Source organism: Zonotrichia leucophrys, chromosome 3, assembly GCF_028769735.1.
Source record: "Zonotrichia leucophrys gambelii isolate GWCS_2022_RI chromosome 3, RI_Zleu_2.0, whole genome shotgun sequence".
NCBI classification, from domain to species: Eukaryota; Metazoa; Chordata; class Aves; order Passeriformes; family Passerellidae; genus Zonotrichia; species Zonotrichia leucophrys.
In genome coordinates, this window is record NC_088172.1 from 46,162,558 (window position 1) to 46,738,863 (window position 576,306).

At 38.2% G+C, this 576,306-nt stretch overlaps 3 protein-coding genes across 10 annotated transcripts; all 3 read right to left on the reverse strand.

Moving 5' to 3' along the window:
• Positions 1–1,009: 1,009 nt before the first annotated feature.
• Positions 1,010–71,801, reverse strand: THEMIS (thymocyte selection associated). Its single transcript, XM_064708024.1, has 6 exons — positions 71,696–71,801; positions 58,067–58,225; positions 49,782–50,240; positions 46,076–47,118; positions 10,909–11,059; positions 1,010–1,158 (listed from the first exon to the last, which is right to left on the reverse strand). Exons 1-6 carry the CDS (start codon positions 71,784–71,786, stop codon positions 1,010–1,012), a joined length of 2,052 nt encoding a protein of 683 aa, XP_064564094.1. The 5' UTR covers positions 71,787–71,801.
• A 19,476-nt stretch (positions 71,802–91,277) lies between these two features.
• PTPRK (protein tyrosine phosphatase receptor type K) lies at positions 91,278–479,822 on the reverse strand. Of its 8 annotated transcripts, XM_064708034.1 has the most exons (34): positions 479,574–479,822; positions 387,555–387,677; positions 341,719–341,990; positions 299,121–299,202; positions 297,192–297,307; positions 283,058–283,232; positions 252,612–252,905; positions 182,612–182,914; positions 173,026–173,135; positions 171,613–171,814; positions 168,646–168,751; positions 161,617–161,890; positions 158,716–158,752; positions 126,125–126,263; positions 122,818–122,847; positions 119,035–119,195; positions 116,900–116,935; positions 114,451–114,462; positions 113,118–113,302; positions 111,326–111,413; positions 110,457–110,533; positions 110,247–110,264; positions 107,827–107,863; positions 105,926–106,023; positions 105,105–105,221; positions 104,220–104,374; positions 102,977–103,112; positions 101,088–101,237; positions 100,343–100,516; positions 97,645–97,776; positions 97,289–97,414; positions 95,142–95,305; positions 93,773–93,908; positions 91,278–91,426 (listed from the first exon to the last, which is right to left on the reverse strand). In XM_064708034.1, exons 1-34 carry the CDS (start codon positions 479,683–479,685, stop codon positions 91,373–91,375), a joined length of 4,431 nt encoding a protein of 1,476 aa, XP_064564104.1. In that variant the 5' UTR covers positions 479,686–479,822; the 3' UTR covers positions 91,278–91,372. The 8 variants fall into 8 exon arrangements, with proteins under 8 accessions (XP_064564104.1, XP_064564098.1, XP_064564097.1 ...); XM_064708028.1 differs by lacking the exon at positions 122,818–122,847 and having other exon boundaries at positions 126,125–126,260; XM_064708027.1 differs by lacking the exon at positions 122,818–122,847.
• Positions 479,823–528,728: 48,906 nt separating this feature from the next.
• Positions 528,729–553,421, reverse strand: LOC135445140 (vesicular inhibitory amino acid transporter-like). The gene is made up of 2 exons (XM_064707177.1): positions 553,227–553,421; positions 528,729–529,880 (listed from the first exon to the last, which is right to left on the reverse strand). Exons 1-2 carry the CDS (start codon positions 553,419–553,421, stop codon positions 528,729–528,731), a joined length of 1,347 nt encoding a protein of 448 aa, XP_064563247.1.
• Positions 553,422–576,306: the final 22,885 nt, after the last annotated feature.

Consider the following 576,306-nt stretch of genomic DNA (forward strand, 5'->3'; position numbering starts at 1 on the left):
TGAAAGTATGCTTTCCCCTTAATGCCTATGGTCAGAAGGGATATTTTAGTCAGAAGAGAGCTTAATTCTTTCTCAACTTCTTTACCTGGTAGAACCTCAATAACACATGGACTGAGGAAGAAATGCGCTATGTGGAGCATCCTACTTGGTTCCATTTTTAGTCTTTTCTGTAATGTTGGAGTCTCTGTGTCTGTGAGCAGAGGGAGACATGGCCACACACTGCCCTGGATGTCATGTTTCTGAGGGTTTTGAGCATTGCAGAAAAAAACCCACCTTACTTCATATTCACCATGTTGCTTAACTTCAACAGAGTATGAATGTTGCACATAATTTAAAAATAAATACAAAGTATATTTTGCAATTAAATACTTCATGTTAAATTTCTGAAACACAATATTTCAAGTTTTTCCTGAGTTTTCATGGGTTTCTCCTCACAAAAGAAGAAATTCAACCAAACCAAGTGAAATTCATAGAACGTTCAGCTATGAGTGAAAAGAACTGTGACTACAGTTTCACTCATATCTAGAAAAATTATCATCTGTGTTTAGCTGGAAATGGCACCTAGAAATTTTTAGAAATAAAGACCCTCTTCACTGGCACTTAAAGTCACTGCAGACTGCCAGAGCAGAACCTTGCAGATTTAATGAAAGCACAAATAATACCTGAAAGCTATTAAAGCATAAAAATGCACAAGTCATCCACCTCCAGAAAGAGGAAAAGGGCTGCATTCAGAGCACTATAATCTCAGAGCAAATTGGCACAAACCAGGAAAAGGGCCTTCAATCCCCAGAACAATCATAGGTCCTCCTTTAACAAAGGTGACATGGCTAGGAGGTCACAGGTGGCAGCCCACAGGAGCCTTTTCTGCCTTACTCACAGGACATTTGCACCAACAGTGGAAGTTCCCAGGGGAAAACCTCTCTTGTTTTGGGAAGTGCAGGTTACCAGCCAGTCTGAAAAATCACTCTGCCTGCACTTGTTTGCATCCACAAATGATCCCAGCTTACACTCACCTTCTTCCTTTGGAGACTGTGTGCTCATTTCTAATGCTGGTGCCATGAAATGCTTTTCTTATGTTTTCAATTATGTTTTCATCAATATAGCTGTAGTCATGCTCTTCTTCCTCGTCCTCTTCTGCCTCATAGTTTCTTGCTAGGCCTGAAAAATCAGCAAAAAATAACTCTAAGTAAATGGAAGACTCTGCCCTTGGCCTGGAGAAGAAAAATGGTACAATTCAAAAATGCAACCATGAAAGCAAAGAAACCAATATTCTCTTCACTTTCATATTTTTCAGAGATCCTAAGTGACTTGCTCAATTTTCTGAACAGTATCTGTGACAGAACAAGAATGAAAATGAGCTGAGCACTTTACAAGAGTGTCTTCACTCAAGAATTCCTATTTCAGTTTTTGCATAGGCTTGTACCTCTAAGTTGACCACTTCCTGCTATCTATGTATGAATAACATTAAAGTTTATTGAGAAGTTTAGCTGGTGTAATCACTTACAGCATAAAGCAAGCAGATAAAATTATCTGACCATATCAAGAGAAGAGCAGTCCCCCTGCCATAAGTTGCATGTACCATCCTTACCACAGATGTGCTTCCATGCTTTTGTGTTTCATTGCCTGACAAGAGAAGCCCTGCAGCTGGGGAACCACGGTGTTACCTTGGGATTTCCTGGAGCCAGAACCCCCCAGTTGCTTCTTATTTCAAAGGTGATGTGGCAGAGACATGGAGTTGAGAATGGCATGAGGTTAAAATGAAAGGTTTTAAAGTGCATTTCTTTACGTCCAGCTAGACTGGCCTGAAGCATCACAGAGGACAAACCTTTCAGAAAGCAGCAATATTTTCCTGCAAGGGCAGATATCTCACTGGAGGCCTCTTAGCAGCTCCAGCGCTGTGGAGGGCTCTACTCTGCATCTGGGAACTGTAACAACTTCACTTTGCAGGTCACAGCGGCTCTGGCTGCTGCCAGGAGATCCCAGGGTCTCATGCCCTGCTTGGGTGGTCCACCACGTTCCTGGGGCTAGAGGAAGCTCTGCAAGACATGTGGGACCACTGAACTCATGAAACTAAGCTCCATAAGGTGTTTAATGCCCATGAATGCCCCATTTCACCCTCAGAGCCACCCCATCCAATAGCCCAGCCTGTGGTGGCAATAGAACCAACTAGAGCTAAGATGATGGTGGTGATACCATCACAGATCCACTGCCAAGGCAAATCATCTTTAGAGTTTATCAGGAAGTCTCACAGGTCTTGGAGCTCAGAGGATACTGTGTTTTTAAAGCCAAACTTTTCACTTGAAATTGCAAACCAGTGTGCAACACTGTTGTGGGTATAACTGTTCTTGTGCTAGGGCGCTACCTGAAACAACCTATCATAGCATACTATCTGACCTCCCAGCAAGCCATGTTTGTTAAATAGATTCTTCTTTATGAAACCAAACTTCTCAAATAAGAATTCTCCCAGTCTTATGTTTTCAACCACTGTGCGCCCCTTCAACAAGAGAATAACTTAATAGTTTTTCAGCAGTCTCCAAATCCCACTTGTGCTCCTCCTGAGACTCTCCATGGCTGAGAGAGTCAGTCAGTCTGACTGAGACTGAAAACCGGGTAACAGTAATTTCTTTCTGAAGGTGTGATCCTTTCCTTTATAGGTTTTTTAAGGCTGGAAATAAATACAAGGTTAATCAAGTATCTGTTTGGCTACACCGGTGTAGAGTTTATCACAGACCTATATTGCCATGGGTCTCCCACTGCTGAATTAGCAAAGTATTTCCAGATCTAGGCATCAAAAGGAAAAAGAATCCCAAAGCAAAACCCCAAATATATGATGAGAAATGCATGTAATATCTCATATGTGGCCACTATCTTGTTAATAAACATTTCTGGGTTTGTAGTCAATTTGCAATTTGCCTGGGCTTGATATCAATAAAAGCAAACTAATGAATAAAACAGGCACTGAAAGAATCAGCTAATCCCTGTGATTCAGCGAGGGAAATATTGTTTGTGCACTTAGACTTGCTAATGCGGATATAAGGTACAGATTGCTCATGGATGGCATAGCCAGCTTTCTTCTTTCCCAAACACATGTAAACAAATTGATACACTTCTAAGCAAGACAGCTCAAGGAGAAAGAATGTTGATGTCATCAGGCCAGACTAAATCACAGCTGTCCCCAGTCCCAAACCTGTTCAGAGTTCCTTTTGAAATAAATATATTTACACTTCAATAAAGCATTAAACAATTAATGAGACAAGCTGAACTGTCCAAGGGGGATTCTGAACCCTGAAATCAATGCAATTTTCTTCTCTGTTTGAAAGAACAATCTATTAGCCTCAACGCTGAATTACCGAATGAGATAGGCCATCTCAGTTTGGCAAGGAAACAAGGCTTATGTCATCGTGCTGTCCATCCATCCATCAATATCCTCAGTACTTTTACAAGTTTATTTCTGCCAATTTCAGTCAGATTTGAAAAGGGGACAGAAGTCTCACAGTGGTTACTAAAGCTAGAGCTGAATTAGTTCCTCTATTGAAAGAGAAGCATGCAGAACACAGCTGTTATCCACTCCATTTGGCAGCAGACAGCAGGATAAATCAGTGTGTGCATATTGGCTGGCCACTCAACACACACATAGCTCCAGACCTGCTCTTTTTCTTTTGATCAGAGCACTGCAAGGAGAGTTTTGGTTATTATCAGGAAGCACGGAGAGGAGTAGGGGGCAACAGTCCTGAATACTTATTAAATAAAATTTCATTAATTCTGCTCTTCCTGGAACAATTTGTGTAATTATATTTGCCTTTATAGTAGAAGGCTGGTGCTCTGCAGACTAAAAATTTCCATTAATTTCATTTGTATCTTTGAGCAAGCAGGATAAATTGGCTTCTTCTTGGAATATGTTTGCTGTTTTTCAGGAATTTCAAGATCAGAAATGGCTGCCATAAGTCTCCATTTTGCCCTTCTTCAAAAGGTAGGCAACACAAACGACCCAACTCATGAAGACTCTTGCTTGAAGGACACAAGAGTTAGAGGCCCCAACTCATGTACGTGTACAATTCTGCACACCTGAATGCCTCTAGCCATGTCACCATAACATAGTTTTATAGCTGTGGTAAATATTTCACATCAGTTTTAACTCTGCATAAATTAACATTCAATTACACAGCATTTGTTGTTTATTTATGCCTAACTTGACAAAAAGTTGTGAAATATTTAGCATAATAATGTTATGAACTCACCATAGTAGAACCACATCCTTATTTCTGCAGATCACTTAAGTGAAAATGCACAGAACCAAAGGTATATGCATAAACCAAGCATTTTTATGAGCAGCAACATTTTGTTTGCTGTGAGTCTGGTTCTGATGCTCCTCAGTGCTAATGAGAACTAATCCCTTAGGGAGTGCTGCTGAAAGCCGATCAGTGTTAGAAGAATCAGAGCCCATAAAACTAATGGACTGTTCCTTGAGCTGATATCCATCAACCATTACTTCATGGGATGATGTAGCATATCTTTAAAAACTGTTATGTGCCACAATCAAAATATTTCACATAAACTGTAGGGTTGTATTTAATGTATGGGTATGGGTAATATTTATCTTCCTCTGGAATCTCCTAAACTAATATTTGGAAAAGATTAGTCTGAATTCCTTTAAAAGAATCTTAAATTTCCTGAAATAGACAACTGTTGACATTTTTCACTGTCCTTTAACTTTAAAATGTTTTTCTTTGTCAGTTTTTTTTCTGATCTGTTTTACTGGTTTTATTGAAGTTTTTGAGTCCTAGTTTCCACCGTTTCACTACTGCCTCGTATAAAATAAATCCCCAGTGTAACAAAAGCTCTTGCAGATGAGAAATGATTGCCACAAGTTTTAAACAGTCTCATGTTTCTTGCCTCAAAATAAGTTCCTGCGAGAGGACGCAGAGTGGGGCTCAGGGCACCATCAGGGACGTTCAAGTGCTGCTCTGCACAGGACTAGGGGTGCAGAGCCAGCAGCATCACCAGAGAGTGGGAAAGGGCACTCACATGAGTTAAACCTTTGGTTTAAATATGTATTATGTTCTCATACCCCCTCCTTGCAACCGCCTAAGCTCCTGCCTGAAATCTCTGCATATTACTGCAATTAAAATAAGTCATATCTAACAAACCAGTGAAATTAGAGGGATTCAGAGCCTGTGCTTTCTTCTCCCTGCCGTAAAACAAGTTAGAGTTTGGTTGAGAGTAAAGCTGATTGAAAACATTTCAATATCATTTACTAAAGTGTACTCACATCCTATAAAATGGTAAATGGTATGATCTCCATATTTTAAGTAATTTTCTTGCCTTTTTTTAAACATACCTCAGAAGATGTGTCAGCCAAGGATAAATTCTGTGTTTATAGAAGAAAGCACAGAAAGTTTTTCGGTTTTTTTTTGTTTTTAAGAAAATTACAAGACCATGGGAGCCAAAGAATCTAATATCATTATTTCCCTAATCAAAGACTGAGCTGAGTGAGAAGCTGGAGGGAGTTTTCGCACACATATACAGGAAAGGATTCCTAATTCACATTGTTTATTCCCATGCACCTAGTTCAGAACACTAGTACAAAATCCCTGTGATGTCATAAAAAAAAAGCAGCTTTTTTTTAATAATTCATAATTCTAGATTTTTATTTAAGTTTTTGGGGTTATTATGTTTAATTCATTTTAATATTTGTTTTAGAGCACAGTACCATAGTCAAAGTATTGTCTTCACTAACAGGATAGCAAGCTACAGGGGCAGAAGTTTCTTGAACCATCTTTAAAATTTAGTAGATATATGAAAATTTAGTAGATATATGTGCATCCAAAAGCACGAATGAAAGGCCCAATCCTCTTTTTTTTTTCTCCAGCCCACCAGCCTCCTAAAGCAAGTGCCTAAATACAGAATGTATAAATATCCTCTCTAAAATATCCTGACATGAATGAACAAAATCAGCATAAACACTGTTTTGTTGCAGACTGTAACTATTCCAGAAACCTATGCCATGAATAAGTAGATTATGAAATGTTCTAGAAACTCCACTTAGAATAAATTTCAAGGATAAAGAAAAACTGATACAGCAGATTTCTGATGAAAGTTATAATCCTGCAGATATTGCTACCATTTTTAATTAATTCAACCTTAGTCAAATATAAGAAAATAAGATAACATCTTCAGTGGCCTATTCGGGTTTAATTGCAACAGAAGAAGAAGGTTCCATTTCTTAGAAGCAAAGATAATAAATCCTATCTTTATTAACATGAACTCTGTAAAGAAAGGCAACAGAGGCTTTAAAATGTAGGAAAACCTGTTGTTTTTCTTTTTGGAACTATCTGGCCTTTGGTAAGAAATAGAAATTGTTTCTGTAACTAGAGGGGTTTTTGAGAGTACAGATTCAACATCCTTATTAGGAATTTGAAACAGGTTGGTGCTTTGGAGGGTGGCTTAACATTCATCAGTAGAAGTTTAAAGATTAGTCAGTGAATGGTGCATTTCCTCCCACTCAAAACCTACAGGAGTGTGTCTGTGTTATTAGTCTTGACATATTTTCTAATCCATTATCTTTTGAATTAGCAGAGCAGAGTACACCCTCTGGAACAGGCAAGCTTGCTGCATGCAGCAGTGGACTCCTGGGGATTCCTTGGCTGGCCAGGAAGAACTGTTCCATAATCTAATCTGCTCTCCTGTATAATTCTGCAATTATCTTTTAATCAAGCCAAATAATTTTGGAATACACTAACATACAACTTTCAGGAAAAATTTTAGCTTTGATATGTCACAATCCATCACTGTTCTTTGGACTGGGTTATATCTGCGTAGCTCAAACTCACACTATACTCCAATTTGGACAGAATTTGTAAAGGGACATACTCCAAGGCAATTAAATAAGAAGCAATTTCCTAGTCTTGCAAAAGAAGTATCATTATGATACTACTTCATGATTTTCAGTGTGCATACTAAGAGAGGTACTAGGAGTTTGTTTGGAATCCTCAGCAACAAAAGCTATCCTCTGTCTGGTGTTCCATGAATAGCCTAAGCCAAAAGAGTGAATAGGATGAACTTCAAATTAACTAATTGAAATTTTAATGAGAAATGAGCCAGGAGACCTGTGACTGATGGGCTTTTGAATCAGATACATGGCTAAGAACTCAGATGCATGGGAAGAGTTAGTGCAGTAAATGTTTGCGGTACCAGTCATGCAAGCCTTCAGCAGTCTTAACACCATTTTCTTTCTCTAACACTCTTGGTCATACACCCAAAGCTACCTGGAAGCTGCCTGCAAAGCATGGGTCTCCAGCCATAAATTCATGGAAAAACACAGGAAAAGATAAGCCTGAATGATAGCTAAAGTTTAAAAAAAATATGTCTACTAGAAGCAAGAGGAGTTAAGTCATCAGTCTACCATGACTAATGATGGTCTCAGCCGGAAGAAAAGTAAACCCCGCTTTCTCTGAAGGGATGTCACAGCAAATATTAGGATCTTGATGCAATGACTGCCAAAGGAAACAGAACAAGAACAATAGAGAAAAGATATTTTCAAACCTGAAAAAGTGTTCTTCTCAATTAGATTGTTTCAGAATTAAGAGCAAGTGAAGAATTGGCTAAGAAAAACAGAATTGTGCTAGAAGCTGAAAAATCACAATAAAAATCAAGTGCTTTTGGAGATTATAAAAAAGGGTTATCAATGACATATAAATAAGGCTTAATGGGGTGGACAAAAGACTAATGCTATTATCTCTGGATGAACAAAGAGAGAGAAGGTGGACAGACTTCAAGCAGGGCAGATGGGACAGTCAGTGATATTGCAGCATTTCACCATGGTGCTGAAACATGTTCAGCAGAAGGTCCAAACCTGGAACTGTTGCAAAATGTCCAGGTCCAGAACCACAAACTGCATGAGCTAACACACAGCATGAAGGAGAAGGAAGAAATCTTGCCGGCATCATGGGTAACAGAAGCAGGGACATGTGAAGAGCCCCCTGAGAGTTTCTGGGCCAGGATTTAACGGAGAGACCAATATGAGTGATGCTGTGGGTGCCTGCTACAGACACAGTGATTCATTAATGGAGCAGTAGATGGGAACGAGCTTCCTTTAGTAAGTTTTCAATGGGAGGAGCAGCTGAGATGGTTGTGCTGCCATCCAAAAGGACCTGAACAGGTGGGAGAACTGGGCAGAGAGGACTTTCATGAAGTTCAGTGGAAGAAAATGCAAGGCCTGGGAAGGAATGACTGGAAAACAGCTTTGCCCAGGAAAACACTGGAGTCCTGGAAGACAAGCTGACCATGCTCCAGCAATGTGTCTTTGTGGCAAAGTGGTCCAACACCTCCTGGGCTGCATTAGGCAAAGTGGTTCCAGCAGAGATCCTTGTTCCCCTGATCAACACTGGTGAGAGCGCACCTAGAGTGCTGGGTCCAGATCTGGGCTCCCAGTACAAGAGGGACATGGATGTTCTGGAGCAAGTCCAGCAGAGGGTCATGAAGGGGGGCTGAGAGGGCTGAGGCTGTTCAGTCTGGTAGAGAAGGCTCAGGGAAGATGTTATCACTGGGCATCAGTACCTGATGGGAAGATAGGAAGAAGATGGAGACAGACACTTCCCAGACACTTCCAGCTACAAAAGAAACACAAGAAGTTACAAATACCTTAGCAGTAGAAAAATGGAAATACCAAGTGACCTCCCAGTCCTGTTATTGAGCTGAAGCTTTAGTAACAGTGGCTCCATACTGCTTTTCTCAGCCAATGGAGATCAGCTTAGAAACTGCTGTACAATTCCTGTAACAGGCACAGGAAGTGACTCTATGACTTCACTTTTTGCACGAACTGAGAAACTGCGTTCAGAAAAATATTTGAAGAGTCTTCACCATAAAGGCACTTTGAGACTTTAGCCTGTGTCACATTTCTTGTCTGTGAGGAGTCTAGGCCAATAGAGTTAAGCACCTACTCAAGCACTGACTTTTGTGCTTGTCAATAAGCCAAGCCTCAGCATAAATTTTATGTCTGCCTTCTTTCTCAAAGAGACACTGGTCACATTTTCTTCAGGTGTGTTCCCTCTGAGTCCCATGTCTGCCTTACACCACAGAGACTAACCCAGGCAAGTGACCCGATTAATCCCTGTAGCATGGACAATGGTTTTCAAAGTCAAGCCTCAGTGATTTACAGGAAGTACCCTTAACAAGAAATGAGTATCACGTTAACCCACGTTGGTATTCTTTTTATTTTGTGGGATTTAAACTGTCCTTTGTACATGCTGACATGTAAGCTTCACCATTTACCCCTATAAAATCTAATCAAATTATTAAACAGTGACAAAACAAAGCCTGAAAAGAGATTTTTCAAAGCCACAAAATAAGAAATCTGGAATTTTATTTAGATGCTGCCAGATACCAAAATATTTTGCTGGTTTTGGCTGGGGCAGAATTATTGTATTCACAGTGACAAGTACAGGGTGGGTTTGGATTTGTGCTGAACACAGGGTTGATAATATGGAGATTTTTTTTTTATGTGCAAGGGCTTTTTTTATGAGCAGGGCTTGCACAGAGCCAAGGGCTTTTCTGCTTCTCATACTGCCATAGCTGGCAAGGGAAGTTGGAGCTTGGGACAGGTGACCCAAACTGACCAAAGGGAAAGGAGGAGGAAGGGGGGGCGTTTGGAGTGATGGAGTTTGTCTTCCCAAATCACTGTTACATGAGATGAGGCCCTGCTGTCCTGGAGATGGCTGAACAACTGCCTGCCCGTAGGAAGCCTTGAATTAATTCCTTGTTTTTCTTTGCTTGTGTGAGTGGTTTTTGCTTTCCCTGTCTGTCTCTCAATCCACAAGCTTTCTGGCTTTTTCCCTTCCAATTCTGCCCCCTATCCTGCTGGGGGGGGGGAGCGAGCAAGCAGCTGTGTGAGGCTTGGTCACTGACAGGGGTTAAACCACATCACTTTCAATAATCAGTCCCAAAATAATCAATTTCCACAGCAATAAGGATTAGTGAATATTTAGCATGGCACTGTAATGCTTCTCCAGAAAATTGGTTAATGTAGCTTTCAGAAGTTTCAATACACATAGTTTCAAATAGACAATTCTTTTTAAGAGTCCTGCACACTGAATGACAAGAAAAAAAAGAGGAACTTTATAAGAAGTTCTTCTATTGATATCAATTATCAGTTAACAAATGCTGTGAGGATGAATACTCATGCTTTAGTCTTCAAAATGTTCCAGTGCTGCAATTAATGTGATTTTTTTTCATATCTCAAATATAACCTGTGACCGAGAGATTAATGAAATATTTTTTTTAATATTAACTGCCAAGCTGAAATACATAAAATGAATTTGGATTTGTCCTCTCATGATTTAGCCTTTCAACTTCAGTATCGTTTATTTCTGAAAAAGGAAAAACTTGGAAGATAAGTAGAAGAGCTAGCCATCTATCAAAATTATGGGAAATACAAATAAGTATAAAAAAATTTAAAAACAATTATTGGTCAAGGATTTTGCTCAGTATTATTATGTTCTTCAAAATACAAAAATATGAGTTGAAGGCATCTCTATATCTTTAATGTAAATGGCTTTCTCATCTCAATACACTTTGGGATAGGTTTTTTTTTTAATGACAGATTACGTGTATGCATCACTGTAAAGCAAAAGATCAGCACATGTTTTCCAGTCGTCTGTTCCTAAAAACCCACTGAATATTCAAGCTGCAGTGTCAGACAGAGTTTAATACCACGCTGCTGCTGAGAGCCTGGATGAATTTGCCTTATGGCATTTATGGAGGAAGAACAGAAAGGTTCCCTTTTCATCCCACTTTGACTAAGCCACAGATTCCATGTGAAGTCACACAAGATACTCCTGTATGACAAATTTTCATTAGGGCTGAGGTTAAGCTTTGTTGTATTAATAGCTCAAACCATAAAGCTTTACTGACCTTTAGTCACAGTGGTTTCCACTAGTGCAGCTTTCCCAGTCGCGTCCTTATTCTCACAATGCACCAAATCATTTTGACAACTAACTTGCAATTCCAAAACAGCAGCATCTTGATCTGAACACAATTTCCTGGTGTTGTCTACGTAGAAATTCTGAAATTAGATAGAATAGTACATTAACTTTCCACATAAATTGGTATTCCAAACTGATGTGACATGCAAGAGCAATATTGTTTGGGTTATTTCTGAGAGTGTTAACTGCAGATTTTTCTGTTTGTCAAAGTCATCGATGACATTTACCACAGAGCTTTTCTTTCAGGCATGTATATCATAACATAACATGACCAGGAGGCACTCTGGGTGAAGAGTTTACCTCTAAAACACATCTCCAGTCTTTCTTTTCCTTTTTATATTTTGGCTATATGGTGTCACACAAGCAAAAGGAGATTTATGTATCCCTTTTGGTTGATTCAGATTACTTTCTGATTAACTATTTTTATTGTATCGATTGTTCATTTAATGTGTTCTGTTACATATTATATCACAAACTCATGTAAACTCTGACATTTCAATTACATTTACCCAGTAGCATTCACAGCATAGTACAGTTAGATGATGGGAACATACAATTATGACATTATTAATTATAGTTTTATTACACTGGAAAAAGTAAGTTAGATGGCTTCAATATTTGCATCCCTTGAAATTCAGGCTTCCTATACACCTTTCCATAATTATGTTGTTTTTTTTTTAATTTTGAGGTATTTATATCATAAATACTTTCAGTCAAATACATATTTTTAGCTGTGTAAGTAACAGTCAATTAAAAGTGTCAAAAATATATCTTTGGTGAAGCTCTACAGTAGCTGCAATGTAGGTACAGAGCAATTGCAATCATTATACCAGAGTATATATTTTAGGAAATAATCAGTATGGATTTTCCACTCAAAATCAAATACAGAATTTTTTCCTTAGCAATGACAAAGCCCATCCTATTCAGAGAGATAAGGTCAAGTTGGTAAATCTGACAGTAGCTACACAGTAATAGGATCTGATCTTTTCAGAATCAACCCACAATTTGCAAAGGCGCGACAGAAGCCCACATTTTACAACAACTTGCCCTTTTTGAAAAAAGAGATCAGCTAGCAACAAAAGAAGTCACTGGGAATCAAAATAGAAAATTTGGAAGAGTATATTAAGAAAAACAGATAAGGATGAAATCCATAAAACCTAGAGATGTCTTTGCCCAGTGGGTGGGTCACAACACTGCACAAGTGTAATACCCTTATTTTTCAATTAGAGGAATCTCTGGTACTTTTTTCCTTTTTCTTAAAAAAAATCCCCGCAGGATCAATCTACAGGAGTCAGTTGAGTTGTAGTTTTCAATGCATGTTTGTGCTCCACAGGCTGTACAAGGCTGTGGAGTGCTTGCCTTGGTCCCAAAAGAACCTCTGAGGCCCTGCCAAGCTGTAAGCAGTGCTGTAATTCACAAAAAAATTCAGGGCATGTAAAATAGAAATTCAGCTAAGAAATACTTTGCCAAGACGACAGAAATGTCAGAAGAAATTCTTCACAGCAGAGGGTTTAACTTTCTTTCACCAGGAGGGCATGGCCTTTGTTTCATCTCCTTTTCTTGATCTTCAGCACCTAAACATGCCTGTATGCCCCACCTGCTTGTTGCCAGACTGTCCCAATTATATGAACACTCATTTTATAAGCAGCAGTCTTGAGAAATGCCCACCTTCTTCTTGGGGAAAATAAATGCATAAATAACCATGTTTCAGAGCTGCCACTAAACTAGTCCCATCCTTGGTATCAGTCATACCTCTTTATCACAAATTAAAGGTCTTGGGAAGGGTAGGGTAACTATTATTCATAGGCAAATTATTCCTGTGTTCCACTTGTTTGGCATACTTAGCACACAGAAAGCTTTCACTTAATGCTCAGCTTTCAGGGAAGGATGGAACCTTAATTTAAACTGTAGACATAAAAAAAGAAGGCTTTTTTAAAAAAAAAAAAAACACATGAATTCTCTTATTTTCTACTCAGCTCCTTACTTACACTATTAATACTAGCAATCAATGTGATGTATGAGTATGTTGAGTTTATTTATTTTGCATTGCCTTAACTAATTAAAAACAGGCCTTGATATCAAAATAGGAAGATAGCCTCATTAAGAAAAATGTATCTGGAATTTGTGCTAATCTTATAATTCATCAGCAAAATCACATGCTGTGAAAAAATAGTTACCTGGGGCACCTTGTAAACAAATTAAAATATGCAAAACTCAAACATTTAAAAATGAATAGGATTACAGAAAATGAACTGTCACATCACTTTATGCTGAAATCTGATAGCATTTTAACATCCTTAATAGCACTATAGATAGTAATTATACTACAGACCAACAAAGATGAGTTGCTTTGTAAAAACTTTGTAACAGAAAAGTCTTACAGATGTCTTTCAAATACCTGGCAAACTTAACAGCCCAGAATTTCTATCTAGGCAGAGTCATTGTTCCACTAATTTAAAAAAGTCAGGATATCAGCCATGATTTTCAATAGTTACTGCCAGAAAAAAAAACATTAATTCAATTAAAAACTCATAATCTGAGCTGCAGTCGTTTGTTATAAAAGACAATTCATGAGGAAACCCCAAATCTCAGCATTTGGAAAATAAAACCAACATCTAGAGGTGCATGAACTAAAAATTTTACAGCAATGACTAAGAATTTCCCATGACATCTTCAAGTTTGCTTGTGGTCCAAGAACAACTCAGGAGTCAAAGCATAAATCTGTAAAGGTAAATGAGTCCAAATACACACAGTCCTTCTCAGGAAAAAGAAGGTGTTACATCAAACAGGATAAACATAAAAAAGTGTGAGAGCTAAGGTGAGAACTAAAGGGCTGGAGATGCATCACTTTAATAAGAACAAAGTGTCAGAATTCAGCAGAAGCTGTAAATGAGTGCGGTGTTTGTCACAGGTGCACAAACTGAAAACACTGCCGAGGCAAACTGAGTTTCAGGGCAAGGGGTTCGAATTAGTTTCCCTTTTCCCCTTGATCACCTGAAGAGTTTAATGCACTGCATCTGTGTGTGTGTGTGCGTACATGAGCTCTCTTCTGCAAGCAAGGCTTCCCTCTGCTTGTCTGCTCCAAAAGCTGTGAAATCTGACAATAGTTCTTATCAGTGGCAATGGCCAAATAGTAATGTTTTCCCTATCTTCAGCCTATCAGTTGCACAAAACCTGTCCTCAAAATGCTGATATCTCCTGCAACATAAGTGTTTGCTCTCATCTTTCTCTCACAGCTCCAAGCTGTGTTCTCCTCCAACTTAAAAAATTTGGGCTATCAACAATTGCATCCATGTAAATACTTTTTTCATTACAGTGTCGAATTGTTTCTAAAATTCATTCACATTTCTGTATCAGTATCATGTGGCAATGAGTTCCAGAGTTTATTTCTGCTCTGAAATTTACCTTGGGTAGCGAGGTTTCTTTTTACTGCCCTAATTCTTAATTTTATTAATTTTCTCCCCTCCTTCAGATTTTTGCTCTTTTTCTTGAGTCACCTTTCTTTAGGTAGAAGAGTGTTTGGAAGGTCTTTAATCTTTCCCCTTCCTGGAGTTAAATTGTAACTCATAATGCAGTGACTCCGGAAATTCCTACTCCTTTGCAAGATGCAACCCAAAAATACTGAAGGCAATCCCTGTCCCACACAGGCTTCAGACAGCAGTATTTGGTCACAAATTCTCAATCAGCCCATAAAATAGCACAGAAGTTCTTACAAAAATCACTCCCAAACCCCAACCAACCAACCAAAAGAACCCACCAAAAAAACCACAAAACCCAACAATAACAAAACCATAAATCAAACAAAAAATAACCCCCCCCTCTTCTAACTCTGGAGGAGTCCAGCAAAACTATTGTAACCACTGAGATAAAACAGAAGAAGGAGAAGCTCTTAGAGTGAGTAAGAAAAAGGTCTTTTAAATCTAGTTCCAAAAAAAAGAAAGTAATTCATGTTCATAATACACATTATTGTTTGATTGCTTTATTTTTTTTTAAGGAAAGAACACCTCAACAGCATCTAGAACATTTACTGTAAAGAAGGAAACATTTGTTTAAGGTACATAAAAATATTTGGAAGCAAATATGAAACCAGTAGCTGTCACAATCTCTGAAAATGTGGTGAGATATATAGTGCCATAAACCAATCTGACAAAATTACGCTTTCCAGACTGAAAGTCAAGCTGTTAGGTGATTACAAATGACTCAAGTGAAGAGGAGTACTCATTTGCTGGAGCAATCAGTGCTGGACATGGCACTACACCTTTGGAGTACATTATTAGAAGACACCCATGCTGGTAGATACAGGACATAAACCTTTTACTGCAATCTTTAAAACCAACTTGGAGTGGCAGTATTTACAGCCATCAGAAACCCAAGCCAAAGCTCCAGATACACATTTATTGCTTTGGAATTAACTGCATGGGTATGTTTATCTCTAAAATTCTTAATTGCTGCATGCACCTTTCCACCAGAAGGAAAAGATATATACATAGAATGAAAGTGTGATGAATGATTTCACTGTCCAAACACAGAGCAAAAAGACAATTTATCCCCACAAGCTGCATATGACAGTTCTGTAAGAGACTGACACAGCACACTATTCACCAGGAAGCCCAACCCAGGCTGGATGAAGTTTTAGTTTTAAATAGTTGGCAGAGTATTTCAAGGAAATTGTGAGAGAGGGTGGTAGAGAGAGGCGCATCAGTATTCGTAGTGTCTGATTTATAAAGAAGACTTCATGAGCTTCAGAACCTACAGAATTACAACCTACCTATATTATATTGCTCCCACAGTCATTATATCTGCATGCAGGGAGAGTTTGGAACTACAGTGGGTCAGAAAATAGTCACAGATGTTGTTTCCCATGTAGTATCAGCCAGAGTAAATGCTATCACATTCAGAGCCCAAGACTATCTTAAGTCACAGATCCGAATTACTTTTGGGTTGGAAGAGCACACATTGGATACATTCTGGAGTAACTGCACTGGTCAGATTTACACCAATGTTCATCATCAGGTGACCCCCCTCTATTCCACTCTGGTGGAACCCCTCCCAGAGTACTGCATCTAACTCTGGGGTGCACAACATCAGAAGAACATTGATCTGCTGGAGTGGGTCCAGAGGAGGGCCACAAACACGATCTGGAGCTCATTTCCTGTGAAAATAGGCTGTGAGAACTGGGGTTGTTCAGCCTGAAGAAGAGAAGGCTCTGGGGACACTTTCTGGCAGCTTTACAGTACCTAAAGGGAGCTTACAGAAAAGAAGACAAGGGGCTGTTTATCAGGTAGCAGAGTGATAGGACAAGGGGAGCAGTTTTAATCTGAAAGTCAGTAAGTTTAGATTAGATTTTAGGAAGAAATTATTTTCTGTGAGGGTGTGAGGCACTGGCACAGGTTGCCCAGGGAAATTGTGGGCGCCCCATCCCTGGGAGTGTTTGAGGCCGGGTTGGAATGGGGCTTTGAGCAACCTGGTCCAAGGGAAGGTGTCCCAGCCCATGGCAGAGGGTTGGACCCAGGTGGTCTTCAAGGGCCCCTTCCAACCCAAACCATTCTATGATTCTATGAAAATATATTTCACCTACTGTCTGACTAAAAATCTGAATGGGTGCTCTTGCCTAACAGATGGGGAACACAAATTTGAATAATGGGTGCACACACATGGGAACTGCTGACCTGTCTCAAAATCTGTATTATTATGAGAGACAATTAAGATTGATTTATTCCACTTGAAAAGAAACAATTACCTTTGGATTATTATTCACTTGTATCCCAAGGTAGCCTTCCTGTATGATGTATTGACAAGCCAACTTACCTTGCACATCAGGATAATTTTTGCAAGGGCACAGTGTACCCATAGCAAAGGGTACTGACAAGGGCCTATGATTTTGCAGCAAAGAATTTTAACAGTCTTTCCCATTGCACTGGGATACCAGTGCATGGTATCAAGTCTTCATTTTCCACAGTCCACTGGAGTGTGGAAAAGGAGAAGAGCTAGTTAGAAGATACTTCAGAAACGCCATGGGCAATAAAGAGGGTCCTCATTTAGTCTTATTAATATACAGGATGAGAGCACTTTGGAGAATTATTATTTGCCTGCAGGACTCATAAGGTACTATAAACTGCAGATTAACAATTTTGAGAAAGAAGGGGTCAAGGTTAAATAGTTTCAAAGACAGAAGCAAAATTGTATTAATCTGTGAATTATTGTCTGCCTAAAAGAGGCAAAAACCACATGATAAAATTAAGTTTTGTGATCCAGATTCAGATGCTTAATAAATTTCTTCCTCACAAGATATTTCCTCTGCATACCAACAATATCACAATTAATTTGACTTTCATTGTCAGTAGTCTGGGTTTTATAATAGAATCATAGAATAGTTTGGGCTGGAAAAGACCTTAAGGACCATCTAATTCCACCCACACTGCCATGGGCAGGGACACCTTCCACTGGTCCTGGTTGCTCCTGGTTCTTTTCCCAAAGGTTAAAAAGGAGAAAAATATATATAAAAAAATCATTCTTGGTTGTAGGCTAATGCTGCTGTTGGCACATTTTAAGCATTCAAACACTGCATTTAAATTCTTATGTTTTTTTAATAGTAGGGACAGGATTAGTTAATCCCTGTTCAGGATTTGTGCAAGAATACTTGGATTTAAAACCAAAACAAACCAGAGCAGAAAGCCTAGTTCCAGCCAGATCCATTCCGACAAAAACAAAAGAAAATAATGCGCCAGGCCGATTGGTCTTGGCGAAACCAGCGGCACCGCTCCGTGCCCGACACGCAACTTGTCGGTGAGCTGGGACAACCGATGACATGGAGGAATGACACAAAAACCCATGACAAAAGGAATGAGCAGGGAAGCAGGAGGCGGGCACCGCTAGGGGACTCCGCATCCCCGCGCATCCCGGCGCATCCCGGCGCATCCCGGCGCAATCCGCGCATCCCGCTCCTCCCGGCGCATCCCGGCGCTCGGCCCAGCGCTCCCTCCGGAACGCGCAGCCGGGACCGCGGCTCAGCCGTGAGACCGGACAGCCTGACATCCCAACTCTCCGCCGACAAAGACTTCTTCTGGTCCAACCCTCTCCCCCCGTTTGAAACGCACACAATAAATTTCTGGGGCAACAGAGAGAGAAAACAAGGCTTGATCAGATCTGATGATTTTTTGGGAGGAATGTAGTGAAACGTTAAGATCCTGTATTTTAACAGGCTGAGGTTTAATAATTGCGGTGGGGGTGGCGGGGAATAACAAACAGAGGGAAAAAAAGGATCCAGCTGATAGAATGACCTTTGAAAAGGGCTGTTGTAAGTGAACAGTGCATGCTTTCTTAGGAAATTTTGTGAGGGTTTTAAGGAGGTAAGGAAATACTGCCACTCTTCACTGACTGTTCCCACAGTTCAGGTAAATTTTGTGTAGCGAATGGAAACAAAATAAGTTGCATTATGTAATAAATAAAAATCCACACTAGAGTGATTTTCCATTGCATTCTACAGAAATTCTTGCTTGCTCTGAAAATTCAGAGTCCCAAGATTTTAGTTCTTAATCCAATGGCTTTCATGTACTGATTCAGTGCTCACAGTGTTTAATCATTTGTTGAATGAGATCTTTTTCTCTCCCCCCAGAATTTCCCAGAATAGTACCGATTGTGTCCCAAGAGATTTTGGAATTAAGTTTTGCTACCAAAGATCTTTCATATCTCTGGGTAACTGAAGCTGTCAGTTCCTTTTTCCCAGATATTTTCCCCCTGCTTTGTCTGTGAACAAGCAAAAGAGAAGAGCAAATGATGTTGGGCACCCTTGAGTGTCCTGGGATGAAGCAATGCTGTATTAGCCACCACAAAATCACCAGGCTTACACCTTGGGCTTGGTGTTAGAAAGCAAAAAGACTATTTAAAAATCTTTTAGCAATAGTTCAAATGCAAAATACAGAACTGCATAATACTCTCCAGCTCCATCTCTTCCCTCTGCTCTCCCTGCTAAATACATAAAGGGCGGAGTGCTTGATCCCCAGTGCCTCAGAGCATAGTTTTTTCATCTTTACTATAATGTGGATGATAATATTACATTTATTTTTGCAGTGATGTCTTTATGTTAAGGTTTGGCTTTTTTCCTGAGTACTTAGTCTTAAACAGCACTTTGTCTCTTCAAGACTCCATGCAGTGAAAGAAAAATATTATTTCATGCATTTTACATGCTGGTAAAGCAAAATGTACTCTTTTCCACATTGCTTCAAAAAGTGGGTAGGAACTGGTGAGATGCCACCAGCTGCCACCTTTCTACACACCCTGAGCTCTTCACCAGCCTGCCTTCTCTGCTATCAGGCACAGAAATTGCAGCCACACTTGTGAGCTCTTAGCTAAAAAATTAGGCTTGGGCTGCTTCAGACTGGGCAATGAAAGTTAATATCAGCTTGTGGAAATCCTGGTTTTCATGGCACTCACAACAGTCCTGAAAGGAAGCAAGAAAAGATCCCATAGCTTCCTAGTGAGTCTAATGCTTTACCCCAAGGCTGGCTTTGCTTTTCTCCTGGGGTACCCACCCACTAAACAGGGAAGTTCTTGGTAGGAAAAAAGTATACACCTGAAGACCTAAATTAATGAGGCCTACTTCTGTATTTCAAATGCACCTCACCTTGGCAAATTGAACTGCTTGTTTGTTCAAAGATTATGAAATGTTGTATTTTGTGCTATCACCACTTAAGCAGAAGATATGGATTCTTTTCCTTTGCCTTTAATGGAACATTAACTGAAAATATAATTACAAGGGACAGATAATTACCTGCAGGTTTGCCAAACTGCAGATGGAATATACTCAGCAGACTGAAATCTGAAGGCTGAAAATGATGTGTATGTAAGTGCAGTTTAGTGTGTGGAAAATTTGAATTGAAACTAAATGAAAAGAAGAATGAAAATTCCTGCGACTCCTGACACAGGACTCCAAAGGAGGTAGCCCACCCTGCACTGTTGTTCCATCTCTCTCCCCTCAGTCCTCAGATCTTCTCTGCCCCTGAATATTTAAATAATGTCCACACTGGTTCAGGTCAAAATACATCTCACAGAGTATTTTTGCTTCACCATCGCCTTAAGCAGACCCCAAGGAAGAGTGACAGCAGAGCGAGTCAGGACCTGTTACACCCAAATACACTCTCAGCCTCTTACTATTTTCAGCTCAGGGAATTTCCTGAGTTTGACGTGGTTTGTGTCTTAGTAACACTCACAGGGTGTCTCTTCCAAGTATTTGTCCAGTCTCCCCTTGAACTCCTGGTCTGCTTCCAGCCTTGTTCTGACTCCCCTCGTTCTGAATGTATCCTGCCCATTTCCTCTAATTGTGGTCCTGCAGAGACTGGGGGTGAGGTGGGGCTGGAGAAGAGTGGGGGAGTGAGATTTTTAAAATTAATTCCTTTCATGTTCTTACTGCTGTGCTGGCCTTCCTAGCATGAGTCTGCAAGTCCAGCTGCAGAACTCACCCTCTGCTTCCCCTTCCTGCTAGACAGAAAACTCTGTGTGCAGCAGACATCAGCCTGGGGAAAGCAGCAGGGCACTGAGTTGGTAGGAATTAAATACTTCAGACTGGATTCAGTCCTCAGACCCTGGTTGCAAATCTGCACTCACTCCCTGTAATTTGAAAGCGTTATTCTGGATTTGCTCAGTCATGGCTGAATTCAGCATCAGGCTTCTTGTTTTTCAAAATCGTCTGTTTTCCAGGCCACAGCAGGGAATGTAGCAGCAGGAGTGAAAGGAAAATGGGTTATTTTATTAGCAAAATGCATTTCTATTCTAACAGGTATTTCTGCAACGTTTCAATTCCTTCAAGAATTTTGCCTTCACACACACATACACACATATAAATGTACACAGAGATATGAGTATATAAATATTTCAACTTGCCCACTAGAAGCCAGCCTGTTTTTCAGAAAGAAACTATTCTGCCCCATTTTCCACTTCCCTTTCTATTCTTTATTCTCTGACATAATTTCAAAAAGTCCTGACAATTCCCTTGCAGCTGTGCTGAACTGCACACCAGTGGTTAGCAAACCCAGCCAAGTCACAGGGGTCTTTGGTTTATTGGTAACACTGAATCATATCCTGTAAAGGATCTGGACTTTTTCCTCATCAGAAAGGATCTCTACATCCTGATACTTTTGGCAAATTGGGAAGTACACACTTGTCAGAAAAAAAAAATCACTTCTGATTACAAGGACTTACCAAAACTATTAAAAGAAGACTTTTTGATCTGTTTCTGGCTGTAGGCATTTTAGATTTTGAATCTCCTCAATTCATTACAGGGAGCGAAAATTAAGGGAAAGGAAGGCTTTCAAATCCATTTACTCCTGGGTATCAAAATGAAACTGTGTGATACCATGTGCCCACTTTGGCCTGTGGCTCCCACCCTCCCCTGTACCACCCTCCCTCCCAGGCACTGACTCCACAGAGGTTGAGTTCCCTCCCAGAGTGGGTTGTAGCCCAATCAGCCCCAATACCATGCTGTGAGAATGAGAATTGAATATCCCTCTGTTCTCATAACTGTTTTCCATGGCTTTTGTGGCATCCACTCCCTTTCCAGGTTCTCTCCTAAGAGCCTGCTTTGTAGGACAGGCCTGGCACTCCAACAATGCTCAGAGCTATGCCTCAGTGGCATTTAAAAGGCCTTTTACGCCTATTCAGAAAGAGGCAGCTGAGAAGAGAGGGTCTCTACAAATCTAAACCCATTATTTCCTGGCTTATAAAAAAAAAAAAAAGGCAACTGGAAAGCCAATCTAAGAAGCAGCATGGAGAACAGTGATGGTGGTACTTTGTTCATATGCTAAGAAAGTCAAATAGCAGAAGAAGGTTCATATTCAGTAATTTTTCTTCATACTTAAGATATACCTTGGTTGTTAGTTCCACCATTCTGTAGATGACACTAAGGATTGCACAACCTTTAAAGTGGAGATTGTCTTTTCCCCAGTTCATGTTCATTCATATTCAGCATATGTCCAGCTTCATGAAATAGTGTCTGAACTTGGCAGGTAGTTTAATGTACTGTACCTGTCCTTTTAAACCCCCCACCCTGTTTAAAACTTTGCAGAATGACTCTTTGTGCAGAAGACATTCTAAATTGTAAGTATCTTCATTTCCTATCTAAAATAATGAAGTAAATAATTCCCATACTGCATTTACACATTTACAGAACCCAAGAAAACATCCAGGTTGATGGGACTTTAAGCCCCATTAAGTTGCACTGTTGCAGCTGACTAAAGCACTAAACAGCTGTTGGCATGGAGAGTTCTGCTGTGAAATTCTGCCCTCTTAGGACATTCACAAAGATTTTTGGAGGGCTTTTCCACAATGACCACATATATACACCAGATGGAAGATTCTTTGAGCAAATAAATACTTGCTTGGTGGACAGCTCTTCAAACTACTGACACAGGGCAAAGAGCTGAGTAACTCCCATGATTTTCATCAATAAGACTGCTTTGGTTTCATCAGTCCACTGAATTACTTTGGGGATTTAGAAAAGATTTTATTTCTGCAGTCTAAAATTTCCTCTCAGTCAGTCTTTGAGCCAAACTTAACTGTTCACTTGCTTTTCAGTTCAGCAGCCAGCCTTTAAAAACATAATGCTGTCTTCTCCTGATGTTTTGTGCTCAACATTCAGATGGTCATCTGTGTCTTTTTTTCAGATGTGAATATTTTCTTCTCAGGACTTGGAAACTGAGACGACTCTAAATGAGTTCACAGAGGGGCTTAAAAGAGATTATTATTACATCAATCTTATGCCCGTCTTGAGAGGTAATATTTGCAGTTCTATTAATTGCACAGGAAAGACAATTTTCTCACTCTTCCTAATGGTAAATAGCCCAAACATGCAGGCTAGGCCTCCCCTCAACAACATGCATTACACGTCAGATTATTAATAGTTGATTATGACCCATATTGCAGAAAAGTTTGCAAGCAGCGTTGCAGGGTGCTCTCCCAGATCTACCCACTGGCTCTCATGCTTTGGCTCCGGACAAAAAAGGCAAAGGTGTCCAACCAAACTGGCAGCTTTTGTAACAGCAGGACTTTGAAATGACTGCTGACCTCCAACCTTCTATAATTCCCTTCATCTGGTTTGCAAAATGAGGGCAGGCAGGAGAGGAAGAGGCTGGGCTCTTGGTTGCAGGGCAAGGAGTTTGTTGTTGCCTCAGGAAACAAAGGGCTTGGGGAAGAAAGACTCAGGAAGCCGGATGTGAGAAGACATTTCTCTCTCCAGAGCTGTTCTTTTCTGTGATTTTACCAAAACCACAGCTTGTTGAAGTAGAGTGCTGCATAGGGGCACAGCACTGAGCAGATGCAAAATGTTCCAGCTCTGGTACAACAAGGTACTCCCATCTGTGCCTCCAGCCAGCCACGAGCAGATCAGGAGTGCTGTGATCATGCCTGCAAAGAGCCTTGTGGCAGAAGTGAGGTTGTCCCAGCTGAAACAAAATGGCAAACCTGCAATGAGCCTGGCCAAGCTGCAGAAAGATGAGGTGGCTGGTCCTTGTTTCAAGCTGGTTGAAAAAGAGTCTAGTGAAAGCAACACAAATTCTCAAATTCATTTGGCTGGTTTTGGCTGTTGATGTCTTCTTGACATGGTGATAAACAGACTAATGCAACAACTAGCTGAAGAAATCAGTCTATTAAAATCAGTGTGCATCTTTGAGTACAGCTATGCACAGGTTTCATTGTTTACAGGAGCAGGGCCTCAGAGACCCACACATTCACACATACTGAAGTTTGCTGCGGTGAATAATCCACTTTGGTAAGTGGAAAATCTCACCGTGGTCTTTTCCAGGCCTAACAGCTGGCAAAGTCAGGACCTTGGAAACAATGTTTTCTACAGCAGTGTGTATTTTCTGGCACAAAGGAAGATGAATAATCTGTCAGATATATAAATCTCGTAGGTCTTAAACCAAAAGGTATTCAGGGAACAAGCTGTATGTTTCTGCAGATGAGGACAGTGCTTAACATATTGTGGGTGCTACCAAAATTCAAATAAAAACTAGAGCATGCAAATTGACATCATTTATTTATTTGCTTCTTTGGGAATATATAAGAAGAATGACAAGAATAAAAGAATATACAGTTTGTTGTCATTAATTCTCTGGTTTAATAGTCTTTTATTTACTTAGGTGTAGAAAAATTCAGAACTAACAAATCTATCTATGTTCTCTGGGTTCCTGTGACATTTGAAAGCTTGTAAAAGTAATGCAGATCTCAGGTTAGTCTCACCCTCCAACACTTCAGCTTTTTAGATAACTAATAAGATCAACAGCAGGTGACACTGCATGTGACAATGGCTCTAGGGAGAAAATCCTCAAATCTACCTGGAGCTGGACTGAAATCTCTCATTAATTTCACATGGATCATCAAAGAGCATCTGTGAGGCAGCAAGTTTGTGGATGGCACAGTCCTGCTTGCCAGCAGAAGCCTTCCCTTCAGCGCTACTCATTTCCAAAGACATAAACTCCCAAGTTATTGAATCCCACTGTGAATTAAAAAGCTGTGTCATAGGCAACCTGAGGGCACCACTGATGCATCCTTTCGAGACAGAATTTATTGGGTCAGCAACTTCTGACTCCTCCTAGTCAATTTGGCCACCTCTATAGCCAGCGCATCAACAGCAGAGAAACACATCTCATGTGACAGTAACTTTTGAGGCCCCATTTTGCACTGCAAAACTGAAAAGAAGCTTTAATGCAAGCGAGAGCTAGACCCAGGGAGGAGTAGGAAGCCGCACTTACAGTGCAGAGCTTTTTGAAGTCAGTGAGTTTTACTGTGTTCTGGTTTTAGCACATCTTTGCAGGAGGTGGTCTGTGTGGTTTTGTGACCCAAAAGTTTCATTTTAAGTTTAGGGGGTTGGGTGAAAGAAGACATTTGAGAAGAAACTGGGTGAAAGATTCACACATATCTTTGAAAGCTTCACAGAGTTTTCACTGAACTGCATGGTTTCTGGTCCAAAGTAGAATTTCATTAGAATTTTTCAGTAAAATTTCTAAGAACTTGAATTTTGATCCATCAGAAATAAAGCAGAAATAAGGGATCTTGTATTTTGAACTGCCTTATTTAATTGCTTTTTTTTAAAGTCTAACTTTTGCAGTTTTGTAGCATAAACATTTTCTCGTATCTTAGAACTTATTATAAGTAAGACTGCAGTTACAAAGTTTCATACTTCGCCCCCCCCCAAAAAAAAGAGGCTTTGCAACTTTCATATAGTGAAAGGAAAAAAGTGGAGACTATTAAATATTCTTCTGATAAAAGAATTACTACTGATAGAAATTTCTTGGTTTGAATAGTCCCATCAAATTTCTCTTACAAACTTAAAAATATTCTTTATAGCAATTTCATAATGTAGCTTCTATATTAAGCCCTGGATTCAAGCAGATATTCTTTTCATTTTTGTGACTTTACAGGTGCAATCGGTGCATTGCTCCTGGCAGACTGGCAAGATAGCACACAGGAATTATCTCATTTAACTGTAGATCAATGCCATGACTGCAACGATAAAATTGTAGAAAAATTGTACAGTAACTACAAGGTTATTATCAATCACTTTTAGCTCTGCAGTGGCACAGGAGAGAGGACAGATACTGTAATAGGCTCTCTGCTGAGTACTTTTCATTAATATACTCTGTTTTCTTACAGCCTTGCACATCTCTTACTCCCAATGGTTACTTTTGTCTTGCTTGTGATAAAAGTAGGGAAGTCAGCCCAGGTTCAAGTAAATATAACAGGGTGTATGTTGCCTTTCCTCTTATGCACCAAAAGGTTTATTTACTTATTTATTATTTGCTAGAAATATATCACAGGGACATTAAATAAAATCAAGATGTTTCTTTCTTTTTGTTTGCTAATTATTAGGCCACAGCCCTAAGTGGAAGACAAAGCTAAACTGAAGGTCCATAGCAGATTTCTGAAGCAGGCAGGTGTTCCTTTACTGAACATGGTAGCTTTAGAGAGGCATAAAATGAAGAGGCCAACTCAAATCCCAGTCTTAAACAATTGATCAGATTTAGCAGTTAATGAATGCATAGAGACAAGAATGGAACCACAATCTTTTTCACTGCTGTGAAAGAGGCTTTATCAATGAAAATAAATTTATCAATGGTTGCAAAGTAATTTAAAGGTTCAAAGCAGTAGTGCAGAAGAGTAGGCTTTACTTTTTGCTAAAACGGTTTCTTTTGCCCATCTCAAATTTTTTCTTTTCAAAATTACTTCTTTAAAAACATTTATTTCACACCTGACCAAAATTGTTCAGGCAGTCCTCTGATTTCAGCTCTCTCATAGTTATGGTAGAATTCAATGTTTTGGGCCAGGGAAAAATTAACACATTTTGGCACAAAAGAGCATCAAGGATTTTGTTCCAGAGGAGAGCTAAGTACAGTAGTCAACTGCCATAGCATTTATTCTTACCTGCATAAATTTTATTTTTCCACTATAAAGGGAGGAAGAGGAGGGAATTCCTGGAGAGTAAGGTGGCAAATTTATTCTGGTTGTCAGTACAAAAGTGGGTGTCACTCAAGAAAGAGCTGCCTGGTGATGATCTCCAACTACTTCAGAATAATTTTGCAAAACTCATAACATTATTTCACAAGGCTATTTATCACAGAACTTCTTCCTAAGACTTGATGGAGATGTATAGGGACACATTACAAATTCATGACAACTACATCCTTAAAAAATACTGTGGATGCTGTGAATTCATTTTGTAGGCTGAGTGTTTGACAAACTTTGCATCTGGGATCTCATTCTATTTTTTTTTTTTTTTTTGTTAAAAACTACAGAGAAAAAGTTCTGCCCAGAGATTTAGTTCAGGAGAAAACAGGTCTGCTAGCCAAGAAGCCTCACCACAAACCTGCTGAGTGACTGCAGGCAAGTCGTCTGCTGTCTGTTCCCTCCGACATGCCTTCTCCACCTATTTAGAACATAAGGATGTCCACTGGGATTGCCACTCACTGCGTGTTTCTGCAGGGCTCAGAGACCTCAAGACCCTCATTCCACACGGCCCTCTAGGTGATGAGATGACTGTAAGTATCTGTGAAATGGATTTTTACCATCACACTGTTTCCTAGTGGAATTTTATCTCATCCAAATATCCTACTTTTATTTTCCAGCCATCAGCTACGGCAAGTCCCCAGGTGTGAGAAGGCAGCTCCAGCTGCCTAGGAACTGAAGCTATGGAGAGCTGCAAGTATTAAATCCCTCCCCAGGATTCTTATAGCTGGCAGCAGCCTTTTGTTCCCATTTCTTTTCATATTACCCTTATATAGTTCTCTTGTACAACCAATAGCAACATGAAAAATGTGGGGAAAAAATCAAGCTTGCCTCAGTCCTGACAAAACAGGCCTATGCACGCATCACAAATATTGATATATTTATAAAATATATTTTGAACAGAATGATGGAACCATTCTAAATGAAGTAGAGGTCTGAAGTCAGAAAACTTCCCCAAAGACATGATTAAGGGTACGAAGTTCAATTGATTTGCATATAGTCAGCTAATAAAGAAAATCATCTCCAACAACCAACTCGTTTATCAAAAAAAGGCATCTTTACATAAATGTGCTCATCAGAATCCCAATATCCTAAACCCACTGAAAAAAATGTAAACTTGATTCCTCAAAACAAAGAGCTGTCTTTAGTGAAGTTTCACCCTGTACTTGGGTCACCACGACAATAATTACCAAGCCACTCACAGAGTTATCTGAGGCACCAAGGGGCCCTGCCTTGCACAAAATAGAAAGCAGAATGCAGTACAGTGTCATACAGTGTATTCCACAGGGCCATAAGGCAGGTAAGCTTTGATGAATATCGAGATTAAATGGCAGGCACAGAAGCAAATGCTGGTAAGCAATTGGATCAGTTCATGGCTTGTCTTACTACCCATAGTGTCTTTTCAGGCCTCATAAGTTTTCTATTTCAGTTACATCAACTATAACACCAGCCTTAACCTTGATACAGGCTATTTTGGCAGGTTTATTTTTTTCCTCCCCAGATGGCAAGCTCCTTCAGCAAGGTTTCTCTCTTCTTCACTGTTTGCAAACAAGGTAGCACTCTCATGTTGAGAAACATTTACATATGTTCACAGCTGCCCTGCTGACTTCAAAATAATTTTGTCATAAGAAAAGGCTAATGTGTGGCATCAGAGCTGAAGGAGAGCTACATGGAAGCATGCCTCAGGTATCACTAATGCAAATAGTCCAGCAATTATTGCAGAGAAAATTGACTGCTGAATACAGAACACAGCCTTTATGAAAGTACTAACAGGAGGCTTGAAAAGTAGAAGCACATGACCTATCTTAAGCTCATGGTTCCTCTGAAATTAAGTGCCCCATTAATGGTTACGTGTCCAGTGTGCAGGTGAGACTGTTACCAAATTCATCACTATTCAGTCAAAACCCCAGGGTGAAATTCTGTGCTGCACAACAAAGACTATTACAGCTGAGGAAGAAGGAGCTTTGATGGCTTAAAACATCCAACTTTCAGTTGTCCCAGGAGTTATAACTGGCATTGAGCTGTTTTGTGCCCTACCACCCCATTTTTTACCAAGGCCCTTCAGAATAGAGGAAACACTGCAATGAAGTACAGGAGCTGCTGTCCAAGGATGTATTTGTTTCAGTCAGATATAGTGAAGAAGGCATGCTCAGTAGAGGAGAGATGGGAGGTAGAAGAGAGAGCAAAATTAGGGAACTGAAGAGCAGCTGTTCAAATTAACTCATTGCATCTGTCTAAAGTCATACAAAATGATATAATTTCACCCAAGAGCAAACCTTCCAAATGGCAATTTATTTTCTAGAAATAATTTAATGACATGCAACTACTTGAGTGCTGGTACTTTACATACAAATAAAAATGGCAAGTCTTTGCACTTCAGTGTTGTAATCTAAATTAGGCTTTTGAGACCAAGTCCTCTGTGGGTATAAATTAGCATAGTTCTACTAATGCTAGAGGAATTATTTATGCACCAGAAGGGGAAATAGTGTAGGGAAAAGACATTTTTTGACTATAAAACACTAGCTCGGTCCTGATTGTTTTTATTTAAATTATTAATCCTCTGGGCATCTCCAGTGAATAGATTTTACAACATTTGTAGATCTGGAGAATGCATATATAGATACATGAATTGATAGGACAAGCCTTTAAGCTCTCAAGAAGATGAAACACAGGGCTCAACCATGTAGACAAGGGAAATCTATAACCAAGGTTTCTAGGCAGCTTATGCAAAACTCCTGCAATTTTGGCTTTAAAGGACACAATTGCCAACAGGGAAAAGGGTTGTAAAAAATAGATATTCTCACATTTAAAGAAAAAGAAATCCTTTACTATAAATTATTGTCAGAGCCAGTGTATTCTCTGAACTTTCTGTTCCCTTGGTGGAGAACTTTCTAAAGAGAAACGGCAAGCAGTGGAGCCAGTTCCTCACACTGCTGATATGAGCCATTGGTATCCACATATGGGATGTAATCCTCTGCAAGAATGTATATCACTCACAAAACAGTAGCAAAAAATTCAACTTCTTTTAATAATGAGATTTAAATCCTTGTCCAAAAAAAAAAAATTAAAATGGTGCAAGTTACAGGTAGAAGGCCTCTGAACTCTCAGAGAAGAGAACCCAAGACACAACGCAGCGAGATCTCAGGACTCTGTCACATGGCTGCATTCAGCATTGCCTTGGAGCCAAAGCATTTGTTCTTTATTGCAAGTGGCTGTGATCCCTTCAGACAGAGGGACTACCACTAGGCTATTCATCCTTCTGTGGTATATTGATGGCACCTCAAAGGTGATACAATATTGTTTTGTAGGTTTAAGGGTTTTTTCTTTTCTTTTTCTTCTCAGGAGACATTAGGTAATGGTATTTACCTGCTGGTGTGCATCAAGACTCCTGTGAAATGCTCCTTGGGAATGCAGGAAAGCCAACAATTGTGCTTCTATTTTCACATCTCTAATTGCATTTATTTCAAAGTAGTGCTGATGCATTCGCTCTTCTCAAAGACTATATCCAAATGGACACATAAAAGCCAATAAAATAAACAAAATGAAGGTGGTGTTAAAAATGCACATTAAACTATTAAAGATGAAAAGATTTTTGATAGTAGGAGGGTAGGCTCTGAACAGAGGTAAAGCAAGGGCTTTGTCCTCTGAACTACTACTGAATATGCTTTACTAGGAACATTTTACTCATTAGTTATGTTCTGCAAGTAGAATGACTGCAATGTTTATCCAGAATGTTAAATTTATTAAATGAGGATTTTACATCACCCCTTTTACTGTAAAGTGTAGAACATGAGTGGTTAAAAAAAATTTACAGATTAATAAGGTGAATACGGTATTTATAATTAGACTAGGCAGTAGTAAACAGAATTCTAATGTGAAAATCTGTGCTTTTTATGGGTTTGATTTCTTTCTTTGCAAGACTAGGGTCGGCATCTTCCCTCAATTGAACAAGCTTTTAAATGTAATGAAAATAGATGCATTAAAATGCTCTTAGTGGTTGTATATCAGAAGTTTAGTTAGATTTCAAACAAGTTTTTCTTGTCCAAGATTATCTGTCTTTAAACTATGATTATATCAGGTAAATTATTAGAAGAAAAACATTTATTATGTTTTGGGAAAGGGCTCTCAATATTGGTATAGAGTATTTTAAAACATATATCTGCCAGATGAAAGAGAAATGTTAGTGAACTAAATATCAAAAAGTCAAATGAAAGAGAAATAAATTTACTTTATTGCTCCTATTAATGAAAATATGAACCCTGTGAGATTAGTAGGTGGGGATACACTTATTAAATACAGATGAAATAAAAAGAATTTTAGAATGAAATTATTCTGTGGATGATTTAATTTGTCTGCCATTGAAAATTATCTAGGACAGAAGTTTAATACAGTGAGATGCTTGTGTAATAAGCGTGAGTAAAATGGATTCATAAAATTCAGAAAGAGGAGGAAAGCTAAAAAATTGTGTGCTTCTGTCATGCTACATTATCAATATACAATGAGGAGGGAGAGGGAAAGGGAGAGGGAGAGGAAGATGGAGAGAGAGAAGGAGAGCATCTATTTGATGAAGCAACCTTGTATGTGTGGAGTAGGATTTTAGCACATTTTTGCAGTTTATGTACCAGTAAGGAAAGGAAAGCCACAACACATGTATGTGTTTTCTCACCTGAAATGGAAACTGAACAGACACATTCATGTGTGCAGTGTTTCAGTATATAGGAATGAAAATTTATGGCAGAACTACAAATCATATGCTTTTCTGCCAATGTATATGGATTTTCCACATTCAAATGTAACTAAACTTTTCTTTTTCACAATAAAGGTATTAAAAACTTACTGCAATTGTTGCAATTTTTTAAAAATTCAAGAATTTACATCTTCATCAGTGTAGAGGCCCTGGGGGGCATCCCCTAAGTTACACCCCACTGGCTCCTTCCCCTGTTCCTATGTCTATCAGCAGTAAAGGTGAAGACTTCAGAAATCCCCATTTTTCATCTTGTAGAAAGAAAGGCATGGGGCATGCTCTGGGATTAGACTGTCAAAATAAACAGTTTTCATCTTTGTGACTTATAGTGTGTGCATGTTTGCAGAGGGCAAAGGACAGTCTTCCACAATTTCAAGACATCAAACAAAGAATCAACCTCTAACCAAGCACAACCTGTTTTAAATAAAGGTTTGAAGAAAAATCTGTGACTGTTGCCTTTGACAGGTCAGTGTTTCTTATGTCTCTGAAATGTGTATGGATCTTCTCACCTCTTGGACTTCTGGGTGTCTCTGGGTCCTGTTACAAACAATGCTACAAAAGCAAAGTGGTGGATGAAAACAAGGCCCTGTTAGAGATGCCAGAGTCCAGAGTGCCCTTCAATTACTGGCACTGCAAGAGCTGTGGAAACAGGAGGACTAGCTTGCACTTGAATTCTTACTTAGTCTCCTTGTCCAGAAAGAATGCGCATGGTAATAATTAGCTTTACTGAGAAAAACTAATTGCAAAAAACCAAAATTTGCCCAGTCATACTACGTAATTCAATTAATGTTTTATTTATACAGATTTTCCTGAATGTATTTCTATTTCAGTAGGAATTAAATGTGCACAACAGAAAAGCATGGATTCTCAGACTGTTATCTTGAGGATTGATTTGTAAATTAAATTGTGTTTGTGCCTGTTTCTATGAAGGAATGAACTTCATCTTTGATATGCACATGGCCAAATTTCTAGACTCAATGAGATTCCTGGACAACGCTAAGAGGCTGGCACATGCTACATTCCTGGGGAACCCAAAAAGGCAAACTCTAGAGCACTTTGTAGGCTAGGGATGAAAACAGTTGTCTGAGAATGTTAGTTTTTCTCTAGGCTATAGGTTTCTGGATGACACCTAAGCCTCAGCCTTCCTTGCCAAAGCATTTCCTTCTGAACCAGGGCTGCACCTCTTCCCTCAGAACTTGTACCTGCACAGCTTTGCAGAGTCCAAGCCAATATATCCATGGCTCCAGGGTTTCACTGGAGCTGCTGATGGGTGCTGTGTGTACTGGCAGCCATAATTTGGTGATCCTTTCCCTACACAATGCACTAATTACAGCCCTATTGTGAAAAACAGGTCTATTATTCACTTTGGGTTAATTGCTGTGCCACTGGTGGAGTTCAGCTCCAGATCAAGGCACAAAAATGTACATAACTACATGTATCCCTCTGCATGTTTCACATGTCCTTGCTCTGATTACAGTCAGGGAACCTCCACAATGCAGTTAAAAACTGCATCCAGCTAACCACAATGTGTCTACTTGGCTCTCTGGCACCACTGAGAGGAGAGACCAGAGTTGAAACGTACATGTAGAGGTGTAGCTCACATCTCTAACATGTGGCTACCTAAGCAAGGGCACCTCTCTCTGTGGCCGTGCTGTACCAGGCCATCCATCACAGCAGCAGGCTGGCTGAAGAGACACTCATGCCATTTTGCTCTTCCCAAACAAATATTGCAAATTCACACTTCTTGGAAGTAGTTTCAATTCCATTAAAGCAAACGGAGATGTATTTCCCTAAACCATGTCCGCACATGTCCCATGAGGGCCATCTATCTCAGTCCAGACATTGTAAGGCAAGACACAAGCATCAAAATGAATACACAGCAGAGGAGCTGGGCAAACAGCAGAGCAGTCAAAAGTGTGCTCATAGCATGGGTTTCAGAAAGGAAACTGCTTGGCACTGTCTAATGACTGAAGTCAGCTAGAAAAGCCAAATGCTCTGTCAGGAGTCTTCATACCAGAGAGGAGGTTTAGTGGTTACATCTGAATGACACGACGTGTTGAGAGAAAACCAAGCACGGCATTTTGGTTAGGGGTGCATACAATGTATATGCACATAAAACATTTGTAAAGCATTTTTTAAATCAACAAATTAGTTCCTCAAACTGTCATGTTATTACAATTGTTCTATACCTGCAAACAGGGCGAGAAGCTGAATTTACATTTGAAAATTGCAAATACAAATTGCATTTGTACATCTGAAAATATATTTACATTTGATAAAGTTATGAAAAATATGATGGCAGTGCTTGGCAATGTGTCTTTTGAAATAAGCTGGAAGAGCCCATTAATTTGAAGTTGTTAGCATAATGGTTTATGCCATTAGGTATCAAATCTTCTTTTGTAATTACAGAAGAGATCACAGTCAACAAATAACAAAATTGTGTTTAGGGGCTCAGGAAAAACAAATTAGTTTAATCTACAGTCCACAGACATTTGAGAGCCATATGTTACTGTTGCCTTTGTTATTTTTGAAAGCTGCTATGATTTATTACTCTAAACATATAGCGACAAATTGAAAACATGGATTAAAATGTCTCCTACTTGACCTTTTCAGAGCTATTCCATGAATATAAATATTTATTTTATGGATTCAACAGCTGCTGATCAAGTTATATATTTTGAAAAGTATTCTTTGAATTATTATTCCACCATTCAAATTACATAGTCCCATGATAAATTTTGTAGGCATTTTATGCTAACAGGCATCTTATAAACCATTGTATAACCCTCATGAACTCACACTGCATGAGTGGTTGTAGAGGCATATGATTGTCTGTAATGTGGTGATCTTTGCACTGTAACAATACAAGAAATCCCCTCTGGCATCAACTCTTCACCTGAAACAAATCTTAACTGCTATTTATTCATTCAGAAATGAGAAATCAGTCAGCTATTGTGAATAAAATAGGAATGCATAACAACAAAACCAAAACAAGCAGTTTCCACTTTCCCTTGGATTTTTATTCCTGTTCACATTTATAACACTTTCATTCTTAGCCTTGCCCTTATTTCTCTCAAGCACTGCAGTCTCAGCAAGGACCTGAATTGTCTTCACTTGGCACAAAGCAAAATAAAAGATAGAGCTAAGCTGCAGTGATTGAAGACAAATAATAGAAGAAGTATATTGTCCCAATGCAGCTACTAAATTCTGGTGTGGATTACGGCCTATTCTCCCATCTGTGCCTCTTCTAGTTGGGTCATGGAGGGAGAAAATATTACTTAATTTCTTTTCAGTGTGCATGTCTGCTGTGGGATCAAGCAGACAAGCAGTGAGTCCTTACACTCATGCAAAGAATTCCTGAGGTTATCAGAATTTTTTTCCCCTTGTCCTGCAAGGCAGTGAAAACAGTCTGGTGTCTCTATGCTGGTTAGTATTATACTACTCATTAGAAAATTACTCTAAATTCCCATTTATTGTAACTACCGGTTTACCAATGAACCAGAACACCTTGTGGGAGTTCTTGTTTCAGCTGCCCTAGAAAAGAGATTTCTAGAAACCTTTCTTTTTAAAATTTGAGTTTAAGTTTTATTTACCCTGTATTTTCCATGTCCTCAATGAGTTGTGACCTGCACAGAATGCCCTACCTCCCTCTGTTACACCCACAAAATTGGGGCCTCCAATATGCAATTTACAGATTTAGCCCACAGAGTGTCTTCCAAATGACATTTATCAGAAATGCTTTTCCAAGTGCTTTCAGCCTCAGCCTGAATATTCCTCTGCTTTGATAACCACTTTGGATGCTTTTGCTTCTATCTCTGGCCTTGTTTATAAAGATATTGTGCAGTAAGTTAGGGAATGAATTTACAGCTCCTTGCCACTAACTCTCTCTGTAAACACCCCTACAGCACACTATACTGCCTAGGCTGGAAGCAACTTAATCTCCTCTCAATGCCACGTGAAATATCTAATACTTTCTGCAAACTGAGTAACCACAAAAGAGGGCATGCAGGAAACTAAATTAGCTGTAAATTCACAGCTGAACATGCTGCTTTCTGTAGAAAAGCCATCTATTTCAGTTATTTCTTTGCAACTAGGTCGTGGTGATGATACACCAGCATCCCTGAGAATAAGTTTCACTTGCTTTTCCTGCTTTCAATTTCACTGTCATGACTGTAGAGCTGGTGTCTAGTCAGTGAGAGAATCTTATTATAGTAACATCCAAATGTGACACACAGCAAGGATTAAACTGTTATCCAACTTGTAAATGCATAAGCAGGCTCCCTGGAAACAGAATTCCGGCTGATATTTTCATTTTCAAACCTATATTTTTCTCCATCTGAGCAGTCAATGGAGCATCTTCCTTTCTAAGTAAGATCCAATTATAATGAGAGCTTGGATTGACAGGAAACATTATTATAACTGAATGAGCTGTCAAATCCATGATTAATAAGGGTTTTCATTTAGGTTCAACAATAGCAGCGTTAGACTACTGCCATATTATTATTCAATAACTCATAGCATTCATAAGAAGGTTTATTTTCTGTTTCAGAATGTAGACCGAGATGTTTCACATTCAGCTATTCGTATGGGCAGAAGTGGTTTCAATATTTCATGAGATGATTTTATCTCTATTTTTTTTCCTGAAGATGCAAACTAATGAAAAACCTTATGCAAAATCTAAGCTCACTGTTTGAGGATTTAGTTTCTGTTTTCCTTCTAACTCCCATGTTTTTGCATCCATATTCTTTTTGCTTGCACCATGAGAACAGAGAGGCAACATGAATAGTGTAGGACGTTGATACCCTGGGTTTTCACAGCATCAAATACTGGTGATATGGAGTAAAAGTAGGAGGCAAACCAAGACCTCTCTGGTCTGTGTGTTCAGTGAGGTGCAAAGAACAGGTGAAGAGCGGATATTCTCTGTTAGCCACCATGTATGTATGCATTCACCTGTGTCAAAGAGAGCAGAATTTTTTTACATAACACTGCTTTTCACTTTTATATAAGAGACAATGAGGGCAGGATTGAATTAAGATATCCACAAGGGGAAAAGAACATTTCTAAAAAGAGAAGGGCTCACCTTCAGCCTTCTTGTAACAAAAATGCAATTCCCTCCATCCTACATAAATTCCGCTTTCCCATCCCATTTCACAGTTTGATAGAATGTAACTGGATATTCTGTTTTTCTCTTTCACTAGTTCTCAATTTCACCTTCCTAGCTTAGTTCCTTAATCCGCTCTTCTTTCCAAATGGAGGTGCTGCTCCATCATTGCAAGTAGTATAAATGATGTGTCAGGCTGACTTCAAAATATAACCTTTTAGCCCAGCATTTCTTTAAACATCATCAGTTATGTCTGACTACTTTTTATATACACATATGATGTATCAATATAAGATACAGATGTACAGATATATAGAGATAGAGAGCTAGCTAGCTAGATAGATGTAACCTGTACTGTAGCTGTCTCTTTCCTCATTTTCTTCCCTAGCTGACACCTTTTGTACTTGCACAAACTAACCTTTAACATGCAACTCTTAGTTTAATGTTATCGTCTGCCAAAGTCCCACAAGCTGGGGAAATTTATGGAGGCATTATAAGAAATGTCTGACTTTCCACCCATAACTCTCCTTGTATTGAAACCAACTGCTACCTTCTGTAAGCCAGCGGGTGAAGACAAGGCTAAAGACACCAGATAGACCACAGCAGATGCAGAAGGCAAGCACAAAGACCTGTATCCACTATTAGAATAAACTATGAAGTGGTTAACAAAAGACTGATCCTTCAAAGGTGTTAGTGAGCCTCAGGGTTAACACCTTGCTATGCTATAAGTTCTTAAATAAGTCATTCTTTCTTGTTTCTTCCTCTTTCAAATTCTTCAGAATCCATCTGTCCTAGAGAACTGTGACTTGTTTTTGCACCTCTATTGGCAATTAACTTCCAGCTAAAAACTTTAAATAAGGCTAAAATGTACTAATCTCCAGTAATTCCATTGTTGATACTATTTTTATGATAATATCGTTGTTGCTATTGCAGTAGTCAATGCACAAAATACTTCATACATAGAAAAATCATTCTTGTCTATACAAATATCCCAGATGTGAAAATGAAGCATCGTGTCCCATTTCACAGGCAGAGGAGACAGCTACACGAACAAGTTGCCACCTAGTAAATGAGCATGGATTTACAGCTCATTTAATACTCCATGGCAACTGTCTGTGTGGTTACTGCTCCCGAGTAAACGCGAGGCAGCTCTGACCCTTACTGAAAGTGAGGCAATGTATCTTGCATTTACCTGAGCTTTAAGCCTCCCTATAAAGTAACTAATGAGCTGTAAATCCACAATCCCTCTTCACACCTGGCAGTTTCTTCATGTATCTGGAGGCAATGATGTTTTTGTGATTTGCCTGTGGTCACTGAAGCAGCATTTACAGAAGTGGCAATGTAAGCCAGACCTACTGAGCTCCTGTGAACCCCTCTCTTCACATGGCCAGAATTTTCTTGTAGAGCTTGTTCAATTTCTTGGCACATTTCCCTTCAAATGACAGTAATTCACAAGCAAACTGAACCACTTTTTCCTCATTAATACTGCAGAACATGCATTTACCACTTATGCAAAACAGATGGATCCCTAAAAGTACCTTCCAGATAGGGTTTCTTCATTTCACACATAAAATATTTACTTTTTCAAAGACTCTTAAATTTAAAGTGTAAAAATGATGCTTTGGGAATAGCTTTATCCTAGCTTATTAAACATACTTCAACTCTAGGTAATTTAGAGTCCAAACTAAAGCAGGGTTCATCACCAGTGTTTTCCATCAAGGTGGTCCATTACACACCACAAACTAGCAAAGAGATTCCTTTATTTTCCTTTTTTTTTTCCCCCAGTGACTCCTACTAAGTGATTCTCTACTTAGACTCCATCACACTAGTTCAGGTTGACCACTGATACAAACCACTGCCTACAGTCATTGCAAGCCTGGGATCACACCTCTCGTTTTTCAGTGGCACTACAGGAATCACAATGGACTTGAATACTCTGCATTTTTACTCCTCTTGTTATTCTGTATTAAAAAAAAGAAAAAAGAAAAGAAAATCTGAACCACTATGTCACAACGCACTGCCATGACATCTATTTACTAGTAAAATTTTTTTGTGTTCTGAGGCAAAACAAGACCAGAATGTTGTTAAATATCTTGAAAAAGTTCGGTGTAAATTATACACCTCTGCACATAAAGAAAAAAATTAATTGTGGTACAGACAATAAATACATTATTTTTAGCCCTTAAAAGCTCCCTCATCATATTTTTTTATGCCGTGTCTATGGACTAACACATTCAAAAAGTAAAGAAGGAAAGCCCAGGGCTCAGACAGTCACTACAAATGTTAATTGATTTGATGAGCCCCTCCACAGCACTCTCTGTTTCTTGATAATCACTCAATTCCTCACTGCAAGGACTCTCTGAAAAATATTAACCATGGCTACAGGTGTTTTAGGATGTGACCCTGCTGTCACACTGACAGCAACTTTCTCATTTCTTGTCATGGGGTATATATTTCACAGCATAATCCCAACCTTCTTGGATGTTTTCATTACCAGAATGCTCAGCTGACAGTACTGCCAAATCTTGAATTTCATGAAAGAATGCATAATGTGAATGGGCAATGTCAGTGCTGTCCCTAACACTGCATGTATGTACACATACAACACTTAAGTAACTTTTGTGAAGCTCCTTCTTTTTCTTTTTTTTCCCCATAGTTTTTTAGCAGTGGCTCTATCAACACTAGTTGATTACACAGTGCCTGGAAAACATCACTGGACTTCATTTCAACCTGTGCCAACTATCTCTTTCCACACAGTTCCCAGGCCTGATCTGGTGGTTAGAGCACCCCAAGACCCATTCCCAAAAATAAGGAGTCCAAAGTGTTGCTAGAAGGGACACCAACCTGTCACCGTGTTTTTTTATGAAAAATCCCTTTGCCAGGATTTCTTCTCCTGGGAAGCTGGGAAGGCTCAGTTTCTCCCTGTTTTGCTGCTTTGGAATGTGATTTGGAGAATTGTTTACCCAGCATGTGAATTGTTTTAATTTAATGACCAATCCCAGTCCAGCTCCTTCGGGACTCTGGTCAGTCACGGGTTTTTATTATTCATTCTTGTCTAGCCTTCCGCATCCTTTCTCTTTCTTTTGTGTAGTTTTAGCATATAATTTCTTTTAATATAATATCATAAAATAATAAATCAGCCTTCTGAGAACTTGGAGTCACATTCTCATCCCTCACCATGTCCTGGGGACCCGCACAACACCACAAAACCAGCCACCCCAGGCCAGCTGGCCTCCAGAGCCCAGGAAAGTTCCTGAAGGTGTTTGAGCAGGGATGGAGTCAGAGAGCCTGAGAGCTGGCTCTGTGGCATCCTGGGGAGCTGCCTGCCTGGTCACTGCTGCTGCTGCAGACAGGCATTGCACGAGTACGGGGGCTGTGCTTCCTGCTGGAAATTTGCTGGGCTTTAGATTATCTCTGGATATTTTAAACTGGAAAAATCTTCAGTGATTTCCAAATAAAAGTTCAAAACACAGTCCATAACAGCCAGTGCATCAACAGTTTGCTATCCACAAACCCAATTTTCCAATTTTCTTGCTGTGAGGAGAGGGACAAACAGTAAAATGCAGCCTGCAGATCAGCTTTGTGTGAAGTAAGGCTTCTTGGAACCCCAGTTGGAAAAAAAGTGATTTCCATGCCCTGACTCCCCAAATTCTATTTTTGGAGAGTTATTCTGCTGCAGTGGTTCCTCAAATTTTAGATTTATTCTTCCAGTTATTTTTTGTCCTGCTTCAGAATTATACATAATTATATGATCTTTTTATGCTGTGTGTTTTATTATGTTATGTTCTTTCTGTGAGACAGGAAAAAAAATGTGCCAGACAGTTCTTTCCTTACTGACATCAATGGCTTTTGGCTCACACACTCTGTTCAGGATTTTCCTTCTTATCAAGGGTACCATATTTTCATGTGGTTCAATTTTTTATTTCTTCTGGCCATCCTCTTTATTTTTATATTTCTTTTCTCTTTGTTCTCCAAGTAATTCATTTTTAGCTCTAAATTAAGCAATTTGCTTTTAACCAGTTAGCATTTTCATCAGTCAGCATATCCAAATGTTCATCTGTACCTTCCTTAATTCCATGTACTATATCAGCATTTCCTGTATCACTAATGCCTTTCTGCAGTGAGACTTACACCTCAGATTGCCCTGCTGTTTCTTCAGGCAATTATGTACTGTCTGTCCCTCTGGCAGGCACACTGATATCTTCCCCGCTGTATTTCGGGTTTGAGATTAACATCAAACCACAGTAAGTGCCTATTGCAGACTTGACGATTCTCTGTGGAAATTTTAAGCTTTTAGTTTTTTTTAAAAGGAAAAGAGAGTACTGAGAATATCAGGAAAACTCCATTAGCTTTGGCTTTAAGGTTTCCAGTTCCTCTAACCCCTTCCAGTTGGTTCATTCAGAGTCCATAGGGCACCCAGCAGTCCTGGTCTCCAGCCAGCACAGCTTGGTTTCTTCTACAGAAAACCCCAGGAGGTGAAATGGGATGGCAACATGTGTAGACTTCAGCCCAGCACAGTATGAGGATGTGGATAGGCTTTCCAGAAAATGGCCCCCAGATTCAACACAGCTAAAAGGGTCTCTGCATCAACATAAAATCCTTCGGCTGGGACTGTCCAGCCAACAAGAAAATCAAAGTGCTTGACACTTGTTGGCACCTACATGCTACTTTACCCTAAGATCCTAGCAGGAGACTGATCCTGTGCTGAGGTTTGGAACACATGCTGCTGGGGAAGACAACAAAAGCCTGTGTGTAACCTGAGATGTGCCTGCAGCTCCCACTCCTTTGTGCCTGTGACCTTGGCTCCAGCTCACTGCATGAGAGAAGAGCAAGAAGAGGAGACGTGTTGGGAAGAAGTGAGGAGCAGGGAAAGCCAAGCCTGTTGAAAGCAGTACAGGGGACTGGGGAACCAATATCATATAGGTTAGGGGTGAGGTGAAAGGTACATGAAAAGTGCAGCATGGGGGCACTCACATGGGTCTGGGGGAAATCAGGCATGTCTGTCACAGGATGGGTTTTAGGGGGAAAGGAACCCACAGCACAGTGCGGACGTAATTCTTGGAGAAGTGAGAAGCTTCAGCACAAGGACTTGGAGGGAATTGGTGTCTGAGTCACCAGGTGAGGCTGTGGTGGGGATAGGATTTTGAGACACTTTAGGAAATTTGCCGCAATGACAGTATGGGGTGGTCCTCAGTTTGCAGAGATGTAGTTCCAGCCTTCACATGTTATTTACAAAGCTACTGGAAAATGACAGGGATAAACAATAGATAGGATGTGGAGAAGGAGGGGGAAAGAGAGGGTGCAAAGTGAGATTCCAGGGAGTGGGAAGCATCCTCTTCTGTGGGGACAAGACAAAAGAGAGGAAGAGGAAGCACAGGTGCAGCATCAGCAACCACAGTTCCGCACCTGTCAGAGAGAAACCCTCCTCCTTATGTTTGCCTGTGCACATTTCTGCATCCACTAATGAACCTCTTTTTTCTTCCTCATTTCTAGAGCCAAAAGATTGTTAATTCCTGAAGTCTGTTCTTACTTATTCTTTCCTGGCTGTCCAGTGTGCATTTTCTAGTACTTTTTTGTTTAGGAAGGTTAGTTTCTTGCTGCACAGCAAAAATATTTGTGTTAAATCTACTCTATAAAGGAGCCAAAAATGTGAAAAATGCTCTGGAAGCAGAAAAGAAATACTTATGAGGAAGGAAAGGAGACAGTACAGGAAAACTCATTTGCTGAGAAATGCAGCTTATGTCTTATCAACTTAATTCCAGATAAGTCTTCATTTTGCTGTGAAGACAGATGCGATAAATATGTTAATGGCAGAGTTCGATAGCTCAGTTTGTAGAACTGTAAAGCCAGATGGAAATGATAATTTTTCTTTCATTTTAATTTTGAAATAGAAAGCAAGAAAGCAAGAAAGTTCTTGGTATCTTAGCACTGTAATGACTTTTGAAAGGATAATGGACCTTAGCACAAAATGACGATTAACTATCATGCCCTGATGCTCCTATTTTATTAAATTCCAGTTTCCTTGGCTGGAATTCTCTCAGCTTTCTTGCCAGAGATGAGAAGATTACTGCTTGTGAGTGACTTTTCCAGTTCCATGTTCATAAAGTTATTTAGCAGCAATCCTGCTGGTGGATATTTTACTGATTCTACTGTTGCTTCGGTTAGATACATGACTAAACAGACCCTTGATAGCAGCATTGGATGAAGCTAACCTCTCTTACTCCTTATCAGGGGTGAAATACTGCCTTTTTTGTCCCTTAAGCAGTGCCCTTATGGTCTTAGGAGTATAAGGCTAAATTGTGGCTTTCCATGCGTTGATTAAGATTCCATTTAGCAATATTCAGTGTGGACCCTTTGCTTCAATTTAATACAAAAGCACTGAGGGACATAGACACACGTTCCTAAATGTTTAGGATATTTACTGTTTGAACTGATAGGCAAAGAGAAAGCTAGAAAACATTTTGCTGCTTGAATCCTCTTGAAGGGAAGGAAACAGTGGGTTTCTGAGCAGGTGAAAATGAAAATTCTAGAAAACTATTTTCAAGGAAGTTATTAAGTGAAAACTTGGTTTGTCATATTTGCAGTGATCTTTCTAATGTGTGATAAATCTGTGATAAAGTATAAGATTATTGTCATCATTCAATACAAGCTATTTTTTATTCATTTGTTTAGTTTACACGCATTTTCTTGGGGGCTGTCTTTTTTAATTCAATTAGCAAGTAATACAAAATTGCAAACATATGTGGTCTGGATGTTTCTTTCACAAACAAAATGTTCGTATGAGAGGGAAAGGGAATGTCTGTGCAGTTATGTGGAGGGGAGAGGAGAGATCCCAGGTTCTGGAAGTGAAAGCTGTATCAACAGAAGCTGAGCGAACTTATTTAGCCCTGTGAAGAGACTGGGCAGAGTACTTAGTTAATGCAGCTGTATCATGTTTGAGAATTCATCTGCTGTCTCTGGACTTTGCTGAACTGTACAGACCTCCGTGTCTCTGCAGCATTGCACCTTGCACACAAGCAAAGGCAGTTCTCACACTCATCTCAGGTTCCAGTGCACACTGGATGCCAATCTCATCCAAGCCTGTGACTCACATGACCAGAAGTATGCAGTGAAGCATGCAGCCTGCTCTTGGGCCCAGAGTTTCCTTACCAAGGTCAGAGAACAGCAGGAAGAGACATCTGGAGCCTCTCTGCCCCCACAGCCTTGCTGCAAGCTGAGGCAATCAAAGCTGTAGCTAAAGGTGACCCATGCTTGCAGATAATCCTCAGGTACTGGCAAAAAACAGGCAGATCTTAGTCTTCTGCGGACCCATGCAGCAGCAGCAGCAGCAGCAGCAGCATTTTATCCTGGAGCTCCGAACCAAGCAGAACTTCTCAGCTGATGTGCAAGGAAACCACTCACCACTGTCCAGCAAGCAGCCAGAACTCCCCAAGCACCAGGCAGGGAGCTGCCTGCAGGAGGAGCATGGCAACTCATGCAGCACTAAAGCTTATCCCAGGCTGCCACCTTGTCAGGCTTAAGTTCAGCTCATTAGGATGCTCATCTGTTATTTATGCAAATAAGCCTATGCATAGTCACAAAATATGCAAAGATGGCTATTTATCAGTTTGTCACAGTTTCTGACTTTCTGAACCCTCAGACATTCCTGATACATTTAAAAAGAAAACACAATGTCCCCTAGCACTGCACAGGGGCCAAGGCAGAGCCTAGCTGCTACCATCCACGTCTTCTCAGAGGACTCAAGGTGCTCAGGATAGAAAAGATACTGCATTCTGTGTGACTTTAAACACAGTATGTTACAGCTCAGGATGTTTAATCTAGTGAATAAAGGATCTCTACTTGTTTCACCTTCCCAGGGGAGGAGATTTACAATATGCATAACTCCAAGCATTCTGACTGCAGTTTATTATTTATTTATAAAAGGCACCTGCCCCTCAAAAAATTAAAAAATGTCTCCTGAAACAGTGTTTAAATTATCTCCTTTGTCTGGACAGCTGCAGTCTAAGGTTGCTCTCACTCATGAATGTGCAAAAGAACCTCAGCTCATCCCTCCCCTACCCTTACCGCTCTCTTCTCACTTTAGGAAAATATTATCTTCTGCATGAGCCTGATCAGGAGTCAGCATCCACCTGCTTTTCTGCACACACAGCCATCAGTAACTGCAGGAGGTTGGAGTCCTCCTGACAAGGGTACAAATTGACCAGAAACAGCTTTAGGGAATTTTCCCTCAGTTCCTTACCCCTGGCCAGTACCAGGATGATTGCTTGCCTGTGAGCTCCATGGACAAGTTTCTCATGTATCCTTCCTTGCACAACAGGGTGTCTTATTTAAGCTGCTTAATGTTCATTGTAAAAGTTAGAAGAAAAGACATGTCTACAGTAAAGACAGGAGAAAATGACACATCTTTTTTTGGTAGTATCCTTATCTTAGGGAGCCACCTTATCCATTCTATTCTCCTATAGACTGTCGTAACCATGTCTCAGGTTCTATGTGGAGCTTTGGGCCTGCATGTGGTCTTGGAATTGAGGAAAGAGAGAAGGAACACCTCCAGCAGGCAAAGAGAGCTACTCACAAATGCTGCCCTATCAGAGGCTACAATTCAACTTCAGTTTCATACCAACACAAAAAAAAATATCTCCCTCTGAATCCCCCAAAATAAAATAACATGACTTACACTTTATTTAAAGCATAGCAATCACAACACAGGGTGCTTAGTCCACCCTGGCATCAGGATGATGATCTCACCAGGAGAGAGAATGGTAAGAGCAAGAGCAGGAAAACTTGTGGGTTCAGATAAAGATGGCTTAATAAATGAAGGAAAGAGGGGGAAAAACAACCCAAAGCAGAGATGAAAAGGCAGTCTCTCACCACCTCCCACAAGCAGACTGCTGTCCAACCAGTCTCTGGGTTATGGTTGCTTTCCTAGGCAAATCACCCCCTCAGTTTTTATTGCTGAACACAGCATTATGTCTCATGGAATATCCCTTTAGTCAACTGGGGTCAGCTCCCCCATTTGTGTCCTCTCTCAACCTCTTGGCCAACCCCAATGAACTTCCTTGGGGAAGCCTGGGAAATCAAGAAGGCCTTGAAACTGTGGGTGCATGGCTGTAAAACAGCCAAAAGATTGGTGTGTAATGAGCCCTGAATAAATCTAAAATCCAAAAAATACTTCACAGACTGATGTGAAGAAAATCAACTGCACCTCAGCCAGACCAAACACAATTGTCCTGGAAGGGGAACTTATTTTTTAATATCAGCTTCTATTCTAAAAGAACTGCTTCTTTTTTTTTTTTTTTTTTAATTCCAAACCTATTTCCCACTTGGGTGGGTGCAAAACAATGAATTCAAAAATTTCAATACAACCTGTCTCTCTGTGAACTTAATTCCACAGTTTCCAGCTGAGCAAAATTATCTTTACATCATGAAAACATATGCTTCCCCTTAATAAAGATTTAAATACAGGCACTTCAAATCCCTCCCTTCACTTTTACAATGGTGCAGTAAAGGATTATCCATGCAAAATTATACAGCCAAGGCCTCTGCTGCGAGTCGGCATGGTTCCGTTGTTTTTCATGGATCAATTAACACACACTGGAGATTTTAGCCATTCCTGTCTGTAATTGCTAATTTGCCCATTACAGGGAGCTGAGAGCCATCTGTGTACATGGCATAAGGATGCAACAGTGAAATGAAGACTTTAAACCCACAGAACATGACCTGTGGTTGTAAGACATTCAAAGACAAGATGGGATATCTTACCTTTGGAGCCTGCAGTACATCAGACACATCTTGCTTAGGCACTGCAAAAGTAGGTGGTGGTGCTGTTGTTGGCTTTTTGGGAGGCCTGGGTGGTGGATGGAGGGTTAGGTTTTCATATCTTCTCAACATATAGTATTCCTCTTCGCTGACCTCTTCCACTGTTGTCCTCGTCACAGGCGGTGCAACTGTCTGGACATCTTTGTTGAGCAAATGGACCAACATGTGTAAGCGATACACAGGGATCTCCCAGCTCTCCACTGGACTGCTGGCACTACTGATCAGCAAGTAAGAGTCTGTGATTTCTTCTTCAAACTGCAGACCAGGAGCAGCAGCCAAGACATCCTTCTCAATGGAAAGGTCTCTGACGGACACTTTGACATTAAAAGGCAAATGAAATTCTTTGCAAATCTCAGAGAGGTGGTACTGCTTCTTGTCGTGAACCACTTCCACAAAGCCACCTTCCATGTACATAGGGAGGAGCACTTTTTTATATGAGTCACTTAGTATTTGCTCACAGGCTAAAACATCTATGAGTTTCTTTCCTCCCTCATATAGAACTTCACTAGTCTGGCATTGCTGAACTAGAAATTGATCTCCAACTGAAACAGAAAAAAGCTCTTTATGAGGGGAAGTAAAGGCTTTAGTTGCTACAACATGAAGGGGTTCTTTTTCATTTCTCACTATCTCTAAGTCATAGGCAGTTGGAAACTCCCGAGGTCTTCTCTTGAACTTTCCTTTGTAGCTCATTGGGATTAAATAATGTCTTTTGGAGGAATCACTTCTCATCTCAGAGGCTAGGACTCTTGCTGCCTGGTACTTTTTGTAGATGACAATCTCTTTCCCTGTAGACAATAAGTTATAGGGTTTTTGGTTTCCCAAAGGCCCTTCCATTATCTGAGCAACCATAGGAAATTCTTTGCTTGTTCTCTCAAATATATCTTCCAAAGAAAGTGGCTGAAGGAAAGAGCTAATATCATAATGGTCTGTTACATCCTTGACCTCAACATCCAGATCTGAGAGGATATGAATTATGTCCTTTCGAACTGAAAAGAAAAAGAAATATATTGGGTTTTGTTTTCGAGCTGACATTGAAATAAAATACACATCCTGGCCAGATACCAAAAGTACCTTCCCTGAGGCATGCATGTCCATGTATAAATGTGCACTACTAACTGGGCCAGCCAAAGTCTAATTGTTGCAATTTGAGAGATATGGTCATCAGATATGCATGAGACCACACAAAAGAAGAGAGACAATAAGGTGTGCAAGTGAACACAAAGTTTGAGAAAAAGAAAAGGCTAGTTCACTATTTCCCCCACAATACCTCCAAGTTCAATCAGTTGTTTACGTTCTCAAACTATTGGGTGCAAACTGTATTTTTATTCTTTTACTTCATAGTGGTTTAGAATTTCTCTAAAGAAATGAGTGGGGAAACATTTTTAATAAATAAATAGCATTTGGATCCATTAATAAAATGTTGCTGCTATAGCCAGACTGGGAGAAAAAAGGTATTTTGATATTTATAAGAATAATTAAAACATCTGTAATTATTAGGAAATAATATGACTTAACAAAATGGCAAAGCCTTTGTATAACTAAGAGTAAGTTATTTTTATGAATTAAGACATTTTAATATTATGTTCCTCTCTGGAACTGTTGCATCTTTTTCTGCCTCACCTGCTTTCATTCATATCAGAACTGAGCGAGTGAATTTAACAACCTGACAGGGAACAACAGCTCTTTTACCACAACTGAAATTGCAAAATTTTGAATGCAAAACTTCCAAGAACAAAGCTGACTATGTAATTAAGGCTTGTTTAAGAATTTGGCTCCAAGTCAGTGACACCACAGATCCAAATAATATTTAATGACTCTCTTCAATAAGATTCATTCTGCATAGACCTACACAAAGGGATTGTATATGCTAGATTCACACTTCCTTGTAGAAGGACATACCAATATTTTATACTGAAAAGTTGGTATTGGATTTATTTTATATGACCGAGTTCTATGACACTAATTCAGGATCTGTTTGTTCTGACTCTGCTTTTGTCACATTGACACCTTGAGGTAATAAACATCCTGAGCACCACAAGGAAAAGACAAAAAAGGAAAATGACTGGTGAAAATGAAACTTTCTATGAGCATTTGTGAGAGTTCCACAGACAAAACTTGTTCATTATTAATAATGAGACGTAAAGAGGATTCTGCTCACAGCCTGTGAAAATGTAATCATTTATCCCAGTTATCAGGAATCTTTTTTTTAGAGTGGATAGTAATTCTCATAATTTATCTTGTGTCTATTTATAGTCCTCCTAAAAGTGGTAAAAATCCATTCTTCATGGTTCACAAGAAAGCAGTTATTCATGTACCATGAAGCCTACTTTTCCAACTGGTGTTAAATAGTTATTTAGGACATATGCAACGCTTCTTATATGTTGAAAACACCAAGAAATTTAAAATAAAAACAACAAATACAATCCTTATTGGAATAACTGATTGTAAGAAAAATGAATACCAAATATTTTTGAATCTTTTGAAGATTTTCAGGAGCATTAAATTGCTCTTGATTCTGACATATATCTTAGTGGATATAGCAATAAACCTGAGTTAACTGAGCTTCAGGAGATAAGCTAGACCCCTGTATCTAGCTAGAGTTACAGCAAACATTACTTTTACATTTTACTTTTACATTACAGTTGCTTTATCTTGTGAAGTTATATTTTCCAAACTCACACATTAAATCACATAGCAAGCACAGCTGAATGTCTTATGATAAGCATATAATGACTATGGTATATTGTGTTAACAATATCTGCCTGCTTTTATTTCTTTCTCTTTTGTCCATTTGCTTACATAATTCAACAGATAAATGCTCAATTGTGAAAAGATTTCTTGCTAAATATCCTCATGAATGCCATACTTCTGTTAGGATTCAATTTCTATGGAGCTCATAGTAAATGCAACAAGCAGCAAAACCTTCCCGAAAGCTAAGCTACTATCCTGCAATCAGAACCCTGTTGTATCAAGATTTTGGTGGAACAACTAGTGTCATAAATATTTTGGAGTTTTTTAAAATTAAAACTCAGAGTGCAAACTTTTAAAGATACTGGTTTTCTAATCTTTCTGCTTCCTCAAACCTACAGGTTTCGGAAATTGTCCATGAGTTTTTTGTGTTTATATTCAGTTGATATTTGTTTCTGCAACAGAATAAAATAATATGATTTTCCTTTCTCTAACATCCTCAATCTGAAAATTAAATGGTAATTAAGTGTATTGCAACATGTGCAATTGGTTTTTTTTTCCGACCTCCTAGGCATAGCCATATGAAGCCACCAAGAGGCTTTTCCAGGGCTGAAGTCTAAGATGCAAAGAAAGAGAATCTGGGAACTGAACAGAATTCCTAAACTCAAAACCTTTTTACTATGCATATATTTTCCGTGAGGATTTAATTGTAGTGATCAACAAAATGGCAACAGAAAGAAATGTAAGGTAACAATCTAAACTAACAGAGGATAAAGATATACTCAACAAAATATCATTTTTATCTTTCTTCCTCTTGAAAATAACATTAGTGGCAAATATGGATAAGGAATTTTTAACAAACTGAATCTTTCATGGCTAGTTTAAGAAAATGTGCATTTAAGGGTACTTTTGTACTTAGCTACACCAAGTTCAACAGAACACAGATTTTATTCCTACTTACATTTCATTACTGCCTGCACTTCGTAGACAGGCATGAGAATCAAACAGCCATCAAAGTTCTGAGGAAGTGGACTAGAGGAGTCCCACATATGTAAAGTAGTGGAAAGTTTAACAATCCGGTTTCTACCCTTAGGGATTTTCCACTCTGCAATCTCTTTTAAAGTGTACATCTGGTCATCTTCACACTCATAGAATTCTCCTTCTTGTGAAAGGGGCAAAGTAAAGGAATGAGACTGGTTATTTCTGACCACGACACAGTTCACAGCAATTATTCCGTGGACCTCTTCCACTGAGTTGAAGGTGATCTGCTCATCATGCTTGATGGTGAAATTTTCCAATTTTATATCCTTGGCACTGTAGAAAGAAGGATGGCCAAACCTTGTTGGCCCAATAGAGACTTTTCTTGCTATTTCTTCAATGCTGACATATGGAGTCTTGTCTGCCATAACCTTATAAAGACCTAAGAACAGAAAACTTGCATTATTAAAAGGGATGTACACAAAGAAAGTTATGCCAAAGACTGTGAATGTTATGAAAATGGAGAGCACAGCACATCAAATAATTCATAGATGATAGCTCAATTGCTAAAAATACGACTCTATAGAGGTAATATCAGCTGGTACAACACATAGGCAGCTGGAAATAACCCTTTCTGACAGGTGTCTAATTTCTGACATCCAGCATTCTTAGTCCTCAGTAAAATTTTTCATAGCCACAGAAAAAATGAAAAATTATCCTAAATTCCTATCTGTCTTCTTAGGAAACCAGCCTTTGAAATGCAGATGTGGTGTGAGGAAACACAACATTAATGTGATCAGTTCATGCAGGATAAGTTTCTTGTCTAAACATCAGTACCATGTAACCTTCCACACACAGACTGGGAATTCCTAGACCAAGTGTGTTTAAAGATACATCCCAAATGAAAGTGCAGCACCTACAGATAAGAAAGAGCAAATAGATTTTAGCGTATCTGACAGCCCAGTCCACCAGCTGGATTAATTCAAAGTCTGGGTGTTGTAGCACTCCAGCCATCACGAGGCAATTAAAATGCTGAAATTCTGCAAGGCAGAAGCTGTATCTAAGCTTCCCAATCTCCTAGGGACATTATTACTTCATGTTAATCATGCCCTTTGGATCTGTCTCATTAGGAGTCTCCATTGCAAGAAAAATGTGTACATTTCTATATTTGCGTGAGGGTTTTCATAAAGGAAGATGAACTGGAGGGTTGAGAGGACTAAAAAGCAGGTCTTAGCTGAACTGTATGATTCAGCTGTCTTCCTCACAAGGCGTGGCAGAACTGTGAATGCTGCCTTATGGAATTGCAGTGCAGTTTCCTGAGACAGACACTGACAAAGACTTGCTTTCGAGTGAATATAAGCGAGAATAGAGGTTATTTCTAGGCTGAGTTTGCTAGTCACAAATAAACCAATAGCTACAGCTACAATGACAAAGAAGCCAAGCTCCCTGGCAGTCACTGTGCCTTTTGTCCCTTTGTCTGCCAAAGCCAGCCAGCAGAAATCCTATGGCTTTGCTCCTCCGTGCTATTGACTCCTCTGGACTGCAGAGAGGACACTTTGTGGTAAAGGTACACTCCCATTTTGGCTGTTAAGGAGGAGGCATGGGATGGGGTATCAAAGAGCCTGGTTGGTACCACTAAAGACACTTTTATGGCAGATTCAAATCCCATGAGTAGTTTAAGCCACGTCTGGAAGATTTTAAATATCCTACCCAATCGTCCTCAGCCAAGTGCAGGATGTCCCAGCAGATACCTAGATTTCAGAAAGGTGAGATGCTGCCAGACCACACAGTTGCTGTTGGATCTTGGGAAGACACTAATTTCCTTCACTAGACCTCCCCTGACTGTGGAATTGTTTAACGAATTGGATCAGGAGATATTGCTTCTCTTAAAAATAAGCAAGGTGCTTATTTTCTTCTAAAATTTTTCCCTTACTGACTTGCATTACTGACCATAATCAACACAACTGAAGGCCCTGCATGGTATCCGGATGTCCCTAAGATTGTATTTCTTTAAATGGATGTGTCAAATAATTACAGCTATCACAACAGCCTTTAAAGAATTTGGGGTTTTTTTTGGAAGGGGATGGTTGTGGCTACAGGATTGCTGTGATTCTTTACAGTAGCAAACCCCTGTACTTTCACCTTGTAACTTTAGCACCACTCTTGTTAAAGGAGGCATAATTAAGATTCTGTCTGTTGAGTAGCTTTTAACTGACTTAATCAAAATATTTGGCATCTTTGGTTCTGTATGTCCCATATGGCCACTAGTAACTCTGGGAACGAACATCTCTGAGGGCCTGTCAGCAGCCTAAGCAGTAATAACCTCTTTGATCTGCTGCAGAAATAGTCACCAGTTGCACCAATGTCACTTGTTTCTTCAGTTCTGTGCCTTCACAATTGTCTGTATGACAGCCAGCTTTTCCTGTGTGCAGTCAGTACCCTTGTGTCAGTGCCTTCCCTACATATATGTCCTCACTGCAGGAAAACCTGCAGGAAAGCCTCCAGGCTTTTTCCTGGGCCACAAGGAACATGCAGGAACTTTGTACATGCATGAATGCACAAAGTGTAACTTGAACACACTTTTCTCTCCCACTGATATTTGCAATGTTTCTCACTGCCATTTTAACACAATTATTAGCAAGGAAATTATCTTCCACAGTCCTAATCATCACTGGAGCATGTCAGTGCAGATCAACACAAACAGGTTCATCAGCATTAGAAAGTATCACTGTGACAAGGCACCAGTGACAAACTGAACCTGTGGAAAAGACAAACAGTGTTCCAGTATCATGCTTTGCAAGCACAAGATGGGTATCATCTCTTGGCAGTGCTGGGAGAAAACAAATAGGAATATTTTTCATTAAAAAGGATATTCAAAGTACTTATGATGTGTCCCAAAGGCAGTAACTATGCTTACCTATCTGTAAAACAGGAGCAAGTGTATGCCCCACAAAAATTCCCCTGAATTACATCAAAAAGCCCCCATAAACTGTGCAAAAAACTTCCAGTTGAAAATATTTGGCAAAGTACAGGTTTGAGGAACATTCTTATCTTCTGAGTTTGACAATAGTCTGAGTCTAATTTTTCTGGGCCTACAAACTTATGTGGAAGACAACTATTTCAGCAACAAACCTATGAACATCCCAGGTTGGAGAGCAGGTGTCATATGGAAGCATAATTATCAGATTTGATGCAAAATTAGACACCTGATTAACTCCTTGGCCCAGGCAGACTGGCTTTGTCAAGGATGGGAACAGAAGAATGTTTGCCTTCTGTTGTGGTGGTTTTTGTAATTTTGGACAGAATGCTTGCTTAGGCAAGAGAAGAGACCTGTGGGCTTGCATACTTAGCTTCTGTATTGATCAGATCCCTGACACGACCTAACAGCCACCTCTGAGTGGCCATGAACATGCAAAGTTCCAGATGTTTCTCTCTACATAGAAGATAGGTAAATATATAAAAGACTGTTTTGGTATGTTGGGTGGAATTCACTGCCATATTCTGCCACAGTATCCTCTCATAAATGCTCTCCTTGATACTGTATATATGTAAAAAACAAAACAAAACCATAAAAACACAAAAAAATATCATCTGGAACAATTCAGAGTCTTATTAAAATCACTTTGAATCAAATTGCAAAAACAAATGTTTTCCAAATCTAAGATAGCAAGGAAACCTCCAGGAGGAGGAGACATATGGTAAGTTTGAGATGCTAACATTTGGACATTTTGAGGTCAAGCAAAAATATTTTTATACTTTTTCACAAACCATAAAACGACTGAATCAAATTCACTTAGATTTTCCCAAGAGATCTTGGTGGACTGTAAGGGGGAAAGACAGATGGAGATAACAAATTTGGAAAAAAGTCCATCTGCTTTATCAAGATCTGGCATTCTTGCTCCTATAGATTTACTTTCTAAATGCAATCTGGTCTACAACCAAACTGTACTTGTGTCCAATGGTTTGAGGGAAAATAAAACGGTCATATAAGAAGAGCTATGCACACATACAATAATACTGTGGGAAAATGTAATCATTCCACTCTAAGAAGCCTCTGTGACATTTCACTAGGTAAAGTCTGCCTAGACATAATACAATGAATGATTAGTAAGCCCCAAACATCATCAGCCCATCTTTTCAAGAAGTTGACATGGAGAGAGTTTGAGAATCTGAGAAAATTATTTCTCTGGTGTGGGAGAGAAAACATAGCCAGAGGATCACAAGACTGAATGTGCTATGGGAAAGCACATTTTGATAGAAGGATATTTTTACCACTTTTTTACAGAAGAGTATATGCAGTTCTCTTTTACTGTCTGTAGTGTAAAATGTACCACTCTGGAGTTTTATGGACTTCCTATTTTCAGTCTTAATTAGACTCCTGAAGGAAGGGAGTATTTTACTCTCTTTCCCCACAGAAAGCTGAGAAAACCAATAGTTAGGCTTGCCTAGTAGGGTAGCAAGCAACCTTCAAGAAAAAAGAAGAGCAGAACAAATTATCTTTCCCAGACTAGCAGTTTCTGTTCCCCGAGTAAAGTTGGGAAGAGCACAGTTTCTACCTTCTCTGGAGATTACTTAATTGCTATTCCTCTTTTCCCACACCTCCAACACCCACTCACTACCTCTTGTGCTTCAGCACCCTACTCCTCTCATCCTGTCCCAAAAGCCAGTTCTTCCTCACCTAGTACTGAGATGAGCCTTTGAATGCCTAACCCTGTTCTTCCACAGATGTGTTGGGTGGTCACTGACTTGCAGATGAGTGCTCAAAGGGGCAGTCATGCTCAGCTGTGTCTCTGTCAGACTACATAGGAATGAGCAGCAGCAATAGCCATGGACCTCATGAGAACAGGGGCAGTCCAGTAATGTTTTTTGCAGAAGAAGGAATACAACAGAATGAAATGCAGTCATTTGTGCTGGCAAACAATTCAGCTGTTGTGCAAATTACCTGTCTGTTAATTTGCTAGTAGTGAAGATTGTAGTTCAGAATGTGGTTAGATGTAGTCATTGAAGTGTCTAGAGTAACAGCAGACTTCTATTATTTTATATATGAGCACAGAAAGAATAGCCCTGTCCTCTGAGGCATGAAAAAGAACAAATTAGAATGAGGATAAAAGAAATAACACAGATAGTGAACTTGCGGTTGCAGCGGTTTCTCTAATGCAAAGGGCAGATTAGGCCTTTATCAAGGATCTGAGAAGAAAAAAAGGAGTTCTGAAGAGTGCAAATACGTTCAGAAAGACAAAGAGTAGGGCTCATTTAAGGCCAATGAGCCCAGCTCTTCACTCTCAGAGCTGCTATCCCCAGAGTAACCTAAATAGGAGCATTGCTCATTCGTGCCAGTACGTGTGCAGTGAAAGGATACACGAGCCCATGGCATGCAAAAGAGCTCATGGCAAAGGAAATGGAAAAGAGCATCAAAGCAAGATGCAAAGATCTCTTTGCATCAGCGCTGGCAAGAGGGCACTGTACATACAATGTAAATACAGGGTCAGCCTCCTGGAGACCTGTGGAAATTTTTATTGAATTAAGTCAAAGGTGGCACGAAAAAGATCATCTGCAATTCAGTTCTGCACTTCGTTCAAGAGATGGGGGCAAGCCATGTTTCATGTGCAGTGTTTCAGGTAGATCTTAGCACGTCTATGTAATGAAGCGAAAAGGAAAAAGGTCAAGAAAGAGCAAGAGACTGGGAAATTTTGACTCTGCAGAGCAGAATCATCCATCAGCTGAGAATTAAACTAGAGAAATGACAAATTTATGTCTTACCAAATAGCTCTTGAATACATAAGAGTACATATACAGAGGAAAACAGGAAAGTGGTGCTCCCTGTTGGGCTAATAAGAAGTGTCATTTTGCCCCTCTTCAGTGCTGCTGTTCAGTAATACCCATCATGTGGAGGATAATAATGATAAATTTCAGCAAAATGAACTCTGAATTTATTTTTCAAGTGAAATAACCCAGTTTTCTAGAACACTGGTTGGGAGAGTTCATAACTATGCATGAAAATTGTAGTGATTAGATCGAATTTGAAAATGTGCTCAGCAGGGCAACAGCATCCAAATGTCAGGTTGTAAAACTGATCTCTTGAATGCAAATAAATCCTGATTCACCAGCTTCAAGCATTTGAAATCACAAGTCTTTCTGTTCTAACAGTCGGGACCTTCAACATTAATAAATTTAGGATTACTTTTATCACTCTGTTGTGTTGGATATTTTGGGATTCAAATGTTCAACCTCATCTGCCAATCAAGATTTAGAATATATTTCTATCGGTGTATGAATTTTAGAGATAGAAGAAATTTTAATAATATCAGAGAAACTTGGATTACAAGAAAAATACCAAGTATCTTGAGAGTTCACAGGAGAGTTGTAATTCAATATCTCTAGATAGCCACAGATAATTAAAAGGTCTTTGATCTCTGTGTCTGGGCCCTACGAGTGCTTGAAAATTGCGTTCCAAAAAAGTCTTTTAATAAGTGGTCATAGAAACCATTCTGATTCGCAGGATAAGAAAAACGTGAAGGAAAATTGAGGATCTATTTAGGAGCGGGGGGAAGTTATATACACACAACTATTTCAGAGAGAAATCTGTATTTTAGAGATGGCAAATAAAGGCATAGCAGAAGAATGTTTTTGTAGAATTCACATGAAACATTTCATCATTCCCATGGACTTCTACATTATATTTGTTCAAGAAGTGTGTCTTGTCTCCTTCTGCAGAAAAAGCGCGTCCCAGCTTGGATACTGGCATAACCTAAATTCTATACATGCACACTCTGGCATACTCAGCAAGAGTTTAGAAGAGCATCAATGATGGTATTAAGTCAAGCACTCAAACACTAGAAAACACTCATATTATGTCCCCCATGTAGCAACAATTTAATTTCCCATGTGCTTTCAGTACAATACAGTGCTAATTAAATATTTAGGGTGGGGTTTTTTTGTACAAAACTGTAGTCTCATTCAGTCCATTAGCTAGACTGATGGCCAAAGTGAGTCCTGGGCATGCCCTCAGACTCTTGAAGTCTTTTGTGTTCTGTGTGTGCTCTGTACCAGTGTTTCCTTTATGCATGTGTCCCACAACTTCTCCCCCAGACTCCTTCCCACTCCCACTGCCCTCCTCATGCAGTTCCTCATGCAGCTTGCTCATCTCCTCTCACCAAGGAGCTTCCATTACCTCTGCTGCCTGCAAGACTCCCAGCATAGGAAATGCCCTACTTGCAAACCTGTGGGTGGGTGGGGTCTTCCTGTGCTGCTGAAACCACCTGCAGCTGCCTCCACTCTCTGATGTTTGCATGGAAAATCTGCATCCTTCTGTCCTGCTCTGAGATCAAAACTTTTTCTACCATTTTCCTAACACAGTTTTTCTCCTCTACTTCCCACATTTGGGATACTCACATGGGAGACACACTTCTCCCTCTGTGCTGTATTCACTTCCCTGTTCAATGCTGCTGGGCCCTAGCAGTGGAGGAACTGAGATGAGAGCAAAATTCAGAAATTAATAAATATGACATATGATGAACTAGTACTGGGTTCAGTACTTGGCCAGCTCTCCTGAAAAAGGTAACATGGAGAGGGGAAGATATGGTTCAAGTACCATATCTAGAACCATAGATATGGTTCAAATACCTCAAGGGGAAGTATGATTGAACAAGTCAGTACTCCACGCCAAATTTCAAGTCCATCCTCCAAAATATGAATATATTTGGATTTCTCTATAGAACAATTAAAAGTGACTTTTTAAGCAGAAAACTACATCCATTCCCCTCTAATCCTGTTTCCAAGCATGGAGCAGCCACTCTGACCATCATAGTTAAAATAAACCATTAAAACAAAAGCAGTATTGAAAACAAAGTATTGAAAATATTTTGTACCCATAATAATAAAATACAGATGTAGTAATGGCAAATACATCATAGTTTGGGAACACAACAAGGGAGATTTCAGCTCAGACAAGGTTTGGAAAAGTCATAAGTAAATGGAAAGAAGATTTTTGTTGTAATTCTTACACCAAGGGCCTCCAAGTGTAGAAAGCATTACCAACCACAAAACTTTATAATATTAATAACTTCTATCCAGGTTTGAGAAAGGACTGTAAGAGAGTTGAAATTTAAAAACTGGTTGACTATGTCTTATACCATCTGATAAAACTGTATACTTGACAGCTGAGTTGCAACCTCAAATATGAATCAAGACAGCGAATCAATAAAATGAACAAAGGTGATTACTCAGGGCTATAATTTCTCAAAAACATGCATTCATGAAATACCATACCAGGAAAATTTAGTGGTAATTCCACTTTGGCTGAAAACTGGCTGACTTCAATATTCTCACGGACACTTGCTATGAGTTTATTAATTTTGAAGCCAATAACTTTAATGACATCTTCTGTTGAGAGGGAGAATTCATTTCCAAACATCTCATAGATGGAGTCTGAAAAGAAATGCAAAAGGAAAGAAAAGCATTATTTAGCTTTGTCATGTGTCTCTACCTCTTTGAGCGAAAACAAAAATAATACTTAAAGCATAAGAAATAATACTTATCTTGTGATAATTAGCCTAATTTTCCCTCCAGGGTCATGAGAAAAACAATCTTGTGACTTCAATGACCAATCAGCTCTGTGTGTACATGGTTCTTAAATGCATGCAAGGAGAACAAGGTCTGAAGAATCTACATTTCCAAATTATTAGACCAGAATAGGTTGAGGTAGAGCATAGGATTACCTGGGCTGTCAGGAGCTGTCTCCTGAAACCAGCAGGCAGTGGAGCTCACCAAAGGTGGCTCTGCACAGCACAGGGCATAGTTTATCCCATAGGAAACAACAGACTACAGCAGGAGACAAAAACCCACAGAGCCTTGAAGATACCCAGGGAGATGACAGGAGACATCTAAGTGCAACCAGCATTTGAGGTTCCTGTGGTAACAAAAGACCTGAAGAAAATACTAGAAATTGGAAAACTGGCAAGTTACCAATGGCAATCCCGGTCCCCTGTTGAAATGAGCATATTGATTCAGACCTGGCAGCAAAAATTTCCTTTTCTGTCTGTCATGTTCAGAACTTTCAGAAAAGGAACAAAGCAATCCAGCCAAGTGTTTCAGCACTTCCTCAGCAAAACCTGGAACTGTATCTTGTCCTGCCAAAACCAGTTCTCCCTTCTCTATTCTAGTTGTGGTCAACCTTTGCTGTTTCAGAAGCAGATGTACAGGGAGAAGAATAAAGCCAAAAGCCTCAAAAGTCAAGTTATGAAGAAGGAAAATTCCTCCTGGTCTCTGCAGGAGATAAGCAGAAGCTTTGGGGCATGGGATCAATTAACTATATATAAAGGCAATGCAGTGAACACAGTGTTCCATTTGTAGATAGAATTGCATTGAACACAGAACATCAGAAATGTTGACTTTAATACTAGCTTCCATTCTTCTGTGCATTTCCTCCCAAGAATTAACCAAGATTGGTCCTGAAGCAATGTGGACATGCCCTTTCTGAAATCTCATCTCAAAATTTCTTTTCCCTTGTCATGAGAAACATTGTTCTCATTTCCACTCCCAATGCATTGGTGAGTGTATTTATTTGCTCTCCTATCAATATTGTTCAGCTACTTAAAATACTTTCTTTCTCATTTCCTTTTTTCCCTTCCCCAAAGGGTTCTCAGGGTTAATTTTGCCCTTTGCTTTATCTCCTCTGAGAAGACAGATATTCCTTCGCACAATTGCTCTAAGCCCTTAGTTATATCTTGTTCAGTTTAAAGTTTTGCCTTTTTACTTTTTTCTTTTAGCCTAGGTAAGAAGAATGTTATCAGGCAATGAGAAATATTTAAAACCTGATCTCTGACTACATAGGTGCAATCAATAATTGAGAAGGCCAGTACTCAAATATTATTATTGCTGGCAGAACTCCCTTCCTTGAAGAGCAACACTCTTTACAGCTCTCCTTGTAGCTGGTGAGGATAGTGGGGAGAAAAAAAACCCAAAACCAGCTTACTTTTCTTTTTTCCACCCAAGTGTCACACCAAAAAAACCCAACAATTAGCTGACTGATCTTCCTGGTGTTCATTCAAGAACAATTCCAGTCCTGAATACAGCCTAGGCTGATAAGCATCTCTTACTGAGTCTGTGATCTATTTATTAACTCTGCTGCAGCACCTGCAAATGACAAGTGCTTGACTATCTCCTAGACCTCAAGAGAAGTCACTGGGAGCCCAGTCTGAACATAATTTATTCTTGTGTTAGCCTAAACCTACCCAAAACCTCAATAGAGCACCACAAAACAACAGGAGAATGATGGAGAGTAATGCTGAGCAACTGTGTAAGTGTGCTCTTTGGTGAATACGTGTCCAGAAAAACCTATTGGTTTCTTGTGCAATGCTCTGAACAATTGAGATGGACTCCAGAAAATTCTCAGTTTCCCTGAAGAAGATGTGCATTTTTAACCCTCTGGAGAATGCATCTTGATTGAAAAAATAAAGTAAAAACCATCTGGAAGATGCTTTTCACAGGCTGGATGGGACATAATCCCCTGTTTTCCCTTGCTGAGGACCCTATACAGGCTTAAGGTCTCTGCTGTGCTTAGATTCCAAACTCACCCAGAGGGCTTCCTGCTGCACACCAGGATGATGACTAACTCAGAGGTATTCTGGATTACAGTGCCACACAAATATCAACCAGTGCCAGGTGAAGAAAAGTGCTGTTTAAGCATGCTTTCAACATTTGGAAATGTTGCTCTGGTACTGAGCAGAAGAGCAAGAGAGCTGCTGCTCTCTAACAAAAAAGGAAAATCTGGTTTTCTTACTGTAAAAATAGTGCATAGTTGTTTTCACTGATCAGTCCCTTTGCAATTCAACACAGACTAACTCAGCTGTCTCTGTGGAAATTGCTACAGCTCCCATCAGGAGGCTGGCTGCTGCTAATACCAATCATGAAGTGCCATGTCTCACTTTTTTAGTACTCCAGGTATTTTAATACTCACATTTTTAATACTCCAGGTATAGTGACTCCACCATTTCCCTGGGCAGCCTGTCCCAGTGCTTCTCTCCAGTTCACTCTTTCAGTGAACATTTTTTTCCCAATATTTGAGATGAGCCTCCCCTGGCACAACTTGGGGCCATTTTCCCTTGTTATGTCACTGGTTGCCTGGGGGAAGAGAATAACCCTCACCTCACCACAGCCTCCTTTTTGGTAGTTTTAGAGAGGGATAAGATCTCCTCAGCCTTGTTTTTTCCAGGCTTAAATTCCACAGCTCCCTCAGCTGCTCCTTATAAGATTTCTGTTCAATTCCCTTCAGCAGCTCCTTTTTACTTCTCTGGGCAAGGTCCAGAACCTCAATGTCTTTCCTGTCATAGTTTCACTACCACTCTCTGACCTTGGCTGTCCAGCCAGTTTTATATCCAGTGATGAGTACACTTGTCCAAGCAGCGGGCTGCCACTTTTCCCAAGAGAATGCTGTGGGAGACTGTGCTAAAGGTTTTCCTGAGATCTGAGTAGGCAACATCCACAGCCTTTCCCTCATCTACTAAATGAGGCAGTTAAGGGGCTAAAGCTCTTTAAAAACTGTTATTGAAGAATATTTAATGACCATTTCAGTCTATATCTGCCACATAGTGATTCCACAAAACCCCCCAAGAAAATTAAAATCAAGGGAGGTCATTGTCCTGCCATCAAAGAAATGAACATGGGTGCATAATCCACTGGCAAACAAAATGCTTTGCAATACCACCAGTAAGGACCACAGGATAGTAATTTTCTTTTGCAGAGGAGAAGTTGGATAGATAGATCATATAATAATGGAATGATGGAGGTATGCCACCACATTTTCCATCTAAGATATCAGAGACCAACTTTCAACAGCTTATCAATAGTAAAACATGTATTACTAGATTTATTTGAAATAGGCCAAGAGGTTGAAATATTATAAGGATGAGAGGTTGGGTGGGTGATTGCTAACTGTCTGAGACCATGATTGCAGAAGGCTCATTTTTATCAATACTAGGATTTAGAAAAAAAAAATAAAATCTGCCAGTCACATTTTTGGGGTTACATTTGCACATGCAGTATTGATTTTAATTACATATTTGTCTGCAACTAGATTGCTTTGGCCCTGATTTTAGCCCTTGCTTGGCAGTTTGCCTGGAATAATAAATGAAGATTACATTCAGACAAGAAAAATGTTACCTAGGCACTTGCAGCAAATATTTGCGCTGGTAAAAGGGAGCCAGGGAAAGCGCATAGCTTTCAAAAAGGATAATAAAAGTACTTTTTCCTTTAGAAACCATGATAATTAATCTTAAAACATTTTGAAAATTCCCACTTTGCAACAATGTGACCCTGAGAGATTTTACTTCAGCTATGTAATGTGGACCCCCTCACACAATATATTGAAAAATAAAATTTTAATTAAAATGCACTTTTTAACATTTATTTGTTGTTGCTCAACAATAACTTTGTTTTTCCCACTCAAGTCACAAAGAAAATGTAACTCTTTGAAAATGTAAATCAAATAACCTTGAGAACAGAATGTTTTGATTTGAGAAAGATGTAGGCAATATAATGCAAAAAAACCCCCCAAACCAACATTTTAGCAGAACCCAGAATAAAGCATCTTATTTACAGTGATCAAACAATGCCCCTGAAGGCTGTAGTTAAAGAGCTTGTTGCCTTTGAAAGAACCTTTTCTGAAATGTTACTTTGTTCAATAAAAACCACATTTATATCCTTTCATAAGCTCATCTCTAGTTCGACAATCTGTTATCAACCACCGTGATCAGATCAAAGCAAGCGTCACAATCGGTTCAGTATCTTTTCCCTCCATCTTTCCTAAAATGTTAAGCAGCCACACCACCATCCTCCCTAACATAAGCCCTTTATTTGATTTATTTCTCATTATAGGTACAAGAAGAACACTTTTGTATCAAAAACAGCAATATAAAATATAAATACAGTGAATGCCTGAGATGGAGGATATCATTCTTAATGTCAGGGCATCTGACAGTACCACTGAGATAAATATTTTATAATACAAGGTGAAACAATAAAATATCTCAGTAATATGTCCCTTTTTCTTCCCAGCAGCTTGGAGCTCTGTTGGTGACTGCTCTTGGAGTGAATGCCTCACTGACGCTGATGGAAGCGGCTCCCAGTCAGGGCCGGGAGTAAACAGCAGCGATACATCACTGGGATGCAGCTCCTTTCTGCCAAACGCCCCCGGGCAGTTCAGCATGGAGGGCCAGGGAGAGCGGTGCAGACGAGACAAAAGACTTGACTAAGGTGGCACAGAGGGTTATTCAGCAGCAGTGAAGCCCAAGCCCAGGCTGGCTGACTCCCAGTCTCACAACCCGTCTGACACAGGGTGCTGCTAAGCTCTTCCAAGTATCCCCCTCCTTTTTATTTCTTTTTTTTTTAAACAAAGACCAAGCTTTTTTCCCAACAAAACCAAATCACTTTGGAGGCCAAACACTAGGCATTGGCTGCCTAGTCCCATGAGTTTGAATCTTTGAAGGAAAATATTTTCTCTTTCATGTCTCAGTAACACTCACGGAATTCATTGCAGCTGGCAGGCTGAGCAGTCTTTGAAAGGAGATCCAAAGAACCAGGAGCCTGGCTGCTTAGTGGGGAGATGACAGATCCCCCTACATCTCCTGAAAGAGTAGAACTTTGTCCCAATGTCCTTTTCCCAGTGCTCTTTTCTCCACTATTAAGTTGTCATCAGCTGCCCATATGGGTGCTGTCTTCACTATCAGAGGTGACTCTGTTTCAGGGGCTGGTGAAAAGGTTCTAAAGGCTCCATGCCCTGGTGCAGCCATTCAGCCGGAATTACAATAGCCCATTCTCCCCTACAACATAGCTCAGCTGAAATCACATTTTTATTAAGGCTTCTGCAGGCTCTCAAAGTAATATGAAGGGCATAATGGATCTATAATTGGTGTCGATAAAAAAAAGTATCATTCTTTATGGGCATTATTTGAGGGCTGGCCAATTGTTCAGAGTTTATGCTCTATGGCAAGAAAAGAGATCTATTTTAAAGTTTTAAGGAGGAGAGTTTTGCTTAATCATTTAAATCATTTTATACTTTGATTAAGCAGAAGGAAAAGCAAACAATTTCTGATGGGGAGGCATTAGGTAGCCTTTTATTCCAGTCAAATATCTCCTGAACACAAAAGGTGCTCAGCAGTCTGCTGAATTTTCCCCACTAAACTCAAATAATCCAGTGCCTTGTAGGGAAGAGGCTGGAAATCATGCACAGTGATAAACAAAGAAGGAAGCATACCCCAGCTTCTTTCTCTAACCCCAGGCTGTGAGAGTGGCTGCAAGCAGGATAAAACACTGGAATGACTTTTATCCATCCCTCCCTTCCTAACCCCAGAAGGTGCCCTCACTGAGGGCAGGTGAGCCCAGCTCCCCAGTGCCCACACAGTGCTCCCGATGCCCGAGGATAACAGTGGTCATGAAGGCAGTGTGAATTTGAGTGGAAGATCCTTTGTCAAATGACAGAGCAACTTATTGGGCTTTCAAAAACCCCTTCTCTCTTTAACATGTCCTAAGCAACAAAAATCTTTAGGTTAGATCAGTTTGGGACACTAATCTTCCAAAAGAGACTATGCAAAGATGCATCTTACCTAGATCATACCTACTTAGTCTGTGAAGGGCCTGGTTTTTGCCTGCGCGAAACCATCAAAAAACAAAAGCCATTAAGACTTATCTTTTGCCATATAAAGTCAAACTTTAAATGTCAAGTGCTTTAAGCCACTTCAATCATAATGGACTTTAAAAAGAAATTACTTCTGAGGTTTCTGATTTATTACTTACCTGATAAGTTTATGGCCACATTTTTTTAAAAAATGCATTCTTCTGATTCTCATCTATCTAGAGGCTCACACACTGCATGTGGCAGCCGAGCTTTATGCATGCAGCACCCACTATAATGGAAAGAGAAATTAAAACCACAGCTCCCAATTTGACCTTTTATTTGGGTTTACCCAAATGAGTCAGAATTACTACTTCATTGAAGACAATGCCCAAACCTGATTTTGAACAGCATTAGTCACTGTTATAGCTGGTCATGATTTATTTAGATTTATTAATTTTCTTTACAGAATTAATTAATTTGAATTTAATATGTTTATTCACATATAGGTTCAACAGAAAACTACATTTTTTGGATGAGGTTTAGGAAGGCTGCTCAAACTGAGTTGCAGGATCAGATCAGAGTGTTGAGCACTTCACAGGTGCAGTCCAGAACTGGAAACATGTTTAAGCATTTTCCCCTACTGAGATCAGAGCATGATGCTCCTTGTGTCACTTCTGTGTGTCCAAGGGACCTAACCAGAAACAGTGGACCTGGACAAATCCCATGTTCCTTCATGAACACATCACCAGGTACTTGAAGAAAAAGTTTTGTCACAAAAGGCCTGTAGCTCAGAAACATTGTGTAGTCATGGACTTGTGAATCATGGGATGTTTACCCCAGGATCTTCCCTCCTATGCAATTTAACATGGTTGTCCCTTATTCTTTCCAGAGCCTGAGTTTGTGAAAATTATCTTAGTACTTTGACAGGTTTTTTATGGGTTTGTGGGAAGGGAAACAGGGCCCCTCCTGCTGCAGACCTCCTCCTCCTCACATCCCTGGAGCCCGAGTGCAATGACAGCTGGGGAGCTCTCTGCTATAGGACACCAACACATAGAGGGAGCTTCAGCAAGACAGGACAAGGAGTTGACCCCTGCATTGAGACAAACCAGGCAATTTGGGCATTCTTCCTGCCTTCTGTGCCATCCACGGGGAGGCCCAAAACTCAAGGTCATAGAAAGAAAATCCCCTCAGAGGAGATCCTCAAATCAGCTCCACCCTGAGTGCCAGCTACCCAGGGTCATATTTTTCTCACTGTGTCTGGATGAGTCATTCCATTGAGGGCAGCAGTATGAATAAAATGAGCAATATTTGACCCAAAAAAGTCAGGGTTTGTTCTCACATCCACTGAAGAACACTTTCTTTCTTTCTTGTTTAGAATAAAACAGGCATTTGAAGCAGCTTGAACAAGGGCAGGAGAGTTTCAGTGGTTTGTATCAATAGAGAAAATTTACCAATATGCTCCAACTAATGACCACAAAAAAGAATCCAAACTACTCTGGCTATACTTAAGGCTCTTACTCCTACTTGATCAATCAAGAGGAACAGAAGAAACTGTATTCACAGGAAACCACTCTTGCACTTTCTGATATGTTTATCTATCTTTAAAAAATCTTCTCTAGCTTAAAAAAAAAAAAAGACACAAATTAGTAAGTGAAAGCACTGTACCACAAGTTCCACCAATTTCACAAGCAGTTCTCCCTTGGCATGCACTCCTCTGAGAATCCACCCAGTAATGAGGAGAATGATAATAATTTTTAATGATATTTCACCTCTAAGAAATACAGCCCTAATTAACTTCATCAAAGCTGTCTTATGTTCAGCCTCTGTTTAAATTATTTGTTGCTTTTTGTAAGAAAAAGTAGTTTTATTAATTCTGAAGAGGCAGTTTGCTTGTTTTATCCATACATATTATAGACTCCATATCCTAGCCTTCATCAACTCATTGGCTTATCATACTTGGCAGGGGAGAAGGATTTGTTCTCTCTAGGTTGGCTTAGAAACAGTGAAATAGTTGTACCTTACGTGATAATTTTTGAAATGTTAGTGTTGAGAGACATTTCTTGTCTAAATTAGGACTCAGGGCAGCTGAGTTTGGATAGATAAGGATTCCTTTTGCATGCAGCTTGCCTAGCTGCAATAACAGGGTTAAAAACTGTTTCGAACTCTGTTGATGATCAGCAGAGCCCATCACTTCCCTGAAATGCTTGCAGAAATGCATGCTGGAAAGATGCCATTTTCCAGTCACAGAAGCAGAGAGAGTGAAACCAAAACTGCAGAGACAGCGAGCAAATGTGGATTCGCAGCCAGCAAGCGGAACCGTGAGTCACGTTGTTTAGAGTTGACCAAAATGAGTTTTGAAATGGATCTATTCACCCAAGGGTTTTGTTTGGCATTGTCTCTCAGCAATCCTCATATGTTTGGTGCAGCTGTCAGAGAGCACCAAACATCAGCCCAGAGGAGGAATCCCAACCTGCCAATTCTAAGAATCTTTAGATCCCTTAAGTCTGGAAGGACATTAACCAAGGATATACTTGTGACCCTACAGTTGCCTCTTCCCAGTATGTCCTCCCTGCACAGATCCAGCACTTTCCTGAATCCCAGAGGCTGGAGTACCACAGCTACAGCACACTGCCTCCCTGCATACCCAGGCTGCAGAGATGGAGACTGCTGGCTTGGAGTTCTCTTCTCCTCAGAGAAGGAGCTCAGAGTTTCCTGATGTGTTTCACAGGCCTGTTGTAAAAGAGGGTATGTCCTGGAACTGCAATTTACACAACACACATGCTGTTTTCAAATAACTGAACTGCAGAGCAGAGCTACAAACTCTCCCCACACTCTGGCAAGTTTCAACCCCTGAAGAAATGGGGGAATACCATTAACGATGCATGTGTTTAGGTGGGGCAAGCATAAGAAGACTGTGGGTAGGCTAATGACAACAAACATCAACAGAAGAGGTGCCTTGAGAGGTTCTTCATTTTTCACAATTAAAATTGGCACTTTTTACTGTTTTGCCACTGGTTAAATTAAGCCTGCAAAATATTAAATTCAACTACCAATAAAATAATTATATTAGTATTAAAATAGACAGAATTTTTGCAACATAAAAATGAAAGCCTACACTTGCCTGCTATCTGTAAAAATCAGTGGTCAGACAGTACTTACCTCACTAAGTATCAATATTTACTAAAATGTTCAAAGAAAGATATTTGATTTTTTTGAGTTCCCAATGGAGTTTCAGCAATTTAATTTTTTAAAAACCTATTTTAATGAGCTATTAAATTATCATGTACTTCAGTCTGCACCGTAGTTCCTTTCTAATCAGTGCTGATTACCAAGTTATCTGTATCTGGCAGACTTGCTTTCATTTTATAATCTTCCTTCCTATTCCCTTCAGAGATTCAACAGTGCAGTCCAGTTTCTGTAGCAAGGACATTACAACTGCAGAGTCCAGAGCAACTGCCCTGACAGGCATCCCTGGCATTTGCAGAACTACCATCTCCTTTCATCTGTGTTTCTGTTTTCAAACCAGGGATGACAGTAGTTTCTCTGCTTCTGGATGGACTTTTGATGATGATGAAAAGCATTTTGGAAGAACTCAGGGCTCTTACTAACATCCCACATTTCTGACTCTAGAAAGTGGCAGACAGGGGTAGGACATGGCTGCAGGTTGGGTCTCTGACTGTGCAGCCCCACACAGCTGGAGCCAAAGCAGAATAGAAACATGGAAGTGTGAACAAGAGTCTCCACCCTTGACTGTTCTGCCTAGAGGCAAATTGGTAAGGCTTCAACCAACCCAAAGTCCAAGTGTAGCATTCAAATCTCTGATATAATTCAAGGAAAATGCTTTCCTCTTCTTCATGCCCAGAACAGAGAGGTAAAAAGCAACAGAACTTCCTGAGAAAAGTGTCTTAAACATAGTATTCACTACCAACAGCAAAAGTTCAGTTGCCCAGAGCTTTTCTAGCTGAAAGTATTCCATGTGGAAGCAGGGTCTATAAAGTTGTGTCCATTTGCAGTTTGGGGAACTACAGTTAAATACATCACATTCCAGTAGTATCAGCAGAAACATAATTTTTTTATAGGCCAGTAGAGAGACTAATGGTAGAATGAGTGCACACAGCATATGTTTTCTACTTGCTCTCCACTGGGAACAGTAGCAGGCAGACTTGGGTCTGAAAGGAGAGACCTAGATTGTATTTGGTGTAATATGTATAAAAAAGCAGAATGGATTCTTTCAGAGATGTTACCTTGCCAAAGGCAAGTAAATTCCCACTCTCTCCCTGGAGCTTGACTTTGCAGCTTCTAATAAAAATACCTCACCACATGGAAAACATTCATCCTCACAGAGCATTAAACTTTCCTTATGCTTCCAGAGGTACTGAAAATCTGTCAGGAGCTGTAAGGCTAGTTTGCAAGTCCTATATTTATAAAATCATTAGACCTAAGTGCAGTGTGTGGAAAATGCTACTTCCAATAGAGTAAATGGAGAGTTTCATCTCTACAGCACACAGAGCACCAGAGAAGAGCAGTGAATCAATTACACCGTGTTGTCTTATTATCAAGTATCTTGCTGTAGCCTTCTTTGGTTGGCTGCCACAGCTTTGAGGTGACAGCTCTAATGGATGTAATAGACCATCATTTACTCCATTAGCCATTCTATGTACCTGCCTATGCTATGTTAAGAAAACTTGCCCTTTTTGAGGGGGGTTCTGAAGGGGGAAATATACATTAATATTTACATATATAAAAATTCTTCCTATTTAGAATTCTTACACAGGAAAATTAAGTACCCCTGGTGATTGATAAGTTTCAAACGATCACGTGTAATGCTTTAATAATTGATCTTCTCCCTTACTATCTGCAGGTTGTGCTGAGAATGGTTACAGATTCCTATGAAGTCCCCTTCCACAAAAGCACTTAGCTGAGTGGGCTGCCTGTGTAGCCATTTGGGAGCTATTACAATCAGTGCACAAATGCTCAGATTTGGTCCCAGCAGCCAGAGCAATAAACCCACGTTCCCTGCCAACAGACCTGCCATTACCCACACCGTGATTGCTGGTGGACTGCATGGGGTCAGAGAGATCAAAAAGGTTGGTGCAGGGGCAGAGGGATCTGCCTGAGGAAGGACTAAAGAGTGGTTGTCCTAATGGACACTTGAAGTGCTCAAAGTGGCCCGTTCTCCTGTTTAGCAATATAACAGGAGTTACTCCAGACTCTCTTTGAAGTACTAGTCTTTCAACAGAAAATGTGACATAAATCATAATGCAATCACAGAACAATGTGTTCACCCCAGCTGCCAGGTACAGAAGGAAGGAAAATATTCAGGCAAGATCTGACACAGACAGAGAGCTCAGGGAAGAAGGGAGAGAAAGGGACTGAGGGCCTGGCCTGAGAAGACCTTTTGTAGCCCTAGATCCTGCAAACCTGTCAGGCACCAAGTGTCCTGAGCATCTCAATCTTCCTCTGAAACAGGGAAGAAGAGGAACACACAGAAGACTACTACAGGACATCAGTGTTCCTAGGTACTTGCAAGTATTTTTTTGGGATATGATGGCTGTGAGGGCAAGAAGCCAAGCAGAATAGATCAGTCTTGCTTGTTGTATAAACAAGAGACTCATGCATGGCTGTCGGTGCTGCAGCTGCTGCGCTGGGGGGACACGTATGAGAACAGCTGAGAAGCCACCAGGAGCAGAGGACAGGAAGAGGTAGTGTTGCTGAAGGCCAAAAAAGCACTGGAGCACTACAAGGGCTATCACTTTTTAGTGCTAATATTCTCAGGAGCCCATACCAACTCCTCCCAAGGCTAATCAACAGCTAATAGATTTCTCTTTCACATGTGAGGAATTGCTGCAGAGTGGTCTGTGTGCTTACTCACCAGTGTTTTTCTCCTCAGGAAAATTAAAGGGTTTAGACTGCATAGAGAATCACCAACTTAAATACTCTCGCTACAAAAATGTACTGGTATAAGTTTTACCATTCATGATCATTAGGATGCAGACTGCATGAACTCAGAAACCTGCAGACAGCTGGGCTACCATCATTTTATCATAGCATTTTGTATATATACATGTGTGTATATATGTATAGTTTAAAAGATAAAACTTGAACAGGCCACATAGCAAAGTTCAGAATAACAGTATTTTCAAAAGTTTCTTGTTATTTTAGCTGAGTTTATTTCCCAGAACACTTTTTCTATATATCAGTTATTATTCATAGGTAGTTTCCAGGGCAGCCAGGATGAGCAATCAGGAGCACATGGGCAGTACTCTACCATCACAAATTCAGTATGCCCTTTCCCATTTCCTTTCTGCCCAAAGAGGCTGTTGTCATGGAGGGAAAAATCACCTACTCTGGCCACAGCTGCTGATTGCCAAACAGGCTCTGGCCACCTCCTCTCTCCTTCTGTGGTGCAGCATGGAAATACTTAGATTGATGTAAAGATAGATGTTGTGGATCCCAAAGCGGGTGTTTGGCTGAAGCTGAAGCAGACTTCAGTTCATTTCACGAAACCCTTTCTGTTTTATCAGTTGAACCTGAGTTTTTCCCTCTCAGTGGCATGGAAGTAACTTTTTCTAGACTGATACATGGGCTTGACATGATATCTTCACTGTCATTGGACTAAGTCCATGCCCAAACCAAGAGCAGATTTTTCCCACTAATGCGAGTCTCTTCGACACAACCTTTCGAGTGTGCTTTGTGCACAAGCAGAGCACTAAAAACATCATAACAATAGATCTGCAGCAGGAAAACCCAGTAAAATATTACCCCTGTGCTTCTCCTGTCCAGCTCATACCAACTCCTTTGCATGGTTGCACACTTGAAGTGCCCCCCAAATACAGGATAGAATTTCAGGAAAATCTTATGGTCCTTCATGGTCACTTTCCAGACTCCCTGGTTCTTTATTTCTGAGACAGAAGAGACTTCTCCACAGCAACCCCAGAAGTCCAAGAGGAGTTAAATAAATTAACCTCTGTGAGGTGATTTGCAGTTGCTGGATTGATGGCTCTGTGTTAGTGCAAAGCAAATTCATGTCTTAGTCCAGTACTCTTTCCAGGATATGATAAGGACTAACTAGTTTCTTTTTCACTGCCAGTGAGAAGACCAAGTGCACGCTGCACCAAAGGCATTTCCAAAGCCTTTGATAAAACACTCAGCTGTGGGAAACTTCTAGGAGACAACTCCATGAGCATCCTTTCTATGCCTCCCCCCATTCTACACTCCAGTCTGAAGAGGGACCTGATGTCAAATACAGGCTTGTAAAGCCCTGCCAGAAAATATTTGATGCTCACCTTGACAATAGATGCCTGACTGGATTTGGAGGACCCTGGGAAGGGCTCTGAGGTCCAGAGAATGAATGAACTTCTGCAGGGTAGAGGCCATGGTCCGCAGCACTGCAGCATGTGGGTTTGGCACGTAAACACCAGTGAGAAGCTCTCAAGGCAGCAACACTCTCAGCCTGGTGCATGCTGTGCTCGGAAGCTCCACAGCAGAGGGGAGGAGTGGCATGGGGAGGAACTTCTGCTTCCTTCCCTCTGTGGCTGCTTCCTCCCATAGGTGCAGCTGGAGCAGGGTGAGGCAGCTGGTGGTCCCATCAGCTGGTTCTGGCACCCACATCCACCAAGGGTCTGTGCCAGGCTGGGAGATGTGGGAGGTTGCTGTGGGTACTGGGCTCCAAAGGGGAAAGGGAGATCTGGTACAAAATTTCATCAGTGATAGTTATTGACCCAGTGAAAAGAAGACACTGAACATCAGCCCTGCCTAGAGTGGGGAAAAAACCCCACAATCTGGGTGTGGTGGTGTTGTTTTGTTGTTTTTTGGGTTTTTTTCCCCCTCTTGGAACACAGCAAAATAGTTTGGTGTTTGTTCACTTCAAAACCACAAATAGCCCTTCAAGAACAGAGATGAAGCACTCTGCTGTCCTAAATATTTTATCTGGATTTAAGATGTACAAATAGAATACTAATTACTTCATCCTCTAAATGGACATTTAAATACAATATTGTTATGCAAAACAGGCAACATTTTCTTGTGCCACCAATGATTTGTGGGAATTTGATTTTGAGTTGCTTCAGCTGGAAAAGAATTTTAAGAGACAGTACCAGGTGAAAATCAGACTGCACTGGTGACAACCCCCAGCACTGATCCCAGCTCTGCCAATCTGAGCTTGATCAAGCACTGTTGTTTCAGTAGGACTCTTCTGAAGAACAAGGCCATAGTGAATGAGCAGCAGACTCAGATCATGAGGGAAATGGATGTAACTGCGATTTCATGTTTCTTTGCACTGCTCTCCTGTCTCCCTGAGGGGTCAGAAAAAGTAGAAAGCATGGCATTGTGACAAGACAGTGAGCAAGATAATCAACCATTTATTTTCAAAAAGCTTGCTAGCTTTATTTCCTCTGTATATAATTTTTGCAGGAGACACTATTATTCACATATTTAAAAGTTTTTACAATTAAAACTCTCAAATTCTTAAGGGGGATGCACTGGCTTTTAGGTGCTGGGCTACCTACAGAGTCTGAAAAGTTTGTTAACTTAGTCTTAACACATATTTTTCTAGAGGTTGTGAAGTGGGGAATCTCCAGGTGCAGAACTCACTATTGCTGGTCATTAGTGCTGCAGGTGCTGCAGGGAAGAGGAGTAACTGGGCTTTGAATGTAGGAGTAAAAGCCAACCTAGAGAACATGCACAGCCAACAACTCATCAACTATTTTAATACAATACATAATCTGCTCTCCCTCCCAAGGAAACATATTTGAAATTATGCAAATACAGTAATTTGATAGAGAGGTGGAGAAATTAGATGTATTCAGTGGTAATCAAAAGACCCATATGGTAAAAAGCTGGTTCTTACAAGCACAAAGCAGCGAAATGTGCGAGTGGTTTCAGTTATTTCAGTGGGACATCTTTGTATTTTTAAGATTTTGTGTGCAACTCTTGCAATTCAAGGCCAACTTTCTTGCTCCCAAGGCTGTCAGGTATTGCGCCAGCAGCTGGGCTTTACCTGTACAAATTGTTTTGATCAATGGATAAAGAGCCCCTAAGGCCATTTCTATAGTAGCTCAATTCACTTGTATTTGGCTCTTCACTTTAGTAAGACTGCCAGGAATAACGCCACAAAAGAACATTTAACATGGATGGCAAACGCACACAAATTAATAAATGTTTTTGAAATTGCTTGAATCCAGCAAAGTAAATGCACTAATAGACATGGATTTCACACAAGAAAAATTCAGAACAAAACCTGGTTTATGTTGCTGAATCCAGCAGCCCAACAGCAGAAGGCAACTGCAGCTCTGCTCCCATGGCCAACAAGCAGCATGAGTTTCCAATGGGCACAGACAGACAGACATATACAGAGCCCATACACATAAATACACTGCCAGACAAACCGCAGCAAGCCCCAATGGTCTCATCCTGTTCCCCTTTCTGTCTGATTGATGTATTAGTGGGAAATACACACATATGCATTTATGAAGTGGGGATCCCTCCAGCAGCTGAACTTAGGCCCAGTCCACCCAGTGGGCTCTGATCCTGCTGCCGCTGGGATGTGCAAGCAGCTCTGCAGGCTCAGAGCCTCTGTAAAGTGCCTGGGAATACCCTGGAAATATCTTTGGAGTTCCTCTATCCACTGTTATTCTTCTGTGCTTCTGTGTGAGTGTGTGCAGAAGCCAGCCTTCATCACATAACCTAACAAAATCAACCATCTTAGCTGCAAGGAAGGAACTAGAAATGCACCTGTTTGAAATTGCAATTTAAATCAGGAATGCTACCCACTGGTCATTTTTTTATCAGAAGAGTTCCCTCTTCTAACACAGAGACTGGTAAATGAGAGTCACTGACGTGTTCTTCCAAATGCAGGAGATTTTCCAGTTTGATACCTAAGGCCAAGTGCAAAAATAATTTGCTGTCTCCAAACCATCCTTGATCTCGGAGTGAGAGATCATCAGATTGTCATCATGGACTGCTGGTAACAAGGGATCCTTTGGGAAGGTGTTCATAATTGCAAACTAAATTCTTAAAAGGATATTGACTAAGAAAAATTGCTTTTGTTTTGTCCAAGTTTCAATTTTGAAGATTAGGACAAGCTGCTGAAAAAAATGTATGTATACTATACCGAGAGGAGGCAATGCCTGACCTCATTCTTCCCATACGAAAAGAACATGTTGAGATCACAAACCTCTCCTTACCCCTGCTTCAGTTCTAAGCTGTGACATTCTTCACAAAGAGCCTGCCAGGACCTCAGTGTTACCTCTGCCCTGTGGGAACCCGCAGGCACAGTCAGCTTGGCCACTCCATCCCCCACTGCCAGCGATGGGGTGAAGGTCAGGCTGCACGGCCAAACCCACAACATCCAAAGTGACCGTGAGTCCTCATGCAGCCACGGTGTTGGCAGCTCCAGCTGCTCTGGAAGGTGCATACAAACAGGGACCCATGTTTCCCCAGGTCGAAAAACCCTGCTTATTCCCCAAGGGGGTGGCCAAGGACCAGTGTAGAGGAATGGGACAGAAAAATTCAGAAGGATGGACGCATAGACAAAACACAGATGTCCGAAAGCTACATCCAGGAATATTTTTCTAGCTTGCTGGTGAGTTTAATTATTGTTTTCCAGAGAGTCAGTAAAATGTTCCAAAATGTTTCAAAAGAAAATAATTTCTAAACCTGTGAAGATTTGTATTATTTTTTGAACTCAGCCCATTTGTTAGATAAATGTGGCCATTTATTGAGCTGGTTAAAACTTTAAAATGGAAACTTTAAAACAATCCCGTAAATTTGAAACCAAGCATTATGTCTACAGGAATATATGCACCATTTGTTGAACTTATAAACATAAGGGAAATATGTTTGATATAGCTGACCGAACAGTAATTTCAAAGAGGAAAGTGCTTTAGAGAAACTCAGAACAGTCAGGACCTGGGAGACCGCGCGAGTGAGTGAGGTTCATACGGAATGGTGGCACTATCTTTTGAATCAAATTCAAGACACTGCAGGAAATTCAATACACTTGCATAGTTTTTTTCAGTGTAAGGTTGTCATGGTTTAGGAATTATATTCTTCAATTTAGTATTCCCAATAAAAAACCCCATGTGATGCTTCCCCTACCTGCTCTCCAGTTGGTGGTAAAAAAGACAAAGTTCTTAGGCTGAGATAAGAACAATATAGTGGAAACAACGAGATAAGAAAATGAACAGTAACAACAACAAAATTAATAATAAAAGTACACAAAAGAGAGAGTGATTCACATGTAAAAATTCTCACCACAGAGCCTGAGACAATAAACAATACCAGATGCCATGATTTTTTTTGACCAGAAGGAACCCCTTCTCCTTTGAAGCAGGGGTCCCTTTTGCCTTCCCCTGGAAATGATGTGAGGAATTACAGAAAGACCCCAGTGTCCTAGCCATGGCCCTTATTGGCTGCTTTAAAAAAATGAACCCTGTCCTGGCAAAAAACAGGAAAAAGGTGGACACTCCTCCTGTCATTACAATAGTCTGACTTTATAAAAAACAGAGTCAGACCAAGCTGTAAGGAATCCTTCCTGACACAGTTGCATTGAGCTGTGAAATAATCTCCCAAGGGAACAGTGGACTCCTGGAATGTTTAAGCCTTGAATAAATAAAGGACTCCATGATACCATCTAGAATAATTCTGACAAAGAAAGGGAGACAGGTCATCTATTTCTATGGGTAGTTAGCTATATTGTTACCCTTCATTTATAGGAATCTACTGTCTCAATACCTAAGTCAGGAGAACAGTATAATATTTAACTGTTCCAGAGGTGAACTGAGCATTAAAAGAAGCTGCAGAGAGTTTCAGGAGCTGTGGTCTTCCTCTGCTAACCCACAGTGCTTATGGTAAGATCAATCAGATTTCATGCAACCCACCCAAGAAGCTCAACACTGAACTGAGAGCTGTGCCCTGCCAATGGCCTGTGTGATGTAAGATGATGGTCTCAGCTTGAGCAAACTGTCCCCAACGTGAGAAAAAAATCTAATCTCTGCAATGGCACACATAGATTATTCACAGAGAGAGAGAGGCTGAATTGGCTGAAACATGAACTGTTGGAACCAACACAAGTTACAACATGATAGGTGGGTCTTTGTGTAAAAGCTTTTTCTGCCCCTTCAGTATGTATGGGTGGATAGGATTTATTGCCCAGTAAAGCCAAAGGCAATCAGCTCATAGCACTGAAATAATTCTATCCAAAGAAACCTAACTTTTTTGGCCTAACATTTAGCTTACTTATCCTCTAGCACCTGCAACAATTACTTCTAACTTTTCCTGAAAATCTAAAGCTCTCATTGTTCAGAATAATTCACTGACACCAGAAAGTTGTTTTTTCTTTTTTTTTTCTTTTTTTTCTTTTTTTTTTTTTAACATTCTTTCTTCCATTGACAGTGGCAGCTCACACTCCCCCTAAGATGAGTCAATTCGGGTAGAGGACTTTTCAAATCTGCAGAGGCAGATTTTGCTGAAAATTAAAATTAAGAGCCATGTTAAAAAGCAAGGATCATTACCCACAGAATTTTATACTGCTTTATCATCAGTTGAAGTCCACAGATAGAGATAAAATCTGCCTTTCTAAAAATGCAAGCCTCCTCTGCTCCAAGTTTTTGCACTTGGTATAAAAATTATTGTGATGAAAATCCTAACCCCTTCACAAAGCAGGTGGTCACCCTTGTGAATTGTGGTGGCTCCTGGCTCTAAAATCTTGGAACATTTTAGTGCCCTGTCATTTTATTTTGAGCTTTCCTTTACCTTTTCAGGAGCTACATTTTGGGTTCTTTGACATTTCCTTACAATTTAACAGAGAGATCTTAGACATGCTCTTCGTATGGAATTTAAATGGCTTAGCAGGTATGAACAAAAGGTTGTTAGTAAAAGCTCTTGAGCCCACCAGGTTTTTTGCCAATGTTTGACTCCAGTGAACAGTCTATTGAACAACCAGGATCCCCTGGTGGTTTCAAAAGAATTGAAGCACATGTACACACATTACATTGTGAAAAATAGTAAGGTTTTGGCTGACTTTTTTATGGACTGAACAACAATAACCTGTGGGTGTTTTCAACATTTTATTGAGCAATCCTGTACCTGCCAGAGTCAGAAAGATCTTTTCATTGATTTTAATAGAAGTTGGAGTATATTGTTAATAAGAAAGAGCTATGGCTTTCAGCTGGTTGTGGCTTCACTTGGAAGCACCTTGCTTATAACGGCGTTTCAAGTTACAGTCCTGCAAAAAATATTGACATGAAGTTCTACAAAGTTTCTTCAACAAAGAGTAATAGCTCTGTATACACCAGTAAATTATAGAAAATATATCTCCATAAATCTCTCCTCAGCTGTTGATGTGATAAGAATCGTGGTCTTAATGAATGCATTTGATGTGTTAGCACCATGTATGTATTGAACACTCAACCCCCTGAAAGGTTCCAGTGCTGCAAAGACAGACAGTTCTGCCAATGCTTTGTTCAACCACAGAGAAAAAAGACACTATTTGAGATTTCTAAGCTCTGTGCTTTGAGTATAGACCCAAAGCTAAAAATAGCCTTGAGACTACAGAGTCTCAAGAAAAAATTCTCCCATCTATTGATAGGTATTAATGCTACCTATCTTTATAAATCTATGAAGATGATTGATACTGAAGTGTTTCTAAAGCATTTTGAAGATAAAGCAGAATGCAAATGTTTAATACAGTAGGAGTCCCAGTACAAGGAAGCACCTGCCAAAATGAGCCATCCAGGTGATCCTCAGCCTGGGTTACCACTTTTTATTTGACAGCACAGAATATGAACTCACTCTTCCAATGGAAATATTTATTGATCTGTGCATGGCATCGTACTACAAAGTCTATTCAGGCAGGCTCAGTGTTCCAAGGGCTAAGAAGATATTGAATATATTTGAGTTCTATCTTCCATACTCAGTTTGGGAGTACTATTTTTCTTGAATGGACTCAGAGCAGAGAACTTTCAACACAACCAGGGCTACATGGAAAATCTGTGGCAAAGCCATATTCTTGAGTCCTGACCCCTAAAGCCCAGCCTCAACACCTAAACTGGGCAAATTTTATTATCTGTCTGGTTTCTATGGATTGTTGGTTTGTTTCGGTGTTTTTTTTTCTTGGTTTTTTTTTGTGGTTTTTTTTTTTTTTTTTTTTTTTTTTGGTGGGGAAAGAAAAATGATGTGAGGGACCTAAATAAAATGACATCCTACAGCTTTAGGAAAAAGATGAAGTAAAGATTTTGGCAGTAAAAATTACTTGAGATGTCTTCAAATTACAGAAAGTGTTTTGAAATATATTTGGCATATCTTCAATGCATTTTGACAGCTGGAAGCATGCTGAAGAAATTTTTGAATTAATTTCAAATATCACTCTCACCCTTTGTGATTTCTTGAGTGGAGTGGGCTGTAATTTATTTTTAAAGAGTCAGTGTAGGCTTCTAGATGCTGTTAAAGGAATCCAAAATAATCTTTTTGCACCCTGTCACTGTTCAAAGAAAAGGACACTGTATTAATTTAAATATATTTGTGAAAGATTGATTCCCCCAATGGAATTTACATAGCTACTTTCACTAATTATTTCTGAAGTTTCACCTATAAGCTGTCAATTTTCCACAGAAGGGAAGCAAAACAGTTTGACTTTTCCTGACAGCAAAGAGCTCTAATAGAACTATAATGAAAACTGGCATCTCACACTCCTTACCTCCCCAATGTCTATACTACCAGAAGAAAGAGCACTAATAATTCCTTTTTATGGGAGCACTAAAAACCGCAGTTTAGCCTAAACAGCCGGTTAAAGAAATCAACAAAACATTTCATTTAATAATGGTTACCTTCAATGTTTTTTCATCCTTAATATTTATCTTAAATTACAGACTTGTCTAACTTTCAAATTAATGATGAATTGGTGGCACTGAATGTATTTGCTCATTTTTATTGAAACTGAAGTACTAACTGTTATTTAAAAATGCAAACCCAAGCTTCCTTCCTTCCTTCCTTCCTTCCTGCCTTCCTGCCTTCCTGCCTTCCTGCCTTCCTGCCTTCCTTTTTTTCCCTTTTCTTTCTTTTCTTTCTTTTTTTTCCATTTTTTTTTCATCATTAGTGGTAGTCTTTCTTGAAAGTCCGCAGAAAGAGAGTCAGTCAAGCACTCAATTTTATTTGCCCAGTTTTAGAAACAGCTTTAGAAAGCTGAAGAACAAACTTAAATGTAATTACTTCCATTCTGTGTATGAAGTTGAATTTAAAAGGAAATTGTTTCTGCAGGAAAAATGTGTCTCTTTAAAGAATAAAGACTTCATATAAAATCCAGTCAACACTTGCCAACATATCAGTGAAATTGGTTATAATTTCCTACCTTTTCCAAGGCATTGATATTGCCTTTCTGCATGATATTTTAGTTGCCATTATAATTTACCATATGAAAACTCAGATGTATTTGCTGCCTCAGTGTTCTGCATCTATGCTCTTGTTCCAGGTGTCCTAGCTCTTTCTTAAGGAGAAGCAATATAAAGGTATCAGTGATTGATGGACTTCTTTCTTGTAGGCTTTTTTGGGTTTTCTTTTTGGTTTGTTTGTTTTCTTATTGTGTTGTTTGGGTTTTTTTATTTAATTAAATACACAGGCAAATTGAACATAAATAAAGGAATTTGGAAAAGTCTAAGAAGGCTGTAGGAAAACTAAATCTGACATAAAGAGTTTAAAGGTTCCTTTTATTTGAAGAGGCAGCCAGACTCTTGGGCTGGCACCTGCCAGAGTTTCAGCCTGTGGGAGAAGAGAGTGCCCAGGGAGTTCTCAGATTGTCCTCATGACTCCTTATCCCTAGGGATTGTGGACTGAAGGATGCATTTGGTCCAGCTGAGATGAGGTTTATTTTTCATTTCATCACAAGCACAGATTCAAGCTCTTTATTTCATGTTTGTGTCATATGTTTTTCTGTCTGCTTATCAACCATAAAGATTTTTTTTATTTTGGGGGAGGGTCTCAGTATAATTAAACAGAGACTAGTTTTTAAATTAATGCAGAATTCAGTACATTTGGTCATAAAAAAATCTGAGAGCACCACAAGCAATGTACATTTACTTCATAACAAACAAACATAAGCATCCCCTTCTTTTTCTCTTCCAGTCCTGTTTCTCCCTCTCCAAGAGCAGAATGCTATTTTTTCTGCCCTTCCTGGTATTATTAACATAAATAGGGTTGTCACCAAAACCCCTCTAATTGTCCCAGTGGTGGCACAGGTTCCATCCTCTACCTCACCCAGGGGATGGCTGCTGGCCAACACCTTTTCCAGTCCTACAGAGTCACCATTCTTGTGGCAGCCCATGACAAGCTGTCACACACACTGTGAGATGCTAAGCCTTCATGAGGGACTCATTTGGGAAAACTGCTGGAATACAAATGTGTTTCCTTATCAAATTGGTCAATAAACCTGTCTTCCCTTCCTCCTCCTGGGGAAGAGGAAAGAGCACAGGCATTCTTCTCCAAAACAATCTATAAAAAGACTTTTTTTTCTTGAAGAACACATAGGTAGCATTTATTTATTTAATTTAATTTTATTTTATTTAATTTTATTTTATTTTATTTTATTTTATTTTATTTTAGTGTATATTTTAAGCCTATCCTATTAAAATATCCAGTCCAGAAGGTTCTCCATGTGACGGTCGACCAAGTTAAATAAATCTCATTACTTCTCATGTAAAATGATAACTTACTGGGTAATACACACTACATCCATTTGTTCTTGTTGGCAGCTTTGCTTTGCAGTATGAAACATATGTTCTGATGCAGCCAAGGCCCTTTCACCTTGCCCTTCTCCACAAACTTCATGTAAATTATCTAAGATTTCAAATGGTCTGTAAGGAAACATCCTGGGGCTCTCATTTTGGAGCATAAGTCCTTCTGCCAGCCTTTCATCTTGATTTCAGTTTGTTGCATGTACATTTATTTGACATCCAAGAACATTTCTGACCCCTGGGCATCTCCTTCAATGTGTTCCTAGCACATGTTCTCCTAGATGAAGCATACAGAACAGCAGTTGGACCCTGCTCGTGTCCTCCTTTCTTTCCTTCTCCACACTGCCAGAGACCCCTGAGCCAGGGGATGATGAGAGCCTGTGGAGCACTGCAGTATCCTGGACCTTTTGGTGCTGAGTATCATGTGAGATTTAACGCACAGCCAACCTGAATAGGTAGATACATTTTGAAAAATTAAAGCCTGCGTCTCCCTCCACATCTCTCTGAGCAAAGTATCTGTAAGTGTTGTACAATTATGTCAGCAAGTTGTTTCAGGCTTGCCAAGGCTAGAGGATGAAATCTACAAAGTCATCCAACTAAAGTCCATTTTAAAAACAATATATTTTGGTAATTTATTTTTCTGAATTCTGCTCTCTGCTCACCCACAAAATCCACCTATGCAATATGGCTGAAGATGAGCTTGCCAGGGAAGATTTAATGTATCATATGAAAGAAGGTATTTTAAAAAGGGGGAAAAACATCCAATCCAAAAACTTAAACTCTTCCTAGAAGAGAAAATAACAGGAAATCAAAGTAAGCAGAGTTACAGCAAAAAAAACCCTGAAAAACACCAAACCAAGCTGACCCAAACTGAACCAAACCGAACCAAACCAAAACAAACCAAAGCAAACCAAACCAAAAAACCATAACAAAGCCCAAAACAAGGCAGCCTCAAGTTTGAAAAAAATAATGCTAAAGAAAATTTGCTGATTTTGGTTTTAACACAGAGCTGAGGATGCTTCCTAAATCTAGCAGGTAACCAGAGTCCCTTGCCCATCCAAGCCTGCCCTGTGATAGGCACTTATCCTGAGCTATTCCCTGGGGCCGTCCTCTCTCCTGGCTTGGACAGGAGCAAAAAGAGCAATCACCTCAAAAGATGCTTGTAACTTGGGGTGCATCACCCCATTTTGGGCAGTGTTTCCCAGAATATTGTATTTTTAAATACTAAAATAAATTTGAATACAAAAATGTTATTTTTTGTCCCCAGACTGTGTATTCTAACCCAGCCCATGGCAAAGAGATAGGAGCATGAGCCTCAGCTTCCATGTGGACTCCAGCAACAGTACTGTTGTGGAAAGGTGGGTGTGGGAAAGTTATTTTTGCCATGCCCCTTTGACTAGTTAATTTTAAAGTTTTCTTTAAAAATAACTTCACAGTAGCACATTTCAGGAGCTGCCATGACAGAAAGTCAGTTGCACAATACATGCTGGAGTACGTGCATCCAGATATTTCTGTTTCCTTTGCCTTAAGACCTCGGATCTTCTGTGGAGTTAACCAGCCTGCCCCCATACATTGCTGGGTGAATCTTTTTTTAAATTAAACACACCTAAATATATCACTTACCCAAGTTCTTCCTGCTTTGTTTCATGCTGTTTTAAGGTCTCCACTGACCTTTAAACACTTGGAGACACCTCTAAAGAATTGGAAGGGAGCAGACTTTTTCACCTTCTCCCCACCCAAGAGAAGCACTGGAAGGAACAACAGATCAGCTGGAGCTGTTTCACTTTGGAATTAAGTCACTGTCATCCTGATTAAAACACTCAGCGGATTTTGAATCTCAACCAGCAAGAAGCTTGATTTCAGAGATGCCAGCTGACCTCAGATGAAAGTGGGAGTTGCTGGTTCAGCTATTTAGAGTAAATTTTGCACTATCTGATGAAATTGTTTCTGCTGAAAAGTTGGAATGTGTTACAGAGATAATACCATGTTCCATCCATGCTTGCTTCACTTCAGCCTGTGCTGAGTGAAAAAACATCAGTGACAAGAATTAAAAGAAATCAAAACAAAACAACAAAATTGAGCAACATATACAATGTCCTGTTTCTAGATCCTGGACAATTTACAAAAGCCACTGGAAGAAGAGGAAAAATGATCAGGTAAGAGCATAAAATCTAGTTGGAGAAGCACATGGGCTTGAAAAGAGTATGTGTCTTCCTTAAACATTTGTGTGTCTGTGACAAGTTCAGAATTGGCACCTCCTGGCAAAGTCAAAGTAAGGAGCAAGATCAGGACACCGTGGTACTGTGAGGGGTCTTTGCATGACCCTGCAGGTGTGTTACTCAAAGTCCTAAAAGTGAAGGTGAGGCAAGTCCAGACTTGCATGTGTATATCAACAAAATAATTGTCACATTCTAGTCTCTGTTTTTCCTAGGATTATCTGATAATTGAATTTTTATTTTGCCATGCTGGACTGTAAACTCAGACCAACTTGCAGGGCATGTGCTCCTCCCCAATCCAATTTTTGTAATTTTTCCCAAATGCAAAATCCTGTAGGATTCTGAAGGTATTAATTTATCAAGTCAGCTTCTGTTTTCAGGACACTCAGAATTCTCACTCTGAAATCTTCCTTTACTGTGGCTCCCTGGAGGACACAGTAAGCACCTGCCTCTCAGAGTGCCCTCCCAAAAAATGCTCTCCCCCATCAACCTCCATTTCTGAAATTGCTTGTCTTAGTAAAAATTTTTTTCTTCTAAGAACTGAAAATTTTATATTTATATAAAATTGTGCAAAACAAAACAAAAAAAAAAAAAAACCAAAAAAAAACAAGCATCAAAAAGAAGCCTTCAGTGTAGCATTTGGCTGTCACTTAGCAGTGAGGTAGGGGCTGCTGTCACCCCCTTGGGAAATCTCACCTGAGTAATAACTTCCTGTCACATTTGCTTTACTTCTCATTTCTTGTTTGTCCTCAGAACCAAGATGAATGGCCATGTTCAATGTTGCAGCACTGTTCCCCTTTCCTTGATAGGCATCAACCAATATGGTATCACAAAAATTGCATCTTGAGGTCTTCAAGGCAGACTCCAGAAATGTAATGGAGTTCATAGGCCATCAAATGAGGCATGTGACCAGATCCTCACGTTTCCTGCCTGTGCTAAGCCACATTTAGTGGCATTATTATTTTTTTTGATATTTCACAATACCTCGGCAGAAATGTCCTTTATTGAAGGATCTGCTCACTTAAATTGTCCATTTCTTTCTCCTTGGCACTGTCCCTTGCTCAACATCTTTTATCCTCAGTGGCCTAAATCAATTGTTCAACCTTCTTTGACCACAAATATGACATTTCCTCAATATTTTAAACTTTTTCACTGACTGAAGCAGTCAGTGCATGCTTTTTGGGAAGTTCCAATCTTGTCTACATTTTTTCAAATTCCATCCTGCCTATTCTTACATCCAAAGCAAGTGCTTTCTATGCTGTTGCCAAATAAGGGGTGAACAAGGTTCCTCTCTCTGTGCTGATCCCTGTCAGTTCACTGACTATTTTATTCTCTGTCTCTTGCACAAAGTTTATAAATCTCCCAGTGCAAAAGATAAAGGCCTATTCCTTAGGCCTCTGTGCATCATAGTCCACCCCTGAATATTCTGTAGGGCTCATCATACCTGTCCCTGCTAGCTTTAATCCACATACCAACAGCTTACTTGTATTTAGGGACAGAGACTGCTGCAGGCTGTGATTCTGACTACTTAAAGGACTATCATCTTAGAAGGGGTCTGTGTAAAGCAAGGCTATTATTTGAAGCAAACAAAGTGCCTGAAAGGAAGGCACATTGAAATAGAAACAAAGCCTGCACTTCTTCCCTGTTTTTTTAAAGAATTTTTGAAAGCCTTTGCCACAGACAAAACCACACAGTTATTTTCTCACAGCTGTAATTACAGCTCACTGTTGCACTAGCTGAACCACCTCATCTGGCTGGAGGAGAAATATTAGAAGAACCTATAACGTGCCTAGTGCTTTTATATTCTATTTTATCCTCACCCCTGAAGAAGTCCGACCTATGAGAATTGCTGCTGTACTTCTAACTGCAAGGTAAGCTGGAAACCTTGATCATTTCAGGAGATGAAACCAAGCAGCAACCTATTCATACAGTTTAAACCGCACCAACCGAAGCTTCAATGACAGATTTTGTGCAACAGAAAAGGTTGCAGCAGCATCATAGCTTCCTATTGTTTTCCACCTAGCTTAAAATGAATGCATGCACCCCTTGAGCAGGAGGTTTCAAGCATTTTCAGTACACAGAGGCAATTTTGCAATGTTAATCTGGATAATCAGTGAGTTTCATAACAACTTCACCCCGAAAGCGAGGAAAAGGGATACAGCACCAAGTTCTGTGCAGAAGATAGTTCAGACCATGGGTCCAGATGTTTTGTACCTGTTCATTGATACAGCAAGTGGGTCAGAAAGACTAACAAAATATTAAATAGTTTAATGTCCTTGATCACAAATAATGATTTCAGCTGCTGGGACTTAAGCAAAACAAATGTATTCCAAAACTTTTCTGAAACTTACAGTTCGACTTTATGGCTACTACAAAAAAAACCAACTCACTCTGATTATCTTGAGAGAGAAACCCCAAAGATACTGTAATCTTTGGTTTCATGATTGTTATTGGCATGCAAAAGGACATTCACTTCAACATTGCAGGGCTGCAAAATTCTGTGTCACTTCAGATACTATTCTAGAAGTTTAAATACACAAAAGAAAGACAAAAGTTCTGCACTGAGAAATGGAAAGAACTTACACTGGTTTGCACCTGGCAGGAAAATGCAGAGATATTATCACAGTTTGGAGGTACTATGTTTTGCCAGATGCCATTTCCGTGCTGATTATCAAAGAGCTCCAGGATACACCAAAACTTGCAAGAAAGATCAGGTTTTGCTTCCATGTCCAGTACAGTAGACAGACATTTTTGCTGCTTTTTTTTTTTTTTTTTTTTTTTTTTTAACACAGACTTCTTTTTTTTCTCTTTTATTAGAGGACATTTTAAAAAATCTCTGAGCATACATGGCTTTCAAATTTATCTTGATGTAATTTGTGAAGTAAGGGACTATTTTCTGATGCAGATGGAAGCTAGAAGGCGTTACGAAACACTATTGAAATCAAGCTGTTGTATTTCAACAAGGCACAAAAACATCTGTTCTTTGTTGGCCAAGACACAGCTAATAAACATTATTATTAGGTAAGCATCCTATTGTGCCTGTCATCATACATGTCAATCTCTGCATAAATTAGGTCTCTAAACCCAACAGCAGGGAAAGAATTAATTTCTGAGAAGCGTGGGCCAAAATAACATTTATGCTTGTCAACCACCACCACAATCTCACATCACCCTTTTAGTCAGTCTTAAAGGAAAATCATTCAGGAAGCTTAAAATAATTTAGAAACACTTCTCTATTCTCAGTATCTCGATGTTTGCTGAAAGAGAGCCCTCAGTTAAAAAATTACCATAGGTTTTTCTGCATAAAGTTGAAGGAAAATTTATGGGACTAAACCTCTGCATGTTCTGAAAATGTCATCCTCAGCACACACTATCTGATGCCAGCAGATTATTCAACCCTAGAAAGTAATGACATAGGTGAATATTCACAGATACCCTTGACTATCCTGGATTTGCAGAGGTTACAAGATCTTTGACTGTTTAACAAAGACCATTAGCAATAAATCACCACAAAGGTTCTTTTGTGAGATTAGGATCACTTTACTCAATTCAGACCTCTACGTGACACAGGAAAGTACAGCAGAAAATGAGTTACTTTTCTTTTCAGTACAGAGGAGAGCACTATAAAAGCAGCTTTTACATTTATTTCAAGATCACAGGGTTTCTTCTGACACTGCAGCAAAGTGAAGTTTAAAAGAGGCCCTTTATACAGTCATTTGTCAGTCCAGGTGGCCTGGCCATGCAATGATTCTGCAATGTTTTTTCTCAGGCTGTCCCTTCCTTGTACTTCAATTCACACTCGAGGCTCAAGGACAAAGCACTTGCCTACCATTGCTTCCCCAGTCTGCTTTTTTTAGACCTTTGATTTTGGAAATTGTTAATCAGTTTGAAAGAGCACACTCCTGCAGTAGCTTTGGCTTTCATGTTTCTTGAAGGAATATTTTATTTCTTAATGTAGTATGTAGGACATAGCCTAAACTAAGTAAATATATTAACTGAGCAACTTCCCAAATGGAATAAATCCCAGTAACTGCTTGCATATGCTGAAGATATAAAGTTTCAGGCTTCAAACCCCTATGCCAGTGACTGTTTTCCAGGAAGGTAAAGTCTCTTTCCAAGTTGTTTCCCAATGGCATCATTTACCCAGGAAGCAGGAAATGTAAATACTAAGATCTCATCGACCAGCTGGGTCTGATCTCTCAGGACCCAGATAAAAGGTCAAAATCTGAGTCTCCTCACACCTCCTTCTGCAATAGTTAGGTCACTATGAACAGGGAAGGCAGATTCAGAAAGCTAAGAGAAAAAAAAGAAAGAAAGTCTCTCACTATACACATGTTGAGGTTTAGTAGCTATTCCATCTCAATGACACTCCTTTAATCACTTCCAAGGTGTTTTATGCCTTTTATGGTTCTTAAGTGTTGGATCCTAACATCTGGTTTTTCTGGGAAAATTCAGATAATTTCAACAATTATTTCTTTGATTACTGGCCTATAGAAAATGAACGAAAGCCATCCAAGTGACTCACAGAATTCCTTCCATTAACTACACAGAGCAGGACACTGGGGTCATCACTTCTCAGTTTTAGAGCAAAGAAAAACCTCTTGCACATAGCAACCATGTTTTTGGGAACTTGTACATTCTTTTGGTTACTTTCACAATGTGATATTAAACCAGTTTCAACTTCATTAACTTCAAATTTGAACCATCTCACATACCTCCCTGGATGTAGCCTTTTGTGCTTCTTTGTACTCTGCCTTGATGCCCATTTGCTCTCTGTATTTACCACGTGTGAGTCCAGCCTTTGCTTCATGCTGCTGAGGAAGGCAGAGACAATGCACTCTGCAGGGTTTAGCCACTTGATTGAGTGTGTGTTAGTATTTCAGCAAGGATGATAGAAAGCAGAAAGATTTTGAGGAGTCTTGAACCCTACGGACCACTCCAGGTTAGGAGCTGCTGGCACATTGTGATACTGGTGCCAGCGGCTTTTCATCACCTCAGGGAGTGAAACATTCCCCTCTTTCCCTAGTGGCCAATGTCAGGAATACCTCTATTCTTCCACAGCACACTCTTTTTGTGATAAATACTTGTTTGCTGTCTGGGTCAGGTTTCAATCCCCTCATTTCCCTTTCTTCTGTCTTGTATGGATGAAAGTATAGGATACTGGAGCAGCATTTATCTGGAGTGACAGAGCTGGTACCCTCAAAAACAAAGCTGGCATTTGCTTACACTGGGTGAGACAAGGGAAACAGCTGCACAATGAAACAATGTGTCTCTTCTGACTTAATACTAAAAATCACATTCTAATATTATCTTTTGCCTAAGAGACCCTCAAAAGATATAATTACTGGAGAGTGATATTTGTCATCTGCTTCTCACATACCATATTCCCTCTCATACTTTTCCCTGACCTTGCCAGGAAGAACTTCCCAGAAATTTTTCAATCATAAGCTATTGCAAAAGCTCTTTAGATCACCACAGTCAACAACAGTTACAGAAATTATGAGGCTCTCAGAGTCCTTGAACACTGGCAGAGTTCCCTTCTGCAGAATAACCAGTGGCAGCTATAATCTCTTCTAGCCAAGGGGGACGCTCCCAAGGAGGAGTCTTGTGCAGGCTTAGTATGCTGCAATGCCAGGATTAACACTGGCACTTGTACCGGTCATGCTTAATGTCCAGGGGAAACTGGACTCAAAGGTCTTAACCAAGATAATGAAATTCTGATGGGGATGGACCCCAATGTCCCAAACACAGCAGCTCTGCATGAGTAAAACTCCACCCAAAACATAAATATCATTCTGGGCAGTACAGAATGTGGTTTTTGTGTTCTACAACCCCAAGAGTTGCTCATGTGTCCTGTCACAAAATTAATCTAGACTTCTAGACTAGTCTTCTCAACATCCTCTCAGACAACAGAGGAAGATTTTTCCACAGTCAAAATCATTTAGTGCCAGACAGACGTCTAACAGGCAGGATGCATCGGGCGTGTTGTTTCCACAAAAGGTGGTGACCAGACAGACAGCTAGAGGTAACAGACCCAGCAATTTGACTGCCAAAGTTAGGTGAATGCCATTTCCTCACAGAGAAAGCTAAGCATGTTGCCAAGCATGTAACTTATACTCCACTTGCCAGTATGGCAAAAGAAAAAATAGGGTAATTTGCGTATTAAGAAGCCAGACTCAGTAAATGTTTCAAACCTTATTTATTTACCTTGCCGTTCATAACTAGGAATCAACAGTGGGTGTCACAGGGGAAAAACACCCCAAAAAAACCCCCAAAACCCCTCAAACCTAAACAAAAAAAAAAAGTGGTTTAGACTTGAAAGAGGTGGAGCTATGCAGTACAGATGGAGGCACTAAAAAAATCTGAGAAGCAGTGTTTCTCTAAACATTTCTCTGCTGTTTATAGTGTTGAATGGGTAATTCCATGTATCTGAAGGATGATGAAATTTAGGACATACAGAGGACATGTCTTATGACATACTTTCTGAAGCACCAGGATCAAAAATAATACAATTTCCTTTTGAGATTTTTCCTTATCTAAATATATTGGTCTTCCAGACAAGAATGACTCCTTAAAGAGGACAGTAAATGAGACGATATCAAAGTAGGGAAAAAAAATAAAATTTTTAAATAAAAATTTAGTTCATTCTTACTTTACAGAATATTTAAAAGCACCATAGCATTTTACTGTCTGTTCTAAAAATGACCAAGAAGAGACTGGAATGACTTTAGCTGCTAATATAGAGAAAACTTTGTGAAGAAATGGATGCAAGCTAAGTAAAAGCAAAGTAATATTTTATACACCACAACTATAATCAGAATCTGGCATTGGTTTATTCAAATTTTGCTTTCTTGGAAGCAAAGCTTACATGTTTGTAAACATCAAATTAAACATTGCTTAATTTTACAATTTCCTAAACAAATACTTTTTTACCCTGAAGGGTATATGCAGACCCATCTATTTGTGTCACAGTTCTCCTGTTGATCTGTGCTTCAATATTTTTAAAACAATTGGTTCCTGTACAATTTTTAATGGATCTTAAAAATTTCTTCCAATATTGTGCAAGTCATAGGCAAGGCCATTTTAAAGTGTGCACTTCCTTACATATTTTTTTATCAGTCCTTAACTAATGCAACTGTGAAAAACTATACATTTTCAGGAAAATGTTTATATTTTGGTCCTGTACTTAAAGACCTTCTATAATCAAGTTGTTTACATGAATTTGAACCACAAGCATGTACACAACAAAATCACTATACCAATGTTTCTTGGTCTATGCATAAAAAGTATGTCTTCTACTTACACTAAAACATACAAAAAATAAACTACAAAAATTGTTTACACTTGATTTCAGCAAAAAAAGCTTTCTTCAAGAAAAATGATTCTTCTTTTTTTCAGCCATCAAAAAAGGAATGCAAGTAAACAATAAATACATGTGCTTTCTCCATATAGACATATTTACACTTGAGTCTTTGGCTTATGTTTAAGTTTCTTTATAAAGATCTTTATGTGATCCAGCCATCATTGCACATTAAAACAAAATAAGCCAGTTTTTCTTTCACTATATATAATATATATATGCAACACTTGAAACGTATAAAGAATGAACCTTACTATCAATCTGCACTGTTATTGTACTTTAACAATGTATCAAAAAGAAAAAAATTAATACCATATAGGAAATATTGATACATGCAACAGATGGTCGCTCTACTGTATCTGAGAGACGGCTGCATATACACACACGAGAAGGTCCTAATCTGAGCAAATCTCTTCTGACTCTGCTTTTCATTAAATAGTATTTATGTGGCACTAAATGTTCATACTGTATACAAGCATAGAAACAGATTGAGTTCTTTTATTAAGATACACAACTTCATAAGAAAAATACTTTGCATTTAAAATTTAAAATCCCTCCCACCCCCCTCTTCCCCTAAAATCTTTCTTCACAGGATCAAGAACTGTTGTCAAAACAGCTTATTGAGATTCATATATTTGGTGAACTTCGTCACATCCTTTCCGACTAAGAGGATTCCAGATACTCCAGTGCAACATCATAGCAGAAACGATATTGCTCCTTTAAGGGGGAACAGAAAAAAAAGTTACATTAAAATCTAAAACCTTAGCAGCAGTATCTATAACCAAGAACATTCTTTGCTAACTAGTAAACCAGACAGGCTTGGATTTTCTATTTTTCCCCCCTATTACACAAGTATATTACATCTGTGATTTAAAACTCACCCTAACCAATGAAGGGGAAAAGGACCCTGGCTATGGAAAGTAATGATGTGCTTCTCTGATTTTTTCAGTCTCTGAATTGGTATATCAAACATGAAAAGCTCTCGTCTCAGTCAGAGCATTCTTGCAGCGAAAGCACCTTGACTCTGATACACCACTTCTACTTGAGTTAGCTGACATTGAGCAGCAACTGGGGCAGGGCCCCAAGCAGCCCTATGTCCAGAGCCCATTGGTACAGTCCCATTGATGTGGCATCCAAAAGATCAGATGAACATTTAAAAAAGAATTCAAAAATCTCATTGTGGTTATTATTTCTCCTCAACAGTTCTGCTGTTGAGAGCTGATACTGGGAGACAGAGATGAGGAAGAAGAGAGGAGAGGGGAAGAGGAGGAAGAAATAAAACCAAGGAAATTAATTTGATGTCTATTGTCCTTAGGACTTGAAAAATGAAATCTGCCCTTGTGATTTATTTTTGTTTGCACGGGAAGACAGTGTGATGCATTAACAGGAAGTTGTGGAGATGTCTTAAAGGCTTTATTGCACTGCTCGTTGTTATCTGATCCTGTTGGTGAATGTAGGGCACATGACACTGCTATGTAGTGGTTTTCCTGGTTTGTTTTCTAACTAACAGCTCAACAGATTCTGCTGTTCAAGAGTTCTGAGTAAAAATCCATACAGTACAAACACATAACTAAAAAAAATATAGCAACTTCAGTGTAAAGCTGCAGTGGAATTCAGGACTATTTTGAAATGCAATACAAGTTTGTGGAGCATTTATCAAAAACAAACACAATTTACCTCGGCCTCCCTTTACAGTGACACAAAAAAATTTCCATGTGATCTGACCTGTTTTCTTGACAGCAGTGAACTGAAACTCAGGCAGCAATTCAATATGTTGTGTCTCAGATATCTATGGCACAGGAGAATGCAAAGCATGTGCAGCAAAAGCAACAATACCTAGCACAGTGTCTCTGCTGCCACAGCATGTTCTATTTGTTAACATATTAACCATCTTCCTTATTTATGTGCTGGCAAAGGATGGAAGTGATGCACTATGATTAAGAGAATCATGTCACAGAAGCTATTTGATATTAAGCAAACACTGACACCTGAAAAAGGGGAATATGGGAAGAGGCAGATACAGCCATTTTGCACAACATGCAAGTTCACAGGGTCAGAAGCAATTTCCACTATGCGTTAACTAAAACATGTTTTTAATTTCAATTGGCATTCCTGATTTTTATGCTGTAGGCAGCCATCTGGCTGAAAAGTGACACTGGCAGCTGGTAGTGTGAGACTCAAATGGCAGGAACTCCCAAACACTATATAACCTGCTTTCATTCACCTACAAAAAGGAAAAACATCTATGTGGAAGAAGTTTTTAAGGACTTTCCAGTCCTTAATGTTCAGTTTTTGCTGGAGAGGCAAACATTCAAATGGATAGGCACTCATACTGAGTGCATAAATATTAACCAGAAGATTCAAAGTTATTTTGAGTTCTGGCAATGTATGTATGGATATTTAATTTTGCAATTTTGCTAATTCAGGCTCATATTGTTTGTATTAGTTTATTGTTTATATTGTTTATTATTTAACTGTTGGATTCAATGATCTTAAGGGTCTCTTCCAACCTAAATGATTTTATATATTTGCTTGCAACATACTAGATCCAAATGTTTGATTTCAAAGTTCTGAGGTATCATTTTGACTACTACATATCTGAGTAACAAAGACTGTCAGTATTCAACACAACTTTCAAAGCAGCAGTTTTTACTAAGGGGCAAAATATTCACAGCTCCAGCTAGGAATCTGTACTTCACAGCTTAATTCTACCAAGGAGAAATGCCTTGCTCTCTAAAATTTCAAGGTAGCTTGTGTGAATGCAGCCTGCTGCAACTTCCTTTCAAACAAACTGGCTTATTTTGGGAGATTAAAGTGCATTCTGTTAACTCAGAATGCTTTCTGTGGAAAGCATGCAACCATGATGAGAAAGGTAGTGTTAAATGCTTAGCCTGTCCTCTCATGATGCTGACTTGCATTTACACTGTAGCTGTCCTTTCTTCTTCTGGCCCACAGTAGGTTTACACTGGTTTTGTGGGCACAGGACTGAAAACACAGCTCATGCAACGAGGCAGCCTCTGGCTCCCTGGCTGTTTGCAGGAACCCTGCGGGGCTGGTGCTTACCGGAGTTTCTACCATGTTGGGCTTGCTGTTCCTCAAGGTCTTCACGGCGTGGAAAACGTCCACCACATTCTGCCTTTTCACCATCTCAACCACGATGCCGATGGCACAGAACATCCCGCTCCGGCCACCGCCGTTTCTGTACGCAAGGAAAAGAGAGTTAAGTGCCACTGTGGCCTAAGACAGCATCCAAAACATCCATTTCAGTTCTTTCAAAATAGCACTCATTTCAGTTCTTTCCCTCTGTAAGCACAAGTGATTCCTGAGTCCCAGAGGGAGACCAGACTTCAGCAATCTCTTTGCAGCTCCAGGGGGTTTGGTCTAAGACATTTACTTTTTCTAAACTTCCTCTCAATTACTGCTTTTGAATTCTGCCCTTACAGCACATCATGCTGCCCAACTATGCTTAAAGTCTAAATTACATATGCAGTAGAAATAATTAAAAAAACCCCTAAACCTAAGTTCAATGGCAAGTAGGATATTAGAAATAATAAAAACAAGTTAAATGCCGAGTACATTTTCCACTTACTTCTGGAAAGACACTCACGTAACTTATGAAATGAGGATTATTCAACTAGATATGCTAAGGCATCACAGATTTAATAACTTGTTGACCTTTGGGGACACTTCTGAACTATTTTAATCTAATTTCAAAGAAATTAAGGTAGGTATTTCTTCTTATTAATTTTGAAGTGGTGTAAGCAGAAACAGGTCACTAGTTAAATCTGAACATTTAAACAGAGGTCTTTTCTTCAGAGTAAGGAGACAGATTGACTACTCTCTGCTTAGGGAGAAGAAGATACCATCTTTTCAAAACTCCAAACTAACTCCCATTTAGGTGTCAGGTAAGCAGCCAGCAGCCATTTACCAACAATAGTTTTAGTATGGTGTGCTGTAATAGAGCTTTTTTTCAGATTTAATATATCCATAGTTTTCAGTTTAAATCTCTCAAAATATTGTAGGTTTCCCTTTTGAGAAAAAATGTAGCACATTCTGTGCAAAACAGACACAAAATCCCCCAATTTGGCACCTATAAAAGACTTCCTTACTGAAACCAGGCAGAAGAAACAGATCTGTACATGTCTTGCACCTGAAAATCATGCTATTATGCACAGGTGGCAGTATACACAGTATCACTGTAGTATCAGACTCAAAATACTCATTCCTTGACCTGACACAGAAAAATCCAAAAGTTGAACAAAAGCCTACAGTGATAGGCAGTGGTACTTATTTTTTTATTTTTTTATTTGAAAAGTAACAGGTGCAGGTGCAAAAGAAGGTATCCATAAGAACACTGCTTAAATTAAAACCAAGAATTCATTTATAAGAATTTACTTGAAGAGCAGCAGTTGACTTTCTCCAAGTTACTCACAGGCAATGGATGATGGTCCGGCCCTCCCCTTCTTCACATTCCTCTTGCCATTTTTCAACCTGGAGAATTAACTTCAGGAAGGATCTCTTGGAAGCTGGTACATCTCTATGAGAAGCCCATCCCAAATACTGGAATTGCTGCACCATCAGATAGCCCTCCTGTGGCTGAGGAAAATCAAAGAGATTTAGGTCAAAATGGCACCTTTACATCTTGGTTTAGGAAACCAAAGTATAAAACTAGCATGAAACCTAGGTGTTTATATTATGGAGATTCTAAGGTGTGTACCTTGAATAGTATGGCCTCCTGGAATTTCTACCACCTGAGCTAAAGGAAAATGTCAGAAAAGGTAAAAAAGGAAACTATATTGAAGACCATACTACAGTTTATCAATCACAAATGTAACCTGCCCTGAATTCTAAATCAACAAATACCCTACATTCCATAGATTCTATATGCCAAGGTTGCTTAGCACCACTAATCAATTTAAAACATCCCTATTAAATTCTTAGACTCGCAAAAATAAGAGGGAAATTCATTTGGCCTCTACTCATGAACTGACCCCATTATAAATTAACAACAAGTAATACTGGTGCACAAACATGACTACTGTCCTTGAAGTCTTCCCTTTGTGCCAGACTATAATAATCATGACAGCCTTGCTGCCAGTCTCTGAGCCTTCCACGTGCTAGATGTGACACGGAGAGAGCTTTGAATAGAATTTGACTGTCACAAGAAAGGCCCCAATAACAGGAAGAATAAATACTCTATCTACTTTCTTGAAGCTGAAGATGACAAGTAGGAATGTGGATTTTAGAAAAGTAACAACAGAGCAGAGAGATTTTTAAAAACAAGGCTTATAAGCAAAAGGACATAGGAGACAAAGAGAAGAGTAGAAAATCAAAGCATCACAAAAAAAGAAGAAATGGAAAAAAATAAAATAAAAAAAAAAAAAGAGGAAGTCTCAAAATACAAGAAAAAAGTGCTATGGCGTAATATTTGCCAGTGTGCCCACACCTTTGTTTCCTGTAGTTTCCAAAAACAGCTGAAAATGTTTTTTGTAATTCTGAATATAAGCAAAAAAAAAAAAATGAATAAAATACTAGCCACATGAAAAATGATCTTTGCCCTCTGATAAATGAAAATGTGACCAAAATGAAAGAAAACAAAAATAAAACAAAAATAAAACAAAACACATGAAAGATCTTTGTGTACACAGTAATTATTTTTCCCCACAGTTATCTTTCAAGATGAATGAGAGTTAAACATATATTCAAGATACACTAGAAATCACCATAAGTTCAGCATTGGATGAATGATAAAAAGCAGTCATGGTAAGTAAAATAGGGATTGCTGGTTAATTGTACATAGACTGGTGGCACAAGTGTCTGTAACTCTTTGTGGTGGGTAATATAAATAAGAAATTCATAGAGGTGAGCTAAAGAGGAAACACTGTATGGCAAACAGGGTTTAAGAAGATGCTGCAAGAGTGTGGAACGCTATGAGACAATAAAAAGTTAAGATGGTCTAAGGTATGAAAGAGCTGACAAGAATGCAAGAGTGGCACTGCTACAGAAGTTGAGAAAAAGAAGATAACTGTAGGTTGAGGCACAGTAGTGGCAGAACCCACTAGAGGCAGAGGAATTTTCAGGGTTTTATCACACCCTGCTTTGCAGGGTGCCACAGTCTGCCTTTCCTGTTGTGGTTTTCACAACTTAGGCTGAGAAGGTGCTGGTTGTAAAATCAGCCTCAGTGTTTCTGTTCGTGATTCACCACAGAAAACATTTTACCAAAGCTATGAACTAAATACCTGTCAGTACACATTCATTACAGGGATATTTCTTTTACTGTACACCAAACAAAGAGAATACAGAATACTTCTCACACATCAGGGATGAATGCCTCAGAACAACATCCATTCACCTTAAAGCTCCCTCTGCTTATTGTAGAAAAGTACTGTAGAAAAGTACTGCAGCTGTAGAAAAGTACTAGAAATCAGTATTAGATACTGATACTTGACAGACTTTTTTCTGGATAATGTCTTATGAACATTAGTACTTTATTATTATTAAAAATTAAAAAGCACAAGAGCCAAGAGAGCATGAAAAATGACATATTTTTCTGTCACATTTTGTTAGAATAATCCTTACTCTTGTTAGATTGCATATCCTGAAAATTCTGTTTATGACGTCGCAGTCCATGGAACACGACATGCATTCTACTTGGATGGGGCCGTACCGCAGTATCCCTTCCTCGGGCCAGTATTGTGGGCACCCCTGTGACAGAGCAAAACATCCATAGTTAAATGGTAAATTACAGCTCGAGCATTGCCTTATTCCACTGCAGACATCTCACCTAACCTTTACTGAGCAACTAGTGTTGATTAGTTGCTGTAGAGAAGAGAATAATTGTGAAGTCATGCACTGCTCTACATTTTCATTATGTAGTAAATCCAGAATGATTAAAGCATGTGACGGTACATGGAAAACTCAAGCTCCAAACTAACCTGTGCTAAGTCGACTTCATTTAACATGACAAGAGAAGTGCAGCCATAGTCATACACTAATCTCCAGAAATCTTTCACAGTGTTTGGTAAAGGATGTTGTGTGACGATAAAAGCTGCCGGCTGCCTGTAGCTCTGTAAAGGCAAACAATTTTGTTAGTAGTGCTATAGGAAGTACTTAAATTCTACTGAAAGAGAACAAAACATAAAAATGGAACAAAGATGTGAGAGCAGTTACTTCATATATCATTGAGGATGTAAATGTTAAAAACATATTATCATCTCCAATAAGAACAAAGAGGTTACTCTGCTCAGGTCTGCCTTCTTCTTGGTTACAGAACAAGCCCTGTGTTTTTACACTCAGATATGCTCTGGGCACTGAAGATGTTCTTTGTGGCTCTGTTGAGTTGAGGAAACTGCTCTAGGTTCTGTGTACAGGAGCCCAGCAGGGAACCTTCACCCAATGATGCAGAGAGGGGTGCAGAGGTCTCAGAAGATCACGCTCTCCAGGGTAGCTTTTATGCGAGCTCTGCAACTGCACTAAGCTCAATCCCAAAGTCTGTTTCACACTGCACAGCCACAGGGACACCCACAGAACTGACTTTTGGGACAACTGGGACCCATTTCCAGCAGAAAGCATAAGTTCAACAGCAAAATCCTATTTCCTGCCATGACCACAGGTTCCATTTTCTGCATGCTGTGTTACACACAACTGCAAATAGGGACTCCCAGCCTTGCACGTAACTGAGATGCAACTAACAGTGCAGGGGCTACTTTCCTGCTGTGGATGTATTATGAGCAGCAAGCAGAAGAGGAGAGATCAGAAGTCTTTTGCAGGCAATTTGCAACCATCCATGGAAAAGTAAATTAACCCAGGAAAAAGACCTGGTAGGGCAGATAAACCACTTTTGCTGTGGAAGCTTGCTTATTTGAAGATTGATCTAAGGAATCGCTACGCGCAATGTATCGACATACCTTCCAATAACTTGTTGTTAATGTCTTTAGCATCAGTACTTGCTTGACAAGAGATTAAGGAGGTGGCTGATTTTATTAATATAGATTTTTTTTTACTTTTTCTAATGCAGGAAGGATGTTGGGGTACTAGTAGTTCATGTCCCACTTCCTAGAACTGCCCAGGGACAACACAGGGACAACCAATTTTTATTCTTTCCTTGTACTTTTAAGAAATAAAACAAGTCCTAGCTGACGTTTTCCTAACCCTCTTTCCCATAATTCATCATGTTTCTCCAAAGAAAGATAAGGGGCAAGTTCCTCTTTCAGTTTTGTTATTGAAATCACTTTTTCTTGTCCAGGAGTAGTTCCTCTTCTCAGAATAAATCAGTCTTAAAATAAACCGTCAGAAGAGAAAAGGCAAAAAAAAAATAAATTGTGTTACCCAAAATTTTAACCTTTTACTTGTAACCTTGTTATATGCCTTCATTGTAATATAATATCTTTTATTTCTGCTGTTGTTTTTCCTTTTATTAGTACCATTTCTGCCTTTTCTAATTTGCCTCTGATTGCCAATCCATTAATATATTGCTTGGTTCATGTTCTGCCTGCTGTTGCACACTCAAGAGTCCTCCTGCCCCCCACAGCCTGTTGCATTTCTTTCACCCCAAACCACACTCCTCAATGCAGATCTGTTGGCTGGTTCATAGCACATCAATTTTATCCAGGTGCTTAATGCCATTTTAACTGCAATTCTAAACAATTTTTGCTGCCAGAATTCTGTTCACTGCTCTAATTCATCTGTTCAGCCCCCAGCGATACATTGGTCTTACACACACTATTCCTCTATTTTTTTTGACACAATAAGCTGGTTGTGAGATTAGGGACTGCATTTTGCTACCAGTTTGTTTCCTGCCCTAGCTCAGGCAGAACTCAAGGATGACTATACCAATCAGTGTTGATGATTTCTGCTGCTATTTGCCATTTTATTTCAGCATCTCTCCTTGACATGGCAGTTTCTGATAGCATTTCATTTTTGAAGAAGAGGAGATGCTCCTGGAAATCAGGCCACTTATTTAAGCATTTACTGTAAAAGTGGCTTTAGGGGCCTAACTTTGGAAATGCTAATGGGAGGCAAAGTAAAGTGTCTGGCAGCACATGAGCTGCTTTATTGATCAGACAAATATAAGCAGGTTCAACTCCATTTTTCCCATTAATTCACCTTTTCCCCTGACAGTACTTCTGTTACTCAGACATCAACTTTAAAGAGCAGCTACTCAAAATATAAACTCCTGAATCCTATACTCTATACCCAAACATGCCAAGAAAACCATTTTTTCTTCCTCTGTTGCTCCTGCTTCAGTATAGAAAGACTTTTTAATGAAATAGTGATAGTAACCTCATGTTCAGATTCATAACATTTACTTCCTAACAAACAGCAGATTTTTGAGATCCTGCTGAGATCTGAGATTTGGAGGTCTGGACACTAGAGCTTTATATAATGCCATTAAAAAGGTGAGATTTCCAGTGGGTCCCACAAGGATGCCAGAGACTAAAGATAAATAACCTTCTGAACAAAAACACAAGCTGGTGGGGCTTTTTATCTTCTCCCCCCAACCCCTCCTCATTAGGAAGGTTTTACTGGGCACTGCAGCTACAGAATTACCCTTTCTTAAGCCAGCAAGTGCTCTCTCTCACATTACAGGGCTTTCCACGGCACGCTATGCAGACAAAGAAGGTAGTCTCTTACGTCCATAAGAGCAGCATTGATGTAGTTGCTGCTCTCCCCATCAATTGTAATTAAGAAAGGCAGACATCTGTCAGGTGGCAGCATATCCATGAAGCGGTTCTTGTCGTGGTTCCTTGGCAAGCAGGCGATGCTGCAGTCCTCTGCCTGCAGGCGAGGGGTCACAGAATTCAGGGTCTAAGGGAAAGAGGACGCTTATTTTAGTACGCTGAGCTAAAACACATGGGACTCAGGAGCCCCAGGTTTTACTGTAAAATATTGCAAATATGAGAAAACATGAGGCATTAGCAAGAAGACATTAGTAAATGCAAGCTCCTCTCTGTTTGTTGGACATTCTGGGGCTTTGCAAGGGGGGGTGAAGCTGCAGGTATTAAAGGCACTCCATGTACCACTGAACACATTCCACGTGACACCATCCCTTCAGAAAGGAATAAAACAAAGAGGATCCTTTGGAGCTCTAAAAAGCTATGTCTTAAATGTGCAAATGCAAGCCAGAACTCTCTCTGGCTCTAACTCACTGGTCTTAATTTCAGAATGATATTTACTGCAATTTTATTAAAAGGAGGATATTCTGTATTTAAAACAATTTTGCGAAGCACATAAACATGGGTGCTTTATTTTGTGGACAAAAAGTTAGGGGCCAATTGCTATAAAAGTCATATGAAAAACCTTCTCCTTAAAATAAATTAAATGTATTTAGAGGCAAAAAATTGTTGTCACATCAAGCGTTAGTAGGAACTGTGAATACCTGAAACTCATCTTTGAGATGTGAAGAGTTTGTCTGAGAGTCTATTCTAATCATATCAAAATAAGCAGCTTTGAATTCACAGACAGGAATGGCAGTTTCTCCACACAGGCAAGCTTCTAGAATGGCATCGTGAATAAAGATGTACTGCTCCTGTCAAATTAGGAAAAGAAACAAAATTGCAGCCATTTAAAACCAACAGATCCTTTCCTTCTTTTAGCATAAACAGGCCTACTTCACACTCTTAAACCCATTCAAAGTACTGCCCATCAATACATTAAATAATGCTTCAATATAAACAGTCTTGTTCTTATTGAGGTGCAGTGAACAAGGATATTTCCATCAGGACCAATTTAAATTCAGTAAAACTTAACAGAACAGGGATAGTAATTTATTTAAGAGATTTTCAGTTTTCTTGTAGTGCTTGTGGGTTTCTGTGCATATCCCAAAGGCTTGTTTGCTTTATCAATTTTTTAAAATAGCTTTTAAGCTTCTGATGTTAGTAGAAAGTGTAAATTGCTTCAAGCACTACTAGTGTGATTAGCAAGTATTTGGCATGCTGCATTCTCCTTATGCATGTGCAAGCTAGTGCATCAGTTGCCTCATACTTGGCTCTAGGCCAATAATAAATGCCACTGTGTTCAAACAGAAGCACCAATTCTTCTCATTTTTACTAACTTTCCTTGTGAGAGCCTGAGTCCTAGATAACTGCATTACTATTTCAGTTAGGCCTCCTGTCAATTTTTACACAAAATGCCCATTATATTTACTTCACCCTGAGAGCAAGAGATGTAAACCTTTTCTAGAACTGCGCCAGCCTCACGTAGCTATTGTGCAACAAGGCCCTTAAAAGCACAAAATTTAACATGTGCCTGTAAAAGCAGCACATGTGCAATGACCACAGTCATCTTCTGGCTCCATAGCCTTATCCATACAGCTATGGAGCTATTGTTGACTGTATGACCATCACAAGAACTTGATGCAATGACAGTGTGTTTTGCTGTGCAAGCATGGACCTCTGAGAAAAGGTGAGAGGAAAGAGGCAAAAGGGAGAGAAAGGAATAATAGTAGATGTCTTAATTTACATACAAGTGCAGATTAGACTGGGAGGGTTAAAGGAGTCACACTGAAACACTTCCCCATGCAATTCCCAAAGGTTAATGGGCCTGTAGCAGGAGTAGTTGACCAGGACCATCTATTGTTCATTGATAGGTTCAACCTATTGGCATAAATTGCAGCATGGAATAAAAACTGCACCAAATTACACTGACATGTTTGGCTGCCATCTGCAGAGATTTCCATGAGGTCACAGGTGAAATAATATCTCAGGAACATGTCCTTATAGAGGGTAAGAGAGAGAAGTGGTGAACCACTTCAGGTAATTCGCTAATATAAACCAATCGCCCGTGTTTCTTTGGAAGCTCAGTGGCAAAGATTCGCAGCAAGGTTAATAAAGAAAACAAAAACAGAATTGAAAAGAGAGTGTGAAATGGACATAAAGTTCACCAGTCAATTTATAGATAAAGTGACTGAGGTTTGTCTAAAACAAGTGTCAGCCTGCTGAAATTCCACCTTTGGGATCCTGGGCTTGCTAATACCAGAGCTGGGGAGAGATATCCCAGATATGCCTAAGGTAAGATCTTCCCTGAAAAAGTCCTTCTTTCTTTCCTTTTGTTACCTAGTTAGGAGGGCACTTGTTTCTGTGCAGACTACAAGAGTTGGCAGATTTGTTGCACCACTCTGGTTCTGGGTGCTTTTACACTCAGCAATTGTCCCCAGTGGAGGCATCCCCTCGACAGGGCCACCACCTGCTCACTTCGCAGTGTCACAGTGAAATCCTGACCCAGAACGTTTCAAAAAGCATCAGGTGCTTCAAAGGCAAACTGCTGTACCTCAGTTTGTACCATGTTGATGCGCCGGGACCGCAGAGCTTTGACACAGTTGTAGATATCCACAACCCCTTCTCTTTCTGCCATATCCAACATGATATCAATCACGATATAACAGCCTGTCCGTCCAGCACCAGCGCTGAAAAGAATCAGTAAATACTGTTAGGAATAGCCCCAGAAAAACATCCACAAACTTCACAAGCATTATTGAGAGAATTGCATAAAATCATTCCATTTTTTATCACAACCACTATCTAGTTTTTATCTTCTCTCCTTCTCATCATAATTTAAATCTTTAAATCTTTTGATGTGTTCAAAACAAAAAATTTCTATCACATTTGATTCACTAAGTAACAGCAAAAAAAATGTTTATTCCTTTTATCACCCAGATCAATACTTAAATTAAAAAAGTTAGTTTTACTGAAATCTGAAGATTGATTGAACTTATGCACTTCAGAATATTATAGATCTTGTTTTTCTTTAATAAGACTAAGAATGATTTTTAAATGATCTATTACAATAAAAAACTCAAATGTATGTTTTACCAGGCAAGTTCCAAGCTTGTTCAGACAGCACATATAACAACATCCAGAACATTCACTTATGATTTATTTTAGCTTTACATAAAGCTCAGGACAATTTTTGCACAGTGAATTATTGTAATCTATAAAGGCTGAGTAACTTTATCTACAAAATGTAATTAAACATTTGACTAAAATACTTAGGTAAATCAAACATTTGTAGAAAGCAAATTCTATTTGCCAAAGGATGGTGTCCCAACAACATAACCTTGCAAAATCTGCACAGGAGAAACCTTCTGTATTTGTTGCCACTAACCTCATTCCATCTTTCAACATCTAGTTGCTTACTTTGCTTTAAATTAATAATCTGTTAGGACATTATATGCAACACCAAGCTATCAAAGCAGATGTATCTACACTCATTCTCAAATGCTGTCACAAAATTGTTGAAGGCTACCTAACATGATAGCCTGAAGTATCATGATTTAGTTGGTGCAGCTGTTGCAGGGAAAAGAAAATCTCAGACTATTCTATTTAAGAAAAGAATCTGTTTTTTTTCAAACATTGCTGTAGACAGCCAAATCCTACTGCAGTTGAATTAGGCAATTCAAAAAGGGAAGAACAAAACCAGAGCACTTCAAAATGATGGATACTTCAGAAAAGACTGCCGTAAATACCCATATAAACAGTTGTAAAAAATACAAATCTACGCCTTTGGTACACACCTGCAATGGACAACAATAGGCCCTGCACTAGGAGGGTTAGATAATTTGACTCTCCGTATAAAGGAAAGCAGTCCTGTGGCATTGTAAGGAACTCCATGGTCTGGCCAACCAGTGAAATGAAACTGTTTAACTTCACGGATTTCATTGTAACCTCTCTGTAGAAGGCAAAAAAAAGGTTATGAAATTCGAAGTATTTCATAGACTAGGTATTATCTGGCTCAAATAATGATCACACATATTGGTAGAATCTACATGCAGTTTTCATCATTTCATCAATTATTTAAAGCAATGATCCATAGAAGCTTAGAGATGTTATTTTAATGTTGAAGTTTGTAATTTTCACTTTAGATATTAGGTATGCTAGTTTTGCTGTGCTGAAGATATTTTTTCTAATAGACTTCGATGCATTTCACATTGATTTTCAGAAGTTTGCTAACTGGGGCAAGGGCCTGCTACATTTAAAGGCAAATATGATTTATCATAAGACCACAACTGTATCACATAAAGTATTCACAGAATTTGTCCTTTGATTGAGATTGACTCAGAAGTGGTCAGAACAGAGAGGTAAGGGATGAACAGCAGGCATGACTCATAATCTGGTACTTGAGTTTAGCTCAGAAGTGTGACTGTGCAGAAGAGGTGACTTTCAGAGGGGGCTGGCAGCAGCTGACATTTTTGGGGAAATTCAAAGTCCCACAGTGAGATGCATGCTTGGGTAGCGCTGATGCAATGCATAACTCCCACGGTAAGGTAAGGCTGCCTACATTGTGGCCTAGCTAACAAGCCAGAGGGATTTGGTATTCCACAGAAACCTCAGTATAGCCTCTTTCATCCTCTTTGCTACCAGGAACAGTATTTTGCCAAGCCCTTTCAAAACGTGCTCACCCTTCCCAGAGTGAAGGTCCTGACAACGTATTCCGCGAGGGGCTCCACCTCTACACAAGTCACTTTGAAGTCCCCATAAACTTCAGTGTCGTCAGGCCAGTACTTGTAACACTTGACCTAAATAAAAAAATGGGTATGATTTTACACCAAGGGAAAAGAAAAGCTTGAGGATACTGTACTGCATGTACTGCATTACATCGCATTTATTTCCAAAATGACTGTGCATTCATACGGCTTGTCATGGCTAGCGGCTATTATGTCAAGTTAAGCACTAGCTGCAAGGAGCTTCCACTGCTTTACACAGCTTCATTCAGGTGCCAAATTCACTTCTAAATGAGCACTTGTATTTTCTTTAGTGCTGAGCTGTGGAATATATTTCCACTTATGCTAAATTGTGATGCATTTTGTACCCATAATCAAACTGTTGCAAGTAATCCCAGATACCTTATAGACCTCCCTGAGGTATATATTACTGCTAAACTGTAAATATTTTGCTGGTTTCTTCACTGATATAGAAGCACATTTCCTCTACTACTCTTCTCATTTGAGTGACGCTACACAAATCAATTCTGCTGAAATATAAATTTTGGATTCAGATAATTTTCCACTACGCATGAAAGCAACACAACATTAGTTTTCAGAAGTTGTTTTTAGACAATACCATAACTGCAACACTGCCTGGACTCCTTCCCCTTGGCCCCTTAGGATGCACGGCTGCCCTTCACCAGACCCTTCTACATTCTGCCCATAGTATGCCTTGCCAGAGGTTTTTTTTTCTTTACACTTGCAGCATTAAAAGAAAAACAAATCCAAAAACTTACTCTTCCTACTTCCACCAAATTTGTGACCATCACAACACAAGCTGATTGCTCCTGCCATATCATTCTCCAAAAGTCATAAACAGTCTCATGAACTGGACCTGTAAGAAAAAAATCCAGGTAATATTCTGCAAAAAAATAGCAGTCAAAGTGAGTGCTAAGAATAAAATCCAGTGTGTTTCTGAGCTGATGCATGTGAGCATGTTTGCTCAGAGAAGAAAATTTTGTGAAACCACATCATCCTGCCATTGAGCCAGTTTCCAGATTATACTGTTACTTCTAACCAGTGCTGGATATTCTCAATTTAACTGAATTACCACTTGAAAGGAAATAATGGCAGGTGTTTCATGTAGCAAAATGACAGAAGTTGCTTGAGAACTACAAGGACACAGTAATTTGTGACTGCATCTGTAGTTAAACTTCCAGTTTTGTTTTACATTTGTTAAATATAATGTGTTGAGAATGAGTTTCTTCAGGTGCTCACCAAGGAGATGCCCATGCCAGAGTGAAGTATCAGGCAGGAGGGTGCTGGTACAGATACTCCGCACTTGCTATCCACTTCCTGGCAAGCATGGATGCACAAGCAGGCACTGAGCCAGACACTTCCCCCTGAAGTGTATTTAAACTAACTAAAATACTTTTCTGTGAGGCAATGAGAAGCACATGTTTAAGTTTTGCTTCTTGCACTGCTGCAGAGACATGTTCAGTTGAGTGACAGAGGCATTTACCCTGTCAAAATAGTCTCCAAAAGAGCTCCTTTACCACCATCCAGCAGTACTATAAACATTACTGTATACAATAGACATAGAATCACAGAATTATCTGGAAAAGACCTTTAACATCATCAAGTCCAACTATAAGCCTGACGTTGCCAAGCACACCAACTAATCTTAAGTACCACATTTGAAGACTCAAAACATATTCTTTCATATGCTAGATCAAAGGCTGCACACAAAAGCAGCAATAATTTTTCTCTCCTTTACACACTATTATGTGCAATGATTTGCATAGTAAAACAGAAGTAAAATACAAATGTAGACTTAATGCCATGTAGAGACCTATTTAGGCATCACTTACACAAAAATAAAAAAACAAATGTGGTCAGAACTCTAAGCATCCTGCTTTAAAATAAGTTTTTACTTTGACTTTCCTATGTGCACCTACAATCAACTGAGGGACAAATAACAGGATATTTCCAGACAGCTATCTGATTATGTTGACAGATCAAATAATGGTAGAACCCAAATCTAATTATTTTTACTTTAAATCATAACCTCTGATATTTCAGTGCAATCTTAGACTAATCTATTTGGTTTTCCTCATTGTGAGGCATTCTATCAGAAATACAAACCAAAAAAATATAAATTCTTTTTTTTTTTCTCTAGCACCCCTTTTTATTAGTAGGGTGTTATACAATAAAGATTTGCCTCACTCCTTTGTACAAAGAATCTTTATCCTCTGGCATTGCTTCACCCAGATTTTCTGAAAGAGTTTAATTTATCATTACTATCTTCACTGCATCCTGGACCAAGTTGTAGACAGCAAAACAAAACATAATATGGAAAGAAAAATGCCTCAAGGCAGGTTGAAACTGTTCTCTTCTCTGTTCATGTCTCTTTTCTCTATTCATCTTCATAATTGGAAATCATGGTAGTAGGTTCTGACTTTATCAGCTGAATTTATCACTGGCAGATTTGCTCAATAGCTAATTAATGTGATACATTAGTGCAATTTTTTAATTTATTCACATTCCACCCAAACATACTATGTTAATTTACCATAACACAAGATGACAACTCACAATACTGGGTATGCTTTACTTTCTACTATTTCTATTTTACAAAACACTGTGGAACTCTACAGAGAACAGTTGTTTGATTTTATTAAAGCTGACAGATCCTTACCTTGGGTTGCAATGTAGTGACTTGGTCTCTGATATCCCTAAAACATCAATATAAGTTGGTTTGAGTACCATATTAGTAACAAAGAGTGGAAAATAAAAGCATAAGGATACTACAGAATCCTTATATCTAGACAACATTTTCAGAACAAACCAATATTTAAGAGCATCATGAAGCTCAAAACCTAAAAGACCAGTTAATATTGAAAAGGTTTAAATGACAACAGATAAAATGAAAATAGGAACATCTGACTTGAACAGACATTGTAGTGTACCAGGAAGTACTCTAGATTGGTCCCTTGCACATAAAAATGAGCCTTCTATTGACTTTATTTCCCTAGCTGTATATGTTTGGGCTTTTATTTCAAATTTAATAAAAATTCTCTGCCTTACATTATCTCACAGCTGATCTGTGTTCCCTGCTTAGCCAATATGAAAAAATACACACCTTTTGTCTTTTTAGAGACAGAGAATCACTGTAAGGCACAAAGATGGATGTGCCTCAGGCCTAGCTAATGGGGACAAACACATTGCTGTGTGCACAGAATCAAGGTTCTACTGCAGTGAAATCTGCTTGACTGTACAAAGTGTGCATCAATTACAGTGGGCATGATACACACAAGTATATACACTATTTTACACACACACACACATATATATATAGGTAAATAGATAATCCTACAGAGCTAAGCCTTTCCAGATAGCTGGATCTATGCCAATGCTAGCAGCACTAATTGTCCACATAAAAACCACAAGACAAAGAGCTACTGCTCTTGAGGAAATAATTCAGAGTATACTGTGACCAGTGCCAGCAATTTAGCTACAAAGAGGAAGGAAAGTTTAGTGTTGCTGGTGAGAAGACAATACTGAATTTCACAATGTGGCAATGTTTATAACTGCAGTTATTCTCCAGGTTAAGTTTTATTAGGCCACTTGTTGCAAGTATTGCATTACAGGGGACTACAGGCCCTTTGATTCCTGGTATTCACAAGATGCTACTAAAGTGAAGGATTTCAGTGTACACAAGGAGTTTATATTCTTTTCCACAGACTGCTTCATTATCCTGTCTAGAGTGAGAGCATCTTCCTCTGGGACTTCTAAAAAACCATTTGAATATCCTATTCTTGGCTTTACAGGAGACCGAAATTGCATCAAGTGACGAAAGAATTTCTCCTGAAGTCCTTCATATCAAGTCACATCTTAAAATTATGGAAGTAGAATCTGGGCTAGACAGGTTTACACTCAGTAATGCTTTGAGAAGAAGATAAAAGTGTCACTTAAAAATTGTAAAATGCCAATTTTAACTTGTAACTTTGTTGCCTGCTTCTAATAAGATTCAATTCACTCCTAAAAACGAAAATCAATATCCTCAGGGAATTATTAAAAATCTGTGAGAGTTTTCTTGTTTCAGGCCCCAGGCAAAATATCACAGGCCTATCATTTCACAGAGATTGCCATGTTAAAATATCCAAATAAAAAAGACAGAAATATATCTGGAGCTAAATCATTATATCCTGGAAAGTCAAAAGGGTCTTAAATAACTTATCAACTAAAAGTGGTCAAGAAAACTACTAAGATGCAATTATAAAGAAAACAAATGGAAGCCATGGATTTCAAAAACACTTGTCATAACTATTCCACTATCTTCCAAATGGCTTTGGAATTAATTTGAATGTAACAACTTGTTTATTCCTAAGGTGTTAATTACAGAAAAGTCATATTGTGTTAGTCAAATTGCCTGGCAAAATTTGGATCAGTCTTTAAATTTTATAAATGATTTTGTATTTTGATTAAAGTATGGAATTTCAAATTTTAGAGATTTTTTTTCAGAAGTGAGGAAATTTCCATGTCAAAATATATATATATATATATGTGTGTGTTTGTGTATATACTTTGTAATACCTAAATTAGCACCTTAAAGCAAATGCCAGCTAAATATTCTTTGTCTAAAAAATTCTTAAAAATAAACAAATAAACAACCCCCCCCAAACTACATATGTCATTATCCCTCCTTTTTTTACTAAACACATATTATGACTACTCCACAGGTATATTTTCAAAGAACTACAGTGCAGCCTACTATCTAGCTTCTTACATATACATAGGAAGGGGAAAAGAAAAGCTAGTGGCCAAAATGACCACTAAAAAATGTCAACAGCAAATTCTCTTTAACAGATAGGCTCATCTGAGTTACCTAACATCCAATAATATTCAGGGCTAAGCTAAAAGGCTAAATTATCTTTTCAAAACAGGTACAAAAATATTCACACAGAAAATAAACTTTTTAAAGGAACAGATGAGATAAATTAGATGAGGCATGCATAGATATCAACTGATAAAAATAGAAGAAGAAAGTAATTAATAACAATATCTATATCAAATATTTACAATAGGATGCTGTTATTCACATATAGTGGTACTTACATCCCTGTACAGCCAAATCTACAGCCCAAACCAAAGTCAGATGTGAAAGAAAGCACAACAATGTCAGTGAGTACTAGGACGTAGAACAAGGAAAGTGTACATTTGTTCTTAATAAAAGAAAGTTTTCAATAATTTTGTAGCATAACATGCAATAATTTCACATAGAGAAGCTGGCAAATTGAGAGGGAGAAAGCTGTACATTCCACTCACATCTATGTAGTTGGCATTAATGTAATCTGAAGATGGATCATCTTCAACAGGTTGCAAAATCACCCTGGAGTGGTCATCTGCAAAAACCAAGTGGTTACGGAGCCTTTTTGAAGTGTGATTTTTAAGTAAAATATTAATGGCAAGTCATCTAGAAAACCAAAATCAGCTGGCATAAGTGCCTCACAATTTATAATCCTTAAACACAAATTGTTTACACAGAAAAACAAAGAACCATTTTGTCTGAGCGCTGCAATTACTTCAAAAAACCTTCACTACATTTCACTAAGCGCAGCTGAAAGGTATTGGCACTGTCACAAGTGGTTAAAAACACACAAAGAAACCAGGTTACTTGCTCAAAGTCCCTTTCAATATCAGCTCCACTGTTGGTAATCTAGAAAACCAAAAATGCTGATTACTGTTTCCTCACTTCCAACCCAAGCCTGCTCAAGTTCATATTGAGACATTAATGAAATCAAGAAAAAGGAGTTAGCAATGCACTTGGGATTCAATGACGAATCTCCTCATTCAGGGACTTCCCAGGCACGGTGATTCCTGCGTGTTCCATTGCATGGGTAAAACAATACAAATTGCAAACAAACAGAATCAACACCCAAATGAGTGCCAGCGTGTTGCTGATATTTGCTTACCACAGCTTGCACAACAGAGATGCAAATGTGAAATTCAGTCTGAGTTATAAAAGGAAGAAAGTTGAACTGTGAAGAACAACAACAAAAAAGAAAAAGCTGAGAAAGGCACTGTTCTGCTTCTCCACCGCAGGTATTCAGCAGCTGTGCCACTGGAGACTTGCAAAGGAAGAGAGAGCATGGCCTGAGTAACACACGAGTAGAGTTATCGCTCAGGATACTCACATGCTATAATGTTTCCATAGCGGTTCTTTGTTCTGTTTTGATCCTTCTTAGCGACATCCCAAGAAGCTGACTGCCCCTCAAAGAAACTCTATAAATAAAAATGTTCCGAAAGAAAACATTCTGACCATTAATTTATCTCCAAAAATAACAGTTTAAAAGAATTGCCCCACCATAAAGTAAGTTCAGCTTTGCTCGCCTGCCCTGGTCACCCAGGCAGTGCCATGGTACAGAAATATCTAGAGAAGAAGGAGCCTCTGTCTCTCTGACTCACTGAGGAACTCCACAGGGATTTCAAATCCTGTAATTGCCAGAAGGCTAAACTTGCTTATGCATCCTTGCTATGGAGGAATGACAGTAGACTGAGAAAGCACAGAGATACTGTTCGCTCTTCTTACAGGGTGGTGTAATATGGAGCCCGTTTACTACAGCATTATATTGCTTTCCACATTACTTAGTGAAACATCTTTCCTTCCTACAGAGACGTCAGGAACTCTGCCAATGTTCATTGTTCTTTTTGCCTTTCCTCATATCCCTACCTCTAGTCACTAGCAAAATTATTCTACATTTTTGAACTCTTAAGACTTTGATCTCTCAGTATTGATAGAAGCAGCTTTTATTTCTCCTCGGCTTTTTCTTCATTGCTCGTAGATATTTTACTGCTGTTGTAGGTCTATGCTACTCCTTCCTTGCAGATGATCTCTTATCCTGGGTAAGTTATCTCCAGAAAACACACAGTAGCCATGGAATCAGAACCTAAATGCACAGTGAGAAGCCCAAAGCAGGGAACAGATGTCATTTATAGAGATAGAAGAAGCAGCAAGCAGGAAAACACCTGATACAGCATCAGGGACCACCCTCCCCCCAGAGTAGTGGCTGACACTTGGTCTTAGCCTTGAAGTTAGGCAGAGCATAACAAAGCATGTTTAAGTAAAAGAGAGGAAAAGAGCATAATATTCTTTTAAAAACCACACATTTATTTATTCCAGTTCTTATGTTTACAGTAGAGACAGCTGCAGAAAGGAGAGAAGGTTGAAAACTGTGTCAGAAGAGATTTCTTACTCAGAGAAAACTCATTGTAAACCTAGCTGTATTGTGAGCAATCTTAGCAGTCCCATTCCCATCTTTACTGTGTGTCCTGCCTGCTATTCTAATCCCTAAGAATCACAACAGACTCAGAGATCAGAAGCCAAATGAATCTGTACTCATCTTCTGCCGCCAGGACTGGGAATTTCTTGCTTCCATTTTAACATTAAAGCTGTAAGTAGACATGCTCAGGCAGGTTTAATTAGAACTTCAAGACATAACTACCCTTATTATCTCTTTACTGCTTCTCAACTGGAGCTGTCCCACTATTGCCCTACTGAGATGCTAAAATAAACCAGGAGAGTGCTTCCAGTCAATGTTTTTTGGAAAACCAGGCAGGTTAAATTCTTTTATTTAACCTAATCCAGGAGATCTGCACTAAAAATAGCTCACATAGCTAATTACAGCATTTCCACTAAAGAGTAGTAACAAAAGAGTGGCAATGTCTTACAATATGTCAAAAAGATTCTTTTTATACCCTAGGGAACACACAGGGATCTTCTATCAGCCAGCTGTAAAGGCCCAAATCACTGGACTCCATTTACTATTTCACTTTTGGGTTACATATATGAGAATCTTAAACCTGTTAATCTGTTTTTCACTTAAACCCATGGCATTTAGTTCCATCCTTCTGCAATACAATGCAAACAAAAGGCTGCCCATTTCAAAGCGATTTTTCCTAGCAAAGCCCCACCGCTGGAGATCTCACCTCATACTCCTCTTTAAATCCATAGCTGTCAGAGGTCTTCATTAGGTTAATATGCTGCAGGAGATCAGCCACCCTGATGGCAGGGTGCAGCTGCCCAGTCTGGTACGGGGATTCTGTGCCTTCGCAGAGGTAACGAGGGACATCCAGGAGTCGGCTGGACTCGGCTGTTGCACTGTGGTTTTCATCTGTATTCACAAGAAATCAGTGCATTATGTACCCACAGAGCAGTAAAACCTGCTGCTACACATATCAGCATCTATTTTGAACCTTTTCCTTCAAAAACATCTCTAATTTCTGAGGAGGCAAAGCACTTACTCTCCAGCACATAAATACTGTGAAGTACATAAAAAAAATTAACAGCAAACACATACAAAAGTCTGCAGTCCTTCATCCAGTAATAAAGATGTCTGAGGGGCATTTTATTTGACATTACAAAACTTTATGACATTAATGCACTTGGAAATTCCAGACTCTATCGACCAAAGTAACTTTTTAAGGGCTATTACATATCAATAGCAATATTACACTTTAAACAATAAATTAGAATAATTTCATAGTGGTATCACTACATAATTTGTGTACAGTCAACAAAAAAGTGACTTGAAAACCCACTAAAAAAGAGAAGCAATTATACCACCACTTCAGAACACCACCTCCACTTAAGATGAATCAGCACTACAGAGTGGTCATTTTAACTCAGGTCTTTTAGTAGACAAATGAAACTTGAGTTGACTGTGCTGTTTTAGTCACAACTTTTTGCCCTGTATAAGCAAAGAAGTTTCCTATAACACTCTCTGTGCTACAGGAATTCTCGTGTCAAAACCATAGGCCAGAGCTGCATGAGGTCAGCTGCATATATTGTCAATCCCTTCTGTGAAATAGTAATTTTTTTCAAATTAGAAATTATTAGATCAAATGAATTTACAGAGGAAGAAAAATTCTAATCTAAGTAGCTACTGAAATGAGAAGTGGGTAGTCAATCCTTCCTAAACTTTGAAATCAGTTTACCACTTTCCTTGCAAAGGATCTAGATTAGGAGGCAAAACACTCTAGGAATAAAAATGGACTCCCCAGGGGTTGGATTTTCTACAATTACACCAAAATGTAAACACTATTAATGTCTTCTGGAATTAAATCTCCTGAGAAACTTGACACTTTGAACTGTCACCCGAGTTGCTAACTTCAGTACCTAATTTATGCCTCACTAATCTGCCTAACAAGGTGAGCAATGTGCAACAGTCACTTTTTACTGTAGTGTTACCCATACCAAATCACACACATTTCAAATAATCTCAGGATTTGTAGTTCTCCCCATTGCTCATAGAATACTTACCAGTAATAGGCACTTTAACCCATTGAAGCAGCAAAAAACGAGTGAACAGAACATGAGAAATTTATTTCAGGACTATATTAGAAAATGGCTAAAAGAAAGTGACATTCAAAGTTGTTAAATCTTCACAATAGGCAACAATGAAATCTGTTTAAAAAATGTAAGGGCCACATTATTATACTATCAGTGTAATAATTGGGACTTGGGAAAAGCAAAACTGTCATACCAACTTAGTGCTAATGTACACAGAATGGAGAGCAGCACTAATAACTTATACATGAAGAAAAAGAAAACTAGCATAGCTACAAAGTAATAAGAGTTTCATATAAAAAACCTCATTTTCTATGATTTAGAACCCATAAAATATTCCTCTTCTCTAAATAAGGCAGAAGAAAACTGTTTTGTCATGCTGGGCCAAGCAAAGGCTCTATTAAAATTGAGTAGGCCAAATGATACAGTTTCAAAGGAACAAGGTTACAGATACCCAGCTTTTACTACATGGTGTACCCAAAAACTTGTACATTTCTCTCCACTATTTCAGTCCATTCTATGAAAATTAGTACCACTTCCAACTATCAATGGTTTGCTTATATGAGGAAATTATCATGCCCAGAATATCATTACCAGTGGATGAAAAAGCAGACAGGAACTATTAAGCTGTTCTCCAGTTAGTTCCTTGCCCTCAGTATTCAGAGCTGTCTGTGACTGTGTTGCACAGCACAAAATACCATGGCAGTATGCCACTGAAGGCACCATGAGCACTTCACAAGCACAGGATCAGATTTACAAAGTTATCTTGATTATTTGGGAGACAGTGTGCAAATCAACAAGGTGAATTGAATGGTGAATACAACAATAGTGTGTGTTGGAAAGGGAAGTCAAATATATAACTACAAAATGGAGTAATGGACTGGAAAATTATAACTGTGAATTTAACAGGCAACTCAATGCAACATGAACACAATAAAAAGGAGAAAATACAGTTCAGTTAAAAAAAACAGTAAAAGAGGGACATGGGGGTACCTATTCCACTCAGCTCAGCATTAAGATTTCTTCCAAGAATGCTACCTGATTTGGGGCACTGCAATTTAAAATTCAACCTAGGAGCTGGAAAGCTGGAAAACATTCAGAGGAAAATAATGACAACAAATTTAGAAAATGTCATCTACAAGATGATGAGTGAAAGAACTGGGTTAAACTCAACTAAAAGAGAAATAATTGAGGACACGAGCCTTTCAATGTGAAAAAGTCGGTTTTGAAAGGACAGAAATGTGCCAGTTTTCCATATTTTCTATGAGTCTCTCAAGAGGAAATGACTAAATCCACAGCAATGAAAATTTAGTCTAGATTAGCCTAATTAGGAAAAACTAGGGGTGAGCATTATTAATACTTAGTAGTAACACCCAGTTAGTAGTAAATAATACTCAGAAAATTGACCTTTCGGTCCCAGATATTACTATTATAAATCAGAATTTGTTCTTGCTAAGGAGGACTGAGGAACTGGAACATTCTAGAGCAAGAGTAAAATTTCTGTTTGCTACAAATTTTTAAAACATAATGAGACAATTTCCAGAAAGAAGCTGTATTATATGTATAATATCCCTCCTCAAAACAGAGAAGAGATTTCCTTGCCCCCAGGTCCCTTTAAGATTTACTTCTAGGAATCTAATTTTCAACATGTCTATATTCACATCTACATTCTGATTTTTGTCTTTTATCCTAAAACTACCACAGCAACTGACTGAAACTCAAAACTGCACATTGAGTTTATCCAACCAAGAACTTGGGTACAAATTGTACTTTTATCTTTTTATTTTAAAGAAAAAAAATCTCTAAAACCTGCATTCAGTGTTATATGCAGCATAGACATATTCAGCCTGTCCATTTCAATTTGTGTGCTTTTTTAAAGTAAGTAAAAAGCTGAAAAATTTACTAGCTAATACTAATTGAATTATGTAATTAATATAGGCATAGAGAAGCACCTGTTCAGAACATGCAAAGAAAGTTGTTGTTTTCTCTTAGATATTCTGAAACTTTTTCTGTTTTCTATTTTTCTTTTCATTCTTGTTACTTAGAAAATTGAACTTTGGGAGCCAAAAAATGTTAATGTGGACCTGAATTTTGTTTTTAAAGATCTCTTAATAGAGCTCTAGTTTCACATGTCAATTTATTGGAATTCAGTTTCAAAGCTCTGGGGAAAAAATTTTAGTGTTTTCCATTTACATATTTCCTCATGTACTCTTCAATTAGCAGTGACTAGGAATAACTTCTTAATGAGGACATAATTTTTATTCTAAAATTGTTGTCAGTCTAATTCTGAATTGATGAACTGAGTGTAAAATTATTTTCTGGCAACAGCATAGTTTTACATAAAACAAGCTGTTTCAACGTTCAACCATGCAAGGAGACAGAACTCATGCAGGGATGGATAATGAAGGACTAGGGTCCTCACCTAACACAGCTGTCGGCACAAGTGGATCATTGGGCACTGTAGGAAAACAAAGCCCATGAAGAAACACATTACCCTTAATTTGTGTATTTTTAAGAACAAAAACAATATACTTCAGAGTATGACCAAGTGATAACTAAACTCCATTAATTTTGTTACAATAGAAAACCAGAATGAATACAGTTCCAGAGAGCATCCTGAATAAAAGAGGTATGAAAGGCAGTGATTTCAGACTTTAGAAATGTAATGATAAGAGCCAAGAGATCCTTATTGAAATGAAATAAAGAAGACATTACATGCAATTTAGTTTTTGAAAGGGTTCCTCCTTCACTATTGTTTTTTTCACTTTACAATAAAGGTTCACTTTCGCAGAACTCACTTCTTTCCTTTTAAAACCATCCTCTCATGAAATACTTGAATAGCTAATCTCAAAATAAAATGATATTTCTATAAAGTTTTCAAGGCAATTAAAAAAATTATATACATTTTTACTGTTAATAGCTTTTTTAATGCTCAGTACCAAAGAGATTGTTCATAATGAGTATAGGAAAATCACAGGATACACAGATGCAGATGTCTGAATAAAATTCATAGAATTTTATCTTTTATTATCACAACTAGAACCATGCAGAGATAAATGCACTGTTTTGGACAGAAATGGCAGAATCCAGGCTTTGTTTTGTTCTAGTCTGGAACAAAAAACTATAACATCAAAGAGTCTGTAATGGAATTAAGCTCCACTTCTCAAACAATCTGCCTGAAATTTTGTCACATAGCAGGAAAACCTGAAATCTTGGAAGACTTGTCTCAGTACAGAAAATGGTCAGAAGAAACAAACCCTCCAATACACAAAAAAAATCACATTCCTAGGATGCTAGAAACTGGTGATGTCCAATTTCTTTGCCAACCAGCCAGGACAGCTGTGATGACAGGAGCTCATGGACTCTTGGCATCACATCACTCCATCTGAAAGGTTGCCTGAGTGCCTGGCAGCCCAAGCTCACTAACAGCCATGTAAATTTCTGATAAATTCTTAGTCTGGGATCCACCATCACAGTCCATATCTAACTGTCTCTGCAATCCTGCCTCCACAAATTTCAATGCCAATAAGGCATCAAACTTAGTACACTTTTCAAACTGTTCCAGCCAAAACTGTAGGAAAACCACGAGGCTGATACTCCCATTTATAACTTGTTATGAGACACTTAAAATGTTAGCACTTGGCAGTTTGGTAAGCTTCAACAAACCAATCAATAAACCCTCCTCCAAAAGCCATTTCCCTTACAACGACCAGGAAAGAGCTTAAGAGCCTTAATGGACGCATTTTGCTCAAGCACGGTAAGCAGTATGGGAGAAGAGAAGAGACATGGAGTGTCTTTCCCAAAAGGCGGCAATTCAGAAGCAGCTCAGGCTGCTCAGATCTGTTTAACGCCAAGCCACAAGTCCTACCAGCTCCATGGCAAAATCATATGGTTTTGCCATTTATACAAGAGTCTTGAAATATTGGGTCTGCAAGTGGAGTACCTTGCTTTTGGCAAGGTATAGAGTGCAGATGTTGGGAGGCAAGAGTGCTAAACACTGGCAGTTATAACCCTTAACAGTCAGAAACCCAAACTTTTTCCAAACCAGACAGTTGGCATGTCTACAAAAATGAATACAAATATAGAACACATTTGCAGATATATTAACAAGCTTGTTTCTAAACTCCACAAACAGCAATGAAAATTGTCAATGTTTCCTTCTGCTGCAATGTCCTTACTGCCAAAAAAATAGAAATTAATTTGGATCTCATATTATTATTCATTACAGACATGGTGTTGTGCAGTAATATTTAACGTGCTGACATTAAATAGTCTCATGAGGGAAAACTCAATTTCAAGTTTTAACTGAGGTATTCTGGAAGTATGATACTTTCCTTAAAACAAATATCATTGCATGGTGAAAGCACATGCAAATATTTAATAAAATAATTTGCCACATTCAAATAAGGACAACATACAAACATCCCTACTCAACCTTTTGCTTTACCATCATTCCTGGAAAACCTGGAGCATAAAAAATTTTCCTTAAAAGGCAGAATTGTTTTCTGCGCTTCTATATTCACCTACACTCTGGAGTATTTATAACTGTCTACTTACATCTGGGGCTGAAGTTATGTGAGTCCATAAATGTGATTGACAGGGGATCCTCTGCATGCAGAGTGCTCTGGTCGGCATAACTCCTGTCCATGGCATTCACCATGTGCGTCATCTCCTGACGGGTGGTTCCCATGGCATCCTTGCGCTTCTTTGCAAGTTTGCTGCCCAGCCAAAAAAAAGAAAAGTAAACCACCTTAATATTTGATGAATGTTAGTGTCTACAGTAATCATTCTCCATAATCCAGAGTGACTGATAAGTTTGACTTATTTCCTTGTGTGCAATTTTTTCAGCGTGTGATAAAACTGTGCACCCTGCTATGAAACAGTCATGGTCTTGTGTTTTCTGTACACACACAAATGCTGCAATGGAAGTGCTTACTTCTGTACCCTGGCAATATTTTTTTTCCCTGTGGAGTAATTATACTAATATACACAAATTAGAGAATATAATTACATTTTAACTGAAATGACAAATAAGAAGCATCTGTGCACGCAGTTTTATCAACCATCTCCATTTAAATATCTATTTTGATTCTGTAAATGGATAATACATTCCCCTTGCTTGTGTTGTTGGGAAAAAGAGTCATGTAACCTTCTAAATTACTTTGTTAGTCAAGAAACCTATGAAGCAATAAAAGAAGCATAATCATTCAATATATATTTATATTAAGTATTTATATTACATTTTATGTAAAAGGTTGTATTGCCCATTCAATATACAAGATACAAGAGGGTAACACCACACTATGGTCCCGGAACTTAACTTTGGTTCTTTGAAAAACAAAACCACCCTTATCATTCTACCCTTTCATGAAGTTTGGGAACATCACAATTTGACACTAACAGTCTTACACTCTGATTGCATCACTGTTAAAAACCAACCTAATCTGTACAACTAAGCCCCTCAAATTAACAGCCAGTGTCCCTAAAGTGCACACTTCAGAAATATCGCACAATTCTTCCCTTTTGAGAAAGAAGTGAAAGGGATTTTCATTGTCTCCAGGAGTCAGTTGGAAGGAGATAATATATTTTAATTATAACTTCAAGCATATATCTCAAGTAGCAGGAAGTATGCAGAGCAGCATGAGGTGGGCCTTGGCTCTGCAGGAACCTGTAACAGGCATCAAAGTGTTCTGAAATCTCCCTGGTTTCAGCTGAAGCCATGACTATAATACATTATATATCCAACCTGCTTAGATGGATAAATCTGACACCACATGGTAGAGAAAAAATCATCACTGAATATATTGAGTTCTTGAAAATATATGTTTGAAGCACAGCTTATCTTCATAAGCTTTTTCTGCATAGAATACCATCAAATGCTCTGGTAATTGTTTAGACAGTGTTTGTCTTGCATTTCTCTTCACTAACTCTAAATATTTCATGCATATTTTAAGAGCAGACAAGGATAATATTAGATACTTATTGCATATTATAATATTAGATGTTAGGAAGAAATTCTTTACTATCAAGGAGGTGGGACATTGGCAGCAGTTGCTCAGAGAGGCTGTGGACCTCCCCTCTCTGGACGAGATCAAGGCCAGGTGGGATGGGGCTCTGAGAAATCTGATCTGATAGAAGGTGTCCCTGCCCACAGCAGGGGGTTTGGAACTAGATGATTTTTAGGGTTCCTTCCAACAGAAACTACTCTGGGATTTTGTGAAGATTATCCATCCATGTACTTGCTGAATCCTGAGAGAGTTCACCAGAACTCTCTGTAGGGTTCTGTACACTGTTCTGCAGGGCAAGAAGTACTTAATGCATAATTAAGAAAATGCTACAGGGCTTTTCTTAAGTTAATAGTCTTGGTTCATGATGAGGTACCAGGGTGTAGAATATGGATGGACAAAGCCCTCCTGTGAATAGTAGATTCTTCCACCAATCAGACTCATGTCCTTATTTTGTCAGATTCCCTCCCTTTTTTGCTCCATCAACAGATGGAATAGTTGGAAAACTACTACTCAGTAACATTCTCACTACAAAAAATCTCAAAGGTGGTCTCTAAACTTATCTTTTTTTAAATCAAACTATTGTTTGATGGGGTTCTGTTCAGCTGTTACACGAAAAATAAAAAAATCTGTTGAATGTCCCCCCACAATGCTTTATTCTATACATTTACTCCACACATTCCTTTCAACTTAAGAGAAGCCAGTTCAAGTGATGCTCTGGTTCAACAAATGAAGACTATAAGAACTTCCAAGAGTGAAACTGCTTGAGCTTTATAACTGGTTCCCAATACTATCAAAGGCTTCACAAAACTAGCATTTCTAGTTCAAAGTAGTTTTTTTAAGTTTCAAAGCATTTCAAACAGTCTCTATACACTGAAGATCACCTTTTTCTAACGTCACCTCAGAAACAGAACAAAAAGACTATTACATCTCATCTCTAGATGATATTAAGCTTTTCTTTGAAGCACCACTTTGTAACAAAACCTGCTAGCCATGCTAAATAAATCAACAGCTATTAAGGCTTTCACGTTATTACTTTATTACAGTAGCTACTTTCTAATTCTTATGCTCTGCTTCAACGCCTAAAAAGGCCTATTGTGTTGTAGCACTGCAACCCGAAGCTGCTGGGAAATGGGAGGACAGCTTTATTGTTCAACAGCTCCAGGCTCCCTTGGGGTTTGACAACTTCTTTTTCCTTTCCTTTCCTTTTTTTTTTCCTTCCCTCACTCAGTTATAGGCACATGCAATCTATGCTTCATGATAGTTAAGCGAATCATTAGGTTAAAGAACTTGAGGCTGACAGAAAGCGTAAATGATTCTCATTATCTGCTAAAGGATTCATTTGGGTGAATCTGCTCAGGTGGGTGTTACAGTGGTTGGAGGAGAAAGGTGCTCTATCATTGGATGAAACTGTGTGGTTAATTATCTTGAGTAGAAGCAATTGCTATTTAACAAGGAAATTTTAATTAGTCACAATAAATCAGAGAATGGCAGTTAGCTAAACCAGCCTTTTAAAAAAATTTTTTCAAGTTTGTTTAAAGAAGTAAATGAATTCTGCTTAAAAATGTGGAAGAGCATCATTATCAGACACCACCAGTTCATCAAAGCAATCGAGTGCATCTTAGAACTCCTCTGAAGTCAAGCACTTTATGCATTTATTTAAAATGAAGGATGTGTGTAACTGCTTGCTCAATCACAGACAAATTTGTCAAGAGTCCTCACAAAAATTCATTTGGTCAGCAAGTATCAAAAAAGCCAGTTTTGCTTCAATGAAGCAGAACTTTTATACAAACCAATGTCATAAAATAAGATCCAGCTTAAGAATGTGTGTGCAAAGCACCTCAAACTCAGAAGAGGCAGACCATAAACTATTTATAAACATTTGGCATCTGCCTACAACCTGCAGAGGAAAATGGTACACAGGACCACTCCTGAATTGATACTCTGAAAACACACAGGTGGTGATTTACAGGCACAATTCACTAACTAGGAAATGGGAAAAGATCTTTTTTCCTTAGTGTGATGTGTTGCTGTGAATCATAATGCAAATTAAATTATGATTATAATAAATTAAAATGATAGTTATGGAAAAAAAACTGTAGCAAAGAGCTAAGTCTCAATATACAGTTAGAAATACAATATCCCTTTAAAAAAAAGAGACAACAGGGTAAGAATAACAGGAACAATGATACAAGCAATTTTTCAAGCCTGAGAACAAGGAAAGGTAACTATCAATAAAACGTTGGAAAAATTATAGAGACTGTTTTTCTTTTTTAAAAAGGGATACTGCATCTTTAAAACACATAAAATAGTAAGTCACCCGTATTCTACTTACAGATAGTAGGAGTAAGAATAGTAGCTCCTCCTGGCAAGCAAATCACAGACAGTGGAAAAAGAGAAGCAATGGTGAATGAAAAGCGTGACTCTGTCACATCCAATAAAGCAGAGAAATGTGCGTTTAAAAAAAAAGTTGAAAAAATTCATGTTTCTTTGGTTAGCATTTCAACTTGCTCATGCACAAACTAGCCTTACTTTGCCATGCAATTAAAAACAAAACAAAACCAAAATTAAAAAAAAACCCTAGCGTATAAAAATGATTTGTTTTTTAGAAAGATCACTTGAGAAAATTACATGCTTAGATTTCACTTATTGCCAAAAATTTTGAAAATTAAATGGATTGTGTAATTTCAACATGCAGTTCAGCATAATATAATGATTACCGCCTAGATGTCATGACAAATGAACAGCTGTGTACAAATCTTGTGCAGCAGATATGCTCTTTACTTTTCAGTCACAAAAAATAGGGTTTCATTAATAAATACATTTAATCAGAAAACAATTTCTTGTCATTCACTTTAACATATTTATCAGTACACAGTTGTATACGTATATGTTTGTATGCGCACTATGCATAGCTATATGAGTACACACATTTTGAAGAAAACTGCACATTTCCAGCAGATATGTGTGTACTGGCATATCCACCACACATTTCCTGAATGCAAACATATGCTTTCTATTTGAAAATCTTACAATTGGAAATGCTGATGTAGTCATGCTAAGCATTAAAAACATGGAAGGTAAACAGATGGAAGGAAATGAAGGACATTTGGAAATAGTCCAACAATGATTTTGAAAATAAAAATGGCATTGCTTGTTAAAGATGCAGTATCCCTTTTCTTAGCTGGTTTGATTACTCCAGTAGAAGTCTTTAAAAGCTGTTAAGAGCTTCATTCAGGAAAACTTCAAACCAATTTGTACAAAATGATCAGGCGAAGCCTAAAACATCTCAAGCTCATAAACAAAACTGCTTAGTACTCCATTTTTCAATAAAATGTAATGCTGCATTTAATCAGTGATTTGAGATACTGGTGGCTGTGCTACAACTTAATAAACTAATAAAAATGCAGAAACCATTGTTTTATTGACTTTTCCATCTAATAAGCTGTGGTCAATTCGGGTACCAAAAGGGATACTACATAATGGATCACTGAATAGGTACACTACAGAGGATGATTCAGACGGATCGGTTTTTAGTCCCACCACAACTAAGTGAAGTGTGTTTTGGTACATGTGAAGGTGTCAGAGTTTTTTCAGCTGTTTCTGCCTTCATTATATGAATTACCCTGATTCACTAGATGGACTGATTTAACTCAGGAACAGAGTTTTTCTACGTTTTTTCAAGAGACCTTGACTAAAGCTGGTATAAAAAAAGTGCCCATTTTCACTAAAGGCAGAGGTGGAGGAGAATGGCACACCTACAACATATGCAACAGACGACCAATTAAACTATCATGATGGAAAATTGCCAAACATTAAAGATTCATTAAGCAGGTTAATTTGTCACCTATTTAGAATACAAAATACTACAGGAGTTTGGAAATATTATGTGCTATAGGATGATGATAATTTCTAAAAGGATACTGCCTTCACAGGTTCTGAGGGGGGAAATGGGGGAAAAGGGAAAATTAAAAATATCACTTCACAGATATATTTAACCCACTTTGGTCAAACAATTCAATAGCGAAAATTTGAGCCTAACAGGACTCAGAATGAAAGAGGCAAAAAGGATAGGAAAAATGTACACATTGTTTGTTGTTATTTGCAAAACTAGTCAATCACATCTGGAAGTGACTGACACTGTAGTGTTAGACAGTCCCTCTCTCACACACAAACACACGTGAACACACAGAGAATTTTCTATTAAACATAAGGGGACCACTGTAGCACTCACTAAGATAATGTTTCCCAGCACATACCATGCTACAAAGGTACAATATAGAGGTTTCCCCCTAAAAGCTGAAAAGCAACTTCACTTTTGTTTTTCAAAAGTCGTGTAATAAAGACAACTGGCTGACTGTATGTTTTTTTTGTACATGATGAGTTGGACCTTTTGCATATGTGTAAATTCTCAGCCACAGAGGTAAACAACAGAGAAAAGTAAAAGCACTTTTGGGAAAAATCACATATGTAGCTAACTAACACAGAACACTATAAGCATACCTAATGTTTCTAATGCAGACGTTTCTTCTCCAAGTTATATATCTCCAGGGATAATTGTAAAAAGGCAATAAATTAAAAAAATCTAATGCAAACCAGCAATGACAACATATAGAATGATCTTAATTGATAAAAATTATAGCAAGCTGCATTTCAGAGGATTATACGCAACAATCACAAAAAATACTTTTTATTACAACTTCTGCAAAAGGCAAGGGAACGCAACGCACACACCATGGGAAGGCAAAGGGCTCATTCTATCCAAGAGAAATCAGCTTGTGCCACGTGAAGGGGAACCAGCAGGGAGGGGGTGCACGGAGAGAGAGGAATTAGTTTCTATACTATAACTACGGAATTATAGGGACATAGTATGGACTTCTATGCCAGGTTAAAAGAGTTGCAACTACTGGGAAGGCTAGGCTTTGAAACACTGACCAAGCAATAGGATAGCACAAGTTGCTACAGGTAGGAGGATTGGGATGCAGGGATAGCATTGAACAATGCCAGAAGATGGCGATATTGCTTACTCTCTAAGAAAGCACTGAAAAAAATTTAAATTCACTCAAATTAATGCACTTTTAAACAATTTCATGCACTAAGGACTCACTAGATAATTTTACAGTGATGCACTATGACTTTTAAGAAAAAACTCCAGGTTTACAAGAGCATAAATAGAGGTATAAAATTACATTATTTTGCAAGTTGGGTAATAACATACAAATAACTAATTAGAGCCACATAGAGAAAATAATATTCATTAAGTGGTTAAAACATGAAAAGTGCAATAAGTTATTATTTTTCCTTTGCTTTAAAAAATAAAAAAGACACCATGAATTTCAATTCCACCCACTTTAACAATCTGTACATTCTTCTATCTCCAACTTAAAAATCCTTGGAAATAAATACGAGAAAATGTATAGTTATCGGAATCTTAAATATAAAGAAATCCTATCCTTAAAGACATCCTAAGAATCTCAGCAAAACCAAAAGAAAACACAAGAAACTAATCCAAAAATTGACCAAAAGGACCTACCAGTTCCAAAACTTTTTTTTTTTCCTAAAGACCTGTAGAAAACATCCCCCCTCCTTGTTTGTTAGGGAGGGGAAAAAAAAAGTTCAATCAGCACAGATAATTTTCTTACCTTTTTTTCACGATCAATATGACAACAAGGAGAAGTAGGATGAATACCAGAATTCCAGCACTTATTCCTGCTATTTTCACCACTCGATCTGTTTGTTTAGCAGGATCTGGAATCACTTCAGGTTCTTCTGTTGCTGCTGCTAAATTAATAAAAAAAAAAGAAGTTATTTAAATGTGCAAGCCCTAGACACAAGGAAATAATTTTTGGTGATGATTTTCAAATATGTGTGTGTCTTAATAAAGTAGTAAAAATATAGATACCACCTCTGGGAGAAGAACCTCTTACTAATACCAAACCTAACTCTCCCCTGACATAGCTTCAGGCCATTCCCTCAGATCCTGTCACTGGACACCAGAGAGAAGAGATCAGTGCCTGCCCCTCTGCTTCACCTCACAAGGAAATTGTAACTGCAATGAGGTCTCCCCTCAGTCTCCCCTTCTCCAGACCGGACAGACCAAGTGACCTCAGCTGCTCCTCATGCAGCTTCCCCTCAAGGCCACACAGTCTTTGTTGCCCTCCTTGCAACAGCAAGTATATGAGTATGTATACAATTGAATATATACATATATTACATATAATATATACACTTGTGTGTGTGTGTGTGTATATATATATATACACACACACACACCTTTGAACAGGCAGAAGTGTTTATGTACCTGGATATCCAAATAAGTTACTGTATTAAAAAGCAGAAGACAAAGCAGAGACTATCTATCAACTTACCACCATTATTTCATTTAATGTTATTCTTTTCAGATATTAAATGTGGAGTATTTAACACTGAATAGTAAGAAAACATTTATGCACAAATAATAAAAAACTTCTTTCCAAGCCACAATGTGAACCCTAAACTGTAGTACTTCTGTCCTCCACGCAGTTTCAGTCCACCTTTGTATGTTAATTCACCTTACAGCATCTGGTCTGAGATCTGCATTCTACTGGGAATTTTGATTCTCTAAATAAGGTCATCCACAAAGCCAAGCTTAAAGTCAGCAGTAGTTTTATTTCTGTTTACAGGCCCTGAAAGATACCCCACAAACCACTGTTCTACAGAGAGATGAAGCCAGTCCTTAACACAGCTGAGTGGGCTGAGGCTACAGGTTACAGCAGAGAGAAAAATAGAATATACATGTAATGCACAACCATTCAGTCTGCACCTCTTTGCATAACAGCCTGCTGTAAAAAGGATCAGGAACAAGAGCTTTCCAGCCTGGTAAGAACATAAAAAATATAAATAGGTTTCAGCAAGGGGTAAAGTCGCTTGAGATGCTTACTTGTAGATTAGAAAAGGCTTTCCAGCTCTCTAGTTCCTGCTTTCTAAGGCTGTGGCCTTTCCTCTACTCACCAGCAATAATGGGTACACGTGCTTGCTCTCCCTGGCCCTTCTTCTCTCACACTCCACTCAGCATCCACCCAATGCCACTTGACCTCTCCCTTCACAGCATTTTCATGTGGAATAAGTTACAAGCTGTCGGTATCATCATACTATGCTAATGTCACCACACAGAAAGTGTTCCTTAGTCTGAAAGAAGGATACCTCGCAACAGGTCACCAAAAGCAGCAGAACAAAAACCAAGGTGAAGTCATGTGAGAGAAAGGCTACTGCTCTCCTGAAAATCAACTCCATTTAAAAAGCCAGTATAGTCATTATCAGGGATAATTGGTAACTAATACTTTCTGGGTTTAACCATGTTTCACAGACCATTTCTATTTGTATTCCATGTGTAGGAACCCAAAGTACCCTTTGAGGGAAGGATAATGCTCTTATTTAAAATGACTCTTTATTACTTATTTCTGTAACCTTCATCTATGCAGTATCTGAACCTGTATAAACAACTTACCCTCAGAAAAACCTTCTGAGTTAGGAACGTGCTCTCTTCCAGACACCACACGAGAGCTAGACAGACAGTGAGAGGTCTGGCAGTGCTTTAATTGTAAAACTTAATCATCATCATAAGAATTCATCATTATAATCATCTCTCTCACCTACAGCTTGAAGTCTATCTGCTGAGAAATACTAAATGTTTCCTTCTGTATGTAAATACATGCCTGCATGCACACTTGCATACATAACCTGTGAGGAATGAATACTATACTTTTTGTTTGCATAATATGTGTTGTTGAGGTGTCAGGGGATAAAAGTAGGGATCAGGCAGGAGATGTGTCCATGTACAACACACACTAGCTAGAATTAATGTTGGATGCACATATGATGTTGTCTAACAGAGGAAATGAGGGGCATGACTTTTGAGGCAGAACTGGAAGATTAAGGTATTCAACATTCTCAGTGCTTTAAATGAATCAACTCCCAGTCCAGGGTTAGCTGGGCTGGATGTGACAAATGTGAATGAACATTTGATAAGCAGTAGAGACAAAAGGCCAATCAGTAGAGTCAAAGGACAAATCTAAGATAAATATAAATGGCTTTATATGCTAATGGGGAAAAAAAAAGAAATGTTTGCTATATGGAGTACTGAGAAACAGCAAGGACATGGGAAGGGTAAAGAGGGAGTGCGCGGGAATGGGATATTTGCTGTGTCTGGAATTGTACAATGTGAGTGCAGCTGGCCAGCTCTGACCTAGCAAAGGTAAGAACTACTCAATCTGCAAAATAACTAAGGTTGGAGCAAGAGATTTAGTTGTGTGGATGGAAATTTAAGGCCAAGTCTCTGAGAGATTTCAAAATATGAATGACAGAGATTGACCTGAAGATGCACTTCAAAACTTGAAGGCTCAAAAATACATCCAACAGTAAAGGCTTTGAGCTTAGATCAGGACAGTGGTATTTTCAAAGGAGTATTAGTGATGAGAGGGTGAAGGGGAAAGAATTACCTGTTTCACACTTCCCTGGAGAAAGACAGGACCCTTAGTACTTGATAGAGCAAGTTGCAATATATGTGCTTTTCAGAGTCATGTTTAAAACTACTGCATGGCCACACACACAGCTGCTTCATTCAGAAAAGTTACTTTAGGAAAAGAACTATCCACATCTCAGAAAATCTGAAGGGAAGGTTACTGAGGGTGTTTACATATTTGGCTAACTTAAGAACAGGTGTTTTACTATATACACTCTAGGAAATAGTTGGTTTGGATCATCAGTAACTTCAAAATGAAGCTCTCTGTCAAGGTTTTCGAGCAAGAGTGGAAAGCCAGAAGGATATCTACTGCTTGACCATTTGTTTTTGTTTCCTTACATTAAGGATTTTAAAGCAAGGGACAGTAACTCATTCCATGAACTTTAAGGCTACTTATGAGATGAAGCTCGTGCCCACTAGAAATGCACCACAGAGTCCTAAATTAGTTGAGGAAAATGTCATTGAATAGTCATACACTAACTAAGAATATAATCAATGGATGAGCCTACTATACCCAAAATGCTAAAATCTACTGGCAAAATGATACCTCTCTTGCCAATATCAACAGAAAAATTGCTGTGAACTTAAATGAAGCCAGGATTATTACATGTATATTTTCAGCAACAGATAATATATGCATCCTTTGGACTAAATTCTACATTTGGGGACTATATGAAAGTAATCATAGATATAAATCACACTGTAATCTGTATGTATTGCATGCAATAATTATTTTGAGGAAGCCATTGAATGTAGCACAGAATAATTTAATGAAACTTATGAACTTGAAAGCATTTCCTATTGTGTTTTAACTTTGATAGCTCAAAGTGTGTTGTAATAACCATGTGTGATCTTACCCATATATAACCAGAGAGAAAAATAGAGAAACCTTGTGTCTACATGTTAAACCTATGGATGTAATTGAATATCTCCTGGCTGCTGATTGCACAAGGACTATAGCGGCAAGCAAACTTCTGCATACTCTGAGAACTCGCTTTCTCTACCCTTCACAAGACAACCAGGATTTAGTTCTCTGAAGTGGCTCTTCTGCAGGCTGAGCTGCTGATTTTTCCAAACAAAACAACTCAAGTAACCAAGGATTCACAAAGAAGAAATCTTGCCTAACCAATTGAGCAATCTTCTATAATGGAGTGACTACATCAGTGGGCAAGGGAAGAGTTACAGATGTCATCTATCAGGACCTCTGTAAGCCTTTGACATGGTCCATGACAACATCCTAACACAAAATCTCTAAATTGTAGAGATACAATTATTTTGATGATTGGAATTAACTACTGTATATTTCTAAAAAGGGCAAAAATGCTCTAAAATTATTTAAGATACAAAACCACCTGCTTTATTAATTTTTAATGCTCATTTTTAGTAATGTAGTCCTGCAATGCTCTCTTATATCTTGAACATCAGACTCTATAAAAAGGTAATTTATTGATCTGAGAAAGAACCTTGCATGGTAACAGAATCATGATCATACAAAAATGGACTTTCTATTGACTACTAATTCCTTTGGCCAACTTTACTCTAATAGATCATGAATTAAGTGTTAATTTTTACTCGGTCTTTGCCTTGCATATCAATATATGCATTTTTGATCCTGTGAATCTGAGAAGAGATAACCCAACAGTTTTCAATCCACGCAAACTCATCTTCCATAAAATTTTCGAGAACAGCTTCTGACCTGAAACAGAGCGTTAACTACATTTTCCACCTGTACAAAAATAGCTGCTTATACTGAAGATTTATGAACTAGACTGGGAGGTGAACACTGGATTTTAGCAATTTATCTACTTGCCTTTCTTCTGAACTAATGAACAGCAACAACAATCATATCCCACTGTCCCATTCAAAAAGTTTATAAAATAACTCTACACAGCGATTCTGACTCTGCAGAATAGCCAGTAACAGTCACCATATAAGTTGTTCTCCTTGTTTTCATAGATACTAGGAGAGTATTCAATCAGTCAACTCCCATGATTAATAGCACGAAGTTCAACTGTGAACAGCACTAAATTAGACTAGTATAGCTAACTCTCTCAGGGACAGTAAAATTCTAAACAGGTGAGGTAGAGTCAATCTTCTCACAATTTCTTGATGTACTCAATTATTATAAATTTTTTAACCATGTTTTTAATCAAACACAGAAAAAAATCCACTATCTGCATCTAAAATTGAGCATGTGCATATTATTTACACTTAATTTTTGAAATATACTGTGGCATAAGGAATCCAGTCACGGTACGTATTTCTTTCCTGTCTTTTCCTTCCTTCTGTGGTTCAAAATTTACACAGAGCCTTACAAAATTGTCAGGGAATTTATGACACTCAGCACAAAATCTATTCGCCTATACCTTCCCAAGAAGATGGTGTAGGAATTCAGATAATGTTATTCTACTTGCTCATCCAAACACAATTATTCAAGCAGAAAATTCTGGTAGGATTTTGCAGGGCTGTTTTCATGCTACCACTAAGAGAACAGCCAGCCTTCCGAATGACAGCTTTTAAATCAGAAATTTTGAACAACATTTTTATACTTAACCTTCTCACCATACAATTTGACTCTCTCAACAATCACAGCATTTTATTCTGGGTTTCCTTTGTGTGAGCGAGGGAAGAAACTCAATTTTATGCATGATTAAAGCTGCTATTTTATTACACTGCATTTTCTTTGAATGTTAATTTCTGTTTACGGCAGATCTTTGAATTCTCACAAACTGGTGTTATTGCTGCATAGCTTGATATTCAAAATAGCTGTGCTCAAGATAATCTGTTCTGCACTTTCGTTATGTGACATTCAAAAACTTTTAATTAAATCCAGGAATGACATCTGAATGAGTTCAACAAGGTAACATCATGATAACATCAAATGAAACTGAAGGTATCTCTGGAGATGTCAGTCTACCACCTGAGAAAAGGGCTTGCTGAAAAACCAGGTGAGATTCTCTGACATATTTTTTTTAAAATTGCCTTTTGTTTTAATCAGCTGCCAAGAAAGACTGTTCCACCTGCATCATTTTTTTTTACTACTTTGTTACAGTGATAATCATCGTGCAATTAAAGAAATTGTTATAAGTCTGAAATTTAATTAATAGATTAATAGATTCAAGTTCAGTGAGAGAAGATCCATAACCACTTTTAGCTTTATCAAGTTTTAAAAAAAGCCTGAGCTGATTCTGTTTGCTGAAAATGTTTTAGTGTATATTTGCAGGGACTGGGGGACAGGATGTGAAACTTGTTCTAGCAGACTATGCACATCATTCATGAGGTCTTACAGATATCCTCACATGGGTCACTTTGGTCCAGCACTACTAATTTTTCTTTCTCAAGCTGAAAGATGAAGATACATTTAGTGGGAAAGGAATCTCCACAATTTTCCCTTCCCTACAGCTCCTACAGATTTTCTCTCTTGGACTACAGCTTCTGGGAGACAAAAGGCATGCCAGAAGTGTACTGGGGTTTGGCTCAATCTAAGCTGTTGCTTCCAGGATTCTAAATTACAGATTTTTTTAGGGTGGCATTATTAGAAAGAAAAATTGTACATGACTGTGAACAGAAACTGTGATTCCCTGAGCTGTGCTCTGAAGTGTCAGGTTCTTCCCTGTCACCATAGAAACCAGGTTCATGACTGTCCCAAGGAAGAGAGTTTTAACAGGCTCTGCCAGTGAAAAGGAAGATCCCAGGCACCACCAGCCTCTTCTCTGAACTTGTCCTGAAAGGTGACAGTAATGAGGTGATGCTTAGATAAAATCTGCTGTCTTACATTTGTGTTGCAACATACTGCGCCAATTTTGTCCTCACGAGTGTCCCTTGCTGGGGAAAAGGGAGAGGTGTCACCACCTCCAGATGCTGCCAGCTGAGCCTAACAGAAGGAGCCTTCAAGGTTCCAAAGCTTCATGATATTATAAGTTAAGCCTTCAAATGGACAAAATTATATATGACTATGTTCTCCACATAAAAGTTCATTGCTGCAGAAATGGACACAAACACTGTTCATGGGGCCCTTCTGACAGCTAAAAAAACCCCCCAAACCAGCTTCAGGCTAGCCTCTGTTTAGTCAGATTTGGGATGGTGTAAGGAGCTGTAGAAGTTAGGCGCTGGGAGACTCACAGTTGGCTGTGCATACAAATATGGTGTCAAGTAAACAGGTTACACATCGTGCTTTCAGATAATGCAGAAAACTAGCCTGAGCTTATGCTTCTGGATACCTTTAAAATTATGAACACGTAGCTTATAAATATTTATATACATTTTAATTAATTAAACAGTCTAGCACAGCATATCTTGTCCTACAATAATGATAATGCTACCTAAAATTCCAGTATAATATGTACATTCATGTATAAAAGACCAGTTCCTGCCTAGTGCTGATACACCTTCTCAAATGTTGATAAATGTTGCTTTGATAAGTCATATACAATAAATAAAAAAAACAAACCCAAACACATCTTTACAACTCTCCAGGACTTTCAGATCACTTAATTGATGGTACTACTTTGGTAGGAAACTGTGTGGATATCAGAATCATGTGAACCATGCCTCTGCTGCTATAATGGTCTGAAATGAAAATTAATGAGGGCTCTGAAATCAGTAATGTCCATGAATTTATGACCAATTAGCAAAGAGTTTACCTTAATAGATTCAGAAGTATCAAGTGAAAAAAGTGCTGAATCTGTTTGCCTCAGTAACTGAGAAACCTTGGACATGAGCAAATGAGGAGAGCTGGAGGAGGAACAATGCTGAGGAGACAGTGTTCCTGCAACACCCTGCCCAGCTGTCCATGGGTCACATTAAAGAAGAAAATTAATGCCATCCTTCTATTACATTTGCCACTAAGACATACTTTTGGAGCCTGTACTTTGCAGGCACTTTACTATCTTTAAAGCTATGGCAAGTGTGGGATCTCAGCATCTCAGTCCTGAGGTGCCGAGCCACCGAGACCACCCTTGGGGGGCTCGGGAGTCCTGGAATGTTGCCAGAAGTGTCTGGTGGCTGGACTTTGACCCTACACGGGAGACGACACCTGTATGAGGATAGGAGGACTTCACCGGGGTGAATGGTGAAGGAATTAGTTAATTAGAGGGTGAGACACAGGGTTTAGGATTTATGTACAGGGGGGTTTAGAGAAGTAAGATGGAGGAATTGGGGTGTGTCCTGTCCTTCTTCTTCTTCTTCTTCTCCTCCATCTTCTTTGGTGATGGTGGGACTTTTGGATTGGTCATTACTAAAAGTGCACCGGGCAATAAGAATAAATGGTATTGGGGAAAAATGATAAATATTGTACACGTAACAATGGGTATAAAGATAGGTGGCTGTCCGGAGGGCAGCACAGTGTGCTCATGGCTGACTGCTGAGCAGACCTCTGTCGGGCCGAAAGAAAATCTTTTAGATAAACAATTAATAAACATAAAGACCGAAAGAAGAACTGATGCCTCTTCTCGTTCTTTGATACGTGGGCTGCCCCAAGGCCACTCCGGGCCTTTCCAGGCCCTTCAAACAGCCGAAAACCGGACAGGCAAGGATAGGATTTGGTTATGGGGAATTAGGATGTTCAGTAAATGTCATAATCCACAGGTTTTTCAGCTTTTGAATTACAGGCTGCTATCCTCTGCCAGAAAACAGCTGTTTGTGCAGAGACAAACCAAGTTAGCTCTAAGGCAGCTGCCTCAGTGATGCAACTCTCTCCCCAGGACATAAAAATCTCTGGGCCAATACAGATGGCAACACTGACAAGGCATTTTACACAGAGGTGTAAACTGAAGTTACACTGTCAGCTTGTAGTTCAGTTGGGACAGGACACAAGATAAACTTGTGGGTGAAGGCTTCTGAAATGGCACCTTTCAGAGCAAAGGGCAAACACAGCCAGAGGAGCATGGCCTGTCCCCATCCCACAACATCCCTTCCCAAGAGAGTGGAGATTCCTCTTGGTCACAGCCTGTGATGACGTGCAGGTGGCTGAGTTGTCTTTGGAACTTTCAACTCCAAAAAATTCAGAACAACTTATGTTGTTGAGTTTTACCTGTGGATAAATTCGAGTCTATTTATTAGTCTACTTGACACCAGAAAATCCATGGCACAACCTTTTTTCTCCCCTCCCATTCTGGACTGACTTAGCTTCAAAACAAATAACAAATATTTGAAAGGAATCAGGATACCATATTTCAGGGATCTGGCAATGTGTTTTTTGCAATCTTTGAAGTTCTCTTTCAGGTCATTGTTACAAAATTGTCAACAACAGCGCAAAGGCAGGAAATTTACCTGAAAAAATCCTAATCCATGTGTTAACCCTAATAAGGTTTTAGAATCCCATAGATCCTCTAAAAGATAAACTACTGGACATATTAAATGCTTGTTATAAAAGATCTGATCTCATAGTGTAACAGCTGCATGTTTGAAATATTGGAAAAATTCAGAGAAATACCTAGTTAATCTAGTTAATTGCTTGTGTCTTGCCAAAAAAATTTCAAAATAAGGTTTTCTTGAGCAGCTTGATGTGTTTCTTCAAGTAGCCAATATAGAAGTAGAGATCTAAAACTTCAAACAAAATTTTTTCATGGCATGTGTACTAACAGACCTTGAAAAGGGTATGTAAAAAAACAGATGTAGAAATACATAACACGCATACTGTAAAGTATTGGACTGAAACAATGGCATACAAATAACTATTACTCTCTGATTTTCTGGAAAGGGATATTGGCTAAGAATGATACTCTGATCCACCTCATCAACAAGCCATTTAAAATTTACTTGTTGGATGCACTGCTACCATTTCTTAAGGTCACTGTGATTATTTACCTTATAAGCACAATGGACCTGTTGTTAGACCTGTTACAGCATTTTTTCCTGGGAAAACATAAAAGCAGTTAGGATCTTGCTAATGAGATCATTTGTTAAGTTAGTGTTTGGCTACATTACAAATCAATCAACTTTCAAGCTTTACTCTAAACAAACTGCCTTCAAAAACGTGTTTTTAAAGATAAAATCTCTCTTGATGTTATAAAATTTCAACTGTGCAAGACACTGCACTGAAAAGTTACCTGGTGTTGACAATGAGTCTTATATGGCTTGTTAGCTCAGAATTAATTATTAAAAGAAAATTATTTAAAAAGCAATGTTTGGTAGCAAATATACAAAATGCCTCATGTTTCCACCAGATAGCATTCAAGAAGTTTAGCAGAGAAAGTACATTATCATGATCATTATTACTTATATGATATGGTTTATGTGGAAAAATATTGCTCTCAAATGCCTGAAGTTACATTTTGCTATATTTATTGGAAATAGCATTCTATGAATAACTTCTGCTAATTTAAGCAACTATAAAATTGCAAGTGAGAATTTACTGGTAGTGTAGGAGTTGCAGAGTTAATCCAGAGCTGTGTAATTACACTGAAGGAAGTAACGACAGCTTAACTCATCTCCACCAGAAAAGTGCAAACTCTCACCCTGAACGATAGTTCAAAATACAGAAAATGAGATGAAAAATTTTCTTATATCAAATGCAGTGCTAATAGCATTGTAGATGGAATCAAAAGATGGAGGAAATGAAGAACAGAAATAGTCTTTCCTTTATTCTTTCCAAAAAAACCAAGCCCATACAAATTAAAGCTTCTGTAGTACTAAATCTAGCCTTTGGTAGCAGCCATCAGTTGTTCTTTGCCATTCAGAATGGTGAAAGGTGAGAAAATAAACAAAAATCCTCCAAGAAAAGAAATGGTTAATTCTTCCTTTGGAGGTGGGTTCTAGTTTTTCCAAACATGCATAGATTAAATTTTATGTATATACATACTATATATATATAGTTTATATATAATCTTTAATAGCACCCATCTGTTCTTAGTATCCCAGATTATTACTGTCATGACTGCCAGCCTTCATTATTTCTTTCCTGCAAAATCTGGTACTTTTTCAAATAGTCAAAAAATAGAGCAAATAAATATATATATATACACATACATATATATACATGGAAGGGCAAATATATATATATCCACATACATATATATATGTGTGTGTGCGTATGTATATTCTGAAAGAAGAAAATATGCTTTTTTTCACAAGAGTTATATTCTTCCATTTAGAGAAAATTTTCACATCTTCTTCAGTTGTATAATACCTTAATGACATAGTGCAGTGTTTGTAGGAGTCCCCTGGGCTGGCTGGGAAGTCCACCTGCACCAGCAGTGCAACAGCCATGGCAGAGAACTTTTTCCTTTTTTTCCCTTTTAAAACCTTCCCATCTGAAGAGCATCCACTCACAGAAAGTTACATGGGTCAAAACTCTTGAGGTTCTTTGGAACTTTTTAGCACTAATAGGTGTCTTAAGCAGCTGGATGGCTGGGAGCAAGAGGGAAAGGCAAATATCCTCTTCCAAACCAGCTGCACATCACAGCAGGCTGCAAGTACTGTCTCAGCCATTACCCTAATTATGCAGTTGCTCCCAAATCTGCTTATCCAAATACATCTGAAAGGTCTTATGTCAGCACTTTAAGCTGAGCCACCTGATTTTGGACTGAAACATCCAAAGCCGTGGCGCTTATCTGTGCTAGTCTACCAGCTGTGATGTGAGGGCAGCAGCTTTTAGCTGGCTGAAAGCTTTGTCATCTTCTGCTACACCAACATTTCCAACCCAAATATGTTATCTAAGCCATAAACCCTGTGTAAGTCAAGAGCCTCTCCACAGGCTTGTTTACCGTATCTGACATCCAGAAATGCAACCATAATGACTCTGCAGCAACATGCAGCTAATGCAATGACAACTATTGTATGGTATGAAAAACACACCAATAATCACAGCTCTGGCTTGACTGCCATTGATTATTGAGTTCAGATCAGCACTTGTAAAGATATTAAAAGCCTTTCATACTGTGTCATTGCCTCTCTGTCTATATATTCCTACATTATTAATATGTCAAACAAACTTTCAAGCACGAAGAAGAGATGGCAGTCCTGCAGACTACAGGACAAAACATGCCTGCAAGAAAAAAAGACAAAGCGTATTTGCCACTTTCTGAACATTTGGGTCTACTTTTTCACATTTTTCCTTTTAATACTGAAGTTTTGTTGCCTTCAAATCTCAAATTCCAATTAATCTGCCTCATCTGAAAAAAATAAAGAGATTTTTTATTATTTCTATTACTCGAGCAAATATTCACACAAGACAGTGATGGGGAACCAAGTGCAATAGAGAACGTTCATGACTAAAGATAGATGAACTCTTTATATCTGTTGTTATACTGGTTCGTATAAAGCAGAGGAAAAGCAATTTTTTAACTTCACAAAGCACAGGCTATGGTAGAGTACAGGGAGGCTGTAGGAAACATAGCACTGGGCTGTGCAGTATGCAAAATTAAAAGGTAATTTTCAGTTTGAAAATTACTTTGGTGCCCCCTCAGCTGCTAATGCTTTACACAGGTATAAAGTGTTGGGTTGTTTTTATTCAGATGATGAAATTTTCTGCTCTGTATTGGATATGCCTTGGGCTGCTGCTTTCTCAGCTAGTTTCTACTGGAAAATACAATTGTATCAAAGGGAAAACCCTCAAACATATATTTGACAAAAGCTTCAAATTCACACACAAATCAAAATAAACAAAGCCAACTATAACATGCAAATATTGTATTATGATTTATGTAATGGATTGTCAGCAAAGAAGATTACTGTTCTGGTATTTATGCTTTAAATCTGGTTTTAGGGTTTTCAGTCAGTTGTGATCTGATTAAAATGTGACTGATTTGGAGGAGAAAATCACCTTAAACTGATGGAGTGCCAAGAACTCTTGCAGATGAGGTGGCAGAAATATCTCTGCTGAGGCCCTGAGCTACATCTAATAATGACCAAAACCAAATTTGCATCTTAAAATGAGAAAAAAGATTGCATTAAACAACTGACATTAAAACAATGTGCTCTAGTGTTGAACACACAAGCTAAGACACACCTGTATACACCTCAGTTACATTGTTCCTTTGGCAAATGTGAATAGCATTTTGAAACACACAGGCCACTCCACACTGTGAGTTCCCATTTATAAGCAGGTATTCCTGGCCATTCAGGGCAAAAATGGCCTTTCTTCTTTTCAAGGAAGGGAAAAATAGCTTTATTCACTGACTAACTTGGTATGACTTTAATGAATGGTTCCCGTCAGCTTCTTATTGCTTAAAACCCAAGCAGTGTTATCTATCAGCTTTCTTAGAGATAGATGGACAAAATTGTCAAACTTGGGTTGATGGATTCACCCTCATATATTCAAACAGCACCAACACAGGAGATGACTTTCAGATTGCTTGAACAGCTCTCATAAATCAGATGAATTGTCATAGTTTAACCAGTATGTGAATAGAAACATACACCTGGGAAATATACTAGCCAATGAATGGAACGGCAATATCTGGTAAGATCTTCTCTTGCCTGATTCTGATGTAATGATAAGTCTAGTAAGTACTACATGAAAACCTAATGCAATCTGATATGATCACGCCTGTTATCTACCAAATATTCAAAAAGCAAAATTAAATACAAAACCATTTGCATATTTCAAGCATTTAAGAAACAGAAAGTAGAGAACAATATAAAGTATTTCTGAAGCAACTATTAAACAACTTGGGGCTACATTAAACTTAATAAGAAAACTATAAAAGCCTTTTTTATCACTACAATGCTTCAGCAGGACAAAATACTGGAAAGGAAAAGTAAGAAATTTAAATTAAATCAGTGATTTGTGATTGTAAAATGTTGGTTTAAATTGGAGTGGAATTGTATCCCTAGCTACATGAATCTGAGAGATATATGCCAATGAAAAGAGAAGCAAATCCAAATGTGGATCTCTGAGAGTGAAAGACATGGCCTATTTATTTCCTTTTTTCCAAAGGCACAATCCAGACCGGTTACAGATGTTACTTCACACTCTCTAGAAAGTCCATCCCTAGTGCTGGTTAGCAATGGGAACTCCAGAGCAGCTACACATGCTGCCACCACAGAAAACTGCTCTTAATTCTGCACAAATTGTCTGCCTTTTTGTGAGATGGGTAGAACAGGAAAGCAAACAGTGCAAGTAATCATGGCTGAAAGGCACTATCAAATCTGCTTGGAGTCATTTACAGATCAACCTTCTGGGGTCACTGCTAGTAAGCCTTCACCTCCAGCTGGAGCAAGTACATCCCTTTCTCCTTCTTATTGTGCAGAGAGAAACAGCCAATCAACATCACTGAAATGAGGGAAGTGGTGTTACCTTCTGCCTAACAGAAAATATCAACAAAGATCCTGTCATTAAAGCTTCCCTTACCTTTGCCCCTGCTTCACAATCAAATAATTACTGTCTCAAAGTACTGCACTGCTTTTACTCTTGATGTGTCTTTAAAGGTGTTTAAGCCTGTATATCTTTTCCTAATCTTAAACAAATTATCTATGAAAGTAACCTCTATTGACCAAATGAAAGAATCCAAATCAGATTAAGTCTAAAGATATACAAAGTAATGACTAAATTTCCACGTCTGCTTACTTTTCAAAAAAGTTTTACTACCATTGTGAACTGGTGTGAACAGGTTTTTAAATTAAAAAAATGTACCAGTTTACTTCAAATATTTTAAATACTCTTTACATTCAGTTACTCTCTTGAGACGTGGCAAATCAAACATCTGCATATGCATTTGAGAGCAGGACTTCTACAGAAATCAAGGGGGTTATGCCAGGACGAACAAAAAAGGAGTGGTTCAATCACTCTTAATGGAAACTACTAAAAGAAAAGCCTTATTTCAAGATTCTGTAATTTGCTTCATGAAACATAGCAAACAAAGATGCCAATTTAAGGACTATCAGTTTACATAAAAGCAATACTTACTGAAACATTTTTCGTAAATTAGTTAAATGCATTTGCTCAAAGCTTCCAGCAGAATCATATGCAAAAAAGTCTTATTTTCAGACATTTACAGCAAAATGCATTTATGCCCACTAACAAAAAAATGCCTTATTAAACATTCATAGACATTGAAGGTATTTATTAAATCAGTTTTTTCACCAGAAGATATTTTTTTATATAATATCAATTTTCACTCTGTTTATTGAACACTTGTAAAGCCTCTTTTAAAAAACATGAAATATTTTACTGAGCAACAATACACTAAATTTCATTCTCATACACTCACTGACTTAACAATGTTCACTTAGTGAATGCAAATTCTAAACAAGTTTCATCACACTGAACCATCTTACACTAATCTTGACTTTTGGCAAGGATATAAAGCACCATTAATATTCAAGAACTTTTAATTAGAAATGCTGATTGGAAACCCAGTGACAGCAGCAGCCAAATCAAACAATTTTTCTTGAAAAAGGCAAATAATTTTCATCTCATCACTCCACAAGAAATATGCTGGCATGTACAAATATCCTTCTCCCATTGCACTTCCACTACGCCTGCGCTGCTGCAGGTGGGTAACCACTTTAAGGAACTCCTGCTCAGAGTTTTGCAGAGACCTTTTTCACATGCTTGGCTCATCAAATACTTTAGTAACAGATTATGCCATCTTGGATTTCATTCCTGTCTTCAACACAGGATCAGGGAAGATTACAGCTGAGATTAGGCTGAGTTAGGTTCATAGCTGGGTTACCCCTCCCTCTTGAAACAGTGCTCCTTGTACTTCCAGCCACAATGAAACAAACAGAAATGGTTTGAGAATAATTTCTAAGGATAAGGAAGTCTGTTCATCTGAGCTAATACATTAAAAATTTCAAGAGGGATGTAGGCAAAACAGCAACAGAGTAGTAAACTGAGACTTTTCAGGGAGGCAGAACTCAAGGAATTTGGGGGAAATGCAAGTGTGGAGTAGCACACTCTGGGAATTACAATTTTTCTCCTTTTCCCACAAAGGCCCTGTTATTAAAACCCAGTTAGACTGAGGTATCTGACAGGAAAAAATATGCAGTTCATTCCCCTGTGCCCATTGGGATCTTTTTCCCAAAGTTAAAGCTAATGAAGAATTTCATCAATATGAAACTCCAGAACACCAAATTTGAATCATCACTGTAAACCTAGAAAAGGGAAGGAATTTTACAGAAAATTCCTCCATTCTCAGTGGAAATATAATATGCTGAAAAGCATGACCATGAAGTCTAAACATTGTTAAGGAATCTGTCTGGCTGTGGATGGAGTAAGGATAAGTCTGACTGAGGTGCAGTAAACCTTCCTCACCGGAGTTGTTAGGGTGCTATGCCTTCAATTTGTGACTAAAGCAGTGCTGATAACATTGTTTAAGCTATTGTTGAGCAGTGCTTGCAGAGCATTGAGGCTTCCTCATTTCCCACATTGCTCTAAGGGGTATCCCATGCCATGTGATGTCATGCTCAAATAAAAACTACAAATTCCATTTTTCCAAAGCTTGGAGATGGTCTGGGTGGGGGACTGGGTGTGGGAGGTAGTGAGTGACTGCCTTTGTATCCCTTTTTAAATAAAAAATTAATCCTTTCTTTTCTTACTGAACCATTCTTAGCGCACAGGTTTTATTATTTTCCCTCTTCTGATTCTCTTTCCCATTCTGCTGGTGAGCAGAGAAGCTGACTGGGTGCTTAAATGCTGGTTGGGGTCAATTTTCTACCCTCCAAAAGGTACCCAAAAAGGAAAGCAAAAAAAAGTGACAAAGATAATTGTTCAAATTCTTAAAAAAAAAACAACAAAAAACCCACAGAAGAAATCCAAAAGCTACTTACACTATTGTCCATTTATATTTAGGTTGGTTGTCCAAAACCAAATAAGTCATTTCTTCTTTTTCAATTAAGACATATTTATAATGCTCTATTCAGTTAGTTACTACACTATAATTGGCATTGCATCTCTCCTTCTAGTTGAACCCTTAAAAGTTCTTTCAGGTATTAATTTAAGACAGAGCACTTCTATTTAACAGCTGAGAGTGGAAACAGAAAATAAACAAGCCTGGGGACAACAAGGATCTCGCACTTGAGCTATAAGTGTTTTCAGATAAAGGAAATGTTTGGCATAACCCTTACTTTCCTCAGCGCCTCTTTTCCATTTCCTCACTCTTCTGCTTTTCCAACAAGGTAAGATAAGGTCATACCACGTTTAGCAACCTTAATCAAAAAGCAGCCTATACTATCTGACACTTTTTCACACTTTTTTTTCTTTTTTTTGCTATACCTCTCTTCCCACCCCCTCATTTTTTTCAGACAGTATTTAAGGCAGTTAAAGATTAAATGATTTGAATGTCAGACTTGAAAGGTAAAATACTCCAGTTTGCTACAATTTTTTTCTCTATAGCAAGTGAGGATGAATGAAAAGGGAATAAATGACACAGTAGTCCTTTCATACCCCCCTTTTTCTTTCAGGAGCATTCCTTTTTATTTCCCTCACTTTCAATTCAACCCATTCACAAAGGATTAGCATAACACATCTTTTTATGCTTGTAAGGGTTACAGCTGTAATCACCTCACCTCATCCCTTTACTTAGAAATCCTGCCTCCAGAGGAGTAATTCGATTACTCACAACAATCCAACTTTTGCCTAACCAAATAGGAATTCATTATAATGCTGTGCTGCTTCATCAGTTTACTATGAGTGGATGGGAAAAAATATAGCAAAATGAATAGCTGGTGTGAAAGGAAGAAAGCAATTGTCGGCTAACAAAAGGCTACCAACAAAAGGCAGGATGACAAGCAGAAATTCTAAGTCCCATGGGCAGGGTAGCCCCCAAACTACTAATGACCTGTAGCTTTTAGAAGTCTTGGGTTTCAAACAGGTATGAAAACTTTGTAAATTGATGAGAACACCTGAGTGCTTCAATCTGACTAGTCTTTACCAGGTACTGGGCAAGTGTGTGTAAAAACCTGAGGCAGAGCTTTTACACCTGCTGAAGAATCACCATCATCCTCTGTCGGTGAAAAAGATATTCATGCTAGCCCTTACAATGGCTTTTCTTGTTCTTTTCTTCTAAGATTCAAAAATGTACATGAAGTAATCTTGGCTGCATACTGCTTCAAAGTAAAACTAGTACCATCCTTAGCAACTGACAGTGGATAAGGATAAAAGAAAATATAATAATGAGGACAACTGGCATGTCCAAATGACTTCCAGTTGTCCATATGCCCACAAGCACAAATCTAAGAAAAGCTCATGCTGATTGCAGCACAGAAGGACAGCACTTGGAGCAGAATCACAGATGCCAGGATCATGCCTTCTATTTAGAAGTAGAACATTTTATTTTATTTTGTATTATTTCTGTAGAGTGATTTAAAATGCCCAGATATAATGAGGCAAGTTCTCAAGGGCAACATTTGTTTTGCCAAAGGTTTAGGAGCATTAGGATACAGCTGACAAATCTTTAGCTGTTAGACTGGCTTAGGTTGGTTTTCAGCTTTTGGAGCCCAAAACTATCTTCTTGACTTTTATTTTTACAGATTCCTAAGGATTTCAACACAACATATGGGCAGCATTAAGGGCATTAAGGATTTATGAATTCACATCATCATTATAAAAACATACGAAGTCCGAAATATACTTGGGGTTAAATGGAATACATGTATTACTCATGGTCAAATTAAATATTGATGTGTTCCCATCTCCATTAAAAAGAAAAAAAGAAAACTTTTTTTTTACAGTAGCCATATGAAAAAAACATTCCAGACAAGAAGAAAGCAATTCACTGGATTTACTTGTGTCTGATTTCTTTTTAAGCTGGAATTTCTTTTTACTTAAAGTTGCTGCTCTTTTACATTCTTCTAGGCAGTTAACCTTTATTGCGATGTGTGTGTACTTTACAGTGACTGGGAATCAATAATAATTTTGATACCAAGCCCTTTTTGTCTTGAAAAACTTAAAATATCCCTAAGACAGCATATTTCTTCAATACTACCCATAGGAATTTACTAATAATTACATTGTTAGATGTGAGTGGAGAAATTGAGTACGTGAAGTAAAAGCCAAACTTTAAAATGAAAAAAAGTCGTCAGAGCACAGGAAAAACTGTCAGTTATTGTTATTGTGCAAATTTTTGTTCAACATATACACGACTGCAATAACCATGTTCACTCTACACAGGCAAAGTATCTGTATTTTTTCTCTTTATTCCATAGTTAAAAATCAGAGAAAAGCAATTCCCCAATAAAGATCTCTTACTCTGATCCTAATGAGACTTCCAGTTCCAAGAGAGAAATCTACAGCCGCTCAGAGAGATGCAGCAAGATCCAGAATCCAGCCTTGAATCAATAAGACTCCTCAAAAAATACAGCAAATTGTTCCGGTACAGGAACACACATTTCGTTTTGCCTCCTGACACTTTTTGATTCACCATGGTTTATCTTGCTGAAACTGAATTTACAATGCTAATTTTTATATGAGCATGTCATTTAAGAAATTAATAACCCCGTTTGCAGAAAAGCAGCTCTGATACACTGTGCAGAGAGCTCAGACATGGCTAGGCAATGCTGCATATCCTGATGGAAACTAGGCCTTTCTCTTCAGTAGCGAGCTCTCACAAGAAAAGTTGAAATACCTTACATTAAACTGGCCAGTAATAATAATAAAATGGAAGAGAGAGTGGAAAGGCCTCAGTAGAAATATGAAAACATGCATTATTGCAAATGACCTACCCCAAACCAGAAAAAGACACTCCAAGTTGCTTAACCAAGATAAAAATATGTTGTGGAACTGTAAATATCACAAGGCAGCCATCATGCTTACACATAGAAGACTGGATAGTGTTCATTAGGGTGATAATTTTTTTCTCTTTGCTGTAAAACAGCTAGTTAGACACTTAATAAGAAGTCAAAAATTACAAGTTCACAAAATGAATGTGACACAAACACCAGCAGAGTATACAAAAATAGAGAGCATCTGATCTCATAAAAAATTAATTTAAAACACAATAGTCAGTACAAAGCTGAGAGAAGAAATGTATATTATATCTGTACTTAGCTTCCATTTTAGGGATGTTTATTTATGCTTCTGTCTTGAACACTTATACCACAGTATTAATTGGTTCTAACTACCTTAGGTAGCTACATCTTGAGAAGGAAGAGAAAAAGATAAAAGACTTACAGTCAGCTTATTCTTCCTGATTGTATTTCCCCTTTAGCCTAACAAATGTTAAGACAATTTGCTGCTAGTCCAACGTTTCTTCTTATGTCATCTCCAGCTATGGCAATGACAAAATTTGGCATGATAAAATTCTTTAGCATTGGGTAGGAATCAAGAAGCTTCCATACATGGCTGAATGGAGTATGCAGTACAGCTGATATGTTTTGCTTTGGCAAGAAGTTCAAGCAAGCAAGTAAAATGTGGAAGGAATTGAAGATATTTTGCCATCAGATAAAAAGAGGCTGTCAGTTGATCTTAGAGCTTTGAGAAACTAGTCAAGTGTCTTGTTCATCGTAAGATGTTGGACACGTCCTCAGTTTTAACAAATTTTGTAGCAATCAGGGCTCCCTTGTTCTGGCAGTATGACCCCACCTCAGCAGTGACATGAGCTACATCCTGCAGTCAGGTCCCTGACAGGTCCACTGTGTGGGCCCAGCTATTCACAACGCGCTGCTTAACAAGTTCACTCACCACCTCTATGGGCTGGCTGTGGCAGGCAAGGCACTACACTCTCACTGTAAGCTCAGGCAGCAGCAGCACCTGCCCAGCTGTTCCCCTTCTCCTCCAAGCTATAGGCATTAGTTCATGCAAAAGCCTGACAACTTGGTTCAGGTCCAGTGCAACAGCACTATGTGCCTACCATCGATCACATTATGTTTTGACTTATTCAAGCACCACACACCCCACTGCCAGCAAAGAAAATTGTTCTACCTAAGTATGTGCTTGCATTCATCTAAATAGTTCAAAGGACCATTCAAGGGAATGGGTTACTAAAAAAAGAAAAAAAAAAAGCATAAAAGATTTGTACTTCCCGAAACAATTTGGAAAAATACTTCCTGACGGTTCTGTTTTGTGGGTAGAATTTCACCGTCTAAATTTCACCACTACTAAAGGGACATCCAGGAAGTTGTTGCTCAATACTGTACATGCATAAACTGGAAGCTCACTTTCTGAGTCTGAGAAAACTCTACAGTTCAGTTTGAATTAAATCTGCATTAGTAAAGCTATTTGACTTGGCTCAGTAAGATGATGTCTCATAACTTATGCTGAGTAAGCAATATGCTTTTAATACAAAGGCAACCAAATTATCAGATTTCAAACTTGGACAAGCATATAATGAAATTCAGTTTTCCATGAGCAGCAGCTGAGTGAGCTGTAGTCCTGTAGGTTGCAGAAAAGAAGGCTCGGGGGACTCCATCATTCTATACAACTATCTGAAAAGAGGTTGTAATGAGCTGGGAGTGGTCTCTTCTCCCAGGTAACAAGTGGCTAAGTGACAGAATGGCCTCAATTTGTGCCAGGGGAGGTAGTTATATTGGACATTAGGAAAAATTTATTTACTGAAAAGGTGGTCAAGCATTGGAACAGGGTGCCCAGGGAGATACGGTGGAATCACCATCCCTGAAAGTGTTAAAAAAAAAATCTGCATATATGGCACCGGGGACACAGTTCAGTGGGTTGAAATCTTAAGATATTTTTACAAACCTTAACATGACTGGTGTCTCAGTTACTAAACTGCCAATGACCTATCATAGAAGGAGGTTTTCTAAATTATGTTCAAAAGCAAAATAAGAACTCGGTAGATTTATAAATATGTAGTGAGTGCTGCAAACAGTCAGTAGCCCTTCCCATCTCAGTGTACAGCATGATCTAGGCTGAAACACGTAAGCAGTTGGTAGCAGCCACAGTACATTCCACAGTTCAGGTTACTGATCAAAAATCTTATCTAACCACAATGGTTAATGTCTGACTGCTTTCATGGGGACTTTGAGCATATATTCCTCAAAAGACAGAGTAACCTGAAAAATCAACTTTCTTATCTGATATGTATAGCAGAATTTTCTGTAAATGAATGAGTAGGAAAGGAAATACATACAGCAATTTTCATCTTTGATCCCATTTGAGATATAGAGGCAGAGCTTCCTTATAGATGTGTGACTGAGCAGATTAAGCACCCAGTACCCAGGACAGAATGACAACACTTTTTCTCACAGGTGTACAAAAGGAAGTGCTATGAAAGATGAACACATGGATGTAAAACCCTGTATAAATATTATGGTTCAATGATTTCAAGGAGAACAGGAACTAACTTACAAAATTTCAAAATTTTGGAATACTATCAGGTAACAGGCCCTTCAGGATTAAATCTTTATGAACTACCAGAAATGAGAAACACTAAAGAACTGTGAAAAAATCTGTTTACATTTGCAGAAAATAATTACAGTATGTTGAATTACCAGTCCTTATAAAATTTGTTACAAAATTCTAGAAGATGCAGGACCATCATTTCAAAAAAGAAAACGCAGACTCAATTCAGCAAAGTCTGTGAAATAAGAAAGAGATCAAAAGTTAATTTGAGATTTGCTTGGTTTTCTATTGTAATGGGTTGATGAAACAAGCAAATTCACACCATCTGGATGGTGTTAATGTACTTAAAAATTAAGATTCACATTAAAAAATGCCTGTACTCTGCAAATCAATGCCTTCCTTCCATAAGTTGAGTCAATTTGAATGCCAATTACAGTAATTGTAGAATCTATCCCTTCTCTCTCTGATACAGAAAAAGGGTCATCTGTTGTTAAAAGCATGGATATAGCAGTAAAATCTCTTTCAACACTTCTGGCCAGTAGTCAACAATTTGATTTTTCTGTCATTACTTAATGATCCTAGGAATAAGACATACAACCAGGATACACATATTTATATCAGAAGAGTGTTGGCTGGAAGGGACACTGTCATCTAATGTTATCTGATCCCACTGTAGAACCTTGGGATTCTCTAACCAGATTCTGTTACACTCATTACAACCCTCTGGAATCTGCCTTTCAGACAGTTCTCAATCCACATCACTGTCCACTCATCCAGTCCTGAGTTTGCCAATGAGTATATCGTGAGACAGTGTCGAGGTAGGTAACATCTGCTGCTCTCCCTTAATCATCAAAGTAGTTGCTTTATTGTAGAAGGTTGGTCAAGCATGATTTACCTTTAGTGAATCCATGTTTACTACTCCTGATTATTCATTTTCTTGTCATTTATATGGAGAGAGGTGTTCCATCACCTTTCCAAGGACTGAGGTGAAGCTGACTAGACAGTACTTCCCTGGGTCCTCCTCCTTGCCCTTTCTGAAGACTGGGATGACATTTGCTTTCTTCCAGTCCTCAGGTACCTCTCCTGATCTTCATGACCATTCAAAGATGATAATGAGTGGCCTAGCCCTTCTTGTTGTCTTTTAACATCCTTGACCAGATTTAATTCCTTGATCTTCCTTGTTTTCATTTCAACTTACTCAGACAGTCTCTCTATATTCATTCCAAGTGGCCTGACCATTTTTCCATTTCCTGTGTATTTTCTGCTTATGTTTGAATAATGACAGGAGTTCTTTATTCACCCATGCAGGTCTCCTGCTCCCTTTGGCAGATTTCTTAGTCATTAGGATGCATCATTCTTGAGCCTGGAGAAATGGCAAATTCAGGAACACAGTAGCATGATGGATAGAGAGAGCGATTGTGGCTCCTGTTTTCCATCTGTACATGAGGAGCTGGTTTCATTGTCCCAGGAAGACTCACATTTTCATGATCCTGTGAAGTGTGCAGATGTAACCTTTCTGCTACCATATTCACTTTTACCATACACTGCCATTCTAATTTTATTTGAATGTTATGATGGCATAAGTACCCATTCTTCACCAGGGCAGGAAGTCTTCAGATTTAATTTCCCACACTGTGAAAATGATGACAAGTAAGTGAGGGTTTACCTTAAACTTACCCATTAACCACCTCATTATGCTGCCTCTGAGCTTTACACTGCATTTCAACTGCCCATATAAATCAGTTTTGGGCAATCTGTTTTCCAGCATAAGAAGCAGGTCTGGCATAACTGGATGTCCTATAATCTTGCTTCAGTGCTGACAATGTGACAGCAATTTAGGAATGTATTATTCAGGGCAGTATCCTGCAGTTTTATGGCAGGAAGGGCATGAGAGTAGTGCATCAGAAATGGTTTGGATACTAGATGTGGAGATGAAAAAATGCCCAAGTTTTGTAGCCATACACAGAGTGACAGCAACTAATGTACAATAGATATTTACTTTTATTTGAACCCCAGAGGCCTCTTTATTTCAGACATGCTGCTTTAACATCCTAAATACTTTATTGGCTTTTGCTCTTCCCTGCATGCCTTTGCTATTAACTCTGGTGTTTTCAAAAAGTATGCTGGTGAAGTAGCATTGCTGTTCTCACAAATTTCAGTAGTGTAGCATCAGCACAGACTACTGCCTCAGGATATTTTCCACCACACCAAGTTTAGAGCAGGACCTCTTTTCCCCCTGTACTAATGGCCTGGCCAATCTCTTGGTAGAGGAGCTGAAACAGTCAATAATATGTAGTGTGCTTACATATGTTTGAGTAACTTGCTGTAGTGTGTTCTGTTAGTTTATTTAGTTGCTCCCCTATTTTCTGTAATTGTTCCCCCATTTTCTGTAATGGTTCTGCCCTCACCAGTTTTTCCCGCCATGGTATTGTCTGTCATTTGGTTACCTTGCTTACTCCCACCACAGTTTATGTCAATCCTCTCTGTTATATAATTTCCCCTCGCCTGTGTTTCCTTATATGTGAATTTGTTCTCCTCCCTGGGCCCAGTCAATCACTCCCCACTCCTCCCAAGCCTCCAGAATCTTCTACCTGGGAGTTATGATTGACTGTGGCTCCAGGGCCCCTCCCTTATAATGTAACTATTGGTTTCTCCCCAGTGCCTATTATGTTAAGTCCATTCCCTTGCCTTCCCCTATTGGTTCCTTGTAAATCCCTCCCATGAATCCCTCCTCCCCTTTATAACCCTGTTGCACCCTTTTTGATCACTCGCTGGCTGACACCTGTTAGATACCAGCCAGGTTGTCACTCCCTGGTTGACACGTTGGGTTCTACAATAAATCTGACAAGTCCCCAGTGAGTGTCCGGACTCTTTACTCTCGTTGGCCAGCAGCGATTCCGTCCGCTGTGAGCACAGCCCGAAGCCTTCTGATGCCAAGGGGTGCTCACACATTTGCAGCTGGGTGTTGGCCACCCTCCTGCCAGCCGGACACCTGACCTTAAGGCCACACCCCACTGCAGTAACCAATACTCAGTCATCAGCAAAGAGCAAGGAACACAAGTTAGGAGATATGGGACCTCTGATTTAATGCTCAGGTTAAATAGTCTGGCATCTATATGGTACTGAATGTGGCTATCTTTCCTGTTAACAAAGCAGACGTTAAACAGAAATGTCAAAGAATGAAATGTATTTTGTGACCTCTTTGACAGTAAAGGGTTCTGGAAGTACATCCTGATCAAGAACCTTCATTACTGCGCAGCATGGAGTATATTCCCCAGTCCTTTCCAAACTGCCAAATTCCCGCAAAAGCCTCCAGACACTTTCTAAGTTGACAGCATTGAAAACAACGCACAGGACTGTAATTCTGTTCCCTATGCTTTGAATTCACCTGGCCACAAAATTTGTTCTAACACTGCCTATAACTACCTCCTGCTGTGACAGACAGATGTGTGATAACCACATTATTTTTAGAAAGATCATCCTGCCTACAAGGTCCATCTGCAAGCCCTTCCAGCTGGCATATTTCCAAAAATAGCCTAGTTAGTACACAACTTCCCACTAGAGCAGAAAGCAGCGTGAGCTCCTGAACTTCAGAGCCATCATCTCCTTCTGCAGCTGACAAAGCATCAGTCTCTGTATTTGAATTATTTGGCAGCAGTGCCAATCAACCATAATGACTTGCTCTGCAACACATTGGAGTGTTTAGGAAGCGCTACTACACTTGGCAATGCTGCTCTTTGCTTCTAGATGATTTTCTGTAGAACTTCACTTAGAGTTCTGTCAGAGATGACATGCACATAGTTTAATACACCTTTGTAAAGTTCGTGACAACAAAAGGTGGGACTTCTTTCCATTTAGTTAAAAGTGTTCAATCAGATACAGAGAAATGCGGTGTCGCTGATTTCAGGGTCTTAAACTGTATTAATGAAAGTAAATAAGCACATTTCTGATTTAGATGTTGCTGAATTTCTTCTGCATTCTTTGTGCACCATTCTTCTCTGATGTCAAGCTCTTGTGTCCTTCCTGTCCAGGTGCACAGTGAGCAGCCTTACTGCTCAAATATGTTTTGTCTTCTATTCAGAATATCTCAGTGTTAGGCAGCTGTTAATGCAAGAATGAATAATTGCAAAGATTACTTCTTCTGTGGTAAGATGTTGCATACTGTCTATGCTGACATGCTTGCCAATGAAAAGAAAGTGTCATTCTGGCTGAAGAGTACACTGTACATATAAACACAATTTGCAATTCCTGGAGACCGTTTTCTCCTTCTTTCTTGAAAAGAGTGCTGTCCCTTCAAAGGGCTGCTCTTCTTTACAGCACACATGAGCCAAATTCTTGTCGCTCCGAGGCTGAACATGCACATGAGATGCTTGTGACAGGCTGATAGAGGCAGCAATCTCTGCCTGATCTGCCTCACACACTCTTCAACTCGAGGCATTGCAAAAAGCCATTTCAGCCAATGGTAGAGTTAATCACAATAGAAAATGAAAGTATACATAGGCTGCCTGTGGGAAAAGGGGTTAATGCAACCAGTCCTATCAGGGGATGCTAGAGTTTACCTTCTCTAAACACTTGTAATTTTACAATGACCCAAAGAAGGTAAACACATTAGAAAAGACAAATGAGAGATGGTGAAAAAATAGTAAGGAAAGAGGAGCTGAAATATACCCCTGCACCCAGCAGTATTAGCAAAAGGTACTTTTAAATGCACATCTATTATATGCGGAATGGAAGATTTTCAATTGCAATTAAAAATCTAATGAGCTTTGTAAAAACTCTCAATTTCTAGCTTTATGTCTCTATATTCTCTGCAATGGATGCAAAACACTCAACACCCATATTCTGATTAATGAAATAATATTAATAGGCGAAGAGACCTAATAAACCAGGCATAAAAAAATAAAAAAGCATATATGCTAAGATGCTGATCCTTGTAATGTATCAACATTCTCCCTCTAATATTTAAATATAAACTAGAATACTCTACCGGAATTCTTCTAAAGTTCTTATTCCTTAGGAAATCTGTAAGTTCACTAAGATTTTTATCTTTGTGCATACATGAAAATACATTATAGGTTTTGTGTCTGGAGGTGTCCCTCACTTAACTGTTTTTTTAATAACTATCATCAAATATTCCATCAAGGGGTCACACCATTTTTTATTTACAACCAAAGGTATTACTTATCAGAACTAGCAGATGTGGTTGCTTGGTGAGCTACTGCAATTTCATACACAAAAGAGAAAAATATGCCATGCTAATGTTCTGTTTCCACCTTTGGAAAGCTCAGCAAGTCAACTAAATTCTCCTCTTTGAGTGATAAAAGACATTATGCAAAAGACCACTGAAGTTTAAACATATTAAATGCTTTTCCTATGAATGAGTGAAAAAAAAATGCTGTGACTTATGAAACACCTGCGTTCTTCACTATATTGCCACTTGGGTCTCCAGCTCCTATTGGGATGGTACAGCTCAAAGTCATTGTAGCAGCATTGATCCAAACATAAAAACAACAGTGAGAGAAAATTCCTTTCAGATACATTTAGCATCTGACATATTCCCTTCATTTGTGCATTAATTGGTAACAGACATTTTTGAGCATCCTGCAACAGGAGGTGATTTACTTTCACAAATTTCCCTAAGAGCAGAAACATCATCAGGAGCAATTTCAAGGAAATAATTATGGTCTAGACAGATTTATGACTTCTAAAGACCTAATCCAAAGCACATTAATGTCAGTGGAAGGACTCCCATTGACATCAAAGGCCTTTGGATCAATCCCCAACTGCTGTGGGAATGAATTCAGAGCAGTAATGATGGTGGACTAAATGCACACTTGGAGTTGAAATGTTACCACCCAGACCTCTTTATTCCTCAAATCAGATTAAAAAGTCATTTTCTGCCATTTCACAATTACTTCCAGATGCGCATCATCTCAAATGGCATTTTCATCCATCTGTATGAACCAAACATGCATAGAAATAGAGAGATTCTATACTGTCTGAACTAATAACACAAATGAAAACCACGAGGGAAAATAATGTTGGAATTGATGAAGTTCTTGTTTTAAATGTGGACTGAGAAACACTGGACTTCATTTATTCCCTCTAACTACTTTGTGATTGAGCTGCCAGGTCCACCACTTCTTTATTTACTGCCACAGTAGATTTCTTCTAATTAAATTTTCAATATTTTTCTCTAGCCCACTAAGCAAAACAAAATAATACACATAAACCAGTGGTAGCCTCAAACTTGGCAGCCTGAAACCTGTCAAAAATGTCAGCTTCATATACTCTGCTTTACAACAGCTCTGCTGTCCCTTCTGTCCTCTTAAATGTATATTTACATGCTAAATAATTTGAAGCATCACTGTTCTCTCACCATGTTAGTCCAGTTTCACTCCCTTAGCAGTCGGTAACATTTTAGACTGTAAAATGAAATACTGATGTGTGTGAGTGGAAACCCATTCAAAGTTTCACACAGTCAAACTCAGCTCCAGGATATGACAGATCAGTCACCAACATCATCTATTACTCTGAAGTGCACACACCTGCTATTTGCTTCAGTTTATCAATACTTTGGTTAGGCAGGTTTGGTTATCATGTATTCATTCTGATATGTGCATGCTATGAACTACTTAATGGTCTCAAGTTTTGCCAGGACATCTAAATTAGACAATAGGAAAAAATTCTTCATGGAAAGAGTTGTAAAGCATTAGAACAGGCTGCCCAGAGAAGTGGTAGAGTCACCATCCCTGGAAGCATTCAAAAAACATGAGGGTATGGCACCTGTGGATGTGGTTTGGTGGTGGACATAATGGATAAGTTGACGGTTGGACTTGGTGATCTTAGGGATCTTTTCCAACTTTAACAGTCCTATGATTCCACAGTTGAAATCTGCCTTACTAAGCTAGTATTAGGAAGTTCAGGACTTTCTTTAGGAAATTATATTTAACAGATTTTTTTTTTTATCAAATAACACATATTTCCTAACTCCATCTTTCCATTCCTATTGAATATCTGACCTGTTATCTCATCCCCTGCACTCTGCTCTTCAAAAACAAGATTTTTTGTTTATCCTTCTTCACTTACTATGTGTGGGAAACAAGATTATAAGTGACTGGGTAATCCTACTATCCAGATTCAAAAATTAACAAGGTATTAAACAATTCAATGTTATTAGGGGAAAAAAATACACCGGTCATTGGTTACTGAGAGTTTCTGGATGAGAAGGGGATTCAGCTAAACAGAGGAAGGCAGTATAGGTTAACAGTGTCCAAAGAATTAAAATTGCTCATAGTTAATATATTTTCTGGGCTATATCTCCAACTGGAAATGGTACTTTAGGTGTGCTGTATTTACCACCTGTGGTACAAGGAGTTATTTTTAACATTGTTTGAACTTGCTTTCCTCAAGAATCAAAGCTTATGCAAACAGACTGTGTACATGTCTGTAACATTTCATATGCCCTCATCACATCTAATAACTTGGCCTGGCCAATTGGTTCCACTGTGCAGAAGGGCAAAAGCTACTCATTAAGATCCCACAAAGTGCCATGGAAGTAGGTGCCTAGAAAAAGGGCCAATCATACTGTCAGTCTAATTAAGGACTATCAAAGAATCACCAGCCTTCATCCTTCAGCTGCAGGTACACAGGAACTGCTCAGGAAGCTACTTTTTAAATAGGGGCTGCTCCAGTGTTTCTACCATGAAAAATTAACTCAGTGTATTTCAGTACACCAGACACTAGTATGTCTCTCTGTTTACTCAAAAGCATTTTTTCAAGGCACACCAAGAAGGAGCAGCAACATTCTTTAGTCATGATTTGGCACCATCTTTCAGATGATCTGACACTTCCGTACATTTGTTATCAGAAGCACATGACAGCACTGCACCTGGAACATACAGACCAAAAAAGTACAAGTGCTTCAATTTAAATTTGTTGGCACCTGGAATGTACAGACCAAAAAAGTACAAGTGCTTCAATTTAAATTTGTTGGCTTCTGTTAGTTTAACACCAATAAACAAGGTATTCCATCAATTCCCAAAGGGAGAAGGCAGCCTTGGGAATCATAGGAGTGAAACCCATAATGCATTAAAATACATGGAAAGCATGCTGCTAGGGAATTGTCACCCCCCCCCCCCAAAAAAAAAAAAAAATTAGTTAGGGATAAATTTCTCCAGTACATTGCAGTCATATTTTTTCCATCTTTATGTCTTATTGGTGTGAATATTCACAGTGGATAAACCAGATTCTTGAACAAGATAGAAATAAGAAAATAACTTTGCTGGTAATACTGAACTTCACTACCAAGGAGATTTTGTCTTAATGCGCACCTTTTCTGTTGTTCCTCCCTACTCCCTTCCAACACAGCTTTTTAAAATTTTTAATGTCTTTTCAACCTGTTAAAGGCAAAATTCAGTTTGGCCACCTGTAGGCTGCTTCAAGTCACAAGACATGACACAGAACTACACACTACATTTATAATGGAATACATAGTTTAGACAATTTCCCAGATTTTAAACAGGTAGGTTTGCTTTACTGGAGTGCATTAGGTAAGGTGAGACAGTCCCCTTTTCCTATGAAAATATCACAAATATAACCAGACATTTCCTACACCAATAATTCAATGTGATCTTACACACTACAGCAAACCAAACAAACAAATCAGGGCTACCAGATGAGCATACACATAAACCAGTATATTAAGTATACTTTTCTTCAAATATAACATATTATGGTATTATTATTATTATGAAAACATGGGAAAAAATCAGTATGAACTGTGAAAAAATACTTTAGAATACCAGCACAACTCATTTGAGAAATGTGAATGTACATAATGTGTACACAATGTACACAATATGACTCTGAAATGATGATTCCTTATTAAATGTATTCCTGCAGAGGAAGAGAAAGCATTTGTTCCTAGTGTTGCCTCCTCCTGCAATTCACAGCCAGCAATTAAAATAAGTCAGAGAAAACACTGGTTTTTAGGTCCATTTTCAAGGAATTTAGCACAGATACATCAGGCAACTCAGTTACTTCAGGGAAACCAGTCTTCAATCAGAGTGTCAAGGGCAATATATAAGGCACAAAGGTAACAAACCTCATACTTATTTTTGCCTTTCTTTCAGACTACAGCCATCGGGGGAATGTGACTGTTGCAGCAGAGGAAGGTGTATAAGCAACCGCCAAGGGGTCTCTTGCTACCACGAACATTGCTTTGAGATTGGGGGAATGCGTGTGGTTAAGAAAAAATAATTTCCTCATATGACAGGTGAATTCCCCTTCTGTTTTATTATTACTATCCAGAAAATTTATGATGAGAGAGACCATTGTTTTCTCCTTCCATGGTTCTGCAATATTTTGAGTTATTTCTGAGCCTTTCAAACTCTCCCTAGACCCAATACTAGCAATACATGCTTGAGGTACATAAATAATTTTTTATGCAAATACATTTTAATTCAAACATTTAATATTGCCAGGTAAACATAAGAAAAATAATGCTGATGTACTTTTTACAGAAGACTTAGCTCATGGTTTTAATTTCCTGTTCATATTAGCATACCTCACTTGATGAAAATGCTAACACATATTAAGAAGTACATTTTTTTCCTGGTTTCTCAAGAAAACATTTGATTGCTACCATCTCATTAGAGACATCATCTTTTCATTTGAACAAGATTTAAATTGAGGGAAGTTATTGAAAAAATGGGGCTGATGTGCCTCTGCAGTACTTTAATACCTGATTCCTCCTATCTAAAGTTCTTTTTATGCTGAATATCAATATGCAATTAGAAAGAGACAACATAAGTGCTGGGCCTCTGCAGAAGACTCTTTGGGCATTTGTAAGCTCCTTGCTTGTTTAGCTGCCAGAGTCCATGAAGCAACTGGCATAATCAAGCCACCAAAACGAGTGGCTATAAATACAGCCAAAGCAAGAGATAACAATAAACAGAACAATCAAGTCCTTATTTGAAGATGAAACAACGTTTTTGAGTGAGCAGTATGTGATTAACCTGCTGTATATGGGGTCAACATGATTTATTCTCACAGCTATGCAGTCAGCCTTAGTCCTGGAACTCACTTGCTGTCAGAGAGGAGCTTTTCTCAAATCAACCCTCTCCTACGTCTCACTAACACTTGGGAGCTCTTACTTAGGAAAATTAACTGTCATGTCCTTCATTTAAATTATTTCCACCCCTGCTTGAAAATAATTGTTAGTCTAACAGACAGTTTACCCATGTGCATTTCTTCTCTCCTGTCCATCTATCTGCTGCCTGCAATGCTTCAGCACTCTAAAAGCAGATCTTGAAAGCCACAGACAAAAAGGGGGAATAAAGAAGTGTCCTTATTTTGTCAAAATTCTGTGTATTGCTAGAACAGTACTCTCTTGGCTCAATACCAAAGAATAAAAAGCAGCAGACCATTACATTTTAACACAATTGAGTGGCTCAAAATAGAGGGATAGCACTGGCTTTGCTTTGAGCCTTTAATAGCAGCACCACAATTCATTTAAAAAGCTACTTTGTGTGTGGGGACGAACCTCTTACCTTTTGTAGCTATTCTAACACACTGAGTTTTGGTTTCCTGTTAAGGAAAGAAAAGTAAAGAAAATAGTCAGATCAAGGTCTTTTTCTTGCCCTCCCCACTCCATACATTCATCTTAGATCTACTGATCAGCTGGTACAACCCAATGAATTGGCTCAGGGCTCTGGGCTTAGCAGGGGTGGAGGCTGGGGAATTTCGTCTTGATTGGAATGTATTGTCCAGGATGATAATGGGGAGAAAAGGTGTGGGACAGCCCAAATATAGCAAAATTTCAGGTTATTAAAATAAATGGAAACCATGCCGTAAGAATGCAAAGAGAGGATGCAGCAGGAGGAAAAGGGAGGAGTGGTGCTCAGATTTATGTCACAGCACAAAAATGCTGAGCTTGTGTTGACCTGAAACAGTACTGTGCAGCAAAGATACATTTGCTCAGCACTGTCTCCAAAATTATGTCTTGCTACGTCCTGGCACTCTTAAAAAGTCACCTGAAGCACATGAGCAACACGCTCTGTCATGCTTCTGGGTGTGGAATAAGCGCAGATGCAGCTCAGATATCCCTCCACACAATGACACAGTTAATCTACAATCTATACTGTGTGCCCAGGAGACAGTGATTTGATAGCAATGTGTTTCAGAAGATGTTGCACATGCAAAAAAATTTCTGTGTAATTTACTACTTTCTCCCCTCAAATTTCAGATTGCTGAAGTTTGGTGAGCAATTAAAACAAATTGAATTAAAACAATTTACTTGGTTTTGCACAGTTTGGACAACTTGAACAGACAAGGATCAGTCATAAATGGGATTTCTGACCTTACTGTACAATGCGCAGTAATTTTAAAAGAAAACATACTGAAATAGCATAAGGTTGTGTGAACATAAGGTATTAGATCACTCTAAACAATATTAGCTTGTAATTTGAAAACATAATAATTTCAGTTTCACTCTATAAAATATGCTTACTCTAATCCTCCATCCCCGAATACCTCCCTTGGCATCTGTCTCCTCTTGAAGATTCAAAAGCAACAGGTAAAATATGTAGATGCCAGTTTGTAAACACAGCTTGTAAAGTGCTAGCAAAACTCTAAGCTGAGGCACTGTAGGTGTTCAGTAAGGACAATTTTTCAATCAAAATGAAAGTCCCACGAAGTTTACTAACATAATCCTACCCATTCTCCCTAGTTACTGGATTTACTTGTCCGTTTCTGTTCAATATGTCTGCAAGGATCAGAGTAACCTCCTCTCAACCCTACATGTACTTCAGAGCCTACTTTATTTCCCTCTGCCTGTTTCAGATCCCACTGGTTTACAGCAAAGCATCTGTTTAAATATTCTGCAGTTCAGGTGTTATCTTACAACCATTAGATCTCTGTCCTGGCAGAATGCAGTGCAGTTCCCCTCAAAACCTCCCCCTAAATCCCTGTAGGAACAGGAATTTGATCCAAAGTTTCAAACATAACAAAGAAATCTGTTTTAGGATTAAAATTTCTCACAAACTGAAATCACCAAAAAATATTGTGTTTAACTAAAAAGTACTGTGTTCTCTCATTTTCTACTTGTCTGTCAAAATGTAAAAGCCAAAATAAATATCTAAATATATTTTGTACTTTCAGTTTACTTTTCCCTCCCTTTTTTTTTTCCTCAGTGAATGAAACAGATTTCTTTACAATGCAGTCTATTGGAAATCCACAAAAACAATGGAAATTATTTTTAGCAGGTGAGGGAAATATGGATGGGTGTCTAGCAGTCACCTTTTAATTTGCTTTGTTTACTTCATATAGGTCTTTAAATAAGAATTGAAAAGAGGGAATGGTCTACTGAATGAGAAAAAAAAGTCCAGTTTTCAAACACCTTTGCACCCATTTTCACTTCATGCATATCCAATTTTCATAATCATAGGTAAAGGTTGAGATTTCCTTCAAAAGACTCCAAGGCAAGGGTGCCTGTTAGCAAGGATTTGTTTAGCCACCAGAGTGATCCAAGCATAAGGAAAAGTAAACACTGCTTCTGCTCCTTTCCAATGGTTCTGCTGGATATCAGTGATTATCAGCCTAGCCTTTCTAGTTCCTGTCTGAACTGCTTGGACACCTCAGTTTTCTAAACTATATATCCAAATATTAAATTTTAAATACCTAAAGCTTCTCCATCTACCATATTTTCCCTTCTCACCAATCCTTTTCCTCTCCCTCATTTTTCATTTACAAGAGTAAAAACCATTCAAAAGCAACAGCCTGGGGCTTGCAGAGCCACAGTTGTTCTTTGCACCTGGAACCTCGGAACCTCTCTCCCTGACACTTCTCCTCCTTCCATATGCACACAGAGCCAGCAGCAGCACTCAGCAGCAGAGTTAAAAAGAGGCACCCAGGAGGTAATGAAGGTGAATGATAGCCATAATTCCACTGCACAGCAGGGCTGCAAGCCTGGTGTACACTTTCTCAGAAAGACTCTCAAACTCATGGTGGGCCAGCAGTTACTTTTGCTCAAGAAAATGTTTACTTTTTATTTGATGTCCAGTGTGAGAGTCTTAAAAAGTTTGCAATGTTTTGCTAGCCCACTGAGCAGCCCACATTCTCTTTAGACTGCAGTAATTTAATCTTCTGAGGAGTGCAGGTACTGAGAACTGGGGAAAGCGCTGCGGATGTTATTTACCAAGGAGACAGTCACAGTCCTGAAATTACTTCCCTCAGACAATTACTATGAGATACATTAATCTCCCATCTAGTAGCAGTTTCTGTGACACGAGGCTGATGTGAAATGTGAATGGCACACTGCCATGCTGTCACAGCACCAGGGGATTTCAGCCGTGCCACTGCCAACACCTCCCACGTCTGACTCCAGCAGCCCTAGCTGTCACCACAGGCATGTCTTTGCCTCCTTGCAGGAGCCAGGTGCTGTCAGCACTTGCCTTCTCCACGCTGCTCATGGCCTGGAAGTAGATGTTGTAGCCTTTCCGAGGAGCCAGCGGCGGGTTCCAGAAACCTTGGTACGTCCTGTTGTCACCCACAGTAAAGGGGGCTGGCTCTGGCAGGTTTCCTGGGGGCAGCTGAGCAGCAAAGTAGTATGGTGAGCCTCCACTAAGGGCAGTCTGATAGGTGACAGGGATTTGGTAGCACTCCATGGCACCAGTTTCTCGCTTTGTTCGGTGTGGGTGCAGCTCTTCAACAACAATCTGGTAGGCACTGGTGAGAGAGAGGAAAAAAGGACAAGAGAGGAGATGGATGCAGAGAAGAAACAAAGGCTGGAAATACAGCAAAACTGTTTATTTCAGCTGTTGGAATGAAGCAGCATCCTTTTTTTTGTGTGTGTGTGTGTGTGTGCGTGAAAAACAACAATACAAATCCATACATGACCTCTTATTATTACTTTCCTTTAAAACTTTTTTCTTTTAAGAAACACAGGAAAAAATGTGTTAAACTACAACAGATTAAACTCTTGGCTGATCAGAAGCAATCTGAAGTTAGCATTTTCCTTTGAAACAGTATTAGAGAAGGCTGAGCTTCAAGTCCCAACATAATGGCTGCCTCCAGGCTGTGCTTGAAGCACCAATTTGCAGTTGTCATATCATTAGAGACAGAATGTGCTGACAGGCTTCTCCACCTCTTGACCTTGCTGTGGCTTCTATCTTGGCTCAGAGCTATGCAGATCTAAAGTACAAGTGACATGCTGTAATACAAGCACAGATGGACAGAAATCTGTCCATTCCACTGAACGAGACTGCCTCATTCCTTTACAGTTGTCAATGATAAAATATTATGAATTGCTGAAGCAGAGACTATTCAGCCCATCAAAACAGCACCTCAACCTCCCAATAACTCTGTTGAAATGGATCATGGCTTGGTCACTTTTCAAAATCACCTGCTTAAAATAGAACAGGTAATTATAATTCTTTCTTCTTTAGAGGAACTACCTAACTGCAGGATGCTACCAACTCATTATCAGCTTCCTCTGCTTTTCAGAAGTAAAGAATTTACATAGTGAAAGCAGAAGGCAATCCTTCATTTTATAAGAAAAAAAAAGAGGTTTGGGGATTTTAAGGCATGTAGACAAGAAACCTGAAGCTTTTGAATTAAACTGGCAGACTTGTCTGTCTTAGGTTTGCTATAAAGCTTTCTAAACTGAAAAGGTAAAACTGAACCAAATTCTCAAAGTGTCACTGCATTGCTGCAAGGACTCTGAAAGGCAAAGACAGTTCTCCTCCTTTCAGAATTTGTGCGGCAGCATTAAATTATTTTGTCAATTTTCTCTGCTACTGCTGCTCAGAAAACCCAATAACTGCAGTGGCAGAGATAAAGTATGATACTAGAGAATGGAAGAAAGAGGAGAAGAAATAAGAAATTAGTTTCATGTCTTTCCTAAGCTGAAAGAAGATGTTAGCATTCCCTTTTCCTAGTGTGTAAAAATTAAGCAGGAATGCTTCTTTCCTCCATTTCAATATGCCCAAGAAGAATATATAAAGTCATTTCAGTTTTGAAAGTCCAGGTAGAAAGAAGAATGTAAAAAGAAAAAAAAGTTAGGCCTGGGGAAATGTATTTCTCATAAACTGACCATGAACTGAGCTCAGTTATACATCACCTTCTGTGGTAGCCTCTATGTATTAACCATCTCCAGTTAATGGGGACTATACCAACAAATCACTTACACAAAACCCCTGTATATCCAGTATATTTCTTTATGCTTCAAAATAAATGTACTAGCAAAAATCCCCAGAAGCATTGATATTTTAAAAACTTGACAGGATGAAAAATATTTTAAAAATTTTTATTTATCATGTCCCAAGGTAAGAAATGACTACTGGCATTCATTCCCCTCCTTGGCCTGGCCCTGGACCCAAGCAGTGTAAAAACACTGTTTCAGAATTGGGCAGACAACCAGCTGGAGAGCCCTGGGACACAAACACCACGTCTCTGCTGCCTGAATTCTGCAGTCTTCTCTCATCAGCTGCCAGTGGTCTGGGACAGACACAAATTCTGCTCTCAGAAGTGACAGAATAGCAGGAAACTTGTCTGTGACACCCTGGGAGCTTCAAAGGAGAAAGCCAGCAGGGACAAGGAAGGACAGTGCAATGCCTGCACGTGACAGAGGCAACAGTCCCCTGGAACAGCCTGGTTTGTCACACAGCTCTGAAAATGAGACACACTACAGCCAGCAAATCAACCGCTCTTCCCCTCTCCCATTTTATAGAATAAGGGATAAAGGGGTATCTTCATTTTAAGGCATATCTCCTTTTTGAGAATAAACTCTCTTAGGAGACAAAAAATGCAATATGAAGGGCATGAGAGTCAAATTGGTTAAAAGTCTCTTTTTATAGCCTTCTTTAAAAGAACACTGATTTTTGAATGGGATATAAAAGGTATGGCAAAATTTTAAGCATAAGACCACAATAAAATGTGACAGTTCTGAAAAACTTTCAACTAAATTAATTTCTATAAAATATAGTCAAAAATGCTTTTGGACCCCCCTACACATGAAAAGCTACAATATGCGGAAAATAAGACCTAGATATACATATTGTAGTCATCTACACTTACAGAATAGAAAAAATAGCAAATGATAGAAACTGTTTTAAGTCTCCAACAAAGCGTTATTTTTATTTTTTTTAAGTGTAGCTTCACTAAGTACATTTAAGTAAAAGATCTGCCAATCCTCTTTAGATAAGTGATCTGGCAGTATTGTTCATGCAGCATTATAGGCTAACGAGACATACAGTAGTTTACCTCTGGGCCCTTTGTGATAGCATCTGTTTAAAGCCATTTACAACACACTGCAGTGGCTCCAGAGCAGCACTGTTACTCTGTGTGCACACAACAATGCTCGGAAAGGACACCCTGCTGTAACGTGTAACGAAACAAGTCAAAGCTAAATTTGCAGCTTGAAAAGTGGGGTGTTCACTGGCTGCAAATGTGTTTGGTATCAGGTATTAGTGAAAATTTAACTATGTACTCTGCTTATCCCTGTGTCTTTGCATATAACTATTCCTACCTTCAATTATCTTAAATTTTCTATACATTTTTTCTTTTCTGTGCTGGTGAGAATTCAGTTATTGAGAGAGCTTTTTTATGACAGGAGCTGAGGGAATTCCTACAATAGAATTTTTTCCTCGTCTTTCCATACAACAAAGAAGGAGTAAAATAGGGAAATAAAGAGACAGGAGTGGAAAGCTTAGATGACAGTATTCCTTCTTCTTGATGACTAAAATAAATTCTGAGCTATTCTGAAGAGTAATAAAAATTTCAGAACCTGCTACATAAGTCATCAGGATCATAAAGGCCAAAGAGTTGTTTGAGACAGCCAGGTAAGCAGAGAAATTTTGAAGATACAGCAGCTGAAGAGCTCCTCATGGAAATTTCCATGAAGAAATTATTTCTCATGACAAAACCTTCTTTAGTTAATTAAAGAAAACCCATACAGTACCTTGCTATCGACCAAGAAAATTGCCAACAAGTGAAGGAGGTCTCTGACAACATCTTCCTTTTTATCCCTGCCTAAAAATTCAGGATCCAAAGAGATATGGCAGTGGTAAATGTTGTTCATGCTTTAGCCCTGTTCTGACTGGACTTTAAATACCTGCTAGACATTTCTTTCTATGTGTCTAGTGGAGACACATCTTCCTCTCCTTTGACAAGCACCAGACTGACTGACGAGCTCAAGTTTCAGTCCCAGCTCTTGGAATTCTAATTGACAATGATTGTTTTAGTTGCTCCCTACCATGGTACCCTTAATTAATCTTGCTGCAAAATGAAAAAAACCTAGTTCATTCTAAGGAATTACAAGAAAAGCACTTTAACAATCAAATAAAATAACTTTAATAGTTAAAAATTTACTCTGATTCTGATGTACACTCTTTGTAATCCTTATCTGCAGTAGGATTTGAAAACAAAAAAAAATGTTTTTCTGATACTCAGTTAGGAACCTTCAGGAAAAACTACAGCAACAAATCACATCTTCAAATGAATCACCGAAGCACCATTGATTCTCCTGACTGGAATCTCATCCACAAGATTGATGGTGAAACTATACGTGCTTCAAAGTGAGCCTGAGCCATCCAGCTTTGTCTCCCTTTGCATTTCTGGTTTGTAATTTTGTTTTTAAACTCCAGGAGGCCATAAAGAATGCTAGGGATTGCACAATAAAACCTGACAGTGAAGGTATGATTAGAGCCATGTTAAAACTGTGACAACTAGGGCAGCCAGGCAGTGTCTTAAAGAAATACTGCACATAGATTATACTTGAGATAAGGAACATCTGCTTGCTGAGGGCTGTGCTGATTGGGAGGCTATGATGGAAATCTGATCATGGCATAAATCCATTTATAAAAGCAAAAGCGTATCAGACTGAACTTTTTTCCTATTTTTTTTCTTTTCCTATTATTTTATTTTTTTAACATTAACCTATTGATATGAAATGAAATGACCATATACAGCTCCAGAGATTACAGAACTGGGTAAAAAAAAAAAAAAACAAAAAAAAAAAACCACCAAAAACAACTTCTCAAAAAGCCAGCTGTATTATTCATGGTCAGGGTAAAAACAGCATCTGAGTCCCTTCTATTCCATCACAGCTGCAGGCACGGTGATCCATTTTTTCCCCACCTACCTAGTAACACTCATTATGGCAGTAATCCAGCTTCTAGAGGAAACAAAATTGCAGTATGGATGGAGTGATGGAGTGAAGCTTCACTGAAATATATCATAAAGTTTAGCAAAATGCATTGAATCAATTCAGAATTTCAGTGTGCTACATTTATCTCCCTATTAAGAAGCTGCAGAAAAGTACCTGACTGCAATATGCATAGCTTCAGAAAAGGCAATAACACCATGCCTTCTGCATTCCCCTGGAGAATGCTTCTCATTCCAAGCAAGGAATAAAACACCTGGTTGATTTTAAGAATAAAGCCTAATTCTCCAGTTATGGTAAAGGACTTCTTTCCTTGGCCTCTTGATGTTAGAAACTTGATGTTAGGTTTTAGAAGTAAGAAAGAAGTAGGCTTTTTTGAGAACACAGCCAAACAACAGTTATTAATACTCTGTGAAACTATCACTATCAAATCTTCTATTAACGTTTAGTACACAGGTCCTTTCTGCCATCTTCATAGGCCACAGTGACAAGCTCATGCCATTGAACTGAGGATGCTGTGAGGAAAACTGACAGAATAAATGTGAGGTTTAGTCTGCAGGTTTACTCTGCAGCAAGTTCCTCGTCTGCAAGAGAAACCAGATCTTTCTGAAGTAGGGTGAGTAATTTTCTAGCCACATGAGTAATTCTCTAGCCACATCTCATCATGCTACCAGTTCAAGAAAGAACCACCCCTTCAGGAGAAAGACCCAAGACCCAAGATTGACGCCCTGAAGATGGGTGGTGGGATTGAAGGTGGAAGCCCGCTGCTGTCAGCACAGGAGTGCCCTGGAGCAGCTGCTGTAAAGATGATGTGCACCACTGCCATCAGCAGATCCCAGTGGTGTCCAGCAGGGAAGCTCTGGGCAAGAATCTGCCTCAGTTCCCTCAGATGGCCAGACACAAGACTGAAAGGATGTGGCATGGATTATGTGAGAAACAGATATCACATTTCCTAAACAAGGACAGCTTTCATTAAGGACAACAGCAGACACCTGGAAGCCTTTAAAAGCACCTACAAAGGCATATAGTGAAGCAAGTTTAAGCACCTGCAGATTTGGGAGTCTGAATTCCATGGTATTAAATTTTAAAAAATCCATATTTTAAGAATTCAAGTCTCATACTGAAAGCAGCCCTGTTCCCCAAAAATCCTAGGTTTGCCCCAGAGCAATATCTCAGAAATGAATGATACGTGAGATAACAATTTTAAATATAACACATGAAAATCTCCTATAATGGAGAGGAATATGGATTATCTTCTATGACAGAATATAAATAAATAACTTGATAATATCAATCATAAGAGTGATTATACGATAAGCACATAGAAATTCATATAGGTATGTGACTCATCCCCCACAACGTCCATGTAAAACATACATTCCTCTTAATGGAAATAGACTTAAGAGACAGTTAATTTTCCTCTGCTTTTAGGGCTTGGGCATGTGACTTGGCATCAGCTGAGCCCTGATAGAGGACTTAATGTAACACAGAATGAAATGCATTAGCCTGTGTTTCTCTAAAATGTCACAAGGGTAATAGCATGAAAACCTTCTGATGCTCAGCAGCTAATTAACCCCCAATTAGTCAACCCTGCCCCTGAATATTGCTGATGCAGCCACATCAGTAAAATACAAATGGAATCAAATAATATCATAAAATTTTTACACTAACAAGTAGAAGTAAAGATCAGGATGGGGACTAATCTTTGCAAACAAAATTAAATTATCTCTCAACAGAGAGCAGAAAGGGAAAGACCCCTCAAAGTTAACATAAATGAAGCATTTTAATATGATTAGAGGACATGCCAAATAAAATTTAATAGCTTGCTACATGAATCCCAGTAAGAAGCGCTCTCAGAAGAAAAAGGTCAAATAGTTTGTATTCATCACTATTTTTCTCCCATTTCCCCACAGCTTACAATTTTCCAATCACACATATATGCTATAGAGTAGCTGACTTTGAAGCACTGGAGTGAAAGTGTTATTTTGAAATCTACTTTCTGACAAACACCTTTCAGCATCATATTTCAGAGGTACTGTGAGAAAGTAAAATGAAATTATAATGGCTAGAAGGTAGTTCTGGGGACCCTATATCAAACAGGTCAGGTAGCTGAATGATTCAGGCCAGGAGTATCTTTAAAAAAAAACCCTGCCAACCCCAGAATTTCTTTAATTACACATCTATTGGCAAACTAGGTGTAGGTAAGGAAAAAAATTAGTGATCTTAAATGAATGTCACTCAGAAATGAACAGCTCTGTATACAGTGACATAACAAATATTCAAATATAAAATCAACTCTTTTGATTTCTTTTTTTTTTACCTGATAGGTGCACCTTTGGCCTGTGCAGGTCTCAAGAGTACAGTTATTGTAGTAGCAGTTTCATTGAGAGATGCATCCACTCCTTCATAGTCTGGTAAAGTGGGAGCTGATTAATGTTGAGGGAATAAAAAGAACAAGAAACAAATCAGTGAAAACATTTCGAATGTTTATGAGGTTGTGGCTGCTTGGATATAGAACAAAGAGACAATCTTTATCAGCCATGCAAGTATTTTTAAACAGTTTTTCCAGTCAGACACATTCTTTTACTGTGGCATGAATGGGATTTAATGAACAAATGATAACACTACCCCTAACCACTTCCCATCAAATCATGACACCTCTCAACTTGAAACAGCTTTATTCAAGAAGGAGAGAAATAGAGGGAGGAGGTGACTGACAAGAAACCCTAAACTACAATAAAATCCACATTTTTTGCAGCAATTTTTCTACCCTGCAAATAACTACAGTCACCATGTCAAAGACCCAGCTTCTACCATCTGCCTTGAACAATTTAAGAGCCTTCCATATTTCCCCTTAAACGTATTGGGAAACAATGCCAATATCAACCAGTGTGCAGGAAAATTGGACTTGTATAGACATGCATCTGTGGGCTAGAGCTGGATCAGGGAATCCATTCCCATGCCCATTCCTATCAATGGATGGCCAAGCTGCTCATTAATCAGCTTCAAAACCACTATGAAAGAACAAAATCAAAGTCAAAACCAGAAGTAGTTCAGGAATTGATTCACTAATGGGCTGTCAGGCTGTCACGCCTCCATGGCAGCAGTGTTTGTTGTGGGTGGGATGGTGAGTGTTGGCAATTACTTCAACCATCCACCTTTAATCTGCTGCTGACTTCAGCCCCAGTGCAAGGAAAGAAACAGGATTTTCTGCGAATCAGAAAAGAATAGATTGCTAAAAATTGCTAATTTTTCATAAGTTTGAAAACTATCTGCATGTTTGTGTTTTTTTAAATATGTGGCTGTATCATTATAAAATCATTAATGAACCCTGTATATTTCCAAATGGACTTTCAAAAAAGATGTTTCCTAGCAGGACATGAATCATTTGAGTCATAATAATTTTACAGTACTACATCAATAGATAGAGGAGCTCTGAAAGATTAAAAGCCTTGCTTCATTAGTCCTAGATCCTAGATGAATGCAAAACCTGCTCTTATTTCAGGAAATAATATTTTATAGAATTAATGTTCATTTAATGTTAATTTTAAAATTACTGCTTACACCATGTTCACTAGAATCACAGTAACCACCTGTAAGCTTAGTTAAAAGGAATCATTTCAGCCCTCATTAAACGAAAGTTAGCATTTTCTGAAACATGTGTCGCTCCATATAAAGTACCTCATGCAGAGTAGAACTGGACAACAGTTCAGCCTAAAGCAAGATGGAAAGAACAGGCTGAAGTTCAGATACAAGGGGTGTCACAGCCTGCGTTTGAGCTTTCCTAACATTAACCACATCTTCCCAAATAACAAGACACACACTCTGTCTAGAAAGTTGTGCTATAGTGGATTCTGGACAAAACTGCCAAAAATTCTGTGTGGAAAAAGAGGGCATATCTGAAGAAGCCTGAATTCACTGTAGTTCTAAATAATCCAAACACATCAAGGAACTTTTTTCTCAAAATACTGAAATATCAGACATGCTAGCAAGATATAGACCTTTTTTCTTTTCCTTTTACTAAGGGATTAGAAGACAAGCATGCAAGGACTACACCACTATAATACTTGAAAATTTATGAACTACACCACCATAATATCGGAAAATTTATGAACTAGAATTTGTTGTGAAGAAACCCTTAAAACAACCTGAGTGAATTATCAGACTCCCAAATAATCTAATAGCTACATAAACAGAATAGAACACATAATTTGGTAGTTTTTGTGGATTGGCTGTGTTGTTTTGAAGGGACAGGGGTATGAGGAGTGTAAGTGCTTATGTACTGGGGTGGAATTCCACAAAGTGTTCCAGTTAGTAATGACAACTACAGCATTTTATTTGCTACATAATTCAAGGAGTTCTACCTTGAATTTTCTCACACTTTGATTTATGGGTGTGTTTTCATGTACTGTGAGGAGACTACGTGAGCTGTATCCCACAAAAATCATAGGTGCATTCTGTTACATTATTAACTTCTCTTTACAGGACAATCTGAGTTTCATTATGACAGATAATGAGGAAAATATCCTGCTTTTTGTTGTTTAAATATATAAATGGCTGACTTCTTTGATCTTTGCCAAGCTCTAAAGTCACCATGTCACAAAATCAAGTTTCTCTGAATATAGCATTGACTTATCTTCCACTATCAACTGCATAAGCCACTATCTTATTTTTTGAGAATAGCATTGAAATTTGACTGAACATTTCATTTGACATAACTGTCTTCCAGAGTTTACAGTGCATTACTAAGACAAATAATATCAAAGTTGGTGCACTGCAATAAATCAATAAAGGCACAAGGAAGCAGACCTATGTGAATCTGGCAAAAGAAATTCACACATTGTCTCAACTTCCCTGACCCTGTTACAGCTGTGTGCTGTGAGTAGAGTCACCTTCAGCGAGTCAGTAATTTTCTGCACCTGACTTTACTAACCCGCAAAACAGATGCAGTTCTTAGTGACCTGTGGAGTGTTGACAGGCCTAATTAATTAAGGTTTACACAGCGCTTCAAAATCTTTGGATGAAAGTACTGTATTACACAGAAAAAACAGTTCACAGCTACAGCTGAGCAATTTTCACCTCATGTAAGGATTTATCCCTGAAGGTATGCTACCCTGTGGTGAGTACACCCAGAAACATTTTAGTAACATAATTTCTTAACATGGTAGGATTTTCTGTGGGTTTTTTTTTTAAGCATTTCACAATTTCTCGAGTCATACAAAAATATTCAAAAGACATCTCCCTTTCCCCTTCCCTGCTTTTTCTTTACGCTGTTCTTTGTTTTTACCTGAGATATTGGTTGTTACATTGATGGTAGTTGCTGGTCCAAACCCTTTGACAGTGCTTGCACGTATGAAGAACTGGTAGGTAGTACCGGGGTGCAGGTGAGAGAAGACGTGGTGTGTGCTGTTCCACAGCTTGGATACTGTCTGTGGAGGTCCTGCCACTGGAACTGCGGGGTCAAATGACTGTATACTGCTATAGCTCACCTGGTGAAACAGAAATTTTTGCAACAACTCTTAAAAGCTTTGGCACAAGGGATTTAGGTTAGCTTGGCTGGAAAGGAAACAAAAGACACATGATCATCGAGCTACCCATTTATCTTGGGGATACCACAGAATCATATAATCATTTAGGTTGGAGAAGATCCTTAAGATCATTGATTCCAGCCATTAACCCAGCAGTGTCAAGTCCAGCACTAAACCAGTGAGGATTTCATGTGTATTATTGAAGAGTTTGCCTTACTTAAAAGGCTATGCAGACACCCTTCATCATTACTGCTGGATGACACACTCCCTTGCTAGTTAGAGAATCACCATGGAACACTTTGAGTTTCACAATTTCATTTTTCTGTAGCTGCTCTTTCAGTGCTAATGTCAGTGTTAATCCCCTGCCTTTTGCATCTGTTTCCAACTAAAAATTAAGGAAGCATTTATCTGCTTTAATCTCATTAATCAACTGCTTTTACATAGTTTATGTATGGAAAACGTCACTGTTACATTCCACTGGGGGGAAGTCATCAAATAGCTGAGTGGGGTTGAGCTGCCCACCTGGTTTAACTCACACTAGCTTATAAATTTAGTCTACATTAAATAAATAAATAAATAGATAGAAAAAAATTAATTTTTAGGGGATTTTGTTTTGTTTGTTGGTTTGCCTTCCTATAATTCACTAATACGCAACGTTATATCTTTTCTCCTTTAAAAGAAGAGTGCTAGAAAGTGTGGTGTTTGTTGCTCAAATCAGGTTGTGTTACCTGCCAACCTCCTATGGAGATCCCCAGAAGGCTCATAAAGTAAATACACTTTAAACAGAATTCATATGGAGTTTTTCTTAGAAGGCAATATCTAAAAATCTAACAAAGCTAAAAAAAACATTGCGCCAAATTTCATAACCATCTTACTTTTCATGTAACCTTTGCTTCCAATGAAGAAAATTCTGTAGATCATAGCTGTCATGGCTTTGGAATGGTATACAGCAACAATTAAGACATTTAAGGCACTTGACAGGGATGGACAGTTATATGCACGATAATTACAAATTTTGAGTATATAACCACTACAGAAAATCATGTATTCAGTAAATGAAAGGAGCATACTATTGAATAGCTGCTTAAAGAGCATAAACACCCACTGTCAGCCACCCCTCTTGATGTACCTCCCTAGCCCCATCCTATGCTTGTTAGGTGTCTGATAATTACCTCATACTGAGTAATGATGCCATTTGGATCCACAGGTTCCTTCCAGTTGAGGAAGATCTTATCTTCAAAAGGAGTTCCTTTCACTGATTTGGCAGGTATAGGGCCTGGCACTACAAACACAATGGAAGTTTTAAAAATAGGAAATTCAAGAGAAAAAAACTAAACAGATGACAGAACATCCTATTAAAACCAAAAGTGAGCATGTGTCTACTTTTATTAATATTCATTTGCATGCAAAAAGCAATGGTAGAGAGTGTGAAAAAGCACTTCAAAGTGTATTTTGTCATTTGCAGTGCAGAGAGAGCATGAAGTTGAAACATTAACATTATCCCCACATACGGTTTTCAAAACTCCATGCAAAGTCAAATTGTCTCATGGTATAGCCAGGGGAAACAGTTCAAGCTAGATTACAACTTCAGGGAACATCACTGAACTCTGTAATAAGCGTATCTTAGGACAAGGACTACACGGTTCTAAAATTCTTTTAAATGGAAAAAAATCAAAGGCAGGGAAGAGTTTCTGTTACACAGCTTCTTCCAAAGGAGAGAAATTCTTACAAAACAGTTTTCAATCACGTCTTCTTATGATTTGTTGTTTTAGAAGAAATCCTCGTTTAAAAGAGAGGGCTGAACATGAGGAAACACACAAGCTTAGCTGCCATTTCTTTCAGCCTTTGACCTCCTCATGTGCAGAAGGATCAAGACTGCTTACTTCAAATCTTTCCAATAAGAGATGTTTTCAAAGCTTTGAACTGAGCAACACCAAGATCACTGTACCTATTTTTTTAAAAAACAAAACCAGTATCCCTGGTGTAATAACAAGTTTGAAATGTCACCTCAGGCCTCTTTGCCCAAGTGATTCACAGCACCTAGTAATCCCATCAACAGCAGGCAAGAGCATTTAGTTATCTCCCATTACAGCTTACAAGATATTTTTGCCTACACATACAATTCCTTTTTATCAGAGCAGCTCACCTAGATTTGAACACACACATGCTGAAAGAAGGGGGCGAGCATAAGGGAGCGCCTGGAGAAACTCTGGACCCAATGAAACACCTTCCCCCTCAAAGAGATGAAGTTGTTCAAATTTGCAGTCTTTCAATCTAAAATGTCATTTCTATTAAATATATTGATATATATTTCTGTCTCCTTCTAATAAGCCTATTTTCTCCAACGCAACTTTCCGTGAGCCTTATGCATGACACTCCTTAGATATTCATTGTCAAAGCAGACTGCAGTTTTATAAAGAGCAAAAATAAATTAAAATCCAATGGATCAAAGGAAGTGCCAGGTGCTGTGCTAGCAGCCGGAAAGTGCGAGTGGTCTCTCCCATCAGTGAAATTTATTTCAGTCTACATGCAAGCTATAAATAATGATCTGACCGTCGGTACAATCAACATAACTTGGCACATTAATAATGTATTTAAGTAGTCAAAACAGCCCAGAAGTAAATAGGTGAGAGCTTCACAGCTCATCTAACTGCCATAAGAAGGCCGAGGAGAAGTTATATAAAATCAGGCTGGTGCTTTTCTTCAGGGTCCCAGGACATACCAGGCAGTGGATGAAGGCTGACATGCAGTGACAGCCCCTCTGTGCTGTTTGTTCATTGAGAGACTTCCTGTAGGCAATGTTTCATTTTTCAGAGGAATACCCTACAGAATTTCCTCACATCTCAATAGAGGTATGAATGTACCCTGATCCACATGACATTTTCCTTGGGAGATGCATGCACGATTTTTTGTGTGTGCATGTACATCTGTGTTTGGGAAAGAACACAGGTACACTCCAGGGCATGTACAGAGTATATGAAATTTGACATTAAACCACTTCAAAGTATCTGAGGTTAAAAGAAAACAGACATAATTGCTCAAAAACATGCAAATACTTTTTGTAAAATGCTTTAAAAAAGAAATGTTTCATATTCAGTTGAAACTGGGTGTAGGGCTCTACATTTGATGGTTGCATAAATCCTCCTACACCTTTGCTTTAAACACAAAGGTGGGAGAAGCCTCTAGGCTCATCTCATTCCATGACTCTTTTCTTCTCCTGCAATACAAAGTTTGATGCTTAAGGCAGCAGAGCAATGTTGAAGTGACTGGAATTATGTGATCCCAGTTAGTTTCATGCTTCTCTTCCCCCTGGCATGGGAAGGGTACAAGAGCAGAAGCTATCCCAGCAGTGAACAGCTTGCTTGGAATCCCAGTTCAAAAAGGTCATAAAGAAAAAGAGAGCAAGCATCTAGAGAAAGAGAATAGTAATTCCCATAAACATCATCCCTCCCCACAAACTCATAAAAATTGATGTAGGGATTAACTTAAATAATTTGAGAACTCAACTGGAATTAAAAAAAAAAAAAGATAAATAAAAGTTTAAGTGCCCGGAAAAAGGAATATAAATTAATATTAGTTTGAAGGACATATTTTGATGGTCTGAAGTTATTTTTTTTCCTTTCCATTTTCCAGTTTAGCCACAGTAAAAATGTCTTTTAATTGTGTTGCTTTACCAAAAGGGTAAAGGGAGTGAGGAGAGAGAGAAAAGCAGAAGAGAATTTGTTTAAAGAACAGAATATCTTCAGGTTAATCAAAATAATTTCTTAGCATTTTTGTTTGTTCTTTTATGTCTTTGTTATTATATCAGTATTTGTTACAAACAGAAATTTTAAAAAGGCCAAAAATAGTAAAAGAAAATCCCTAAATCAGCAAAAAAAAAAAAAAATCCCTACCAACAAAAGAAAAAGGAGCAAGGTAACCTGTTGGTAACCCTACCCTGAAGACTCAAACTACATTTCTCCATGTAGGGAGCCATTGCTGTCTACTCCCTGCAACTCCCAGCAAGACTAAGGACCTCAGAAATTCCTTAAACTTCACCTTTCCAAAAGAATGGTAAGAGCCCTTTTTTCTAGTGGATTGACTTTGGTTGGAGGCTAAGTGCCCAGCCAGCTGCGCTCTCACTCCTCTTCTCAGCAGGACAGAGGAGAAAAAACAAGATGGAAAACATTTAGTGGGCTGAGATAAGGCAGATTACTAAAGAGGGGGAAAAAAAATCCAAAAAAGCAAAAGTTTGCACATGCATAACCAAAGGGGAACATTTGGTTCCCACCAGTGAGCAGTGTTCAGCCACTTAGGAAGCAGGGCTTCAGCATGTGCAGCGGTTGCTCCAGAACGCAAAAATTGCAAAATAAAGATTTTTCCCCCATTCCTTCTCCCTCCCTTGGGCTTTTACATGTGAGCTGACATCATATGGCATGGAATAGCCCTTTGGGTAATTTGGGTCAGCTAGCCCTAGCTGTGTCTCTTCCCAGGGTCTTGCCCAGTCCCAGCCTCTTGCTGAGGGAGAATGTTGGGAGTCAGCACCAACGCGGTGCCAGCCCTGCCCAGCAGCAGCAGCAGAACCCTGGGGTGTTATCAGCTCCTTCCTGGGCACCAACGCAAAGAAAATGAGCTCCAGCTCAGCCAGAACCAATACACCTTTGCATGATATTTAGCAAGGACTTGGGCCAAAACCAGCCAGGTAAATGTCATCCCTGCATTGATAATAGCTTCCAGAAAACTCCTCACAAACAGCAGCAAAGCCTTTCCTCAGGCTTGTGTGAGCATTTCCAGAAGCTCCATCACTCACCACAGCACATTTTTGCTGACTTCCCAGCTCCCATTTTTTCCTACATGAGCTCCCACTCTTTCCTTTGGACTTACAGAGAGTTTACACTTAAATCAAAACACACAAGACTATTACTAGTGTGTTAGGGTGAAGTATGTTAATTAACATAATCATCTGGATAATTTAGAAAGTATAAGTAGATGCTAGACGAGTAGAATTCAGACCTTTTGGCCTCTGCACCCACTCTTAAAAAAGATGCTGATCTGCTGACCTTGTGAAGTGTGACCCCACTGTCTCTCAGTGACAGCAACAGTAAACACACTTTCTTTCCCATGCATTATTCTATGCTAAACTTCCAACAAGTCAGGATTTACACTTTTCTGAAGAAGTGAAATAATTTAGGTGGGTTTAACTATATGGATATCAGAAGAGATTTTGAATTTAAGCAAAAACAAACCAAATCAAGCAAAACAGTAAAACAGTATACAAACATAAAATGTATATATATGAAAAAGTAAGATAAAACAAATTCAAAGGGAATCTCAGCAAGGTTTTATAGTGCAAACAACACAAGCTCTTCTTTCATGATTTGCGTGCATCTCCAGGGCTCTTTTAATAAAACTATTTATTCATATAGTGAATAGCTGATAATCTTTTCTTCTATATGCATGTGGAATGATAGACTTTATAAATACTATGCATATTGAAAGTACAAACCATCAATCTGACATCATACCAATTCATTTTAGACCAATATATTTGCATTAAATTATGTCACAGTCACAAATAAATTGTTATTCACAAATAGTGTCACTTAAATGTTGTTCTGCATGGTCTTAACAGGAAGTTTATATTACAATACATTACTTCTGGAAAAACAATGTATTAACTGACACCAACCACTATAAAAATGAATTTATATTGCTTCAGTTTTCCTGCTACAAAATATTGAAAGTGTATGTAAACAGAGTATTTTTATTATTATTATACTCTGGGAAAGCCATGCACAGAATTACTATGCTCGGTGGCAAAAGTTATGTGCAGAAAAATGTAGGGTTATATTGGGAAAAATTCTTCTGTTGTAATCAAAAAGGGCAGCATATTAGCAGCAAACTTACAGCCTTTCTCTCAAAGTAGATGCTCATTTTCAGGAGATGGTGACAGTTAATCTCTCCTACTGTTCAAATGTAACCAGAAACAAAAATGGTTCACCTTTCCATTGGCTTTTTCTGAGGGATTTGCTGTTTTTATTTTAAACTTTACTACAGCTGGAGACTAAGCTTTAAATAAAAGCAAATTTTGTTTATTAAAAAGCAAAACCAATACCAGAACTGCTCTTATTGGTCTTTACCATAAAAGCATTTGCAGAAAAGGTGGTGACAAAAATTACTTCTTCGGAAGTCCCTCAAGTTAGACTATTTGCAGTAAAGAACAAAAATACTATTGATAGTTAGGGAAACAACCTGATTTTATATTGACAGTGGTGTACATGCTCCCCCTGACATTTCCTTTCCAGCCCCAGTGTCATAGTTCAAGCCCAGCCAGCAACTAAGCTCCACCCGGCCAGTTGCTCCCTCCTCCCTCAGCAGCTGGATGGGGCAGAAAACAATGAAGAAAATAATAAGAAGAGCAAAGATAAAATAATTACACTATATGTAACAAACTCTGTGCATTGCAATTGCTCATCACTCACAGACTGATGCCCAGCTGTTTTCCCAGCTGTGAACCCTGGCTGGGTTTCACCCCAGTTTATACACTGAGCATGACTTTCTGTGGTATGGAACATCACTTTGGCCTATTTAGGTCAGCGTCTGGCTGCATCCCCTCCCAGCCTCTTGTGCCTTCTTGCTGGCAGGGCATGAGAAGCTGAAAAGTCCTCAACTCAGTATAAACACTACTTAGCAACACCTAAAATATCAGTGTTCTATCAACATCATTCTCATCCTAAACCCAAACCTCAGCAATGTCCCAGCTACTAGGGAGAAAATTAACTCTATCCCAGTTGAAGTCAGGACACACATTTAGAGAGTATGCAAAGCATTTCACTCTTCCCCTTTATTTTTTGTCTTCTAATTATAACATTTCCTCTTCCTCTACTGTTCCCCAGAGTGGCAAGCCTGCTGGAGCTCTCCCAGGAACATGAGTAATGATTGGACAGTTGGTGTCTTAACCCTGCATCTCAATATCTCTGCACGGGGCAGAATGAGCCACAGACTCTGAAAGATCAGGGGACCTCATTTATGCCCAATGAGCACATGCTTTGCCCCGGACCAAAGCTCTCTTTTACTTTAAGCCCCAAAATGGATTCTCCTATTCCAAGTGATCCTTTTCAATTAGTTGTTTGCCTACTGTTAGATGACACACTCCCTTACTGGCTATAAAATCACCTTTGAACACTTTGAGCTACACAATTTGCTTTCTCTGTAGCTGCTCTCTCAGGGCTAATGTGACTACTCCTGTTAATCCACTGCCTTTTGCATCTGTTTCCAATTAAAATTTAAGGAAGCATTTATCTGCTTTAATCCCATTCATCCACTGCTTTTACAAAGGGTCCCTCTGAGTTGGCAGCACTCTGGTCAACAGGCAGCTCCAAAAACACGTGCATGCTGATGATTCATGCTAAGTGATAAAATCACTGTTGGTTATTGTGCTTTGTCTCAAAGTGCCAAACACTGTCCTTGCCCAGCATGTATGCAGCCCCAGGTTGCATGAGCCTTCTTCTACTTCCTTTATCAAATTCTTCAAACAGTGTACATCTTCTGTACAAGCCATGAAAAGCACCGAGTCCCTGTCATAGCACAGATAATGCAAAGTGCCTGTGTACTCAGAAGAGCTTTTTCGAAACCTAAGTAGCTGTGTGGTTTCTCCCCAAAGTGAAAAATGTTTGGCTTTTAAAACACACACAAATTTCCTTCTTTTCCAAATTACCCTCTTTTTGCAAAACTTTTTTTACAGTGTCTCATTCAGGGGTTTTATTTTTACATGAAGTACAACTTCCTGGAAGTACTAAAATATACTTTAAAGATTAATTCCATCTTCCCATGCTAAATAGAAATACTGAAACTACCAAGTATTCAGATCTAGCTCTGGTCAGTAGAAAGACTGTTTTCAGACTGTCATAGTGTTCCTGGGCTTTGCTATCTTGCAGATACTGTAATTACATGTTATTAAAACTTTTCTCATTGGTCAGCCACGGCTCCAAAGAACTGAAGTACAGCTTTTGAATCTTATCTCATTCTCCTGCTAATTATTTCTTGAGTTAACTCTGTTCCAGGTATCATATGCAACTGAGTTAACACTCTGACAGATCTAACCGTTTCTGAAAGACCTCAAGCCCAGCTGCACAGCCTTACATAAATGTGAGCCTTTGTGAAAAACAGATATCTTTCCTGTCTCACAGAAGAGCCTCAAAAAGTCCAAAGTCCTCTGCTTTTAGAAAATCCTAGAAGTTCCGAAAAGTGTAAAGAACCTAGCAGAAGGGAGGAATTGACATGAAACATGTAGTGAGATGAAAGGAAATGTTAAAACACAGCAACCGAAGAGACAAAAGGGACAGCTTGGAAGAATGGGGAAGTATGACAAAAACCAGAAGATGAGGGTAAAATGGTAAAGGGGAAGAGAGATAGGAAAACTAGGCCTAGGCATCTCAAACTCTAAAAGTCTATGAAGTTTTTGCTTGTTTAGCAGTACCTTATGGAAAAAAAACACCACAGCATTGGAAAGAATCCCATATTACAGAAAAACTAACAAAAATTTAATTATCAGTTGTCATCTGGAGTATTCAAAGTTTCTATTTATGAAAAGTATACAAAATGAGTGCACAGTTTCAAATAAACATGTCATCAGGGGCTGTTTCTAACTAGTGTTATTTGCAAAAATGCAGAGCAACACTCTATTTCCTCTATATTCCTTCTCCAAAATGAATCACTGATAATGCCTCCATGATATAATTAAAATTATGCTTACTCTAGAAACCTGCAAAAACCATGAAGACAGTGCAGCTTCATCTGACCACACACGAAATGTAGGGCACAGAATCACACACATAATTGGACTTCTCATCTTCTTAGTCCAATTCTTACTTTAGGCTTCAAACTGTGCTTGGAAATGGTTTCAGATACTTGATCAGTGAGACTGGAACTAAATTAGCATTGTACACATAAGCAGTCAGCTACAGGATTTAGTTTACTATTGCTGTGATAGCTCAAGGAAGGATTCAGGTGTGAACCTCTCAGTATTGTACATTGTCAGCAAGCCCCGAACTTTGAAGACATGGCACATAGACTTTCAATCAATCAGTAACACAAAATTAAAATCTCAATATTTTTACACAGAATAAAGCTCACAGGAGGCTATTTTCAGGTCACAAGCATTACTACCACCAGCACAACTAAATATAGATACCTTTTAAAATGTATTAGTCCCTCTGTGAAAACAACATCTGCTTCAATCAGTTTACCCTGGAAACCTTTGTTCACGGGGTGAGGCTTCTTCTATATTACACTACTTGAGACACCAAAGCCAACTTGACTTGAGTTCACTGAGAGCACACTGGTGTGTCAGCTCGAGACCAAAACCTGCCTTATGTGCACCATCTTCCAAGAAAAATCCACAACAAAACTGGGAGACAAAGTTTTCACTTGACTCTGCTCCTGGCAGGTACTGACACGGTGACCATCTGCCATCTCACGCATCTAACAAGAAAAAGGTTTCCATTGGAAACCACAACCTCTCTTGAAAACCCAGGTAAAAAGGAAAAGAAATCCATTTTCCATGGACTTAACAATATCACTACTACTCTTTTTAAGTTCAAGGAAAGTAGCAACCATACAGTACTTATCATTAAGTCTTCATATGATGCATCTATGTGTCTATAGTTTTCTACAGCTTCTCATATTCTACCTATTTAATATTTTTTTCTTTTTATTGCAACAGGAAATATATTCCTCTTTTATTTCTCATAAAGTTGAAAATATATGGAAAAACAGCACTACCAGACTCTAACACTGACTCTTATATAAAGCTGTATTTCCCATTCATTTATTTTGCAGGCAAGCCAAAACAATAGCTTTTTCAATTTTACCTTTTTGTTTATCTACAGTCTTACATTAGTCCAAATATTCTATTTTTGTTACCTATGGAAGTATCTGTTTACATTTTGCTCTTGTCAGTGTTTTCACAAAATGTAAATATAAGAAAAAGAAACAAAAATTGTTTTTGTTACCACATTTTAAATATATTAGGGAAAAGGATAATTTTTTATTTTCATATCTTTGTTACCAAGATTCATAGCCTAACCTCTGAATGTGTCACCATTAACATGTCTATTTCTATTGTTTATTTTTTCACAACTGAGGCAAATTCAACTGTCTTGTTGAAACTTTGTTGAAAGCATTTTAAAGAGGAACCCCAGAATATCTGGAGTTGGAAAGGACCTAAACGGATCACTGAGTTAATTCCTGAGTTGTCAAAGTAATACTTTAATTTGATAGGGGGCTTTCAAATAGTCAATAGATACAGTATTCTGAGACCTGCAACATAAGTTTTTGCTCAAGTATATTTGCTATAGAGGTTTAAAATCTTGAATAGCATCTTTAGGCACTGAACTCAATATTTAAATATTATTTACAGAATTAATTTTCAAATACAACGTCCAATACTGTGAAGAAGTCTAACACCACCACATGTTTCTTATCACCTGCATTAACACAGGATTTGAAAGACTGGGAACCCCCCCCCCCACCCTTTTTCTGGAGAGAAAGAGACACAGAGAGAGAGATCCAGTTTGACTTGTGCTGCATGGACAGTTTTGGCTACATATGTGGGGTGACAGCTATAATACCTTCATGGCTGCCATTTTGGGGCTAATTAATACATGAATGGAAGAGAACTTCCACCCTTCATGATACCTATTGTAACACACAAAGTCATTTCCTTCCACCTGCCTAGACTGGACTTGGATGTAATTTCCATAAGAACATTTAACTTACCATCTTCATCTGTCTGGATAATGGTCTCCTCGCTTTCCTTCCTCCCTTCTGGGTTGGTTAAGATCATCTTGAGGCTGACATTTGTGTAGGGAGGCAGACGATCCACAACATGCTGAGGTGCTTTGGGGTCCATGTCCAAGCAGTCTGCTTTGCTCTCGTTGTGTCCACAGAAGTAGTGGTAGCATATAGTGACATTGAAAGTGTGGCAACGAGTGATGTTGTACCCCAGAGATTCCCAGTCCACAGCGATGTGTCTGGCCTGGATCTCAGCAATCTTCAGTGTTTTGGGTGTTCTCATCGGTTCTAGAAAAGAGCATAAAGAAGAAAACAATGTTAACATTCCTCATCTGGCACTGAACTGTAACTGGTGGATGGTGCATTTAGGGATGTGAGAGTTAAGGAAGCACCCAACAAAGAGGCCAGCATCATCCTTTGCACAGGAGGAGAAAACACTCCTTAATTTTTTTTACTTCATTCCTCTTTGTCCTGTCTTTGCTGGCTGTAATCAGTGAGGGAGACAGCAATAATGAGAAAAAGAATAGTTAATTATCAGGGGAGCAATTCAAAGCAATTGAGAATACAGGCAACAGATGCAAGGAGAGTGACCAAAAGGCCACCCAGCTGTCACTACTGGCTTCCCTTCTTGATTTCCCCCTTACCCTTTTCCTTTTATCTACCTGTGTAAATTAGATAATACATCATAATGGTAAAGAGTGTACATTTACTACATCATGATTTATCATGCCACCAAGCAACGCTGTATACTAATTATACTAATTACCTTACTAAACTAGCAGTTACAAAAACGATGCAGATATTAATTAGTGTTTATTATTTTAGTAATGAAGCTCTTCATTCAAGCAAAACCCCTCGGAAATAGCACAAAAAAATCCTTTGGGATATTCACATTGTATCCTGACCCCTCAAAACCCCAAAACCCCAAGATTACTCTGAGCAGGTGATCTCTGACCTGCTCCCCCAAGTTCAGCTGCTCTCCCCATGTGCATTTGCACCAGCAGAGTACGTGATGCTCCCCAAGCTGTCATCAATCTTTTGCTGCCTCTCCAGTGCATTCATTCCTCATGCAAGAGTAACTTTTATCGTTGAACTTAATTAAAATGATTACACAATGAAAATCATGACCATGTCTGTATATACAAGACTTTCACTGAAAATGTACTCTGCTAGTACATGCTTCCTCACCAGAGAAAATAAAGCCTGTGATTGATACAGCTTCAGCCATGTGTCCTTGCTGGTTTAAGGTCAAAACAGTCAAGATTGTTCAAGGAAGTGAAATATAGGATTTCTCCTTCGGAATATAACTGTTCTTTGTAACTTGCATGAGTTCCAACAAGACAAAAATCAGCCAAAAAGCACAGATGGTATATTGAAATAAGGAAATGTGAATCAGTGTAATGTATTCAGCATGCAGTTTGCCAGACAAACTGCAAACATTTAGTTTCAAACATCAAAACAACAGAATTCTAAATAAAGGTATTCCTAGTAACATGATGAATGTTAAGAATTAAAAATTTCACCTATTTGATGCCTTGATCTATCCTTTCTTCATTTTGAACAAGCACATATATTATCTTTGCCATTAAGTTTCTTTATCATATATACAATGAAAAAATGCAATTAAATAAGACTACTTCCTGGGTAATAGCTCTCTGAACACATTGTACTGTAACAGACATTTGAAACTGAAAGATAGCATTGAAAAGGTCCTTGAGAGATAAGAGACTTGAAGAGAAGGAGAAAAACCAGGGTTTTATAGAGGAAACAGTGCCTGGTGCTTCAGCAAGTAGAGAGAGGTGTGAGGTGGTCATTGAAAGAAAAAAAAAGTAGCAATATAGTAGATCTACTGAAGGAGCTGACAAGGGTATTCAAAGAATGAATATTCTCTTGGCTACTGCAAGCTCTTGGGGAAAAACTGAACACACTCAAGTGCCACGAATGAAGAGAACTGTTGAGACAAATACATATATACATACATGTTTATGTATAGTTATATACAAAATCAGCCCTTTTCTTCTATGAATGACAGTGCAAAACTTAGTTATACATACTCTGATTCAGAGCTTGAGGCCTAGAAGAGTAAACATATCCTTCACCAAAAGAAATGTGTTATAAGCTAAGTTTTCCTTCTGAAATGGAATTATTTTTCTCATTTTAGTCATTTCCTCTTTGTTCTCCTACTCCAATTTGTGCTTTCAACCACTCCCACTAGAAATGGAATTCAAAATTTATTGGAATTAAAACAACCTAACACCTGGTGTCTGACCATGAAGTCTGAAACTCAATAGTTTGAGACTCAATCAGTAACAGAAAACATTTTCATCTTGCATCTCTCATGACAAGACTTAAACTGCATTTACACTATGCTGCACAGCACTTTAAAGAGAGAAGAAAAAAAATAAAAGCTTTGTTAAACTTAAAGAAAAATTATTTTACAATTCCATGCAAATTTTACAAATGTGTCACAGCATCAGAGGAGATACTGAAATGCATCCTTTATTCACCTGTCAAAAGGAAAGAATGAAAGACAGAGTGTGATCTCGCTTTCTCACAACTATTCCCTTCTTTGGCAGAAATTAAACAACTTCTGCAATATTGAGATGGTAATTAAAGTCTGCAGAGTCTCTCAACAGCTTTAGTAAACTCTGCCAACTGTCCCACTGCTCCTAAAACGATGCTTTAAAAACACAATTTTACTCTTTCTTCTGGGCAATGTTCATCTTGGGAATCTCTAGAGGTAAAGACCAATTGTTTTAAACTACCACACCACAAAGTCTCCATCTGTAACACCTCAGTAAAAAGCAATCTTTGAATAATTACTTTTCTCAGATAAAGCACTATTGAATTTTTGAGTAGGCTTCCCAAAGATCTCAACCATCTCATTAAGAATAGCTTTGATCTTGATGGGAGCAAATAGTGTTCATCTCCTTGTTTTTTCCATTTCCCATCACAATTTAGGGTTTAACTTTCACTGAAACATTTCTTTAGTCCTACAGGGATTTTATTTCAATTAATGCATTATCTTCTTATTTCTTGATACTCTTTGAGTACTGCAAATCCCAATTATTCAATTCACGTCTTGTCTTCCCAGTTTTCTTCCCATCTTTTCTCACGTCGAGAACTTTTCTCCAAAATACATGGACTTTTAAGCTCGAGTTCTTACTTTATTGAATTACTTGTGTCAAATAGGCACCCTATGACAAAGACAGAAGAAATAAGATGCTCTCAAAATGCCTGCTCAATCTCTAACCTGTCCACTGGAGTGTCAGAAATGATGGCAGAAGGCACTTAATATGTTTCAAACATTAATTTACCAATTACCCCTATGAGACATGTAAGTGGTGTTAAACTTTTCTGTGAAAGGAAAGAGGCACAAAAAAGGTTAGCAGCTTATTCAAGGCTACAAAGCAAATTACTGCCAGGGCCACAAGAAAGCTGAACCCAGCTGCCAGGTCACTGGTGGCCATCAGACACCTAGCTGCAGCAATTCATAGAGCTCATGTACAATCTATGCTTCCACCCAAATTCTAACTCCAATCCTACACTCCAGTCCTTTTTTAAAAAGGGGTTTGGTGGGTGTTTTTGAAAGGTTTTCTTAGAACAAGTTTGAAAAAGTGAAATAGTACCCAGACACTAATTGAATATGTGAGCATAAGGACGTGTTATTTAAAAAAACAATAATTTGGCTTATTCTTTTAGAAAGATTTCTTGATTGAGAGCTTCAAATTTGAATGAAATAGCTTTTTTTTTTTGTTTGTTTTCCATTAAATCTTGCATTTAAAATTTAAATTTTTTTGGGAGATGATATTCATAATTTATTTCTTTTTTTCAAGACTTTTTCTCCATCAGATAAAAGGCTGTAGGGAGTTCTTCAATATCCTGTGACTGCATCAAGCTCTTAGATATGGACATCCTGACTGGCAGAGTTTCTTCGAACAGAAACCCAGCAACAAAGCATATGTTGATTTGGTGGTGGTGGTGGCAAGGTTGACCTTTAGATTCTCATGAGCACCACTAATGATGACAGGCTCCCTTCTGCCAGACCTTGCCCGCCCACGGGCTGCTGCCATGACCTTCCTCCCATTCCCACCTCTACTTGCAGCCAGCTTCTCCCTCTGCCCTTTGCTTTTCACACCTGGCAATATCCATCTCTGTTATCCCCCTCCTCCTCACCCCTGCTTTGTGTCTTGGCCCACAAATACTACCAAGTGCTCACTGACTCAGATTTATTATCCAGTCTGACTGGTTTTAGCCTCATTGAACCAATTAAAAACAGAGGCATTGGGAGAAGACCAAAACAACAGAAAAAACCAGAATAATAAAATATCTCTATGTTTGTACAGATTACTGAGTGCTCAATCCTTATCCAGAAACCATGCAAAAAAATTACATGCATATGGCACTCGATCACAACAATTTCTGGATCAAGAAGATTTAACCCAACCTTATGTGATAAAATAAAGAACACTTTAGTAATTCTCCAAAGGTTAACAATAGAGGGATAGATGGTGAAAGAGACAGAACCTGTTGACCCCATACAACCTCTCAACTGAAGGATGATTTAATAAGACTCTCCAGATAACAGATAAAATGAAATTCAATTTCTTTAGTGCTTGATAAGCAACTCGTGATATGACAGGTCAATATCAAGCCTCTTTGTAGAGATTATCTTCACTTACACAGAGATGGGAGTGAAAACAAAAGCCTTCACAGCTGCAGAAGCAGCAAGGTGAGAGCATGCATTTCCTCAGAGCCTCTTTTTAATGATAATACATTTTAGCCTGCTGTCAGTCAGAGACAAACAGATGTCCCAAAAGCTGTGAAAAAGTCCCATACAAAGAGGCTAGCAAAGTGTGACATGTGCTCTGCTTTTGCTGCCTTTCCTCACAAATCTGAAATATTGACTGCAAGACAGTTTAATTTCCACATACCTGGCAGAGGTGGGAGAATTAGATCTTCTGATAAGCAGCCAGAATGCACATTTGTTCACATGAAATGGAAAAAACTGGACAAATTTTAAAGCACAAACATTTCAAGTAAATATGGTGCTTCTCAAAAACCAGCATATCCTATCTATGCACTGTCTGTGTATGAGTTCTTTAATTGGGGTTGGCTTTTGGATCCTTCCTCCCCCTTGAACTCTTTCTAGTCTGTCATTATACTGAGGAGCTGACTTCCAATTTCTGCTTTAATCACATTGACTGAAATTCAAGTTTATCAAGTTTAAAAGCAAACCAGGTGGCCTTAATTGGTGACACTGGAGGTGAAAAGTAACTGGACTGGGAAGGTGTGATAATTTCTCCATTTAAGGGAACCTCACAGAGATGTAAGGCCTATGTTAAATGAAAACTCTCCTATAGAAAAGCAAATCTATGTCCATTATTTAAAAAGTACAGGTAATAACCCTATAATTTAAAGAACACTTTTTCTCACTAAGATTCCTTTAATTATCTTGCCTTCTAAAACAAAAACTACATAGACAAAAAGAAGCCCTAATATTTCTTCCAATATTCTCAGTCTGAACAGCCACTGGAATTTCCTAGACTTTTCTTCTCATATAACATGAGCCTCTTTGTTCTGTGGCTTCTCCTGACCTTTCTAGGGTAACTCTTTCCTTGGCGTGTGGGAAAAAAAAGAGGATTATTCCAAGATATCACCGTGGTTGTTGTTCCTTTCTCAGTTCATGCAAGGTCCTATAAAACCAAAATACTCCCAAAACTCAGAGGAAAAAAAAATTTACGGTCCTGTTGCTGTGAAGAATTATCTGAAAGACCTCTGATAAGAACCTTGAAAAAAGGTAAGAGGAAAAAGAGCTGATGAAAGCACAACTCACATAAGAATAACTGTAAGAAGTGCAGTAAGAAAACAGCAAACAAAGGTTTCTTGCTTGCTCATTTTGTCTGCATTGCTCCCAATTATTACTTTTGTTATTAGTAAATGATGAATCAGGCAGAAAGGATTTTTTTATATAGCTACTAAATTCCTCACATCATAAACTTGGTTTGGACTGCTGCACAGAGAAGTTTATGACTCATTAAAAAGGACCAAACTAGAATTAAATATTTCAAGACACAACCAGAGCCTCAGCAAGAACTATGCATATCAACTGTGATCACTTCTGCAGTTTTGGGGGTAATGTGCTGTTGTCAAAGGAGCAAACTGTAATTAAGTTATGTTTGAACAAAGCTAACAAAAATCCCTAGGTAAGGTGAGCTGTACTGGAATATCCAGGATGAAGCCCCTGAGTTTTAAGGATTATTAACCTACAAGTCCAAGAGAATTTAGTTCAGATTAACTACCAATAACTCCATTATTTAACAATATGATGATAATACAGGAAGATCCTTCAGACATCCCCAAAATGTCATGCATTTCTGTCTGATTTTGATAAACCAGTCTGTATGACAGAATAATTCCTGCCAGTTCTATTCAAGTTTCTTGTCTGTAACTGGAAGATTTTTGACCATTTCCAAGTAGAGTTAAAGACAGCTTGGAAGTAAAGGCATAAAATAATTATCAACATTGGCCCCAATTCTTACTATATAGTGGTAGTTCATGAACAACTTACCTTTAGTCAGGGACTCTCTTCTTACAACTTGATGCGTATTCCAACCCAAAGCCACACTATATTGTATTACCAACTGGATCACTATTGATGCAGCATGATATAAGGCATCAATATGCCCTTCTCATAGCTTATTGGAATAAAATACTATTCCATGGTAGGAGTACCTGAACTCTCTCATTCTAAGAATCTACAAAAAACCAGGACATCCATCACATGGATAAATGCAGGTTGGAAAGTCTAACTAAGCTACTTGCTAGTAGCGTTTTTTGTTTGTTTGCATTGATTTAATTTGTTTTGGGCTTTTTTTTAACCGTTGGTTTGTTGTTTTTTAAAAAAATTTTGTTTCACAGCAGCATTTAAGACACCTGATTTTAGGCAGCCACATGAAAACTCAGGCCTTTAATCCTTCTAAACTTAGAAGCATGAAGAAATGGTGAACATCAAAGTAAGAGAATTTAATGAAGTTGACAGAAGTAGTACAATTTGAAGTATTTTCTACAGTCTGAGAAGAAAGGAAAAAATTAACGGGTACATATTCCCATGATAAAAATCATAGGGACTGCTGGGCATCTCCCTTCTCAAATGTGTGACACACACAGAATACAAAACAAATATGAATGCAAACACAAAAAAAAAATTAACTTTTTCTGCATTAGTATGTCCATCTGTTTGTCATGTGAAATATAAACCCAGAATAAATGAAACTATGGTATTTATACTGTGTTAACATTACAGATTTATTTTGGTGCAAACAAAGGTTATAATGCAATTGCATGAAAATCTATGAGTTTTACCTCCTTTCACTTCATCTAGTGACTGATTTTTTAAGCCAGCTTACAAATTTCTTATTGATCACATACTTCAGGGAGCTGAAGAAAACATCTGAATTATTACTTAGATAATCAGCTCTACTACACTAGTTTCAGTAGCAATGAGGGGATATTCAATATATTTTTAGAAATTATCTTTTTGGATGCAAAACACAGCTGCCCCTGCATCATAGGTGTAGTAAACAGATAAATATAACTGCACTACTGACAATTATTTGCCCATTTTCTCTTGGTAGTACATTTATTCTGTTGCCTCCACGCATGATTAACAGTTTATGCATCCTTAGCATGTAATCAATAGCTGCAAAGTCTTGTATTCGTTTGAGAGATGAGACATCCCTTGATAATAAATTCTGTGGACTTCTCCAGTTTAGCTTAGCTCAAAAAATTCACTTTTTTTTTCTTTGTTTCTTTTTAAATCTGAGTTTAAATCAAAAGGAACTATAGGGTCTAGGAGTGGAGAGGAAAAGCTGGCGCGTTCTCTTTAATCTCATTCTTCCAAATGAACAAAACCTCTCTAATGGTCTAAAACACAAATCAGCATGTCAACAAGCATCAGACTGCAAGAGTAAACACAGGGGAAGTCTGACAGTACTAAATGCCTAGGAAGCCTGTTCAGGACTACAATTACCCAGTTTAATTCTGTAAAGTAATTTATAAAGCTATAAATCATAAGGAAAAAGTGAACCTTTGACCTGAAATATCTGCATGATTACGTTAAAGCAGAATGGAAGATATAATCTAAAACAATAACAATAATATTATAAAGAATATGTAGTGTGTATTTACACACACATGGATATTTACCCACCTTAACAGAGAAGCTAACTATGCAATGCTATGAAGAAAGCATTTACAAACATTTATTTGAACATAAATCGCCATTATTGCCTAGGTGATATATTGTTCATTTCTTTCCAATACACATTCATAAACACGTTTTTTATGGTTTTGTTTACAAACTATATATTTGGGAACTTAGGATGTAATGAGTATTAAGCAAAATGACTAAGTTGGAGCAGTGTGAATCAGCTAAACAAGAATTTTCTGTGGATAGTGTTAAAGCTTCAGTTCCTTTCTCCTGTGTAGAAAAATTTCAGTCCTCCAAGTTAGGAAGCATAAACATCATCACATGAAATAAATGAAAAAATGTGAAATGTAGTCTATAATAAATAAATAGTAAGCACAAAGTACTTAGACTGGGAAAAAAGGCCACATTCACCTCTGATAACTAAGAATTGAAACCTGTATATAAATTTGTGTGTGTGCATGCGCACTGATAGACCCGTGTAGATATGTTCACTTCCCCACATGCAGATAAAACATCCATCAAAATTCATCCTCTCTGTCTCTTCACACCTACTTAAATGGTCTCAATCCTATTTTCTCCCATTTCCCTTTTGTACTATCTGGTTCCTGCTGCCCCTGGGACCTTGGCTGAAACCACCCATCCTCCATCCCTCTTCCCTCTGCCTGCAAACCACAAAGCCTTGAGTTTCTGCCTTGGTCACAGCCCATGAACTAACACATCCAATGTTATGCCTATGTGGCAAAACTCAATAACAACTTTGTGTTGCACCTTACTCTAGCCCCTTTCACAAAATCAGTAACACAAGACTACATAGCACACAATGTATATATTGTATAGTGATAGATATCTTTATATAATGCATAAACCTTGGATGAAACACAGATTCATTAAGTTGTTTAAAACTAGGAGTGACACTGTAACATACAATGCCTCTGCTGTATATATTTTGTCCCATGAGTGAAACAATCCAGGTAATTTATTTTAAAATTTTGAATGACAACCTCTGTAGCTTCTGTTGTAGAGACGAGTCTTCTCTAAGCAGTTGGAAATTTATTTAATGAATTATCTTCATTTTCTTCATTGGCTTATTGCAAATTTAAGAACACAAGTTGATAGTTTAAGCAAGTTTGTTTTCCTCAGGGAAAAAAAATACAGGAGCAAAGAATTGCTCTAACATTAAAATTTTGAATAAGATCAGAAACCCTTTTCAATTGTACGTAGAATTCTAAAAATGCTGGTAAAGAGTCATGGGGAAAATTCTTTTCTAAGATGGCTACTTGTTGACATGGTTTGAGCCTGGCACAGAGCCAGTGCCCCCCATGAAAATGCCTCACCCTGGTGTCTGCTGTGAGATGTGACCAGGAATAAGCAAAACAGGCTCCAACTTAAACATAAAGAACACTTTATTACCTAAAACTACAGGAAAAAATAGTGAAAGACTATAAGGAAAAGGAAAAAAATTGAAAACCTTACAAAAACCACTTTTCCTCCTCCCCACTCCCTGACTTTCCCAATCCAATACATTCTCTCAAAAACACCAACTGCCCAGCCCGGCACGACACTTTAGTATACTCAAACTGCAGTTCATGAAGAGGAAAGGAGTCCTTCTTGTTCCATAGGCTTCTCCTGGAAACACACTGAAACCTCGGATGCTTCCTTGTCACTTCGGCACCGCCCGGGGGAAAAAAAAAAGTCCTTTTGCCGCTTGTGACATGTTCCTTCCATGCCCAGTGCTCTCACCACCGAGACATGGCCAGAGCTGCTTTTAGGGTTGTCTTTCAAGGATGCCTTGTCTCACTCCAAAAAGGCACAGTCTCTGCTTTTGGGACTTCTGTCCCCCCCATATTTTTCCAACCCCCTGGGGCCGGGGGGTCCTCACGAATGAACCCTCCTGGTTTTGAGGCACTGCCTCCCCCTAAATGCAGTCTGTGTTACAGGAACAACTGAGTCTATGGCTACAAGAAAAAGTTTAGCTAAAAGGCCACTCTAAATCATCTCTCTCTATCTAATCATCTCTACATTCTCCGGGCCAGGTCCTTATCTTATCTCATCTCTTATTTCCCTTCTTATTCAGCTTCGAGGAGGATTAGCATTTTTGCAAGGCCCCAATCATGCAAGAAAGGGTTAAAAGTTTTCAGTCTCTGTCTGTCCTGGGACGAGATGATACTCCCACACGTGCTGCTGCTGCGGCCGGCCGCTCTCCCTCCCCCCTTCTCCTCCTGGCTGGCTGCCATCACATTCGGTGCCGCCGGCTCTCTCTCTCTCTCTCTCCTGGGGGGGGGGGGGGGCTGGCTGCCCGATGTCTCGATGTCTCTTGGGGCTCCCCCACCCTTCCATCCTTGAAAGCCCCCTCAACCCCCACCTCTGTCCAGGCCCCAGGCCTACCGCATGGCGGCCCCTCCCCCGCCCAGCAGCAGCGGGCCGGGCGGGGGAAGAGATCTGACCTCTTCGCCTGACGATGTCCAAAAGAGGAAGTGCCAGGGCAGTGCCTTGCTTTTAACCCCTGTGTATTCTCGGAGGTGTGTCCAAACCCCACTGGCTACACCAGGTGTCAGTATGAAACCCAAAACCTTCATTGGTTTGACCACAGCTTCCCAGAATTCCCACTCCTTCCTGGTCAAACCATGACACTTGTGTACTGTGAAATTGTGTAATTTTTGAATTTCAATGAAATTTTATTACTTAACTCACACAAGTGACTAAACTTCTTAGTCAAATTTAGTCACTTGCCAAAGTTTGACTAAACTTGACTGAGAAAACTCCTCAATCTACTGGTCAATCACCACTACCGACTACCACAACCTAATACTTGTACCTGTATGAATAATCTTCTTAATACCTTAATTTGATATTTCTTTACAGATATTTTAAACAAATTTCTGTGCATTTTAAGTGTTCCAATTTCAATTCAATTGTCCCTTGATGTGATGTACCAGTGAGAAAAAATTACATTCCTGCATTAGCAGGCAAAGCATTGTCCATGATTTCCTAATGAAACAGTCATGACATTTTCATTACAAGATACAGCCCTAAGCTGATAATTTCTACAGAGGAGGCCTTTTTTTTTTTTAAGTAGTTCTTCAAAACTTTCTTTTAGAAAGGAAAGGAGGATAAGGAATATTTCCTTTTCATATTGTCTTGCTGTGTGGGCAAAATTGACATGGTATCAACTCTCCTAATATCATGTGGCTGTAAGAGTTTGCAAGGTTATTTTGGGAAATGGGACTGAATCCTGCAAACCTTTTGTTCCTGGAGCTGCCTTAACATAAGCAAGGCTCTGCAGAAGCGAGCTCACAAGCACCTCTTAGCCACTGTGAAAGAGGGTCCTTGAAAAAGAACACAAAAGCAATGAAAAGGCCTTGCTGACAGAGGCACTAGCAAGTTGGGGAAATGTTTTCTAAAATACACCATGAAATTCAAATAACACTCTTTCATTTAGCTGCATAAAGTACTCTCAAGAAATTGTCCTGTTGCTTCACTTTCAGCCATTTAGTGTTCTACCAAGATGTTATTTCCTGTCTAAGCAGAAACTTGGAAAATACAAAATAATTCACCTACAGTAATAGAAAGTAATGTATTTTAGAAGCAATTTTCTCTTTGCAAACTTCCTCTGAACACTTCTGGTTTATTCATTGACAAAAATGTTAATGAAAAATGATCCTGGAGAATTTTCTGTCAATTATAAAGCTGGATGAGTTGTAAGAGAAAAGGTGGCAAACCCAGCAAATGAAAAACAATCCTAGATGCTGTGGGTAATAACTTACTCTGCTTTCAAAATCATGTGATTGTATAAAATGTTATTGATTAATGAAAAAAATTATTTTACTTTATAAAGCACTGATGGTGTTGCTAAATGCAAACAAAATAAATCTACTTTTCACTCACATTTAAATGTAAAGGATCAGCTCTTCGCTTGCAGGAGGCATCACCATTTACTATGTGCTTTCTTGCTCTAGATACCCATCTAGAGAGTTGTCTGTTTCAAGCTGTCAATCATAGTCAATAATTTTACCACATTCTGACTTTCAAAAAGATATTGTACTAGAACAGTTGTCTTGGCTTCACTGTTGGAGCAAAGCATGTGCCAACGTGCTCCCCCGACCAGCTCTACTGCAGCAGTCACCCAAGAGAGTGTCAATCACGCCTGCTGAGTAAGTGGAGCATTAAATTATTTTTTTATGCCTGTGTTGTACATGCTGAATCACTGTCATCATACCCTCACAACAGAATGCAAAGAAGGAAAGGCAGCCAATTAGCCAAGTCAAGGCCGCAAAGGCAAATTCTGTAGTAATTTGGAAGTGCAGGCTAATTGCTGGACACCAGCATTACACTGTCACTTAAACCAGATTTATTGCTGAGTCTAATAAATGTTTAAAAATAAATAAAAGAACAGTCCCTTTCTCTCACCTTATTACTGAAAGACTTAAAAAATTCCCCTGGGTATCTGCCAGGTTTGGTTGTTTTTTTCTTGGCACCCCATCTTACTGCTAACCTTTTGGAGATCGACATAACAAGCACATATGCAATCTGCTACCATCCCCTCTTGTCACCATGATCAAGCCACTAGCTCATAACCCCTATCAGCAGCCATAATAATTTTCAGTATTGAGCATCTACAGAATGCCTAAAAATATAAAATTCTTCAGAATTTGTTTAATGGTTTTTATGACTAACAGTGGAGGTTTTGGGGGTTATCCCCAGCTTTTTGAGCTAATTCTATTAATATTCATATCCATTAATATCAGCTTATAATGCCAGCCTTATTCTCCTACTGGCCATATTATCCATGACCACCTTCTTCCTCTCTCCTTGGTTTGAACCTTGAATTTATGGCCACTCTTGCCTTCCAAATTTCCCTTACTACTTTAATATTCAAGCAAAATTACAATATTACTACTAACTTGAATGAAACAAGGACTTGTGCTAACAGTAAAAAAAACAACCACCAAAAAACCTTGAGCATGTTTGCCTTTCCCAGCAGCCCTTCACTTGTTGCTTTTGACTCTGATATCTGGAAGGAAGATTAAATCATGGCATCACAGAACAATTCAGCTTGGAGGGGACCTTTGATGGTCATGTAACCCCATCTCCTCCTCAAAGCAATTGTATCCGATTGCTCAGGAACTGGTCCAGTCTATTTCTGGATATCCCCAATGAGGCAAATTCTACATTCTCTCAGGACAATAGTCATGGCAAATACAAAGAAGATATAAATGTGGCTTCAAGGCTTGAGCTGATTTCCAAATATTTGGTGAAAAGCACAGAATTCAAAAATTCCCTAAGAAAGCATCAGATTTATTTTTTTTGATCTTTCTTCACAGTATCTGGCACAGACCTCTGTTAGATGGCAAGGCTCTTCACTCAAATTTCACCAAGCTTTGCTTTGTTTGACACAAAACTTTCCAGTTCACAGAATACAAGAAGCATCTTTTCCTATTAAAAATATTATTTTAACTGCAGTGTTTAAGATAAGTGTGCAAAATAAAGCTGAACAGAAGAATTCCGTTCTCTTTGCAAACCACATGATTGTGGTACCTAAGGCTGTGGTTTTTATGGTAGACTTGGCAGTGTTAGGTTTATGGTAGGACTTGAGCAGCTTTAAAGTCTTTTTCAACCTAAATGATTTTATGATTTTATACTAGAGAATGGAGAAAACCACTGTGCTTTAATCAGCATATTTCACACCAGTATTTAAAAATATTTGACAAGGGGCAGACATCTAAACAAAATGAGTTGGGGTTATCCTGTTTGATAATCCTTAGGTTATTATACATATTTACTAGAAATTTGTTGATGGATTTTTTTTTTGTTGTTGTGTTTTTTTTTTTTTGTTTAGAGGGTTTGGGTCAGATTTTACTTCTACTGGACATTATAATAGAACTCAAGAACAGAAGTCAATCATCATAAGTTTGCAGCGATGCATCTAAGTGCATTGCCTTTACTTAATCAAATTATAAGAAAGATGGAAAAGGCCAACAGTTATATGAATGTACATGGCATAGAAGCCCATTTTAGCATTCTAAAAAAAAATCAGGTACATTGGAGCAGTGTAAAAAGTTCAGTAATATCATTTTGTGAGCTGTGCTGACATTGCAATCACCAGTATGATTAATGAAATTTATGCTTTATACTATAGCTGTGAGTATTTTCTTACAGCTCTAGTACCACGGTAGTGCAGTGCCTTTTCAACATTATGACAAAATGACTAATCTCTATTAATTGGTTTTGAGCAAAGGCTTTATACAGAAACTGAAGAGAGCAATAGAATATATGATTTTCACAGCTAAGCATTTAAATCAAGCCATTTGCTGAGAGGGTGAACTAGTTTACTTAATAGTAAGGTCTATCTACCATTGGGTATTTCTGCCAGGGCTGCAGGACTGGCTTATCCAAGCGACACACAGTCTCCAGGAAAGGGGGCCATATGCTCTGAAAAGAGACAATTCCAAGCCCAGCTCCTAAATGGCTTCAGAGAAAAAGTCACCACAGCCATAGAAATTTCCAAGTAAAGAATGTAATCCATGCTCTACTTGCAGCTTGGCTCCTGAGGAATGTGTCCCTCAAGTAACAGTTCCAGTAGGCATTCAACCCAAAGGACAACAGACTGCTTGTCTTCTTTTGGACACAAACACTACTGCCTAATTAAGCGGTGTGTATAAAATGAAGTTTCCTTCAGTTCCTGGGGAGCTTGGCAGGAGTTTTTTTTTTCAAGCTGGTTTCCATTTAAATTCAGATATTTTGTTTCTAGACACAAAAATTCTCAAGGAAATTTATTTGAAATGTCTGGTTGATTTCTTTGTTGCTGCTGGCTCTGAACTCTCATTCTTGCTTAGCTATTTTGATCAGGCCATGACTGAGTCTCTTGCTAGGAAAATTGCTATTGCTCTTAGAAGGTATCCAAAACACTCTGAGCTGATTTTAGTTCCTTTTAACACAATTAATAGATCCTTCCTAAATATAAAATATTGTAAGAAGAAGTTATCTACAGATTTGTAAGAAATTAATCTAAATTACACAGTCCACAGGAAAAACAGCTTTGTCTTTATTAGAATGGATGGAAAAAAAGCTTTATGCAACCTGCTGTTTTACAAGTCTCATTACAACAATCAGCATTTGGCATTTGAGAAGAACATTTAATAAAAACAAAAGATACCAGATTATATTGACAGAAAAATTATTATCAAAATTATACTGACTCCTTGCAAAAGGAAGCAAAGCTGTAGAATTTGTGTTATCCTCATTTCCGTTTGAGTATGACAATCCAAAAACTTTCATTTCCTTAACATTCTTTGAAAAAAAGACAAGAGGATAACAAATCACTCTAATGATACTGTTATGAAGTAAGAACAAATGATGGAGCTGTAGCTATGTTTACAATTATGGCCTTGCTTTGGTATTACACAGCTGATAATATCCCAGCCTTATGTGTCCTGTGCTACTTCTTGAGTTCAATTTCCTTCAGATAATGTATTTGGGTTCCATAATATGCCTCTTTGGTGAAACCAATAACTGAATCCTGTGGTAATTCCTCAGGAAGTTATAATTTATTGCAATTGTCTGTTCTCACCACTTTTCTCAGTAATTTGTTCCAATGATTAATAGCCCACTGTTAAAGACAAATAATTGTGCCTTACTTCTAATTTAAATCAGCCTGACTTCAGCATGCAGCCACTTGAGGTTCTCACATTTTACCTCCTCTAGAGGAAAGAGGAGTTTTGTACCATGTAGTATTATTCCCTTGTAAAAATCCTGTATAATTACCTCCTTCTCTCTGATAGACATATATGATTGAGATCTTTAAGTCACCTTTTTTAAGACTACATCTTAAGCCATGACTATGCGGCACTTTTCTCCATTCTTCCCAAACCTGCAGCTGTATGTTGAAAGCATGGACACCAGATGTGCGTCCAGTTATCAATATTGATCATACTCACAAAATCACATCTTTTCTCCCACCACTGACCTTGATTTTTATTCGAACCCTTACACAAAGAACTTTTGGTGATTGCTGGTTTACATCCCTCAAAACTCTTATTTTGTTTCTGTACTACCTCTTCCAAATGCATGTATTTATTTAAATTCATGTGTAGTACATGTGTAGACAGTAAGCTACACTATCTGTTATATCTCTAAACTATTAGAGGAGGCAAAAAGGTAAAAATGAAGCTTCAAATTTAAATCTCAAAGCAAGCACACAACTCTAAGTATAGTGTCAAACTTTTAATGTGAGATATCTTGCCTTTGCAGGTTCTCACTTCACAGCTCAAAATTTTGATTGCATTTTGTAATCAAAAGATGCAAAAAAATTAGAGCTAAATACCACTGGTTAAAGGGTGATAGACTTTATCTGTAAACATATTTACTAATTCACTTTGCTCATTACTCAAAATAAAGACTATGAATACACACATTAGTCTGAATTAAAATATTACAATTATTTCACATTATGAGCTGCAGAGAAAAAGAAAACAATACCAGAAAAGAATGCCAATGCAGGGAGAAAGAGGGCTATGCCTTCTCCCTGTATAAACACCTCAAAAAATGCAGTCATGCTTGACTGCAAAAGACAATGATACAATTTTTTCTCAAAAACCAGTGCCTTGCTGAAAGTCACTGAAGATTCCCCAAGGAGAACTTGAATTAGAGTCAAAGGCCAAACATAAAGACACCTCTCTGAAACCTAATCCTCTTGCCCATTTAAAATGTTCCTGCAGCTTCTGGTCAGAAAAACACAGCACTGGAATTGTACTGTCAGTTTTACTTGTTTTTCTTGAGTGTTTTCAACACCAAATAACTCAAATATCTGAACAAGTATCAACACAGCTAAAATAAAAACAGATAACCTACACTCCTTTTACCACTCAATGTCAGATTGTTCCTCCCCTTCCACTCTTTTCTGGCATTAGCAACATAACAATGTTTAAACTGCAAATAGGCATTAGATATTTTAGTGTTAATTAGTGGGTTTGAATGAAAGCTGATTGCTTTTCCACTGTCCTTCCAAGATGTTCCAGTAGAGACAGGGATTTAGGTACAAGAATGAGGACTGTGTCTTTTCAGACTTAGGATCAGCCTGAAAGCACAGCACATTTGCTAGCATTGATAGCTATTATAAAACAGCCAAATTTGTTAATAAATTAGCTCTAAAGAAAAAAATTAGGCAGTAAGTAATAAGAGCAAAACAAGCATTTTTGTGTCATCTGGATAAAACGAAAAGAAGTCTTCATTCGGGAAACTATTTTACCAGTCATTGTTACCGAACCAGAACTCCTCAGTGTCTCCCTTGACAGATCTGACAGCTCACTAAGGTCTCCAGGAGGCTTCATGAGCTGACATCTCTCTGCTTTCTCCATAGACACTCCTCTTCCCCCATCTCACTCAGCTCCCTTACATCTTTAAACTCCAAACCTGCTCTATTTCAAACCCTCAGGTGTGTTGGATTCTCCTGCCACAGGTGGGAAAAATATTTTCCTGCTCTTTATTTGATCTACGAATATAATCAGCAACTCCAAATACAGATACACAGACACCAGGTACTTCATTTCAGCACCCAGGCAAAAACCTAAGGTATTTTGCATTTATTACTTGCAAACAAGAGGTACAAAACTAGGCACTTACTGTGAACATAAAAGTGTCACAAAATGTGTTTATAGTCTTCAAATCAGAGAAGCATTTTAAAAATCAGGATGAACCTTCTCTAGAGCAGCGCCAGGACCTGTCCTACTTGCTGTTTTTCCTGGACTTCAACCTAAACAGGGCATCACTGAAGAGCTCAGGATTTGCATGGACAAAAGGAGATGGGACACAACACCACCAAAAATTACACCTGGGCTGCCAGCCTTCCATTCCCCTCTCCCATCTTTCTTCCACATCAAACAAAGTCACACTACCAGTGAAGAAACATCTTAGGTTCAGACAGCCTCTGCTGTGTGGAGCAGTGGATTGCCTCCTTGTCCATTTTTCTTCAGTCTTGCAGTTATATACTATAGATCACATAACAAGCTGTTAAATTGATTTTTTTTTTTTTGGTCAAGACATTAGATGCTGACATTTACTAAGCCTTAAATAGGACTAAATTCTGGCAGAGGAAATTTTGCAGTCTGAATTCAATTAACACAGTCAAAAATTTCCCTGAATTTTAATTTTTCCCCTCTTCCGCTTTGTTCTAGGAGCTGGAGTCCAGGAATGGCAACACAATTTCTGTAATAACAGCACACTAAAAACTTTGCAAATACCTCAGGGAAAATCCTGAAAGTTATGGTTATGGCTATTCATAACACAGTAAACAAGTATCTTAAACTATTCTTTGTACTTTATTTTCCCCCACCTTACAAATTCATTAGCTCACATACTGATAAACAACTAACACTTAAAGCAGCTTTTATAATTCCTGTGTAGATAAAAAATTGATAATATAAAGCACTTATTACCACATTTATTAATTATCACATTCTCAGTTTAACTGAGGTATGAATTTCCATCTGTATCTTTCAGCTATTTAACAGATGTGTCACCTGTCAGTTACCAAATGCCCTGGAAAGCCTCTTCCAACACACTTTGTACGTCACTGGCAACATCACCCCTGGTTTGTGCACAAATATTATTCAGTTTGCTTCCTTCTCAGCTCTGCTACACACAGGGTAATTCAGCAAATAAGGAAAATTAGAATCATTTTTTTCTCCCCTCATACACACAGAACTAAATAATACTTTGTAAAATAGTATAAAAAGAATAACAGATTTTTTTTTCAAAAATGTAAGCAAGGTTAAAGCACACTAAAATCAGCAATGCACAGCATAGACATAGCAAATCATATTAAATAATTTTTACAGAAAATTAATTATTCCCTTGCAATTGTGCCAGTATTAATAAATCACTCTTAAAACTCTGATGCAGTAATCTAAACCAGTTATGTTTTGCTAGCCAACTCTCTCTTTTAATAGCAGCCCAATAAACCAAACAAGTAAAAATGTGAATGCTATTTTAAATTGCAACAAATCCCTACTGGAAATATTTTTTTAAAAAAAATATTTTAAAACTACAGTCCATATGTGAAAAACATTCCAGTTCAGTATATACAGAACTCAAAATTAGCTTCCTAACCCTTAAAATGGTTTCAATAAACTGACTCAATATTAAAATTAGGGGAAACAACTATCTTAGCACTGAAATACACAACAATCCAAGTGTTTTAAACAAAGATTTAAGTTGTTAGCTCTACAATGTCATCACTGCATACTGAACCACCTGCCCTTTCAGTTTATTATCACTCATGATAATAAATGAATAAATTAAAAAAATACAAATTTTAAATTTCATATCGTCCTAACAAAAACTGGAAAAAAAAAAGGAAAAAGGTGGGATTTTTTTTCCTGGACTTTGAAATGCACCTAATATATTTGGCTTTAAATTAATTTCCTCAGTCTTTCCTTCTTTTAAACATTCCCCTATACTTTTAAGCTTGCCACACATAGCACACAACTCCTTCCTTTCCCTCAAACATATGGGATCACTACCACAGCATTGTGCTATTTTCACATATATGACACTTCTGAAAGAAAACAGCAAAATCTCAACAATCCTGTTTGTCGCCAATGCACAACTGGTAAGCCAAGCAGCATTTGTCAAAACTGCTTCAAGGAGATTTAATTCTCTATTCTCAGGATAGACATTCAGTTTCAAAGTATGTCACATTATAAAACCATCTCAGTCTAGAACTTCTTTTTGCTGAAATGGTACATTTCCATACTCTTCCACCAGTATAAAAATTGAAAAAAAAATTTTTGAAGGTTATAAAAGAAAGAAATTATGATATAATCAAATCATACTTGCAAAGACTTCAAAACTGTCAGATATACATAATCAGAGATGGAGGAGATAAAACATCTGCTGTAGCAATAGAGGGATTCAAAATGATTGAATGAGCAAGAGCGACAAACCTACAAAGTGAAAAAAAAACAAACCAATCCTTGCATTCCTTTCACATTGCATTTGTTTTGCATTTGATATTTATTTCCCAGCCACTCCATTGAACTATTACTATATAAAAGCCTTCACCATTGATATGCCATGAAACTGCTACAATGACTCTCTGATAATCTTGATGGCTACTGTTGACCTTTTGCCAATTGCTGTGGTTTTGCATAACAAGAATAATGTGAGTGACGTTTTTAATAAAGGAAAACTTATGAAGGAGATAAACATTTTAATAATAAGGAATATTTCTTTGTGCTTTAGCTCCCAAGGTTTTAGCACCTACCAAGGTGGGCATGAGCTATGCCACAACCAGCAGGGGCAGCAGAGCCCACTGCTGGGGCACTGCACCTCTCCATGCTAAAAGCACCATGGCAGCTTTGATGCAGCTCAAAGGCGGGCACCCTGTGCTTCAGCATCCAGCCAGCAGTGCTTACAAACATTAATTCTTTCCATTCCATTCAGATTTATATTTGAGAGAAGTCTCTAAACTCATTTCTTTCTGCTCTTCCACACCATTTCTGCTCCCTCTCTCCTAACATCTCTGAATTGTCTGAAGAAGATGATTGCTGTGTATCCTGGCAAACACTGCTGAAAACCATGACCAGCATCAATGCAGGAACCACCCCAGTATATAAATATGACTTTCAATATGGATTTTCCATATTAAGTGTGGTCTTGGAAGCTAGTGTTTAAGCTGCCTAAATGGTTTAATAAATAACAACCTTTGATGCCAGAGAGGAAAAGCTAGGCTACCAACTGAACAGCCTTAATCAGAATAATGCAATGCTGAAATAATAATATTGAACCAAGTCTAAGGTTTTGACAGTTCTAAATACCAATTATCAAAAAAAGCTGAAAACTAAGGATCAGCCTTTGCTCTTGATTGTACACCTCATCCCCCACATTTACAGAAAAGGTAAAATTTTATTAATGTCCTATTTATCTACCAATGAAAAGTATATAATTTTTCATAAATTCTTTTAGATATTTTTGTTTAAATCAAATGCTACATGTAAGGCATAAACCAAAGAAACTTCAAAAATTACAATTTACTGTGTCTATGTTTTATATATACAACCTATCATCTTTGGCAACCTTATTATACAAGACCTACAGTGAATAATCAGCGTGGGTTCTATTAAAAAAAAAAAAAAACAAAGAAAACAAAATGAGCATACACTTATCATCTACTTATTCATTTTTACTCTTCTGGCCACAAGTCATCACGATCTGTACTAGAATCTTACCCAAATGACATGCAATTTGCTCTTCTACATAAGGGGAAGAAAAAGTAATTTGGGAAAAAAAACCCACCAGACAAAACCCAAGGAGCTATCCAGCAGATGTCTCTTCCTCCCTGAACACCTATTTGGACTTTGTGTTTCTCAGACATCAAAATGAATTTAACTGTATTTCTCAGTGACTTTTTGCACAAATCAGATTATGTAACACCTGCTCATCTCCTTCCCTCCGCTTTCTTGGGTTTGGTGTTGGACTTAGGAGCTGAATTTAGTTTTACAACATCACGTGCAATAGGAGAGCCATTAACCTCCTTGTAAGTTCATAACCACAAGTCACTTTGCTGAGTACCTTCAGTGTTTAGAGACTCCTCATTTCACGATAAAGGGCAGTTAACACCTGTAAGGCAATTATATCTACCAAATGTTGTTGGCCTGAAATATGAATATGTAATTGTTCCTGCCATCTGTTAATTATTCTAGTTGAATCACTTATTTAATCATATACATTTACTTGACATCTACAAACTTTTTAATAGCTTTCACAAATGCTAACCTGGCTCTCAGGCAGAACTAAGGTACCATTTATGTGTCCCACAAGGAAATGACACCATTATATGAAAGACCAGATTTTGCAGCAGCTCTGCAAGATGAGAAGGTAGCTTGTGCCAGGCATTTTCCCAGTCTGTCCATACTGGCTAACAGCCTCAGGGACCAAGAGGGAATATTACTACTTGAGGCAGGGGCATTGTTTGCCAGCAGCAAGAATAGTTGGATTGAAAATTGAGGGAAGAGGGCAGGAAGTTGGAGGGAGAAACAGTACAACCTGATTTACTAAGCAAGCTGCCCAAGTGTTCCTCAAGTTAATGAATGCTGCTTCTGAATCTCTAATGATAAGGAATCCATGCTACCACATCACAGCTTTGGCACTGAGCTTGCTCTGTTTCCATTAGTACTTCCTAAAATACCTACGTTCAGTAAAGGTTGCTTTAAACCATCCCGGAACTGCAGACAGAATAGATGTTTGCTCTCTCCAAGGATAAGAGCACATACAACTTACATTAGTCCTGCTGTAATGGTGGAGGGGGCATTTGGAGGTGATCTCTGTCCCACACCTCAGTGCTGTTCTCCTTAGCCCTCCAAGAGCTTACTGACACATGTGCTCCCCAGCCCAATAAGCTCCATCCTGCCTCCCTCTGAATCCCAGTGTACTAAAAGCACGAGCAGGGTAGCAGAAAGGAAAATAAGACTGTGACTTGTCTCCCTCAGTCTAGGAGAGAGAAAGGACAAGAGCTTCCACTCATGAACCCACCCAAACTGTCAGCCTTGGATGGAAGCTGAACAAGAAGCAGAAATGAAGACAGTAAATCCACAACCACATCAAGCTGGCAGATATTTTACCCAGCTTCCCACTCTGCCTGCAGCTGCAGCCACCTGGTTGCTCACTTCTGCCCAGATACAGTAAGCCTAGGAAAAGTGAAATAACTACAGTAAAACAAATACTGGAACATGTAGCATGTTTTTCTTGGAAATTGTTTTAATAACAGGGTTGGGATTAAATGGTGCTGTTCATGCATATTTTGGAGATCAGCAGCCTAAACTATTCTGAAACTTTTGACAAAAATTTCAAGTGTCTCCAAGATTACTTCTCTGAGTTTCTGTTGGAAATACAGAGCCGTCAAAACGCAAAACAAAGCAGTGCTGCTAATCCAGCATTACAAGAAAAGATGTCCGCAGGTTAAAAAAAAAAAGATCAAAAGTTAGAGCAGGTTCTTATAATTTCCATATTAAATGTGTATTTTAACAGCCAATATTTTCATGCATCTGAACATACCCTCACTTCTTTCTATCATGGAGGAAAAAACTCCGAATTTTAATTAGGGAAAATGTAACTTTTTGAAATAAAACCCCTTTGTATCAATATATCTTTAAAACTAACAGTAGGTATGATCCATGCCTAAAAATTCATAGAAGGCTATAGCTGTCATCTCAGAGAAATGAATTTATAACCTGGTACAACAAAATGAGCTCCATTTTATCTCTCCATCTTCACCACTTCACACAATATATTCCACATTGGTCAAAACTTTCCTAAAGCTGCCAGACAACTTCCTCAGCTGCTTGAACATGAATTCAAAACTCACAGTGGAACTCTGCTGGTGACCAAGTAGAAATAGTTATAACGATGCTTCCAGCCCACCGTGGTGATGGCCGGATGGCAGCTGCACAGGCACAGGGAATACAACCTGGTTGGCTGCAGAAGCCAGGGAAACACTGGGAAAGGTGCAACCTGAGGTCATCTCCACCCTACAAAGCTGCAACTCTGCCTAACTGGGAAATAGTGAAATAATTGAGATCTTCTTATAACATAAAGGTAATTTTTTTCTAACAATTCAATTCAAAATCTAAATAAATTAATTCAGAGACATTTGCTCTCTAATTTGCAGCTACTTTGCATATCTGCTGGTTGATTAATTAATCTATTGAATCCTCAGGAGAGACCACAGTGAGTTATTTTATTGTCCCTAGAAATGGGCTACAAAACCCAGAACTTTGCTTAGATCAGGATTGTAAATGCACAGACAAAAGTATGGGGTGCCTCTTTCATTTCTAGTGAAGATCCTGCATTTATCAAGCTGCTCCCATTTCTCCTGGGAAGCAGCTGCAATTCACCTTTGTGCTTTCCAGGCAGAAATGTGCACCTGGGGCTGGGGCCAAGGGTCAGTTGAAACACACAACCAACCCTGCTCCAGGAAAAGGATGAGAAAAGGCAGGATGGGGGATGTTCTCTCTAAAGAAGTCAAGAAAAACTACCAGTGGTCCCATCGGGGTATTATGGGGTTTGGGAGCTGTCTAGGGGCTGGGAGCAGGACAGAAGTCCTGGGGAGGGCTGGGCAGAACCTCACAGCTTGGATCCCTAAGTATGCAAATCCCATCCCTCTGCATAGACCATGCAGACCTCAGACCTTTGGAAAATTCAAAAATGCAAACAAAGTCTCTAAAGAAATTAGGAGAAAATCAAATATGCTTAATTTTAATTACTTATGGTTAACTCAAATGCTGCAATTAATAAAGAGGTCGCCAAATAACTTAAAAATACTTAAGGAATACACAAAACAAAGCCCTGGACCATAGTTGTCTCTCCCCATTGCTCAGAGGTTCCCTATGTGAAGACAGCTTGCTACAACATCAAACTTTCCCTAGAGAAATAAGAAATAAATTGAAATCACACACTGTGACTTTTCCTAGCAAGGATTAGAAAAATTAAGTGGATTTCATCAGGTTTCACAAATATATCACAAAAAGCTATGGGCTCAAGGTCTAATGTTCTAGCTACGTCTGTATTGACCTCGCTATTTATTTTGATACTAGTTTTCCCTTTTTCTTAATCAAGTGTCACTTTAAAAGCATGTGAATAGTATTTGGTGAGGACAAGCACTGCTGGGCACTCTGCCAAGGACTATGAATGCTCAGAGGCAGCTGAGAAAGAGAAAAAGGCAATGGTCTGAACTATGATTCAAAAGGAGAAAAAAGAAAACTAGAGCAAAACTGGAGATTCAGGGGAAAAAATGGCAAAAATCAGTGTGGCATGGGTAGAGCCAAAGAATCTACTTAAATACACTTACAGTGCAAGCAGACAAGTTTTCATTACCAATCACCATAGGAATTTTTCATATTGTAAAGACAATAAAACTGTAAATGAATTCAGGCAAAGATATCAAACTTAGAATTGAATTGCATTCTCTGCTTAGACATCTTGGTAATTAATAGCTGAATTTTATGTTAAACTTCTTATTGCCTGTTATTTATTTCCCTATGCCAAAGCTGGTAACTTTGCATTATTATTGCATTTACCAGTCACACAGGCACATAACCACATCACAGGCACATAACTAACCATATCAATAGTATATTAAACACACTAGATGAAAAATTATTCATTTTCTATTCATTTTAAAACTCCCTTTTCCCTAGCAGAGGCCCCCCTTGCCCCTCACACAGGCTGAGCCCTGCCTCTTACCCAGCCTGGGAAGCTGTACACACAGTCCAGGGACTGTTCAGCAAACTGAGTCATTCATTCTCAGCACGAGCCCATATGCCCTAAAGTTTGCTTGCTTATTTTTCAGGTGTACCACTGGGTCTAATAAATTATATCATTTTCCCCCATACAGCTACCTTCTTATATCATTGCCTGTCACAAACATAACAGTGCTACTATTCCTAAATATTTTGCAGGGAAAAATTACCACTCAATATAGTTGTAGCTGAAAGAAATGAGTAGTTCTGTGGGTTGTTCCCCAGGACCCCAGTGCAGGGCCCCAGATTAAATTCTATCAATAGCCATTTGTGAAAGAACTGGTTTAATAAGACCTACCTAGAATCACTCAAAAATTTCATGAGAATCCAGATTTTTGAGAGTGGAGCTCAATTTCTTCCATCAAAAAAGATTTCTTTCTCTTCTTGAACTCTTTTGCCTTGTTTGACAATGAGTTTCACCTTTCTGGAAATCCAGTAAGGGTCTTGCTGCCAAGGAGCCCCTTTACAAAATAACTGATTCTTTGGGAGACTCTTTGGAGCACAATCATCCTCTTCACTGAATGAGCTAAAGATTACTGCTAATGAGACAATTACACATTATCCCAGCACGTGCCCCAAAGAAGAACAAATGAGAGACTGCACTGGCAATCAAAATCTGACATTTCCCAACTAATGAAGGCTTGACTTTGTGACACCTGTGCGTAACTTTTCCTTCACTGAACATTTTGTGCTATTATGCACAAAAAGCTACCAGAATCATCAATAGCTTGGGAGCTTTCAAGTCTCCAGGGGAGGCAATTGCAGCTTTGAGGCAAGGGGGCAGCTGGGAGGGATTGACAACCTAGTGACATGAAACATGATTTTGCAGGGATGACTTTCTTGCCACTTCTGTGGCTTTGTGCTTGCACCTAAAAACTAGTGAGATGAAGACTACATTCCAGGATCCCTTCTCAGCTTTCTCTAAATCTGATCCTTTCTTATCTATCTGGTATGCTGTGACCCACATGTAATTTTCCCCTTACTTGACTCCCCTTGCCAGTGTGACTTCTCACACATACTACTTTTTTTTGTCTCCAGGCTTCTCACTAAAATGCTTGCATTCCAGTCCGCCCTACTCACAGAATCACACAACAGCTGATGTTAGAAGGCACCTCTGGAGACTGTCTAGACTGACCTGTCTGGCTAAAGTTGGGTTAGCAACTACAGCAGGCTGCTCACAGCACTGTCCAGCCAGGTACTGAATATTTCCATTGAGGGCAACTCCAGTGTCCACCTGGCCAACCTTATGCAATGTCTGACCACCTTCTCAGTAAAGATTTTTCCTTTGCATTTCAGATATTTCAGTTGTGCCCACTGCCTCATCTGATTTCAATATGGATACATATGGATAATTTTCCTCTAAACCTTCTGTTCTCCAGACTAAACAGTGCCAGCTCTATAAGTCTCTCCTCTTATGACGGATATGCCAGTCTTTGGCACACTAGTCATCCCACAAGTTTCCCCTTTTTAGTCCCATCTTTGCTGTCTGCCCCAGCTCTAGAAGTCCTTTTTCTCTTAGTAGACCCTGCTCCCCATGACTTTTGCCCAGTTATTTCCAGTCTCAATCCTTGTCTCTGCACCACTGCTTTCTAGCTCCTATTCAACCTACACGCTGTTGAATGACTTTCTGTCTCTGTTCTCTCTCACGCAGACTTTCTGCCAAGGTTTTTTCCCATTTTGCATGTTCTCCTGTCCTTCCTTTTTTTTTTTTTTACTTCCTTCCTGTGATGCCAGGAAATTACCAGACTAAGAAGAGCACAAGGACACACACTTGTGTCCTACTCTGTTCTGTTGTCTAGATGGAAACTAATTTTGGCAATCCAGAACAACAGCAGCGAAGGTGTTCTCAGCCTCTAACAGTACTGGTCAGCTGTATTCTAATAGTCAGAATCTATGGGGGGTTAGACTTTGAGGTCTTAACAAGTTTCTGCTGAGATGTGATTTTTTCAAAGGCTAACAACTCCAACAGGATTCTCAGAGGAATAGAAAAATTACTCCTTCGACACAAATTCCTTGTGAAGAGTCAAGTCCTTGCTTGAAAGCTTAGGGATATAATTTTGATGCAAAAAACCATATAGTTCTTATTCTTTGCATTCAGAAATGGCCAAAGTCTCCTGGTTGATTTTTTTTCCATGCAAAAGACAACTAAAACTCCTAGCAACTGAAAACAGGCAAGCAATAAACAGTTCTGTAACTAATGGTTAATGGCAGTCAGCTTGGTAAACACAGTAAATCCCACTGTATAACTGTTCCTCCACAGTTTTACTCTTAATCTTGTTAAGGAAACAGGATTCATAAAATTGAGTTTTTGCTAGTTCTGACAAGATTTAATATCATTTTGGGCACAGATACTACCAAAAGGAATCATAAATTAAATTTCATTATCTTTAATAGAAGACTGAAATGCTAAGGAAAAGTCCGATTTTTTTTTTTTTAGGATCTCTTACACCTCTTTTGCCCATCCCTCTCTTCCCTTCAGCATTTATGTTTCCAGGTATAAGACAAGTTAGTCAAATACATTAATAAAGTTCACATACTGAAAGGAGAAGACCACTACTCAAAGGAACCAATGAAGCATTTCTTCATATATTTTTATGTGTAAGGGTTTACTGAGTGCAAACAGATAACTCCAAACCCAGAAAATTGTCCCCCCAATCCTGAATATATAGCTTGACACCAACTGCACTGTAAGAAATTGCAACAATCCAGTGTTATTTTTCACCATAGTGAAATTTTAAACTTAATTTTACAGAATAGGTTTCTAGAGTATACTTAGGATAGGAACTTTTTTTGTCTATCTGTTTTTCATTGCCATTAAGGATCCATTTCTATCTAACTCACATCACAGCTGAGAACACTTCTCATTCTGAGTATAATCTGATCAGTGAGAAGATACTTTCCAATATCAGCATTTAAGAAAGTGCAGAACGGATTAGCCCACAAATTACTTTCTTAATATAGAATAATTAGAAATTCAGAATAAACTGCAAGAAGCAAGGAGATAGAAGAAATTCAGAAGTGTGAGAATATATGCTTAAGAAATAACAAGGTATTTATGAATATTTTTCCTCTTATATAATCTCACAGATTCGTACGTCTGTTTTATTCACAGGACTGTGGGTTGAAGAAGCATTTAAGAATAGATGTTAAAGTAACTTTCATTTTTTAGTTTCTTTCAAACTTGTATAAATAAATCCATTTATACTTTTACTAAAATGGATCTCAGTAGAATCTTACTCACTCAAGCTACATTTTTGGGGATTCAGTCCTAAAAATAATGAAACAGCAGGGGAAATTCATCATAAAATATACTGTTCTCACTGGACAGATATAGCATAGTTTTAAATTCCTAAGAAAGTTTTTAGCATATTTCGGAAGAGCCAGGAAATCTTGCAAAAATGGGAACTTTCATGTCAGTCATTCTCTATTACATCTTTGCTCAGAGGTAAGGACAGATTGCTCCTCTGCATGGATAAATTAGGAAATACAATGATGAGTAAGACCTCCTCCTCTTTGGAGAAAGTCCATGATACTTGAAAGTAGGATCTACAATGGATATGCCATGCAAAGGATGAGGCAATTACAGCAGCCTTTGTATAATTAAAAGCAGTTCTAATTCTGGCATTCTGTCAAGCATTGGAAGACAAGTAAGTGTTTGTGAGTGTGGCAATTTTCCAAATTTGAGATGTGCATGACAGGAGTAACTCCTTGTCCTGGTGACTAAACATGATCCACTAATGGGGGTGCTTTGAAAAGAAAATCTGACCTAATGGAGGGTCAATAAGAAACTCTGGCAGATTAGGTATGCATTGTCCTCTGTGCCTGGACTGGGTAGAGAGACATTTAGATGCACAAAATGAATTAATTAGCCATCACCATTGAAATTCACTGGTTTTCTCCAGAAAGCTGCTTCCAACAGTGACCTCTGAAACAGATAATAGCATTTCCATCACATGGAAGCTGTAGTCGAAAAGCTTCCAGTTACTGAGAGATAAAAAAAAAAAAAAAAAAGGAATTTGCCAGGAAACAAACACAATGTATCCTTAGGTGCAGTTTTAGGATAAAAACTCCTATATAGAGATACATAAGAAATATACATGCAAATAACTGAATTTTGTGACAGAGGTTTAACATCTGGCAGTCTTAAACTGTAGCTTTTAAAATCATGACTGCATGGTTTTGGGCGTGGATAAGGAAAGACAGAGTGGAATGCTGGTTAATATTTATGTTCACCCACTGAGCATAAATATAGTTAAACTCCATAAATATGGTTTTCCTGCAAGTTAATGTTTGACACCGGACCGCTTTATGACTAATGAAGAAGGAACAAGTCTAGATGTGGACTCCAAGATGTCAACACAACTAAAATGTGCAGTGAAATGCCTGAAAAGCCTCTTGCTAATATTTACAGTGCAAGTATAATGAGTCCAGGGATGATGGATATGTGAAAAGAGTATTTGTAATTATTCTGACCAGAGTGAACTTGCCATTCATTACCTCAATATTCTTAAGAAAAAAAATGCAGATTTTCTTAAAAGGGGATATTTAATTTTTCACCTTGGAGTTCCACCAGTCAGCCAAAAACTGAATTTTTACTAAAATAACACAGAGCTAGGATACACAACAGGTCATAAGAAAGATGTTAAGATTTGACCCCATTCCTGTCCCTGCTGTTTAAGAGGCAGACCTAGCATGCAACGTCTGAAGTGCCTGTGGAGCTTTCCCTCTTGACAGAAAATATCAACAAACAATACAACTCTGCTACACTTTGAGAAGGTGAAATGCAGCCTTCAAAGGTCTTGTAATGGAATGATACAAATACAGTTCTTTCTAGTGAAAATGTGACAAGGGAGAGAGAGGAACAGTGTTTCCTTTATTAGCTTTTGTCTCCCTCTACTCACTAGGCAGAAAGATCTCTCTCAATGTGAAACTGACTCCTCACGATGCCAACCAAAACATCTAGGTAACGCTAGGCCTCTAAAAAAGCCTAATGCTGGACATATTTCCATAGATGTTCCAAAAAGAGTCTCTTTTCATTCAAATTCCTGCCATCTAAGCATGTTTGCTTTCCTAAGAGAAAACATGTTGTCTCTTCAGGGGATAAGCATGAGTGCACTGGGAAAGGCAGAACTCAGCCTGGCCTTTCATTTTCCAGGCATATGCACAGCATTGTACAGCAGGTCAGAGGGCAGCCGACCTCTGATCGGGATTTTTGAATGTCGTGCCTGTGCAAATGATGCACACCTGCCTGCAGCTGCCACCTGGCACTGGCCTGCCCAACCTCAGTTTACTGATTTTAAGTTCACTCGCTCAAAATGTTGTATTCCCAAAAAGGTGCTTTTGATTTTTCCTGAAGGCCAGAGAATTTTAGATTTCTTTTCAGTCTAGAAAAAAAACCCTGTGACATCTTACCTGCAACTTGTGTCACATCCAATTTAGTTTACAAACATCTGTGGAATTCGTTCCCCAAATTCTACAGACCTATTACAAAGTGCACATCACAGGGCTCAGAAATTAAGAAGTAATAAATTGTCTTCCAATTAATATAAGAAATGAGAAACAACTAGCAGCCGGTAGTCAAAACAAAAATAGAAGGGAAAAAAAAGTATCAATGAAATCACACCTTTATTGTGGACAGCTGAGAAAGTTACAATTCTGCCCACTTAATTTATTTAACTTTTGGAGAGTGTTTCCTTTTATAAACATGTTTAAATGCAGAGTGCATAGCTGCAAGTAAATCCTATAACACCTCTACTTTCCTTTCAGGCATGCTACAATTCTGTCTAATCAGGATAAACAATTCACTCTAATGAAACTTAAACATATTAGTGACAGTTGAACATGTTTTGCATTATATAGCTAGGAAAATTACATATCTCTCCCATATAGAAATTAACTTCTCTAACCCCATGAACAATAATTACAATCAACTAACATGAAAACACAACACGACAAAATGCACCCTGCAATTTATCTGCTCAACAAAATTACACTGTATAGAAGAGAAGGCATTCCATCACTTTACTCTGTACTGGTGCACCAAATAGCTAATGATGTTCCTTCACTTAATGAAGATTGCTCCAAATCCCTAGCCAGCTAAGATGAAACAGATGCCATGCACATAACTTCTTTTAGATATTAACATGAATATAACCCAGCTGATCTCTATTCTATGATATTTTTTTTTGTTTTTGTCTTTTTACTTTCTTTCTTTCCGCAATAAAAAAGAAAAAAACCCAGAACAAGATACCTGTTACTCACACCTTAAAGTGAATGAGATGGGTTTCAAATGTGAAGGAAAAGAAATAAATCCAAGCATACCTTTGAACACATTATTAGGACCAGTTAAACCAAAAAGAAATATACATAAACTTTTAAGAAGCAAAACTTTAAAAGGCACAATCAAAAGAGTTAAGATTTCATTAATAGTTTTTGCTTTCATCTTGACATACCAAAAAAAAATAAGAACATCTCTGGTCATCATATGTAAGTTGTATCCATGAGAGTAAACCCACTTAAATCGCTAAAAGAGACATCATTTGAGAACTACAATGAAAAAGAATGAAAACATATGAAATTAAGATAGAAAACCCAAGGCTACATCCATAATAGATAAAATCTGGGGTCAAGAAACAAAAGCAATGTGTTAGAATTTTTAACAATTATCTAGAAATGCCTTTCTGCCTTTCCTGCAAATACAAGTGGCATTAATTCCATTCATTCTAATAAAAACACAGTAAAGCTACGCAGCACGAAAAACACCTTAGGTCATAGTCAGATCTGTATTTAATAGAGCTTTAGCCATGTTAAGAAATAAATGCACGTAATATAAAAACAAAAATATATTTCAAAATAAATGATGCACTACTTAAGGAAACTGGAAATATTAAGTCATGAATTTTGCAGCGTCAAAATGTACTGGACAGAATATTTAAAGATAAAAATGACTTTTACCTAAATGAAAAAGCAATTATCTTTATCTCTGTATTTCATCAAGCTATTACAATCCCCCGTTAAAAGAACAGGATGGTAACTACACATACTACATTTTCATTGTATATATTCTCCCTGCTTCTCTCTGCCCCTTGTTTCATAAAGTGACTCCTAAAAAGAGATGATAAAAGTCTATTTTATGACAAGGGAAACCAAAAGAATGAGCTAAAAAAAATTTTCTACTTCAACATCATCCTGCTTTATGTGACTTATAATTCTTGTAGGAAGAAGGGCATCCTCTAGTCCACATGAGGAGCAATAGTTTGAAAACGCTTCTAACATTGAAAGGGTCATGAGATACTGGCACAAGTTCCCCAGAGAAACTGTAGAGGCCCCAGACCTGGAAGTCTTCAAGTTCAAGTTGCTTAGGGCTCTGAGCAATGCAATGTACCACAGAATTATATCATAGGACTGACTGGGTTGTAAGAGACCTTAGAGATCAATCAGTTTGACTCCCTTGTCTCAAAATCAGAGAGACATCTGATGTGTGAACCACTTGGTGGATAAGAAATTGGCTGGACAGTTTCAATCAGAGGGTTGGGATCAAGGGTTCAATATCCAAGAAGACCCCAGTAACTGGTGGCATTCCTCAGGGGCTGGTGTTGGGACCAGAGCTGCTTAACATCTTTGTTGGTGACACAGGCACTGGGATTGAGCACCTCCTCAAAAAGTTTGCTGCCGACAGCAACCTGAGTGACACAGACAACACACTGGAGGGAAGGGATCCACAGGCTCGAGAGGCAGGCTGTGGGAATCTCATGGAGTTCACGACAGCCAAGTGCAGGATCCTTGCACCAGGACAGGGACAATTCCAAGCACAAATACAGGCTGGATGGAGAACAGCAATAGGATAAGGGATAATGACTTTACACTGAAGAGGATGGATTTCAATTAGATGCCAGGAAGAAATTATTTCCTGTGGGGATGATGAAGCACTACACAGGTTGCCCAGAAACGCTGTGGACGTCCCATCACTGGAAGTGTTCAAGGCCAGGTTGCATGGGGCCCCAAGCAACCCAGACTAGTGGAAGGTGTCCCTGCCCATGGCAGGTGATCTTTAAGGTCCCTTCCCACATAAACCATTCTATGATTCTATGTTCTGGTGATTATTAGTTTGACTGTATTGTGGTATATTGACAAGTTAAAAGAAATTAATGCATTCATAAATTGAAATAGACATGATTTTTTAAAATCTGATGTAATCACGACTTTAGTTTGCATCATAAAGAAGATGCAGTAACTCAAAATTCCAACAAGAATTTCAATTATAGTCAAAAACTTCTTAAACACCTACCTGCCTTGAGGTCCATGAGTGAGTTAACATTTTGTCTTAGAGGCTTATGAAGTTGAGTCATTTATGTGAACACTATTTGTACACTCAGGCCTGGACTTTGGGTCTATCTAAAATTAAAAGTATCAATTGCTCTTGTTCTCCCTGATGTCTTTATCCTAGCCAACAAATCTCAGACATTCTCCTAAGCAGAAAGAGGTAGAGAAGTGCAGAAGTAATAATAGTAGAAGTAGCTTCTGATCAGAATGAAATCATAAACCTTTCAGCTAAAATCAACAACACCCTGCAGGTTTGATATCCTCAGTTATCACACCACTAGGAGGGTGCAAGGGTATCTCTGTGAGAAGCTGAAGAAGCAGCACAAATTCATTCATTTTCAGTTTTAAAATTCAAATTGAGCTGCCTGCAGAGAAGCTGATAAGCTCTCTAGTAGAGTAGAAAGTGTACACAGACCTTAAGATCTAGCACAGGTGGATTATGTGTAATGAAGTAAAAGGAATAAATATCATCTAGGGTGAACAAATCCATCACAACTGTTATCCATGCAAGCAAAACAAAGCACAAAATGCAGCTAGGGTTATGAATATAAATATCTAGAAGAGTACGTAAATATTATATTTACAAAAAATGTGCCTTGGAGTTCCTAGTAAAGTGAACTTCTATGGTACACATTGTATTTCTAGGTGAACATGAAGCAGAAGGTAAGGAGCTTTCTCCTTCAACTATTTGGTTAACAAAGAGTGATCAGAAGCAAAAAGGAATTTTTTAAAAGGAGTTTCCTTCAAGCTAACAAAAATACTTAATCCCACTCTTTCTTGAATAAATGTTTATTTGTTGCAACTCACACATACATATAAATGGTTATGCACTGTCATGTTACACCTTGATCTCTGATAATAGTGTTACCCAAGTTCCTGGGTGCTTTCTTTTGTTGGGTTTGGGCCAGTTTTCTCTCCTCCTTATTCCTTATCTAGAATCTCTCGTGATCTCGTGATAACAATATCTTAAAAAACCCCAAAAACAGCAAAACAAAACAAAAAATCCCAAAAACCAACAAAACAAGCCCATTAATGTAAAGTGGTTAACCAATAATGCCGCACGTTTCCTTGAGCTTTTAGTTTATGTCACTCTCTTGTTCTTATCTTTTCTCCTAACTTGTTTAGAGCAAGAACAGATTTTTGTTTTTCCTTCAGACATGTACTGGGTAAATCAGAGAAGAGCCCAATGCTATTTCAGAGGAAAATGGATGATTTTCTGCAACACACAGGAGATAATTTTTAAATTTCCTAACACTGGAAGCAAATGAGTTAAAAAGAAAAAAATGTGTTTAACTACTTGGAATAAACATTAGTGAATGTTGTTCACCATGGTAATTCACAGTATATTAGCAAATATTCTAAAGTATTTGATACTCAAACCATTTTGAAAAAAGGAATACATTTCAGGAAAAAATTATATGGTAAGTGAGCCAGAGTGCAAATTAGTATTGGCTGTAAGTCTGTTCCATTTAATTTGTTCGTTTGGGCTTGCTACATATCGCCAAGCTCTCAGAAAACTAGTGCTTCTTTAATGCTCCATTTGCAAGTGTGTACTGGGGCAGGAACAAGTTGTAGAATTAATACTTCAATATTCTTTCTTGAGCAGTGAAACTAGTTTCATATCTTGTTTGCCAACTCTACACACAATGGACAATTGCTTTAAATATGAACATTTTTCCAATGCAAATGAACATCCTAAAAAACATGCACCAGGGGGGCAAAATGGAAATATTCTCCTTGGGTTGTTGTAATTAGCAAATTATTTACTTTAGGTCAGTACCACTGTTAACTTTTGAGACATAGCTTCGACATTCCTTCCATGTAAACTGAATTTTAACTCTTGCATATAAATGAGCAAACACACCAGGAGGTCACTGAAAGATTTGGTTTTCAGACTGTCAGCTCTGAAGTAATTCTGTTTTAGCATAAATTCACAATTTTCATTGCACTCATCAACTCCCCACTTCAAATTACATATAATGTAATGGTAAGGTAAAGGTACTGATAATATTAAATGTAAAGGTACTTAGAGATAATATATAAAAATACCTGTTTTAACATCAAAAGCACTACATTAAGAACAGCCAATTAAAGATTCAATGGCCAAATAATAAATATAAAAAAAAATAATCAGAGCAATAAATACCAAGATAATATTGGTATTGGAAAGCAAAAATGTTAGTGAGTATTAGAGAAAAGACATTTTAAGAATTTCAAGTTGTAGATGGAAGATTAAGATGGTGAAATTTCTTTCAGGGTCTCAGGTTATCTAATTAGTTTTCATATAAAGCATTGATGAGAACTCATTTTTATTTTCAAGCTCAGATGCCATCCATGCCAAGTTAAGCACGTGATACTGCTTGGCTACACCCTGTTTTTAGGCTAACAGCACAGGTACCTATGCAGGACAAGAGATGGGGCAGCACTGAGCTCAGAGCAGTCAGGGGCTCTCTGAGCTTGTTCAGGTACCTACCTCGTTTTTTTTTTTTTATTATTTTGCAGTGCTGTCTGCTCCTACCAGTAGCTTAAGATGGCTAGTTTAAACTTGCCCAGGTTTACACATGTTTCAGCAAGATTTGGTTATGACTTGCATGCGTTCCAGGCAGATAGAACCTGAATAGGAAGTTGGAAATGAATCCCTGAATTCCATTCAATGTGTATATCACTTAATTACGATTTATGAGAACATTCATTTTAGCATGTTATAGTTAGCTTTACTTTGCAGGTCAAGAATTTCTCTCTACTTAACAGTCAGTACTTCTAAGAGAGTCTGAAGGTTTGGGGATGCATGAGTTACCCTGAAATATATTGTGGTCAAAAGGGGCACATAATTGTGTTTTGCAGCCAGGCTTATCCTTTCTCTTCTCTCCCAGGGAGTTCAGTGCTTTTTTTTTTTTTTTTTGGTACCAAATTTTGGCTTAACTAACAGCATTAGTCATGGTGAACACAGCTCTGCAGCTCACTTAGCAAGCACATGCATCCCCTTTGGCAAAGCAGATGACTTGCAGGTGCCTGTATTCTGCACAGGGGCATTGGGGTTGTGCTGACAACCCAGCAGCATTTCTCTCTGATTTCCAAGAGCAGAGATCCGTCATGGCCTTTCCCCATAGGACAGCTCTGGACTCCCACCTCCACATAGGGGTCAGGATATCCCAAACACTACTCAAAGCCATAAGCTCTGCTTTGCACTGGCTGCCTGTATGTGACACCTCATTCTCCCTAAAATAACCTCAGTCTTAGTTCCTGATTTCCCTTAAGAATCCAAGTCAGAAGATATTGATAAAGCAACTTAAAATGTAAACCTGAGACTCTAGTGACACAAAACTAGCAGAGCCACCACTTCTGGATGTGATAGTGAGGCAAGACAGGTATTTCAGAGACTAAGATGGGAAATCTCTTGGCCAACAGCAACAGACCATGGAAGCTTTGGCCAAAGCTGGGTTGTGTGGTGGTCTGAGATGCCATGCATAACTAACTGAGGTTACTTATACACAGCCATACAGAAAACTGTAATTAACAATATAGGAAGGAAAAAGAAAGAATTCTAGACATCATAAAACAATTTAGTCGCTCCCCAAATGTTATAAACTTAACAAAAAAGGAGGACATGCTTCTGCTGTGGAAAGGCTGTATTTTGTAAGGGATGATGAGAGGAAAAAAAGGAGAGCCTCCCCCATCTCAGCTCTTTTGCAGTTGCAATAATCATAATGAAAAGCTTCAGCCCTTCTGAACAAAGACTATGTCTGATTCCTCCCTGTGGACCTATTTGCAACTACAAAGTCCAAAGCATGACCATAAACTGTATTCAAAAACCGCAAAGTGCAGGAGGAAAGATGCGCTCAAATTATGGATCTATGAGTAAGACAGACAAAATTCTCAGCAGTAAACCAACAAAATAGGTTAAATAATCTAAATATTCATTAAGTTCCGTATTTCTTTTCCTCTTCTTATTCTTTCTGCTCTTTAAACAAACATATCAGGAAAGCCAATGTAACACATAATGTTAAAATCCTTTGTATAATGTATTTTTCTGTGCTCAGTGGTATCTGAATTCAGCCAAATGGCATATTCAGTAACAACTGTACATATTAAAAAGGCAGTTTAGGTTTTATGTCTGAAAAACTGCAATTCTATCCTTTATGGATCATCCAACCCCCTAACAAGAAAATTCATTCTGTTTTTGAACTCTGCTGGACCTTAAGCCTGATCTACAGGTCTGTTAAACTATAACAGTCCTATAACCCAGGTCAGGCATGGCTCCAGCACAGGAAGCTCAGCCTTCCCTCGGGTCTCATTTCCTCCCCTCTTGCCACAACAGAGGCAGCTTGCTCGTTCTCCTGACTCTCACTTCACAGAATCATTAGCCTATTAACCAGCTGGATCTGAAAAGCATGCTCCAAGCTATGAAAAAGCCTAGGGCACACTGAAGAAGAGGAGATATGTTTCACCTTGTCCCTGGCAGCAGCCCTGCAACAGAGCTTTTCCAAATATCCAGTGTGGAAAGGACAAAGGGCACAATGGAATGGATTCTGGACAGGCTGAAAAGACCAAAGGAGAGTTTCTCTGCTAACCCCACACTCAGTACAATCCCTGCAAAATCTGACATTGATGCTTCAAATTTACCTGGGCTACTTCAACCAATTTAGGAATAACAGCTCAAAATATACTTTAAAGCACCAACAAGCCAATATAATTTGGGGCAGAGGGGAAAGAAGGAAGCATGCACTAATGTTCACTACTGATAAGCCAGGTATAATATTGTATTTCTCATCTTTTATATTTTCAACATTTTATTTTATCCCTTAAAGACAATATGAAATACCATGAAAATGTAATGAAATTAATACCATGAAAATATTGGCAAGCTCAGAAGATTCCCCCCCATCTCCTTTTCCCATGAAAACCTCAGTAGAGGTGTTCTGTCCTCTAGTAGTAGTAGCACAGGAGGAAATGCAAAGGAAATTCCCATGGGCTGCTCCTGACCCTCTGACCCTTGTCCTGTCTCTCAAATACGGTACACTGTCATAAGGAAGTAATGATTGTTAGAAAGTAGCATCACAAAATGCAGGTCTCCTGGAAGATTATACTAGTTAGTCACTGTTTTAAATAACTTCAGTCATCATTTCATGTGCAAAACAGAACCAAAAATAAACTTGTCAGTTTGGCATGCAGGGGTGGCCGAGAAGCAGAACAAAAAGCTAATGCTGCAGCATGAAAAATAGATTAGGAGCTAACTAATAGTATCTACCCTTTCTTCTTTTCTCTTGTTAAACATATCCATATTCTCTTCTTCTTTATCTAGGTTGTCATTCAGACAACCCTGACAGTATCCTTAAACAAGGCTTACCTTTTCAGAATCCATCCCTCAGCCCATAAAATTCTCCCTTCACCGTGACTAGTAACATCTTCAGTTTCTTTGGTCTTAACCTTGGATGTGAACACAGTTCAGCCAAATTGCTGTAATTCTGCCGGGACTACTTAAACTAATAACTACAGACATTTTTATTTTCAGGGCTAGGATGTAATGATAATGCCACCTGAATTTTTAGAATTATTAGAGCCAATGCTGAAGAAATTTTGACAAACATGAAAAAATATTTCAAAAGCAGTTCAGACACTTTGGGCTTTGGAGTCACTAAGGGTTTTTTTTTCTCAGCTATCCTACAGCTTTTGTATTAAATTCTGTACTTTTTTTTTAATATGAAAAAGACCACATCAAAGTTGCCCGCACCGTGAAAAACAGGATCAGTTAGCGACAGCTGAGATATTCAGTAACAAATAACACAAAAGAGATGTCATATCCCTGCAGTCTGTATCACATTCTAACAGAGGCTTTGCAGCGACTTTTTTGCAATATTCTTCAGAAGGTTGTCAAAAACACCACCCACTCAAGCTAACTATTCATAATTAAGAAACATGAAGTAAAATAGCTTGTGGAATATATCAGCTACCCTAGTTTCTCTAATATTAGCAAGCATTCAAACCACACTCAAGCCTTACTGTTAGTAGCCTTAGAAGTAGCCCATGACAGCCAAATAAATTAATAAGAGATGTTTAAATCCCATTCAAATCCTGCTAAAGGCATTGCAACTGTTCACACTTAAGAGGGGTTTTGAGGATGGGTTTCTTTTTGGTTTTGGTGAGGGGTTTTTTGGTGAGGGTCTCTTTATTTCTTTTTTTCTTCTTTTATTTTTTAAATTAAAACAGGAACTATTTATGTATCCTGCTTTAATGTCATAGTTTTTCAATGTCTCCTCAAAGGGTTCAATAGAAAGGTGTTACACATTTTTGTGCCCCTAAAAGTTTGACTGCTCAGCCAGAGGGGGAGCCAGAAGCAAGGAATTGCAGGGCAATCACCCCTAATAAAGTTACAGATGGAAAGATAACAGAAGCCTGTTAGAAAATGAACAGCCACAGAAAGATTTGTAATTCAATTTGTTCAGGGATTTTCCGGGTTTGAAATAGCTGACAACCTGACCAGAGGATCTATCAACAGGACAAGATTTAAAAGAAAAAAAAACTTTTTAATTTTTACAAGGAGAAATTGAAGAGATTGAAGGCAGCCCATACTGACATTCCAACAAAATCCAAAGACTTAATAAGGATGAAGAACATATTATAATTTTGAAAGACCATTTGTTTCCAGGATCAGATTGCATGTATTGCAAATCACACAACAGGATATAATTAAGCAATAACACATGCCAAGCATAAGCTTCTGAGCAGTCAAAAACCACTATAGATTTCAGTGAAAAAAAAAGCCAAAAAAGGAACCAAAGCAAAAAACCCCCACAATTTACTTGTTACTTATCACAGTTTGTACAGCTTTCCTACTGCTGCACTCAGCACACACAATATATATATTCACTCTGGTGTACAGACGCGTGAAACTGTGTCCGATCATATCTCATAAATCCTTAATTAGTTCTTATTTATAAATCAAGGCCACTTCTGAAGACAATACAAAAGGCAGAATCTTCTCTGTTGAGATCCCTGTAATCCTTTTATTAAGTATTATGGGTGATAAAAGTTAACCTTAGAGTGTACGGGCACATTTTTGTGGTTGAGAACTGCTCTGTCCTAGCCTGCAATCATTTTGTGATTCTACTAACAGCAGATGGCCAGCTGGCTATGCCACACACAGGGAAAACACCAGTGTTTTCTCCATAGGTCTAACTTTAAGGATAAAAACAACAGTAAGACCTTTTCTTCTTGAAGTGTGCTCAGTGTTATGCCTTGGAGTTTCATCTGTTACAAGTGAGCAGCATTTGTTCATTATAACTCAACCAATTTATATTCAGCTGTAAAGTTATTACTTTGTGTGTTGCAACTTGGATTTAAGCTTTCATAGCACTGGCATCTTCCTTTAGAAAAGTAACGTCTAAGAAAATAGAGATCAAGCAGCAGTAACAGTGCAACAGCTGTTGAAAATGTGCTTGTAAGTAAGATCACACTGCTCTCAGAATAAGGACCTCTGAATAAAACAAGAAAAGAGAACAGTTTTGCATGCAGTTTCACTGAGCATTTTGGTATATAATTGCTCTGCAGGGATGTGCTAACAGTTCATTCTTCAGAGCTCAACTCTTAAGTCTTTAGTCACCTGAGAAAGGTATCAGGAGACATCCACTTGAGGAGCACTGCTCCTGGAGTAGGTGATGGAATCCTTAAAACGTACCAGCCATCACAACAAGAACAAAGCATAGCTGAAAAACGGATTCTTTATTTGCTCCTGAGAAAGATATCTCTGTTAACTTACAGCCCTCCACCTGACTTTGCCTGTTCTACAGCAGAAACAGGACTAACACCAATCAGTTTCATAAAACTTAATCTGCTTTACAAGAAACCAACTGAATATGCAGGTCCCCTTTCCCCTCAGAGGAGGGATGAGCCTGGAAGACCTCAAGCCAATTCCACTTGGACAAGCACATAAAGCCCTAAACAACAGATATTAGTTTGATCCTGGCTTATGCTTATAGGCAAGTTGCTGTCTTCCTGCTGAAAGTCAGGGATTTCAGGGACAACTACCCATGGAGGGGACACCTATCAGACCATCTAAATAATTATTTACATCTCAGGAATCTGTTGGAAGTAGATAAGCTGAAAACTTCAGAATGATCAGCACATGTCTATTTAGGGAACAGCACATGCCTATTTACAAATTACAAAGCCACTTCAAAAAATTATGGCTGGAAGCCTGAAACTCACCACAAGCTTTCCTTTGCTCAGCTCAAAATCAGCCGCCTCCCAAATATGACCTGTGTTCAGTACACTGTGCTATTTATTAATAAACTTCTCAGTTCCACAAGGGAACCTCAGAACCAAAAATGTTAACCTACAGAAAAGACACAACCTCGCCCTCCCCCTCAAATATATGGGTTACAGTAATTGCTGTTGTGCAAACAATATGGGGTGCCTGCTAGCTATAAAACAATTTTAATAGTGGCACTCTGGTCTTAACTGGTGTGAAAAATGGCTACTTGCTGCTGCTACATCAAATATCTAGTCCATATGTACATAAAATACACCCTGTGTGAAATGCTCATGGCAGGACTAAGAATAGAAAGTGCATTCTATGTCTGGCTGATACATATTTTGCAGCAAGTGAATTTAATTTCCTTCCTATTCTCCCTCCTACTCCTCCCCCTTCACCTCACCCAATCTAGTCCCTAACCTTCGAGTGCCTTTTTTCCCCTCCAAATGAGGAAAACTTTTCATAAACACATTCTTTGGTCAAAAGCAATCAAACCCATGAGGACTTTTTTTAGAAAGAGAAAACGCAAAGGACTCTGAACTCCCCTGTCCAGCCAGGCATGGCTGCAATCCCCAAAGTACCCGTTGTAGATTGTGATCTGTGGATGAAAGATAACATCCACTTGCCAAGTTCTATTATAAGTCAGTGTTTTTATGTTAGAAACTTGCTCGAAGCTCAATTTCTGCTACATTTAGCCTTTATCTATCTTCACCGAATAAGGAAAGAGGCAGGATATACATACTTGAGATTTCTAAAAAAGGTAGCAGATTTCTACACTGTATCCTTTCTGACCTTGCAAGTTCCCTACATACATCTTATTCCTCAGGGCAGACATTTAGGGTAGAGCTTAGAAATCCAATACATTCAGTTTTGGAAAGAAGAAGCAACAGCATAGTTAAAAAAGCACTTTTACAAGACTTAGTAACAGTAGTTTACAGAAGGGCTATGTTTCAGTCCTCCTTACTTTTTTCAAACTGAATAATAAAGAAAAAAATTAAAAAGGAAAAATACAGCCAAACAAAAACCTCAAGCAAACAAAGGAAACCATCCCCAAAACCCCTGAAGGAAATAAAGGAGAAAAAGAAATTATTAAAATGAGAGAATAAAAAATAATCTGAGGGAGCCTCAGCATTATCAGTATGGCAATCCTGCCTTCTTACTTAAGAAAAAGATAAGACTGTCACAAAATTCTCCTTCAAATACTGGTTGTGCCTCCACCCATGTCTCATTCAGATTAACTTTTCAGGACAGAAGGTGGTTTTCCATTATCTCTCTCTGTTTACACAGAGCATCTCTTGTGGGCAGAGCAAATTAGGTTCTCTTCTCTTATGACCCTTTATTCACAGCAATTCCCTGTCTGGATAGCAAGAGGGATACACAATGACAAAAAGAACAGGGAGGGAAAGAGACCTCACATTCAGCACAAGACCGGCATTGGCTAGGAACGAAACAGCTTACTGAATGAAGTCAGCTTGGGAGCAGGTGCAGGCTCAGGAATGTGTGTATCCAAAAATCACCACCCAGATGTCTTCTACACAATACTAATACCCCAGTGAAAGTAGTTGCTAAGGATTTAATTATCTCTTTAGAAGTTAGTTCCAACATACATCTCATGAGGCTATCATGCCCAAGAAAAGCTTCACACAACACACAGATTATTCCAAAAATTCCTGACTGTGGACATGGCCTGAAGAATGATCAGTGACTAGTTGAGAGCTTGCCTGTCTGTATTTCTCTGGAGTTTAACTATTTTGGTTTTTCCCTAGCACTCACCACCAGAGTTTTATTCTCCACAAGTTTTGGCCCACTCACAGTATCCTATTTTGTTTGACACATTTGCTGTTTAATTGCAAGTTTCATAATTGTTTACCTGTGTAAACTTTCCATGATCTCTGGTTTCTACTCAAAGCCCTTTTTCCTCCTGTGACATTCCTTTCCATCAGGGGCAAAAAAAACCCAACCAACCAACCAACCAACCAACAAAAAACCACGAAAAAAACAAAACAAAAAAACCCAAACAACAAACACCCCACACCAAAAATAAAAAAAAAACCAAAAAAACAAACACAAAAAAACCCACAAAAAAAAAAAAAAACAACCAAAGAACAAACCTCCCCCCCCCCAAAAAAAAAAAAAAAAAAAAAACAACCAAAGAAGAAGTAGCCAGCCAAGTACAGACAAATTGTTTCTACCTTTCTCCAGAGCTCTCTTTTGGAGATGCAACACTTTTGATGTGAGTGCTATGTACTTCATAGTTCTGAAACACATATTTCCTCCATAATTCTCTGGCTTTTTTACAACAATTTTCTCCTGCAATTCTTCACTGCAGGTAAAGTGCTGGAAATGTCCCCATTTCCATTAGCTCTCAGTTGGGCTGGACTTTTGAGATTTGAATTCTTCTATTCCTAACACTGAATTAGTCCATTCATATTCCCCATTCTATTTGAACAATGGGGGAGAAATAGGCATCATTTAATGCTGAAGTTTAACTGAAGGCCTGTCTAACATATGACAATTTATAACATGACTTGTTCTAGTAGTTATATTAAAAGCCAAACATCATTACAAGCCATTAATATTTCTGCTGACTCAAATGCTGAATAGCAGTTAAATGCACTAGCAAAGTACTTAATCATGTATTAAAAGTCACAAAGGGATCCAGAATTAATGCTGAAATTCATCTATCAGCTCATGTTAAGAATATAATTTAAAACAGTTAGAACTGATATTATACAGAGCACTAAAAATCACATGTAGCATCTAAATGCAATGAACTTTTTAAGAATTAAAAATAGTCATCTTAAACTCAAAATTTCAGCAATGTCTTTTTTCCCCCCTGCTTTATCAAGGGTGTTTTGGATTTGTTTTTTTTTTCACCATTTCTCCCTTCTGAATCAGTCAACAAATGCATAAAGCAAGAATTTCTGGAATAACCTTCATTTCCATAGCAATAGATTGAGAGATCAAACACAAGATTTTCAATTACAAGCTAAATTTATACAGTAGAAGAGACCACAGTACTCAAAAAATCCCTAACCAAACAAAACCAGACAAAAATAATTTAAAAATAATCCACAAGCCCCCTTACTCAGATTCTGCATTGTGGAAAAACAGCATAAAAACAAAGAGACTATGATAATCTAATCAACATCTGATTTTCCTTTTCTGTGTGCATGAGCAGTAGGTCTTATGATAAAAGCCTTCTTTTGAAGGCTGACAATTGATATGATATATTTTAGAAAGTCCTAGTTTGTAAAGAGATGCAAGCAAAAATATTTTTCACAGTTCTCACTCACCCTACTTCTCCATATATGCGTGCTAGGTAATTATGTGTTTTATGATTATAGCAGGAAGCAATTTAAAACACTACTTGAATTTTTATTTAAAATTATATAGTGTCCTCATTGCTTACTGGGGTGTGTTATAATTATTTAGCTTAGTACCAATCATTAAAAAAGTAGATCTATTACTAACTGAATGACATGAGACAGATGGGTTTTTTGTTAAATGCTGTTTCTAACTTCCTTTTTTGTTTCTTTTTGTGCTCGCTGTTGTATTGTTCTTAAACACCAAAGTGTTTGCCTAAGCACCAAACAATACTGACTGATGAGCCCGGCATTATAATTCACATTAATGTATGTTTCCCTAGATAATAAGCAGATTTCCCCAAAGTTTCATAATTTCACAAAACAAAAAGTTTAAAAAAAATACTAGAAATAAGTTTTTTATAAGGCCTTTAGAATCCATCAAGAAGAAGTCAATAGGGAGATACATACTGCTTAAAAAGCACAGATTTTTTTTTTTCATGCAGTGGCAATTTTTGAAAAAATCAATGACTAGGCAAAAGCAGAGTTGAGATTTATGATGCAAATTTCCTTTCTGATGACTACAACTCTGAAAATGGGCTTCAACTGTTCTTGATTCACTTGACTTGTTTTATCATCTGTTAATAATAATAGCACTTAACATATGTTTTCTTTCTAACAGGTGATGGTCCTTCACAGCACTTTAAAGTTGTAAAACTTCAGATAAAATACTTCGTCCTCAGAGGGTGTCAGATCAAGCCACCAATTAGTTGTCATGGAGAAAGAGATACTACATCTACATGGAAGCACCAGCTTTATACCATCAGGTAAAGAGTGGTGAAGTTCATAAAACTTCATCACTGATGAAAGCCTCTGATGGAGCTTCTCCCCTGAGCTGGCCTGCATACATTGTCTGGGACTGCAGGAAGGTTTACAAACAGAACAATGAGGAAGACAAATTGGTTGGCTAACATTTTAAATGCATAAGCTGAATGCCTCAGTTTGTATGCACCTTTTTCCCCTGGGTACAGGGCCTGTGGTGCTGAAATATCTTTCAAGACAGAGAATCCCCAAGATTTCCCCTTCCTGCTGCTCCAGGGTATTTCTTGTCCCACCAGAAGCATTGAAATTCACTATCACGTAGGTACAAGCAGGGCCCTGGAGCACACAACAACAGCAGAGGCAAACACCGTGTGACTCCACAGGCAAGCTCAAGAGTTCAAGGCCAAATCTCAACTTCCCAGTCACAAAACAGAGGTGTTAGAGAGGGACCAAATAATTGGAAGAGCCGTTCTGCACTGGCAAGATTTCCTGGGGACAATAAACCTTACAGAGCTCATGGCAAATCCAGGCACAAGCAGAATGTTGAATCTGAGGTGGAAGCCAACAGACTTGCATAGCATTCCATCAGATCTTTTTTTGAAACACAATAGGTGATTTCTCCACTTCCTTTCAAAATAACCCCAAAAGCCCTGCTTCATACAAATATCTGCATTTGATCTATGTAGAGCTTTTTATAGCAAGTGTTAGGTGACATCTTCAATCAGAAGCATAGAGGAGTGGGTGCTGAATGAGAGGAGAACGCTTCCCCCAGAGAAAAGTGCTCGTTCTCCTCCTCCGTATTTTCAGGTCCCCTGAAAATTATCAGTGGCAGTAAAGTGTTCCCTGGCTCTGAAACACAAGGGAAGAAAACAAGGTACTGAAATGTAAAATGAAACAATTCTTTGTATGGCCCCAAGGAATGCTTACATACAGAGCTGTAAGGTATTTTCAGTTCAAAAAAAGAATGATAAGAAAAAATAAAAGATGAAAGATAGGATGGAAAAATAGAAAAAGGAAAAATTAGTTTACTGAAACTGAAGTAAAACTTTTTCTCTGGATGCTTCAATATAATTGTTGCCAGGTAGTTTTTATCCTTTTTACAAACCAGCTTAGCTCAATTTGAAAACAAAACATTGTGTCAAAATCAAAGAGGAGCCATTTCATTTTGAAACCACTGAAATGAAATATTTAAGCTCCCAATATTTCTCCTCAGCAGAAACTACTGGATGAATTGCATCAAAACAAGCAAATAGCTTTGATCAATACCACACTGTGTCTTCCAGTTAATACACTATTTGCATAAACAATTTCATCAGGCATTACCACGAGTGCAATTGAGACCACAGAAATAAGTCAATCTGCCTACTGGGTAATTTGCTGTGGGATGCAAACTACACCATTGCTTACAGTCAAGGACAAGAGACAGAGTAGCCAAAGAGAAAATTACATTCCCACAGGTCCCCCCATACCTTCCCCCAACCAGCGATGCAGGACTGCTACACAGATCTGCTGAAACAAAAGGATGGAGAGTTTTTATGATAAAATATTTGGGATATATCTACTTTTCCCAGAGAAGGATAGAGCTAGAGTCATCACATATGGGTGGGTGGTCCTGTAACTGAAAACTGCCCAGACTAGACATGAGAATCCAGGATAAGAGCAGATTGTCAGCTAGGAAGGGTTGAAAAGGCACAAAGTCACAATGTGTGCAAATCCCCAGAAGCATAACCCAGCCTAAAACTGCATCACTATGTCCCCGTCCCAGTTTAGCATTCCTTCCCTTGGTACAAGAATTAACCCCAAGGGAGCAGGTGATTCCAGATGAAGCCTGGTGAGGCAGCAGGGCTGCTCTTCAGCTGCACCTCATGGGATGAGTTTCGGCAGGGAGTCAGCCACACCTTAATGGAAATAAATGCGGTGATGCAACCATTTGACCACTTGCCATGAGGCAAAATTCCATTTCACATGGAGGGCAACGTCATTCCATGAAGTTGCGACAAAATAAGCTCTCCTTCCCCACAGACAAACGAGAGGAGCCTGCACACACCCCGGCATGGCGAGCAAGCAATGCTATTCTCAGATGCCCAAATCCTGGAACAAAGTGAAATTGCTCTGAAGCAATTGGTTTCTGGCATAAAATTTCAGCAGAATAACAAATGGAGGTTGGCCTTATAATTAACAATTTCAGGGGCCTTCTAGAATATGAATCAGAAGGAAGCAAAATTTGAATATTGCATTAGGGAGAGTTCACGTTCTAGTAGCCCTATGTGGACTGTCAGAGTGCATTCTAGTAGCTCGTTATGATTTATCTTCAACAGCCATGGGCTGAAATTACCAGACTCCAATTACTTTGCTTCCCATGTTCAAGAGAAAAAAAAAATTATGTCAGGCCTACCACAGGAGATGGTTTAAAATGCCCGAGGTAGAGAAAGTAATCTACTGTTCTCTGACATTTGCTGCCTGAAAGTCATTCACATTAACAACCATTCAAACTTGTTTAGTGCAAAGCAATTGCTTCTATTTTCCTCTTGTCAGTAACATTAGCTTCAATTCAAATTTAACTCTTCGAAAATTTCAAAATGTAAAATGAAATTCAGTGAGGCTTGTCAGGGACATGTAAGGGTCTTGACAGAACATACTGTCACTGAATTTGTCTTCCTTAATCTGTTAATTTTGAAATGTCTATTTTCAAAAGAAAAAAACTGATGATCTACACTTCTTTTACTGTCACAGGGTAGGCAAGAGATTTATGATGATGTTTACCAGACTAACATTTTAATATTGCTCCTAACATAACAAGGACTACAGAGGCAGAAAAATAGATGTGCTCAATTTAAACTAACAAATTAAGCGATTATTTATGGGAACAACTCAAGGTTTAGTTACATAGCAAAATACATTTAATAACTTAATATCCCATCACCATGAGTAGACTTGTATAACAGGCCATTAACTTCTAAAGACTGTGGGCTTATAAGGTTAATATTTTCAGTGAGAAGGGGAAGCAGGTTAGATGGTTAAACAACAGTAGCTATCACAGACAGCTCAGATAGACACTGAACACTGGCTTTCATCAACATTCTTTTCTCACATGACACCCACTTAAAAAATGCCTTTTTAACTTCTCTTATAGTTAAATAAAATAAACAAAAAAACCCCCACAAAACATACGCACAGCCTCACATTTTTGGTATGGTGCTTTTAAGAATAAAATACTTTTAAGTTGTATTACTGATGTGTATTCTGAACATACTCATATTGGTTGGGGAGGTAGGGACTGCAAGATCAGAGGGGAAAATTATTTTTTATTTGATTTTCTATTTGTGAAATCAGGAAAAAAATCCTGCATGCAAACTCATGCTGGCAATGATAAATTCAACCACATTTCAAACAAATTAGTACTGTTCGAGTTCTTTATGGTACAGCATAATTCAACCTAAGAAAAAGCCAAATAATTTCTTACATGCTAGAAAATGAAAGTAATAAAGCTCAGTATTGCATAGTTGATTGTCTCTAAGCACTGTACCTTCATTATTTTTAAACTAGCAGTTAAATAATTGTCAACAATAATTAACTTTGTACAGTTTGGGGGCAGCAGGTGGTTTACAGACTAAATCAGTTGGGTTGATATGAGCCTGATATCTACAAATTACACATCAGATTAGACATTACACAAACATTGCATTTCTTTACTCAGTCAAATAATTTTGTGGGGTCTGCAGTGCATGTCAAGATGCCAAATCCCTCGGGAAGACTGAGCAGTTACCTGAAGCTAGGAGGCCTGACCCCAACACAACAGTTAATTGTTCTGAATTTGACCTACTGCCTTATATTAACAGCAATATCACTATCTTCACAGAGGGATTTAGCATGAAACTGGAAATGTTCCAGTTTTAGTGTTTGTGTCACTTATGGCACTTGGCCTATGTCACTCTCTTTAGACAGTTTGATCAGAGGTATCTTAAAATATTCACATTCCATGATCTAGAGAGAATATACTTTTGTAGATATATATCCAAGGAAAGGACAGAGAGATAATCAAAATCCTGGTCCTGCCCTGAAAGCGTTAGCAGTGCAGCAGTTAGTTAATTAATGACTGTCTGCTGGCAATTCTAGCCTCCAAAATCTCCACCAGTACAATGAGTAGATCTTATTTTCTGCAGTGAAAAAGTCAAGCAGTTCCAATTAAATTGGAAAAAAGGGGGACTCACAGTAAGGCAAAGGGGCCTTGTGTGATCTCTTCTGCTTTCCCTGGTGAAGGGAAGGCAAGACAGTAACATCGAGGAGATACACAATGATAAGAAGACAAAGGACAATAATGCCTCAAGCCATCTATATGCAAAGTAAAGTATGCAGTCAGCACATACCAACAAAATTAGATAGACTTATTGAAAGGAAGCTAAATAATGCAAAACCTGGTTTGGTTTTAAGGAAAGAACTCACCAGTACTTGCAACAATATTCTGCTATAAAAACGTGTATAGGAATGTAATGGTGTTTTCTGAAGTCTTAAGACAGATAATTCTAATTATGTCCATACAATTTATATACCTTCAGAGTTCTGGGGGAAAAAATATAATCACACTGAAGGCCTCTAGAATGATTTTCTTTTCTTTTTCTTCTGCGTTAGTCTTTCTCAAGCACTCGTGTGACAAATCCCATGTTACTTCTTGAATTACAAAACTCAGGGACAAATTTATGTGACATAGATCACTCTGCTGTCATAAAGCTTTCTATAAAGCTCTTTGGAATTGGAAATGGAGAAAATGAAAAGAAAATATTGTTGATTAAAAAACTCAGAATATTAGACTATTTAAATTTTCAGACATCAGATACATCGGTACAATAATATCATGCAGTATTTTGTTGCTGATTTTCCACTTATTCTAGAGCATCAAGTATTATTATTACTTCTTACACAGTGGTAACACCTTGCAAGTTGATTATTCCAACTAATTTATTTTTATGATTATTGATAAATTTTTTTCATTTTTGACAAAAAAAAAGGAATATGAATCAAAGATGCTATTTAATTTTTGCCATTTTCACTTTTCAGTACAATGAGCAAACTTAGTCTTTCAAAAAGTAGATATCTTTCATAGGAAAAGACTGCTTTCATTTATTAGCTATATCACATTTACAGCAATTCAATATGTTCTCTTTCAATCAATCTGCACTGTTAGTTTCTTGAGATATCTGAATGTTAATGTTATTCTGTTCCCTTCTTTCAGTTATTTTCTGTCGGAATTGCACTGTAGCTATAGGAAATTCAGAAAAAAACAAACTACCTATCTTTATTATTTTCTGTCAACTGAGTGAACTGAGCTATTAAGAGAGTCAAAAATAGCTTTTTGTAACCTATCAGCTTGACACAAAGATTTTACAATTATAAGCAGCAGAGCCAGTGATTTTTCAGAAGCAAACATTTTCATAGTGTTTATATGGAAACAACACAGAAGTAAAATTCATACCATTACAGAATATCTTCTTTCTAACAGAAAACAGAGGATAATACCATTCCAGAATACTTCTGGTGGTGCAGACTCTGTTTTGAGAATTCATGCAATTTCCTGAGTTCAGGTTTGCATGCTAAAAGCTGAACTGCTGAACATTTTTGTATGCTAAGTAATAAACTTGAAGTATCAGCTGAACATTCTATCTAAGAAATGAAATATTGGCCAAATACTGAGTTTTCTATCTAGTCCAATTAAAATGAGAATGTGTTTAAATTTTATTTATAAATACCAGTGGGTCATACTCAATGACACTTTTATGCGCACTGAGGTTATCTCAATTAGGTAAAGCTTTGGTTACACCAAAAATTCTGTGGCCACTGTGAAGCATAAAGTGTTTAACAAGTCTATGTCAGATTTGAAGCTGAGTACAGGGTTTCATTCCATTAATGCTTAAAGCAAAAGAGAAAAATTATAAAAATTCCTGCCAAAAGCTCAGAAACTCATGACTTGGGAAGCCCCTTCTCTTCAGTTTCAACAAGTGCTGAACACATCCTTTAAAAATCAGGCATAACCTAATAATATCCCACAATGAACTGAAACAGCAAATCACCGTTCATGGTCTTATTTTGGGTCTATAATTTCCTTGTTTCTTTTGCATCATTCAAGTGTTCATGAACAAGAAATGAAGGGGTTGATTTCCCTTCTTCTTCTAATAGTTTGTTTTTTCTGCCTTGTCACCAGAGAGCAAAACCCATAGAAAACGAAAAAACCAAAACTGTAAGACTATGGGTATTGCAAAGGCAGTTGGGACTGGTGTTACAGAGAAGAGTGACTACAAGGGGAATAAAAGCAGATACTGATGCTTACAGGACAGAACTACAGCTTTCCGTTGATTCACAGTAGTTCACATCCACAGACCTATTTAAATTTCCAGGTCCAGTATCCAACAGTTAACTGGAAATTGAAATCCTGATATAAGAGAAAGGTGGAAAGTGAATACCCAGGAGTTGAAGAGTGGATGAGAAAAACAAGTGAAGTGGTAAAGTACATCCAGTTCATTGCCATCAGCACCAGGGAAAATGTTTGAAAGGAAGATGATTAGGAAAGTCCCCTTGCATCCTCTGCCATGTCTTATATTTTCTCAACAAAATTAAAACGAAAATTTCCTTCCAAAACCCATCTATCCATCAAAAAACACCATAACTTATACCTTCCAGAAAAAAGAGACAAATGACTGGAAGCTGGAGAAAAGACCTTCCTAAAGATATACTTCTGTAACTTACTTCTAAAACTCGAATTTAAACTTACAAAATGAATAAAACTACAAATAAAGAAAAATGACAGTTGAGGAAGAGGAAAAGGCTGAGTGGCAACATAAACACTTGAGACGAGTATATGATGAAACAAAGTACAGATGGTTTTATGTTAGATCCCCTCCCTTTGGACCAGCTGAAGTTGAGTAATATTTCAAATGTAGGATATTCACAATATTGTAATTTAAATTACAAGAACAATGAAACAAAATCTATACAGAATTACTTCTACTTAATAAAATATGTAAAGCTAAATTTTTTTCTAGTGTAAATTATATTGGCATGCTTGGTAGCAAACATTTTTAAATTAAATGAGCTTTTCAACTTAAACAGTAACCGCAAGAGTGTAAGAAAATGCAGCCTTATAGGCTGTCACAAGAAATACCTTGAAGTTAGCACTTTATTTAATTATACAAATGTGTAATATGAAATCGATTTCTTGTGCACTGTATTAGTGCCTTGCTTATTGCAAAATACTTTTGTATTTCTTTTGTCAACATAAATTAGACTTACACAATTTTTTCCAACACTCTTAAATTAAATTATGTACTTTGCAAGTATAATATTAAACCAATGAATTAAGCTTCTGAATTCCATAAAATCATTTTATTTCCTTTATATTCTATAACAGAACCTTAAAAATCAAAACAGTTTTTAAAAGATACCTTCAATAAACAGCATCAAGAGGAACTGAGCTATCAATTTGAAATTAAAAAAAAAATAAAAAGAAATTTGCATCCCATCTATAAAAACTTTACAATTTGCAGCAACTCTTTATTCATTAAAAATCAAACAGCAGAGAGAATGCTACCAGCAATTAATTTTCGTCACAGCTTGCATTATCATTTCAAGGTCAGGTTTCATTGGCCATGCCTCATTGGGAGCTTGGTTTTGAGATCACTAAACACTGCTCGCAAGGGAAACATCATTAAACACGTACTTGGAAAAGTGAAATTCCTTGCGATAGAAACAACTGAAAAACTCTGCTATCCTGCCTAGACCTTTTCGCCCTCCAGAGAGAAACAGGTGTCTTTCAATAAGTATTCATGAGCTGCTGTGGTGGAATACTTGAGTCTACCCTCAAAAACAGTTTGACCTTCTGACCACAGATCCAAAGACTGGTCCAGTTCTTATGACATCACATGAAAACACAAAACCAGTGACCAGTACTTTCAGGAAGGATTAAGAGGAGGACACCTAAGAAGCAAATTATGCACCAAGGGGACTGGAGGGAGAAGAAAGAGCAGTGACTCTTGGGCCCTGCAGAGATCAGCAGCAATCTTGACAGACAAAATTACTTCCCTGCGTGCATCACGCAAGGAAGTCCAACTTCTTCAAAATCAGTGGCTGGGATACTCAAACTGCAAGCATACTTTCCATCTTCAACTTTCTACTTCTTGGATGCTTATAAATTTTTTCCAACTTTCAAAATGCATTTATTTATAATTTATATTCGTTTCTAATCCTTATTTTATCTTTACCTCTAATTTCTTAACACAACTTTTAAGATTAAGCAGTGCTTTCTCCCTCACCATAGGCCATCCTTACAATGCGGGGAGTTCTAAATAGTAAGGTGAATTCAGGTTGCTGCAGACATCCAGGTAGCTGGTATCATTTATGCACCCCTCTCACCTGACTGAGACAAAAAGACTCCTATGATGACAATGTAGAAATATGTACTGAAAATAAGTGGCTGCTTCTTTGCAAATGATTCCTGGCAAGAACATACAGTTTTGTTTGTTTTTTCAAAATCAGAAAATACAGCAGGTATGGATTTTTTCGCCTTTGTATCTATTGTAATACACTGGGAAAGAGAAAAATATTTCTAACCATCTGCCTGGTTATTAAAGACACTAGAACAATTTACAGAAAAATGTTCCAGTATGTTGAAACCATTTTATTCTTTACAAAGCTATCAGAATATTTTTTTCTGAAATTGATATATATTTCAACACATCTATGTGTTTATGTGCATATACACAGTTTTAAATCTCAACACAAAGGTTTCTCTATTTCTTTCATATACTTTTTCAGAAAATACTGCCAGAAACACCTATGAGTGGTGATGGACATTTGCTAGCAATTTCTGGAAGCAATCAGGGACTGCAAGATTTCAATTCTGTGCTGCAGCCCAAACTAGTTAGATATTTTCCTGCCTTTGAACACAAAAGAGAATATCAGTCTGCCTTTTTTTCTTTTTCTTTTTTCCTCTGTAAAGCAGCTAAGCAAGAAAGACTGATTTTTGAAGCATGTATTCCACCATGACTCATTCAGGAGCTGTTGATGTTGGTTCTTCCATCTATGCAATGAAAAATTTCACTGCAAAAGGTGGATGAGAAAACGTATGATCCCTCATTGTTCCATGCTGTTCCTTGACCCCAGCCTTCAAGGATGCCTTGCCTGCTCCTGCCTCTCAGTTACAGCAGTTCATGGCAGACATTCAAAGGCAGAAGTGCAGCAGGGTTTTGCCAGGGACAGGCTAGATCTCATGTCCTGCAGTGCCTCAATCTCTTCCCCAGCTTTACAGTACATTAGATCTCTACTGCTACATTGGTGTCTCACCACTTTCATCTCTTGTGGTCCCTTAAACCCACAGGAGCCTGCACGCTATGCATTTTTCCCTGTAGGACACGGGAAGCCAGGAACAGCCTTTGCACATTAGCAGCCTCACAGAGGAAGAAACAGAGTGCACCAACTTCCAGGCAACACGAGCTGAATGGCATGGCTTCGAGGCAGCTGGGAGAGGGGATCGTCAGTAGTTATTGTGGTAGTAAAGTTTAACAACTAGCTCATTCCTAAGAAAATCTAAGATAGCAGAGAGCATTTCAAGCCCTCTCTTGCTTTCCCCTACTTTTTATTTTAAAATAGGAAATGCTGTCATCTTGCATAAGGACTTTATCTGTTTCTCCGTAGTAGAGGATGGGGTGAAGGGGCTTTGGTAAGAAAATGTTGGCTTCACCACTTCTGGGATTTTCTCTGTCAGCGTGTAACGGTCAAGAGAGCAGCAGGACCCTTCAAAAAAACCAAAAGGCCTGAGGGCCAGCAGCTGAAGAGGATGAAGTCCATTAATTGGCACACACACAGCAGTGCCACAAACACAAATGCAGAAGTTACAGAATTCTAGAAAGGAATGGATTTAGAGATGCTCCATGAAGACAACAAAAACAGCAACAAAAAACGTAGGGATCAATGAAAAGCACGCCAATGTTGCAAGCCCTAAGGATAAGAAGCCACAGGGAAACAAACTTGGTCATCTCTGTCTTTTCATCCAAGACCTCAAGTGAAAGGGAAAGACATTAGATGGCAAGCAAAATTTTGTAGCCTTCTCAAGAGTTGAAGGGCTACTTCTTCTGATGCAATTTATCTTGCAAGACAAATGTGAAGCTTGCTACAAAGAAAGCTTCTACACATGCAGGTTTAAGAAACATCAGAATAATGCTCCAAAATGTGCAAACTCAAGCAATTTAAGAGTTTGCATCTTTTATGCATTTTAAGGCAAATAATTCTCTTTTAAATGTCAAAACACATTTTTTATTAATTTTCTTTTTTTAGAACTGCCAGAAGAAACTTACAAGTGAACGAACTTGAAGGGTCTTCATGTCTACTGTTGTTGTTTATAGCAAATTATATGCACAAAACCTATATTGCAGTAAAAGCGCAAAATAAAGTATTTAAAAGTAAAGAAATCCCACCTTTGAGATATCAGTAACAACCTTCATTCAATTTCCTTATGCATATGAATTATATTATTATTATTGTCCTTGAGGCAAGATGGAAAAATCTGTACATAAAAATACAATGTCAACTAATGTAGGTGGCACAGGCTAAAAAAAATCTATAATTGCAACCATATATAGTTTTTTCCTGAACTCTTTGCACACAGATTTTAAATAATCAAACTACATCAGAAAAGGCAAAGAATGTACTTTACTGACAGTTGTAGGCCCACATAATTGCTGCAGCACTGGTGTCTTGCTGTACGAACCCTCCCACATATTTTGTACATAAAAGCACATGGTCCACCAGGCATTCGTCAGAGAACATCATGAAAGGTTTGCCTAGCCTGTGAGCTACTCATGTTTGCCAAATATGAGCTTAATAATCTACCATATGATCCAGAATATGGTAGGGCAATTTATCAGTTTTCTGTACTGATGCAGTCAGCTAAGGAAAAACTTACATGACTGCTTTAAAATTAGAAAAACAGAAACAGAGCATAATAAATAGATATTGAGTTACTAAAAAAGTTTCTATGAATATGCATAAGATATCGAGTATTTAAAATGTTCTTATGTCTGACGCAGTATTTGAATTTTTTAAATACTTCATATTCCATATGATTTAGTGAGTTGTCCATTATACCACAGATTAAGAAAAATCAGTAGGTTCCAGGATGGTACTGACAATGAAGGATGCTCTTTATTTTCCTCATTTTTATACATGATAACTTAATTCCAATTTATAAGAATTCTAACCATTGCAACATAGTATTTATCTACTCAAAATCAAAACAAGTTTACTATAAAATATATTTCACCAATGTGCAGAATACCAGAACGACAGTGGATATTCTAATTGGCAGGCAGGACCGGATTAATACAAAAGATGTAGAGACTATCAGCTACTGCAAGTACAGGCTCCCACTGAGGAAAAAAAAAAAAAAAAAAAAAAAAAAAGAAAAAGAAAAAGAAGCACAAAATCCTGCCATAACACCCAGCATGTGCTGGATTTCCACACTCCTGGGAAGACAGTGGAAAAAGAATGATTGCCTCTCTCCAAGGTATTATGGGAATTAGCACACAGCTAACAGGATACACGGATCAGACTGGAAAGGGACTGCAAAAGAGGAACCAGTTTGAAGAACTGCTTGTGGTTTCACTGATTTCCTAACTGGCAATAACTTACAAGCTACAAGAAACAAAGCCTCTCTCCTCTAGCATATCCTTGGCACCTCTGCAGCCAGCATCAAAGGAAACTGGATAACCATTTCCACATTTCAGTCAGTGTACAAAGCCCATTCACTATACATCAGTTGAGCCTGAGCAGAGAAACAACTTGACAAGACAAGCTGAAGCAATATGTGTCAAAGAGATTGAATTCCAGTTTCATATTAGTACAGAAGAAGACAGTGCATGATTATTGCTTGGAGCGTGTGGTTGTTTAGGGGATAATGGTAGTACCTTAACACTGAGCAGTAATGGAAATTGTCTGTCTTGTTCTCATTCTTTCTGAGACAGTCACTTGTGATATGTCTTGTTACACTGCCAGGTCATTTCTCTCTTCAGGGTCCTTAAATATCACCTGTCCAAGTTGACAATACATCTCTCCAATGATGGCATTATGCTTTGTCCCTTGCTAAATAGCTAGACACTCACTTTACCAAGGATGAAAAGTCACACTTTACTTGCAGAAATTAAAATATTAGAGGTTGGACGCTATATTAGAGCTCTACTTCCCAATGCTGCCTCTCTGCAAGGATGCTCAGACCTCAGTATCGAGACATCACAGTGTGCCCAGGCCCACGTCCTCCTTTATGCTCTTGTTTATTACAAAGGGGACTACTCCTAATGTTGCTAAATTCAAAGAAATTGATTGAATTATTGAATTTTCAAACAACAAAATGTATATACTATGACTCTCATATGTTTTAAACGCCATCGTGTTCACTGAGAGGAGCATCTATTACAGAAGCTGCAGTGCTTCCAGTACTGTTCTGTGCAGAAAACAACTCAGCAAAAAACAGACTTTTAGCAAGAGAGACAAAAGAGTTTCTTCGTGAGTTGTCAGCTTTATATTTAAACCCCTCTACAAGTCCACATCAGATGGAGTAAGGAATAGAATGAAACACAGAAAGAAGGATGCTGAGAATAACAGTAGGATATTTAAAGCCAGATTTTGTGCAATTTAAGGCTGAAAAAACAGATTCCAAATGCTACATAAATTTGGGGGTTTTTTGCAACTATTGTTCTTTACTACAATTGCTGCATATTTGTTTTCTAGCCTGTGTGATGGCGTAGACAGGCAGAAAGAAGCCTGCCCATCATACCTGAGCACTTTACACAGACCCACCAGAACAGAACGGTTGCTTCTCAGAGATGGATAAAACACACATTGGCACATGTGTCTACAGAGAGAATAATGTAAAGCGTCCAAGCGTTTTAGGACAACAAAATGCATAATAGGAGCATCTGATATTTTCTAGCAGCCCAGCTGAAGCCTCAACCATGGACCCACAACATATCTATTTCTAACAGATCTTTAAATCACCTGGAGCCATCACAGAAATTATTGTACAGACTTAGAATTCCCACCTTAAACTTGCAAATCCTTTCTTAAACACAGAGACAGTAAGCTGATTTGTGAAAGCAATATTGAAGAGTGATAACACTTTTTTCCTCACTGTGGGATCAGATCAGATAAACACAGGAGAAAAAACTCTACATTTGTGAACTGCCTCAATTTAATGCACATGACAACTAGTAAATTCAGGACTAAATAATTCAAAGAAAGGCATAAACATCATGGTTTATTGATTTCTACTCAATCGTGTTGTTGTGTGTATTTTTTCTCATTGTATAAAGTATGTGCATATGCTCTGATTATGCCCCTCAGTTAAGTGACTATGAAAAATGTCTGCCATCTTAACTTGTTTTTCAAACACTCATTCCCCACCTTTTCCAAGTACTGCTAGGCAAGATAAGCCACATCTAAAAAACTTTTTACTTGTTTCTTTTCTGTAGAGGTTCTTATACTATATTCATCACCATATAAACTGCAAACCTACAAGCATATTATGCCATATGAACAATTTCTACAACATATTATTCATTCTCTCATCCACTGTTTAGGCAGAAGCACCCATATTTCTTTTAAACTTTTAAAATCTGTTTCAAGGCTGAAGGGAAGAAATAGCTGGGGCTGAAGGGGGAGATATGGTTGTGTTAAAAAAGGAACAAGAAAAACCAAACATGAAATGCTGATCATCAGAAAAAGAAATCTTGGTAATGGTAACCTAAGAAATCATCAAGTTGAAGTGGCAGACACACAGTGAGAAAAGAACATGCTTCACTGGCATGATCCTTAATTATGGCTATTCAGCTGATAAGAGACAAGGGCTAAGCCAGAAAAAAATGAAACAACAATTTCAGGAATAAATTGACCTCCACTGATTTCAATATAGTATTTTTGTTGTATTCTTCCCACACTCCCTATCCACCCCTTATAATATCAAACCAACACCAAAAGTCAACTCTGCATGGACAGACAAAAAGCTCTCGGTCACACTAATATAGACACTCTTGCTCTTGTCTGAATACAGACATTACATTAGTGATAAAATTTATCACTGAATGAATAAAAATGTCACCCCTTACATATGACCTTCATTGTATAATATTTTCATCACAAAATATTTAGCATTCAGACAGATAAATTCAAGATCTCATTGCAGCTAGCACAACAAAAGTAAGAAAAGTGCTTGTTCAGAAAAAAAAAATCATGTGTGGTAAATAAATTTGAGAAAAATTGCTGAAAAATTATGAAAAAACATTCATAACCAACCCTGCTCTCCAAATAGCAATGAGACACCAAAGTGAACTTATGTGTCAAAGATGATGCCAAAGGCCATAAACAGAGAGCAGGTTTCTTGAATTGCAGTTCTGCACTGTCTTCAAAGGTCATTACTTTAAGGAAACATGGTACAACTCAACTGGATTATTTATTTGTAATCATCTAAGCTACCACAGGTTGTGAACTGTGAATAGAGCACATCATATTCCCAGTGGGTGCTCATGCTCTGCCATTTAAGCCTAATTGTTAGAGTTCATTTTGCAGACAAGAGAAGGTACATGGTTAAATATATTTTCTCCAGTCCCTATCATTGAGCACAATTTCTGTAAAATAAAGGTAATAAACTGCAAAATATGTACTTATGGTACTGTAAGAGTATCTGAAATGTTTAATTATCTGAATGATAATTTAGCATGTTGTCTTTTCCAAGGGTAATGAAATAGCTTTTAGCAATTAATGACCTGAAAAACAAAATGCATAAAATGAAATAGTTTTCAAAGGTAACCTGAAATGAAAAATAATAGTACACAAAGGAATAAAAGGCTTATGCAGTTGATTTGGAGATGTGAAACAAAGAAAATAAATTTCAATCCCCCCAAGGAATTACGGCCTAAATCATGTCTGTATCTCTAAACTCAGTGTTAATTCTGGTCACACCACATATAAACAACAAGATTTTGTTTCCAAATTTCAACTTTCAGTCAGATATTTTTTATTTTGGTTTTCTAGTCCTCCTGAAAACAAACTCTTGACAATGCCATACCTTTAATTCCATAGAACAGGATGCTACACAGATTTGGAGAGGGGTTGGAGAGATGGAGATAAAAGACTTGAGTCAGAAGAAAAATAATTTGGTAAGCAATTTCAAGATTAGACCTTCAAAAGCTTTAAAACATTCTCCAATGCTAAGGAAAGAGTAAGAAATTTTGCTGTGGTTTAAAGCCAAGGACTACAGGACCTCTTCTAGTTCCAGTGCCTAAGTCTCAGCCCTAATGGTCCATGACTCTCAGATCTCTTTTTCCTCTCTGTACATAAAGACTACTTTTTTTTATTGCATTGCAAATCTTGTACTTGAAACATAGATAAGATTCAGCCAATTCAAACCACTGTAAATTAGAACTCAAGTATTTTTTCAAGTGGTTTTTTTTTTCTACCAGTTTCATAATATTATGTTATTTGTCAACTTTATCATAGTTACATTTTCTTTATAAACTACATGGAACTGCTCCTGATAGGGCACAAACAGAAGAGTTTATTCAATTAATCCATAAAACCAGTTTAGATAGATAAGCCAGTTCTTCTCCATTTGAGTTGATTTTATTCTGGTTTCTTAATCAAAATGCCTTATATCAAATTAAATGCATTAGAGAAAAACAATATCAGCTTTATTAAACAAATCTGTAATTTAATTTTTAAAAAATCAAGTTATTCTGACAAGAGCATTCTATAAATCTGTTGACTGTCACTAATTATATTACTTCCTTAATTCTTCATTAATCAAGCTTGTTATTGGCTGTTCCATTATTCTATTCAGAATTAAAGTCAAGATGACAAGCTTTTAATTAGGTGAACCTAAGCCTTCAGTATTTTTAATGTTTGTTTTTCAAGAGATCTGGAGCTTTCTAGGACTGCTCCAAATGTTTATTTGAAAACAGCAAACAGAACCAGGTAGCGTGTATATACTATTGTCAAACAAAACCAGGTAACACAGTATATACACATTATCTGGTTTTGTTTCTTGTGTTCAAGAGCATTGACAAGTTATTTTTAGGTTTCTGGACCTACTGATCATCTGAGGTGTAACTTGACATCAATTGCTGCTTAATATGCTCTTCAACTCATTGTTAAAATGGACGCTATTTCATTATCATTCCATACAAAAGCATCACATGGTCCATTCTCCCTCTCAGCACCAGCAGGAGGATTTACTGAGAAATAAAGTGAAGAGAGTGAAATTCACTCAGTTCTGCTTCATGCAGTCTAGGTTCAAATTAGGTAAAAAGAATTATGCTGCTCACTATTAAAATGAAACAAAGTTGAAAAAAATAAAAAAGCAAACAAGAATTAAATAAAAATCTCATATTTCTCTAGCAGAAGAAAGCCCAAAGAATTGATGCCTGTAAGAACCAGGGCTTTTGGGAAGAATGACATGATATCTCTTTGTAACGGCTTTGGGGAGAGGGGGGACAGGAAAAATATTGAATGGGGGGGAGAGAAAAAATATTGAATGCATTTGGTAAATATCATCAACATCCCCTGCCACAGCACAGGCTGCTGGTACTGCTTGCCTCTTCCACCCTTCCACTCCTGCTACTCACAGCCCTCCATATCTAATCCACACTACTCTGCCAAAAGTGCCAAACTAACTGAAAAATTAGGATGCTTCCAAAACACTTTAGTGCTGCAATGATCAGAACAACTTAAAAAAAACTTATTAAAATTTCCCCTGATTAATTTTTAATAGACTGATAAATGAAAATACAATAAAAGCCAGTCTCATAAATGTTCGTTTTATTTACGTACTTACCAACTCTCAAACACTATAAAATTAATATTGTATTCCTGAACAGTTGAGAGACCTTAATTATAAAACCAAACTGAAGCATCAAACAGACTAATCAATCATGCTAAAAAAATAAATTATTATTTCAGCTGAAATTAAAAGTAGAAGTCACAGTTCAAAAAAAGAGCTGCAGTCTTCTAAAAAGGAAAGACTATCTCAACCTGCAGTCATGTTTTTAAGAAGCAGACACAGACCAAAAATCTGTTAACATCAGTTCCCCAACTTTGCAGAAGCTCTAATCAGGCTATGAGTTATCTGGCCTGGGTGCACTCACAGCACTTTCAAGTGCTGCAATATGAATTATTGCCCACATCCATTCTTTTACAGCTGGAATGGGCACTGTGGATTAATGTACTGCAATATATTTTCTTGCCATAGACAGTGCTCCTCTCGGAAGTGTGATCTATTGACTAGTTACATGCACTTTGGATAAATCATGGCCGTCTCAGTGCCGTGGCAGGCTCTGCTCTGGGAAAAGCCACGAAACAAACCAAGGTGAGGCAAGAGATGGAGAAATTGCGTGAGAGAGAGGGGAGCTCTGGCTGGTGATGGGAGCTGCTCCTTTTCCTCCCCCTGCCTCTACAACAGAGTGAAGGGGTATCCTGACCTCATGTCCTTCACCAAAAAGAGGTGGTAACTTTACCAAAGCCTTTGCACCAAACCCCTGACTGACCAGTGTGTCAAGTGACAATGACCAAAACCATGTCTTGCTGTAGGTTACTTGTGCCTCCTTAGCCACCGCTAGAGACTTCAAAAAGAAGGCAGAAGAGGCCACTGCACACAACAGAGGCTTTGAAATGTGGGTGGCCATGCTAGAGGAATCCACCTACCCAGGTCTGCTATGCTAACTCTAAGTGAAGGGCATCAGAGTGATTTCCTGCTGAATATGATAGATACTATACTATAAAAAACTAGCCACAAACAAAATTCTTCCCAAAAATGAAGCAGGAGAGAATTCAGGGAGCCCATGCCTTGTGTAACATGGCACTCAAAATGTTGAAGGAAGAAAGTTTCCAGTTAGTGCAGAGGGAACTCACAGCTGCAAGTACCAAATAAATGATACTAAGCAAGGTTGAATATAGCAAACAAAAAAAGTTGAAAACTAATTTAGGGGAGGTCACCGTCTGAACTTGCAGTTTACTGCCAATTCAACTGAGTCATCAGCATTGCTCTCCTTTGAAAAAGATGATACCATGCTTAATTTGCACAATCTGACAAGAACTTGGCTGGGCAATCTGCCTGGTCTCTTGCTAGGTAAGTCAGATGCACTACAGTCCTTTCTTATGGATATAAGCATCATTAGGATTCTATAAGTGGGATGGGTATCTCAGCAGTGGCAAGCAGCACAATAAGCAGAGCATGGTTGCTGGTGCCAGATGATGGTCCAAATCAGATGGCTCTTCTACAGCGTGCCTTCTCACTTAAAATTCTCGTATTCAGTCTTAACAGGAGTATGATGAAATTCCTCAGTCCCGACTTTGTCTATTGTTTTAATATCTCCCTGCTCCACCTCCCCAAACACAACCCAGTTGATAAGCCTATATGGAACAAGACTGGTGCATTTGGAATCTGAGAGCAAGATCTTAAATGGTTCCAATTGTTACCTGGCCAAAAGCCCAGAAACAGTCACAAGTGCCAAACACATTTGTAAAAACAACAGCAACTTATAAATATTGGTGTAATGAGGGTTCTTCTGGAACGATAAATGTAAAGTAATTTTTAAAATATCATATTAATTTAGTTTCAAGTTGTTCATCTTTAGTTTATTTCAAAATGCATTCAAACCATAATCAACAAAAATATGAGCAATAAAACCAGGTAATTTAAGCACTCAAAAGGTATTCACATTGTCCTTGAACCTATAGTCTAAGATGATAATATCTACTTTGTATTTCAAGTAGAATTTTTATCTTATTTCCCTCAAAGAGAGCCGTTTTTCTGTAAAGGTAAAAATTTCTGTCACCATTAAAAAAAAAGTTGAAAATTATGCACTTATCTGTATTTTTATTATTTTAACCAATGGCAGTTGCACTACTGCAAGGGACACTAATGAAGAGCACAGCTTATCTGTTCAGTGCTGTATATTGCAGGAGCCTTCCGTGATGTTGACTCTATTCAATTTTATAAACACATTGCCTCATATTCCAATATCCTAAATTCTCTTGTACAGCACACTGCAAAGCTTATAGAACCAGGTCCTCGCCCTAAACCCTCTGCCTTGGCTCTGCAAGAGTAAAAGGCAACAAACACAGAGTGAAGTAGCACTGCGCACATCCCACATCAGCACATCCAGATTCTATACTAAAATGTCCCTCTCACTTCCCTCCTTTTAAAAATAATTCACAATTTTTATGTAACCACAACAACATTTTAGTTCTCCAGATGGTCATGCAGGGTCACTTTCTCAATGGCAACCTCTCTGGGGTCCCTCAGTTATAAATCTCAAGACAATAATCAAAAGCCCTTGAGCTTCCTTTTGTCTTTCAATATTTTTCCATGCTTTGCTTTTTTTGTTTGTTAGAGAAGAACTCAGCAGTATCCTGCACTCTGAATATATTGTTTCTGAAATTAATCCTTGTAGAAACTGTACACAAACATTCTGCACTTGAAAAGGCAGCAGAAAGCAGCCCAGCTCCCAAGCCCAACTGCAGGTGTTCATGTGCCAGAATTGCGTCGCTGAACCAGCATCACCTGCTCTGGTGCTTTGAGGCTGGCTGTTACCAATAGCAGGTGTCTATGGCAGATAAAGATTTTCAACAATGAAATAACAATAATGACAATAGCAATATTAATAACATTGATAAATATTTTTCCTTTCTTGGCTCTGCTAGAGCTATAAAGCTTCCCCCCTGTCCTTACTCATTTCATTATCAAGACCAAAAAATGAAAACACACAGCACTATTTTCTCCAACTGTTTTACAATTCTTCATGTTTTTCTGAAATATCACACCTTGTGCTGAACTTCAGTAAAGTAGGAGCAAGCAATTCCACTGTGTAAATATATTAAGCTCTGGACAGGCTGAACTATTGACCTCCTTTGCTGCCAAGATATCAGTTAATCATAAAACTGAGCTGCGAGCTGTTACTCAGAAGCAGCAGCCAACATTAAGAGAACAACTTCTAATTCAGAGTTTAAAAAGCAGGCTAAGTGGACAATTTTAGATTATCACGTATTTCCTACACCCTGCCCCTCTCCCCTATCCCCTCAAGGGAGGGAAGGCAATAACAACTCAGAGGATACTCAGAAGGACAACACACCCCAGAGCCACAGAAAACAGCCTCAAGGATTACTTCTGGTTAAAGTGTTACTCTCTGCCTTTTGTTTTGGTGTTAGAATCCTGGAGAAGTGAATAATCTGAGCAATGACCCCAGGCAAGAGGTGAAGTCAGAATGAAATAAAGCTCAGGTGCCCTGTGAGGACTGAGAGGGAGGCAGTACCTTTCAGCATCAGCAGCTGAGAACACAATGCCTTGGTCATGCCATCATGGGTGGTGCTTAAAAGAGGAAATAAAGCACACACCTGGCTCTTACAGAGGGTAATGTAAGAAAATAGTGTTTTTCTTCAGATGTGTCAGGCTTCAGCCATTTAAAAACACTCAGTGGTTTCACATATTTGATTGCTCAGCACTATCTTTAATCACAGACTGATAAAATAATACATCTAAGAAAATGCTTTCGCTTCAGCACAGGAAAGATTACCTGGGAAATGCCGGGTAGACAAGCAGGCTGTCAGAGGACTTAACTAGTGGAAGAATTATCCCTTCATTAAAGAACAATTTTGTTTAGCATTAGTGGAAACATTTAGTAAATGAGTCACCAGACACTAGTTTTGCTATGAGGAAGACAGAAAATTATCTAAATACCTAATAATAACAGTGCACTTTTGACCATGAGATAAGTATGATCATCACTCAAATCACTAAGGAGTAGAATGCATCTCCAGCTAAGCAGAGGACAATTGATCAATAATATGTTATTAAGAAATAGCATGAAATTCTAAATACTGAATGAATTATGGGGGAAGGGTATTTGAAACCTCATTTGAAAACAATGTTGATATTTGCTTAAGCATTAAACAGAGAGCAGAATAATAGCTTATTCTCATTATTTTTTCAGCGAGTTTGCTGTCGCTGCTTGGAATGTAAACTTTAATTCTTACAAGCTCATCAGATCAACATTCACTAATGCACACTTTTTAATCTGTATAGAGAGCAGTCAAACTTCATGTTAAAAATTCATTTATTTTCCACCATTCCATCTGATACTGAGCAGATAATCAATTATAACTTATTTCAGAATTTGAACTAGTGTGTGTAAAACTCGTGGAAAGAAAAAGTTGACAAAGAGCATTGACAGAAAAGAGAGTATCTGTCTGAAAAATAAGTGAGCTTGTCAGAAATGAGAATTAGGAATAATTGAAGAAACTCCAGAAAGAAGATATTGCTGCAGAGATGTCATCTAATACAGCGCAGTAAATCACCTGCCAGTCACTGGTACAATACCGGCAGCAGCAGATACTGCAGGGTGATATATTCCATTATTACCTTTGCCTTTTCTTATAAATCTTTGCTTTGGAAGAGACTAATTTTGATGTTTATAATTTGCCTTTTAAAAGCAAAATATTAGTATATTCAACCAAAAAAAAAAAAAAAATCACATTGACAAGGACCTGGAGTTATCTATCAGAAGCCTTGGGAGAACAGTGCAGAAAAAGAAGGTCTGTCTCATTTTCCAGACAGGTGAGGAGGCAGCAAGGCATTCAATCTGGTTCTGTCTCTGACTCATCCCTGATGATGTACACAATATTTCAGTCTTCACAAATCCTTGTTGACATACCTTCTTCTAGCTGAAACTAGCTAGTAGTAACAATTATTTGCCTTCACTTTAATGAAATAGGAAGAATCAGTCTCACTGCAAGGTAAACAGCTTAAAATTTTATTATTAAAATTATGCACGCTGTCATAGAAAGTTCAGAATTTTCTTCTCACGTATTTTTTTGATCTGCTTAACTCCATAGTGGATTAAATTGAGTTGAATTTTTTTCTCAAGCCAGATCAGATTTCGGAGCCTTATATGTGAGTGTTATGTTAAAAAAAATTAAAAATAAAAACACACCCACAATAACATGATTTCCCCAATGAGGTTTCTAAAAATGTGTCACATAATTACTTCCTTTCCCACAAAAAATCTTTACTCTGTCACAACCCGGGTAAATTAAATTACGTTTCTTCAAGTGCTATGAAAACAACCTGAACACTTCAATTTGCTAGTCTCAGCTCAGCCTCTTTAAAACAGAAGCAGTTTTCCAATTCCTACTTTTTCAGACAAATGTCTAAGCCAATTCTGTACAATAAACCAATACTTTAACCTTACTTAGATCTCAAAGACCGACATCTTAACTAAGATAGACACGTAGATCTTTCTACTTCACTGGAAAGACAGACTAAATTATAAATACAATTACAAACTCCAAAAGGTGCCTTCAGCTGGGTCTTACTCCAGCTACAAGTATCAGCTTCTGACAGTACTGTGAGCAACTTTAAAAAAGATTCTCTAATTTTCTGCAATTCATACCCACTAACCTAGTCTGTTAGAATTCCTGGCTTCTGGTCCAGACCCTGACACTCTTCCTTCAGTAAACAAAGTGAGCATTCATCCGTCAGAGATCTGTCTTCAACTTGAGGAAAAAACCTATTTATATTTCTGATTCACATATGCATATATATATATGACATATGAAAACCTGAGACTCCAGCTTGTCCTTCTGATTACTTTAATGCAGTTGTGAATAGATGGTTATCAACACTCTTTGCTAAATCAAATACTGTGCCAACTTTAACATATTGTCAGGCCCTAGAAGTCTTGAGACTAGAAGGGAAAACCCCACAATTTAATTTTTGCTTATTTTCCTCACAGTCTGATATTCAAATCTATAATTTTTCTCCCCTGAAACTATGAGACATAGGGTAGTCTCTTTTTTCTTATGAAAGCTGAGATTAAAATAACTTTAAATAGCTTTAGAAGGAACAGCATATCACACAAGTTGACAGTGTTTAATCTTCTTGGTGCTGGCCACGAAGGGGAACTCTGAGAAACAGGAAGCAAACTGCAGGGCTCAGCTGCACGTGATTTTGGTACCAGAAGTCAAAAATGGAGAAAACACTCTATTTGTATTTTCAATTGTATTCTACAATTTACAGAATCATAGAATAGCCTGAGATGAAAGGGTCCTATAATAACCTGGTCCTACTCTCAGTCCTGCACAGGAGAGCCCCAAGAGTCCCCACGAGCCTGAGAGCACTATCCAAACACTTCTTGAACTCTGGCAGGCTTGCTGCTGTGACAACTTCCCTGGGGAGCGGTCATAGCTAGAGATTTTAGTATTTGTATTTTAGTTCTTGGAGATTCTGTCAGGCTGTGCGTAACTGCTTGGGAAAAGGCAAATGATGCAGAAGTACGCTAGTTTCTTTTTTTCCCTCCACAAGTCTATTTCTTAAAAATATCCTTTTTCCCATGCAATTTGCCTTATGTGCAAGTTTACTTAAAATGTAATTGAAAATATGAAGGTGAAGAAACAAGGAGGTCAGGACTTTCCAGAAATCAAGAGGTCCCTTTCCTTACGTGATGAGAAGCAAAATGTTTTCTTAGATTTCTAACTTCTCACTTTCTATTCTACCCTCCAAGGGTTAGCCACCTAGAACAATGACCAGGCAAAGTAGAGGACTCGGCAAACAACCCAGAAACTTGGGGATCCCTGTGGGCGTGAAGGAAATCCTTAAGTCCTGATACAAGTTCATTGGAGCCAACAGGCCCGCCAATCAATCAAACCATAAAGTAAACAGCTTTGGGATTTTTGTTAATTTTTCCATAGCAACACTCACCAGCACACTTGGTCCTGGTGATGAGTGGTGGTCCTGGCTGCCCCGTGCCACCTTCCCCCGGGCGGGTAAGCAGGACCCGAATCTCGTATTCAGTGTCAGGGTCCAGGTGCCACAGCTTGTACGTTGGTGCATTGACAGCGTGGGTCTCGGTCCAAGTCCCAGATGTCATCCTGTACTCCACTTCTTTCAGGATAATGGGGCCATCCCCAATGATGGAGTTGGCATTCAGCTGGATGAGCAAGTAGGTGGGCCCAACGCCCAGCAGCTGCGGGGGTGCTATTGGCCGAGGCGGCTCTGCAGGGGAGACAAAAAATAAGGCAGCGATGAAACAAAAGCTGGAAAAGCCACTAAGAGGAGGGGTCTCTACACAGGGAGCTGTCAGAGTTTGGTCAGCAAACATTCCAAACCAGAGCAAGAAATTCAAACTGACATGAGTGAAGAAGTGCTGAGGAGAATTTCAGCTGATAGAAGTGAGTGGCGCACTACTGGTATCTGCTCAATGCTGTATTTTCCTTCTAAAAATCTCAGCTAGAGACCACAAAATCATGTCTGATTTATATATTGCTGCTGCTTGAGATTTTTTTTTTCTCAGAAAAACTATGCTCATTTATATAATTTACTATACCAATAACTTGAAATTTTCTTTTATTGACTGAAGCCACATTTGCACTTTCCATATAGAAAGAGCTGCAAGAAATGATACACTACCCCTGCACAGAATATTCTTAAAAATGAATATCACTGCAGTTAATCTGAAATCCACTGGATGCAGTTAGGGAAAAGGATGCAGATGCTTATTACAGGCATTCAGAATATCAGAACTGAGCAAAGCTGCCAGGAGAATGACAAAATAAAGACATACGGCAACAACGTATAATATTTTATTCTTTAGTAAGTTACTACTGATTTTGAAACTTGAACAATAGTATGTGTGTTGCCTTTTGTCATCCCCTCTTCTCATCAGCTTCTGCCTGCCTATATATTTCAATGCAGCTGCAGAGTGAAAAAGGTAATGACAGCCCAAACAGAAAGAGGTAGTCCCCCCTACCCTGAGAAATGTTAACATAGAAAGATTGTCTCAGCATGATTTATTTTAAGAAACGATCACAAGCAACAAGTATTTTTCTAATAAAATGAATTCACTGATAAACATGGAAGGTTCATTTTCATTCCAGATGGCTCATATTTCAGCTAATTTGTTTCAGTTAATTAGGCAACAATGCTAAATTCAGTGCACACTGGGGTTTCACATAGCAGTGATGCAGAACTAACAAATCAGCAACTCTGAGCAGGTAGAGGAGATCTCATGGCCAGTACATTAAAAATAACTTTTAACACCAGACCATAAGATTTCCCTAGCAGGGGACCTTTAGATTCTACACAACAGAAGACAAGACACAGATGCATTGTACATATTCTGCCTTCCAGGGATGATGCCATCAGTGTCAATGACAGAACAAATGGTGGGGTGTGCTGGACCTCCTCTGACATCCCATCCTCCCTGCATGATGAAGTTCAGCCCCTGGTTCTGCCTGCTTCCCTTCCAGGTATCACAGCTTGCTCCAAACAGTATATTTACCAGCTCTATAAGTAAACAGGTTTCCTAGATCTTGGCACATATCTTGAGGGCATTTTTCTAAATTAGCTCCTTCTCAAACCACTCAGTTTGGAGACCAGGGAGTCTGTAGCCATGCCATAGTGGCTGCAATGGGACCTGATATTTTCCTCCTAGAGTGAAAGGTGAGTGCTCCAAGGTGTTTCCATTTCTGCTTTAGGATATATAAAACTATAAAAAGTACTTCAATTAATTATTAACCTTTTACCCTTCTTTGGCAATGTATGTTCTTATGAATTAATTTAGATCCCTACCTGCATCAAAGCTCAGAAACGCAACTGGCCATAATGAGGGCAGTTTATTGGCTGTGGAGCTAACATATTAAATGTCCAGCTAATGTATTCTAAGGTCAGTGTATATTACAGCAGAAAACACCATCACTGATGAGCATGATGCACTACCAACTCCAAGTTATAAACTTCTAAAACATATGGCTCTGTTTAGAAGTATACACTTTGATTAAGAGCTGGATTATCACAAATAAAACCTCACATTAATGAGGGCATTGCCTTTTAAGTTTTTATGTTAAGAAGTAAAGCACATTCTTATATTAGCATACGCATTTTGTTTTTAAGCTCTTGAGGCCAAGGAGACTTATTTATAAAGTCTCTCCCAGTTCCAATAAATTATGCATGAATTTTAATCAGTTAGCAAATGAACAAGTAATTGTTCTTCAGCATTATTAATATTCTTCATAATATAATATACTATCAGAACCAGAGGTGAGATGCAAGCAGAAATCCCAAAAGTACACTAAGTATCAACTGAAGCATGCAATCCCAATATACCAGGATAAACTTTTCTGATGTTACCCAATTAGCTTTCTATTAATTATTCCCATTCATTATTCTATAACCACATCTCCAATTATAATTTGAAATCACAATTTCCTTTTGTATATACAGCAGCCTGAAACTTTTACAGTTTAAAAATTGCCATTGATAGCTAAAAAAGATAGAACAAAGCCATTATTAATGTTTTGGTTGCCATTCCCCTATAAAATGCCACACATATCAATAATATTTTCTTTCAGTGAGTTTTAAAACATAATTCAAATCCTTCAAGGAAGTATATGTTGCCGGCTTTTTTTACCCCAGCAATCTGGGTCCACCTGTAGTAAATAATCCAGTTTCAGGGTGCCCTGAGAAGACAGCCTGCCAAAAATGAAAAACCTCTTACATGAGGCATGAAAAATAAAAGGAGATGCATGAAAAAGTACCCTAAAGAAAATCACCCTCTCAGAAGTTTGTTCTGGCTTAAAACAACATAAAAACTCAGCTTCAGCCCAGCCAGGTGATGGCTTAGATGTTCAGAGCCTAGATCAGAGGTAGAACTGCAGGAAGTTGAGGCTCACCAGGCACCCACCACAGCAGCTTTCCTCCTGCCTGGCCCTGTCAATGTGCTCCAAGGGAGGTGGCCCTGTCTCAGATGCATTTTGTGGCTTCCAGCCACCCAGACGCAAAGCCAAGCGAGGCAGCATGGTGATGTCCCTCCATACTCCCCCTGCCTTGATCATTCCAACCCAACAGGAGAGCTGTGCCCCTTATTTATGCCAAAAAGAACCGACCTTCCTCAATTACTATGAGGAGATATGGCTAAGGCACACAGTATTCCCAGCAACCAATTTTCCTTGAGCTCAGTTTCCCTTTCCTCAGCCATGAACTCTCTGTGAAAAGCCATAATGTTCTAAACCATAACCTCTGGAAAAATATTTCAATCCATAGATGGTTTAACTTATCAGTAGAATCACAGTTTTAATAGGCATTTGAGATACACTAAAAAGTTTGATCAAAGACCCTGCAATGGTGAGTTTCATTTCTTCCTTTGCTAAGCACAAAATTTAAGATTCCTTACCCAATGTAACCAGTTTAATTATCAACTCATTTTCTGACTACAGTTTTAGCCAGTGTATAAAGGTGTTAAATCTGATTAAATCCTTCTAGTTTTCACGGCCACTAACATCTCAGGAAGACTATATTAAAAGACCACTTGTACATCTGCAAGATATTAAATAAATGAAAGTGTTTTCATGCATAGCATGTTGCAGTATTTGGTCAGCTCTGGTTTTGACATAAAATGCCCACAGCTAAGGTAATAAAAAATTAAGACTGACATTTCATCAGTACTAAGTTCTCATTCTGCTGAGCTACTAGCAGTACATTATGCTCACATCAGTATGTATATGACATTGTATATTAAACATAGTGTGATATTTAGGCACCAATGACTAGAATAAGCATGCAACTTCAACCTCCTCTACCACTCTTCCTACAGTTAAGTTGTTGTGTCATATTTTTAATATGAAACATTGTATGCAAATAATTACACATTCACAAGCAGAAAAGCAACCAGAAAAGGTCATTAGTGCTATTTGTATAGTAACTAATATACATAAAATTTCCAATAGTCTCAAGCCACATATGCACACTATACTACATTGCCTTCCAAGATTAAACACTTCCTAAATTAAAAACAAAGGAAGGTAGCTTCATTTGTATCTTACTGGCAACTGTATACTGTTAATGATCAGTTCAAAGCAAAAAATAAAAGTAAACCAGAATCCTACATATTGTTCCATTTTGGAGGAAAGGCTGATACTGCATGCATGCCTGTTAAAACCTTATTTTCACATCTTATTTACAAGAGCCATGTTTTGCTGAGCATAACATGTACCACTCGCAAGAGACTCTTGCTAGACAGCAGAAGGGTTTGGAGAGGTGGGGAGGAGAGGGCTGGTCAGCCCATAGCCCAGACACTCAGAGCAGGTAGCAGGTGCGTGCCTTCATCCACTCTCATCCTGCACTTGTGCCTTGTACAGGACCTGCACACACTGATGCTGGGCAGTGATAGCTTGCAAGTCCCCTCCACTCATGCACACACTGTTCCTTCCCTCTGGTGACAGCATGTTCATTTTGCTCTGTGATATCTCACACCAAGCCATATATTTGGTATGCTGATGAGCATTAACTGCTGAACCCAATGCACACAATAAGGGTAATCACAAACAGTTTAATTTTTACAAGTATAAAAAAGCATCCATTCATTATAGGAAGACCAACATCAGCTTCACCTCCCCAGAAACTAAAATTGATTTTTTAATTACACCATAAATATCAAGAAAGTAGGTCAACCAAAATACAAAGTTCCTTTAAAAATTGTCATAATTCAAAGAAACAAAAATATGAAATCATGTAAATACAGCTAATACTAGATGTTCTAGGGATTATGGCAAAAATGTCTCCACAAATGACTCAAGACTGACCCAGCTCCCACCTAACTCATTTCCTTTTCTAGGAAAATTTCTTGCAAAGCTGTTTAAGCATGTCTGCATAATTTTTACAAGTTGTTTGGTTTTCTAGTTGAATTCAGCTGAAGTTCAGTGCCTGACCCACACTGGCTATGCCTTGTTGGAGCACAATTTTTGCCACAGGAAGCCCTGTGGGACCAGGGGCCCCCGGTGTGGGACACCCAGGCAATGGGAGACACCCAAGGCATAAAGGGGTCAGGGCTAAATCCCTGCTTGCCAGGAGCTGGACCTGTGGAGAAACGTGCCTCTGCACTGGGCTCCAGATTCACATGGAGATATCGTGGCAAAGCCGCATCACAACACCCATGGCATGGGGGCAGAAGGACATGGGGAAGCAGGCTGCCAATTCCTTGCAAGACCTACACTGCTTCAGTACTCTGTGTTCTGGAAGATTACATACTGCTCTAGAGAGTCATGTGTTTTTAAAAGTATCGAAAACTAAAAGAAGTAGAAATATTTGTTTAAAATTTGGAGAACGTGAATGACATTTAGAAGAAAAAGTTATAGCAGTCAAGTACTAGCAGGGGAACAACATTCTTGGTCTTAAAAGCTGGTTAATACAGCAGAAAAAAAGAATTAACAAGAAGTAGTGACCGAAAACTCAAATTCAAAAAGAGTATTAAGCCACAATGGAACAATGAGAACAGTAACTGAAGAACAATAACAGTAGGAAAATCTGCATTGTCTTAATTTTAACCTGGGGAGAGAACAGAAGATGTTTCTCATACCTACCGCTCCAAAGAAGTATAACTGAAAGAAAATATGCAGTCATGAAGGTGGTGACAAAATGAATTGTGAAAGGTTTGAAAATAAAAACAAACCATGGAGGCTTTGAGCCCAAAGACTTTGTTTTTTGGTTTTTATTTTATTTTTGCAAAAATCATTCTGCATGTGGCATATCTTTAATACAGACTAGAAATATTTCATTCAGCTCTCCAAAATTGTAAGGAAGTACTGCTCTTACAGAAAAAAAAAAAAAATCAGAATTTAAGACAAATAAGTTTATTTTGTACTTGGCATACCTGCAAGGACACCTGGCTGTCATCTACACTGATAGCAGCCTGACAAGACTTGCCACCCCTCAGCACCAGTACAAGGTGTATTAACATAAACGGGGGACTTTGCCAACTAATGGGAAAGCATTACGCAAAACACTACTTGCCTGATAGGAAACTCTTCTGGCTCAGTTAAAAAGCAGAGGACTGAAGGATGCCAAGCTGAAAGCACAGACCTGATGAGCAGCATGAACCTTCAAGTCACAGAAAAAAAATAAACTGCAGTCACTCTGCAGTTTATTTTTAAATTTCCAACAAGATCTTAAGTTTTGTCTTTCCGTGCATGACAGACTACACTCACATCTATCTCCCTATATGCTCCATCTCTAATGATTCCTTTGGTCCTTAGTGGTTTTGCTGAATAACTCATGCAAGACAAAATATGCCTCAGATAGTTTGTGCAACACATTGAGGACAGTTCAGTAATGGGAGATGAGCAGTCTCCTTGGCTTCTGAAAATCAGGAAATGCAAAAAACTGGGAAAAAGAAAAACCCCAAAGCCAAAATGTGGCATATTTTCTTTTTCAACATTACTGAAAACACACCTCTAGGTCTACATTGCCCCAAGACCTAACCACTAATCAGACTTCACATGGAAAGTCCAATAAACAAAATCATATCAGGACAATGTTAACTACTCAATTCATAGGCGCAGACACACAGCCAGCCTTAGGTGAGAAATGCTGCCATGAGGGACATAGTTAATGAGATCCTTGCCTGCACACCACATAGTGCTACTTGCTTTTCTCGCCTCAGCAGCCCACCTTATTCTTGTGACAAAGGGGAAGAACAAGCGCAAGCTTATTCTCAGCCAGACATACCATACATCAGCTCCATAGATTACTCCTGCCCAAGAGACACAATGCATCTGAAAAACGTCAGAATAAAGGAGGATGAGCTCAACTGCTGGGCAGGGCACATTGCAGAGGCTGCAGGAAAGCATGCTTTCTTAAACCATCTGCAGCCCTCAAAATAACTCACCTCAGAGAAGTTTTACAATCACCTCCACTACTGCAAGGCCAAATACTGCTGAGGAATTAACAAAATAAAAACCCAACCAGCTGCAAGTCCTCTGGAGCTCTCACAAGCCTCGGCCATTTAATTAATAATTCCCCAAACCATCAGTTGGCTTTTCTATTTGTTCATAAACTCATTTACCATTTCCTTAATAAATTTGTTTCTTTTCCTTTTTTCCTCCCAGTGGACAAAAATGTCTCTGTTTATCAAGTTTTACTCATTTTAACCCATTTTCTACACTGTTAACAATAGTACGTTGTCAATTTTTTTCTGATATTGCTGCCATCTTTGTCTTCTACAGCTAGCTTGGAGAAGGCACTGTACTGATGAGAAGGCAGACTTCTTCATAAAAATAACTAACTTTGATATATTACCCCACAGAATGACTTCATGTAGAAATCAGAGGGCTTTTGCAGTAAAGTGTTCCATGTAGCTACAGGTCTGCCTTTATTTTAAAAAAATTAAAACAAAACAGTACAACAAAATAATCCAAAGCCAAAACAAAACCAAACTCCAACACAATCAAAAACTAATTCCAACTTAGCTGCGGTCCTGTGACCATAAGTGATGGTGGCTGCATGAAGAAACTTAAACAGCTCATGATCTACAATTCTGCTATAAAGGTTTTCCTCAAACTCGTTTTTTCTTTTTAATTTCACTTATGAAGACTTTATTTCTGGGACTTCAGAAAATTATTTCTGTGACTTTAAAACAGAATTTATCTCAACTGCAGAGTATTTGATACTAGCTGCTAGTCCAGAGGTTGAGACACAACACCTACAAAATGTTACATTTTAATTAAGAGAGTTAGTTGTCTGGAACAAAAGAACTCATTCTAAGTAATGGCTTAGTGACCAGGTGGTATCAAGTGATTTATCCAACTCTCTTCAGAGAGTTTGCAGGACCATTTTCATTGTCTTTTATTACTTGAAATGGAAAAACTGAAAGGATCAATTTTAAATAAACATTAAAAATAAATATCTATAATATTGAAATTCCGGTTAACTACCTAGAGAATCAGTCACTGGAGAAAAAACAGCAACAAACAGAAATGGCAAACTGAACAGTGAGCTGAACAGTGAACCTGGCTTAGGTAGGGTACTGACATATTTCAACATAATATCTCTAATTTGGGGTCTGCAAACAGGAATAGTATGTCACAAGCTCACTTCTAGCTACTGTTTTAGCTTTGAGCACCCAATATATAAAGTTTGTGCTGTAGATACGACACAGTCTGCAAGCTCACGCAGCTAAAATGTATTTAATTTAGGTGACGTGGCAGTTAGTGACCACCTAAAGTGCTGAAATAGGAATTATTTCAGCAGCAAAAACTGCTAACTTCTGCATAGTGATGTTATATCCTATGCATCACTGTGGCATTTTATTCACCTTGATTTGAAACACCACCACACTCATTTTATTATCTTCCTTTAAAGTAAAGGAACAGTGTGCAGCTTTAGCATTGTCAGCAGAAAGTGTAAACAAGGTTAAGAGCATGCCCAGCTCATATGTTAAAAAAAAAGTCTGTCTCTAAAAATTGGAATATGTCATCTCTCTAAACAATTATGATCAGGACACATGCCTAGTTTTTGAATGATAGTAGGCTATGTTACAATGGGAATCAATTAGAAGATTATGACACATTTTGTCAAAAAGACTGCTTTGTGTAAAGACACAGATGCAGCACACTCCTCGAGGAACAATGAATAAATGTAAGAAAGAGGTGCCTGTAATGAGAAGACATTCAAATTTTAAATAGGAAAAAGAAAATCAGTCAGCATAAATGACTCAGCTGTAGAAATGTCTCCAGCAAAGACTTGATTACAACGACTTCATTATCCACATGTATCAGTAATGCCCTCGAGATGTCAATGTTGAGATTACTGCTGGAAAGAAATATTTTATCTGCTTCATTGTCAGGAACCAGCAGGTTGAGAACAAAGTTTAATACCTTCTTCAAAATTGGTTCTTCCCAAGAAAGAATTACTCTCAACTCTACAAGGCTTTGCAATTTGACAATACTGTGATTGCATGCACATACACATGCTGTCAATGGTGAAAAGGAATAAAACTAGAAATTACAGAAAGAATGATTGAAGAAAAACAAAATATTGTTTTAGAGACTCCAAAATTTTCTTTCACATGGTGATGCAACATGTGATGGGAATATATTTCTTTTCTGAGTATTTGGATTACTTAAATTTTTATTTAAGTATTTAACTGGTCCTGTAGAGATTGTGAAGATTTTTGCATTATTCTTATATCTGTGGATGCTCTAGTCATGCTCACACACTCAGTTTACTGCCTAAACAACCCGAATATAGAAACTTTCCGACAGACAAAAGTTACAGTGACATATTTATAATCAAACTCAAAAAATGCAAACACCTGCAACAAAACCAGAGCATTTCAATAGAATTCAGTGAAGCAAAAATAAATCAATAAATAGATAAAAATAAAAAGGGGGGGAGGGGGGAACAACACAGATTTATACTTCACTAGCTATACCTATCTATTAAACATGAAAGCTAAAAAAATTCACCCAGACAGCACCCCTGCCTGTCCAGGAATTCTCCTGTATGCCTTATTTTGGAAAACAATTTTATCACCAGCTCTCCTGCATGCCTTTTAAATGAATGAGAAAAAAAGTGTCATGTGCTGTTGGGACAGTAGCATTGTGAGACAAAACTGGATCATGCTCCATAAATGCAATGTACATAACCTTGTACCAGAAGGGTACTGAAGTCTAAAGTACCTGCAGATGAGTTGGCATGGCTTTGGCTTCCGAGTATTTACAGTTGTATTTAATAGCAGTTACTTAAGAAACTTAAGCATGTAAGAGATGAGACTGATTTTACTGTAGCCATTAACTGAAACCATGAGTTAAATAATTGATGCACAGAGGTGGGGAGAGGGAGAGGTCACACACTTATTATTAAGGCAAGACCTTAAAAATGTACAGGGGGCAGAGATGAATAGAAAACCTTGCCCTTCAGACTTGCAAGGCATTCTGCAAAGTTCTTTCTCAGGTATCTCATTTCACATATGATAAAAACTTTCTGACAGCGCTTGAAGACTACCATCAAAGGAAGGTAATGTAAGGGTTACACATTAATGATTATGTAGAGAGATTTTATGTGTGCTCAGCCTATGCAAATCTGCAGGGAGAAATGACAGAATTCATCACCACTTTTGGGCAAACTTATTTTTGAGGGGCTGTTTTCTTGCTCTCTTTCTATTCATAATCTTTTCTAAGACATATATAGATGTTCCCACCAGCAATGTCTTCACATTTCTTATTACAGCATGTCCAAATATTTCTTGCCAAAAATGCCAGAAGGCAACCCACTGGAATGACAGAGAAGGGGACTAATTTTAGGAGGCACTGAGACACTTCCCTCAATCTATGCAATGAACCAACAGAAACCAAAACGGTTTCTACATCACAGTTTTACCTCACAGATGTGAAATACTCATCATCTACCATGCACCTCCGAGAGCAACCCTACTCCTTCACTTCCCACCATCAGTGTTGCATGCAGTGACACTACACTACACTACATTCACAGAGGTTTAGGTTTACAATTGATCTTGCAGGGCTGGACATGGAAGTTCCCTGCTTTGAACCCTGCATTGAACCCTGCATTGCTGAGTTCCAGCAATGAAGCTGCCCTTAACCTTCCCATTGCCAAATGGATTCTGGAGTGTGATGAAAAGTCTGAAAGAAATTTCTAGAAAAACACATTATAACAGAAAACCCCACCAGTTCTGCATGTGAATGAGACCTTTATGAGATATTATGATTTTATGAGTTGATAAAAGCCTGTTATCTTTGTTTTGTTGCAAAAAAAGGTTCAAAGTATCAATATGAATCTGGAATAGAAACTCCCTGAGTAGAGCAAAAGAATCTAATTTTTGGATCTTATTTCAATTGACACAAACATTCAGTTTGAGAAAAAACCCTCTCTTTGCTCTCTATTTTAACCATTCTGAACTATCTTAGAATTTCTTTAATGGGCAAACTTAACAAAAATACACAGCTTCTTATTCTGCTACTGCATATTTTAATTCTTGAATATGATACTAGCCAACATCTACTTAAGTTGGGCTGGCATACTGAAAGTTCTCGAACTAGCCTTGTGTATTCACAAAAGAAAGGCAAACAAAATCAACAACTCTACAGAAATAATAACAGTACAGCTTTTCACTACAAATACAAGATGCACTGGTAATAAGATAGTTTATAATAATAAGCATCATTGTGGAAATTGCTACCTTCAAAGATTGCACAAGTAATCCATATTGTTTATTACATTTACCCATATGCCTGTGCATATGGGTAAATGTAATACCTTGTTGAAGGCTGGGGGTTTTGTTGGTTCTGCATGTTGAACCAAGCACCTAGGAGCACATTACAAAAGATTTGGAGACAAAAATAAATTAGTTGTCACCATATTACCAGTTAAACAGATAGCAGTAATATCTTAAAGCAGCCCTAACATTTTACATAAATGTTGATAACAAAAGCATGCCATCCTGGGGAAAATGTTTTTTGGTGTAATTTTATCAGCAAGCTCTGTTGGCCCCAGTAATCAAAGCTGGGAACGCTTTTTCAGAAATTTTAAATACTGTTTGTGATGAAGACAAGCAAAGTCAAGATTCTTCCTGCTGAATTCTGAAGTTCTTCCTGAAACTTCTAATGTGCGTGTGTTCTTTGAAGAACTTGACTGGTTTGTTTGCTTTTAAATGACAGCAAGCACCAGGAAACTTTCTCTCATGGAACTTGCTATCCCTCTGATAAATGTGAGTTTGGGGCATAAAAGAAGCAGTTTTGTCAACTCAGAGGAATGGTGAAGCTGCCCCACTGAACTCTATTTAGGCTTCTACCTCTCATTACATATAATCTTGCCTGCTATCAAGAAAATCTTGACTGACTCATCACCTTCCTCCCCAACCTGTAATGAATGGAAAGACAAGCTGGACTTACAGAAACGTTCAGAATAGATGCACATAACATTTTTCCAAGCATAAGAAGCACAACACAGCATTTTAACGGTTAAAAAAATCCCCTAAACCTTCTCCTTTTCATTTAACATAGTGTTTTTCTTTCCAAAATTCACTAGAATTTTACTCTAAGTTCTTTGTCACTGTACCAAGAAGTCGGCGGTCAGCAAGATTTGTATCTCTAAGTTCTCCCCACTTGGCACGGCGTCTTTTCCCAACTTCTGAGGCACATTCTCAGGGTGCAAATCCTTCTCTTTAGTACTTCATTCAGCCAGTGAAAATTCAGGGGCTAGGCAATCCTAAGCATAAAGTCAATTCTGGCTTTTTTCCAGTGTTCAAATAATCCCTTTCTCAGGGCCACACAAGTACAGGAAACCTATTTTAGTTAACTTATAACCTATAATAGTTAACTTTGCTTACAGTCAACAATATAGAGGTGCCACAAACCAATCTCATGCACACATATTTTACACCTTCCAAGTGCAGTGACTTGTAAATTGAAAACAGAATAATTCCATATGCACAAAAAAAAAAAAAAAAAATCTTTCTCCTTTGGAAGGAAATGGGCCAGAGAGGGTGAGGTTGAGATTGCATTTCTTCATGGGGAGGAAAGAGTGTGTGTGTATGCGGGAAAAAAAGATTTAAAAGTTAAGATTAAACAGTTCATCCAAATTCAGAAAATAGCTGCAAGAAAGAACATTTAAATTAGCATTTCCTAAATGGCTTTTTGATTTTTCAGCTTAGTTGCTTGTAAGGCACTAGATTTAAAAAAGGGGCATTCAGAATATAATTTGTTAATATAGAGAGGACTCTCAATCTCTCAGAATAAGGACATTCCACATCCATTCCTCTTGTCTGACTGGAGTCAGAATTTGTGCAGAGATTTTCCATTTCCAAGGACAGCACCTTACCCTAAAGGTTCAGAGATTCCCAGAGGAGTCTCTACAACCCTCCTTTTGAGGCTGAACCATTTCTCCAAACGTTCACTAAGTCATATGTCTGCCTACAATGCCAGTAAGAAAACATGGGGTTTTAGTGATGGCTCCAATTAAAGCAGCAATAGCCTTATCTGCTGTGCTACATAGCTGCCGGTATTTTGTGAATAGTCACATCCAGCTTTTCTTGCTTTCATTAAGATACTGCAGAATTAAGAAATAAAATGGCAAATAAAGTCAAAGCTGATAAATACAAAGCAGTGCACTGAGCCTTATGAATCCCTTATGGAGTCTAAATCAGTATAATCAGACAGGAATAATATTTCTCTGTTGGGAATTTCAAGAACACGTCACTTCAATTCAGACAAAAAGATAGTATATCAGTGATTATTAGGAACAGAGCACAAAAAAAGCATAAGAGCTTGTGTGACTGTGGAAACCCATAATGTTCTGTCATCTAAAATAAACTGTATAGGTCTGGTCTTCCTATCACTTGCCAGATGAGCTAGAAGATTAGACACAGAAAAGGCCAAACAGAAGTTATTGAAGACCTAGGACAACTTCCTATGTGGAGATATTTAATCAATCTGCAACACTCAACATGAAAGAATCATGACTGAAGGAATACATGCTAGATGTTTATGAAATGACAAGTGGCATGAAATTGATTAATATGGAATGGCTTGCTGTTCCTTGGAGTGAAAATACACAGCAGCTCCAGAGGGAAGTACGTTCTTCCATTAATAGCCAGAGCTAACCATGGGAACTTATTGCTCCCAACTGAGCAAAAATACAGGCCCAGAAATTATTTGACAAATTTGTTGAAGGTTTGTCATAGATATTACACACATGATTCACTGATATAGTCTCTGGCTCAATAAATCTTAACCTATAGATTACTAGATGCTCAGTGATATATGGAGTGCCTCTCTCATTCTTCCATCTCTCCCTAAGCCTATACATTAAAAAGATTTTGGTCCAACAGCAATGTTTTCTGAAGTCACTATCATGTTCTCTAGAAGTAAAAAAGACAAGAAACTGCTGCTAGCTGTCAAGCTACTCATTGAATATTGGACAATATTGGAAATAACCCATGGACTTTGGTCCATGTAATCCATATAGATGAGTGCCCTCTGCACAGAGCTACTAATGATTCAACTATTCTCTTCTTTCAGTGTGGATGGTGCATGGCTGTATGGTCACATTTCCTTCACATTTTATTATAAATTACCAATATTTTTTTTTTCTGATGCTTGAATGGAGAGCTGTAGGTCTACTTAGTAGAGCTAAAGCTAACCAATGGAAAAGAGATTAATTTTTGGTTGATTTACATCTCTGAACGGTTAACATAATATAGATGCAGTAAGAAGACCATAATTATGCTGTACCTTCATTAAGTCATTCCACACACATGAAGTTTTTTTTTCCTATCCCATTATAGCTTTAATGTGTGGGAAAAATGATCAGCAAAGGTAAACAAAGTCAGCAAGGAAAATAGCTCATTTGAACTCCCTCAATTCTTCTCATTGCAGGCCAATCCATGAGTAACACTGGGGCTTACAACCATTAAAATACCTTAAGAAAATCTACCACTTTTCTACGCAGCCTCTCCTGCCAAAGTAAAATGTTTTGCCCTGCTGTTTGCCTTTGTTTCCCAAGCAGTTAGAATACTTACCTGTACTTCCCCCCCAAGGTAAGTATTATAACTCTGTGGTGTTTATACTTTTCTTGGCCTGAATAGTCTATCATTTCTTTCTCTTCAAAAAAATGGGTAATGGAAGCAAGCCAATAGCATTGCTGAAGCTCAAAGTACCCTTTAAAAGCACTAAAGAGACCAAAACATTTTCCCTTTGCTATGTTGCCTAATTTTTCTCAAGTTATTTAATGAAGCGTTTCTCTTCATGCCCCATTTACACCATATAATAATCAATCATTAAAAAGCCACAAAACACCTGTTATTCCATCTATGAGTCCTCATGGCATTTTTCTCACCCAATTTCATAATCTTTTGCTATTCAGTACACTATTTCTGCCTTTGTATTGTCTTTTCTATGAACTGTGACACCTTACATTGCCCTCTGGTTGCCTCACTCCTTTTAAAAGTCCTTTCAAGAAACTTGAATTACTTCCAATATTGCAATCAGTCACTTTTTCTTCAGTGGAAGAATATTTTTTAATTTAGATTCAACAAATCCTGTTACAAGAATGCATTTTGGCTCTGCTTTTTTCTTTGGGTGAAAATTTCAAATACTTTTCAGAGCAGCACAGTGATGTGTGCATAGCTGTCTATCTTATAATTCATTTAATACTGCTGATAAAACAACTACACTGAAATGTTTGCCTTCCCATGCTTTAATTACACCTGTACAAATCATAATAGCTTACTTCATTAGTATATTGTTGAAAAGCCACTCCAAGTGCTATTGTATTTATTTTTAAAATGGACTAATTAGCATTGTGAAATTAAAACTACATGTCCAATTCAAGAGAAATATTTTATATTTCATTTCCTTTTTGCTTACCTTTTTTTTTTTCTGGTTGATTTCTTCCTTTTGCATCCCAAGTCCAGCTGTTTTTTCCCATAACAACCCAAAGATGAGGTTTACTGCTGGTTTTTCTATTCAGGCCTATTACATTAAGGCCTATCATTCTGCTATCTGGTTATCTCGTCAGCTATGACAAGATAATGTGGGCTTGAGGGAACATGCTTCTATCTCCTGTCAGCCCCTTTCTGTTATATCAACTCCTCTAAAGGCATGTTCATACAAGGAAGCTGCTACCAAAGAAAACCCCCAAGACAATACCATTTATCTCAGGAACCATTCCACGCCACAATTCCCTGTGGGCACGAAGATTTTTGCAGCACAGTGTAATCCACCTGCAAAGCAGGCTAAGGATGCAGTTTAACATTATATCTAAGCCAAACCAAAATGACCACATCATCATGGGGAGTGAACCACCACCTCTTCTCTGGTCTTTTTATCTTTTCCAGACCAGTGGTTCTACTACTTGTAAACTAGTCTGACACAAAAACATCCACTTCTTTCAGCAGTGCCAGGTTGTTGTTTTTTTTTTTTTTTTAATTTAGTTCTCCAGCCAGCTCACTGGAGAGAGGGCCAAGCATGCTTCTGAGGTAAAAGAAGAGGAAATAACTCACAGGGAGTAGGAGAGAGAAAGGAGAGGTAAGACCATGCCTTTTGTTGCCTCTGCTGTAACATCAGATGCTGTTGCACATAAAAAGACATTGCCCATATCTACATTTAAGGAAGGATCCAACAAATAAATAATTGGTGCATGAATCTGGTCATGAGGCACAGAATCAGTCAAAACCAGAGAGGCAAGACATTCCTTCAAAGATTAGGAAGCTTCAATAAATTATGGCAATATGGAGATGCGTTTTTCAGAAATGAGGTTGAAACCAGACCAAATGGTGAGTGACAGGTTTCAGCTCTTTACTCAATGCAAGTCCTTCTAGAAGGCTTCCTCTGTAACACTACGCTATGAGTCAAAACAGGATTCTTGTCATTCAAGAATTGCAAAATTATTCCCACTCAACTAATTAAAATTCCAAAATCCTGTGAAATCTTTAATCCACCAGAGGAATACTGTAACTTCTGCTAAGCAGGTGATAAATCCCAGCAAATTTTGATAGGGAAACCTCAGGTGCTAAACCCCTGAAAGTCATCAGAGCTGGAAGTGCAGGAAAGGCAAGGACACTGAACTGACACACACAGGAAACAGACTGCAGGTACCTGGTCCATTAATTTCTGTTAATTGCCTGAGAGCTCAACTTAGCATCATTTGCTTCCACTTGGCATCTGCTTAGTCAGTTGGCCAGAAGGCTGTCTTCTTACTGAAATATAGTTCATCTTAATTATCAGAAGTCCTAATGATGCAAATGTCTTAGGGGATGGTCTCCTTAATAAGGTGACTGTTTGCACGTTCTGTTTGGTACACACTTTCCCCTGCCTGTCCCCTCCATTTTTTATAATGCAAGCAATAGCACCTGTACAAAACATTCAATTTCAGAGCAAGAATGCTGTCCTCCATTCATGACATATTTCTAAAAAATTCTTCATTCCAACCTGGAAGAACTGACACACCACTAAATTCCTGCTTCAGAGTTTATTTTGGTAAAAGGAAGCAAGATCTGGACAAAACAATACATTAACCAAACCATTCTTAATCTGTCCTCAGCTCCAGAAAGTTGCTTAGTCAAATTCTTGAAACCATCACTTGATTTGGCCTGAATAAAAATCCAGCCTGTGTTCTCTCTATCAGTTCTTTAACCTCTTATAATACTATTCAAAGAAGAGGCTAAAGCTCTTCCTGGAACAATTGAAAGTAAAAAAAAAAAATGAAGATCACTGTGCTTCTAGTTGGGAAAATGTCACTGATAATGACAGTAATTTGAAGGGGAAAGAAACGTCACTAGAGCACAATCCTTTGTGTTGCATAGTCCACATACCTAGTTGGAGGTCAAGTAGATATTGGAGGTGTTCCCAGGAAAAATAAAACTAATTAAATATTTCTTTAGGCAGCCATGTTGGAAGAAAAATGCAAGAGGAAGGTCAAACATATTCCTAAAATGGCATTAGGCGATAGCTGAAGATAAAGAACTTGAGCAACAAAAAATAAAAATTAAAAGGTGGAGGCAGCTTCCCACATAACACAAAGACAAATCTCAGGAAAGGAGTCTGTAAGCCTAAACTCAAAATACATCTTAAGCATGTCTGCAGCCAGCCAGAATACAGACACAGTCCAATTTTTTTCTTGAAGTGTCCAATTATATCTCCTTTACAAAACCTTTTGGAAAAGGAGCTATTCTTTCTAGTAAAACAGACAGTTTTATCACCTTTCAATTACCTCATTATCATTTATTGGCACATTCTACTGGGCAGCATTTTCTCTGCTCTACTGATAGAAGTAGCAACCAACACGTAGGGCACAAAAGATGGCAAATGTAAATCACGTTGCAGCAAGTCCAGAGGTGTAAAATAGGAAAAAAACCAACCAAAAAAAAAAATAAAACCAACAAAACAAAACAAACAAACAAACAAAAAAAAAACACCAGAGAGGGTATTGGCAAAAGTGAGGATTGCAGCAAGCTATATTTGTGAGACCTTTCAGATGTCTTCTCTTCAGTGCACTAAGGTGGCCAAGTACCATGCTGCATGCATTCAAAGCAGGAACTGTGCCTCAGTATCACATTTAAAAAAAAACAAAGGAAAACAACAAACCACCCTACAACTGAAAATGTCCAGCTGCTAAAATGAGCTGTGCTTCATACACTGCCAAACAGCTGCTCCTTTCTATCTCCAATAAAAAGAAGGGGAAAATATTGCAGTGGCTGGTGATGCAGCCCATAGATCACAAGCTTGATCACACTAAATGTATGTTGTTTTTTCTAGGACATGCATGTTATCCAGTCCAAGAGAAGCAGAAAGTTGAAGAATAAATCATTAGTTAAGACATTTCCAACTGCTGTCAACACAATTCAAAGTCAGAGTAAAGTTCAAAGCGCGCATTAAAAGTCATGGGACTTCAATTTCAAGTTTTAAGCCAAAGAGAAACATCTAGTTTACCCCATCTCCCTTCAAAAGCAGTAGCCTTTATATCTCCAGTTGTTAAAAAACACAACTTATGTTACCATGAGGATGTCAATATAAGAATAAAGCTGAGATTTTCACATAAACTCAGAACTGCAAATTCATCTAAAAATGTGAAACAGAAAAAAATATTTTTAGACTTAATCCTGATTGGATTGTGAAATAGGGCAGGTAAACAATACAATATACTATTCTTGATTTTCTCAGGAAATGAGTAAGCCAGTTTACTAAAGAAAGATAGCTTTACTAAAAACACATATGGCATTGACACTTTGTAGTAGTCTACCTTGTGTCCGCAAACAGGTAAAGTTCCATATGGCTTATAGCATCTACCACCAGATAGGCACAAGGAGCAAAAAGTTAATATAAATATTGAAAAAATTGAATAAAATATTCATCTAGATTTCACAAACTATAAGATACTTGGCACATTCAAGTAAATTTCAAATTAATTTACCTTATAATTCATTTATTATGGAAAATTTCAGACAAAATCTCTAAATTGAGCAAAGTATTTTTCCTGGCATTTATTTATTCAAATTAACCAATTCAAGCAAATTTAGAACAATCATTATTAATAAAATTAGAATTCATTGAAAATTATCTCTGTTTTATGAGCCTTGAACTAACACTATGCAATGTCTACACCTTTCAGACCACATTGATTAGGCAGTGTGTTCAGAGAAGGGCAGCCGGGCTCATGAAAGGTCAAGAAAACATGTCTTATGAGGATCAGCTGAGGAAGCTGGGTTTGTTTAGTCTGGAGAAGAGGAAGCTCACGGGAGACCTCCTCACTCTCCACCACTCCCTGAAAGGAGTTTGCTGTGAGGTGGGGACTTTTCTCTGCTGCTGTGCCTGTAGTTAGAGGACCAGAGGAAATGGCCTTAAGGCATTAGAATATGTGGCCTGGGAAGGAGGTGGAGTCACAATCCCTGGAGGTGATTAAAAGGTGTCGGATCTGGCACTGGGCGATGGTTTGGGGTTACAGTGGTAGTGCTGAGTTGATGGTTGGATTTGATGGTCTCAAAGGTCTCTTCCAACCTTGAAAATTCTATCATTCTGTGATTTCTTTGTACTTACATCCTCCTTCCCTGAAGGAAAAATGTAACATTAAATTGACTGTTGAGAGGCTTTTCCCTACTATCCCTACTGACCATTCTCTTTAGTCTGTAAGGTTTCTAATATAAGTCAATTCTAAGCAATTTTAATTCCTAAAAAAGTGCTCTCACTTTTCCTAACACTGTTCACTGAGTCTTGTCTTTGTTTAGTCCCCAAACCCATCAAGAGAAATTTTCTCTTTTATTTAATAGTAAAGAATTTAGGAAAGTAAAAATTTTACTTTTTACCACATACAGACATCAACTGGGATGGTACACTCAAAGTGTTTGGCAGTACAAGACATGCCAAAAGGCTAAGAAAATGGACACAGAATAACTATACGAAATGTTATAGATGAGGTCCTGGAAACAAAGAAGTTTAAAAAGAAATAAAAACCACTAAAAAATTTGGGAAGAGATGAGAATTCCAATATCAGTCCTAATGCAACAGTGTCATCCTTCCTCATGAAGGAAGTAGGACACAGACTCTGCCATTAGCACTGTGAACATAGCTGGGGAACAGGGGAGAGAAACACATTCATTTTCCTCGTAACACTCCTTAAATGTTCTCCAAGACATGCCTGTTAGCAGCTCCATATCAGTCTCAATGACAAGCTCTCTAGTGAACCAACACATCCAAATTCAACACTGCATCTCAGCAGGAAGAAATCTATCTTTCTGCATGTAGCTCAGCTTCCCTCTTCTTCAGGAGAGGCAGATATGTTTCTCACTACTTTCTATATAATTCTGCAAACATTCCAGCAGTTTACACTGCAGAAAAATCCTGCAATATGAATTATTAAACAGACAAATATTTAAAACTCTTTAGGAAAGAAAAAAAAATTCTATCCAAAGTACTGTGAGCAAACTTTTTGTAATCTCCTTAAAATTATCTTCAAATAACTCCCCAGCCAAGATGATTAAAGGTCACTGGCACATTGCAAAGCATGTTTTTATGCTATAAATTCCATTATAATTGCAACAACTTCTCCAGCAACAATTTAGACATAGAATCAAATTATCCATTTCATTTTCATTTACACCTCATGGGCTAGATCATTTATCATGTTTCATGATAATAATCAGAGGGCACATAGAAAGTGATTTCTGGAGGTAACAAATTACCTATCGTATTAGCACAGCTTACAAGATCCTGTCAACAGGTACCACACATAAATAAGAGGTAATTAAATTCACCATGTGCAGGAGTGTTTGATATGCTGCCTGCTTTCCTAGAAGCTGGCAAACAAATCTGGGTTACTAAATTCAACATTCCAAATTAGCTGCTTAAGTACAATAGTTTACCTCTTCATAAGACATCAGGAATCATTATGCCACTAGAACACCAACAGGTAGACAGCATGCAGTGGGCTTAAGATCTGGAGACGAATCTCTCATCATCGGGTATTATTGCTTCTTGCCACTGAATCATCCATCATGTCTCTGAGACAGCTTGGAATGATAGTGCCAGACCCTCACAGTACTGCTCCTTGAACTCTGTCTCATCCATCTTTTGCATCATTCCCCATTTGCAGAGACGTATCATCTCCTTGCTGCAAAACTGAGTGTGAACCTGTAATGCCTTTAACCTGCAGTGCCACTCTAATAGTAATTGATTTCTTTTTATTGCAGGGACGGTGCTCACTGAGACTACGTACAGCTGCTGAGGATGAGAGACGGCCAGAATGGTACAATGCAAGCACCTCTGTCTTTAGCAGTTTGACCTGTTTTCAAGGAAATGGCTATATTTTCATTGCTAGCTATTTTATAATATGTGTACATTTATCAATATATAAAATTGGTATAGGAATATATATGCAGTTTGTTTTCCTGCAGTTCAACTACAATTTAATAGCAAGATTCACTCAAATGCTGCTGAAAATAAATGCCAGTGTGGCTTCATTTTATATTTTTGTTAAGTGATTCTGCATTAGAGCACTGTTAGATTTTTAAATACCTACTAAAGCACACAGGTGCACCTGCATTAAAAAAGCAACTTAAATTAACTCTACATTGATCATGGCGGGACTTCACTAGCATGATGACTTGTGTACCATAAACCACCCAAGAGTAAGCGTTTTAATTCAGCCTCGTCTGAATGCTGTTATAAAAGTTTAATACATCAAAATGATCAAAATGCCCCCAGTGGCAGGTTGGGATTCAGTTTCCAATTCAAATTCCCTTTAATATATGGCTTCTCTGACATCCTGCATTTTCTGCCATCTATGTTGAATTCCAAATGCACTCCTTTTCATCATTACCATGCATCTACTCATCGGCAGCCTTTTTAACAACTCTGCAATACAGAGATGTCAAACCTGGAGGGGTTTTCCCCTCCCCAAAACTGGAAAATGATGGCAAGTAACGGAACTTTGTCTATACTTAAGTAAATATTTTAACCTCCATGGTAATGTCAGTGGCATTTAAGCTGAGAAAGACCATCCTGAGCTGCAGTATTCAAATGAAATATTTGATTTAAATAAATGTAGAGACAGACCAGATACTGGAAGGGAAATTATCCAAGTGAAATACAGCAGTAATGTGGTGGGGCAGTCTAGAGACATCTCTAATTACGATGAGAAAAATCACTTTACTGCAAATGATCTTCATGTCACTGTGCTTGGATAAAACACAGATATAAGAAACAAAGAAACCCCTTTTATTTCTTCCCTGAAGTGACACCTGCCAAAAGCTTTCCTCTTGCCTCTTTTTTCCTTTGCACTGACTCCCATCAAGCCTATAGTCCAACAAACATCCCACTGTTCAAAGTGATTACATTTTTATTTCCCAAACGCTTTATTTAGTGTTTGGATTCATTTAAGTAATTTCACAACAAAGGAGGCACATGAGGTATAGGAGGGCAGAGGTATAGGAGAGCACCTAAACAGTGTGATGTCGCATGCGTGGTATCGCCAGCAACACCATTTTGGATCAGGCTGAATGAAGCTGCATCGTGTCTTGGCTTTGCTGCATTAGGCAGAGCAGGTGATACCCAGTTTATGCTGCCTGTAAGGGGCCTGATAATACCTGGTCTGCCTCAGAGGCAGGAAACCCATGAGGAATATTAGCTAAATGCAGCACAAAGCCTGACAGCACAGAGCCAACTCCTCTGCAGCTGTGAGCCACTCGGTCAAGATCATCCCAGGTCATCACCCACTATAGGCTCCCACTGATTTTCATTGACCCTGCAGCTGTATTTATTTTGCTGCCAAGCCACAGCAAGGTCTCCACAAGAGCTGACAAGAACAAGTATCAGTCCACTGCCTGGCAAGCAGGGAAGGGCCCTTTTCTGGAGATTTGCTTTGAAAGCACATTTCTGCTTGAAGGTTTATGCAACATGGTCAAAGAGAGCCATCAGAAAACCAGTCAGGCCTGCTATATGTTCATTCCTGGACACAAAGTAGTGTCACACCTAATGACACACAAAATAGTGTCACACCTACTAATTAGGAATGACAGAAGAAAAGCTGTATGTGGTTCTAGATGTGATCAGATGCCTAGAAATGCAACTATATTGACATATAGAAAAGCAGTCGTCAGAAAAGAGCAGAAATAGCCATGCAAACATCGATCCAGCTAATTGTTAGCATCCCTAGCCTTCCTCCTCCTCTTTTTTCTTTTTTTTTTGATTTCCACCCAGAGCCTGTGAAAAGAGTATTCCCATCATGCTTCTTGTCACTGGGTAGAGAGCAGAAAAGAGAGGACTTTCACAGAAGCTATCCCATGTGCTCTCATGCAGGCAATATGGAGCCTTGCAGAAAACACAAAAGGAACTCATGCTGCTCGGACTTGTGACTAAAAGTGCCACAAAGCATCAACATCCATCATGGATGTCAGGGAAAAGCATACACCAGGCAAGGAAAACTATAAATAGAAAATGGCCCTTGCACCAAGTGAATTAGGTAATCATTAATCTGTTCTGCAAGCTTTTGAGTGAGAAACTAAGGCAAAACACCTCTGTCCAGGCTGAGAGGGTATTGCCCTTCACTTGGACAAGGTCTGAACCACAGACCCCTGGGATAGAAAAATCCTAAGTCAGCAAAGGATGCTTCTACATCTACTTTTCTCTGATACTCTGCCCCAGTCTCTGGCTATTGGGGCAGGACACAAAGCTACAGGACTTGGGTTTTTGCTCCGATCCAGACCAGTCACCTTTAGGTTTGGAGAACACATTAAGAAGATGTGTATCAACACTGAAATTGCTAGTTTTTGCCTAATGAAAATGTTAATTCAGCTATATCAAGCAGTAGAAAATTCATGTCTTATGAAGTAAAAGCCAAATATGTGCTTTACATTAAATGTTTTGGGTCTTCCAGAAGAACACATCAGAACTACAATAAAGCACCAGCTCACATTAGAAAAATTTCAAGAGCCAGGTGGAGATTAGACAGCTTAGGGAGATATTGCCAATGTGCATAAACACCTGAAGGGAGGGTGCAAAGAGGACAGAACCAGGCACTTTTCAGTGGTGCCCAGTGACAGAACAGGAGGCAATGGGCACCAAGTGGAATACAGGAAGGTCCCTCTGAACAGCAGGAAATATTGTTTCTTACTGTCAGGGTGCCTGAGAACTGATGCAGGTTGCCCAAGGAGGATGCAAAATGTCCATCCTTGGAGATTTTCAGAAGCCTTCTGGACGTGATCCTGGACAACAGGCCCTAGGTGATTCTGCTTGAGCAGGACGAGTTTGGTCCAGATGACCTTCAGAGGTGCCTTTCAATCTCAGCCATCCTGTGATTTTCATTTCAAATGTAAACCTGTGCAGCCAAGATTGTTCAACACAGAAAGATGGAATGGAGCCTATGCCAAATGCATGGCCTTTCTGTCACCTCGTGTGAATAAGTCTCTCTGGCTTCTTTGAAAAATCCCGTCAAAACTATTTTCTCCTGCTTCTCCAGCAGAAGCAGTTTTCCTACACTTCCTGAAGAAAATGAGCAATGGATCTATTAATTATATAAACCAGAGACAAATATTGCCTGAGCAAAGGAGGTGAGCAGAGTTACTTCCACAGAAGTGTTGCCTGAGCAGAAAGTGGAGCTGCTATTCTTTCTGATATGTAGATGAATGACGAAACTGAGACTCCTATCTAGTTCAAATTATTCATTACAAGCATAAAGACTTTCTGAGGCATTTCATTCTTTTTATGTAAAGGAGGCAGGATTTGACTTCAGGGTGAAAGCCTCTCTTTACCTGCTGTAAGAAACAGAGGACTGAAAAATAGGAAGATTCACATATTAAACCTACTTAAAGAGGATAAGATCTTAGCACTGTAGAGAAATTAAAACCAGAGAATGCCACAAAAAGATCAAGTTAATTGGATCCTTGACTCTCTGAAAAAGGTTATACCTAAATATACACCCAAAATATAATTTGCGTTTTATAAGCAAGGTTTAGAGAAACCTCACAAAACAATTTCTTTTTTTCTCTAACTACTGCAAAGTAATTATGACATTATCATCTGCTCCTCTTGCAGGGATACAGTCATGAGAGAACTAGGCTACAACTAATGAGGAAACTTGAGAGTATAAAGTAATTTTGAAGATGAGTTGAGTGTCCAGAAGAGTACCAGTATTAATATCAATACTCTAGGAATGCATCTTATGAACCAAGAACAACAGCCACAGGGGGCTTCTAACACAAAGTAGTTGCATACCTCTATTGAAGTCTGCTGAGGATTCAAAAGGAAACTTAGCCAAGGTAGTGGTGAAAAGCCCACAGATTCCAAAAACTTGGACTGCAAAATCTATCTCCTCAATTTCCTCTCTGGTCTGAAATTCAGTAAGTCCAGAAAAGCACACACCAATGGCCCTCCTCAAGACTTTGCAAAGATAAAGTCCAAAGCCACTGTCTCTTGGAGACTGAACTTCTGAACAAATTACAAAGCATCTCTAACCATCTAAACTGTCTAACATTTATGATGGTGGGTATTATCACCAGAAGAGAATTTATTTTTTTTTTACAAATTTCCTATTTATCAGAGAACTTAATAATGGAGGGCAGAAATATGGGGCACTTTGTAAAATTGGTATAAAAATACTTCAGTCCATTTGCAAGCAGGGAATATAAATTCAGGCTACTTGATGTATTTACTTTTTACCTGTCACCTAGTGCTCTCCTTGACATATTTTTAAGTCTGTTATTATACTGAACAAATAAACCAAGTCACAAAATTGAATACACACATCTGAAGCAAGCTTTGAGATTTCACTTATTTTTCCAGACTAAACAAGCACCAATGAAATTTGGAAAGTGCATTTCAGTCCACAGCTTTCTCAAATGGAAATATTTCAAAGCTTTCTTGTAAGAGAAAAGAATAATGCTCCCACGAGAATTACTTGCCAGGAGCAAACTCCATCTTCACAGTGTTCTAGCATCACCAGGAACCAGCCAAATTACTAGCTTTCCTATATGAAATCCCTAAAGAAATTCAGACAAGAAAGATAGAAAAATCACTGTCAGGCTTGAGTAACAGGAACTGCTTCTGATGGCAAGCCAGCCCAATAAGGCTAACAAAGAGTCAAACATAATCACACATCCCACCAAAACTTGAACCTGATGACTTAGAAGAGAGACTGCTTGCAATGTCAAATCAAACACAAGAAATAATGATATCCACGAACTCATACAAACAAGTCACATGCCTAGAAACAGGTCAGTTAATCAAAACTTAGGATTTTTGGAAGAACATTCAGAAGACGTAAGAGGAAAACTGCCTTTATCTGCTGTGACTAACTTGTATTTATCAGGTGCATGAAGACAATTCCATATTGTAACTATATTTCAAGACAGAGACCTCCCCTTGCTTTGAACCCAGCAAAAAAGGGATGTTTCAGTTGGATGAAGATATGTTGAAAAGAAAATAAAAACATGTAGTAAAATCATTAAAAATTGCTGTAATTTGTGGCTCAAATAAAACTTACAAACTTATCAGTAGAACCAGAACTCTCTACATTATTATTAACAAATGATACATTTGAGTCATACATTTCAGGGTTTTTAGCCTTTATTTTTCTACCTTATCTTAAATTCTAAGAAACATTTTCTTCCAAATCATATGTGCAAGATCCACTACATAAAATAAAGTGCACCATATTTCCTGCTGATTTTCCAGCATGTAATACCATGATATCAAGTTTTGTTCACTTATTTTTCTAACAACATGCAGCTACTTGGCTAACTAACCACATGAGAATGTAACATCAGCTTCATCCCCATCTCACACCCACTTTTAACATGCCATGTCAACTAAGAAGTTGATCACAACTCCTGTGTTGGACACTACCTTGTTTCTTGATGCACAAGGTAACTTTTCTGGCAAATACTGACAACTTTAGAGAAAGATTCCAGTACATTTTTAAGATCACAGAATAATGAAGCAGTACAAGAACTGATTATGGGGCAAAGCTCTCTACTGATTGAAGATCAGAGCATTTGATACTGCAACTGGGAAAGGCTACACAGATGTAAATATCAAACATACACATGAGCCAGGGCACAGGTGATCTCTTTGGACACTTCTTTTGGGAACAATTGTAGGGGTCTACAATTGCACACTAAGCAGCAGAGACTTTGAGATACACTTGCTCTCAAAAGTAAGTAAGAAACAAGTGAAAAAGAAAGAAACCATCGGTGGCTTCTTGTGCACTCCTACCTATCATGAATACTACAAATACTCTTTCTTCCTCCCAGCATCTCCTTCAAGTTCCAGTGCAGACAATCCTGAAGACTTCAAGAAATTCCCTTCCCAGAAATTGCCAATTTACCAGGGAAAATATAAATAGACAATTAATCTGATGGATATATTCAGGAGGGTAAGTCAACTAACAGTAATGACAACACCAAACTTCCTGTAAAAGGAAGGGGAAAGGGAAAACTCCTTCTACACACATCCAAGAATAATAGCAGTGCCATAGAAACCATGTAAAAAAAAACTCAATACAGTGCAGCCACTGAGCTGGGAGCTGAAGACCAGCTCTATACAAAGGTGAGACATTAAATCATTGACTGGAACTACTTTTGGAAAAATCTCATAATTTGATTACAAATCCTATCCTAGTTCAATTTTTCTTCAAAAAACTAATCAGAGTAATTGAGTTATCTCTTTTAAGGTCTTGAAATGTATACCATCCCTCCCAGGTAACTACATTTGTAATAGAGTTTAGAACTCCACTAAAAGTAATTCTGCTAAAGCTCAAAATAAAAAAAAAGATGTTTCAACATATTGTACATTATAGAACTGGAAACTTTCATTACTAATCAAGACTAACTTATAGTTTGCTTATCAGGAAAATATCAGATGCCTCTATACCTGCATTATGTTATCACATGTCTGTATAGGCATGGGATATATCCCAAGATCTATCCAAATCTTGGCCAGGAATGCAAAGGTTTTGAGTTACTGTGCAACAACTCCTGTTCCTCATCCCTCACTCTCTAATAAACAGTGTTGTCAATAAAGTTTAGCTTCTACAAACCAAAGACCTTATCGTTACTCAGAATTATCTGGAAGCAATACTAAAGCCATGACAAAGTAAATTGTGTTTCACCGTATTTTTCCCCTCCTCTGGCTGTGAGAACACACAGATCAATACTCTTCAGTATGAGAATTCTGCAGTGAAATTTTGATTTGTTACAAACAGCAACAAAAGGGCCCCAAGCATGCCCTGTCACTTCCAGTTTAGAAGGAAACGCACTAATAAACTCTTCCCCCTGGGTCATCTTTGACAACGGGCAATACTATGCCAGCTCTTATTAAAGGCAATTCATATCAGTGGCCCAAAAATTTCCTCTAAAATTATCATCTTTTGTATCCATGTAGCAGGATGTCAGCTTTAAAGTGCCACTGAGATATAGGACCTGTCATTATGGTTAATTTTCAGCACAGTTTTAACACCAGGGTAGCTGATCCCTAAGGGTATGGGTATGCATTTTTGGCTAACAAGATCTATTTAGCAGTTATCCAGACAAACAAGAAAATATATTACTGTATATTGCTTTTCAAATACATCAGCAAGCAATAAATCCAACTATAAAACATATATCTTTGTTCTCTACCATGATGTCAAATAGATGAAAATGATTTTGGAAGGTTTATCTTTTAGGGCATTTTTAAATTTTTTTATTTATATATGTGTATATATGTGTGTGTATATGTATATTTAAAAAAGAAAATAGTTAAGATTCTTGGACTTTCAATAAAAAGCACACAAAAAGTAATATTAACATTAAAATAAAAAAAAACTCTATAGCTGCTATATATATATATATATATATATAGCCAAATACCAAATTTATTATTTGAGCCTTAAATATGGTGTTATGAAATTACCTAAGATTTTCAGCAGGACAATATGATGCATTTTAAAAAATGGTACTATGAAATTGTATATTCTTGTTGGGTTTTTTATTTATTTATTTGAGACAAATAGTATTCTTACTACTATTTTACTGTGCTTTTATACTAGAAAAAAAATAGAAAACTTAATTTATTGGATAAATACACTTGTTTGCCCAGCCTTTATAACAACAATAGTCTGTTTTCATGCCTCAACAGGACTTATTTCAATTTATTTGGATGAAGACCATCTTTCAGTTTCCTAGACAAAAGGTGCATTTAACAGAATAAAAAGAAGCTCTTAACATGTTGTCTAAATCTTTGTATAGTCAGCAAGGCCCATTTTTATTGATGTTTTATAGCAGCCATAAAACCTGGTTGACCTCAATCAACCAGCCTCCCAGGGAAAATACCTCTGCCAGCAAATACCAGACAAAAAATAGGTCAGGGCATCTCCTATCCAGCTTTAATTTCTACAAGCTGAGGACAAACTTGCTTGCCCTGTCCCCGTTCCAGATGCAGTGTCTGACTACAAGGTGCCAAACTGAGCAAACATCCCATTGCTTCACCAATGAACCAAGCAAGAGCCCACCGTGTGTTGGACCCCTGCACCCACCTGGCCAAAACAGCCCCTCCACCAGACAGCAGCCCTACAAACTATTTTTGTACCCCTCTTCTTTTTTCCCAGTTAAAAAACTGTAAACTTCATCACAACCAAGAATGAATAATGAAGTTTTGGAGGTAACATAGTTAGGTAAGAAGCGGTTCAATAGCTTATTCCAGGCCATAGAACACACAATTTTGGAAGTGAAAACTGAGCTTCTATGTTCAACCACATCCTTTGCCAGTCAAGATAACATGCTTCCAGCGCAAAAGATGGAAAAAAGAAAAATCTCCAACTTGATCACACCACAAACAAGCTATGGTTGTACACCAGCTGGCTTTTGAATGAATTTCAACCAAAAAAGTATTTCAAGGGGGAAAAGCAAGTTTTCTTTTCTTTCCATTTACTTCTGTACTGGAAATCATCACAGAACATCTCTACAATGCTCCCAGTAGTCTTTGGGTAGGTGAAAGTTTACAACTCTTTTAATCTACCTGTCTCCCAGGTAACAGACAAATGTTATTGGCTCTACTACCAGTATGCTCAAGGCAACAGATTTTAAAAGGGAATGGTAACCAGTTATAGGTGGAAGCTGATTTACACCTTAAGTTCAACAAATAGCATTCCCAGAAAAGCGTGGACGCACATTCCACGCACTGTGGGATCAGGGTTTCACACAGGTGCATTCCATGGAAAGCAATTTTAAGAAGCTTTGCAAACCAGTCTTTCAACTTATGCGAGTTTCATGGGGCTATCTTTGTGTGATCGTTTCAGATCAAGGCACACGTAGGCTAAATAAAAAGTGTAAGCAAAAAGCACTGGTATTTAAAGCATTTAACTGGATAAAATGAAAATAAATAAAACTTTACCTCGAACAATAAGTTGAGCAAAGTTTGAGACTCCAGAGCCTCTCTCTGACTGAGTTACACAGCGGTATAAATCCTGGTCGGTTTTTGTCACCTCTTGCAACTTAAAGGTAGCTGCAAATCTTCTGTGATTGATATTTTTAGTCTGAGCAACTGGAATATCTTCCCCATTTCTTCTCTGAAAATAAGAGTAACCAAGGCAGAGTTAACTCAAAACATATAAAAGACATTTATCATTATCATCATACAAAGACACACAAAACAGAACTTCAACCCAAATGCACTCAGACCATGCTACCATGCATTTCCATGGTAGAAGAGGTCAGTACTGAGGTCCCATCAAGAAACAAACAGTACTCAATACTGTTTGTTTACTCAATACTCAATATAATTTCAAAATCAAGTTAGCAGTGAAAAGTACCATGAGGATTTTGCACTGGCACAAAAACAGGACCATGACATGCTCAACTGCAACTGCCTTATAGCTGGAATCATCCTAGGACAGCCCAGCAGTAGCAGTTGTACTCCTAAGTAAATGCATTCAACTTTAAGCAGATTTACAACACATACACTGGGTGTATTGTAAGATATATTTAAACAAACTTGGCATTGAGGGATTTCAAAGGTCTGCAACAGCTCTTTTTTCACCAACCAAGCAATGTTTCCTTTTTAATGCTACCTTTTATCTGTCCAAGTTCAATACCTTCTAAAATTTTAGCTTTGTTATACTAAGCACCACCTATCCATCTAGAGCTAGCTTAAATAAAAAGCGGAGGGCAGGAAGGCACTAAAAGAGGAATAACACAGATCTAATTTAAAGGAAGAAGCTTAGAGAGTTCTTAGAAAAAGCATAGCTACCACAAATCACTGAAAAATTTAATCTGTCTGGAGCTGCGGGGCCAGGTGACAGGTCAGTAAGATAGAAACAGTTTGAGCTCTTGTGGGATCATTTTTCCTTATTACCATTCACATTAAATGCTCACTTTTGATTTCAATTGAAAAACAGACCCTCCACCAAAAGTCAGCATTAAAAAAACACCCAGAAATATGCACAAAGAGAACAAACAATATCGCTGCTCTCTCCCATGGATCAACTGCATGTTATTTCCTGACCAGGGCAGAGTTTCTGAGCACTCAGCATTGCTCAGCCCCTGGAAAGATGGCAGCATTTGCTTGTAACCACTCATTCTGCTCAGCACATAGCAAAGTGTGACCTCTGCGAACATTTTTAACTCTAATCAACCACTTGAATGAGAAACTTCATTGAGGTTTTAAACTCCAAGCTTTCTAACACCAGAAGCACTACTGCTGAGCCACAGAATTTAACAACCTGAAAGCCTGTGGCAAAATACAAAGGGCAGAAAGAGATGATTTAATGCTGCATGTATATATCAGGCAGCCTCGTGTCACAGGCAGGACTACTTCCTAACATTTTACATCTACCCTTTGTCATCCCAGCATGGGTTAGTCACTTTAAACAGTTTTGTGGTAGATTAACCAGCAGTCCTTCACCACTGAAACAAGCATTCAGTCTAACTATTAACATGTTTAAACAGATTAATTCTATTTATACCAAGCAGGCAGATTTCAGTCACTCACATTCCAGTACAAAGACCATGCCATTATCTTTGCCAGCTGCAGATTTATTGGTGGGATTTTCTCATTGCAGGAAGACACCATCCAGTTCCCCACACCCAGCCACCCTCTCTGCCATTTCCTCAGGTGTGAGCTCTGTCTGCAGGCCTGGGCCAGAAAGAGCCACAAGGTACCAAGAGCAAAAACAGATTTCCAGAAGAAAAAAGCACACAAGACACTTCCAAAACGTACTTATTGCTCCTCCCTAAAACTGTGGTCATCTCATAACAGCCACAAGCCTGGTTATCACAGGGGTAGTCATTGAGAGGGTGTTCCCAGGGCAAAAGCAATGGATGTTTGGCTCTAGGACACCTAGACCAACAGTGGTGCCACCAGCAGTGACAGGCACAGGCTCAATCTTCAGCTCTGTGGGTATCTGACTCTGATTTGGAAAAATTAAGGACCTTTTCTGATGCCTGCAGATACTCCTACACAAGGAAAGCCTTATTGAACTTCAGGAATCAATGAAATTATTAAATTTCAATATCAAGCAAATGAGGGATGATGTTAAAGGCTTTATTTCAGTGATGGTTAAAAGACAGAGAAATTATTTTGCGAGAAGTGCACCTTCCTGTCCAACTAGCTGGCTTCTTTTGATAGAAAATACTAAATTTGAAAGCAGGATTTTCAAGCCTTGCACTCTCCACTCTCCTCCCCACCACAACCCTGCTCGCCCCCCCCTCCCCAGTACCAACGAAAGGTTTGGACTGTCAGAAATTTTATTTGTTTTTAATTTGCATAATTTTTAATATAAACCTTGGATCTAGTGCCTTGAAATAACCAAAATAAACAAATCTCATGGTACTTTCTTCCTCTCAGGCTCGTCCTATGCCCTGATGGCCTTGCCACATCATAGTCACCCAGCAGAAGGAAGTCAAATTCCCCCCTAAACACAAATTTACCATACTATTGTCAAAAATACCAAGCAGCATAATAAAGCAAAGGTGTATCGTTCAATCTTATATGATAGCAGACTTGACAAGCAAACCATGTAATGCAGTCATTTTTGCTCTGCTATGAAGGGAACATACATATTAGGGAGGTCTCTAAAATGAAAGACTCCATTTCAGTAAGTCCAGCTCTTCAAATTGGAATGCCAAACGCTTAGTCTGCAGCAGAGAAGCACATCCAAGCAACACTATATATAATAATTTACACTCTGAAGATCAGAACTTGCTTGTTTAAGCTCATCTGCATGTTTCAAGTTGAGAAACAAAGTGAATTTGGCTTCTACTTAAAACGAAAAATTAATTCACTTCCAGAGAAATTAATTAAAATAAAATTTGACAAGCTTTACAGTTCTAGAACACCTCAGATTTTCTTTATTTATATCAGTGACTTCCTGCCATATTATCTTACAAGACTTGGAGCAGTTGCTCTAATTTCTCTCAATCAGAATTTGTTTCTTGGGAAACAACTGCACAACTACATTTTCAAAGTCCTTCTTCATGTATAGATTATCCATTAGAACATTTCTCCATCATTAAAATGATGAAAAGTTCAAACAGAAGAGAGTTCTCATCTAAAAATGAATGTTAAAGAAAAAGCCCTGCATTCATTTCAGTGACTATGCCTTACACTGGTAACCCATTAGCCAGTCAGGGTTCAGATGCACTGTCACGATCTCTTAATTAAATTCTTCTTTTTAATGTCAGAACATTACTACTGATTTTAAAGGAGAGGAAAGAAAGGCAGCAGTGCTCTCTGCTTATTAAGGGTTCCTGGTACATACTGTTTCAATTTATGTCCTGCTCACACTGAACAGATCTTGAAAATGCTGCTCAATTAAGTTTTAAAAATTCAATTTAAAATTAATGTGGAGTTATACTAATGGGTAATGGCTGTACCCTGTGTGATCCTTGGTTCCTCCAGTCTCTTGCTGTCTGATTTGATAACCCTGAATTGCTCATTTAAGAGAGGTCACCACCAGGCAGTTTTCCTTTGTGAAAATAACTCTGGGCTTTACAAAGGACTACTCTCTCTAAACACTTGATTAAAAGAAATATTAGTCGGTGAAAAAACCTCCCTAATTCTGGCATTCCAAGCATTTAAAATTACAATCTTAAATAAATCGCTCTGACTTCAAGGTTATTTTTAATTTGATAGGAACATGATTTCATTAAACTTTTTTCAGGCACTGAAATTAGATCATCTATATTTTAAATAAAGTCAAGAGCAAAGCCTACACAGCATAAAAACAATCTTGAGTAAATTAACAAAAATTAGTCTTAAATATCTCTCTTTTGCCTTATGAAAGAAATCAAGCATTTAGTAAATATGAAATGCCATGTCAATGGATCTTTTAGAACCTGAGTGTAACAAAAACAATCTAAACTGCAAAGTCTTATTTAATTGGTAGAATTTAAATGCATATCTTATATAAATTAAAAACTTATCAGCCTTTCTCCCTTAACTTTTCAGGTTGAAAATTTGTGAGCTTTGCTTTTTTTGGTTAAATAGCAATGAGACACCTGTTTGCACCGATGCTACCTCTAAATTTTCCAGAACCCTTTTTTTCACACCAGTGATTTTTATAAGCCTGGACAGTTCAACCTTACACATCCCCATCCTTTTCTTACTGTAAACACCTTAAAATAAGCCCTCTCTGCTGCTAATAATTAGAGTCAACTCTGGTTGCCTTCTCGGGCTCTCGGCTGGATGCCAGGATGCCTCCGGAGATCAGAGGATATCAACGCTTTGGCCGCAGTGACACCCGCGTTGCTCTGGCAGCAGCGCCCCATCAGCTGCCCTGCACTTGCTCCCTCCTCACCTTCCCTCCTGTGCTCACTTACAAAAGCCAACCTGGAATATGAAAAATCTTCCTGAGAAGTCTCTCCCTCCCCATATATTATCATCACTAAATGGATCAGCTTGTGACCGGATTCACTGCACAGCCACTGGGAGCAGAGGAGAGGGCAGGTTATGTGTGGTAAGTGGGGCACAGGTCCACAGTTTGTCTGAGCAACCCAGTCCCCCAAAGCTGCAATCAGAACTACACCAGCGGCACAAGGGCTGGAAAGATAACCCCATCTGCCCAGGGCATTAAACCTCTGCTGCCTCGAGCAAAGGGGCATTTGTAAACAGCATGTTCCACAACATTCCTGGGTTTACTCGTTGTGTAAAGGAAGAAATGTCTCTTTTTGATGGGGGGAAAAAAACAAAGAGGGATGACTGTAGTTTGAATACCAGCAATAATGTACAATCTCTGCCAGATCATATTTAAAAAAAGAGGAGTAAAGACACAAATAACCACAGTGCTTAAATTTTATTTTATATGCACCTGTCACTTTTCCACAGACATACATATTCTTTTAGAGCATTTAAGATACAATTTCCAAATGGAGAAAAATCTAAAGCCATTTCTGTATTATTATTGTTGTTGTTGTTGCTGCTGTTGCTACTGTAATGATCATATTTCGTTCTTTTTACACAAACGTCTCAACAAATTCTTGGCATTTTGAAATTTATTAACATACTAGGAAAGCAAGACATATTTATTAGGGGAAATTATAAATAAAATTTTAATTTTTTCCCTACAAAGGATTTAATTACTGAGCAAAGTGGGATTATTTTTCCAATTTTATTTATATGTACAAAATTCAGCCTAAGAATTTTTTCAAGATAATAAATTAGAAATACATCTGAAGTAATATGCCTAAATAGTCTTATCTTCTAAGAATAAAAGAAGGTGAACTAACAATTTTTTAAAATTGATTATTAAGGGGAAGAATTAAATATTTTAAGTAGGAAATGAGTAGGACTTGCTTTAACTTTTTGGTCTCCTACATGCATAGCAAACCAGAATAAGATTCTACTTTGCAATGAACTGTGTATTCATTTATTAGCAAGAAAAGCTGCACAACTTTTCCCATGCAAACATACACTGAAGATTATGAACAAATGTGACACCAAGCTTTGTCCTGCATGCTGCACTGCAGTACAGAAAAATCCACAATTACTTAAAATGTCTTGATAGCATGCACTGCTGTTACTCAAACTTGTCTCCTTTGAAGTAGCTCAAATTTCTAGCACGCTGAACTGACCCTCCTACTGAAGACATAATATAATTGAGAGCCATCTGGCCCTTTAGAGGTAGCACTTATAATTTTTTTATTATAATAAGAGCCACCCGAGGCAAACTAGCAAAATTCATAGTACCGTGTCCCTGGCCGTGGCACCACACAAACAAAAGCCACACTCACTTTCTCTGAGCATTTTAAAGCCTCTTAGTTTGAGCCTAATTAAAACCATGTTGAACATTCAAAAAAAAAGTATATATGTTTTTTTTTTTAATTGAGCTTTTCAGAAAGCCTTGGTTCTGAAATGCCGTGTTCTTGATTTAAAAAAATAACAACAAGCAACCAAAACCCCATGACTCACAAAAGTATGGGTTCCTGACACAGTGATTTAAGGTCTATGTCATCTTGAGCAGTGCATAGTGAGTTACAGTACTTATCCTGCAGCACAAAAAAAAAAATCTGCTTAATTAGAAGACCATGAAGGAAAAAATTTGCAGAAGAACCCACCACTTAGGGCTGACACACCACAAAATAGCTCCTCAAAAATTTCTCAGCACACCACTTTACCCTTTTCTAAAAGCATCCAAGCCTACCAGCTGCTCTTATTCTTCTGTAATTCATAAAGTCCTGCAGCTATTTGAGAATAGCTGGGGTATTAGGCTACCTACCACAGATCACACTTCTGAGAAGACAACCTGGATGCAGGTGATAACAGACAAGAGTCCCAGGACAGAATGGCCAAGGAATTTTTAACGACATCTTTTTGTGTACATCACCTTTATTTCAGGTGTCTCACGTACATGGGCGCTTCAGCTACTGGCTGAGGAGTGACTACCAACTACACCCAAGGAAGGGCCAAACTTCCACTGCAGCCACTCTGCCTGTAAAGTACGAAATGGCAGGAGAGAAGGAGCCACCACTGAGGCCACAATCAGCAGCACAGCTCCCAGCACCAGATGCTCCAGCCACCACAGGACCCCAGGGAAGACCTACAGGGAGGGCAACTCCAAAGGCTGCTGAGTAAACTAAATGACTGGTAGCTATGCAGACCAGAGGACTTAGCTAACTGGGGCAGAATTAAATTAAGACCAGGAGGATTACAGTATTTCATGTTGTTGAAACCTAGGATGACCGGGCATCTAGGGGAAACTGCCATATTTATCCATGAAGCTGATAAATTGAGGCAGGAGAGAGGGAGAATGTCATTTAACCCTGAATCAACCATAGATAGGATCAAAGGTGAACAGAGGGGGAAGAAAATAGAGGGGGAAAAAATAAACCTTTGCGAAACAAACACGTTATGAATACTTTAAATTTTCATGGGTTGAATATTCTATATTACCATGTCTGAGTCAGGAGTGTGCAATACAGAATAAACTACAAGTCAAGTAATTAACAAGGAGCCTAATAGATCACTTCAAGGCTGCTTTTCATACAACTTTGGAAAAAGGTTTGGGAAACAAGAATGTCTATCACACACCATAAACATGATGAGGGGAAGTGATGGTAGAATAGACAAGTCATTGCAAAAGAGTCCTCTATGCTTCCCTACACTGCGTCTTCCTTTCAAAAACAGATTTTCTGCAAGTAAAAGCAGCTAATATGAAACAAATGAGGAAAGTGAAGTTTCTGTGTGAGCCTCAAGCACAGGAAAAAAAAAAATTATATCCTCCTTAGCCACTGTCAGTAATTAAGATAAAGGTAAGGTGAAGTAGACTTGAGCAGGATTTTACTGGCTGAGGAAAGGAGGTTTGGCACAAACAGCCCAGTTTGCTGTACAGATTAGTACTTGCTTTAGGCAGATGATGCTGATAATCCAAAAAAGTCTTCTGTCTCCCCAGAGGCTCACCCACTGCCACCCAGGGAGAAGAGCAAAACCAGAGCCATAGGCCCTCTCTCTTCCTGCAGCCTCCACACAGCATCATAGCCCCACTCCTCCTTAGGGCAGCAGGCCTGACTGACTTATTTCAGTTCAAAACAAAAAAGCATCAAATTTGACAGTTGACCAAAACCAAAAAGGGGATCAAAACTCTCCCTCACAGTTCCACGGCTGAAACCCTGCAGATGCTAGCAAGGCATCTTCTCTGAACTATCTCTAGGCAGCACTGAATAAAAAAGCAAAACAACAAAGCTTTTCTAACATTCAGAGTATACTCAGCCCTCCTTAGCTTTCAGGGATCATAAAATTTGTGCAAACCAACAAAAAACATTCTTTCAATGAACATGGTAAACAGGCAAGTGCATTGTAACAGCAAATGTTTTATCATCAAACTAAAGAAAGGCTATCTTAACCAGTTAATTAACTGTATCAAAATGCAATGGTATCTCAAAAGGCAAAGTTACATTAGAAAACTCACAGAAAGCAACATGCATACAATGTAAAACAAAGTTAAATTGGACATGACTCTCCTATTAGAAATGCACTTTATCTGAGACCAAAAGCAAGCCTCCTAGCATTCACTGTTAGGTTAGCTAAATGGTTTACCCCAAAGACCCGCAGCCCACACCCCAACCATTCTGCTGAATACTAGTCCATGTCTTCACCTGGGAACAGCAGGAGGAAAAGACTTCTGTTGCACAACTTTTCTCCTTTGAGGGGAAACAGCCCTTCCAGAAAGCAAAACAAAATAGTTAATGTTTTGTCCCTCAATCCTTTGCCAGAGGCATGAATTCTTATACAGCCTTTCTAATCTAAATTCCTGGAATATTATGTTGGTCGTGCACAATGCATCATCACAGGACACCATCTGCATGTGCCCAGTCCAAAGACTTGTAAAAGAGCGCATATATGCAGTACCTAGGAAGAAAAATGAATGCTAAATATCACATCCTATTCTGTGGCAATCAGCACCAAAACCCAAGATGATGGTGAACAGGGCATTGGGGGATTACGGCAGTTTCCTCTACAAAAGGAGTGGGACGCAGCCAGTTGTTTGAGCCCGAACAGACGCTTGCTCATCCTCCAGTAACAGTTGGTACCGCTGGGAGGTCAGCCCGACTCCATTGTTTTTGCAGCAATTTGCATTTTATTTTCCATAATGCTGTTTAATTTCACTTTTTCAATTATTACTCTCAGGCAATTGCTTTAATTATCTGTTATTCCATGAGGAAAGACACTTTCCTCTGGCAGAGACACGGGCTGCATCAGACCGTATTAATGCTGACGAGCCTCTCCACGGGCGAGCGCGGGGCTGCGGCGCCAGCCTTGGCAGCGCGCATGGAGGGCGGTTAGCCAGCACCCACAGCTATTGCTGACAGATTGGCCCGCTCGCCACCGCTCAGATGGCAAATCTGCCCAGGATTACAAGGCGCATATTAAACCTTTAAATGCATGCAGCGGGCACCCCTTTGAATTTCAGAATTCACCAAGGCAAATGGTATCACTGCAGAGCGTGGCAAAGCGCATCTGACTGCAAAGCCAGAACAAGCCGCTTTCCCTAATCCAATGCTGTGTTAATGCAAAGCTCAGCAATGATGGATGGACTCATTAGATCCGCAGTTATCGCCATCTGAACCAGGTGCCAAGACATATGGTTTAACAGATGTTCCAGCAAAAAGCTCTGTACGCTGCGCTGTATGAGTGTCCAGCTGAACCGGACATCGATAAGACACTGAAAATCGTATTGGGCCTCTGGGAGCCACAATGGTTCCCAGCTCAGGAAGCTGTTAAACACAGCCCGATTATGCAAAAAACCCTATTGCTCTGATATCCCAATTAGATTGACTAAACAAATGCTGGACAACGCACACACTGCTTTCTGGAGTCTTGGTGTACCCAAATGTTATTTAATCTACCCAGTCCATTATATTTCTCTACTGTATTTGAAAGAAATGAAGCTTTCTTTATACAGAAATCATCACATGAAATAAGCAAGCAGAGCCCCCATCCCACTCTTGCATTTCCATGTTTAGAAGGCCCTGTGTGCAGTATTCTTTCAAAAATTTAATACATAACACATATCCATTCTGAGCATAGAATTACCATGCAGAAGCAACTTGTTTGCAAGCTTATTTACTGACACAACTCCTGTGGAATGCATGACATTTCATAGGGAAATAAATAGAATAAAACAGGGATACTTCTTACAATAATTTAGCAAATCAATGTGCACAAAGCAGCAAGGTGCATCAAATGTTAATAAAAGAAAACTCCTTATTCTTTAAGCATCTTTTCAAAGAAAGAAAATTCATAGGCTTTAGAAAGAAAAAATCAGCAGTAAGTGGGCAAGAACCAGTTAATTATTAAATCTATCTCTACACACTATATTCATTTATTTTAGACTACACACACACTTATGGTCACCACCTACAGGAAGGCATTTTCCAGCAAGAAATTCTGCTAATTCCTAAAGCTTAGAAATCAGAGCATACCAAAGCATAACAGGTGGAAAACCACCTAGGTTACCACCTTGGGTTTAGGAACTCCTGTGACACAACTCATCTGCTTCAGTGTGGGCAGTAAAACCAAACTACAGTTGTTGGCGTGTGATATATTACAGTGGAAATTTTAAGAGCAGTTGGAAAATACTGAAAAAAAAGCCTCCCAGCATTACATTCTGAAGGGAACGACAAGTAAAAAATATACTAAGCACTGTGAATGACTGAATGCGCTTCAGAAACAACATCAATGTTGTTTAACATTTAAACAAAAACTAAGGACTTTGAAAGCCTTTCAGAATTTGCTAATAATTGCAGGTCATAAAGAGACTCCTTCAGCACATAACTGTAAAGGGTTTGATAGCAGATCAAGTTGAAAAGGTGAAGAACAAAAGAACCTGAGCTGCATTTCTGTCCTGCTCCCACACCTACTATTCACACTGTCACAAAGGTGTGTTTCAGATCATCTTGTTCAACCAGTTAAATCTCTTTATCTGTGCAAATATTTATTCTGTATTAATACAGCCTCAACTTTTGAAAACTTCTGTTATCTTTACTGCTTACTTCAATGACAGAGCTTTGACTGCCCCAAATATTGGTCCACTGAGGCTGCAAAATACAGAGGTGGCAGGAAAGGGATATCAAAGGGGATAAGAGACCAGGTACAATCCAAAACCAAACAAACAAGAGCAGAATCTGCAGCCATGAAAGTCAAGAGAAGTTCAATTCAATGTTAATCCCTATTTGTCTGAAATGTTTACAGACATACATTTATAGAAAATGATGTGTTGATGAAAATACTGTCATTACAGCAGTAAACACACAGGAAACCCTGCATTGAAATGCTGTGCCTATTTTTGTCCATTTTTATTTTTAGGCACATAAAGCTATGTGCACTGAATTATATACACTGGGAAAAACATAAGCATGGAAACGTACTTGCAGATAGAACATCTAGTATATGATCAGGGCCCAGTAACTAAAACAAAATTGAATATTACATAGGTCTACAAGGAGACATGCTGCCATATTCTCCACTTTTATATCATGGGGTTACAGGCTTTCCCTCTTCCCTGCTTCTAATCAAACATCCCAATCTTTTTCCACCTGCTGGCATTATTTATATGGGTAACTTAGACATGAATCAAGCTGGGGAAAAAGACACACATGAAAAACAAAACAAAAAAAAAAAAGACCAAGTAAACAAAATAAAACAAAAACAAAAACACAAAACCAGAAAAAACTTGAACAAATCAACAAAACCCAAAACAAAAAAATCCACAACTCCCCTTCCCCCAACAACAAAAATCCAATTGGAGTCAAAACCTTCTTCAGTCAGATCACTTTCCTGAACTGACTTACTGGAGAGCTGCAAAAGCCCCAGATAAGTGCAGAGAGGGATCAAGAGGGTGAAGCTGATCCTGAAGCAGCTCAGACCAAGCCCTGCCAAAGCAGCCATGGGACTGCAGGACTTTGAACAGAGAGCAGGGTGGCTGCTATTTTTTCCTGCATGCTGCTGAATTTACTTAAATTCTTCTCAAAACAGAAGGCTGCAAGAGCCAGGGAACACTGGTAGAGTCTTCAACAAAATCTCTGCCTGGACATATTTGCTACTTCAATGCAAGCATATGAAATCTTGGATCTCCTCAGATGCAAAAAAAGCCTGATGTCCCAGATTGGTCCTCAAACTTTTCCTCATGAAAGAATGTGTTTTAATAGCAAATTCTTTGCTGTTTTATTTTCCTTTTTTCTTCTTCCTCCTCAAGGAAATAGTTTTTCCTTTTCAATAAGGACATAACCAAAAGCTATTTTCTCTAAAACTATGTGCTTGGCAAGTGTATTCTTCCCCACCATCATCCACTTAGTTTTCATCTTTGCACTTTGTCTTTTTTTTTATAATGGCCTTTCTTGTTATGAGAAAAATACATTCCTGGAATGCTTCAGCTCAAGGCTCTCAAAAACAATTACTTAGGCATTTGATTTGATCTGCCAGTTCTTCCTTTCAGGCTATTCGGGCTTTATGAATCTTGAGTTTGGTCAAAGGTTAAAGCCAACCTTTCCCAAGTTACACACCAATGTTTCATGAGGCCCAGACATATCCATGCCAGTTTTTAAGGACAAGGAGTAAATTCACTATTAGCTATGTACAACAACAGTAACTTTGAGCGCAATCTAAAGAAAATTATCCATATAAGGAAGGTTGCCAATTCACACATATTGGGAAAGTAGGATTGCGAGGTGGAATGATGAGTGAAAAAAAGTCACCCTTAAACTGCTGAAAATTCATGACTGTTTACAAGAGAAAAAGAAAGAGTACAGAAGCTCAAGTATCAAGGTATCTTCAAGAGTATCAGGGCACTTCACAAGCCCAGGCAAGTAGAGTTATAACTTCTAAAGTACTTCATCTATCACACTGTGAGAAATTATCATATCTGTGATCCATACACACACACACAAAAGTAAACTACCCATGAAGCATATGGAGGGACAAAACATATGTTTTCTGAGTTGATCTGGCTGCTAGTTGGGCTTCTCCAGGGAGTGAAAGTTAGAAAGGATAATCTGTCAGAGTTATCTGCCTCCAAGGACTGAGTGAAAGGGAAGATTTCCAGCTGGCTGTCTCTACTGGGTCTTTCTGACCCACAATCAACTGCAAGTGGCACTTCATAGGTTTGCTGGAATGCTTCTCGTGCTATTGTCTTGCCTTGGATATAGCAAAACCCAGGCCAGTTTCATTTTTTGTTCTTTGTGTGCTCTGTTTGGCAAGTCTCTGAAATCAAGCTGCTTTTTCTGAATGAATGCATTACATGTTTACTCAATTTAAACAAACAAATTACTGCTCAAAGACATGGAGTACAAATCATTCCTACTGCTGCGATACCTTTTCACTAAATGCAATGCAGCTACTGCTTCTGTTCCTTTCTAATGTTGCAGCATATTTGTCTGATAATATCATTTGCATCTCAGATTTTTCAATCATCTTTTTTAAAAATCTCTTTAAAATTCCAAGCTTATCACATGCCTATATGCAACAGCTAGCCAAGGTTCATCAGCTCCACTATTAAAGCAGAAATCAAGCTGAAATAACTGATTGTAGTTCACTTCAAAACACATTTGATCAAAAATACATATTTCAAAGTTCTGATTACAGATAATTAAAAAGTATGTTTCCCAAAAATTACATAGATTCTAGTTCTGAAAATAAACAGAAATACATATTATAGGAAAATAAAGTTTTAGAGGATATATTTAGAAAACATTCTAAAGGGATGTTGGTGCTTAAGATTTACATTTAAACTAAAGAATGCACAGAAGTTGTACATGTACCATTTAGGTGTATTTTTAAATCCTTTCTAAGTGGCAAAATTTAATTTTTTTAAGAGCAACTGGAAACTTTGCCATTATGTTACTCAGCCAGTGGTCTTAAGTGTAAGTACTCCATTGCCATAATACAAAGGAGACTGGGTATTTTGGAGGATGGTGGTGTTCATTTCTTTTTTTTCTTCTTTCATAGTAAGAAGGATTATATTTTGGTTAGAGTCATCTCTTAAATTCTGACCTACATAATATTCACAATTATAAATGGGTAAAAGTTGAAGCTCCTCCTATCATGGAGACAGAGAAAAAGGAAGTGCATCAGTCCTTTTAGGCTCTTCCAATTAATATGTCACTGAGTGAAGCTGATATGCACACAAGTGCAGCCACATCCCTCCAGCCACCCGCTTGGACAGGTAATTGATGCGATTAAAAAGTCCTCAAAATTCACAACAGCTGTGTTACATCTGTGTGTTACTAGATTGTAAATGCCAATTATCTGCATTTAATAATAATACATTTTTAAATGGAGGAGTTGATTTACAATGAGAGACAGCACACAATGCTTTTAAGGGCCAACCTTTTCCCAGCACCACACCAGCTCTTATTTTTAATCAAAGCTTTACAATGTTGCAAAACTGATTACAAGTTTCTCCACTGAACAGACATAAAATTCCATTTAAACTACATATTTTACATGCAGAAAAATAAAAGGCTTTGAATTTTAAACATTTCATCTCCAGAAAGCAGTTTGTCCTCTAGCCAAACAGACTTGCATGAGTTAGCCTTACCTGGAGCCATAACTTGTTATTCACTGCATCTCTCCCTGTAGCAATGCACTGAAATGTAGCATTCTGCCCTGCATTGACCTCTACATCCCCCAGCCTCAAAAAATGTGGAGATTTATCTGTAGAGGAGGAAAACAAAAATTACAAATGAAAGTCATTATAAAAAAATAAAGGTGCCAGAAATATTATTATCTCCCTCAACCTCCATGTTTTAACAATCTTTGGCTAAAAAAGAAACAGAAGAGAGAATATTATTTGTCTCATCTGTGTTCAAGGAGTGCTTTCAGTCTTTCCTCTTCTCCCCTGGTGATTCTACTAACTTTATGTTATACATGTATTATAATACAGTCTTTTTAAAAAAGAAGTCAAAAGAAGGAGATCGGGCGTCAAAATGTCAGCAGCACTTGACAAGAATTATCCCAAAGACTTTTGACTGTATGAAATCCATCATACTGAGAAAAACCCAATTAGCAGCAGCACACCGCTCAAGCAAATAGATGCTGCTCATGTTATTTGCAATGCAACTCAGAGCTCTAGTTTTGGAAAACAAAACCCTTGTGGCATTGAATATAATATTTCAGGAGCTGAAGAATATATTTTTCACACTGAGAAAGGCTGTAGGAAATCTCAGTGGCACAACCACCTGAAGGATTTACTAGACCTACAAAAGCCAACAGAAACATTTGAGGAATGGGCACGTTACACAGCTCACCCACCCTTTTCTCAAGAACAGCTAAAGAAAACAGTAGCTGAACTGTTCTTTCTTTGTGTTTACTAAAGAAACATGACGCACAGGAAAAAACATTTAATTGGAACAAACAGGCTTTAAACATCAGTAACAAAAAGAGCTTGTCTGAATACCATAACATACTGATAATGTGCTGGGATGACTGTACCCGAGTGCCTTTTGTTTTGGCACTTCAAAACAAAACACAAAGAAGAGGAGGAAAATACATATGAAAGCCAGATATTGAATCCAAGCAGAGCTTTGCTGAGTACAGGCATCAGATAGCTGAGATGGCTGAAATATTAAAAAGGTAACTCACTCAAATACCCTGTAAGCTTGGTAGCTCCCAAGAGCTATGATTCTAAAAGGAGTAGAAGAAAACATGATGTGAGGCTGCCATTGGAACTTTATTATTTGGCATCATTTTGCAAAGTTGGAGCAGGATATTGTTATGTCCTGGTCATTTCAGAAAGAAATTAAATTATTAGCCATGTGGTACATTAGAATGAAAACATATTTTAGAGAGGCTATGTCTAGGAGAAGATGAGAAGAGTTAAACAGAGAGAAATTGCAAAAAAATTTTGATAACAAGTGCTAGAAATGCACAGTAACAATTTCTTCCTCACAACCTTTTATTCATAGAATATTCTCATTGTCATAACTTGTGTTTGCATGTATGCAATTATTCCCCAGGATTAGCAGAGAAAGGCAAACAAACGCCTGAAGCCTGTCCACAAAACAATAAACAAAATGCAATCTCTCAGTAGTTCAACAGCCAGAAGCCTTTTTTTTTTATTTTTAATCTATTTTGTCTGTTTGGAAAAAAAAAACAAAGAAAAAAGAAAAGGGGCATAAAATCTGATAAAACTCCTACAAGCATCTGCCAATTCAGTTTTCTTTAATCAGTGAATATATACATTAACATTAAAACCCATTTTGATTATACACACCAACTGTGTATGAGTGAAAAGACTTTTTAAGAAAGCCCTTTTTTTTATCCCTGTACAATTTACTTCTGGCAGAAAAAGATTTCACCCAGGTAAATCACTCTTGCAATCACATTTCTTCCTGGAAGCTGCAACAAAAATACTATTGAAAGAACAAAGAATATCAGTGATCCAAGTGCTGAAAACTGAGCAGTCCACAGCAATATCATATATGTCCTGAAAAGACAGAGAAAAATGCAGCTCTTAATCATTACTTACCGCAAGGGTAACTCAAGACCTGGATGTCATCAATGGCAATGTAGCCATTTCTTCCATCTGAGACTTCAGCTTCAAATATTACCTGTCAAAATGAAAGAAAAAATGTTTACAACACTCATTTCCACAGAATTCCCCCAGTGGCAAGCGTGTAGATATAAGACACATTGCCTTTTTCATTTAGTTGAAGTTCCTACAAGGTTTGACAACAGAATGGAATATTTATTAGTCAGTGTAGTGCAGTTCCATACCATTCATATACATGCTTTGGATTTGCTGCTCATAGCACACCAGAAAAATACATGTTTAACTGCAGACTGCTTTATCTCAGCTAAATGTGCAAACATGATTCAATTCTGAAAGAAAAGCCATTCCTTTCAGGCAGGTTAGACATCAAAGCACACAGGTGATCAACCAATTTTAAGAAAATTTGTTTTCTTCCTGGGGGTCACAATATAGTCTCCTGTAAACTTCTGCAGCTCAGTTGCACAGGAAAACACAGAAATAGTGCGGCACTCCCCAGTGGCAACAAAATGAACAGCTGTGACATGAGATTTATGCAGTTGTCATTAACTTCATTCTTCCTTCTTGCGAGGCAGTAAGGAAAGTCCTATGTATGAAGAAAAAGAAGACACTGTCTTCACATCCAGTGTCTTGTCCCACCCCAAATGGGCCGTTAATAACAAAGAATTGCTTGGTGGTTGTTCAGAGAGTTCCTAAAATTGTGCTTTGACTGCAGAAAGAAGATGCCTGTGGGGAATGTATATTTTGATAGCACTGGACTGTAATCCTTCTTCTAGTTTCTCCAGACATTCTTGCTAAGACTGCACTTCTAGCCAATCTCTTTTTTTTCCTTCTAATTTTATTTGCACCCAAATGGAATTTAGTTAGAAGAACCACTTCATTCTCTGCCTCTTGCTCCTGCCTTGGTCAACAACAGTATGATGGAAATTAATTGAGTGTCTGGAAGTCCTACTTTCATAGTGTGCCTTGTCCATTGACCTTTCTGACCAGAGCACTGTTTGACAATGTCTACCCACTCTTCAGGCATTTTCAGAGAGCTGGCACTTGTTCCCAGTAACATCAATATAACTATCTTTAATTCTTTAATAGTTTGGATTATCATCTCTTTTTTTACTTAAATGGTTGCATGGTATGGAAGACAACTCAGTAAGAAAAACATTATAGTTAAAGTCCTTCTGACAGACTGGTTTCTTTAAAGCACAGTACAGTTCTATAACATACGCAAACTCTGAAAGCCCATTGTTTCTCAAAGTCTAGTTAAGAAATTTTCACACCAATGCTAAGAACTGAACTAAATTTGCACCTCATTCTAACTGGGTTGTTATGGATTCACTTGGAAATAACTTAGATCCAATTCTCAGGAAAGCTCTGGCTATATAAGTGTGTCCTTCTCCTGTGTGTTGATATCTTCATACACTGGGAGTCAGAGGACAGAAAGCTACATTTCTTGGGATACTGCTGGGAATTAGTTTACTTCAATTTTTTTTCCCCTCTGCTAGATGCATTTTAGTAATCTCCACCCTGCAGAAGTAGGAAGCTATCAGAAAAGGAGAAATCCACAGCAAATAGAAAGATAAAAGACATGGAGAACCATGAGAAGAAAAGTAACAAAAAACCCCCCCAGAAAACATAGAGAAACATGGAAAGATAGGAATTTATGCAAAGTTATAAGGCACAAGGTTCCCAAGGTAAGAATAAGAAAAATACAATAATTAAAAAGACAGATATTAGAGAGCTAATATTTCATATATATAGTATCATTTTTATATTCATAATTGGTACAAATACAACTATGAAATATTCATAACTATGGATGAAATAAAGCAAAAAAGTGCTGCTCAGTTAAAAAATTATTATCAGGCTTTAATGTGATAACATCTGTTCACATTTAAAATGGTAAATGGAAAAAGGCAATTGCATATATAGGTGAAAACAGCAGTTCAAAATGCTGACAAGTCAGGCAAGAATCTGAAGTAGTTCTTTTCCTCAAATACACAAACTTCTTGAGAAAAAACAGATTGTTGAGCCATTGCTCTCACCAGAGGGGTCTTATCCTAATAAGACACAAGTCTTCGAGAGTGAATCCTGCACTTCATCTGCACTGCTCTTCAGTTTGCAGTCCTAGAAAGAATGGCTTTGACACTTTTGTTTTAGCTGAAAAATAATTCAGATTATCACTCTCAGCAGAAAACATTAGCTGTCTGCGCAACCATAAATGTCCTTCCACTTATTACAATTTAATTGCATGTCCATATAGTGCACTTCTGAGAGATGCTCACTTACTTTAATGGAGAAGAGAGAGAAACTGTTTCCAGCGGATGAATTGGGCTGGCACAGAGAAGGCTTATGGAGACAACTATCCTGTCTCATTTGTACTAGAACTGACACAATGAATGAGAATGGGAAGTGCTGAATATTTCAGGTAATTCAAATGCTACTCAAGGGAATCAGACTTGGTCCCAGAATGTTCTACATAGTTCCAAGATGATACACAAGTAGTCATTTTCTTCTCCAAATAAAATTGCATATCCGTGTTTTTGAAGTACCTACATTCAGACTCAAATTAATATCCAGGGCCAGAACTCCCTGAACCGGACACACTCCTACATATTTAGCCATTCCTAATGTATTTCTTGTCCATATACTGCAAGTATATGTGAAAACGCAAGTTTTAGTGAAAACAGTGCCATTTGGAAAAATCCATGGGTTTAATACTGACAGCATTAAGAGACATTTCCACTTGTATGGTTTATACCAGACTTCATTTAATGACCCAAATCAGCGACAAATTGATCCTAGCCACCCTTTTATATTATTTACAACTTTGTAAACCTCTAGTATATATCCCAAACGTAAATGCAAAAGTAATTTTGTCTCAAATTTGAAGAGTTCCAGATTGTTCAACCAAACTCATATAAAAACAATTCCCTTTTCTTTAATTATGCTCATCCTTCTCTATAAGGTCTTTCTAGCAACAATATATTCTTTGAAGATAACGAGAGCAGAGGTGGCACACAGTAATCAAAACATGGGTGAGTCATAATTTATTCAACAGCTTAACACCATTACCTAATTTATACTGAACTTATTTAACTATTCTTACACTTCATTTTCTTCTTTCGACCATCACTGGGCTCTATGCTGATGTTCTTATGAACCGTGAGATTTTGCTGCAGAGTGGCAATGGCAAGCTTCCACTGAGTCCATCATTCTGTGTGTAAAATTTAGATTCTATGGAGTGTGCATTTCTTTATATCTCGTTATCAACACTAAAATGTGCCTGTCATTTTATTTCTCAATCACTTTCAGTTGGTGAGTCCTTCTACAGGATCTCATAATTACATACTGTCCTTGCAATGGCAGCTCAGCTTTTACCTACAAACTTCTGTGTTATTCTATTTTTGGCACCAACTCTGGTTCCATATGAACATGATGACACAATCCTGTATCTAAGGAAGTATCTCATAGAATGGCAGCTTAGCTTCAATATAAGTTTGTGCAAAGAGACATTTGGAAATCTAACTAGATCTGGATTCTGTTAATCACATCACTCTTACCTATATACTTGTCATCTGTGAAGGGCTGCAAGCTAAAAATTAGGTGTGAAAATGCTAAGAACAAAATAAAAATAAATAAATAAATGAAAGCTGTTTTGGTTTAGGCACTAATACCTTTGGAATACCTTTTCATATCCCAGATCCAAAATCCAAAAGATGACAATCACTATTTATCTAATATTATTCCAGAAATAAACATTTTTGACCAATTTAAATACTCAACATTGTTTGAATGCAATGGAAAAAGTAGTAATTATTACAGCAGAAACTCCTACAGGCATGTAGTTATTGAAGTTTAATGCTTAAGCATTAACTTCTCGAGCTTAATGCTTAAGAAACACTTCAACCTCCACATTGCAGGATGCATTGTTAGGGCTGTGAAGCAATCATCACAAAGGCTAAGCCTGCACTTGCAGAAATACAAGAAATGTACTTCTTAAGGACTGGCCTCACTGAATTTTTAACTCTTGTCAGGATCCAAAAGTTTATTTACCATCATCATTAGCTCATTTGAGGCACTGATCAAAACAAGCCCTCCTAAAGCATACCTAGTCAATTAATGTAATCAGAAAAGAGTGAAAACAATTCTGTAGCCCAAAGTCTACCCTTAGGAATACAATTCTTCCTAGGCTTGGTAAAAGCTGTTTTCTAGTAAGCAATGCAACATCAGCAAGAACGGTGTTTTCAGCACAATTTGGAGACCTTCTTTGTCCTTTCTCCACTTGAATAGTTCTGACCAGTTATGGTAGCATGGTAGTGAAGGAGGCACAATCTCCCAGTTTTGACATCAGTTCTGCTACATCATCATATATAGAAAGCAATGCCTCAGATAAAAGTCAGTATTAAATATTTAGTTACAACAGAAATGTAGTGTTTCATTGACAATTTTTTCCTGCTAGACTCTAATACATATAATTAGGGAGAGATGAAGAAGAATTGGGAGATGAAAATATAAAGAAGTTTTTAAAAGGAAAAATTTAGATACTGTAATTTCCATAAAGCATTCAACCTACAATATACTTTTTTTCAGGCATAGTAGGGCCTCTACTAGCTGGATTGTCTGAAATCCAAATTGTACATGGATGAATTCCAGTGCTTTGTGGAAGGTGTACAAGAGAGCTGTGTGCAGACAGAAGTTAACACATCTGTGACAAACTACAGTAAAAGCAGAGTACAGCACAAAAAATAAAACCAAACAAGAACAAGCAAAACCACTGAGAAACAAACTACAAAAAAAAACCCTACAAAAACAAACAAACAAAAAAACTCCAACCAAACCAAAAGAAGCAGTGAAATTATATCAACAAACTTCACCAGATGTGTTATATTAACCTCATCAGATATAAAACTTCAGTCTTTCAAAAAAATATAAAAAGGAAACTTTAAAATTTTTTTCTACTTCATACACACCTCTTTCATTATTTTTCAGTTTTGTAACAGCACAGTAGGGTATTCCAGATATACCCATACCTAGTACTTGCAATAGAATTGATAAAGGTTAAACAGCACATAGAATGCTTGTTTTGCAGTAAAATAATTCTCTGCAGATGAAATGCCATGCAGAGTAAGACCAATTATAAATAAAACAGTAACAAATCCTATTCACTGATAAGTTTCTAGCCCTATTCAATGCTTTCACAGTGTTAAAGGCATTTTAAAACACTGAATCAAAGGTTTTAATTACCAAAAAACAAAAAATTAATATAAACATCAAAACAGTGTCATGTTACAAAAGACACCGCTTAATGGAAGCTAGCTGAGAGGGGCAGCTAAAGAAATTTTATCTAACATACAAAAATTTTGTTGACATAATAAAAAGCATTTCCCTTGTGAAAGTTACAGACAATTTTGCTGAACTAATTTAGAAATCATGAAAACATAATTAATTCCACTTGAATGCTCAAGTAATCCTGTGAGGCAGCCTTTGCAGCTGACATGACCCAGGAGAATTTTAGCACAGCAAATCAAACACTTGGGTGAAAACCCTGGAATCTCAAGTCTGCCAGGCCAGCTAACACGCAATCGCTTCTTTTTTCCTCAATAAAACACCTCCTGACATTGGAAACCAAAGGAGTTAAGGCTATTTTGTCGCTGGTATCCAACTCAGCTGGTCATCTCAGAGCCACCTGCAAGGAACCCTGACATTCACAACTCCTCTCATCCCTAAAGTTACATTAAAGTTTCAATTGACACAGGGAAATCTGTACTTCAAGATTTATCTGTATTCGTGCTCTCTGGTGAAGAATCACACACAAAAAACATGCCTTCAAAGGGTCCTAAAGGGTGATCTTTTAAACAATTTATTAGTGGTTAGTGACCTAGCTACCTATTCAATCCCTGAGGAAAAAATAAAAAACCAAATAGAAAACAAAGCCACACCACAAGTGTAAAATCATCTCTTTGTGAGAAAGCAAGAACTGTAGGTTAGGTTTTGTTGAGCTAAACAATTCAAACATGATGAGAACTAATAAAAATGTTTTACTTCCACAAACAAGATACATGTTCAAGAAAACAGATAATTAATATGAAGCATAACAAGCCTTTGGAAGGACCTGTATGACAATTGTCTGATGGCAGGAAAAGCTAGCAATTAGACTTGGTGACCCTGGAAACCATTGTGTTAGTAACACAGTGAACACCAGAAAGGAAAAAAAAATAAATCACATCTCTGCACTTATCTTTGCTTACATCTTTCAGGTTACTTACGCCAAATATTTCTAGGCTCCTCCTAGAAAATATCTGGATGAAGCACCACACATGGATGAGTTACAGCTACTCTGGTTTTAGAGCAGTAGTAGTTTATCATGTGGGAATATTTACAGTTTTGTAAAATCCCACCCTGACTGAAGAACTTGAGAAAAAATATCCTTATGTAGCCCATAAACACCAGATCATCAAAAACCCAAAGCATTTGTTTAAGGGTAGAAGTTCTTACATGATTGAGAATTTAAAATAACAGTAATGACATGTACAAAAGCATGACTCTTAGCCATGGGCAACAAAATATTGATAGCACTGTAAATCACGACATTTAAAGGCTAAAACTGGGAGAGCAGCAGTAAGAGACAAGTTAAGAACCCACATGAAATACTCAGTGCTTTGCTTATTTTTGTGATAGACTAAAAGCTTAAGGAAACTCTTCCCAGTAGCACAGAATCAGTCCTTTGGAACCTGGGTAGCTACCTGAAAATGCAGGAATGCAAGCTTAGCATAATGCCACTTGTCCAAACCTAGAGCAGAGGTCAGTCCTTTTTGACTTCCAATGACCTTTGGGAATTCCCTATCATGTGGAAAATTTTTGAGCAGGACTTGACAACCCACAGAGGTGCCTTTCAATTTGGACCATCCTGATTTTCTGAAACTATTGTCCTACAAAATAGTTTTATTTCACTTACATTAAACAGAAGGGCTTAAGTTCAGTTTTGACTATGTATCTTCCAGATAATCACTATGGGTTGGATTGAATATAATCCTTTTCTCTGTAGAAACTGCTAATTGAAATGTTTCATGTATGCATTTTACAACTTTTAATATTTACTAGATGTATTCTGTCAGAATGCTGGCTACCAACTAACACCTGCTTGTTTTATGATGATTCCTGTCTATGAAACATTTGTGGGATGATTGAAGCACTATTTGAATAAGTCACCTAGAAAGGTTTGCTATCCCCTTCCCTAATAACCTAGTAAAAATATACTATCATCCATCAACAAAGTTCTGAGCTGTAAAATGTTATTCAGCAAGCATTTTTAGGCACAGAGAAATAGAGACACATTGAAGGGACAATGCAATGCAACAGCCTTGCCCTACCCTCGTCACTTGTAGTATCTGTGAGCTCACAGATACTTCCCTGACAAATGCTGACATATGAATAAGCAAGTTTTTTTTATAATGTAAAAAAAAAATTGTGTTAATTCCCATATTTCTGTGTGAGAATCCAAGCCTAAATGATCATGCTGACCTGGACTATGGAGCTGACTCCATCAACTAACTTGTATGCTTTTTTTGATACTTTTTATTTTTTGCATCTCAAAGCTTTTCTGTGTTTTGTCTTAATGGACCAGAAGTTTAAGAGGGCAGTCATTATAGTCTTTTAAGTGATGACATTTTATCAGCAGTAACTACAGGCCCAGCAAATCCATATATTTATCAAGGATAATCACAGGCCCCTAATTTTCAGGTAAAACATTTGCATGGAAAAGGCAGAGCAAGCAAGTTCTCCAGAAGCACATTACTGCAAAGAAATCAAGTATAAAATGGCTTTTGTCACAGTGAAGCAAAGGAATGCAAGCTAAAATTTGTTAGCCATTATTTATTGCTCCACAGAAGCTTTGAACAAATCAGTTTGACAGGTTGCACCTTTAACGTAAGCAGAAAAATTTCCACATAGGGTTAGAATAGAAGAACAACCCCAAGCCATGCCTTATAACTGATTCAACACCTTTATTTTTTATTCCTACTACAACTGAAAGAAATTAATTCGTCATGGTTGGTAAAGTGACAGCAAAGCCTACAAAATTCGTATTTGTCAATGAAAAAGCTGAAGAACCAGGTGGTTTTCGAGAGCAGGATACATTGAAATTGAGATCCTGAAGAAGAAAGAGCTTAAAGTTTTGTCTCTGTCTCCATAAACTGATATACCTTTAAAAAAAAAAAATGCATCTCCACAGATACACAATGGTACCCACAGCTTTTTGCTCTAAAATTTAATTTTGTGAAGGAAAAAAAAAGGCAAAACAAAAATCTCAACACAAAGCCAAAACCACCCCACAAACCCTAAACAAACAAAACTAGCTGAATCTTTCAAAATATATTAACTTACATCCTTGTACATGTCTTATCTAGGGTGCACACTTGGGACCAAGTTTTGATGATTTTGCCTTCATTTAGACTACCTAGAGAGCTACAAAGAGAAAGAGCTACAAAGAGAGAGACCTTGTAAAAGTCTCCAAATACTAGATATGCCAGGCCCCCACATACTAAGATGTAGTTTCAACGAGTCTTTCTGAATATTATCTTCCTACTTCTCAAAACATTAGACCAACATTGAAACCATTTAAATTGTCACTACTACTTGGTTATACATAATATCACATGCCTTGGTTAATGAAATCAGACAAGTCAGATTAATTCCCTAATTTCCTACTTAGAGAAGAAACTTGTATTTGAGATTGTGACAGTGAAATATTTATTTTTCAGGGCAGTATAGGTAGTAAAAAAGAAAATAAAGAAGATGAAGCAGCAAAAGCAATAGCTGTGAAATCTGTCTGTGATGCTAAGTAGATAAATGTCAGTCAGGAATGATACCAGATCCACATTTCCCTGCCACTAGCAGTGACCAATATGCTAATTTAACTCAGAAGGGATTTTCCAGGTATATTTTCCTGGGATATTTTTAGAGCTTTTAGGCATTGCATCATTAACAGTAAAAGAATTAAATACAGAATCATTGTAGTTTCTTAAATTAAATTTGGAGTAGAAAGCTAAAGGTATTCAGATTATATTCTCAGTTTGCAGGGAGAAGGATGAAGGAGTTACACACTATTAAGGTGCTCAACAAATGAAACTGGATCACAGCAGAGAAGACAAGTTACTGACAAGTCAAGTAGGGCACATCACACAAAAATAAAAATTAACCAGACAGAGACTTGGGGCAACGAATTTCCTCTGTCCTCCCTTGAAACCCTTAACTTCAATATATCCACTAAAGTCTTACTAGTTGTTTTCCTTTCCACCTTCCCTCTACTATCAATCTGCAAAGACATCTGATACTTCAACTAGCCTTTGAACAAACAAGCTAATCTGAAAAGTCAAACAAAGGAATGATGAATCCTAAATCCAAGAGAAAAGGATCTCTCTGTTCTCAAAACAAATCCATTTTATATTTTTTAAGTGCTAAAGATTAATACTGAGCAGACCTTTAGGTGTACCATGTAAACTATTTCAGAATTTTGCCTACCAAAATGAGTAATGTTTCTGGTCTCTGGTATTGCACTTGAATGTATCATTTTTCTCCGCAGAAAAGGGAAGGCAAAAATACTTCCCAAATTAATATTGTCTCCCAAAAGGGAGAAACAACCAAGAATCATTCATAATAACATTCTTTGAACTTTTTCAGGATAATGCACCAACTTGTTTGGGTTTTTTTTAATTGTTCAGAAAAATTGCTGTGAAACCCAAAGCAATTACTATTCTTGAAACACAGCTTAGGTTTTATAATGAGCAGAGCAAACTTACCATAGCTTCTTTTAATTTGAAACACATATTTTTAACATGCCTATAAAATAATTTTCTAACAGATGGATTATTAAATGGCAGAAAAAGACTGCATAGATGAGTACTAACCTTTCACCTCGTAAAATTGCAATTTTTATCTACAATGAGCAGATAAGAGAGAAGGACATCCTTACCAGTAACCTTCAGATAGGTTAAGACAAATTTAAAGCCCAAGACAAACATATTTTAGAATCTCTGTTCTCAAGGTTCATTGTTCATTATTGCAAGCCGTTGTAAGTTATTAAAGATTGTGCCACTGGCTATTAAAGGAAAGTCATAACCTATATTTAAAATGCCCTTTTTTCCACTGAGGGAGCAGGGACATTATCCCACCAGTGGATCCAGTTGATATCTGTATCACAGCACTCTGCATTATGTTCAACATAGTGCTTTTCACTTACGTGACATTTTATAAAAGATGACAAAGGCAATTCTTAAGTGGGAGTAAATTAGGGTTTGCGATTGGAATGATGATTTCTCTCCTTACCAGACTGAGGCTTCTGCAGTCACAGCCAATTATCATCATGTTCAGTTCACAAAGGTTTGCAGAACACCACAGGCCACAAGAAATTCCCAACATTATAACACAGCTTTATCAACCACAGACGAATACCAGACAAAAGTCGAGTACATTGCTCCACCACAATAAATACTGAGAAGGCAGCGCCAGTATCTGTCACAAATTCTCTTCTGTTTCCTAGTGGAAAATCCATGTAGATTTAAAGTAGCAAAGTTCACCATAGAATATACATTTACTTTTTGCTCACATTTTAAATACATGTGCAATAATATTTATTTTCACAATTCTAAAGATAAGCTACAAAAATTATTCAAAATCCATCTCTGTGTTAAAAACTACAGACCTTGATCTGTTTACACTACTTCTTCTGGATATCAATTGCCAAAAATCTTTTAAATAAAACTACAATCCTAAATGTAGTACAAAGTTCAACTACATATACGCAAATATGTATATTATCATACATATACATATATATATGTATATATAACATCTGGTTATATATATATAATGTCCAAATGAGATACTAGAGACACTAGAGAAGAACAAGCCATCCACTTATAGCATATAAAAATTTGTCTGCATTTAGTAATTGATATAGAGATGTGTGCAAGAATGTGCTTACATGTGCCAATACATAATTTGAATTTGGACAAGATATTGATTACACAGAATGAACAGGGTACTGTGTCTTAGCAGATATTAACTATGTTTATCCAGAGATGCTGATAAGCTGTCAGACTCATGATGTCATTTTTAATTAGCAACATTTTCATATATTTTCATATATTTTCTGAAGTTCCAGTGATCCACATAGAGTTACCAGATTCCTTTCTGGTTTCCCTTGCATAAAACAGACACAGCTCTTTTCCACGTAACTTTTAGGCTCTACTTCCCACATCTCTTGGCAGCTATGATCTAAAGAATACTGATTGCAGTGTGTAATACCTGCACCTGACATACAACACTGACCAAGCTCATCTTAACTCCATGAAAGAAACACTCCCTTAAGTCAAAGGTAACTCGTACAAAACTACCAAAATAAACATGGAGATCCTAAACCAACTTCCAATGTTTTCATTCAATGTCAGACTTTCCAACACCTTTCTTAGGAAATAAAAATCATTTCAGGGAAAAATTAACACATAACACACTCCATATGCAAACTTCACTTCTCCTCATTTTTCCTTTCCTCAACAAAATGTTCCCTTCTATCAGGCATTTCTTGACAGCTTTCTGTGTTCCAGACTCTTTCCTCATTTGCCACCTTGCTCCCCCCACTCCTTCCCAGAATACACTCAATTTGCACATGCGAAAACAAGGCTTCCTGCAACTACAGCTCCATCTTCCTTAATTCTCTATCTTTTCAAAGTTGGCATGTCCAAAAGAATCATTTCACTACTCCATTTCCTTGGTTCATCTTTCAAAGCAAAAGTACCATCACCAAGCTGCATCCCTCAATAAAACTAAGATTCATTTCCATCCTCATCTGACAAGCTTAGCATTGTCTCTTCCAAAATTGAGCGCACTTAGCTTCCATAGCACCATTTTCTTTTAGGTCTTCTATTTAGGTATTACCTGAGGTTTCTCTTATTCCTGTAAGCACTGGAGCTTCACACTATGCTTAAGACTCATTCTCTGCTTCATCATTGCTGACACCCTGAAACACTAAAATAGCTATAAACCAAAACTTATTTCTACACTTTTGAAATACAAAGTTAAAACGGTGGGGGAACTTCTGATGAGGTAAGTTAATTAATTTTCCATCTAAGACCAGATTGAAAGGCCAGAGCAGAAATGAAATAAATGCAATTATGAGACTGGAGACACAAGCATCAAGGCATCACAAAGCAACAAAGACACCAAACTAATATTCAGTTGGCACAAATTCCAAACTCCAACTAATTACTTTGTCACATCTTGTGTAATGGGCATGTCTGGTGCTGCCCACTGTTGTCATAATAATGGGTATCACCAAATAGGGAGGAAAAACCACACACATAATGACTGTAGATCACACTACAGCTAGTTCTAGATTTTACCTCACTTCCAAAACGTCTAGTAATACAAGAGCCAGTGCTGAAAGAATTTTGGAAATAAAATAGTCACAGATTTCATGAGTTATTTGTATTGTTCACATTCTTCAGATTTTCTTCCAATAATCTGTCTTTAATCAGTTTGGAAATTGGAGTGCTGTACTTTCTTTTGCTGCTGCTTCTCTAACACTTTATCAGCTGATAGTACTTTTCTAAGTTATTTTGCCCATTTTTCCATTTCATCCACAGATATAAATTTTGCTCGCACACACACAGAGGAAAATTCTACTCTTGCTCGATATGAACAGACCATATGTCTGTGAAGGCAAAACTTAACACGAGAGAGAAATATGTAAAAAACAATTTCATAAACAGAATTTTGCATTGCTTCCAAGTATCTTAGCCATGCATTTCAGACCCTCTCTTCTTGCAGTTTCAAGCCAGATATGCCAACCATGTCAGCCAAACCTTAGCCTGAGGTTTCAAGGCATTCCAGTTCCAACACTCAGCTCTTTGGATTCCAGAATTCTAAACAGATCTAATCTCCCCACAGTGTTCATACAGCACCAACAATTACATTCTCTCAGTGGAGTGTGTCGGCCGCGTTCAGGCAATCCCTGTCCTGACACTAACCAAAGCTTGAGGTGTGCCAATTGCAGAAAGCTGATAAAGTCTCCATTGTTGGAAACTAGATACCAGAACACACACACTCACATATGAAACATGCTGTCTCCTCCACTGCACTTTCTCCTCAGCTACCCTGGCCTGAAATGACAACCATTAAATTTTGAATTTAATTGCTCAGTCAGGTAAGTTATACTTTGGCTAAGGATGCATAATAAATAACATAACAGTAACCAAATACTAATAAAATATTAAATAAGAAGTACTTGTGATATGTAAGAAAATTGGTGCAATTATATCTTGTATCATGGTGGTGTAATGCCCCAGAGAGGTTCAGTTAATCATGTGTCACCTAAAGCAGCATGACTATTACTTCTAAAAAGCAAGCTGAAACTGCAAACTTAACAGTAGCTTTAACTCAATACCCATGTTTACTTAAGACCTCAACTCATGACATTTGAGCACAGAAGCTCTACCCAGATTTAATTATTTTAAAACAAACACCTCACAAAACCTATCCTTTTTAATTTACTTCATAACATTTGCTAAAATTACTTTTGCAGACCTTGCTTAGAGAACCATAAATATGATTCAGTAACTTTTATTGCCAACTCCTTTATAGGCAGCAAAGAGAAAACTTTTCACTAACAACACACCAAAATACTACAAAATATTCAAAGATCACCTTTAATTTATCAGCATTTTCTGATAGCTGCAATGACTGATATCCCAGTAGATGGCTTCTCCTCTGTAATCAGAATGGGAAATAAACCATATACCTTGGCAAAGCAGACTTCCATTTCAATCAAGGTAAACAGTGATAGGACAGGGCTATTCAAAGCATTTCTGTTCCCCTTTCTCACAGTGATTACTGTTTAATAATGGCAGATACGACAAATTGAGTAATAGTCATTTTGTCCTTTGGCATATCTGGCTATCCTTGGCTTAAACTTAGTCAATCCTGTGCACAGAACCAAAGTCAAACATCACGGTCCTGACAAAACTAAGTGATGAATAAGGACAATACAAACTAAAGAAAAAAACCTGTGTGATCCATCTCTGCGCTGTAAACAGGTCTGTGGATTGAAAAAATTCAAGGTATTTGTAGAACAATAAATTCAGTGGATGTCAGAATATCTAGGGACTCGAGGGCTATTCATCTTGTGCCTGAGAGATATGGAGAACAATCCCTTACTAACAGTCATGCTTTCTTTTCCTCCTTCCTCTTCATCTTATGCCATTTCACTGTAAGGTATTGAATGCCTCAAATCTTGCATCCAGGATGGACTCTTGAGGACAAAATGCTTTCATTGTGAGCTAACACATTTATTATGGATATGTCGGGGTATTAACACATACCTGCATATGCACATAGGCTTTTTTCCTGTCTAAATTGCCACTCTCTCTAGCAACATAGAAGATTTCAAGACACTCTAAGAGACCTTCAATAAAAACTTCTGTTTGCTGTAGAAACTCCATCCACACACAATACAGAGTAGAAAAGGAAGTATACTATTACCATGACAATTGAGTATAAGGAAACATTAACAGATGGTTATAATATCCAAGCTGAATAATTTATTGTTTAGACATTTAGACATGTCTGATTTCAACCTAGAAAACACTTTATACCTTGTATGCAAAGTAAACTTTTGATGCGCACCAGAAGACTGAGGCACTCAATTATTAACAAAAAAAGTGATTAGGTTCCAAGGCTTTAAAGCACAATTCTATGAAGTGCAAAACCCAGAAATTCAGCAGCATCTCTCACTACACCTCAAATACTCTCCTGCTACTATTATGAGTTAAACAAACACAAAAATACCTTGGACATATGTTAAAAGGCTCTTTTAGATAATTTTGAAAGAAATTACCAAACATATCCTTACCACAAACTTGTGATAGTAGAATAGTCCTTAATTGAAATGGAAATAGATATGACCTACAAAAATAACTACTTTTTAATCATAAAACATTTTAATTTCCAAGGGGAAAATCCAGAATTAAAGGGAATGCTTTGGACACTGACACAGGGTGGTTATTTTCAGACAATTCTCTTCTGCAGACCCTTGCATCTCTGTGTGATTAAGTTACCACAGCACCTCATGATTCCACCAGCTTACAGAGCTTGAACATAAACCATTACATTAACTACCACACAAAAAATAGCTCGTTTATTCTGAAGATGCTCTTCCATGCACATCCTCCATGCTCGTATACATCCATACATCAAAAACTGTAAATATTTACTATGTAGTCTCAGTTGTTAAATTTTTATTTAGTTTCAAACTCTTTTTCTACCCAGTGAACAGTGGAGAAGCTAATCAAAGGATAAGACAGAAAGAAATAATCAGGATTTGAGTTTGGTTGGTTTTATGTTTCCTCATTTTCAAAAAAACCAAAAATATGAGATAAAAATTGTCACTGCAGCAAGAGTTCCTAAAATTGATGCAATGTGAAATTAGGCTCACAGCAGTTAGCTGAATTAATTTTTTAGTGCCTGCAGCCTGAGGAAAGTGAAAATAAGGAATGGAATATTATACCTATAGAGATTTTCATGCCCTCTCTAAAAACTAACAAATTAGAACTATATTCCAATATTTACATGTGAGTAAGACTGCTACTGAGATGTCAGACAAGAGTATCTAGACAACACATGCCATACTTCACACACAAACTTTTCTAGGTAAAAGTGGGGAAAGACACCATTTTAATAGCCCAGTTTATAACAAGGGCTACCTTGACAGGTCAATACAAATAATTTTATACTTAAACTAAATTACATGAAAGTAATTACTAAAATTTCTTCTAAAATTAAAAAAAAATCTATCACACTTAAAAATGAAAATTTTTATATTGAATTCACATCATTCTTAATTTGTTGTCTCTTTTAACTTTGCTGTCTTTTTGATCAGTAAGACTAAAGTAGGGAAAAACCCCCAAACCAACCCAAACCTTCCCACTAGGCCATTAATGAATAGATTTGACAATAAAATGAGGTCAAGTCAAAATGCTTTTCACTGACAAACCAGAGGGTAGCATCCCTTTTCATAGGTTATTAGCCAAACCAGTTGCAGGAAGACACTTAAAGAAAAAACATTCCATAAAAATAAGAGCGTAACCACTGTATTCAAGATGATGTCTTCATTTATAGGTTTGTTCAGTTTATCAAGTCAGAGTACATATAAAAAGAGATGCTTAATTTTCATTTTTCAAGAAAATCTTATTTCCCAAACCATCATTTTCTATGTTTCCCCTCTCCAGTCTTTCTGGCCATCTCCTCTTTTACTGTTTCTCACCCTCTCTGCAAAGGATAAAGGATTTTGCTCTCCTCCAAAAGGAGTTTCGAGGTAGTAATTTGATTTCTTTCATTTAAAGTTCTGCAGTTCATTCATAAAAAGCCATGAAGCTTCTATTGGAGAGGTATTAATATATTTTTCAAACAGATATCTGAAAGCTTCCTACATAAACAATATATTCACTTATGAGGTAGTATAGTAAAAATAAAGTCAGAAGTTGAAACTGTCCCATAGCTGGCAGCAAAAGTTTGGAACAGAAGTTTAAATTACTTAAAGCAAAAATAAATTAATAGAATCATAAAACAATTTAGGATTGAAAAGACCTTGAGATCATCACCTCCAACCATTCTTTATTCACATGCTTATCTGAAAATACCTTTTAATGTCCTTTTAATTCACTCATGTAGGAGCCTGTGTATAAAAATTAAGCATATTAGCTAGGAAAAAAAGCCTGAAATCTTGCTTCTTAACTCCATACACTATTTTCTCCCTGGGAGGTGGGAAAGTCTCTTAACTCATTTCAAAGTTGTCCCTGCCAGCAAAGCATACACTTACTTTGATCCAACCAGCAAGAGCAATTTACTTGAAAGGCACTTTTCAAAAACACATGTGGCTAAATACTCCACTGAAACAAAAAGTCTTCAGTGTTTACTAGGGCAAATTTGACCAATTTACAAACAGACTTCAGCAAATCCAGCAATTACATACTTCTCTAAGAACAAAGCACTAAATTAACTTCTAAAAGACAAAATAAAATATATGTGAAACAAAAAGCTGTGTTCACACAGCGTTTCTGAATGGCAGGCAAGCATTTATTGGCCATTTCCCTGTGCTGTTAATAGAAGCTTCTTGCTGAGCATAAAAATCTTGTCCAACTACAGCAAAGCGTCAGAGGATTTGAAACCATGTTTTCCCCTTGTCTTACACTGCTGTTGTGTGTCACCTGTTGACATGACAAAAAATGGTCAGGTTCTCCCCTTCCTCCTCAGTGTTCCACAGTCACTTATCCTCTCATCCATTTACAAGCCAAACCTTAGGATCCTTTGCCCATGTCTGGGATAAATTAGCAACCATCACTGGTTTGTTTTCTAGCCCTACCTTCTGGAACCACACAGTTTTGTACATATAGGGCTTTTCTACCTGTTCTGATTTTTCCTCTGTTTTTCACGCTCATATACAACAAATGTGACAATGCTTCTTAAGAGAGGTCTGAAATCTGACTGTCAGCAGCACAGGAAGCAGTTTGGCAGGCTAAGGTTTGAAAATACAGCCCTGTACACCACTGCTTATCGATGGGGCAGGGCTTGCCAAAGGAGCAGGTCTGCTGCTTTGCTAACTGACATAGAGAATGTACATGATCTGTACTAGGAAACATGCATCCTATTGTACACTCATGGACCATGAACCCAAACCAAAAGTACATAATTATTCTTGAAAAAAAAGGGTATTTTTATCACAAATGAATTCAAAATGCCTGTATCTAAGAGAGCAATTATTTTACCTGGTAACATTTACCTATAAGCGATCTACTTTCTATGGTGCTATAAATATACATAGGAGTATTAATGACTACATTATCATTTAAGCGACTTAACTCTGTTCAGTTTTTGTTTTTGGTGTTGTCTTGAAATAGTAGCTCATAACCTGTCTGGAGTACCACCTACCTAGGATTATTTCCCCTTACCTAAGAAGACTCAATGCATATGCTTCAGCACATACTGAAAACAAACATATAAGCATTTCTTTTACTGGCATATCAGACTGCTCACATTTATGAAATTATTCTTTTGACTCACTGTCATTCACATTACATATTTTCCCTTTGTAAAATAAGCTGCTTGCTGCTATAAAAATGTGCTTGCTATGAATCAATAAAATATAAATCTATTTTATACAAATCAAAGACCCATCATATGTCAATGACTGCAAAGAGCACTGTGTAGCAGTTATGTTTTCAGCCCACCCATGAAGATCACACACAGCTTATATTCTGCAACCTCCTATGGTGATCAATTCAAACATATTTGTTGTAAACTTCTGCTTTTTAAGAGTCAGGAAGTGCTCTGCACTCGCCTCTTTTCCAAATTTTTCATTCCATACATAGAGAGGAGTTTTGCCCTCATCATTTTCCTCCTCCCTATATTTCAATCCATTGAGCCAGTGAGGAGCACATTGATTCCTTTTTCCTCAAAAGCTCCAAGTCTTTTCTCTGCAACTAAGAGCAGCTAGTTTTGCCCAGGTGTCAAGAGTTGGCTCTTGATTTCACAGGACAAGTTGTGCTTGTGAAGTATGTACCAGTGATGTGTTCCATCCACAGAGTCAGGATGGTGTGCAAAGTGCAGACAAGGAAATTAATAAAGCTAAATATACAAATAGGCATGGATGGTAACACCGTGCTTAAATTCTCATTTTTTCCATACATCAAGTCAGACTTGTAACTACAGTTTTTGCTGTGCACCCCTCAGAAGAATTCGGTTCTGTATTCTCTTGAACATCTTCCAGGCAGTAGATTCAAGGTCCACACTAGGAACTTAGACAGTTTTATATTTGGCTTGCAGCTTGCTTTTCCACATTCTTTTGAAAAACAGGTTCCATATCTATATGCTTATTCATATACACATATAATTCATGAATGCCAGTCAGAGAAAGCAGAGAAAAGGATCAAAATGTGATTCTACCCACAAAAAAAAAAAAGCAACCTGTTATCCAGAGGTTTCTGATTATTAGGAGAGATCTCAAGCTCTAAAAATTCTTTATTATCATGTGCCATTCTAAGCAGCAGTTCAGCGATTTCCATCTCCTAGCTAAGGAGATGTATGTTTCCTTAGCCAGAAAATGCTGCCAACAAGAGTACAATGAGAAAGATGATGGTTACTATTCATTTTTTTCCTTTCTGGAAATGATTACTTACAGGACACTAAAAAATAAAGAACTTTTATTTTATTGCTTGCCCATTCAGGATGAAAGATGGTTAAAATGGAAGACCAAAAACTACAGCTCTTAAGAAGACATCTTTTTTAATGCACTAAAGAAAAACATCAGGAAGTAAGAGTGACACTTAGCAACATGAACACCATTTCATATCTGAAGAACCCTTTAGATTAGAACTTATTCTGAAGTATATGGAAGCTGAATAGGTTGAGAACAGACAACTTTGCCTTTCCTCTAAATGGCTTAAAGCCAAAAAAGTGCACTAAACTATTATAACTTGTATCATTTTACTACCTACAACATAAGCCTCTCTGGCCTCTGTAAGAATGTCAGACGTTTCTACAGGTATCCTATTAAGTTCTCTCCAAAGCTCCAAAAACTTCTTGTCCTTTTTACTTGACACAAAATATAATTTTTCCTGTCAAAATGTGAGTTCCAAAATTAAATATAACTCTAAAATTGCTCTTCATACTTTGACCAACTTTACAAATTTTCATAAACATATGAATCAATTGCTGTAAAGTTAACAAATATCATATAGATAGATAAAACTCAAACCAAATTGTACTGTATTGTATAACACTACACAAAAAAAAATACAAAAGTATTTACCTGACATACTTTAAATGGCAAGAAAAGACCCTTTTCTCCACTTGTTGTGAAATACATGTAATGAAAGTGCATATTCACTGTTTTCCTTGCTCTTGAAGGCTCTTTTCCTATGCTGAAATTTTAGGGAGTTGTTTCTCCTTCTTAAACTGCCTTTTTCTTTTATTTAACCATAGTTTACCCAGCTGTATGCCAGGTACCATTTCAGAACAGTCAAAAACTTGTGCTATTAGAACTAATCCCAAAAAGCTTTCTGGTTTATTCTTTCTGTATTAATTTTCTCTTAGAAATTTTTAATGTTCTATTTTTCTTCATGATTGCCTTTTAGAGCAGTGATATTCCACAGTCCCTCCTACAGCTTTTTCCTCCTGGTGAGCTTCTTTGCCATCATCTATGATCAACATGAGATGCTGGTAGTTGGAATTTCTCCTCAAACATAAATTTATTCTGTAATATTTTTATCGTTAAATTTATTCAGCTCAGTCTTGTGAGTATCCCTTTCTCATTCTTTCAAATGTAATTTAAGCTTTCAAATGTATTTTAAGACTACCTACATACTTTCATACCTACTACCTACAGGAGGGGGGCAGGGAGAAGTGGTTTTATTTCAGTCACTAATGCTTTAGGCCTGGTGTGTTACTGCTTTACATTCTCACTCCCTTTTTTATTACTGTCATTAGGGTATGGTTTGCACTGTTTAAAAGAGCTCTTCCTCCTTGTAATGATCACCATTGCTCTGGTCTTAAAGCACAGCAGCTTTTGGGTTCAGTGGTGTTGGGATATCCTTGGCCCTCTTACACTTATCCTTCCAGACCTTTCTCACACAGGCAGGTAGGTCCATGTTAGCTGAAATTGCTTTAACCTTTCAGCTGTTCCTTTTGAGGTACTTCTTTATTTTGCCATAGAAAAATCTCACTCCTGTGAGACTGCTCCTATGGAACGTAACAGGATCACTCCTATGAAATAGCTATCAAAACCACAACAACAACTCCTCCCCGATTTTTTCTAAGGCTAGACAGAGGTTTCCCTTTAGGTAAGTTTCCTAACTAGTTACATAGAGAAATAATTATTTATACAAGTGAAACCTTACTCTCCAAACTGCATCTTAACATTCATCCCACCAAAACCATATTACTGGCTTAGTATATCCCACTAAGAGTAACCATCCCAGCAAGGTTGGGTGCATAGTTCTAGGATAACAGTTGTAGGACAGTTCTAACAGTCATAGCGTACAGTATTCCAATTTTCCATAGGGTTTTTGAAAAAAAAAAAAAAAAATCACATTTTTCATGTTTTTTTGGGGCTGACTCAGTTTTGAAGAGGCTTCTTAAAAGAGCTATTTGCTTAGAAGCAAAAGATTCTAAAACTTCCATAGTAACAGAGAGAATAGTAGAGTATTTCTTAAAGAATTTCATTTTTTTTTTCTTCTGCATATCTTGCCCTTTATTAAGGGAAATAAAAAGTAGTAATGAACCTACATATTCAGCAGAATAGAAGATTCCAAACTTGTCAAAAGACTCAGGGGGAAAAAACCCCATTCAATTAAGTCACACTAACTTTAAAAAAAATATCCAATTAAGTGTATTTTGTTCTCATTTTAACAATAAAAAAAAAATCCCCAATTAAGTATACTTTATCTTCATTTTAACAAACTCCTTAGCAACCAAACATTGTAAGGTTTGGTTGCTATGACAAAAATTACTATAATTAATATGATTGGAAGCAAAATAAAAACTGCTGTGCACAAGAGAAGGTATAACAGACCACAATGAGAAAAGGTCATTAGATATTGTAGCTAATAATCATTAGCTGCTCTGAAAGGTCCCAAGAGAATCTTTTCAGTTTCTGTATTCTCTAACATTCCTTGAATCACAAGTGAAGCTTAAGCTGAAGTATGGACTTGACAGCTCATCTACCATAAACCAGAAAAACAGCTATCTAGTGCAAAACTCTGGTTTTCCATCCTTCAGTATCCTTCAAAGGGCAGGAATGCAATTTCCCCATATTTAACAAATTGGCTTAAGCAGTGGGAGTTGTCTCTCTTGAAGATCTAATACGAAGAACATACTTAAAGCTGTCTTTTAAAAACAGAAGCAGCTGTTAATTATAGCTTGTTCCATATCAACTTCCCCATCTTTACTACACTGTAAGTGCTACTTTGAAATGCTTTTAAGGCTTTTCAGGTTCTTAAAAATAATTTCAGATACATAATTTTTTAAATAACCATCTTTAGATAGTCATGGTTACTATTAGAGTAGTTACTAGAAGATAATGATAATTTAAGTATCAAAGTGAAGACTATGTTTAGAAACCTACAGCAAAAATTACCTTTTCAGACAAATAAATACAATTTGGTAACATTTTGACCCAGCAGATTTAAAATATTTTTTTTTTAAGTAACCAAACTGCTTTATAAAGCCCATTTAAACTGTGAGCAAAATATTAAAAGTGAGCACTCAGATAAATAGTGAATGACACTGAATCATGAAAGGGATCTCTGTAACACAGCACATACGTGATTTTTTTCCCAAAGCTAATGCAGAATGCTCAGTTTTTAATACATAAATCTATTAAAATCCCTCCTTACTTCACAGCCCCAAGAATAGATCCCTGCTTGTTCAGAAAACAAGGGTAAAAAATGCTGAAATCAAGACAGTACATTCACAGGATTACTCTCAGATCCCCAAGTGTTGCAGCAATTTGTAATTTCCAGCTTTTGATCATAAAAACCACTGGGGATTTACAGCTATATAAACATAAGTAAACGTTTTAAATGAGCTAATAAATTACAAACACAAAAACTTCATGGATGAAAAAAGTATTCTTTTTTTGAAATTTGGATAGTTTTGGCAACATTTTAATAAGCAGCTGACGCTTTCAGCGCTTTCCCATTAGCAAGGCTGGTTTCCTTCTTTCCTTCTTAGTCTCACCTGCTCCTGCCTGCCCAGTGCTGCCTCTGAACGGCACCAAAGCTCATCCTTCCATGAGGAAAAGAAACTCTGCTGCCTTTTATTGAAGGGCTAGGTCTTTCTGCCAGGCTCAGTGGTTAAGCCATTGGGTTGGTCCAATGAGTTCTAAAGCACACAGACTGGAGGGAGTGGCCCTGCATAGCCTCAAATAGGAAGGGAAAAATTAGGTACAATTAATTTGAATTGTAACAGCTTTTCTGGGCAGTAACAAAACTGAAATCACAGTTTGGATGAAGCAGCCTCAGACTTTCCTGTGGCCAGGTAATGCTTCCCCTACTAAACCCTGGGAAGGTGTCTGGGGCCAAGGCAATGCTGGCTGACCCATGCTGGGAATAGTGGGGAGGGAAATACATTCCTAATCTCATGTGAAAGTGCAGCCAGACTTAACAGCCTCATTTTACAATCATGCCCCAAGGATGCTCCTACGCCTTCAGTAAGTAAAGCTCCCAGTTCAAACTGCAGTTGCTCAAATTTTCAAATGCCAGTCTTCTGACAGTTTTAATCTCTCTGTACTACCAGCTTGTAAAACCTGCCCACCAGGTTTCCTGCTCTTTAGACTGGGAAAGTGGGTGAATGAAGTCTTCCAATGGAAAAAATAGTCAGTTCTCTGAAAGTGCTGTAATTCAGACAACAAGCTGATCAGAAAAATCACTGGATGTTTCCTACCATTTTTATCCAGTATCATACCATAAACCCACTGTTAAAAGTTATGGGGAGACAATAACAAAGTAGTATAAAACTGAAACACTTCAGAGAAAGCAAACAAATCCCCCAGTGCAGTAGAAAAACAAAAACTACACAGAAGCCATAGGGTTCTCAAACTTCACTTCTGAGAGCTAACATGTGCATCCTAATTAACTGCGCTTCAATTTAATGAGATGGCAATAAACATCAGAAGTATTTGTCCTTTCAATTTCCTGTCACCATCAGTCCCTTCCAAATGTTTCTTATTAAAAAAGAACTTATACTTCTAAATGACCAATGGCCTTAGACATACTTCAAAAACAAAACAAAAGTATTTCCTCAGTCATTTTCTGGGATAGATATGACAAGAGAAAAATAAAAAGGACAAGTAAATATTCAAAATTGCAGAGGGTTTAATTTAACTGCTTCAAGGTACATAAAAAAGTGACCCTTTGATCAGTGTGACTAAGGAGAATTTATATTGCTCAACACACTTCAAGGAAGAAAGGTTTCCCCTTCTCACAAAAAATAATGAGGGGTTCAAGATGCTGGAAGTCCCTGAAAATCACGTTGAAAAACAGTGTTCTGAACAGTATATTAAGTATTTTAAGATTTTATAACATCAGCAGAACTCTGTTTCTCTATTTAAATGGACAAAAAACCCACTTCAAGTCCTGACATTGTCTTGCAAATATCTATGTTCTGCTCTAAAGAGATGACAAGGAGTTGCTCTGATGTTTCTTTCAGAACTGTTATTTAACATTTTCCAGTTCTGAAAAGGCATGAGAACATTAAAAGTCTTTTGTTGGAAGCGGAGTGTTTGAAAGTTCATTGGCAGAGTAGTTACATCCACTTTTCATGAACACATGATAATTCTCCCTTTGGTTTCCCATATAGAGGAGGGGGAAGAGCATAGAAAGAAGGAGCAGCGCACACAATATGTTTTTACTTCCATCTGCCATCTGTTAACAGTTTCAGCTACTTGGATAAATATGTATTTGTACTCATCAGGAGAGATTGCAGTCTTGTCTACATGCAGTTACTCAGTACAGCTGTTCATGAACAAGTCCAAGGTAAGGGCATCCTGGCAGAACCAGTAGCTAAGAGTGAACAGAAATATATTATTTTGAAACAAGAATAGCTAAATAAAGATATACTCAATAACAGGTGCTTACGAATAACTAAATATAAAGCAATCCCCACAATTCATCACAATAGGTTCTACTTACTCCTACACCATTATCTGCACAATGCAGAATCTGCCAGCACAGCCTTGTCCTTCAGAAATCAGAGGGAGAGGAAGAAATTTCGTGTTGAGCAAGTGTAGTTACACGGAGAAATGCAGAAACTTTTTACTGCTACGTATCCTCTTATTTAGGAGGTTGAATTAAACCACACATCTATCAAAAGGTTCTTTTATCTTGAGAAATTTAATTGCTTTTCCACTGCAGTTCAGTTGCCTCCTTGATACACTAACTGTAAAACCTTTGCAGTTTTGATGAACTCAGCTTGGCACCACAGTCATCTCAGATCCTTCCCACCTTGGCCCCTTGAGTAAGTGAAAATAACCTGAGCCAAGATGACACAATTGTAGCTACACATGAGAAGTAATCATCTTTTATTTCTGATGGAAGTGATTTAAAGATAAAAGAGGGCAATTGCAGCCTTGTGAGAATTTTTCAGTTTTCCCCTGAAATTGCTTGGTTTTCAGCTTTCCCCTGAAATAGAACTGTCCTGCAAGGACAACAAAATCTACATGACGCAGGGCACTGCTGAGGCAGACTTGTCGCAAGCAGAAGCAAGTCAATATGGGCCCAACTCCCAGTCAGCTGCTTCTGAAGCAGCCCAGAAAGGCCTTGCCCGGACCAGGAGGCTGTTTGCAACATGTGCATGCTCAAAAGCCACAGGGGACTATGAGGCTACAGGTTGGTTTACAGCATATGCCTGCAAAGTGTGAATAAAATTTGTCTCCAACAAACTTTCATAACTGGGGGACTTGCTACTAGTAGTAGATTAATACAAACAATACAATACAATATATAATTGAATTATTTTTTTAATCCTTTTATTAGAAGTAGTTACTGAATACACCAAAAAAAAGTTAGCCTCAGCACTGCTAGCTGACACTTGATACAGCAGTACTGGTTTTGTTCCTCAGCTCCAGACCCACAGAGAAGCTAAATACACAAAACATAGTCATCATGTTATTTTCAAGTAGGATATCTCATTAAATCTCAATGCTTACTGTATGAAATGCATACAAAGATAACACTCTGTCCATCACAAATCCTCCTCATACAGACTGTCTTTGCAAAATGAATAATTGCTTTATTCTCCAGCTGCTCATTGCTCTCACTGCATCTCTGTTTGTGTCCTTGGAAGAACTAAGACGGGCCCAGCGTGGACTGTCTCCATTTCCACTGTGATGCCAGGCAAACTGAACCTGGTGATTGTGTCACTAACTTGAATGGGAGAGGCTGAAGTCATTTCCCATCAGTTACTACGGTGAACCTTCCCTGGGGATTTCTTGAACTTGTAGTTCCACTGTACAGCATTAGTTGTCTGACAATAATCCCACTGTGCTGTATTCTGGCTGTGTTTTGGTGCTGATTTGGGCTTCTGTACACCTAAGTTGTCCACTTTGGTTTCACTGGGAATGAACCAGTAGACCATTTGTTAACACACCTCATGCAAGTCATCTTTAACTATAGTTAAAGATGCTCAGTTAATTGACCTCAGTCTCTTTTCTGTACAACACTGACAACCTAGAGCTGCCACAGTGACTCAAAGATACTGAATGTGTGTTACCAAAAACTCTAAACAAGCTGATTTCAGTGACAGATACAAGCCTGCAAGACACGACAAAGATTAGTGGCGCACAAAATATCTGTATCAGTTATCAAGGACCAGTTCTTAAAAACTGTTTACATTCCACTTCAGGAAATGCATGTCCTGAGCTGCTGCTGCTATTCAGAAGAGACAAGCAATTCATGCTCAAACTGAGCTGTTACTTGTTTTCAGGACCCATGTTTCCCTTGGCCTGCACCATGCCTTAGCATGCAGGCTCAGCATCAATCATCCTTAGAAAAGGCAGCTTACAGCCAGTACAATACCAACAACTCATTTACAGGAAAGGAAACAACCATGAAGGAGCAAATTGCTCTTTTGAGAAAAATAGCAAAGATTCATTTATAAAATTAAAATACTGAATGCTGTAATATGGGTGATGAATTTTCAAATTAGGTAGAAGGTGGTGATGGAAGACAAGGTAGAAAAAAAGCTGCCAGAGGTTTGAATCTTAGGTAATTTGGTGTTTTATGCTGCCTAAATGAAGCTACCAATGAACTCAGTGGAAATGAAGGGATAACGCGGCAACACACAACCAGGGGATGGAGCATAGAGGGGTATTTTTCATTTTAATTGGCTTGGGAAAGAAAACCTGAAGGAGAAACTAAAACACCATATTTAAAGTTGCCTTTAATTACTGCTATCTGCCAAGGTAATAAGAGCAGAGGAAACACTATTCCTACCTTTATGTGAGAACTTGCCTCCAATGGCAGCCAGCCGATACATCTTAATAGTAAGAAAATCAAAGCTTAGGTACATTAGCTACCAAAAGAAACAACAATAAGCAAAAACCTATTAAAGCGCACTAATTACCATATCTGGATTCAGCAGTAAAACCCACAGATTCAGCTAGGGTGTGTGAAAATTCTCCCTGGAGAATTTCAGAAGAATATCAATCCCTTCCTGAAAAAATTTATACCATAGTAGCATCTAGAATACAGCCTTATTTAGCAATGTTTTATATATTATATACAACAACAACAAAATTTTAAAAAAAACCACAAAAAACAAAAGCAAACAAACAAACCCTCTAGAAAATACTCTTTCCTGAATTCTTAGCATATTGCTGCAGGTAATCTTTAACAGTTCTGCAACCAAGTTTTATCCCAATTCTCTACATAGCCAATTTGACTTTGTAATTGCATTGGAGCAGAAATACAGAAACTTCTATAGCTCTAAATGTTGAAGTTTAATTATATATTAAATATCATCACTCTGGAACTAGAGGAGGATATACCTGTAAAAACTTCAACATTAAATAACATGGGTATAAACTGTTTATCAACACAAATTCACAACATTTACATGGAATTGAAGAATTTAGAAAAGCAATTAAGATCTGTAATAAGGCTCCTTTGTACACCATGAAAAATTACTACATTTAAAATTACAGTAATTGAACTGATAAAATTGAAGCAGTCAAATGAAACCACATTTTAGTGTAAGCCAAATAATTTTCTTTATTAAACAAATCTGATTTGAAATTAAATGAATGATACCAATGGAAAATCAGAGGTCCAGTTCCTGTGATTGACAAATTTTCCTGGATCATTTTTCAGATGGTCAGCTTCCTCTAGAACTTTCAGAGAAGTGTTGGGAAAAAAATAATTTTGTGTTTGAGCTTCTACACAAATCAGTTCCCTTTGTAGCTGCATACCTCCCCTGTGTGATATTTGGAGGGATAAAGTATCTAGCCCTGTTCTCACTCTGGAATTAATTGACTTGACCAAACAATACTGCAATTACTACAGTTCACACAGTTGATATGATTTGAAATTGATCTGGTTTTACACTTTTACAAAAGCTGCACTTGATTTTTTTTTTCTTCCATTTTCAAAAGAAATTCATTCCTTTGGATTTTGCTTTGTTTTGCAAATAAGCACACTAAACCTGTTGATTACACTTAGGGAAACAGATTCGATTCTCACTTTGACGTGTATTTTCTGAAAGCAAATATTTAATCATTAATATTTTTTGTCAAAAATACACTCTCCATAGAAATACCCCCAGTATTCATTTCTTGCCGCCACTGGCTCTCCAGAGGCAATTTAACTGGCCATTACATGATGCCTCCAGAAAGATCTTTTGCCTCGTACTGATATCCCAGTTCCAGGAAGTTGCAGCTCAAGTGACAATTCTCCATTGTCCTCCCCACCTTTACCCTCTGCTGCTGACTGTTCCAGCAGCTTGTGCTCTGCATTTGGAGCCTTCCCTGCAATTTACTCCTTTGTGATCAGCTGCAATTTCTGGGGGGGGAAAAAAAAAATAATCCCTACAGGTATTTTGCATTTGCCATGGGTTCAGACACTTCCTTTCCCAAACACAAAGGCTACAAACCTACCTAAAGTAAAGCCAAGTCTTCAAACAGCACTGGAGCAAGCTTTTGTCCCAGTCAGCCCTGAGGAAACCTCCCTGATCTTAAATGGAAATACAGCCTTTTGTTTCCCAAAAATCAATAAGGACTGGTTTGCAGCATCAAGTTAGAAGTCTCAGGTAGTTTTGACACAGCCCAGGTTGAGCAAACAGAGCTGTCAGCATCAAAAGCAGCACTGTGCTGATCCATAAGCTAAAAGTGTAGGAACCTCCTGATCCCCAGAGCACTCCCCTGCATCCCCTCCTGTCCTGGCTATGCAACCCTGCCCACTACACCCAGCAGGGAAGCATCACACTCTTCAGCAAACTTAGGCTACTTACCAGCCCAGAATGCAAAGGCTTGGGTTTTTTTTCTGTGTAGTATAGTCAGGCTTTGCTTTGCAAAGCTTGCAAAATTTATTATGCAATTTATTGAGGTTTTTTTACATATACAGCATGAACCTGCTTAGAAAGGAAGTTAAGCTGCATCAAGATGGGCAAGATGGGCTGCATTTGCAAAATAACACAATTAACTTATTTTTTCATGTGCTATGCTTTGCTCCCAATCATGGCCCAAACTAAAGCAGTCTTCCCTCAAACTTACAGAAAAGATTGATGAAAAAAGTACAAGAATTTGGAATACATTAGTTAGCAAGGTGCTTTCTGCAGAGTTTTGGTTGAAGGTCTTTCACAGCAGGGAAACTGCTTTGAATCTCAGCCATACACAGGACTTGCAGAACCAGTTTTAACTTTACAGTAGACTTGCTGGACTATTCTGGACTTTAAAATGGAGAAACTACTTTTTCCAATTTAATTAACAATCTAACTAAGATGGAGAAGAAAACTACTTTCCCTTTGTTGTGATTTTACTTCTGAGTAAAATTTTAACCCTCTACATGATGACTAAAAATATCTGTAAAAGAAACTAAGTTTACTGTCTCTGCTACTGGCTCTGTCACTTCTTTTTCAGAATAAGGCACAACACTTGCTCAAAATAAAACTCTTTTAACTTCAGAAGTGAAGACTCCTGAATTTCAGCAGACTTCACCATTGTAGATCTGACCACAGCAAACAAGGCTCTGAAGCAGCCACACTTTTCAGTACTATCTTATCACACACAATGCCTTTGACAAGGGGAGGGAGAGGGCAGAATAAAAATTTTAATTTTTTTTAAAGGGGAGGGGTTGGGAGGTGCATTCCATACTCTTAACATTTTGGAAGGGATAAAAATAAAGGGGCTGGCGGGGGAAACAGTTTCTTTAATTTGGGGCTCAGCTCTCTATTCAAATGTGTTGAACCTAACCAACGGTTCTGTAAAGCTACAGCCAAAGAAAGCTTGTGTCTGTTTTAACTGCTTTGTTGTGACACAATACCCACTTAACACATTTTTCTGTTTCAATGCGCGATGCCACATTTATCTAGCATATGTAAACAAATAATACATTAAAATGCATACCATGTTCCATTTCAGTAGGATTTCTGAAACAAGACAAAACTGAAACTACTTGCATAGTATTTTAAAAAATATTGGTTATGCTACACATTATACTTTGGACAAATAGTAGTAAATCAACACCCAGAACTGTAATTCAGATTGAATCCATCCAATGCTACTAAGATAAGTACATCTGATGTTCCAGCTCTTTTTGGAAAACCAGACAGCTGCTGCTAATTTCCATTTTACTGTTCAAATACATGCTGTTAAGACCTCATAATGAAGTGCAGGGACAAATATAAAACTGTACTTTAGGGCCCATTTATCCTTATAATAACAAAAGTAAAAAACATAGGCACATGCAAACATATGCTTGCTCATATACACACAGATCCCATCACATGTATCATTTTTAGTTAAAAGGGAAATGTGACAACCAAACAAATTTCAGCTTTGTTCTGATTTCTCTGTTAAGCCACACAACTTATCTTCTGGCCACAGAAACCTTGGTTTAGCAACCTAGGAATGCATTGAAAGCTGCTTGATACTTTTACCTGTATCAAAAAAGCATAACCATATTTTGAAAACTTGTCACAGCTTTCACTACATTACAAATAGTTTAATAGCACAGCTCATAAAGGGATCAATGTGAAGGCTCATCTCTGTCCCACGAAAAAAAGCCCAGATTGTTATTTTGCATTTAAGTTTTACATTAAAAAACATTAGAAATATAGTAACAAGAACTTGTCATCCCCTTGGCTAATCATTATGGAAAAAGGGAAGGGTTTGGTTAAGACTGGATTTTTTTCTGCTTGCCTGCAGCTGTGGGTATAGCAGGAAAGCGAAGCAGGGAACAGAATTAGAGAAATGCCAATGTTCTACTCATCAAAGTTAAATATGGCAATTCAGGTGTACCAGTGGTTGATTTTCTTTTAGCCACTAAACCTCTGAAGGAGAGAACCAGTTGCCAGTGCAGACACACAACAAAGTCATTATATTGGATATAAAAAGTAACAAAAAAAAAAAAAAGGTGGGGTGAAGACAGACGATGCAGGTTGTAATTGCTTCTTAATTAAATTACTGGAGGTTCAAAAGTAACCCCTCAAGCATGGTGGAAAAGAAAAGGGTGGAAAACCGGAGATCAACTCATTTGAGAGAGTGTGGACCTGACTATGTGCATCTTTAAATTGTCACAAAGCAAGAAGAAAAAAAAAAAATCAGACTAAACAAAGGCTATCTTTCTCCATTCCAGCCTAAAAGTCCACAAAGACAGAAGACTTTCATTTTTGAACTGTTTGGATGTTGGGTTTGTTTTCGTTTCTTGAGGGCTCTTTTCATTTTCAGATGAAATCTGCTAGTGAAGTGAACCAGCCAACTGCAACACCTGAAGCTAATCTGGTCCAACCAAATCAACTAATGATCAAACCCACCAAAGTTACATGACATGAGCATAATGATCACCCAAAGAGCAGACACATGCACTAGATAAAAAGTGTTTTACTGCTGAAGTTTGACAACTAGAAGATGCAGTATCATCACTCATTCCATTCTCCTTTTGTTCTATGGCTTGCAAGGTGCACAGGTAATGCCCTAAACATGCCCTAATCCCTATGATCCTTTAGGTATCTGCTGTTGGATCTGGCACAACTGCTGTTTCTTCTCCCATCTACAAAAATCAGTGGCAGGATGATACCCCCCAGAATTCCATATCTCCACTGAGTTACAAAATTCTCTTGTTCTGTCTGGTGCCTTAAGGCCACCACTTGTTGAGTGCTACCACTAATATTTGATTTCTCTTTCAGTAACTCAACAATGCACTAGTAAGACTGGAGTTACAGGACTTGTGTAATTTAATTTTTTAAAAGCTTATCATAGTCATTTGCATTGAGCAAATATGCTTTCCTTGCTTGTAAGTAATTTCATTCCATAAATAGCAGCAAACTGCTACTACCACTTCCAGGTGAGAGTTATTTTGCTCCCACAGACGCCACCTACTAAATAATGACAGATACATTCACTGCCTGGAGAATGTAGCAAAGAGAGCAAAACTGACAATTACAGAAAGAATGTAACCCAAGCCAAAAAGCTGACTCTAGACTAAAAGTTTACATTATGAAATTTCTAGAGGTAAGTCACACACAAGCACTAAACAGGTACACACAACCACCCCCAGTAAATATGATGTGCACACCACAGCAGGTCAGTAAAGTAATACTGCAACAACCTCATTAATTCCTCTGCTCTGCATTAGCAGGGGTGCCCACACAATCTGTACCTTCTGTGAGCATGGAAAACATGTCTTTGCTCTGTCTTGCAGTTGTCGAGCAACTGTTGGGCTTTCATTTGCTGTTGCTTGTCTGTGACATAAGGACAGATGCAGTAAACCTGGCAAATGCATCAAAAAAAGCACAAAGGTTTCCAGCTACAGGACCCACTCCAACAAATTAATAGGACATGAAAAAGTCTCATGGATGACATACAAAACGCTCCAGAAGACAGAGGGAACCAAAAACCAAACCAAAAAAAAAAACCACCAAAAAACACCAGGAAAAAAACAGCTCATGGTGCACTTTCAGCTAGTCAAGATACTTCTCTGAAGGAGTCCACTCCAAAAAGTTTTATACCAATTCTTAAGATCTTATGAGAGTTGCATAAAGACATTTAAAGAAAATAGAAAAAGAGCTCCATACATGACTAGGAAGAAGAGGAAGAACTCTCTAAGATGAAAATAATATGTCTATAAAGACACCAATGCAATCATTCCTGGCCTGGAGCCAGAAGAACTGTCTGACTGTGCCATTGCTCTATCTCCCACAGGGCAATCGCCTGTTTGCAAACTTCCCATCACTATCTTAGGGCCAGAAAATTGCTCTACTTCAGATGGTGTTTCAGAACTTCCAGAACAGGGGTATAATTAACTTCACTCTGGTAAGAGGGGCAAGGAGGGTGAGGGTGACTTTAAAACACTTTGTAATGTCTCCCAGACAAAGCAGAAAATTCAATACCAGTTTGTTTGAATACATGGACCTTGTACATTTGATCAGAATGTGATTCTAGCACAAATAAATTGATACACTTTCCCCCATCTTTGAATTTTGATTATTTTCTCCTTCAGAGCAACTATCGCAGTTATTTTTCCAATGTCACCTCAAACAAAGTCTAAACTTCAGAAAAGAAGCACATGCAGGGTAGAGAGAATTAAAAAGGTATGAGGTACTTATTTCTCTCTGAGGAGGTCATATCACCAGTCAACATGGGATTCCTATTACATACTAGTCTGGATGAAGAATACCTTTTGACTTTACTCCAAGCCTCAGGCTTGTTCACCATTTAGCATTAGAAAAAGAAAAAATATTTTAAACAAAACTATCAAAACAACCAATACATTATAGTATGGTGTGCACATACTCAAAAAACTCTTGAGTATTTCATCTTGCCCTAAATAACAAAAGTCAGGAAAGGACAAAACAAAGTTAAGTAGCTGCATAATTCTCAGTATTATTTTTTTTTTTCCAGCTGCACTGGTTTTGGCCTGGAGAGAGCTCATCTTTTCATAGTAGCTCATTTTTTTCATAATATGGCACTGTTTTGGATTTGCTCTGGAAACAGAGCTGATAACACAGGGATGTTTTAGTTACTGCTGAGCAGTGGTTGCACAGAGCCAAGGCCTTTTCTGCTTCTCACACCACCCCTCCAGTGAGCAGGCTGGGGGTGCACAGGCTGGGAGGGGGCACAGCCAGAACATGTGACTCCCCACACACACACAAGTGACCAAAGGGATACCCCACACCATATGGCAACATGCTCAGCATATACAGATGGGAGAAGAAGAAAAAAGAGGGGACATTTAGACTGATACCATTTGTACTCTCAAGTCCTGTTACATGATGCGAAGCCCCGCTTTCCTGAAGGTGGCTGAACACCTGCCTGCCCACGGCAAATGGTGAATTAACTCCTTCTTGTGCTTTACCTGCACTCACAGCTTTTGCTTTGCCTATTAATCTGTCTTTAGCTCAACGTACATGTTTTCTTGGTTTTGTCGTTCCAGCTCTCTTCCCCATCCCACTAGGAAGGTGGAAGGAAGTGATGAAGGGAGTGTGTGGGGCTTCACTGCCAGCTGGGGTCAAACCCCCAGAGGCCTTGGGGCTTGGTCAGGGAAAATACAGGCTACTGGCAGCATACAATGCTTCACAGCAAAAAGTGCCTAAAAATATATCTTATTAGTGTTGAATTGATGAGTTCAGACTTTTAAACTGAAAACCCTGACTCTTCAAGGCCCATGAATTTGGAGACTGACTGGTTTCCAGTTTTGAAGTACAGAGATTTTAGTGAACTTTCTGATAATGATTCAATACTGCACTATTATATTTCTTTCTTTTATTCTCTTTCACTTAGGGGTAGTCCAAAAACCCCTAGCAGAGTACAATTCATTACTCGATCTTTTCAGAACCCATATAATGAAATGGAAGTATTATCAATTTCTGCTTTCTTTTAACCATCTACTTCAGGCATATATCACTGATTTCTGCCATAATCCTCTTTCATTCACTTCACTTTTCATGTGAATAAAAGAGCCAAGTGGAAGAGTATATCATTGCCAGCTCCTTGATAGTGTGATATTCACAATTTTTCTTAGAAAGGGATAGGATCTTGCAGAAGCTCATAAAAATATGACAAAATCTGAGCTTCTTATGTAACAAGTAATTATGATTTTCAACTACAGACTGAAATCCTAAAAAAGAATAATCTCTACAAAAGGAACCATATCCAGAACTTCTTTATTTACACATGATGATTTAAGCCAATCTTGAATTTTTGGAAAAAAAAAAAAATCAGGCGTTCCGAGATGGCTGATTAGCAATACTGTGTTTTCCACTTCACTGCCTGACACTGCTTGCAGTATGACAGGGAGGAGAATGCTACAGGCTTTTCATGATCTTGGTAATCAAGGTTAATACAAAATTTGCATACCACCTTGCAGATGCAAGAAATGTTTCCTGGAAGAGAGCTGAGGTTAAAGTCACACATATCTCCCCAGAAATTAGGCACCAGCTAAAAATATTACATATTTATCTCAAAGTAAGTCCTCATGAGCCAGTAGTGTTCCACTTTTGATTTTTAGGTAATTATTAAGGTAATTCATAAAACAGATTCATATGGCATACTAACCTCCAAATCTTTCACTGCCTTGGAAAACACCAAGCATCTACTAAATTTTCATCACTTCACCCTGAAGACAATCACTATTTCCCAGGGAACAGTGAAAAAAAGGTCAAAATCTTCATCAGCCTCATTGGTACTACATTATTTGATGGAAAGAGAATTGAAGAGTCTTGTATGCAGAGCTATGCAATTCCTTACAACACTTCAGTACTTCAAGTATAATATTTCTACTCTTCTTTAAGTGCAGATCATACATACGGCAAAGGAAACCCAGAGCACAGTAGAGCAAAAGAAAGCTCCTTACAAATTGTAATATAACAAAGAGAAGCAGTGGAAAAGACAATATTGAAAATTTTAAACAAAGGAAAAGGGAAGGAGTAAACTGCTGACGTCTTTTTTCAGAATACAAACTCGTCAGCTTCTAAATTCTGTGAATTCAGTTTTTCTGTAGGACTAAGAATAGAGCAACAGAAGCAATTGTTCAGATTATACAGCTCTGTGGCCTGTAAAAATTAAGGCATCTGAAGTAATTTCTTCTACATCCCTGCTGGAATGGAGTTCTAGGTGTTTTGTGGAGGCAGAGCCATGTCTGCTTGCAATGGTGAAGTAAAGTTTGGATCACTGACTTAGACATGGCTGACACATTTTACCCAATTAACAATAATTTCTGCTATTTTAAATTGTTATAATTCTTGGATACTAATTAATCAGCTTGTCCCTTTCCCAAAGCAGCAGACCCCAAAATAAATTAGGTCTCATCAAAATATGCTAACAAAAGTCAAACCCACCAAGCTAGGAAAGTTATTATATACATCTCTCTAAGGCAATTTTAAATTTCTTAAATAAAGAAAGCAAGCTAGTGGGCAGGAACCAACACAATAGGTGAGAGAAAGGCCAACAGCATAAATCATTATTATTTACCTGCTTCCCCACCACCACCATTTGCCTATCCCTCAGGTAGTTCCTGTGCCCATAAATGAGCTAACTCTGGAAGGAAAGAAAGCACGTTGTGGCTGGTCTGCAGAACATCCCCTGCTGAAACAAAGCCACAGACCTGAACTAACAGTCAAAGCCTGCTTGTTGTCTCTAAGAAATAATAAAAGAGTTTCCAAGAAGTCTCCAATGGTGTTACTGAAAACCTGGATGCTGGCACTTCAGCTGTGATGAGGCTTGTTTGGGCAATGCTCACTTTCACTCCCTGCACTATGGTTTCCCAGTTTGAATACTGGAATAAGTCAGTACTTGTACAAGTCCTTTGAGAGCTGTGAGTGCTCTGTGATCTGCAGAACTAAATTATTAAAATGGTTCTGGTAATCACTCTATTGGAAATTATGTGGGGTTTTTGTCATCATCAAATCAATAAACATCTTGGAAGAATTGAGAGAGAAATGTGACAGATATGCTTGCAGGCATTCATGTTTATCCTAGCAGTTTAAAAAGCTGGCATTTTTGTTTGCACTGGCAAGGCTTGGAAAAGCAATAAGAAAGACTTTAAACAATGAACTTTCTCTAACTAACTCTTCAATTAACTGTATAAAGAAGAAGTCTTCTGATTAAGAGCTGCCTAGCAAGTAATAGTCAGGAGAACACTTAGGGGTTTAGAAAGTTTCTGATGAGAAAAACATCATTCCTCTTTGGAGATATTTTCAAACATTAGAGATAGTGGTAAGTAGTGAGGCAGTTAGAAGTGCTTTCATCTGGTGAAAACTATGAAGGAGAGAAGGAAGACAAAGGAAACAAATGTATAAGCCATTTCATTGTGCAGTAATGAAGTAGAAACAAAATAGCTTCTTGACAGTCACCTTAAACTCCTAAAAGCTATGGAGCATTCTTAATGGAGTTATTTCCCAAAAAGAGTGCTAAAGAATGATGCACCTACACAAGGAACATTTCAGTGATTTATACTACCTGCAAACACAAGTTTTCTAAGTTTAATGAAAAAAAACCTCTCTGTTTATTAAGTATTACCTTAGATTTCTATAATTATACAGCTAATCTATCTTTTACCAACACATTTTCAAAAAATTATAGCTCTGGTAGGATGAAATACCAACCACCCTCCAAAAAGTTCTAATTCATACCTTATTTCTGAGAATCCTTAGAAACTTGAATAATTGAACAGGCCTAATTTTAAATTTCAGTTTTAAAAAGTCCCAAATATTATGCTACCCCATGTGAGATTGAAAGGAAATGGTAAGGGGAAAAGAGCCAAGAGAAATGGGCTGTAGTGGTAGACAAAGTTAGGTCTTATTTCTACAGCCAGACAAAAATTTACACAAACTATGACCAAACTGGTTTAAATAACCACAGAATAAAAATTAAATTACATTTATGAATCCAGAAAAAAAGTTAAGCACACATTGACTTGGGGGGTGGAGAAGGCTAGGCATCCACAACATATTTGTCAGGCACATTCATGGGTCTAAAGCCTGAAGTGTGACCAACCTCCATTCTGATTTTTAGTCTGGTTTAACCACCAGACAAAAAGGCCTCTAATTCTTGAACTGGAAGAGGATTCCCTTTCATATTAGTGAGGGTTTTGCATAATTCTATCATATTCCTATAAACTGGGTTTTTTCCCAGGCCAGATTACTTAGCCTGCTTCAGCATTGCCTCTCACACACAGTTACAGATCGCTCTCCTCTGCCCCTGAACTCCTCCTCATGGTGAGAGTTCCATCAGACAATTTTCACTGTCTTGCCACTGAGCATCCAAGACTTATACTGAGAGTTGTAACATTAACTGGCTGGCTGCTTATCAGTGTTGCTCAAACTTTTCAGGAAAAGCGCTTTCCATATTACAATCAACTAGTCATTCAATTTACATTCAACTAGTTCTTTCTCATCAGAAACACTTTCTAAACCCCTAAGTGTTCTCCTGAATATTACACTAGCTCCAAGTTTTACTTATAAAGTGTGTTTTTGGTATTATTATCAGTAATTTTGTGTATTCCAAAATATTTTAAATAAAGGCCTATGAAAATATCAGTTCTTTGGAATGTTGCTTGTTTTTATTTAATAAATTTTTTGTACTTTTTTGATAGTGTTTCAAGGGTAAAGCACATCTATAACATAAAGGACCTTAGCCTTTTAAGAAAGTTGGAGTTTGGGAGGGTGAGTTTCTTCTAAAGTTACCATATAACTCAGTTCTACACAGGTACTTTCCATTTCACTTGTGGCTTTCCTTCCTTAGCTATACAAAATGACTAAATCGCATCTAAGCCCATGTCTTCCCAAATCTTTCTGCATGCAGCTTGTTTAGAGTCTCACATGTCTACAAGTTCAGAATAGTGATCTGATATCCAAAAAGGCAACAAATGCTCGTATTTCACAAGAAATCTGTTTCCTACCTTATGTGGCATATGGCCCAAACTGTACACACCATTACTCAATCCTCAGTCTACCATCCTCCTGTTATGCTTCTATTACAGTTCCAAGACCTTTCAAGATCATAAAGGAAAGTAATTTTACAAGATCTTTGAGCAATTTAAAATTTTGCAAATCCAATAAATCATCAGTATTGTAATCAAGAACAAATTAATTATCCAAATCAGTATTCACAATTCTGCAAGAAAATAATTTGGCTTTCCAGCATTTTCCTGCAGTATTTCTGAACTGATTAAAGACCTGCTCAGTGCAGTTCAGTATTTTCACTTTGGTAGCTATACTTCCAGGTGCAACATTACTGCTACGAAGCCAGTATCCCAGCCAGCACATTGGCTAAACAAGAGCACCACTAGCATATAGTGAATTTTTAAAGAAACCAAGTAATTGGCATTTTACAAGTTAGAAATTTATGGTTCCAAGGGTTTATTTACCAGTTTCTGATATAAACATCAGCTATGTAATATAAAACCAAAACTGAAAAGCCCATGGTTCACATTTCAATGTGGACCTCATATGTGAGCAACCACAGATGTGATCCTGTGCAAGCAAAACACATTTGCTGAGGGTGAGACCATACAAAAACTAGCAAACAGGGACCTTTTGGGAGACAGTGGCTAAAAAAAAAAAAAATAAAATCAAGCATACCACAAACAAACAAAATCAAACTGAAAGGAGATGACATAGGTAGCAAGGCAAGTGGGAAAATGACTGATAGAAGCAGAAAAGAAGAGAGAGTCCTCAGGAGTCAGATAACCCCTACTGTGCAAAGCAGGAGAGAACTTGGGGAAACGAACAGAAGCATTAGACAAAACAATTCATTCAGACAGGAATAAACATCTCAACTAAAACAGATTAATTACAGTAATAACCAACAAAGAAAACAGACAAAACTCCTAGTCACTTAAAAGGTTTAAACAAAAATCCCAAAATAGTTGTCTTTTGAAGCACACTTGAAAATACGCTACCGTTGACCTGCCTCAACAGAGTGATAAGAAAAAGATTACAGAACTAACAAGTACCAAAATCAAATCAACTTTGATCCCAAGGCATTGTCTAACCAAACCCTTTTCTTTGAGAGTTCATCCACATGTTAAACAAGCAGAGCAGCAGCTGCAGATGCATTGCTAGCAGGAGACAGATTGCATCGTTACAGGACTTCTGAAACTCCCTGAGTGCAAAATATGACAACTGAAGAATTACCAGCCCCAGGCCTACAGAAACCCCCAGGAATAATCCTAGCATGGAATTTACATCAGAATTCCTTGTCATGTGCACTGTAGACACTAGAAGCTTAAATCATTGCAAAAAAATAAATACTATCAGGAAGACAGAAAGGCATCACCCAGGTTCTTAAGCTCAAAGTTCTTGAGCCACATCTATGCTCAAGGCTGGAAATATATTCTGGGAAAGGTATAACCATGTTGAGTTTGTCCTCTTCCTGAGCTCTTCTACAAGCTTCCACTGCACTGTCAGCCAGCAGAGACAGGGTACAAGACTAGATAAAAAATTTCATCCAGTAAAGCTACTATATTAAACTGTGCCGTTTTGTCAGAAGATAAATATATAAATAAATGTCCAGCAGAATGCAGTTAAAGAAAGTAAAGGAAATGGATTATTTGAATATTATATTCCTGTGGGCAAAAGGAACTGTTAAATTCATCCAAAAATGCATAAACTGAATAAACTAGAGTGACACGCATAAACATTGTGCTAGTTTTGAACAGGAAGCAGCAATATTTCAACAGAGCACAGCAGAGTACAGGAATGCTGTTTAGAAGCTAATTAGCTCAGGTGCAACACCCTTGTTGTTACAACCTACTTGGCCATGCTCTAACCTCCAAGTCACCACACGAGACTTCCTTAGAGTGCAACCTGTGCTATTCAGCCCCTGATAATCTCTACTGTCCTCCCTCACTTAAAAGCCAAGGAAACAGCAGCAAAGTTTACCTGATTGCAACAAAGTACGTGCAAGCAATTGTGCTCAGCTGTGATCTTTAGCAGTGAACTTGCTTGTACAGGCAAGGATCCAATTCCAATTCTTGTTATAGAAACCAGTGCTTATTTTCCTCAGTGCTTGCTAAACTCGTTGACCAACAGGTAGATAAAAGTGCCAAGATCACAAGCTGCAAGTGTACAGCATGGAACTCATATGAGAAAAATGAAAAAATATTTCCATTCCAAAGTATAGCTCGACTCAAAACTATAGGGAAAAAAACCCAAACTAAACTCTCCCCCCCCCCAAAAAAAACAAAAAACAAAAACCCAAAAACCTATCAAGAGCAATGTTTAACCACAACTTTGAGAGCCAAAAGAACCAAAACCACAAAAATTCCAACCCTGTTGGTGCAACCAGGCATTTGTGTATAGATAGGACACAGATTTCCTCTCCTGTTCATAAAAGCAATTGTGCAAGTTGGCCACAAATCAGAGCAGGTTGCATTAGCAGTCCTCCTGTTCTACTCCAGGCTTATGTTTAATTTAAACATAAACTGGGTTACACATGATTTCAATATTCTGTTGGATGACCAAGCAAGAGAAAGAATGAATTTAAGCAGAGTCTATGGAGAGATAATGTGAAGGTTATAACATAAGTGAAAAATGGCCATGTTGCTAAGATAAGGCTCCAACCACCAATCTCATTGTCAAGCCTGGCCATCTGTCAGCAGAAACCTGATTTACTGCATATTATGCTGCTATACTTGATCACTACTGTTCTGTTATAGAAGGCTCCTGAGGTTTGTTTAAGGACACCAAATGGTACTCTCTAGCAACATAAAAAGGGTTAATAAAACACCTCCTCAAAAACTGAGCTTTTTGGAACCAGGCTTCAGAACTTTAAATCAAATTTTACCCAGTTTCAATGCCACTGGTAGATGAAACTTCTTTATAAATAAAAACATTAGAACCAGGGAAACAAAGCCCAAAAAGGCCAAAAAAAATGACAGCAAATCACATCACATTTTCACCATATGTTTAAGGCTGCTCGCACTGAAGTCTGCTTATGGATGTTATTTTGATAGTGGGGAATTGCAACAAACTTTAGATAAAGGCACATTTAAGATACATTTCTGCAATATCACTATTCAACAAAACCATTAACAAAGCAGCCACTTTCTTTCATTTAATAATTACTCAGAATACCCAATCTGTTTGCAAGAGCACTAATGACAAATATTTAGATAGGGCTCATGGTGTTACAATTCAGGTAAGCACATGTAATCCAACTCTCCCCACTTCTAGACACCAGAACAAAAATGCCCATGTATGAGATTCATCCCTCACACCAAATACCCACTGAGTAAAACAGCTGCAGGGACTTTCTCAGGTTAATCAAACAAATGAAATAACAGCATCCAGTAATAACAAAACAATTTTTCCCTCCAAACAACAGGCCTGCGCTGCAGGTGGTTTTGTCCCATAGCAAGCAAAGAGGAAAAAAACACATCCTGAACAGCTGCTCATTAGGTGAGCACCATTCTGCCTGCACAGCAAATGAAGCAAATGTCATGTGGAAAAAACCACAGTTACGGTCATGTAATTAGACACGATAACACAGGCATACACAAGAGAGGAGGGAAGACAAGTACAAATTACAATTGCTCAGGCAATTTATTTCTGGGAGTTCATAATTTTTGATGTTCCTGGACTTTAACCTCACCATTTCTTTTAACAAGGCTTTTTTTTAGCTAAATTTTTTTCTCCTATATTCAATAACAGATAACTTTGGAACAATCACCTGTTATAAAAATATCCATTCCCAGACAATTATTTATACTGAATGGAACACTTCAGTTGAGGACACTGGGAGAATACTCCATCAAAACAGCACAAAGTGTATAGGACCTTGCAGTTAATATTCTAAAGTGGTGTGAATTTATTGCAAGCTTACCTGATACTCATTGGGCCAGAAAGTGCTGACAGCCAACTCTGCTCGCAGCCAGTCTTTGCCAGTGGAGCCAGTGACATTCCAGATGGGATTAGCCAGTGGTCCTTTGTTCACCCTAACCAGGATGTTCAAAGTGCCTGGGTTTCCTCCATTCTTGCTGTACAGAAGGTAGCTGAAATCGATGCAGTGAGTATCATTTTCTTTCATTGTTGGAAGCTGAAGTCGAGTCTTTTCTCCCGGGTCATGGTCTGATGAAATCACTATCATATATGATCCTGAGAAAGGGAGGAGTGGAAAAAGGGAAAAAAAAAAGTCGTATTAAGGAAAGAGATAAACACCAAGAAACTGATTGTTCACTGTGAATAAAAGGAAATGTATAGGTTTTCTTATCCCAGAAACCTCAAAATTCAAGTGGCATGAAATCTAACAAGCTATAAGATGGCTAGACACATGACTGAAGTCGTACCTACAGAAGATATCACATATCTCTAAGGACCTTTCTAGATATCTCCACCTACCAACTTTTCTTTTTCTTGTTTTAGGATCAGATAATTGGAAACATGGTCACAGATGGAAAAAAAATAAAAAAAAGAAGCAAAGGATCATCATTATTCTGAGGTCACTGAGGCCAAAATTTTCTCAACTTGCTCAACAGATTTTCTGAAAACAAAACAAAAAGGTCCATATTCCTCAAGGCAGCTTTATAACACCCTTTTGTACCAAAAAAGAGGCAGACTTGAGATATATTAGCAATGGAAATAGGTGACTTAGGACACCAAGACAAATTTCATTTCTTTGAAAAAGCTCTGTTTACTGCTCCATTTGCCAATGGATTTAAGGGGATAACAGAAGTTTCTACAGCTAGAAGAGTGTCAATCTTGTAAACATGTATGACAAATACACGCAGGACAAAACAGGCTGTTCCTGTCTAGCTACAAAGGCAGGAAGTGAAAATCATATGTTTAACGTGTTGTACAGGCAGTAATAATGAATGAGTCTGTCCTGCTGTCCTGCAGAATGGATGGTAAAGACAGGCTGCCTCTAACCTAGCCCAGAGCTGATCCACTTCTTCAACTGTGACAATTCCAGGCCAGGTACTACCCAAGTGAGTGACCCCACAGAAGAAAGCTTGCCAGACAGGGTATGCCAGGCTGAACTTCCCAACCAAGTGAGAAAATCCAATTCAACATACAAACTGAATCATTGCCACAGCAAAGTCTCCTGCCCTAAATTTACCTATCCATCTGCTTAATGATTCCAGAATCTTCCTATTGATAGATTTTCCTTTTACTTTTAGTCCTAAAGGGCATCACAATTAAGAGCCTTTTCTTGTGAGGAAAGTTCAGGTTAAATCAATCAAAAAGAGAGAAAAAATTTACCCTGAACCTTAAAAAAAAACAATGGATTTGTGGACATTTGCCCAAATTAGTAGTCTCACAGAAGTGCTGGGAGTATGTACATGAATACTGGTGAAAAATCTTCTATGAAGTACGTTTACATAAATTATTATCATTTTGTTTTTCAGATTTTATCCTTAGATTTTTAGGCAACAAGGAACTATCGTGTTCTATTATGTCCTAAACAGTTGTATTAGGCAATCTGAAAATTGTCCACAAGCTGTTGCTCAGGAAAAGATGAAAATTTATGTACATGGATTAAATCATCTGTGTTAGATGCTAATTTACTAGCCTGTAGAACAAGTCTCTGCTAAAAAACTCCAGGGAAAATAAAGAGAGAAAGAAATACTATAGAATGAAAGCTGTTCTTATTAAAGCACTGTGGATTGAAATCCATATTTTTAGTAGTCATCTTCATAAGATGGTTTAAAGAAAACTACTACAATGTAAGCAACAAGTCCATATTTAGAATTCTATGTAGAATCCATTATTTTTCTATTGAAGAATTCGGTAGAGTAGCAATTCCTGGTTATTTCTTCATCATTAATAGCCACTTATAAAATCACAAGGGGATCTTATACTATTTAGGTTTACTGGTACTTTAAGTCTTTAAAGATTATTTTCTAGCATCAGCTGATGACTGCCTGAGAAACTGTAAACCACATCCACTGGTGTGCAGTTTTTATGCTCCTTGACTCTAGAATTATGATAATAGCAATAAATTATTATTTATTATTATTTATTATAATAAACTTAATATATTTGTTTGTAATCTCAACAGTAATCTCTATTTTAGTAACACTCATGTTCTTATAAGCACCTGATCATAAGACTAGAGAATAAGATTTCCAAAAGCTTTGTTACTGAATACTACAGTTGTGGCAGGAGGAGGCCGTGCAAAAGCAATTTGGGGGTTTTCCTTCCACATAAGAGTTGGAAAACTAAACAGATTCAGCAAGAAATTACAGACTGCTTCCCACAATTAGTATTAATTGTCCACAGCCATCTAAATTGCCTCTTTGCCTTTGTTACTTGTATCTTCCAACTATTTCTAAGCAACACATGAAAAGCAACTCAGTCTTTCCAAAAACCAAAAAATCATTTCTAGTATTTCTAAAGAAATTGAAAGAAGATGTTGGAGGGTTAATCTATTGAAGAAGATTGTTTTCTGAAAGTGAACTTTGGGGGAGAAGGGGGAAAACAAAGAACTAGAATACAGCAATCAACTTTTGCAGATTTTTAAAAATGTTTCTCTCCACTTTTCTCAAGATCAAACCACTGGAAGGAAAAGAAATCCAACTCAAATTGCAACAAATAAACTGGAAGTATTTAAAGGTCTTGTTTCTATAGTAAGGGAATCTGCTATAGCCTTTGGAAGCTTCAACATACATTTTTAACATATCAACATATTTTTCTAGTACCCCACTTTCTCAACCTCATTTTTCATCATTTAAAAATACTTAGCAGTGAATTTGGCTACATCTATCTACGTGTAGTCTTACAGCTCTTCATGAAATGCTCCAGACAGCATTCATAGACCATTTATCACAAAGCCCAAGCATCTGTTCAGCTTCTTGGAAATTACTTCCCTTCTCCTTTTTTTAAATTTTAGCAGCTGTATTCCAGAAATGTACAGAACCCCGCTCCCCCCTCAGACATCTACCTACTCCAAGAACATCAGAAGCCAATGCCAGAGTAAACTATAAAGCAAAATTATATCTTCTGAAAACATAAAAAATATTTGCTTTCACGTTTCATAAGAAAGTCATTCTTTACTTGTAAAGAAATGCAATACATTTCCAAGAGTTAGGAGCTTTCCCTCACCTATATATGTTTGCAATATCTTAATATTTATTATTAGTAATTTTATTATCGCACAAGCTTCATAATATCTTAAGATATTCTTGGAATTGGCAGAAATGCAAAACAAACAAGGGAACTGTTCACAGTCTCAAACTCCCAAGATTACCTAAATGTTTGGGATTTTCAGTGAAAGGTTAGATCAAGTGTAACAGGTAACTATTCACAGTGCAGCTCCAGCCTGGAGCAGGGACAGGTGAGGAGGAAGGAGCAGCAGACACCAAGTGCAATGGACTGACTGCAGCCCCAGCTCCCATCCCCCTGTGCTGGGGGGGAAATTTGGTTAATTTTTCCCCAGTATGAACCTGTTTTGTCTTTGACAGTAACCGGTGATTTACAAGATAGTGATCTCCATGTCTTTGATTCAACCCATGAGCTTGCCCACACTATTTTTCCCCTTGTACTGCTGAGGAAAGGACCAAAACAGGCAGGGTGGTGGGCTGGCCAAGGTCAACACACCGCAGTGCCCAGAAAGGTAAAGAGCAGCTAGCTAACACTAGCACCAAGTGCTTTTTTTAAATCCCAGTAGAGCCAGGCTCCATGATTTTTGCCCATTGTTACTGGTCCAACAAGGTCAGGCACAAGCAGACAGAAAACACTGTATACACCTACTTCCCTCGAAAACAAGGAAGAAAAAACACACTAAACTGCGTAGCTTCCACTAAGATTATACAAAAAGGAAGATAATTGCAAGTGAGCTACTCCATTAAATCCCAAAATGGTAAAAAAGAAAGAATTAAATTAAATTAATAAAAAAAATAAAAAACAAAACCAAGCCAACATATTTGGAGCAATGCAGAAAGAAAAACTTAATATGAAAAAACAGAACTTCATTTTTTCTTCTTGAAAGACAGAAAGGGCAAATGCTACAAAGAAATGAAAGAAGTATCTCAAATCATCATTTGTGCCTGGATAAAGGTCCATTGCTCTTAAATATTCCTTTGACTCGCTATTTTTTACTATGCTCCAGCATGTCATCTTCTGTTACTCTGGCAGTTACTGTAGTTACAAAATGCACACAACACATCAATAACATTTTTCTAAAAAATTTTTCTTGTAGTTTGACAGTGATGATGTTTCATCCTTCTTTCAGTAATTCCCAGAACAATCTTCTACATTCTTGTCAATTTACAATCTTTAAAATTCATAACTACGTCCTCTTTCCCCCAAGAAGCTTAATTGTTATTTTTTTCTACTTAAATGTAGTTTAGATTTCTCCAAATCAAACTCCAACCTCTCATTTAGCTTTTCTTCTCTGAAGTGCCTTCTATCTATTTACCACTTAATAGCCTCTAATATTATTCCTGATGTAAAAGGTCAATCCAATTCTCTCCTACACAAAAAAGAAACATCAGACTATGAAAGAGCTAAATGGCACTGCCTCCTGAGCTTTGACCAAGTTCATGCAAACAGTTCAGCTTTAGGATAAGTCTTTCAGGAAGATTTTGATGCTTATTTGGCATTTAAGTCATGAACTTGCTAAAAGGTGTCTACAGAGCTGTGGAGCAAGAGCTACGAGACTTTTCCTGAGCCATGTTATCAAACAAAGCTGTATAAGACCTCATAGTTTTCAATGCCTTTTATTTATTTTGATAAGCATTAAATTTGATGTCCTAGTTCAGTGGCAAGGACAGATCATTTCAGAATAAATGAATTCTATAACTAATTAATTGCGAAAAGTCTTTGGTTTTATCCCCTACTAAAAACCAAGCTTTCCTATCACCTTGCAGTTAATCGAAGGTAAGAAATCATACTAAGATTTAAAAAGGAGTCTCTATATAAAATAAAATGTGCCTACTGTAAGGTACCAATGTGACAAAGCATTTTCCTGATCAAATTATTTTCTCTCACTTCCTTGCTTCCTGAAAAATGGGTTTGTATTTCAAGTGTGAAAGTTGTAATTTTCAGCAGGCTGGTCTTCAGGTCCCTCAAATCCTCTTTCCTCCTAAAAAGAACTAACTATCAAACCATCTCCATTTTGGGGACATACTGTGGCAATCTCTCTGCCTGTGAATGGCAATATCAATTACACAAAGTGGAGGGTCCAGGCACTCATGTGCCTTATCCTAAAGCTAGAGACTATGTGACCTTTTTATGTTTTAATAATGACTGTGGAACATAGCCCCTGATTACATTTTGGGCAACATTTGTGAGAGACTGCAGGCAAAGAACAGACACTGAAATGGAGAAATAGGCTTGCAACTGGAAGCAGACGGCAAAGAAAAGTTCAGAAACATCTATATTAATTCACAGAAAATTATATTTCACATGCAGTAGTATTCATGCCTTTTTTGCTCTTCAGAGAATGCCTTCCCTGTGACAGTTTGTGATAGCCCTTTAACTTGTGTTTCTGTAACGTGCAAGAAAGCAAAAAATAAAGGCTAATTATAAAAAGTCAAAAGCTCTGAAATTTTTCTGCTTGCAGGGAGGATATTCTTTTCAAAAGAAAAAAACCAAAGCCTATGAATCCACTAAATACACTCCAGGTAAACCCCTGTGTGCTCAGGTTTAATAAAAACTGAAACTATTATAACTTTCTGCCCTTCATTACCCAACATATACTACAGGCTTGCATCCCTAGGGCAGGAAAAAAAAAACCCAAGAAAAAAAAAACCCTAAAGAAATTATGAAGAAAAACTAGAGACATTGTTAGGGTTTTTACTTTTACTGTCCTGCACCATCAGTTAGGCATGCCCCTTAAGGAGTATGTGTAGGGAAAAATGTTACTTTGCAACAATATAATATTACTTAAGACACATTATTTGATACACACTTAAAATATGCAATATAGTTATATCCTGGTTTTACCTTCTTTCATTCTAAAAAACTCAAAAATCATGTTATTGGTGTAAACAACACAAGATTTCTCCAAAATTTCTTCAGATGGCTACAACTCAGAAGTATCTTGCTGCTTACTTCACTTGTTTACAATATCATTCCCTATACCAGACTCAAACTGTTGAAGGCTTGTTTCAGGTTCTTTACAGATTGTCAAAGTGAAAACAGGGGTGAATCAGGATCATGAATTTCACCTTCATTGCCTAGCTCAGTTCCAAGGCACCACAACTCAAATGCAAGTCAAGATAAGGCTCTGAATTTACTACAGAGATTAAAAATAACAAAAACACACATTACAGACAGGGGAAATTTGTCTGGAAAATGCAAATCTTTTGGGAGGTTTCCTATTTCCAATAGAAAATGAGAATTATTAAAAGAAGCCAACCAAAGCAGGTTGTTAAGCTACACTGTACAAATAAAAGCAGAGCACTCAGTTTGAACAGAAACTAAGCCTCATGGACTGCAAGAGCTCATCAATTCATCAATTTCACACCGACATGGCAATTTCACGGGAGGAGGAAAGGTGTCCTGCCCTCCAGGCTGAACTTGCTGATGCCAAAAGCTCTGCTCTACAGCAAGGTCATGCAACTGGGATTCCCCCATTACACACCCACAGAGGTCAAGCAACAGGGACACAGCCTGACAGCACTGACCCAGGCAAGGCAGATAAAAACAGCATCAAATCAGCCAAAGAATTATTATCATGGGCAGCACAACACTCCACCAGTATTTACAGCCATCATACTACTGTCTTGATCCTAACATCAGTCCTGAATCCTTCAATTCCATGAGAACAAGAAAAGGTTTGCAATTGAAAAAGAAAAACAAGACATGAAAAACTTCATGTTTCCAAGGCATGCAGGATTTGCAACAAAGTTCATGATGAACTTTTGACCAAAAACTGTTTCTTGGGCTGGTTGTAGCTACAAAAGTTTTGTTCTCCATAGTAATATTTTAGAAATTAATAAACATGAAAAATATTTCACTCTGGAAGTGTTGGAATTTGTAGTTTTCTCATACATAATACCAAAATCCTGTGGACTTGTTGGTTCTGATGCAGAGAAAATAGACCATGATGACAAACCAGTTTCTGAGGTATGGTAATTTTCTCCCTCTTTTTTCACGTGATGGAACTTTAGCTAATACATACACTTTAGGAACTCCAAAACCTGAGACAGGAAAATTTCAGCAATTGAAATTTGCATTGCAAGCTTGTAATGTCTGTACAAGAGAACATTTATCTTGCATTGTTCTCCTTTGAATTGCCTCTTCCAGCAAAACATTCAGAAAATTACTTTTGATACGGTGTGTCAGGCTGGCTTATGAAAGGACAGTGTTACTGAACAGTAAGCTGCATTTCAGTAAGCAAAAAGCACATGGAATAGTTTCATATTCCTTTAGGGATTAAGTGAGGTACTCTGTCATGGATTTTTTAACATCAGTGCCCATGAATGGATGGCCAAGACTAAAGTAACAGCAGCTCTGAACTGTCTGAATTTGTGCTGCAAACCCATAAATACCCCACGGATAGTGGCTCTGTAACTCCAGGATGCTTCTCAGTCACTCAGGGGCTGCTCTGGCTGCCCAGAGCAGCAAACATTGGTCAGCTTTCTGTCTGGAAGAAAATGTCTTTTCTAAGAAAAACTTCCAAACTTCCAAAAAAATCCCAACTCTAGGTTAACATCAACTCGGGATGAAGCTATCCAGTTGGGATATCAAATAACTGGGTACCATTTGTGCCTGTCCAGCCTAAAGCCAGTCAGATGTTTTAGTCTGAAGCTGTTCCCACAGCAGCAGCTAAAGTTTCCAACTCCAAGGCACTCCTGCCCCTCCTGGGAAAATTTCAGTCCCATGAACACAAGAACACCTAAAAACACTTGCAACAACATCAGTGAAAAGTAGGTACAGGGAAGTGTTTAAATCCATTTTGCTTCACCATTCCTGTTAGCTGCTCTGATATTACTTGACTGGGTAAGGCGAGCAATAATGCACAGAACTCTCCCTCCGTGTTAGCTTTGTTCCACCCATTTTTGTGACAGGCTTCCAGGATGAAAGACCTGTGTTGGCCCTTCTGTATCCACCCACTGCTCTAGGATGCCACTGTATCACCACCGCTGCTGTACAGTCATCATTTAGATGCTTCAGATCTTGACAAAACAGACAATATATTAATAAGGGTGTTACAACAGATCAGAATCAAATTATCTGTTTCTGTGGATATTATTCATTTGAATAGAAATTAAAGTGAAATGTTAAAATATTTAGAGTAGTCTAGGGCAGACAGTCTTATAGAAAACATCAGTGCTGAGCACTCGTTGAAGTCTTTGTGCTGCTGTGTGTTTGCTGCAGTGCACAAAAACAAGTGCACAGAGAATTAACAAATGTCAGCCAAGGTGACCTGAAAACTCACAGCCACTGAAATTCACAGGACTTGTATTCCTACCCCATGCCCTCCTCCAGTTATGCTCACCAGACCCTTGCAAAGCAGCACACAAATCCCATAATAGAAGACCTAGATCTCCTGCATCTTCCTCTTGAGAGAGGCAAGGAGACAGAAATGTTTGATTTCTTCCTAGATGAGGGAAATGAACTGACTCCTGGAAAAGCCCAACAAGAAGCAGAGTCACATCAAGATAAGAGAGGAAACTGAAGTGGAATTTTCCCCACTAAAAAACATAGTTTCGAGCAACTTCTTTCAAATATTTAGAAAAAAGACAGATTAAAATGTATCTTTATGTATCTTTTTGACTTTTTTTTTTTTGTTGCCAACTAAAAAGTACTCTGCAAACACTCTAAGCTTTTTTCCCCTCCTAAGTGGCATTTAGATTTTAACTGAACTGGAAAAAAAATTTTTGAATGTGCATTCATACTCAGAGTGTCTTTAATACACCAGTCATTCTTCCAAAAGCAACAATATTAAAAGTGCATTAGGAAGATACTTACTCCTATCAGCTTAACTGAAACTGGAAACAGAAACAAAACTGGCCATTCCCCGGATAAGCATGTAACAGGAGAAAATAAGAATCAACTGTCTGCTGGGAATACTACTCCCAAGTATGACCAACAGTTAAATAAAGGCTCATTACCAGGCATGACAGCAGATTACAACTGCTATTACAGACCTTTCAGAAGAAGAAATTAAATGTCCTGTATTTTTTTATAGTCATCTTAGAATTTATTTAAAGCATGGGATGTTGATAAAACATTTTCACTGGGTTTTTTAGTGTTTTTGTGCTAACTGGAGGACTATTCATTCCTTTATTTTCCATCACTTTTCTCAGCATCAAATAGTAATATTTCCTGTCATGAAATCAATTTTTCTCAGAACATTGCTTTATGCAACAATGGCCTGAAGAATCTCTATTTCCAGGTTTTGTTGCTTTTACAGGTGTAGGGTGTACACTAAAGGAGTTTTATATACCTTGATTAAATGCAGAACATAAGTTAAGAACCAACTGCTGGGAAGGATTACCACTGATAGGAGTTTTGAAAAACAATTTAAAACAATATTTAAATAATGGAAATAATATTCATCCTATGCATTCAGAAGACAGATTTGTTTGTTGTTCTTCAAAATATCATCTGACCTCCCCTCTGAAGTACATACCTCACTGTGCAGTGACTCACACTCCCATTGAGTATAACCATAAGTCAAGCCTTTGTCAATACAACCACAGTACTCTGTAGTGAACTCAAGTACTTGCTTAAGGAAAAAAAAAACTGGAAATCTTGAAATTTATTAAGTTCCAAGGAAGTCTTCCAGACCATCAACACATGGTTGTGCATATTTGTAAAATAAAATCTTGAGCAATTTAACAAGCGTGGTACATTGACACTGAATGTCCCATAAAGAGCTGAATATGACATAGATGGAAAGGAGCAGGCTAAAAAAGGATCATATACAGAAAGCCTCTTCTGAAATTATTTTGATTTTCCAGTTACTGATGGTAATGTTTATCTTGCAAGTCCAAGCAGTCCTATAGTGCATATCTCTATGAGAATTGTAATAAATAATTTAACAACACCTAAAGAGAACAGCCAAAATCCATGAATCATACATACGCAAAAAATGCACTGAGGAAGGCACTACCCAAGAGTATGGGGATTCATACGCCACTACATTAATTACCACAGAAACTGGATTAAAAACCCTAAACACATCGCACACCAGAAACAATTCATGCAGACAAAAATTACAAAAATGGACAAAAAACAAGGCAAAACAGAACCTAGGAAGGCTTACAAAATACATTAAAACTTTAAGTTCAGAAATTAGAATTCCTTGCTCTCCTAGACACTGGAGCTTGCAGTTAAAACAAAGACGTGAGGTTTGTTGTGTGTGACAACTCTGTCGTGCTTCACATCTTGCTAACAGCCCTCTGCTCCACAGACATCAACTGCTCTTCTCTCCCAAACACTTCAACTGATTAGCATTAAGGCATTACACCCAGAGTAAAGGCTGTAACCTGCACATAGCTGGATGCCTGCTGCATCTCCATCAGCCCTGATGGAGCCCAGGATGCCTGAGAGGTCATCGTACTTTCCATCCAAATTAGCTGTTTTAAAACAAACAGATAAATAAGCTCCCCTTACAAAACCCTTGTTTCTCAAGTCATATTAGCAGCCCAACTGGTTTTACAGTCTAGTACACACCATCTTTCTTCTACAGGGAAATACTCCTGAAATAGATGGGAACAGCCCTATCAATTATAAAAAATCACTCATGCTAGCATACTAGCATTTTTTATAGTGTTTTGAAAGAAATAATTTGTGTCAATGTCCAGCAATAGGAGAACAACAAGGAGAAAGAGATTGCAGATAAACTAGGACTGCTGTTTCAGAGAAAACTTGGAAGTTCAACAGCTATGAAAGGCTAGGCTAGTCTTGGTGCTCTTGTAAAAGAAATTTGTTTTCATCTCAGGATGCACCTGGGTTTATGAAGATTCACATCTTTGCTCCTGACACGACACTCTCCAATTCATAAATTTTGAAACAGCTTTTTGCTTCCAAATAACTAGTTTATACATGCTAATGCCATTTAAATCATCCTCTGTTTTGAATACTGAAGTTCACAATGCCAACAAAAATACTAAACATATTCCATCCAAGCACATAATATATAGCTTATAACTTCATGCAGTGGAGCATTTCCTTGGCACCAACTAATGTGATTAACCTAAACTTCTGAAAAATACAAAAAAACTCATAAATCTACCCAAATACGTACCATATGAAGGATGGGAACCTCACCTCCATTTCAGACAATTGGTGAACTTTTAACACTAATATTCATTAGTCAAACACTGCACTTACTTCTTAGGGCTATTAGGACATTGAACCCATGTTCCAGAAGTAATTTAATGCAAGAATCTTCTGTTATTTATTTCCCACTTCTGTTTTCTTCAGTGACACAGTAAAGATATGGGAGTATCCAGTCATTCAAAAACTACTTTCTTTTCTTTTTAAAGCTCTAATTAGGCTTTTAAATAAAAGCTTTGCAGTTGTACTTCCTAAGGGAATGTATAACTTATCCTGAACTAAGAATATAACTTCAGACTCAAACTTTTCCTTCAAAATTAGAACTTGCTGAAACCATAAAATAAAACTGAAGCTGTTAACAACCATGAATCATAATACTGCATTCAAATGTTTTGAATGTTCAAATAAGATACTTGGGAATCAAGTAGCATCTCAGAAAATGAAGAGACATTATAGTATTGTCTTCTAACATTAGACTTTTCTATTAAAAAATATATATCTGTGAAGTAATATCAAACAAAGTTAGAAAATAAGTCCAGCTGTTAATCATCACAGAGTAGTTACGAAAAAAGGTTTTTTTGAGGAAAAAGAGCTAGTATTTTTACCTCCTATATTTTACCTATCAACGCTCTTGGGACTGACCAAAAACTAACCAGAATTTCCCTGTAAATAGAATGGAAATCCACACTAATTAGGGGCAAGAAAAGGAATTTTTATTCTTTCCAATTGAAATAGACAAAAATAGGCAATAGACTGAGTACGTTCTTTTCTCACAAACAGAAGACACAACTGTTCCTGGCATTTATGCAGATAGAAACATTTCAGGACAAAAGACTCTGACAGTAGATAGCAGAACACTTCTGACTCTGGTAAGAGACAGTTATTAAGTACTCAATCCCAGAATTAAATTAACAGCTTATCTAATCATCAACCTGAATCTCTCTTACTGCAATTTAAGATGATTATTGTTTAACCTATCAGCAGCCAACATGAAGTTCAGTTACCTCATTCTTTGCACCAGCCTTTGGCTCCCTGAAAATTTTTATTTCCTTTCGCTATCCCGTAAAAGACAGTCCTAATTTTCTTCAGACTCTGCACAGAGGAAATGCTGCTGTTTAGCCCTCTGTTATTTCAGCTGCTTTCATCTGAGAATTCCCAGAACATGCATTCTCCTTCCATACTCCAAACTGAAAGTACCTATTCTTCTAACTCCACTAAGAAAAAAAACCCTGAAAATATTATTTAATGCATATTTACACAGAGCATCATGTACAAACCAATTCTGTCTGCCTTTTTCACAGCAGTGTAATAAGCTCAAGCAGTTTCACCAAACAATTTCTTTCTCATTATTTTTCACTTCTTCCTGATGAGCACTGCCCCAATGCATCAGTCATTTCTGAACCCCAGATTACCCTCAAATTGGCTCACAGGTAACCTAAATAGTCTCAGCCAAAGAACATCTATTATTCCATCATCCATGGCACTACCAAAAACAATAAGAGTGGATGCTATCAGTGTTTTCCAAGCAGCTTTTCACCTGTCAAAAAACCTTTTCAGTTTCATCAAGGTATTTCTTCCGTAAGCTTAATGAACAAAGTAGTATCTACTGCTTTCCTTTCTTCTCCTTGTATATTCAGAGCAATAAATTTGCACTTTGTTAAATATTATAGAACTTCTTTCTTGGTACTCTCTAATATCTGTACTTTAGCTCACTTTAAATATACAGTCAAGACAAGGTTCTGGAGCTGAAGACCATCAGTTCTGGTGGACAGAATGCACTTCATTCCAATGCCTACTCCTAAGCTGCCCAGGACAGCAGCAAGAACAGCTTTTCCTTGGTCCACAGGTATCAGAGAGAGTAGGGCACTCACAGGTAACTTCATTCAGGCCACCCAGAACAGCCAGGCACCCCTGAGTCCTGTGTGTCACCTACACAGCTCTGGAACAGCCCTTTCCCATGCCCCTCCTGGGTCTTTCTAGGTTCAAAATGATGGAAATGGGAAAGGAGGGCAAGGCAGCAGCTTCTGTAACGCAATGCCAATGCTACTGATGGCCACCTCAGACGAGACTTCTGGAAGGAGAAGACATGATGGAACACTGGTGGACAGCACAAGGCAGTAACTGGCAGACAGCACAGCACCAGTGCTGGCAGCCAAGCAGCGTACAGGACTGCATCCCGAGGGCTTGGGCATCAGGTCCACCTTCTTGAACCACAGTGGTGTGCAAGCAAGGAAACTCACAGCTCAGGGAATGTTTTGCCCCTAATAAGACAAAGTTACCAGTGACACAGCAATTTCCATTTAGAGTATTAATCCATCAAGCAAAAATTAGATATAACAATAGAAATCAGTTAAACATGTTCACATAATTACATAGGAATCACTGTTTGGGTTGTGGGGTTTGGGGTTTGCTGGTTTTGGGAAAGCTGCGAGTAACCAAGGGTATGATTGCTGATAGTGGTGAGGTGGAAAAGAAATCCATCAGCTCTCGGTGAAAGAAGGCATTCTGGCTCTATACAACTGCCATCTCACATTCCCTCCTCCAATGTTCTCATTATTACATAAAATATACATAAACATGTAAAGAAACAGATTCACAGACCCACAGGAATAAATAGGCTGCTACTTCCTCTCAAGAAAAAGCAAAACAAAAAAACCAAACAAATACCTTCAAAAGCTGAAAATAATTTGAAAGCTAATTTATACAGCTAATAAAGCCCATTAATTTCTTTTAATGCCAGGTACAAATTATGATTTTAGTTGGAAATTTACTGAGAAACTTAACAGAATAAAAACAATACCTTGAGAGATGTAAGATGTATTTTGAAAGAAGCAGTATTTTCCTTTAATATTATCAAGCATTTTTGAAACACTCAACACAGCAAGGGCAAGGCAAGGCTTGAAGCAACCATATGGCTCAGTCATTTAGCAAAACAGGAATTAAGGCAGTGCAGGTGGCTATGGAAGTATTCAGTGATGTTTAATTTTAATGAACTAGTTTGAACAATGTGTGATAAAATCAGCATATAAAATGATGCATATTACTAAAACTATCAGGAGAAATGCCTCTCTCCTGCAAGGCTCAATTGTTCTACACAAAAGACACCTTCAGACATTGTGGGTGTGCGGGGATATAGGAGGGTGAAGCCAAGAGAATTAAATGAAAGTGTGTATTGAATACACGTAATATTTACACCTATGTAATACCAGACACCTGTAGCCCATCTAAAACAATTACTCCAAATTCTGCCCTTAATTTCACACTTTTTTTGCCAGAACTTGTTTCTGTATCATAGCAACAAATTGTCAGTTTATTTTTGCAATTTGTATTCAGAGCATATATTAATTTTTTCGCAAATTAGCATTTGCTAGAGAATACTAATTCTTTCATATTACATGACAACCAATGAATCAACAGTTTTCCTGAAAAAAAGCAATGATAATATTATGTAAACCATGCTGCTGAAGTTTAAAATCACAGACAGGTATAACTTTTGGGAAGAAAAACTACCAACAGGCCATAATTTTTAATATCTGCCACAATTTCTCCTTTAATTCAAAGGTCAGCAAGCAGATTTGCTACTGTGAATGATCAGTGCCTCACTGCCTTGATAAGGCACAATTACTTGGACAGCTATTAATCATCATTCTAACAATTAGAAATACTGCTCCTGTCTTCAAGGAAGGGATGATTATGAAGGTTCACCTCCATTCAAAGCCTTAAGAATTGGATTACTTACTCCAAAGCGACAGGGGCATCACATTGGTATGAAAAGAGAATTCTATACTGATAAATCATAACACTATTGAAAGAGCTGTGCAGCCAGAGAGACTGACTTGAAGCAACATACTGGAAAATTTCCATTTGATGTGAGTCATAACAAGACTCTTGCTCTTACCCTTTCATTTTAAACTGAACACACATGAACCCATGGTACCCAAAGCAATGAAAAGCACTGGAGAAATCCTGCACCCCCTCCAGACATGTAATTTTTCCATTGGATTCAACAGAAACTATCTTTGCCTTCCATTAATCATTTTGGGTGGTGCATAATTAAGCTGAGAACGGGACAAGACAATAACATGCAAACATAAGCACAATAAACTTCAATATTGCTCTGAATTATTTCTGAGAGATAGCCAATAAACAGATTTAATACTACACAATTCTCTGTTAGGTTTATTAATTTCTACTCAAGACCACTCATTACAAGGAGCTAAGTAGGCAAAAACAATCTTCTTCACATTGAAGCTCTATCCTGCTAGCTAATTCACACTCCTATGGCACAAACCTTATTGACCAGGAAAAAAATGTAAACATAAGGCAGAAGAAAGTTAAAAAAAGACAAACAAAAAAACCCCTGCCTAAACAAAACAAAAAACCCAAAGGGCAAATTCAATAGAACATATAAATATGGAACACCCTGAAACTCCACATTAAAAAAATAGCATCAAATATACTGGTGCATAAAAGCAGATGGAACAGCAGAGATGAAAAATAATATAAGTGAAAGGAAAGCATAGCTAGACATACACAAAAAAAAACACGCACACACAAACACTTGTTAAAAGGCAACCACGGGGCTGCAGAGAAGTTAACAACAGAGTTCCACAGGACCAGCCCTAAAACACATCACAGTGCAAAAAAGAAGTAATATTCTGCCAGACATCTTGTGGTACAAGGCTGTGAGACATCTCAAAGTATTGGAGAAAAGAGCATTACAAAGGTGCATATTAAAGAAAGGGAGAATAAAGGGTGAAAAACAGTTGTACGAAAAATGGTCGGAAATTTAAGACTTCAGAGGCAAGACTTTGATATGTGAAAAGACAGAAATGGGAAGAGAGGAGTTCAAAAGAAAGATAGCAATAGGCTAAATAAAGAAAAGCAGTGTGCAACTTGACCAAGTCCAGCAGCACAGTATAGGCACTATATGAAAAATTAACCTCCTAAAGTCAGTCAAAAGAGTGTTAACTAAATTGCTTCATATATTGAACCTGTGGAGAACATTGTTCCCAAAAGAAAACCTTGTAATACTATATTTCAAGAGTTCCAGGATACACCTTTCTTACACACAGGTCTTCTCCACGCTTGAAAAGTAAAACCTTCCACTTTTAGTCTACCAATTAAAAAAAAAATGCTGCTAGGAAATACCTACTAACACAGTTTGTCAGTGGATAGCTTGAATTTAGTGACTTCAACACAAAGCCAGTATCTACCTCACAAAAACCTCTCTATTACTTGAATTTCATAGCCAGCATTAAGAGAACAAGCAGTAAAAGCAAAGTACTTAAGGGTTTTGTTTCACCTAAGTAAGCACACAAGTAACAGAGAAGCCAAGACTGGAACTCTTCCAGTCCCTGTCTGTGGATAGCCAGATAATTAGGCTTCCAGACTACACAAAAACTTCAAATATTTTGTGAGCAATAAAAATAGCCTTAAAAGACCCAAACAAAGCCTGCTCACGGCTCTCCTCAACCTTCCCCAAGGAGGGACTGAATGAAGCAGAATGCACACAGTGAGACTGAATGCAGGTTTTCTGAAGCTCTGTCCCCCTCTAAATCTTTGCTGAAAGGCTATGGAAGCAACTACTGGAGGGCTGCTTTGAAACATCTCATTTGAAGATTCTTTTTTTTATTTTTCTTTTTCTGATGTGATTGTTCAGATGCAGACAAGTCAAGTCTGCAACATCCATGTACATTTATTTCAGAGGACAAGTGCAAATGCAAATTTTATTATTTATTGCACTTCTAGCTCCATTTTAGGGAAAAAACCCAAATAATTTTCAATCTTTCACATTAATCAATGCTGTTATAGGTGTAAATATATATATATATAGTTAAAAGAGCTCAGCTCTGGTGAAACACTGAAACAAACTTCCCAGAGAAGCTGTGGATGCTCCATTCCTGGAAGTGCTCAAGGTCAGGCTGGACAGGGCTTTGAAGGACCTGGTCTAGTGAAGGTGTTCCTGTCCATGGCAGGGGAGTTTGGAACTAGATGATCATTAAAGTATTTTCCTACTCAAATTATTCTATCATTCTATGATTCTAAAGAAAATATAAAAATGAATAATGGTATGGTTATTTTTCGAAGAGTATGGGAGGTATAAAGGGTTTTAAGTTGTGGAAGTAAAACCACAACAATACTCTTAAGTGTCTTGCTTCTCTTATTAATACATGGTAATCATACAAAAGAAAACTAAGTCCAAAATGTAGAAGGGCAGAGAGAAGAAATTATGTCTAGGAAGTAGAACAGCCTAGAAGAGAGGGCAGAGAACAAGAGTTAACTGTATGGTTGAAGATAAATTGTTACTTCATTCAAAAATATTACTGAGTATTAGGGGAATTAATAATTTTGAGGTTTCAGAAAGACTAAGTGCCCCTGGAAAATAACACCAGCAAAATCACCCTTTTCTCACATATTTGATGCAGCAGTAATGTGCAGTATTAAGTGAATGGTATAAAGAAAATGGCATGCTTCTGTGTGATGATTATTTTCCTCAAAAACATGCAGTTTTAAATTCTTTATTTCAGACTCTATAATAAACCAGATTTTGAGGAACTGCTTTCATTTACTGTGTTTGGGGGCAAGGGTATTAGGGGAATGACGATGGTTATTTGTCCCAACTTCTAAAATTAAAATATGCCTCATACCTAACCCACATCCAGAACCAATTTCCATATCAAGCTCTGGATGAAGACAGGCGTGATGAAAACACATTTTAATCAATCAGCCATACTGAAGTACTACCAACCCTTGAAAATATGTCATTATTTACCTTCTACTAAAAGAAAAAAAATTATCAGCAACTACAGGACCAGCACAATACTTGAGAACAGCAGTTAGAGAAATGGACAACACAGCAAGCACAGTCCTGGACCCCGTAACTCACTTTGTCATCAGACCTTTGACTCTTCATGCAATCTCTGCCACTTACTCCTAGATTAACTTTTTGCGAGATAGAGATGAAATCTCTTCCATCCCTGACAAAACGTCAGTTTTTATCTCCCATCTCCTTGCTCTTCAGCATGTGTACTGTGGTGTCTCCTGTGCCAAGCAAGGTTTTGCCTCACTGCTGAAATGATTCAGCCTACCACAGGCTCCTTTCTGGCTCATATGAATTCTGGGTCTCCCCCAGAAACATTTTGTCCATGCACACTGCTACCCTAATATGGCCTGCTTAATGCAATGATTTGCATTTGCAATGCAATGCTTTCCCTTATGCAGGCAAATGCAACATGGCACTAAAATGGGGCCCAGGTATTAGCCTCAAATAAATCAAATTACTAAAATCCCTGGGAAACTGTGTCACAGAAAACTAAAAAAATTACTAGCCCTTGTCCATCCTACCCATATAATTCATAAAAGACTACCTACATTAAACTAAGCTGTTTTGCCAAACTTGGACTCCCCTCTGAATTTCAAGTCCTTCTGAAAAATATTTAAGAATTGACTAATCTCAAGACTACCTAAGAAATTTCATCTCCCTACGAAACGGGAGCAGAATGACACCAACAGGGGCTGGTGACAATGCACTGAAAACAATTTCAGTGTTTATTTCATGACACTCACCATTGATCAAGTCTATAAAACCTTTGAAACTAATAGAAGAACAGATTACCGCTTAACTTTATTACTGGATAAAATCTTCTTGCAAAAACAGCAAAAACTAAGAACCTGTGAAATGAACACTTGTAAAAAACCAATTCCTGTCTAGCATGAACACCCTCCAGACTGCTACAAACAGCAAGGAACAGTAATGCTTAAGTTTAAGTACTCACTGAATGCAAAAAGTGATGTGGTTTGTTTTGTTTTAAACTCACTTTTTTCATACAATTTAATACTTCCCATTGATCAAGGCATTTTAATAACTTAAGAAATGAGAAACGTCCTTCAACACATATGCTCATATCAAAAAGCTAATTGAAGTTAAATGCTCCTGCAGAGACCTACTAGAAAATCATCTCCATTGACTTACATGTACCTTGCTAGTTCTACACTTTAGATTTTGGGAGAAGCATAATAAGGGAAAAAACATGAACAGAGAACAAAGAGATAAAATGTTCTTCAGGGAGACACTAGTTCTCACTTCTTTATTTTCTCAGTGCAAAAGAATGAGTAGTATATACACAGAAGACCTCACCATTTTTGGAAGCTTATGAAGGCAGATGCCTAGGATACATAAATGAGCCAACTGCCATGCACAGCTTCCTAGAAACTGGCTACCAGACTCCTCTCCCTTGCTACCACTAGCAATGGTGAGACTGAAGATGCATCCCCCTCTGGCATTCCAGTTTCAGGAGCTGTCTGTTGCTGTCTAAATTTTCAACAGGAAGAAGATATGGACAAAAAACAACATCCAGAATTTTTCCTACATAAACTGAGACTATCTAATCAAATCTTCTATGTAGTAGAAAGGAATGTGAAAACATGGTTGGTCCAGTTGTCTGTTCACAGCTTGTCAACACTTTTGTTTGGGTTATTTCTTTATAGAATATTTTTATCTGAACCAAAATTCACACCTCAAATGAATGAAAACCAAAGCTGAATGCTGCTTTCATGCTTTCCAGCGCAGAAAGAGGAATGAAAGGCAAAAAGAAAATTATTTTAAATAAACTTTAAAAATTATAAATAAATTTGTTTCAATTACACCCTGTAGAAAAGTACATTTTCACAAAATATAAAATCTATTTTCATAAAGGTATATTTTCATTCACTTCTAGGCAGAAAACAACATTCTTTACTATATAAATAAGTGAATCAGTGATTCATATTTTTTATATTACTCAACATGCATTCTTCCAGCTTCAGGACAACAAAGAACTACGTAACTCACCACTCAAAAAAAAAAAAAAAAAAAAAAGAGAGGTTATTTCATCAAATGAATGTAGATCAGAGCTCCTCCTGAGATATTTTCACTTTAAGAATCCCTATGTTGAAGGTGTTATATAAAGAATCACCAAATGCAAAAAGGCCCCACACCTTTCACAAAGTGTAACCAAATAACAGTACTACAATAAATCATGTTTTCTCAAAAGAGCAGAATGAGTAAATTCTACTTGCCTGCATGTGAGAGCCAATATTTTAAGCGATATCCACAACAAGCTAGCTCCCAGCACACCTCTTCCAGCTGCCACTATATCTTGCAGCATGAAACTGTTATTATTCAGCTCCTGTTATTACCCACCACAGAAACAATCAGTTTTAAAATAATTTTTATCCCTACTATTTGGAAAAGGATCAGACTTTCAGGAAGGTACTTAGAAGGGCAACTTCACCAGCCACTTTAAAGCTATCCTTCATACCCTTGGATCTATTTGTGGACCACTTCAAACCAGGTCCACTTCCTCCAAAATTTGAATACTAAACCATCATACCAATGCCCCCGCTTCCCAAAGGCAGTGAATAACCATTTTCTCTCCAAGTCATGCCAGAATAGAGCTGGAGAAAGCAGTAGGCAGGAGGTGCTGAAATAATCTCTTAAATTATTTCATAAAATAATATTTGTGACCCAGGCCATTTGGGATGTTTAAAGCACAGCACAAGAAAACGCTTCATTTTCTCCCATGTTCATTCTTCCAACAAGCAGGACAGAAACGTCATAAGCCACTATATATAACCAAACTTTCATGCTAGAAGTCCTACCATTGTCTAGTTCACCCAACACTTTCACCTGTCCAAAAAATTTATTACACTCAAATATGTGTATCATCCTTCATTATGTTGTGCTGTTTGTTTTAATACCTACTAAAATGATACTCTAAGAAAAACTACTCTGTATTCATATACGCTGTTTGGTTTATGGTTATATGTAATGTCTAAAAAAACACACATGCTTTGCTTTTTAACTTCTCTTGCTCAAGCTCACCTACACTTCATGCTGTTTTTCAAAATTCATCATCTTCAAGTAGAGGTAAAAACAAAGCCATCATTCTTTATCCCTTTTTCATTCTTTTTAGATTTTCTATATCCTTTAGATAATACCCACTCAATCCTGATCACGTGAGGCATGAAAGCACCATGGTAAAGAAGATTCCATCAATCCAAACCCACTACCTGAACACACTCTCTTTAATGACATAATACATCTCCTGTATTATTACAATAGAACTTCAAGTTTGTGAAAACAGATTGAACAGATCGGTATCAGCATGGTAATGTAGGTTTGCAGAGGTAATGCTACTAAAACTGAGTTGGACTGGAAGATTGTGTCACCTGCACAAACATCAACCACTGGAAGGCTGTTTGCATAGAAGAACTACCCAAAATTGCCTAGGACAAGGAAGCACTACTAAGTATTGGGATTTGCCCCCTCCATTTTAGCAAAGTAGGCCCTAATAAATGCAGTCTCTCTCTGTTGCATCCACATGCAGCACAAAAACGCTATTTTCTTGCAGCCTACAAATGCTTTCCATTTTCCCCATTCAACAGCTTTCACAGTAACTCATTTCACTATTGGCCAGGCACTTCTTGCAGTAAGCAAAGACTTACTCTGAAGTCTGAATAATTAAATTGCAGCACAATTGGTGTATTGTGCTTCACACACTTGAATATTTTGATATCAGCCAGCCACTCAATAACATTTTTCTGCAGCTCTCTGGAATATGATGCAAGTTTAATCCTCCTACATAATTTTATTTTACATGGAAACCTTTTAGCCCCAGAACTTACCTCCTTCCACAAAACGTTTCTGATGTGGAACAGTAAAGGTCACAGGATCTCTTGTGGAGATCCTGTTGAGAGCTTTTCCCACTGTGATGACTGGCTATTTTTACATCTTCCTACTCCAGCCCTTTGCAACGGATGGCACCAGGCTTTATACTTTGAAGTGTCAGCAGTGGTCAAACTTAATACTTCCACAATTTCACACTTTGTTTCTTTTGAATCCCCAGAACAGAATTCACTGCTGCCAGTGATCCCTTGCAGTGGACAGTACCCAAGGGCTTCCTGTAAACACAGCCATAGATGTTCTAATACAAAAATTCCTCTACTGTGTACATGCATTTAAATCAACACATTCAGTTTCCCTGTAATAAGATGACCTGGAATTTTCTTTTTAATCCTTCAGTATCTGTTGTCCTCAACAGACCCCTCCAAGCACTTAGCTTCTAACCTCAAAGGCTTCTCACAAAAAAAACAAAAAGGGTTTCAATTAAGTTCTAAGCTTTTAGCAAGTTCCTACTAAAATTCTGTCATGGACAGATGTGTTTGCAGAATTGCATTTAATATCCCAGGCTTTGTACTCTTGTAGTTGTACTTCTGTTTTCCTCATTGATGCACAGGTCACACTTCCAATACATTTAATAGAGAAATAAGATCTTGAGCATTTCTGGGAACCTCATTTTTTCATTATGGCTAACAAAGCTTGAATTGACAACTCAGGCTGCTGCCTCTCTTTCCAGCTTAATTCCCTACTTCCCAAACAGCCAGAAAACATGATGCCACTATTTTATGCACACATACCTACAATATATCAAACACTACACTCACCAACAGCAATTGTCTTCATTTTATTTTAAATATGCCCTTACTAAAAAGGCACAAGAAGAAAGAGGCCTTACTACATTAGACTAAATAATACTTACACACTTGCACTCAGGAGTGTTAAGCAATTGCTCATCCTTGTCATGGCAAGAATGAATACAAACCCAACCCTTCAGTGACATTAGTGACAACCTTCTCAAATCACAGAAGAACACAACCCAGTCTTCTTCAACACTACAAGAACTTTATGTAACACCTGAACAATTTAAAGTCCACTTGTTTTCCAAGTTACCTAAACAAGCCAGTTTTTGCATGCATGTGAAAAATTGAAGGATTAGAGAGATAAAGACACCACCACCATGGAGTTATCTGATCTGGAAGAGAAATTAACTATACCTGCACAACTCGTTTCTTAGTCAAGAAAAACTTGTCAGCCAGTGAGCAAGGCGGTGCTCACAAAAGAACTTAAGTTGGGAGAACAATTTCAGTTTTTGAGATGGACAGAAAAACACATTCCTTAAAAATCCAGTGCCTTGCCACAGCTTCACCTGAAAGAAATTTAGAAAGGTGTACCTAACACATCTTTGGAGTAGTCTATTTTCCTTGAGTGGTCTTCAAAATTTCCCACTTATTTCAAATAAGTGAAGTTACTCCAGCCAACTTGATTAGAAAAACAACAAATCGTAGAATACAATTGTCTCCTCTTATTTGTCTCGTCCCTCGTGCACAGATGATGCATGAAGTACAAACATCAGGAAAGAAAAAAAAAGCTAGAATTCTGCTCTCTTCAAATTTAAAACAAAAGCCTAAAATGAGACCAATCTCAAGGAAGACTATAGGCTACATAATGACCACTCCAAGGTAGCTTGTAATTAGTGAATGTGTGTTTGTCACTATAATTTTATTTTGGTTTGAAAAATGTTTATGTTTATACAAAAATGTTTATGTTTATACAAAATCTTAAAACAGTCCTGTGGCACAGTTAAGACCTTGCAGACAGGACAATCCTGCCAAGAAAAAAATCCCATACTTAAAATTCTTATCTCTTGGAACAGCTTACACCTTTAAGTTTATTATAGCTCATGTGTCATAACTATTACATGGGCTTTCTGAAAAAAAACTTGCCTTCAAGGGGTGGCAAGAACAAATTAAATTTATTCTTCTTTGTGGGGCACTTAGGGCAAATAATTAAATCATACCTTCTGGTTAGCAATTGATTATTTCTATACATTTTCAATGGTATTCCTACAAATTTTCATAGAGGAAAGAATACAGTATTATGATCCTGATTTTAAAAAGTTTGAAAAGTCCGTGATTTAAGTTTAAACTAATAAGTAATACTAGGATTTATATCTTTATATCTGTTTTTCAGGTTTTGGGGGGGGGGGGGGGAATAGCTTCAGTAAGAAAATCAGACACAGTTTCACCCCCTTTTTTTAAAGGTTTATTCGACTAAGTTTTGGAGTTTTATTCAACATAGTTGTACAAAAAAGAATGAAAATATGTAGACTTTTCATTGTCAATGACAGTCTTTCAAAGACTGAATATTTTAGGCAATATTTCAAGATTTTAAAAAAATATTGAAGAAAAACATGTAACAAAAAAATGCAATCTATGTAGGATTGGCAGCATTGTTAATAGGTAATTATAGGTCTAAAATGTTAGTTGCCATAACAACATGGAACAGTTCTATATCCATTATAAATCTTTTGCTCTCTCTTCATATGTATGCTTATTTTTAACCCTGACTTCCTCCTGATGCACTTTTTGCTAAGCAACCTCATTACCTAAACTCCTACTGTGTCAGATTGGCAGATAAAATTGCAAGCATTCCCACTGCCAAACAAACATATTATCTTCACACAAGCTGCCAGATGTGCCATATATCTTATAAATGTGGGTTTACACCTCCTTTAATTATGCTCTCCTCTCTTGGTTAGCAAAAAAAATCTCCAGAATCTCTATCCCTTAATAGAGTGCTTAAAGATTTGAAACAGCTCTATCATGCCAGTTAAGGGCGCAATGCACTGCAAGTTGTGCATGCACTTAATAACATATGGCAAGTCATAAACCTCAAACTTGAAAAATATTAAAAATCATAACTATCTTCTGCAATTCTACAAACTTGTACTGTCTCTGAGGAGATTAAGTCTTTAGAAGTCATTTATTTTACAGCTATATTTTGATTTAAAAAACCAAACTTAGGCAAAGTTTGAAGAAAATTTAAACAAATCTACACTTGCCTCCTCTCTTCCTCATAAATCTCTAATATTGTCATGCATACCATTTATTTGTAGGTCTCAATATAATGAAAAGCCATAACAGTAATAAAACTGTCTGTGTTGCCACAGGAAACTGTATATAAATTAACACTGACAACATGAGAAATCCATCAGAAAAATCAAGCTAAAATTGTTATTATTAAAAAAAAATAAAGTGGCATAAGATAAATATGTTGTGCCATAGTTAAACTTACTCTGAGATCCAGGGCCAGCATCAGAGAGAAAAAGTAACAGGAATCATAACAGCTGTGCAACACTTGAAAAGGAAATGTTTTTTCCAATGAACTTCCAGTTTGTTCCTAATAGAACTGAGGACAAAATCAAATCTGCTTTCAAATGTACCGAACACGGCAATTAAAGAGATGGATAATACTGTCAGAGCTGGAAAGCTCCTTTGTCTTGCTGTTCAGAAGCATTAAATCTTAATAAAATTATCTTACAGGTACAGAAAATAAGAAAACATAATTCAAAGATTTCACAGAAAAAGAAAATGTTGAGGTTGGAAGGGATGTCTGGAGGTCATCTGATTCAAGCTTCCTGCTCAAGTAGGGTCACCTAGAGGTCCATGACAATGTGTCCAGCATTCTCTGAGTATCTCCAGGGATGGAGACTCCAAAGCCTTCCTGAGCAACCTGTGCTAGGGCTCAGAGATCCTCACAGTAAAGCAGAGTTTCCATGTTCAGAAGGAATCTCCTTTGTTTCAGTTTATGCCCACTGGCTCCTAAAAAGCCTGGCCCAGTCTTCATTACGCTCTCTCTACAGGTATTTAAATATGTTACTAAGATTCCCCAGTTTCCTAGTTCTGATGCGCAAGACTCTACAATTGCTCAGATTTAGAAGAGCCATGGTGCTAGTGTCTGTACAGAGCCTACAGGACAAAAGCAAGCTCACAAGTGAAAATGAAGCACCCTGTAAGAACTGTGAATTTAAGTAAATAGAAAACACTTGCCCAGCAACTTGGGCAAAGGAACCCTTAAAATATTGGCTTTCCATAAAAACATCTAATTATTCTCATTGGTGATATAGTTTTTCGTTTCTTTCAAAAGTAGAAGTTTGGCTGTCATTTTATGAAGCTCAAAGCATCAATAACTTGGTCTTCATCACACCAATTTTACCCTAACAAAATGTGAGTCAAAGCCATTCACTTTCTCGTCTCTCTCATTATGATAGAACCTCAAATTCCAAATCAAATACATTTGACCTAAATTCTGCCATTTACTATGGCAATAACTCTCTATATGCTCTGGATTATAAAGCAATGTGAACAATTCCCTAAACATTATATGTTAAGTCACGCTTTAGTAAATAAAAAGACAACAAATCATCCTGCAAACCCTAGGTCATTTGACATACTCCTTGTTTACATTGTGTTCCAACATACCCACCTACTCTAGAAGGGTTTAGCCTTCAGGACTTCTTTTCAGAAGAATTAATTTCGTGAATAACTCCTTGATTATATTTCAAAGGTCAATTAAGAATTCTGAAAACAGCTCGCATCTCATCAAATTGAGAGAAGATTAAAACTCGAGTCATTAATTTTTTTTGATAAGCAGTGCAAATATGTATGAAAAGTGCTAGTTCTTTTGCCTCTGGCTTCCTTAGTGCATCACTTAGTCTCATTTAGCACATAGGAAAGTACTTGAGGGAAGGAGAGAAATGAAAGAAATAGCAGAATCCTTAGGATCTTGTGCATATGTATTAATGTAAGCAAACAAACTGATTGTGAAACACCAAAGTCATGTGGCTGCAGCTTCAGATGTACTTTAATTTTTGACCTTGTGTGTATCTATGCAAGGGTACCTAGGAGCATTTAATGAGAGTGGGAGAGGGATGGAGATAAGTCAGAGCAAAAAGGGGAAGGGATGACTATGAAATAAAGTACAAAATCAAATGGTTTTCATCATTTTAGGCAGTGAAATAAAATGGTAACTATCTGAATTCTAATTAACATGTAAGGTCAAAGACAAATACCATTATGTGTAATTTTTCTTTCTGCCATAAATTTCAATCACGTACAAAGGCATTAGGGAAGCATGCAAATTATTGTATGTTTTTAAAAATACTAAAACTTACTTTCTTATTTATCACAAAAAAAGTATTCACTATCCTATCAAGTCTAAGGAAAGGATTAATACGTGTATTTCAAGTCCAGATCTTTGACCAAAGTTTGTTTTTCCAAGATCTATAGTGGTTTAGATCTTACAGGGAACTAATATGCTGACGGATATTGCAGAACAAAGACTTTGCTGTGGTAAATGATGAATTAGTAGCAATATTAGGTTTGTGTTTCACATGAAACATTTCATATTTTTTAACTATCTGAGAGCAGACTGGTATAGTAGTCTACATTTAAAAATACTTGCATTTTAGATTAGATCATGCCTTTGTTTTATTTCTCAAACTTTACTTTAAAATATGAACATTTAGACAAAATCATAAAATATTTATGAAACCTGCCAAGTAATTTAGACATTCAGTCCCTTAGCTTATGATCTCACACTTTTGTCAATAAACCTCCTTGACTACAACTTTCAGTTTTATAATAACAGTGGACTTTCTTTTTCTTTGTATCTGTACAATTGTAGAACTTCAAAGAGAAGCAAATCATGAGACAAAGTCTGTAGTTCCAGTTTACAGTTTATATTTGGAGGAAGGGATGGAAGGACTCAACAGATCTTAATTTTCAGCTGACACAGTTCTTTCTTTTCCATTAAGTCAATTTTCTCAATCGTAACGCTCAACTGCCCACAAAAGATTTCAGTACATTTCTAACAAGTCACACCAAATCTCAAAGGGAAGGAAGACAAACAGGTAAAAGGGATGTGGCACTCTCCACACCCCCAAAGCAGCTGTTTTACAACTTAGGGGTGGTTGTTTCCATGAACAGCAATCTGCAGCTGGACTAGCACAGTGAATTACGTTCTAGAATGATCCCTCCTGCAAACATGCTTAAATATCCTGAGCACTTATCTACAGGACTATGGGTAGGTAAATTATAAAAGCTTTTACACAAATCATTAAAGAGGAATTCTCCAGGATACTCCAAATGTATTGTGTGTTTTAGAACCCCAATATTCCAACATGCATAAGTTAATTTAGTCCAAGATACTAATTATTTTCTTCATCATTTTTGCAACATAGTTTTTTCCCACTTTATTTAACTGTGTAAATAAAAGCTAAATGTAGGACACTTAAAAAATAAAAAAAAATATAACCTACTCCACACTTGAATAACATTGAGATTTAGAGTAAATAAACATTGTTTATCTGTTAAACTCAGTACCTACACATTATGGCAAGCATCAATTGTGTTACATTCTCACTCAAAAGTGTTTTACTGAACTAGAGAAAAGGTGAAAAATACCTTCTGATTCCCCCTTTTACACTCTTAACCATGAAATTTGATTCCCTGTACAGAAGAGACTCTTATTAAGGAAAGAATCAATCAATATTTCAAGTTTACCTTTTCAAATATTGCTGTAGAAATTATAGATCCTATATAAGTGATATCATAGTTTCCTTGTGGAAAAATCATAAATGCTATCATAATTAGGATTTCAGTTAAGGATGAAAGAGATGGAGCAGATGGAATGTAAGAGATAAACACTTACATGCAAATATCTTTGTTAACAGGAAATGTTTTAGGAGAAGCGATCAAAGCACATGGAAGATAAATGTTCATCTATTTAAGCCAGATATATTTGAAAGTTTCTCCTAGCAGCAAAGTCAGCTAAACTCTGCAAGCAATCCAGAAACAGCACATGACTCAAAAAAGAGCAGCAATGATTTTTTTTTCCCCAGTTGCCTTCTCAGAAGTCAATAAGAGGCAGCACAGATCTGAAATACTGATCCCTACTCTTGGTAAGAGAGCTTAATGCTCAAGTTAAGCAGAACATCTTAAATGCAGTATTTGAATCTGCTGTTCCCCTGTGACAACACTATTTCTGATTTAGTAATGAAAAAGTTAAAACACTCATTAATTCCTAATTTTCACTTGTTATCTTGTAACCAATTAGCTGGCATCAGGAAGCCTACCAGAGGTATCTGTTCAAATCCCTGGCTTAACAAGGGCCTGTTCACTACACACTTGCCACAGCTGTCATGATAACAAAGAAAACACTCTTGCTCTCTATCTTAAAAGGCTGAAATTGTAAATTATTGCTACCTCTAAAACAAGTTTTAAATCATACACAGAGTTCCCCATCCAAGAAGCTGAAGGTACAGCTTGGGCAGCTTTGTATGCCATGTTTATTTATGAAAATCTTATTGAGGCCTTCTTTAAATATATGAATGTTATATTAAAAATACATAACAATATACAAATACTGCAGGTCCCTCAATGAAGCAACCTCTCCCATCTGGGGATCACACCTGCAATGGACCACTGGATCAAGGAGAAAGAGAGGCAGAAGAAGAATTAATTTTCAAGGTACATATGGTTTCAGGAGTGACCACAGCCATGGCACCAGTCCCAGCTCCATTCTTTGGACCTTCTCGCTGGTGCACAGAGCAGGTGGGGTCAGCCCTGAGATCTCAGACCCGAGTGAGCCTTGGAGCAAAAGGAACCCGTCTCAAGGAAGTGGGGGAACAACATGGAGAATTAGTTGGTTTTAGAAGATGGGAAGGACAGGTTAGCAGACTGGAGGAGCTCTGTGCTGGTGAGGGATGATCCTGATCCAGAGACATGGTGCTGAACTCTTAACCACACACCACAATCTACAAATCTAAAAATTCTGGCAAGCCATGGTACAAACCTTAAAATGCTGCCATACTCTGAAAATATAAAAATTAAAAAGTAAATAAATCTTTCCACTGAGCAACTTCCTGGCTAAATAAACTACATTCTTCCCAAGAGACAGGCCTAGCTGCCTTCAGGGGTTTGCATTCCAGCTCATTACTCATTTTGCACATTCATAACACACATCCATGCAATCACTTCTCCACTTCAGACCGAACATATAGTTCTTTCTTCAGTTTCACTTGTGGAAAATAATAAATACATAAACAAGCTACAAAATCGAGATCTGAAGTAGGCCAATTACAGTCACTGAAAACTAAAAAGTGACAAAACAAGCAACAAAAACATCTAAAGTAACCCAAATTGTTTTAATGTTACTTTCCCACAGCAAGAAAAATGCTTAAAATAGGACAGAGAAGATTTGATATGACTTCTGCTTGCAGTCGCTAGACACTGTTTTTGGTGGCAGGGTACAATAATCATCACCAATTAAACCTTTTTCTCATGCAGCCACTCTGGCCCTTCTCACAAGAGCTGAAATTCCAGGTTGACTCAACAGACTCCCTCTTCAGTCTCAACAAAAGGCACTTTGCAAATCCTTCACATTGTTGACTGCTCCATTCTCTGTTCTTGCCTATTTCTCAGCATCTGGTTTTGAAATAGACAACATCACAAGGGCAAATGCTCTCTACAGATGCAATTGCATCTGCCCACCAACAATTTATACTCTAACTGTATTGATGTCCACACATGGTTGTAAAATCTCCTGTCATTCCTGAGACCTTTTGAGTCATTGTTTTTCAACCTGCAGTCCCACAGAGTTAGTCACAAATGGCTGAGTACAGATACCAAAACAAAAATTGCTCTATGAATAAAACACTACCTTCATAAAACAACAACAAAACCTAGTTATGCTACCACCTTTAAGCCTCATTCATCCCTTGATATTACTCTACTGTCAATATCATATCAACTGTTTCCCAAGCAGATTATTTTAAAAAGAACCAGAAGTTTTGGATAGTTTCTGGTCTTCAAAAAAATCCTAGTTTATAAAATGACAACATTACATCAACAAGCTCACCACCACACTGAAAAACACAAAAACTTGGAATATCCTATAACCTTTGGGGAAAAAAAAGAAAGGTCATCTTAAATGACATGAAAAAAATCTCAAATCAAGGGTTTCATTCAAAAGGATCTGCATAGATATTGCCTGTCCTACCAATTTAGCATGTATTCATTTTTCAGCAGTTGCCATTTGGTATCCCAACTACCAGTGGGAGAAGAAAATAGATTATTACCGAAAGCAAATACATTCTTGGTAGGATAAACACTACTGCATAGTTTCTGCTCCTGAGCAGAACCTTCAGCTCCTGCTACTGCTGCCTAATACCAATTTGCGGTAAGTAAAAACCACAACATTTTCCATCTCATTCAACTCACTAGTCTATTTTTCCAATTTAGTTTTTAACATCTTAATTTCCTAGTCCTTGATTTATATTAATCCCTAATCAACATGCTCATATATAGATGTTTTCATGAAGTCACAGAGTGATTCAGGTCAGAAGGCACCGCTGGAGGCCATTCTAGTTCAACCCACTGCTCAGATCAGACTACATACCAGGCCTATCATGCCTCTGGGCATCTGCTCTGATTTCGACACTCAAAAAGAACAAACCAAAATTTTCCATATTCTGACTTGTGTCCACTGTCCCTTATCCCACCACCATGAGAAAAGCACATGGTCTACCTTTCCTGTATCTTCCAAAGAGGCATTGCTTGACCATAAAGGTCTCCTCCAAGCCTTCTCTCCTCCAGACTGAACATACACAGCCCTCGCAGTCTCTCCTTGAATGTCCTGTGATCCAGTCTCTGATCAGCTTGGTAGCCTTTTTCTGGACTCATTCCAGCATGCCCATGTCTTTCTCATGATGGGGAGCCCAGAAACAAGCACATCACTTCAGACATGCCTCACCAGTACTGAGCAGGAGGAAAGGACTGCCTCCTGCATCCTGAGGAGGCTGCTAGCCATTCTTGTCGCAAAGACGCCCTGCTGCTCCAAGCTACACAGGACACCCAGGTTCTGCAAAGCCATTGTTCAGCTACCTGGCCCTAGCCTGCATGAGGCTGCTGGACCTCCCCAGGGCCAAGACCTTCCACCTCCCACAGTTGATCATCATGAAGTTCCTATCAGTCTATTTCTTCAACCTGTCCATTGTTGTCATCTTATCATAAACCTTCTATACCTTCTCAGTGATTTCTCATTGGCAGCTCCTCACAGAACCAACTCTGTCTTCTTTGCAGCACAGCCAACAAACAGCAGCCCACTCCACACCCAGCTAACCCACTCTTTTATAGCACTCATCCTTACTAGACACAGCTGTGGCCTATTAAGGGCAGGCCTGTTCCTAACCTTTGATAATCAGTACAGCTGCAACTCATCAGGGGTGAGATTGCTTTCTGCAAGTCTCTATTCTCTTACATTTTATCCCCCCATAGACCATGGCCCTTCAAGCACAGTTCTGTCCTCCAGTGAACTAAAGACAATAAACTGACCACCAGCAGGACTTTGCACCGCTGATCACAGCCTTGAATCTGGGAGTTCAGCCAACTTGCACTCATCATCTATTTGCAGAGTTCATATATTCCCAGTTCAGAGAAAAGTAAACTATGAAAGACTGTGTTACAGGCCTACTAAAGCCAATATATGGGACATATTGCTACTTGGTTCATCCCATATTACTGAACGCAGTAGGATTCATCAGGTATAATTTGTCCTTTTCATACCCATGTTGACTGCTCCCACGAATCCCTTTCTTGCCTTTCATGTGTTTGGAAATTGTTTCTAAAATGATCTCTAGTTTCCTGTATCCTTTTTCTAATCCATTTTAAGAACTGATATGACACTGTCTTTTCCCAGTCCTGCAAAGCTTCCCACAAGAACCATGAACCTTTGAAGGTAAAAGAAAGCTGCCTCACAGTATCTGCCTACCCTTGGTTGCACTCCATCTGGTCCCACAGACTGGATTCACTGGTCCCACAGTGAATGCCAAGTGGGTAAGTGATCCCTCTGTCCACATCTCCTCAGGTACAGTCTCACTCTCAAAGACCCTGAAAAGTTTGGTGACAAATCCTCATCTCTGAAAACTGAAGCAAAGAAGGCATCAAGTACATCCTCTTTCCTTTGTGCCTAGGTCCCTAATCTCACTAAACAATGGTCTACACTCTCCTTAGCCTCCTTCTTGTTGCCAGTGTACCTATGAAAGAAAGCTGTCCTGTTGTACTCCATGTCCTTTTCTAGCTTGAAATTCTAGATAAGCTTTGGCTTTCCTGACTCCATCCCTATTATGAGCAGGCAATGTCTCCATATCCCTCAAAGTGGCCTCTCCCTGCTTCTGTCTCTGTGAACTCTTGGTGCACAGGCTCTGTGGTGCCATTCTGCCATGCCTGTTTAACTCTCTGCAAGGCACAGTGCCCTGTGCTTCAAGAAGCTCTCCCTTGATCAACCAGCTCTCTTGAACCCCTTTGCCCTTCAGGGTATCTCCCAATGGGATCCTTCAAAGCAAGTCCCTGAAGAGGTCAAAATGTGCTCTTCAAAATTCAAGCCTGTAATTCTGCTGTTAGCCCTGGGGATTATTCTCAGGATCTCAGACTCAAGGCTCATGATCATTTCAGCTGACGCTGCCCTTAACCATAGCCAAACAGCCCTTTCCTGTTGGTAGCATCTCTTGGAGTCTCTGACTGTGAGGCTTTCACCAACTGCATAAAGAGGGCTTCATCTGTTTCCTGCTCTTGATAGAGTGTAGCAGACACAGCAAAATCACCTGTGCTGATTTATTCTCTGATCCTTACCCATAAGCTACGTACGCTGTTTTGCAGCTTTGCTTCTTTCACACTCCTTAATCAAAATCTTCATATAAATTCCACATGAATATTACATGACCATAATTTTATATAAATATAAATTATATATGCAAAATAAATTGTGTACTTTGTGAGAAACATGAATTTCATACAATGTAAGTAAATCTACATAGTAATTTTAAGGAACTTTTTTCATACTAGATCAGCTGGTTGGGTTGCAAAATTTATTTAGTCTAGAAGAAATCATCAGACTTTTTTATCTAATAAGTTCATTGTACACTTTCACCCACGTTTTCTTTAAGCCATTACCCAAATATGTCCTTGTTGAATGTTGAATGTCCAATGTTGATACAACAGTTGTCTTTGTGCAGTCATCTGCTCCCAGGTGACCAATATTTCTCACTTGGTGGTAACTTCCTCCATCTCCTTATACACTTAACGAATTCCAGTGGAGAACATTTTCCAGCAACGTGCAATCAACATACTGAAAAGTGTGTACTTATCTGAATCCTCCGAAGAAGCTGCTTACATGGTTCTCCACATTTGGAAAGAGCACTTACACACAAGTGTGAATACCCATTGTCTTACTCATAAAATGAACAAACCCTTGTTCCCAGACAAGATCCAATACAAAGGCATCAGCAGGACCATGCAAAGAAAACCTTGAGGCTGACAAGGTGGAAATTAAGATTATCTTCATCACAACATTCAAAAAAACACAAACTGCTACTTACAGCTTACAGGTAACATGACATAACTCCCTGTGTCTGCCTCTCCTCTTGTTTTTATGCTGCTCATCCTTCCAGCTTCTTCATTCCCTTGTGCTGCTGGCTGTGATGCTTGTCAGACTTGACTCAATTCACTAAGCCAGATGAATCCAGAAAAACAATAACATTTTCTCAGGGATAATGAGTTGTACCAGCTCTCCATGAGCTCTGACGAGTAAAGCTAGCTGAGGAAGCTAGCTGAAACATGAAGGCAAGGGAGGAGAGGGAGTAAAGATGAGCAGAATAATCCCTTTACTCAACAGTAAGGTATTAGGATGGCTCACTGTGACCTGTGAAGCTGCAGCCTAATTGGAAACTTATACTGGCTTAATATCTACCTTCAACTGCAGTCTAATTGGAAAGCAGAGCTCTTACTGCCAGTCTGGAGGAAAGTGATAAGAGACCACCTACAAAGCCTGGGGCCAAGGCAGCCTGCTCCCTTGCACTGTAACCAGCAGGCACAGGAAGCCACCTCTACTGCTAGTACAAGGGATACTTGCTAATGTCACTGCCAATGTCACTCAGCTGCATATTTTCTTTATTTCTTTCAAGGAAGTCCACAAGTTGGGATATTTCAAAGCCAGCCATAAGCCTGGCACACACAATGGAGAAGCTGATAGAAGGTAAAAGCTTTGTTAGCAGATGTCAGCTATACCAAAGAGGAAAAATTAATGACAACAGCTTCTTCTGTTTGTATGCTGTGTTCTTACTGATCCCTCATTCATGGGAATAAGTTAAGAGAACACAAATGCATGAGAAAGATGCTTAGTTCATGCTGCTTGTTGACTTTCTCTAAATGAGTACAGTGGGTCTGGTTCATGTTTATACAAGGCTAGGTTTTTGAAGCAAAAATAGTTTGATCCTAAACAGACTAAATAGCTGCCAAATCCTCAGAATTGTTCTTTAAAAAGACAGAAGAACACAAGGAATTTTGGGAGTTTTGCTAACTCAGCAACAGGTGGAGAGCTGGGTCATCTCTCCCACCTCAGGAATACAAGGTTAATGGGAGTACCTTGGGATAGTCCAGCACTACATATTGTAAGTGTACCTCTAAGTTCCACCTTTTTTTTGCTATTTTTTTTCCCCTGAACCTGTAGTTATACTGCAGAATAGACTAGGAGATTTAAAAGCTGTTTCCTCTAAAACAAATAAAAATCAAATCCTTCTTTTTTTTCAAAAAATAAGAAGCAAAATCACCACCAAAAAAAAATCAAACCCACCCCTGAGCTTTTATTAGGTCAGAGTATTACTTAATTATAGCTCTCCAGCCTAGAAGAGTCTAGATAGAAGCAGGGCTCTGATAGAAGACAGGTGTTCCTCCAAGTCTGCTGAGGTGATGGGGGGAGCTAGAGGGGATGGGGAAACTGTGCTTTTTTCCTCTGCAAGATAGACAGTATGTAAAATGCCAAACAAATTTAAAATGTATGATCTAATTTAAGTTTTCCTGCTTGCTGATTTTGATTACAGCCTAAATCTGATAAAAGTCCACCCTTCTTTGAACAGAAGCAACATATTTTGGAATGAAATAATGTATAGCATTTTAAAAGTAATATTTTTCCAGTGGATCACATCCTATGGATTTAATTTCTTAGTAATATTCTAAAATTTTCTCTAAAACATACTTAAACAAGGTTACTCTTTCAAACCCAGGAGCTGATGAGACAAAAAATAAAAAAGACATCTTTGAATGTCACTCTGTGTGTGGAAGAAACATTACATATGCTAATGATGAAACAAGATTCTAAAAACAAACACAAACATCACATACAAGGCAAAGCAAGCAACACAGCTGAATCTGTTCCTGTACCTGACACAAACCTGCTCCTTCCCTAATAAGCACCACCTCAGCGATTGCTTCTTCACAGCCTACATGCTCAGAAATGAGATTTGTGCAACCCTCATAAAACAGATTTTCCTTTTCAAGATGTTTCTATGTAGCAAGGTGAGAAAGGGAAAAAAATAGTCCCAGCAGAGGCTCTGGTGTGGGGGAGAGTGACAGAGAAGAAAATAAAAGAGGAAGGGGAAAAAAAAGGAAAAAGAGATTAAACAAACCTTACTAACTAGCTCAAAAAACCAAACTGAATAAGTATATATAGCAAATAATGATAGAAAAGCAAAAATTAAATATTTTTGCAGTTTTCTAATAGTAATTGTTTTATTTGCTCACTACAACCTAAGAAAAGTTTGAACCTTCTCTGTTGACTCAAAATCTGTTCTGTAAAATAACAATTTTATTAACACTGCAGTTGTAGTCACTATTAACAAACATCAATGACTGCTGCATCAGCATGGACCTGCAGCAAAAGCACAAGGGAACATAAATTACATGCTGAGCAGTAAAAGGGTTGGAGTTCAGAAATCAATATTTAAGCAGACAAAAAATTTCAGACACTGTACATGGAAAACATTAAGTAAAGCATCACCTCCCTTTGTTGTTTTTGGGGGTTTTTCTTTTGTTGTTGTTGGGTTTTTTTTGGGGGGGTTTTTTTTTTTGTTGTTTGTTTGGGTTTTTTTTGTTTTTTGGCTATTTGGCTTACTGGTTTTATCTCATCTTACTTCCTGGTTTTTGTTTGTTTTTATAGGCATTGCTTCTTCTGTTGTTGGGGTTGCCATTGCTATAGATTTGTAGGTAATTCACATATTAGTTTACAGTTGCATAACAGATCCTGTACTAAATTGGGAATGCTCTGCAGTGAATTCAAAGTATCTCACAGCTTGCCTTCCATGAAGAGGCTTCGTATCTACTGTGACCAAAGTCAGAAGTTAGCCCAGGGAAGGGGAGGTACCCATGCACAAAGGGTTACCACAGCAACCTAGCAACAGAAATACATGGCACTTCTTTCTGAAGTTTACTGCTTCAGAAGTAATAATCTGCATTAGCAACCACTGTACATTACTCATTCTATCACAGGGCTTTTTTCCATCTTGTCTGAACACCAGTCTTTTTCATACATCAAGTCCTTCACTTTCCTCCCTAGATAGTTCCTAGGTTCTGTTTTTATTTATCCTCTTCCAAATAGTAAAATTATTTTACTTTTTTTCCCCTACTTCTAATCTGGCTTCTTCTCCATCTCCTGCAAGTCAAGGTGTGGTTATATTACTGCTAAAAATTGCACACAGCTGAGTGGGAGCAGAAAGCAGGGCAATGAGGTTTCCAGTCAGGGCAACCTACAGAAATATTAAAGCTAAAGAATAGGAGCAGACATAGACAGGGACAGGGAAGGATGCCACCTACACTTACAGCAAACTGAAGGAGCCATGCAAACATAAAATAACATCACATACAGTAGTTGTCTGCTTGTTATTTTTCTATGAGAGGGTCCAGCCAAACAGAGGGTTCAAGGTTACCAGATGTGCTGACCCTATGCCTTCCTCTGTAAGCAGAAGCACACAAACTCTCCCCATGCTCTGAACTAAATGAAGACATGTGAGAAGCAGCATTACTTTAACTTGGGTCAGTCCCTCCACTGAACTCCAAAATAGCCCAGAAAATTTGAAGGCGAGGCAACTGCTATCTTTAGGAGAAAAAAATAAATACATATATACACGCACATGAGCAGGCTGAGAGTGATGGTATCTCAGCCTGCTCATGTGTGTGTATATATGTACATGAAAATGATGGTAGGACAACTGTGCAACAGGCAGACACAGTACTGAAAAGCAGAGCTAGCTTGCTCCTCTCCATGAGGGTAAGCTGTGAGAAACCAAATAAGTGCTTCTCCTTGCTGTGTTTTGGACTTCTACTCTTGCAAAACCTGAATGCCTCTAAATGCTTCATATAACCTGTAGCACCTTCCAGGCTACCAAGGTGCTATGCAACCCTATTTTCCCTTCAATTCTGAAAGGCTAGCACATCACCATTTTGCTTTTTGTTCACCCTTCACAATGCTACCAAAATAGCAGTTCCAGGTAGAGCCTCTTACTGACATTCACAAATACCAAAACAGCAGCTGACTTCATACAAGCAGTTAAACACTTCCACTTAGAGCCCAGGCTTCTGACCAAGAGTGTGACAGTGTTCACAGGGGTTCTTGGATGAGGGAAGAGACGAGGATTTGACTCCATCTTTCAGAAGGCTTGATTTATTATTTTATGATATATATATATATATATATTACACTATAACTATACTAAAAGAATACAAGGAAAGGCTTCATCTCAGAAGGCTAGCTAAGCTAAGAATAGAATTAAATGAATAACAAAAGTCTGTGTCTCGGACAGAGAGTCCAAGCTAACTGGGCTGTGGTTGGCCATTAATTGTAGCCAAGATGGGCTAATCACAGACGCACCTGTTGCCTTCCACAGCAGCAGATAACCATTGTTAACATTTTGTTGCTGAAACCTCTCAACTTCTCAGCAGGAAAAAATCCTAAGAGAAGGATTTTCATAAAAAGATGTCTGCGACACAAGAGTGACAAGAGTTGACCAGAGCTGGTCATTTCTCCTTGCTCACAATGCTGCCCAATCCCATTTGAACTCCTTGAGATACATAAGTTAGAAAGCTGCAGCACTCAGCAGAAGGCTGTGTAACAAGCAGGAAGACTGCTACAAATGCTCTGATGGTAGCAGGATGGCAAAGGTGGATTTGTCCAAGATTAACCTACTGCTTTGAAACTCTATCCTTAACAAACTGATTTCTCCCCTTGTTTTAATTTAGTAGTCCAGATTCAGAGCAACATCCTAATATATTTCAAATATTGAACTAGGAAAAAAAAGTGACAAGGAAAAAGAAGGAGCAGTTTCTCAGAAGGCTGCATTTTATACACTGGATGGAAGGGGTAAGGCTGAACAAAACTTAGAAGAGGAAAAGAAAAAGCAAAGCCAACCAAATCAGTGTAGATATGCAGGTATAGTAGTTGGCCTTGAAGGTGAAGTAATTTTGTGTAGATTAAGCAAGAAATCTGTGTCAAGGAATGAAAACCCAACACATTTGTTACTCCTATGCCAAAGGTATTACTATTACTACAAAAACTCTACTTATACTAAACTCATGCCTAAACGTTTTTATGAAAAAAGTCTTATCTAAATGTACAAAAGCACTGATACACCATACAATATCTATAAATCCTTTCCTGTCCCTCTCCACTGTTCACTTTATGCCAAGTGTATTTGAGAACAACAGGGAATCCTTGGAATTGGTCAATAGATGGATTGTGCACTGTACTGAATGAGCCAAATAGGATCAGGATGTTTACACGTGTTCTTTAGGCAGACATTAATTGCACTGGACTAACAAGGTAGGTTTCTTTCTGTTACAAATGCTACTAACAGACAAAAAAGCAAGCACAAAGCTGACTGAACAAGGAAGGCAGGAAAATATGTTTTTCTGATCAAGGAAGTACTTCTAATAAATTCAGCTCCACAGTGCGTTGACGAGTTAAACAGGAAATAAACATCAGTCAGCTTTTGGGGTGAAGGAGAATATGAAGACTTAAGCATCCAAGGAAAAAGAATAAAGCCACCTTAAATAAAACATATATATCTTATCACATAAAGAAATGTAAAAGGGAGAAAGACAATCAGAATTTCTCAGCAGCCCCAAACACAGACTCAAGATTTTGCATTTATTTTGTAATGTAATGATCCAGAAAATCTTTCAATTATCAAATTTTAAAGCCACTACATTCCTGGATTGCATTTGCTAATCTATGAACTCATGAAAAAGTTCTCTTGGTCATAGTTTCTCTGATCTTTACAGCAACAATGCAGTCATAGAGCAGGAAAATATTGAAAATTCAGTCTTAGCTGCTCAGTGGACTAGTAAGCTTTGTTAGCCTGTCTATTAAAATAAAGGGATCCAGTAAAAGACCCTGCTTGAACTTCACCCTTCTGTAGCACAAAACAGCAAGCTGCCACAATATGTGTGGAGCAGCAGAGCTCAGTAGCCCAGGACATGGTGAGGGTTCTCCTGCTGCTGAGCTCTCAATCCTATCCATGCCTCAAGAAATACACTTTTTTTCACTAAACACGGCTTCACAGTTGGCTTTTGTCTGACTAAATCCTTACACATCCACATAATTTGAATTTATTCATGGGTTGGTGGATTCATTTTTACAGCAGAAAAATTCAGGTTTAAGTGAAGTGAAAGGCCAGAAGTCTCATCTATATGACATTTACATTACAGCTTTCCTTCCTGAGCTAAATCCATATGAAATCTATATTAAAACACAAATTTCATGACCTTTTGTCTCCCCTCTCTCAGTCATACATTTTATAAACGCTTACCTTGGTCCTGTGCTGAAATTCATTTTGCATCATGCAGGTGACACAAAAGTTATTTCCTTTCTGTACCAGGCAGAACTTAAATAAAGCACAACTGACCTTTCAGATCACAACAAATACTCAACTTTATTTGTAGGGGAACATTTAAGTTTCACGCAAATCTAAGGATATAATTTTCATATTTCTTTCAGGTGCCTTAGAGGTTTACACAAGCCCACCAAGTCACCAGCTACCGTGGTCCTCATCAGCTTCATGGGCATAGCAGATCCCTTTACAGATGCACAATGAACTAGTTGGCCCATGCTGCACACTTTCTTTTTTTTTTATTTCCAATCCACACAAGTACACAATCATATGTATATCAAAACAACTGGGAGAAGGCAGAAACATGAGAATGCCTCTGGGTATAACAGGATGTGGTAATGAACAGCCAGATACTCTACCTAAAAATCATAGAAATGAAATTATCATGAAAGTACAGCCTAAATTTTTTTGTCAACACATTTCCTCCCATCTCTAATACCTTTCACCATATACATGCTCTCTTCTGTGAGAAATAGCTGTGTAGGCTTCCACCAAAATACCAGGCTAAACCAGAATGTGTTGATGTTTTACTTTTCAGAATTGTTTTGTTTCTTTTTTAAAGGAGTAATGAATTTAGCTTTATTCTTCAATGGGGAGGCATAAAAGCTTATCTATAATTTCTGTAAAGTGAAAAAATTATTTCTGCAATACTCTTCATTGTAGCTAGTTTGGCATTTGCAAAACTCTATGATACTAAGGAACACCTTTAAAGATTTAATCTGTTTTTTTTTTTCAGTCATGCTAGATGACAAGTGCAACTAAGACTTCCTTCAATGCTGTTAATTTAGTTTACTTAGATTTCTATAAAATCAGTTTTAAAAAATTAGCACACATCCAATCCAAGCACATTATCCATCTGAGAGACCAGAAATAAGATGTCCATCTCAGCACATCAGTATTGTCCATAATAATTGAGACATCCTTCAAAATGCATCTGTAACCAGGAGGGTAACAGCCCTTACATTAAAAAAATCCTTCATTAAGTGGCTCCCATCACACAGCCCATTACAAGCTCTCATGCCCTGACCTTGCATAGCCTCAGATTAATGTTGCTTTTAACAGGCAAAGCAAACAGGGTAAATAAACTGTCTTCTCTATCTAGGGGTAAAACCATCAGTAAATGTATTATTAATACAGATAAAATCCCCCTTTGCACATCTCCAGTGGTATAAGAAAGCACTATTATTTACTCTGTCTACCACAAAATTAAGTTATCCACACACAATGAATAATCCCCTAAAATAACTGGAAAATATCCACAGACAAAATTGGATTTCTGCTTAAGAGCATTCTCCAATTGCTATCTTGTGTAGCATAATCTATAAAAATAACACGTGAAAACATAATACATGCTCTAAAGGGTTTGTTTGAACATCTAGAAAATGTCTTTCTTTAGATGGACCAAGACCACAAGGTAAATATTTGCACTTCATTTTTTGTCACCAGGTCTACAAAAATACAACACTTGTTTACCAGCCCTGCCTCCCACAAAGTGCAAAAGTACAGCTGCAGAACCATTTCCACCTATGGAACATCTCAGTAGTCTTGGACTATATGACCTAGAATGATGGTCTGGAGAAAAGTCTGTGTTTTATTTAAGAGGTATTTAAAAAAAACTGAATGTGTGGAAGGAGACCATTAGTACTCAGTTTTGCACATGTCCTGTGCATAAGAACAACATGTTTAAAAGGGAAGTCATGTGCAAGTCCAAAAAAAAAAAAAAAGAAGAGCTACATTTCCCCATGTTCCATAACAAAACCTGACACTCTGTTTTAGCCCAAAGCAGATACTAGAAGCCTTCACACAGTAAGACAAGACTGACAGGGCAAAACCATAGACTCCTTGAGAATATTATAAATAAAGACTGTTTCTAGTTGAGAACATTCCTAAATGCCAAACAGCTGGAAAGTAGGAGAGCAGTCAGGGCACAAATCAGCACTTTTTTGTCACAACTTCTTGCCTAGGCAACTGCTAATGGCTACACTCAAAATCAGCAGATCTTTAGCTTGATCTAGCACAGCCACTTTTATGTGCTCTCAGAAAGCTAATATTGGAAATCATGTGTTTTCCCAGGTCTTAATAAGTAATCCAAAGATTTTATCATGTACACCACAGTTCAGACATTTTACAAGTTGGTATTTAAATCTGTACTCAAGACCCTGCTTTAGGTGTTCACTTTGTTTTTAAATTAATCATTATGTACTGCATTTATTTTTCCCATAACAGATGAGAAGTGGCTTTTGCCTCTTCTCAAAGCTTGAGAAATACAATGTAGGTCAGTCTAAAAAAAATCTGAAGTTGCATTAGTTACTCAGAGGTAATTACATTTGCTTTACCAATAGCATTTACTATTGCTACGCTGGTAAATTGTTTTCCATTAGCAGAGGTTTTCATATTTTCATAGCACTCTGAAGCACGTGCCATTAGGTCTGAAATTTCCCATGATTCATCATCACTCTCCAAAGCACAACATTGATTTCAACTACCACTCCCCTTGAATCAAAAGTAAAACATTGGCACCTGTCAATGTAGCACTTGCCATAACATTAGCAATTGTCTGTTTTCCCCCTTTTACTATTTTTCCATGTCCTAGTCTCTCTTCCATGCTTTATTTTGGGGAGTTTTGTTGTTTGGGCTTTTTTTAATAAGTCTTTCTGAAGGTATTGAAGACTGAAAATTGAGTATAATCTTCTATAACTGCAATGATTCTCCATGAATGTGGTGAAGTCAGAGCTCCGAAAGCTGCAAACTCACTGTAAGGGTATTATCTTGTTATCACAGTGGTAAACCAGTGCTCCTCCTGAGACAAATCTATACCTGGAGCCCCACTTTATTGTATTCTAGAGAGATGTAAAAGACAAGGGCCCCAACCACTACAAAAACATGTCCATGTAGAGGAGGTGTTGATCAGAGGTTTGTGCCTAGCTGAAGGACTAGAGAGCCCGAGAAGAAGAGATGGAAAGAAAACAGCCCCTACTCCAGGACTTCAGTTCCTTAGCTGTTCAGTTTTTCTGGGTACTCCTTCCCTTCTCTGCTGCCACTGACAGAACACGAAAAAGTGGTCCCAAAGAGATTCCTAGCTTCTTCTACAGGTTTTACAACACAGCATTTTTCATAGTGAAAACTGCAGTAGTATTTGACCTATACTTTAATTACCACATCTAATTCTATGTGGGTAACTTCTTCATGAGCAGTAATCAGGGTCACCAATGTTAAAGCACTGCAAAGCAGATGACTGCACACAGTTAATTCCCTTCTGCTTTTGCCTGAACCTCTTGCTGTTCCATTTCCTGCAGATCCACCAGAAGAATTCAGCACTCATTCTACACCCATGTTACCTTTTCAGATTTAATTTAAAATCATGCTATTTCAAACACAAATGAACTTGAATATCTATGTATAGCATGCATCTTCAGAATCTGAAAACACTGAACTTCTTAAAGAGAAGCTCATCAGGTCAGAACAGGTTTGAAGTTTAGTTTTAGTCCACATCTCGGTCACCAAACATCAAGTTTGATACAAGAAATCTAGCATTTTATAATGGGAAGACCAAGTGAAGAAAAAAAAATAATCAGAGCTTCTTCTGTATCTCTTTTGGTCTATCTCTGAAAAATTCCTTTATTCTGATAGAATTTTTTGAGCAGCCACAATTTTACATACAGATGCAAAAAAAAAATTGTTCTGAAAGAATGCATGTGCTATGCTCAGAGAAAAATGAGTCTATAGCAGAACTGAAAAGAAATCACATGCCAGAGAGCACTGTGTCATTTAACTTCGAGAACTGCCTAAGGATGACAGGTATGTTATTTGGAATAAGCAAGAAGCTATCTTGTCATTTAGATTCATTCAAAATACAATTCCTCAAATTGCTCTTCTTCCTGTACAAGGTGTACCAAAGGTCTAAAAATACCTAATTTTTCTCAGAATGGTGTTTCCATCATAATTAAGATACCCCCAACTTTTATAAAAAACATGTACATTGTGAAAAACACAAACTGAATAGTAATTAATTTTGGCCTTTCTAGAGGATATATTGTTTTGAACTTTTTTAATATAAGACCATCACAAATGTTGAGGTTTTTAAATTTATTCTGTCTTATGCAAAACTGAAGCACCAAGAAGTCCATTAAATAAAGTGTGGGTCTTGCTTAATTAACTTATTTTGCAAGTTCTTGGGCATGGTAACACCTGCTTGTATCAGTGACTCCAAAGTAGGGGGAACCCACTAGGCAGCAGTTGAGTAAAATTATATAGATCAACCACCATTAATAATTCACAACAGTACACAAAATGCAGGGGAAGGAATGGTGCAGAGGTGAGGTTACTTCTGTGTGCCAACATTTCTCACTTCTTCTCCACACATCCCTCACTTCACAAAACCTTTTAGATACAAATAAAATAGCCATGACCTTTTTTCCTCCTCTGCATGATTAATTACTTAATGTATTATTAATTGGAAAATGTAGCTGAATTTCAAATGCTTTCATTCTCTCAGCATATCATGCTGTCTGGGAAGCGCCGATTAAGCTGTTCGTCAAAGGTGAGCAGGCAAGGTCATGTAGGCTGTGCCTCTTCAGTTATTCATTACCTGTCCTAAATAGTAATTAACAACAGCAATATTTCCATAAATCAAGCTTTTCTGATTACCTTCAGATGATAGGAGGTTGGAGGGGGGAGAGGAAAAGAAGGAATCAGTGTATGAGGCATGTATCCCTTTTTTCACCATTTTTTCTAGTGCCTACCTGAATAATTGAATTGATACATCGGCTGTCATATAAAACACAGCATTTTACTTCAAGTCAACAGGAATTCCACTCAGAATAAAGAGGAAATTATGGCTTCCTTTCTCCCTTCCCTATGCCTCACCCCAGCTATAAAGGGGCATTTGGTCTAAGAAGGTTTCTCAATTACCAAGATTGCTATATTTATTACTTTTGTTCCTTTATATGATCTCCATCACCAAGGTTAAAGTGGGGATCTCTGACAGAAGGTCATATTCTATATATTCTATAATAATTTATCCTTCAGCATCTGTGAGGTTTCTCACCTTGAGGCATTTCAGGGGGCAAATAGTGAGGCTCTTGAGCACTGACATGCACCCAGTCGAAATCATCGTACAGGTCTTGGTGGTAGTCACAGGGCCCAGGACCATCATCGAACGTGCATCCTCCTAGAGAAGACATTTGTTATTAGTTTATTTGAAAGCAGAGACTTTCCAAGAGTCAAGCAGAGGTGTTTGTCTGGGGCCCACCTCAACTGCAGTGCCCACGCAGCCTTGTACCACAGTTCACAGGCTTCCATTTACAAAGGTAAAACCTGCAAACAACTCACCCATCAGTTGTTCCACTCTCTTTGGTAAAAACATCACTACTCCACACAACCAATTTCCCCCAAGAGCACCTTCTGTCAGAGCAAATCATAGCCTGAAGTCACCAATTCAAGTGAAACCTATCTCAGAGTCTGTGTGACAAAAAGCAACATGCTATCTAAACCACAGGGGAAGCTGAAAATAATAGACCAAGATCAAAGATGAAAAACAAAAACTCTGAAAGCAAAAAGAGTCCAAACACTGACAACAAGGATAAATATTGTGCCCAAAACAGTCAGAAAAATTAATTAAAATTACTTAAAAAATAAATAATTGCTGCAGAATGAATTGGGTAATCTTGATTTACTAAATCAATCTAGCATAACATAGCAAGGCATTTTTTCAGGGTCACACAAACAACAAATATGAAAACCTTACAACAAAAGTTGTGAGAAGCGACAGAGAGAAAGAAGAATGGAAGGAATGCAAATGATGGGAGGAAAAAAAAGACAGAATTCCCAAATAGCACAGTAATGTCTGCCCTGTCTCATTCAGTAAGTTTTTTATTCCATTCTTAACTCAAGGCCATTAAGCAGGCTTGGAAAATCAATCTCAGAAAAAGATTAAGGCTTGAGAATGAAGAAACTAAGGAATCAAAAGAGCCTGGTCAAAGAAAAAGCAGAGAGTAACGGCAAGAAAATACAGATGTCATGCACACAATTCTGCAGCAGCTGTTATCTCTATGCACGGCACACAGCCCTGGAGTTTGCTCCTCCTACTCAAAAACAAAAGGCAATAGCAGGAGAGAGTGAAAGAAAAAACAGTGCCTTCATCATTACTTAGATGGTATTTTTTATTCTAGAAAAGTTATATAAGAATTAGGCTACAGACAATTTTTGAAAGTCAGGGGAGATATGTCTGCTCTTCTCCCTGTCCTCAGTAACTCGGGCACATCAATCCAAATAACAATGCTTATCACAACAAAAGTTCCTTTTGCTAAGATGCTCCTGGAATAACAGGGGTATTTTTATTGTCTTTGTTGTCTATCTTTTTAAATACAAAATATGGGACAGGTACTTCGAGAACAAACAAAAACCCCTTATTACAATAGATTCCAGTGAGTGCTGCCTATGATGAGTCACCAGCACAGCACAAACAGCGTCTCACCAGCTCACACTGCACTCAGGAGGTGAATGGGCTGGAGGTGGATAAAGGGGAGATTGAGGACCACCAAGAGCTACAGCCTGTGCTCGTTCCTGCCCTCTGTACAAGATATACACAGTGTGGAACTCAGAAAGACTAGAGAAAAAGGAAAGGAAGAATGTGTATGTATATCATCCAAATGAGAATGAAAATGTTTTTAACCCACCCAAAACAGCATACTCAACTATTGCCATAGCAGACAGAGTTTGCACAGAGCTCATATATAGGGAAGAGAAAGTTCCTTTTACTAAATTCCATAAGCAAATCTGCACTGTGTCCCACACCAAGAGATCATGTTGCATCTTCAATTAGAGATAACTCAAATAGCTCCCACAAATCTGTAGAAGTATTTTCATTTAGAATGACTGACAAAATCAAATTTTAGATAATCCTACATCACCAAAACCCATTGCCAGATGGGTACCCAGGTACTCCCAGAATTATCTTTTAACCAGTGTTTCAGCTGGAAAGAACAACACCAGCACAGAAAGAAAATTCTACACTGCAGCAAAATTTGTGTTAAATCCTTGAACTGCGAACCCTTAAAACTTCATATGCATCTCTGTATTAACAACACTTGCTCAAACATCACCCTGTGACAACATGATCAGAGCATCAACAGCAGCAAAAAAGTACCACAACATTCTATTGCCTGTACTAAGCTGGTTACTACATCAGTGTCACTGTCAAAGACTGCAAGACAGGAGAGAAATATTTGTGTCTCAGAGAAATATTTATACTTTTCAATGTCCCAACTCCAGTGCCCTCTGTTACCAGTGAGACACTTTTCTAATTAACATCTATTATGGTAAAGCCAAAAAGACTTAGAACATAAATCTTGCACTTTGATTTAACTTACACTTCTATGATCACTCTACAGCAAAAAAATGTACATTTCCTTCAACATTTTACTGATAAATGAATAGCAGTTTCCCTTACAGGGAAGTTATCAGTCTGCTGTCCCAGCACCAAAATGACATATGGCTTTGAAGCACATGCCTGCAGGGCACCCATTACCCTTTTTAATGGTTTGAGTGCCCTCAGTATATAAATTTAAACTACCAATGAATCTTTTAGACTCATTTGGAAGATGAATGTCCTTAATTGCTTGTCTTTGTGCCCACTATTAATTTTAGTTATCAGAGTTCTGATTAGCAATAACAACGCGCTTGTTAATACACAGCAAGCAATCCCAACCTCCTTGTGTGCACATCATGGCTGCTGCACCCACAGAACAAGCAAATGTGCATTTATCATATGCACATGAGCAAAGTTTATCAGAACAGATTATCAACCCACCACAAAATCAACCCTGTAACCATTCCTTGAACCAATGGCGGCTTCTCACGGAGCACACTGCCACCTTACCTCTTACCAACATACTGAGGCATTTCAAGGCAAGTTAACAGCAAATGCTGTAGTGTTTTATCTAGCAGAACACAAGACAGGCCAAGCACTTCAAACCCCCTACAGACTACTCCTTAAGACTTAAAACATGGGCAAATTCAGACCTCTCTCTGTCTGTTTTAACAGTCAATTGCCTGCATGCTATTTTGATAACTCCAGGCAGTAAGAGACAAACCTAGTGCAACATGCTGTGTGGAAAACACAAGGAGAAGAGGTGGTGGGTGGCTGAAACCTGCAGTAATGTTTCTTTTTCCAGCCATTTGTTCAAAACTGTCTACATTTTAAATCAAATCTTAAACTACTCAAACATAACAACAAACATCTGACAAAAGTACACAGTAGGTCATGACTTATTAGCACCCTCATTCAGCTACTGGGCCACTGTCCACAATAATGCAACAGCATTGCTCAGGGAAGATAATGGATCAGCTTGATGAACATGCTCTACCTTCCAATGAAGTTCAGCAGCTGAACTCAAGTACCCATTCATATTTGCTGCCTAACATTTTGACAACAAGCCTGCTAATATCCTACAAACGACAAGTCAAATCTCCTACTAAACCATCTATAATTTCCCCCAAAACTGATAAAACAGTACTATCAACCACTCTCCCAATACCTATGACCACCACATTATTTTAGCTACCACTGATGTATAACTTTTAAAATTTTTCTTCAATACTACTCCACCACTGGAATTTCTCCATAGCTACCAATACACACATCCTGCCACAGTGATCTGTACACCTCTGCTCAATCTCTGGGCTGGAAACACAGTGCTGACATTCAAATGCTCTTGGATCTTGCAGTACCTAAATCCACATTTACCTTAGATTTTGATTATGCTTCTGAAGAAAATGGCAGCAGCAGCAGTGATCAAGAATAATACACCAGACCAGTCTGACCTCAGCAACCTGATGAGGCCTCAAAGCACAGCAGTACTATCTCAGTTCTATCTCCTCCTCTCAAACAACACTGTCATCAGGACACAGCCCAGAAGAGCTGGGTGGGACAGCATCAACCAGAGCCAAGAAGTGCCACACCTGCAGTGGTGGCAGCAGCCATCAAGTCATTCTCAACAATCAAAGACAAACTAAAAGAAAAAAGTGGGTACTGTATCAGAAACAAACACCCCACCAACAGATGGAATAGAAAACTAAGACAGAATTTTAAGTGTCTATGATTATTTTCTCAAACCACTAATTGTATTTTGGATCAATCAAATTTGTTCAGTTGCTTGTGAAGTATTTGGGAAACATTTACATTTGATGGAAATCAAGCAAAACAACAATTCACTGTATCCATTATCTTTTCTCATAAGCTGCACTAGGCTATCAACTTCAGCTTAAACAGACCGAGAACTCACACACTCCCCTTCAACGTCCTTCTAAAAGATACACGATAAATCAAACTAGCCTCAAAAAATTTCCTGCCTACATGTCCATTTTCATTCATGAAAGATAAAGAATCTTAAATGTTCATTATAAAAAGAAAGATTAATATCCCACACTGAACTCTCAAAAAATAAATTAAAGCTCTGCTTAATAACAAGGTCATCAAGATTAACCTAAATTTAATCTCAAAATTAATCATAAAATCCCCCAAATTAACCAAAATTGAATGAAGATTTAATAAAGATCATTTAGTCAAGAATTTACACATCATCTATTGTGTGGGCTTGACCCTGGTTCAACACCATGTGCCCACCAAATCTGCTCTATCAATCCCCTCCTCAGGGGACAGAAAAATATTTTGAAGGACCTTTGAGTCACTCACCAATTACCATTGTGGGCAAACCACACTCAACTTATCAGCAATCAAATTTGAGCAGTGTAATGAAAAAAAAATCAAATCTTAAAAAACCTTTTGTCACACAGAAAGCTTTTCCCCTTAAATCTGTTCTCCCAGAGGCACTACCACTGTCTCTGACAGGCTCAGCCAGGGTCTTTCTTGGAGCCTGGCATTGGTTCTATCAGACACAGAGGAAGTTTCTGGCGGTTCTTCACAGAAGCCACCCTTGTCTACACAGAACCCCTCAGCCACCAAACCTTGCCATACAAACCCAAAATACCTATAAAAAGCTATTTTGAATTATTTATTTACATTTAAAGATAAATTACATATTTTTTAAAATTATAATAGTAATTCCTTAGCAGCAGCACTTGGTACTGACATTGCCCTGTTATTTTGATTTATCCTACCTCCTTTATAACAACCCAGGAAAGAAGAGCTAAACAGACCTTTTCTTCACCAGGTTAAAATATAAATAAGCTTCAGACTAGAAGAAGCATGTGTCAATAACTGCCACTGATAAATGGATGTCCATTTACTGTGGACTTCCAGCTCGTCAGCTGAGGATGAAAAGAAAAACTGATTCAGAATTTTAATAACTGATCTTTATCTAACAATTCTGAAGTTCTCACTGCACTTCCTATAGATTGTTACTTCTACAATTTAGAATAGAAACATTTGTTTGCACAACAACATTAAATTAAATTTACAATACTTATAACACGTATTATGAATAGCATTATAGAGATGATGCAGTGGAGATCTACTGACTTATAGGTAAAATATAATATTCCCTAATAGCATGCAAAAAGTCTATATGCCCGTTTTAATATTTAGATTTTAGAAGTGTTCTCCATTGCTTCTTTCTATGCCCTATTAACATGGCAAAGGATTTTTTTCAGCCTCAGAATGGCAGGTGTAGAAGCAGTTGAAAGCATCCAGCTTTACTCTTTAGTTCTGAGATCTGTTTTTGCATCTGACCCCTTCTGATGTTAGGCAAAACACAAAACACACTAGTAATATCTTAAAAGTTCCTCCTCCATTTTAAGGAGCTGGTTGTTAGCCCAGAAACTCATCCACTAGGACCAGGCTGATCATTGAAACAGGAGGAAAACAACAAACAAGAGCACAAGAGAAGAGTTGTACTAGAGGCACACAGGAACGTTCTGTCAGCACAACTTCTCCTGTGCACAGGGCTCAGTTACCAATGGTTTCTTTTGGAACTTCCATGTATGAAGGTGTCACAGTAGGGATTAAATACACTTTTCTCATTCAGTTCAAATGACTACTTGGAACAATCTGCTCCTTTTATTCAAAAGCATACTTTTCTTTTTCTCCACCACCTGCTGTAAAAGCATAATGAATAGTTCTAAATCTATCAAAGTAGATAGCTCCATGGCAAGAACCCAATACAAAATTATGTTGATCTGTGATGTCAGGTAAAAGTTCCGTGAATTTTTTTTCCTTCTCACACTGAGTAGTGAATTCAAAGGTTGAAGATAAAGGTGCTATAGCAGGTGTCTTTTCTGTGGTATACATCCAGGTAGAAGTTCTGCTTTTAAAAATCACACACCACAATCATTTAGCTGTTTATATTACAGTACACCTTGCAGCACAGGATGTTTTCATCTTCTAATGGCTCTACATAATTTCTGTTATGAGCATTTTAAAACACCTTGACTGCAGAGCATTCAGACACCTGTTAAGACTATACTAAGAATTTATGTTAATGCAGTTTGAGAATAAATCTTAATGACTTATGTTAAAATGCTTATGTTAAGTATTACCAACTGAAATGTAACACTGAAACAACCTTAATTAACCTATGGCATCTAAAAAGGCAGAAGATCAGCAGCACTATTTAGTGTTAAAAAAATAAGCATGAAAAGAGCTGCACTTAAGGAGAATTACAGATTCTCCACTACAGGGAGAAGTCATACTAAATGCTAAGAATATTCATCTTCCTTAGAGTGGAATCTTATCTCATAGTACTAAAATTCATTACATAAAACAATTGATTTCAGATAATAGCAATAACAATCAACTAAACTCAACTATCTGCAAATGGTTTTTTTAGATTTTTCTAGATTTATTCTTAATATCAGGAAGTTTTAATCATCCTCTTAACTTACGAACTTCAACATGGAACTTCAAGTCTCAAGAAACACCAACAGCAAAATAGGAAATAGGCAAATTATTCTTAAATTAGTATTATTATATTTTAGGTGTAGGGCTTTTGTTGGTGTTGTTATAGCAGTAAAATAATCTAAACATCTCTACAAATATAAATTTTTCTAAGAAGGAAGTGGACAAACCTCTCCTATATCAGTATTTGCTATAAATCACTGTGAAATTAAAACCAATCCCACCCTCCAAAAGTAATTAAGTTGTGCCATAGCCAAGGAAAAGAGTAGGGGACAAAATGATAAAAAGCTCACCATCTAATCTGATCTATGCATATTCCTTTTCATTGTCTCTCTTCCACATTCCTTATTAATAAATAACTAATTTAATAATAGCTAATTTTTAGAATGGAAACATAGGAACTGGATATTTATTAGGTTCAAGAATGCATGAAGCTTCAGGTAGACATTCTTTCCTGTGCTCTATAGGGTAAGATGCCAGCATTTATCTTAGCCTCAAATGTTGGAAGAGTATGAAGATTCACAATTAGATGTGGTCTACCTGACCATGTCATTCATTCAATTTCTTCTATTAAATTAGCCTCTCTCACTCTCTATACCCAGGCTGGAAAAGGCTTGTACATCTCCAATTTCAAAAAACTTCATATTCACTGCCAAGAGGAATCTTTTCTATGGTTTACCAGGAGTGAACAGAATGGAAAAACAAAAGAGACAAAGGGGAGAAAAGAACAGTCTCTATTATATTGTCTGACTTTCAGTTTCCAAACTAAGCAAAACATAATCTAAACAAAAGTGTCTTTAAATGTCTCTTGTTCTCCAGGGAAAAGGAGTTCTTCTGTTCTTTACTGGAGAGGTGACAACAGGTAGCTGTGAAAAGTCACAACTGCCTAATGTCTTTTTCATCCTTCATTGACATGGGCAAGGCAGCAGAGAGCAAACAACCCTACATATGCAGATCCCTTTTATATAACTGAAGCTATCAAGACAATTTCCATTTCAGTTCACAAGATATTTCTGAAACCATGAAAAGAATTAACAGTTTCATGAAACGATGTATAGATTTTCATTGATATATAAGTTAAAACATCCACAGAACAACAAAGCTATTTCATATTTCAGCTTATAGGCTGCAAGCTTCAGTATTCCTGTGGTATGCTGAGCAAAATTCTGACCAATTGCACTGGTGACAAGAAATTATACCATTATAACATAAAAAATTGGGGTTTGAAGGGGTGGAATCATGCTCTTGAAACTAGTAAATATTTTCATACCATTACCAATAGTAAAATGCCACAAAAAAGTTCTGTGTCTTCAAGAACACAATTGGAGTTCCAAAAATAAATTATTTACTTTGATGTTTTTAATGGATATGTAGTCTTACAATGCTGCTTCTGAAAACAACACCTTTACCAAGACAATGTTAGTGCTTATCTATAGAAAATCTAATGTAGATATCTCAGTCTCTGGCATTTCTCCTAAACATTCTCACAATATGCTGTTACAAGGCAATGGATAAGAGCAAGATTAAAGTCAGGAGGAGTGTTAAGTGAAGACACCCCTACAAACAATACGTTAAAACCACAACATTTCCTAAATTGAGGGTTACGTTATTTTGCAGCTTATTCTCCAAGGGAAAAAAAAAAGCTGAAACAAGGGCTTGGAAATCCTTTTTTCAAGTCCACAGCTCAACTTCTATCTCTACTAATCATGCCACCAACTCAACCACAAAAACAGACCTAGCAGCTACACATCACTGAGTAAGCTGAGTTGGAAGGGACCCATCACAATCACTGAGCTCAACACCTGGCCCTGCACAGCACCATCCCCAAGAGCCACACCCTGCACCTCAGAGCATTGTCCAAACACTTCCTAAACTCTGGCAGGCTTGCTGCTGTCACCCCTGGTGAGCCTGTTCCAGTGCCCAACCACTCTCTGGGTGAAGATCCTGAAGATTCAACCTAAACCTCCCCTGACACAGCTCCAGCCCATTCCCTTGGATCATCACAGGTCACCAGAAAAGAGATCAGTGCTCCTCCTCTTCCCCTTACAAGGATATTAAAGACCACAATGAAGTCTCCCCTCAGTCTCTCCTTCTCCAGGCTGAACAGACCAGGTGACCTCAGCCAATCCCCATATGGCTTCCCCTCAAGTCCCATCCTCATCTTTGTTGCTCTCCTGTGGACACTCTCTATAATTTAATCTCTTTTTTATATTGTGGCACCCAAACCTGCCCCCAGCACTCGAGGTGAGGCCATCCCAGCTTACAGCAGAGCAGGACCATCCCTTGCCCAGCTGCAATGCTGTGCCTGATGCCCCCCAGGACATGCTTGGCCCTGCTGGCTGCCAGGGCACTGCTGGATCATGTTCAACCTTCTGCCAACCAGGACCCCCAGGTCCCTTTCCATGGCACTGCTTTTTAGCATCTCATCCCACTCTATTAAAACTTTGACAGTTTAGCCATAAAGTAGTGTGACAGGGGACAATACAAGTTATTTAAAGTTTGTTCTAGGACTCATCTCTTTTATTATTAGTTATTAAAAGTTCTTCAACAGACAAAAGCAAAAGCTTCCAGCTAAACAATAGGAGCAAGTATTCAACAGAAAAAGTCTCCTATTTGAGCACAATAAACACTAGTTACCACAGCATCAGTGCAGAAACCAGACAAATGAGTAAATGAAAGAGTACATAAGTTATACAGACTGAAGTTTAAAAAGAGCTCAAGGAACAGATAGGGTACAGAGCTCAAAATCAATGTGGACAACATGAAAGCTGAGGACTTCCTAAGGGGAGGTAACCATAAGATTGTGTATAAAATATTAAATTGTCATGCAAAAAGGAAGATCAAATTAAATGCACGGAAATGGAAGAGTTCTGACATTGAAAATGACAGAAGCTTTACAAAAGGTCATTTCTGAAGTCTCAGAAGGAGGTAAGTCTAAGAAAGTAGAGAGATGATGGAAGGGTTCAGTCATCGTGTAAATCCAGAGTCTCAAGAGGATGATGAGACCCTCTCAGAAGAGATCTTTTGAGAAATAACATCAAGGTACATAAAGAATTAATCTAGCAGTAAATCAATCACAAAACCTGGGCACATGAATAGGAGGGGCAATGAGCAATACTGAGTTTAAAAATATACCTTCACACACACAGGCACTGCCAAACTAAAAGCCAAATCTTTGTGTATCAGAAGTGAAGATACTGCTCTAGTTTCTTATTTTGTAGTAAGAAAAGGGGTAGGTACTTTAATATGAGTCATATCTTTTCATGGAATCCAGCAAGATGAAAGGAAGGTTAGAAAGAACAGTGTAAATGTATTTTGAAAGCATTGGAGTTTTCTATACCCACAGGAAACAGCTAAGCTTCCAAATTTAGTGAAAGATCCAATGAGATACAGACCAACAAATAACAAATTCGAGATATAACGGGCCCCAATCTACAAAATCAGAGAATAGTTGAGTGTGGACCATTTGGTCCAACCCCTCTGCTCAAGCAGAGCCATCTAGATAGAGACAGTTGTCCAAGACCATGCCCAGACAATACCCCCAAGGATGGAGATTGCACAATTTCCCTGACCAGCCTGTGCCAGAGTGCAGTTACCCACACAGTTAAAAGAAAAAACAACCAAAAAAACCAAACAAAACAATTCTCAAACAAAACAACAATAACAATATTTTTTTAAATGTTTATAAGTGTTTCCTTGTGCTCTGTGGCACTCTCCCTGTTTGTAAGACAGCGTCGACAACCTCACTGATGTCCAAGCAGACAGTATTTACTGATGTTCCCTCACAGATTTGGAAATGGCTTCAAATATGAGCTGTTCCATCATCTTCCTAGAATCAAGGTTAAATGGAGCAGCCTATCCTTTCCTGTGCACCCCTTGCATAATTTCCTATTAAAATGGTGTCTTATTTTAAACATTTTTCAGTGTCTTGGTTTGAAATTGCAACCTAAGACACTCAGCAATGCTTCATACTTTCCCTGGTGTCAAATTGAAGCTCTGCATTTCCTTACTGGCTTTAACACCTTTTATTCAATCATAAAGACATGTATAACATTGCCTTCTGCAACGTTATGGTAAAAGATTGATTAAGCATCACAGAAAATCCAAGATTAATACCAGAATTATATGTAAACTTTTCATAATAAACAAGCTGAGAACAGCAAACATAAAGAAATAGAGATTTCTCTTTTATCTTCTGTTTTCTACCTTTCCTCTTTAGGCTTACAAATCTAAGTCTTCCTTTACAGGTGCCCTACAGAATCAAATGGATGATTCATGTCAGACACTCCTCTTTCTATTAGTCGTTACTTCATTCTTCAGCAGAGTAAGATTTATCAAAATACTTCCTAATTTTGGTGAAAATATTTTAGGTAGAATACATTGGGAGAGAGTAATCTTACAGCAAAGCTCTTCAACACACTCAGAGAAATATACACGATGCTAACAACTCACTTTCTTCCTTTATATCTTGTAGCCAAATCACTACTTGCAGTTGGACTGATTTAGAATATAAATTGTGCATGTAAGCAAATAATGTGTCTCTTTTCTCATCAGATTTGGTCCTCAGCAAGACCTCTGATGAACAGAGAGCACAAATCATCACACCATTTTGGATAAAACTTACTGATCTGCCATCAACCTTCGCTTTACTTGTGCAATTAAACAACCACTCTTAACAGAGAAATTGCAATAGGCATATATACTTCCAGCAAGAAATCGCTATTTAAGGGTAGAAATATTTATAATCAGAATAGTAAAAATACCAAAATTTAACAAACAAATATAATGTTATTTTATGGCTTCCCAGGGAATTGAGCTCAAGGATCTTAAACTTGTGTTTTTATCTGCAAATCTGCACTTGAGTTCCAATAAAACTAACTATTACAAGAAAACTTAACTGTATTATAGTATTTTCCAAGCAGATACAAGTTGTATTTAATCTCTCCACTTAAATGGAGAAGCATTTTCACTGGGTTGGCTTTTTATAATAGTGTAAGCCTGAAGGTTAGATCTACTTTACACTGTGCAATAAAGTCGTAGCTTTTGAAGCCAATCATCTGTGCGTGTCCTGAAGGCACAGTGCCCAAAGCACAGCAAGGAGAACAGAGAAACACTATTCTGACAAATCTTACCACTTTAGCACACAAGTGAAGCCATATCCCTTCATGCTACGCATTGCACAGAAGCTAAGTGCAAGAAAAACTGTGGCTGAAAACTGTCCTGGTAGACATTGATAGACACTGCCAGTACTAGTCAGAGCTTAAATTCGCCACTCAGTCTTTAGATTTAAGGCTGAATTAAATATTTTCAGGAAAACATGAGCTTGATGCTACATAATAGCTAAAAGATAATTCAAGTGTTAAAATAGAAAATTTAGAAAAGAATACTGAACATTTCTTCACAAAATTATAAACCACATCCAGAATTCTTGTGTGGTTCTAGTTTTCCACATCCTAAAGGTTATAATAGAAATAATAAAGGCTTGGAGAGCATTTGAAAAGAAAGAAAAGAAATCTCACACTTCTCTATCAGACTAACTTCTCTTTTTGCAAATTAGACAAGGCATTTACATATTCAACTAGAACATGTACAAGTATTACATGCCCATATTTTCACACTAGCTTTTCAGTTATCCTTTGGTAGTACATTCACAAAGGTGTTTATGACAAAGCATTTTTTGGTATGACATTACCTAAAACAGCATGCAATTTTCTAGGGAAACGAAAGAAAGGCTGCAGCAGGATAAGCTGCTAAAAAGTATCATTTTAAAAATTCCTAATATATCTCATCTGAGAATGAAAACCTCATAGAAGGAGAAAACATTCAAAGAGCTTCACCTTTGGGGCTTGTTTTGGTTTTTTAAAGCCAGAAGAAAAACTGTGAACTGTTTCAGTGGACAATGTGTGTTCTAATGCTTGCATCATTTGTCACTATAAATCTTTCAGAAACAAAAAATTAAAATAAAAACACTAGCCTCTCCACAAAAGCTGTATTCTTCTCTGTTTCATAATTTTTCTGTATTATAACTTAAAGCTCAAAATTGACTCTGCACTACCAAGTTATCATTTAAAGGTTAAAACACAGAACATAATGTAGAGCTACACATTCAGAAGAAAATACTTCATAGAGATTAAAACCCAAGAAAAGCATAAAAATTTTAATACAATATAGAAATCAATACTCAATAGACAAAACATAATCTGGATGCAATGAAGAAACAAGCATAATAAAAATGTTGCTCATTTTGAAATTAAACACGTCAGTACCAGAGAGATATAGGCAACTTGCAATAAAACAGCCTCAAATTGTGACCAAAATTTTCCTCCCTCATTTTTTGCCATATCACAATACACCCCAAAACATGTATGAGACAATGGAAAAACAGCTATGTTTTGTTCATACCATTAATTTGTTAAGAAAAAAGAAGTGACAGGTACTGAAAATTGAGAATGGCTGATTCAAGTTGAAGTACATCACCCACAAGCATGGTGAGGTTCTGTCCCCTCCTTGCATATACTTTGAAGGAACAGACTCCAGATATTTTTGTTTGCATGTCACCTCTGTGTGTCCTCACGTACAAATACACTTGCAAGCCCTTTTTCTGTGGGGTTGACTCCATCGTACCCCTCATCTGAAGTGGTCTCCTTCTGTCTAAACTGAACCTCAGCCTGCCTTTCTGACACTCTTAGAGAAGAGCAGCACAAGTTACAACCACCCTTTTACTCTTTCACTCCACACTTGATCTCAGGTCAGCACTTCTTTTCTCAAGTATCACAGGTACCATCATTCAATATTGACATGTTCCTTCAAGCCTCTTCATGTGTCCTTCACTCCTGCCATACCCAGGTTTTGAAGGATAACTAAAAAGCTTCTCTGAAAAACACTCTCTTCCAGCTTTCATCTCCCCTTAACCCGTTCACTTTGGTGTCTCTTTTCTGCCCTTGACAAATGAGTCTTCTCCCACATTTATCTATTCACAGCGCTGCTGAAAAGCCTTTTTTTTAAGTCTTTGGCTGTATTCCACTTTCACTTCCTCTCTCTCTATTTTCAAAGAACAAACTTTATTTTTGTTACCTTTCACTGTTTATGCCCACTTAGAGAAAGCCAGCCAATTCAACTCAACAAAACTCATGGCAGCAACTGGCAGAAACCCATTCCTCTGTTGCTGCTGTTGGATTTGCTTTCCGCTGGTTTAGACAGTTAAAACAACACAGTGGGTTAGAGGGGAAGAGGGAATGAGGGGTTAAATAAGCACCAAAAAAAAAAAAAAGAAGATTACAGGACTCATTGCTAGAATAAGAAATAAGACAGATGTGTTTAGAGGGAGATGAGAAAGCACAGAGGCTTTGGAAAGCAAACCCTTTGGTTGTATATGCTTCCTCCTTGTACTTGCCCATAGGTATCAAGTGTGGGGAAGAGGAAACTTTACCATATATTCAAAGTTGCCAACAACATCTGTTTAAGAGTCAGAATGGTCAACCTGGCAAAGGCACAAGTGTTGTGGGTGGCTAACAAAATGCAACCTTTTAGACTTTTTTAAAGATATTTTAGTTATAGCTGCCCTGATACCATCTCTGAAGTTGAGAATGAAGTGCAAGTACAGCTCTGAGCTGAGAGCCACACCGAGAGGCCAACATAATTGTTCTGCAGTCTTACACTGCTTGCATCTCATACCATCTACAGAGCAAGGAAAATTGAAAATTGCTTTGCCAGCACATCTTTTACTATCCAAGGACAGAGGGAGACATTTGTCAGCACCTTCTCTGTAGTGACTGGAGACCCAACATTGTCGGGTTTTCGGCTGTTTGAAGGGCCTGGAAAGGCCCGGAGTGGCCTTGGGGCAGCCCGCGTATCAAAGGACGAGAAGAGGCTTCAGTTCTTCTTTCGGTCTTTATGTTTATTAATTGTTTATCTAAAAGATGTTCTTTCAGCCCGACAGAGGTCTGCTCAGCAGTCAGCCATGAGCACACTGTGCTGCCCTCCGGGCAGCCACCTATCTTTATACCCATTGTTACGTGTACAATATTTATCATTTTTCCCCAATACCATTTATTCTTATTACCCGGTGCACTTTCAGTAATAACCAATCCAAAAGTGCCACCATCACCAAAGAAGATGGAGGAGAAGAAGAAGAAGAAGAAGGACAGGACACACCCCAATTCCTCCATCTTACTTCTCTAAACCCCCCTGTACATAAATCCTAAACCCTGTGTCTCACCTTCTAATTAACTAATCCCTTCACCATTCACCCCGGTGAAGTCCTCCTATCCTCATACAGGTGTCGTCTCCTGTGTAGGGTCAAAGTGCAGCCACCAGACACTTCTGGCAACATTCCAGGACTCCCGAGCCCCCCAAGGGTGGTCTCGGTGGCCCGGCACCTCAGGACTGAGATCCTGAGATCCCACACAACATTACTCTTTTGCTTTGATCTTTATACCAGTCCAAATTGGTACCAGCTAGAGTTAACTTGGTAGACACCAACACATCATTACAGCTGCAAACTCCTAGAGACAGCCTTCATTTTTGTGATCCAGGAAGGGAAATATGCTTCAGGGGTTAGGGGAAAGTTGAGGCATATCAACACCATTTTGATCCCATTAGCACAACATCTTTCTTGTCCACAGCCCTCTCACTGAAGAGAACTATCACATTCTGGTGGCAGAAACAATCACCTTCAAATCAGGATAAATCACAGAATGGGGTGGATTGGAAGGGATCACAGGGGATCATCTGGTCCAACCCCCTACTCAAGCAGGGTCAGCCTAGAGCATGTTACTCAGAATGCTGTCCAGACAGTTCTTGCATATCTCCAGTGAAGGAAAATACACAGCCTTTCTGGGCAACCTGTTCCAGTGCATGATGACCTATTCAGCAAAGAAGTTCATCCTCATTTTGGGTGGAACTTCCTGTGAATCAGTTTCTGACATTGGTTGTATTGCTCAGCTGAGAGAAATACTACTGAGAAGAGCCTAGCTCCATTCTCTAAACACTTTCCTTTGAAATAAGAAACAAAACAAAAAAGAATGTAAAAATTCATTCTCAGGGACGCCGAGATCAGTTGCATCAAGATGAGTTATATTTTGTAGAACAAAATCACCCCTCAGATTTGCTGCAAGATTCTCTAATAATCCATCTCATAGACTAATCAACGTGGCATAGCTAATTTTTAGCACTGGCTGTGTTCTGAGGTCCTAAATTTGACACACCCTTTTGCAGACTTATATCAGAATATGCTGATGATTGATGCCATTTAGGAGGTACACTGAGACAGTCCACTAACAAATCTATCCAGAATAATCCCTAAATTCCTGCTCTGCAACACCAGCAATTGTTTTCAGTCTCTTCAAGAAGAGCTCAACAGAACAGATCATAAGAATGGGTATGAGCACACATGCTCCACATTTTCAAAGCTCTAATTGGTGTTACCCTTCAATCCACACAGTAGTTATCTATGCTGGTGTCTTCTGTCTAGATAACTATTGTTAATACTTTTTAAATCCTGAGGGAAGCAGGAATTGCAAACTGGCAGTTACAGCGTGCTCTTACTGCAATTGGCATATTTTCCATCTCTAGTAATGCTTTTGTGAGTCAGTAGCAGAGCATTTCCAAAAGAGAGTTCTAACAAAACAATCCACATCTGTTCTCTTTCAGCAACACTCTCAGTAGGTCTCTGACTTACTATGGCCACCTGATAAAATTGGATGCAGCACCCTCCTTCTAAGCCCAAAAATCACAATAATAGCCTACACAGCAGCAATATTGGATCTACCCAGGGATCCCTCATACTCTCTGGACATCTGCTGTTCAGTGCTGCTACTCTACAGACTGAATATCCTGCATCAGTCTGGGCCCACCTACCTTGCACGTAGCTCTCGTGCGACTCCCCACTACTCTGAGTGTCATTTCAGACTACAGATGGCATCCCTACCCCAGCTGCCACTGCTGAGTCACACTGCTCTGCCATTTGCTCACTTTGAATACACATTTGCTAAAACAGTCACAAAGACTGAAAGCTCATCTGACTTATTGTACCCAGATTTGTTTTGGTATCAAACATCACGGTTTTTTTCTTACTTACTGCCAGGTTTGTCACGTCACAGTTGGTCAGCAGCAATTCACTAGAAAAGGACAAGAAATGACACAGAAATGAGGTTTTACTCAGCCTCACTACTTCAGGATGCTTCCAAAGCACCTGCATGCTGGCCAGAGCGGCCCTTGGTGCACACAGGCAGCCTGGGACCCAGCTGTATTACAGCTGAGTGGAGCACAGCTGCATGCAGATATGGCGAGCAACAAACTCACACAGCACAGGCTTCAACCCAGAGCAGTCACAGCCTAATGCAAGACATTTCATTTCCAAAAACTGCTGTGGTTTGGTTTTTACACACACATCAACAGCAGCAGTAATGAAATTTGAAAGCTGATTGCCAGAAATATTTTGCTACCAGCCTTCTAATCCATCCACTTCAACCCACTCAATACTACTACATTCAATCCATAAATTAGAGAATTAGAAAATATTAAAAAGCTAAAGTGCTAGAAATAAATTAATTTGTTAGATAACAGGCAACCCAACATAAAGGAGACTGACTGTCAGAAAAAAATTTCATTGCTTCAGCATTCAGTTACAAAAAGGCATACAGGTCCAAATCCATTATAATTTTTTGTGCAGGCAAGATAAGTGTTCTCAAATATTATTCAAGACATATGACTACCCACCACATGATAGTTTTGCAATTAATACTTATAAAAATAACAGAAGAGAGAATCTTCACTAACTCTGAATCAATTGGCAAATAAAACCCACGAAAAGACAGGATCCCATTTAATCCTCAAATCTCCTTTGCTAGAGTAGGAATAGCACTGTCAGGATACACTGGCAGGGTTTTAAGAAAAGGAACTTTCACCATACCGATGAAGCAAGGCCATTTCCTCAGCTCACCCCATCATCCTTAAATCTGTACATTATAGAGAGGAAATACAGAAGAATACATGAACTTTATACCACCAAATCCAACCATACTTGTTTAGAAATAGTGAAAGACTATTAGAAGCAGTTCAGATGGCAGAAGACAAAAAGAACTAAAGACCTTTTCCCTTAGGCCAGAAAGTTTTTATATGAATTCTACTCTGAAGAGGGTTGTCCTTTTTTGCCAGCAGGAACAAGTGGACGTCTTCATTCTTTGATACAGTAATTTAATTCTTTGCTGCTTTTAGGTCTTGCAAACCAGAAATTCACAACTCTAATTTCAGAAAGTAAGCAGAGGAGGATCTAATTTGAATTAGTTTTAAATTATACAGCCATAAATAAATTAAGTTTATTCAATCAACATTTTCAGGTCACCTTTAAACCTCCTGCTACCAATTCATATGCTGGACTAATTGCTTCAGATTCATCTTTCTTTCCTCTGAAGAGGAAAATCATGAAAATTAAATGCTCTTACATTTCTACAAGATGCAAACACTGGTGCTTTAATCTGCAAGCAACTAGCTGACAGAAAGTAGTCAGAGTCTTGAATATACTGGATGTACAAATATACTAGTTGGCCTATGGGTGGGGGCACCGAACATTGCTGCTGATGTAAAGAATTCAAGAAAAAGAAGGTGTCAGTTCAAGAAGAGAAAGAAGATGAGGAGCAGCACTGGAGTGACACAGTTCTGCCCTAGGATATAACCCTGCCAAAGAGTCCTCTCGTCATCTGTGCCTGAAATATGTATAATCAATGTGAAGTAAACCTTAGTTGTTACTCAGTATTAAATATAGTAGGAATACATAAGTGCAGATTGATGCTAAAATTACAAGAACTTTTTAACACAGATATTTGGGTTGAGATGTTATGCATACAGGGGCTATTTACACACATGGCAATGCTTCAAATGCAGCAGCCTTCTTCAACTCAGGCTGTCAAAAATAGAAGGGAATGGGTAGGAGGAGAGGTGCTCCTCTTTATCAGCAGCATCTTAATTTCAATGGATAAGGTGAAAGAAAAAAAAAGGTATTAAAATGTGCAAGAGAAGGATAACAGTGAATAAGCATTAGATGTTATACTTGATTTTTTCCAAGAAGAAAAGACTTGATATCAAATTCTTTTTATATAAGTCATCAATACAAATCAAACAGAATGAATACTTGGAAAAAATCAATAAAATATTCCTAGTTAAAATCCCTGTTGTTAATTATTTCGTGACGAATTATCACAATAAATGTCAAACTCCCAATTAAATGAACAAGTCTTAAGTCAGTCAGTGCCTAAAGAAACCAATTACAAAAGTAACAAGTAGCATTAGTCAACTTTAGGCCTACTCATTTATAAAAGGAAGACTTCAGATACTGTTCCGTGGAAAAAAAATGCTTTATATAGCCTCTTAATATAAGCAAATATCAAATAGTGGTAAAATTTCTGCATTTTTGTTTTTAATCAAATATGTAATATTGGAATGAACAAAAATATACTTACAACTAACATTCTTAATAAAATGGAATTTACCCAGGGGCACTGCTAATAAGACACTTTTTCTTGGTGTTGCACTCTCCTTGCACTGACAGAGGGCTGATGATCAGAGGCAGCTACTGCTTTGGTTCAACAGACCATTTCTCAGTATAGCTTCATTGTAAAAGGCTTGGAGATTTTCCCCTACCCTATTTGAAATACTCTGTTCTAATTATTTCTACTCCATTTTGTGAGAACCAAGTCCTGCAAAAACTAGAACAGTTTCAGCTTTTATTAAGAACTACCTGTACCACACTCGTATTTCTTTAACAATATAACAGTGTTTAAAAAATCCAAATTTATTCTTGCATATTCACTTATTTTCAAATTATCTCTTGAGAGATTAATAGGTAGCATGTGCTTTAAAGGAATCTCTAAAGATGGGGTGGATTAAAAATTCCTAAACAATCAGTTTTATTTCAGTTCATCTCAAAGCCCACAATGCATCCTGAGGTTTGATAACAAACTACTCCCACAGCTCCTTGCTAGGCCATTGCTGCTCCTAATAAGCTTTTCTGGAGTGTCAGAACATGAAACTTCCAGAGATGATGGTCCCTACCAGGCTTTTGGCTGTGTATCAGTCACTCATTATAGCTTCACGACTTGCTAACTGAGAAAAAAGCAGCAGAGAGCTTTAAATTAATAGAAAAGAAAACAGGACCAATGTTTTCTTTGTTGAAACTTTCATCAAATTGCACAAAATTTATTTTGATATTATAGATGCTTTATTATTGTGTCCCAAGTACAAAATTTTTCTGTCAGAAAGTGAGAGAGAACATGAAGCTTCCACTACATCCAAGAGCTTTGATAGAACCACCCACCTGACCACGCACTCTCCTGGTTAGTAAGTGAAAGCAACTGAATGGTCATGAAATGACTCCAACTCAATTTACTCTACATTTAGCACTTCGTTCTTGCTTACTAAGCAGAGAGAAGAAAGCAAAAATTTGGAATGAAGGGAATAATGCTACAGAGAGTAAGAATTACTTTCTAGAGTTCCACAATTTTTCCTCCATAATGCATGAGTTGACAGGGGACCAAATTGCTTTGATAGCATACAAAACCTTCTCACTGATTTCTCTTCAGTCTGACTTTTCTTCCAAAAGTAGCACTTGTGATTGTCTTCCATCTTATCTGTCTGCATACTAAGAATTGCAATTTTATTTCTATAATTCATCCTAAATAGCAGCAGCTAAAACACAAAAAATACAAAATAGAGAGTACCAGTGCTGTGTTCTGTCCTAAAAGCAAAATGTGGGCACACAGAACAGCAGTTTTTCGTCCTAGAGGACATTCCCAACAGTGTTAGCTTTTGATTAAAAGGTCAGTATAAATTCAGCCTAGAAGTGAAAATACATTGACTTAGTGCTAAAACGTAGCAATGTGCAAGAAACCATTCTCATGTATGACAAAAAAATGAGATCTTATCTACATCATGTTTTTTAGATTTCTTGTGAACTATAAAAGTGTTTGCCCATGTTTATCCCTCCTCTCCAAGAGATATTTCTGTGCTTTGTCCTGCGATGTAAACCAAGTTTTGTCTTTCAGCAACATCATGCTAGTATTTTACAACCAGAAAAGTAAAGTATAATAGCTTTAGAGGTTTAGTAGAGTGGGGATTTTTTGGTTGCTTGCAGGAAAGGAGGGGATGCTCTAATAAATTGAAAGGAAAAAAGAATTAACATTCTAAATGTAAAGGCAGCAAGAATAAAAGTGTCCAGTAACTGTAGCTATGGTTTAAAACATTTCGTCTCTGACAGTGAATGATTAGGGAATGAGACAATCTGAAAAGCTTAGTCATTTTGATTTCCAAGGTTAGTAACTTGGCTAATGGAGTAAAGAACACCAAGCCTAATTATGTCCTTTATTAATGAAAATGCATATGCAACTAAAGATTTGTCACCACCACCTGAAAACCATCTACTCTCATGTGCAAATCCCACTAATTATCAAAATCCAGAGTCTTTTTTATAGAAGAGACAAAGCTGAGTCCAGGAAGAACAGTGAAATCTCTCTTAATGAGCAAAAACATAAAAGGTTCCCTTTTCTAATAAGAAAAACTGTGTTCCCATTATCAGGTAAGTGTTACAGCTACATCTTCCTAAGTAACACACACAAAATTAATCCATGCTTTTCCATAAGTAGGTGAGCTCCTCACTAACTACCGACTGAAGGGATGGAAAGTGTTCCTGCCACTCCAGCCATGTGCCCACAGCCCCAAGGCCTCCCTGCATGTGCTCCTCCAAAGTCGTCCATCTGGTGCAACAACAGAACATCAGGTTCTGGAAAGCAGTGATTTTCAAGCTCACTAAATACAGTCAGCACGTCCACACTGGGCAGACAGGGAGTTGCTGTGCCCTGGTTCTACAGCAGAAGCAAGTTTGCCCTGCCAGCACTCTGAGCCACTCTGTTAACATAGTGGCCAGGCTGAGCTAAAAAGCCGAGACTGGTAAAAAATCATATTAGCCTGGCCTGAGCTTTGCATTGGGCCAGCACAGCCCCTGGATAGGAGCTGACGTGATGTTCCTCAGGCTTGGAGCATGCTCAGCCACATCTGATGCAAAACACTCTACGGGCATACCCAGGATTAGTCATCTGTGTGGAAGAAAACGCAGCAGAGAGCTGTCATCACTTCTGGAAAATGGCCGTAACAGCTTATACTAGGAATTAAAGCAGGAAAAAAAGTTCAGTTAGGATTCAATATCCTAAACACTCCTATGAAAATTGGACAACTTTCAGTGCATAAGGTAAAAACTGTAAAGCCAGTAAACAACAATACTTTTATACCACAGCCCAGCAGAAAATGTTTCCATCTGTGGTGACTTTTTGGGATTTGTTTTCCATAGAGAAGTGGAGAAGAAGCCTCAAACAAAGAGTTGTGGTGCTTCCTGGCCATGAGGACTTAATGGTAAGTTTTCCCCCATACAAGCAGGGGAAAAAACCTTAAAACATTTTGCTCAAAGTCATAAAGCATTCTGATGTAGTTTGCCACTTTGGAAAAAAAATGAGTCTCACTGGAGCAAAAAGCCAACATAACACAGAGAAATGGCCAAATTTACATTAGCAATAATAACAGTGAAGTGAACCCTGACCTCCTAATAGAGAGTACTGTGCTGTCAGCTAAATACCAGATTTATGAACAAATCTTTGGTCAGAGCGGTTTTGCAGGTCTGACCTAAATTTATAAGCAAATCAAGAAAACTCAAACTCAATTTAGCTGATAAAATCCTCGAATAGGTACATTCTACATTGGTTTCTCTAATTAGCAGGCTCACATTTTTGCTCACACCTACAAATCCTCTTGACCTTTTAGAAGGCAAGCTTGACAACATATTGAAGCAAGAAGAAATAAAGGCAAAGTGATTTCGAATCTAGAATTGTATAGGAGCAGTCCTAAGTGGAACAAGAGATTCCCAATGTGTTTGAAGAGCAATGAGCAGCATATTAACACTGCAGTCTGGGGTCATTTTATGGACCTATTTCAAGAGAAAACAGGTCAGACAAACCAGCATTGTTTGAAGAAGAGACCATGATCTACACAAGTGTTCCAACCAGTTTTAAAACTGGTCAGAATATTTCCAGTGCATAGAGCCCCAAAGGCAACATGATCCATTTTCAGAGGAAATTAAACAGTGATATTCAAACTGCTGCTTCTACTGTCACCAGCTAGATATTCCCAAATCCAGCCCTGCTGGATATTCCCAAATCCCTGTTGGATTCGTATCATGAATATAAAGAAACAAAAAATTCTAATGACCAACAATGACAAAATTAATGAACCTGGAAAAGTTTAGTAGTTATAATAAAGAAGATTAAGCATGGAGAAATAAAGCAGTACCTGAACACCTGAAAAATATTTTTCATTTTTAAAAGGTAAATATTACTTCTATGTGTGAAAATAAGAGTTTATCTGTGGGGATGTGGGACAGGGGGGAAATAAGGCAGAATATGATTGACAGCTCTTCACTCTGAAATATTCAATTAACAAATTAATAATGCCCTGCTGACAACAGAAAATTCTGAAGCCTTTTTGGACTTCTCCATGGTTTTAAAAACCTGCCTTTCCATACTTTTTCTGATGTTACTTAAATGACATGTCTAGAACTGTGGCACATAAGAAACAGCTATTAGAGCGGAGTCTCCACCGTTCACAGTCTGTTGTTCAACTTACTGTCACTTCACGTCACAGCAGATTGTTTCAAAGCAAAGACTACTTTTACAGTAGCTAATCAAATTTCAGAAAGCTAGAGTATTTTTATGGCCATGACATCACTTGAAGGATACAGGGGGGAAAAAAAGCAGAAAATTAAAGCACACTTCAAATATTTAATTAGGTCATTAGGCCATAATCAAGACACACTACATCTTTGTCTTCATACTTATGTGACTAAATCTTTCTAAATAAAATTCCATTGCATTCCACTAGGTTGAAACCCTTCCTTACCACTTTCATTTCTGCATAAAAATGACTTATTTCATATAAATGAAGGAATCAGATGAGAAAGATTCAGATTAAGCCATGAAAAAGGTTATGAAAGGTAGCCCTCAGAGGTTAAATAAAAAATAATCAACTGATTATTGAAACAATAATCTGAAACAATAATCACTTTAGCATGGCAAGTCTCTACATTTTAACTGTGCACTGTTTGCATGATTAACATCTGCTATATGATGGTATATGAAACTACTTCCAAAAGCAGCTAAAGGTGTTCAGAGTTAAATGATCATATAACAGCATTGCCAGTATCACAAACAACATTTGAGCAGAAACAAAATTACAGCACAATTACACCAGCCATGCAAAGAGCCCCACACAAAAAAAGTCAAACCTGGAATCACAAGAGGTTTGTATTACAATGCTATCAAACTCTGCTTCATCCTAACATCATTCTCTGTATTCACACAAAATCCAGCTTGAATAAACCTGCTTGCTTTATATATACAGAAATGCTTTTCAAATCTATATCCATGTTTCATATCATTTAAGTCGAAAACAACATTCACATAAAGTCCAAAAGTTTGACTTACTAGGTATTTTCTCCTACAGATTTTTCTAAGTATCCACAAAGTGGATTGTACAACAGTTTCAACTCCTCAATGCAGGTCTGCTAGGTTCATATACACAAACTCTGGATTTTGAAACCACAAGAAGCCAGGGAACCAATAACTGATTGCTTGCTACAGTTGACATGTTCCTTTCACACTTATTTGGTATGTGCAGCTATATGCATCATCTCTTTAGTCTGTAACATAACATGCTTTTTTTTAACTAGCCTAAGTCACTGAAAGTGGTTATCACATTTATTTAGGGATACAGAGATGTAACTTCTCAGTAATATTAAGAGATAGCAAGTACTCTCTCCAGTGCTATTGGTAGATATTGCCATTCTAAAAATAAAACCCAAGAACACACACAAAAAAAAGTGACACATCTACCTTAATGTCTTCCTCAAAAAAAAAAAAATTAGAAATTCATGAGTTGTTGATAGATGCATCTAGTCTATCTATGGCTGGGCCACAATAAAACATTTATTCTCATTTTAGAGAATAAACTCAATGATTCATTCAGAAGATGCAAACATTGGAAAAACCTCATTTCTATGAAGCCTGCTTGTGAAACATCAGAACACTTACTTCTGAATTCAAAGACTCATCTGAAAAGTGAAATGTAGATATATAACTTTAGTAAGAAAAAGCTGCTATACTATGAAGGTCATTTTCTCTTCTTAGCAGGGGACAGCAGTGGTTCAAGGAGACAGGGTGCCTGAAGGGATAAAAAGGCATTCCCTATCCTCCATTAACATTTTTGCAAAACCTGCACTCTTATCAGCAGCTCTTGATACAGGCTGACTCCAAGGCCTCAAAATAATTGACTGGAAGCTATGTTGAAAGAGCCGTGTTGTGTCAGCTCTGTGATAACTGACCAAAGGGGGAAGGAGGGTTACACACACAGCACAGACTGGGTTACAACCTATGACTCATTAAGAAGCTATTCAGCACTTCCAGAAAAATCCACATGAGAGGGGAAGAAAATGGATGTCTTTTGAAAGCTAGGATTATACTGCCTTACTGCACTATTGTCACTCGAGCCTTGTACGATAGCCAGCAATCTTCTTTCAAGTCTATTTGACCTGGAATTGTCAAAGATTTTTTTGGTAACTCTTAGCAACAATTCATAATGTTCTTAGCAATGACAAAAAAAAAAAAAAAAGGAAAAAAAAAAAAAGAAAAGAAAGAAAGTGCTCAGCAACCTAGTGTGCAACCCTCTACACGAAATCCCTTTAGCTGCCCATGTGGCCACTGGCTCAGCAGTTAGGATCCAGGTAAAAACCAGGCTTTACCAGCTCCCTGTATTTTCAAGAGAAAGTTTATTACATTCACAGTCTTCCATCACTGAATGATTTCAACTTAAAACAGATTTTTTTTTTTCTTTGATCCACCTCAGTACTCTGGGGTTTTCCAGGCAGACACTTGACCTAGAAGATAAATGAGCCAAATAGGCTCACAGCAGGCAGAGTGCAAGCAGCCACCTCCCACTGCCCATACCTTAGGATGCACCTGGAAAAAGAAAACAGCTTTGGTTTGCAGAGGTTTACAAGCCACAGTACTAATCTTCCTACTGAATTTCAATTTCTTCAATGAGATTCCATGTTCTTCATTCCAATTCCTAGAAGAGAGGTTTTAGCCTGGTCTCTGGAATATATCCTAAGTATTTAGGAGGAAAACTGCACATAGAAAACCAGCCCTGATCATGTCTTCCTGCTACTGTTCATAGCATGCATCTTTTGACTGGTTTCAATAAAATAGCTTCAATAACTATTCTGCAGCTTGAACCTTGATGTAAATCCAATGCATTAGTTCTGAATTGCATATCTCAAGTCTAAAGGATTTTATATTAACCAGCATAAGAACAATAAAGGCCAGAGCCTTAAATATACATAAACCTATATATGAGTGCCTTTATATGTATCTAATTGACAGATGGGTATCAGCCATTCATGCTGGTACATACATTCACGTATTTCCAACTCACACTTTACCATCATTAATAGAGCTTTAAGAGCTATGGGGTAGAACCAAACAAGGTTCTACTCATTCCATAAAATCACCAACTCCAATTATCATCAAAAATAACAGTTAATGGTAACAAGTTAAGAATAGCATTGAGTTCAATGACAAAATGTTTACAACTTGTCTCTCTAAACATTATTGAGGTGTGACTAAAATTCAGAAGACAAACTCTCAGGGTATCTGAGGCAATTCAGTGAAAAAGAAGAGAGTTCAAGATCCAACAGACATATTCAGGCATTGATTGACTAGTGCATTTGCGATGCACTCATTTTAGTAATTAGGGTGGGAAGTCCATTAATACACTACCCATTAAATAACGATCTGTAAGACTAATGGCTAATTGGAATTTAAAAAAAAGGAAAAAAGATCTTTTGTGCATGGCATTGAAATTCAAGTGAGGACCAACAAGAAAAATACTGAACTTGTTACATGGTCAAGGTATATTTTATCACATACAGTTTAGGATATAATAATTTTGGATTACTTTTCTCTTTTAAACACATGCCTACTGAAAAAGCACAATTCAAACTCAAGAGCTGCACTAGCACCCAATAAAGCTATTTTTGAAAGCCCAAAATTGTCTTTAAATATTTAGGGCAAGTTTTATAAAACACAGCAAGATCACAAGATTCCTTTGTGGGTATTTAAATAGCCAGCCAGCATGCCAAACTCTTTTACCAAAAAAGTGCTCGCCAGTACCCCGTACAGATGTTCAGTATTCATTACGCATTGATATGTCTTTATGCAATCTGCATTATAGATGAAAATTGGCACGAACAAGCAGAGTGAAGACAAAGCCAATAAACATTAACACTGCTTCCCGCGCTATGGGTGATTATACATCAATACCACGGTAGCAGTGTGATTCAGGAGGTAGAGGATAATGAGATTTGCAGAGCTGCACAGCTGCATACAGCACCACTTTCTCAAACCACTGCCCCTCAGGCCCCTGCCTGTGATTTTGTCCTTCCTCTTTTGGGCCCAAGGAATGCCACAGTCTGGGGGTAAGGGATGCGGGCTGTCCACCTCTCTGGAAAAAGCCCTGAAGCCAAGTACAGGCAGAATACATATGGTCCCAGTGGTGAAGTTTGCTGTGTGCAGGGCCTGAAGACTACATTAGAAAGTAAAACAGAGGAAAAAACCCAGAAGATTCCTTACTGGGCTTGCTACCACAGCCTCAAGGCTATCTGTGTCACATGTTCAGCCAAACTTCTATTGCCTCCTCAGCTAGCAAGGATGGCAGCAACTCAGTAGCGCACACAGTTTTAGCATTGTGGAATTCTCTAACCCAAAATACACCACTGTGGCCACACAACAACACCTCACATACACTCAAAGGAGGCTGATAACAGCAACAGCACCTGGAAACCAATCAACCACATCATTTGTTTCTGTGGTTGAATAATCAACATTCAGCATTTACATTTAGCTCTGAAGAGCAATGCAGAAAAATGAAGGTGCATTTAAGCCAGCCTATTGTCTCTAAGAATATTTACTGTCAATTAAAAGTTCATTGGAAGATTACCTCACATCCCCTTAAAAGCATGAAGACCTTCCCAAAAATTTCTGTTCTGTACTGGTTCTCACAGGTTAGATTGTCTCTTTGCAACACACTAGCAAAGAGAGCCCTGTCAAAGGACTTCATCCAGTAGAAATTATTTAAAAATAAATTACAAGAACAATTAAGGGAGAGCTTACTATTGTAGGCAAAAAGGCTTAATAACAGTGGCTGCCTTGCTTACTGAAGAAGGCTCCATGATTCTGAATTAAAGAAGTTTTAACTAGGGAAGAAAATCTAGTCTCCCATTCGTAAAAGCAAATAGGAACTAAAAGCACACCTGGAAAAACATCGTCCTTAACTCACTGGTAAAAGACACAAGACATGACAGACTACCTTTTCCAGTTAGACAACTGAGTTCACCTGACTGATAGACAAAGAGCCCTATCTTCAAGATTCAGGATGAAATTAAGATAGATATGATTAACTCCAAATCAGACTTGGACCGCTATGTATCTGCTTTCCATATTGCAGTGAGCAGGTCATGGAAGAGCAAACAAAGCAAGCTATTTAAAATCTGTTGTATTTAGATCAGGCATAATAAGGAGTAACAAATTTCTCAAGGGCCTATACAAAGCTTTACTAAGCTGAAATTTGAATTAAAGGCTCATATTATCATGCACATTTCTTCATCTTTCCTTTGTACAGGATTAACATTCATTGAACACCTACACATATTCAAACCTGAGAAGAAAGTCTTTCAAGTAAAAAGGGTCAAGTCATAAACTCTAAATGAGCACTCCCATGGCAAGGGCTATGTCCCTCACAATCCAAACAAACAGAAGACTTCTTGGAGTGCTTTTCTTTGCATATATATATATATATATATATATATATATATATTCTTATATATATATATATATATAAAATAACCCAGTGTAACTATATAACACAGCATAGTATAGGAATAGACTAGCAAAGATGATAATCATAGTTAAGATGATAATCTGAGAAAGCAGTATGGGACAGAAAAAACTATACAAGTCTGAAGGCAATGGGAGAAAATAGAAGGAAAGAGTACAAATTACTATAAAGATTTGTTCCTTGTTATAAGGAACAGAGTAAATCCATTACTGCCAATGTGGACAAAAGGAGGGAAAAGGCAGGGGGTAGGTGATCGAACTCGGACATTTTGAGACAGAGTAGGTGAAGTGTCTGGGAGAGGTGAAGGGTCTGTGGAGCTAAAGCTGAAGGAGAGGCCGCGTTCCAGAGACAGCGAGGAGACAGAGAAAGAAAAACAGAAAAACCACGAGGTCAATCTGCCCCCGACCTAAGAATTCCTCCGATAAAGAAGAATTAGTGCTAAGTGTCATGCAAGATGAATATGTATGAACTTATTGTGAAACTGTATGCATATGCATTTAGAAGGGGGATAAAAGGAGGTCTGAAATCTTCAGGGGTACGCATGCCCTTTTGGGGAGTCTTGCGTCCGGCGCGCGTCGTAATAAAAACATACCGGGCTTTACAACTTTTACAAGTTGTGAGGTTTCTTCTTTTCTCCGCAAAACATTTTGGCGAGCCAGGCAGGAGTTCTCTGTCCCTGCGGGGCAGGGGGGATAGACGGACCTCCATGGCGCGCCCCAGGATTTTTTCCTGGTGGGGCTCCGCTTGTCTCAACTTGCCACCTGCGAGGACAGACAACGACCCGCTGGCCTGCGGAGGAGAATACGGTATGTATGGGGCCCCAGGGGGGGGAGGAAGGAGAGAAAGGGAGTAAACCACCCAGAGACGTCTGGGTTCATGGGTTCAGCTGATAGAGCAGCTGTATTAGAGATGGGGTTCAGCTGATAGAGCAGCTGTATTAGAAACGGGGTTCAGCTGATAGAGCAGCTGTATTAGAGGCCGGGTTCGTCGTTCTGATGGAGCAGACCGCTAGCGGCTTTGGGGGTAAGCCGGGTGAACCCGTGTATGTGTGTATTGAGGATTCATAGTTCTGATGGAGCAGAACTGGTGAGCCCGTGTGTTTTGTTTGTGTGTGTGTGTGATGTCCGGACACTGTGTTGCTGTATGGTTAATGTGTGTGGCCAGTGCACTGTGTTTGTGATCGTGCAGGTGATATGTGTATGGTGTATAAAAGAGAGTAAATCTACAGTGCCCTACAGTGCGGGGGGTCAGTACTCCCCGTGTTTGAAGCAGCCGAGTGAAGCCAGAGGCGCCGGCTGCAGCAGGCTGCGGGGGCAGGGAGAGAAGTGCCCCGCAGAGAAGTGAGTGGAAGAATGTCAGTGATGGTATTTATCGTGTTTGAATGTAGTGATTTGTGTAGATTTGGTACATTTTAACCGTGAGTATGAGCTCAGAGAGTTCCTTTGCCTTGGATGTTTGGACTTGATCTCTAGACTGTGTGCTGTTATTTTGATTGTGTCCAAGAAAAATTGATTTGAGTAAATGCCGAATTATGGTGTGCTGTGTTGTGTTGAGAAAAGTGAGCACTTTGAGAAATATGCCCTTCCCCAGTGATTTTGTGTGGTGATTTTCTTCCGCTGCATTGTGGTAATTTGATTCTCAGATTGTATAGTGGTGTTTGTGGAGATTTTAAGATTTTGTTGCAACAAGAGTAGCATTTTACATAGGAGAGCTATAGTACGGTGATTTATGTTTAACTTCGATAAAGTGAGTTAAAAAAATTCCAAGAATTCTCCCCCTCACAGCAATTCAAGCCTTGGCTCTAGTGAATTTGAGATAAGACGGGGGGGGGAGAGTGAGTGCGTGTGTCTGTGTCTGCAGGTATATCAGAGTTTTGGCTGTGACTAGCACAGCCCTTTTGCAAAGCAGCAAAACAAGTGTAAGTAGACACAATGCTTAATTAGATTGTGCAAGAAGAGAACTAGAAAAGACTGATATTTTGTAAAACAGAGTTTATATAGAAGGGATGAATGAGATGAATTAGTTAATGAGACTTATGAGATTTATGAGACTTCGGTTGGTACTGCAGTAAGTCTTTACTGGAAACAATCTGCTGAAAGGATTTAAAGTTCTCTGTAATAAACAGAATAGCCTGCCTTTGTGAGCAATTTCGGGGAGCCTTTGGTACATCAAGAGGCTAGCAGGCTGTGTGAGGTGACAGTGGCTGCGCCCTGGGCACAGGGACAGCTCTGGCTGCCCTGTCTCCCCAGGGAACACGGGAATGGCCTGTGGGCAAAAGCTGGATGTGCAGGTATTATTGCAGTGCGGTGTTTATGAGAAACACTAGTATTGCTGTTTTGCTGTTCCAATAAGTGTCAGGGTACACGCCCCGAGTGTAAATTAAAGGTTTCTGGTCAAGCAGATTCAGAACCTAAGGTCTTAGAGCTTGTGTGTGAGAATCACATCTGATACCTGCCACCTGGAGCTGTGTGTATAGGAGGAAAACTGAGAAACTACTGTGAAGGTCTGTAAAAAGGTTTGAATGGAAACGGGATAGGGCAAGGAGAAATAAATAATAAGAACTGACCAGAGCAAACAGGTTCCTAAATTAGCCCCTTTTGGGAGGGGCTCATTGGGAGGAGGTTGCCAGTAAGAGCAGCTCAGATAATAAAAAGATTTATAGTGCTTCATTGCTGTTAGTACTGTTTTATAATAGGAAGATAAATGGGATAGTTTTTGTATGCTGAAATGTCTTTTGTTTTAAGAAATCACCCAGAATGACAAAGAGACTGTGAGATCAGACTGCTCTCTGGTCTTGGCCCCTGAAAAGGAAAACAAGGCAAAGAGAAAGCAAATCAAACATGTTGTTCAGCATGCAGCATAAGATAGCAACGTATGAAATCAGGCAAGGGTTATCACGCTGAAATGCGAAGCAATCACAGTTCGCAAAATGAGTACATATGATTTGTAAAGGCTTCCTCCCAAGGTAAGGGAGGAGGGGTAAAGGTAACCTTCCCAAAAGGGAAGAATTTTTGTCAGCACAAGGGTCATGTGTTCAGTTTTAAATAAAGCTTTAGTACCTGTGGAGAATATTTATGTTGTAGTGTGGGGAATGAACAACTGGCCAGTCTGAAAAGGCATACTTTTGCAAACCTTTAAAGTAACATGTGTACTATGTGTACCTAAAAGCTTTTGTACAATTCGCTCAATTTGCTAAACATTCTCAAATGAGAAAGGTTACTCTGGAGGCAAATAATATAAAGATGTTAGGCTTAATATTAACAGACACTGAAATTAAGAAAGACATTAGTAAAGAGATATTAAAATAAGTAAATAAGTGTTTTCAAGGGTATGGGCCTCTGCTGCACCAGGGAGAGTGAAAGATGCTCCCCCATGGGATGCTCCCCCATCAAGCTTAATGAAAGAACACAACCAGTGAGAACTGAGTAGTACCCTCAAAAAGAAGGTAAGGAAGGAATCAGTCCAATAACTGGTAGTACTGGATTAAGGGCTGTCAATAAGATAACACAGAATTTGTACCCTGTGGTAGCAAATCCATAGACCTTACTAACTTGTTTAACACCTGAGCTAACCTGGTTCACTGTTTTAGGCCTAAGAGATGCCTTCTTTTGCCTCCCTATCCATGAAGCCAGCCAGAACATTTTTGCATTCAAACACAAACTCACACAGTCCATGTGCCTGAAGGCTTCAAAATTCTCCACTCCGATTGGAGAACAGCTTGCAAGGACCCAGAGTCCCAGGAAGCTCCACAAGAGGAAAGGAGGCTGTTGCAGTACATAGATGGTCTTCTAGTAGCCACTCGGACGAGGGAAGCAAGAGAAGCCTGGACGGTAAGCCTTTTGAATTTCCTAAGACTCCAAGGATGCAGAGTCTCAAAGAAAAAGGCACAGGTAGTGAAACAGAAGGTAATCTACCTAGAGTAAGAAGTGAGTGCTGAGCAGCAGACTTTAAGGCAGAGAAGCCCTATGCCAAACCCTGAACGCCAGACAACGAAAGAACTCCAAACCTTCTTAGGCATGGCAGTGTAGTGCCAGCTGTGAGTTCATGATTGTGGACTGTTCTCCAGACCCCTCTATGCTCTTATTGCCAATGGGAACTGAGATCTCCAGTGGACAAGAGACACCACACGGGCCTTTCGCCAGCTAGAGAGTCCCCTCATGTCGGCTCCAGCTTTGAAACTTCCAGATGTAAGTAAAGCATTCTTTCTATATTTCCATGCAAGGAATTGCTCTGGGAATATTAGCTCAAGACTTGGGTCCATACCGGAGGGCAGTTGCTTACCTCTCTAAGCAACTAGATGCAACAGCCAAAGGATAGCCAGGTTGCCTCAGAGCTGTAGCAGCAGTTGTGCTGAACATTCAAGAGGCACACAAGTTTATCCTGAGACAAAAATGACTGTGCTAGTGTCCCACACAGTGTCTGCAGTACTGGAAGTAAAGGGTGGCCACTGGCTTTTCACCAGAGAGGTTTCTGAAATACCAGGCCATCATGGTAGAGCAAGATGATGGAGAGATAGTGGTGACTAATATTGTCAACCCAGCTTCTTTTCTCAGTGGAATCAAGGAGAAGCAGTACACCATGATTGCCTAGAGACCACTGAAGCTACCTACTCCAGCCGCCCAGACTTAAAGGACACTCCTCCGGACGATGCAGAGACCTGGTTCACTGACAAGAAAGCGACATTGCAAAGTTCACAGTGACTACCTGCAGAGAGGTAATAGAGTGTGGACCCTTACCAACAGGTACCTCTGCACAGGATGCTGAGATAAATGCATGGACCCGTGCCTTAGAAACAGCAAAAGGCATTCAGAGTTGTGCATGCACATGGAGCCATCTAGAAGAAGAGGGGACTGCTGACCTCACAGGGAAAGAAGAGACAATCCAGCTGCTGGAAGCAGTTCGGCTACCTGAAAAAGCATATTAAGGCACACCAGAGAGTGAGCTTAAAATTGGAAGAAAGAAATGAGCTGGCGGATGGAGAGGCAAAGAAAGCAGCAAAGGGTGAGGTACAGATTTTCTTCGAAGGTAAGCCATAATACAATAATACTAATCAAAAGAGACGTACAACTGCAAGGGGTGGGCTACCATTGAAAGAGAGCTAGTAATCCCTTCCCATTTTCGTAGTTACTAGTGAAGGAAGGGCACTAGAAAACACACTAGGGCCTAATTACTTAAAGCCTTTTATAGAGTGTAGCTCCTTTCTCGAAATGACCGAGGCTGCGAGTGATACAGAGTGCACTAGAATGAAGTGTTGACCTTGAAGTAGTAATTCCCACAAGCTTTCTAGAACACACATCTGATTGAAAGGACTGTTGTATCATTGTCAGGAATCTATATGCCACTATCACTCAGGTGAGCTGATAATGTGATCCTTGCCTCCAGACTAACCTCAAAATACCCCCGAGCCAAAACTTGGTCAGACTGGGAGAGGCCATGGGCCTGTATAGCAGTGGCAAATCAACTTTTCAGAACTCCCAAGGAAAGGGGGGTATCAGTATTTACTGGTATTAATAGATACATTTTCAGAGTGGCCAGAAACATTCCCCACCAGAACTGTCAAAGCTCAAGAGGTGACCAGATCATTTTTACAAGAGATAATACCACGCTTCAGAGTTCCAGCCACAATATCCTCAGATAAAGAATCACCTTTCATTTCCAAAATAGTGCAACAGATTAGTAGCCATCTGGGCATAGATTAAGAACTTCACACCCCATACTGCCCCCAATCAAGCGGCCAGGGGGAGAGAATGAATCATTTGATTAAGCAGCAAATCGTAAGACTGAGGCAAGAAGCTCTTCCACTAGCACTATTGCAAATTCAAACTAAACCTTTTGAGCTAAAAGAATGCTGAATCCTTTTAGAATGCCTTATAGAAGACAATAGAATACAAGGGGAATGTCCAGAATGTCCACTTACATGGTGGCATTAAGCAAACAGCTCAGAGTAATTGAGAAACTTGTGGCTGGAACTCGGAGCAGGGAGTTGGATAGCCTGGGGTTGATGTATATGTTAAGTCTCTTACAGAGAAGACTTCGGAACCACAGTGGGAGAGACCACTGCAAGTACCTCTCACCACCTTCACTGCAATCAAAATCAAGGAGCAGAATGCTGGATCCATCACTCTCGAGTGAAGAAGGCCCAGGAGCCCCTTCAGGAGTGACACCAGGAGACAATGAACTGAGACTAAAACTTATTCGGGCAAAATGAGTATATTGCGGTCGAGAGTAGCTCATACTTTAGTGTACAGAATTGTTTTGTATGGAATTATAACTGAAGTTTTAGAACTAGAGAGTACCTCTACCCAAAGCAATGCTGAATGGCCTTGGTCCCTGGCATTTAATCAGTATACTGGATCCATAGGAAAACCTTTTGAGATAAAGAAGGTTTATATTAAACATATCTACTGTAGTAATCCACGAGAATCAAGTATGTGAGCAGTAAAAATAGCAAGAACAGGAGCTGTAAACACTTCAAGGAATCTGAAGAGAAGAAATCAAAGTAAAGGGCTTAGTCATCAATAGGATGGCTTATGAGAGACCAGATGTAATTAGTGTCTGAACCTCCCCTGGTGTATATGAGCACCAGGAAGTCTGTGATGACCTAAGTGAATCAGACTGTTGGTGTAATTTCACCCTGACACAGCCTGTAGAAGTGACCTGCCTTTGAGCTCAAGTTACTGTCAGATTTTCATTTAAATTCAAAGTGGACACTGCACTTTTTACCACAGCGAGGCCTTATAAGGTGATTTTCCTTATTTATAGCTATCCCTTTTCCTACTGAGATTTGGATCAGTGATTGTCCCAGTCTGAGGTGGTTGGATTCTGCTTAAAAGAGGTAGAAAGAGAGAGACCCCCTCAGAGCTCAGCAGCAGGCTGTAGGATTTTGAGCATCACTTTTGTGCTGAGTGTTTCAAATAGCAGAAACCTGATCCCAGTTTCTTCTGAGGCACTGCAATGAATTTAGGCTTTTCTCTCAAGATTTCCCCTCCATTATCTTCTGCCCTGAACACAGTCCACAGCTTGATCTTAGCTAAGGGCAAGGTGGGTGAGCAGGAGAGACATTCCTGCTTGCCACACATCTGAGAAATCAGGTGCTTTAGAGGGAGAGAGAGAAGTTAAGATTCCCTGAAGTCTCTACATTTCAGAACAAACATCTGTCTCAAGTATGACCTAAACCTCTGTCAGATACACTTGTGAAGTGTGTCTGAATTTGTAGTAGGAGCCCAGCACATCCCTCTGGCAGGGAAGGATGATCATGGACAGAAAGCAGTTCCTGTTCCCCATAACAAACATCTAACTGGCATATTAGAGACAAGATTAGGAGTTTTAAATAGAATTGATTCAGAAATACTGATGAATAAACTGGCTGCTGCAGCAGGTAGCCTAACAAAATTGAAGCAGCCTTTATAGTAATCTCTACTGGCATTAAGAACTAGCCAGTGACAGATTTCAAAAGTACTGCCAAAGTAAAGAAGTATGAACAGGCCGGGGACCAAGACCACAAATTGATAGTAGAAGCACTTAGTATAGTTCAAGATAATGTGTCTTTAGCTTTCAGTTGTATACAAGCACAGTTATGGATACAAGCAACAGCAGCTCTGATCATATAAGAAAGGGGTGAAAGTAATTTTCCAGCTGAAATTCAGAAAATTGAATGGGATAATGCAATTGATTTTGAAAGGAAGTTTTAATCCTGGTAGATTATGGTGAATTTCACCTATGATCCTATTTCTAATGTGGCCACTGCCTTTGTGCTTACCATATGTAATGCCACTGTTTATGTTATCCATCCCATCATTGCCCTAAAATTAAACCATGAAGAAACAACACTCTATCCTTCAGAACATAGAGTGTGGGCACAAAAAGATGAATGAAAAGTGGCAGGTAGTAAACTTAGAATCCTGCATTACTAGAGAACAAATGGGATTCATTTGTGAAAGCAATACTGCTAATGCCCAGGATGTGTTTGGACATTGAACAGAGTATTTGTCACTTTGAAATTCATCCAGTCACTGACCAGAAAACTGTGCTCGTATATACTGGAAAAGGGTGTATGTTTGAGAACTGCTTGTGCTGCTGTACAAATTAATAGCAATGATGTTATTCTGTCTAGTAGAAACCATTCTAATCTCTGTATTTGTATTTGTAATTTTGTTAAGATTACTGGGTGTGATTTTTCGTATTTGGTACCAGTAACATCCCACCAGCTGATTACAGCCAATTACACAATGTATCACAGACTACCACCTACCCCTATCGGGGTAAACCTTACATTAGTAAAACAATTAATTAAGCACCAAGACCTATTAGAAGTCTTGAAAGAAATCCGAGAAAGTGGAAAGAAAACCTTAATTACTGTCCAACATGGTACAAAAGAAATAACCAGAGTTCTACAAAGAATAAAATACGGATAATCACTGGTGAGATGTGATCTTTGGGTGATCACCAACTGCAAAATAGAATCTTTGATAAGTTGTGTCACCCCATTGTAGTTTTACTAATATTAGTTGAGATAAGCTTAAGATTGTCTATTATATTGTTAATTTGGAACTGTAAGATGCTACAACGAATAGCTGTACTAACCTCTTTGTCGAATGTACATGGTAAAGCGCTAAAAGACACTTATTGTCGTGGAAATTTTCCTTAAGTAAAAGAATTTACTTATTTCCTAGGAAAGGGGGGAATGAGACAGAGTAGGTGAAGTGTCTGGGAGAGGTGAAGGGTCTGTGGAGCTAAAGCTGAAGGAGAGGCCGCGTTCCAGAGACAGCGAGGAGACAGAGAAAGAAAAACAGAAAAACCACGAGGTCAATCTGCCCCCGACCTAAGAATTCCTCCGATAAAGAAGAATTAGTGCTAAGTGTCATGCAAGATGAATATGTATGAACTTATTGTGAAACTGTATGCATATGCATTTAGAAGGGGGATAAAAGGAGGTCTGAAATCTTCAGGGGTACGCATGCCCTTTTGGGGAGTCTTGCGTCCGGCGCGCGTCGTAATAAAAACATACCGGGCTTTACAACTTTTACAAGTTGTGAGGTTTCTTCTTTTCTCCGCAAAACAATTTCCAGTCCATATAAAATCAGGACTGTTCTTTAGTCCAAGTCTGCTTTAGCTAAGTCCAAAGAAGGCATCCTTATTTTTATGCAGGGAGAAAAAGCAATACTCAGAGCATTCATACCAACAGGGTACACCAGAACCTTTGTATTTTGCCACTCAAAATTATTTTAAAAGCTCACCATAGCTTCATGTTTATTAGAAAATACTGCATGCATACAGTGTGTAACAAAGAGGCAGCAGAGAAAATTCTCACTCTTCCAGCAAACTTAAATATTAAGCTAGCAGGCATAAGAATGTTTTTCATTATTTTTTAATATATCTGAACATATATTTTTTTAATCCAAAAACCAGCTAGAAGGAACAGGAGCTGCCAAAGCAACAGGCAGGTGTTTTTGAGAGAATATTAAATACAAGAAAATAATTTTTTCCTATACTAAGAAATTGAAATAGCATATTTCTTCATTTAGCAAATCATCTTTGTTCTGAAAGTGCCCTCCCATTTGTTCTCACAGAGTAAGAGATTGCGTTTAAGGGATGATTTAGACCTGAACCAAGGATAAACAGTACTTGGGACCTAAGACTCTTGGCTCTTAAGAAAACAGTTTCTCTGCATGAAGAACCACTCCTTCCTCTATAGCAAGTTTCTGCTACCTCAGCATGATCTAGGGCAGCGTTTTTTTGACATTTCCTTCCCAATGACTGTGGAGCTCCACTGAGGGTGAGGGTCAATACACACTGGACACCTGAAATCTTTAATACCATTTTACAGGAGACACCCTGGTCTAAGGTTGCAAGCACTGGAGCTGTGCAAAAATAAAAAACTCATGCAGAAATCCTTGTAACAGCTGCAGAGCCCTCCATAGTCTCACCAGGTGACCAGACAAGACTGGAACTGAGAATGAGAATCCACAATTTATAACTGCCCAAAAAAAACAAGACAGAAGATTTCAACAGCCTCCTCTGCTGCTGTAATACCAGTTCTCAACCTGGGCTTCCCAAATGCTTTTTAGATGCCTCTGTGCCAGGGAAGGCAGCTGTGAGTGCACAACATCTCCCTGGTCCATCCTCAGCCACTCCCTCCACCATCCATGTGCAGCCTGTAAAGGGACTACCACCCCACACTAACTGGTAGAGAAAGCAAATCATATGCAGGCCTAGATTTTATCAATGATGATTAATCCTAGAGAAGCCCAAATTCCAAGTTAGGGAAAGTGCATATACTTTACAGAGCTGCAAGCAACAAGAGAGGCTGTAACCATGCAATGTCGCACTATGCCAGTCACGTGCGATCTGACAAGAGCAAGCATTGAGAAGGCTTTAATATAGACAATAAGTAACAGAAGGCTGGTATGTCTGCATTAGAAAATAAATTGGCAGCCCATCTATTTAAATGTGGTTAAGTTTCAATTCAAACTGAATTACATGGTTTGAAATTAACCACATTTCATGATCCTCAAGTTATGCTGTCACTTATTCCCATCACCTGCAATACCTGACTCAAATTATTAATGACCAAGGGCAAACCTAGAGAAGTCCAGTAAGATATTTCACAGAAGCCTTGTTTTACTTAACACACAGGAGTCTATTCCACATTCAGATTGTAGAATCTGAGTCACACAAATCTGGTGGAAGATTTTCCACATCACTTCAAAGGACTGGGTTTGCCCATTCCACCTTCCACAGTCACATGGATTTTTACTTCAAGTTTACTTACGGTGTAAAAGGAAGATGTGTGACGTAAATGCTTTCTAAACGGAAGTCTATAAGAGCTATCTTAGGCCACACAGAATGGATCAAATGACATGAAAAGCATCAAGAGGGCTGGCAGAGGAGAGCAGGTGTTTCACAACCTTCATCTTCACTGAACACTAGTCTCTCAGCTTGTTCACCCTATTAGAATTATGCTCTATGCAAAAAAAAGCTACATTATATTCTAAATGACGGGGATGACCACACGTCCACTTTTAGTGAATCATCACACTAACCTGAGATTTCTGAGAGCACAGAGCCTCAAGCATAGATTCACTCTGCTTCCATAATCCATATTGCAAACCATAACCTCACCTGGATGGGTCCTTCTCCACAGTTTCTATATTGCTACTCCATGAACCTCATCTCTGCTGCTCCTTTCTTTACATTTTGTATTCAAAAACACATGTGAAAGAGAAAGTGTGAAACAAAACCTGGATGGAGGGCATGAGATTGGCATGAAGACATTTGACTTCATGATTTCATAAAATTATCTTTCCAGTGTTGCAAAATACACTCTTTTGGCCTATCATCAAGGACCGAGTTGAGCAGACAGTAATTCAGAATCTATACAAAGGCATCTGAATTGCATTAAAGATCAAGGAATAATAAGAAGCTTTGTCACAACAAAACAGACTCTGTTCTGGCAGTGCCTGAAGAGAGTTCTGTTAGGGTAGGGGTTAGCCTGGTGCCAGAATGGATACCACTTAGAGCAGGAATATCTGGGGGCACACAATTAAACATGGAAGAAGACGTTGCCTAGCAAACAATTTCCCTCAGCCATAAAAGTGTTCTCCATTACCATAGGAGGGATGAAGGATGTGGGATCTCAAACAAGAGAAAAGTCTTTGAGAAATAGTGTGCTGCTATTAAAGCGAAGAATTCTACAAAAGAGTTTGCAAGACAGAGTTCTCATAAACTTCTCTGACACAATCATCCTCCTCTCATTTGCCCTCTTCCCAGTTACCTCCCAGCTGTGCTATTCAAAATTGAGGGTGGGCAGGAAATATAATTAAAATTATATGTGCTCCTGATAGCAGCACACGTAAATGTTTCTTTATCAGTTTGGAGAGAGCCATGTAATTTTAAACTCAGCACTTCTCAGAAATATTTTTACTTAATTCACATTACTAGGGAAAAAGAAAGATAACATGTTCAACTGCATACCCAACAACACTTGCCACCTCTTTACAAGGTTCCCAGGCATTAAGAGCACAAGACACTATGCAGTAAGACACTATAATTTTTAGCACAAGATATAAGAGCAATAAGACACTATGATTTTTAGGCAACTCTGGAATGGAATTTCCCAACTCCTACCATTTAACAATATTTATTATGAAATGTATAGTTAATTTCTTGCCTTAATTGAAGGATTGGAATTCATATACTCTACTTGACTAGCAACACGTCACAGACACCCTCTGAGATACACACCCATACACAAACAAGCTTTCAGTAACCAGAGGCAAAGGCCTGGCTAGACCCAAAGCTGATTAACCCAACACTGTCCTACCCCATCTCCACACACAGTTTTCCTCAGTGCCTCCAAACAATATCCCTTGTCTAGAGCAGTTCAAAAGCAAGCAATCCAATTCCTGCCATTGAACCCTGCAGGAGAGACAGGGGAAAGTCTGACCTACTGCCACCCATCACAGGAAAGGTGAAGCTCTCACTGCAAACCCTCAGTTCCTGTCATCCTTGGCCTCCCCTGCTTCCTTCCACTTCTCTAAAAATAAGCAAACATACTGACTCACAAATATATCAGGAAACAGTGGCAACCAGGTGGTCAAGAAGACTGTTTCTCCCCCTGGCGAGACAAAATCAGCAGACTAGCGTAAATGATAAGAAAAACTGTTGGTGGGGCACAGAGAAAACAAGCATACAGCAGCAAGCCTGCAATCCCTTTTACCATCATCAACTCAAATTTAAAGCAAGGCTGAAGTGGCTGAGTGTTCCATAACTCTCTGAAATTTGAGTCACTTAATGAAGTCCATCACTGCAGAGAACTAGTGAAAATGCAAATACTGCTTCCTCCTTATGTTACCGTATATGTTGGCTTAAGAGGTGGAGAAATCAATGTGAACCAATTCCGGCTAGAAAGATTTTGCGACTTACTTCCCCTCTGGTTCCAAATAGCCCTCTGAAATTCTGCCAGGAAATACATATAGATGAAAACACTTCGCATGTTTGCTATTAATTCAATTCAAATTGTTGTGAGATGTTGTCTAAAAGCAGGTTTTTTAAGAAGAAAAATCCTGAATAGGAACAATTAGGAACAGTTTTGTTTCCATGTTCCTCACAGAGAGAGAGAAGGGAAGGAAGAACCACCGGCAGGGCAGTCTCACTTCTAATTTTAACAAACATTAATATAAGTCAAGAAGACTGCACTGACATGTTTAGACAAATTTAGACCCTTCAAAACAGAAGGTTTTCTTTAAGAGAATTTTGAATGAAACTGCTACATAAAGATAATTAAAAATGTACTTGTTTGTTGAGCTGAATTAAATACCAGCTTGCACTGCTGTATCCCTTTCCACCTCCCTCACTGTCTTTCTTCTCTGTTAATAAGTGAAACCAACAGATGGAAAAGAACTTTTAAAAATAGTTTTTGTACGTACTCTGGAAAAGGGCAAAAGCATTTGGTTTTGCAAGATAGGAGATGATATAAAAAGAATATGAAAAATGCAAAAAAGCCTTCAAAATATGAACATGTGCAATGTTGTGCTTTTAAGCCACTCTTACAGAAATCTGCTTCTGGCCAAAAATAGCAAGAACATTACTGTAAACTACAGTCATTCACATCATGATTACTATACTCTACCCACCCATCAAGCTGCTCCAACACAAAATATTTGGAAAATGGAATGCATAATTCCAAAGACAAATCTTAAATAAATTTAATCTGCACAGATACTTCCACAGGTTTAAAGAGGCCTTGGTTCACACATTAAACATTTGTTTAAGAAAGCCTATTAATACCAAGTGAGCACATGCAAGGTTAAAGTACTTCATTGTTTGTTCAGCCTGAAGCTCACACACATAAATTAAATTACAAACTTCCCTTTGTCAAGTCCTGAGAATATTTTAAGATTTCCATAAATAGATATACCCACTTTTAAGACACTATGAAATCGCTGTTAAAGCTCCTAAGGAAATACTGACATCCTGCCAGTGACTAAGGATGACTGGAAACTCAGCATGCAAAGGGAGCAGGGGCAGTGAGGGGAACAAGAGCAGGAGGTGGGGGGAAATGCTTACTTACTTTTCTGTGTTAGAAAACTAGGCAAGACCTTACCCTGAGATCTTGCAAGACCAGATTGGTTTCTTACAGTTTCTCTTGACAAATCCAATGCTATATACCTGACACTCTATGACTTCTCCCTCCCAGCCCAAACTTCTTTGTAATCCCTTTCACATTCACTGTAAAGCTGTGATCTCTGTAAACCTCATCGCTTTTCTTTTCCCTGCTGATTCATCCTTCTTTGTTCTCTATTCCAGACACCCTTGCCTATGAATTGTCCTCTTTCTATTTCTGTCTCAAAAATTTTTGTTGCCCCAGTTGTCCACAAATCTGGCTGGGATCTGCACAAAATCTAATAATCCCACTCCATTTCCTCAGGGCACAAAAAAAATACATGCACTACCTCATCACACACTATCCTGGCCACCCATCCATCGTTTTTCATTCATGACATTAAATTTATGAAGACTTTAAAATCTAATAAAAATGCAGGATTGGGATATGCAAGTGTCCTGTGACACAACCATTCACTCCAGCCCACTCCCTCAGCAGCGTTTCTCAATATGTCACCCACAATGTGATGGGGGTAGAAAGAAGAGTTAAACAGACTCATAAAGAAACAAAATCACTCCCAGATGCTTTCAGCACATGCAGAGATAAAAAACCACATCATCATCACCATCATGATTGTAATTAAGATGTTTTTAAACTCTAAGAATTCATTTCTTTACCCTACAGCTGACCGATTACACGTGTTTAAAACAGGCCAGGTGTTGCACTGAAAGGCTATGTCACATTTGTGTACCATAGAAAGTGTCAATGTCAAGGACAACAGAAGGGCATCAACACACCTTGTCTGGCCTTCTGGTTTTGATTTTCCCCTGATGTCTTAAAATAACTACAGAGGAGGGGTTTTGGATGAAAAAAATGCCTTATGTAGAAAACATTAATTTGTTCTAAAACAGGATAAAACCAACATCCTAAACACATTTTGTGTTTTAAAACCAAGGCAAATCAGATGGCTCTGCCTATTTGGACCTTGTAGATTTTTTCAGACACCTACCTAAGATCACAAGCAGCTGGTTTCTTCCACATTTTTGCAACAACTCTTTTACCTTATCCCATTCTCTTGCGCTGTTGCAGGTCCCCAGACAAGAGAACAGCACATAGCATTGATAGCTCCCCAAAATGAGAGCTACTGCATTGTTTTAGATATAAGGAGTGGTTCCAGATTAACACAACACCATCCCTCTTATCCTTTTGAAATACAATAACCCCAGAAGTTTACAAGCACACTATGTTGAGTGAATCAAAGCTGACTACTCAAAATTCTTAAAATATTTTGTCAGGGGATAACAGAAGGAAGAGTCTACAGCCTATTTGAGACATAATAACAGCAAAGCTTCCCTGTTTTTTCTTTTGAGATACACCTTTTAAGAATAAATGAGAGCATAAGGTATCTACCCCTAAAAAAGCCAGCATTCACTTCAAGTCTGAACCACATTTTAAAGACAAGAGCGATTTATCACAAGTCTCTTAAAAACATCTTAAATGTTCTCTGCAGTTATTCCCAGACTATTGAGGAATTTCTGCCAAAGCAGGTAATTCTGGTGGATTTCTAGAATGAAGATCGAAACCTCTTAAATATTTTCTCTCTGTAAATTGAAACCTCCTAAATATTTTCACCTCTCCATATGTTGATGTAAGGATGCTGTATAACACTAGCAAAAGCATGTCCAAACCTGCCAGCTGCAGTAGATGACCTCCAACTTTCTGGGGCTGCCCTGGCCTCCAAACACATCTCAGCTAACCTGAGCAAAGCTGCACAGGGACACAGCAATTTCTGTGAACTACATCAAATATCACACTTAATTTAAATCACTTCCTCCACAAGAAAACACATTTATCTAGAAAGTTGCTATCATGACTGCAATTTTGTCCTCACATTAAGAGGAGAGGGAAGGAAGACTCAGCTAAGCGAGGTAAATGTATCAAAAGTAATTAAACAGAAATGTTTGTTCCAAACTAGCTTGTACACATATTTAAGACCAAGCAATAGCTACTAAAAAGGAAATGCATTGTCTTCAGCAATGGGCTAACATACAGCTTCAGTGAATGTTTCCAGTAGTTATCTCACACAAACACACACTCCCCAAAATAATCCCTGTATTTAAAGATAAAAAAGACATTAAATAAAAGCAACTCTGGAATTGCCCTTCAGTATCTCTAAACTCTTGTTACATTGTATTATTTACAAAGTGATGCATTTGTCTTTTGAAAAAGACAGCCAGGGCGTTTGTTCCCCACAAGCTGACAGTTGGTTTCACATTTGTGCCAGGGCAAAGAGCATGGCATGACAAAATGCAGAACAGATCAACTTCAGGACAGCACTTCAACCTTGAAAATTTGCCTAAATTTTTTTCAGTCTGTCAAGGCAGACATCTGGGTCTTTTACTGAACTAAATAAAAAATTCCACAGTTATATAATGTTTAAATCAAGAGATTCAATTAAGCTCAGATGAGTTTGCAAGGTGTGTTAATCAATAGACAAGGATTGATTCTGATCTCTTCAGCCTTTGCATTTTGCCTCTCACTGAGCTCATTAACTCAACACATAAAACAACTTCCATAACCTTGTTCAACAAGCAGTGGTGGAGAAAACACCATAATTCAAAAGCAGAAAAGCTGTGCAGTTGCAGAGAATCTACTCTGGTTCACAAAGTATTTGTGTCTGCAACAAGATAAGCCATACACTGTCAAGCAGGAAAAGCTGAGTGTTCTCCTGTACATCTGAATATTGGAGAATTCAAGCTCAAAAATACCTTTTTTCCCAATCCAAAAGGGATCCAAAACTGACAGTCTTATCAAATAAAAGTATGGTTCTATTCATGAAAATCTTCACTTGAAAAATTACACACATTAGGGCAGTAGAAAAGAAAATTCAATAGCTGTAAAGGGGACACAAATTTTAATAAATTAATACATATCTAGCAAAAAGATAGGCATTCTGAATTTGTTCTGCAGTTTAAGAACAGACTGTTTGCAATACTGATGAAGTTCGGGGCACAGGTAACTTCCCTGAGATTTGCCATAACTTGTTAGAATAGTACCTGACAGGGAACAACTTTGCCATTCATCCTTCTCAATGCCAGAAGAAGATGCAACAAATAGATATTTTAATTTCCAATATACTTACAAATAAAAGTGAACATAATCACTATTTCTCAAGTTTTTATCTTCACAAAAGAAAGGCAAAAGAAATTTACATCCTCCCATACATGACTTGTATTTACACCAAATTATTTTTATATGTACACTTCATAGAGCACAAGTATGTATATTTTAACCCACATATGTATTTATGCACACACACGGACTCCTGTTAAACCAAAAGAGGAGTTGACAGGAATGATATTTAACCTAAATCCAACCATCTCTCTCTTTGATTAAAACTAGGTACCTAAATGTCAGCTACGGTGTTAAAACCTTTTTGAAAGGCAGGAATTAAGTGAACTTTCAAAAATATCCATAACATATTATTACCTTATATATAATTCCTTGAAAATGTGCTTTTTTTCCCTCCTAAAATACCATTCTTATCCTTTTTCCTCCTCCTTAATTTGTCTAATCCATAGTCCTTTTTGAAGGAATAATGGAGTCAAATTATAGAAGAGTGGTAAATTCAAAAATCTTCTGCCATTACCTTTGAGTGCTCTAACCTGCCACACCTGCCCAGGAACAAGGTGCTCAGGGAGCACAGCCAAGCCAATGGAAGTAGGCAGCTGGCATCATGGTGCCAAGAGGTTGCATCCACTCAGGTGTGCTCATTGCTGATTCCCCATGGCTGCAAGAGGAAATGAGGTTATGGTGGTGGGAAGTTCTGTAACAATGGCAGCTGCCTAAAAGAAGTTATGACCTGCATTCGCACAATGGACAACCAACTGATTTTCATAAAGTAGGGATTTCATGAAAATCATTTATCACCATGTTTCCTCAACCATTTTTGATGGAAAGTCTAATAGATCTTCTTAGAAAAAGCAACTAACACACCCACTCCTCCCAAAAAACCAATCAAACAAAACAAAAACAACCAATCAAAAGCCACACTGTATAAACTAGTGCCCAAAAGGTTTCATTAACAGCTAAACAATGTTTAGGATAAGCCTTTTGCATTCCTTTATCCTTTTTATCCTGCTCTCTTTCCCTTTGGTTGCAGGTACGTTCTTTGAAGGAAGCGTGTAAGTCGCCTTGTAGATTATCCTTACCCTCTGGTGTCCTTCAGACTACAGGTTGGGGCAAGGGTGGTGGTGCAGGGGGAGAGTAGTGGGGGTCAGGAGCCTGTGGATATTCCTGAAGCAGTATTTTAATACAGATCACCACCAAACCACCTCCTCTCCCAAGACAGAGGATGCAAAAACAAGATTTGTGAAATAAGGCTCAAATTTCGATTTGGGGGATATTTGGAATCATTTTGATGAAAAGGAAAAAAACAAATCACAGTACATTGGGAGACTTTATATACTGTCTCCTTCAAGTAAACAGATAAATTAGATGCTCTGAACACAGGCAGAAGCTACAACTGCACAACAGAAAGCAGCTTCTATCAGCAAAGGCAAATAAAACCAATGTACCAAACCTAACTGCTTCCTGGGAAAAAAAGAAAAAAAAATCAGAAAAAAAATCTTCAAGGCAAATGCTTTTGCCACATTTTCTACTCACCAATGCCAGATCCTTTATCAATATATCTAAGAAGCCATTTTTAACCAAAGTATATGAAATTAGAATGACTAAGTCATTGATCGACGAGATCCTACTCATTTAGGGTCAAAACATGAAGACCTGGGATTAAAAAGCAATTATGTCTGTTATCTTTTCATAAGCAAGCAAAAGTAATTTAAAGGACTTACAAACTAATGAACAAGAACTGAATCTTGATCCAGTTGTGGATGTATTTTCTCCCAATATAACCATATTTCCTCTCTTCCTGATGCCATTCCTTCATTTTTCCACTCTTCTCATTTAGATGCTTTCTTTTTCTAACTGTGCAAGCTATATTGAATCTTGTTTATTTCTTCTGACTTTTATCTACAATTGTTCCTGCCTTTTAAAAATATCCCAACTAAAAATAAGCCAAAAACAGAGATGAAAAGCAAATAAGTTCAAAACCCAGAACATGTGGAGGTCAGTCAAGAACAGACCTCCTACAGACCCTCGTCATCCTCCAACAGCCTCCCAAGTGCTCATCAAGGAAGGAAGATTTTTTTCCCCCATCTCTCCAAAGAGACACAATCACCATTAACCAAGAGGAGAGAATGTCTGGTTTTGATTCCTTCACTTTTCCAGATCAGCTTGTAAAAATTGTTGAAAAATAATTCAACAAAATATTTTTTCCCTTATAAGCCACTCAACAAACAAAAATGTAAAGAAAAAAATAACTGCAATTGAGAAGGAACTATAAGACCCATACACTTCATACATCTGTATCAAAACATTCTAAGCCCTGCCAATTTAAGACTCCTCTTCTACCACCTACAACTACTTCCTTTTATCTTATCAGAAAAATAGCTCTTCACCGCTGTAGGCTAATTACACCATCTGTTTAGCCCCAGTACAGTAACACTGAGACATGGCACATTAATTCCTTAACTTTCCCACATGGAACTGCCTTGTGTTACCCTCTTACTCAAAAAGACATGGGCTGGGCAGAATGAAGGGTGGGGGGAGGTGGAAATCAGCCTCACAGTTATTTGTATTCCCTCTTCCTCCACCACAGTTCTGCTGTCAGCCTTCACAGGGATTTAAGCAATCTGACAATTTCTCTCTACCTCACCTCAGTACAATAGTGCCACTTGTCAGGATCAGCAATGAAAAACATCAATCACAGGCACACACACAAAGGAGGAGGCAGAATCTATGCATCTACTCCTAGTGGTATCAAGCATGCTGCCTCTCTTCACAGTGGCCAGAGATCACCAAATCTCAAGTTAGACCCTTCCTTGGGAAACCAGGAGATACACAGCCTTGCACTAAAAAGAAGGATTTCTCCAATATTTGAAAAATAGAACAACATCCTCTCTACCTCTCTAAAGCAATCACATCCTGTCCCATCCAACAGGACTAGAGACAGCACACTGACTGGCAGCTGTACCCCACACCACCCAGTATGGACCACTCATGCTGATGTGCTGGGAAACAACATCACAAGATCCCCAAATCTTTATCTTCCTTTCCCCAGCCCTTTAAATAAGACAGCCTATTTATGAAAAAATGCCATTTGGAATTCTTTACATATGTTAGTTACCAACTAAAAATAAAACAGTGACTTTGGGGGGGCAAATCCTGTTTTTACAACTGATTTGGACAAGAGCGAATGCGTAGTGAGGGGAGGCAGAAGGCACGAGGGCAGTCACCTCTGCATGGCAGCAATTACTAGCAGCTACATCAGCCTCTTCAGCCAGAAGAGCTTCAGCAAGAAGGGAACACCATTCTGCATCCTTGCAACTTGCAAGAACTCTCTTGTATGTCTCTTAAAGCTAGAAAACTTGTTCCTAGCTTTGATTGCATCTGCGATTCTTCATATTTCCTTTCCCTCTTAGAAGCATTCCTGTTTTTCTAATCAGGTCATACGAAGCCCCTGTAAACCGACATGTTCCAGTTTAGAAACTGTTCTCAATAGGAAAAAATACTGCTACTGATAACCACTAAGATTACACCAAAGGTGAAAGGAAAAATCCTTTGACACTTCACATAATTTTGCATTGCTTAACCAGAGACATTTTTTAACAGTTATTTATAGATTCATGTTTCTGCTCTGTGTCACAGGCTTGGGATTTATCCCTTTTTTTTTCTTTTTTTGACAAGGCATGGTGGAAGCTGTAAAAGAAAGAGAAATAAGGGAATGCTTCATCTTACAGATTGCTCAATAAGATACTTATATCCATCTATAGAACAGCAAGGGCACAAGTCACAGGGAAAAAATTGTGACACAGAGAAGGAGAAATAAGAGAAGGTGAATTGATTACAGTCAATATCTCTGCCCTTGGCTCACAACCAAAATGAACACCAGGAGATGTGGATGGGATAGGGAGCAAAATAAAACTACCACATCCTTTCTTTTGTAAAATGCTATGTATAAACATATCTTGGTTTCTAAGTTTGAAATGATAAGCAAAGTATACAGCTATTCTGCATATTGCACACAGAAATTAGAAAATTTTCATCACCGTATTTCTCCTGAGCTTTCTAGTGACAAAGCTACTCAGAAAAGGAGCAAGAATTTTTTTTAAAAAAATTAAAAAAAAGAAAAAGGAAAAAACTAAAAATAAAAAGAAAAAGAAGTTACTTAAATTAGGTAATTGTGAGTAGGGAAATGGAAAGCGCTTGGTCAAAACCACACAGTAAGGCACAATTGAATTGTAGGTTTCATCCTACAATTCAGTAGTGCCTTACACCAATCCTGCCTATACAGACCAAGCTTTAGTGCAGCCACAGCTCAGGGAAACCATCTGAGGAGTGGGCTGGCTCAGATTCAGGGACTCCTATGCAATAAGGTCAGGGATACACTGTGCAAGACACACTTCATGAAGCACTATACTTGTTTCTATTCTCTGAGGCACTCTCCTATCATGGAGATAAAAATTTAGAGTCAAGTATTCAGTGCTATGACAGCCATATCTGTGCTTCCAGCTAATGGAAAAGTACCAAACATCAACACCAGCCATGGAGCAGAGGATCTCGTACGATGGCTGTCACTTAACATGTTCCCTTCCCACTCACGGTCAACAGCAAGGCCAGGGTAAGTCACTAGGTAACTTTATTAACCAGGTAATCCATTAACTTAAATCATAGGGGAGAAAGTACAATCTGCAGAAAAGCAATTTATCAATTCCTTTCCAAAGTCACTTTGATACCCCAAGCGTGAAAATTTTGCCAGACAAACCCCAATTGAAAGACAATAAATTTTGCAAAAGCAAGTGTGTTCCATAGCATAGGAGAAATTCTACTAACCAACCTATCACTTTCCCTTAGCTTCACTTAAAACACACATCTTTGTGATTAAAATGTGAATGTAATCAAGGTAGCTGTATTTTACTAATAAAGTAAGAGCTGTGTTTGCTTATAAGGCAGGGCCCTGCAACAATGCACCTTTCCCGTACGTACCATTTGTCTGCTTACACAAACAGTCCACACACAACTCCTGTACTTCAATTTATACCTGGTATAAATCAGGTATCCCAATACTGGTAATGCAGAATGGAGAGGAAAAATTCTACATTGTCATTCCGATATTAGTGAACGAAGTTGGGTTTGTCATTGCATAAACTGTAGCTCATTAAACCACAAACAAAAATAGCTTTAGTTTTATATGAAGAAAGGGATTTATGACTTGATGAGAAACAAATTGCCAAAAAACCCCACTGCAAACTTGCAACCTAATTAAACACCTTCTGTTACACATAGCATGAAAATTACCACCCCTGCTTTTTATGACTATAAAACCACTCTTCCTTCTAACTGTTATTTACCTCCTGTTGGCCAAGTGCAGCATAATGCCAGCATGCACCCTCCAGAATTTCCCTAAATTCCTACAGACAGAATAGATCTGTGCACTGCCAGTCTCGAACTGGCTTGCAAACAAACATATCTATATCACCAAAGAAAGGGGAATTTTTTCTGAGTGGCATACAACTTTGACATTAAAAAAGAGTTGTCAATAACTTAATTGCCTTATTGTGTCAAGTGCAATACATACAATCAAAGGTTAATGATGTAGACCATTTCCCTCACCCCAGAAGCCCACTGGAGGAGTCAGACTTCTGAAAGATGTCTCCCTTGAAACATCTGGCAGTCACACAGTCAGAGTAAGTAAGTATACATGGAATGCTGAGCACCTCTTTAGTATTTCATTACCTCCCTGGCACATAGTGCCATTGTATCACGTACAGCACTTAATCTTGCACTTCTCAAGTATCAAAGCATCCACTAACATTTGAAGTTATTTAAAGCAGAACTGTAAACTCTGAAAGTAGATAAAATATTTCAACTGAATATGAACACTGTAAAGAACCAGAAAACAGAAAACTAGAGAAGTATACCAGCAGTCAAAACATTATAAAGCTTGATGCTTTTCAAGATCCTGCACATAAACTAAACTTCTGACCATTTCAGTGGCAAATTTTCACTATCTGCCTGCTAGCACATCCCCAAATCATTTAGAAATATTCCTTTCACAAAGGGCACCATAATTAACTGTAGGATTCAAGGCAAAACACAAGGGAACACTGTCAACATTTCACAAGTCCTTAAGAAAATTCAAACACCTATTATAGAAATGCCTATCCCATTACATTTTCATATCTGGAAAGCAACAGTTATCTTAGCTACTGGTCAGAAGTTTCGCTAAAGCGTCAACTAAGACAAAGCAGGAGGTACTAATTTCATATAAACAACATAAAATTGACTGGAGACCAGTAAAGAAAGGGAGGATGGCATTGCTAACAAACAGCAATGAAAAATCATTCCATTTGCTATTGTTCTCTGAGGCTAGTTTAAGTTTCTATGTAGAAAAAGTTTTCTAAAGTTTTCCTACTGGCAGCAGTACCATAACTCCTAAGTATTAAAAGATCTTCTGAAGAAAATAAAACTGACTTTTTTTGCAACAGTCAAACATACATACCCTAATGAAACAGATTTGGTAACCTGATGGCAGTGAAACTAATCTATTAACATATCCTGGCTCAGAAAGGCCCCCTGAAAAATTTGTCTTTAACTGTTCTGAAAGCTTAAACTGTCAATTGGACGGATAACTAAACAAGAAAAAAAAACATGTCAGCTAAGCACAGTGTAGACTCTTCCAAGAAACAGTCAAAACCATCTTTTCAATAGCCTGATGGAAAAATAACATGAGAATCATGACAAAAATATTTTAATTTATACTGAAAGCAGATCCTGAAATGAAATAATGTCCAGATACAAGGCAGTTTTAAATTATCTTCTGAGAGGCTTAAATTTACATCAGAGATATAGCCAGACCAAGACACTCTAACATCAAAATTTCATACATGTTACAGGTTGCTCATGAGTCTGATTTTTATTTTTTAAGTCATACATTTCTGCTACCACCACCAGGCTTATTTCTCCACAGCATTTTCTTACATATGTGGAAGCAGAGCTCCTAGAGTTAGCTTATCCTAACACATTGCCCAGTTACAGGGCAGATTACAGGCATCTGGGAACAGCATGTGTGCATGATCACTTAACTCTTTTCTCAGTGTTCTACGAGCCAGTCTTGTAATCTAAAAAACACCTCATGCCTGCATATTTTCAGTACAAGAACACAGTCATAAGTCTTTTTATAGACACCTATAGTTATCACAAACTCAAACTATTTTTTCTCCCCCTATATTCAATGCATCCCAGAGAAAAAGATATTTTATCCAGGTTATTCTGCCTTACAACCCTCCAAACCATTTCCTTCATAGGAAAAGGTAATATAATTTTGTATTTGCTTATGGAAGAGTCTAAAGTGTCCTGTTTTTAATCCTACTGTTTGAAATAACCCTCATTTCACAGCAGCAGTAATTGGGACTACAAATGCTACCCCCACTTAGAATCAGGAACAAGGACAATATCTCATTTCTTGCTGCATTTACTCAGTAGCTACACTTCATCCTAATGCAACATTAAAAGGAAAGAAAAAGTTCCCAGTTCTTCTCTTCCTGCTTCCTTGACGAACCCTTAAACCCTGTTTCAACATAACTTAGGCACTAGGTTCTTTCCACAAGCACCCAGGACACACAAGGGTATCCAGCTGTTAGTCATTGGCGTGCTCGAGGTTCATGCCCTGCCTCAGCCTGTGACAACTTGCTCCAACACCTACACCTTTATCTACGCAGGAAAGCTGGGCACAAACCGCTGCTGAGAAGGAAGAGGACACAACCCCTAATTTTACTATTCATTTCATCTGAAGAAAGCATAAGAGAATGCAGGGGCATGGCAGATGCTGCCTTCTCCCGCTGCGCCACCTCTCAGCCCTTAGGACCACCAAAAAATGGCAAGAAAACCTTACATGTTTTTCATCCAAGCCTAATTAGCAAGAAAAACTTTGTTGATCTGCACTTCCCTGCTTGGGTACTGAAAGCAAAGTCAGTCAGCACAACACAAACCCTACAAAACAGAGATCACCATGAACATTTAAAACAGAAATCATCATGAACACAGCCTAACCTGCTCATATCCTGTGTAGAGTTACACATCAAATGTATCCCACACTAGCCTTATTTTCTTAAGAAGTAAACATTCAGAATTTCTTTCCATTTCCCAAAAAGACATCAACAATAAAGAATGCTGTATCTAGTAATACTACCACAATTTATTAGATCTAACCACCTGTAATAACTAATGCATTAATTCAACAGTGACAGCCAGAATAATGAAAAAAAAATTAAAAATCCTGAGATTTGAACAGCCTAAATTAATCAAAAAAGTCTCTAACTGACATTTCATTGCAATAAGATCTTCTGTATATTAAATCATCTCAATTTTTAAAAATGCCATTAGAAGTTGTTCTTAAATATTTAGAACTGTACTATGATCTCAGTGATGTGGTTCATTGGTGGTATCCCATGATAGCAGTGCAGCTCCTAAACATAACACATTACCTCTTAATAGCTCCATTAAACATGTTTCAAGATACAAAACAATTTTGCAAGGCCTGAGGGAATAAAAAAAGAAAGGGAAATTATGCTATGTGTGAGGCAATTGTGCTATCTGTGAGTCAACACTAGCTACTTTTCACTCTCTTAATATGTTCACAGATAACTGTTCCACAACTGCTTTGGACTTTTTGACACCACATGATCATTAATTGCTTCCTCCTTCTGGGCTCAACAAGGAGAAAACTCCAGGAAAACCATCAGGTTTTAATAGTTCATGGTAGGCGGCATATGAAAAATCTAATATGTATTTGAATACTGATTTATTTTTATTTAAAAAGTTTATAATAAAGTTGGCCATCTTATTATCCACTAGTATCCAAATGGTTTTGTTTATGCAAGCAGCATTTTTATAATTTAGTACCCCAGTCAGGAGGGTGACAGCCAGATTCATTCATTCATTCATCCCTTAAAATCTAAACCTGCGTGGGAACTCCCTACGAAAAAAGCCCATGCATGAGCATGTTAATACCACTTCTTGGAAAGGGTTATTTACAAAACCAAGATAATGATTCATCCTCTCTGTGTGTATTTGTTCTTCCATTCTTCTGCAATTGAACATAAATTTGGATTAATCATTCTGGGATGTTGCATTATCTCACCTCCCCCATCATGTGTCATTGTTTTGACTACTGAACCAGGACCACATAAGCACTTGTGATGTCAGATCAAAAAGCCCAATATCCTATTACCTGAATCACAGAAATAAAGCCTTCATCATAGTTTACTGCAAGTAAATATCACAGAAATTCGGAATAGCTTTGTATAGTTGTTTTTGTTTATTAAAAATAAGTCTCAGGCTTCAACAAAATAACTTTCTACACCCTGTTCCTAAATTCATGTTTACTGAAAAATTACTTTCTGAAGCCAAAGCAAGACTACAAGTACCTTTTTATTCATCTACATTCATTAGGACTATAGCATGTCCTAAACCTCTTGCAACAGTTATTACAAAGAAACTGTAAAGTACAAGGAAGAATAAGTAGCCTCATTATCAATTAGCCAATTTCACTTAGCAATCCCACAAGAGCACATAATTGGCTGTCAAGATGAGCATCACACACCAATTCTCCTTTGAGATTATGTAGCAAAAGTGAAATATCTGCAGTCTGCAAAAACAGCAGGTTTGCCTTACAATGACTATTTTCTGGAGTACTTGTCTTATTCCTCAATCAATTCCCCAACTTCCTTGAAGCCACAAAACTGAGAAACAATCAGATAAATTTAGACAATATATTGTGTGCCACCAGACAATTAATAAAGGCATTAAAATCCCTGTATCTACAACTTCTGACTTCCAGTTCTCAATACTTACCAGAGCACCAAATGGCCAATGGAAATAACACAGGTTAAACTTAGCAATGACTACAGATCTAAATAATTACACAGCCCACTTTATCAGAAAAATGCCAATATCTTATTTTTTATTGTCTGACTGAGACCACAACTTAAATAGCTTTTAATCTGAGATGTGATGAAAATATATCCATATTTACAACTATGCTGTACACTCCTACAATCTGGCATTTAAACCACTGATAATGGCATCTCTCCCCCTAGGAGGTCTGCAACCAATCTGTCAAGCATATCCTATTTCAGCAAATCTTTCTAACCAAGCAAATACAAAACTTTCAATTAGGTGATCTGCCAGCATGTCTTTGAATGCATTAGATGCCAAATTTCCAAAAGGAAAACAACACTGACAAGCATTCAAGCCTGTCAAGATCTATGCTAAAGATGCATTAGTTCTGGTGAAGCCAGTGAGCATAAGCAGGTACTGTCCCTGTCTGAGGACGGGGCCACTCATCCTGCCACTGGCATCAGAGAAACGACATAAACCAGTGGAACAGAAGTCAAAACCCTCCCCTTCTGGCAGCAATACATACAGTATATGCATACAACAAGTTTTTACTACACAACAAGAACTGAAAACATCCTTCAGGATCCCCCTGCACCAGTACCACCATGACCCCAGTAAATTTCCTACTCCCATAAAACTTCCTGTGTTGGGGTTGTTGCCATTATGAAGAGGAAAGATCTACTTACAAACAATATAAATCTATCCTTTTGTAGCCCTACAAGTTCTTTCATGCTCTTCTTTAAGGAAAAAGCCCAAGTCCTGTACAGGCAAGTACAGAACAGTAAAATAATCCAAAATATAATCAAATCACTGGGAGTAGATGCGTCCAGGAAGGGATAGGAAGGTGGTCTGACTTCAGCATAGCTGTCTCCCCATACACCTGCACTGCAGACTGGCCATGCTGCTTTCATCCCTGGCCTTTGCCTCACTGCTAGTAAATCACTTAAATTCCACTTCCTAATCTATGCTACAAGAACAACAAAATTGTGAGTGTTCCCTATGCCAGATTTTCTTTTCTAAAAACAAAACAGGTTAACTATTTCTTTGATCTATATTTCATAGGCTTAGTGAAAGAGCAGACAGGTAAAACTAAAGGATTTGAGAGTTGGAAGGTGGAACTAACAGCTGGAGATTGTATTCACCCAACTGTGATAAGCAGCAGCCAGACTACTCTCCCTGGCTCTTTTTTAATCCATCATGAGAATAGGTAGACTTCAGCCTAGCTGAGGATTCTACCAGAAGCATATATTATAATTCCTTTCAGCAAATATTACATCTGTGTGGAAGGATGCCACACTTCCTAATGCAAGGAACTTTTAACCTTTCCCCAAAAGACCACCTTTAGTCACAGCTATTTTACAAATGGAAACAGACAACTTCCTGGCTCAGATAAGCCAAGTATCAAAAGGTTTAACTGCATGGGTGACAGAATGTGTGAAGTTCCCTAACTCCTGCTAAACCATGGGTTCAACAGCAGCAGCGCTCTATTAAAGATTCCATGAATTTTAAAAATGCATTTTTAAAGCATCCATACCAAGGACAAGCCCATTAATGGTGTACTGAGAGATTATTCTTCAACCTCTACAGCTTTTAGCCTGAGCAGAAAAAAGGAATGTGATTCACTAAACAACAAGGAAATAAATGACTGAAAAATACAGCAAAATTCATTATTTCATAGGACAATCAACAACATTTCTCAGTTTATGTTTTCTCCATTTAATAACAGACACATGAATCATGGACATGGTGTATTTAAGCACATTTCTGACCTATATCTTTTGTAGTTAGAGGGAGAGAATTGTATCTACATACTCAGGCAATTGCCACAGGTGTTTCAGTTTATTGGAACATATTTTGCTAATTTTAAACGGTTCGGTCATACTAGGTTGGAGGAAGAAACCTGATTCTAAGCTCATTTAAAATGTTCTAAACACTATCTCTAGAAACAGGGGAAAGTTAAACATAGCTAGAAGCATATTGCATAAAACAAATATATCATTATACCAGTGTTATGAATAACTGGTGGAAAATGCTTTACTCTCTGTTAGCATCTTCACTCAGTGGGATCAGCTGTATACAGTGCAAGAGAAGAAAGGGGAAAGAGACGTAGTTTGGCAAAGAAAAAAGAAATCTGTGAGCTAACTGCTATGTTAGCCCTCAGCTATTAATAGAATAGCCATTAGGAATAGCTTAATAGTTACCTACTCTTCAGCTATTCCTTGATTAACATAATTAAATAAAATTCAGAGAGAACAATTAAGAACCTCAACCCAGTTTGAAGATGACTTGAATATAAAACCTGATTTTAAAACTGAAAGTGAATTTTTTCCAGGTGTTCTTCTTCACTTTTTTCTACATGAAGAATGTCCAACTACTAGAATGCTCTCTGCAAATCTGCACACAATTATTAATTTTATATATTGTCTAAATTAATAGAGACCAACCTGGGGGAGGGGCTGGGTGAGAGGCAAAGGTAAACATAGGGGAAAAGGGGGGATTTTACTAAATTAAGGTACCAAGGGAATGTCATTTTCTTAACACCTACATAGCTGAAGATGCTGAAGATGAACAGTCTACAGTGATAAACATAATTGTTGAGGTGTTTCAATTCACATAGGTTTTCAGCTTGGTTTTTTTTTTATGGTTCTAAAGATGGAAAAAAAATCTGTTCAGAGATACAACTTAAATGAACAATTTAGAACTCAGCCTTAATCTATAGATAAAAAGGCTGCAGTCTGTTTCAATGTACTTACAGAAATATTTGATTGATGCATTCAGGGTAGAAAAGTACATGACAGTTATAAAAACTAGTATTCAAATAAAGAATAAAATATTTCCCAAGACAAAAATTTTCCCAGGTTAAATGAACTTTTTAGAGGGCACCCAAAAACTGAACACCTAAGATCCTAACATTAGCACACCATAATATTATTAAGTAGTATTTGGTCAATCATCAAATGTTCTATTCATTCCCATTTCACTTGCATTTTAAAAGATGGTTAAAAGCTGCAACTGTAAGGTCTCCTCTCAATTGCAAAAGTAACTGGTATGTCTGAACTGTCTAACAAAAGTCTTTCAACTCCAGGGTGCATACAATTTATTGCACACCTCTATATTATTAATATATACTTAAAAACTGACCAAAAAAATAATCTCCTGTGTATCACAATAAAAATGTTTCCTACTCTATAGCATGTTTTCCTGTACTTTGTTGTACACAACATTTTAAATCCCAGTAATTCCTGTTTTCCATTAGTTTGTAGACAGGAAAGTGTCTCCTATGCATTACAGTGTCAAGTACACATGATTCTTGGTTCAAGTTCAAAAATATTGTCAGCTCCCTATGTTTTGAATTTAAGGTGATCATTTACCCTTTTCAAAGGGTAGTAACATTAACACAAATCTCTTGATATTTTCATGGTCTGAGACATAGCAGATCACAGAAGATATATAGAGTTTTCAGTTATTTCATTATATTGCTTCCAATATCAAGTGACAAAAACAAATATTGCTGACAATCCTTAAATATTGTCTTTGGAAAATGTCTAGTGTCTCTGGGATTACGTTTTGAAAAACTTTACTTCATTTCCTAGTACAATCGAATATTTTATATAATAGGTCAAAGTACAAATAAGAGAAGGTCAAATTTATGTTGCTTGGCTACTAAGCATCATTTTTTTATATCTTCACAGTGACCAGCAGAAGAATTTCAAGAATTCCTTCTTATGCTGATGCATGCTATCAGCCAACATTGAAATAGGCCTGGTATATCAACATGTTTACATGTTCTGCTACATGCAACAAGCACGTTGAAGAAATTCTTCTAAGAAATTCTTATCTGAAAGTGGCTACAATTTCCTTCTTAATTCCGTTGATTCCTTCTCCTTTGAAGAAAACCAACTAGACTGCACATTCCACCAATGCAGACACTGTCCTAACCACAGAACAACACAACACGACCAGCCACAAAATAGAGTAATTCTGCAGTATACAGACTGCATTATAAGCTTCAGTGTACACTCTTTTGAATATATTTGGCCAGTAAAATAGTAGGTAGCCCAAAAACAAAAGCCAGCTTTAGGCAGTCAAGGCTTTTACCTGAGTGGCAATAATTTTGTAGCTAAGCTGAAAATATTTTCTCAAAAACAGCAAACTACTTTTTTGCACTGAAAGAGCAGTTGAGGTGACAGATACATGCACACGCTGCCACCAAATGTACACAGGGTAACTCTTCTAGGACTGCCCTGCACCAACCTGCTCTGGGCCTTCTCAGAGGCATCAAGTGATCACTGCCCTGAACAGACACCATCACCAATTGCCACTTCTCGTTGCTGCTGCACAGCTGAACTCTAATAAGATGTGCCAATTTTCACCTAAAAGCGTAACTGAAGGATGATTTTTTCGGGACCACAGGCACAACAGAAAAAGAGTCCTCTACAGATAACGTAAACTTAATTTTCTAGGAGACTGGACACAGGTCTCCAAGTGCTCCACAACTGGTTTCAGGTATAACTTTGGCCATTTAACTTATGTCTCATTAAAATTAGTGCAACCTGCTTTCAATAGTCTTGAAGATAGCACTGGTGACTACAAGTGGACTAGCAGTACAGCAAATGCTGATGTGAAAACTCCCTGCAGGGGTTAAAAGCCTTTCAGTGCTCCCCTCCTTGAAGTCAGCCACTTTGCTGTTAAGGCTTTGGAACACACAGATGTGTGAGGCTGCTAACTACATACATACTGTCCCCAGGTTTATGGGAAAAATCTTTCTCATATTCAGTTGTAAGACTGAGACTCATACGAGAGAGTGATAATAAGAAGAGGCTCCAGCAACTCAGTTTAGAAGAATCAAAAATGTGGGACATATCATAGAACCTTTTTTTTTTAAAAAAAAAAAAAGGCAAAACAAAAATGTTATTCAAGTCATGCAAAAAAAATGAAACCATTGAATAAACAAAGATAACTTGAGTTGTTGCTTCACTCCTCTCCTGCTATTATCAAAGCACTTCTAAGGGTATTCCAAATCAGAATAAATGAAAAAATGGTAAATATTTTGCTCATTGCACTTTATGGAACATGTCTCCAGTGCAATGCTTCCCAGCTCTCTATCAGTCCACATCCAATAGACATCAAAGTCTCAGAAGTACATGTGAATACAGCGAAAATTACTAAAGTAGGCCATCTTTGGTTTAATACTTTCCCTTCACTCTCTGACTCCAGAAGGACAGTTAATGTGTTAAAGAGTCACCTTCCCCTCTTAAAGGATAGTGCAGCACTGCCCTTCACTGCACAGTTCAACCCCTCCATTTGTCTTTGAAAGCACTCTGTATAAGCAGCTGCTCTTCATGGTAACTACCTCCTTTGATTAGCTGCTATGAAAGCCTCTATCAATAGCATATCTTTTTATCTCATATCTTCTGACATACTTTGAAAATCCTATTACAGTGGACTCTACCCTCAAGGTCTGAGTTTAAGCTGCACCCTCCTCGTTAACTATATTATAATTGCTGTCAGCCTGAACCTGTTTTTCTCCAGAGCACCACTAGACAATGCTGACGAGGTATTTGTGGACTGAAACATCCAGGCAAGCTCCCTCCAACACTGCAATGCTTTAGAGGTATTATTGCACAGACCTGATTAGTTGGAAGCACTGCACCAGCCTGTGTAGTGTCTCCCTGCAGGCACATCAGAGGTCACAAGCACAGTCCTTCAAAGTCCAGGCTTGCCCTTATTAGCATGCAGCTCTGTGTCTCAACACCACGCATTTGTTCTGTTTGTACCCTACGACCTCTTGCATGCACTGGGTGAAATCCTCTCCTGATATAACCCTTGAAAATGACAGTAAGCACCAGCATCAAGAGAAAAAAAAGCTTTTCAAAAGTTGTCCATTTCAATGACAAGAGCCTGTATCGAAACCAACTAATGCCTACAGTACATTTATACACACGCACAAGCTTCCACACCTTGAATTTTTGGAAATGTTCCAGCCTTATCTCAAAAGTAAACTCTTCCTTTTTGTTAGCAGCCATTGATAAAAGCCCTCAGTTCAAAATTTGTTACTCCTAAGACTTCTCTACAGGACAGCATTGCCACCATGGGCTCTGCTTCTACCCTGGAAGTTTCATGTGGCCTCGGAGCACTCAGGAGACTCTCAGACCCACAGAATTCTTTCCAGCAGCTTAAATGCATGACTCCCATTTTTAGCAACTTCACTAAATCCCTTAAAGGATTTACAACTAGAGCCACAGTTCGTATTCAGATTTTTTTCACTTTTATTAAAACTAATTTTCATTTCCCCACTTGAAATTTGGCATACCTGTAAAGAAAGCTTGTCTTCTTCTTTATAAACATGTTGCAAATATCCCTTATCTATTGCCAAATTAAATTCCAATTTAAATTAACTAACGTCTCTTACAATATTCTTCAAAGCCTTGCCACTAGGCATTTGTTCCTCACAGTTACATACTCAGCTAGTCCCGAGATACATGAAAAAAACTAAAAGGTTTCCTTCTCCTGTTGTCTCCTAGCTTATTGCTATTTTTGGTAGCTGCAAAAGGACAGAAACTACTTCAAAGTAGTTGATGGTCCTTGTGAAATTATCAGCAAGATTCATATTTAGAAACTGCTAGAAACTTGGAAGTTTGGAAACTAGAGTAAAAAAAAAAATAAAATTAGCTGTTAGATGATATTTCTACTTTCTGAAACAAGTTTAATACAGGGAAGATAAGCCCCTAAAAATCTTAGGAAATTTTTTTATCCTAAAAAGTGACTGCAGCTCAAAATATCTATGCAATATTCCCACTGCCTCCCTGATCTTCCTTTTCTCCTTCTGACAAAGTGGATTCTACATGAGCAAGTCGCCTGAAAAGACATACTAGGGATAAACAGCAAGTTCACAAAGAGGCCTGTCAGTCTTGCTGTACCACACAAAGTATAAGAACTATTAATTAACATGATCTTGGGACAATAGCTCACTCTTCCCTACAGTGTGGAAAACAAACTACAGAAATAACAATCAAGAAAATAAACTATATCACTTAACTTTTACGACACTTAGCACACTCCAACTTCTATTCCTTCCTACCTCAGGTTTCCCCTTAACAGAGGTGGCAGGTAATAATATAAACGTAGTAGCAATTTTGTTCTAAAATCCAAAGTGGTTGTAGGTTTACTAAGTGGAATATAAAATTAATTATCCAACTGCAACATCAGAACAGTTGTACAAGATTGGACATAAATCTCGGTGCTCAGAATTGTTAATCCTGAAACATACTTTCAAAAATATTAAACACTGAAAAAGAACCTAAATCCCTTCCTCTCATAAGGAAGTTTCTCACTGTATTTTGCATGTCAGAAAATGCACAAATACAACTGCAGCAGAGCATTCCACAGCTGTGGGTACAAAGGACACACAGTGAGTGTTAAGCATTAAACCAACACAAACAGCAAATTGATTTTCCAGGAGAGCCTTTTAGAGCATTTCAAAACTTCAAAATGGAGGGAAGGGAGCAGAAAAGGGAAACTACAAAAACTGAACTGCTTTGTTCTCATGTGGAAGAAATTCAACATTAGATACAGATGGCAGAAAACAGAAGACATCACAATTATTAAATAACAAGTTATGCTAATTATAACTTGGAATAGGAAACTATTTCAGTCCTAGAAGTCAAACAGAAAATGGCTCAGCATATACAACTAACTTCTATTCACGTTAGCACTGAAGATACTGTTTGTTTACACTGTTTCATGAATAGATTGTAAAATACTGAATTTTGTAAGTAAAATGCCCTAAAAATGAGTGTAGTTGGCCCTATAGAGTTAAGATAATTCAGAAGTATCTGGGCAGCCGGAGGGGATCCCCTCGTAAGTCATGCACCAAAGGCTGAAGAGGCCCTCCCCCACATTTTGGAGGTGTAGGGAGGCACACCTAAGTCACAGGCCCTTGCAAAGGCCGTGAGCATCCTGTCTGCAGACAGCAGCAGCCCTACACCACCAGTGTCTCATTCCCTGTGCCCATCTCTAGGCAGAATTGAGACACAGAGCGTGGTGCTCTCTGTTACCAGGCACACGTCTGATGCACCAGCCAAGGGATCTCCACCTGCACCAGCGTGCAGAACGGCCTTTCCCAAACAGGCTGTGAGCTTGGGAAAGACAGGGGGTGAGAACTAGTACTCATATGGCACAAGTTACTTGCACAGGCTTCTAAATTGGTCAAATAGAATTTACATTTTCGTGACAGCGTGAAGACAGAGGTGGGAGGAGAGGAGGTACTTCACTGCCATGATTGCTCATTCAATCTCCCAACTGCTTCAGCTTTCCAATAAACTAATGGGTTTTCCTTAACTTTTAACATTTCTCCAGTTTCACACCTCCAACTCATGAATTTCTACAAACCTGTGTGAAAAGAGGATGGCTGGTTAAACAAAATTCAAGCCATTCCAATTTTGCAAGACGAGGAGCCGATGAGAACAGATCGGCAATTTAGGACAGGAAAAGTTCACAAAACCTTAAATAAGTCAGTCACTGTTTGTCTGCTCTGTACTCTGGGTTTGGGGGGATATGTTTATTAACATGGGGATGCACATATTGCTGGGTTGCCTCTCTTCTGCCTAGTTTGTGCTAGTAAAATCTCAAACTTAAATAAAAAGGTATTAAAAAAAAAAAGAAAAAATAATTTAAAAAAGCTAACCAAAGAAACAGCCTGTCGTTACAAGCAGTGTGTTCAGCACGGGCTCCGGGAGCGGCCGGCAGAGCGCGGATCCCTGCGCTGGCCCCGGGCCGCGCTCCGCGCTCCGGCCGCAGCTCCGCGGCCGCGGGTTCGAGCCGCGGCTCCGGCGAGTTCTCTGCCGCCACCTCCTGGCACCTCCCGGCCCGCAGAGCCCGGAACGGCTCCGGAAGATGCTGGGAAAGCCGGGAGAAGGGCGGTTGTCAGAGGTGGTCTCGAGGGAAACTCGCTGGCAGGGAAAACCAGAACAAAACTAAACAAATAAACAAAAATATCCAAAAAACTACCAAAAAACCAAGCTGGAAAAATATAGAACATGAGAGTTTTTTAGTTTGTTTGTTTGTTTTAAAGCTTCTTTTCCTTCCATCAACCAAAAGAGGAAAGAAAGGGTGGATCAAGGCAGAAAGAAAACCCAAAAAACTGAAAAACTGAGGAGACATGAAAACAAAGAGTATGACAAACTCAAGCCAACTGAGCTTCCAACAGCAGCTTCCCCTAGACCATATTAATTTTTAGTGAAATGGGAAAAAACTAGGCAGTGTTGTCTGTGTCAAAAAATAAGCCATCAGGTACCTGCAAAATGCCTGCTCCACAGCAAGCCTGTGAGCCTGCAAGCTGAGGAGAGGTCTCCTGGATATTTATGCATCCACCATCTCTTCTTGTCTCCTGCCTTCCTGAAGGCATCCCCTAGAGAACAGGGCCTCCATGGGTTGCAGCACCAGAAGGAAATGCCATGCACTGCCAACACCTACAGCTTTCAGTCAGCTTCCTGGCTCCATGAGCTCTTCCAGCAGAAAGTTTAAACCCCTCTGCAGCAGGCAAGGCCTCCCCATCCATCATTCAGATAGGGCCCAGCTAGTTAGGAAAAGACAATTTGGGAACACCAAAAAATCTCTTTATGCTCACAATTAAATTGCTTGAGAAGAAAAAGACACTTTTGTGCAAGGTAGGGAGAAGCAAAGCACTCATCTCGAGTCTTTTCTTAAAGCTTCTTCTCCAATGATTTTTTTCATTTTACTTCCTGGTTACTGACAAAAGGGATTTGCTTCTGCAAATAAGTTTAACCCAGTTTTAAAGAAAATTGCTGTGCATATGAGGCTTGAAATTCCAAGACAAATTAAAGTTCAGTCAAAAAATTAATATAGAAAAATGCATGAGTTTGTATCAGAAAAATTATGTTCTTGCGTTTTGTGCATTTCTTGTGGTTGTATCTAATTGTATCTAAAACGACCAACCAAAGCTCTATCTCAACAAAAAAAGATAGTACTCACATGTGCAATGCCTGCAAAAATAATACTACTTTAATATCTGGAAAAACATATTGATTTAGTGGTTAAATGTCAGGTTAATGCTGCATTCATATATAGTGCACATATAATTCTACGACTTTATTTTTTCCTTAAAAAAAATTAGCCACGATTCTCATAACAAAACAAAAAAGGAAACAGAACCCTAAAGAAAACAAACATACAAAGTAAGCCACCCACACACAACTTCTGTAATTTACAAATGTGGCTTACAAGCATCTGAAATTGATGCTTTCCGCTATCTCAGACAGGCTACTTACAGAAAGAGATCTTGTAACAACATCACATGTAAAATAAAATGTGTCCAACTTTGTTTGTTAGAACAATTTACATGCACTTGCGTGACACCACGCTATGAGCAACTCAACTCTACATTCCTGTCCAAACAAATCTAATCTTTTCCTTACAACCAGCGCTCCAGAGCCTTCAAGTTGATTTTACCCAAGAGTATTTCTGGGCTATCTTTGGAATGCTTGTGGGGTGGGGGGAGGGGTGAGGGACCAGGAGGGAGTCAAAGAAACCCTGGCAAGTAATAAGCAAATACAGATGGAAATTAAACCTTACTTTGTGTGCTGACCAAAAAAAATTATGCCATTCCCTATAAATCACTGCTTGGCTAACACTGACCTCTGTTAAAATGTTTACAATGTTAATGCTGTCCTGTAAATTCAATCTCTATGAAAAATGGCACTTTTGCCTCCTCTATTAATTTATGTTATTCCATTCATATGTGCTTCCACATTGGATAACAAATTATGCGCTCATAGCCTGCTCTATGTTCAGCTATCCTGTTTCCCATAAAAATAGGCAGGTTTTCTACTAAGCTTCGATTAAAAATACCTTTAAAATCTGAGACTAAAATAAGGAATTTCATTTCGACTCAGATGCAGATTATATCTTTTTTCCTGCTCATTCTTTTACCTCCTTGATTTAAGCTACTGCTCCAGAGCTTCTCTTGTGCTACAGGTCATAAGCTTTTCAGAGAAGGGAAATCAGACACTTTGTTTTTTGTAGGAAATGCCATTCACACTTACAACTCTCCAAAAACAACAAAAACATGCACACAAACTCCCTCACAAATTGCTTTGTTAGAAATATTTGATAGTTTAAACAAGTTCCAGGTTTAAATCTGCGACAAAACTTAGTAGTTACATAGTTCAGGTTCTCTCTTTGTCTTTACTTTGACCAACGCTCACAGTACAAGTCCTCAGACTTTGTACTAGTGCTCAGAAGTTAGGAAACTTGGTAACTTCCAAACTTTACTCCGCTACCTGCAAGAACAAAAGCCAAATGGAGGAGTGAAAGGACACAGGAAAATCAAGAGGAACATATAAAAGCAAGTTCTCAAAGGGTTTCTTCCACAGATAAAGTGTAGCAGTCAGTGAAGAGGAAGATTATTTCTTCACTGTTCTCAGTTAGAGTTTTTCCCACTGCAGATCCAAAAGAAAGAATAATTGTGTACAGTGAAGCCCAGGACTAGCCCATTAATCAGAATTAGGTATTTTAAAGTGACTAATTTTCAAAAAAGATGAACTGGCATTCCCCTAAATTTCAAAGTTTGTAACCACAGCTTGTAAGCACTGACAATTTCATGTTTTCTGTTACCTCCAAGAGACACTTTGCATTTGTAACATGAGAGATTTCAAAATGCATTTCTCTGCATTATTCTCAACACTGTTTCTCTTCTTCTGTCATGCATTCTGCTGCTCATTTGCAGATATTGTCTGAGAGAAATTATTAAATCCCACAAATCTTCTTTAAAAAACAGGGAAGTTGTTGCATCAAATTTCATAGCTTTCATAAAACATACAGCTATTATATTGATGTCAAGGGGAACATTATAAGTAATTTAAATAAATTCTACCGGTCTCATCCTCCTTCCATGACTTGAACAAAGGAATCAACATAGAATTCATGGCAACAAAAAATAATTAATTAAACAGGAAGGGTGAGAAAATGCCCAGAAGCATTAAAATAATGCCTTACTTAGCACTAGCAGACAATATTGTAAAACCTGTCTCTTAAAATATCTAGAACCAGTTTTAACCTTCCAAACAAATTCCAGATGATGACAATCCAAAACTGTAACTTTAGAAGGAATTTTATGGCAAGGTTATTAGTTAAGAATGCCATATTCAAAAAGCATGCTACCATATCCACCCATACACTACCCTCACCTTCTTCACAGACCCTTTACATCCACTGCTGAAGACCAGAGATCCCATATTTTAGGAGTCTGACTGGTAGAACAGTCAATGCTCCATTTCACACTGAGCTAACTAACTCTGAGTTAGTCTCCTGCATATTATAAGGACTAAACAACAACAACAACAAAAAAGTCGTCTTTGAACAATTATGGGCAAAACAATCTTTATCATTACACATTTAACATTAGTGAATTTTGATATTTAACAACAAAATGAACTTTGGTATTTAAAAACAAAATTTAATTAAATTAATGAGTATCGCTAATAGCAATTAGGTTGTCACAAACTCAACAAACACCTCTCAGATACATCACAGTGCTCTCTGACCCTCCCATAAAGGGAGCCAAAATCCAGACTGTAATGACAAGCACAGCAAACTCTCCAAGCTAGGCTTGTCTCTTCCCAGAACCCCTTTATTTCCCAAACTGGACATGAATGACAACCATGAGAATAAGTCAACAGCACTGATTCTAATTTGCCTGCACAATAGCAAACAATAATACAAATCTTTCTATTATTTCTCCTAGATATATCCAATCCTTCTCAAACAAAATCAGAGAAAGCCATGAGTTTCAACTCTGTGTGTTCAAATCCCATTTTTGTTCACAGTGTGATCACCATGATGTTTCAATACAGGGATTCTGTTCTACATGCTGTTGAACTACAAAATCTGACTCAAAGTTTAGTCACAGGAGAACACAATGCTAAAAATTCAGGTGATTAAGCCAGGAAAAGATATTTTTAAAAAGTAGTGTTTTCTAAGAGCAGCCTGTCAAAATCAGATGCTTGTGTATTTATGTCCTCAAGGTCAGTACTGAATACGACACAAGTTTCCTGTCTGATTTTCTATAAAATAATTGTTTAAGATTACAGCAGCCCCTGGCAAGATTATTTTTTTTATTTAATAAATACATAAATAGAATCACTAACAACAAAAAACTTTCAGTTGTATTAAATGCAAATGTGGTAACATGTTAATGGTAGCACCAGTGCTGGTAGCACAGAATGGCTGTATAGAGCAGGCCCTGACCACGTATTTCACTTGTTAATCAGACTATCAATATTAATTATTATTACTTGTCTGCTTCTGACACCCTCAAAAGCCCAGAAAGCCACAGATTAAAATCCTTGAGAGAGTCACAATTTTTGAACTGTTCAGTTAATAAACCCTGGGGTTTTAGTTCCATAACACTATCCTTCCTCAACTGCTCCAAGTAAAGTAAATATTTGTGCAAAGCATTGCAGTTACAACCTGGTTCGCACCAAATGGCACATGGAACTCATAAAATAAAAGTGTGATTAGAAGCAGCAGACTTCACCTCCATGAAACATTGTCAAGACCAAGAAATAAAAACAGAGCCCTGAAACCACAATCTGAAGAATAAATCTGCAATGTTTATCATTTACATCTTTAATGCCACCTAATAATGCTACACGTGCAATTACAATGGAAGGATATAATTAGGATGATTCATCTAGAAGAGGTAGCACTTTCAGTCTTTTATGGAAAAGGACTTATTAAGCTACAATGCCAAACAACAGATTTGCTTTTACAAAAATACTATCCGTTTTCCAATTTATGAATCACTACAGAAACCTTCAGACAGGACTAATGTCATCCAGAAGGATCTCAAAGTTAACTTGAAAAAAAAAAATTAAATAGTTACACTTCAACTCTTTCATTAGCCTGTCCTTTTCAAGTCTTTCAGCACAAAATTAGTAACATCATTAACAGTCTGCTTCCCTATTTGCCTAACCCTAAAGAAGTACTACTTAGGAAAAAAATATCCAATAGGAAAAATGTTTCCAGCATGCTGGCACACTAATTCTAGCATGCTCATGCTTCTAAAAGGTTTCCACGTGCTATCCAAGGAAAGTTACAAACAGACTGACACAAAATAATTGGTAAAAGGGGAAGCATACATTCTAAGTTCACTTCAGTAAGGGATGTAGATTTGATTACCAATTCTGACATTTTACCACATGAAATCGCAGAAGAAAAATAACCTCACAACTACAAGCATGCAAAACCCTTTAAGGTAACACTGTAACCTTTTAGAACAGTTGAAAACAGATATTAACAAAGTGTCAAAGAGACCACAGGAGACAAAACGCAGGAGGCAGGAGGAGGTTTACATAGAGGAGGCTTACGGAGAATACTGGCATTTGAGTTGGTTAAACCAGCATATGGCTGAATATGACAGAGCACAATTTATTGGTTCTCTTCTAGGACTTTGGCAACAAGCATTGCACAGTGTTTCAGAATGAAATAAATTGCATCCTTCCCCCAGAAGTGGATAGAGAATTCTGGAGAATTTCCAGCCTTTTAGCTGCAGCTGTAACTGCAAGGAGCCCTGGAAAACAGAGTGGGCACTTGATCCTTTCTAACCAACAGCAACAGCAACAGCAAGCAGCCAACCCAAGTTAAAGCAAAACTCAAAGCCTTAACTCTGAAGCCCTACAAAGCTACTCAGACATGTCTGATGGGGGAAAATTTGAAAGGGTTGCCAGTAAACTGGATAACAGATGAAGGGAAAACCTAGGGGCATGATTTAATATTTATCACCTTGCCTAGTGGCACAGCAACTACGGCCTCCACCCTCTGTTCCTGTACTCCTGCTCACCTGAGCCACAGAGCCAGGGATCCGGAGCTCTCTCGGGTTGGGAATCAGCCCGGCACTGCCAGGATCAGGGCAAAATCAGCCCTGCACTGCCGGGATCGCCGCTGGCCCCGCTGCCTCCCTGCGGCAACAGCACCACTCCTGGCCCTCCCTTCCACATAAGGGACACCTCAAGGAATGGGTTCCTGCTGGATTGTCAGGCTGGACCGGTGCACCAGGAACTGGCAGGTTCATGCCAAGGAAAGAGGAAGAGAGAGACACCAAGAGAAGCACCAATTCAGGTCATCTGCCAAGGGACCTACTGCTAACCCTATCTCAAGGAAAACCAGAAAATGAAAGACTGCTTGTCACGTTAAACCAGATGAATTCACACTTTTTGAGTTATTTAGACAACAGTCAAAGTCTACTCAAGCTTGAGGAGAAGTTTAAAAACCCCTTACTTCCACATTCCAATTGTAGAAACAAAGTAGGATTGAAGACGCAATTACCATAACCATGTGTATTCCAGTGCACTAAACCTGAATGTAAAGTTCAGCCCAAAGTCTCATGACAGCCTAAAGCTACCATGAGTAATACCACCTTCCACAGCTCGCAAGTCAAGCTTCAGCCAGTCTCTCCCCACTTTCTTTCCAGTGTCTTCACAGGGAAGTTTGTTACCTCCCTCAGAGGGGGCTAAGCAGAAAGGTCACACAAATACTAAAGAAGACAGGCTAAAGCACAAATCCCTGGTGCCAGGGCAGTCTGGTACTCCAACAAATCCCAAAAATACACTGTAAAATCAGCTCCAAATTATACATTAGGCCAGACAAATCTATAGCCCCAGGATGGAATCAAACTTGCAGATGATAATCCTAGAAAAACGCAGAAACGTTGCACCTGAATAAATCAATTTCAACTTGCCAGCATGAAAAGTAATCATTTCAGTTGACTCATGGTTTCTCTCCTGGTTTCCCTTCTATTTGCTTTAGTGAAAGCAAGTTGAATGAGTGCTCAATAATTAGAAGACAAAACAGAGTAGGGGTAATAGGAATAAACTAATATGCAGAGAAGTAAAAATTACATTGGGATGCTCACATGCACCTTATTGACAACTTTTCGAATGTTCCTTGCCTCATGTAAAAAGTGGAGGGTGAATAATTCTTAATTCACAAATTTGCTACAGGCAGTTATAGTTTCAGAGAAAGCAGATATAACAATTTTGAAGCATTGCTTCAGCAATGCTTGAAAGGTTTCTTGTTTAATTAAGATGTTCCTAGAAACACAGGAGGGGAAATAAAATACCAATCTTCCTGAATATAATAAGCAGATTTTTTAATAATTTTTTTCTTCTAAAAATGCCAAATGCTCTATCAAATCGCCTTTCTCTCTACATTAGAAGCTAGCCTGAAAACAAAAACATTCAGATTTCTCATTTCTTTCCCTCCTTGTTCAAGTTAAGTATGTAATATCCATAACACACATGGCTCCACAGTGAACCGTGACTTCAGAATACTCACTTGACAATGAAGAAAGCCCCAAGGTCTGTATTTGTAGGAATAAAGCAGATCATACTAATCTGGCTCTAGGAATTTCAAGACTGGTATCATATTGCAACTGGCTACCCACTTGAACATAATTTCTCCTCAGGTTTTTCTTTCTACTTGAACTGCCAGCAGTGTTAACTCATTCAAGCAGCACACATTACCACTACAGAACACTAGGAAAGCTCAGGATCCTACAAAGAACAACCTTCAAAACATGAAACTAAACAGAATTTAAATTTAATTAGTTTTGACATCATTCTAAACAAACCCGTCTTCAGCTAGCAATTTGGAAGCCTACCCAATATATTTGAAATTATTTTACAAATGCATGTTTGAAAGCTAAGGAGTTTTTTTTTTATTCAAAATAGCAAGCCAAAAATGGGATAGATTTTTCTTGTGAATGAGAAGTTTTAACTGGAAACCACAAAGTTTATGCTAATTGGTTTGGGTAGTCCTGAAGTAGTCACTGAATGGGGTTGCTTAACTTTCCTAAGCACAGTCAGTTTAAAAAGAATAATCAAGAAAAACCCTTTAGAGTTGAATCATTTTCTCAGAAATTCCAGGAAACTAAAACTAAAACGATGTTCAATAAGATGTAACACTGCCAGTATTTGAGAATGGGATTCAAAGGTCTAGGCCATAAGTAGTGCTTTAACATTTTCTTCCTACTTCTTTTAAATCTTGGAGAGGGGGAAAAAATACAGAATAATAATAAGAAAAATGAAAGCAGCTACTCTACTAGACACAATCTCTTTGTTTTGGTGCTTCCACTGTTTGTTGGCTTCTCATACTTTCCTCATTTTCATTAATATTGTGGCATTTCCTATTTAAAAAAGCATCTGAATCATCAGTGTTCCTGAATTTTTGAATGGCAAGGAGTGATCATCAATAATGTATCGTACAAACAAAAAAGAAAAAAAATAAACCATATCTGAGTCAACAGTACTATCATTTCAATGGGAAATGTTATGAGTAACCAATGGGAGAGAGGGTTTTCCCTTCACCTAAAACAACTTCAGCTCCTGATCTTCTCAAAGCAGAACTTTAAAGCAAACATTTTGTGATTATCTCTGTATTTGCCCTCAGCATATATTTTCATGACAACAGGTTGCTAACCTTCTACAGTTTTCCAGAGTGTGCATCAAACTCTTAATCAGAATGAAAATACAGCATGTAAAGAAGGAACAGAAAGTGACAAAGCAGGACAGTACACAATAATACACACATGAGATATAGAAGTGGAAGCAAAATCCTACAATCACAGCTGCCTCAAAGGTTAATGTTATGTAGGCCTGAACTAAAAGCACTTTAAATGAAGGACTGTTCCTTCAAATGCAGTAGAAGCAATATTAACTAATTTACACTGGATGATCTCTACATGTAGCACGCATCCCAGAGCAGAAGGCACCTTGTCCACAGAAAATTGCTGAAGAATTCTGTGCTGGCTAAGTGAAAGAAAACTCAATCCACTCTTTTAATTTTCTAGTTAGGCACTAAGAAACACAATAGCCAATCAAAATTACTTACTTGGATATTAATATTTTACACTGAACATGCAGAAAATTACTACAAAATTTTGAACTGATCTTCTATGAAACAAAAACATCTATATTTCTGGAATGAAAGATTGTTTTCATTTCAAATTCTAAATTCACAAAATTCATCACTCAGTTTATCATATGTTAATAAAAATATACAAACAGGTAACTGCTTTTCCCAAATACCAAATAGTCTGAATATATTAGCTCAAAAAGTTTTGACAATATGAATTAAGCTTGTTTCACGAATACCAATATACATCACATCAAACACATGATGCATAAAGCTGTTATTCCGTGGGTTGTTTGAGTTTGAGGGTTTGGGAGGGAGGACATGTTTTTCTTGGTAAGCAGAAGCTTGTATCTTGGTTTTTAACCATGAGAAGGTTTCCTGTAACAACTTCAGAGCACACAGCTTCAAGCAGACTTAAACTAATCCCTTCCAGAATCTGCCGGCACAGCGTGCTCGCTGCCTGAGCTCCTGCTGGATTGCTGAAAGCAGCTGAAGGAGTTAAATCCCCCCTTTGCTCAGCAGAAGCACAGCCCCCTCCCTGGCAGGAGTAAGGCCATCCACTGTGGTCACAAAGGACTAAACACACTTCCCTCTCCATGATCTGCATCTTGGTTTCAAGCTCTGACCCGGATTATTGGAGCAGACAGTCATGGATAACAATTCCTTAAATTGCCCCAAAACAGATCACTAGATGCCTTGGGGACCTTGGCTATCTGAAGTATTTCTGAGGCTAAAGCCAAGGTTTCTCAAAGAAAGCACTACACAAACAATAAATCAGTCTTGCTGATAGACCTTAATGCCATAACTTTAGTAAAGTGACTGCTGTTTGTTAGGGACACCCCTTCTTACACACCTCCTTTTGTGATAACTTTAAAAATAGGCTCGTACTAAAAGCTATGCAGTCTACACAGCTCAACTTGAACAAGCACAATATATCATCTGAGTACATGCTTATTCTCAAGTAAATTCACTGCAGAACCTCAAAAATGTACCTCCCTGATATACTGAGGAGAAAGGTTTAACAGGGCCTTCAGAGACTTCCCAAAAGAGAAGGATAAAACTGAAGCTCAACATTAAAAACCAGATTTGATGTTTATGCTCAGCAGAGCAAGGAAGGGCTGAATCATGTACCCACTGTATTTTAATCTTGACAAAAAAGTGCTTGTGTATCATAGGATGAACTATTGGAACAATGAAAATTAGTCTAAATTATCTTTAAGTTCATTTTATTTCACTTTGAAAAACTTTGAAAACCTTTCTTCCCAGAATTAGTCTACTTTAATCCAATTTACCGTAATCCATTCCTAAGGTGAATTATACTAAACTGAATTTTAATACGACATTTTAATACTGAATGAAAGCAACCCACACAGAATTTTAACATGATTTAACTAAACGGTTTTAAATTAATTTTTAATTTGAATTTATTTGATTTGACCTTATTGTCACATATGGACACATCACCTTCACAGGTGCTTCAAGAAATGATCTGATAACAGAGAGAAATTTTTCTAGAAACATTTTTATGACAGGCAGAAAACTTCACATAAGGTGTCCTCTGTGTTGGAAAGGGAGTGTTTTACTTCACCACCTCCTTTAAGAAGCCAAGGGTTAAACAGGTTTAAGGGGTTTTACCTCAGCAAGCATTGGACACAAGTGTAAGATGCTTCTTTTGTGGAACAATGGAAATCACATGGAAGAACTTCCAGACATCCTCTTACTAGGAGAGAGGTACTTTCCAAAAATTAGTAGCAAGAAGTCAAACTCCAAATCTTTGCTGTCTTCATGCTTGACTTGCAGCATGAATCAAGTTTGTAAATGAGTTTGCATGCAGAGCATAAATCTTGCCCAACTCACAGAGTTATGGGGGGGAAGTAAAAAAAGCAAAGAAGCCCATGTGCTTCTGCAAACCCATTCCTGGGTTATTTGTGAATGTATCATTTCACAAAAGAAAAAAAAATCCAGTCTGGCTGCTCAGAGAAGGAGCAAAGGTTATGAAAAAGTCTCTCTGGAGCAGAGACCAGCCAGCCATTCTGCCAGACTGGAGCACTTTCAACCTGCATTGACCTGTTCCCACACCCCATGAAATTGCAGGCTACACTTCTCCTGGAATCAAAGAAGAGTTGCTTGTAAGACACCTCTGGAGGCCATCTAGGCCAAATACCCCCTTCAAAGTAGAATTATCACCAAGACTATAACATCAGCCACAGCTTTGTCTAGCTGAGGACTGAAAGCCTCAGTGGACAGGGGTTGCCCTGGGCAGTCTCTTCTGCTCCACCACCCTCCTACACACAAGCAAAGTTTTATAGTGCTCAAGCTGAGCCTCCTAAGCTGCAATTTGTGTCTACTGCCCCTTGCTGTATTATTTACTGCTATCAAAGAGATCATCTCTGTCATCTCCATAAACACCCTTCAAGTTCTTGCAACCTCCTGTTAAGATTATCCCCTTACTCTTCTTCATCTTGAGACTAAACAAGCCCAGCTCCCTTCATGTGCCCCTTGGAGATCACACCATCTAGGTCACACCATCCAGGCCCAAACCTCAGTAACTTCCCAAGAGACTTCAGCTTCTCCATATCCTTCATGACCAGGGAGAAGGCAAGAGGCACAATTCCCAACAAAATACTCCAGACATACCTCACCAGCACTGAGTAGTGGGGCAGAGCAGCTTGCCCCAATCTGCTGGCTACAGTCCTCTCAGTGCAGTTCAGTATGCCATTCACTTTCCTCAGAAAAACAAAACATTCACTAAAAGCCCCACCGAAGCAAACAAACAAACAAAATCAAATAAACAAAACAAAACAAAAAAAAATCCCACATGTATACCCAGCCAGGTATCAACCACAAATCCCTTTCTTGCAGGGCATCACCCAGCCACTATCCAGCCTGTACCCACAGGTATTCCTGCTGCCAAGATTGGCCCATGCACTGATGTTCTTGGTCCACACAAGTTCTTGGCCTCCACAAGTCCATTCAAAATTAAATCATCAATCCAAAGCTATTCTGTCTTGCATAAATATCCCATGTTACCTGATTACCACAGCAGAAGAAAGAGATACCGCGACTCACTTTGTAAATTATGCCATTTCAACAACAGACAGCCCCCAACAGAACCAGAAGCACCAGGTCATCCTTCATTAAAAAACTGGCATTGAGAGTGGAATAAATGGTAGTGTAGATATTGCTACTATAACATGAATTACAATTACACTTTTCTTTTGAGTGCCTGGTAAAACACACACCTTTGATAGCTGACATTCACATGACTTCTAGCCAAAGCAAACCTATACACCTGCAAGATGTGATGCTAAAAACTGGGGATGCAGGCAAAGATTCAAAATTTTTCTTCATCATCAGATATACCCAATGTGCAACCAAATATATCTCATCTGGATTTGTATTTTGAGATGATTAGTTTTATCTACTTCCACTTCCCCTACTTGTGTGAAAAGTCACTAGGAGAACTCAAAAAAAGGGGGGGGGGAGGGCAAGTGTTAAATACTGTGTTTAACTGAACTGCTAAACAAAAAATATTCCACTGTTTTCTAACAGATAAACTCTGAAAAGATTGCACTTCTTTCCTTCTAAAGGGCAATCTCATCTCAAACTCCATGCTTTTGGGAGCTGTTGCACTAACAGAAGTAGGGGGAAAAACTGTCTTGTATGTCAATAATGACATCAATCCCCCATAGTTTAATCAGAAATCTGATCTGCTTATTAGTTACCATGTAAGGAAGAAGATTAAATATAAGAAGAGTGAACTTGCCACAATATGCTTTGCAACATTAATAAAACATTCAATAATAGTTTTGTTGCTAAATCTGCTAAAGTAAAATGTTCAAATGACCTTGGAAGAAATCTATTTGACAGCAGAGCATAAGTCTCTGATAGAAAGTCAAGGCTACTTCTTATCCAAGTCCTATAAGATGATCTGCTTGATATAGAGAATGAATGTTTATCTTCTTTGCAAATCACATTTTCCTTAGTCTGTGTGGTATTAATCTCCATGGGGGCGGACACCTCCAGGAAGGTGCAATGGTTCATCTCCTGATTCTGGTCAATTCCTGTTTTAATCTCATTTCCAGGTCTCACTCTTCACACATAGTCAGATATTAAACCCTATAGGGGCAGACATCTCAGCTGGCCTTAGCACACAGCTTCCCCCCTTCCGGCCAATTCTTATTTTAACTCTAATTTCCTATGATTTACATTCAATTTTCAAATATAATATCTTCTGCTTAATTTTTATCAACAAGTCTTCTCTCTTTCCCTCCCTCCCCTACCTCTTTTCAGAGATTTTCACAGGCAAAACTGCCCATTTGGTCCCTTATATTAACCACTTCTCTCAAAATCATTGTGATGTTACTGCCAGGTTGAGATGTTATGGGTGTCATTACCATCAAACACACTGGCAACGCTTGCCTTATTAAGGACTAGTTCTCTCAGTGTGGTATAATTTTGTGTAGCCTTGCTTCATATAAAATTTCACTTACCTCATAACCTCATACCTAGGTGACAAACTAGGATATAGGCTAGAACATAAGAAATTAAAGCGTAATGCCTTATTGTACACTTTCCAATTGACAGTCAAGGCTGTATCCTAAATGAGGGGTGTAGGAGAACAGAAACCACAGGAACATCATGAGGCAAAAGTATTTCAGGTCTCTCAAATAATAGTATCATAATGGGCAACACAATCTCAGAGAGGAAAACAGAACCAGAGGCCTTTAGCCTGCCTGATATCTGCCTCAAACATTTGGAGACCAATCTTTGCTCTTCCCAGCAAATATAAAGCATTGTTTGAATACAGTGTTTAATTTCACTATCTAAACATGCTTTCAGTTTTCCCTGACAGGTTAGCTTCTCAGTCTTGAAAACACTCATCACTAAATCAACACGTCGTCATCATCTTCATCTCTTATTTGTTCATCACTTGAGAAACCTACTAGCCAAACATTTAAAACCACAACAGAGAGGCATGTTTATGAAAAGGGCAAGAGACGCAATTTCAAAAATATTGCTACTTTTCCAGAACATATTCTTCAGTTTTTTGTCCCATTGATTTTTATACACTGCCTAGCAGAGGGCCTGTCTAGTCTCTTCCTTTTTTTTTTCCTTTCTTTTTTCTTTTTCTCTTTTTTTTTTAATAAGCTGTACCTGTATTTGGAATTTGGTTCAAAAGACAAGGAAGATAAATGCCTTGATTGCCTCATTCACCATTAATTTGTTTCTTAGCACAGCTGCTGTACTGATGTGAACTTCACCACCACAGTCAGAGACAAGCACACCAGAAGCTCCATGTCTGAAATGCTCCAACAATTCTCTGGGAATTGATTCAAAGTCAGTAGACTATGTACCATGAGATCCTTGGGAACCCAAAACACCAGAAAAAAGGACCCTACAGGAGAACACCACAAAATCTGAGGTAACCCTGCCTGGCTGCACCACTTGCAATATTCTAAGTGTCTCACTGTCTCTCAGGCTTCAATTCAGCAACCAGCATCTATTGCACTAAATTGCTTGTCAATGCAGATACAGCCATAGTCTGTCTAAGACACAGCAAAACAGAATTGCCCTGACAGGTACTAGTGTCACAGATAAAACTGGCAAGATCCTTCTAACTTCTTGCTGAAGCAGCTCATAAGATTCCAAGAGCAAAATACAGTGCAGCTAAGTGTGTAGACAACTTTACTCAAACATAACCTTACTTTGCCTTTGGAAATTATCTTTTCACTGTTTCCATTCACAGACATTCAAGTTAAAAGCTTGAATTAAAAAAAGGATGACTTCCTAGTTATGCAAGTCTTTCATTCCAAAGTTTTTGGAAAGCAAGCTGAAATACACTTCAGAACACTTTTCCAACCTTTGACGTCATTAAATTTTACCGTGCATTTGCATTTTCATACATGGTGGTTATTGTTGTCTGTCTGTTTAGCTGCTGTCTTCTGCAGTCCATGAGCCAGTTTTCAAATGCTAATTACAGTCCCCCATTAAGAATATCTTTTTTGCCCATGCATTTTATCTCCTGCTATTATAACATTTCATCATGCCAGAATCCATAAATTGTGTCTGAGAACAAGCTAGTCTGTGTCTTAGGTAAACTGATCAATCATATATGAAAGAAACCAAAAATACTCCAGGGATCTAGATGTATTTATATATTTTACCATGCATAAACACATTCATCAAACAGCCAGTGGGTCTATTTATGAGCTATACATCAATTACTGAACATTTACATAGAAGATACAATCATTGGTAGTTTATCTTTTATACTGCTAAAGGCAAATCCTCCTAATTACAACTTATTTAGCCAGAAGTTTTTAATATGTGCAACTCTGATGTTCTTAATGTTGTTACATTTTCTCCACTTTTTCCCCTAACAGATTACAGAAATCCTGAGGTTCAATCGCACTCTTTTTCCAAGTTGTGTTCTGAACTGCAAAAGTATAAGTAAATAGCAACTTCTCTGGGCCTAAACACAGCAAAAGTAATCTTTTATAGAAGGACCCATTTTGCTTAAGCACCGAGACCACATACTGCCTGCTCTTTCTTAATTCTTATCCAAAGAAATGCAAATATATTCAGATGCTTAATTACTGTAGTTGAGATATAGTAAACAAGCAGATAAGAGAGAATGTAAAAGAAGGACAGGAAGAATACTATGATAAACAATACACAATCATCTTGGATGCAGAATGTCTCAAAAAAGGATTAGGAAATAAAAAGAAACCAGTTTTACCTGGATTCCTTGACAGGACCTTTTTAATATAGTAAACAAGAAGACAAAGATACCCTGATCTGGGAGTTTAAAAAACCCACACCAATAACACAAAAGCTAAGCAGACACTTGGAAGAAACTGGAGAATTATCAAGAAAGTCGCCAAAACCCCCTGCCTACCCATAACTCAGTCTTAACTAAGAAGGTATTCATCCCACAGGCAGGTAGGCTGGTTTGTTTTTCTGACCTCTTTCACCTGGCAAAACACTCAACCTACAGTATGAGCAGAGCTGTTTAGAATTTTATGTATTACTGCCCACAAATCTGTTAGTGTAACAAGATAATGATAAAATAGGAGTTATTCCTAAAGTACTAAAAGCTGAAGAGCAGCAACAAGGATGGGCTTATCGTCCTTTCATTCTAAGTTCACATTTTTTGTCTTATAGAGAAAAAAAGGCATCCTCTTCATTCATGGCATAGTACTGAAGAAACCCATCAACTTCAAGATTTCTGCAATGGATTCACAAATCCCTTTTGCCCATTCTTAATTTTACACTTTCTTCTTCAAATCTATTTTGTTTACACAGCTGAAATGCTGCCACTGTCACAGGACTCAATCAATCCTCAACCATAAGACAGAAAATGATGTGGAAGAACATGTAAGAGGACTTGGGATCTTTATGGTTTAAGACTTATTACAAAATTGTGATCCCAGTACTTAATGTTGTCCTCCAACAAATATGAGAGCAGTTGCTTTTCCTTTAAGGACAAAGGAGTAGTGCACTTATGCTTCCCTTTTAATTCACAAATCAAAGTAAGATTATGTTGTTTTCCCATTTTCAAAGTGTTATTCCAGGCAAGAAATTCTCCAAGACTACTTTCCACTACAGCTTTGTTGCAAGCACTACACAAGCAGTGCCCAGGAAACAACACTTTGTAAGAACTTAACAAACTGTCTATTAGGTAATCAACATCAGTACTGTTGAGCACTTCAAAAGTGAATAAAATTGCTATTTTATTAGGGAAATAAATAAACATTTACCAGCTTCATTCAGTTGTGTGTCCTCTGGGGACTGACTAATATACAAACTCAGTAAATTTGAGCATTTTCTTTGGCTTTTGCTTCCACTTGCTAGTGCTGAGGGGTTTTTTAGGTTCAGGTTCACAATGCAAATGCTTCACATCCAAGTGCAGTGGGAGTTTTTTGTTGTTTTTTAATCACATATGCACTTCCACTAAAAGACAATTTTCTAATTCTGTCAACTTCTTCATCACAGAATAAGACTGGCCCATTAATTATTTAAGGCTGCTTTTTACTTAATAGCTGTTTAAAGAGATGGATGGTCAAAATTATTTCCCAGAAACTCAAATTATCTAGTGCTTGTTTTCATTCCCATTTCCATGCTTAAGCAGAGAGAGATGTTTATGCTTAGCATCTGGATACTATCACTATGCAAGCAAAGAAATCCAACAGATTATTCCAGTACTCCTAGGGTCTGCAAATGCCATTATTAATCACAAATGCTACTCTTTCAGGTTCACAGCCTCGTCACATAGCCCATAAAGCTCAGACCAAGGATTTTAAAATACATGCTTTCTGTCAATCTGAAAGTAAAGTACTGACTTCCCTCTTCTGAATGCTCATAAAGAACATCTGTGCAGTCTCTCTAAACGAGAGCATAATCTTGCCCTTCCAAAATGCTGGTGATTTAACTCAGCTCCTTGATCAACATTTGACAGAAACACCAATAAATCACCAAAAGGATTGAGTATTTGGAGTACAAACCAAAAAAATACAGATAAGTGAGCCAGAGGGATCAACCACCACCCCCAAAAAAGCTGTTTAGCATATCCATTTCAATGCCTTTAAAACAACCTACAAACCGAGTCTGGTAGTTAACTGCTGCTGTGCAGACAACAGGATACACAGACTGGCCAGGAGCTCTCTCATCCCTGGAAAGAACTGCAGACCTGGAAGCACTTCATACCTTCAACATGAGTCAGAAGCAGTTGTTAACCTATCCTACAGTACTTAACCCAGTCAGCATTCAGGTATTTCAAATGAAAGGAGAAAGAAGGGGAAAAAAGGGGGGGAGGGGGGAGGAAAAAACTACTGTGAATAACACAACACCTAGGAATGCAACACTTTCCCACTTATGTAAGAAGAATCAAAGCATTAAACCATTAAACTGACTTTATCAAAGGAAAAAGTCAACCACAGTGGCTAATAACAGCATATAGAGTAAGTAACTACTAACAGAAGTGGTTGAAAAATATTAAAAAGTTAAAACAAAAACCAATTTGATTACCAACTTCTCACTTCCAGGTTTCAGCCACCTCAGTCAGGAAAAAACCCCACCTTTAAATCTCTACATGCTGTGACATTACACCCATCTATTTAGCCTGTGTCTACCAGGGAAATTATAATCCCTCTCATTACCAAGCTTCTTTTCAACTGATTCAGAAATCCAAATCATTACACGCTAAGGGTTTTGCTCTCACCTGGAAAATGTGTGTCCACCCTCACATACCTACTTACGTTCTTATAAGTAAGTAGAGCAAGGACATGAAGGATTTTGTTTGTGGTCGGGGCTGTGAATAGTTTGTCATGCTGTCTGAAAAGAAAGGTAGCAAGAAAGGAAAGCCAACCCCGCAGAGATTTACAAATGCAAAAAACTTAATATAAATAGACCTTTTGCACTAAACAAGACCACACACACAAAGTATTCATATGTTGAAGAGCTGGCAAGCCTGTGGAATGAGTTTGCAATTTCTAGTATATTCACAAATTGAGTCAGGACTGATTGCTTGTAAAAACTAACTGCAAAAAGAATATTTGTTTGGCTTTTCTGAATTGACTAAGGAAAAGACCATTTTATTGCATTTCTGCCATGCGAGATTGGAAAGCCTTTTTTAAGTGGAAATTTACTAGCCTGAAAAGTGAACGTGGAATGCACCAAACAACGTTGTCACATCAACAAAGACAGATACAGCTAACCAAAGGAGCACACAAAAACTTCATGAAAAGTGATATTTACACTCAACTATTTATTTATACTGTTTATACTTTAACCATTCTGAGTAAGGAATCTCATCTACCTTCCTTCACTTATGGCACAAAACTAACATTAAACTCTTCCAACAAAACCCAAGGAGAGCCAAGGAGATTTAAAAAGGAGTGGGAGGAAGGTGTTGCAAATGCTGGTTTAGGGTCACTTAAAGATTCACCCGCCTGGGGCCGGGCTGGGGGAGGTGGGAGGGGGATGCACCACCACAGGGACAAGGAGTGTGAGAACAGTGGGGAAAACGACAATCCACTTCTTTCTCCAGGTATGGGACTGACCTTTTGGTAATTTCGAGACTGCACTGGAGTTTTCTGTTTATTTAACATTCTTTTTAAATCAGCGCCATTATCTTCTCTGGAAAACTTGTGACAAATAGCACTGAAGTTAACACAACAGTGCTTTGGTGTGTACTGCCTACCTAAAATACATATGATACTCAGACCTGAGAACACTAATTGGAGAGATACCTGAAAAAAGTATATTTTCAACTGTAAAAATGCATTTCTTTTAAGGAATCAGAAGCTGAACAAAATATAAGCCTGCCTTTGGTATTTTTATAAGAAATCATTCCTTTAAATTATTTTGACTAGAGTGATGGCAGTCAGCACTGACAACTTAGTCAAGAACTCAGTCACATTTCTTCAGCACTCTCATGGCTGATAAGTGCTTTCACATTTACAAAGAACAGGCAAATAGGGTGACACTGGGAGAACCAAGACGGCTGATACCATTTTGATCTTACTCCAGCCTAATACCACAGAGATATGATACATATATAATGGAGTGTCAAAACATAAAATCAGAGAATTTTTCTAATAAGTAGCAACAGGTCAACTCTCTGCCAGGTCTTGTAATTTTAATTTTTCACTGCAGTGAAAAAGACAAAAGCAGTCTAAAATTTCAGTGCTTCAATAGCCTTTTCTTTTTTACTTAAAACCATGTCATTTTAAACCAGCAAATATCATAAACCACACTATAGGACTCACAAAGGAACACAACTTCTATCTGGAAATAGTAATACAAAAAATAATTCAAGAAGTCAGTTATCCAGTTTGCAAAAAATTAACTCTGAGCAGTTTTTAACTCATGTGAACTACAGCCACAATTATTCTTCATAGTATTTTTCTCTTCTGGTTAATATTCATCAGTCATTTTCACTGTTACGGAGCAAGTGTTTACACACAAAAGAAAGTACACAACTCCACCTCAAAATAAATTGAATAACCAGGGTGTAATAATTAGAATGAACATACCATAACTTAATTGCAACAGAACTTGAGTTTAAAGTGTTCAACAGTGTCTCATAAGTCAGTAGAATTAATTTCATGACATGGTAGTTGAGAAATGGCCTCTTTTGCTACTCAATTAATAAACATAATCACATGTTTTTAGTAAGTGCCAACAGAAGTAAGTGACTTTCTGACAAACTGAAAGGTCCAATCTTTCATACACTAGCTAACAAAAATAACCTCATATTACCTTAGTACTAGGCAAAGAATTGAATTTTTTCACAGCACCAATCCTCAAGAAATTAAATCCCTCAAATCTTTTAGTTAAAATGCAAACACAGCTTTCAACTACATGGCTTCCTAGTTAGAGCAGACTAAGTGACTCAAAACTACAAAGCTGGTATGCACTGTAGGTGACTGCAGCTGGGTAGTTTGCATAGTTTTAAACTACTGGTTTAAAGCCACCTGCAGTCAAGTCTTACCCGGAAGCAGCACAAGGTAATGACCTTTCTGACCTACAAAATTATGTGTAGAAGGATTTTATACTCAGCCAGATGATATGAAATTGTCACCCTTACTGCTGCCCAGCTGGCTCACTCTGGCCTTTAAAAACCAAGGCCATTTTTCTCCTTCGACCAACATTCATGTCTCATGAGCAATCCTATTAAAAACCCCCAGAGGATGGTCAAGTACAGATCATGCATGGAAAGATGTGAAATCACAGAAACTAGCTTTAAACCAGTTCCTGCTGTGCCACAAACTGGGTGTCACAACATCCTCTAATTCTAGCTGTGTATCTAGGTGTCACCTCCACCAAGTCCTCTATTGCTTGACATCACAATTGCTCTCTACTAAGTGTTAAGAATAGGCCACTCCTTGTTTACACAATTATATAATAAATGCTTTAGTTATGTATTATAAGAAAAGAACACATTTAAGCCCAGCTTACTCAAAGCTGCATGTCAGAAACACTTGCATAATGCTGTCATCTGTTGGTGTGCAGTCAGCCAGAGCACAGCCTCAAAAACCTTCTCCCAGCCTAGCCCCTTCAGCTCCAGAGCACCAGGCCTCTCTTCCCCTCAATCCATGTCCTCCTGCCTGTTCTTTGTCCTTCCTTGGGTGGATGAAGTGCTGGCATGGTGAGCAGAGCAGAGATCTGGTGTGACTCAAACCACTGCCAGGTTCACCTCACATGAGCTGCACTGTGATGGCGGCTGTCAAACCCAGCCTTCCCACCATCAGCCCCCATCCTCCCTTATGTCAGGTTTAGGTGGCTGCACACCTGCCAGTGAACTAATAGGAAACTAATCCCAAGCCCCATCCTCCCTTCAAGGAGATTCACAGAAAGCTAAACCAGCTCATCCAGAGGCCACTTGGCGGCCAGACCTAGCACAGCCAAAGACCCGAGAGCCACTCAAGTGATAGAAATGCCCCACTCTGTGGCAGCAGTAATTTAAATCAGCTTAATAGCATAGGCAGATTGCAAATGAAGCTCCAAATCAGAGCACACACTTCTGGGAGCAGCACTACAAAGACATCTTTCCGTGACAATGATAAGACAGACGGGATTCCATCAGCACCTGAAAACACAAGGTATGCCCTAATTGACTCAGCTAAGAGAACTGAGGTTGTTTTTTTGGAAGCTTCTTATTACACATTCAACAGGATCTGTGTTACAAAAAGAAGAGCAGAGATTTCACCAAAATAGTTGCTGTCACTCAGTCACATACCTGAGAGGTGAGATGACCTGGAGGATTAAATGACTGGACAGAGATCACAAAGGCTCAAGAGCAAGAAGCAACACTACAGCAGTGCTGCAGATCTCTTTGCATGTCAATCCAGAAACAGCCTATCTTTACATGCAAGAGGCATGGATAAATTCCTTTAAACTCACTTGTACTAACAAGAGCATATGAAGAAAGAGAAAGAGGAAAACCATAGTGGTAAGCATTAAACTCTCCCAAACATCCAACATGAGGTCACAGGTTCTTCAAGAGCTTGGCTCAAAACCTCTCCTTCCTCCAAAAGGGCTGGTTAAAGACTCTCTCCTTCCCAAGAGTCCTGCTGTCCACTGGCACAGCAGCCACTCCACAACTATCATTTAATGCAATATCTCAGCTCTTCAGTAATGAAATAGTTCCATAAAAGTGTCAGCTCACAACCAGGAGTGGAACAAATGGTCAAAAAAAGCCAAGCAAATGACAGGAATGATCACACTACGGATAGGGAACAGAAATCATTATTAAGCACTATATAAATCCATCAGGCAGCTGTCACATGGATGCTCTGAGCAATGTAGAACTGGAACAGAAAAAGAAGGCTGATAAAGGATAAAAAGAAGATATGGAATGATAGCTTCACAGAAGGTGGCTACAACTGGACTTTTCCGACTAGAAAAGGAATAGTTGAAATAGAGTGGAAAAACCCTGTGTGGAATGAAGAAAGTAAAATGGGAGGAATTTTTATTCACATTATTTTCATACAAGAGCTAGAATATATGAAATACAACAAGCTATTTCAAAAAACAAAGGACAGCAGCTGTTTTCACACAACTTATAGATTCCTTACCACAAAGCAAGATAAATGCTAAAAGCATAGAGGCTGAATACATCATTAGGCACAATCTTGGTTACACAGTCCACTTACAGTAAAAAATACCATCACTCTGTCACTGTGGCAATGACAGTACTCAGAGGAAGTCACTCACCTTGCCCAAAATGCCTGTCCCCAAGTGCCCACCATCAGAGACTGGATACTGGACAGGTGGACCTTTCACCTCATCATGTGCAGATTTCTTACCCCCACCCTTGGGATTTTTAAATTTTTATTTATTATTCTAAGTAGACCCTAAATAAGAGCAAGACACTTTCCTTGTTTAAAGGCACACTCTATATCTCACTACCACACTAATCAAACAGGACTGTGATTCTCAGGCAAAAGGAACTAATTGGGACTTCCGGGGTCATTGTGTTCTGGGTGTTTTCAATTTCACATGAATCAGTTCAGGTCCAATTAGAAAATTTATATCTGTTGTACAATATGGCACCTGAAAAGACAGATAGGCAAGTGATCTGTGAACCCACAGTGCCGTGGAAGGAGATTTCTATATAAAAAGGAAAACATTTGAGAAGGAAGTGATGAAAGCAGGAAAATAATTTCACTTCTAATTTCACTCATTTTCCATGTAATTTGTCAATATATTTTAACAGCTTGATGGGAAATAAGAAAGCTACTGCCAAGTTTCTTATACTGCTATGTTTCTTATATGCACACCTACCTGCACCAGTGTCTCTTGCATATCTTGCACATATGCAAATTGTATTACATTCAAGGTAAAATATGACTGAAGGGTCTTTTGCTGTTCTGGCAGCAAAGAGCTAATTTGAGTTCAATTACTTTAAAGTATTTTAAAATGTTTTCAAAGAGCTCTCAGTTTCTTCCACAATATGATTACAAACAATAGATATGCTGGTTAAAATTTTCGTATATTTCTCAGTAAGTATATTTAATAGAAAAAAAATAATATCTTCTACTTTATTGTATCAAATTTCTGAATCAGATACACTCCCAAAAACAGACTATAACTATTTTATCAGGGGAAGGGGAAAAGATTAACTTAGAAATATTTACTCTTGCATGTTAATTTGTGACACTAACTAGTTTGCATGCAAAATTCTAACTATTCTAATAAATTATTTGAACTCATAATTCTAATAAAGGATTTGAACTCATAAAACATCCAGTGTTTTTTATGCTTAACTGTCCCTATGGTCTGAAATACCACAGTTAAATAACTTCAGGTAAGCAGATGCATCTAAAGCTTTTATCCTCATATCTTTTATTTAGTAATTAAAAACCTCACACACTTGCACAGACACCATCAGAGGCAGAGCAATGCATATTTCTCTCAGCAGTTGACAAGACAGCAGCATTCTTCAAAATTTTTTTTAAAAATATTCCCTTTTTTCCCTTAAAAATTGAAAATATGCAAATTGCTAAAAATAAAATTTAAAAAAATATAAGTTTAAAGTGATTGAGTTGTGAAAACAAGTTGAACTTGTTCTTTATCGAACTGTAGGAGTTGCAGATGAAAGGAGGTGCTATATAAGGAATAGCTAGACTTCAACAGAGAACGCGCTGCCAAAACATTTTGGCCTAGATTCTGACAGGCACGCACCCAAGTTGAAGGGTCATGGAAAGCAGCGGTGTAAAGAAACAATCTACAGAGAGCAGAAAACATTACACTGCGGATTAGGGCTGGGCTGGGGAAGGGGGCAGGGGAGGAGGGCAGAGAGAAGTTGCTTGTTTGCTCGGGGCTTTTTTCATTTGAAATCTGGGGAGAAAAACAAAAGATACAATGTCTCGATTATGTGCGAAGGGGGCGGAGAAGATATACAAGCACAATTTCTAAGACAGCAACAAATGATAAAATGTATCCTGTTCTTTTTCCTAAGATTCTGTAGCTCCTTCTCATTTGCTTTCACGGAATATGTTAGAAGGAAGAACAGACGGCAAGCTATCACACACAGTTCCCGAAGAAGGCCAACTTTCAAAAAATTCATGCTCTGTAATTTGATTAGACCCTTAATAAACATGTCAAAGTTTTTATGAAGAATTCTGGATCTTGCTATCGTTCATGCTCAGAAGTAGCACAGAGCTCCATAAAAAGAAAATAAAAATCTAATTACAATGAGATAGAGATTTGTGAAAGATCCAGACTGACTTAATACCTTCATTAATGACAAAGGAAAATTAACAGTTTTCAATTCCTGCAATTCAGAGGAGAAGAATATTAATAAAAAGGGAGCTGAGAATTAGCTATGTTTAGTTTAACTTGGAAAAGCACAGGCTTTCCAAGCCGTGCTGAGCATCCTCACCTCACATATTCCAGTGAGGATGGTGGAAGGCAATCAAAGAAAGATGATTGCAAAACAGTACTCATGTCAAGCAATGGAGATGCCTAGGTATAAAACAGATGCTCCAGTGTGCACCAAACAGAGGGCTCTCACTGGGACAAGTGAGTTCAAACTTTTGTGTGTGCATCCACTAACACCAAAATAAAGAAGTTTCATCAACAGAATCACAAACACACACGCACACTCCTGGGACTGGCTTAGAGTAAGCAATGAAACAAAGTTTGTGGCAGTTATTAAATTCAGTAGGGCATAGCTCTACTTGTGGATATCAAATGTATTTAATAAGAGTGCAAGAACCATACCTTAAGCCAAGCCCAATGACAGAACAAGCCACTAGCAACTGTATTCCACTAAGCCTTCCAAAAGGTGTGGGGGTCTGCAATTAAAAAACCTCTGACTGGTGCAACACATCAGTATTCTTGATCCTTGGCAATAGAAACTAAAGTCTCTAGCTGCTGACATGCTATACACACCAAAAAAAAAAAAAAAGAGAAAAAAATAATCTTGTGTTTCCTAGATACAATTGTTTCACTCCTTGACAAGCTTCACCTACTCTGGTCAGAAGGATATTGTACATTCTTTTCCACTCGCCTAACACATACCCCACAGTACCAACCTGACTGCTTGTACTTGCAATTCAAAATGGGCTGCATGCCATGTTTCCAGCATGAAATACCACAGACCATATAAGTTATCAGAACTTCCTACTCTCCTTACACCAGTGAACAAGCTTATGAAAAATCTTTACGTAAGTGTTACCTTTGGTGTTAACATTAGTCTGATGAGTTTGGAGTAAAGCAAAAATCACTGGTCTAACTTAACTATGGTTTTGAATGAAAAGACATTCCACATGGGAATATTTTATTTTAGCTGTTCCTACAACATACCAGCTGTGTAGATGGTACATTTCCCTTCCCCCGGTAAAGGGCTCGTAGATGCTTACGTAAGTTTACAATTCTGATACAGGGGCATTAAATTATACACACCAAAGTCAGACACAAGGATGGATGTAATCTGGTCAGACCAGCACTCCTTCAGCATATTTCTTAATCGATGACATTTCAAACGTCTCAATTAAAAACTAATTTATGGGAGAACCAGGAGGAAAAGAAGAAAAGTCCCCGACTACACATCAGTCCTTTAAAGTCTCAAGAGTGTACATACTTTTATTAATAGCAGGTTTCAAATCAGTATCGTATGATAAAGATCTCAAATGCCTGCCCAACCGATGCACCCGATGCAATTGCAAGTACTATTCAAAGGGGGGGGAGGGAAGAAAGAAGAAGGAGAGCCTCAAGTCTATTTCAGCCAGTCAGTTAGTCCTTGGTGTAATACTTCACGCCGCAAACAATAAGAGCACGTTCACAATAAAGCCTCACTCAAGCAAACGAAGGGTGCTTCATAAACTACAGCGGAGCAGGTGGGGAGGACGGTCCGGCACACGAGTCCCCAGTGCCCCTCGCACCACCCCGGCACAGCACGGGAGATGCTGCCCCCTCCTCCAGGAGCGGCGGCTCCAGCGCCAGGCTCTCTGCCCCGAGGCTCCGCCGGGACCAACAACTCAGCGCCGCGCCGGCCGCAGCTCCCACCGCCCGGCCCCGCGGGCTTTCATTCCTCAAAACCCCGGGCGTTGGGCGGCCAGGGAGGAAGGGGCGAGAAATTTGCGGCTTTCACACATAACAGACGCGGACCCTGTCGGAGCTTTCCGTCCGGTTCCTCACCCGCCACTCTTTATTTAATGTTGGGAGGGGGATCCCGGTGCCCGCGGCAGCTCGTGTCTCCCCGCCCCACGCCGCGGGGCGAGGGGAGCGGCCGGGCTGCGCTCTCCGCGCCAGGCAGGGAAACGCCGGGGAAAGTTTGAGCGGGGGAAGGGGCGACAACAGCTCCAAGCCCGCCGGCACCTGGGACGCTGGCCGGGGGAGAGAAGGAGGAGGAGATGAGGAGGGGGTGTTTGTAAGGTGCCCGAAGCCCACGCTCTGCCCGCCCCTGAGAGCCCAGCGCCGGCAGCCTGCGCACACGCGTGGGTCGCCCGCCGCGCCCCGCAGAGCGGAGGGGTTGGGGGTGCGGGGCAGCCCCCCTGCAGCCCCACCGCCGCTCCTCGGGCGGGAGCCGGGTCCCTGAGCGTGCGGGACCTTCCCGGCACTCTCCCCTTCCTTCCCCTCCCTTTCCCGGCAGGCAGCCCGGGCACGGCGCGACCCCGCCGCGCCGCCCGCCCGTACCTGGGCGCCGAGCAAGAACTCACCTGCCGAGAGCTGGGCCCGGGCCGCCCCGAGCAGGGCGGGGGAGCGGCCGGCCAGCAGGGCGAGCGCCGCCAGCAGCCGCAGCGAGGCGGCGGCGCCGGCCCCCCTGCCCATGCCGACTTGCGGAGAAGTTTCTGAAAGAGGCCGGTGCTGCCCCGGCCCGCGGCGGCGGCGGGCGGAGCGCACCTCGACCGCCGCTCTCGCCGCGCCCCTCGCCAGGAGAGCCCCGCGCCGAGCGGCGCCCGCTGGCCCCGGGGCCGCCCGCTGGGGCAGCCGTCTGCGGCGCGACGAGCGCGGCGGTGGCACCGATTCCCCTCGTACTCCGGAGTTACTTTGCTGCCGGGCGAGTGGGGCGGGAGGGAGGAGCCGAGCGCGCACGTCCAACCCCCGCTCCACGGCACTTGGCACGGGAATGTGGGACTCCGGCCCGCAGCCCGGCGCGGGCGCAGCGGCGCCCGGCAGCGCCTCCTGCTGCAGGCGCGGCGGCAGCACCGGCTCGGAGCGGCGCTGCCCGGATCGCCTCCGCTCCGCTCGGATCGGCTTCCCCCGGCGCGGCTTCCCCTGGCACACTTCGGCTCGGCTCGGCTCTTCTCCGCCCTCTCCGGCACGGCGCAGCCTGGCTCAGTGCGGCTCCGCTCGGCTCGGCTCGGCACGGGAGCAGCTACAGGCGGTTGTGCGAGCCCCCTGCTCTCAAGCTCCCGCCTGAGGGAAACCTGCTGCTTCTGGAGGAGAAGGAGGAGAGGGGCGGAAGGGAGAGGGCGCCGGCTGAGCCGGCGGGGCGGGAGGTCGGGGCAGGGAGCGCGGCCGGGGGCGGCGGGTCTCGGGCGCTGCTTTCGGGGGACGGTCCCCACGCCGCCTCGGGCGGCATCTGTCGGCTCATCCCGCTCTTGGAAACGCAGTATGGACCGAGCGGCGAGCGTGGTGTTATGAGAGCGCATCAAACAGCCTGGCTGTATCCTCGAGTCAGGGTTCGTGTTTTTGCTTTCTTTGGCAACACTTGCCTGGCTCCTAACGCCAGTAAAGGCTTATTGTTCTCAGTTGGAATGGTAATAAACAGTATTGCCATTATCCTATCATTTCCACGCGTGATCACTATCTGACCTTTCAGACAGGTCTGTGTGCAGCTGTGCGACTCTGACACCCGTGGGCTGTGACAAAGGATACTCTCTCCTGATCCAGACCCCAGGTATGCCCTAGAATAAAGGCCTTGTTCTCTGTTTCTAAAAGCACTGCAGGTCCTTATGCTTCCAGAGCTTAGAACTCCAAAAAGCATTTGGAATAACAGAAAAAGTCACCAGTGCTGGAATTTATCTTTAAATAAACCTAATGTCCTCAAATTATTTTAACTTATTTTTTTATTAGATTTTCTTTTTCTCATGGCAACTTGTAATTAGAGATGTTGTATAATGATTACAACTGAAACTGAAACCGCTGGAAACACGCAGGTTTTATTGCAAATTCGAAATTCAATCCAGGTTCATCAAGGGTTTGCTGTGATTCAAAATCCCTTCCAGCCATTGTCTGGCAATTGACAGGTTTACCTTTAAGCCCCACAGGCCCTTCGGTTTTCACAGCAGAAAAAAAAGTGAATCACAAAGTGTTATACAAAGTACTGTCGTTCACACACACCCAACCCTAAAAAAAGTCTACACCTGGAAAACCCTGTCCTTCCTTTGGGCGGAGTGGCTGAAAACCCACTTGCATGCTTACCCTGAACTGTAAAATGATGTGCTTCAGTGAACACTGACTCTTTGTTTGAACTTCAAGAAGAATGGGAGCTGTGTGAGATGATCTCATGACACCCAGTATTTCAGGAAGGATCGGCCATGTACCAGATAGGAAATTTTTCTGAGCAAGGTGAAAGAAAGAAAGTGTGCCAGCCCAGCTTCTGATGCCTGAGGATACATGACCATTTCTGTCACTTATGAAAAAGATGTATCCAGTCATACTGGTGTGAGGGAGAACGTGGGTATCTGATGCCTGCCTTCATGCTGGGAGCTATACAACAAACACTGTAAAAGTGGCTTCAAGCCAGATAACTCGTGAGTTGTTTGGGAGGGCAGAGGAGAGGAAGACTAATGTCTCCTTCCCCTTTACCTCCATGACATGCTTGCAGCTGTCTCCAGTGGTCAGCACTGCAGATTGCCACGTCTGGAGTGGGGAAGAGGTTGTTAGGCGATGGTGAATGTGCATTTCCAGGCTGTTGCTTATTTCATTGCTCTGAGGTGATGGATCCCACTGATGATGCGCAATCATCAGGACTACATCCAAACAGCTCACGTATGTTTCAGTAAGAGTCTCTTGAGATTTCATCCTTCCCCATTATTCCACTAGTATTAAAAAGCAACAAAAAGTACTTTGATAGCTACTCTTTGCTTGACTAGAGAATTCAGGCTTGAGAGGTAGGGGTGAGGTGTGCATGTGACTCCACTTTTCCCTCAGCTGCACATGCATCTGTTGGACTCTTATGTGTAGTCCTCTGTATGTGTCCTTCTACCGTACTTGGCATCCTGACAAATACTTACACTCCAGGTTTATTTTTTTATGCTATATGACATGAATGGATTTATTTTTTACTCCAGCTTTTTAGTGCTCTAAATGTTTTACAGTTTTCACATTTTCAATAAAGAGCAAGCAAATCTGTATTACCTGTTGCATGTCTTTTAAAAACTGTCTGAGCTAACAAACTCTATGTTAAATGCAAGTCTAATATGATGGAGACATCCCATAGTAAAATCCTTCCCTCCAGCCTGAGGGCTATTTGGAACTTAGGGAAGGTATGGTCTTTATCTTATTAATTGCAACACCTAAATAAAGTGCCAAATAAATCTCTGTCAGTTTCAAGAAACTGGTTCTGAAACTCTACTAGATGCCTCTACCCTCTTTGCACTCCCAGTTAAAACTTTCCCTTTATAGTTTTGGGTGTTGCTAAGCCTGTCATAACATATTTTTTTAACACAGGCTATCACTTAATTATATCTATAGTGACTGACAGATGTCTAGCACAATATATCATTTCACAGCAAAATATCTTAAATTAGCAGTATTTCAGTGCTATATGATAGAATCCACATTTTCCTATGGTATTTGAACAGTATGTAAAGTCTAGATATGTTATAGGAAATTACATATTCCTTAGCAGGAAAAATATTTCCCTCTTCCTTTTTTTCTTTTTCAGGAACCTTTAACCATTATCCTAGAGCACAAGGAGATTTGGGGAGATTTAAATGAAATTTTTCAAAAAAAGGTAGTCAAGTATTCTCATTATCCTGCTGCTCCCATCCAACTTTCCACCTCTCTGCACATTTGCTTCCTTTGAGAAAATCTGCTCATTTATTTTGTGAGCCTTAGCAAGATCCCAGGCCTTGAAGTTCTGGCTCTTCGAGGTTGGAGATCCTAAAGAATATTGAGAATTGTATTGATTGAGGTTTTCTTGGTGTTATACAGCAATGCCCATGGCAGGTGTTTCATTGTATTTTGATTTCTGAAAAGAATACCTCTATGAAATACACTTCAAATTTCAATTAAATGTGTTATTTTGAATCCTAGTACTCAAGGAGCCTTTTTGAGAACATGCTAATTCGACAGAGAATCAGCAGCCAACACTGTTGTCTTAAGAAGAGGACTGAAGAGGAAGAGACAATGCTGAGAGCCTTACTGACCTCTTTCAACAGCCTCCCCACATGCAGCTGTTTTTGGGAAGCAAATGTGGGGCAGTCAGAGGATCTAAAAAGTATGGGGATTCACTGCTGTATATCACATGTATATCATGTGAATAACACCTTTCAATTAGGAGCATCCCACATTCACCCACCTACTTGTGGTACATGGATCACATACATACATGGTACCAGGATGTGCAACAGGTGAACTGCCCAGTGGCAGGGGTATCTCTGCAACTCTTGCTCACATCCTTGTCATCAAAGATAGTGACAAGCTTTTGTGACTACAGAGATTACTGTGTGTCATTTTGTTCAGTCAAAGAGTGGGCTCAGTGAAGTCTTTTCCAACCTTAATGATTCTATTATTCTATCATTCTATAATTTCCCATCCTGAGTGTCCCATTCTCACTTGACCACCATACTTGGCAATGTTCACCTTTGAGGTTAGAAGTTTCCGTCATCTATCCAGAGACAGGATATTGCTTGGGTCTGCTTGTCATTTCTGCAGTTTTGATAAAATAGCCTGTGATTTTTTAAAAAAGAGCACATTCCCTGTTATTGACCAAATAGTGTCTTATTTTTTCTTTGAGCAGACAAAAGAGTTGACAACTGAAATATAGCATGGAAATAGCCTTCAAGAAGGAACGAAGCATGGCCTTGTTCTGAAACAAATTGTTTTACTGAATTCTATCCCTTCAAAATTACATTCCTCATGCCAGAGTCCAGCCCAGAAAGAAACTGGTCCCTGAATTTTTCTAAATATCAAAGAAAAAGATCTGTAAAAATCTCTTTTTTAATAGGGTCTTTCAATAGTAAAACACTGCTTGGCTAAAGCAAGGGACACCAAGAGCTGGTGTTTGGAAGACAGATTATAGTTGAAACTCAGAATATCTGAGTGATTCGTCAACCAGTGATTATTAAGGCATTGAATTTCACGGAACAGCTTGGTTTTAAACAAGTTCTTTCTATTCTTTTTCTGTATGTATGTGTTTAAGCAAATGCACCTTTCCACATTGCCTATAAACCTTTTACCAGTTGACTTCTACCCCCATGCTGTTCATCACAGCTTCATGCTCATATTCCTTATTAGAAACGTAGGAGGAAACATTGTTTTTTGCCATTGGAGAAGACACCAGAAAGACTTTAGAAGTTTCTGAAGTGCATTGCACTGCTATACTGGTTGTCCAATTTTTTTAGATTATTGTATGTGTGCCTGCTGCTTGCAGTGGTTTGAAAGCAGGAAGATCTTTAAAGTCCACAATACTAAAAGTTGAGCTTGAACTCAGCTGAAGTCATTCACTCAGGTCTTGGAACAGCTCCAAAAAGATACTCAATGTGCCCTGCACACAGATTTGTGGGAAACTGTGAAGAAAAACAAACAGATGACCTTAGAACATTTGTTGTCAATGAAGTGCAGTAGACAAAGATATCCAACAGTAGAGAATGGTTGAGTTGGATGAGGTCTTGCAGGTGTTAATCTGATGTAGTGAAAACAAGAAGCTGATAGAAAAACGAACATAAATGAAAATGTATAGATAGGTTTTCTAGAGCTTATCATTTTAGCAGCAGCTTTTGGGCCTAAATAGTTGCCTGTGATCAGGAGGAAAAATCACACAATTGCTTCTGTTCCCTTATTAGGTAAACCTGCATATACTTGCAGCTTAATTGAGTAAACATGCACATTTAAAATTCAGTGCATAAAATATTTGTAAAAAGTTAGCAGATGAAAGAAGCTTAAAATCAGCATGATGCAAAATAAAGTTGCAGTTTTCCACCTTTAACCCAGGCTTAGCATGTAGTGATTGACACAAGAAACATGGAGATATTTTGTGCATAAAAAAGAAATGCAGAACTGGGTAATTTTGTCTTGAGAACCTTTAAGGAGCATGCAGTTTGTGAATTATCAAGTGATAGGCCTTGAAACACTTAAAAATAATTTTGGGGGTGCTGGTGGATGAGGCTGTCCATAGCCCAGAAACATGCACTCACAGCCTAGAAAGCCAGTCGTGTCCTGGGCTGCATGCAAAGCAGTGCAGCCAGCAGGGCAAGGAAGGGGACTCTGCCCCTCTGCTCCTCCCTGGAGAGAGCCCACCTGCAGTGCTGCATCCAGCTCTGGGGTCCCAGGCACAGGAAGAGCATGGACATGTTAGAGCGAGCCCAGAGAAGTGACACCAAGATGTTTAGAGGGTTGGAGAACCTCTCTTATGAGGACAGACTAAGAAAATTGGGCTTGTTCAGCCTGAAAAAGAGAAGGCTTTGAAGTGACCTAGTTGTGGCCTTCCTTTACTAGAGGACAGTATCCATGAAAGAAGAGGAGAGACTACTTACAAGAGTATGTAGGGACATGACAGACGAAACGGCTTCAAATTGTAAATTTAAATTATTTACAAGGAAGAAATTCTTTACTGTGATAGTGGTGAGGCACTGGAACAGGTGGCCCAGAGAAACTCATCCCTGAAGTGTTCAAGGCCAGGTTATTTTTCCCCAAAATTTAAGAGATTTGGGGGTTGTAGAGGAGACGTCTCAAAGGAAGAAACATCTGAAATGCATTTGTAAAAGTCAAACCATGGGTCTCTTTACTGACAAAAAAAATTCAACAACTTCATTTAAATGGTGGGATTTATCTAAGGAGAGTAATGGCATACATGTAATCCGTAGCCCCAAGGCCTCTCACAGTGCTGCTATGTCCACTTGTGCTACATTCGGTGATCAGTTTATGAAGGGGGCTTGGAGGCAAATTAATTATTTAAAAGTACAATAAATTGGGAATTCAGTCTTCCCTCCCTTAATGGATATACCACTCTTGGGATTACCATTAGATCCTCAACAGCACATTGTTGATCTCTCGTCTGAAAGAAGACATATATCAGAAAATTTTGAAGTGAATTAAGTAAAGCTTATCAATCACAAATGACTTTTAAATAATGCAGGACTCTGTAGTGTTGAGGAGATCTGATGGGATAGGTAGTGACTTTGTTTAGCTTATCCAGGCGTAAATGTCCTATACAGGTTATTGTAAAACCTGTTACCAAAATGAAAAAAAGGCTTGGCTTGGAGGAGAGCAATTAGTCTCCCTGTAATAACTGTTGGTTTTATAGTGGTCTGTTCCAAATTTCTGTGAGATCCAAATTTTTCTTTCCACCTCTTCTTGTTAATTGGAAATTGATATATATGGGGGTGTTGAGAAGTCTGCCGAAATATAAAATGGTCTAAAGAAAGCAACCCTGAGCATAAACAAACATGAGTAAGTGACAATATAAAAAACATTAGCCAATGCACTGGCACATTTATCCATTATAAAGGCATTAATTCAGGTTCTTCCTGTTAACCAAGAGATGGCTATGATTTGAATAAGAAAGAGGCTGAAGAAGCACAGTGTATGATTCAAACTTACCCTCACAAATTTTAATGATAGCCTGGAATAAAAATTGGAATCTGCAATCAATCAGTCCATACTCAAGGGAACAGGAATATGATTAAAGATATTTTAAGTCCATGACTATACTGATATTTATTTTTGTAATCTCACTGGCTTCCAACTGAAAGCAAAACTAGGTCCCATCTATGTGTACTTCATATCTGTGGCTATACTGCTGATCAGTGACAGTCCACCAGAAAAGGAAAGTTTACACCTGGCAGAGGTTTTCTGATATTACCCAGAGAGAAAAGGAGATCTGGGCAGGAAAAGATGCTACACAAAATATAGCCTTTTCTTCTTCAGCCTGTGATGTAAATTTTTCAGCTGAGGTAGGGATGTATGACCTCTCAAAGAAGGAGGAATAGATATTGAATTATTTCTCCGTCTCATATAAACCTGAGGAATTGTTAATGTTCTGAAAATATTTTTGCAGAAACAATTGCTAAAAAATCATGGTTGCCATCTTGTCTACAGTTTTAGGAAGATTTCATCCCCAGGGGAAATTAATCAAGACACATTAATACATACTCAGCAGACTCACAAGTCATAACTGATGTCTGGTAGAGTGATTGTTCATGTCACTCCACAAAAGCTTTCTCTATTAGAACAGTCTTTCATAAGTCTGCTACTAAACTTCTCTTCAAAAGTGGAAAGTCTCATCAGGTAAATCTTACAGACTCATAAAGACTTTGTCTCTGGGGTCTGACAGCTATATTCTGGTTGTTCTTAGAATATTACTATTGTACTTAGAATATTACTATCTCAGTTTTTGTGTACTTTAACTCCAAGATTTCAGTGTGGCTTTCAGATATCTACCATAAAGACCTAAGTTTCCGCTTTTATGTTCCTTCATTTTAGAGCTGAAGTTTTCAATTCTCAGTTTTTTAAATAAGCTACTGAAATGGAAAAGGCTACCTACTCCAGGAATAGAACTGTATTTATCTTATCCAAAGTAGGCTACCTTCTGCCCAAAGAGTTTATCGGCAGTTGAATTACCATACTCTCTTTGCTGGATGGAAAGTGACTCACTCTGAATTACTGTATTTCAGGATGTTGAAGCTGTGTGTAAAGTTGTTCTATTCTTCTCTTTTTTTCTTTTTTCTTTTTTTTTTCAGTTCTAAATTTAAAACTTACATTTCTTCTATCCAGTTTTAGTTGTGTAATACCTGGAGGATTTCTTCCTTCTCTAGAATAACTTCATAGGAACAAATCAGAAAAGTTGGAGAGAAAAGCGTTTTGGAAGACAATGCTACCTGAAACAGGATAGTGTAATACATTTAAATATAATTTTATCTGAGTCTGGAGACTGTTGAAAAGTAAAATCTTTGTAGATCAGAATTAGTGGGGTTTACCTGGAAGTTTGTTAGACAATTTTTTGCATCTCAAAAAACAGGTTCATTCGGGCATTTATGTGAGAGAATTGTTTTACGTGGCACAATTGTAAATTTTAGTTTTAAAAAAGAATCTCTACTGGATTCTGAAACTCTCTTCCTTTCAATAAAGATCAAAGCAAAATTACTTTACAGTTTAGGTAGAATAATCTGGAAGATGCTAAAATGAACTTGGAATTTTTTTCTGTCTGTGCTGGGATGATTATTTATTATTATGGCTTTTCACTTAGCTGAGTTGTATTACTGTCTGTTCTATCTCGACAGTGACAGACTAGAGGACAATAGAACAGTTCAAGAGCACCTATGGCAAATGCAATGTCAACCTGCATCATCTGTGACAAATATACTGTGCATTACCATCATTTTATGTGCTGTAAATAAGCCCCCATCCTTTGTTTTGCCTAATTCCTTCCAGATGCCTCTTGCCTCAAACAAACTACAGTCCTCAGGTTCTCAGCAATAGGATCTTGGCCTACAAGAAGGTAATTTCTCCAGGTTCAACAACCGGATCAAGGCATTTTACTCTTGCACTCTGCATTATCCCATCCTATTCTTGAGCTGCCATCTCTTTTAAGCAGGGACTTTTAGGATACAAACATAAATCTTACATGTTTATAGTACTGATGGCAGTAGTAACACTGATACAAGGTGGTGTTTCTGTATGAAGGATTGGCCATTTTTCACCCTCAGCTTGGGTTTGGGTGGCCCATAATCTTCCTAACTCGAAACTGGTCCAAGAGAGCTGAGGCAATGTGTAGGATCTCAGCCTGGTTTTCTCCTCATTCTAGCCTATTCCTCCCCACTCTTGGCTGCTCATACTCCAAAGAAGAACAGGGCTGTCTTTTAGTCTCAGACGCCTCAAAGGAAGTATTATGAATGAATCTGAGCCCCCAAAATAGATTCATAGAAACTTCTAGTGGACCTGATTTTCAGGTTTTCTCAGTCAGGAATATTTCAGCCTCCAGGAAATGCCATAATACCTCTTGGGTCCTGTTCACAATAATTTGGCATGTTTGTCTCATTTGGTGTCCCAGTGAGAGGAGGTAGCTTGTTGTTTACTCCTTTTCCAGTGCCCACCTGAGTGCCAGCACTTAATGACTGCTCACCATGTGGCATCACCAAAACAATAGCACTAGTTATAACACCACTAAGACAAAAATATCATTATAGCGTTTTCCCAGAGGAAATAATAATAGACAGTGATAAAATAAAAAAAAGAAAACTATAAATATAAATTATGTTAGTCTTGGAGAAAATCACTAGCTTATACAGTAGGAAGAAGAACACAATTATCAGAAACACTTCAGTTCCTAGGAAGGAAGGGTTAAGATTCCCATGAACTCCATCTAACTACAGGTTTTATTTGGACAAAATATAAATTCAGAGAGAACCTGTCCTTGCACAGCTGAAATGCCCTTTCTGCTGTTTCCTTTCCCACCGGAGTAATTAGCTATGGTAGCAGTTCAAAAGTGGTTCCTGGCATTTATGATTAGAATTGTTAATTCCAGAGTGCTAAATATTTCATTTATTAAAGAGTAGAGTCTGCTTAAAATCTCACATGTGCCTACATTTTTGCATTTGAGGTTACAAGTAACATCTACACATATAAAGATTAGAGAATATCTGTTCCCTCTATTTTTCAGTGCACTCAGATTATGCATTTTGTAGAGCTTCAGGGCTGGTTATCTGCTTGCTATATAATCAATGAAAGCTCTGTCCAGCAACCTCTGTCCAGAGGTTCTCCACGTGGTACTGTGAGCAGTCCCACTGAAATCAGAGCCTCATTCATCATGCCTGATGATAATAGTTTGTTAGATTGGGCCAGATCTCATAACTCTCTCCCTGCCCCCCTGCCTTCCCCTGCATCATGTCTGAGGGCATTTTCAAACTATGTGGAAAAGAAAAATACTTATTAAATCTCTCAAAATGGTGAAAATGTTGAGATCTCAAAATTTAGCTTTTAAGGCCACTAGAATGGACCATTAGTCCTCGTTTAAATGACCACAATTGTGTTCAGCTAAATTAAAGGCCTGAAGAAGCTTTCAGTCTTTATTTTTTGTAGAGTCTTAGTCTTTAACCAACACTTTGCCTCATAATAGGTTTCAATGACTAATCGACTTAATTTTGAAAATGTTTCAAACTTTAAGTTCCAAAAATTGCTCTTGCTAATATCTCTCTAAATTAGTCTTTGCTTTTGCCTACACTAATTACTGTTTTATCTGTATATTACAGATCTCAGAGAGGGTTGTCAGTAATAAAATTATTAAGAATATATTGTTAGCAAGCACTTAAGTTAAAATTATTTTACTGTAATTTTTTAATCATCATCTGTCAGCGATTTGAGTCATGCCTGATTTACAATGAAATCTGCATTTCTAACACCGGGAGAAGGCAGGTTATTCTATTGGCTTACACTTCCAAAGAGTACTCCATCAAGTCTTTGGGATCACAAAGTGGAAGCCTACCTGTCCAGTCATAAATTATAAGCAGTCTCATTAATTTATTTCAGGTTAGCACATGGAGGTTTTTTTATAACCACTGTTGCTATAAGGCAGGTAGAGTTCCTAGCAGCATGCAGGGATTTCAGAGAGGTTTGTGATCTACTCATCCTGCTGTGTTCAAAGTTTCAAGGATTGTCTTGAAGCAAATGTTTGATGGATAGCAAAGAGTGCTCCTCCATCAAGCACTGTGAGTCATCACATTGTGCATTGTGCAAGTTTATTCAACTTCCACAGACCAGCATATCCCACACAGAGACCTAAGTGTTTCTTTTTCCTCTCTCTAAGGACAAACTTTTTGGTTCTACTTTATATTCTTTACCCACAGCTTGTGAAGTGGAATTGAGTTCCGAATGTGGAGATGGTGACTTGACTTTGCCTTTTTTTTTCCTTCACACAGAGAAATAAGCCTTGATTAATGATGAGTTTCTGTTCACAGTGTTCTTTCTTTAAAAGGCAAAACCTGTTCTCTCTGTGTGTGTAAGACGACAGATTGACAGCCCTGGGAGACTGAAAGCCCTCTGTTTATCCCCAGTACAGATACAGCACAACTAACAAAAATGCAACTTTCCATGAGATATCTTAGCAATGTATTTCTGCGTGGCCAGGGAAACACAGGATGCTAGAGGTTTAGTTGTTCAGGTTATGCAATCCATTGTCTTTGCCAAAGCTACCCACCACAGCAATGGCATTTTCTGTGATCTGGATGTCTGAGAGCATCAGAATTTCTGAATTTCAACTGTATTTCATAAAAAAATGCCTCAATGTCTTTTACCCAAACACCTAAGCCTTTCAGCTACTCTCAGTGTCCCCTCTTTGAAAGGAAAAGAAAGAGGTTATTTTCTGCATTTGTTTGTATGGGAAAAGCAATCTTGGCTGATGACACATGGGACTGATCACATTAATTTCTGTGCTTTGGTGCGTCTTTGAAATGGATGGGGATGTACCATGAGTTTTTTTATTACTCTTCTTGCATGGCTATAAAATTCAGTGAGTTCAGGAGTAGTGGGCAGAGCACCCTGAATACGTGAGTGTGTTATTTGCACACTGACCATAGCAAAAGATTTTCAGAGATGTAGATTAGGAGGTTTACAGATCATAAAATGCTTTAGTATCATTTTGGGAAGTGGTACACCAGAAATGTAGATTTTTTGTTTCTTAGTACATTCTTATTTCAAGGAAGCCAAAATTAAATCATCATTCTGGGGTAAGGGCAGTAAAAGAACATTGTCTGGGCATGTAGCTGCCCTTGGACAGCAGGAATTGATGATGGAAAGGATGATATCAAGGCTGGACTAATCTTGGGATCAAAGATAATGAGAAGCCAGGAAAAAACATGCATAGGAATGATTACCAGAGAAACTCCTCGAGACCTTTCTTTGTGCCCTATGCCTGGTGCTTAGTACTCAGGAAGTGAGTATAAAATTATGTGACTGTTGTGAATTCTGGCCAGGGATCTGCTCAGGCAGCCCAGTTGAATTATACCTTTACATTTTTACCCCTAAAGATAAGGTTCTGTAGCAGTTTGGTGCACGGAATTCAGCAGTTGCAGAAATTACAGACATTTGGTCTTGGACATGAGGTGACATACTTCCTTGCAATACTACAGAGGTAATATATGATTAATATTGCAATTAATAGCTTGTGTTTCTCCCCAGTGCACCCAGATACTGAGCTGTCTGAAACCTAATTCCAGAGATCTTCCTGCAGCTGCATTGTTCTTGGTACAACTCCCCTGTGCTTTTATAACACTGTAAATAATATTTCAATGCTGCGCTATTCCCAAAGTCCCAAAATCTTATTTAATCTTCTTTTTCTTTCAGTTTTCTCACTTTCTAGAAACAACATTTGCTGCAAGGATGTGAATATTGTCATCATGTCAATGAAGGTCTACACAATGCTGAGTTCTCTGATTTCTGTATTTCCTCACTGAATTCTAGAGCATGACAGAAATCCTCTGTTCTACGAGACAAGAAGGGAACTCGTACCATGAAAGATTGAAAGAGACTAGGGGCTGTTGAAAGCCCCTTATAAAATCTTTTCATCCAGCTTCAGAATCTGTACCAGCCCAAGCATTTCCCATCTATGCCTGATAGAGAATTTTGACACTGACTTCATGTCCTGTAGGATTTTGAGAACATTAATAAACTTTCTGGGAGCACATTTATTTAATCACAGAAAGTGCAAATTCAGGATAGTTTGGGGGTTTTTTTGGTAAATTTCCTGAGGGTTTAAGTCATAAGATAAAGGGTTTTTTTAATATCTCCCTGAGAAATATGCAAGATATAAGCTGTGAATTTTCTCTCCTACCAAAAGGTTTTTTCCCCGTCCTTGCATGGTCAGTACAAATATCTTCATGCTTCATCTATGAACTTCATATCCTATCAGGAAAATCTCTTTTCCCAGTAACTGAGAAAAGTATGTGCTCTGTTTGCAATTTCATGTGCTATCATGTGATAACAAGACTGTTATTTGGAAAAACTCTGTTGATTTTCATTCTTATAATTACAGTGCTTACTTAGTTGTCTGTTTAAATGTTCTTTGGTGCCCAAGGCCATTTTTAAATAAAGTCAAACTCACTAACAAGTATTTTAATGTTTTATTTGAAGTACTTTTTACATAGGAAGTTTTTTGCTATTTGTAAACTTTTCTATCAGTTCAGTTAAAATTTCAAGCATAAATTTAGTTCAACTAGCATCATCTGAAGTGTATGTGCTTCATTTTTACATTCATTTTGTCAGCTATACATCCCCCATACCATATGGTATGATACTCTCAGAGAGAAGCTAAATGTTTTCTGCACAGTAATTGTTTTCATTTCTATTAAAAGAGAAAGGCACAAATAATAAGCACAGTGAAGGCATGCAATCTTTGGCGTGTCACTAAATCCTTGATGTCTATTAAAACCCCACCTAAACTTGCAATTCCCTTGACAGAGCACGTAGGAAGGCCTTTCTCCATCTGCTGTTTTTGCTGATGAGATGCCAAATGTCTTTACAGATACTCTCATAGAAAAGGAAGGAAATGCAATTACAGGAATCGTGCTCTTAAAAGAGCCATTCGAGGAGATAAAAAAAAGGTGAAGTGATTTTATATACATGAAATCACCTCAGAGATTGGTTACAAATTTTGTTCATTCACAATATGACAGAGTGATAATAATTTTTATGTATTGGTGTTTATAAAAGATGGTGCTTGTATTGTCCATCATTCTCTGCTAATTCAGTTTTCCTCTTTAATTTTAGCTGTTTAGTACAGAATAAGAAAGTAGCTTTTATCAGGTTTAAACAAATCTAGTAGAAGTAACTGAATCTGAATATTTTAATGAGAGGACCAGTGCCTTAAATGCTGTGAAAATGTTAAATCTTAAAATCATCCTGAATATTTGTCTCAGCCTGATTTGTAACGGCTTTATACTGTGGCATTGTATTTTAGACTTAGGCAAGCAAATTGTTGCAGAAGGCACAACTTGCTTTGCTTGTTTGTAAGGCACTAATACAAAATTAGAGCATTTTCTCAGAGACTGAAATGATAATTATACCTTTTTTTGGTAACATGTCTAAACTGAAATGTCCACAACCAATCAGCTGACATATTTTGACACTTTAATTGACTTCATTTTTTTAAGGGAAGGAAACATGATAAACAGGCTTCAAGCAATTTTAGATGGGAATTTCTTTCATATTCACAACAACTTGCTTGAATTGAACTATAATCCTAAAAATATCAAGTTGCTGAAAAAGTGTCTGAAAATAAAATTGTCTTTGTGAACCATAGGTGATACATTCTCTGTGTTCTCAAATATAGGTGTAAATTGAAAAAGAGTAAAACTAGCAAGAGCAAACAGGAAAAGAATTAAAGCACTATGTCTTTGTTGTTTCATTTCCTTTACTATAGAGTGCAATCAATACTTTACAACAGGGTTAATGTGGTCTCTTCAAACATGCTATTATTCTTTCAAAAGAGCACAATAACTTTATTAGTTATGCTGTCTGCAGTCTTTCCAATGTGACAGGATTGTGTGGGTGTTCAGATTGTAAGTAATTTTCTTGGTGCCCTCTATTGGAGTATTTTTCGTGAGTGCTAACAATAGCAGCTAGCACCACACAGCTGCTAGAAATTGGAGTGGTGGAAGACCTAATTCTAATTAATATAATTAACACAAACAAAAAGTGTCCCACACTGAGAGGCTTACTGTTTCTCCTTAGTAGTTATAATATTCAGATTTCATATCTGTCAGTTCTTTACTATTCAAGTAAGGTTGTAGTAGTTGATTTTTTTTTTCCTGCTTCAGTGGCATTCAGGTACGCTGAAAGGGTTTTTTTAAAATACAGCCTAGAGACTGATCTTGAAACTAGGTGTTTGTGCTCCTTCTTCAACCTTATTTTTGGAAAGCATCTGTTTTGTAAATAAATGTGAGTAAGCATTGGCCCCATTAGGTGTAGTAGTACCTCCTGCTTTTTGTTTCAGATGAATTATGAGAGGCAAGGAAAGAGATTTTTTTCCTTTGCAAGAGAATTAAGATGAGCAAGATTAGAAGTAGTCCTTGTGACCAGGTACTACACCTCAACTGGGTACCTCAGTCAGATGGTCAATGGCCAGCCTTTGGGGAGGAAAAATATCAAAATTACAATTTGATGAAATTTGAATATCCTAGAGACTCACTTCAAACTGTCTTAGTCCCTGCCATGGTCTGAGAGACAGACTATCATCCTACACCATTTTGTTAATATCCTAATCCTGGGCAAAAGCCCTTTTATTTTTTTAAGCTTGATAAAGTCTTGATATTCAAAGCGCCTGCTCATCACTGTTTCTGCTTGTAATCCAGGGTGCCAGTATCCTGGCAGAAGGGTTCTTCATTTGCCTTTGAACATACATGCATATCACCTTAGTAAAAGGGTGGAAATGTGATGAACTTGCTGACAATGAGAAATACTTAGATGCAGGTAGCTGCCTGCATGTAGCACAGTGTTACTCAGCACTTCTTTGCTATCCGAAGGACTGTGCCACTGAGCATTAGTTTTACCTATGGTTGGTCCCAGTAGAAAAATATGGCAGGAATCATAATCAGAGAGGGGATTAGTTAACACAGAAAGGATAAGTGTGTTAGCTGGTGCTTATGAAAATGAAAGAACTGAGGAAAATATTATCTTTTGCAATTAAGTTGGTGTTGAGCAATCTGTACTGATTCACCTGCCAAAGTCACAAGTGGTCCTATCTCCTCAAAGTGATAATTTTTCTATCCCTTTTCTTGTCAAGATTGAGTCAATCATCATATGACAGACCACCCATGTGTAAAATGATATATGTCTGGCGGGAGCTGATACAGGACCTGCAGATGGGCTTACTGGCGTTGAAAGGCAAGTAATTTTCTATTAATACTTCCTGTAGAGGATAAGGCCCTGATACCTTTCAGATGAGCTGTAATTAGGCCAGTATTCCAGGTCTCAGATATTGCAGATGATAACTGTGTAAGTTACAGTGTTTTTCTAAATTGCCCTTTCATCTTTCAGTCTGGTTTTATGTCTGGCTACAACACTGAATGAATCACTCCTGTTAATTAATAGTCAACATATTAGCTGCTTGAGTTGTTTGTAATTTCTTCTCTCTGCATTAGCCTCACCTCAGACATCCATTATTAACTGTGAACTATTTTATAGAAGCACCCACTTATAGTTCAGTATTGCACAAATATGTATAAAAACTAAACCCACAAAGCATAGAAATTAAAGAAAGAGTAAATTAATGACCTCATTACTCCAGTTTGAATCTCTGTACCAGCAGGTAATTCTCAACACTGGAGTTCTGTTTCTGTAACTTACCTTCTCCTTAGAAGTTTCTCATTCTTTATATTTGACTCGAACAACATGTATTTCCCCTAGTACTGCTAAATGAAACAAGTGTAACTTTTGTAGTAGCCCTTTTTGCATAAAAGGATCTAACTTTGGCACTTACATAATTACTAGATTTGATAGGTCACAAAAGTACATTGCTCAATTATAATATTCTGAAATATTTATTTGAGGTCCAGAAGTTCATCTGTACTTCTTTCCAGGTGTTTCTTACACAATCATTTTCCCTTAAGTAATTAGTAAGAATCAGATGATCTGAACTAAAGAAGTAATTCTTGGCATGGATCTCATGAAAAATTAGATATTCCCCTGGAATTACAGAGAAACGTAATTACAGAAAGAAAGAATTAAACACAGAGAAGAGTTAAAAGTGCACAAGAATCAGTGAATTAATATGTTCTCATACCAACATTTTCTTATAAGGGACTGTAAGGAACTTGAGAGTAAGAAACTGAGATATTTGCAAGAGTCTCCCAGACGATGTAAATAGATGGGAAACCATAAAAAATGAGAATCAAAAGAAAAGAAAAAAGCTTACTAGGTTTTCCACAGTGTTGGAAGAAAATACAATGGCAGCCAAGAGCAGAAGTTGGAAAGGGTGCAGGAAGCTGAGCAGAAAGGATGCAGATCAACAGCCTCTTGCTTTTTTCTACACTGGAGCTGGATGTCCAGTAGGGACTGTGGGCCTCAGAGCAAAGAGAGCAATGAGATACCTCCCAAGGGGCAAAGTCTGGAGAAGTTCACCTGGTATAAACAGAAAGGCAAATGACTAAAAAGACATCTTATGATAGAGTCCTTTAGGAGTGGGGCAGGACACATGGAAAATGCGGTCGCCCTGTAGCTGAGATCAATACTGTAGAGATGGAGGAGTATTGGATGGAGAATTTCCCTTCCAAAGTTCTATGTAAAGTTTGTTAAAATGGTATTTTGTTTGTGGTTGATCAAGAGAATCACAAGCCAAGTTCTGACTGATTAGTCCTGTCAGATACCTGGCTCTGTATGTCATGTGTTTGCACTGCCTTAACCCACATCCTAGCTCCACAGGCTTTTGTGATAAAGCTATCCTGTGGGATCTCAGCACCTCAGGACTGAGGTGCCGAGCCACCGAGACCACCCTTGGGGGGCTCGGGAGTCCTGGAATGTTGCCAGAAGTGTCTGGTGGCTGGACTTTGATCCTACACGGGAGACGACACCTGTATGAGGATAGGAGGACTTCACCGGGGTGAATGGTGAAGGGATTAGTTAATTAGAGGGTGAGACACAGGGTTTAGGATTTATGTACAGGGGGGTTTAGAGAAGTAAGATGGAGGAATTGGGGCGTGTCCTGTCCTTCTTCTTCTTCTTCTTCTCCTCCATCTTCTATGGTGATGGTGGCACTTTTGGATTGGTCATTACTAAAAGTGCACCGGGCAATAAGAATAAATGGTATTGGGGAAAAATGATAAATATTGTACACGTAACAATGGGTATAAAGATAGGTGGCTGTCCGGAGGGCTACACAGTGTGCTCATGGCTGACTGCTGAGCAGACCTCTGTCGGGCCGAAAGAAAATCTTTTAGATAAACAATTAATAAACATAAAGACCGAAAGAAGAACTGAAGCCTCTTCTCGTCCTTTGATACGCGGGCTGCCCCAAGGCCACTCCGGGCCTTTCCAGGCCCTTCAAACAGCCGAAAACCGGACACTATCCCAGCTGGGGATGTCTTTGGTCCTGATGGGATAAAAGCTTTAGGTGAGAAGGGTTAAAATGCATATAATTACACTGAATTTACATTTACACTTAGTTTGATAGGAGTTGTATGGTTAAAAAAACCCAACAGACAAGGAAAAAATATTCTCATGTGTTTTTTTTGGGTTTTATTTTCCTTAAGTGACTGCTAGCATGGACTTCTGTCAGGACATAGCTAACTGGAGCAGAAAGATATCACTGCTTCTCACTGTCTGCTACCAAACAGGAACACAAAATGACTGAGTGTCCTCTACTTCGCTCAGTACACGCAGGTAAGTCTTATCTGACAGTCACCTGAAGCAGACCAAGTTTGCAGGGAAGCAGGTGAGAAGTGAACTTGTGATCCATGCCACTAGACTTGTAGTGTCTTAAAATACTTCATCCTTTTGAAAGAGAGTGTATCCCTGTGTCCTACACAGCAGTTTCTCTGGAATACTTTGTAGCTTGCTCCTCTTTCAGCCTTGCCAGCTATAAACAACTTTAGACAGTAGCAGCAAAGATAGAAAAATAAAATTATACCTAGTATGCCATATGTTGATTTGCATTTAGGATGCAAACACGGCTTTCAATAACATCTGTGTGAAACAGCTCTGCTATCCAGCTGCCATCACAGTTTTCTCTTTGGAAAAGGGAAAATGTTTCTACATCTGAGTTCATTTGAGGTACACACTCCAGGGGAGCCAGTCTAGCATTATGTTTCCTGAAAACTTATGCCAATCATCAGTAAAACTTCAGATATATCAGTAAAGCCTGTTAAATAGAATGTCACTACTCCAAATATTTGTCCTGTGAAAAAAAACCCCTAATTTTTTATACCTTAGGTGTAGAAGCAACAGATATGCCCCCCCCCCAACATAGACATACACCTTTCAATGAATATTTACAGTCATATAAACCTGGCCAGTGAATTCAGTGGTTTCACAGATGGGAGAAAATTCTTAACTAAGTAAATTAACTGACAAAGACTGTGGAAATACATGATTTTTCCAAAACTGAGTTTATGCTAAGAATTACTGTATTACATGAATTACTGTAGAAGAAGGTGAGAAGCTGGGCTGGTCACAGAATTTCAGGGGTTTTTTTTCTGTTGACATATGTTGTTTCACAAGTGTGTCATTTTTACCCACTGTTTTGAGAGAGGTTCACTCATCATCATTAGCACAGACACACATCACGAAGAGCTCCAAAGTCAGTTCTCTTTTCTGATGACTCATAGCAAAGCATTTCACGCATCTGAATTTCACACATTCACAAATTCAGAGGCCTCTAAATAATCTGGACGTTAAACATGTAGGAGATGTCCCTTGTTTCATGTTAGAGATGTAGCAAATGGAGTCAAACCTAGTTTCAGAGTCAAAATGTACTTCACTAAGTCCAACATCATACCAGTCACATGGAAATGTTCAGAAAGTGCTTCTGCCCTGTAGGACTGGGATAATATTTTTAAGATACAGTCATTACATTAAACTCATTTCATAAAACATGAGTACTAGGAAAGTTAAAGGTATGTATGGATTGCCTCTTTTAAAAACACATGAAGAATCGCAGTAGTAGACATAGTGCCTCACTGTCCTCCTTCAGAAACAAACATATCCTGTTTTTCTGCTTGCTGCCCATGATCCTTGCTGCAACCATTTACACCATGCATGTTTTTATGTCTTTCTCTGCATGTTGGTTTTTAGGATCATTCAAAACAAAACAAGCAAACAAACAAAAATGAAGCTCAAACCCAAGGAGTTTGTTTTTGAGCTAAATTCACCTCATGCCACAATTACTCTTCAGATTTCCATTTATTTTAAATGGAGCTATGCAAGGGATAATATTTATTTAGTAACTGCAGGTCGAACAAAACTGTATTAGTGTGGCTTATGGGATGCAGTAGTAGCACTACAGCATCTCAGAGCCTTGTCATGAGTTAGAGCCATGTGGTATTTCAGGCTGCGTCTTCAATGCATGAGAAAACAACACATCCTTTAAAGATGAGATGGTCTAAGATGAAGGACACCAAACATGTATGAGCATGTTCTCTAGATGAAAGGAAATTGTGTTTCAGTGACTGAACATCAGATACATGGATGATTTTGAGGATACCTTTATATAAAATGTATCATGCCTGGCATATGGAAGAAATATTGAAACTGCTTATGGACTTTGGGTTCTGGTTTCCATAATCTCTGGAGAGAAAAATATCTCAGAATCCTTCTCTGTGCCCACAAGTTCTTGATTACATTTAAGTCCTTTTGAAGATAAGTATATATAAAATACTTCTTTTGAAGATAAGTATATATAAAATACTTCTTCCTTTTCCAGTGTGAAGGGGAGATCTTTGCTTATGCTGCTATTCCTTATTTTGCACTTCCAGACACTGGAGGTCTTGATTTGCATGGAATTTTTAGTTACTTTTTAAATATATTTTTCCATTTAGAAATATCTTCAAACTGCCTAGGGGCTGCAAATTGCAGGGAAAAGCAGGTTGGCCTATCAGTGTACTGCTGCTCCTGCTGGTATTTGTGATGATATGCCAGTGACAGGTTGGGCCAGGTCTGCAGTGCCCCTGTTCCCTCTTTGTGCCACTGCTGAGGCTGTAAGGGAACTCCCCAGCATGGCTGTGTGTGGCACAGGAACGTGCTGTCCCTACCCCTCTGCAGACTCAGCACACCCCCAAATGTACACGCGCAGATGGTCCCGAGCTCAGCTGGTGAAAGTCAGTGCTGCCCATGTGGCAGATTGTATGTGCTCGCTGTAAATAGATGCTGCAAGTTATAGATCTGTGTCAGTGCAAAATCGCATTCCTGCAATATTGGGACTGGGAGCGTCAATCTGTAAAACCCAGGCAAGTAAAATGAAGGCTGCAGTCACTTCACAGAAACATAGAATGGTTTCAGTTGAAACAGACCTTAGGGATCATCTAATTCCAACCCCCTTGACGTGTGCAGGGACATCTCCTGCTACACCAGGTTACTCAAAATTCCATCCAACCTGGCCTTGAACACTTCCAGGGATGGGGCATCCACAACTTCCCTGGGCGACCTGTTCCATTGCCTCACCAGCCTCACAGGAAAGAATTTCTTCCTAATATCTAATCTAAACCTACTCTTTTTCAGTTTGAAGCCATTATTCCTTGTTCTATCACTACATGCCACTGTAAATTCCTCTTCACTCTTGTGTAGCTACTGGAAGGCTGCTGTAAGGTTTCACCAAAGTCCTCTCTTCTCCAGGCTGTGCCATCCCAAGTTTTTCAGTCTGCCTTCAGAGGAGACATGCTTCATCTTCAGATCGTCTTTATGGCCCTCCTCTAGACCTGCTCCAACACGTCCATGTCCTAGCGTTGTGAGCCCCAGAGGTGGACGCAGAAGCCCATGTGAGGTCCAAGAAGGGCAGAGTAGAGTGGGAAAATCACCTCTTTTCACACTTGTTTTGATGCAGTCCAGGATATGATTGGCTTTCTGAGCTGCAAACTCTCATTGCCAGCTCGTGTTGAGCTTCTCATTAAGCAACATCCAAAGTCCTTCTCCTCAGAACTGCTTTCTATCCATTCTATGCCCAGCCTGTACTTGGGATTGCCCTGGCCCACATTCAGGACCTTACACTTGGCCTTATTCAGTTGCTCCCCTTGACATACAAAATACAGTACTTTATTACATGTTTATTTTTAGTGCATATACAATGCAATGTGAGGTACTTAATGTTGCCATGGGAACCATGACTTTGAATTCCTGAATTTTTTATACAATGTTTTATTCAAAAAAAAAAGTCTACAGAAAGATCATGGACAAAAAATATTGGACAAAACTCAAGCCAGTGGTACTCAAGTATGATGAGCCTGAGGGGGAGAATAACAAACCTAAGTCACTGCCAGTCTTAGACAGTAAACATGATTAAAATAGACTAAACAAGATGACGTTGAATACAACTAAATGGATCTGGCAACAGGATCCTGAACTGCTGCATATATATTTTTCTAATTTAATAAATCTGGCCCAAATTTTATTGAACTAGCATTTGAAAATTATCATTTTCCCGCCAGTCTGTTGCAAAACAAAAACACATAGCTATCAAAAGTAACAGAAAAAAATTGATCTATACTCCTGTGTGGAGACTCAGACATAGCTGTTGAACATGGTAAAAAGTTAATTTTTTTTTATGTGTTAATTCTTTTTTCTTCTCATATTTATCCTGAAGCCATTCTATGCTACCTGCCTTCATTGCACAGTCTACCCTGTAGTCTGTAAAGAAAGCGTTATGACCACTGTACCATTTCATAACTCCAGAAAGGTAAAGATACTGCAGTAGATAAGTTAATAGAGATTTTAAACTTGTTGCTCGATAAGGAATAAATTCTTCTTTCAGCTGCACATTCAGACTGCCTGTAGAGATGAAATTTCTTGGGTATCCTGGGGGCTCCACAGAAAAAGTTCCTGAGACTTATAACTCATCTCAAATCTTTCCAAATGAAGGGGCTTATACTGATGGAGAAAGTTCATTACTGTGCCTCGAATTTCCATCCAGACATAATCCCTGCCCCAAATAGCTCCATGTGAATTTTATGCCCTATTCAGTTAACAGCAACATGAAGAAAGTCTGAGCAGAATCTCAGAAGCACATCCTATTTATGGTTTTATTAACTATATTAATTTATTAATATTTCTGCAGTGACTTCCAAGGAATCAAAGATTACTAATCGTCATGAGTGCTCTCCAAGAGTGTGAAATCCTGGATAACAGAGTTGTTATAAGAGGTTCTTCTCAGACTGGTGCCCTAAAACTGGTCTGCTACTCTTTTGGTGATGCCAGCAGTTTCCTTTATCCTTGCACACATCAAAACAATTTGAAGAAATCACATGGCCACTTTCAAAATCTAAATGCAAGCACCCAAATCACTTGGGTTAGTTGATTAAAAAAATCTTGGTTAAAATCCTTGTGAATGAGGCATTATTAGAGAGCTCAGAGTGTTTTAAAGGGTACAACTGTTTTTTCTGCACACTGTGATTCTCTTCCCTTGCATTCATCACCAGAGGTCTATCCTCTCCTACACTGTGGAGCCTAAGAGAAAACAGAACAAAACACTTCTTTGTGCTTTCTCTCTCCATAGCCCTGTCTCTGCCCTCTGTTGAAGGCTCCTGTTTGTACACAAAAGTATACACATCATTCATAGTGGCAAAAGAAAATCTGGATGAGCTGGGTCCCTTGTGGATGTGGAGCCAGAGGGCATGATCAAGCATGCAGCTGTTGACTGATGGCTCCTTCGTGTACAATATAAAACTGAAGTCATTCTTTCTACTAGATAGTTTAGCTTATTGTTAGAAGAAAATTGTTTGGGTTCTATTTGGGTAATGTGCCTGCTGGAGGGGTTTTGCATAAAAGTTTTTGCATCTGAGAGCACTGAGATGCATAATATTAGTGTGATCATGATGTTGTCTTATTAGTAAGACAACTTGTCCTTTTTTGTCAGTGAATTGCAAAGATCTGTCAAGGCCCAGTTTAATCTACTCCCTGTAATAGGATTTGTCTGTAGCTTGAGGAAACAGAAGCTTGTAAAGCATAGGGTTATTAAGAAGAGGATGTAAGCTATTTGAGGCTCTTTAATAAAATATAATATCAGTATATTCAATGAATATGGAAAGAGGGATCTAAATATTTCTCATTACAATCTTCAAGTATCTTGGGAGAGGGGGATGATACCAATTAAAACAAGGGGGGGAAGCCGTATCTCTCTGAATTCTAGCCTTCCTCAAAGTTAAATATTGATGTAAGTGAGACTTCAATTCAAGAATATCATTGCTTCTGCAGCAACAATTAAAGTAAATCCCTGCCCCATTCAAGGCAAGGTTAATGTATTTAGGAACCTTGTGAATAGCAGCTTTAGCTGCTTTCATGTACACCCATGCGTGGCCCTTCTGCAAACAAGGCAGCTTTAAACAAGGAAAGGTATTGCTGCCAGGAGAACAAAGTATTCTGTCCTGTGAATTGCTTCACTTCCTATGTAACAAGCTTTGAGACAGTTGAAAGTATTTGCAGTCCCAAACCTCACTCACCTCCCTCAGTGCCTTGACAGGAAACACAAAAGTCGAAAGCTTTAACTGCCTCTTTTTAAAGGGAATTTTGGTATCCAGAGCAAGCAATCAACACAAAGTGATTGAATTTTTTTTTGTGGATAGAGCCATTAGGAACAGGGTCCTGTTTCACGAGGGCATTAAGGTATACTGTGGTGGAAAGAGACTGCTTTAACATAAGATTTTGATGCTCCTTCACAAACAGAGTTTTACCCATCACATGCACACATATCCCTTTTACTGGAGATTCCTGGAACTGGAATTACTCGAACTGAGAGTGGCATCTTTTAGTCATTAATATTTTTGCAGTGCCTCTAGTACGTGAAATTCACTGTTTACCTTGCTGATTAATATAAGCTTGTCTGTGTTATATCTAGGCAGGTTAAATACCTAAATTGTCACTGCCAAAATGTCTCTAAACCCATTGAAGTGAAATCTCAAACAAATAACTTGGGACACTTCTGTTCACTTGAAGTATTCCACAAGTATACCTTGACTGTGGTCCTCCAAAAGTACTGTAATGCAAAATATATGTTTTGAAATTGAATATTCTGGTTCCCATAACTGGTTGTTTCTGAGTAGAGGATTTAGATTCAGATCTCTCAGTGCCTGACTCACAGGTTGCTCCAAAAACCTGATGCAAGTAGTTCTCAGTCTGTGCAAACAAAAGGGGGAGGTGAAAGGGGCAAATTTCAGTTTGTTTGTTGGGACCAAGGCTGATCTAGGGGTGGGGTTTGGAACCTGCAGAGCTTTGCAGGAATGCATGAAAATAAGTATGACATGACTTTTTGGTTTTAATCAAAAGAGAATTGTTTCGGGTTTGTCATTATGAAATGAAAATTCTCTTTGGACAATGATAAAAGAATGAGATGAAGCAAAAGGGGATTTTTCCCTAAGGAATTATCCTTAATTTAATGACTAAAAATTTGTTATTAATTAACCTGAGTTAATCTGGAAAACCAGGAAGTTGAACTCCCACTGTAAAGTTATTTGCTAAAGGAAATAAGCCTGGATATTATCCCAGACATACAGAAGGGAGAAGGAGTACAGGTCATTTTCTCAATAATTACATTTGAGACAAAATCATACAGTGAAAGCAACAGAGAGAAATTTAGTGCAGTCATGACTCAAATAAACTCCACTGAGGCTTTCCCCAGGTCAGGAGGAGTGTAGTGCACCTTCAAGGAGTCCAGGATCCCCAGAGTTTGTGAACTGGCTTGTGGAGAGACAGCAGATGGTTATTCTTGTGGCTTCATCCATCCTCTGTCAGGAAGCTTATTCACATTGGGAACTGCTGCAGGGTGAGACTGCTCTGGAGGCTTAAATTGGACCTTACCAAATAGTAGCATGTCTCTGTATTCCTGGGCAAAGGGTCTCAGGTTACTCCTCTGAATCCTTCCTTCCAAAGCAAATATTACCTTGTCTTTATTGGAGAGTGTGGAACATAAAGTGTCTTTTTTATTGCTACTCTGTTTTGGGTCCCAAAGGTTTTTGCTTGTGATGAGCAACATGACATCCAAAACATTTCCTAACTTCCTGGAGAAATTTGAAGCCTGTAATTTTCAGTGACTTTTAACACAGCAGAGAATTGAGAGATTGAGAGCCCTGCTCACAGAGGGACTTGAGGAGCACAGATCATGGGGGCATCCAGCAAAGTACAGATCAGTCCTTTACCTGAGCTGAAGCAGGAATCTGAAGGTGGTTTCAGTTTCTCAAATAAATGCATTAACCACAGGATATAGGGTAACCCAGGGAGCCTCCCAGGACTACAGTGTCCATGGACACTTTATTAGGCAAAATGCTCTCTGATTCACCATATTTCCATATCTGTGCACAAGAGAAAATCTTCAAAAAAGAGAGCAGGAGACACCCAAACCCCTATAACCCAGTGAGAAATATGTTTATTGATAAATTCAGAGACCAACAGCCAAGGATGAATGAAAGGTCTCTCTGCCTATCAAGTATGTTGACTTACTGGGCTGCAAGGGAAGGAAATAGCTTCTTCTCTTGCTGCCAGTGGTGTGGTGTATATCCTGGTATTGCCAAGTGCAGTCATAGCTGGCAGTTCTCCATGCAGATCAAGATTGCTCCCAGGCCTTCCAGGTAAGCACTCTGACAGTGCTAATGATGTAATTAGAGGGATCACTGTCTCTTCTTTGCCTTTTACTTGCATTAGACACAGTTCCAGAAAAGAAACATCATTTGTAAAAGCCATAATTAGGGACAGGGAACACCTAAGTTTCAGGTTCTGCTTAGTGTTGTGGAAAACAAAAGAATTTTGCCAAAGATTTTAAGTGGAAAGTTTGAGAGACTGTTAGTGATCTTAATGCCTAAACTGGTGTCCTTGGGCATCCTTAGCTGAACAAAAGTGGCAGCCTTAATCAATAGATTACAAGAGAGATGAGGGTTCAAACCTGGACATAAAAACAGATTAAAAAGCAGTGTTTTTTCCAAAAATGCAAAATATCCTTAATTAACTAATTTCCCACTTAAAATCTGAAGTACATCTCATCTCATAAGCACTCAAACTGTTGAAAAAACATAAGAAATGTGTTCCAGTAGTGTGAAGAAAAACAAGGGCTGACAGGAGAAGGCATGAGCAAGATGGCAATGAAGTTCTGTCAGTGAAGCTTATTTCGGTTGCAAATTATTTTAGTAAAACACACAAGAGAGAACCTTCTTCCAATATAATGGTGGAAAGTCACTCTAAACCTACTCTGTCTTACTAGAGCTAGAGACTGGTGAAAGAATTTTTAGACAAGTCTTATGCTTACCAAACCGTCATGTAACCTCAACAACAGCATTGCAGCACGGTTAAGAGCACAATCCTGTGTGTTTCAAACCAAGTTAACAAGCAAAGGGCCCGTGAAATCAAGAGTCTTAAACTCAGAATGTTAAAGTTTCTATTGGCTTTGCCTTTCTAAATATTTCAGGACTAAACAAGAGTCTGTGGTTTATGCAGCTGCAGGGGAAGCAATGCTTCACGTGTATTTTTTTAAGCATATGTGAAACAGTAGATAAAATAGCCAGTCTTCATGCACACATATACACACGATAGGCACTCTGTTAGTGAGATATCACAGGCCATACATCAGGTGCAGTGGTAACAATTCTAATAACATTGAACACAACTGAGTGAAATTAACCTGCAGGGAAAAAATCCTACATTGCAATCTATTATTCTGTTGACTAATCTATCAAAGAAAGGAGCACTATTGTCATTTGAAACTGCACTGGCCATTTTTTTCCTATATAGAATCAATATATATATAAATAGCAAGTTTACAGTTAGAAAATGGGTTTTAGATAAGAGAGCTGAAGCTTGAGAGTTGGGTTGTTGATACAGCAAGTGCCCAAGATTCCTTTAACCCACAGATACACTAAAAACTGCAGAGATCTGCAGAAAACAGTAAGAGGCAAGAAAATCTCTGTAACAGATAAATTTCTCTGTAATGTTGGATCCCTTTAGCAACAGAACTATATTTTTGTGAGTGGTGTTTGTGGCTGGATAAGGAGCTATTTCCTGCAGGATTTCTTCTTGAAAGCCTGAACTTTCCCTGTGGGAAATTTTTTGTACAGGCAGTAAATACTTAGCAGACCATTGCACATTAGTTTGCCAGATTCTTCCCTCTTCTTAACTGAGGTAAAATGAGATAAAAAGGTAGCTGTGGTATTTTGAGTTGTAGCAGCACTTTTCTCCCTCTACAGTGAATGTCAGGTACCTCTGTTTGGATCTTCCTCAGACTGCTGCAGTTAGGAGGTAGATTGTGTCCAAAGCAGGAAAACTGTGTATTGTCTTGTAGATTGCACAGGCCAACTGTTTGCTGTCGAAATTCTAAAACAGAAAAAACAAATCTCTCAGAGTTTAAACTCAGTGTAACAACCTGCCCCATTTTTGAAAAACCGTGCACAATAGTGGGGGACAAAAGCAAGGTTTGCTTTCTCTTGGGTTAAAGTCTGTAGTGCATCTCATACACATCATGGTAAAGAAACACATGAGAGATCTCATCAGTGATATGTGGTGTCAGGGACAGGTTGCAAAAAAATTGTAGTGCAGATCACAGAGAGCTGGTGTTGAAGATTTAGTGCTAGGTCTCCAACATAGTTTAGAAGAATTTACAAAAAGAAAATAAAAGCATTTGTCTCCAAATCCAGGTGCACAGATGGTCCATTTTGACTGCAGGTTTACAGGCAGCCTGCTATAGAACCATCCTCACCTTCATCCTGAAGAATTCAAAGAATGGTGAGAAAATTACACAATAGAATGTAATGGTCCATTAGCTTTCAGTAAAAGGGTGTGCACAGTTGTCACTCTCAGGTGAAGCCTAATGTCTGAATCTTGAAATGAGCATGTGGAGAAAGGGAAAATGAGCATGGGAGTAAAGTTCTGCAGAGAAGACCCAATTTTTTTATAAATTAGAACAGAATGCTTTGAACCAACTAGCAAAGAGATCTTTTGACATGGCCATTAAACAAATATTGAATGACCCTATGTTCTATACATTAAACAGATATACATTCCCAGTAGTGAAAGGAGCACATTAATATATGAATATCAGTCTCTTTAATTTTAATAGACCTGACATAGAACCTCTTACACCTGCTATCAAAAATAGGCTGTAGCTGAGGAAAGGTGAGAGTTGAGCTAAAGATCCCATAACATTTCTGGTAGAGATCAATAACTGTGCATAAAATCCTAAACATTTGTTTCTTCTGCAGATATTTACAGACCTAGTGCAGAAAATTCCTGTTAGTTTTCATTAATTTAGGCTTTTGATTAACAAGAATTATTTGTAATTCTGTAAATTTCTTTGCTTCTCATTGTTCAAAATAACAAGAAAAAACATGTACTCTTTTGACAGATTTCATCCTAGGCAGTCAGGGCACTTCACAAGTATTAATTAATCTAACACCCCATTTCTTTATCAGGAGACTTTAAACTTATTCAAGTCATAGGTGGTGGTGTACCATCAAAGTGATTTGCATTGGTGATCTCAGCTAGTGTAACTGGGATTAATCATTCTGTTCCAAACAGGCCATGGTACAAAATTTGTTCTAATATATTTGCTCAACAAATTCATAATATTAATTATTTTAAGACCTCCTAAGGGCAAGAAGTTTCCTTGTACATTTTTAGTTTGGTTTTGTTTGTTTGTTTGTTTGTTTTTAATTGAATTACATTCAAGAAAATGAGGGTACAAATTGTTTTTCATTATATAAGTTACCTTGAATTTGAACATGTAAGGAAAAAGTTTTATGAGTTTCTGAAGAGTTATGGTCAAATTAATCACATCAGAATTTTTCCCAGATTGGTCTCAAAGCAGTGAGGATAACAGATTAATTCAATAGTCACTGCTTTAGACAATATCCTTTTATACTGGCTTCAACAAGAACAGGACAAGATCTACTGCAGTATATCCTCTAGTGAGCAAACCAGTTGTTAACATGTACTTAAACCATGTTTCTTAAGAGTTCCTCTAAAGAGAGGTTGCCTTGAGAGGATGCTCAAGGTTCAGTGTGTGCTCAGCTACTGTGGTGCACTTCCCTATTTTAAAGAATTTAAAACATTTTGTCAGTAATCCAGAAATCAGAAAGACTTGGGTAAGTAATTAATTGTATTTGAAAAAACGGCCTACTCATGTAACCAACACAGGTCAATAAAAAGTTTAAAAAAATATTGGTTTAGAAATTACGGAGTACGAAATATAATAAAATTTTGTGTGATGGACAAATAATAATCTTGAATCTAGACTGTAAAACAAGCCTTTTAGATTCCTGTGCTGTCTGGATAATGGATGGAGATAACAATGGAAAGTGAGTAAGACCCAAATGAGAAAGAGTTGAAAATCTTGTTTCAGAAAAATTCCTGTGCAGACTGCATCCTAGTGTTTAAGGTCTGTGAAGTAGTGTGCCTTTCTGTGTTTGTGTTACAGATGAAAATAACAGTGTGGAGTCCTGTACGTCTGCTCTGGAGCATCTGTGACCTGTGCCACGCAGAGCGAGCCAGGCTCCAGGCCAGAGGCTGCCTTAAGGTAGCTCTGGCAGGCTGGGAGTCTCCCTCAAAATGAAGAATCTCCCACAGATTCAGAAGGGAGGAAACCGGCCTGGATCCCCTCCTGCAGCTGCATGTCTTTGCCTCTCAGCTGCACCGGAGTGTGCTCCAGCCCCAGAGGAACCAAGTGTTTCTTTGCACGGTGCCCCACTTCCATCAGCAGTGCAGGGGACACACAGCCACCATAGCTGCACCCTCCAGCCTCTCTAACCTGGTCAGAACATTTCCCTGAGTGTGAGAGATGGAGGTCTGGAAACTCTGACTGAGGAGGTGTTGAATCAAATGTGTCCATCCCCCATAGATAAGTGCTTCATCTGTGGAAGGGTAAAGACTGTAAGTCCTGATTAGATCCTGAACATTAGAGAGGTGAATGTTTCATGTATTCAGGGGGTTTTAGTGTTTCAGTAATTCCACATTCAATGTATGACAGCTCTTAATAACCATTTGTGGTGTACAATGATCCTGTAGGCTATGGGGAGTGTCTGTGTACTTTCAGGTACATGTGCGTTATACACAGAGGCCTAAATAAATTTTTATATCTAAGGGCCCAAACAAACCTTAACAAGGGAAGTGAAATTCAACTTCATATCACAAAAAAATTGAAGAGGAAAAAAATCAACAAAATTAGCTGTTAGAAGAAATGAAAGAAAAAGTAGAAAATCACCAATTGGAGAGAGGGGGAGTATAAAGAGAATTCTTTGCTGAAGAAACTGAGGCCATTTTATAAAAGTGCTCTGATGTGTCTTGGAAACTTCATTTCCCATAGAGAGAGCAATCTTGTCTCTCAGCTGGTATAAACTGTCAGGGACACATTGAAGCCAATTTCCTTCAGCTTCTGATCTGCTCCGGAGATATCATCTACTGCTATCTATACTGGTATCATCTAGTATCATCTATACTGGCATCAGGATGAAATGCACATGTCTGCATACAACTTTGTGTCTGGAAAAGAACTGTGCTAACTTAGAAAAGTCCAGAATAAAATGGATTCTGATAGCTGAAAAATATCTATATACACCCTAATGCACTGGCTACTATATAGTGCCTGTTTTTATTTGTTTAGTAAGCAATGTCTTCAAACTGGATGTTAATTATATCAGCTTCATTCATAGACTGTTCCTACACAATACAAGAGCATATTCTCTCTTACTGAAGGCAGATGTTGTTGTAATGTACCTAATGAACTGCTACTGTTTCATGCACAGAGGATATAAAACAAAATGTAGTCAGGGAAATGGCAGTCAAGTGTGATCATTGCAATGGTTTTTGGCAACAAAAATTGCTATACTTTTCCTCCTTTAGCAATCCAAAAATTTGCAACCAGTCAGTTAGAATGTGAAGGCTAAAGTGTCTGAGGCTTATTTTGAAACATTTTGCCAACTTTCTTACAGAGCTTCACAGACCTCAGAGGTTTTGTATAGTTTTTTCTCTTGTGGAAAGCATGCACATGAGTGTGTGTGTGTGTGTGTGTGTGTGTGTGTAATGTGTGCATGCATGCCTGTTCTCCTAAGGCTGTTTCACAAGACTTCCACCTGTGGATGTAAGTTCAGTGATGCCAGCCTGCAGGAACGCAGGTCTGGGGATGTGGAGTCCAATGATACCAAGCACATTGCTGCCTGAGATGAGAGATTCCAGTAATTTTCTCTGCTGTTATGGGAAATGCCATATGTAATTCCAGTTTTGACAGGTTTCTCTGTAATTGGTATCTGGCTATTGGGCACACCTCTTGCTGGAACAAGACACTCCCTCAGGCAGTGATTTGATGTCGGCAGCAGTGATGCTGCTGCCTCAGCTCCTGTGCCAGCTCTCAGGTCTGCATGTCTCTGCATGGGAACCATATGCGGGACTGACCTGGATCAAAAAAAAAAAAAAAAAATCCCATCCCAGCATCAAAGGCCAATTTTTTTCATTTGGAATCTGTGCTGGATCTATGATTGGCTGAAGAAGTGCTTGTACCAGCATGGTCCTGGGAGACTCAAGGGGTTGGGACTAAGTGCCTGGAGAGGAAGAGGAGGCAGCTTCTTGATGTGATTCAGGTGATGTAAACTTACCCACTGACCAGCTCCAGCATAACTGTGTGTACTTGCACCACTGCTACTCTGATTCATGCTGCATCTGATTAATCTGATTTAAATGACTGTGTAATGCACAAGTCAAAGGAGAATTTAACCTTTTCTTATGGCAAAACCTGTGAAATATACCATTGCCACTGGAATGCTGGAGCTGTCCTCACAATGCCTCCAAGCCCAGTCAAGGTGTGGATGTGCTTAATGCAAGGATAGCACTGACACTGATTTGCCAATCAATTTGCCTAATGCATACACAACACCATATTTTTAACACTTCTGTCACTGTTCAGTGTGTGTAGCATGTTCTTGCACACATTTTAAATGGCTGTGTCACTCTGCATTATTAGGCAGGCATTTTGATATAATATTTGAGAGACTTGTAAGCAGACAAACTCTAATATTTGAAATAATTCACCCTGAATGGATTTGGCCCAAAGATGGGTAGAAATCTGAGCTGTACCAGTTGACCATAGCTTGGTTTTAGCTCCACAGGTACTTGCAGTCACACTCATTCCGGCACTAAGCAACCACAGTTCCTGTGCCTGTGATACAAGAGCAAGATGTGTTTAGGCACTCCTTCAGCGTGATCTGACTCTTTAACAGGAAGGTTATAATTGGGAAACAACTTTCACTAAAAAGGTGGTGTTGAAAGTTTGATTCTTAAACTCACCTCTTCTTCTGAAAAAGAAGTTAATCATATTCTGACATCAGAATATGATTATCTGTGCTATTCTTTTGTATCTCATTTCAGGAAGTCCACAGTAGTGCCGTGGAAGTGGAAGAGTATTATTTTACATAGCATAGAGATTTAATTTCAAGATGTATGCTGACAGCCTATGTTACTCTTTCTGTCATCACAAAACATAGTAATTAAGTGGAAAATCTCAAATGCTCTTTTAACTTTAGAGCTGCTGAAAATACTTTTACAGTCAGAAACCCACTTCCTTTGCTTTTGTGGAGATAGTAGAGAGCTACCTGCCTTACAGCTTTGTCCTAAATGGCTCCCAATGGCTCTGAAGTGGATATTCAATCTGTTCATTAACACAGGCTTAAACCATGAAGTCCATACACATTTCTTATTCCAGCACAGTTATCTCTATAGCTAAAGTATTTTTTTTTTCTGAATAGTACTGATTAAATACGTCAGGAATAAGATCTGTAGTTGTTTATTGCCTAACATGCACTCAATACTGTTAAATGTGTTACTGGTTCTCTCCCAGACTCTACTGCAGTTAGTCTGCAGACTAACTCAAATAGTTCCACATTCTGTGGTGCAAAACTCTTTCAGATTTTCTCTAAGTTCATAGCAATAACCATAACTTCAGACCTTTGTTAATGAGTGACCTTTTCTTTCTAATTTCTTTTCTTTTCCTGGTCCTAAAGTGATGCAAAAATTCCTTTTTTGTAATTGCAAAATTAAACTATTGCTAAGGCAAGGAAATACAAGCTGAAATGTACAATATACTGAATCACCGAAAGGAAACCTCTTATGGAAATGCAGCTCAGAAATTATAAGCCTATTGGTTTATCTCATGTTAAGTTCACTTTTCAAAGGATATCCAACACTGTGATAAGTAATATGCTAGACAAAAAGGTCCCTAAATCAGTGAATCAACCTTGTTATCACCTTTTAAGTTGTAGGGAAGATGCTCCTCACAGCTCTGAGGCAGCTCTGGAGCAGGGCTCCTTGGCTCCTGAGACAAAGATTGTGGTACCTGGATTGTGTGGGATCTGCTATCCTGTCTGATCCTTCTTCCTCCAGAAATGATCCCCAGCTCAGCTCAGTGCTTCACTGCCCCAGATTCTGCCTTCAGGTGGCTGAGCTGAGAGGCCAGAAGGGCAGATGCAGTGAAGATCTGAGTCCTCAGCCTCAGGGTGCAGAGAAGACAAAGGCAGATCCACTTTGGACCTGACTTCTGAGTTGGATCTGCTTTGAGCAGGAGATTGGACAAGATGATCCCCACATGCCTCTTCCAACCTAGGTTGTTCATGTCCTTGTGTTTTTATTTAAAAATTCCCTAAAAAACCAACCCGATACCCATTCCCCCTCACTTTCAAAAAACCCCAACCTACTTTGTAGTGTGATTAATTTGAAAAGCATTTAGCATCTCTTTCTGTTTATTGAATACTCTCAATATTTAAAAGAAATTTCAGAGCTTTTCTACTATTCAGTCCTTCAGCCTTGAACTCATGGCAAATATTTCTCTTTTGGATTTTCCTCTGAAAATTTTCTTATTGTATTGTATTGGAAATCAGCTCCTGATGTCAGAATAAAGTCTTGTGGAACCATGACAAGTATGCATATTCTTCAGCAAGATCACAGTGCTCCTAAGTCACCTTTGTAATTTTAAAGCCTTTTTTTTTTCTGTTATGCCATTAGCCAAATATATGTAACGGAGAAAAAACACATGGAAATGCTGCAATTCAAGAATTAATTTTTCCAATGAACAAACACTAACATTAAATGGGTGATCCTCCTGTAACAGAGATATAGCAAGTACCCAGTAGAACATATATTGTGGCAACATGTGTGTGACAAATAATCAAAGAAATTAAATTGTTTGCAAAGTAATAGTACATTTAATGAGATAAATCCAGTTCAGAAACAAAAATAATTGTTTTAATTTGTCCTTTGAATTGTAGTTTAATAATAGAGACAAAAATGGCTGAGCAAAGGAAGCAGCCTATCAGTCAAACTGTGATACTTTTACTTTCAAAAAGCATTTTGTTTCACAAATAGTTCTATTAATTTGATATAACAGATAGGAGAGTATCACAGTCATGCAGCCTTGAGATTGTAAGAGAGGACCTGAGGCAAGGTTTGCTTTAGTATCACAATTTTTTCAGTTGGTAAGTCAGAAAGAAACACTGCCTGCTCTCAACAGAAACACTGAGGAGAGCAGGATGTTATGTTTTATTGTGGATCCTGCCTTTTAGTCAGCTCAGTACTATTAAAAACTTGCAGTGTTTTCTGCAGGCTTTGTGTGAACAGAAAATAGCCATAGACAGCTATTCTTTTGCTTGCTGAAAATTAGTATCAAGCGCTTCTACAATATAGTCTAGACAGGAAATTGCCTAGTCCTTCAGCAGAAAATTGATTAGGTAATTCATTACATCAGTCATCTCAGACACTCCATCCTTTGAAAGTTTTTTTTCTGTGTCTCTGATAAAGACAAGATCTAGAGGGCTTCTTAGTACATGAGTCATCTTAGCCTGGGCATTTCATACATGTTCTCTTAGGACAGCAATTCTTCTCTGTGGCTGAGCCCATTGAAGGAAAACACTAAACTTGCCTGATGCTTATCTGTAGGGTGCTAAGGATACAGGACAGAATAAGCCTCCTAAAGAGAACTTTTAGAATTTTGTTTCTTTTCAGCTCTCAATCAATGGCTCTTGTTTGTGTCTGAAATGTTTGCAGTCCCCCAAGAGAATGCTCTCAGTAGAAACTGAGTCTCCCTGAGGTATTTTCACTTCATAGCTATCTATTGATTTTGATTTAAGTGTGTAGATCACAGCAAATACTTTATGTGCAGCAGTTCAGGAAAATTCTTGCTTACATGACACATTCTGTTTCTGATGCATTGATTGTTGCATGTTTATCACAATTATTTGACTTTAAGCATTTGCAATTGGCATGTGACATAGTTGAACCTAAAAATGTGCTCTGTAGATACCGGCCAACAGAAAATAAAAAAGTCAAAGAGTAAAGAAGTGCCACAATTTATACCAAATTGAGAGCAGGAAATTTTCAGACCACAGGAAAGAATGAACAGAAAAATAAACTAAATTACTGTGAATATATGACATGTCGAAAAAGGAAAACAACTAATAAAACTGTCTTTAAAAAGTAGTAAAGAAACACAATAAAAGAAATAGTAATATATTGGGAGGGAGCTTAAATACTTTTTAAAAAGAAATATATACAAAAGGAAGTTCTCTGTTTTTCCCACCTGCATGTATCATTTTACAGTCTTGATCTGGACAGAAAATGAGTAAAAGAAGTGCTGAAAGAAGTAAGAAGATATCCTCAAAAAACTCAAGAATATCCAAGCAAGCAAAAGGGAAGAAAACCAGAAAGCTGGCAAATTAAACATGGTGACTCAAATCACAGGCCAGCAATTAATGTTTTAGGGACTATTTGCTGAATGCATAAGACTAAAAGCAAAGTCTTCCTCAAAGCCCTGCAGCGTGGGGATCCTCACTTGGAGTCATTCAGGTCAATTGACATATCAGTGAGAGGAGGAGTTGCAGCACAAAATCCAAAGGGATCCTTGCGTGTTTCCTGGGGTGGAAGATCCAAGAAATTCACACTCCAAAAGTCACGTTTACTAGGAGGAGTCGGAAGACCTCTTTTAAACTGAACTGTCTGAGGAGGAGGTTATAAAACAAATTGTGGTGGTTTAACCCCAGCTGGCGAGTCAGCACTATGCTTTCCCCGGGGAGCAAACTGCCAGGAGCATATGGTATTTACCCAGGAGATTTAAAGGAAATTGAGGATGAAATATAGCTGAACTGCTATCTTCCTGAAAACTACCTCTATATGAAAGATATAGAAGATGGTGACTGTGACAATAACTTTTTGCGATCATTTCAGTTAGGAATTCTGAGCCTGCAGAGCAGTTATTCTCAAAGGAGTACTACGTTTGCTGAGGACACAAAAATGTGAGGAGCCATAGTATCCCTCGAAGATGAGAAGACCCTGACAGGATTCAGGAAGCATTTGGACAATGCCCTGAGAAACATGGTGTGACTCCTGGAGTGTCCTGTGCAGGGCCAGGAGCTGGATTCAATGATCCTGAGAGGTCCCTTTCAACTCAGCATATTTTATGATTCTATGGTTTTGATTTCTGACAAGTAACACGCAATGTGGAAAGAATAATCTAAATTTATATGCAAGGTCATAAACTCTGTACTTCCTGCTGCAGCTCAACAAAAAAAGGTCTTGGACACATAAGTCATAATTCTGTGAAAATATCTGTTTTATGTTCAGTAAAAGTCAATGGAACAAGTATAAAATAAAGCAATTTTTAGGTATTACACCTGTTCTTCATCATATGATCCCTTTTGTGAGACACATGCCAAAAGTATCTGGTTTTTTTCTTTTCATTTGTTTTGATAAACATATTACCTCCATTTCCAAGTTGCTTGCTTTGAAATGTCCTTAGGTCACCACAGCAGGAGCAATGCTACCAATAAAAGAGCAGGAAATGATTACTACATAAATACAGAACAAAACACTATGTCAGGTTATGTACACTTTCAAAATACCATGTTAGGTTTCTGGTCTTCCCTCCTATGTCACATGCCCAGAAGTGACAGGGCAGAGCTAGAAAAAGGTTCAAGGAGGGACAATAGCAGTGATCAGAGATTAAATAGCTTCCATAAGAGGAGCAACAAAATTGTTTAGGAATGTTCAGCCCAGGAGAGACAACTTAATTTTGTACAGTCATCATGGCCTGGACAAGACAGTCAATAATATTTTTTTTTCTGCTACAAAAGCGAGTGAGAGTTCCAGTGATATTTTTAAGATGTAGGTTGAAAATTAACAAAATTAGTTATACTGTGGAACTCTTTCCCACAGGGTATTTTGATATTAAAATTGTACAGCTGTTCAGAAAGCTAATTAACAGAAAAAAAATTCACCAGATAATACTCAAATAACGATAATCTCTCTCCTTCAGGAATTTGCTGAACCACTAATCACTGGAGATTGAAAAAGTATTGTGGATAAGTGTTGGCATATTCTGGCTTTGTTTTTACACCATTACCAACATATCTGTACCTGGTCACTGACAAAGACGTGTTATACTTCTGGATGGACTTTTGATCTCACACTATGAGCTGTAGTTACAGTCCCTCATTTGCATGGGAATGTCTCTTACAAAATTATAAGGGCTATCAAGGTTAATTTTTGAAGTCTCTTGTGCCTGTTCATGTGCGCAGACTGTCAGTCAGAATCTACCTTCTGTTTGTTTTAGGATTAAATGTGGCTAGGTTTTAGGTATGAAGGGAGTGGCATGGCTACTGCTAATATTTGATCTCCCAAGAATGCAAACCCCTTCATCAGATCTTGAGGAAATGAAAAAAAAATTGTCGGTCTGTAATTAATTACTTATTTGTCATAATTGCACAAAACAATATGCCTCTGAGGAAGTTGTGTGTGAAATTCTGTGTAATCAGGATAGAGCAAAAATAAATTATTCCAAAATATCCTAAAGGAATCATTTGAGTGAGGGGATAAAATAAAAAGAAGTGAAAATTTTTAAAGTTTTTTAAATTTTAATTTTTTTTTTAAATTTAAAATTTTAATTTTTTTTTCTGTAGTTGCTTTGTGTTTTAATACACAACAAAATTAGGTTTCCTTTACTGATTAGTAACTGTAAATATTACACAGCTATGAATTCCAACAGAAAATTGATTTATCTGTGCAACTCTCTTGCCAAATTAGAGTTTTTAATTGGAAAGAGGGTCTCATAGCTTCAGTGTGGCCACTTTCCACAGTTTCTGATGAAGGTGGTAGGAATAAAATGCTTTTTTACAGTTTGCACTTTGCTGATGAGTGCTTGAGTTTCATGAAAACCCTTCTTTTTAAGGTTAAAATGAATACAAGCTGTTATCTTCTGCTGGTTGCTGAAGACCTTAGAGGAATTAACTAAATGCTTTCTTGGTTCCTAGAATCAACATTCAAACAAACAAAAAGCCTACCATGAATGGAAACTTTGCTAGCAGCTCCAAATTCCTATGAATCACAAAGATGAAGTCTGATCTCACTATTTTTGTTCGAAGACAATAAATTTCTAAGAAACCCCAGTTGCATCGACCAATAGGTAGGGGCCTATACATGCAATTCATGACATTTTAGGCAGAATGAACAGAATATTTGGGCAGGAAGCAGAAAGACAAGCTTTCTTTCTGCAGTCTTGGGCCAATCTCAGGCCAATCTCTCAGTCACCTGTTCCTCTCTTTTTGTTTGTCTGCCAGAAGATGTATCTTACCAGCAATGTGCCTTCTTCTCTACACTTTGAAATGTCCTGATAACTATCAGGATGCAGTGGCTCTAAATTAATATAATAATCAATATTGGTTGATTGGACCTCACTGGTTCAGACACATTTTCCTTATCTGTGGGATACTAGCCAGTTCTATGGCTTTGTTAGCCATTGTAACATCAAAATTGGAAAGTTTTGAATCTTTCATTGTGGTTTAGGCATAATTGGTGGCAGTAAACATCGGTGTTTACTGAGAAAATTTTCCTCTCTATTTGTTGGACTTTCAATTTGCTTATAAAGATGAAGAATTCTATGGAATTCTATTAGCTCTGGCAACAAGATAATGGAGAAAATCCTACCACTGACCAAAGGGTATGAGCCCTCACTTGCCAATCTAACAGTCATCCTCTGTTGGTATGATTGGATTATTTCATTGGATTATTTCCCAGATGGGCATTAATGTGTTTGTAGGGCACATTCAGTTAAAGAGTCAATGTTTATTAAAGCTGCAGATATTGCATTTGCTTCAAGCATGTAATTAAAACAGCAGATTGCTCTCTGTTTTGCCTTTCATGTAGTAGCCTGCATCATAGAACAGCCCTGGATGATTTTGTCAACTATTTTTGTCAAAAACTTTAAAGGAGAATATATTATAGGCTTCCTATATGAAATGAAGTAGAATAGTATTTTTCCATAAAGCTAAGGTTTTCAAAGATTATGATTTATACTCTAGTCAGGGAAATTCCATATTTTATCAAAGACCTCTGTCTTTGTTTATGGATTTGTTGAACCTATCTCCCTCCAGAGCTCTCTGCTTCTGCTATTTAATTTGGGGGAGAAATCTTCAGAGAAATAAATATAGCTTTGGTCTATTATTTCTAAATAGGTGATGCTGTACATATTCATTTTTGCATAAAAGCAAGATTCTGACCATATTGTGATTGAATCATACCTTTAAATGTGATCAATATTAGTAATTCTCATTTACAACTGCCTCTCCCTGCAATATCAATGTTATCTGTCTTCAGAAATGTACAAAATTATTTTTTCTTAACCTATTTTGTCTTATCCAATTTTATTCTGTGCTTTATCTATTCTAGAATTATTTCAGTTCAATGGTAAATGAAATTGTGGTTCGCATATATGATATATTGTGTATCAGAAATTAATGACTGATGTAAAGAAATCTTTTATCAGTAGTTTTAATAACATTAAGCTGTAAAATACAGTGGTCCCAGGCATTAAAATGCTATTTTCAGTGCTCCAATACACTATTCTATCACATAAAGTAAGTATTCAAGAGCTTTACTTCCTTTATTCATCCTTTAGAAGAAAGTCTCAGAACCACAGGTTGAGTCCAGAAGAAATTGCAGACCTGAAAACTGAAGTCAGAAAGACCTCTTGTTTTCAAAGTAACCTTTTGACCATATGCCATTAAGAAGCTGTATCTCTTCTAAGACCTCTTCCAATTATACTGGCTTAGTGCTATTCCAGGAGCTTACCATATCCAATCACCCTAAAAGAATCCTAATCAGGCCTTAGGCTAAAATGCTGCATAGAAGGAAAAGCTGAACAGCAAGTAGGGTGCTGCATTTGCTTCAGCTGCAAGTCTTGTCAAATAAACACATTTCCAACTTCTGGAGTTAAAACAGAAGAGTCGTTTAAAATCAAGGTCATCTTTTTGTTCCCAGGGACTGTAAACAGGTTAGGCCTGCAAGCAAGTCTTACATTGTAGCCTTAAGGCACAATTGAGGTGTTGGAACTGAAGTTAAGCCTGGATGGAGAACAGCAGGGATAATGCTTTGCATTAGACATTTATTTAAGAAGTGTCCTTCAGAGCTGCTCATATTGTCCGTCCTAGGAGTCTAAGACTTCTTTAGGACTTCTGATCCAGCACTTCACACGTTGAGATCTGTGGGCTTAACAACTCTCAAAACTCCAGCAATTTGTATCCTCTTGCCCTGTTTGGTGCTGCCCCAGGGCTCTGCAAACAGCTGTGCTGTACTCCAGACCCAATTGATACAATGCACTCTGGCCTGGAGCACTCTGTATGGCTGCATTATGGCAAGTTTAAAAATAAGACTTCCATGACGTTGATTTATCAAATTTTTGCTTGGTTGGGTAACAGATTTTCAGAGCACAACGCTTAACTAATTTGAATTGGTATTTTAGGGCCTGATGGTCTCACAAGTTTCATGCATGGAGTCACTGTGACATGTAAACTATCAAGCTCAGTTTTGGTTTACTCACAGTAAGTAAGGCATGTATATTTTATTTGGTAGTACCTTTTTTTGCATGGCTTTGATTTCTACGGTATTGTGGTTGGGCCCATAACAGCAGGCTGTGTGGCTGATACAATTAGAAATACTATGAGGGGATCCTTTTTTTTTTTTTTTTTTTAATTCAAATGACCATCCGTGTTAGGCAGCCCATGAGTTTAGACACCTGTTCGTGGATTACCATGTAAAAGCAGACATTGAACCAGCACAACAGATCTAGGAGAGAAGGCTGCCTGCTTATGTTTCCCTTGCCTTGGCTGCTATACCAGGCCAAGAGCAGCCCACAGAGGTTTAGGGAAGTAGTTTGTTTCCTAAAAGGTGTTGAGAACACACAGAGGTAAGTTGCTTGTGATGTGCAAGTTAGAGAGGCACGCAAGTGGAGAATGAGGATCTATTCAAGAAGAACAGGAGCAGACAGCACACTGGGCATTAACTGAGATGAGAAAGCCTTTTTCTGGGTAGCAAGGGGTAACAATGGCACAATAAGTCTTTGACTGTGAGTCCCTAACAGACTGAGGGAGAGACTGAAAAAAGGGGAAAAGTGCTTAAAAATCATCTGTTTCTGATGTTTCACTATGTGCCTTTGGAAGTCATTCGGAAGTCAGTTGATCCACTTTGATTTGGACTGTTTTACATTGGCCCATGTTTAAAATGTGACCCATTTCAGATTCCTCTCAGACCATTTGTAATAAAACTTTCTCCTGAAGTGTGATTAGCAAGTCTGTACCAATGAGATTAGTGTTGTCTAATAAAACTGATAACTTAATGCCTACCCCATGTTCCCATCTGACGTCTCAGATGGCAAGGCATTCCCCTCTCTAGCCATCAGCCCTAGGATTAATTAACAGCTGATTAAATCTCAGGAAAGCCCTTGTATCCTATGGATCAGGTGGCAGGCATGCTCCCTGCAAGGTGTGGGAGCGGATATTTTCTGCTGATGGAGGGTTAGCCCTTTGCAAGTGTGCAAGTTGTCAGCAGCAGTAGCACCAGGGATGCAAGCCACAGATGGCAACAGGGGGATGCAGCTGTCTGCAGGAGGCTTAATATCCCTGAAGCAGCTGCACTGGGAATTTGCTAGATGTAGCATGGCTTATGTATGCTCCGTTCTCTCCTTTAATCCTTCTGCCTTCACCCCATCTTTGTTCATTACATTATTATTGCAAATTATTATCCATTGCTAAAGTGCTAACAACATGTTCACCTGTTGACTTAGCTCTGCATCCCTTGTTCTCTGGTCTCCTGGCCTAAGGTATGCTACACTCAGCCTTTACTGCTAATTATTACTTTTCTTGTATTTTTTGTTTTGTTTTTGCTTTGTTTTCCACCCTAAGTAAAACCATTTTTATGGCTGCCAAAAGCCTTTATAGGAAGAGTAAATAGCATTGTAGATGGTAGCCTATGACACAAGAACATTAATTATTGAACACAGTTCCTTTTGTATCTATCACCAAAGCCAAAAGCTCAGGGTAAAGGAAAACATTTTGCACTCATTCATTTGCAGTGAAGAATAACTTTATATCTTTCAGTTTAATTTGTTACTTTTAATTTGTTACTTTTAATTTAATTTAATAAATCTTTAGTTTCTTACAATTCTTTGTGCCATCATTAGCACCTCATCTTAGCATAGAAAGCATATAGTAAAACTCCTTTTAATGTAGGAGTAAAATCTTTGCTTTGGAGCATCCATGCAGAATTTGGATCAGTAGTCGTGCTGCATCCAAAGGCAGCCTGATCTCCTGCTGACCCGTTAATACTCTCTGGAGGGAACAGGAACTTGTTCCCACACATTGCTGATTTTGGGCAACTGTCTAAATAGGTCCCATTGTGAGTGTGAAGGAGCTCACAAGGATACTTTATTTTATATGCTGGTGCAGTTTGCCATTTTCCATGTTGAGTCACCTGAGGAGCAACAGGGGTATGGTACAATGACATCTCAGTGCCAGCTTTCCCAACTCCCATCTTGCTGGAGTTTGCTACCAGACACATAAATCAATCTAAGCCATTTCCAGACAGGGATTTCTGTGGGGATATTAGCTGTGTTTCTGGCCCAAGTGCAAAAGAGCCTCTGTGGTGGTCATTGTGAAACATTTTTTACCCATTTTAAGACTTTTTCTTGCACTGGTTTTGGGGCTTCAAGGCAACAGGTGCCTAGAAGTGGTGCATATTTCTGAATCATTGCTGTAGAAGAGGTCAAGAAGAGGAATAGATAAAGACACACAGAGAAAAATAATTTGTTTATAATACTATTTATTTAACATGTTTTCAAATTCCTTTGGGTAACAGAAAACATTAAACATACAGGTAATTCCACACAAATGAGAATGATTTTATTTTAAGTGTTTTGAATTCATAAGGGGTTTGGGGAAGTGAAAGAAAGGAAAACTGTTCACACACAGAATATATTGACTTATTTTAACTGGAATAGTTTGAATCCCTGCTTGCGCAAAACTGTAGAAAATGTTTATAGACTATATTAAATCATACATTAAATGAATTCTCCCACTTTGCCTTCCCCTTCTCTCCCTCCGAGTTTTTAATTTCTGTTATGTTTCCTTTCCTTTTTACTTCTTCTCAAACTTTTGCCAGTTTTCAGTTTTCCTCTTCCAGTCCCTCACCACATTTTCCTGTCATCTCCCCTTTTGCTTTTTGTGTTGCATTTACTCTGCCTTTAATTCCTCTCCCATGTGCTACATCCCTCTATATATAATTATTTAGCTATATAATTTTATATTTCTATCTTAAAAAAAAATCTGAGAAAGGCAGCTTTCAGTTAAATATTAATGCTGCATAATGGGCTCTTGATGGGTTATATACCTTCATGTTATACTGGCACAAACCAACAAAGAAGACAAAATGAAGGATGAGCAAGAGAGAGAAAAAAAAGCAATGTTGACTGTCAGGATCCCCATGAAGGCATGGTATAATAACATGTGTTAACTTAGAGATTCCTTGGGATTCCCTCTTGGGTTCATCTCTGCTCTGAGAATTCACTTCAAAACTGTAAAATGAAGATCTTAGAACTCCCTTCTAAGAGGCAGTGTGAAGAGAAATGTATTAGACATCTGAGGGGTGACCACACAAAGGTAATGATGCTGAGGAGGAATGAAGAACTGTTAACTTCAGTGTGCCAACAGCTTAACAAATACTTATGCTGAGAACAAAAATATTTAGGTGGATTTTGGACTGTGTATTTTTACACTCATTGTCAGCCATAAGTGTTTAGCATTGCATGGCTAAACAGCACAATAAATTTTCCAACATTTCCATATGAACCTTTGGGATAACTAAATCTCAGAATACTATAAGAATATTTTTGAGATCTATTTCTTTTTCTACTTCATTTTAGAAAATGAATATTTTCTAAGACAAACATATTATCCAGATAATTATTAATAATGAAAATAGATGAATGATTTCTAGAAATCAGCTATCAGTTTTTAAAATATGGTAGTTCTGAAAAGAAGTACTGGAAATTATAACTTGACTTAATGTAGCATTTGCAGGACATCATATTTGTTCAATTTTAATACAATCCCTTTTTCAGACTAACCAGTTACTGTGACATGCATTTTGTACATGAAATACAAAATTCAGGAAAAAAAAGGGACCAATCAAGGATGAAGTGTTAATGAAATAGTGTTAGCCTCAAAAATTTTTTCAGCAGCTCTTCTGACACCTCTGTAACATTTTAGTACCATAGGCTTGGAAAAATATTTATCTCACTGCTGGAAAAAGAGAATAGATGGAATAATGTGGAAAAGAAACTACAGCAAGGAAGTAAAGTGATGACCAAACTTTGGTGTAAAGGCAAATTAAGTATTGTTAATGGACTACAGGGGTTAGAACATTGTTCCACTTAAGTAAATTATTTTTCTCCCACTGAGTCAGTAGAGCGAGGTTTTCAGTCTAATTTCAGATCTCAGCTTAGAAAATCCTTCATAAATAAACACTTTAAGTTGCAAAGATAACTTAGCTGAGCCTGTATTTTAATTTTAGGGTAATCTGATTGATTTAAATCTGCATTACTACTGTCAGAAGTAGGAACTGAATGATTGGTGTTCCCTACAAAATGGGAGGGGCATTTTGGGCAATGCTTGTGTTATTGTTGCTGAAAGGAAGAAGGTTCCTTTACTCATACTTCTACTGGCAGAAGAAATGCAGTGAGAGTGTTTGAAAATGCTTTATTTCAGCACACAGTTTATTCTGTAGCACTTTCCTCATGTTCCCAGCTGTCAGTTTTTTGCTTTTAGAATTAATTTTGATAAAGCCTTGTCATATTACAATTAATAATCCAGGAGTGGCCAAAATAATACATTAATATTTAGTCAGTCTTTTACTTTCCTAGCTTCAGTGATTCTAATGATAGGTAGCATAAATTCAGTGACAAAAATTCTAAGCATTACTTAGATGAATGCAGATCCTCTTGGTTCATAATTTATGGTAGCATCACCTTTCCAGATTCTCTAAACATATTCTATAGATCATATTTTAATGTCTAATATAGAAAGTTGCAAAGGTTTTACACATCCTATTAATAGAATTTTGCCACTGGAAAATGTTCAGAAACAAGGTTATATCTAAAAATATGCAATTCTCTGTTTTAGGAAATGAAATCCAGTGAGTTAGTCTTACATCATGAATATTTGTCTTTATCATGTGCTGAGCACGGCATTCAGGCTTAGTCTGTAGGGTGTATGGATGCACCTCTGCCTTTCCAGGTAGGGAGGTTCACCTAATCTTGAGCCCAGAAGACAATTTCTCATCAAGATGTCTCAAAGCTTCTGTGTCCCACCACAATGGCACACTTCAAAATTGCTGAGTGCTGACCACAAAAATGCTTTTCCTCTTAATCTAGTGCCTTTTGTAAGTGACTTCTCGAGGCCTTGCACTTGCATGACTTTCACTTTTGTGCATTTACAGTTGTACTGACTTGTTAATCATAGCCTTTGCTGTTTCCCTGATATTAACAGAAATTACATAAATTATTAAATAAGGACAATAATAGGACATATTTTATAAAGCAGGGTCTTACATAAGAGGGAGCATGATTAAGTGGGGAGTGACCATCCTCGCCTTGAAAGGACTGGGCACAGACTTCTTGAAAAGGCTAAGAAAAGAAAGTAAAACTAAAGCCAATTTTGAATCACAGTGATGAGCTAGGGAATTCCTAAAACTGCCACAAAATAAATTGCTTATCTTGGTTTTCAAGCTTTCCACATCAGCAAATGCACTGAAGCAATCCCAAGATTTTCTGAAGAATTAGAGACAAAATAAAAGTAGGAGATGGGAAAAGAGTTTTTTTGTTTTTTTTTTTTGATAACTCCTAAGCAAAGTAACAGAAAGAATTTTTACAAAACTCTTTGGACAACCTCCTCTGTCCTCAGAGATTTATACAGGATAAACAGAACAAATACTCTTCCTACATGTTTGTTTACCTATGAAACTTCTCCACACAAAAAGTAATGAAATCCTTTGATTAATATCATCCAAATAATAATTTTTCTGACTATATCGTTGCAGTAATAATAAGCTTTCAATTCTTTCAAAGGGCAATGTATTTTTGGCATTTTACATAAAGATAGAAAGTTTCCTATTTGTTCCAGTACAAATTTTAATATAACTCAAATTGTTGTGGATTTGAGTGCAGAATTTGACCCATTGCAGGAAGAAGTAATAAAATTCTGAGATACTAGTTATTTCCAGTTTTTTTTAAATATTGTAATAATGCAATTAATCTGCTTTAATAAACTTTTCATCACTATTACATATGACATGCGTACACTAGCAGATATGAAAGGAACAGGGTGGCTACAAGGCTTTCCAGAACTCCTCTCTTGTTTTTTATCGTTCAGCAAATCAGCCTTGAGAGGCAACTGTTGCTCATGCAGGAGAGAAGCATTAATGCTGAGAAACTACATGGCAAAAATAGCTCAGTTAAGCAGACACTGCTGGGCTCTTCGTCACCCAGTCTTACTCTGACGTTCAAAGACTTTTCCATGTGACGCAGTACAAGGCTGTGTGAAATTGTTGATAACAAAAATGCACACTTTCTCCTTTGAAATAATTACTTTAATTATGTATTATAACAGAGATTTAGTACGATAAGGTAATATGTATTCATTAGAGCACTCTGATTAGATTGCTTCTTGTCATAATGTTTTAACATTAATGTGAAATACATTGCAGTGCTGATGTTTTTATTAAGCCAATATCTTTTAAAGCTAAAGATCTACCAAATTGTACAGGAAGTTAACTGAGTGTCTGTTTATTGAACTTGATTTACTCCATTGAGCTTTTAACAGATCAAAGAAATTCCCTGCCTAAGAGGGAAAGTCAACTGCATAACTTTTTCATGCCACAAGCAAGACTTCTAGTAACCCAACCAATGGAGTAGTTGCATTGCAGAGACATGAATCTTAGGAGTCAGACTTGCATAAAAGCTGCAGTCATTGGCTATAGCTTATTTCAGAAAAAAAAAATCTCTTTTCCATTACTTTGAACTGTTAGAATGCCCCTTTTACTCTGACTGTATTCCCATTTGAAGTCATGATAAAAGCAGACTTTCAAAGCTGTTCTAAGCTGAGCTCTCTTTTTGCCTATTCATTTAAAAAACAAGGAGTAGAATTTGTCTTACATAAAAACCAAAATTCACTGATTTGTTCTGTTCACATGCTGAATTGCAGTCTGCCAATGAGGTGAAATAATATTTCATCCATTTTTAATAATAGATCTAACAATGGAATTCTGTCATTCTGTGATAGCTCTCACTCACATCCTGTAAGCTAGTTTTGATAGCTTTGAGACTGAACAGTATCTAACCCGATGAAGAATTCTGGTTAAATTTGTGAAAATACTTGCTGTAGTAATTTCAGGATGTGTATGCCAGGTATGACTAAAACCATATAAGATCACTTACAATTATTTTCATGTTAAACCATCTCCACCACCTTTCTTTTTGATGTTTTAAAGAGGTCTAATTTAGTATTTTTGGCTATGAATGTTATTTTCCAGTTTGCTTAGAGATATATAATTTTCCAGTTAAAGACTTGAATCTGCAAACATTTAAGCAGATTCTTAATTCCACCTAGTGACAAAATCTCATATATATTGACTAACAAGGTAAGAATATTTAAAAGATTTACTCCTTCTTTTCTTTCAGGAAATCTTTACACTCCTCCAAATACTTCAAGTAGCCCTTTTATTGAGCAAACTATGCCTGCAAGGCTACAAAGGAAGCCCAAAATAAAAACGGAGATATCTGCACATTTCTCTAAGAAGGACAGATTTTTCCACTTAAGTTTTAAATGGAAGAGAGAAGGAAGAAGAAAAGTCATAGCAGCCCCTGTTACACTGCCTGACAAACCCATCAACAGGGCAAAATGTGGTGTGAACATGGCCATCAACAGAGTTAACAAGAGAAATGAGCCTCTTACAGTCAGAGCAAGTAGTGGAGATCTGTAATTGGAATGGTTGTCTTTAGAAACACAAGAACACACAATTTCTGTGGCTGCAAAAAAGGGCAAAGGGTAAGAAAGAAGAGCCTTGGTTAAGAGACATAAATTCACTAAGGTTTCAAGAAATGATGGTAGGTTGTCAGTAATAACTTCCTTTGTCTTTTCACCCCAGGTCAAGAAAGCAGTAAGTGCAAAGGTTGTTTTTAAGATACAGGCCAAAAAATGGGTCCAATTTAGCATACACCTAAATTCCCCTGGGTTTTTCATATTACCTTCAAGTGTGGGAAGAAATATTTGTGAAGTGTAACTGAAAATTATCACCCCTACAGAGACTAAGAAGTCCTCAAATTCAAGGGACAGTCTGAATTTTGCCCAGGACCATTGATGCATTTGTGTGACACAGTAAGTTATCACTACAAAGATGATAACAAAATGAACCAAAGAGCAAAGCTGGCTGAGTTTGGAAACAATTTTGAGAGTTCTGATAAATATACAAGGCAACAGAGTAACAAATGCAACTACAGACCAAGTTTTCTCAATCACAGGTACATGGGGGAAACTGTGCGACAGCAAGTTCCCACTAGCAACCAGATACAAAATACACGTCATGATCAGTTCCACCACCTGGGTCACATTGACAACTACGCCACCTAGGCTGGGAGACAGCTTTTTGCAGCAGGCATTTGCAATATCTTCGTATGTGTCTCTCACTCTTATCAGTCGCCCATCTTCATTTTCTTCATACAAGCAAGCAATTAGAATCTTGCCTGTGTAACAGCATAATGCTGCAGCCAAGACAATAAGAAGTAGACCACTGTATCCACTGTGGAGGAGAGCATACGGCAATCCTAGGACAAATATTCCCTGAAGAGGAAGAAGAGAGAGAAAAGATGGCACAAAATCCCTTGGGCAAATGTTTATGAGTAGTTGCACCCCCAAACCCATCCTACCCTGAAAACTGCTTTCACCCACCTGCATGGTGCAAGTACTGCTCCATTCTGCTAAGTAACAACCATGAGAAATGTGTTTATTTATGATAAATGAAATTACCTGCAAAAGTAACTACTTCTATCAACACACATGCAATGATAAGCTGGGAAAATGAGAATGTGACTGAATGACAGAGTCAGCTTTCTAGTTAATATTTAATGCTGATGTGATTAGAAGCACATTTTAGAAGGTTCGTAGTTAGTTATTCAGTCAACATGCATATTAATGAAACAGGTTCAGTATCAGTAAAATTAAGCATCTGTAGCATCATCTGTACAAGTTTCACTCCAATTAAAAATAGCAGTGTAGACAGATTCAGTAATGACAATTCCCCTCAGTCTAAAAATTTTTAACAGACCTCTGGAGAGAAGATGGCATTAGAGTGCATCAGGCTATGCTTGTGCTTCCTCCGCAGCTTCTGGCTGCCTCACACGGCCTTTGCTCTTGCTTAGTCCTCTGATAAAGTGATTTTTCTAGCTGCTGAGATTCTAGACTGCACAAACTTATTTAGGTGTTTAAAAATACAGGCAAAACATTTTTTTACTAAGCAATTTTTGAAAATAATGTACTTTTGCTTGTTTTATCAGTTAAAATAAAGAAGGAATTTTACTTTCACAGAACATTATGGGCACTTTGTCTTTTTCCTTTCTTTGTATTAAGGGACAAATTACACTTCTATGTGGTTTCATTTCCATCAGCATAAAATCAAAAAAACCCTTGAAGAGTAGTTCTTAATAAAAACATCCAATTTAAGAAAGATGCTTTTGTTACATTTCTCTTTTCTCTTTTACAAACCTGAAATTAGGAATTGCACATTAGTCAGACTGGTCAGGCATTTTTATTCATGACCACTGAAGAAAAGTAAGGAGGAAACAAAACACAGTTATGTAGAAATCCAAGTATTTCTGCAGAAGTTTTTACTTCAATATTTCTTACTGCACCCATTATGAAATCTGAGTAAGTTTGTTCATGTCTTTTATTCTGGCCTTACAGAAGGAGTTGATTTGGACCAAACATTTAGATTTAATTTATAATCAAACCTCAGGAACACAATCTGTTCTGGAAAACCTATGAACCCCTCCCTGCAGAAGGGGTGACCCATTTTTCTCTCCCTTCCTGAGTGGGTAGTGCTGTTAACCCTCAGGAGCCAAAGCAGAAGAGGTGAGCTTAATGTTGTAAATCTTAATCTTAGGCTTCACCATCCACAATCATGATCACAAGGGCATGTGGGGAACCAGAGTTTCAGGCATGCTTCTGCCTTTTGTGTTTTCCATCAACTCCCTCAGGTTTTATGCCTATCCGACAATTTCTGTGAAGACAGTCTAGGAGTCCATCTCTGATGGAGCTCACCAAGAAGGCAGGTGCCTGTCCCAGCTTTGTAGTACTCATACCTAGCATCCCACTTCTAAGTGATTCAAGTACTCCCAATCCTGGTCCATAAGGAGGGCTCTGAAGATGCCTGTCTTTTTTAAAGCACTAAATAATCATTAACATATAAAAAGTATTCTTCTCCTTTTCTAGCCACAAAATTGCTGTTCTTTTTTGGGCAGATTGTGGGGTGAGCATCAATCACGAAAGAAAGAAGTCTTTAAATTAGAGCAGTGTTTTTTCTCTAAGCCAATGAGAAAAACAGAGTACCTATTATATGAAAGAGCAGCATTGCCTAATTCACCAGGCTTCGCTCTAGAAGCAGGTATATTCAGCTTTCAATTGAATTAGAGTGGAAGAATTAAATACATACACTAATATATTTCAGTTAGAAAGGTCTATGCCTTTATGTGTTGAAACAGAAGTACCTCAGTTATTATTATTGAAATATTAATAAAGTCATTTACCAGATCCATTTTTGGTTGTTTTCCATGACTTCATTTACAGCATTGATTTTTTACAAGTCACAGATGCCATTTCATTTAGGAGCTGGCACGTTCAGCTACACAGCTTGTGGTACTTAGTCACCCAAATCTCTCCACTCAATGTCTCCATTCTAATACAGGTCTCATCACCCAATTACCTTGCAGTGTAATTAGCATTTGTTTTGTACAGGAACTTCACATAACTGCTCAAAAGTCTACCATTTTTGCCATCAAGCAGTGTATTTTCTCAAAAAGATTAAATATCTGGCTGCATCCAGGCTACAGGTAGCACATATGTAAGGGTAGCTTTTGATATGATGCCATTTTTAATCACAGCTTTCACTGACTGGAAAGTTAGATAGCTGCCTAAAGAAATGATTTTGGTTTCTTTCCTATGAAAACAATCCTTGGAGAACATTTGCATAACAGATTGAGTTTAAAAGCATCATAAATAAACCAAGTCTATGAAAAAAATCAAGAAGATGAAGCCAGAGAGTTGTCTTCCATATTGACATAAGAACAATGATGTTTTCTCATTCAGCAGGGTTTCTACCAAGCTTATCTCATTCGTTCCATACTCAGAGTGTTATTATTTTGCTGTCTAATCTGCAACTGGCAGTTCAAACAGTATCTGTTGACCCTGAGGGTCACTGTATAATTAAGCTGCAGGTAAGTGTCAGTGCAGGCCTTACCCACAATGGCTTCTCCCCTGCTGAATTCAGTCTGTTAAGGACAACCAGCGCCAGCCGCAACCAAAGCAGAAGACTTTGAGAGATGTTATCACAGCCAGTTACAGCCCGCCCCACAGGTGCCTGCTTTTCCATGCTTAATTGTTAATTTAATCAGAGCATAATATAATTCTGACCTCTAACATCTCCTTGCTGTTGTTTATACTAATAATTTAATTCAGTACCTAACACACACCACAGGCTGATAGAGGTGGGGGGTTTGGGGTTGATTTTTGTTTTCACTTTGTGACTTCAGACCTTATTGAACGAACCCATTTTTGCCTATTTTTTTTTCTTAAAATTATGTAACATATGTAATTATGTCTATCCCAAAGTTTAGAGTTTAGAAATTCTAAATTGAACATTTCTACAGAAACGCTAAATTTTTCTTTCAGCTGATGTCTTTAACATCTTTTTTCCCAGAGTTTGTAAACCTCAGCTCTGAATTACTAAAGAAAACAAATATTGTGGACATTAGTGGTTTTGCAGCTTTTTGGATATAGAGCATGGTTAGTGAAGAGAAATGAGAGAACCCTGACTATGCCAATACAGTAACTATGTCAGTAGCAAAAGGACAGTGCTTCTTCTACCTTTCCAGGAACTTTTTTTCTATTTAAAATAAAAAATGGTAATAAAAAAATCTACAAAGTAACCAAAAATGTTGTTGGTGGTCACAAGAACTAAAGAACAAACATAACTTTTCTAGACTTCAAAACTCATTTTGTATCTGCTGTCCTGTTCTTACCTTTCCAAAGCAATACTTTTTGTTAAGACAATTGCCTGAACATTATCAAGTTTAAATAGTTTAGGTAAAAAAAAATCTTTAATAAATTTTTTTACTGTGAATGTAATATAACAGGTACAGGTATCAGTCTGTATCCTTTGGCTTGTAGCTGTTCAGCAACTTTAGGGCATTGCTAAAAGTGACTTTTACATGGAAAATTCCTCCTCCATAAAGAAATCCTTTCATGGATGTTGATGAAGGTGCCTTTTTTGCCCCTTTCACAAGAAATGAGAACGCAGAGAATGCAGATAGAGCATGGCAATATTTCACTGATTCCTTGCTAGTGGAAAAGGGACTCAGGTAATTCTTGCACCACTCATCACTGTGCATGTTGTTCAGCCTGACCCCAGCACTTGCATTTATTGAATCTTCTGATCCTGTGTTCTCATATCCAAATTATAGCACACACAGCCTTAGCTGTGAGGCATCAGTTAAAAATGAACAGCAAAAGGAACTGTTCTCTAAATTGCCTCATAACTCATAGTTTTAGCATTCTGTCTGAGAAGAGTTTCTAGTCTGAGTAGTTTTATTTCCAACGGTTCTAGAGGAAAGTCAAAAGTGTTAGCTCTAAATATGCTCTTTTAAGGTGATCTGTTTATGGAACAGAATATTACAGCAGAAAAGCACTCACACATCTGGGGACAGAGGAGATGGAATTTTTGAAACAATCCTCTGCAGTGGAGCATCTTGAGTGGTTGTGTTATTTACCATCACTCCGTTCACCCTGGGTGGGAAAGAAGCCCAAACTTGCCCAAGAGGCTGCATCTTCCCTTGTGTCCCAAGACAAGTTTGCAAGACTTGGGTATTTTCACCCTAGACAGAGGATGGAAGTGCACTGTTCTTTGTCAATAACTGTGTCTGGGTGGAGGTGCTTGTCAAACACCCAGAACAGACCTAGCTGTCAGCAGCCGGGCCAATGTGGGAGAAAGGACTGAGGGCTCATCTGGTGACCAGCCTTTGAAGAAACAGCAAGGAGAAGAGAAGAAAGGGCATGAAAGAAAAGAGCAGAATCAGCTAGCAGCTCACTGCCTTGTCAGAATACCCCCAAGCAGAAGCATCCAGGCATGACAGGTGTCACCAGGAATCACCAACCCACTTACAACTGGTTTTGCAAAAAAACAAGGAAAACAGGAATTCCAAATTACAACTACACACGAAAACACTTTGCTGATGGTTTGACTACAAAGTTTGAACTACAAATGTGTGTTTCCCCCACCAGCAAGTCTGGCTGCTCATTTAAAAACACCTGACATCTGCACCACTTCTGAATGCAATAAATGGTCTCTCTGCTATTATTATAGCAATATGATATGATTTCGTATGATATGATATTATGTTGTACTTCTTTACCTCAGGGCAAGCACCTCTCCAAGGAATAAAATGTGTTTAAAAAAAATGAAAAGTGACCATGGACAGGCACCCAGAGAAAAATATCAAAATTCCTTAATATTCAGTTTTAATGCTTTTAGATCCAAGTAAAATATTCTGTCTCATAGGTTGTTTTAACCTGAAATTTGAAAAAAAAAAGCGCAAATTGAAAGATAATTAAAAAGTAAAGAAGATCAAATCACCATCAGAGTTGAGGCATGCCAAAAGACAATAAAATTAAATGGGGTGAAAAGCAATGCTAAAAAAAAGGATAGAGAAAATTATTTCACTTTAAGACTTAATCATATGGAAAAATAAATTAAGAAATGAAGAAGAATTTTACTGAAAATTACTCTGTTAGGACAATTCTCTTATATGCAGAATACATGCTGATATGCCAGACTGCCAATTAGCTCTGATTGTCTTTCTCACCATCTGTAGTTACTCCACTGGAATGGTTCATTTGGGTCTGACTATTTTCCCCAACTAGGCATTTGATTCCTTGCAGGAACATGGGTTAGACATATAAACTATACCAGAAAGTGTCTCACCTGAATCTTCCTGGAAGAGCAGGAAGATATAGTCAAGATCCCTGCTTCTCAGTACAATTCCACAAAATATTTAATTATGTTATTTAACATGTGCTGCTATTTGAAATAAATAATTTTCCCAAACAGATGCAAGCCTTGATGGCTGTTGTATTTATACAGAGAAGGAACTTTATCAGTAATAAATAAAAAATATTGCAAATCAGTAATAAATTTAAAGATATTGCAAATCCCTTACTGTCGTGCCATGAAAAGACAGTTAATTGCTTGTTAACCTCCGTGGTCTTCTTCCTTTCTCAGTCATCACTGTGATCACCAGTGATTTTGTATTTTCTTCCAAACCCCTGTTGACTACATTGAATAATACTGGACCAGGTAACTCCAGGTTACCTCCTAAACACTACTAGAAACTCATTCCTTTGCCAATGCATACATATTGACAGTTATTTTTTGGGAACCTGTCACTTAGGCAGTTGTTAATCCATTTAAGATGTACTCTGGGGTTGCACTAATTTTTAAATCAGCACGTTGCATATTAATGTGTCAAAATTCCTTTTAAAAGCGTAAATATATTATTTATCTTTCACTGCCTAAATTACAATGTCATAAAAGAATTATTTGAAGTATGTTTAATAAGGACCGTAAGAACTCTTTCTCCAGAAACATAATGATTGACGCTAATTATATTTCTAGCTTTTTATTCTCAATCAATTAAAACACGGAGTAACAATTACATTCTTTTTCTCAGCATTGTTGCCAGGTTTCACTAGTCAGAATTTCTATGGTTTTAAAAATATTAGGATGATATCCACAATCTTTTGAAAATTCTACGTGTAGTAGCAAGCACTGAATAAGAAAATTACCTGGTCAGATGTGTCTTTTGTTATGTCTCCCAAGTGAAAACTTGCTGGGCATTCTGCCTTCAAAATTCTATTGAGCTACTTTTTAACATCCATTTAAAATGTGGTAATTGTCCAAGTCTAAACTTGGAAAAATTAGGCACATCAATTTAAAATTCACACGTACCTTAAGATAGGTAATTAGCAGAGTTGAGATGAATTTCCTTTTAGAAATATCTATGCTGAGATGAAATGTGCATACACTGTAGGAACTCTGAAACTTAACTTTTCCATGTCTTATGCAAAATAGCAAAAAGCCTATCCTGAAAAATTACAAAACACCACACTCTTCTCTGTGCTATGAGCATGTCCTCCTGGCTCTCTCCAGGAACTACTTATGAACAGCTGCACCTACTTTTCAGATTTAGGAAGATCCTTAGAACCTCCTTCTACTAATGTAGGAAATCATTGTTGGAAAATTCAGTGAGAAATCTCAGAGAAGATGAAGGGGATCTTACAATAGAAAATCTCCATGTTAATTTTCCCCATTCATACATCCACATATTCTGGTGTCTGTGTCTCAGACTTGGCCAGGATCATTTGTGTGCACCAAGGGAGACAAAGGATGCCATCAGTCCAGTGCTCATTGTGTCTCTGCTGTTCATCTTGGATAGTGATGACAAACAGATTTTTGATTTACCTTCTATACTTTTCTAGAACCAATGCAGTTTTAGATATTTTGCCTCATTATTTTGTCTTATCCCTCATAAACATAAGTCAAAATTCCTGGCTTTTAACAGAAATGTTGGTTATCTTATATGCATGTTTTATAAATACTATGTTCTACTTGGTTCCCTCAACACTTAGATTGATAGGTGAGTTTTTCTACCTCTCCTTTTAAATGGAGTCACTTTTATGCTGCTCCCTAGCAGTTAACACATACCTTCCCTTTTCACTTTGTTGTGCTGTAATGGCTGGCACTTTCAGACAAGCACACATAGTCACATAGATAGACACACACCTCCATTTATACCTAATTTTTTGCCATTATTAGTATCTCTGTTTCAAATTTTTAGACTAAACCTAGACTCTTTTTTTTCTAATTCCTAAAAATTGCTTTTTTACTGTCCTAATTACTGGGAGATGCATTATTTCCTCTCATTGTTACTGTTCATAACATATAATTATTACTCTCACCTTTTATTTCTTCCTTTTGCTATACATATATTTTAAAAAAATAATTGATATATCCACTTCGCTCCTGATATAGGAGAGATATTAACACATTGGTATACTATTTCTTAATTATGAGATGTGGCTTCTGGACATCTCATAAATTCTTGTTAAACAATTTCAAAGTTTCTTTCCCAATGAGCTGTTTGTATTTATTCTTCCTAATCAATTATCTCTTATAATTTTCTCCGGGTTTGAAAAATTCACTTTTGAAGTACCAAGTAGATATATTACTGTCCTCTGTTTTCCCATAATTAATGTAATTAGATCCTCCAATTTGTTCCTCTTTATCCAATTTAATGAGGCCCAAAGGAAAATTATCTTATGTTAGGTTCAATACCTTTTGTGTTAGATAATTATCATCTATAATTCTTAGAAACTTCAATGATGTTTTACTACATACTGCATACAATGTCTACAATAGGTCTTTAAAACTGAAGTCACCAAGAACTGTACAATTTTTCTTTCCAGACAATAGCTCTAATGCAGATAATCATCTCTCTAACATAGAGTGCCGCCCTAATTTTTTTTGCCTGTTCTTTTTAGGTAAACATGCTTTATGTAATTATTTTTAAATTCTGGCTGCATAGATCATCATGTATTTACAATATCAGTTATATCCTATTTCTTTTCCGCAGTAAGAATTTCCATTTCCCTGACTGGCTACCCAAACTCCTGGCACTGCTCTACAGATGTCAGGAAAAGAATTCATCTACTTTCCCTCTTGGTTCAGAGTTTGTTCACAGCTCAGCTGAGTTTGAATTCAAAAATACTATGAGCTGTTCTGTGGAAAACTTCAAATATTGTCTATGGCCTGTCTGACCTTAGCAGCAAATCCATCTCCTCTAATGTCAGTTAAAAATCTTCCTTTAACTTCAGGGATGGTTGAATTAGACCTCAGAAATCTTGTTTTTCCTGATTTTTCTTATTCTTTCCCTCTGCCAGTGCCAGGCTGTTTCAGCTGCAGAGAGGACAGTGACTAAGGTGTTTATTCTGTGATTAATGCCCTCATTTGCCTTATATTCTGACAGAAACTTTAGAAGTGCTTACCTGTCAATCCTTCATGTACTATAAGTAGATGTTAAGGCAGATATAGGCTGCTCATGAGATGCTGTGATAAGGTAAGCAGGTAAAGAAGCTTCATGGTCTGCACAGCAAAATGCGTGTGTCCACTTGGCAGAAGCCATTGATTGTTTTTCTCATTTTAGTGGACATATTAGTCTTAAGAATCTCATAAAGATATGTGGATAGAGGAAAGAAAATGTCTGAGAAAATAAGGGGGAAAAAATTGCTGCTATCAAATGTGACAGCTGCTCCCATAGGCTTTGCTTGGTTTAAATATTTGTCTCGAAACTGAAGCATGCTTGATGCTTAATTCCTCATGGTTTGATGGAAAATGTTAGTTTGCATAAATCCAGAGCTCTCAGCAAGAATGAACTGAATCACACAAAGAAAATTCTTTCCCAAGCAAATTACCTTTTAAGAAAACATTCTTTTGCTTGGTCCCAAAGGAGAAAGAAGGCTTTCATAAAAAGAATGAGGGTTCTTATTATGTGTTATGTATCAAAGAGGAAAAAGAGATGAAAAAAGTAAGGCAGTTAAAACTAAAACAAACGTTATTCTGAAAGTCAGTTGTGGTGAGCAACACAGACTCCCTGGCTGCTTACTTATTTCTCTCATTATAGACCAGGATTTCACCTGAAGGCAGGCATGTAATCCAAACACCCAGCACAGCAACGTGCAAGTGAGTTCCACAAACGTATGGTCAAAAAGATCTTGAGGGGAAGCAGAGGGGGGCTTTGGGAGACTACAAGCAAAGCAAAGCAGTGGGGAGTCAAACAACTATATTTGAGTGTACACTGACATAACAAAAGGAAGAATTAAAGTGCATAGAAAGTTCAGACTCAGGCTGTGAGAAAGCATTTGACTCATTAGGAGTTTTCTTGAATGCTGCCTGGATGGGACAAACCTCAGTTCAGCAATGCTGAAGAGGAAATGGAAGAAAACAACTCCAAACTACAAAGAACTTTACATTGGGAAAAAACCTTATTCACCTCTGAGAGTTGAAAAGGAAGCCAGGTTACATCTACTAGAAGCTGAGTTATATTTTCTGAACATTGGCATAGGATTTGTTGTGAATAAAAAGCGACTGAATCCTCCCATGGTTGATATTATCCTGTTCTTTCCTCTGCACAGACCCAACCATCAAATTTAGGTGGATTCTTACTCAAGCTATAATGACTTCTAGAGTTCAGTATATAAAGGGGAAATTTGTCTTAGAGCACAGCCTGGGGAGAATATAGTTAGTGAAAGACAGAAATAGTGGTTTATGGTCTCCAGGAATCAGTAAAATGATACAGAGTATCATACTGTATTCCTCTGGAGTACTTGAGAATAAAATGCTGATTTACAACAATTAGGCTGCGTATATACAACAAATTTCTACTGCTTTTCCTCTCTTCAGCTCACTTAAACTTCAGTGGCACCCCTGAAGGCTTCTACCTTCAGGATAAAAGAAGAAGCAACTGATTTTACTGCCTGATAATTGTTCATGCACAGATACAGATAAAGTTGAGGTCACAAATAAATCCACATAAAGGAGGTGTCTCTGTCCTACAGTAACATAATTCCTAGTGTTTAACAAAGTAGAATAATTCCCCTAATTTCAAGTAGATTAGACAAACATTCCCAAACAGGCATAATGAATAACAAAGAATAAAAATAAAGGTCAGAAAAGAAGCATGAGTTGGTTTTGTGGCATGCTGTGAGTAATCATCATAAAGTCATCATAGGTAAAGTCTCATTTAAATAAAAAGAAAAAAATTAATATGGTTCTGGATTGTGAAACCAGGCATATGACATATAAAATACACATTAAGAACACCTTTTTAAGGTCTCTAGATGTAGAATACTTAAAGTATCGCTACGTACAGAGGTATTTCTCATTCTGTTGCACAGAATGAGATAGAGGTCCTTGACCTCTACTGACCCATGAAAAAAGGACTGGAGTCACAAAATAACTAATATTCCTTTTCTGTGTCCGTTTTGTTTTATTTTCCTCTTTTCTTCCTCTTTTTTTTCAATTTATTTTCTTAGTCTGGAGTTGCCCAGGAAAAACAAAAGTTGAGAGGACAAACTGGGGACCTTGATTATTTTTGACACTTGATGAGGACCTCAGAGCTTTTCACATACAAAAGCTGCCTGTATGGGATAAAATAAAAACACTCCTTTCATTATTAAAACAAAGATAGCTAAGCATTTGCTGTAAAAGTTTGTATATAGAAAAAGACTTTTGGGTTTTTTCCTTAATCTGACTTATTCTGACAGAACAGAGAAAACTATTCAGCTCTATTGCATCTCTCCTTTGTTCATGCTTTGGTGTTGAGATCTGTAGTGATTTCATATTTGAGAAATTGATTTCAAGGCTGCATTTAGTTTCTGTTCCTTTCTCCTAAATGACATGAATTTCTTACATTCAAATTTTTAGCAAAATCAGACTTTTTTCACAAGTGTAATTAATGAATTTTAGGTGAAAACTCAGAGGCTCTAATTGAAGTTACTGAAGTGACTACTTTCTTTATAGTCTTTGGTACCCAAGGAAATTATCACTTCTTAGCATCTATGAATTGGGCTAATCTCACCCAGCTTCTGTCTTAAACTGACTTCCAATGAATGAGTGCACACAGCAGCAGAAGAGACCCAAATCTGCCTTGCTTTGATGCACACTTACTAGGAACAGGATTCCCAACTTTTCCTTCCTAAACACAGCAAAAAGTTAAGTTAATCACAGAATCACAGAATATCTGAGTTGGAAGGGATTTGGCAACTCCAGAAAGGATGGATGGAAATGAGGATCGCCAGGTGACTACTTGTTCCCACAGTGTAGGGTACTTGTTTTAGGTTTGGGAATCTCCATCAGAGATGTGACAGATGTCACTCTGTCATCTCTAGAGTCAGGTGAATTCCTTTATAAAGGCCATGAGATGGTGGCATGTCCTGGAAAAGCAAAGGAAGAGTAAGAAGCTGGATAATTTGGTAACATGACTGCACTAGGGGAAACAGGAAGAGGGCAAAGTAGGGCTGTTAGGTAAAGTGCAGATCATTAGAACAGAAGGCTGTAAACCTTATGAGGTAGAGACAATGGGTAAGAGAATATGATGGGCAAGAGGCTGTGAGGAAAAATGACTGGATATGAAAAAAAAACCTAATTCTAAACATAAGACAGGAATAAGGAGAAAGCTAGAGGGAAAGTATGCATTATGCAGCTTTCTGATTAGGGAAACGAAACCTTCAGGGGCAGAATGGCAGCTCCTCACTATTTAGGAGATAGTAAAGAGAGTGTCCACAGAGCAGAGGGAACCCTACAGTTTTGTAAAGGTATTTCATTTTTAGCCTGAGATGACAACAACAAAAAATATAAAAGGAAGAGCTCTGCAGTTGGTTTTCCAGCCAAAGTGAAAGAAATCAGCAGGAAAGTAAAGGCAACAGGGGCAGGAGTGGAGAACTCATTTTAAACTCCAGATTCCAATTAAATCTTAGAAGGAGATTTTCAAGTCCCTCAAGAGAAGGTGGCTGAGGAGATGTCATTTGGAGTTGCAGAAATCATGCAGACAATGAGACAAGAGCAGGGGTTCAAAATGTAGTGAGATAGAATAAACTTCAGTGCAACTTCTAGAGTGACAGTAAAATGAGAGCAATAACACACTTTGTAACAGAAAAACCCCCAAAACTTCTTTTAAACAAAGCAAACAAATTCCTCATAAAAATAAGATATATTGAGTCTATATTGCATACAGTTCTTATTCTCAATCCATATTTTTTCAAGCTTCAGTAGAACTACTCACAATTTCTGGATTATCCAAATTTAGTCTGCAATAATTAAAGTAGAATGATTTTAAAACTGAAAAATGTTCTCTGATTATCGGGGAGGAACTAGCCTGAATCAAAGCATGTTTCTGGAGGTGAAAACAGCAATAAAACCCATCATGAATAGAAATATCTATGCAGAGTAAAGAAAAAGGCCAGAAATGGCCATTGCTACTCATAACGTAAAATAATAAAAATGCTTATTGTAGAGACTACAAAATATTATCTACTGGTGCTGTTATTTGTGTCAATTCAAGAAATGGACTGAAACTGAAATGGATAGCAGCCTGTGTGTACTAACTGAAGTGAATGTTTCCGGACTTTGACTCATATGTTTACATTTTTGAGAAGTAAATATTAAATTTCATTTTTTTGTTAGCTATTTAGTAACACAGCATTGTACATATGGCAAAACTAGTGCCACTGGCCAAGAATACAGAGAAACATTGCCTTCCAAGAAACATGGTGTATGTGGGGAGAAGAGGAAGAAGACATACAAATAAAAGACAATTTTTTTTATTAAGCTTTGGAGGTAAAATGTTTTATACAGCTTACTGTGCTAAAACTAGATTAAAATATATTATATTCAATACTGTGCTTGGGGTTTTTAATTTTCTCAAGTAGCTCCATTTTCTCATTCAGACAGAGCTTGTACCATTTCATGAATCTACTGCTGTCAGGAATTATATACACTGAAGTAAACTGTAGATTAACCTTCTATGGATTGTGTAGAAGAAGCTTTGCCATGTGGAAAGTCTGCTAGAGAAACATCACTATTTCTGATTCTACCAGCACATTATAATAATTCAGACGTCCTTTACTTTCAGCATTAAATTCTCATATGCACTTACAAGTGCTGAGCTTGTCAACTTTTATTTCTTGATCAACCCTAGGGCTTACTCTTTTTACTTAATAAAAAAATAAGTTCCCTTCTGCAAATTTGCTAATGGAAGTGAAGGAAGTTTAGAAAAAACAGGAAAGGAATATCATATGACAAAATATTTTACTTTCTGCTGCCTGTCACTCTGTTCTCGCTGTCTTGGGAGGAATGTTATCCTGGGAGGAGTTATATGACTCAATATGGTTTATTAAAACAAATTTGCTGAGGTTGCATACATCATAAGTTTAAGAACAGGGGCAGAAAGAACATTTTTAAGAAGAATGTTTTTCAATAGTGATAGCTGGTCAATGGCATATGCTATAGAGAGGAACAACTATACAAATTATCTCAGCCATAGAAAGCTGGTGAATAATTATAATAGGTAATTTAGGCTTTGTTTTGAAAGTTAACTGTCAAATGTAACATCACAACAATGAACAATGAACAAATATAACAGATACAGAAATTCAAAGTTGCCTAATAACAGTGTATTTAAATACCATGTGACCTGCCATTAATTTAAAAAAGAGAAGGAAAAAATACACCGTCTGTTTTAATTCAACTTGTTAAAAATGCTTGCAGGGACTGATGACACCAAAGAGTATAGTAGATTAATTTGATTTTAGTACAGTGGCAAAGTACTACAGCCATTCCCTTCACCTGAGGGAGCCAGAGATCCTTGTTCTGCAACAAGTTGTGGCACATTGGGCTCTTCGATGGAATAAAGGGATCCTAGCTTTCAGGCAGCTGACAGTTACTCGATCCTTTGTTTTTGGTAACATTTATTATTTCAAAGAATATAATTTTCATAATGCCACTATCCATTTGTCTTCGATATCATATTTCTGTCATTTTCTTTCTTGGCCATCTGGATTTTTAAGATGGAATGCCCATTTTTATGGCTGAATATTCTAAAGGTACTCTTATCACATTCTTTTGCTGATTTATCTTATGCTCAGCCCTTACAATGAGCCTCAATAGCTAGGAGAATCAATTCCTTATGGAGAAAAGAGAGGAAACTGAATCAAATGTCAAGCTGATTTATCACAGGTTACATTTAAACAATCATTATTTTGTAAAGAGTTTCTGTAAAATAGAAAACATTTTGAGACTCACTTTTAAAATTGCTTTCATTATTGGAGCACCTGGAAGTCCTTGAATGTAATCCCATCGTGTGAAGCAATGTGCAAACAAAGCACAAAAAGATGGTGCCTTCTCCAAAATATTTAAAATATAGGGGTAAGATAACGAGAAACAAATTGTCCTAAGGTGATTTCATGATGCTTGTATCCCCAATATCTGTTCTGTTTTTGCTGGATATTAAGTTATGCACCTTTAAGACTAGTTCTGAGAGCAAAGGGGGGACAAGAAGTGTGCTGTCTGTTTGCAGAAGCTGCGCTTGCTCCTCTCCATCCTTCTCCTGGACTGTGCTGTCTGCAGCATGGACACTGGGAGAGAGCTCTCCTTTGCTTCTTTGTTTTTTTTTAGCTAGCTGAAGCAGAGAAGTTCCCCTGACTGTGGCTTATCTTTTCTTGGAGCTGTTCAGACCTGCTTTGGACCAAAAAATCTCAGAAAAACACTGGGAGCTCCCACCTGTGGCCCACCAGGGCCCAGGACATGGCATTGTCCAACGCAGGAGGGATGGATAAGAGATTGAGCGAGCTGAGCTACAGCACACAGCAAGGACTTCGTGAATTTGCCATCCCCTCAGGACAGTGAGAGATTTTGTTGTTTAATATTATTAATTTTTAATGCTTGTGAATGTAGGGGTATAGAATATAAGTAAATAAAGGTAGTATAGAAAGCACTCTTGCCCCCTAAAGAGCTGCAGCTGGTTTAATTACTAAAGATTAGGAGCAGGCCTGACTTTACCAGGCCACAGCTGTAGCCAATAAGAAGAAGAGTGCTATAAAAGAGTGGGTTGGGTGGTTGAGGGGGAGTTGGTGTCAGTTGGTTGCTGTGAGAAGAAGCAAGAGTCAGTGCCTAGAGGAGTGGTTTATGAGAAACATCAAGGAGGTACAAAACTCTAGCAATATGGAGACAACAATATGGAGCCTCTGCAATATAATGACAACATGTGAATACTTTGCTTGTTAAATAAGCAGGGGGTTTTTTCCACTTTTCTCCAAGGAAGTATTTTCCCAAAGCAGCTGGGGGAGGGATCACTTGAATCTGCTTTCCAGAGGGACCTCTTAGGAAGTTTCCTCACAAATTTGCCCTAAACCCGGACACCAATACAGGCAGAGAGGGGAGTAAGGAAATCTGAAGTCAATACCAGATACTTGTAGAGAGATACTTGAGTCAAGAGAGCAAATGGAGGTTTCAGTGTAGCTTGTAACTGTGCAATTTTCATCAAAAGGGCATTTCATGAGTATTGGAGGAATATCTTCATATGAGTTCAGAGGAATGCTTAAGTATTTACCAAATTGAAAATAGTAACTGTAACTGGAAGAAGAGAGATCAAGGTCAATAGCTGCAGGAAGAATAATGATTATTACAGAAAAGATGAGCAGCTTACATTTGATTTGATGGTTGAAGAGTTCCTTGCAAGAGCTATTGGTCTCATGAGTTATGGACCTGCATCAACTTTCCAGGTGGGTATGCATGGAATGAGCTTGAAAAGGTTAGGGAAGAATGTGTTACTGTGGCCCAGATGGGGAGTTATAAGTGCTCAGACCAGTTTTAGCCTCATGGATTGGTAAACCAGACTATGTATTAGTGTGTTTTACAGTAAAAATAAGCAGGACATGGATCTAGTCTGAGTGTAAGGATGTAGAAAGAGGCCTGAAAGATGATGCCAGATGATAGGCCTGCATGGTAGCAAGGACAAGGACTTAGGCAGTGTTGCCCCTCTCTAGGGCGCTTTGAAGGTTCCCTTAGTATGAAACGAAAATAAAAAAAGAGGCATGGGAGCAGGAGGCACAATGTTCAAGTTTCTGAGGTACTTACACTTACCATTTATTTCACATGTGTTATGGGACAAATGGAAATGAACACACCCTTTTGCAAATATATGTAAATGAGCATGTAAATCATACTCTATTGCTTGACAGACTGTCTATTAAGCTCTAGCAACACCACTGATAATAGCTGGCCTTTGAATAAAGGCAGGATTTAAAGCTCTTAGATGGAGAAATATTAAGCTGAATGCGATAAAATAGTTCAAGTACTGGCAGACTCCTCTAGTGCATTCACCCAAGGGATTCTGCCAGTGTTGGAGGCTGTACTGCACCTTGCAGGTACTGGAGCAAGGTGTTGGACCCAAGGATGGTCCTTATGGCTCCCTTTCATCTCAGCATCTTCTGTTATTCTAAGACTATGTCCTCACTAGGGACATCTGTTGGCAAGCTGAATTTGGCCGCATGCTAAAACAACTTGCAAATTACAATTAATGCAAGAGTTCATGCTATTACTTGTTGGAAAGTACCACTATAAGTACAGGAATTGAGCTGGTCTTTCCTGGTTTACTTGCCACACTACTGTGTGCTTACTTGCTAGTTCTTTTGTCTGTTTATATGCACACAATTTCTATTAACAGCTGCTTCATGTAGGGGGACTCACATCCATAAAATAGCTGTTCTAAAAGATTAGTAGTGGAAGATTTTCCAGATGAAACAATTTTTAAATTTATGTGACAACTGAACAGTCAACGAGAAGTCTTCACTTACAAGAAATAGCCACTTGCAAACTCTCCAGCACTTTCTTTACCAGACTGTGACAAACTGAACATCAACCCCAGGATAAGTATACTATGCATTGAAGTGACTTAATTGCTCTTAGGAGTAAATTGAAGATAACAGGGTGGATTTGAAATTTAGATGCTGAAATATAGAGATTTCAAAACTACAACGCAAGAAGAGTTTCTGCTAAAGTTCTTGGAAATGATAGATAATTGACATTGCTAAAATCAAGTGCCAAATATATATTTTCTTGAAATGTAAGGTTATAATTTGAGGTTCTGAACAGAATTTTACATATTTCTTTAAGTTCAGCAGTGTTTCTGGCTACTGTTATCAAAATAATGAAATATTAGACATGTATGTCTGTAAAACTCAGGTAAAAATCTGTTAAAGATAAGGTGTTGGTAATAAATAAATATTTTGAAATATATTTATCTTAGACTCAGTGGAGTCAAGGTATTCAGATTTAAGACCGAGGTTGCATATTAAATACCACTGGTTGTTTGAGTATTATACTTTAGAATGTTTCCCTCTCATCTCATATGAGATAAAAATCACATGTGCTAATTAGCTTAAAATAGATCAATATAATAAACTATATTATAAAGAATATCAGTCATAGCCAAAATACTGAGACTATTAGAATCATTTATGAAGGAGATGCAGAGACACCTCCTGTAACTCTCTTGTGACTCATCTGTTAAAAAATGCAATTTTGAACACATGGTGAGGATAAGCGTGATCTAAGTAATGGTTTAATTTACAAAGATATTAAAATATGTCATTTTAACACCTAGAAGGCTTAAATAATTGCAATACTTTGTTTTGTTGCTTGTGTGACCCATGCATTTTTTTCTCTGGACTTCAAGAGCTAGTATGGTGCTTTCTGAACCAGTAGCCCATATGTTGGGACTATCTGTATGTCCAAGGAATAATTTTGTGGACTAATTATATCACAATTTCTACTTGATGGAAAATTTGATATGGAGTGGCTTAGGAAAACTGATCTGACACTCCTAAAGTTTCCAAAATAGCTACAGTACACTATGCTGATGTAAATCCATTAAACAGTCCCTCCCTCACACTTGATCATTGCCCAAATAATGTGATGAGATAAAAGTCAAAACCTACAAACCAGCAACTTACATCCCATGACAATTATCCAAATATTTATTCCTGGAACAATTTTTGACAAGCCACCTCTCTATATTTAGGAGTTCTGTCTTCATAGCATTTTTTAGTTTTTGTAGCTGACCAAGGAAAAAGCAGACTGATGAAGTGCAGTGTCTAATGTGATTTATGGGAATGGCAGTTAGGTAACTCAAAACCAGTCTGCTGCACTGTGCTTGCATGTCAAATAAAGAGATTTCTCTGAATTAGATGTTATTTCTTTGTTGCAGGATAAGACATTTTTGATAAAGAGCTTTTGTGATACGAAATAGGGTTGGGAATAGAGAAGATATATATCCTGAATGCAGCCTTCTCTGTACTATATGAATATGTGCACAAAGAAGCCTACCACAGGGTCTGAGCTGAAATAAAACATTATACAAAGTAGTGATATATGTCTGGAATGGTTTTGCCCCTCAAGAGAAAATCAGAAGGGAAAACCAGAGCACAAACATTAGTTACAGAGTCTTCTCCCCTAAAATATATATTTTATCAATTACATTGCATAATGGTGACATTCCATCACAGAAAAAGCAGATCTAAACTTAGATGGCTCTCACCAGGATTTTTTGGGGTCTGCAGTTCTGGCTATAAGGGTTTGTGGTTGCAAGCCTTGGAAAAATAAATTTGCCAGTACTGCCAGTGCATTTCAGCTAAAATCACACTCACTATTTGGAATTTATGTGCACCACAGTAGTCCTAGTATCTTGGAATTTCACTTTATGCTGTCATTTTTTTACGTTTTATTTGGAAACTCAATTTACTTTTTGGCCCCAGTTTAGATATCAGTATTGGGCATCTCCCTTTAATTCTCAGTACCACATCTTGATAGGAAATGCAGAAGTTAGTTTCTCTCAGATGTCTATAATTTAGTTCAGACTACGACTTTTGCTTCAATGCATGTAACTTCAGCTTCAATATATAATGTATAATTCAAGGAAGTTACTGCTTTGTGCTCACGAAAAGATTGACCCTTGTTCTCACGTCCGGAAAATAAATACTTAAGATCAAGTGCCGCAGTTAAAATCCAAGTGGCTATTTATCCAAACATGACTAAATAATTTAAGGTTCAGGATGAGAAGATTTACATAATTATTCATCTAATGACCTGCTTTCTAAGCACATGAGTATTATATTTAGAAAATGCTTAAATTTTGTGTCAATAAAGTTTAATGTGAGGGGTGTTTGGACACCCCTCAGATGTTTGCCTTTATATCTTCAGAGTCATGTCTATTAATTCTGTTCTTCAGCATCAATGTGTTTTCCAGTTAAGTATTTAGGAGCTGTAGTTACCCTAGTTAAAATGAACTAAATTGAAACCCAGTACAAAAATATGGTTACAAAGGCATGCAGTGAAAGATATATGGATATTCAGGTTTTAAAATTGTGGTTATTGAAGTCTTGAGTCTTTTCAAGGCTAATGTGTAATATACAGAGTATAAATATAATGAGAGTAGTTATGATTACTGCTGCAATAATTGGTAATTTATTATTGATGCATTGAAAAATAATGATTAATAATGCTAATTTAAGTATTGTTATTCCTAGAAGCACTTACAGTAGTCAAGCACTCTAGTGTGTTTTTCTGAACATGGAATAAGAAAATTTCACCTGCTGTAGATATTTCTAATGTTTGTACAACCTAGTTTTTTGCAAAAGGAAGAATATGAATGTTGGCAACGTTAGGTATCAGACGCATCAAATCAAAAAAAATGTTCAGCACGATTTCACAGTGTTTTAGTTGGAAAAGACTCTAAGATCAACAAGTCTAGCCTTCGAGACTGATCACCACCTTTTCACCAAGACCGTGACACTAAGTGCCATGTCCAGTTGTTTCTTGGACACCTTCAGGGATGGTGACTCAGTCGCCTCCCTGGGCAGTCTTCTAATGCTTATCAATTCTGTCAGTGAAGAAATAATTCCTAATGTTCAACCTGAACATCCCCTGGCACAGCCTGAGGCTTTGCACTCTCATTCTGTCACTGCTTGCCTGGGTAGCCCCATGCAGCTGCAACTGACTTTCAGGTGGGTGTAGAAAGTCACAAGGTCCCTTCTGAGCCTCCTTTTCTCCAGGTTAAACACCCCCAGCTCCCTCATCTGCTTCTCACAGGACTTGTGCTCCAGACCCTTCCCCAGCTCTGTTGCCCTTCCCTGGGCATGTTCCAGCACCTCAATGTCTGTCTTGTAGCGAGGGCCCCAAAACTGAAGGCAGGATTGGAGGTGTAGGTCCCCTGTGCCGAGTACAGAGGGACAATCGCTGGCCTGGTCCTGCTTATACAGCCCAGGATGCCACTGGCCTTCTTGGCCAGCTGGGCTCAGCTGGCTCATGTCCAGCTGCTGTTGATCAGCCCCCTTGGTCTTTTTCTGCTGGATTGCATTCCAGCAAGATTTGATACATTATGTTTTACCAAACACTCAGAGGAAAACTATGTAAACATATTAGCCTGTATTTTAAAGGCTGTTCAGACATCATAGTTCAGAAAGTCAAGTGAAGCTTTCTGGTTAAGTGGTTGACTTTTTTCAGTGTTAGGTCCTCCCAAGACCTAAGTGGAGATTGACTCACAATGGTATAAACTACAGCTATAAATTACACAGTATAAATTATAGGTGAGATTAACATTATTTCACTTCTTTCCATTATTTCACTTCTCCTTCTCTCTAATTTTTTTTGTCCATTTTTTTGTGCCCCTTCACAACATAATGAATGCCTTTTCCTTTTAGCTTGCAAAAATCTTACTACATGTGACTGGCAAATAAATAGTCTTTGTCCTTTGGTTCTGCTGTGAAATACTGTACCATTAGAATTTAACTACCTTCGTCTTTGTGACTATTACTTTGCTTACCTATCCAGCACCACTCTAGAAGCCATTACAAATAATTTTGGCCTTTTACTGCTACATACAAACAAATGCAACTTGCATTGCTCAGTGAGATGATCCTGTACATTTTCCCATTTGAATTAACTCAGCTTTATGGTCTCTGTCCTCACCCAGATTAACCAAACACAGGTTTTGATTTCCCTGTGCAGTGCTGGAATACAAAACATGTTTCCCTGGAAACTTAAATGTCTGAAGCAATCATTTACACATACAGTATCAGCACCAAAAGTGCATATTTTTCCAGTTCAAGTTAAGAACAAAATAAAAATATCTTCTGTGTTTGTTTGAAAAGATATATTTAAAACACTGTGAGGAATACCTTATATTTCATTTCAGAGATCAAATATTTAATTGTTCCCATAATAAATCTGGATTGCAAAATATTTTCCTTTTTAGACTAATTGTATTCACTGGAATAACTGTTCAGAACATTTCAAAATTCTGCTGAAATGTTTATCTCTAATTGCCATGCAAAACACTTCTGCCCTTTCCTCTGGGTAGGGCAAAACAACTGTCATTTTATCAAAGATTGTCTTCACCTGCCAAGAACGTTTGGATTGTTTTAATCATTCTGTTCACAACTCTGACTTTCTTTTCAAAGCTATTCATAGAAATTTCTTTAAACTGTTGTTTTCTACTGACAGAGGCCCATTCAATATTCCCCCCTCTCTCTCTCCTCTCCTGCCTTTCTCCTTCCCTTTCTCTGCTTTGTTTCAAAACCAAATTACTTGCTCCCAATCCCAGGTATTGGGAAATAGGAATGATACAAATATGTGTATATAGATTCACATACATGATTGCACACACACACAGTTTAATAATGTGCCATTAGGGCACATTGGTTATATTATTAATGAAACTGCAGTTTCCAGGCTTTGCAACCTTCAGCCTACCTTAGGAGGAAACCTCAATACAGCTGTAGTCAACTGCTCTTTAATGCTAATTTCTAAAATATTTTACCAAATTAGAGTCATAGTAGGAAACACTCAGCATACAGAGAGTTTTGAGTAGGACCATAGTTACTGATCTCTTTGGATAATTTAGCTTGAATTTGTCATGGTTTTAAATAGGCAACTGCATATTTGATTGTGTTTTAAAATGTATTATTAGTCTATTTATTAACTGAAACCTACATTATTAATAATTAACAATAATTCTGTAAACAACAAAATTTAGGATTTTCGGCACTTTCATGTATTTACAGAGGCATTGTTATTTTTTGTTTTTCAGAAAGGGGAACGATGGTTAGAGAATATGATTTGCCAAAAGGTCACACAGAAAATATTGACAAAACTGACTTCCAGAATGAAATCTTGGCTTTGGTGATATCAAATGCAAAACTCAGAGACAATGGGCTCTCATCCCAGACTCCTGTCCTGACTAGATGCTGCTGAGGGAGTTTGAAGATAAAATGAGTTACTAGAATGCAGTTAGGGTATTTTAGTACTTTCACACTTTTATTCGCAGCTGAACACTTTCAAAGCATGATATGCTACAGTGCCCTGTTATTGCACTGGCTCTCATGTGGTGGTGCTCATGTTTGAAAATACACCAGGATTAGAAATATGTCCTTTTTCTCCTCCTTTGCAGAGCTGAGGGATGAACTGGATACGTAAACAAATGTTCATTGGCATAGTCAGACTTGTGTGACACTGGAAGGATTATTTTTCTATAATTGAAGTGACATAAAAAAGTGTTCAAGCAACAGTTATTGGGACTCAGATGTGTCAGTGGATGCTGCTTTCTTACTATGTCAGACAGAAAGTTAGTGGTAATGATAGAATTATGTAAGGAAATGAATCATGAAAAGTGAGAAAAAGATTCTGAAATATTTAATGCTAAATTTAAGGATTTGGAAAGATAGTCAAATTCCACACAGAATGCTGGGACCAAATGCTTTACATCTATTCAACCTATTTTCTTTAACACTGACAAGTATTATTACACTTCTTGTGCTTCGTGCTTCAATTTATTTCTAGTTTAACTTACATGTCAGTAAATTTATGTCTGACGTCAGTCTGGCTCTTACCATTCTCTTTTTATTAGATATTTACCTCACATTTCCATCAAACATCTCTGTCACTGAATTCAAATATGCTTATTAAAGATAATGTTGGCACTGCCAAAACAGGTGCAATCACCACCCTTTCAATTTTACCTAATTTAAGCCCTTTTTAAACTTCAGATAACATATGTATAATTTTTCCCTTTGGAACTCTGTTTTATCAGAGTGCTAATCTTATGCAGAACGATTCAAATATGTGAGTAATAAATTCACAGAAACCTTTTAGAATACGCAAAATGATGGTACAGCAAAGTAAAATACAGCAGGCTAAGAGATGACCAGGTTTTGCAAATGATGAGTGGAATAAGTGTGGAAATAAAAGGTTACCTGAATGGCATTTGTTACATTCCATCCTGCTTCCCAGCTGGTGATCAGTTTGACCTGGGCATGTGGCAAGGGAGCTGGGGACTTGTATTCTGGATCCTGGTGGCAAATATCAAGCTCAGATTTCAGGGGTCCATCTGGTCCCTCTCTGTTCTCGCTGTGAGCTCTGTTCAGTTCATCGCTTTTAGCAAAATTCATGTGCTCTTCATCAGTGTCTAGGCAGATGTCCCACCTCACCAGTCCCAAAAAGAGAGATGGTGTTTCTCTAAAGCATTTGAAAAGAGATGAAAAAGTCTGCTTCAGGTGAGCCATCCTCAATACCAACTATAAAAGTAAAATCTTTCATTACTTGTCTTTATTTCTTTCAGCAGTTGTATGTTGTCAATCCTTTTGGTAGGTTAGCCTTGATAGTGTAGCTGTGATTAATGGAGTTGGTTGTCTTTAGTTCATTTATTTGTGGCTGTTTCAAATAGCAGCTAAAGAAATATCTCCAGGGTCTTCAACATATTGCCCAGAGTAGCATGCAGCAAGATTTAGTAGGCTGCAAGCTTCAATTTACAATTCAAATTGTTTTTCCATTTACCTATGGCATCTATGTAGATCAGTCATTCATGAAGCATCTACAGGTGGCTGCAAGAATCTTTCCCTGGAAATTATGCATGTTTCTAATACAAATAAATAGTTCTGCCAAAAGGAAAAAAAGTGCTTCATTAAAAACTAGAGCTGATGGACTGACTGCTAAGAATATGCATATAAACAAGTTTGCTTTTCCAGATGTGAGACTTTTCTGCTGCGTTTTAGTGTCTACAGAGGTCAGTAGAACTTAAAAAATGTTCTTAATGGAGCTTAAGAAGCATGAAAAAGAAAAGTAGCTTGTTTGTAACTCTATTTAGCTGTTACCAGCAACATTCAGGGAAAAGACCTAAAGGTATGATGATACATGTACTTTATGGATATGACTGATATATTATGATTACTCACACTGTAAAATCCTAAAAATAATATTTACAGAAGCTTTCCTTCTTGCCATGGCCCATGGAATTTGTGAATATAGGTAAATAGAGAGAGAACTGGGTTACACATTTGTAGGCTTATTTATACCCACTTTCTTTAGTTATTTGCTATACCTGCTCTATGTTCTCCTTCTCTCTTTCTTTCTAGAGACTACTGGGTTTTAACAGCTAAGCTTTTCTTTAACAGGTGAATAACTGGTACAACACTGCTGATCATGCTGAAAAAAGTGTTCACTTATAAAAGGTTGGCATGGGGACTTTGGAGCATGTAGGGTCAGTCTTTGCTTGCCCTTGTCAGCCAGTGACAGTCCTTGTATGCCCTAGCATGTCCTTCCCGCTAGAAGAAATTTCAGGAATTCTCAAAACAATTTTAGAAGTTTTTATTTCTGAATAAGAATTCTAAACCAATGACATTTCTGCCATACTGTATGTATTTATGACCTACAGTCTCATTAGAAGCTTTCAGAACTTGACCATTTCCAAAATGAATCATGAAGGCCTTGTTGTCCCTTTTTCTTAAGTGGTCGGGATTAAATAAACATGGAGACAACCTTCACTGATCTGTCTTTTACAAATTAAGTAAACCTGTCAACAGTATCTATAAAGTGAAAAAAATAATGTTAGCAATCAATCACATGGGTAACTTTCCTAATACAGAGAGAATGGTCTGAGATGCACAAATGGAATCCTGGGAAGTGGTAAACACTATTACATATTTTCAGTCTGATCTGAAGCATTACTTCTGTTTACATTTTTGGAATGGACCAAAAATGTAAATGGATGTTTATATCTCTGGAAAGGACCATTTTGTTGTCATTGGCTGTATCTAGTGCAAAAGGCACAATCTCATGAAACAGATAATTAGCATTAAAAAGATATTTTTAACACTTAAATGCAGATAACCATTTTAACATTCTGAGGAATTGAATTCTATCAAGTATAAATGTTGATTGCTACAAGTGAAGTATTACATAAGAAATTACATTGTTTATTTGGTGTTAGTAGGATCTTTATTTTCTATTCAAAATAATTATTGAGTCAGCTCTTTGGTGGGGGGTATTTCTTTTTCTTTGTTTTGGTTTTATTCTTTATTTTTTAAAATTGTTTGTTTGTTTGTTTTTCCTTGTAGACTAGTTAGAATTTCATGCAGCTAACTAAATCAAAAGAAGTGTAAGCAAGTTTAGAAACAGAGAGATATCTCTAGGTAGAGAACCATTAATTTTGACCGCACAGGCTTAGAGATGAATTATCCTGTTTTATCCAAGGCCCTCTTACAGCACTGGAAGGAATCCCATTTTCAGATCTCTTATCTGCCAGATGCATCCCATCCAGATGTCAGAAAAATGAAATAATAGTTAAAATTGTTTTCTCACAGTTACAGAGAACTTCAAAAGTAATGTAAAATCTCTTTTTAAAAAATAGCTTTTAGTTGGTTTAAGTTCACTGCTTCCCTACTGACCAAAACAATCTGAATTTAATAAAATATTTATATTAGCTATCCCAAACTTGGTATACTTTCTGGATTACTTTTTTCAAAGAAATATTATTATTCATTTCTTACATACAGCATAGCACAGGACAATCCCACTCATCATTGTACAATATTTATTATTATCTATGTCTAATGCTGTTTAGAAATCCTAGCAGCCACCTTTGGATTAAGTGTCTTAAAATCAACTAGTAGGAGACAACTTTTTTATGAAAGGTTTACAGTTTAGCAAGTGAAGACAGACATGGCAATTTGGGAGTCTATTCTTCTTCATCTGCTGGGCATGGCTTTTCTTCCTGTATTTCATTCCCTGCAGCTTTGGTTTTTCCAGCCAGTAGGGCAAATTGTGCTCTTTGTTACATCACTGTACATTTACTGATTCTTTCAGAGACATAAATAATGAACAAAGGAAGATATATCAAAACCAGTTTTATTATTGCATTAAAAGCTGCTGTCTGGATGACTACAGCAAAATTCATATTTATTGTGCTACTTCCAAGCTATCAGAAATAAGCAGTAAAGGCAACAAATGAGAACTGGAATCAGTTAAAGGGTTCTTTACTTTTCCCATGCAGTAATTCTGCTAGACATTCTTTCTACAGATGTTCTTTATCCACATGAGTCTGTATTTTAAGTTTAATTAAATGTTCTCTCTCATCTTAGGAAAAACTTCCTGATTTATGGTAGCCTTGTAAGCATGGTTATCATTGTCCTTGGCACCTATTCACCTATTTCTATTTCAGTACCTAACCTAAGATTCAGATTTTCTTGGAAAGCAGCAGACTGTCACTATGCATCATAAGCTTGACAGGGCTGAATTTCAGGAGCGGGAGGAGCACATGAATATGCTTGGAAAAGACATCCTTCTTGGTCAGCAGAACTTTGTAGTGCAGTTGCTTATGCCCAAGGAAATAAGGTCTTCAGAGCTGCCATCTGTGTTGGCCATGATTTAATTCAAAATTTGTTTGACTGTAGAACCCTTAGTTATACCCATCAAGAAGGGTATTTCAGAGCCATAATAAAATGTAGGCCAACATAACAGTTTATCAGCCTCGTATACTTTTATCCTACATAGCAGTGCATTTATTTAATGTTGAATATTTATAAGCTCACTTTTGCTGTGGGACGTGGGTTTGGTTCAAGTACTGGGGTAGTAAGAATATTGTTGCTACTTAGAACACTCTTTCACAAGGGAGAAAAGTTCTCTCCACAAAAAAGGAATAGTCACCACTGTTAGTCCTGAGGGTAGCTTGGGCAAACACAGGACTTCCAAGTATGTGAGATGTTTTATCTAGAATAATAAATAAATGCTCAGAGAATACATACTGCTATTACTTCCCATAATAAAATCAGTTTGCAACTAAAAGGCTTTTTCAATCTTTCCATGTCAGTGTGCACTAGACCTTTGTATAAACTCGGATCTGAGAGCATGAAAATCTTAGGCAAAGCTAGACCTGTGGTGTCTTCCCATGGAACTCCAAAGCTGTATGATGGAGCAACCAGGAACGGAGGTGCACTGCTGAGTGCCTGTGTTACACAGTTTGGGTGCATCCTGACTATCCCAGAAGCTCAATAGGGCCCTTTTTGGTAAAGAAACTCTTTAAATGTATTAGTCCAGGTTTTGGTGATGCCTGAATGACTTTAAACTAGAATAGAGATCACAGTGCAAAATTAAAAAGTACCTCAAACAAAAGATTGTTCAGTTTGACAAATATATCCAGAAAAAAATTACAGACTATCCATCCACCCTTTAAGTGGCGAAGGTTAATGATGGCTTAGATGGGGGATTTGTTTTGGTAGTGAAATAAAGATTTCATTTTTTGGTACTGTGGATCCATAACATAAATATTTGCAACAGGTTTTTTTTAACACCTTTAACTGATGCTTCTTTGAATGCTCAGGTTTCTTAGCAAAATTAATCTACAGGTGTTTCTGCCACATATACAAATTTGAAAAGCAGATGCAGAAAATGCACAGCACACGATGAAAGATAACATTAGGAATCAACTGCATGTGTTTGAAAAGGTTTCTTTGCATTCGCTTATGTTAATTTTTATGCTTTTGTAAGGATTTTTTGTGGAGTACTCTCAGCATATTACTCTGGCAACTCTTTAAACAGTTATTCAAAATTATGTTCAAGCATGTGAATAGAAAAAAGCATATGAGTGTAAGTGCATGTGGCACTTTAGAGGAACACGAAAGATGACTTCCCTGTCCTATGAAGATAAACTGCAATCCAGAGAATAAAGGATTATTGTGATGCCAACTCATAAAAAAGGAAAAGAATGGAGTGGTTACACTGAACAGATGAGTACTTAGAAGTTTCTTGAAAGAATTTGATCACAAACCAGAATTTGTAGAGGACCTTTCTTGTTAAAGAAAGAGAAGGTACTATTCAAAACCTAAAGGACATGGAAAAAATTAAGCCCATAGAGGAAAAAGAAAACAGTAGGAATGAAGATTGTTAAAAACATAGATCTGCATGGTGTAAGAGAAGTTAAGGAAACTGGAAAGATCAAGTGCTCATGGACAGGATGTCATAGTATAAAGATTTTTGTTGCTTTACATAGAATGCTTTCTAAGACATGCCACAAAATCTTCATATGTAACCAGATTTGTGGATTCTTCTCTGAGTTTCTCTAAGTTCCTACATGCTAATATTCTTTCTATTTCTTGCATTAGAGGGAAAGAGAATCAGTTCTGGCAATTTTCACAGTTAAGGATATTCTGCTAGAAGAAGAAATGCAATTTGTGAGGATCAGAGAAAATGCTAAGTAAAAAGACAGAAAGATACTTCATCATGAGTGGCTATTTAAACCTATCCCAGGGATGACCCTCTAGGAATATGTGTGCTACAAATCAAGCTCTCAAGAGATGCACATGCTAGAAGTTAGCATTGACCTTTATTGAGGCCATTTGTACATATGTATCATGATGTAGTCCTTAAATGTCTAGAGGTTTATATTTTCCCATTAGCTAGTTCACTGAAGAGAAATCACCATTATCTAGGAAAGGATTAGCATTTATGGGGCTAAGAGGGCTGATGATATCCAAAAAAGACAAGGCAGTCTTATAGCTCATGGAGAAATGTATTTTCTCTCTGCCTGCAACACTTAAGTTACATTTTGGTGAGTTGCATCATGGTGTTTACATAAATTAATATGGATGGGATTCCTCTGTGCAGCAGAGAAATTTTATGAGCTACCCATTTAAGCCCCTTTCATATAATCAGTAGAATAAAACAGATGCTGCTAAACAGCTGTTTGTCTCAGCTTAAAGTTGGCACCTCAAGCAGGTGGGATGCCATAGGTCAGTGGCATGAAATTGGCTGTTTTCTCCCTCTGTATATAAGGGAAATCTTTAATTACTGGCTTGGAGTTCTATACCTGTCTCCACTGTAGTCATGTGAAGGCAGGTGAAGTGAACCCCATACTATGCATTTCCTGAATGATTATTTAAATTTGTAACTGCTGCTACAATGCAGCCCATCTTACTGCTCTCACCAGCTACTGATTAAACTTGGCATTAGAATTTATCAATAATTTTGGCATTTTTTGCCAACAATCTATGCCAATAATTTGTTCAGACTTGTAAATAAAAGTAAATTAAAATAATTTACATTTAAAAGGTTACATTTAGCAACCCTATTGCTAAATGTTATAGTAGAAAAAATTCAGTCATTTTCCAAAGCAATAAGCACAATATTTGAAACCTAATATATTTGGAAGTAATTTGCTCTCATTGATTTAGGAAGTTGAATGCTTACATTACTTAAATTGTCACCTTATCATCTTATGAAGAGAAGGAATTTCATGGTTCTTGAGTGCAAGAATGTGGACTAAAATGTGATTCTGAATAACTGTCTGCTATGTGGACACTATCCCTTGAGCACAGGATAAGATAGGGTGAAAATACGTGATTATGTAGTAAATTACTATTTTAATGATGCATAAAGGAGCTAAATTAAGTTTACAACAGCAAATCATAAATAAAGTTTACAGCTCTTCAGCACTGCCTTTTCAGGTTCTCTTTTACAACAGAGACACCCTTCACAGAACTGGGAAAGGATCTCAAGTTGTGGGAAATATCTGTGTCACACAGCACTGGTACATATACAGTGATTCAATGGCATCATTCTTTTATTGGACTGATGAAGTAATATGAATTTAAACTTAAGTGACAATAGTAGAAGGTATGTTAATTCAGTTTTTTTCTTGTTCTGCTGAATTTAAACGATAGTTTTACAAAAATAAATATGTATTTACAGTCTAATTTTAGATGGTATGGTAAAAGAACTATCAGTCACAGCATATTGCCCTTTAATCCAACAAGCCATATATTAATAACACATATTATTAATTAGTAAATAGTCTGTCGTGTCTGAAAAAATTCCATGATGTAGGTAGGTGGGCAGTGGATGGTGGATACTAACATCCTCCTCCCCTTCCTTGTGAAATGAGCTGTGAAGATCAAGAGTTTGCTACCTGGAAATGTAACATTCAGATGAAGCAATCTGCCACTTAAGGGAGAAGGATAGGAAAGCAATAAAGCCCATCTACAAATAACAGGTGAAGTTGATGGCTACAATTCAAGTTGAGAAAGTTGTTGAGAAATAAAATTGCCATGACAATGAAGAGCAGCAATTCTTTACATAGCACACAAAGTTATTGTTTCCGTCTCTTCAGAAGTAACCGAGATGTAAAACATGAAAACCATGCTAGATATTTTTGTACATATGTTCCACAGCATATTAGATTTTTTACTTTGCCTTCAGGAAAGCAAATGTGTTTCACCAGAGATGAAAAATTTTGTGTTTATTTGTAGTCTCCCAGGTCCCACTGTATTGCCTCATCAGCAAGTTCTGCTCCCCCAGTGCTCATCTATAGCATCTGCATTCATTCTTTACAGGAAGAGTTTCTTCACCTATTTTATGTCTTCATTATAGGTATTGTCTTCAAGGAATCAATAGAGGAAGACACAGGTGTAACTTATATGCATGGCATTATTGTCATCTCCCCTTGCATTTCATTTAGTGTTATCCATAAAATCATAATTTTTAGGAGCAGTTGAAATTACAGAGATGATTACTTAGTGTTGTGATGCTTACAGTCATTTGGAAAGTAAATATTTTACTCTCATTCTTGATGAGATACATTTTAGACTTTGAAGGATGATTTGGGACTTTTCTCACAGTCTCTTACATTTATTTTTTTAAGACAAAGTTCAAATAAATGGATAAATAGTGAAATAGCATAAGTTCGCAACACAGACATCCATCAAAAAAAAAAAGGAAGCACTGCAAAACAAATTGTTGTCCTTTGCTGTGACAGTTAAAGAGATGCTCTAAGGTGTTAACTTGTTTGTATTATGCAACTGAAATTCTAATTATGCAACTGAAATTCTAATCTTACCCAGATCAGAATAAGCAGTATGGAGTAATTAAATCAAAATTATAGAAACTTTTACAGGTGGTTAAATGAGGATAAGCAGAGAAAACAGAAGAAGCAGAAAACAGATGAGTAGAACCTTTGATGTTCCTGACTGCAAAACTGCTGTGCTCTTCTCTCTATGTTAGAAATGCATCGAGTTTCAAGTTTATCTCTGGCAGTTTATCGCTACTGTTTTTCCCCTTTAGCAATGATCCTTCCTCAAGAACTCAATTAAAAAACAAGGCTTTTTATTTCTTTTTGTCTCATCCTTTTGTCTTAATGATTTTTTTAAAACACTTTTGCTTTGGGAAGTGACAGTGTCCAATTCCAAAATGCATTTCTGATTAAAAATAGATACCAAATGTGGCATCATTCAAGTCTCTGTGCTTGAAGAGCAACCATATGAAATCTTCATGATATTTTCACATTTTGTGCAGCTGCTGGTAAGGGAAAGTGAGAGAGGAAATAGTTTGTTCATAAGAGGATCATACAGTAATTAAAACTAAAATTATCTACATAAAACTAAATTTTAGAATAACTTTAAAGTTGCCAGGGAAGAGGAATGTCAGTCAATTCCATGTCTACCAGTGTGATGCCAGCACCAGTAAGAGATGTCCAACATCTGGAGAGGGATCAGGTCAGCATGAGAGCACCTGAAAAGCATCGCAAAGGAATTTCAGCTACTCCAGCTGGTAAGCCAGCCTCATGAGCCATGTAAAGGCACATAGTAAGGGGCATAAAGAAGAGGAGTTAGAGTTGTGCACACATCTGCAGGGCAACGATCTTACTGGCATTGTGGAGGCACCAAAAAGGAGGGGCTGGTGAGAAATGTGAAGCCTCGGCCACAGAGACCAACAAAGGGTGGAATCTGAGGTCCTTGGAGCAGTGTGGATGGCACACTACCTTGGATTTCAGGCTTGGTAGAGTATCATGGGATAAACTTCTAGAGGGAGGAGGAGCCCAATAGAGCAGCTTAATCTTCAAAGATCACCTCCTCCAAGCTTGGAAACAATCTATCCCAAGAAAGAGAAAGCCAGGAAAAAATACCAGGAGGCCCGCAGGGAGAACCAGGAAGGTTCTGGACAAAATCAAATGCAAAAAGGAAGCCTACAGCAGGTATAAGCAAAGTGACCTGGACAGAGAGATTGTCCAAACTGCCAGGGATCTGGCTAGGAAAGTTAAAACTCTAGTAGAAATAAACCCAGTCAGGGACACTCAGGGCAGCTTCTGTAGAAAAGAAAAGCTTCTGTAATGTTGGTGATAAAAGAAAGACTAGAGGAAATGCCAGCTTCTTCTTCTCTTGTGCAGTGGATGATCTGAGCCTTTGTCTCTGCAGAATCATTGTGAAGATCCTGTTAATCTTTTTCACGTTTACTGATACCATTCATTCTTCTTGCCTTCTCCTGTTGGGAAGGCAGGTTCTGAGCCACAGCACACCCCCTGCAGGTAAGGACACCACCTTGCACTGCTCTGGCCCAGGGGGAGGCACCAGGTGCTGCCTGAAGCCCCAGAGACCTGGATGGCCGCAGCTGCCCTTCAGGGCTCTGAGCCAGGGCCGCTGCCGTACCACCAGCTGCCTAAGCTGATGACAGATCTGTGTTCTGTGGCTCATGCCCAGGCTTGTCTTCCAGATCCATGCTGCTTTAAGCAGCTTTGTGACACCCTTCCTGAAGTCTCCTGCACAAAACAATGCGCCATTAGTTACTACTTGATGCACCGCAGGTGTGATAGGTGGCTTGATCGCTGTAGCCCTGTGGGAGTTTGACAATCCATAACTAGGAGTCAGTTGCAGACAAAAGCTCTAAGCACCTTTTGAGCAGGAAAGACTAGAGATACTTTTATAAACTGAGTTTGCTGGATGCCAAAGCCTCTAGTACTCACACTTTTCCAGCAGCAGGCGGCATCTCAAAATTCTTAGACAAATTCCTGGAAGTTCTCCAACCAACCCAGGCAAGAAAAGAAGCCCAGAAATAGATGTGCAAAGTGTTATGGCTGTTAGCTGCCTCTGCTGCACCCTGGGCAAAAGGAGGTAAAGTTTAAACAAATTAGCATTACTTAATATAGCTCAATAATGTCTATTTCTGGAGTAAGACTGAGTCCTCTGCTTTATACTTTACTGGTGTGTATACTATAAGACATCAAAAAATGTAAATAACTTTACCTGAAAGGAGTTTTATTTAAAATTAATTAGCACAAAGGAGTTTTGTATCTTCTACATGAGCAGAATGCCTGAACACTCTGCTTTTCTTAACACTGTTATGAAAGTTGTGCAGAAGGAAGTGTTGAGAAACTTCTCTCCCACATTAAACAACTAAGATGCTTTCTCTTAAGCAGACCATTATTAATTGTTTTCAGAACTATTTCTGAAGATTGATTCATGCATAAAAATGCATTTAGTCAAGGATTTCAGGTTTCAGCAACTCTGCTTAGAAAAGCTTTATAATTTTCTTCTTGAAGAAAGATCTTTAATTACATTGGAGCAATAGAGTGGGATTTATGCATATATTCTAATTATGTACTAGTAAAACTGAAAAGCTCTTAGTTAAAACCATGTGGAGAAAAATCAGACACATGCCAGCACTTCATTACTGAGAAATAGGAGGAATTGTGTGGTGGCTTATTATCAGTATTACATAAATAGAAGGGCACTCTACATATTGCATATGTCGACACAGTCTTTTAGATTAAAAAATAGGCCAATTTTGAGGAAACAGTAGAAGGTGCAAATTAACTCAATTAAACCAAACCAATCTATTCTACATTAGCACCTTACTACCTGTTTAGTAGAGCAAGCCTAATAATGAACATGTTATTTCTAAGTTAAATCTGTATAGATATCTCCATGTACAGACATACATGAAAAATATAAGAAGAAAGGTCAAGATTCACTCAACCTCAACATAATTAGATCTAAATAATCACCAAATAATATGATTAGATCATACAATTTTTCATAATAACTGCATGCTTATAGCACGATCACAATATATGGCATGTTTTCTGTTTAAACAAGAGCCTTTATTGTGAAGGGTTTTCTCATGTTGTAAACAAGAACAGCTGGTGCACAGGCTGTGTTACAACACACTGGAATAGCAATACAATAGATTTATTGTTACTTCTAAAATTGTGTATAAAGAAGTCATTCATATTTTAAACACAGAATTACTGGGCACTTCTTGCCAAATCGCAGACCCTCATGAACAATTCCCTTTGAGTCCCAAGCACGTGACTTTTAATTTCTGAGGGTCAGTCCATAAGATGATGAAATAATTAAGACTCATTAAGGGGTTGGGTATGTAGAAAATCCAGCTCCTGACTCCAATTTCATAGAAGGGAGCTAAGTAAACGACGAATCTGAGCAGGGTAGAGAGGGGATAGCAGTAGAAGTTAGAAATGAGAATGGAAAAAACAATGTGTCTCTGAGTCTCTGCTGAAGCTCACATTTGGCCAACTCCTGCAGCTCTTTCTTTGTTATTGAGATCCTTTATATTATACACCTAGCCTTAAAAAAAGCATATTGCTGTATATTCTAAGTGAACCAGCTCATTAAATGTAAAGAGAGTTGACAAAGTGGTTTGATTATGGGGAAGATTTTTTTGTGGCTGTGTGTGTAAAATACCTAGCTCATTATTTTTAAGTAAAAAAAGCAGCCTAAATTATGCATAACACTCATATCATTGCATGATTAAACAACATAAATAATTTTATAACATTTTAAATATCTCATTTTTACCTCTACCAGTACGTACTTGTAATGAAAAGTATTAATGAATTTTTTAAGTGTAACTTTAAAGTAGAATGAGAGACTGATTAAGATGAATGAGAGACTTCCACTATCACCAGTTCTAGTATTGTCCTATTATGGACAAATTTTTCATGTAATTTGTTTCTACACTGATCAAAATTGATTTTAAGCTTCTAAGGTTTCTAGTCTAAATTACTCCTAAGAGAAGAACCACTAAATTATAGAATGGTTGAGGTTGGAATGGACCTATGGAATTCATCTGGTTCCAACCCCTCAGCTCAGGCAGAACCACTTAGGGCTGCTTGGCCAGGATCATGTCCAGATGGCTTCTGAATAAAAGGATGGAGACTACACATCTACCTGGGCAACCTGTGCTAATGTTTCGTCATTTACAGAGTAAAAAAGTGTTTTCTGATGTATTCACAGAACCTTTTGTGTTTCAGTTTGTGCCCATTTCTTCTGGTTCTGCCATTGGGCACCACTGAAAAGGGCCAGGATCCACTGACTTTGCACCCTGCCTTCAGGTACTTACATATATTAATAGGAGCCCACCTCATCCTTCTCTTCTCTGGGTTAGGCAGTCCCAGCTCTCCAGGTCTGGCCTCACAAGTAAAGGAGAGGGATCACCTCCCTTGGCCTGAGGTCAATACCTCATCTAACACAGCTGAAGACATCCTTAGCCCAGGCAGACAGTACCCACTGCTCCCCCCTCATCTACTTGGCCAGAAATTTCACTGTAAAAATGTATCAATTTGGTCAAACATGAATTTCACTTAGTGAAGTCATGCTGGCCATTCCATATGATTTTCTTGGAAATAGTTTCCAGGATTGGCTACTCCAGTGCCTTTCCAGTGATCAAGGTGAGACTGATTGGCCTGTAGTTCCTTGGATCTTCCTTGCCCTTCTTCAAGATAGGACTAACATTTCCTTTTCCTGCAGTCTTCAGGTACTTTTTGCAGTTGCCATGATTGATTGAAGTTTATCCAGAGATAAACTTTGATCAATGACATCAGCCAACTCCCTGGGCATCATAGGTGCATCCCATGGGCACCTACTGACTTATGCACATCCAGACCATCAAGAACTCCAACTGTTATTACTGCAGTTAGAGCAGCAGTGAATTTGTGTGTTATGCTCCTCCCACATACAGTCTGTTTGCTGATAGAGATAGGCAAAGTTAAACAATAAGAAATGCATGCTAAAAAAAGAAGAAGAGAGAAGAGAAATGAGAAAAATTAATCGGTATCATATTTTTTCACAATAAACTAACAAAAGGACTGAGTCTTGAATGCTGAAAACACAACCCAACTTTCATTTCCTAGGCAGAGACCAGGAAAATATTTACTTTTACTAAAAATGGTTGTGTTGGTATAGCTTGTACAATGTCTATTTGCTTTAGAGTCAATTTTGGCCTTCTGGGAGGAATTGTAAACCAAAAGTTTTTCCTCTCTCTATCAATCTCTGTGTGTTCTGCTCTTACCATTCACCTCTTTGCAAGTCTTGTGCACCTACAGCACTCATTATAAACAGACGTGGCTGAAGGTCTTCAGAGTGAGCTAGGGGTTAGCAATAAGATGTGTCCAGAGATATTTCTAACTTCACACAATATTGTGTATATTGCATCTTGACACAAAGGTAAAGTTCATTGTGTCATGATACAGAAGTAAAGTTCAGTTGCTCATTTCCTTAAATCTAGTGTAAGTAGACTTACACATTTTTTAATTCCTTTCCTTACAAAAAAAGGGCTACGAACTTTTACTTTTAAAGAAGGATCATTATTCCCTTTACAGTACTCTATCTAAAGAAAACTGGATCGTACTAAACAAATCCTAGAATGATTCAGTTCATTCAACACATGAAAACAATATGAAAGTTAGTTAATAAGTAATATTCTTATATATAACTGGTTTGTGATTGCTCATTTTTTTTCCCACTGAGATTTTATTACTTCACAAAATGAGCTGATTGTCTTTTTCCTGAAAAAAATTTATGAGCTGACTCTGATGCCTAAAGAGGTTACTGTGGAACAGAGGCTAAAGGAATAAAGTAGGAATTTATTAAAAGGCCTTCAAAGGATACACCTTGGGCAGTAAAAGAGCCCAGCTATGGCTCAACCCAAGATGGACGACCAGTCACGAGTTTTCACGCTTTGATAAGTTTTGGCCCACTTACATATTGGGGTTAATTGTCCATTTACAGTTTCAGGTAATGAAGTCCCATCCTCCCAATTTGCTCTCTTCAATTCGCTGTTGTTTACACTGTTTGGGCCTGAAGCTGTAACAGTGGCCTTGGTTCCCAGGTGGAAAAGGATTGCTTTGTCTAACTAAAATGTGAAGAGAACTTGCTAGCACTTTACATGAAGTTCAGAGTCACACACTAAGGCAGTACAGAATCTGAAAAACATGAAAGCTAAAATGTAAGGCATCAATTCTACACAGGCTAATGTAGAGCTGTATTCTGATCCCAGAGTAGAAAAAACTCATTACTGATTTTTGCTTAAAATACCAGTCCACATGCATGGTCTGGGCTAGCAGACACCTATAGTTGATCTGCACAGAAATCTGAACACCCTGTTTGGAAGCAGCCCACCCCCACACAGCCAGCCCCCTGTTTCTGTCCTTTTTTCAGTCCTCAGTGGAGCTGTCTTCTATCTTGGAAACCTATATTTCTTCAACCCATTTGTTTCTTTGTCAAATAGGAGACCTTCTTGGCATGTTGTGTAAGAGTGTCAGACCATCCCAGAAAGCAGACAAAAGAAAGTGTAGAGCAGCAAAGGACTGAATTCCTCAGGCCTTCAGTCACCAGAAGTAACTCCCTGTCAAATCGACAGCTGGAAATCCTGTTTCCAGCATTGTTGCTCTGCTAATACCCATTAAGGACAAGTGCCACCACCCTGAAATTGAGCTTGCAGGCAGGTAAAGGTTCCCAGTCCATCAATGGGCCCCTGAGAGACAGTGAGGCACCACTGCTGCATCTTGAGTTGCTGTATCTTTTTGTACGTGACTAGACTGGTATGGAAAGTGGCTTCTTCTCAGGAAGCAAATTTTCTAGAAAGATTCTGTTCTGTGCTTATGTAGAGAGGTACTACAAAACAAAACATTTGAAGGGGGAAAGGAACACAAACCTTTTCTTGATGCACTGATGCCTCAAAGTTCATGTCTCTATCTGTCCCTTCTCCTTGCACTCCCTGCAACAAGAGAGGACTTCCACAGCTTTCTGACATTCTAGTATTTTTTAATCTAGAAGTAGAGACCTCAGAGAAGATGATAAAAGAATAAAAGGTGGAGTAGTGTGTCCTGACTCTAGGCTCCAGGTTCAGGACGGTATCAGGGGAGCAAGGGAAGATTGGGAAATGTGTGGGAAGTAGCCTGCAGACAGATTTTTGTACTTGTTGCATGTGTGGGCAGCCACCCACTATGCCTTATGTTATGCATGAACAAAATGACGTTTTTTCATTCAGCTCTCACAGGACCCGGGCTTCTTTAAAAGGACTGGGCAACAGCAGGATGCTACATACAGATGGGAGAGGGGCTTTGGGCTTGGTGCTGTGAAACTTATTTTACAAGTGAGAGTAAAGCAGAAAGTTACCATTTGGGATACAAGAAATGTTCTTTCCCTTCTCTAGCCAGCCAAGCCAATTTTCTGCCTGTAATAAGGAGAAATAAAGAAGTGATAAAGAACAGGAGGAAGGATAGGAGTGCCTGAGTCACTGAATCACCGAACCATAAAACATGCCAAGTTAAAAGGGGCCCATCAGGATCATCCAGCCCAACTCCTGGTCCCACACAGGACAGCCCAGAAGTCACACCCTGTGCCTGAGATCATTGTCCAAACACTTCTTGAACTCTGTCAGGCTTAATGCTGTGACCACTTCCCTGGGGACCCTTTTCCAGGGCCCAAACACCCTCTGGGCAAAGAACCTTTTCCTGACAGCCAACCTAAATCTCTCCTGACACAACTCCAGGCCATTCCCTCTAGACCTGTCACTGGGCACCACAGAGAAGAGATCAGTGTCTGTCCCTCCTCTTCCCCACAGCAGGAAGTTGTAACTACAATCAAGTCTCGTCTCAGTCTCCTCTACTCCAAGCTGAATAGACCAAGGAAAAAGATATAAAGAATATATAAAGAGGACTCTTTATATCAGGACAAACCAGAAGAAATCAGGACAAGTGGAATCAGTGTAGTTGCAGATACTACAATAGATATTTTTCTCATGGAACCAGATCCACAAGGCTCTTAACACAGCATGAGGTGGGCAAAGGTCTAGGAAATGTTAATTCTTACTGCAATTCTGTGAGTGAGATTCCTCATTCGCTTTATCTAGGCTGCAAATGGCACACATCATCAAACCAGTATCACATGCAGCCTTGGTGGCCCATGCTGTAAACATTCAGCAATGGCAAATATGTATCAATGCTGGCAATGGAGGTAGGAACTCTCATGCAATCAGTATCAATACAGTAAGCTAGTCTGTTTGGCATTTCAAAAATATTGGGCATCGTAAACATGGTTGATGTGTCTAATGCTGATAAGATGTGACTGAGAGAAACTAAAGTATTGTGAGCAGCTGTTTCTTCTTTCAGTTCCTTATATAAGTCAGGGATTTTTTTTCCACGGATGTTGGAAGGAATGTGTATCTGCTTAAAGCTGAGAACAGCTGGGCATTTTTCCCTCAGGAACCTGATAATGTTGTCTTAGGTTTCAATGGACCACAAATATCCACACCTAGAGTGAAGTCCTGGAAGGAGGACTTGGATATATTGAAAGTGATAGCTTACTGTGGATCACTTCAAAATCTGGAGGATGAAACTTTACTATCAGTAAACATTAATGCTTGAGTTCCTCTCAGCCATGACTGTGAAGTCACATGAGGTATGATATTCAGAGATGCCCCAGAAATTCAAAATATGGATATGACTGAAGCTGTGATGTCCCAAAAATATTCTTGTTAGGGCAGCCATTGGAACAGATCCAGGAGAACACTGTAAATGAAGGAATGGATCTGTGTGTTGCCTTGTTCAAATGCCACAATCTAGTTATGAAGTACACCAGCACTCAGTCAAGAACTTTTGGGAAGTACCAACAGCAGACTGTGCCACAGTGGAAGGTGAGGTAGGAGCTCAGTGTGACAGAAACTGAGGTGAAATGCATCAAAAAGATGAGGGAATTCGTGTTGCTTGGAAACACAGCTGAGACTGTGCAGAACAATACTTGGTAGTACAGATGAAGCAGTTTTTGCTTGGACCAGTTCAGCAACACATTTCCTACATAAACCTCTATAGTTCAAATGATATATTCAAAATATTCAAGTTTTATTCCATGCTTTATATGCTAACTAGAATTAAGAAAAGAGCATTTAAAAGTTTGGAATTGCTAGGTTGGAACAAGAACGATCACTTATTAAGCATATTAATTTTTCTTCATGACTGATGAATCTTGAAAACCACAGTGATTTGTCAAAATAATTAAATTCCATTTACTTTTCAGATATAAATGCCTACACAGCTTGCCAAAGTAATCCTTGCTTGCTACTCAGAAGACTAAACTTCCACAAATGTACTTTCTAAACCACTTTTTTTCTTTTTCATTTATGAGGTAAGAGAAAAAAAAATTCATTATTTTATTCATTCTGACTGCAATCTTCAATGTTGTTCATGCTAATCCTGCCAAAAGAATTTGTTTTTCAGAATCAGGTTCACATGTAGCACAGGGATAAAAAAGACCCATTTCCTCAATGGTTGACAGTGCTAATTCATTTTGATTTGCTTTCATCTGTTTTAGCAACAATTCAGGCAACTAACCCAAATATATTTTGATTGAATAAAAGGCTCAGCTTGGTACTGAAAATTATAAACACCCAGCATTCACCAAAAAATCTCAAAGTTATAAGAATCCTATGTGTTTTTAACATATTATTTTATTAAATGTTTCTTTATTCTTTCAAATGAAGCACTTAGATCAAGTTTACCTCTGCAATCAATATGCCTGTAAGTTGTAATTTTGTTTTAAAGGGAAGCTGATAGTCACAGGAAATCAGTTGCTTCCAGGAATCGGAACTTCATAGACAAAAAAAGAATATTGATACTTTGGGTAGAATATGATACTTTGAGTAATGTTGAGGCTGCCTGAGGAGCTCTTACTGAGAGTTAAAGCTAGGATAGGCTGCACTAGATGAGTACAGTACTGGATATTGATATCATTTGGCAAACACATACAATATATTTTGGAATAAACTAGTATAGTAGCAAACACATTTGTTTAAAAACGATTCAAAAATCTCAGCTGTTATACTGGTTTGCCAAAATTCAGGTCTTTTATTTCTTTCTCTTTTTCCTACCCCTTGCTTATCTTAATCCTGCTGATCTTACCCTTTTTTGTTTATAAGGTCTACCAGGTCAAGGCGGTCTCTCATTAAAGCTGTACTTTTTATTGCATTGCCTTCAATCATCATGGTGGAAAATACCCTCTATGCCAAGTAATGTAAAGGGGTTTGTATGTATATTGTTCATGATCCAGGTCCTTTGGGACAAGGAGCTACATCCATTCCAGCAGGACACAGCGGCAAGAGAGAGAGCACTGCAATTCAAGGACCGACTCATTGTCCCCTGCACCTCAACAACATGGGCCTTCCACCCATGGAAGGGGAATTCAACCTGCTCTGAATCCCTGACCTGGTGGTACAAGCCTTCCTGGGACATCCCTGGAGAGCCATAGCAGCCTGAGCCTACCCAGGTCACTTTCCTGCTGCAAGCAGCACTGGAATCCCTATAAACTCCTGTCAGTGTTTGGGAGCAGCATGAGGGGGTCTCCTCTGCAAGCAGAGGAAAACCCAAAGCTGAGACGACACCAAGGCAGGGAAACAGCTGCCCTGACAAAAAGAGCCAAGTACCTGAATGAGGAAAGCAGATCAGGTCTGGTGACTGGAACAATGGTTGGACATGGCCCAGTGATTGCTAGTCCAGTCTATAGTGCTCAGACAGGTCAGGGACCAGGTCACAAAGTCAAGTGTGCACACTGGAGGCAGAATGAGGGAGGCATGAACAATCATACTTGCAGCATGACTCAGGCACAGAACCAGGATGACAGCCTGAGCTGATGTCCTGGACTGGAGAATAAGGGGAAGGCTCCCCAAAGCATCTTCTCATACATCTCCTCAAAGCCCTTAATGTATCATAGCTGGTTCTGAGTCCAGGGAGACAGACACCTAGGACGGGGGAGAATTCATGCTGGTAATTCCCAGCTGTCCTGGAAATTACTGATTTAGTTCACTTTGGAGTATGAACCCATTTTATCTTAACCTGAAGATTAGGAAACTGAACTGACTTAACAGAGTTCTCTATGTATGCATATTTTGGATTTATGCATACCCTACAGGGCATCCTAAACATTACTACAGTGTCCTCTGCCATAGCAGTAAGGCAGAGGACACTGTAGTATAGTGTCCTTGTATAGACACTTGTATAGTGTCTGTACAAGGACACTATACTACAGTGTAGTAGTGTATAGATTGGAGGCAGAATTTGTATAGATTGGAGGCAGAATTTAATTTATGTTTTAACATATTCAATTGGGGTTTTTTTGTTTATATATCTTTAATACTCTGAGCTGGAAGACTCCTAAAGTATTTTTCATAAACAATAGATTAACCTTGATAAGTCGCTAGTGTGATTTTCTTAAACTTATAGTAGAATAAAATCAAAATATGGAGCTAGGAGACTACTGCTTATACTAATTTATCAGCTTTCTAAGTCTGAAATGACAATTAATTTTCAAACAACTACAAATTTGTTTTCAAATTTCATGTAGGTACATTTAAAATAATGGTATTACAAAAAATTTAATCGTATGGGGAGTGTTTATGAGATAAATATATCATTAGTTTACATAGATTAATGCATGCCTTTCATTAAAAAGTAGTCTTTAATATCCAGCAAGTGAGTATGTATATATATATATATATATATATATATATGTATATCAGGAGAAAATTAAAACCATATATACCAACTTTTAGAAGCATATAATGTGCACATATAAATATATGTACACATTCAATATTGTTATTTTAATGTTATATTTAATGTTATTAAAGTTTAATGCATGGTTTTAATATTCATTTCATATGTATTTTAAGATTTCATTGAGTTCAATATTCCAAACACAGCAAACAGTTTATGCCAAATACCTCATTATCCATTTGTAAAAACAAGTATCTTATAACTGCAGTAATTGGATAAGAAGATATAAAATACAAGTTTGAAAACTAGCTATAAAGGGAATGGCTTGCAATACATTACCTAAAATATGCCAAGGATAAGTATTTTTTTCTACCTCTTTCAATTTATGAGAATCTACTTATTTTCTTTTAAGATCATTGACAATTTATGAAGGAATAACTCATATTCTTGGAGCAACAGCAAACATGCCATACACATGTCACAGGCAGAAATGTTGGCTGGATGAGATGTTCAGAGGTCCTTTAGTCCATTTTGCTACTGGATACCATTTGGTTGCCAAGGCATCAATTATGACATTTTGAGCCTGGCAGTCCAGCTAATTCTCAGCCCATCTAACAGTCGGTTCATCCAGTTCATGTGTCTTCAGGTTCCCAGAGAGTTCCCTGCAGGAGATGATGTCAAAAGTCTTACTAAAGGAAGGTATATTACATCCAACAAAAAATAACAGCAAAGAATAGTAAAAAGTACCTCAGTTGCCCAGTTGCATCCCAGTCATATTTTATTGTGTTTCTCTCATAGATGTCAAACTATTACTTCCTTTTAGTAAACAATAAAGTCAGTGCCTAAAAGTGAAACGTGTGCAAATGAACTCTCCACAAACTAACTGTACATGGCAGAGAAATCAAGTAACGCTGTCTCAACAAACCCTGATAACTTGATAACCTGAAAAGACAACAAAAAAACCACTTCTCATATAAAATGTGCAAAACTCTATTGTCTACGGTAAGTGAAAATCAATTTGTTTTGTTATTTCTGTAATGAAGAAGCAGATTTCAGAGCAAGTTCTAAAAGCCTACAACATCCGACCGAGGAGAAGAGCCTTCTGTTCTTTGGACCACCAAGTTACCAGTTACCATAAAATGAATCAAGTAATGTATCTTGTTTATTGCAGCTAAGATGTCAAGCTAAGCTTAATGAGAGGTATCTGAAAAATATTCTGTTTCTTGTCTACAAATATCAAACAAGATCAACTGTTTCATTAGCAGTTACTTTCCATGTGCCTCTTTCTTCCTGAGTTTTATTGGTTCTGTGGAGAAGTGGTATTATTTTGGATGCCTAGAACAATATTTGCATTGTGTACATAGTTCTGCAGGCTAACCGATGGGCAGGTATACCCTGAATGAAAGCTTATGGAGCTCATGACACAGATTAGTTTTATTTGACTAAAATAATCATCCAGACCACAGTAATACAATGAGCCTATCAATAAGGATTGTGCAGCTGGATATTTATTTAAATGAAAGATGATTGTCTAATCTGGCCATTTAATTTTTTTTTTTTCAAAAATATGGCTTCATAGAATAAACAACTTCCTGATGGCACCAAGCCACAATTTCTCTCTGAGGATGTACATGCACATTAGAAACATCACTTAATTTTATACTTTAAGATTGATAAATGGAATGTATTCTATCAGTACAGAAGTTGACCCTTAGACAGACGTTTTTGTAGATGTACTCAAGGGCATTTGCTAAATAGCACATGATATACTCTTCTCTCAAAGAAGATATTGCATTCAAAATTCTTCTTTTTATGTATTTTCAGTTTCTAGATTTTCCCTTTTTTTTCTTTTAGAAAACCTAAACTCAAGTGAGTCATAAAAATCTACTCTGCAACTACTTCCAAGAACCCAATTTTAAGGATGCAGATGAAATCTGGAGGCTTCTTTATTGATTGGAAAATTATGCTAGAGATTAAAGGAAGAAGTTCACTTTTGATCACGTATACAAACATGTAATTTGACAAAAGTGTGACCTTCACTGCTCCTTTACAAAATTCTCCAGGTTTTCCTGATGAACAAAGTGTACCAATTGACTTTTTATCAAAATAAGGAAGAATACACTAACCATCTGTCACTTTGCAGAGCAGCTGCATGGAAGAAATCTTTAATGAAGATCTCTTGCTTGGCCCTTTCTGTTTTGGAGTAAATCAGCTGAGAAAAACTCAACAGTAGTTCAAGAGATCCAATACTTCCTTCCTTTCTGAGTTCCTGCCTTCCTTCTTCCTGCCTTCCTTTTCCTTTCTTTCTTTTCTGATAATTTCTGTTCTAGTCAGTCACAAGCTTCTCTATTCTATGACACAACCATCATCAGGGGGATTGTGTTGACTTTTGGATAGTCCTGTATGGTTATCTCCTTAGGGTCATGATGATTTCTGGTCTTGTAAAATGTAGCAACATTGATAACACATTTTTCTTTCATAAATTAAGACATCAGTCTCCAACGGGAATGACAAACTTTTTTTAGCAAAGTATCAGGAAATGAAGAAAACATAATAAAACTTAAGCAGAGAAGCCAAAAACTTGATTTTACCAGATAAAGTAATACGGTCTTCAAATCTACAGGAGATCAACAGGAGCAAAACAATTTCAAAAACAAGCTGAAGAGTTTACAAAAAATTTTTTGGAAGATAGAATCTTTCCACTAAGAAAGAAGGAAATCTAATGCCTGTATGTTTGAGGATATAAAATAGTAATCATGTAGTGAACTGATCCTTGTTCTCAGATTACTGTACCAACCTGCTTTTGCTAGTCTCTGGGTGTGATGTCATTGCAAAGAGGAATATCACCTAAGCAACCCTATAATGCTAAAAAGCTTATAGCTGAACTGTGTAGAAGGAAACAGATGGGGCAGTATCTGGAAATTTTATTTGTCAGATATCGCCCATCTGTTTCTCTCTCTATCTGCATGTTTTGCAGTAACATCCAATTTTAGGGAGGCAACAGAATTGGTTCAATCTCCTGCTTTATTATTATTTTTTAATTTTTATTTTTTATGATTCATTAATGGCTGGCAGGGAAACATAAAACCCACACTGTGGGTTTTAGTGTGATTCAGCCAAATCATTTTCATTTGCATTCCATGAGAGGCAAAGTTATACTTCAGGGCAAAATTAGTAGATGTTAACTTTTCTTATTAATTTAATCTAACAATTTTGACAGTTTCTCACATACAACAGACATCCGAAATAAATGAATGGTACAAAGTATTTTAAAATGCATTCTAAAACTGAAACAATTATGGGTAATTTCAGAGCAAGTTCTAGTTTCTTTTTAATGAGTAGCTACTAAAATCAGTAAGTCTTTTTTGGCAGCCATCTGATTCTCTGGAAATAGAGCCACAAAAGGCTTTGAATCAGGTGTATTATTTATGGAGAGTACATAGAGATTT

What these genes read in the sequence shown, in the direction of transcription:
- LOC135445140 (XM_064707177.1), bottom strand. Translation starts at nt 553,421, where the DNA reads ATGAATTTTGCTAAAAGCGATGAACTGAACAGAGCTCACAGCGAGAAC. An exon ending in ATGTAACAAATGCCATTCAG is followed by an intron (nt 529,881 to 553,226) that starts GTAACCTTTTAT and finishes CTTCCTCTTCAG; the next exon opens with GGAATATTTGTCCTAGGATT.
- PTPRK (XM_064708034.1), bottom strand. Translation starts at nt 479,685, where the DNA reads ATGGGCAGGGGGGCCGGCGCCGCCGCCTCGCTGCGGCTGCTGGCGGCG. An exon ending in TCAACATGGTACAAACTGAG is followed by an intron (nt 101,238 to 102,976) that starts GTACAGCAGTTT and finishes CTAATTTGACAG; the next exon opens with GAGCAGTACATCTTTATTCA. An exon ending in ATGAAGTCGACTTAGCACAG is followed by an intron (nt 97,415 to 97,644) that starts GTTAGTTTGGAG and finishes GCTCTGTCACAG; the next exon opens with GGGTGCCCACAATACTGGCC.
- THEMIS (XM_064708024.1), bottom strand. Translation starts at nt 71,786, where the DNA reads ATGGCCTCTACCCTGCAGAAGTTCATTCATTCTCTGGACCTCAGAGCC. An exon ending in AGTGCAGGCAGTAATGAAAT is followed by an intron (nt 47,119 to 49,781) that starts GTAAGTAGGAAT and finishes TTTTCTTTTCAG; the next exon opens with TTCGAAAGGACATAATTCAT. An exon ending in GGAAACCACTGTGACTAAAG is followed by an intron (nt 1,159 to 10,908) that starts GTCAGTAAAGCT and finishes CTGATTTTTCAG; the next exon opens with GCCTAGCAAGAAACTATGAG.